This window comes from Copidosoma floridanum, unplaced genomic scaffold, assembly GCF_036245765.1.
Source record: "Copidosoma floridanum isolate Cflo_tuat_1 unplaced genomic scaffold, Cflo_Japanese_pri ptg000002l, whole genome shotgun sequence".
Lineage (NCBI taxonomy): Eukaryota > Metazoa > Arthropoda > Insecta > Hymenoptera > Encyrtidae > Copidosoma > Copidosoma floridanum.
The window spans coordinates 2,641,223-3,217,938 of NW_028321879.1; the positions used below are offsets into that span (position 1 = coordinate 2,641,223).

Sequence of the window (576,716 nt, forward strand, 5' to 3'; positions counted from 1 at the left end):
ATTTTCAGTTTTGCTTCATTCAGTTTGTCTGTATTTAATGCTAAAGATAGCTAATAACTGTAAAGCCTTAACATAGTATAAATGAACATGTTTTATACTGAATAGTACAGAGACAGTGTTTTACTGTTTTACCGAATCCATACATCCATATCTGTACTGCTAACACTTATCTTCCGAATAGAATTTTTTTTACCAAATTCATTTTCAAATTTAGTGAAAACTGGTACTTTTTTTTCATCACAACTATGCATACGATTTTTTCTTTTATTTTAAATTAATAATTCACTCTCGAGAAAAATTCATGATCCTACAAAGTTTTAACATTTTTCCTTATATTACAACTAAGATTGTAGCTCTTTATTTAACACTATTGTGATATTGAATATAAACTCAAAACATGAACATTAAAATATTATAGATCTTTTAATCATATCGACATTTGTATGCCATTAATAAACTTTCATGTAATAATCTTGTATGTACACAGAAATAAATATTCAACATTTATACAAATTATAGTCAGGACTATATTTTAGGATAGTTTCTATTCTTGAACGCTAGAAACCACTAAATGAATATGTGTATAGATATAGAAATTTTGTATAAAAGTTATGAAAAATAAGATATTCCATCACTGTATATTTGGGACTTGTCCCCAATTGAAACCTCCAGGTCTGTCTTCTGGTAATGGAGTATAATCTGTACCACCAGTCTGAGAATTAAAAATAGCCTTCCTGCAAAAATTAAGTACATAAGTTTAAAATACTACCATTATGTTATAAAATACTACCATTTTATTATCACACTATTATGCGATAATAAAATACTTTCATTATGAATAAATGTTTCTATTATTTATTATTTATTAACAGTACCTACACATACATTTATGTACAAAGACTTTTACCCTATCCAATTCGTTTACATAAAATATAAAAAAGTCATAAATCTAAATATAATAGAATATCAAGTTTCAAACAAATATTAGATTTATATCCCTGTTTTGAAGCCCATCACTCTTTTCTTCACTATTTTTTTTTCGTTAAAATATACTCTGATAAAAAATCCAAGAAAATAAGCACAAAATACAGAATCATATATATTCTAACATGCCTAATTTTTAAAATTTATCATTTTCACTTTTATATACTAATTGCACCCATAGGTTTAGAGTAGTACTTTACAAAAACTAAAAAAATTCCTGTGCAGAAGTTAACACGAGTTATAAGGACCTAAACGTGTCAAATATAAATTAAGTACACATAACTTTTAATAAGTATTATTAACTTTATGAGGGTTGTTGAAATGAAACGTACTTTTAGCACAAATTCAGAAGCTTGCAATGATTTCCTTTTTTGTATTAAAGCGTTATCATGGAAAAAAGTTTATTTAATATGTCTTTTCTAACTATATCACTAGTGGAAAAATACTCGACAAAAATAAATTGCATTATATTCTACGAAATTTTTTTTGTTAAATACTATTTTAAAGATGATAAAACACTATATTCACTAATTTTTTTCAGAAACCTATTTTCTACTTACCAGTTAAAACGACGAATAAGGCATTTACTTTCTTAGGCATAACTCGCATTCTCTGCTTACTAGTAAAGTATTATGGCGTAATGCGCATGTAAATTGCATTCCGATCCATAGGTAAGGGTAACAATCATGCAGACTGTGGCAGAATGCTTTTTTATAAGCAGAGAATAAAAGTTTTTTTTATAAAAGTAACACCAAATAACTAACTTAACAACAGTTTTTACGAGAAAAACTTATTTAATCTCTCATTTTGGAGATCTCTTAGAGACTTTTATTCTATTTTAAGCCAATGCTTCGCAGTGCACTATTGGTAAAAGCAACCGCTTTTGCTAAATAGTTTTATTTTTTATTTTGCTGGACGTTATTGTATTTTTTATACCTTTTGTATCTATACAAATGTAAATAGACTCTTGGTCATCTGTACATGTAGTTTTTGTGTAATAATAGAAGTCCTTGGAAGGTCTTAAATATGGGAGACGAAATATAGACCAACTTTTAATATAGAAGTTTTGCTAATTAATACTGTTGTAAAGTTAGATATTTGATGTTTCTTTTACATAATTTAGTCTCGAAAAAATGAGAAAATCAACCAGGTTGGAGAATATTGTCAAATGTAAGATTGTATGCAGGATAAATATGGCACTTTACTCCCTGAAATCAGGCGAGAAAAGTCATTTTTCAACACGTGTGATGGGAAAAATATCTATTTGCATAATGAACACATGGTAACAAAATTAATCAGTTAGATGTTTGCACCCTTATCCATACGGTTCAAAAGAGTGCGAAAGGTATAGAAGGGTCAGTAGACATGTATAGTGGCCCACTGCCTGAAGACAAAAAAAATACGATTTAATCTTATGTTTTTGATCGACGATAAATAATTAATCGGTCGGTCGACGTACAAAAAAATCTGGCACTGCGGGAGTGATGATAGAAGTGAAAACTCTAACAATAACATGGGCATTTTTGAATGGTGAGAAAATATTTTTGTAGGCAATACTTTTGACGCGTTAGTGGGGTGGGTAGGGCTCTTAGAAGGAGCCAAATTTATAGCGCTATATAATAATAAAAAAAAAAGAACAAATCATGAACATGTCGCGATTGAAATAAAATCCCTTTCTTATGCAGGATTGATATAATTAATCATCAACGTGCCAGGCTCTCATTCGTTTTACCCACGCCTCTTTTTTGCTAGTCAGATATTATAAGCAAAAAAAATTAGTTTCAAGTAATTTTGTATAGGCGAGTTAGCACAGGCATGTGCGAAAGCAGTAGAGAGCTTATGTACTATACATGTAAGTGCAGGGGAGTGAGTCTCTATTCAGCATGGGGATAACCCTACGGACGTCAAGCCACCTTGTGTATTTTTATGAATGTGCAAGAGTCATAGCTCGTAACATTGCACTGCCGAGAAACAAAATACGATCGGAAAGTGGCAGGGCGGCCTGCAAGCTCATGAAAGGCTCTGATTTTTGCTGGCTCTCATCGAGAAAGGTGCAAATACTAGTTTAACATGCGACCACAATTTTTTTCTTTGTTGTAATAAAATCCAACTGATTAAATTGAAACGTTTGTTCTTCATTGCTATTTTTTTTCGTCATTTCGTCTAAAGATTTTTTATCCTTGGCGTTAATAAACAATGTTTCAATTTAATTCAATTCTCTTTAATTTTGCTCGTTAATGCGATGAATAATTATATTCATAAATTTATTTGCATTATATATATACACACATTCGTATTTAAAAAATTTTATTACTCCGAAATATACAAAAACTATGTCAGTGATCGTTTCAGTAGCTTAGAATAACAAACTAATATTTCCAGCATATCATGCTTTCCCTTCAAAATATCGTGATTTAAAAAATTTTTTTGAACTTGTACTGTCAAGAAATAATTTAAAAGGAGATTCAAGATATGTTTAAAAATTTTCTAGTTATGCTGTAGTTTTTTTCCAATTTTTAACACTAATTTTTTTTATCTCTATTTTTGGTCTTCTTTTTTTAAGTGTCACGAGAAGACAATATTAAGACAACAGGTGTTATTAAGAACTTGACGATCAGTTTATCGAAATTTTGATTCAATAAAATCATTGTATATAATGTCAGTAATAATTATAATTTTAAAAAACTAATTATAATGAAATTTAATATTTTTCCACCAAAAATTTGATATTGAAACTTAAACAGTTTCCAATATCTCAATCAATTTTGTATAATTTTTTCCCTAACGAACGTCATTGCATTTGTCATGGAACAAAACGAATAAAAAAAAAAATTCTCTAGCTTACCCTGATGCCGAGATACAAGAATTTGTAGTAACGGACTGATAATTCAATTTTTTATTGCAAAAAAAATTGTGTATTATAATCGTGTATTTGTGCATCACACTGCCAGTAAAGTTTATCAATTTCATTGAAAGGCAAAATAAAAAAATAAGAAAGTCGCATTGTAACAGCCGAGGCAGCTCAGATCTCCCGTCTGTACCCTTCTTTCTTGCAAATAGGTGGCTGACCGAATGCAGTAAGCATAGAGTAAAACACGGGCTGTGGATGCCGTTTGAATTTTAGTCAGTTAGTAAAGCTAGTCAAAATAGTTAGTTGTCATCATAATGTGCCAACAGAAGATTTTTTTTAACAATTTATAAAAAAATGCCAATATTTTAGTAATAAAATAATACGTCCAAAGACAGTTAGTAAATAATTTAAAACAACGTCCAATGTTGGGACGGTCAAATTTTCTATTTATTAAAAAATGTTAGATGTATATTTGGCGCTCGTAACTGAATTCTAATGCATGCGCACTAGCAAGAAGACGAGACGCCGTGACTCTGCACTTCAGCGTCTAATACCTATAGTTTACTCACTCTCGCGCGGTCAGTCGGTCGGTCGATACGCACTCCCTGCTTTTCGTATTTTCCTTTTGATTTGATCTTGCTTTATTTCAGTTCAGCTTACGATTGTATCCTTAATTGTAAAGACTAAAGATAGCATACACTGAAGATAGTGAGAATAAACGTGTCCGTGTTTCATAATAAAAACGACAGTGTTGTACATTTTATTGCCCAATCACAAACCCACACATCCATACTGCTAACAGGTTATGTGCCCAGCACGCGTGTAGTGTGGTTGTGTAATCAAGACCTCCACTAGCCACCATTTTTTTTTTTCTGTGATCGAGCCCATCTCGCGTTTACTCGCATTCTTTTTGCCCTCCACGCTTTTTTGCGCCCCTTTTCTTACAGGCCATCGACGAGGTAGCGTAGAGATTGACATCAGCCACTAGTGAGACTGAGCAGATCGGGGAGGTGACAGCTGGCGGGGTAAGAAAGATTGTGAAAAATTTACAGAAGAAAGAATGTAAGTAACTGATAATGATACTTATGATGTCTTTATCGGTCGGTATATTGACATAATGTGTTTTATTTTTCGATGGCTTGAAACCGAAATTGTATAAGAGTGGTAATAATATATGTTATGGATATAATAAATATGACAATAAATAGGATTTGTGAAGCGTTTTATAAAGCTAGTACTCAGTAATTCTCATAGGCCAAGAGTCGGCACGTGTTTTTCCTCGCGTAAGGCAGGCTTGCATTGGGGTACGAGGATTTTTATTTAGCTGCTACAGCTATATCTACCACTGAGGGGGACGCCTCAAAGCGGGGAGAGGGACTTTCGTTTCGGCCATGACTTGCGTTCGATCAGACCGGGCGTATGTATTCCTTTCAGTAGGCTTGGTAGCTGATGGCGCGCACAGAGCAGCCATCTTAGATAGACTTGTTTACCTTTCCAAGTCCTCGTACAGTGCGGCCTCGATCCTCTCCATGGATTTTCACGCTCAGACTGGAGGTAAATGCCGACTCAAACCGAAATGAAGAAATTTAAAATTTCTAATTTTGGTGTAATACACGTCAGCACATCGTAATAACAGGCATACGATTGTGCTCAATCGCATTGGAATTGTGCTGCTATTGTGTATGACTGTAGACATGTTATGTTTGCATGTTTAAGTCATCTGATGTATCTCGTCCCATGAGTAGTGCGCATGCATTGAGCTCGTGTGTGCGTGCTTGCTCATGTTTCCCGGTGACACAAATGGGGTTAAAATGGTCACTGGGAAGTAATATATATAACTTGATCTGAGTTATTATAGGAGATATAAGTGACGATTACGATACAGGAGATCAGTTTAACTTAATGGAAAAACGTGGAGGTATAATTTACACTATTCCTTAACACAAGCAGCACATTCCAGTTAAAGGTTCTTTAGATAGATTAAAGATAGAAGATTTAAATACAATAAGTCACGTGCAAACAAAATTTAAGATAGACATAAACAAAGGGAACCTTTAACAAGATAGCAAACTAAAGATTTGAGAGATAGAAAAATAAATTTGATTGATACCTCATCTAAAGACAAGAATAAAGATTTGAGAGATAGAAAAGTAAATGTGATTGATGCCTCATCTAAAGATAAGAATAAAGATTTGAGAGATAGAAAAATAAATTAAATTGATGCCTCATCTAAAGACAAGAATAAAGATTTGAGAGATAGAAAAATAAATTTGATTAAAACCTCATCTAAAGACAAGCATAAAGATTTGAGCGATAGAAAAATAAATTTTATTGATACCTCATCGAAAAAAAAAGAAAGATTTGAGAGATAGACAAATAAATTTGATTGATACCTTATCTAAAGACAAGAATAAAAATTTGCGAGATAGAGAAATAAATTTAATTGATACCTCATCTTTAGACAAAAATAAAGATTTGAGAGATAGAAAAATAAATTTGATTCATACCTTATCAAGATAGCAAATTAATGATATCAAAATGGATACATAGTTTTGATGATACCTCAACTAAAAATAGCAAAGCTTTAAAAAATAGAAAGATAGACTTGATTGATACAAGATTATTTTATCAAGAAAGCAAATTAAAGCTTTGAAAAATAGAATGATAGATTTAATTGATACAAGATTATTTTATCAAGAAAGCAAATTAAAGCTTTAAAATATAGAAAGATAGATTTAATTAATTCAAGATTATTCTAACAAGATAGCACATTAAATATTTGGAAAAAAAAAGATTCGATTAATACATAAACTATAGATAGCATGTTAAAGGATCTGAACGATAGAAAAGATAATTTAAAGAAACCGATCGATAATTCGCATAAGAAAATGGCAGGCAGAAATAATGATCTTAAGATAGAATTGACTAAAGGAGCCAGGAGCCTACAAGAAAGATATTTAAGGGATTTAAAAGTTAATTGAAGATAAAGAGCAGACCTTAAATTTACTACTAGATAGATTATCCTTGGATTATTAAAACAGAGTATTTTTTTTACTTATCCTACGGTAATAGTGCAAAAATTAATGATATGAAAAGAAGTGATATACAGATGAAGGCGTATCAAGTATACAACAAAATTCACACTGTTAGATTTGATCCCGCAAATCAAAGTGATACTAAATTTTGCGAATTCCTCGATGGACTAAGATGGATTTTGAATGGATTTTGATAGATTTCGAACTTGTCAGTAAAACTCAGAGTTTTCTTGAAGATGAGAAAAGGGATGACTTTTACCATAAGATTGTCAACAAAGTACCAGATGTGAAAATTGCAGATTCTAATAGACTGTTTAAAAGCGAGAATGGCTTGTCCTATGAAAATTTAAGTGAAGTGTAAAGGAGGTTAAAGTAATATGGAATTGCTTAGATCTAATGCATCGAGTAGTATGTTTGTTGTTGGACCCGAAACTTTGCTCTCTACGTGCACGGAGGGAATCAAAAATTTATGAAAGAAAATTGGTTAAATGCGTGAATAAAAATTCCTCCGTGAACTTGAGAGCGGAGGAAGAAAGGTGGGTTTCGGGTAGTAATAACAAAAACAAAATGGTCCTAGATAGAGTGATATGCACCAATATGCTCGCAGGAAACTTGATGTCGCTTCGTCAGCTTGTTAATAGATGCATATGTATCTATTTAGATGACTTTAAGATAGATATATTTGACCCACGCTCTAACGAGACGTTAATTTCCGATGCCTACAGAGTCTTCATTGGATAGTGGAACTAGTGCAAGATGGTCGGAGTACAAGCAACGACAAGAAGCGTAAAGAAATTATAGATTGCTTAATGATAGAATTCCCCTTGCGGCAATGGCTGAGAAGGTTCAGGAAGTCAGTACCAATTATAGTAAGATCTGACCTATAATCCCAAACAGTGGATCTGAAAACGATTGTTTAGATACCGCTCAACAAAATGAGTTTGAGAAAATCATTAAAGATAGAAAAATTAATGATTGTAAAGAACTAATGATCGGTGAGATTTCATAGGCTTATAAAGTCCCTTTATATAAAGGTATAAAATACTTAAAAGAAATAGCAGAGCCATGCTCTGAAACGCAAGATTCGGGCATTTATCGTTGGAATATCTTAAGGATTGTAAAGAAAGTTTTTAGACAATTGATGCCTCGATGCCTTGTTGATGCTAGAGCACGGTAGCCTTTGTGTGCAGTGGAAGCTGTAAAATTGTAAGGGCTGCGACGAGGTCACCAGCTCACGTTGATCTCGTTACCGAGCGTAAATGGAGTTACTCGTGCAGCAATTATTTTGAGCCGTAAATCATAAATTCTCACAGGGCTAGTTTCTAGAGCCCGTCGACCTTGGTTAAATAAACAACAATGCAACACTTGAATTTGTATTGAACAATAAAGATTTATTTAAAGAGTCAACCAAAACTAAATATTTACAAGAGTAGTTCAAGGTTATCACTTGCGAAGAAATGCGCGGAGCGATGACAATGTATAACTCGCGATAATTATATTAAATTTGATTCGTGAAGAAAATTATAACGACGGCTTACCAAATGAGGCGTCGTGCGAAAGAGCAAGAAGTGTTGACGAAAGGTGTTGAGGAATGTCCCCCTTTGCAGCTAAACCGTAACAATGTAGTTTGACGGAAGAAGCTCAAGACATCGTCTCGTTGGTGGTCGAGACGAAGAAAAGCAAACCGTTAACTCCGAGGAAAAAGCCGTTGTGCTCAGCGCAGGTACAATGTCCGCTCGCTTTGACTCTCCGCTCGGAGGTGAAAAGCGCTCGGCGTCTCGAATGCGCCCGAGCACCAGAAAGTAGAGGGAGGGCAACACTTACTATTGAGTTTGTAGATATTGAAAATGACTTTCTAGTAGTGGGCTCCCTCTGCTCCCTCTAATCCGTTTATTAGTGTGTTCGTTATCTCGCTCTTTCGCACGACAAGTTCGCCTCCGATACGCGTCACTTTGCAAGTGTCTAACAATAAAGATTTTAATAAGTCTGTGCACGATCACTTCATTGCATTATGCAAGGTGTGTCATATTGCTAAAATTTAAAGATTGCCTTTGAACACTAGAAGAGAGACGGCATCAAAACAACTTATCCTAAAAGATACAAATTCATGATAGTATCTACAGACGACTACTTAATATTGACGATGGCATACCCTGTAAAAGTAAAAAGTAAAGCAAGAAATTGTATGGACAAATTTATGACCAGCGCACGAAATCTACTGGACTTTAATGCAAAGATAAGCTATTACAGAACTGATCAAGGAACAGAGTTTGCAGGAGGTTGAACAGTGGAAATTCTCCAGAGATTGGGAGCTGAGTCTCAACTGGTTTCTCCAGACAATCTTCAATACAATGGCGTTTCAGAACGAGACAATCGCACACCACACCTGTCCAACAAAAAAACAGCTCCCTTAGAAAATTTTACCCCCAATCTAAAGATAGAAATAAATCAAATAAGATTTGGTCGTGTGGCCTTTATTAAGATACACAGGAACACTGGAACCAAATACAGCCCACAAGGTATACGAGTAGTACTGGTTGGCTATACTACTACCGGCTACATTTTTCTAAGACCAGAGGATGCAAATTTTATGAGGTTCCGGGTGTAAGATTTCATGAAAGACTTGTATTTAGAAATGTCTGGGGAAGTGATAAAATAGCTAACTGAAATAATCATAAGACAGACAATAAATAAAATGAAGGGTTCATTAAGTTTGGTCAGGATAGTCTTGAAGTATTATTAGAAACGGAGGGAGAATAAGGAGTCAAGATGAAATGAGGGCAACCGAGGAAGAATAAAGAGCTTGTTCAAGAAAACTTCAAAGCAATTTACGAGGAATTGGAATCGATGCATAAAATCAAGTATGGAAAATTGTAGATAGACCAACTATGAATGTTAAAGGAAGCAAGCCAAACATCATAGATTCCAGACGAGTCCTAAAGAAAAAGATAAAAGAAGATGGGAATTACGACATTTAAAGTAAGGTTGATGATTCATGCGTTTAAAGATAGGAATAAGTACGACTTGCAAGAGACTCATGCCCCTGTATCTGGGTTGGCTCTTGTGAGATCGGTAATAACAACTTTTAATAAATTTAATCCAGAAACTTGTCTGCTGGATGTCAAGACAGCATTCATGAATGCTTTAATCAAGAAAGAAATAAATATAGTGTTTCCTGAAGGTCTGCTTGACAAAGATTAACTTAAGAAAAATAAAGTATGTAATCTAGAAAAAGCCCTTTATAGACTTAAGATCAGCTTGAAGGAATGGAACGAGTGTTTTCGTGTGGTGCTGCACTGAAACTAGTATCACAAACGCACACCAGTGAAACTTGCCTTTACGCATGGAAAGAAAAAGTTAGCCTTTTAATCTTGATTTCATATAAAGATGATATCACGATAGCAAGAAATTGGTAAGTAAACCAAAAGAAATTAAGATTGGTCTGCAGTCTGACTTTGAGATATCAGATCTTGGTGAGGTTTGCACTTTTCTAGTTATCACAGTAACAAGAGATAGAAACAATAATTTAATTTTACTTACGCAAACACCATACTTTGACAAAGTTCTGGAAAGGTTTGGATTTACCGACTCAAAACCACAAAGAACACTAATGGTGACAAATCAAGCCCTGAATCGGCAAAGAAAAGACAGATAAGAATCGGAAGGAACTGGAGAACTGAACAAAACTAAAACTGAAGAAAATGTACCTGACAGAGAAGCAGTTAGAAGCCTGCTGTGTCTGTCTAACACAGTCAGACCAGACATCTCGCACTCTGTGAATGTATTAAGCAGATACCAAATCTGCCCAACTGATGACTAGAGAATGGTAAAACGAGTCCTTCGATATCTGTAACACACCAGAACTTTGAGATTAATCTACAGAGGCCGGAAAAATAAGCTGGAAGTCTTTTCAGATGCGAGTTTGGCAGACTGTAAAGGCTCAATTACGACAGGTGGATACCTCATAAGATTGTATTGCGATACAGTTGCTTGGAAGACGAGAAAACGGAGTTACGTTGCAATCTCAACCTGCGGGGCAGAATACGTGGCGATGTGTGATGCAAGGCAGGAGCTGATAGGATTGGAACACTCAAGCAGCTTAATACTGTCATACATTCTGTTGCCTGCGGACCTTTGGTGGGACAACAAAGCCGCCGAAGCAAGTGCTAATATAGATGGTGACAAAAAACTGAGACACATGACCGAGATAAAAGCTCACTACGTTAAGGAATGTGTATCAAGAGGAAAAATAATCGTTAAATAGATTCCATTCAAGGAACAACTAGCAGACATTTTTACAAAACCCCTGCCGTTTGAACTGCATGAAAGACTAACGAAAGAAATTTTGAATGTTAATCAGTGTAAATTGCATGATAATTAAACTTGAACTTGAGATAGTAAAATTAATAAATTGATAATAGATAGATAATGATAGTAGACACGCCGATTAATGTATCTCTTTGTGTATGTTTTAGCTCGTCACAACCAACCCCAATGAGTGATCAAGAAGCCAACCTGTTTCACATCTTCAACTGATTACTTATTCATCTAAATATGATTACTCAGTGTTAATAATCCAATATGTCTTTCCTTTTTTCATTTTACATTGTTTTGTTAAATTCAGATACGAACGGGAGGGATTGCTGGATGTATATTTGGCGCTTGTAACTGAATTTTAACGCATACGCAATAGTAAGAAGACGAGACGCCGTGACGCTGCACTTTAGCGTCTAATACCTATAGTTTACTCACTCTCGCGCGGTCAGTCGGTCGGTCGATACACACTCCCTGCTTTTTGTATTTTCCTTTTGATTTGATCTTGCTTTATTTCAGTTCAGCTTACGATTGTATCTTGGATTATAAAGACTAAAGATAGCATACACTGAAGATAGTGAGAATAAACGTGTCCGTGTTTTATAATAAAAACGACAGTGTTGTACATTTTATTGCCCAATCACATACCCACACATCCATACTGCTAACAAAAAACAAAACAACGTGATTTTTTGGCCGTTTGGACAACCACACAGCCCTCATCAGGTACAAAAATTTATGAGTAATAGAAAATTCTTTACAATACAAATTTTGGTAAATACAATAAACGCAAATCAAGTGAAGTGTATATAACATATCTGCGACTCTAACAAAAGGAATGTAACATCGTAATGTAGTCAGAGTTACAAGTTCAGTTGCTTTTATATCTCGCTCATTTACAAATGACATAGTGTACGCACGTAATACAATCAAATAAGAATCGCCAGCAGTTTTTTGTGAGACGCACATAGATAGCTTATGTTTTCCTAATACTATAAATAAAAGGGGCCTTTGAATCATGTACATGAAGTTAGTCTTCTTTTTTAATTGACTTAACGAGAGACTCACAACAATTTTTTAATTTCTCTGTATTTTTTTGTCTATTAATATTATTATTGAAGTATGGTATATTTAACATTCCGGGAAAAGGCGCTTTTTGTTATTTTGTTCTGTGTCTATAATTTTTCTTTTATCAAAATTGAAGGTATGTGTAAATCCAATGCTATGTTGTGAAAGTACAGATGTATCCTTTTTTTGATGTGAAACATATATTGGCGCGCTTGGGGGTTCGACCGACGCCATGAAGCGACCCGTGTCATGGCGTGATCTCCGGTTTGATTTGGCTCGGCTCGGCTCAGCTCGACTCTCTGTCTCTTTCTCCACGCGCTCACTGTCACCCCTCTCTTGTTTGTAACGTGTACTACCCATACATATAGCTATATAGAAAAGCATATAATATGTTAATATCATATGAATATTGTACGTATAGTATTTACATACGCACATGCATATATTTTTTTTTTTAATACCGGGTTACCACGACAGCCTACTTAGCCTAGTCGCGGGGGCCACCCACTCACCACCTATGTGTGGGGGTGTATTGCAACACCCATCTCTAAACCTTTTTCCTCGTATCCTACCTGAATCCATGGGCACAGTGTGAGTATCTCCGGTGGAACACCTTGCCAGTTAAGCTGACACTCTCTGCGCCGATGGTGCATCGGGTCCCCTCACCACTGTGTAGCCTATCCTCGGAGAAGACTCCATTATTCCAGGACGTCCACTCCTCGCTGGTTAAGCTAGCGCTCTCTTCCGAAGCATCGGATCCAGGCAGAAAACTACCATTTTTATCATAGACAATCAAATACTACCGAGTTCAATAACATATTCTTTAATGTTTCACATCTGTCGTGGGTCCCGAGACCCACACCTGGTTTTTTTCTCTACGTCTCTTTTGTGTTCTGCTATTCTTAATTTTACAGCTCTCGATGTTTGACCAACATAACAGCAGCTGCAATTTTGACATGATATATGGTAAACGACAGTATTTTTATCGAGTGGCAGTTAAATTTTTTTAAAGTAAAAAGATCGAATTAAATTTATTGTTTGAACTGTATACAAGACCAATGTCAAGCTTCTTACAATAATATTTAAGAGGACCTTGCAAGTAGGGAATATACGGTAATGATAAGTTTAGTTAATAATTATTATTATTTCTATTGCGATTGTCAATCATATTCACGTTTTTAAGGTATTTATTATTTTGTTTATAAATTTATTAATAAATCTTTAAGGATAGTTGTTAGCTAGTAAAAATTTATTGATTAATTTAAAATCATCGTCATAAAATTAAGTGTCTGCTAATTTAATGGAAAAGTCTGCTAACGTGTAAATAATACCTATTTTATGCTGTATTGGATGGTGGAAGAGGAAATTAAAGTATTGGCCTGAGTGTGTGGGTTTTCGGTATCACTTAGTTAGTACTGTGTTATTCTGTTGAATGATAATTTCCAAATCTTAAAAACAAATTATGTTGTTATTACATGTCTAAACAGTAAATTGTAATGTAGAAAAATAGCCATTTAAAAGGTTTTTAGTATAGTTAATATATTGAGTAGGCACACATATGAAGATATTATCCACATACCGTACATACAGTGGAACATCAAAACATAAATTCTCTAAGCATGAAGTTTTAAGCAAACACATTACCAGATCACACACCGCCGGACTACAGGGACTGCCTATTGAAGAGCCAAAAATGTAGTTAGTTCATTTAATAATTTACTAATACTAGTGAAGCCTTAATTATAAATGCAATAAAACATTTTTGAAAATTCTTGAATGGTAAAATCAATGCTTATGTTAATGAATTTTGCCTAGGCGTATCTTTAATTTCGATTTTTACTTTTTTCCATTTCAACAACAAATTTTATAATCAAGTTTATGGCTCTCTCTTGGGAGTCCCTGTAGTACGGGGCTGTATGATCTTGTAATGCATTTGCTTGAAATTTTACGCTTAGAGAAGTTATGTTTTGATGTTCCACTGTATGTATAATATGTGGATAACATCCTCGTATGTGTGCCTACTAAATATATCAATTATACTAAAAACATTTTTAATAGCTATTTTTCTGTATTAAATATCACTGTTGAGACATGTAATAACAACATAATTTGTTTTTAAGATTTGGAAATTATCATTCAACAAAATAACACTGTATATTAGAAATAATAATAATTATCAACTAAACTTGTCATTACCGTATATTCCCTACTTACACGGTCCTACTTAATATTATTGTAAGAATCTTGACATTGGTCTTGTATACAGTTTAAACAATAAATTGAATTGGATCTTTTTACTTGAAAAAGATGTAACCGAGCTGCTCGATAAAAATAATGTCATTTACCACATATCACGTCCAAATTGCAACTGCTGTTATGTGGGTCAAACATCGAGAGCTGTAAAATTAATAATAGCAGAACACAAAAGAGACGTAGAAAAAAAAAACAAGGTGTGGGTCTCGGGACATTCATTTATAGTATTAGGAAAACACAAACTGTCTATGTGCGTCTCACAAGAAACTGCTGGCGATTCTTATTTGATTGTATTACGTGCGTACACTATGTCATTTGTGTATGAGCAAGATATAAAAGCAACTAAACTTGAAACTCTGACTACATTACGATTTTATATCCCTTTTGTTAGAGTCGCAGATATGCTATACACTTTACTTAATTTGCGTTTATTGTATTTACTTAAATTTGTATTGTAAAGAATTTTCTATTACTCATAAATTTTTGTACCTGATGAGGGCTAGGACGCTGTCCCAACGGCCAAAACGTCGCGTCGTTTTTTTTTTTAATAAATAGAAAATTTGACAGTCCCAACATTGCACGTCGTTTTAAATTATTTACCAACTTTTATTGGACGTCTCATTTTATCACTAAAAAATTGACATTTTTTCATTAATTGTTAAAAAAAATGATGAAGCCGACTTTTGATTTGGACGAGACTATTTTTTTTTTGTACACCTGGGGAAATTTCGGAAGGGAATGACCGATGCTTTCTCTGTAGGAAAACATAAGATTCATGAATCCTCCGGCCCTTGGACTATTCTTGTTTGCCTACTCGGTGAAATGATATTGTATGCGCACTAAAAAAAAGAACAAGGTATACCTAGGATATTAAGTAATAGTACATTTCTTATTAAAAGAGAAAAAATGAAGAAAGTCTTGTACCACAGGAATTTGACATCTAAGACGAATCTGTGGGTCATTCACGATTTTTCGACAACTCTGCTCTGAGAGACGAGATTATCTTCTGTTGGCACATTATAATGACAACTAACTATTTTGACTAGCTTTACTAAAGTAAACTGTCTTTTACTTTGATACATGTACAGAGTTGGATGAAGAATACACACAATGCGACAGTTGACATAGAATTAACTAAGCTCGAGGCTGCTTGCAACAAAGACGCATAGCATCATACATATATACGTAGCTTATATATATAGTGACTTTAATACTTCCTGCAAGCTTAGTAGCCTCATTATTGCATCACACTTTAGCCAGACAACACGTTTTGTCTTGAATAATTTTTATTGGTATAATAGCTGATTCTAAAGCTTCATTTAAGACAAAAAAGATATGGCAAAACTGGAAGTTGTAGCTTTCAAGCTCAATTTTCCGCAGCATTTAAAATAGCGTAAAAAAAAAAAACCAGTAAAAAGGACAATTCTTAAGACTTAAAAGAAAGATATCTCGGTTTCCTAGATGTTTGGAGTGTTCTAATTTTTGCCAGCATCATATTTTACTAAGTACTATAACATAATCATTTTAGCAAAATCCGTGAACCCATTGCGCACACTTTCTTAGAAAGATGTTGGAATGACCAATGTATATTTCAATCCAGAGCTACATATTTTTAGAGGCTTTGGGGGTCCTTCCAGCTAAAAAGCATCTAAAAAATTGACTAATACTAAAAGCAGTCCGAGAATTTTAAAATTGTCAACTGTAAACTACATTAGAGGAAAAAGAATATTTTATGCAGGTCAAGTAATCAAACGTAAATAGTCCGTGGCCTGTAAATGGACGCTGTTCATGCAACACTTTACTTAACAGATTTAGTTGAGGATTGTGACGATGGACGTGAAGGGTTGTCTAGGATGAATACATAATTCTTTCCGCTTTAGATTATCGACGTATATCCACTTTAAATACCATGTTATAATTTTCTACAAAAACGACTTCTTATGACGTTTAACAAGAGGAGATGTTGTTTCGCAATAAATGAGTGGGTTTTTGATTTTACTATGGCAGGTAACAAGTGTTGAATAAAATCATCAGGTGAAACTGTAGAAGTTGTTAATGTTGATCGATCTGTAGTGTGCCATGCCTGGTATTTAATTTCTTCAATAGAAACTTTTTTTAACCATTCTCGTAATGTAGATTCAAATTTTTTATACAACACACACTGTATGTGTACCGCTCGCGCCTGCCAAAACACAATGCATCAGTCGCAGCTCTGCAAATTTACTAAATCCAATCTTTATGTCACTATTATCATTTTTGAGTTTAATATACAACTCTCTCAGTGTATAGAGTACCGCGGATAGAGTAACGTTTTTGCACGAACGTTTTTTCGCTATTTTCCTTGATGCACTTCGTATCCTTGAGACCAGGAAGTATTCGACTGTTATCATCATGTTCGTGAAAATGCTTTACTTTTTCTATCGATTCCTCTAAAATACGGTTATGAGCTGGGATCGATGGTGTGAGATCTCTTTAATTTTTTAATGAACTACTTTTACTAGACTACCTCCTTGAATTCCATGAAAAATTTGCAACTTGCCACACACTCTAATTTGAAAATAACAATTGACTGAGCAAGAATTTATCTCTTTTCGGTGTATCATCGCTACGCAATTTATTTTGTAAATTTTTCACCGTTTGAAAATAAATATCGAGAGATAGCTCATCGTTCAAAACTTTTTTTTGACATGTATCACAAATTACATCATTTTCTGACACTGAGGAAAAAAATTTCTGACACTCTCAGGAACACCCCGAAGGTTCTTTGAATGCTTTATATTACCTTCGTATGGATCAAAACACTCTTTAAAGCTCATAATAATTAGTTGTAATACTTCAAGCTCACTAAAATAAAAGTTTCATTGTTTTGATTTTCGAGCAAGAGTCAAATTTAGGTTAACTGGAAAAACAGTTGAATTAATACTTCCTACTGCAAGTAACTAATGCACAACGCAATCGAATGATTAATGAACTTACCATTATGCTCAAAAAGAATCACTGTTCATTTATCAATAAAAAAAGCTTCTATACACTAACTTTGCCAAACAAAACTCTTTTGTTGACCAGCTACTTGGAATGAAATAACATAAAATTTGCAGACTACAAAATACTCCATCAATTTGAGCGCTTACTTTTAAATTAACATACACTTCATACTTTATTTTATTACTTGACGTAATAAAAGATATAGTCTTGAATTATTTTTTTGAGTAAAACAAATGAAGAACTTGAAAAAAATCATACACAGCGAAAAGAACATGGTCTTATTTAATCTTGATTTTAGCTATTAGGTAAAGATTTTGAATAGCACCAACAGAAAAAGTAACTCAAGAATCACAAGCATAAGGGCTTATTGTATTTTGAGTTCGTTTGTCTCCGATCGTTGTAAGTGGGTGGTGCAAAAAATCGCATCACTCGACGTCGTGTCGTCGTCTGCAAAACAGTGAGGCAGGCGTGCGGCCGTGCAAAATAAAGCGGCGACGACTAGATTTGCTTGTCATTTGCAAATCGTTGCCCCTCTCAACTTGAAATTTCACAAAGATGTTGTTGAAGGGTTAAACTTTCGACTGACGTGAAAAAAAAAAAAAATTAAAAAATTACATTTTTTGAGGCAATCTAACCTCAAATTGAAACTCAAAGCCGTTCTAAAGAGCAGCTGAAAATCTATCGAATTATGTGCTTCAAAATTTTTTTCAGCTGTTTCCCAAAGCTAGTGAGCGAGTTAAACAGGACATATTTTATGCAAAAAAGCCGCTGCCAGCGCAGAGTGGCCCGCTTGGCTTGGACGCTCCCATAAATGCATAATAACACAGCAGTCTATAGCCTATTGGGCATCGTTCCCAGAAATGGCTGTAAAATCTGCGCTTTGCAATACGACACCAAGCACAATCCCATCGAAAACACCTTACAGTCTCTAAATAATAACTCTGCTTGCCGCTGATACATCAAGGTCACTTCCGCACCGGTATCTAATTCAAACTTCACCTGTTTACTGTTTACCTCAAGTCGGACGTAGAATTTTCCTCGATCGTGGATATGCTCTGCCAGTTGCTCCAAGTTCAAAATTTCGTACGCCGATGCCATTTCTTTTTCTCCTTCCTCTTCTTCGTCCACCTCGTTGATGTTGCGTTTCTTCCTGAAACATACTTTTTCGATATGCCCTTCTCGGTTTCAGCTCCTACAGTGGACGGATCTTCGTAGGGTGCACTTAGTTGCAAAATGCAACCTCCCACATCTGAAACATTTCACTTGTTTCTCCGTACCTCTTTTATTGCTGCTGCCTGCTGCCGGAGCACTCTTGTGGCTGGCACTCGACGGCTTCTTAAACTTGCCTTTAGGAGCATGTAGATATGATACCGATCCCGCTTCTTGGTGAATCACGTTCGTTTTTTTCTCGTAAATTTCCATCGCCGTAGTTATCTGCAAGGCTTTTATGTATGTGAGATCCTTCGTCTCCAGCAATCAGCATTGAATGCGCCTATTTAGTAGCCCGAGCACAAACTGGTTTCTCATCGCCGAGTTCTTGAAGGTAGCAAAACCGCAAGTTACACTCAACTTACTTAAACGCGTGCCATAATCCAACGCACTCTTACCCGGTAAAGGCTTCCTCGAGTAAAATTTAAAAACTTCTGCAATTTCTAGGGCTGTTGGCTCGTACAATTCCTTCAACTTTTTCATTCATTCTTCGTACTCTTTCTTGTATGGGTCCTCCCCTCCGTACGCATCGCACAACTTATTGAATGCCGTCTCACCGATGTGATGTAATAAGTGTACCCCTTTATGCCGCTCCTCGACCTTCATTATCACTAACGCGCATTCAGGCCTCTGCAACCACCGACTCCAGGTAGTCGTCTCTGATGCCAAAGGCTGTACACACGTACCCGAAGTTGTTGAGATTTCTATCACCCAGCAATGCTCACAGCGCGCACTCAATGCAAGACTTACGTGGTCGTACTGATTTCTCCGTTGCTTAATATATCTCCTCACTTGATCCGGCGGCCTCAAGTAGTTTTTGCACCATTCTCGTCACCAATTGTTGTGTATGAGAAGTTTGAGGAAAGATCAGAGTTCAGGTGTAATAAACAGTTGCGTTGTTACCTTATACACTATATTTAATTAACCAAGTAATGTTACATAAGCAAACAATTGTGGCAGTAGAAAGAAGAACCCCGCTCGATCCGAGAGTCCACCTGTATCTCTCTTGAGTCTGTCCTCGAGCGCTCCTGCAAGGTACTCGTGCCGGTGACGCTAACACACACACACACCTACGCTCGGCCATCGTACACACTATCCGCGCCAACACACATATATACATAACAATATCCATAGAAAAAAAGGGAGATACACGTCTTACCTTTTTTTGTCATAATTTCGAAAATATGAGTGTTTCAAAGATTTCAAATAAAGTGATTTTTGGCTATTCAGCTCATTTTCAATACTTGATAACTCCAAATCCATGAGAGCAACAAAACTTTCATCAATTTCACTTTTTTAGTTAAAGGTTTAAATTTAAATAATAGAACATTTTTAATAAAAAATATGAACCAATTCAAATGGTTACTAACACTTTAAATTTAAAAATCCATTTTTCACAATGTTAACCAGGTTTCTAACCTTTTTACATATTTTCTTCATATTTTACATCAAATTTCCTACAAAAAACACTAACAATAAATGGAGAAACTTGAACCGATGTAAGAAAAAAATTGCAGCACAGCACCTCTAAAACAAAGTTTTTTGCTGATAAAATGAAATCGTTTGCCCGTATCAAAAATAGTTGAATGTAAAAGTTGTAGACAATTAAATGATCTACACCTTAAGTCTTAACCGTTTTTCACCATGACCTCAAAATTTTCGTACAAATTGCAAATAATGTTGAAAACTTCTTGGTTTTAATTCTCTCAATGCAAGTAGCAATTTGTTTGCAAACCTACTATTTTTGTTATAAAAACACTTTTTGAACCAATATAACAATTAATATTACTAATATAAATATATTAATATATTCAATGCGGCTCGTCTCATAACGCTCTAGACACTTATTACGCCTTATTCTCTTGCCTTGAATGGTTAAAAAAATACAATGGTATTTATTAGTTCATTCTGGATTAAAATATTTATACGATAAGTCCCCAAATTTGTTAGTTTTGTCGTTATTACTGGAAATAGAATGATAAATAAAAAATATGATGTTAGTTAATGGACACTTCGAAAGAGTTTATTAATTTTTAAATACTATTGCAGTGTGTAACATTATCTACTTGAAAATTTTCACTAAAGTTTTTATTGTTGTAATGAGAATTGCTTCGCTTCTAATTGCTGTAGGGAAATTAGAATCATGCAGTAATACTTTAAAGTGCCTTTAATCGTCATCGCTTTTTGAAAACGCTTTGATAATACTTCCTTCTCTTCTTCGTAATGTTTATTTGTCGAGTAGCAACACGTTAATCTTGGCAGAGCTTCCGTCGCCCAAGTAAAAAATTTCATTGGTGTTCAAATAGGATTATCAATCGTTTGATAACCAGCTGGTGCAGCAAGACGTTAAACTGTTCCACCAATTTCGTCACACAGCTCCTGACCGTGAGAAATTGGGAAGAAGTGCCACTCAGCCGACATTTCAAAATCTTGCATATGATGCGAAAGATTTATAAATTTTTATTTTATTTTTATACTGTCATCTGCCTTTATCCGAAAAATATATAATCTTATTTATGAAATTCATTTTTTCTTCATGAAATGGTCAAGTTGTTTTTAGAAAAGCAATAGTATCGTGATTTGAACATTCAGAAATGTCTAAAAAAAACTTTTTTGACATGCCATGAGCGAGGACCTCGACTATGAGCCATCTGTTGTGGCTCTAAAGATCTCGATTCAGACACGCGACTCACAACTCATGCTGCAGACTCCTGCGAGTGCGTGTGTACGTCGAGAATTTTGCAGAGCCACATTAGATGGCTCATAATCTCGTACCTCACGCACGATGTGTCGAAAAGTTTTATACATCACACTTACGAGAGATTAAGTGATTGACACGCGTGTGTTAATCGCCGTCCTCGCGCACTAGTATTGTAATGTACTATCAACTTATAATTTGTCTTCCTCGTCTTTGTAGTACATCGAAAAAAGATATAATGTTACCTGATCATTGTTCCAATGAATATCTTGTACTGAATTTTGGAAAATCAGGACGTAGTTTTCAGAAAAATCACATATTGCAAGACCTTCATGTTCAAGAAGTTTTTTTTTTTTTCGTTATAAAAGTCTCTTTATTTCCTAACCAAAAAAAAATGAGCTAACAATTTACGTAAGCACTTGTTACCCACTGTCTGCACTTAATACTGCCAATCATTTTTTTATCAAAATTTTCTTCTAGTTGTTGAATAAGATTCGCTATCTCAGGATACTTCTTACATTCACCTAAAAAACAATCCATAGATTGTTTAACACACATCATACGGTCTAAGAAATCATGATAATCTTTAATGGGCTGTTCTAATTCAGCAGTGGTTGCTTTCAAATTTGCTCCATCGATTAATAAATAATGTAACATTTTTATGTACTGGACAAACGCAGACTAAATAAGTGCCATTTGCTCCTGTCAATACACAGTATTTTGGTCTAATAGAGTTAAATTCTGAAAAACTACAGGTAACATTGGAAAATTGTATCTTAAATAACTCTCAACATTCTTGGCAACAGAAATTATATTATGATGAGTGGCGATTGGAGTATTATGTTCGATTTTTCGATAGGACCAATGTCTGAGTACAGTCCAAATTTGTATTTTATCTGCACGATCGTTATAAGCATTAATACTTTCTTAAAGAGTTTTTAAAATTGACGTATCATCGTCATCATCATCAATTTCATCGGGACCATCATGATTGACTTGAAATATCTTTGTCTTGATCGTATTAGCTATTTTTTAAATATTTACCTTGGCACGTGTCTTTTGCATCAATTTTTTTTTGAAGAGCAAAGATCCAATGCTACTTAACCTATTATCCAAAATATAGACTCGATCATTTAATAACTCGTTATTATTACCCAAAAATCCAGAAGTTCCGCCGCTGCCAATGTTTGGATTCAATTCTCCAACTTACATCCTGTTGCTATTTTCTTGCTAAAAAAATCGAAATAATTTTATCAATAACGACTAAATACCAAAAATGTTAAACTCAATTAACTCGATAAGCTTAAAATAGTTCATTTGCTAAGAGAATTAAAAGTGTAAAACGCTGCTGCTACACTGAGAAAAAGCTGCAGCCTTACTAATCACCTTATATACACAAACTCTTTTAAGCGTGATAGTTAGGTTCCACATGGTTACCGATTTAACTTGGTAATTCTTAATTTCTGGGTCCAATTCAACATGGTATTTCATATTTTTTGCTTCACTTTCTTCTTTCATGTTATTGATGCCAAGAATACAACAATCAAATATTTTTTGTTTTAAAGTTACTGTTGTTATTTCTAAATTTATTTTTTGCACTTGGTTTTCACTCACTCTTCGTAATTGAGAAGTAAATTTTGTTGGATGACTTTTTAAATGAAAGGGATTGAAGCAATGATCTTTAGAAATTTCGGTGTTTCGTGATTTTTATAGCTTTGATGTAGGCATTGTTCTGAATCTCGTTATAGTTTTACATATAGGCGAACTTTGCACGTACAGCCATAGTCAAAAAAATAAAAACTGAAGAAAATATACAAAATTGAAATCCAACTCCCCAAGATCATAAAAATACTCATATGCGCATCAAAAGTAAACTCGTGTACAACCTAAAACTATAACTCAAACATGTGGGACTTTAAAAAAGAAAATAAAACTTAAACAATAATATGAATAACTGAAAGTGAAAAAAAAGTCAGAATAAAACACTGAAAAATACAAAAAGTTTTAGCGAAGTTAATAGAAAATCGTCGCACAGCTCATCCGACCACAAACAAATTCTTAGTTCAAACATTCAATTGAAAAGAATAAGTTCTTGGATTCATTCAACGCAGTCAACAAAAACAGTCAAACCCAAAAAAAAAAATAAAACCTTCAGCTGTGAAAGTTTGAAGATATCTAGGTAATCAAAATGCTACATAATTGATTTATTTTTTAAAATAACTTATTTTTTGCGTATTGCAAAACTAAAAAAACCAAGTACAAGTAGCACTCCGGGAGTGCAGGCCGAAGTGAAAACTTGAACTTATGGCGCGTTGGGCACTTTTTTGGGTGAGCATTTTTAGGTGCACTCGCGACATGAGAAATTGTACATAAAAAATCAAGGTTATCAAAGCAATGTGGGCACTTTTTGAATGGACATGAAGTATAATCATATAGAAACTATATTCGAAGGAAGTGGTTTTATTTAAATGAGTAAATATTAGTAAATAGTAAATACAAAATTTATAAATTTTTTTAACACAATACCATAACAGCAACACAAGTCAAATGAAATATTTAAATAAATAAATTTTCCGTTTAATATTCATTTTTAAAATAAATATAAAAAACTCTCAATCTCGTCTGTTGCGAGGGCACGAACGAATGCCCATGCAAAGACTGCGTATCAGCGTTGATCTGAGCATTATTCCACGCTCACAGTTCATGCTTGATCGCACATAGCGCCGCTGACTGGATCCCACCGAGAACTACTTCGCGCGAGAATTCGAATTCAAAATCGTATGATTTTTTCAACAGACAGTAGGCGCGGAAATTTAAATTCGAAAGAATTCTTGGTATACTATTTATGTATGTAATCATGTGGCGTCTCACATCTCTCGCGCTTCAGGCTCTACTCGCTAGGTCGCTAGGTGGCCAAGCCCCTGATATTCGCTCCCGTCAAGCGGCGAAATTCTCGCACGATTCATATACAAGCGCGATCGAGTCACTCTAAGCCCACACCTCTTCTGTGTCTAAGGCAGGGAGCACGTCATCAGCTTTACTGATGAGTCCTGGCGTGCTCTCGGGACGAAACACCTTTTTTCTCTCTTATAGAGGACCTCTTGATCTCTATAATCATACAACATTATCCAATATTTTTAGGCATTAATTAGCCAATACATATAAAGATTTCTTTCGAATTTGAATTTCTGCGCCTTACTGTCTGCTGAAAAAATCATACGATTTTGAATTTGAATTCTCGCGCCAAGTAGTTCGCGGTGAGATCCAGGCAGCGGCGCTATGTGCGATCAAGCATGAACTGTGATATGCTCAGACCAACGCTGCTGCGTATAGCAGCAGCGTTCTCGCATACCTATACACTCCGAGTATACATATAGGTATGTAATCTCGTCTATCGCGAGAGAACGAAGCACGAACGAATGCCCATGCAAAGAGCGCGTACAGTATACATATGTTATAAGAATACACGCGGAGTATATCTGTGTAAAATCTCGTCTGTCGCGAGAACGGCTGAAAATGCTCACCCACAAAATTGCCCAACGCGCCATAAAAAGTTTTCACTTCAAAAAAAACTATTTAAGGCAAGAGAATCAGGCGTGAAGTGTATCTAGAGCGTGATGAGACGAGCCGTATTAAGTAAATCAATGTATTTTTAAAAGGAATGATAATTGTTTACTTATTTTAGGTCTCAAATTTGTTCACAAACTCAGGTGTAGTTGGCATCACTGGCACAAGGAAATACAGACTAACCTGTGGAAATACAATGACTTGATCAATTTTTAATAGAATATCTCGAAATTTTTCAGGGTAACACTTACTTTGCTAGGCGTCATTTGAAAGAGGAGGTTTTTTCTAACGTTTGCGCTCTTCTTACGGGAACTGTTGATTTATTCGAGTTTTTAAGTTGTTTTCATTGCGTGTGTGAGCTCCACCATAAGAATACGTGTTAGAAAGTGCTACATTAAATTAATAATATCTCGAAATTTCACAGGGTGAGCGATATAAATAATTATTTCATTGGATTCAGTAGATTTTTAACTATTAAAGTCATTTGATCTTGGTTCAGGAACTGTCGCGAGGGAGCCTCCTTAATCAGCAAAAAATCTTTTCTCTGACGTGCCGCACTGCAAAAATTAATTTATTTCTTCTATCGATGAACTTTTACTGTTTTTCGTAGAAAATTTAATGTAAAATACGACGAATATATGTAGAAAGGTTAGAAAACTGGTTAGGATTGTGAAAAATAGATTTTAAAATTTAAATTGTTAACAACAATTTGAACTCGTTCATATTTTTTATTAAAAATATTTTCTTATTTAAATTAAATCCTTCAGCCACTGGACCTGCCATAAACGCTTGCCCTCCGTCTTTGTCCAAGAAAACCACTGGCCATTCACAGTGATTTTTTGATACACAATTTTCACTTTTTCTTATGCAATTTTCTGCCACCTTACTTATTCTGCTTATTTATATTTTAGTTTATTTTTTTTCATCCATGTAACCATTGCTCAAATAAATGGCAGATCCTTGCGAGCAATATTTTTTTTTCGCTTGTTTTTATTTGTATTGAAAACTTTTTATCACTTGTAGCCATTCTCCTGCCATACATCTCGTGATTTTAATTTTTGTTTGTCTCTACAAATAAGTGCCTGGTATATTTATGATTTTATTTTCTATTTCATTTCCAACTGTTCGAAACCATCTGACAAGCACATTATTTTTTTTACTTTACCTGTCTTCTATCTTATACTTAACCTTGTTTATCATCACTACTTTGAATTAATATGTACTGCTCACTGTATAACGTATTTATTAAAGTTCCCATTCAGAAATGGCTTTTCTAAATGCTTTTTTTTTTTTTTTTTTTTTTTCTTTCTGTTTTAGATCAGTCTTCTCCATCTTTTTCGATACGATCATCGTTCCATAGCATTGCTATCCATCCTTCTGCTTTTCTAAACTTATTCAAAGTTCTGCTATCTTGGTTACCAATTCTTACATATGCACTACCACTGAAAGCCTTGAGCTCTCTTTTTCCTTAGCATATTTATGATACTTTTTTTACCAGCTTTTTTTTTATTACTTCTATCGATAGTTTTACTTCCTTCATGGCCGTTTCTATATCCCCTTTCTCCTTATAGTAGAGTAACTCCAGTATTGTCCTCTCTAACTTTTTAATTCTTTCTTTGAACAATTTGCTGACAAGTTTATTTATTTCATCCCCATCCTTGCTTTTGTCTAAGTGAATCACCTTTTCCGCTTCGATACATTTAGATTACTCTTTATAGTTTTCCAATGTCAAATTCACCAGTCAAAACACTTCTTTAAAGACACATTCTTCTAGCTTGCTTTCTCTACCTTGTAACGTTCTTGGTTCTTTCTTACAGTCTTCAAGCTCTTCATTCTTCTACTTATCCGTTATATTTCCTCACTTTTCTTTCACTATCGAATGCAAAACTTTGTTTTTATTTCTAGTAAAGCTGATTTCAAACTTGATAATGTCTCTTTTTATAAAATTTTTCATCATATGTGCTGTTCTGTCAACTTTCTATCTTTTCCTTTCTTCGGCTAGTCTCTTCTTCTCTTAGTTTTTTCCTTTTCTTGTTCTTTCTTGCCAACGTTGGTCTGAAGAGACATTTTTTCGCCCCTGCTGCTGTCATTCTCACCTAACTTCTGGGATCGACATTTTTAACATGACTTTCTGCGGACTTAGCTTATTTCCTTTTAATGCACTCATTCACACTTATTGCTCATACTATGTTATTGAGCACTATTCTTTACTTTTAAATCAACACTAAATGACTATTTGTTCTTGAAAGTTTTTAAAAAACTGCACACCTTGTTTCATCTTACCCCTACAGCCCCACATTTGGCGTGTGTGCTTTTTTTGTATTGAAATATTAAATCTCCGAGATAGGATGGATATATCACTATGCTTTTTTTTATCTTACAGATAATTAATACTAGATACATAGAAAAACTATATTCAATGAAATAACATTGTTATAAACAATTATAATTTATTATAAATATTGTAAAAATTACCAGAAAAAATAAAACTCGTTATAAAATCTCTATTTCCCATATAATTATTTTAAAATTTACCATAGAGTAGTTTTTGGGGTCGATGATTACGATTCTAAGGTTAGTTCTTGTAATTTGCTATAAGTAATTAAATAACAATTATTACTGGTGTTGCAATCTTATTATACATTTATTTAGACATGTTTGTCCCAAAAATTGGATCGACAATTTTGAATTTCATACATGCAACTTCTTTCACGCAAGTTCTAGCCTAGACCATATATGCCTGTATCGGAGACAATAGGATGTGAAAATAACTAATTACGCACGTTTATTAATATAAAATATTAATTTAAATTTTTTTAATCCATAAAATTTTCGTTTATATTTAATCGGCTGTTTCGTAAAATATGAGTCTCACCTTAAATTAAGTATAAGTAACTTGCATAATGACAACTATCATAGTTAAAATGAACTTGATGTAAAATTTTTGATATTTGTCCACTATACTAGATCAGCCATTTTAGATTCACAAGAACTAATGTTAGGATCGTAATTAAAAGCCTTAAAATCCTCAACGGTTAATTTTAGGAAAACTGTATTAAGAAAACAAAAATTTGGAGAAGATTTTCATTTTTTTTTTAGTTATTTTACCATTGCTTATAATAAATTATAACTTTTTATAACGACTAAACGCCCTTGGCTACAGTTTTTCTGTACATACGAGTATAGTCTAATTATCTGAAAGACGACAAAACTTTACTGATTTTTTATCCTGTCTCAAGATTTATGATTTTAATAGTAAAAAAAAGCCAACTGGAAGCTGTTTGCGTGTTTATCTTTATTAATAGTATTATAACTTTCAGAGTACATGCAAGTTGAAAAAAAATGCTAAATTTACTATTTATATCAAAAATCGTTGGCAGCTTATATGCGCTCAAATAGGACACTCATTTGGTTCAGACAAAACCGTTGAAATAAATTCAAGCATAGTACTCAGTGAGAAAAAAAAAAAAAAAAAAAATTAACTAAAGAATTGGCATATAATATATGACTTTTCATTGTTACAGAAATTTAGTTTCTCTATAGGCCTAAAAAAAATTTATTCCCACACAAAGACATTATTTTGTTTTTGTCACTGAGGTAAATATGAGATAAAAAAAAGTTTATTTTATTATTTATGGTTTGTTTAAAAAAATATCGTTATTTTTTGTGTACTTATAAAAAAATTTCAACTAATTTTAGTTTACATTGAATATTATGTTTTTATAATCATGGAAGCTTTTAGTAGAGAAATCATCGATTTTTTTCACCCTATACATTACGATCTCGTACATCAACTGTACTTTGACAAGTTTTTCTCTAAAATCCTTGGGGGTAATCTTGATCACTTGATCACCATTATGACTTTAGTGACACAAAGTTTATTTTATATCTTGATCATTTTGTATTTAAACAAGCATTATTTTTATATAACAGCTATTATATTTAAACTCACAGTATTTGTGGTGTTCGCAGCAGTCGAAATCCACCAATTTGGCGTGGAAAAACATCTTCTGCAAAATAGTACATATGACCTACAGCCATTCCAATTAAATCTACCCATACAGCATTTCCAAGTAATACAGAAAATCCAAGAAGTACCCAGGGTAAATAAGGTGCCTGCAATGAGAAAATAATTAAAATGATTTGTTCGAATATCATTACTACTAAATTAAACTTCTCTCATTTTTTTTATATTTGTGTTTTATTTTAAGGATTTTAAATGCCTGCTTTGCTAAAATAGATTTACAAATAAATATTAAATGCTGTCAAAATTTTTATTAAAATTCAATTTTACGCATTCACAAGTTTTCAACCACTTAAGAACTTCTAAAAAATAGAAAATAAGACTTGCACTCTTATGGAATCACGGAATACATGGTAAAATAACTGACTAGATTTATCTGATTTTATTTCAAGTTCTACAAACATATGAAGATGCGCATAAGCGTTAAGGTTGTGGTTGCAAAACAGAAATTTAAATTCTGGATTAAAATCATTTTTAATCCAGCTTCAAGACAGGTGGGGATAAAATTTTATAGGCCCATAGCATAATACTACTGTAGTATGAATAAAAAGTTCAAAAAATTCTTACAGTGTTGTGACACTAATCGAGCTGCCACGCTGTTATTGCGTACTCATTTATTAAGCCCAGAAAAAAATACGCAAATTGTTATTTTGAAACACACATGATGACAAAGATGATACACACTGTACAATGACAAAATCAATAAAAGTTTACTTACATCAGATTTCAAAAGTGATTCAACGAAAGCTTGATTAAAAGTGATGCAGCAATTATTTAATCATAAACCGCAGATTTTTTCAGCTTAAATATATCATTTAAATGAATGAAAAACTAAAAGAAATGGTTTATGACGTATGTTCAAAGATCAAGAACCTTCAACTACAGTACATACATCATCACATAATCATAAAACTCTAACTCACTTAGTTAAAAATCCGTGAGGGGGTTTCACGATTTATAATTAAAAAGTAACTGTATCTTTATGTAAATTTAAAGTGAACTATTAATAAATTAATACTACGAAAGCCCTTGACTCGCGTGTGGACCGCCTTAGCGTACGGACGTCACGTCTACAGTGTCCGTGCTAAGGGCCGGGGTTTTTGTGGTTGCTGAAACTAAAAGATAACTTACTGAGTTGGAGACTATAAAAGGGAGACCGGCGAAGTGTAATTTGTAGAAAGGAGGCGAGAAGGGTCCAAGGATCTGCAAAAAGTGTCGCTCAAAGTAATATAGGTAATTGGAGGTTAGAAAGGTGCACGCGGCGCTGGTGTGAGTCTGCACATTGTACTGTGAAAAATGAGCGGCAAACAGGGAGAGAGTGCTCTTGAGACCCGCAATACGAGAAACAAAGGGCTAACAGAACTGAAGAACTCTGAAAAAAAGGAGGCAAAGGTAACGATAAGACAGTCTGGTACAGAGAAAATGGCGGGGAAAAGCGTGTTAAGGCAGTCTACTCTCGATAACCAAGTCACAACGGATAGAAGAGCAAAGAACGTGGATTTCGAGTTTGATTGGAGAGAGGAGGCATGTTTGTGCCGCGCCGTGAGATTGGAGAGCGAGAAAGTAAGAGATGCATGCAGAGAGGAGCTGGACAAAGTACGACAAGAGAGGATAAAGATAGAGAGAGCAATAATTGATCTAAAAGAGCTGGAGATACAGGTAAACAAGCGGCTGGAGGACTGTGAGAAGAGGATAGAACATTGGGAGAACATCGAAGTGGCAAACAGCGAAGATGGCACGTCGAACGGTTCGAGCATGAAGCGGTCGGCGGGTTTGCAGTCATGCGGGGGCAGCTACAAAGGTGGTTCAACGTGGAGCATAACAACGGGTATGAGTGGCGTCAGCTTGTCTGATAGAGAGGTATTTAAAATGAAAAAACTTGTATACGAAAGGGAACGGGCAGATAGAAGAAATAATATTATTGTTAAAGGGGCAGCGGGGTTGGGGCATGATGTAAAAAGCGGGGTAGAAAATTTTTTGTCAAAAGTAACGAATGGACGTGTACAAAAAGTTGTGAGTGTACGTATGAGTGGTTCAGTTATTGTTGTTAAGCTTGACAGTGTGGAAGAGAAAATGATTGTTATGAAAAATAAGTCCAGCTTAAAGGGAACTAGTATATACATAGAAAATGATATGTCATACGACGACAGAAAGAAACAGGAAATGATTGTAAAATGGGCAAAAGATAAAAAAGACAAAGGCTGGGAAGTAAAAGTGGGGCAGGGTAGGGTACTTGTTGGGGGGGTATGGAACAGGTGGGAGGAGGTTGTAAAGTCAGAAGCCACAAATGCTGAAAATATCAATAATATTGGTGTTACACAGGGGGAAGGAGGTGATAAAGCGAAAGCGCACAGCAGACCAGGAGAGAAAAATCATTCTGTAAACGCGCCGAACATTGAGATAGTTGAAAGTAGCGGATTGGAGGTTAACAATAGAGAGGCACGGGATCTCAATAAGAATAATAAATTGACTGATCAACGAGGCTCTGAGCTTTCTAGCGATAAAACGATTTTAAATCTAAATAAAAATAAAAATAAGAATTTTTTAGAGTAGGGCAGAGGCGGGGAAGCGGATGTAAGATTAGTGTAGGGGATAGAGGCTGTGTTGATTTAAATTCGGTATTGTTCTGGAATATTGCCGGTTTTCATAATAAAGATAAAGACTTCTGGAACTTTATAGAGGGGGCCGATTTTGTGAGTCTGTCCGAAACTTGGTTGGAAAAGAAGGACTGGGAAATAGTAAAACATAGGCTCTCTGCAGAGTTTACATGGGAAGCAGTTCATGCTATCAGAGAAAAGAAAAAAGGGAGGGCTAAAGGGGGTTTCTTAATTGGAGTAAGGAATAGGTGTTTAAGTGCAGGAAGCAAAATTGTGGAGATTGTAAAAGAGGGGCTGGTGAAGTCTACAATAATAAATGGGAAGAAAAATATTAATATTCTTTCAGTTTACAATACGGGTAATTTGGCTGAGCTTATTGAGGCACTAGAAAGCACGGATTTTTTAGATGAAAATTTAATAATTGGAGGGGATTTTAATATTAGAATAGGCGACTTAGATGCGGGGGCAGGGGGGAAGGATGATGGAGACGACACAGGTAGAAAAAGCAAAGATAAAGTAATTAGCAGAGAAGGGCATAAGTTAGTAGATTTAATAAACAACAAGGGATGGTATCTGTTGAACGGGAAATGGGAGGGTGACGAAGAGGGAGAATACACTTATATAGGAGCAAGGGGCAACTCCGTCATTGACTACGTGTTGGTAGGGTGTTTCTGGACTGATGAAATAGAAAAGTTTTGGATAGAGAGTAGAATAGATTCTGATCACTTGCCACTCAGGTTAAATTTGGTGGGTAATATTATAGAGACAAAGAAGGTTCGCAAACGAGAGGAAGTAAAGAAAAATATTTATTTGTGGAATGATAAAAGTATATTGGAATATAAAAAGAATACAGAAAAATTCGAAAACACTGCTGGGATAGATTTAAAGGCTAAAGATATTTGGGAGTTAATAAAAGACAAAGTGTGTGGAGCTATGATTAAAAAAGAAATGAGGATAAAAAATAAGAGATTAGGGGAGAAACGTTGGTGGGACAGAGAGTGTGGAAAAAAGAAAAGAGAGGTCAAAAAAGCCTTGATTGCATGGAGGAGAGGGGAAAACAATAAGGACAGTTACTTAAATATAAGAAAAGAGTGGAGAAATCTATGCATTGGAAAAGAAAAGGAAGATAGAGAACGGGAAGAATTGGAGCTGAGAAGCATTAAAAATGTAAGTGAAGTATGGAAGTTCTTAAATAAATTCAGGAATAAAAGAGAGGTCGTAGAAAATAATATAAGCTTGGAAGGGTGGAAAAGTCACTTTAGAGTACTGTTAGAGGGTGAAGAAAAAAGGGTTTTGGGGGTTAAGGATATTTTAATGGACAATGAGAACGAAGTAGTGGGTATCAATGAAATGGAAATTAATAAAGCAATAGGGAAGCTGAAAAAAAAGAAGGCGGCAGGAATAGACAAGATCCCAAATGAAGCCTGGGTACATGCGGGTAAAGAGGTGAGGGACGCTTTGTGTGCAGTTTTATTTAAGGTATGGGAGGGGGACGAAATACCGGAAGATTGGAAGACGGCGATTATTGTACCCCTGTTTAAGAAAGGAGACAAAGACAAACCGGAAAACTACAGAGGAATTTCGCTTTTGCCGACTGCATACAAGGTGTATACTGAGGTGTTGAGGGGAAGATTGGAGAGGGAAATAAATGAAAAAGGGATTTTACCGGATGGACAGGCTGGATTTAGAAAAGGTAGGTCGACTATTGACAATATATTTATTTTAAATTATGTGATACAGAAAGCCAAAGAGGGTAAAGGAAAAGTATACGCCCTGTTCGTTGATTACAAAGCAGCCTTTGACACTGTAGATAGGGATAAACTGTGGGAAATCATGGAAAAAAAAGGGATTAGCAAGTATATAGTCAGCCGAATAAAAAACCTGTATGAAGAAACGAAGGTCAGGATCAGAGTAGGGGAAGAACTAACGGACGAATTCTGGGTGACAAAAGGTTTAAGACAGGGGTGTTTATTGAGTCCTATTTTATTTTGTATATACATTGCGGATTTGGAAGATGATTTCAGGGATAGGAACGTGGGGGGTGTAACGATTGGGAGGAATAGAATATGGTCATTAGCGTACGCAGATGATAAGGTATTACTTGCAACTAACAGAGAGGCTATGATTGACATGATGGGTACATTGAAAAGGTTCGCAAAGAAAAGGAAGCTGATTGTAAGCGAGGAAAAATCAAAAATACTAGTATTTAATAAAGCTAATAATGGCAAGAAAGAAGTGTGGAAATGGGACAAAGGGGAACTGGAAGAAGTAAAAAAGTTTAAGTACCTGGGGTTTAACTTTAATAGAGCAGGAAATTATAAAGATCATATAAATGAATTAAAAAGAAAAGGGATGGTGGCTGCAAAGAGAACATGGAGTTTGGGGGAAAGAAAATGCAAGGAGGATTTTGGGAGAAGGGCAATGCTTTATGAATATTTAGTAAAGAGTACTATGAGTTACGGGGCAGAAATTTTTGGATGGAAAGGGGCAAAAGAATTAGAAAAGGTACAGATGGACTATTTTAGGTGGGTTCTTAAACTAGACTTCTGCACTCCAAGGTACATAATAATGAGGGAACTGGACAGGAATTCATTGGGTTTGCAGTGGAGCATGAGAGCTTTAAATTATGAAGAAAAGATTTTCAATCAGAGTGAAGACAGACTTACAAAATCGTGCCTGGTAGAGGGGTTGAAAAAGGATACAAAATTAAAAACGAGTATGGAAAGGGAACAGTTCTTGAATAGCTTGGGACTAAGTGGGGTGGAGATAGAAAGATTAAGAGATAAAGGGGAGAATGTCAATAGGATAGTATTTCAAAGACAAAAGGATATCGAAATGCAGATGATTGACAGTAAAATATATGCTTCCAAGTACAATAAGTTCTATAAAAAAGTTGAGCCGGTGGGATTACCGTTATATTTAAAGAGATACCAAAAACAAACATGTATTAGTGTAATTACAAGGGCACGATGTGGCAATCTAGAAACAGGGAATAAGTATTGGTTAAAAGAAGAGGAGAAAGCTTGTGTATTATGTCAGAAAGGGGAGGGAAATTGGGAACATATGTTGGAAAAATGCGAAAACTTAAACGTAGAAGAGGTACCTAAAGATATGAATTTGCAAGAAAAAATATACTGGCTATTAAATGAAAATATAAACAATGCGGCGTTTAAGATTTTAAAAGCAATAACTAAAGCGTTCGATTCAGAAAAGAGGGGTAAAGAGGGAGGAGGGGGGGAGAAAGATGAATAAAATCAAGTATGTAAGCATCGAAAGGCGGCGAGCAAAAGTGTATGATATGTCATATAAGTATAAGGGGTAGGTTCAGGAATAAGTCTAACTATGAGCATAAGAACATAAGGTTATGCGTGTGCATGTCAATATGAGATGTAAAAGTTACCAAAGCTTATAGAGTTAAGTGTTATTAATACTAAAAGAGATGTAATAAAAAAGTATGGAGAATAGGATTAAGTGTAACAATGTAGTTTTTGTAATCTGAATATGATTTTGTAAAAAATAATATTGTAATTGTAATTATTACACAGATATGTATGAGAGTCCGTTTTCTAGGCCTAAATAATGGCTGAAAACTAATAAATAAATAAAAAAAAAAAAAAAAAAAATACTACGAAAGCCCTTGAGAAACTTATCAGCAACTAACAATTCATTTTTTTACTAGTATAATGCAAAATAAGGGTGAAGTCACATGTGTAACTTATTAATTTACATAGATTGAGTGTGTACACGATAAGTGGTGTAATAATGAGACAATAAATAGCAATTATTGCTCAGAAAAGCAGCTTTATTCCAGTAGTAAGCATGTTTAGTATGGAATGCATTCCATTCTTAGGATCATGGGTTCTATTCTCGGTGAATGCAAATTTTTTGTAATAGTATTTTTCATCGGAGAAAGTTTCTAAGAACTCTACGTTCCTTGCCCTACAGGCCTTTGGGCCTGGGTTAATGCAGAACAGTAAAACAGCTTCAAGCAGAAATAAGTAAATAGACTGACGTAAATAATGCACTGAGAGGTGCCATTATGTAGCCTCTTCAGTCATAGTTAGCTTAGATTAGTCATCCCACCAAGTCTTTTTTGTTTACAAGACATACGGGTACATCAAATGCGTTTACGCGGCATTACTTTAGCCTCATCGTCTAACATTACCCACTGCCAAGGCGCTCCACACCAACCACAATAATATCCTGCCAAATGCTACCAGAAACATCTCATAAGTGTGCCTGTGTTAGTTTGGTGTAAGTGTAATGACCGTGCAACCTTCGGGCGGGAGTTTTTGCCAGTGTCTACATATTAGGCACTTTCCATGTGCTAGATGAAGCTACACTCTTCAGATAGGAGAAGTTCTGGGAATTCTGGGGCACAATTTGCTGGGGTGGCATTACATGCTATAAGGCCGATACTTGCTGGCTTCATATCTTTAGGCTCGGCGGCTTGCTTCGGTTGTCACTTGACGCTTCCAAGAGCCGCGAAGTACACAGTCAGCTTTGTTAGGTGGCGATTTTCGTTAAGTATGACTCTTTCAAGTCAAAATTTTAAAGTCTCAGAATTTTGTCATTAAGGGAATAAATATAATATAAAATAGAATAAAATAAGAAATTTATTTATGTATTTAAGTCTTTACTTAACAGCCTCCCCCTCTTGAAACTATCACCGTCCTTGGTAAATGTATATATGTTAAAACAACCTGAACTAAGGTAAAAAAAGGATCATAGTAAAGTGAACACTTTGAAAAGTAATAAAGAAAAAACTTTTACTTTTTGCCTTCTTTTTTGTTAAATCATTTTAACCTTACAAGTAAAAAATTATTGGCAAAAATCTTAAACATTCATAGTAGTATTTATAAAACCTATTGCAACACGCGCACACGTGCACACACACACACACACACACACACACACACACATTCTCGTATATTAAATAGTTATCTCGGTGGGGCATTCCACACAACCCTCCTTCCACACACCCCTTTTAACCCCCCACCACCCCCTCTCCACTGCCCCCCCCCACAAAATGAGGTATAAACCCGTCATTTTCTCCCTCATTTTGACATATTGCAGTTTTTCCTAAAACCCTTCACAGACCCTTAACTCATTTTTTCATAACCCCCCTTTGTTTGGTAACGACTTACGTTAAGTACGACTTTTTTAAAATAAATATAGTTTAACATAGAATGAAATAAAAATTTATTTATTTATTTATGCAAGTCGTCACTAAACAGCCTCTCCTTCTGAAACTGTCCTCGGTGAATATATATATATACACATATAAGTCGACGTAGGGGAGTTAGCGGCAGATGAAGCCAGATGATGAGTTTGCATGGTGGCACTTTTCAGTTTATTGTTTACATCACTATATAATGACAGGTCTTGTACTCCGATCATGGGTTAGTGTGCCCATTGTCTGTCTTCCCGGAGTACTTGTTCAGTGCCTACACAGACATTCACTATAGAAGAACACCACTTTAACACTCTTTACACAATGCCAGGGAAGTTTCCACTAATAAGAGTAAGAGGAAGTGGTGACTTTTGGCCAGCCCGAGCTCGTAGCACCTATTTTTGACAACGGAACGAGTTGTTGCGTTGGTTTTCAACCCGTTGACAGATATTTGTTTAAAAAAAAAAAAAAGCGTTGACTTCCGCCGGTCAATATGTTAGAAAGAAAACTCTAAAATGAAGAACGTCGAACGAAAACAAGTACCCCAGTCTATTTGAAGAAATCTGCTGACAGTTCAATCCAGTGAAAGCCCGAGTAACTGTCGCAGGCCCCACGGATTCTTGGGGTCCATAAAGATGTGTCTCATGGCCAACTCGGTCTATTAAATGTTTCATGGCCTTAATTCTTAGATCAAAAATAGAGATTCAAACTCTCAAGCTTAGACAGAAACGTTAGCGGAGGCAGTAAAGTAAGTGTTTTTAGCAACCAGACGCAAGAGGAGCTTGATTTTATGGAAAATGATGGTGTAGAGCTGAGATTAAAATGAAACCTAGAAATGGAACGAGTGTGTGTCCTTAAGGGCTAAGTTTAAAGTTTTTTTATTTTCTCAATTTTCTAACAGAAATTATCAGAGGCTGTTAAGTAAAGACTTAAATACATAAACAAATTTTTTATTTCATTCTATTTTATGTTCTATTTATTCCCTCAATGACAAAATTCTGAGACTTTAAAATTTTGACTTAAAAAAGTCATACTTAACGAGAAGAGCCACCAAACAAAGCTGACTGTGTACTTCGCAGCTCTTGGAAGCGTCAAGTGACAACCGAAGCAAGCCGCCGAGCCTAAAGATATGAAGTCAGCAAGTATTGGCCTCATAGCATGTAAGACAAAGGAGTTTTAACTGAAGCTTCAAGCAAGGTGCATTTTATTGCCCGGAGTTTAAGTTGGTAGCCCGCTGCCGCTCATCGAGTGCAGAAATTTATTAATAGATCTAAAGTAACTTTTTCAAGAGTGATTTGATGTTTTTTTTTTTCTGTGTTTTTTTTTTGTACGAGCTATCTGAAGTAAATTAATACAAAATCAATAGTCAAAGAAGTTTAAATTATTTGAACCAACAGTTAATATCTTACTAATATATAAAGCAGAAGCGCTAAAACCGTTGTAATCGCTAACCGCGAAAACTACTGAACCGATTTTGTTGAAATTTTGCACACTGATTCATGATACTTCCTAGATGGTTTTAGTATAGTTTTTATCTTAAGCATTTAATAACAATAGCAATAAATGAGCTCAAAGTTTTGCAAAAATACGCCAGCTTTTCACTATAGTTCAGTAAAATCCGCTAGGTGGCGTCGACATAAAATCGAAGCTACCTGCAACATAATTAAATAAGTGTGGTTATAATAGGCCCGAACGTCTCGATAGTGTCGTAGTCGAGCTTCGGCAGTTCAACGAGCTGTATACGGAATGCTGATAATAGTCTTGCTGCTGGGTAACGCGGTTACGGACGGCATTCTTCTCTCAGGGGAAAGGTACCTAGGTGTCCACCCTGAATCTCGACGAGTGCGACCAAAAAAACAAAATTAATTCCAACCGATGCCGTCTCTGCCACAATATCAGGAGACAAATCTAGCCAGAGCACAATCTGCACCAACTCTTGAGAGTTGTGTGGCAGTCCCACCATCCCACATGGTGCAGTTAGAGAATTTGTGGCTGCAAATGTAAGCAAGGGAAAACAGCTCTGAGGGTCACGGGCAGCCACAACGGCTACCTTCTTGGTCGTCGCGTCCCCAACGCGTTTACCAACATGTTCCCATCTAACGATGAGCGGTTGGTTATCCAGGGAATGACCCGAGACGAGATATTCTTTGGTCAGCGGCGTACCTCCCTCCATCACAGTCTCCGTACATCGAGACTCCCAGGGTAAGAATCAAGCAACCCTTAGCCAGCTCTTTATCATCAGGAATAATAAAAAAGAATAGCCTGGAAGTTTTACCACTGGCGCTTTTTAGGACCATTATAAGTATTTACGTTCCCTACTTAACCATCAATTTCATCGGTTCTTTGTAGGATCCACCTAAGTGTAAACTACCTTGCCAACAAATACATTTTTATTACCATTTCCGGAAGCGATTCGTCGACTAAAAGACTATTTTAACTAAAGACGGGCACTATTAAACCAACTCAGCCATTCACTAGCAGACGTCACCTGCGGAGTTGTTCTTCGCAAGGCTGGAAAACCCGGTGACCGACGACCCTGTTTTACCCTCTCGACTCTAAGCATTCAACCAGAAATCAATGATCTTCTCCAAGGTCTGCGTTCGGCAAACCTATAACAGCTATGAAGGAAAAAAAACTTGAGCCAACGGGACAGCCTCCACTGGACTAATATCACCAACCAATCTCCCCATCTAAGATCACCAAAACAACTGAATCTGCAAATAAAAAAGATGCTTTAGACACCAACGTCTTTAACGTTATACCGGGATACGTAGGAAAAGAGCACTACAACTAGCCCCAAAGCTTCGGGCTTTGTAATTTTTCTCCCAATCAGTATGGGTCTTCAACAGCAAGCCAGAAAAGATCACCCTGAGGTATCCAGGCAGTCACAATCGCTGTTAACTGCAGTCAAGAAAGAGTTAACTAAAGAAGCTCACCGGTCTTTTTTAGGGCCATCGGACGTCTAACTACCTTGCCAACAAATATATTAGAACTTAACAAAGTTGACAGAAAACAGCTTTTAGGGGTCACAAAAATTTTAAGCATGCCAAAAGTCGCAAGAAGGTGAATTGGAAGAAAAACTTTAAGTGTATCTAATAAGTACAATTTAACTTAGGCGTCAAGAAACTGACACAAAAAATTTATCGAGATTGAAACAGCAGCGTCGAAATCGACAACTAAAAAGTCCATTACGTGAGAGATCAGTTTTTCATTGAATTCTCACAGCAATCTCTGAAATCCTTGAAGATCCTACTTCTGATTTTTTAATGAGTAGAAAATGTATTTGTGTTTTTGTGGCAATAAAAATGTAGGGTCTTAGGTTCAGGACTTTGTTGCTCTGGTAATAAAGTTGTGAGATATGAGAAAAAAAATTTTTTTTAGTATAATTTTTTTGGGGGTTTCAAATCGTGACAGCTTTAAAAAATAGCCGTTTTCGTGAATTACACGGGAGAAACTGCTAATTAACGGCTTCTTATAGCCACTGATTATTTTATGGCATAAAAAACTCACGGTACTTTTCAGCATAATTATTTTTTTGAATTTGTACACCTCATTATTTGACGAAATAAACTATATGGATTCCGAAAAAATATTTTTTTAATAAGAAGATTTTTGTTCTGAGATGTATCAGGAATATGTGTAAAATTTCTAACTGAAAATGTTTCACATTACATGTCAACACACTACGGTGTTTTATTTAGTAAGTCTCGGGCGAAGCCGAGACGGGGGACTGCTAGTTGGTCAATAATCCAGTTATTGAAGTCACCCAGTACTGGAAGAAACTACAGAAAAATAGCTACGTTAACACGATTCTTCTATGCAACTTTCTCTCGTTTCCTCCTTTCAATGAAACAATCAGTGGAACAGTCTGCTAGGCTCACAGTCTGTCAGAGAGTGTGAGACCCAAATCTGCAAATATCCAGTTCTTACTGGGTGATGAAGTTAAATAATTACGATTATACTTCAAAAACGTTTACTCTTTTACGATCAATATGTAGTTCTATAGAGCTTACAGTGGCTTTTTTGGCTACTGCGGTGGGCACGGGTGATCATGGTTCGATTCATGACCAGTGCGACTTTTTCGAGTAAAAACCTGTGTGAATTTTTACGTTTGCTTGTCCACTGTGACATGCTTCTCGTAAAGGGTGTGGGCGATCTTCTCGCAGCAAAATTGCTGTATTTTAACTATCCCCTTTTGATAATGGGTGGCCTCTTACCCATTTCCTTATGCCTTTCTAAAGTTTAAAATGCCTTGACTAGTGACCCTTTGTGTACCTGGAAGTATAACACAGACTTTCGTTGTCTAAATAAAAAAAAATAATAATAATTGTGATATTGAAAATATTATTGAGAAAGCAATTTTTCACCATCATTTATTACTGTTACATAATATACCATCAACCAATAATAAAACAAAAAAAAATACGATCTGTGTAATAGTATTAATAGATAATTCACTAATTGACAATAATAAATGTCATTATGTATTCTCATCTTTGAATTACACGGTTTTTTAGAAAATGAATTTTTTTAAATCAATAATAGTTATGACGTTTTACTGAATTAGAATTACTTATAAAGTTAATGTTATATTATTACTAACATACTTTCGTAGATTCATTTTTTGTAAAAAAAGATTTACATATTTACTGGAAGAGTGTTTTTTGACACGTATAAATCAGGATCTAGTAGGAGACAGTCAGGCTTTTTAAATTATATGTATGTAATACAATATATGTTTGTGGTTATTTATTGTACAAATTTTTAAATACTTGCAATGTTATGAATCTTATTCAAAGCAGGAAATTCTTTTTTTTTTGTGGTTCACTGGGACTTAGTAAGGAGACTTATGAAAACAAGCTGCCTAATAGAGTAATACTCTCACAGTTTATATTGTTATGTAACGAAGTACAACTAAAGTTTAAATATGTATTAGTATCGTGTCATACGAATACACGTACCAATGGTGCATTAGGTACCCTCGCTACTGTATAGCTCTTCCCCGGAAAATATTTCGTACGTTGGGCCATCCACTCTTCGCGGATTCAGTTGACGCTCTCTATCAGAGGATTGGATCAACATTATTCAGCATCCTCAGAGAAGCCCATGTTTCAGTGACCACTCCTCTCTGGTAAGACCAGTAATTCCTGCCTGGTGCCTGGTATTAGATCTGCTTATCTCTACCTACAGCCCTAACACTGTTTTGTATTAACCCAAGCCAAAAACTTGTGGGACAACAAAAAGCCCTGAAATCACTCTGAAGGAAAATTCCGTAGAAAAACCCGCCCCGGAACAGCCGGGGTTTTTATAGAAACTTTTTTTAATGAAAATAGTTTTTGAAAAAAATCTGTATTTATGTGAAATTGAAACTATGACCTCTAGAACGGCGCTGTAGTGCTCCAACAAGTTTAAATTTCGACAACCATCCGATATTTTTATGTACGCAGTCCATTTATTTGTTTTCTTGATGAACTGGTATTAGTTTTAAAAATGCATTTTTAATGTAGTCTTATTTTAACAGTTATCTAATTTTTTTAATAGCTTTTTTATTTTCTTTAGATGAAATATCAAGGAAATGTCAGTCTATGCTCTAGAAAAAAATTTTTTTCATAAAAACAAAATTAATAATTGAAGTTCTACACAAAAAATCTTACTTACAGCACCGAGGCTATGGATTAAAAATTTTAAAATTTATTTTCAAATGTTAATTAGCGAATTTCGGAGATAAAAATTTCAAAATTTTGCTTTACATAGTATACTTTTTGTCATTAGTTATATCTGTAGTATTATTAAAATGTATAGCTAAATTAATGCTTTGCTGTATTTTTTTCTCCGGCTAAAAATTTTTTTTTAATTAAACGGGTACACTGTATTTTTTACTACTTAATACATCTTCTAAAAAATAATTTTTATGTGCATTCCAAATTTTATATGCTGGAGTATTTTTCAGAAGTTAAAACTGTTGGAATAGTGGCTTAAATAATAAATTAAGAATGGTTTAATCTTATTGAAATATGTATTGAATATGAGTTCTTTCAGACTACGTTTTGTATTCTGCTCATACAATACACCCTTTCTTTAAGCTAACTTACTGTTTTTCTTGCGAGACGGTGCAGATATAATTGTAGTATTTACATATGTTACAATACACCTCCTTAAGTACTTTGTATTAACGTAATTATTTATATCTGAGTATTCCATATTTATGATATTTTAATTTCTATAAACTTTTTTATATTCAGACTCTTTGTTAACATATTATCCGTATTAATTTTGAAAATATTTACTTTCTTATTTTCACAGTTATCGTTTGCACGGTTATATTGCACTACGATGTACTCTTATTTTTTCGTAAAATTTTTATACTTAGCTATAGCAACTATCTTTTTATACGTATAAAGATGGCTTCATATAGATCTACTGATTTTTATAAGTTTTATTTTTCAAATCTTACTGGATTAATTTTTTGTAAGCCAGAGTTCCGTTACAACTTTTGATACCATTCTATACTTTTTGTACACACATTGCAAATTTTTTTACAAAAAATCATGTTGTTATGCAATCATATTGCATATGTTGTTGTTGATTTTTTTATCAATATTATAATTCGCTTGTTTGAATATACCAGATAGGTCAATATATCATTTTAAGTATTATTATAAATAATTGCATGTAGAAATATTCCTATACTTATAAAGGTCTACCTCACAAAGTTTTTCGTCGTTTATTGACTGAATATTAGGTGAATTGCATGTGCGGTTAAACCAGGGGTCCAGAGATCCAGATCGGTCATAAGGGTAACTTAATAGTTTGAGAAATAATTCCGTTTCGTTTCATAGTTGATTTGATTGCGCCAATAAATTGGGGTGTTGTACAAAAGCCTTTGATATAATTTTAAGAAGTCTTAAACTTTTTTTAGAATGTAACTCTGTAGTAATAAAGAAAAATAAAATCTTCGTGAACCAAAATAATAATTTATTTCGAAAAAATTGTATACTATAAATTTATAAATTGTTAATTTTCATGTCTTTTTAAATTTTATAACCTTGAAAATCCTTTTCCACATTTTGTACAAATTTGTTTAATTTCATATTTACAGTGAATTTTTATACATCTGCTTAAATGTGTTGACCTCTTATATTTTTGTTACAATGTATAATGTAATTAATTTTTCTAAATTATGCTACTTGTAATATCAAAAGAAATTTGGTATTAAAGTAAATACAATTTTACAAGTATCACAAACGTATAATAATTTTTGACGTGTCTTTTTATGTTCTATTAATTTTTCAGGGTTCGAAAATTTTGTTTTTGCATACATTGTAGATAAATAAATCGTTCAAACTGAAACATAATTTCTCAATACAAGTTATTTTAAAATAATTGTGTCAGTTCAGTACTATATTTTTACCTCAACTGCATTGTGTGACCTTATTTATTTATTTACTCATCTATTCACCACATAATGTACGTAACATAATAAGCTTACAATTTCACAATTTCACAATAATTTTTCTATTAAATAAGAAATATTAAATTCTCATCTAAGGAGATTCAATATTATAACTATAGATGCACAAGCAATCGGAAGATCGATTGGTATACAAAACATGAATCAAAACAAAATACATATGAAAACTAAAGAAAAATGAACAGAAATAGTGATAACAAGTGATAAGCAAGATGAAACTAACTAAATATTAAATAAAGTTAAATCAAAATTCAAAGAAAAAAATGTTTAAGCTGATTTCTTAAAAAAAGTTGAAAATGAAAGAATTATATTGAAGTGTGGAACAAATAATGAGATTGAAAGCCTAACAACTGAGTTATCTGGTTTAAAAAATGCAAAAGTTGATTTAAAAAAACTTAAAAACCCATTACTCACAATTATTGGAGTGAATATGTCTGACATTTCAAATAAGGATGAGCTGAAAAAGGACTTAGTGCAAAAAACAATATTACAGAACAAGAAATTAAGGTAAACTACATTCATGAACCAAATACATAGGGATTCTCAAATATCATAGTAGAAGTGCATAGCAATACAAATTCCATATTGATGAGTAAGAGAAATAGATACGTTGGATGCTAAAGATGTAGAATTTTTGATGACTGTAACTTATTACATTGCGAAAAGTGCTGCACATACTTTCATAATAAGAATAAATGCAGTAATACGCCAAAGTGTGCAGTATGACCATGAAACTAATAAGTGCAGTGATACAGAGCAAAACTCTATACGATGTAGATTGTGCAGTAAAGCAAATACAAAATATGATCTTCCTCTAGATGATAGACATAAAGTAAATAAAAATTAGGAAGTGCTCTTCTTACCAGAGACTACTTAATAGAGTAATTAAAGAAACTAACTATCCATTTAAACCTGATACTAAGTTTTTTTATCAAAAATGAGAAAATGAATAGTGTTGATTATCAAGAAATCACTAGAAAAGACATAACCTATGATAGTGTCTCAGAATACTTACATGAGACAACTGATGATAATTTACAAACGCTATTAATTAATTTTAAAAGTATACACTCTAATAAACTGAAACTTGAAGAATACATTAGTAAATTCAAACAGCAACCACACATTTTGATATGTACAGAGGCGGGGCTGGTTAAGAGTCTAGCATTCTTAGATATTGAACATTATAGTCATTACACCAATGAAAGTAACATTAATAAAGCTGATAATGTCATAATATATGTCAAAAATAACGTCAAGCACACAATAGAGACCCAAGTACATAGTAAACTTAGAGCATTAACAGTATCAATCTGGAATTGAGAACAAACAATAAAGATAACGTGTATATACAGATATTTTGACTACAATGACACAGATTTTTTTCATGACTTAAATACGCTCCTACATACGAGAGCAAACGATAAGCACCACCTTGTCATAGATGATATAAATATAAACATACTAAAAGAGAATAGCATATCAACAAAATATCAATTTAACTTCTTAGAAAAAGGCTGAACATGTGGAGTACACAGCGTAACAAGACCGAGGAACAACAACAAACATGAAGAAACATGCATAATCCATATATTGATTAAAACTAGCATAAATTATAAGATGTATACGTTTATTAAAAAAATAACTAATGACTACCCTCTCATTGAATGATTTAATTTTATGTGCAAAAGCAAGAATATTTATCTAGTTATTGATTATAAAAAACTATTAGGAGAGGCAAATCGAGTGGAGTGGGATATTATTGATAGTATAAATAATGAACAAGAAATAGATATCACTCTAGGCTCTATGATGAAAAAGGTTGGTAACTGCTTAACACGTTTACTGATCCTACCTAAAATGAAGAAAACAGAAAATCCTGGATAACGCCAACTTTAAAAAAAAACAATTTAAATGAAAGAAAATCTACACAAAAATAAAAGAAAAGATATATATATATATATATGTGTGTGTGTGTGTGTCCAATAAGTATTTAAAAAATATAAGGAAAATAATAATAATGATATAAAACGTCTAATGACAGTTGGTTGATAATTAAAATAACGTCCAATGGTGGTACTGTCAAATTTTGTACTTATTGAGAAACAAAACGACGTTTCGGCCATTTGGACAACGTCCCCGCCCTCATCAGGTACGAGAATCTATGAGTAATGAAAAATTCTTCACAATACAAATTTTCATAAATACAATAAACACAAATTAAGTAAAGTGTATAATATACCTCTGACTCTTACAAAGGGGATGTAAAATGGTAATGTAGTCAGAGTTTCAAGTTTTGTTACTTTAATACCCTGCACATACACAAACAACACAATATACGCATACAATACAATCAAATAAGACTCGCAAGCAGTTCCTTGTGAGACATACGTAAACAGATCATGTTTTCTTAATACCATAAATGAAAGGGGCCCTCAAATCATGTACATACAGTTAGCCTCCTTTCTTAATTGACTTAACAAGAGACTTGTAACAATTTTTTAATTTTTCTGTATCTTGTTCTCTATTAATATTATTATTAAAATAATGTATATTTAACATTTCGGAAAACAGGCGCTTTTTATAATTTTGTTTTGTGTCTAAAATTTTTGTTTTATCGAAATTACAGTTGTGTGTAAATTCAACGCTATATTGTAATAGTACAGATGTATCCTTTTTTTTCTCTATGTCTCTTTTATGTTCTGCCATTCTTGATTTTAAAGCTCTCGATGTTTGACCAACATAACAGCAGTTGCAATTCGCACATGGTATTTGGTAAACGACATTATTTTTAATCGAGTGGCTCGGTTACACTTTTTCCAAGTGAAAAGATCGAATTCCAGTTATTGTTTAAACTGTATACAAGACCAACGTGATGCTTCTTATAAAAAGATTTGATAGAACCGTGCAAGTAAAGAAAACACGGTAATGATAAGATTACTTTATAATTATTATTGTTTCTATTGCAAATGTCAATCATGTTCATGTTTTTTAAGGTATTCATTTTTTTGTTTGAAAATTCATCAATAAATCTTTGAAGATATTTGTTGGCTAGTAAAATTTTTTTTATTTATTCATCGTTAGAAAATTAAGTGGTGCTAGTTTAATGGAAAAGTCTACTTATCTGTAAATGATACCTATTTTATGTTGTATTGGATGGTGGGAGAGACAATTAAAGTATCAGCCTAAATGTGTAAGTTTTTGGTACCAATTCGTTAGCACTGTGTTATTTTGTTGAAAAATAATTTTTAAATCTTAGAAACTAATGATGTTGTTGTTGCATGTCTCAACAGTAAAGTGTAATTCCGGACAATAGCTATTAAAAATGTTTTCAGTATAGTTAATATATTCAGCAGGCACATATATCATGAGAATATCATCCACATAGCGCACATACAGTGAAACATCAAAATATAACTTCTCTAAGCATGAAATTTCAAGTAAACGCATTACAAGATCACACAGAACTGGACTACAGGTACTACCCATTGAAGAGCCAAAAATTTGTTTATAAAATTTGTTGTTGAAATGGAAAAAAGTTTAATTTAAAATCAAAGATACACCTGTGCAAAATTCATTGAGAGAAACGTTGAGTTTACCATTCAAGAATTTCAAAAATGTCTTATTGCATTTATGATAAAGGTTTCACAAGTGTTAGTAAACAAACTAACAACATCTAGACGAATACGAGTGTAACCAGGTAAAATGATAATATCTTTTAATTTATTCTTCAACTCATAATTATTTTTTACGTGTAATTTTGCCAGTGGAATATTCTTAATTAAAAAATCAGAAAGAAATTTAGAAAAAATATAAGTAGGTGAATTCAGTGTCAAGACAATGATACCGATAGGAGAGTCTTTTTTGTGTATTTTTATTAATCCGTAGCATTTAGAAAAATTTTTTTTTTAATACTTTATTTATAATACTATATTTTTTATAAAACTAATACGATATTTATCAAACTCATTTCATTCATCAAAAATACTGATTGATCCCACTTGCTTACAAAATTTTTTGTATCTTTAATTAATTGCTTTAAAGAATTATTTTCTAGCTGTAAATAATATTTATCATCACTTAGTAATTCTTCCACTTTATTAATGTAAATTTCTTTGTCAATGACAACAGTGATATTACCTTTGTCTGCTTTAGTAATTAGAATGTATTTATTATTTTTAAGAAATACTTGTGTTCGCTTTAAATTGTCTTGGAGAATTCCATCATTTAAAGAAAGACGCGTAGATACATCGTGTCTATTGTTATTAATAATGTTACACACATGAATCACATTTATCAACATTAAAAACGAAATTAAATTTATCGCCCAACTCTTATGCTTGAGACACAATCCGGTAGTGGTGTGTTAGAAAGGTTACATAGCCAGTTTTCTTTTATTACACTTATGCCTTCATTGTTGACAAATGCAGGGCACCGAACCGGGCCAGGGTCACTGACACTTTTAGTTGGAAGTGTATCGTTTATACCTTCGCACCCGGATTCTTCATGTGAGAAAAGGGTAATAAACTTTTTTTCTAATTTATAACGATATTCGCGAAAAATGCTATTCAATTTTAATTCATAATAATCAATAAATAAATTCATCAAATTAGATTGACGGCCATCACTTAATATTTTTTCTTTAATTAATTGTATTTTATTTCTTAAAAAATTAGTTTTCGTGTGCGAGTCCGAAATTTCATTGTTTAAAATTAATTTGTTTGATTTAGAAATAGCTAATTCATGTTTTATATTCGATCGGAAACTAAAAAAGGTAACAAAATTAAGCTTATTGGTACATTTTGTGATATGTCTTAGAAAAACATTACAAGTCCTACATTTGATTAAAAATTTTCGCTTTAATTTACCGCTTTTCACTTCTTTCTGAATACCTAAGCTTATAAAAACTAAAACTTCTATTCCAACCAAAGCATTCACGTATGGAGTCAAGCACCTTTGAAAGCGATTCAAACTTCCTACTAGTAAAGATGGTTCGTAGTTGTTGCAATCTGGTATTCTCCATAGCAGCACAGTGAAGATGCCGATTTAAATATAAAGGACATGCAGCTTTTACCAGCGTCCACAAATAATAATATAAGACGTCCAATGACAGTTGGTTGATAATTAAAATAACGTCCAATGGTGGTACTGTCAAATTCCCGAACCGTTAAATATATATTATTTTAATAATAATATTAATAGAAAAAACGGCCGAAACGTTGTTTTGTTTTTCAATAAATACAAAATTTGACAGTACCACCATTGGACGTTATTTTAAATGTAATAATACTTCAAAAAAACTATGACTAAAAGCAAAAAACATGTATGAAAGTAGAATATTAGCTAAATTTGATAATAGAAAAGTATGGTCTTGTATTAAGAATATGATCAGCAATTAGAAAACTACAATAGAAAACTTTTAATACATAAAAAGTTACAATAGAAATCTTATCACTGATAAAATTAAAATAGCAGAAGGTTTAAATAATCACTTTAGTACGATTAGAAATAAAACGGACATGAGTATTAAAGAACCAAAGATAAAATATGATATTAAACAGGATCCTATTGTACATTAACAATATTTATGAAGCCTTGCAATGTAGGTGAGCGGTTGGAGGTAATAACATCACTTAAAAACAAAATGGGAGGTGCAGATAGAATACATGCAAATGTTATAAAAACACTAGGCAGATACTTAGCCTTACCACTCAGTATCATATTTAACAAATGTATAGGACAGGGTTACTTCTTAATATGTTTAAAAACAGCAGATGTGATACCTATATTTAAGGGAGGTGATAAGCATGAATTTAGTAATTATGGACCTATCATTACTATCAAACTTTGCGAAAATTTTTGAAAAATTAATATACATAGATTATATAATTTTTTAACATCATATAAACTTCTGTCAGAAAAACAATATGGATTAAAAAAAAAGGGTGTACCGATGCACTTGCTTTACTAAATGATTTTATAAATACTGAACTAGACTTATCAAATCCAACTGCAATTATATAATTTTTTTTGTTTTGTTTAATAACACAAGAAAGAAGAAGTCAAGTATGCGTAAAAGCGTGTATGGAAATTGATCCGTATGAGAAAAATAATTTCCAACGTTGCTGCATATATTTGCGCTCCTCCCACCTTTCGAAATCTTGTAAAAGAAGAAAACACAATAAAAATTAATTTTTGTATTTATACAGTACCCAAAATTTTTTTTTTTTTTAAATATAAAAACTATAAAAAATATTGAAAATTGTATAAACAATTATTTACTTATTTTAAAAGGAATAAATTAATGATAAGTGAATAAATGTTTATTAATACATGTGAAAGCTGCTTTACTATATATGCTTATTTTCAAATTAAAAAAAAAAAACGGGTACCAAAAAACATATTTTATTTAATAAAAAAAATTACATCAAAAATATGTTACGAACTGTAAGGTAAAGTGAAGTAATTGGTTTTCCATTGTCGGGCTTACTCACAGCAGACTGGGTAAGGAGCTCGCCCAGTGTGCGAGAGATCGAGAGTTCAAATCTAATTAGAAAATGTTTTTTTTTTTTTTTGAAATTGGTTTGAAAAAAAAAAAAAAGTCAAACTCAAAATGTATGATGTGTTGTGGTAAGATGATGTGTCGTGTGATGCTATGACGTTGTGTGGTGTAGTACTGGAGATCGAAAGTACGTAAAGAGGGATGGGGCGAAGGGAGAGAATCGAAACAAAATCCACTTCCGTTACACTTTTTCTCGAGGTCACCTATCTGGAATAGTTGAGTTACTGCGTAGGACAGAACGCGCCTATAAAAGTAGAACTTCAAAAAAAATTTTTCAAACTGGTGTAAAAGATTAATGAAATAAATAAAGTTGGACTCAATCTACTGCCTCACATGTTATTCAATTTTTATCTTGAAATCATGTTACAACATTGCAAACTAATTCTGTTCCCTTATCGAAGTAACTCTTTTTTCTTTTTTTTCATTTTAGTTCTAAGATTTCTAACTTTAAGTGTGCCACTCCAGTGTACAGACACATTTAGTGCCTCCTTGCTAGAATGCATTTAGTCTATAGTTATAGTACTGATTCTCTTTAGATAAGAATTTCATACTTCTTATTTAGTAGAAAAATTAATGCGAAATTGTAAAATTGTAAACATTTTATATTATTATTATATTATGTATATTATGTGATAGATTAGACCTAGTGTGTATGGTTTGATCTGGTGAGATTACTGTGTGTTGCCTTTTTTTCTTTCGGCTCGCCATCTCCAAGTACAACCTCGATCAAAGTGTTACCTTGACCTGTAGATACACCTGGCGTGATTGTATTGACTCACAATGTGTTGGCTTAAGAGTGTTTCTATCGAACGTTGCATCAATACAGATATAGTTGTTTCTAATAGTTACGTTCTATTACATTTACTGTTTATCGACCGTGGGGTTCGTAATTGTATTATCATTTTGAAGTAAACAAGCGAGAGTGCACGAGAGAGCGAGAGAGAGTAAGCATCTCTTGTATAAATGTAGTGTTTAGTTAACGTAACGCGTTTAGTAGTATTTATTTAACTTTATGTGTATTATGTACATTTATTTTAGTTATACCATGCCATAGCCGTATTGCAGCTTGTGCTTATTATTTGCTTGCGAACACTATTGAATTAATCTGTAAGTTTATGCCGAACTCGTGTCGTTATTATTTTATTTTTCTTCAATGTTTTCATTGTGCCCATTGTTATATACTGCATAAACTGCTGTACATGAGCGGCCAAACTCCTCAGTGCCCGAAGTACTATAGATCGGTATCTAGTCGCGGCAGATCTTGCGCGTCGTATGACAGCATTTATCATAAAAGCTGTGCGCTGCAATTGCTTTCTACTAAGAGTGCGGATTCCTGTTGCACTCGCGAGTTTCGGGAGTTGGCTAGGGGTTTGGGATCGGAACGGTCGCGTTATCCTTGGCGTCTCTCCGTGGACTCGATCTCGCTGGCCTTTGATACTGCCCAGTTGTTGGGCGATGAAGTGACAGATTATATTATCGGTGAACCTACTACTCCCTTGCATTTGAAGTTGCATCTGCCATTCGCGAACGCAACCATGGTATTGAGTGATGACGCTGATATTTCTGTGGCACGAGTTCCTGGATTGGGTGGCGTTGTGGCACGGGGAGCGGACCAGGTTCCCAATGATGTCGGTGGGAATGGCTTCCCAACCGGTTAGGAAACCTTTACCAGTCAACAACAGTTCGCTGCTTTATTCAGGCATATGTCATCCGTGCAAGAAATTGTCAAGAAGGTTGAGGTTGGAGTCAGTGAAAGATATTTTTCAATTCAAGCCTATTCGGTCCAGTCCTCTTCATTTTGTGGTTCCCTGGGCAAAAACTGAATTATTTAAATGTAGTTTTACTGTAGGGACTGATAGGCAGTGGATTGATATTCCATTGGAGCTTCGCGCTAGAAAGTGACCTTATTACCTATTTCATAAACTTTGTACATCGAAGCCTTGGCAATCTCGTACGTAATGTACTAATTTTACACACCAGATTGTTGCGTATGTGAAGGCCGATAAGAAACGTGCGTAAAGCTCATATTGTACAACATGCCGGTATTATCTCGATCTTCGAGCGCTCACGCTGTTGAATAAAAAAATAAAAAAATAAAAATAACCTACACTATAATAACTGCTTTTATACATAAATAGCGTTTTTCAAAGTCGTTTGTGTAATAGTCACGCAGATTGACCGCGTATTACTTGGATTTTCCTCAATTATATCAGGCACACACGCCAGTAACTGCACAATTCTGACCTTGGGTTGTAATATACTATTATAGTGTTAGAATATACTCTGATGAAATACGTTGTTTCTTTATGTTATTTAATACGATTTTTTACATTTATTTATAGATGATAAATGATACTTGCAACAGCTGGTTGTCTTGCTGAACGAAACTTTTGCTCATCCAGATGGTTTTGCACCAGGTAAAAAAATCCATACTTCTCACTATTAATAGTATATTTTAACACAAAGAAGCAAAGTACAACTATCGCGTCCAAAGCAAAGTAAAGTAATGTTTTGCTTATTATAAAATAAAAATTTTTATCTCAGATGACTTGTCGTCACAAAAAGAATCAAGAAAAAAAACTCGATAATGGATTAATTGACGCAAATTATATTTCTTTACTAATACGTGCCTCAGCTTAAGTGGCACCCAAATACCGCCCAACTATCGCTGCTCAAATGCCGTCCAAGTGCCACCAAAGTACCACTAAAGTACCACCCACTTGGTCTTCAGTGGCACCGAAGTGCCGCCAAAGTACCACCTAGGTGCTGCTAAAGTACTGCTACCTAAATTCCACCAAAGCATCACCCAAGTGCCGTCAAAGTACCGATTAAATACCGCCCAAGTGCCACTATTTAAATACCGACATGTACCACCCAAGTACCACCAGGATGCTGCCAAAGTACTGCTGCTTAAATGCTGCCTAAGTACCGCTTAAGTGCCACCTAAGTGCCGCCAAAGTACCACCGAAGTATCACTTTCCAAATGCCAAAGTACCACTAAAGTACCGACCAAGTGCCACTGCTTAAATGGCACCCGAATACCACCAAATGGCCGCGAAAGTACCGCTGCAGTACTGCCCAAGTGCGACTAATTGAATACTGCACAAGTACCGCCCAATTGTCACCAAAATACCGCCCAAGTGCCGCCAAAGTACTACTTAAGTACTGTCCAAGTGCCGTCAAAGTACCGCTTAAGTACCGCCCAAGTGCCGCTGTTTAAATGCCGCCATGTACCACCCAAATACCGCAATAATGCCGCCAAAGTGCTGCTACTTAAATGCCACCTAAGTACCACTAAAGTACTGAACAAGTGCCACTACTTAAATGGCACTCAAATACCACCAAATCGCCGCCAAAGTACCACGTCTTTTATAACATGCTGACACATAATGCGGCTAGCTTCGTTGTAAGAATGCATGTATGTATTAAAATTGTACGTTATATGCATGTACATATTCATAAATTGTGTTGTATGTATTAATGTATAAATTATTTGCACATTGATTGTCCATTTCTAATAATGTATACCAATTTGAAAATTGTAATGAACAAATTATTTTATTATATTCAAAACTGATTGTAAACATTCAAAGGGATTAATAACAAAATTTGTAAAGTATTAGTCACACTTGAACTTGTATTTGGTATTTTTTGTCGCTGATGCCAGCTTGCATCATCACTGATCTAAAATCTCAACAGCACCTGTCAGAAAAATGCGATTGGTACTGTTGTATTGTTATTTTCTAATACATGAAATTTCGCGGAGTTTAAGGGACTACTAAGAAATACTGCACGAAGCATTAGGACACTCCGAAGCAGCAGTAACAACCATCAGTGATAGATGTTAGTTCGTTATCAGTAACATAATTAATATTAAACCTTGTTAGAACTATCCAAATAAATGGTGTTAAGAAAATAAATTATTTTCAACTGTTTTAATAAGAGAATACAGTAGATTCCCTCACGAGACGCTTTAGCGGTCGGACTTAAGACCACATGGACCGCGTTACTGTAGAAAATTAAGCACTTGCTGGGAGTTTGAAACAGAAAGAAAAAGAAGAAAAGGAAGTCTGTTAAATAAGGAAGAGAATAAAGTTACAATGATTCAATATCAACATTAACTCAGAAGAAATGAGAAAGAGTGATAAGAACAGCATAAGTGAGGTTGGATTGACCCGCGAAGGAATGGTGGAAATCAAGCATGACGAGGACAGGGAAGCGGCCGCCGAAGACGAAAACAACCAAGAAAAAGGTGCAGAGGTGACCAAGAATAAAAAGAGAGCGCAGCCAAAAGGTTCGAAAAATAAAAAATCAGAGAAGTGCAAAAAAGAGGCAAGTAGCCCAGAGCGATACCTTAACAGGGGCTCTTAACGTAAGTCTAAAAGTAAGGTAGAAAACACAAGGAAAAAAAGGGAGAGGGGCAAGGGCAAGATCCGAAGAACCAGAAGTATGTAGCGTGTCCAAGAAAAATAGGTGCTTGAAAGGACAAGGGAATGAACAGCCGTCGATAAGTATGAAAAGAACGGGAGTCAATGCAAGCAATGCAGACGATGATCACAAGATGGCACCAGCACCAGCAGCTGCATCCCAGCAGACGGTGTTGCAGATGGATATATATTCAAAAAAGGACGAACCAAGGTGAGAAGGAGAGGAGTCCGAAGGAAAACGACAAGGAGCAGAAAACGAATGTTGGAGCGACAAACGCAACGACGCTGCGAGTCAAAACGACAAAGGTAACGGTAAAAACTGCATAGGCAGTCAACTTGAAGGATAAAGCATCTAGAAGGGTAAGAATAAGTATGGATAGGCGCACAAAATCCAAAAGTGACATAAGCAATGCACTCCATAGTGAAAGTAGGATAGCTGAATGGGAAATAATACAGGAGTTTAAATTTGAACTAGAAAAAGAAAAAAAAGGCAAGCTAGAAATAAATAACAGATAGTTAGTAAAAACTATAAAAAGATTAGTCCAAGAAAATACAAAGCTAAGGCAGAAATTCAGCAAAACAGGCAGGCAACTAGACATCATAGATAGTCACAGGAAAGAGTTATTAAAAAAAGTAACTAATCAGACAGAGATCTCACAGAGTTAATAACACAGGAAAATATTTTTTCAAAGAATATTTTAGATACCATAGCATAGGTAGAACTAGGACCAGAGAGTAAGGTTATGGACAGCGTGCCGCAATCTGAAATAACAAATGTAATAGCGAGCGAAAAAGACCAAAACCAAGGGAAAGATTGTAATGATACAAAAGAATCTGTAGCGAGTGAAAATGGTGGGAACGGCGTGAATGAACCTTGACAACCGTAAGCTATCAACGAACAGAAACTATAATATGAGAAAATAGAAAGAGAGAAAAGAAAAAACAAGTATTTTTATTAGAGGAATACGTGCGGTTGGAAGAGGTAAAAGAAGAGGATTAAAAGAATTATTGTTACATAGGATATGTATGGAGGCGCAAATAATTGAAATAAGGGCGATTGGGGGTTGACTTGTAGTCGAACTAAGAGTACTGAAGAACAAAATGAATATTAACAGGAACAAAAGAAAGCTTAAAGGTTTTAATTTATGGATATGTTGAAATAAAAATGAACGATAAATGGTGGGTATGGGATGAACAATAGGTTACAAGGATATGTAATTATTGTTAACGCTTTAGCTTGCTTGCAACTATGGTTAGAAACTCCACAGATCAAGGAAACTGTTAAAAAAAAAAAAAAAAAAACGTAACAGCAGAGTTTGCAGGAGCCATTACAAAATAGCAAGAGTAGCATGTGGACGATGAAAAGAAAAAGTAGCAAGTAAATGACAAAAAGGGACTTCAAGAAGCTTGGAATCAAAGAAAAAGAATTTGGACAAACATGAAAAAGAAAACAGGGTGAAGAGAAAATTAAATGAACGTAGTGGCAACAGTGAAAAAAATTCTTCCTTTAAAAGGAGGATAAACAAAGAATTTTTTTAGTTAAAGAAAACTGAAGTACGTCAATCGACCACTTGAAAATTTTCAAGGTCACGTTGCAAATTCTCTAATAATATCTCTATTTTTTTTTGCAAAAAAATTTGTTGTGTTTAAATTAGCGTTTGAACTTAGATTACTTGACGGTTAATCACAAAAAAGAAGTAACAGCTAAGAGTTTGCTATACAGAAAAATACGTATGTAATGGCAAAAAATACAAGGAATGCCTTATATTAGTGCTTAAATATGCAAAGAAGTATATCTCATTTTTTACATGACCAACTACTAGAAACGAAAATTTAAAAAAATGTAACAAAAGTTTTTTCTGTTCTAAAAGACCAAATATAACTTTACGCACTGAAAAAGATTGGTGACTGTAAGCATCAATCGCCGTATAATTATTATACCATAATTGTGCTTGTCTCAATCGAGAATAATTAGGTTAAGCTTTTATTATTAATTTAGATTTTTAATCTGATGTGTCCTTCTGAAATGCAAGAGTACAAAAACTCCCTACACATTGTAATATTCTTAACTTACTTTGCTATTTTGGCCACTAAAGACGTTCAACATAAGAAAGACCTTTATGGTACCCGCATAATTAAAACAATAAGTACATTTACTCTTATGGATTACTTTTTGGAGCACTGATATATCCCATGCACACTTTTTATGTATTCGGTACTGAAGGAGGGAACAGATATTTCGCGACTTTTCCATACTCCACTATTTGTCATCCCGAATTACCGACAGTCTTGGAGCAACTTGAAATACGCAAATGCTTCCCTCCCCCTCTTAGGACCAGGTGTTTTGGAAGATTATTGGCACGTATAGATATACCCATCAATTAAAGGACTGATTAGGTATACCTGTATATGGGAGCGTCCAAGCCAAGCGCAACATGCGGCGTGCGCAATGCCTTTTTCGTATAAAAAGCATTCTTTTCAATTCATCGACAACAGATGGAAAATAGTTAGAAAAAAAGGTCAAGACATGAATTGATTGACTCTGAACTGCTGTTACAATCAGTTTTTATCTAAGAAATTTTTTTCGTTGCTTAAATCAATGTCAAAGTTTAGGCTGTTTTTGTCAAAGTACGATTTTTTTTTTTTTTTAACTTCCATTAGTCAGAAGTTTGACTTTTCAACTACAGATATGCAAATTTTAAAGTTGAGACCTATAAAGCTTTACAAATGGCATTCACTTAGAGATAGCGGCGTGAAGTCTATCGCTGGCACGCACGTATCTTGGTGACTGCCAGGTGAGATACTATTTCAGAACTCACTCATAATCCAAGACAAGTAGCTAAATAAAAAAAAGTGCACAAATTACCAGATTTTAATGTGATCTTTTTTATTCCACAGAAAAATTTCGATTAAAACTTAAAATTAACTTTAAAAAAAGCAGATCTTTCAAGAAGTCAACGTGGCAGCTATCCAATGTATTTTTTATAATATACACATTCATAAATAATTAAGCCAGCAATAAAAGTAGAACTTTATTTAATTTCAAATTTTCGTATTTATTTATATATCTTACTAATATATAAAGCAGAAGCGCTAAAACCGTTGTAATCGCTAACCGCCAAAACTACTGAACCGATTTTGTTGAAATTTTGCACACTGATTCATGATACTTCCTAGATGGTTTTAGTATAGTTTTCATCTTAAAAAATTTAATAACAATAGCAATAAATGAGCTCAAAGTTTTGCAAAAATATGCCAGCTTTTCACTTTAGTTCAGTAAAATCCGCTAGGTGGCGTCGACATAAAATCGAAGCTACCTGCAACATAATTAAATAAAAGTGGTTGTAAAAGGCTGGAGCATCTCCATAGTGTTGTAGTCGAGCTTCGACAACTCAACTACCTGTATAGGGAATGCTGATAATAGTCTTGCAGCTGGGTATCCCGGTTACGGACGGCACTCTTCTCTAAGGGGAAAGGGACCTGAGTGTCCATTCACCCTGAATCTCGACGAGTGCGATCAAAAAAAAAAAAATAATTCCAACCCATGCCATCTCTGCCACAATACCAGGAGACATATCTAGCCAGAGCACAATCTGGTTCAACTCATCAGAGTTGTGAGGGAGTAGTCCCACAATCTCACCTGGTGCAGTTAGAGAATTTGTGGCTACAAATGTAAGCAAGGAAAGAAAACAGCTCTGAGCTCTGAGGGGCATGGGCAGCCACAACGGCTACCTTCTTGGTCGTCGCGTCCCCAATGCGCTTACCCATATGTTCCCGTCTAACGATGAGCGGTTGGTTATCCGGGGAACGACCCGAGACGAGATATTCTTTGGTCAGCAGCGTACCTTCCTCTATCACAGTCGCCACATATCGAGACTCCCAGGGTAAGAATCAAGCAACCGTAGCCAGCTCTTCGTCATCAGGAATAAGAATAGCCTGGAAGTTTCACCACTGGCGCTTTTTAGCGCCATTACAAGTATTTACGTTCCCTACTTAACCATCAATTTTATCGGTTCTTTTTAGCATCCACTAAAGTGTAAACTACCTTGCCAACAAATACATTTTTATTACCATTTCCGGAAGCGATTCGTCGACTAAAAGACTATATTAACTAAAAACGGGCACTATTAAACCAAGTCAGCCATTCACTAGCAGACGTCACCTGCGGAGTTGTTCTTCGCAAGGCTGGAAAACCCGGTGACCGACGACCCTGTTTTACCCTCTCGACTCTAAGCATTCAACCAGAAATCAATGATCCTCTCCAAGGTCTGCGTTCGGCAAACCTATAACAGCTATGAAGGAAAAAAAACTTGAGCCAACGGGACAGCCTCCACTGGACTAATATCACCAACCAATCTCCCCATCTAAGATTACCAAAACAACTGAATCTGCAAATAAAAAAGATGCTTTAGACACCAACGTCTTTAACGTTATACCGGGATACGTTGGAAAAGAGCACTACAACTAGCCCCAAAGCTTCGGACTTTGTAATTTTTCTCCCAATCAGTCTGTATCTTCAACAGCAAGCCGGAAAAGATCACCCTGAGGTATCCAGGTCACAATTGCTGTTAACTGCAGTCAAGAAAGAGTTAACTTAAAAAGCTCATCGGTCTTTTTTAGGGCCATCGGACATTGAACTACCTTGCCAACAAATATATTAGAACTTAACAAAGTTGACAGAAAACAGCTTTTAGGGGTCACAAAAATTTTAAGCATGCCAAAAGTCGCAAGAAGGTGAATTGGAAGAAAAACTTTAAGTGTATCTAATAAGTACAATTTAACTTAGGCGTCAAGAAACTGACGCAAAAAATTTATCGAGATTGAAACAGCAGCGTCAAAATCGACAACTAAAAAGTCCATTACGTGAGAGATCAGTTTTTCATTGAATTCCCACAGCAATCTCTGAAATCCTTGAAGATCCTACTTCTGATTTTTTAATGAGTAGAAAATGTATTTGTGTTTTTGTGGCAATAAAAATGTAGGGTCTTAGGTTCAGGACTTTGTTGCTCTGGTAATAAAGTTGTGAGATATGAGAAAAAAAATTTTTTTTTAGTATAATTTTTTTGGGGGTTTCAAATCGTGACAGCTTTAAAAAATAGCCGTTTTCGTGAATTACACGGGAGAAACTGCAAATCAACGGCTTCTTATAGCCATCGATTATTTTATGGCATAAAAAACTCACGGTACTTTTCAGCATAATTATTTTTTTGAATTTGTACACCTCATTATTTGACCAAATAAACTATATGGATTCCGAAAAAATATTTTTTTAATAAGAAGATTTTTGTTCTGAGATGTATCAGGAATATGTGTAAAATTTCTAACTGAAAATGTTTCACATTACATGTCAACACACTACGGTGTTTTATTTAGTAAGTCTCGGGCGAAGCCGAGACGGGGGGCTGCTAGTACTACAGTGTTTTATAATTAACCGTTTTTTTTTACTTTGCGTTCTGAGTAAGATTTTTTAAAACAGTTTTCTTACATTTTTGTTTGAGTAATATCTTTTGAGTTTCCAAATCTTTTCAACGTTTTCTTAACAGATGGAAATAAATGAGTCGATACGGATGCGAAAAATTCTTTGAATTCTATGAGTGGTATCTGTAGGTTTTATATAATAATACGATAGTTTTCACCAAAGATATAAATTCAATCTAAGATTATCTAAAAATGTAAGTCGTTACTCATAACGCTGCATAAATAAATAATACACAAACTTACCTTCGCAATTTTATCTTTGTAATCAAAATGAGAGAAATAGCGTAATAGGTTGTAAACAAGGCAAGTAGAACAAAGTCGTCTGCTAAAACACCAGGTCTTGTTCCCTCACCACACTGCTATTTTCATACTTTTTGCCGCAAACGTTAAAACTTTTTTAAGTATAAAACGAGGGATTGTTTTTATTTTATTGTCCTCTAATGGATGGGATTAAACTATAGTTTTGTACATTTTAAAAATATATAAAATAAATAAACTGCCTTTTAATTCTTCGGAATGGGCAAATAATTTGATATTTAAACTTCCTGAACTTTTGATTGTATTATCCTAAAAAAAATTTTCCAATTAAAAATTCACGGTGTAAAAGAAAAAACACATCAAAATTTGTCAATGTGTGCATTTTTATTTCGTTTTTTAGCTACTTGTTTTGGATTATGAGCAAGTTGTGGAACAGTATCTCACCAAAATACGCGTGCACCAGCGCTGGACTACACGGTGCTATCTTCAAGTGCATGACATTTATGAAGCCTTATAGATCTCAACTTTAAAATTTGCATGTCTGTAGTTAAAGAGTTAAGCTTTTGACTAATGCAAGTTAAAAAAAAAAAAAAAAAATACGTGCTTTGAAAAAAAATAGTTTTAACTCGGAAATCGATTTAGGTGAGGGAAAAGATTTCTTACGTAAAAACTGACCACTTTATCTGAAATAGCAGATCAAAATTTATCGATTCATGTTTTTACCTTTTTTTTGCATGTTCCGCTTGGCTTGGACGCACCCACGTAGACTTTATAAACATCTGGAGATTCTGGTTTCTATTATCAGCCTACGGAGTACTTTGGTAGTTCAGGAGTGTGGGGTAAAATACTTTTTTTTTCCTATATTTATTTTGCTTACTTTTTTCAATTTCATTGATTTTTATTTTATTGTTATTTATTTTTTTTCAAAAAATAACGCATACTTACATATTTGACATTAAATTGTTAGATATTTGTCCCAGAAATATATGTGTGTAGGATTGTGTGGGTGGGTTAGTGTATGGGCGCTCGCGTATGCTTTGGCATGTATATGTATGTGTGCATCTACAGACATAGTTGGTTTAATTAATGTCGGATAATGTTTTGCTGCCACATATGTGAGGCAGTTTCACTTATTCCAGGGGTCCCGAGACTACTTATGCTTGGTTCGTTACACTATTTTAATATAAAAGAATAGTTCATTAACTTCTTCGATAAAATTTTTTCAAAGCATGTTTTTAACAGTATTATGGTCGTTTGATTCTAATTAAATAAAAATACTTTTAGGATTTTTACATCCAAAAAATGCTATAGTTAATTGACGTTGAGAAAAAAGATGTTCATTTAAGTACGACAGATTTGATCAAAACTTTGACCCTGAGATTTGTTTACTGTCATTGAAAACGCTAAAACTATAAAAGTCTGTTTTCTTTATTAAACAAAAGGTACAGAAGAATTATCTCCTGAGCATAATTTAATAAAAGGTATAATAACTTTGTATCCAATAATTTTACCGGAGATAATTTCTCTTTTAATAATAAATTTATATAATTATTATAAGATTCAAGTGATAGCTAATAATAAATTTAAAAGTAATCACTTGGGTGGCAATGATATCAAGTATTTATTAATATAAATAACTTTTAATGTTTCGGCTAGTACACTTTCGTGGACAATAAGGCCTTCATCAGGTCCAAATTTCTATACAACACATAAACACAGTTTTAAAATTTAAAATTTGTGCTGTAAGAAACTCTTACAATTGTCACACTAGTAATTACGTGTAGCGTACTAGATGGTGAAATGGCGAGTACATTTTAATTCTTTTAAAGTTCTTACACAGGTGCTAGTCATACATGTATGTTATGTCTATGTACGTGTTAGTTAACATTTAAATAAAAGTAATAACAATATCATAACTCGCCTTGAAAGTTCAAGACTTGTAACGTTAGCTTATACAGTGAGAATCTAAGTATTTGATACGATTTTATTAATTAGGTCTTCATAATAAATTTTTTAGTAATTCGTATGTAGCATTCTGTTAATGTTGTAAGAGTAAGCATGGATGTGTAACATTTCAGAGTCGTTTAAATCTTATATTTTTGTACCTTATATTTTAATGCTATCAAAATTAGAAGAGTAGTTGGTCATTTTTTATAATCTGCTAATACTAATTTTCCTCTTTTATATTTACAATCGCTTCTATGTCCGCTTATTTGAGTTTTAAGATGTCTGGATGTTTGTCCCGTGTAACAAATCCACAATTATTACATTTAATTTGGTATACAATATTGCACTTGTCATTATTAACTACTCGATGCTTTCCCAGTTTGACAAACGCAGAGAGCTTGTCTATACATATAAAAACTATCTTAAAGTTATTTTTACAAATAATTCCTTTCGTAACATGATCAAATTTCTTGAAATACGTCAAAACGATCAAATAATTGCTTATAACTGCTTGATTTGAAATTTGGTTATTAGTAATATTATGTAATTTTTGTTAATGTATTAATTAATAAAGTTTAACGGATATGTAATATCCAATGAGAATTTCTTTGTAATTTCTTAATGTTTATAGTAAAACTCATTGTGAGATAGTTTAATGCTGTTATCTTCTAAGGTATGTATGATGATTATTTTTTGATATAAGGGACGATATGAATTAAAATTGAAATACCTACTAGAATAGGTAGTTTTCTAAACCAGTAGGTTATTATGAAATCGTTATCTTGAATAATAAGTCACAAATCAAGAAAACTAATCTGTTTGTTTTTTGTTTATTTTTAACCGTGAGCTTTAAACTATCATTATAACCATCAAAAGTTCTTACCGTTTGTTCAATTAAATTTATAAGCACACACATTAATATATTCTCAATACATATAACATATAAAGAAACGTCAAACCTTAGTTTTCGAAGACAAGACTCTTCTAAAAGTGTCATAACACAGAACTGGACTCACAGCACTACCCATTGGTAAACCGGAAATGTGTTTAAAAAATTTGTTTATTGAATTGAAAAAAAGTGAAATAAAGTACAATCTTAATGCCATCACAAAAGTCATTGCAAGAGAAACTAATGTTGTTGCATACATATTTCCAGTTGTCCTCTACAGATATTAAAATTATCTCTTCACTCGTATTGATAAATAAACTAACCACATCTAAATTTGTTACAGTGAAACTCGGTGGTATAATACATGAATCACCCCTTCCCTTCAATAAGGGAAAAAACTCTACTCGCTATATTCGGATAAAGCAGAGATCTTTGTAGATTCTCTGCAAAATCAATGCTCCCCCAACCCAAGCACTGAAAAACTAACGTAGGAACACACGAGAATCAACCGCACGGTGCAGCAACAGGTCCTTGACAATCTAGATTTCGAACACGCACATCCTTCAGCATCAGAGGCATCATTTGCTCCCTAAAAACTCGGAAAGCCGCTGGTAGAGACGACAAATCCTCCCTCAAAAATTCATCACGGCGGTTTGCAACATCACCAACGCCGTGATGCGCCTTCGTTATTTCCCAATTGCGTGGAAGGTGGCTACAGTTATCTGCCTCCCGAAGCCTGGAAGATCCCTTAGCAACCCCTCGAGCCATAGACCCATTAGCTTACTCTCATCGCCCAGTAAAATTACCGAAAGAGTTATTCTTACCCACCTAAACAAGCACGCCATGGAAAATAACATCCTTCCAGACGTGCAGTACGGGTTTAGAGCCAGACATTCGGCCGTACACTAGCTTCTAAGAGTCACCAAAGACCTCTCCGATAGCCTTATCCACAAAAACTTCATTACGATAGCTTGCCTATAGATGTGCAGCAGGCCTTTGACAGAGTTTGGCCTTCTGTACAAGCTTATTCAGATAGGTTTTTCGTACTACCTCATCAGTACCATCAAATTCCACCTATCGGACAGATTCATCTGCGTTAAAGTATGCGATTCATTCTCCAAGCCCCACCCAAAAATCTCTGGAGTCCCTCAAGGCTCCAAACTCTCATCCACCCTTTTCAACATATTTTGCCATGACTTGCCCCAGCGCGAAGACATCTACACGTATGTATATGCAGACGACGTCACGGTTAGCTGCACGTCAAAACAACACTCTCGGTGCACCACCTTTCTAAACGAGCATATTGTCACTCTCGATAACTGATATAGTCTTTGAAAACTGGTTGTAAATGAGGCAAAGACTATAGCCATGTTTGTCTCCTGAAAAAATCCAAGGAAGAAACTTCAGAAGATAAAGGTCAAGGTAGTAGAAATCGACTGGAGCTACTCCGCAAAGGACCTCGGTATCACGATAGACCGTCGACTCACGTACGTCCGTCACATCAACTGCGCACACGCGGCAAGGCATACGAAGCCTTCGTGCAGCTTTAGCCCTTCTTAAAAAATAAAGCTGTCTCCCAGAAAACCAAGCTGCGCACCTTCAACGCCATCATCAAGAGCATCAGCACCTACGCGATACCAACGTGCGGCGCTGCAAAGGGAAACCGACTACAGGGCATCCAGAGCCCTTTCATGAAGATACTTAGGTCGGTCCTGGGTATTCTGTGGTACATCAGGAATACTCAGATTATCAAGGAGTCAGGAGGAGATAAACATCGTCCCTCCAATACAAGCAGCACCCGTCCTTGCGTTTAAAACCCGCGCCTCCATTACAGACTACCCAAAAACCACCATCGCCGCACTCGCAAACCTCCAACCTGGGCGCTTCGACCTTATACAACGTCCATGCGCTCTCGCACAGAACCCTGAGGATCCCCAAAATACTCCAGGTCTTCAATCTCTCTTGCTTCCTGAGGCGGCTTAAGGGGAGGGGGCGAACTGGGCACTTGCCCAGGGCGCCATCAAGATAGGGGCGCCAAATGACCGACTAAATAAATAAAAGACGTACAAAAAAAAATGATTTTTAAGAGTGTCACCGGTCGTGTTTAATGATTTTATTTCAATTAAAATTTAGTTTATCATTTGAAAGGCACGCTGCGTGCAGCACCACTGGTACCTTGTAGGTTCCGGAACGCTCCATTTAGTTCCGCAAAAAATCAGTGTTCCGTTTTCGTTTCGTGAGTTTCGCGACAATAGCGAAGTACTACTTCTGTGGCGTCGGCGGAAAGGAAGAGAAAATTAGATAAAGAGAATAAAAAACAAGCTGAGTTTATGAAAAAGTTCACCATGGTAGATCCTAAAAATAATTTGAGAGTCATAACAAATCCTGAAACAAACGAGTACAATTCTCCAAATTCACAAATTGAAAATTGTATCAGCAATGACAGTTTGCTAGAAGAAAATATGAATACTGATAATGAAGAACATACTTTTATCATCGGAAACAGTGCTTTCAGCGAAAAACTAGATATGGAACTGGTACAAATTTTTTGTGTATGATTGTATATTATTCCACAAGGGACAAAAGTACGGCATTCTTTCTTAAGTGTGTCCGGCTTGGGTGGGAGACACCTGGGAGATGAGGCCGTACTTATGTCCCGAGTACCGTACTATCGTATACGATTTTGTATAATAGTTTCATTAAAATTACAGCGTTTGCTCCACAGCAAATTTTTTCCGCAAGCCTCCTCTTGTTGTTGAAGTGAGCTTCTTGAACAAACAATTTTTGTATTCCTTATTCAGCATGCATCATTAATCAGTAGAACTGCACTGATAGTCAGCATTTCAAAGTAGTAATATAGAGTGCAGAGTTTCAGTTCTTAAAATTTATCTACCTCGCAGCTGAATTGCTCAGCAGCAAATTGTGCTTAAATACATGAAGCATAATAAATGTGTGTGTCTGATATGCATAAGTATACTTCATGTACTTAAAGAGTTTGTCTTTCTGCTGAGCAACTCAGCTACAAAGCAGACTAAATTGACGCTTTCTTTCGTTCTATTTTTTGTTCTTAAATGTTTAATACTTAATATTTTACTCAGGTATCGAAAAAAAATGCTCAAAAAATTTCACAAGATCTCGGAGAACGGCCACTTTATATAACAGACAAGCAAAGGCAAATTTTGGTTGAGCAAGGTCCTGTACAAAATCGTAAAATAGAATTTCCTGTCAACAAAGAAGGACATAAATTTAACGTTAGTCACTATAAACAAAAAGTGCCTAACGGTGGAATAATTTTGCGTAGTTGGCTAATTTACTCTGTGTTGAAAAATGTGGTTTTTTGTTTTTTCTGTCGACTATTCAGTGCACTACAGACTACTTCTTTATCATCTGATGTAGGTTACTACAATTGGAAACATATTTCTCAGATTTTAACTGATCACGAAAAATCTCCCAATCACATGCGCTCATTTTATTCTTGGATGGAGTTGAGTAAAAGATTAGGTTCAAATAAAACCATCGATTCTGAAAATCAGCGAATCATTAGAGAGAAAACTGAAAGATGGAAGGAGATTTTAAAACGTTTTATTTATTTTATACAATTTCTCGGTTCCCAAAATTTAGCACTGCGTGGAAAAAGTGAGACTCTCTATGATAAAAATAATAAAAAATTTTAAAAATTGGTAGAATATGTTGGGAAGTTCGATGTAATAACTGCAGATCATTTGAGAAAATACAGTCAAACGAAACGTATGCACATTACTTGGGAAAAAATATACAAAATGAAATAATTAGCTTACTCGGTTTGATAATCAAAGAGTTAATAATTAATAATATGTTAAAAAACAAATATTATTCCATTATTTTGGATTGCACTCCAGATAAAAGTCGCATTGAGCAAATTACGTTACGTTAATTGTAAACTTGTTAAACGTTAAAAATGTTAAAAAACAAATATTATTCCATTATTTTGGATTGCACTCCAGATAAAAGTCGCATTGAGCAAATAACATTGATAATACGTTACGTTAATTGTAAACTTGGTAAAAAAACCGTGTATTAAGGAACATTTTTTGGGGTTTATTTAAGTAAAATCATCAACTGGAGAAGCTTTGACTGCAACTTTACTTAACAACTTGGAAAAATTAAGCTAAGATTTAAATGATATGCGAGGTCAAAGTTACGATAATGGAAGCAATATGGCAGGAAAAAATGCAGGTGTGCAGAGCCGAATTCTTCGATTAAATCCCCGAGCTTTTCATGTTCCATGCAGCTCTTACTCTCGAAATTTGGTATTGAATGATGCAGCATCCTCATGTACTCCAGCTATTTTTTTTTCTCAACCATTTAAGAGATGTATAACTTTTTGTTCGCTTCTATGCATAGATGGTCTATATTTAAAAACAATGTACATAATTTAACGGTCAAACCTGTATATGATACTCTGTGCGAGAGCCGAATCAATACAGTCATTTCTTTCGTTATCAAAGTGGAGAAATTTATGATTCATTATTCGAGATATTACAAGACCCAAAAATTGATAAGTTTTCTCAATACACTGCGTTGCGTTTAGCTAAAAAAGTAGTAAATTTTGAATTTTTGTGTTGTAATATTATTTGGTATGAATTTTTATTTCAAGTAAATATTATTAGCCAAATGTTACAAAAAAAAAACCTTAACATTACGCAAGCAGTCTAACTCATCACACAAATACAAAAACAGCTAGAAGATATGCGATCAGATCAAGGATTATAGAATATCTTAACTATTGGAAACAAAATTGCGAGTGATCTTGAGGTTAAAGCAAAATTTTAAAATGAAAATAAAACTGTGACTAAGAAAAAAGAAGAGACAATTCGATTATGAAAGTGAAAATGAACCAATTAAAAATCCAGAAACCCAATTCAAAGTTAATTTTTTTTTCTGTATTTTAGATCAATCATTGATTTCAACAATTGAATACATATAACGATCTACTTAGGTTCTTGCATAAATTCACAAGTGATCAAGAAAATTTTTATGAAAATAGTATAAACTTGCGATCATCTCTATCTGATAGTGATTATAGTGACATTCATGGCCAACAGTTACATCAAGAGTTGGCAGTATTAATTCCAATCCTATCTGAGAAAAACATTAGCAAACCATTTGAAATCCTTAATTATTTATCAGTTAATTATTTATACGATAATTTTCCCAATACGGCAATATCACTTAGGATTTTACTTACTCTTTCTGTTAGTGTTGCTTCTGAAGATGAAATTTTTTCTAAATGAAAATTAATAAAAAATTATTTACGATCCACCATGACTTAAGAGCGCTTAGTTGGTTTAGCTGTATTGCGTATTGAACATAATATCCTGGAGAGTATAGATATTGAATTGATTGTTAAAGATTCTGCACAAGCTAAGGCTCGAAAACATTTTACTATCTAAGAATATTGTTTGAAACTACTTCTTATTATTTCAATTTATAATATATACTTCCTATTATTTTGTTTGTAAGAAAATACATGAAATAACAATAAAATACATATTAAAGTAAAAGTGTCATTTAAAAATTGTATTATTCTTGACAGTATTTATTACTTTGTTATTTATTACTACAGTATTGTGACTCGAACAAAGCTTGTTCTAAGAATTTGGAGCTAAAAAACTTAGCGTATAGGATTACTAGGGATAAAAAGTTTAGCCCATTGGGTTATTGCGCTAAATGAGCTTGGGTTTAAATTATTAGGAACTTAATTTTGCTCTTATCATACCGGGGAGAGGTGAGGGGCGCCCAACTGGTCATTCGCCCAGGACACCAGATTGTCTTAAGCCAGACCTGCTTACTTTCATCGGATGCATCTCCATGATCTCGCCGAAATAAACACGACTTTAATCCGTACGCTCTCTTCAGGAGCACCCTTCTATCCACCGTATCCTTTACGGCTTCAACCCTGTACAGCACTTACACCAATTACAAGTACGCTTCCAAATACACAATACCCAGCGTACTAACACATCTACACACACACACACACACACACACACACACACAAAATAACACCAAATTTAAGCTTCTCAAACTCCAGCGCAAGCCAAGATTCGAGCTTCGCCCATATGCCTAAGTGCCCCTCCTCTCATCCCTTTGAGGGCGAGCTATCCTCAATAATTCTCCGTTATTTTCCTTCTTCTTTCTCCTCTTATGCACTTTTGTCTTCTAGGGGAGTGATCCTCACGGACCTGTCCCATGCGGGGAGGTTAGTTTTTAGTCGATAGGCTCACTAGGTGAATCCGACACTACCACCGGATTAGCTAGGATGTCTATGAAGATTTTCTCCTCCCCGCTCAAAAAAAAAAAAAAAAAAAAAAAAAAAAAATACATTATCAATTTTTTTTCAAATGACAACTATTTTTTACAAATAAATTAGTTTTAGAAATGTTGTCATTTGAGAATTTTGCTTGAAATTTTTAATAAATTATAGGTTAGGGAATTTACAGCGAAAACTATAGTATGCAACTGGTGTCCTTTCTTGTGTATCCTGACCAAGCCAAAACACTGTTAGATTCGTCCTGCTCACGTCTGAAGGTTTTATATTCAATTTATTTTAGTTAGTTTTTTTAGCGAATTTTTTCGTATTTGTATGTAATGTTTATTGTTATCTAGATGTTTTTTAACACTGTTAATACATTCAAACAAAATTAAACAAAAGTATTATAAAATGTCATTTCGTATATTATCAGCGTTAGAACAAAGGAAATTTATGTTTGCTTCTAGTAATTTTAAAAACTTAAACTTTGTTTTAGTATCAATGTTACTTACAAAATTAAACAGTTTGTCGAGTTTCAATATATCAACGACTATTTCTACAATATTTACTTTAAATTATACAGCTACTCTGCATATAAGGTAAGAGTACACAATAATATTAAACTTTGGGTACGTTGACCGGTCGCACAGTGTTGCCAAATGAAGAAAAAAGTGCAAAAGTTTGTGCATCACTGGAATTTAAGCTCAAAATCGTTTGATTGTTTATTTTGTTTCTTTTGTTATGCTCTATAAGAAGCCAAGCCCCTTGACTGTGTATCGAAATGCTATATATATAGAACGTCAACATACAAACTACCAATAAAATTTTAGTTTTTCCTAGATATCTTCGCAAATTTTCTATTAATTGAAATGATTTTTGATGGAAATTGAAGACAATAAGAAGTATCATTACTGTAATTTTATTTTTTATTTTTAGCGCCAAAAAGTTGCTAACTGCTATCTCGTTTTTTCGAAGAAAATACGTTTTTTCTATTGAATGGTAATAATTCTTGATGAAGACGTGTTTGTCGAGCTCGGCGATTTTCGTTCGTGAAAAAAAATTGATCAAAGAATTTGTATTCAATTTTACGTAAAAAATGAAATAAAGTGTAATAAAGTTTGTAAAATGTTAAAAGACATATTGTAAGTCTGCTATGAGTGAAGCAAGGATTTACGAGTGGTATAAGCATTTCCAATATGGCCGCAAAAACGTTGAAGATGACTAACGACCCGGACACCTAAGCACATCAACAACCGATGAAAACGTGAAAAAAGTGAAACAAATGGTTATGAACGATCGCCGAATCACAATCAGAGAAGTCGCTAATGATGTTGGCATATTACTTGGCTTATGTCATGAAATTTTTTCGTATGTTTTGGGTATGAAACGTGTGGCAGCAAAATTTGTTCCAAAATTGTTGAATTTCGAACAAAAACAGCGGCGAATGGAAGTCGCTAAATGAAGTTAATAACGATGCAGAACTACTAAAACGTGTTATAACAGGCGACGAAACATGTGCTTATGGAAATTATGTCGAAACTAAGGCTCAATCGTCCCAGTGGAGGTATTCTGGATCGCCAAGACCGAAAAAGGCTCGACAAGTGCGGTCGAATGTGAAGGTCATGCTCACCGTGTTCTTCGATTTTAATGGCATAGTGCATCATAAATTCTTGCCACAAGGTCAAACAATCAATTAGGAGTACTACTTACAAGTTCAACGCCGTTTGCGTGAAGTAATCCGAAAAAAACGCCCAGATTTGTGGCAAAACAATTCATGGCTTTTACATCACGATAATGCACCTGCTCACACTTCATTGCTTGTTCGTGAATTTTTGGCCAAAAACAAAACTGTAACGATCCATCAGCCTCCATATTCACCAGATATGGCTCCATGTGACTTTTTTCTATTTCCAAAAATTAAGAGAACATTTAAAGGCTGTCGTTTTACAAGCATAGATGACATTAAAAGCGAATCGCTGAAAGAGCTAAAAGCTATTACAAAGATCAAGCTTCAAAAGTGTTTCGAGAATTGAAAAAAGCGTTGGCACAAGTGTATTATATCAAAGGGGGATTATGTTAAAGGGGAAAAAATAGATATTGACGAATAAATAAATATTTTTTTCATAAAAAGAAAATTTTCGTCATTTTTTGAACACACCTCGTAGTATCAAGTAAAATTGCTGTAAATTTTTGAAAATTTTTGGCTTCAAAAAGTACTAAATAATTTACAGTAATGATATTTCATACTTTCATCCACCCTCTATCAACAATTACTACCATACGTTTAAAATTCCCTATAATATACAAGTTTATATTAAAATCTCCAACCAAGACTAGTGGGAGCGTATGAAAAGTTTCTTTTAATATCTTCGATCCTTTGTCAGTAAATATTAGCAACTAACTGTGAATAAATTTAGTAATATTTCGAACAGTTTGATTTGGTGATATAAAAATCGATAAAATTACTATCTTTTCTTTCGATTTATTCTTATATCTACAGTAACATAATTCTCCAACAGAAGAAACACCAATACTTATACGTTTCACATTTTCCGTATGTATGCCCATCCAGGAAGTAATAGAAGTGTCATTGTTATTTTTGTAGATAGTAACTCCACCTACCTTAAAAGCTAGACGTTTGAATTATGTAATATAATAAAAAGAAGGAATGTTAATAATTGTGTTATTATCCAACCACCTAATGGTTATTAATAATAAGTTACATTTTTGTGTAAGGCAATCTGTCAGATCTCTTATATGAGCCCGAAGACTTTGAAGATTCATTGCAAGAACAGATAATCCATCTTTTTTCTGTATAAAATCCATAATAATATTTGTGATTGTACGTAAGATATTAAATGATAAACGTTGAAATTCATTCTGCAATGGTATTATAGATGTATCATTTTGGCGCCCATGACAAAATATAAAATTATTGTTGGCGGTAACTAAAAAAACCATACAGCGATGTTATTCGGGAAACAGCAACGTATAATTATGGCAATGTATGAGTTCTGTTGTATTCATAAGCAACTTCGTCGAAAGTACCACCTTGAGACTTATGGATAGTCATTGCACATGCTGATATTAAAGGAAAATGATTTCTTTTGGCCACTAATGTTTTATTATCACTTAGATAAACTGTGCTTGTTTGTCTATCAATCGGTACAGCTAACTGATGTGTTTCATGTTTTTGATTGTGTGCTGCTGCTTTTTTTTCACTAACCTTTTTAGCGTTTGGAAAAACTAACCACTCACGTGTTCTATTATTCTGTTCATTTTGTTCATAGCAAGCTAATTTTTCGACTACACCATTCGCAAGTCCATCAAATACATCGATATTATTTGTTGATAAAAAAAATTTATTCATCACAAAAACTACTTAATAAGGCAAACCTCCTGTGTCAATAACAGACATTTTATGTAATTTTTGTTTTGCATTTACTTCTTGCTCATAATTTTTGTGTCCAACTGTAATATCTGTTGCACTTAAAATAACATTATTGTCTGATTGTCGTAAAATTTGATTATTGTATGCATCAACAGAAGCATTAGTATTAAATAATTGTATTCAATTCGGACATAATCTTTTGGCCTCTTCTTTGGTAAAAAAATGCAACTCCACAACAGCTACTTTGGCTGCACTTAGCTGTTCACCTTTACCTATTTTTGTTAGTATAGTGAAAAACTTTTGATTATCTTGTCGCATAATTTCCGTTAACTTATAAAACTTTAAATTACGCCATAAAATTGGTCCTTGCATTCATTGCTTTACTTGTTTGTAAATAGGTGTTGCTCTCACTGGTGGAAGTTGGCTCAGATCACTAATTAATATTATATCTAATCCTCCAAAATTACTTTCGTGATAAGAGCAACGTTGGCTCAGTGGTAAGCATGCTTGTTACTGATAGAACGCTGTTCTAGGGGTCAAGGGTTCGATTCCCGGTAGATGCAGATTTTTTCAAAAACTGTTTTCATCAGGAAAAAGTTCCTATGTAACCCTGGCTGTTTCGGGGCAGGTTTTTTCGTGGAATTTTCCTTCAGAGTAATTACATAGTTTTTTCCTTGCCCCACAGGTCTTCGGGCCTGGGTGAATGCGAAACAGTGTTAGGGCTATAGGTAGGGGTGAGCAGATCCAATGCACCAGGCAGGGATCGCCGCCCTTACCGGCGAGGAGTGGTCCCTGAAACATGGGGCTTCTCCGAGGATGATAATTAGCCTGGATCCGATGCTTCGGCAGAGAGCGCCAGCTTAACCGGCGAGGAGTGGATGTCTTGAAATATGGAGTCCTCTCTGGGGAAAGGCTACACAGTGGCGAGTGGACCCAATGCACCATCGGTGCAGAGAGTGTCAGCTTAACTGGCAAGGTGTTGCACCGAAAATACTCGTACTGTGCCCATGGATTAGGTATAATATCAGTAAAAGGGTAGGAAATGGGTGCGGCAATACACCCCCACACATGGTGAGTAAAAACAAAACCCAGTAAAAAAAAAAAAAAAATTTCTTTTGTGATTTCCAGTTATTTGTTTTAGACGTGCATCAATTTGTGAAAGTAACTCTTCTCCAACCATACTTATTTCGTCTATTATCAGAACTTTAACGAGTTTTAATAATGATCTGCACAAATACAATGTTCCAACAGGGAGTGGAAGAAGTTTAGACAACGAAATTTTTAATGCTGTATGAGCAGTCGTAACATCTGTAGCCACAGCGGCTTTACTAGTAGATGCACACACAATGTAAGCATGACAATAGCGATCAGTATTGCTATACCTATTGTCAATTTTTTTCATCAAATGTTTTTCCACAGCTAGCTGGTCCCACAAAAATAGTTGAAGTGGAGATGCATTAGGTGTCAGAAAGTAGTCAATAATGTGCATTAGTAAATTTCTCTGCTTTTCATTAGTTTTGCTGATGAGTTCGCAAAACTGTTCATGTGGCATTACATTTTTTTTTTTTTTTGCTATGGCTTCAAGTTTGTTTAATGACGCTTTTTAAAGGTCTCTGTTTAAGTCAGGATTCAGATTATTGTACAAAAGCTCGAATGGATTCGGTTCTGGAAATCTATTGGCTACATCTCGTACTTCATTATTATCATCGTCATCGTCATTTTGACCATCTTCACGACATAATTGTCTACATATATCTATAATTTTGTATACGTCTAAACTTAATTCACTCCCTTTGTCTGTCTAATATTAATTGTTTATTATTACCATACAACTGAATAAACTTCATTTTAGCTAAAGTATCTTCCTCTTCATTTCGAAAAGCCAGATGTAGTGTAGTTACTTCTCTCTTGTATCCATTAAAATCGGTAGCCATATCGTAGTTTCTATAACGTATGACTCTTGGTTCTTCTCTTTCAGTGTCAACTCCTCTAGTCTTGATGTACCATTTTAAAACAAATTGTGCTAGTGTAACGCTTGCCAACTCTTCCAGTCGTTTTTCGTATTTGTCAAACCAGTTCTCTTTCCAAATATCAGTAGAATGTTCATCCAAATTCTAAACTTCTCTCGTTATTTTTTTGATCCTTTGACGTTTAACTGGCCAAATAGTTGGCATGTAATTAATCGCTACAGAACTCTGACACATTGGTTCTCTTAATAAAACCAAGCAGCTTTTTGACTAGTCATCTCTACTTCTCTACTGAATTCAATACGTCAACACTCATTTTTCTTGTAATTTCGACAATGTCAAATTCTGGATGTTCATCCATGATTTGTATAACCTGCCTTTATAGATTACTTACACCTCTATTTGTTTTGTTAACATACTTAACAACACACGCTGCACAAGAATATTCATCCAGTACGACTTGCAAGTCCACGTTGGATCCAAGAAGATGTCAAAGGAATGGATTAAACGGGTTAAAACACTTTTCACTTGGTTGCCTTTTGTAAAAAACTTTAGGTCTTTTTATCCCAGCGTATATTTTCGTATTCATCATCTTAAGTTGTATCATTTTTAAAATAAAAATCATCTAAATCTTCGTAATCTTGTTCTTCTAGATTACTTTTTATGCAAGAATAACGTTCAGAGTACGAAGAAAAGAAAGGATAATTTTTTTCCTTCGGAAAGAATACACATTTGCCGGCAAGGCAAAAGCAGAGCCTCAAATTGACAAGTTCGTTTGTTATTGGAAACAATTTTTTTATGACAAGTAAAAGTGTGTTTATGAGCTTGTAATTTAATATGCCCTAATGATTTAGAAGCCAAAACTGAAATCAAAGAATCGATCATTTGAATAGCATTATCGCAATCAACATCAAGTAAATCTTGAAATGCATTTTCAAGCCACAGTAAGATATGAGCATGTGGACTTCCTCTGTGTTAAAATTCTATTCTTTTGAAGTAATGAATGACACGATACCGACCAAACGGTGAATCTTTTTTTATTGTAAAATTGATAATATTACATTTATTAATTTAATAAAATATAAAGCACATGTAACGGCATAATCATTCACAAGAGTACTGTAGTGCATATAATGTAAATTGGCTATATCTTCAGCAGACAGTTCAGCACCATTCTTTTTTAACTTCCATATATTTCTAATTAAATGGTGCCATCCAATTCCGTTGGCGGTTGCAGTAAAAAAATCTGTAGGCTTTCCTCTTTGCCTTATTATAGCACATAAATCTCTTTTACGAGCATACCAATACCAGGCAGAATTTGGTATACAACGTAAAAAAGCTAAATTACTTTCTAAACGACTGTGAATATATCCTTCAGATTCAATTTGTTCTCGAGTTATTGTATTTTCTCTTCCCACATATTTGAAAGCAATACTTAAACTGTCGCCAACTCTGATTCTTATTATTTTCATAGCCGTATTTAGTCAGTGGTGCAGAGTCACTCCACGTCTGTCAGTTCGGCTTAGTTTACTACTTGCCATCATAAAAGTAGTAACTAAAATACCTTCTTTAAATGTACGAAAATAACCTAGATATATAGTTAGAAAAGAAAGCTCTTCTGGATTCTCATTGAATAGCAAACTAATTAGAGCATTATTTTGCCCTGGTGCAACACATAAATATTTATCTTCATTCCATAACAGTGTGTGCTGATTAGCTGTAAGGCTCTTTTCTATAGGTATGTCCTCACTTATATCATGTAAAGCTACGTGCAGTGGTGCTTGTTCATCGTTAGAAAATGATTTATCCACAGTAATATTATTTGCTAAATAAAGAGTCGTAGTAACCAAGTATTGTAACCATTATTTAATGTCAAGTTTATTTACTAAACCTTGTAAATAACTTGATTTATGAATCTGCTTCCTTTTTATATGAGCTTGTATACAGTGATCATCATCAATATTTCTTAGTAACGATTGCACTATATTATTAACAGAAACAGGAATATTAATAATTTGTCCATTTATGCCAAACTAACCATGAATGAGTGTTGTATTGTATTGTATTGTAACTTTACTATGGTCTTGTGGTTGAAACCATGTCTAGCCCTTAGAAAATAATACAGTAAATATATTTTGAACAGGTGAAAAAAATTAACATGTGTATCTTGCAAGTAAGTATGCGAGAATAGATATAATTAAGACAGTAGCAAATAATCGCAATTACAAATAATGTAAAGAAGAATTTAATTATACATTATAAAAATACAATAAAATAACCAAAAAAAATAACCAAAAATGCAAGAGTAATATATATAATAAATAACGATGGTGTTTGCGAAAACAGTTAAGTAAAATACCTAATAATAATAAATAATTCAGTAAAAATAAAAATAGTCTTAGTCTAAGGATCTACATAAATAGTATTCTAGGAGAGATGAGTCTTTCAGAAACAATTTCTAATTTTGGCAGATTTTCTGGCATTCTAGGGTACTTGAATCCATTAAAAACAGACATAGATGGTACTTGTTGCTTTTTTAACGCAGCCGTACAAGTAGAACATATTAAAAGTGAATCTAAAATGTCAAAGTCCGGCAAAAAAAGAGGAAGTGTTTTTGTGTAATAAACAAAATTTTTAAATCAAAGAAAAGACTTATAAATATTAGTACCAGAACATTTCTTAAAATATTTTCATGTTGATCTGTTAGTTTCTTCAAATTAGCCTTAAACCAAAGTCTATCACATACAGAATATGAATCTCGAAAACTGTTGTCTAAAAATTTTTTTTTAAAGTCATCATGAGCATGTTTGTGCAGTCTATAGTTACTGTAAGGCACATCATTTAGGTTGTGTTCAATATTTGGTGGAATTTGTTGCGTTTCTAGAGGAATTAGGTCATTAGAGTTTTGTGTATTCTGTAATCTGTATGAATACATAAAAATAAAATTTATGTACTATAAATGAATAAAAACTAAATAAGTAACCCTGAAAAATTGGAATAAATAATGAATAAATTAATAATTTTGATTAAAAATATTGTTTGATGTAGAGAAAACTGTACACTAAATTTCAAACCTCTAAGTTTTGTTGTACCAGAGATATGTGTATTCAAAAAACCAACAAATTACTTTAAGAAATAGAAAGATATAAATGTAATGCTAAATACTAAACCTCATTTATTAAAATCTCACTTTTCAATTTCATTGTTTGAAATTAGAGAAATCAATCAAAATTCTAGTAAGATTAAAAATTTTTGAAATAGATATGAACATTTGCTAAGTACTACTGATAAGCTACAGTAGTTTGTGTATTTTATTTATTTGAAAGTAAAAGATTTGTAAATTTTATAAGATTATCTAGTTTGGTTGTTGTAAAATTTAAAAGTGTATTTCAAAAATAAAAAAAAACATAACGGTAAAAATCTTTGAAAAAGTTAACAGTAAATACAATCTAGATTATTACAAGTGTAATTAAATTTACCTTAAGACATTTCTTTTCTTATTTACAAACTGATTTAAAACGAACATTGCAGATGTTATGCGCTCACTCATTTTCGCGTTTGGCACACGTTTGTACACTGCTGCAGGTAGTGCAGACGAAATACTGGAGCTATCTCATGTATACTGTTATCCTTTTTTTATTTATTTATTTTTTTATTTATTTAAGCAGTTTTAATCTCTAATCGAGATTATTTCGCTATATCTTTGGATATTTACAATTTGAGATTACAATCTGTGAAGAATTTATAAGTCACTTTACATATTATTGTTTTCGGATCATGAAGAAGAGTTTTGCATTTATAGGGTGGTTTAACTCTGAACGCTGTATAATATTCATAAATTTGGTGCGTTGATCGCTAAATAGGGGACATTTCTAAAGTACGTGGTTTAGATCTTGTTCTTTATAGCCACATTCACATTTTGAATCATTGATTATACCAATGCGAGCCAAGGAGGCATTGAGAGAGTAATGATTAGCTCGACATCTATTTATTGTACTGACTACTTCTCTTTTTAAGTCTTTTTGGGCAAACCATGGTTTGGTAGAGTTTTTGTAAAAATGAGAGAAATAATCAGTTCCTTTTTGAGTGCTGGTTTGAATAAGAAAATTTACAGTTTTCTCGAAGGCTTTTTCTCCAGCGATTTGTTTTAAGTCAGTGAAAGGAATACGAAAAGGTGATGTCGGTTCGAGTAAAGATGCCTCCTTGGCTCTCAGGTCTGACATTTCGTCACCGAGAATGCCTCTCTGCGCAGGTACCCAAAAAAATTTTATTTTGCTGCCATTTGTAGAATATTTATTGCATTCAAGAGTTCTCTTTTTAATTTCAAGAATGTAGGGGTTTGTTTTTATGTTAAACTTAGTACTTTGAAGGGATGTTATCGAACTGAGAGAGTTACTTAGTACAATAAAATTTCTATTCCGGTGAGTTGAGGCTAGTTTGACAGCATTCAATATGGTGATAAGTTCAGCAGTATAAATAGATGCGCTTTTATTTATGCCACAGGTAATAGTTTTATTTAATGCTGGGCAAACAGATGCACAACCGACAGAGATAGAGTCGCTAGATTTACTACCATCTGTATATATACAGGTCGCATTTAAGCTGTTGATATAATCTTGTAGTGATCCATTTAGTTCAGATAGGCTTTTGCTTTTGTGATTCTTGAAAAATTCAGTGTTGACCTCCAAGCTACTTATAAAAGTCTTGTAGTCTATTTGAAAGATTGGGTAATTATGACTGGAGTATAAATTTAATGTCTCTATATTAAAGTCTTTTAGTTTCGTAGTGATAAGTCTTTTGCACTTTACGAGGTTTATATTATCTAGTTTCCTTTTAAGTTTAGAGGCAATTTTATATATAAGCGAATCACTGTTGGAAAAAACCTTCTGTAAGTAGCATTCATACAAGAACTGTACGCGATCTCTTATAGGCATTAACTTTGACTCGGCTAACAGAATATGTACAGGAGTAGAGATTCTGTATCCCATACATGCTCTGATAGCGGCGTATTGAATCTTTTCTAGCTTTTCCATTTGTACTGCCTGAGTAGGGTAATAAATGAAGCATCCGTAGTCAATGATGAAACGCACGAAACTCTTGTACATAATCAGCAAAGTTTCTTGCCTTGTTCCCCACCAAATTCCTCTAGAGAACTTAAGGATATTCATGGATTTTAGACATTTTTTTAGATTTATATCAATATGTTTACGGAAGGTTAATTTTGAATCAAAGTGAATGCCAAGAAAACGAACGGATGAACTGTTTTTAATTGAATTATTTTTAATATTTAGGCAAATGGATACTTCTGGGGCCGAAACTTTGCTGAAAGGTACGAAGACAGTTTTAAATAGATTAATTTTTAGGCCTAGTACAAAGAGATTGTTATGTATAAGATTCGTAGCTCTTTCCAGTAAGTTTTTACAATTTTTGCGATTGCACCATAAAGCAATGTCGTCGGTGAATTTAGAAACAGTGACGCTTTTGGGTCGGTTGTCGGTAATCTGAGCTATATATATACAAAATAATAGAGGGCTGAGTACTCCACCCTGCGGTACACCCTTGTTTGCCATTCTAGCGGTGTTCCCAGAAACTTCAGTATACAGCTTCCTTTCTGTGGTTAAAAATTTCAAGAATCTGACGATATTGAGTGGAAAACCGAAATCAGCAAGTTTCTGAATAAAGATGTCTGAGTTTACATTATCGAATGCTCCACTGACGTCCAAGAATACCGCTAGAAGGTCTTTATTTTCATCAAGTGATTCTTCAATTTGAAGGGTTAAAATACTCAGGTTGTCAATAGTACTGCGTCCCTTGCGAAATCCAGTTTGCGATTTCGGTAAGATATTGTTTTGTTCAACGTAGCATTCTGTTTTCAACTAGCGTTTCAAATAATTTGCTTATACATGACGTAAGAGCGATGGGACACACTCCAGATCCATCGGGCTTATTTATAAAATGTATAAAAGTTTTTTTCCATGAATCTAGGAACTGTCCTGAAGTATACATTCCATTTAATATGTCAAGTAGGATCAGTTTGTATTTAACTAGAAGTCTTTGAAGAACTTCATAATCGATTCCATCAAGCCCGGGACTAGATTTAATTTTTTTGTCTTTTAGAGCCAGATTAAACTCAGTAAAGCTAAAAACGGCATTTCAAAATCTATTTGTATGGCATGGAGGCAACCAATCTGGATGGGTGATGCACCAAGCAGGGCTGATTTTTTTCGTGGTTATTTCATATTTATCATCGAGTTGATGGTTCTCGGAAGTATGGGCGGGCTTTGTATTGACCCATTTATTTTTTTAAATGTTGCAAGTATTCCAAGTATATATCTGATCAGTTTTAATATTTATACTTTCAACAAAATTAATGTAGAAATGAGTACGCTTAGTTTTGAAAATTTTAGAAGTTAAAGCTCTTTGTTTTTTGTATTCGATAGTATCAACTAATAATTTTGTATATTGGAACTTTTTAAGGGCTACTTTTCTAAGCCTAATAGTCTTGTTACATTCCAAGTCCCACCACGCAACAGGATTTCTGTGTTTATTATCGCTAAAAATTTTTTTTTTTGGAGTACTGTTCAGTAAAGCATTCTTGAGAATATTTAAAAGTATACTATATTTTTCTTGATGATTGGAGTTGCTATATTTGGATGTGAGAAATGGGTGAAAGTTCTTATAAACGTGCTCCTGAAAAGTTTCCCAATTTGTTCGGGTGGATTTTAGGTTAAGGCTTTTCTTTCTGTAAATAAACTTTTCCACGTCAATGGCGATATGTACTGAAAAATGGTCCGAGCCCCGGGTGTCCTCCTTGGCAGCCACTTTTAAAGAGCCTTCAATACCAGGGGAAGAAAAAATCAAGTCAAGATTTGATAGTTCACCAGTAGCAGTACATAAATGAGTGAAAGCATCACAGTTATGCAATATTAAGTTAGTGTTATTCAGGGAATGAAGCAATCTTTTACCATTGGTACCGATTTTAGGGCAGTTCCAACTGGTATGATGGGCATTCAAATTCCCTAGAAAGACAGTGTTTTTGCCTTTGTTTGCACACCGAAAAATATCGTCCTACTGATATTGGTCGAGGAAATGGCCTGGAACTCGGTAACATACAATTAATTTTATGTGGTTCACAAAATTTATTAGAGTCACCCCAGCAAACTCCGTGTTAGGAGGTGCGCTATTAAAACCTACGATTTCTTTGAAAGCAATGTTATTTCGAATAAGAAGCAGGATACCACCTCCTCGGCTGTGCAGTCGGTCTCTTCGGAAGGTCTTGAATCCATTGAAGTAAAATTGTTCAATTTTGTCGTTAAGCCAGCTCTCCACACAAATAAGAATGTCCAGGTCAAATAAAATTTTAACAAGTTCATTTCTCTTTGGAAATATACTACGGGGGTTCCAAAACGTGATTTTTAGATTTTTATTTATTACTGAGCACATTATGATAATTTACTTTTATGAACTGATCGTTCCTGTAGATGAGGCATCAGATAGGTATGCCATCGAATCGGTTACCATTTGGAAAGCCTCTAGTTGTCTCAGTTTATTTTTAAATCTTATACATCTTGATTTAGCTGAATTTCCAGTGGCTTGTTTTTGAGCAATAGTAGCGAGATTTATGACTCCCAATACATTACTTGCGCTCGGATGTCCGTGAGACCTTTTATTTTTTCCATAAGTTCGTGGAGCTGATCTATACTGATGACAAATTTAGCTGATGAGTCCAAAAGGCTATGATGCTCAGTAAATGATGCTCAGTCAGAGTTTCAATAAAAACAGGGGTGAGATCCTCCTCTGATTGAGAGCTGACATTGTGTTTAATCATTTTTAGTCGTTGTTCATACGTAATTGCCTTATTTAAAGTCCTTAGCACTCCTAGTCGGAGACACTCGAGGGATGACGGGTTCGAATCCTGTCGAAAATCATCGAGATATTTTTCTTGGGCTTTCCCGATGGGATTAGAACTCAGGATGCCGAAAAACCATTCAACCAATTTTTATAACAAGTAGTCGATTTTTCTTGTGGTGTCTGGACCTCCAGGAGCTTCCTTTTTGAAGGAAGGTCAACACGTATCCAGCTCATTGGGTGAAGTCACCGTTGGTTATAAAGAGGTCAGTACAGCGAGTTAGGTGGCATATTGAAAAATATCTTTCTACTAAATTTGATAATAACTGGAGTATGCTTGAGATAATCGCTGCACCCTGTAAATAGTACCCAGCAGGATGAATGACCAAGACGTCTAAGAGAAACTTTGTAAGGGGCCCACATGAAAGACTCAGACACCGCGCGGTTAGGGCAAAAAAATTGAAAGCAAAAAGACCTCTGATATAGCAAAAGCTGAAAAAAGTCCTAAAAATCGAAAATACTAAATGCCATATTGTCGTCATACTTACAATAAAGTAAGTAATTAAATATTCTTATCAATTTTACGTCGAAAGTGGTCAAATTTTCTGATAATTTAGAGAAAACGTAATTTTTGAAAACTGTTGTTTTGCTACTAACATAATTTTCAATAAGTATATTTTTTGTTTTTGTGATTGTATGAGTTAAATGACGTACATGGGCCTTTTGCATCAATAATTTTATTATTAAGAATGGCTTTCATAGTAATAAACTTGATTTAAAATATTTTGGTTTTTGCGGATTTGCTTTTCAGTTGCAATTTACTTATAAGTTTTAATCCGTTTTGGATATGTTTTGGAAGTATTTCATAATTTCTACATTTAATAAAAAACTTACACTGTAATATGGTTTCTTTTAATTCTCGTTGAACAGTGTAAAGTACAAAAAACAATTGTACATAGACATAACATACATGTATGAGTACTACCTATGCAAGAACTTGCGAAATTTTAAAATGTAGCATTCGCCGCCTTACTATTTTGCGTGCTACATATAGTCACTAGTGTAACAATTGTAAGTGTTTCTTACAGCCCAAATTTTAAATATTGTTTTTGTTTTTGAAACATTTATTACATTACGTTCTACGTTTTTGTGTTTCATAGAAACTTTCTACCTAAAGAGGGTCCTGTTATCCACTAAAATGCATGAGTTGAAAGTTAAAAGTTATTTGTATTAATAAATACTTAATAGCAAAACCACCCGAGTCATTATTTTCCACTAAGTTTATATTATTTTGATGTTTAATCTTGTGCCACTACATAGTTCATCATTAATACTGTACCTTCTTATAAACATTACCATTGCTGTAGAGTAAAATAATGTTGAATTAAAGGGCAATGCTGTTCAAAATTTCTTTTTACATTAGTTTTGACATCGTTATGACTGTACATAGACAGTCTTTTTTAAATGAAAAATGGAAAAATATAATCACTGATAGTCAAAAATCATAAATTTAAGTTACGAATTTTCTAACTTGTTATAGAAACGACTTAATATTTTACTTGATTTTAAATAACAAATTAATAGTCATGGTCAACATTTTATCGCTATTCTTGGAATCTTTTCAAATATCTTTTGTTTCTTTTTTTAAATTTATGTCAAGCGGTGAATGGCTTACTTTATTATTGTTTGGAACTACGATTGGAATATTAATGTATACGTCATTATCAGATTTATCAATACGTTGGTGAGTAGTTAAGTCTACACAATAATATGTTACAACATGTCTTTCAATATTATTTTAAATTTTATTATTCAAAAAGAAGAAAATTCATCGCGTATTATTAATACTGTACAATTGATCGCATATTAATTTATAATCGAAAAAAAGTGAAACATGCCCATAAATATAATAATTCAATTATTCCAGATAAACTCATACTTCTGTTACTATTTTTAATTACTCGTAAAAACTGGGAGAAATCTCCACCAAAAACTAATAACTGATGTTGTACAAATAGTCCAGTAAATAAGCCAGAAAGGGTAGAAAAATAGAAAAACATAACCGATTTGAATGGGACCTTTTGCATTGTATTCCCAGAACCTTCAGAAATATTTATCATCTTTAACCTATTCTGGCAAATAAAAATTTAAAAAACTATGGTAGTTTCAACCTCCTACAGGCATCCTAAAAAAGTGACGTAGTCAAAAATTTCGTAAAACTGATTTTCAGCCTCGAAAACGGTCACTTCAGAGTTTTTTGGGTCACTGAATACGATTATGACGACGGCGATAATCTCTGAGGTACCTGATGCCTAGGGTGGAGAGTATCAACGTCATCTCCTGGAATTTTATGGAAATTCGTAACGTAGACAGTTGAGATTTGTTACTCGAGGGTTTTTTGGGTCGCTAAACACAATTATGATAACGGTGATAATCTATGAGGTATCTCGTGCCCAGGGTGGACAGTATCAACGTAATCTCTTGGAGTTTTATAGAAATTCGTAGCGTAGACAGTCGAAACTTGATACTCTGGGAATTTTTGGGTGGCTGAACAAGAATATGAGGTCGAAATAAAAAATTTTCTTGTCCCTGTACCTATTATGGAACAATTTTTGTTGAATATTCTCATATTTCGGAGTAAAATCAAATAATTAATGTTTTGCCGCAAAAATGATATCCAACGAGTTTTTTTGGATCGAATGGAGACATTTGTAAATGCAAAAAAAAATTGATAATTTTTCAAAGAAGTTTTTAATTAAAAACTTAGATGTACATGTAAATAAAGGCTTTCTAATCTCTTAAAAAAAATAAATGTTGAAATATTTCAGCAGAGTTTTCATTCATTACTAGATTACCATATTTACATACTTCATAGTCTGATTCATGTTCTAGCACTGCCAATGGATATTCTGTACTATCTTTAGTCTCATTGTCTTCAGACTCTTCTGTTTGATTTAATTCGTTTTCTGTTTCGTCTATCATACCCGATGTATCGCGGTTGCTGCACTCGTTTCCATGCCAATTTCTACAAGAAAGTGAGCAGTATACTCTATATTTACGGCAACCTCACGCTGCTCCGTATCCGGTGTTAAGTACGCACATTATGGCGGCCAAGATAATTTTCGGTGCGGGTGGTTCAGTCATCCGTACAGGATGCAATACTCCATTAATTAGTTTCAGCCCCCAAGCAGTTGAATCTAGTACTGTTGTTGAATTATCTCACAAATTTGTTAAATAACCAATCCACAATTGAACTTAATGGTAAACTCTTTTTAGATGTTCTTGAAAACCGTTAATCCCAGGAGATAGTAAGGCAATGTTCACTGTACTTTTTTATGTTGATTTAATATTTTGCTTTTTTTTTAAAAAAAAACATATTATACCTGGCTTTCCCCAGTTTCTGCCTAGTACTTAATATTAAATCAGTTTTATTTAATTGATAACTATACAACTTTAACAAGCATTCTACCCCACCTTCTGGTACTTGATCTATGTTATCAATGCTTTGTTTGAATGTATTTGCTATTTGGCGTAAATGTTCTGATTCAGATTTATCTTGATACAAAATATCAAAAAAACTATTTTTGCCGCGATTTAAAAAGGATAACGTTGTGTCATAGCCAGTAAAAGCATGTGCAAAAAGTATGTGTTTCTTAGTATGTCCGTAATATTTATTTGAGATTTTAGTTAAAAAAATTTTTTTATCAACGGTCCCCCTGCTGCATTTCGGTTCTAAGAAAAAACTCTCCTGTTCATCTGCTAAAGCGGTTGAGATAATCAAAACATCGATGTCCTCAGACACAACGACTACTTTTTCATGAGAGCAGCAGTCGGACACGATATCTTCAGCAGCAATAAACCTATCAGCATTTTCTTTGCTCGTGACAGATCTTATATTTTTATCTATTAGTGTGTTGTGCAGTAAAGAAATGAAAATTTTTTTATTGTTTGTATTCGATAAAAATTTTGCTTTTTCAATTAAAGATTTCGTGTTTGTATCGAATCTATATTCAACTGCAATACATTTTCTCGATCGTCGATCCCTCTCCATCGTTTTTGTTATCACCTTGTCGTAGCCATCGAAAATAACTGAAATATTATTTCCAAAATTTATTTCCAAGTACGTTATGTAATTACTTATTATTTTATAAAATGTATCGCCAGTTTTCCAAAATACTTTGTGCAAGAGTTTTCCAACATCAATTACATAGTAGTAATTTATTTTGTCCAAATCGATGTTATACTCCTCGAAAAATCCATACAAATCAGATTTGGTGTTTTTTCGTATTTCTTTGACATCAAACAAACAAATACGTTGACAACTCGTGTGAATATAACTGCTCAAATTCCTCTGACGAATGCAAGTTTTTACAGTAAATGATACACGCTTTTTGGAATATTAAATCAGTACTTATTGGTACGATGGTATCATCCACTTTAACTACTTTGTCAACTTCATCCAACGTTAAATCAGTATTTTTTCTTGATGATAACAAATCCTTAAAATTTCGCCGTTTGATGCTGATAAGAGCTTTGATACCATTATCAAACGCGTTATGACAATTGACATTTTTATCTGCCATTGTACCAGTCAAAATTGATACTAATTCTTTTACTTTGTCACTAAAAGGATTGTGGGCCTCAGAAAATTTACGTTATAGAGAAATGGCTTCTACATCTACCTTTTTACGAGCATCACGTATATCTTAATGCTGACTGGATTTTTCTAAAGTGACACCTGAAAATTTTTCAACAGCCTCTATCACATCCTTTGTACAAAGCGAAATTGACAACCACTTATGAACCACGCTTTCTGCTGCGCCACGATGGAATGGACCGCCTTCAACGCTCAAATCATTCATTAATGTTTAACACATATATTTCCATCGAATAGTCCAATATCCTCCCTCTGTGTATGTTTTGTATTCAGAAGGATCCATGATACTTTTTAAATCATACATATCCTTTAAATATAATTGAGCAGATTTAGCGTATGACATGTGACCCACGGAATGTAAAAATGGAATCATTAATTCTACGCTTCGAAGGTATGCCCCCCAATCTCCATTTTTTCGGCAGCAATAAAATCTTTGAATAGTGATGCCATGCGAAAACATAAAATCAACAATTTTGCTGTTTTATTGTATTCAATTTTGCTTTAAATATTTGTGAAATAGTACACAATACATCAGTTTTCAGAATATCATTGCTGACATGGTCTTCAGAATTAAAAAATATGTGTAATAATTCATCAAACTACAAATTTCTAAAAAAATTCCATTATTGGCCTTTACTTTGTTAAAAATAATTTTAACTAACGTGAGTTGTATTAAAGTATACGCCCAAGCGGCACGTGCATATGCATGGCCTGATATAATGTGTTTCACTGTTCCTTCGGCGTACATCTCGCAAAGCAACTCATTTAAACCTGAACCAGCTATAATTTTACCAATGGAACCGAGAAATGACATTAACATATAGAATCCTCCTAAACGTACAATTATTGTCATGCCCTCAAAGTCTGTTACTCCAATAATATCTCTTGTTGTATAATATAAAGGTTGATCGTTGGTGATTATACAAGTTTTTGCCTTTGTTAATTTTTCAAAAAATTCGTTCCAACCAACTGCCAGACTAGAATTTTTGTACTGCAAAAATGTCCAAAATAACAAAATAATATTAAAACTTGAGGGTGCTAATGACAAATCTTAGTTCATATTGTGATCATTACCTGTTTGCAGTCCAACTTTCTTAGGGTAAGGATATGTCAGTAGTTTAATTTCTCCATCTTTGATAAAAGAATTCTCAGATGGCAATGTTTTTAGTCGAGGGACGCCTTTTTGCTTCTATCGAACTTAATGGCGAGATTATTTATTTCCTACCTAAGTTGTCAAACGTATTATTTCCGTCCACCGTATTCGTATCAAAATCGGCATTATCATGTACATCCTGTACGAATGCACCACTTTTTAGTCTCAAATCGCTAAATTTCGCAACAGATGCTTCGTACATAAAACTATTTTATAATGAGACGCACAAAAGCCGTACGAATGAAAGATGTCGATGATATTTTTTTTCCCAAATGTTCTATGCAATGCAACAGATAGGCCAAGAAGAACAGTCTATACGAAAAAGCGAGAACGAACAGTGCTTAGAATTCTGTAGGCAATAGAGAATGTATGTTTGATTTTTAGCATGGTCATCTTTAATTAAAGCTGTTGAAAATCGAATTAAGTTTTCTGGTATTGTATCATCAGTACTGTCAACATTATCCAAAAATTTATCACTAGGAGAATAGTATTTCTTAATCGTAAACTATACCTTTAATATCCCTTTTCAAAATTGTGGCGGCTTCATCGATAATTTTTTTTTTCTTTGGCCTCAGCTTTTAAATCCTTATTATTAAAGTTCACTTGTAAAACGTCATACAACCAGTCTCTGAGTAAAATATAAGTTATTTTATAAGACTTACTTTCTACTACAATTTTTTCGCCATAATGTTTTTGTAACTTGTTTATTATAGTGGGATCGACAGGATCATCTTCGTCAGTTTTTGCAATTTTCTTTAAATGCTCAAGAGTCTGAGAAGCCCTGAAAGGGACCAATGCACTTGCGCTTGGTTACCCCCTCCATCGTGCAGATGCACTTCTCTCTCCACCGAATCCGGAGCCAAATAAATGTAAGGGGGCGGATCTGCGTATTGCGTCAGTCGGTTCCTAACCACTGCGGCGCACGGTCGCCATCGGTCAGCTGGACCTACCGACTAACGACCTCACTTCTCAACCAGCGATACTCGGGAGCAATCCGACTAGGAACCTTTGAGAAATAAACGACCACGGTCATTTACCAAACACGACTTCTTCTCATTAACCTCGGCCTCTCCATTCTTCCTGGTGGAATCTTGCGCATCACACTGGCGGAATCAGCAGCCACTCAGGATCTCGATACCGAGACCCTTTTCAAGTCTCTGGCAGCTACCCAGATCTTGACGCCAGAACCCTGTTAAGGTTGCTCTACTCCGGTACACCGGAGGAAGCCTCCAGAGAGCTTCACGCGGCGTCCACCACGAAGCTACCACGGAAAAAGAAGCGTTCGGAGAGGCAGCGAACCCAGCGTAATACCAGGAGGCAACAGGCTAAGCCAGCCGTACGTCCACGCAGCGTGGTGGTTGTTCTACCCACCAACACCCACCTTTGGGAGCACCATCAGAGGGAATGCCCCGCCCGGGAGGCCCTTGGTTCGAACAGAACCTCCACGGCTTCGTCCTGGGGTGCGTGTGTTCGTCTAGGGGAAGTACTTCAAGATTTGGGGGAGCCCACAGGGAGGAGGAAGCCGACTCAACCCATGCTGCGCCCTCTTCGTGCGCGCCCTCCACACGCCGAGACCCTTCGAGGTAGACCCAAGTTACCCAGGGCACAGTTGCCCGAACTGAGGGATCCTCAGAGATTCCGCCAAGTGAGACGGAAGCTGCTTGCGAGACCTCTGACGATTTCCCATGGGACCGTCATTTGGCCGTAGTCTGATGCTCCTCATTAACCATCGGCCCTTCTCAGGGCCATCAACGAGTTCGACACACCAGAGGCTACCTTTCTGGCTTAACAAAACCAGGGAACAAGCAGCCACTAAGGCAGGTTCCACCAATCAACAAGGGGCAACTACTGGGGCAGGGTCAGCCATCATCAAGTCCACTGACAATCATCGTTCTCATCAATATATTTTAGACATACAAACACCTTTTTATAACTTTTAGTAGATAATCGCGATTGCCGTATGTCATAACGTTTATGTGTTGAAAGTAAATCTTTAAAACAATTACGATGATACTTAGCGTTCTTGAGCTGGAGATCCACATTAACGATTGATTGTTGCAAAACTGACAATGGTGATTTTGGATCATTGGGATGGTCTTCGTCTACCAGTGATAAAATGGTCTCTTTAACGTTGGGGCCGACGACAGAGGACCAAGTCTTAGTGTGTTCAGGGTAACGTGATTGATCAAGACTAGTTGTACATTTTATCGATGTTTAACATATAAAACAATGATGTGTTAAATCGGATTCAACCTCTTCTTCCTCTGGTTCTACCTTCTCGCGTTTTTTTTGCAGCCAACTGTTCATCGCTCATTTGCTGAGCTGTTATTTTTAGAAAGTACTTTGATCTACAGTTTTGATGCACATAAATATTAATGTTACCGTCTACCAAATTATTTAGGTGCTCATTCAGAGCATCTTCTTTATTCCTTGAATTTTCTCGTAATGTTTTTTAACCTTTTGCGCCAACTTTGTTTATCGTAGACTCCTCAAGAATAGAAGCAACCACCCCTTTACCGAAGCAGTCGCAAATGACGCATTGTTTTTTTTGGATTGTCCATGTCATAATCTACGAGAAAATTAAAGATAAAGTTAAATTCAGGTATACTATATACGTACTCGAAAAACCATTTGCAAAATATAATTCAGTAAATTTCGTTTATAGTCAGGACAACAATGCGAAAGTATTTGACAGCTAATGGATTTTCATTATTATTTTAGAGAATTTTAGAAAATATTTTAATAACGTAATGATAGCATTTTGATAGACAATACTTTTTCAAACGATTGAACATTATCTTACCTGTCAAAAACAATTGTCTGTTTATTTGCAGATTCACACTTTAAAAACGAAATTTAACATTTCAAAACTTTCAAAATACGTCGGTCGCTCACTGCTATAATTTTATACTTTTTTGGAAGGGTATTATTATAAGCACATGAAAACATAAAACACTATTATCACAACACAAAAAAATAATTGTAAAATAAAAACAACGAGGATTCCAAAGTGACTCAAGCCATTAGGCGAGCAACACGAAAGTATAGCTTAAGTTATAGATGTCTGCAAAAATAGAGAAAGACAGAAATCATAATAAAGAAAGAGCGTGCGCATTTCGTTTAAATTTGGGTTGCTTTACAAATAAATGAATTTCAGCTACAAAAAGGCGGTAAATTCGAATTGTATGCCATTATTTAAAAAAAATAAAATTTGAAACAGCAGTCGTAGCTTCTGAAATATTAAACAATTCTAACATTCTATACATCTACAATTTATATAATAACTATTTAAGTACAGAATAATCTGGTTAAAATGATTTATATTCAATAATAAGACGTCAAAGTTGGTGCCCTCCGAATCTGCAACAAGCCCATGCTCACAAAAATCGCGCAAAATTATGGACTACACTTCAAGTATAATTTATGCAAGAATAATAAAATTTATAAATACATAATGTACTTTAAAAAATAATTCAATTTAATGTGAATAACGATTCCTATTATAACTTGACTTTTTCATGCAATTTTCATGGAAAGTGGTGTTATTCACAAACGTAAAAAGAACGTTAACTCATTGCCCTTAAAATTTATCGAATCTTTCAAAAATTTGAAATTTGACGATACGTGATTGGTTAAAAAAACGTTCAATTGATTTATTTTGTAAAATCACAATCACAAAATTAAAAAATTTAACTTTTAAAAGAATCTAAAGGGCAATGAGTGTACATGATGGGACTTCAGAATTTTGACCTCATAATCGTGTTCAGCGACCCAAAAAAACCCCGAGTAACAAATCTCAACCGTCTACGTCACGAATTACAATAAAACTCCAAGAGATGACGTTGATACTGTCCACCCTGGGCACGAGATACCTCAAAGATCATTGCCGTCGTCATAATTGTATTCAGCGACCCAAAAAACTCCCGAGATACCATACTAAATATTAATTTGACGAAATTTTTTACCACGTCACTTTGTTGTAATGCCTACAGGAGGTTGAAACTACCCTAGTTTTTTAAATTTTTATTTGCTAAAATAGGTTAAGGGTGATAAATGTTCTTGAAGGTTCTGGGAATACAATGCAAGAGGTCTTATTCAAATCAGTTGTGGTTTCCCAATTTTCTACCTCTTACAGTTCTTTCTGGCTTATTCACTGGATTATTATAGTTGTCCGCAAAAGTGACCACGTGTCGACGTATATATATACGTTTTTTTTATGTTATAGTGTACTAACCCCATCTGGAGTATGTACTATATATATATATATATTCACACACACGCAAACGTTCTAAGCATACGGTATACATGTCATACATTGGCTGAATACATCCGGAAACATAACTTTTTCTTTAAATTGTACATAGCAGATGGTTTCACATATAAATATGCAAAGCCATCTAGTTCTATGCAGTCTCAAGGAAAAGTTCTGCTTCCGTATTTATACAGCCAACGTATGATATGTATGCCGTATGTTTAAAACACTCGTATATGTATATATATATATATATATATATATATATATATATATATATTTCTATATAATGTAGTTGTAAGAGCCGAGCTTCTCACACTACCCCTCCACCATTTAAAAAGAACTTCAAAGAAATTATGACTTAATAGTTTCTGGTATAAGCATACTTCTATTACTATTTTTATAACAGGAAGTGTTTAAAGAAAATCTCCTCTCAAAATTATTAATTTATTTTCAAAAGGTATGTGTGTATTGCATACATCTTGCAAAGTATTGTCTACTATCTCTAAAGCTTTTTTCGGTATCATAAAAGCCTCATCCTAAACTATCAAACCGATTTTACGTAATTATTTTTTTTCAGATTTGATTTCACAAAATGCAGGCTCAGTATTATTCAAATCCAAAGGTTAGCTAAAACTTCTACGACTGGTCATAACTTTTGGTAGTTATACTGACACAATGCCAGTCGATGCCATTGAAAATATTTTTTTTCTTTGTGATACGAAGTAATAAATTAATATTTTATACAAAAAGGTTTTTACCAATTCTCCAGGACCATCTATAAAATAAATATTTTTAACATTTTAAAATACAATTTAAATAATATTTTTTTGTTCATTGTTTAGCTAAGCATACATTAAATCGAACATATGTTTACAGAATGCAACTTACTCTGCGTCATCATTGTTTTGTAGGTCAATTTTAAACGGTGCAGGTAAATAAATCTCCAAGTTTAAAAATTATGCTGATGTGCAGAAGAGCATAATTTTCTTTATTACAAATGAAATCTTCACTAGATTAGTTTTTATACTTATTCCAAATTTTATCACCTTGTATATTTTCTGATATTAAAAACCATGCAAAAAATTTTCCTTAATAACGAGGAAGCATGCAAATACTTGCTTCTTGGAAAATATCATTAATCTGTTAATCATACTCGATCAAGCCCATGGCAATTGCAGTATTTTTAAATGATTTATATTCTATATCTTTAGATGGTTTTGAATGTTCATATAAAGTTGCTCCATTTTTTTATTTAATATAAATTTTAAAAAAATCTTTTATAATCTTTTGATAAAAGTATATTTAATCTACCTATTGCAGTATTTTTCATTTTTTTTTTTTACCTTAAGTTTCAGTTAATTATTCAAAGTATAGTTTTCTGGGATACAAAGATACCTTAAAGATTTTGCTTGGTTATCAATTTTATTCAACTCAAACCAAGCTGTTAGATGCGTTTACCATTTCTTTACTGTCTTCCTAATTTCATTCTCTTCGAAAATTGATTTTTGTCGATTCTCGAGGTGCACAACAAGATTTTTAACCTTGTGACTCCTACCACAAATTGGATATTCTTGTAATTTCCATGCTGCTTCCATGAGTAAAATATCTACCATCAACATAGTTTTTTATTTTATTTAGAATTTTATCATCAGAATTACTTAATCCTCAATTTCAATAAAAGCACTATGACCATTTTTATGAATGTAGTCATATATGTATTTCATGCTTTGAATAGATGCAAAATATTTAACGTTTATGAGGCATCTATATTTCATTAATAAAATTTTATCATACGGTTCAACCTTTGTCAACTATGATTTTATGTTTATTTATTTTAGTCTTATGTACGTAATTATCCGAAAAATTATTTTTATTGATATATTCGGAATGACCTTTTTTTAACGATGTTATATCAGCAAATGGCTTAGGAAAATGTTTGATACATTTGTTATTGGATGTATTAAAACATGGACTTTTTTTAGTGCGAGGACCGTAAAACATGTGTTTAATAACCAATTTGGTAAGTTTCTTATTATTTGAAGATATTTTAGCTGAAATAATTTTATTAACTTGTTCAGTTAAAATTGTTTTATTGTTAGGTTCTGGTGTTACGAGAAGATGTGCATGTGGTGAGCCACGTTTTTAAAATTCTATAGTATGAACATAGGTTTTTACTTTCCCAAAAAAAAAATAATATTAAATCCTTACTAATTATTTAAATAAAAAAGTAAATATATTCAGCTCTTAACATCTTAACATTCGCGTATGGCTCTAAAATTTTAGCGTATGAAAGGTGATCGCATTAAATACAATGTTTTTGAACTTAACTATAATCTGGTAAGGGAGAGTCAGCGCACGAAGCGCGCAGGAAGGTGAAAAATATGTAGTCGTATGATTTTAAATCTGCTAAGCTCACCCTAAGTAAGCTTCTTTTTTTTACCAGTTTAGATAAATTAAATTAAAATAGGTTGATCAACCTCTAAACAATTTTACCATGTTATTGATATCTATTTTAGAAGCACATTAAGTCCGCACGTGTCACTTATAAACATACACATACACACGCGCGCACACGCACGTGTGGGTACATTCAACTTCCTATAATATGCAGTTATTCTGGTGTGGCTATCTACGAATCTCCTATTCAACTTAACGAAATTTGTGTGAACCGCCAACGCTCCCACTACGCCTATGGCCCCCCACAAGATTTTAGTCCCCCCCCCTGAGGTCCCTTAAAATATTTTTAATAAACGTTATAATCATCCAGTTATAATGAAAATATGTCAAAGAAGGGTACTTATGGGGTAATTTGACTACCTCATTGCCCTCCCCTACATCTCCCTGCAAATACTTAGAATGTATTTTAAAGATACTTTATCATAGAGTCATAATGAAATACTAACTCTTACAGCTCCTCTACACCCCCTAAATTAACTTATAATTTTTGTGGGACTACTTTATGATAAGGACAAGAGGGACTTATCGCCCATCCTCTTTATTAAAAAGTTAAAATTTTTCTTAGATACCTGTTATTTTTATATTTTTTAATACCTTGCCTCCATTGTACAATGACTCCTTCTGTTTCATCAGTTTCTGTCTAAATATCAATAAATTGAATCATAAATAAAAATTTTTTATACAAAAGTAATTTACGAGGTGAAAAGTGTCAATGGTATATGTAATTACGTTACGTTAAAATCTTTTTATATAGGATATATAGTATTTTTAATTTTCTACACATAATTCTTTGTTGATGGTTATTACGCGCACAGCGCATAAAACCCAGCTTATAGTAAATAATAAACTGGTTTTTTTCGTAACCCATCCAAGTTAAAAAATGTATGTGTTGACGTTACTTGTATTCTGAAGTCTTATTCATACATTTTTTTTATTTATTCACTGTCTTAATGTGTCTTTGTAAATTAGTACATAGTGTAAATTATTTGGTTTGAAAGTATTTGGTTAAAGAGGTTATTTGTTTTTAATAATCAAAAAATATTAATAGTTTTAGTGGTTTTTTTAACTTTGCGGACAAACGAAATGACCTACTGCAATCGATTATTTTTTTGTAGATCTTTTGAAGAGCTACATTTTACACGCAAACCAGTTTTTTGTACGATTTATACTTATTGTGCTATTTTAAGAAAAATAATTTTTAGAACGAAGTTCTTTATGTCGCGTTACTCGGGAGGCTGGAATTTTAAAACCAACAGATTTTTTTTTTTTTTGAAACGAAAGTCGTTTACCCAGAGTCTCTTCCTCTCAAGTTTTCCCCCTTACCACGTCCCCCTCACCAACTGTTCTCCATACACTTCCCCTCTCCCCACTATATATGTATATCTGCCGAACCATGCCATGTTCCTTTCTACACACCTTTACCCACCATTCCCCCTCACACTCCCAAGCAATTAATTTTTCAACAAATTTTAATTTCATTCTCCCACAATAATTTTTCTTTGACTTTGAATTTGTTTCTTTTACGATTTGAAAAAAAAAAAAAAAAAAAAAAAAAAAAAACATTTTCCAATAAAGAGATTTGAACCCTCGACTTCCTGCATGTGAATCCGGTACCTTACCCACTCTGCTACGATTGCTGCCGACTAGAGGAACACTCGGTTTCTTGTACTTATAGTGTGGTTCGTAACTATAGCATTCCATTTTTAAATGTATTCACTGATAATACATTTAATTATGTATTTGTTTTATAAATTGTGTATTTGTTTTCTAAATAATACATCTAAAACGAAAAAAAAAAAAAACAAAAAAAAAACAGAAAAACAAAAAAAAAACAAAAAAAAAAATTTTAATTAGCATAAATATGGTTATGTAGATTTAACATAATAAGGCGCGTTATTACGCATTAAATATTTGTATTTAATGCATTTGATGCATAAAATACCGACCAATTTTTATTAAACCTGAGGTTTTTTTTGGCATAACAGTAATGCTACTACTTACTGTTATGAATAAATTATTTTATAAATAAATAAATTAGTGAAATAAAGGAAATACAAAAGAATGAAAAAATAAGTAATGAAATTAAATATGAAAAAAAGGATGATATATGAAAAAAAAAGGGAACGAAAAAAAAAGATTAAATATGAAAATAAGAAAGAAATTAAATAAAGGAAATACAAAAAATAAAAAAAAATGTAAATAAATGAAATATGAAAAAAAATAAAACAAGAAATGAAAAAAATTAAAATAACACAAGAAATAAAAAGAAAAATAACACAAGAAATAAAGAAAAAAATGAAAAAAAAATGTAATAAAACAAAATATGAAAAAAAAAAACAAGAAATATAAAAAAATAAAACAAGAAATAAAGAGAAAAAGAATAAATCAAAAAAATAAAAAATAAAATAAAAAAACCAGGGGAGATAAATAGGTCATGGGACCCACGGTAAGAACGAAGTTCTTTAAACATGAGATGAGTATGGACACAATTTCTTAGGTAACAAGGGGATCGCCAGACCCACAGGAAGAACGAAGCTCTGTAAACGTTAGTACTGCATTTATGTTGTTTACTAAAACAAAAACTTGAAAAACGAATAAAAAAAAAAAAAATATTTTACTTCTCACGATGGTTGAACTTCGTGAGAGCGTCGTGCATAAATGCAGTACTTACGAAGTTTAACCATCGTGAGTAGTAAAACATTTTTTTTTTTTTTTTGTATTCGTTTTTTAAGTTTTTGTTTCAGTAAACAACATGAATGCAGTACTAACGTTTACAGAGCTTCGTTCTTCCTGTGGGTCTGGCGATCCCCTTGTTACCTAAGAAATTGTGTCTATACTCATCTCATGTTTAAAGAACTTCGTTCTTACCGTGGGTCCCATGACCCATTTATCCCCCCTGGTTTTTTATTTTTTTTATTTTTTTTTTTCTTCTTTATTTCTTGTTTTTTTACTTTATGAATTTTTTTAACGATGTTTCAAAAAAATTTAGCCGTTCCTGGAGAAGGATGTTCAAAAGTTTAGGTTAATTCTATATGAAAGTATCTTTTTTCTTGCAGTATCTATGAGTTTTTAAAACGGGGTCTTAAACAGGTATTTTACTCTTACACCATTAGTTGTGTTTGTGGCTAAATGGCTAGCGTGCCAAACTGATGGATTCTAGCTAGCGATAGAGAATTTAACAAAATCTCTGTTTTTTGTTTATGACTCATTTTTCCTTTTCATGCACTTCACGCTCTAAAATAGAAGCACTAAGTATAGATTTTAACAGGTCAAATTTTTTTGGCATGGAGAGAATGCGTATGAATGTGTGGATGAAGACAATGGCACATATTGACACGCAAATTAACAATTCTGCTTTAACCATTGAGTTAAATGTTAGAGTTTGATAAGTTTTATTTATATGAATAAATAAGAAACTTAGTACAGGAGTTCGCGTTTGCAAGTAATAATGTCTAGTTACAATAAACCAAAATTCCAACGATAAATTTTTGTGACAAAAAATGCTTAAGTCTTCGTAAGACTTACCAATAAATAGATTATGTATGATTGGTCCAACTCTATAATAGAAGCACTAAGTATGGATTTTAACAGAAGATCAAATATGCTTGGTATGTAGAAAATTGGCATACAGGTAGAAACAAAAAAAAACATTTATGTAAGATAGTTTTTACACAAGTTGCATAAATGAAAATATTAACTATTCATTATAACCGATGAGATTAGAAAAAAAACTTATGTCTATGAATTAATACTATTTCCGCAATAAATAAATATTTATGAATAACACAAAATTACACTCATTTAACAGTCTCCCACTAAAAATCGTACGTAACAAGTAGAAGTACACAAGAACTTTTGGATTGATGAGGTGGCTGCACTCTTCTGCTAACACTACTCACCAGATTTTCATCTTCTTTTATGTTCAAAATAAATCTTTAAAATGTTTCTAAAGAATTTTTTTGTAAGCCTTTTTTTAAGAATAAGAAAAGTTTTACTACACAAAATTAAATCATTGTTATTTTAGATCAAAACATAATAATATTTAAGTTACCTGAAAATTTAGAAGCCCAAAAAAATTCATTCTAATTAAAGGATTTCTTCTAGACCACACGTACACCAACATAATAGTAAAAGCATGTCCAAGAAATAGTAAGTTAACAAAAAAAGCAAATACCTATGATTGTGTTAAGGATAATTTTAGTATCTTTATTATTTTTATCTTATTCTTATAGTTAAAGAATGACATTTAAAGGAAAGTAAATATATTTATTGAAGTAACTTGGAAATGTATTTCTTGTTATGCTTTATAAATATCTTACACTATTTTGATCTTGTATACTGTCGGAGATGACGCAGAAAGAGGATTTGGTATAATTTTTCTTATTTTTCCATGGTTTTTATAATATTGTTGATATTGCACTGACTTTTTTACGGGAAAAAATTTTCATGTTGAAATTAAAACAATAACTAAAATTAGAACTACTGTGAACATCATGAAATCAGGCTGGCATTGAAGACTCTTGTTAGATTTCTTACTGTTCAATAGGCAATCATCTTTTAAAAATTTGTGTAGCAGCTACAATTAGTTCTCGAAAATTCAAAGATATTTGCGAAAGTTTCGATTTACGATACATTACTTTTAAAAAAACTTGTACATTTGTTTTAAATGTTTGTTTTTCACATATCGCTCAAAATCTTGAGCAAAATACATTAACCAATCATAGAAAATCTGTTTTTTATAAGTGGTAGATTTTTATTTATTTTCGTCTATGGGCTTGTTTCTGCCGTCAGATGGCGGTAGTGTGCCGATGTAAGATTTTCACAGAACTATCTATGCATTCAATATATAAATATGGTTCTTTGAAAATCTAACGTGGGCACACTACCGCTATCTGACGGTAGAAGCATTGGTCTTATCCCATCTAAAAAATCATAGCTTTGCTTTTAATGAGGGTCAAAAACACTAATGTGGAGGCTCACATGCAGAATTATTGGGCTTATCAAAAGTTCTTATTTGCTTCTTAACCTCTTTTTATCTGAAATAGACTGACTAATATTTCATATTCCTTGTTAATGCATACGCTGATACAAGAGTTAATATTGCAATGATTTTTTGTAATAGTTCTGTCAGAGATTACTACATTACGTAAAAATTAAATATATTTGGACTCAAACAATTGTTAAATAAATTTTAGGGTTTGAATAATCAATCTTACCAGTTTACCATTAGTCAGATTTTTGGTTCGAAGTATATTTAAAAAGCTAAGCCATTTACGCAATGCAAAATGAAAATTTTTATTTCAAGTTTAAGGTATCAAGAGGCACGGGAACGCAGTACTGGGAACGTGTTGACGCTATGCTGTATTACGCCAATTTTTCATGCTCCAACGTTGAAAATAATGCCATGTATTTATTTATTTATTTATTTATTTTATTTATATATTTATCTATTTATTTATGCGAATCCATAAGTAAATTGAAAATTAAAGGATAGTCTTAATTCAAAGGTTATGCCAAACAAAAATTTTATCAAAAAGGTCACATTTCCTATAATATTTAATGCATCTGCAAATGCAAAGGACAGGATTCAGTTGGAAAATTTTCAGTTAGACCAAGGAAGAGAAAGAAAGACAGATTTATCGAAAGAGCAAGTGAGAAGTGAGATGAGAGGAGACAAAGCTTTACGCAGCCTGTTTTTTAAAATTCTATTTCATGCTCACGCTACATCGCTACAAAGTTCGTTTAGTTTTAACTTTGTAGCGTTAACACTGAAATGAAGAGCATTTAACGTTAGTATGGTGGAGGAAGCTTTTTAGTTATAATAAATTACAAGAGTTTTAAGGCTAAGAGCCAACCGCAAAAATATCGAAGCATCAAAAAATCTATTAATAATTAAAACACTAATGCATTTGATACGAACAGATCAAAATTTGAATGGCCGGTGAATGCTCTGAATGAGGGTATATCGCAAAGCAGATGCCTCGACCATGAATAAGTGAAAATGGCGTCGTTCATGCATAACAGTATACTTATGTATACAACTCTAACTTGTGTGCCTATACATATTCTATAAATAGGTAACTTGTATGTACAAGTACACTATTACACAGTAAACGACGTCATTTTTTCTATAGAACGGTCGCTTTATCTGATGAACGAGCTTTATGCGATATACCCTCATAATACCAAACCCAAAAAGTACGGAGTTTCGCATGGTATGCGTGATGTGCATAAGACATCCTTCGTTTCAATAAAAATGTTTATCGATATCGTAATAATTTAGAACGAAAAGATATTGTTTATAAATGATGTGTATAACGACTACATCCACAATTTGACTCGAGAATATCGTCACGTTTATAAACAAGGATTTTAACAGTTACCCTCTTGCTACTCTTCAGGAAAAATTCTGGACGAGTACGGAGACACGATTACAGTTACAAACGCGGTGCAGTACAGTGATAAAAAAGTTATTTTTAAATCAGGACATAACATAGCTGACTTGATGTATAAATCCTCTGTCGTTGATAATACACAAAATCGTTTAGTAGAGACTCTCTCAAGGAAAAATACTTTGCACGATACTGTAGGAATAATGAACCAGTTGAAAACGAATGATCAGGCAATTTTTGATTCTTCGTCAAGAGACACGAGCTCCTCCTCCCAGCTAGTAGAAACTACAAAGGAAGTTGCACCTACGAAACTACGCATATTTGATTACATCCTATGTGACACTCCTCCGTACTACAAAAAGCCGCAAGGTCTCAAGAAAAACATTCTCTGGGATATATTAATGTGACGTATATCCAGTGCACCTATGTGGTCTGGATTTAACAGAAAAAATATAACTGATGAGTCGCAGTTACAAATAGTAGACTACTAACCTGATACAAACAAGTATCCAAGAAGTCAGAAGTCTAAAAATCGCTGCATCTAGTGGACGAAGTCATACTTTAGTCACATATGACCTTGATACAGCCAAGATCGCTATGCAAATTCAAATTACGAGAAGTACACGCTTCGATAATTTATTTGTAAATTTCAGGGCTTTTCATGTTTCCATAGCATATTTTAAAACTCTTGGAAAGTGCCTCCACGGTTTCGGTACTGTTGAAGTACTGTGTCAAGCTGATGTTCTAGAAATTTGCTTAGTAAATGGATTTTTGGATGGTAAAAACTTCAATAGATGTGAAAGGTTGCACTCATTGTTGTCCGCTGCCTTGCAAGCTCTGCGTTTGAAATGTTCATTCGTACATGAAGATACACTTAACGGTTTGCATGGCAACACTTCACAGTTTTATATGCAGTACATACTCTTTCTTGTGAGTTTTTTGTTCTTTTCACTGAGTATGCATTGTAGTAACGTTCAGTTGTATATTACCACTATGATTGACATGTGTAATCTCTTTTTTTATTATGAACCGACCGAATTGTGCTAGGTATTCTCTTCTGTATTTGTGTTATCTGATAAAGTTCAAAATAACTAATTTAGCGTTGTACAAGAAATTCGGAAAGTGAACTTTTGGCGTGAGGCGCACAAACAACGCATGTTCCAGGGCACCCTCTGACCTGTACACTCAGCAAACAATTAATAATAATGCTGAAAATTCGTGGGCAGGTGTCAGTCGATTTACGAATTCAACGCATCAAGATTGCGCTGGGCAGTAAGTAACAATTTGAGCTCAAAAGTCATTTCACCTTTTCTCAGTTAACTTGTTGATTCTCAATGCTATCTTACTAATATATAAAGCGAAGTCACTAAAACCATTGTAATCGCTAACCACGAAAACTACTGAACCGATTTTGCTGAAATTTTGCATACCGATTCTTGACACTTCCTAGATGGATTTGATAAAGTTTTTATCTTGAAAAAGTTAATAACAATAGCAATAAATAAGCTCAAAGTTTGCCAGCTTTTCACGTTAGTTCAGTAGAATCCGATAGGTGGGGTCAACATAAAATCGAAGCCAGCTGCAACAGAATTAAATAAGTGTGGTTATAATACGCCGGAGCGTCTCGAAAGTTATGGCATTCGTTTACTTGCAGTTCATCGAGCTGCATCGAGAATGTAGATAAAATTCGAGCATCTGGCTATCCCGGATACCGACATCACTCTCCTTCAATGGGCAAGTGACCTAGGTCTCCGTCCATCCTGATCCTCCAGGATCAACAAAGGCCCCCACTAAAAGATAATTCGAATCAATAACGTTCCCAGTAGAATACAAGGAAACGTGTCTATAGCCAGTGCACAACCTGCTCCAACACTTCAGAGTAATGTGGCTATTCCACCATCTAGCCTGGTACCATCAGAAACTTTTTGACTGCAATTAAAAGCCAGGGGAGACAGCCCTGAGGAGCACGGGCAGCCACAATGGCTTCTTTCTCAGTGATCGTCCCAACGTCATACCTACAGAGAAGGTATTCTCTAGGCCCACTTCCTGATAGGTTGGTTATCCGGAGAACGATCTGAAGACGAGATACGCTTTAGTCAGTGGCGTACCTTCCTTCTGTACGGTTTCCGTACACAGAGGCTCCGAGGGTAAGAGTCAAGCTACCCGCAGCCAGCTTTTCAATATCAAAAATAATAATGAGTAATAGCTGGACCTTTTACCCCTGGCCCTTTTCAGGGCCATTATAAGTATTAATGTTTCCAACTTAACCATCAATCTCATCGGTTAAATCCAAAAGACACCTAAGTTAAAACTACCTTGCCAACAAAGACATTTTTACTACCATATCCGGAAGCGATTCGTTGACTAAAAGTCTGTGTTAACTAAAGACAGCCACTATTAAACCAAGTCAGTCATTCACTGGCAGTCGTCACGAGCTTTTAACGGAGTTGTTCGTCACAAGGCTGGGAACCACGGTGACAGACGACCCTATATTACCCTCTCGACTCTAAGAATTCAAACAGAAATCACCGATCCTCTCCAAGGTCTGCACTGGGCGAACCTATAACACCTATGAAGAAGAAAAAAACTTGAGCCAACGGGACAGTCTCCAACGGGCAAGTATCACGAACCAATCTCCCTATATTAAATCACCAAAACAACTGAGTCTGCAAAAAAAAGGTGCTTTAGACACCAACGTTTTCGACGTTACACCAGGAGACGTTGGGAAAGATCTCTACAACTAGCTCCAAAGCTTCGGACTTTGTAATTTTTTTCTTGATCAGTCTGAGGCTTCAACAGCAGGCTAGAAAAGATCACCTGAGGTATCCAGGCAGTTACAATTATTGTAAACTTCAGTCAAGAAAGAGTTAACTTAAGAAGCTCACCAGTCTTTTTTAGGGCCATCGGACGTTGAACTACCTTGCCAACAAATATATTAGAACTTAACAAAGTAGACAGAAAACAGCCTTTAGGGGTCACAAAAGTCTTAACCATGCCAAATGTCAAAAGAGGGTGAATTGGAAGGAAAACTTCAAATGTCTCTAATGAACACAATTTTAGGCGTCAAGAAACTGACGTAGAAAATTTATCGTGATCAGAACAGCAGCGACAAAATCGACAAATGTAGTATTCTTTATTTGAGAGTTCAGCATTTCATTGTACCCTTACAGTAATCTCCTAAATCTTTCAGATTTTTAAATAAGTAGAAAATATATTTGTGTTTTTGTGGCGACAAAAAAATGTAGAGATTAAGCTTCAGAACTTTGTTGCTCTGGTAATAAAGTTGTGAGATAAGAGAAAGAAATTTTTTTTTAATACACATTTTTTGGGAGCTTTCAATCTTAACAACTTTGAAAAATAGCCCTTTTTTTAAATTATATGGGAGAAACTGCAAATCAACGGCCCCTTATGGCCAACGATTATTTTATGGCATAAGGAACGAGCGGTGCTCTTAAGCATAACTATGTTTTTTTTTTAATTTTTACAGCTTATTATTTGACCAAATAAACTGTATGGATTCCAAACAAATATGTTTTTAATAAGAAGATTTTTGTTCTGAGAAGTGTCTTGAATGGATGTAAAATTTCTTACTAAAAACATTTTACATTACATGTCAACGTGTCCCATTTAATAAGTCTCGGGCGAAGCCGAGACGGGAAGCTGCTAGTGATTCAATGAAAGAACTTCAGCATTACAGAATCGACAAAAATCATGCGTTATTAACAGCCATTTTACAGTGTATTGAACAAAATTTTGAATTCTTTTGCACAAGACTTGAATAAAATTTGTTTATTTAATGTCGTAACTGGACGGTAGGCCTGAGTTTAAACTTGCAACTTTTTTCTCATTATTAATCAAGTGGGAGAGGCCCGCAAAAAAAGAAATCATTGTTGAAGGCAACAAAAATCAGACACATTATGAATAAGCTATCGGTAAAACGAAAGTGAATTTTGTTGCTGAGTGTATGAGGAAACTCATGAGAGAGGAATCGAAAACTGTAACACCAAAAATGGAAAAGGACATTTTCGGTGAACTGTTAGCGGCAAATAGCCCCAGCTTGACAAACGAGGAGTTGATGTCCTGAAATAAACCTGTCCTGAAATTTGTGTACACCAGTTTCTGTTGATGTAAACATCATTGACAGCTTTAATTTTATGCATTATACAATTATTCTTTGATCGACATTCGAGAGAATCGCTGAAGCGATCCTGAGAGAATTATGTAATATTGGTACGTCGAAAATAAACACAATTTTTGATAGGTACTTCAAATCATCGATAAAAAAAGTGGAATGTGAAATTGTGACTGTAAACATTGACATGATACAACCGATTTGTTATGAAGCCGGCGTGGCACCCTTGACTTTTAACGATATCATTTTAGCTGAAAAAATCAGTTAGAAAAAAAATAATAGTGACGAAAAATTTTCAAATTACGATAATGACGATGACATTGATATTGATGACGAGTTGCAAAATGCGTACCGATTAATTAATGATCTTGAATTTTAGTTCTCATTTAAGTCTGTTAATCTGTTGTTTAACGATTATGTATTGTGATAACTGTTATTATTTACTACGTATTTTAATTTTTACACAATTATTTTTCAGTGTCAACATTAACAAATTTTTATAAGCAATAAAAACATTTTGTAGAAAAAAAATTTTTTTTTTTTTATTACCCTGCAAGACGGTTTTTGCGGACGTAAGTTAACGATTGTGTGCGCAAATTTTTGGAATTTCATTGGATCAGTGATTTTACATCAAATTACAAGTACCAACACCATTTAACAGTCGAACCACGTGACGCTCATTTAATTTTAATACAAGAAAAGTAACTAATAAGTGCACGAAAGATATAACTGTTGATATCGTACTTAATAATACACGGAGTACTCAAGGTACGCATTCAAAAGGTTCAAATTTTGCCACGATTCGACAATGCCGTATACGGGCGCGTCGTCCACCACGAGAGAATATGCCCGAGCGCCTACAGTTTTTCAATTTTCCAATGTTCATCCCGAGGATGCATCACCACTGCTCAATTGTCACTGCACCTATGCATTTTTCAACTCTGAGAAAAAAAGGAATTGAACGTGATAGTCTCGTACCATCCGTCTATCTTCGATTGGTACCAAGTATAACCAAAGTTTTAGAATTTCTCTTATGCAATCGCTAGCTGTGTTTTTCTGCACCACTGCGTCACGGCATCCATTCATGTCAAATGCATTAGTGTTTAAACTATCAACAGATTTGTCGATTTTTCGCTATTTTTATGGTCAGTTCTTAACCTATTTAACGATGAAACGTAAAGATAAAAAGGGTCCCGTACTCCCGACTAATCTACTAAACCTAACAATGTTACATTCATGTATAAAAGAATTAGAGTTGACAGTTAAACAATTAAGAAAATGACAGCTGACAGAGAGACGGTGAAAGCAATCCGCTTGTTTCATGTGTGTACGAGGAGAGAGAGTTGAGTTGAGTTGAGTTGAATTTATTTCATCGACAATGGACTCAAGGTCCTACAACGCCGAGGCATAGTGTATATATAATAAAAAGAAACAAAATGACTGAGCTAATACAATGGCATCAGCCTAACAAAATTCGCATTAATAAATCATGAAAAAAAGGTATAACAAAAATAAAGAAATAAACTTTAAGGAAAGAAAATATAAATATATATACATGCATACGCACATAACCATGCATACGCATATATACACATATATATTCAAAAAGAAAATATATACATGTATATATATATGAGAGAAGGAAACAAAAACAAAACAAAAAAAATCAAATATAAAAACATAACAATTTAGTAAATAGTAATGCGCTATGAGCAGAACACTTGCAAACTAAAGGCGACCAAACGTCTTATCAACAAAGTAACTGTAAAGGAGCACCCTGAAACAGGGCCGATCATAGCGTCGGTGTAGATCATGCGGAAGAGTATTCCATAGTCGCGGACCAGCTACGCGGAACGAATTTTGGTAGTAAGAGGTGCTAGCATATGGGATCACCAAATCAAATTGGGAGCGACGAAGGGAGCCACAATCTCTAAGAGGCCTAAACTGGAGTTGATTAGCAATGTACTCAGGTAGACCATTCCGCAAGATCGAGACCAAGAGGCACAACGAGAGGTACACTCGTCGCTCAGTAAAAGGCAGTATACGAAGTGCTCTGTATACAGGGGTGATGTGTTCGGAACGACCAACATCGGTGACAAATCTTAAAGCAGCATTTCTGCAACGAGACAACTTAGTAACCAAAACACCTGATAGGTCCAATGCAATGCTGGAACAGAAATCAAAATAGGGGAACACGAGGGCATTCACTATATTCAGGCAAATTGAACGGGGCAAGGCGTCGCGGCATCTCCGAAGACGAGCGAGGGCAGCATAACTATTTCGAGAGGTTTCAGTTGCAAAAGGGCCCCAAGAAAGGGTAGAGTCAAGAGTGACACCAAGCAGCTTAATTGTATCGCTGATCTGGAGCAGTTGGCCATCAAGGGTAGGGGCATGCTTAGCCTCACTGAGAATGGTGGAAAAATTTCTTCTAGAGGCAAACCATGTGGCAAAAGATTTGCGCCAGTTAGGAGAAAGACAATTGTCATGACGCCAACCCAAAACATGATCCAGATCATCGTTCACGACCGCAACAATACGACGGATCTGGCTAACTGGGCCGGAGAATTTTAGTACAAAGTCGTCAGCGTGGAGGTGGCACGAGCAAGATGTAAGAGCTGAGGGCAAATCATTGATATATAAAGAAAATAATAGCGGTCCACATATAGTACCCTGAGGAACACCCGAACAACGATCAAGCCAACCAGAGGTCAAACCGCCCCGCATCTTAACCACCTGTGAACGCCCAGAAAGAAAAGACTTGATCTAGCCGCAAGCAGAATCAGACAAACCAAGAGAAAGGAGCTTTATTACTAGCACATCAATGTTGAGCTCATCGAAAGCGCGCCGAAAGTCCACGGACACTAGTAACGTGACGTGACCCACATCTATGGACGCCCTAATTTCATCAACAAGATTGATCAGTGCAGTATGAATACTGTGGTGCTTACGGAAACCCGACTGCTGGGGGCACAGCAGTCTGTTAGACTCCACGAAAGTTGACATCTGCCTAAGTGCCACCGCCTCGAGAAGCTTCGATGGCGCGCATGTCACGCTAATGGGCCGAAAATTATTCAACTCAGAGGGTTGTTTCACCTTAGGTAGAGGGGTCACAAGTGCTTTCTTCCAAACAGTCGGGAATATACCCGACTGAAGGGAACAATCAAATATGTTTAAAAGGATGGGCGTAATGAAAGGCATGGCGAGCTTCAACATCTGTAACGTAATCCCATCTACTCCACAGGCATTGGTCTTTGATTCACTAAAAGCCTCAAGCAAACTCAACTCATTAATATGGCCGAAAAAAATCTATCCTCAAATGGCACATCACATGATCGGCCAGCAAAGGAACCAGTAACCAACGGAGCACCCACATAATGTCGATTAAGGGCGTCACCATCGAATGCGATAGCAGGTGATGCACTCGCACTCGACGATGCTCCAATATCACGAAGACATTTCCACATGTCCGCAGGACGCCTACAGGACAAAAGCCTATCTTTATTATAAGCATAAAGCGCATTTCTGGAAAGCACCTGCATCCTGTTACGCAGACGGCGAAAAGCTACTCCATGTGTATCACGCCTGGTTCTCTTATACAACCTCCACTCCCTATTACGCTCTCGAATGAGAGAATGAATCTCATCCGTCATCCATGGGCAAGGGCGGCGTCGAGGAATAAAAGCACGGAAAGAAGCATGGATGTTAAAAAGGTTTGTAAGAGCAGTCGTAAAAAATTCAACTTTCTCGTCAACATGACACATACGAGAAATAGAATGCCAGTCAACCGATATAATATCATGCTTAAAATCATCCAGAACAAGGCCCCTGAATGAACGGGATAAAATGGGCTGTGATTCAAAGGCCGGAAGAGGACAACGGATCTCCAATAGTACAACATCATGCCTCGAGACACCAGGAGCGCTGAATTGGACACTCCTCTCAACCATGCTCGGGTCGCTAATGCAGATATAATCTATGGTACTATCCGAGGTGGTAGTATGATATGTCGGATCAAATACCGTAACCGAGAGGCCCAAAACAGCAAATGACTCACGAAGTATTCTGCAAGGAGTAGTGTTGACTGTCCAATCAATATTAAGATCACCCAAAAGCAATGAGCAATCGAAAGCAGTCGAACAATTCATGATAGCATCCTCAACGTCCGACCAATAGCCACACTTAGGTGGATTATACACAATAGTGCAGAGAAACTTGAGTTGCAGTATAGATAATTCAAGTAATAAAAACTCAGGTCGGAGAGTGTAGGCATCAGTACGAGCCGAACGAGAGACATCACGAAATTTAATAGAATCATGAATGTAAGCTGCAACGCCACCACCACCCCTACAGAGCCTACCATGACGAACGAGGGTATAACCCGGAATATCAAATTGGCCAAAATGTTTAGTCGGCTTAAGCCATGATTCACTGACAGCAAGAACATGCAAACTATTGTCAAGAATGATCGATCTAATTTCCTTAAAATGCGGTTCAATAGATTGCGCGTTACAATGTGCCACTTTTAGTAAATTGGAATTACGTGACATAGTTTGTCGAAGAAATTTTACGATCGATCAATCTCAACAACAGCGGGCAGGCTGCCCTATCCGAAGCAGCATGAGCGACAGATTTCAGTTTTGAATTTACACAATTCACGCAACGGTATTTCTGTTTATCAGTGACCGTGCACTCACGACCAGGATGCTCCCCACTGCAACGCTCACAAGATAACCGATTCGTGCAACTTACGGCAATGTGCCCCAATCCCCAACATTTAAAGCATTGAGGAATCGATACGTGATCCTGAACACGACAGCGGCTCCACCCAATCGTCACACGACCAAGTTCAAGTAGACGAACACGACTGACAGGAGTGACCTCCACAACGCAAGATCTATGCTTTTTGGTACCCCTGGGATAGAGAAAAATTGCTTTAACTGCAGCATCAGATTCACCCTGCAAGTTCTGCTCACGAACACATTTCACAATTTCGTCTTTTTCGAGCTCTACGGGAATATCGTGAATAATAAGACGAGGCGCAAGCTTAACATCCGGCTTTAACTCAAAACCTGCTTCAACGAGCGCAGGGCATTTTTCAATAAAAGAAGACTTCATCGCAGAACCCTCAAGAATAACAGTACCCGCAGGGCCCGAATAGACACGCGCATTGAGACCGAGTTGAACTGGGTCAACCACACCCATTACTGCCTCTCTAGCATCTTTAGGACGCTTAAACCTGTCCTTCGCATCATCCGTCGGACCAACTACAATACGCTGCCTTGGTAAAATTTTGATTGGCTTAGTACGCAGAAGTAATACACTGTTAAATGGTACATTAGACGAACCGAGTGCAGTACCACGCGATACTGAACTCGCATAAGTGCGGGCAGGTGATACATTAGTAACGCTACATGACGGCTTCACAATCGCCTTCGCGGCACGGGAAACCGATCGGCATGCACGATTGAGAGCAGACTTACATGACGTTGAAGCGTCGTCTGCCGCAAGTTTTGAAATGTATGCATTAGATATCCGTGTAATAGCCTTGGAGAAGGCAACAGCAGCATCGAAAATTGCTTGTCTCCTGGGAGAAACCTTCTCATTACCATAAGCACCAATTAAGGTAGCACGGTATTTGTCAACATCTGCCAAAAGCTCATTGACATCATCACTCGTTAGCGCAAAGGGAATATCTTGTTGGTCACTCGCAGTAGACTCACAATCAGAGAAATCTCCCTCGCTAGTCCCACTAGTGACAGACATACCTTAGCATAACACCATCACAGTAAATAAACACACCAACACTGACACGCTCAACACAGCCAAGTCAAGGAGTCTCAACAAGCAGCAGCAGGCAAAACAGTGAGCACCAAACCGATGACAGCAGTAGTAAAAGTAACAGCCAACGGATGGCGCCACCAGCAAGTGAAGCTGATCTTCAAGGAGATGATGTAGCGTCCAGGACTCAAGGCCACCAATAGAATCACGAAACGACGCAATCACACTCACCCAGCCACACCGCAGCCTCAGCCACCCCACTAGAGCTCCAGCAATACACCAGGTCACCCAGAAAGCACACCAACAGCAGATAGCAGATTGAGGTTAAGGCACCACAGCAGGGCAAAAAAAAATAATTCCTCAAGCACCAGGAGACCTTGGACACCAATAGCGAGGTAAAGGCCCACCCTGGGTCCGAGGAGGGATGTACCTGACAAAAGAAAACTCCAGCGGAGGTATAAGTAAAATGCCAGGTAGAGAAAATGCTAGAGCTCCAAAACACACGTCTTAGCAGATACACACCTCGCAGAGAGATAAAGAGAGAGAGAGAGAGAGAGAGAGAGAGGCGGAGAGAAAGAAAGAAAGGGAGAGAGTAAATGAAGAACAACAGATATTAGAGAGACGGAGGAATTAATCTTAAACAAGAGCTTAGGTTCAAAAGTGGTTAAAAATTAATACTAGCCGCAACTCTCACAGAAATTGAGAAATCTCATTATTCTTACAGGCAAGAAATATTTATATCATATTGTGACGGGTGAAGAGTTTTTTTTGGTCTTTAAGAAGTGTCATATGAACAGTTTTATACATGATCAGCAATTTTAACCAATGAAGAGAATAAAAAGTTGTGAATTCTTGGCAAAGTTAGTATTTATTTACCACCCAAAAATCGGCCTACGAAAGAATAGACGCCCTTATTTTATGTCTCATGTTATCTATAACACGTTTTTTATATGCTTAGATAAGTATTTGTAAAAAAAGTGACCGTTAAACAAGCTGCAGTTTTCCAATTTTTACGAAATAATTTTTTTTGGGGGTAAATTTTTGGGTAGTAAATAAGTTCTATTCTTGCCTCAAATAGCAATTCACCACGACAACGTTTTATTTTCTATTCATTAGTATAGAATGCGGCTGGTATACAGTATTTATGATATGGCAAACTTTAAGTATCAACAATGCTTTTCACCAGAATAAAATGAGAAAAAAATACTGTAAATCTCAACGAATCATTAGGTTCCTTAACTCCTATGAGAATTGCGGCTGGTAATACTTTTTTACCACCCTTAAACCTCAGCTCTTAGTCTTATCTGCTTGTACACGTCAGTCGGGCTGTTGGTCTGATGCTTTGAATCAAAAAGTACACAACAAGATGTCCTGGTTGGGACTTGCGACTAAAGAATCAACCATAGCCTGTCGTCTGACTGTATAATATTATTAAGTCTACCTGAAACGTATGTGCTTATTCTTTGCAGGAAACTGTAGATTACAACACAAGAACTTCGCAAAAAATACATTTTGATTGAGATAACGGTTGACAATGTAAGAGTCTTACGAAAATTGATGTTTATGTTAAAAATATAAATGGGAGTTGAAAAACTACATTAGAGTCGTAAGGGAGTTCACTCGCAGAATGCAATAATATCAAAATTTTTATGAGTGTTAACGAAACGGCATGTCCATGTATGCTAACTTCTTGTTACATTATTAAATTTTTGGCTCTGACATGGCTTAGAAAAAAATTAATGAATTATTGTAGTAACTAAGTTTCTCTAAAAGCACCTTTTAAAGCACCCTTTTTTTTTGCATACTCAGTTATTTTGGTGATCTAAGGTGGGAAGATTGGTTCGTAATGCTTGCCCGTTGGAGACTGAACCGTTTGCTAAAGTTTATTTTTCCTTCATAGCTGTTAAGTTTGCCCAGCGCAGACTTCGGAAGGGATCGATGATTTCTGATTGAATGATTAAAGCCAAGAGTGTAATATAGGGTCGTCGGTCATCGGGGTTCCTAGCCTTGCGACGAACGATTCCGCTCGATGTCTGCCAGTGAATGACTGGCTTAGTTTAATAGTGGCCTACTTTACATAGTCTTTTAGTCGACAAATCGTTGCCAGAAATGATAGTCAGCATGTATTTGTTGGCAAGGTAGTTTAACGTCAGGTGGCGCTAAAAATAACCGATGAGATTGATGGTTACGTAGGAAACGTAAATACTGACCATGGCCCTGAAAAGGGCCAGTAGTGAAACTTCCAGCTATTTCTTACTATTATTCTTGATAATGGAGAGCTCTCTGCAGGTAGCTGGACTTACCCTCGAGGTCTCTGTGTACGGATACCGTGCTGGAGGGAGGTACGCCGCTGACCAAAGAATATCTCGTCTTCGAGGCGTTTTCCGGATAACCAACCGCTCTTCGTTAGTCGAAAAAGTGGGCCTGAAAAATACCTTCTCTGTGGGTATTCTATTGGAACGACCACTGAGAAGAAGGCCGTTGTAACTGCCCTTACTTTTTAAGGCTGTCTTCCCTAGCTTGAATATGTAGTAAAAAATCCTCTGATGGCATCAGGCCAGATGGTTGAACGGCCACCAAACTCTGAAGTGTTGGAGGAGGTTGTGCTCTGGCTAGACACGTCTCCTGGTATTTCACCAGAGACGTTATCGTTAAAAATAATTTTTTATTGGTGGCACTCGTCAATCCTGGTGGTTCAGGATAAAATTAGACGTAGATCGCTTGCCGTCGTAGCGAATTCTATTGCAATAGAAACATCGTTTGTTAAAAGATTAAATAAGACTTTCTTGGGATAAATTACGGAATGAACGTGCAAAAAGTATGATATGCATTTAATTTGGAGGGACTTATGAGTGGACATTCTAAGAAGCAGAGAGTAGGTACTACAGTTAAACATTAGAATAATTATAGGAACAAATATTGAACGAAGTGATGCCATGTGGCCGTACTGTGTGAAGGGCAGGAGATGGATAGATGTAAGACAAACATAATTAGAAACAAATGTTACTTCTAAAATTTTAAAAAGAATTTCAATGACAGAGATTTTGTGTAACTGTATAGAAAGATACCAAAAAAATAAAGAAACGTACACAGTATATATAAAAGGAAACTTCTCTACGAAATTGTATGACAGTTTTTATTTTAGACTCGGATTCAGAAAATGGATAAGACTTACAAATTAAAGTAAGTGTTGTTGAAATGTATTAAAAAAAATTTATCTAAACAAATTGTTTCTAATGTGATCGAGAGATATTTAAAAATTCTAACATAAAGCAGGGGAGCTTTGAAAAATATATAATAAAATATGGATCCAAAACTGCTTACAACAAAAGCTAGGGATTGACTGCTCGTATCGCTAGGCGTTGCACGTACGATTCGTGATTGCCACTGTGCGCTCGGATTAGACTACAAATTTATTCACATAACAATATCAATACGCCTCCTCAAATGTCCAGTCTTGCCTTTGTGTGATTTTTCTTAATTTTTTCTAATAACTTACTTGAACATTCTTTTAATTTTAACATTATATTATTTATATTGAATTTTTCTTTATTCAAACTCTTAGTTACCATATCGGACATATATAATTTTTTAAATTAATTTTTAGTATATTTGTATTTCCATTTGGATAATTTTTATTTACATAGTAATGCAGTTCTTCTATGTACTTCAAATTTTTGTAAAGTTTGATAATTAAGGAATCGCAACTGCCCTTAAATTATGTTTATAGATATCGACTGGCTTTTAAACTTTTACATTAAAAACTTTACTTTACAGATTCTGTATAAACAATATTTCAGTAAAAGCTTTTGACAACGCTGTTTACTCAGCAAATATTGAACATTTTCTTACATTTTTTTGTGTATGAGTTTTCCTAAAAATTATGTTACTGTACTTTCTTATTACACATTATGTTGTTGATTTTCTCTTAATATTATCACAAGCCCAGGCCAAATCTACCATACAGTTCAATACTTCAGTTTTATCATCGTAATCATAAATTATTTTTATGTCTCTTTTCTTTACTAAATATTTTAATACTATCATTCCATACTTACAGTGAAATGTATCATAAAAATTCTGAAATCTACTAAGATAATTTACACTGTATGTTTTATTCGGTCTCGTACCTGAAACTACATACAATAGTTCTCTAATTAAATTTCTATACTTTATTTGTTCCTTGCAACTATCAAATTCTTCAATTTTTAAATTCGTTACCATAGGAGTATCATGTAATCTTCTATTTTTTACATAACTTTATTACTAGTGACTCTACATACTTTTGTTTACGCAACTTCATTGTGTTTTTTACTTTATTGTAATCAATTTTAACCCCAGTATAATTTTTAACTTTAACTTCATGTTTCATTATGAACTTTTTTATAAGTTTCACTTTTATTTCTTTTACTTTATTGAAATCTTTGCTACATTTTAATAAATCATCAACAAAAATTAAAACATTTATAAGATTTAAATTATTATTATTATTATTATATAAAAACACAAATCGTCATTACTTCTAAAAAAATTTTGACCACTTGAAAATTCATAAAATGTATTGTACCGAATTCTTGGACTTTTTTTTAATTCATACGGCGCATACGGCATTCTATTTAGTTTACAAACTTCATTTTAACTAATTTCATAGCATTTTGACCGATTAATGTATACATCTGATTTTAAATTACCATTTAAAAATGCTATTATGATAACGATTTTTTTAATGTGCACTTTACTAACAGGTGAGTATACATTTCTTATGTGCTCAGTTTGTTGAAAGCCTCTTACTACTAGTCTTGCTTTAAATGTATTCTCATCTTTCCTCGTAAATATGCATTTCACATCTAAAACTTTTTTATTTCATGGCATTTGAATAATATTCCACGTTTTATTTTTGGTAAGACTTTTTATTTTGATAATCATGGCTTCTTGCCATTTTTCGCTTTCTTTTGAACTAAGCGATTTCTTGAATATATTCAGTATATTAGCATTAATGTAATTAACGTATATCACATGTGTAACTGGATTATCTTGTTTTTTAATATGGATTATCTTATTATTTAATACGTTAAATAATTGTTTGTTAATAGCTTAAGTCACTCGTACCACTTCTATGGTATTCTTTGATGATAAATACGAACTGACTAGAATGTGTTTAATTCTTTGGTAAATATAAATCACAAAACATTAATTATGGGTACTTTAAAGTTCATTGAATTTTTCTGCATTAATCATAAAATCCTCACTTATTTATGATTATCAAGCTAGTTAACCTGATTTATTAATGGAATAGTTATTTTATTGAAACATAAGCATTGCATTTGTCGACAGAATTTGGAAATGGCAGACAATAGCATGTCGTGACTTTCCATTTTTTTTACCGCATATTATGAGTGAGAGACTAAATCATTATATTCAGTTATGCTCATGATAATAAGTAAAACAGCGATTCATACAGTCAAATATGTGACTGAGCTATATAGCCAACAATGTCTAATCAATGAGGTAGGTAACATCAATAAATTCATCTAATTGAGCAACCTGATTTTGAAATATGTGGATCTCATTTATTTATAAAAAAAGGTAATGGTGAAACTAGTCGCATAAATGACCTAATAGGAAACTCCAAATCGTTTATTTAAAAAACTTTTGGTCTAAAATTTATTGAAAATCAAAAGTAATTCAATTAGTATGATAAGCTTGAACAAAAAAGTACTAAGAAGAAACGTTTATAGCCACGTATTGAAAATTCAGTGGTGAGAAAACGGGCTAATGCAACTCAAAAAGTGTTTATCCGCTTCTTGGTGGCAAGGGAAGAACGAAGAGCTGGGAGCGGGGCACGGGAGGATGAAAGAGAGTAGCACGCATGCACATCAGAAATTGAGTAAATGTGCGTCAGGGAGAGAGAAAGAGCAAGCGCGCACGTCTATATAGAAATAGGTACATAAAAAAGAATATATAAATTTATATAGAGCAGAAAGCCGGAGCGTGTGCATGTGTGTAGAAACTCTCTTCGTAGATTTGTTGTTTGTATTTAATAGCAGGGGATACGCGTACCATAGAGTTTCTCCGTAGTAAGAGCACATGAACTGTGTGTCTACGTTGCCAGTAACTTTCAATATTTCAAAAAAGTAAGTAATATATTTACGTTTTTTCCTTTCTTTTTTTTTTCTTTATTCATTTGGTAAGAAAGCAGTGACTTTAGATTTAAGTATTTACAAGGTGATTTTTAATTGAATTTTTGGGAATAAGAATACGGACGTAAAAAAATGAAGTTCCAAAATACCTGCTTAAAGCATACTTTTTGTCATTTAAAATTCAATCGTATGTAATAAGTATAATAAGTATAAATAAAATACGAATGTATGATAAAAAATTGTATTAAAACACTATCATTTAAAAAGTACGTTAAGTGATAACTCGTCTTCAATTCTTATGTGCAGTAAGTCAGAGCATGGTACAATGATTTATTGAAAAAGTTTTTTTTCTTCTAATAATGGCAATTGATACTTGAAGCATGTATCATGATGGCATGATGGCAAGGTACGCATGCCTTGGCATAATTCATGAACCGCAAAATTTAAATTTATACTATTTTATAACATTAAAACCCAAGTAAAAATTATACAATAATTATAACGGTATTAAATGCATAAGAAATTACAGAAATTGATGGACCACAGCGTGTTTACATTATGAGTTTTAATTTTACGCCGCCAGCCCCTATTGGTAACTATACGTTATAAGGTTGCGTATACATGGAGTCTTGAACTTACAGGAGTATCTATAAGCCCACGAGAGTGTAAGTGAGAGAATGTACATTCTTGGTTCGGTGTTTCGATTTGTTAACGATAGAAGCTGATGACTCGAAGTTCAAATTCAAAATCGATTTTGCTATCCCCTTAACATCTATGGATTATTCTGAAACATTCATGGTTAACTATTTTATTCTGCATTTTAATTAAAAGTTTTTATATTAATGTTTATTTTTTGAGAAATTTTAAATTATTTATAAATTTTACATTAAACTATGGATAGAAAAACTTTTACATTTAGAAATTTTATGTTTACTACTTTTTTTTTACCTAATCAACGTTAGGTTTAAGGTCACCGTAAAAAAAAGTTTGATATTTTTGTATAATAATTTAAGATTATAAATATACTTATCTATCCTCGTGTGAGAGCTTGCATGATTGTGCGTACATGCGTACGCTCGCACGTGGTGCTTGCGTGTAATTTCGCTCGTGATGCACGTGTAAGATTGCGTGAGCATGCTTACGCTCGCGCGCGATGCATACGTACGATCGCGCATGGTGCACGCGTACGAACGTATGACCATGCTCACACTTGCGCAAGCAATGCTTACGATCGCGTATGGTGCACACGTACGATCGCGCGAGCATGCGTACGCTCTTGCGTGTTGCATGCATACGCTCGCGCTTGTACACGTGTGCTTGTGCATGAGTAACGTATAAGCATGTATGTTATTCCGTAGGAGTGTGCAAATGTGCAGGTGTATACGTAAGCGCGTGCATGAGAGGACGAGCATAAATACATACATACACTTACATAGAGCGCTTGAACCCTCGTCTTACAGCAGGAGGAAGAAAAAGAGAGCACTCTGTGGAGCAAGATAAATATATCCATGCTACCTAAGGTAAGAGCGAGAAGAGAGAGCTCGGGCACGAAGTGTCCCCATCCACAAATCTTACATTGGAGTAAGAGAAAAAAAAGAACATGCTCACGTAGTTTCCCCCTCCACCGTACTCTGGAGCCCTCGTACAACAGCGTAAGCTGTTGGCCAGCTGACGCACTGTCCCTCTCCTCCTACCACCACTACCACGGTCAAAAGCACTCGTACAACAGCACGAGCTTCCCTTCCCTCCTTCCCTCTACCATCCTAGGGGGGTTGAGTCCAGAACCGGCCTAGCCTATCTACTTATGATTCTTTGTCAGATTAAGGCTGCCTGTACGAGTTTTCGTCAGAACGTAACTGTCTGTGCAATTCTTCATTGGAACATAGCTGCTTGTACGATTCTTTGTCAGAGGGCTTGGGCTGTATGTTTGTTCGTTAGAACCTTTGGTGTACGTTTCTTCGTCAGCGCTATTGACCTAGTCAGCTTATTAATAAAGTCACCATCACTTTTAAAAAAATTAGTATAGCAAGTTGGATGGTTAACGAAACAAATTTTTTTACTAAGCTTAATGACGGATGGTGCTTACTTGAGACGATCGCTTTATTTTAGAAATCACACCCCACAAAATATGTAACCTAGATATCTGAGGAGAACTTTGTACTAGAGGCTAGCACTAAAAAATTGATAAAATAGAGGCATTAGAAAAACACTGATAATATGTTAAAGGTGAATATTTGTTACGTAAAATTTAGTAATAAGCATATGCTGTATCTGACGTAATAGAAAAGAAGTAACGCTACATAAATTTTTGTTTAGTGAGCCAAAGTTCTAAGGATATCCATACAATCTTTAAAGTTTTATTTTCTTACAATTCTGTACACATCTTTAAAATAAGTTTTAAAAACTTGTGGCCTTTAGTTTTTTTTTTTAGTATTTTTTATTTTTTTTACTTTTAAGTTACAAAAAACACTGTTTTCTACGAAACTTATGGTTCGTAAGTGCTTATAATTGTACAAAAATCAGCAAGATATGCTGTTTTATTTATACTGATAATAAAGGAACATTTATTTGTATTAGTTTTGCGCATTCCTAAAACTTGCATATAAATTAAAAATAAAATAAGGAAAAATGCATATTGTTATTCAACTTACACGTTAGCAGTTTGATAAAACTACATGTGGGATAATCCACCATAACTACTTGTTAGGCAGTAGTGTCTTCACATTAGCAAAAAATACACAAGGGTTGAGCTTCGGTGTCTAAGCTCACATTATGGTTCCAGAAGATTGAGGAAGAACCAAGTTGACCGGTTCTGAGTTGGTCTTACTGAGAAGCTTTGCCACTAAGTTAACTGGAGTTTTTTTTGTCCTACAGGCACATAGAAGACAGGGAGCAGTGTTGATGAGTACACGCAAAAAAATTTTGTGTTGAAAGAGTACACGAATATTAAAAGAATTCTACCAAAATTAATATATAAATTAAATTTTTTTTTTTCTAATAAAAATGACTGTGTTGAGACAGGTGTTACTGAATTTCTAGCCCATAATTACAATAATAAATAAAGTAACTATAATTTTAATTATATGAAACTTTTGCAGGTCTGAAACAGTTACATGCTTATATTTTGAACACTTTTGACAGTATGGCCAAGTCAACTATCCTTTTTTTATGGCAATGACATGCAGTCATGTTACTGATGAGACTTATAGTGTATTTATTTATGTTACGAGTAAGAAGCAAATGTTGCACTATTACCAATGATAGGTCAGAAGGTTATGGAACTAAGTTGATAAATATTTCTACTCAATGTCAGCCTTGCACTTTATCAGTAGGTATGTGAAGGTAGTTTAATAAATAATAAGAAAGAATTAAAAAACAATTTTTTGGTGAATTTTTTAAATTTTTTTATTGCAATCTTCTTCAAGTTTAATTTACTTAAACAGATACCTTTCTAATTTTTTAAATCTTTTAGAAAAGTGTGATTGTGGTAATTCCTTAAAATAAGCATATGTGTGAGTAAAGATTTCCTTTTTTAACGTAAACTGTCGTCTGCTGAATCATTTTTATTTTATTTTTTTAAAGTAAAAAAATGTCACATGGGGCTAGGTATAATGAAAATAGTGAATGATACATTCATTCCTATTTTAAATCCTCGATTTTATCCCTTAAAACTGTGAACGTAGGCATTCATGCATTATACTCGAGAAAGAGAAGTTTTTTTCTTCGAATGAAGGTAACTTTTTTATGTTTTTACCGTTAGCTAACTTAATAATGAGCCATAATGTTGTCCAGTAATCGTCTGTCCCTTTTTTAAATAGTCCATTAATATAATAACTCGTTTATATCAAAACACAGAGCTGTGAACTTTTTAGCTGATTCATACTTTTGACTGTTCTTCCATCTTAAGACTGTAGTAGTATTACATCCATGTTATATTTTTAGTTACCTTGATTAGATTTATCTTAATTAAAAATAAATCATATACGTACATTTAAATATCCTAAGCTTGCAACAATACTTTTGTTATTTTTTGTTTTAAAATTATAAACATACACCATAATATTATATACCAAAGGCCTACACTCCTACCTATCTTAATTCACCTGACTTTTATGACTGTGATCGCATTTACGATATGTCACGAATGTTTCTATGATTTCTTATTTAAAAAGTGTATCTTGAAGAAAAAACCAACAAACTACCAAAAGTCCTTGATACATTTTTCCTCTTACTATAAGTTTGTGCAATGTGAGATTAGAAGTTCCGTATTTTCATTTATTTTTCGATCTCGGGCGTTTGTGAGGGTTGGGTGTGCCCTCGGTAGGTAAAATATGAAACTAATAAAACAGTAGTTTTCGTTGAATGAGCGCGAAAACAACTATTTTATCAGTTTATATTTAAAAAGGCTATTAAACTCTTTGTTTTTTAAAATATTTAAATGTGCCTCAAAATAAAAATGGTAATTATGGAGTTACACAGTAAGCAAGATCTAACAGATCTTTCAGCTGAGCCGTTACGGACTAGCTCAGAGCACCACCGTTATCTACATCGTGGGTCCATCCACTAATAATCCTAGCAATACAAGTGATGAGCAAATCTTTTTAGCAGTGGATCCTAGGGTGATTCTTGAAGTAAATTTTGTTATCTGAGCTGATCTTCTTGACTGTACATCCTCGTAGTAGTTTTGAGATGGTAAAGAATTAAAGTGCCAATATAATCATTAACGAGGAACTCCAGTGTATTTTATAATACACCCATGACGCAAGGTCCATTAAAATTCTAGTGAGGAGCTATACGAACCTGACTAAAATCCTGTATACTCTTCAATACATTATCTTTGTTATGTGCACCAAATTATTTATGAGATGTAAAAAAGAATGCATGAACATAAGGTGTGTCGTACCTGAATCCAGTAACCAGATGAAATTATTTTTTGGTCCCTCACAGTTACAAAACCTTTGAAGATTAGGATCACTGGTTTGAGATTTATCCAGTAAGCAACACAGGCCTTTAGCTCATACGTACGTACTTAAAAATTTTTGCTTAAATACAAATTTTTGTCTGTTTTTCCTCACTATCGAAAACAAAAATAGATAGACTTCGTACAGACGAATAAATAACAGTTATTAAAATTGTATTACTAAGAGTAAAATCATAAATCCACTTGTTTCAATTTTAATTTAATTTCAGAGAAAGTATGAAGTTATCGGAGTGATGAAATTTTTTTTGTTATTATTAGTGACAAACTGTAGAAAAAGTTTTATTTTTGATATGTTTTCGTATGATATAATACTAATACAAACATAGATTTAAGTTACACTTTGTTACGTAATAAGACAAACCAGAAGGTATCTCCCTATTAAGGTAGCTCATTGTTATTGGCGATGAATACCTATGGAAAAAAAGATCCTCGACTTACAGACTACAAAAAAACGTTACACAAGTATCTGGATAAATTCGTAAAATAATAATAGTAATAATTATATAGATATACATTCATTTTACCAACAACATAGAATAAATAATGATGATGAATATTTTGATGCATTGCGAGCTGGAATAAAATGGCCAAGAGTTTTCCTTATACGAGAACCATGTGAAAGATGATAACGTTAATAAAACAAACAGAGGAGTAAGTAATTTGCGGCCTACGATAATAGAAGTCATATATGAGCACCCAGAATTCGACATAGTGTAAATAACTAAAAAAATTGGTGTTTACATTCTAAATAAAGTTGAGATCACAAGTCCAGAAGCAGCTTGGTATTTACTACGTGAGCCCATGTCAAAGACATCGAATGTCATTGTTTATATTCCAACTGTTTGCCTTAAAAACGCTGCAGAATTAAAAAATCTCAAAAACAATTGAAGAAAATTGATGTTGATGCAGGTTCAACAAATATCTTAAAAGAAAATTACATTAATCAGTATGAAAGAAGACAAGAAGATCTACAAAATGTTTTCATCGCCCAGTTTGTCTTCAAGGATTGTCAAATTATTTAAAAATTATGTTGTAAGAAAACAGCTACAAATAATTAGATATAGAAATTGTGATTTGACTAGGAATGAAGATAACGTTATTTTGGCAGACAAAAAATATATTTAATAGTACGAAGATAATGAAGCAGTTATTCTAGAGCAACGTCTACAGTTTCAATCTAATTTAGATATCAATAAAACAATTGCTAATTGTCGTCAACTATACCGTGATAATGATAATGAATCGAATATGTGACTAATTTACAAAATGAAATTTCAACCGCTTTTCAATGCATTTACGGCAATCCTCATTCTAAAGTTAATGCAGATATTTGTAATGCTACTCTTTACAAATTTTGGGTCATTGCAAAAAAAAAAAATATATAATGGAGGATAATGTATATTATGATTTAGTGCGGACAGCTAACAAAAGTTGTCACGAAAGATTACAGAAGTAATAACGAAAAAAGCTCTTTACCATAAACAGAGTTTTTTAGATAAAAAAAGCGTTTCGCATAGCTGTTAAAAATGACATGAAGAAATATGGTTGAAAGCAAGTATACCTTTCAGACCAAAGTGGATTCAACTATGAAATACGTAGTGGTCATAGCCTTAATGTTGCAGAAGAAAAACATATAGAAAGAATCATTTACTCAGTACATTCAACAATCAACTTCAACATAATTCAACCAGTCGTATCAGCTGAAGGAGGACTTATGTCAAATATTATGTAAGATTCGCAAGAAACAAATGGGAACTCGCATGAATTGTAAAACGTATTTTTTTTAAGCTAAAAATGTGCATGTCGTGGCATTAAAACCTGGTTAGTTGCCGAAGAAAAAATTTTGAAACTTTGCGCCAGAGATGTGCATTTTCAAAAAATGACTGCATCAAGCGTATAACTAGAAGCGTACTATTAGATTGGTAAAGAGGTAATTGCCAAGATGTGATTTACCAAGTAAAACCAGAAACAAATACTTTTATACTTTGACAAATTCCTGAAAGTACAACAGGTAAACTCCAACCACTTAATCTGTATGGCTTTCGTATGTGGAAAAATCTTATACGTACTTTTTAAGATACTGTCCTGCTCTTAAACGGAGATGTTGATTTACACGATAAAAACAACATAATTAAAATGCAAATACTTACGCATAACCAACTGTCAAGTCCCAGATTCAAAAATTCTTTCTTCTATACTTGGTATAAAGCAGGTCACATTGAAGATCAGCTAGAAAAAAGACTAAATGCGAAAGAATTTCGTTTACACTCGTATTATGTAAAATGCGACATATGTGATAAAAGAGCGATAATAAAGGACTCGTGGTGCAAAAAAATTATGTTTAACTTATTTCTTTAATGATTATCATTATTGTTAATCGTATAAAGTCATTTTATTGCAATAAGTAACAATTTTCACATTGTATAACATACATACTATACATAAGAACTAAATCAAATATATACGAATCGACAAAAACAACTATTACAGTTTAAGATATGTTTTATTTAAAATTTTATTGTTATTCATGAGATTATCACAGATTTATTGAGTAGAATAAAAGTAAAAAATTCTTCTATGCTTGTATTGTAATAGCGTTAAAGATGTTGATATTGAGTGTAAAAATAAAACAAATATTTTGATTAACACATTAAATGTAATTCTCTAAATGTATTGAGGTCTGTTCTAAAAAAAATTTATTATATTACTTATTAACTTGACACTACTCGCTAATTTCTTTGTGTTGTAACTTTCGTAAAAAGTAATTAATTCCCGCTAACACATAAGTTAATAACTAAATATAGAAAATGAAAAACATCTATACTTAAAAGGAAAGTGAACTACATAACCTATTTTGCAGTATATTACAAAAATAAAGCTTTTTCTTATCTATAGTTAGGGAGATGTGTAGTTTTAATGACAGACCATTGGCCTGTGTGAAATGGAATAGGGGTCCCATGATGTGAGGTTATAAAATACATGCCACCAGCCTGACTGTGGTTTAGGAGTTTGGAATTTTACGGTTAAAAGCCAAAAGTCTTCGGCCTGTCTGCGACTAACAGGTTAAGGGTTTTGAGATTTGAAACTACAGGCCTCTGGCCTGTCTGGGGCTCACGGATAGCGGGTTTCATAGTTTAAAAGCACCGATTTTCGGCTTGTCTGGGGTTTCACGGTTTCAGATTTTGCAACTTAGATGCACAGGCCTCCAGCTTGCCTGGGGTTTGAGAGTTAAGGATTTTAAAATTTAAATAAGCGTTCAGCTTGCTTAGAACCTACAGGTTTAGAATGTATCAATTAAGGAACCGAGGCCTTTGGCTCATACGTGCATCCTTGAATATTTAAGCTAAATACTAATTAAAATCTGTTTTTCCTCACTATCTAAAATGAAAATAAATAGACTTTATACAGACGAATAATTATAAATAATATATAATAAATTTTATAAACAAACTGTAGAAAAAATTTCATTTTTGATATGTTTTCGTATGATATAATACTAATACAAACATAGATTTAAGTTACACTTTGTTACGTAATAAGACAAACCAGAAGGTATCTCCCTATTAAGGTGGCTCATTGTTATTTGTCAACTTACAGAGCCATTTAAAGAATTTTATAAATATTCATGGTGTGCTGGATGTATTCTTATTTATAAAAAAGTTTTGTGACTGATCATATTCTAAACAGAGTGCGATAAAATTTTTACGTCCAAACTTCTAAGTAGAGGGGGGAACTCGTAAATTCGTTCTACAAACAAATATATTTAACATAAATATGAAAATTGAGGGCTATCCTCTTCATAGATTTATTGATATGTAGGTGACAACGTTTCGACTACACAATAGATAGTCCTTGTCAAACCTCTGAAATAACATAATATACAATAATATAAGACCACAGTAATATGACAACTAATGTGTAAATTTGTAATGGACGAAATTGTATAATTATAAGGCAACTTACAAATTTGCTAACAGTAACGTCAAAGAAAAAAGCAATGTGTCTCTACTCAAAATAATGTCGGCAACGTGTACATAAATTCATAAAGCTAGCTAAAGAAGGTAAATGCATAGTACACTTTTGTGTAAAAGAAATAAAGTCCAAAAAGTTTGATGTGAAACAAACTTATTTGAGGCAACGTTAAATATAATATTTAATAATTGTTTTTAACTTTTGTGTATCTGTAACTGTATTCACTGTATTCAATTTAGTAGTATAAATCATTTCTGAAGTTAAAAGACTATTTAACGAATTTTCTTGATTCAAAATTTTCATGGAATCGAAATCAAATGTGTGTCCACTTTCTTTTATATGCATTTACACAGTAGATAATTCTTTCTTGTTCGTACAATCTCTTATATGTTCTTTTATCCGTACTTGAGTTTTGCGATAAGACTGACCAACATAACTTTTACTACAATTTCTACATTCAAAAGTGTAAGCTGAACATAATTTATCATTGTTTAAAATTTTATCTGTACCCAAATTATTGAAAGAATCGTTTTATTCAACGTGGGTTCTACTTCTGTCCTGTCATAGACTGCTTTGGAATTCTTATACATAGCGTATAATATTGAAAACTGATTTTGATTAATATTAAAATTGAGATTTCCATAAGGATAGTAAAGTGATTTTAAGAATAGTTAAGCATAAGAAGCAGGCTTATATTTTTATTTATTTTTTTTAAGCCCAAAATAACAAAACGAGGCTTTTCCAACTAATGGGACGTTTTGACAGTCATAACTTGTCAAAAAGTTTTTGGTAATAGACGGTACTTATACAACTTCTAATTGTGAAAACTCATAGAAATAGACTTGTCTTTTGCAATAATATCGAGCAAATAAATTTTTCGTCTATCTGATGCAGTTATGTAAGGCACAAACCACTCAATCTGAGTCAATGTAAACTTATACTTTTCAAAATTTTTATTGTTAGCTACTTGTATAACGGCACTAACATGATCTCTTGATCTTATGACAATTAATTCATGTTTTTCATTCACCACAACTTTGCGATAGTCCTCAGCGGAACCAAGTATCGTACTCAAAGGTATTGACACTTTAAAATAAGAATAATTATTAATCATGGATTTTTTCTCTTTAATGTCAATCCAACCAGCATTTTCGAGCATTAAACTCTGACTGAGGGAGAAAAATATCCATCCTTTTATTAAAATTATTAATCCCACATTTTTACACTTATCAATTTTTATACTATTTAGTTATTCTCGTATTTCTTCAAACAGCTGGTAGATAACGTTGTCAACTAGTGTGGTTCTTAACAATATACCATCATCTTCATTTGTAATACGTCCAGAAATATGTAGGGAACTTTGAGTAGGTAAGAGACAGAAATCTTTATCTTGAATTAAGATTCGAATTCTCATTAGTGTTATGAAATGCTGATGCAATATGGGGTCGATGTGCATGAATCTCGTAGTGTGCAACAGACTCATCGAATACAAAACCTGACTGAATGTTGAGAATCTCTTACATCTCATAGTTTTTTTGTTTGCAGGCAGCAAAAAAGGCACAAGTTATTTTCCACCAGGAGCCCTTACGTTCAGACTCAAGTTTTTTAAGAACTGCACGTTATAAAGTGTTAATGCTTTGGGTATTCATCGACAACTTATCCATCTCATCCATTTTGGTTGATTTTCATAGCTTTGTTAAATTTTGGTGGCTCGTGAATGACTAATTGTTCTTACCTTTGTTAATTGATTTTCATAGCCTCACCCAAATTTACTTTTGTCACTGTTGTTGTTGTTATTGTTGTTGTTGTTGTACACTATGCCCATTTAAAGTAAGTTGTTTTAAGTGTAGCCGTATATTTATAACTTCTCTACAAAAATTAATCAAGTTACCTTACCGATCGATAATGCGCACCTGAAGATATTAGGTATGTATATATATACATACATACACACACACACACACACACACACACATATATATATATATATATATATATATATATATATATATCTTCCGATATTATATAGTTAACTCAGTGAGGCATTCCACACAAACCCTTCCACCGCCCCCTATTTTCCCCCACCAACCCCTCACAAAATAAGGTAAAAATCTTATTTTAATATATCGTAGTTTTTCTTCAAACCCCCCACAGCCCCCCACCGACCCCCCACGCATTTTTTCATGGCCCCCCACTGCTCCCCCCCACCGACTTCCCACAAAATATTATATGTATAGTATAGAAGTATAGTATAAGTCTTTATTCAAGCCAGAGGGTTCAACCACGTATGGCTTTATGGGATAATAACAATGTATGTTTTAATATTTAATGAAATAGTTACAGATTAGTGCACAATACTATAATCAGCTTAACTTAAATACAATTAATTGTATTTCAATTTATTGGATCCCTTGGTTTCTTTGTAAGCATAAAGTTTTTGGTGGGCTGACTTTTTTTGTTAGCATTTTGTAACGTTGCATTTTGCCAGCCCTGTCAATGTGTTAAAGTCTATTACCACATTTCTACCAAATCACATGGAAATATTGTATAGTATTTTTTCTCAAAACATCCCACATTCCCTCACCTATCCCCTACGGCCCTCCCACCGACCCCCGCGAATTTTTTCATGGCATAATTATTATATCATCACTACTTATATAGTCCTTTAATACACAATCCTTTTTTTTACGTACATAAACTTACGTTAAATTTAGAGTATCGTTAATATGAACGATGAAAGTTTCGCATCACTGTATGAGTCATCTTACAAAGCCTGATTAAACCATTAAGACTTACGTCCATTTCTATTCTGTTTTAAATAATTGCTGAAATTGGTACAATAGATGAACACGATATACATTTATGATATGTATTATTAATTAATAAATTTTACCTATACATAAAAAAATAAATAAAAAAGAATGTTAAATGTTTCTATGTCCCCTTCTCCAATTCTTAACAATAATTTTTAAAATTCGTTATTACTAGAACGGATATTATTTTGTAATCTTAAGATTTTGAAGAAGTTCCATAAAAATGATGATTTAATAGTTTCTTCTATTATTATAGTTCTATTACCGTTTTTTATAACTGGAAGGATTTGTCGAAAATCTCCTCCTAATACTATTAATTTATCACCAAAGCAAAGTTTTGTATTACACAAGTCTCTCAACGTTCTATCAACGATTTCTAGGGCTTTTTTCGGAATCATAGAAGCCTCGTCCCATATTATTAAATCAGCTTCCCTTAATTTTTTTTTTTCAGTTTCAAATTCTAAAAATACACTTCCAATATTATCTAAGTCTAGAGGTAAACTAAAAGTTCTATGACTGGTCATACCTTTTGGTAGTAATACAGATGCAATTCCTGTCCAAGCCATTGACATAATATTTTTACCTCTAGAAATAAAATAATAAATGAGTGTCTTATACAAGTAGGTTTTTCCGGACTAACCAGGACCATCTATGAAATATACTTTTTCATCTTGTTCACAAATAGTTTTAAAAATTTTTCTTTGATCTTCATTTAAATTTATGTACATTACATCAAACATTTTCTTACTGAAAGATATTTCCTCAATATTGCAATTATTTATATAGTTGCTAATGGTTGGTGTCGGTAAACTAAAAGACTCACATGATTTACCTTCCGATACCAAAATTTGATCAATATGTAGAAGAGCACAATTATTATTATCATTATCAAAGTCTTCCGTAAAATATTTTTTATATTCATTCCATATTTTATCTCCTTGAATGTTTTCTGAAATCAAAAACCAAGCAAAAAATTGTCTTAACTGGTATGGGAACATAATTGTTATGGCTTCTTCAAAAATATTGTCGATTTCAGAATCATGTTCTATTAAACCCATTACAATTGCAGTCTCCCTGAAATTTTTATATGTTATTCTATTATGTTTTTTAACGTCTTCAAACGATGTAGCCCCATGTAATTTATTTAAAATAAGTTTTTTAAATTTGAAAAATAAAAAAGTTAAGAATAAATAAGAATGAATACACGAAAATTGTAAAAATGTATTTCTCATAAAATATTTAAAAGTTGGGGGGTTGGCGCGCAGTGCGCGCAGGGGGGCGTGAGCCCCACTAGTATATACATATAAATATATAATAGTATGACGACACGTTATCACGCTGCGAAGAGTATTATTGTTTTGTTTGATGCTAACAGCTTTATCGTTAAGTTGTATAACAACGATAAAAAATGACTCAATACCTTAAATTTCATAGCTGCTGGTTGGAAAAACAACTACTTGATTGCCTACGTAAAATTCATTATAATATTCATCGATATTTGGAATTGAATTTTTTAGAATATGAGTGAATTTATATTAAATATGTAACTAGCAACATCTATTGTGTGGCACTAACACTATAAGTGCAAGATAATATGTATATGTACTTTGCATGGTGATACAGTTAGATAGTCGAAACATGGCCAATGCTGCACACGCACGCTCTCGTAGAGTCTCTCTCGGTACTAAGAGAGATCTAGTAATCTAAAATAATCTTGATTTCCATTATTAATATATAAATTAGAGTGTTAACAAGTGTAATATTATTGATCTATTACCTTGTAGTCTATATATTCAACATGGTGGTCAAGTCCGTGATTATTGTTGCTCTTTTTTAATTTTTACGTGTTGCTTTGGCAGCCCGTGATAATCAACAACTACAGGTCTAAGTCAAAGTGTCAATCCAACACTCATAAAATGAAAAGAATGTGTGAATTCAACAATAATAAAAAAAAAAAATGTGTCACGACACCCATCAGGGAAGCAAAGCTTGGATAAGAATTTTATGGAGGAACTATTTTTTTTAACAATACAAGTTTGGCAGTTTAACGTCACTTTATTTCAAAAATAAATAATTTAATAATGCTCATTCATTATTTTATATTTATAAGAATTTATCGCGTGTACTTTTGCCGTTTTGTTTTATATACTTTCAGGTCCTTGCGCCATTTAGGAACGTCACGTTTACATATATTAACGATCGGAAATTTTATTTAGGCTACCCACCTGAAAAAGGGATGACCGAATTTCATGTATTCGGGAAAGCCATACAACATTTTATGTGGTCTTACATATGCCTGTACAAAAGAGGTTTTGGATTGGTGATGCCATATGTAATAACATATGGAGAAACACGTGGAGAAAACCTGAGTGATTTTCAAAGAAATTTTAATCATTTTCATTTTTAAATCTTTAAAAAGTGTTATAACATCGATCTAAATTTTGCACGATTACTTCTTCAATAGTTTGGTGTCAGCCCTGTAAGTTTTGTCAATATGTATTATTTCTATCATAGTTTTTAATGCTGATTCAGCAGCCGTACCGTAAAAGCCCATGTTAAACACGGTTTTTTATCATGTTATTTCTCAATATCTTATATTATAAAGCATGCAAGAAAGATTTAAGTGGATTTAAAATGGTGGAGTCTAAATATAGTCTATTGCCCGGAGACAAAAAAAACTACGATTTAATTTTATGTTTTCCAGTAAGGAAAAAATTGGTTATTCCCCTTGAGAATTTTTCCAGGAATGCGGGAAAAAAAGTTTTGTCCAAGCAACCGTTGGCTTTATTTGTTTATTAAACATTTTATTAAAAAATGCCGATTTTTTATTCAGTTTTTTGCTTGTATCTCAGCTTCTATTGCTCTTAGAGAAATTTTCCGACCTCCAATATCTTCGTTATTAAATTTCCTATAAAATGAATACACTTGCAAATGCATTATTTAATGTTAATAACGCGTGAAAAACAAGAAAGTGTGAAAGAAAATTTTTTATACCGAAAAACTTTAGATCAACGTAGGAAAAAAACTATCTCGTCAATTTTAATGTAACAATGAGAAAATATAGATATTAAGTTGAACTACAAAAAGCTATTTGTAAAATTGCAAAATAATTATTTCTTTTTTGTTAAGTAATTTTCTAAATTCAAACTTTGTAGTGTTATTACACACTTCACTGATGCTTTATCAACATTTTGCTTCGATAAAACCATCGTATTTGATAAAATTAATAGTGACAAAAAAAAAAAAAAGAAAAAATTGATTTTTGTCAATTTTGACGATTTTTCACGAAAAATGGTATTTTGCAACTTAAACGTTTGAAAATATCTCAGTTAATTTTGCAAATTTTTGTTTGCAACAATCGGCATTGTATTTGTCATAAAAAAATACAAATTTTAAAAAAAAAATGCTCCAGCTTACTCTGAAGCTGAGACATAAAAAATTTGAACGGACTAACAATTGGGTTTTTTATTGCAAAAAAATTTATGTATCATCTTCATGTATATCTGCATTATACTACCAGAGTACTCAATCGATTTTAGTGAAAGGAAATCTAAATTTAAAAAAAATTAAGAAAGTTGCATTGTAACAATCAGCGTCAGCTCAGCGCCCCCAACTGTACCCCTCTCTTGCGACTAGGTGACCGACCGATTGCAGTGCGCATGGGGCAAAACACGGGCTGCACTTTTTTCACACTTTTCCGTTTTTCACGTGTTATTAACATTGAATAATGCATTTGCAAAAGTATTTATTTCATAGGAAATTTGATGACGAAGAGATTGGAGGTCGAAAAATGTCTATAAGAGCAATAGAAGTGGAGATAAAAGCAAAGAACTAAATAAAAAATTGGCATTTTTTCATAAACTGTTGAATAAACAAATAAAGACGATGGTTGATTTAGACAAAACTATTTTTCCCGTTTTGCTGGAAAAATTCTGAAGGGGAATGATCAATTTTTTCTCTACTGGAAAACATAAGATTAAAAAATCCTTCGAGCCATGGACTTATATTACTATTCTTAATTGTCACAAGATTCTGTTATTATTTTATGTAAGTATGAAACATCCTCAACTAGCATAAATTGCACATGTATATCGTGCTTTTAAACTTACAAGCGCCAATGAGGACAATTGAAGTGTTTTATAAGTAGATATTTTTTAAAATGATCAAGGTTCTGTTTTCTTTAAATTTCGAAAAGTTCTGGAAATTCTATGGGATATCACTCTGTAAACTATACTTATATACGTAGATACAGTTACTACATATGTAAATATAGACAAACTACGATGTCTAGGTAGGGCCGAGCTCTTACCACGTAACATCATATCACCATCTAACGCAACGCATTTGCCACACAAGGACGAATACATGCTAGCTAAGATGCTTACGTAGCAAATTTTTGATCGAGACTTTTCGATACTTTTCCTAACTTATATGTTATCTTGAAAATTTTTACTTCCCTTGATTTATTTTTAAGTTTCTTGTCTAATTTCACTTTTAAATTTTGGCGCCGTTTGGTGATGCTAAGAGAAAGAAAGAGAGAAAGATTGCGGACGTCTGCTACCGTACATTACGTATATGCTACTTTCACTATCAAGAGAGCATGTAGTGGTGGAGGGACGAACAGGCAACGAAGGAGGCAAGGAAAAGTGTGACGCTTTTTCCTATTTTTGGCAAGCAAGGGCCCTACATAACTAGCTTCGCTTCAAAAATTTAAGAAAAAGTTTCATGAAAATAACAAGAAAAGTATTTATAATAAAGAAAATTCTAAAAGATTCAAACAAAGAAGAAGAAACGAAAATAGTGGATGAAGTAAAAATTCCGGTGTTGGCTGAAGAAGACTTTGAGTGTAAGAAAAGGAGAATTACGATGATGAAGTGTGAAGATGCGAAAAACTTAAGAAGTGTGACGAAGTAGTGACCCAAGCCAGAGCAACTACGGATCAAGAAAAAGAGTGGATCGAAAAAGACTTGAAAGCGATCAATGTAATATATAGTGGAATTTTAAGTGATCAGTTACAGTTCCTAAAAGACATAGAAATGTCGTACGAAGCAATTCGATAAAATGTGCATAAAGGAGTCCACAGCACAGCACATTTGTGTGAGAAACCAGTTGGAAAAATTAAAGTTAAAAGGCTTTGAAAATTTAAGTGCATTTTTTACTAAGTTTAAAATATTAATTAATGAGTTTCAAAGTGCTGAGGCAAATATGACTAAAAGAGAAAAATTAAGTTACATGATAAAAATTCTCCCAAGTTCGTTAAGTTATTTTGGTGACTTAATTGATGTTTCCACGTACTTAAGGATCGAATAGTTCAGTACGTAAAAAGTTAAATAAAAAGTTTGGATTGAAAGAAAAGAAAGATGAAAGCAAAAACAGTTCAAGTGCGTTTAAAACTGAAAGAAAAAAAGATGAAACATGTTTCAAGTGCGAATAATATAGACACTTCAAGGTACAATGTATGATAACAAGACAAAGCGATAATTCATAGGAGCAAGGTGGCGCGCAGCAGCAAGGAGACGGGTGCTAACAGTAACAACAACAGCAGTGGCAACATCGCGGAGGCCAAGGCTAAGGTTGTGAAGCTGGTAGAGGCTCCACGCAACGTTGTTGAGAAGGCGGTTAGCAGCAGAATAATTAAGGGCATTAAAACGAAGACAGTAATGTGAGTAGTTTTAATGTGGGTTACTCAATAGCGGTTTCTCAGATCATGTTGTAAATGATGATCGATATTTTTATGAATCTATTGAATTAAAAAATCCTATGAATGTAAAAGTAGAAGACGGAGGGTCTCTAAGGGCAACAAAAGTTGGTAATATGAGAAATAAGCTTAATTTTCATGGTTGAAGTAAAATGAATACAATGAAAAATGTTTTTTTGGTGAAAGATATGGATAGAAATTTAATAAGTTGCAGCAAAGTAACAAAGGCAAATAAAATTGTATCGGAAAAAATTTCAAAAATTTTTGATCGAAATAAAAGTTCAATTGCAATGGCTATTAAAACTTATGATATTTATCTTACTAATAGTGAAATTATATACATCAAATTATATTCAATAACAAAGATCAAGTTGATAGATAAAAAAAATGACATAGGACCTCAGGCCACGTAAATTTTAAATATTCGAAAACAATGTGTGATAAATAAATGGTCGATGGTTTGTCCGAGGAATTAAAAACTAATTATTGAAAATGTAAGATTCGTTTGGAAAGTAGAATAAATAATTTGCCATTGAAAAATAGAAGGTCAAGGGCCAAAGACATTTGATATACTGATGTTAATGAACTACTGGCTAAAGCGGTAAAGAATATTTTTCGAGTTTTATCGATGATTATAGCAGAGCCACAAAAGTTTAGTGTACTAAATCAAAAGATCGAGTATATAATTGTTTTTTCAATTATCTAAATTTGATTAAAAGTAAGATAGAAAAAAAGATAAAAAGGTTATGATGCGATAATGGCAAGGAGCATATTAATAATAATAAAAGTAATTTTGCATGAGAAACAAGTATACCTATTAAACTGTGTCCACTGTTAAGTGAAGACTTGCGTAAATAAATACATTTTTATTTTATTCTATTTTATATTATATTTATTCCCTCAATGATAAAATTTTTAGACTCATAGAAGAGTCAAACTTAAAGAAAGTCGTCACCTACCAAAGCTGACTGTGTACTTCGTGGCTCTCGGAAGTGTCAAGTGAGAACCGAAGCGAGCCGCTAAAGCTAAACACATGAAGCCAGCAAGTACCAGTCCCATAGCATGTAAGACGAAGAAGTTTTAATTAAAGCTTCGCGCAAGGTGCATTTCTTTGAGCGGCGTTTTAGTTAGTAGCTTTCCACCGCTTATCGAGTGTGGTTCTTAATTATTGGTTGTATATTTCAATTTAAGTTGTTATAATTGTTCGATAAATTCATTGTAATTCACTGTAAAACTAAATAAAAAAAACAAGTATACCAGATAGTGCAGAATATTTCATTAGTTAAAATCAAGTAAAATTAATAATATCGAAAGCAGCAGTACTAAATAATCATATAAAATTTAACCTGCAAAAGGAAAAGATACTGTTCACTTAAGAGTGAATATTGTGAGAGAAGGCTGTCGGGATCAGTGTAGTTAACGCGTTCTGTAATATCGGCGCGAGTAGATGGGAGTCTGGCGTAGTGGGAGCACACGCACTTGGTCGTTGACTCGGGTAATTAGTACAATACCAAGGTGTGGGTGCTTTCTCTCCCTCTCCGGCCTCGAGCGCCGAGTATCTTTGCTGGCGAGCTCGCGTGTTCGGCTGAGCTCCTTCTACTAGCACGCAGACCTTTCAAGTAGCAAGTTGCTCCCGCGTAGTCGAGCTTGATATTTAAAGTCGCTGCAGCATTTCTTTGGCTAAACTTGCAACCATTGTGACAGGATCAGGGCAGCCTTCTCATCGTCGTTAAATTGTCGTCTAAGATATAGCGCACATCTTCTTGGAGTAGAGGTGATTTTGTTAACGATGTTACCGTCTGGGGTATTATTTTAATAATTATTATATATTAAAATAACCATTTTTCTTTAAATTCGATCGTTTTACATAAATTTGAATTTTGAAATATCGCGCGCAGCTCCGACTTCAAACTTTGCTCTTAATAGTACCGTCTACCGCTCGCCAGGTGGCAACTACAGGTCTTTAGTGAGCATCGCAAGTAAGAAGGCAACGTAAAGTATATAAGAAGGACTGCGTGACGACCATCGAGATCGCCTCAGATCATGCATATACGTGCAATGCATGAATCACTCACTTGGTATAATTAAAATATACGAAGCAGTGGTAGTAGAAAAGTACATATTCAATAAAAATCACTGTACACTAAACCACTCTATTACTTTCTTTAATCCTCGCCATACGCCTCTCCTATCTCTCTCTCACGCCTCATAGGTATATATATATATGAGCCACTCGGACGACGAAGACTACTCGGACTCAGTGGACCTCGCTTGACCATCGACGACTCCCCGTAAGTCTACTCGGGGCACCCTCAATACGAGTGCCTTCTCTCTCCGAAGGTCGCAACTTTCACTACCTTGCCGACGGCTGCTAGCCCATAACGGAGAGGGAGGTTAAAAATCCTTTGCTCGAGGTGTAGGCCAGGCGCTGCCTTTGGTCCAAGACCCAGAAATCTTTCAACATCGGGACGATCTTAAAGGTGACATCAAAAACCCCAGCAAGGTTAACTAGGTCGTAAAGGATTACTGCTCTGACATTACCCTCCTTCAACGCTCTAAACTTCGACGAAGCCAGCGTACCTACTGCACCTACGACGTCAGGGCAATACTACCTTCATCGTTCGTCCACGAAGGGACGACTTGGCTCTCCCGAAGTGACAGCGGTTGCGTTTAACTACACTCCCCTTGTTCAAAGTCGCCCACCCTCAAGGGCCACTTCTAACAACGAATTAAAAGGTTAACCGGATCAGCCTGATTCTTGGAGGCCAGCTCGTTCGACTAGCTTCATCGTCGTCTCGAGCTGAGCCTTTTTAAGATCTTACTTGCTTACGATTTAGTCCAAGGCCATCTCGAACGACTCGCTACATCGTCGTCTCGAGCTTCGTCCTTTTACACCACGTACTGAGATTCGTGTTTTCTCGTAGCAAACTCTTGGTCAAATTACATTTTGTACATTATTTTGTTAAATAAAACTTTCCATTACTTAATAGTCGAGTTTGCTTGTCAATCCCATGTAAAGTAAGAAAGGAGATTTCTCGGAACTGGAGCATTATTATCCAGGGAGAAGAATTTAAATGTTCATTTAAATTTTCGAGCATTAAAAAACATTTCTGCTCATTTCGTGACCTTCGTATCTTTAGGTCACGAAAGCAGAAAAGGTTTAAAAACAACAATAAACAGATACATTGACACCTGTATTTTTCAAAGCCTAACTCTTTTTTTTTCCAGTACACAAACAAACGAATAGTTTAACAGTCTGCTAGTCCCGCAGCTCGTCAGGGAGCGTGAGACTCAAATTTACAAACATCTAGTTTTCATCGGATGATAAAGTTAAATAATTACGATTTATTATTTAACAAAAATTGGTAGCAGAGCGTAGTTTAGTATTTAACTATTTGTTTGTTTACTATATGTTCTGTTAGTGCTATTTTTAATGAAACAATAAACACTATTCAAAGAAGCATATTTACGAATACCGTGTAATACCCTATATAGTACAGTGTGCGCAGACGTGTGTATGCTGTGTCTTTTCGAAGGGCACAATATATACAATATTTTGTTATAGTTGAAAAAAAAAAATAAAAAATTAATAAACAATAATTCACTTATAAATTAACGGTGAAATAAACAGAAAAAGTTTACTGTTATAGAATAAAAAAAAAGGTTGAAAAATAAAATAAGATAACACTATGTATGAAATAATAGTAGAAAAATAAAAATTAGTGATCTCTTACACTACACACACAGATACACAGTAACGAGACAGAACAGATACATTATTTCTACCCTGAAACTGCTAACCCGAGCGGTTCATCCCCATTCGTCCTGCTGAAATAGCGGACACTCTTTACCCTAGATCTGCTACTTAAAGTAATCTACGAAAATAACAAATTCATATACACAAACACATTCGCACTTTATATTGTTAGTTGTAGAAGAATTCTTAAAGATGGAGTAATAATTTAATGTAATCTAATAATTTCACTTACATACATACAATTAATTAATTTATTTTTATAAAACGATATTTAATGAAACCCGCGACACGTAATTTTGCGAGTAATAAGAAAAATAAAAAAAGTGGCAAGAAATTGTTTGTGCAGGAGTTTATAAGAGAAAAAATTGTTTTAGAAAAAAGATCGGAATTAAGTTATGGTCAAATATAAAATTACCATACTTCGTCCAAATTAAATACTGAATTATTAGAAAATAAAATCAATAATTTTAAAGCACAAATCAACAAACAGTTCAACAATTTGATCATCTTTGCGGTAAGGGAACTTTCAAAATTAAAAAAAATAAACATGTCTGTAAATTTACTCATAATTCAAAACTAACTATAATTTTCCCTCGCCTTATTCATAATTTATAGGCATATTAATTTCACGTTGCTTATACAGAACCCTCATATGGGTGTATCAATATTATTCACCATATTAGGTCGCAGTGCACATATTTTTAGGGATGTATAACCGTAGTTAATAAAATAAAAAGAAGGTACAGACAACTATACTCTAAGAAAACAAGTGCTGGGGCTGTCAGATTACTTTTAGATGCCTATAGATGTAGGCGTGCGTCAGTATACAGTGTCTGAGGAAAACTCTTACTCTTAAATTAAGTCAGAGAGACTCTAGTTGTAGAATTCGAGTTATTGTATGCGACGGACTACACGTAGCAGTGAATATAGTTGTAGTGCGCAGCATTCGTATTCTGCCCGGTATTCAAACACACACTTTTGGCTAAACCGGACTATAAAGTATGTGTACTTTCATACATAATATATAAAATCCGCGCTCCTAGCGTATTTACACATAATGAAGTCATATAAGACCCAGGCAGAGTAAATAAACAGAACCAAACACCTTATATGAGCAAGCATTTAAGTATTATATTGATACACGCAGTATAGCTGACATAACGGCGTCAGCACCTACATTGACACACACTCACATAAATGCGCAGAAATACAAACACAGATCTATACACTGTTAACAATACGTACGCTAGTCAGTGGACGAGAATAGATACAGCGATAGTGTATTTGAACGTGCTAGAAGGCGAATACTTTCGTTCAACGCGAGAGAGAGTTTTAAATCACGCTCTGGATCATGGTAGCGTAGAAATTTGGATGTATAGTTGCACATGTCATATTAGAAATCCCTATGCCATATACTCCCTTGTTTAATGCAGAAGATATTATACAAGCGCGCTTGATTGCACTCTCTCATTTTAGTTTCAGGGTATACGCATAATACACGTATCGTTCCGTCGGCAGGCGTATACCTATAAAAATTAAAGCATACTTATTGCACATGCATGTGCCAAACAAACATTCTTATTAGAGACATATATGTCTCTAATGTAAATGTTTGTTAAATAAAATCAAAGAAATAATTATACATGTAATATAATAATTATACATATAATTATTTCCTTATTACTTATATCTTAGGCGACAAATGTCCAGGACTTACTAGAATATTTTTTGAAAACAAATAAACAAAATAAAATAATAGTATAATAATTTTTTTTATCACACACAGAGATAGAATATACGATAAAAATAAATAAAAAGAAAAAGAAAAAAACGCACATAAAGCAGATCATACAACTAAAAAAATGGTCAATGAAAGCGATGATACCGATATGACAGTAGCTGAAGCGCTGATGGAATCTCTCAATGCTAACTCTTTATTTTAGCATGCGATAAAATCCATTCCTATATTCGACGGGAAAAATATTCCGCTCAAGGATTATATTCAAGATGTTAAAAACGGAGAAAGCTGGGTCAGAGATGACTAAAAAGATTTATATAAGTGAGTAGTATTTCAGAATCTACGAGGTGCCGCACACATACGCGTAAGCGGTCAAGATTTCGAAAACCTCGAAGCATTTATAACACATTTTAAAAAAAAGATATGTGACAGGAGAAACCGTTGCTTATTATTAAACTCAGCTGCAGGAAGTTCGTCAACGGCAAGGCCAATCAGTGGGCGATTATTATTATTATGTAAACCTACTGCTAAGCAGTGCTAAAAAGCCTTTGATGGAAGATAAGGTCAATGTGTACAACATGCTTTTGATGACGTCAATAAGAGACATAGCGCTAGACATGTTTATGACAAGATGAGCACCTATAATAAGCCAGCATGTAGATGAGAAAGAACTTGCTTCCTTAGCCGATGCTTTCGAGTATGCCTTGAAATTGGAGAGCAGAATGAGAGCAGGTATAATCCTGGATACACGATACCAAGGACTACCTCACAGTGATTTTAGAAACAATTTGAATAACTCATATCAACATCATAATAGGTACTCTGACCAGCCATTCTCATCGCATCAATAGGGACAAGTTAATGAACACCAAATCAACAATCCTTAGGACTAGCAGGATACTATAGACGTCTTATTAAAGAATTTTCAAACATAGCTAAGCCATTGTCAGATTTATAAATATCTGTAAACTCCCTTCACTTGCTCCTTTGCAATAAAACAATATTTAGACTTAATTTTGGTTATGTAGAGCATGACTTTTTAAATATCAATGTCAGATTTATTAAAAAAGGAAAAAAATTTTAATCGACTTAAGTGCAAAAAAAAAGTGCTTGCAAATACCAAAAGACCCTCTATATCAAGAGCCTATTTTACAATTTCTTGACGTTAGTAAATCATTCAAGTTGACAACAGATGCATTTGACTACGCTATTGAAGCGGTATTAAGTCGAGAAAAAGTTGGGTTCAACCATCTTGTCGCCTATCGTTTAAGAACTGTAAAGAAAGCTGAAATAAACTATTCTACGGCTAAAAAGAAGTCCTTAGCTGCACTATGAGCAATGTATCATTTTCGTTCGTGTTAATTAGAAAATAAATTCGTTCTTCTAGCTCATTATGAGCCATTGAATTGGATGCATACCAAAAAAGATCTGGGTCCACGTTTAATGCGCTGGATGTTTTTATTCACTGATGATGAATTTACTTTTAAATACAAGCCAGGAAAACTCAATACCAATGCTGATGCATTATCTTGAAACCCAGTAGGACCATTTCTGTATGCGAAAAACAATATAAATCATGGATCACCATTATTGAGGGTTATGATGATTGGTCAAAAGAAAATAGAGAAAAAAAAGATAATAGATTGACAAAGTAAGAAAAAAAAAGAAAAGTAAGAGCATTCGATTTAACGATGATCAAATCTAAAGCATTGCCAACACCTGTGAAGGCGACAGTGGAAGTAATCAAATAGAGAAGCATGACCAAATCAGGAACAAATGTACCTCAATCGGCCAGCACCTTAGGCAACCCTTTGTTTTAAAACAAACAAGGAACGGCTTAAGTTATATCATAGTGTAATTGCTCAAAAGACTCGAACGAAAACATTTCCACGACCACAGAAATTATTTACATCTTGAACGAGTATGTTAAGAAATGTCACTTGAAATACATCAAAATATTCTTGCTTATAAAAAGTGAATTTTTCAAAATCGGTAGCCTCAACATCACACGCTAGCGAGACTAATGCAGAAACCAACGAAATAAAATCTCATAGTTCCAGAAATAAGGAAGTACTACAATTACCAGTCAGAGATATAATTAACCTTGGTGCATTGTCAAGGACAAGTATGTTTTCTAGAAATGACCCAAGTTATACTGAAAAATCGTCAGGAGAAGATACACAACCACCAGTAAATGATCCGAGACGAAATGGATTACGACAAGAATTGACAGAAACGAAAGTAGACTTAAATACAGATACCGACTTAGACTCAGACGCGACAACTACTAAGATCTTGGTTACAACCGTTCCACTTAGTAAAGGTTCAAACAACGACATTTTTTAAGAACAAACTAAATACAGCACAAGTTATATTGATAAGGTTACTTATCAAGAAATACAAAAGTTAACAAAAAAATTTAACTAAAGTCTTCGAGGAATATTTAGATCAGTAACTAGATTTTCTGATGGAAATAAGCCGGATCCAAAAATTCAGAACACAATTATCGACATAGACTTCCATGATCCCAATCATTCTGATGACTCCGCATTAAGATGAAAAAATTGTAGAGTCATCAAGACATACAACAGGCTTTAAACCCCTATTTGATAAAGACGAAATTTTAAAAAAATATATGACAAGCAAAACATTATCAATTTCTTTTCGTATTCAAGAAAATACACCCTTATGTTTAAGTACACTGACGCACACAAGTACTATTATTATTGTAAAAATAGACGGTCTAAAGCACTCGTCTAAGAACTACACTCGATAAGCGGTGGAAAGCTATTAACTAACACTCCACGCAAAAAATTACACATTGTGAAAAGCTTTTGTCAAGACTTACATCGCATCTGTATACACGATTTTCGCATGAAGTATGTATTGTTATGCCTTGTTCTTGGTTGGCTTGGTGTCCTTTCATTGTTGGCATGCCAAACTCCAAAATTTATCTATATGATTATTTAGTACTGCTGCTTTCGATATTATTAATTTTACTTGGTTTAAAAATTTTACTTTATCAACAATAAAAAAGTGTTAGGCTTTGAAAAATACAGGTGTCAATGTATCTGTTTATTGTTGTTTTTAAACCTTTTCTGCTTTCGTGACCTAAAGATACGAAGGTCACGAAATGAGCAGAAATGTTTTTTAATGCTCGAAAATTTAAATGAACATTTAAATTCTTCTCCCTGGATAATAATGCTCCAGTTCCGAGAAATCTCCTTTCTTACTTTACATGGGATTGACAAGCAAACTCGACTATTAAGTAATGGAAAGTTTTATTTAACAAAATAATGTACAAAATGTAATTTGACCAAGAGTTTGCTACGAGAAAACACGAATCTCAGTACGTGGTGTAAAAGGACGAAGCTCGAGACGACGATGTAGCGAGTCGTTCGAGATGGCCTTGGACTAAATCGTAAGCAAGTAAGATCTTAAAAAGGCTCAGCTCGAGACGACGATGAAGCTAGTCGAACGAGCTGGCCTCCAAGAATCAGGCTGATCCGGTTAACCTTTTAATTCGTTGTTAGAAGTGGCCCTTGAGGGTGGGCGACTTTGAACAAGGGGAGTGTAGTTAAACGCAACCGCTGTCACTTCGGGAGAGCCAAGTCGTCCCTTCGTGGACGAACGATGAAGGTAGTATTGCCCTGACGTCGTAGGTGCAGTAGGTACGCTGGCTTCGTCGAAGTTTAGAGCGTTGAAGGAGGGTAATGTCAGAGCAGTAATCCTTTACGACCTAGTTAACCTTGCTGGGGTTTTTGATGTCACCTTTAAGATCGTCCCGATGTTGAAAGATTTCTGGGTCTTGGACCAAAGGCAGCGCCTGGCCTACACCTCGAGCAAAGGATTTTTAACCTCCCTCTCCGTTATGGGCTAGCAGCCGTCGGCAAGGTAGTGAAAGTTGCGACCTTCGGAGAGAGAAGGCACTCGTATTGAGGGTGCCCCGAGTAGACTTACGGGGAGTCGTCGATGGTCAAGCGAGGTCCACTGAGTCCGAGTAGTCTTCGTCGTCCGAGTGGCTCATATATATATATACCTATGAGGCGTGAGAGAGAGATAGGAGAGGCGTATGGCGAGGATTAAAGAAAGTAATAGAGTGGTTTAGTGTACAGTGATTTTTATTGAATATGTACTTTTCTACTACCACTGCTTCGTATATTTTAATTATACCAAGTGAGTGATTCATGCATTGCACGTATATGCATGATCTGAGGCGATCTCGATGGTCGTCACGCAGTCCTTCTTATATACTTTACGTTGCCTTCTTACTTGCGATGCTCACTAAAGACCTGTAGTTGCCACCTGGCGAGCGGTAGACGGTACTATTAAGAGCAAAGTTTGAAGTCGGAGCTGCGCGCGATATTTCAAAATTCAAATTTATGTAAAACGATCGAATTTAAAGAAAAATGGTTATTTTAATATATAATAATTATTAAAATAATACCCCAGACGGTAACATCGTTAACAAAATCACCTCTACTCCAAGAAGATGTGCGCTATATCTTAGACGACAATTTAACGACGATGAGAAGGCTGCCCTGATCCTGTCACAATGGTTGCAAGTTTAGCCAAAGAAATGCTGCAGCGACTTTAAATATCAAGCTCGACTACGCGGGAGCAACTTGCTACTTGAAAGGTCTGCGTGCTAGTAGAAGGAGCTCAGCCGAACACGCGAGCTCGCCAGCAAAGATACTCGGCGCTCGAGGCCGGAGAGGGAGAGAAAGCACCCACACCTTGGTATTGTACTAATTACCCGAGTCAACGACCAAGTGCGTGTGCTCCCACTACGCCAGACTCCCATCTACTCGCGCCGATATTACAGAACGCGTTAACTACACTGATCCCGACAGCCTTCTCTCACAATATTCACTCTTAAGTGAACAGTATCTTTTCCTTTTGCAGGTTAAATTTTATATGATTATTTAGTACTGCTGCTTTCGATATTATTAATTTTACTTGATTTTAACTAATGAAATATTCTGCACTATCTGGTATACTTGTTTTTTTTATTTAGTTTTACAGTGAATTACAATGAATTTATCGAACAATTATAACAACTTAAATTGAAATATACAACCAATAATTAAGAACCACACTCGATAAGCGGTGGAAAGCTACTAACTAAAACGCCGCTCAAAGAAATGCACCTTGCGCGAAGCTTTAATTAAAACTTCTTCGTCTTACATGCTATGGGACTGGTACTTGCTGGCTTCATGTGTTTAGCTTTAGCGGCTCGCTTCGGTTCTCACTTGACACTTCCGAGAGCCACGAAGTACACAGTCAGCTTTGGTAGGTGACGACTTTCTTTAAGTTTGACTCTTCTATGAGTCTAAAAATTTTATCATTGAGGGAATAAATATAATATAAAATAGAATAAAATAAAAATGTATTTATTTACGCAAGTCTTCACTTAACAGTGGACACAGTTTAATAGGTATACTTGTTTCTCATGCAAAATTACTTTTATTATTATTAATATGCTCCTTGCCATTATCGCATCATAACCTTTTTATCTTTTTTTCTATCTTACTTTTAATCAAATTTAGATAATTGAAAAAACAATTATATACTCGATCTTTTGATTTAGTACACTAAACTTTTGTGGCTCTGCTATAATCATCGATAAAACTCGAAAAATATTCTTTACCGCTTTAGCCAGTAGTTCATTAACATCAGTATATCAAATGTCTTTGGCCCTTGACCTTCTATTTTTCAATGGCAAATTATTTATTCTACTTTCCAAACGAATCTTACATTTTCAATAATTAGTTTTTAATTCCTCGGACAAACCATCGACCATTTATTTATCACACATTGTTTTCGAATATTTAAAATTTACGTGGCCTGAGGTCCTATGTCATTTTTTTTATCTATCAACTTGATCTTTGTTATTGAATATAATTTGATGTATATAATTTCACTATTAGTAAGATAAATATCATAAGTTTTAATAGCCATTGCAATTGAACTTTTATTTCGATCAAAAATTTTTGAAATTTTTTCCGATACAATTTTATTTGCCTTTGTTACTTTGCTGCAACTTATTAAATTTCTATCCATATCTTTCACCAAAAAAACATTTTTCATTGTATTCATTTTACTTCAACCATGAAAATTAAGCTTATTTCTCATATTACCAACTTTTGTTGCCCTTAGAGACCCTCCGTCTTCTACTTTTACATTCATAGGATTTTTTAATTCAATAGATTCATAAAAATATCGATCATCATTTACAACATGATCTGAGAAACCGCTATTGAGTAACCCACATTAAAACTACTCACATTACTGTCTTCGTTTTAATGCCCTTAATTATTCTGCTGCTAACCGCCTTCTCAACAACGTTGCGTGGAGCCTCTACCAGCTTCACAACCTTAGCCTTGGCCTCCGCGATGTTGCCACTGCTGTTGTTGTTACTGTTAGCACCCGTCTCCTTGCTGCTGCGCGCCACCTTGCTCCTATGAATTATCGCTTTGTCTTGTTATCATACATTGTACCTTGAAGTGTCTATATTATTCGCACTTGAAACATGTTTCATCTTTTTTTCTTTCAGTTTTAAACGCACTTGAACTGTTTTTGCTTTCATCTTTCTTTTCTTTCAATCCAAACTTTTTATTTAACTTTTTACGTACTGAACTATTCGATCCTTAAGTACGTGGAAACATCAATTAAGTCACCAAAATAACTTAACGAACTTGGGAGAATTTTTATCATGTAACTTAATTTTTCTCTTTTAGTCATATTTGCCTCAGCACTTTGAAACTCATTAATTAATATTTTAAACTTAGTAAAAAATGCACTTAAATTTTCAAAGCCTTTTAACTTTAATTTTTCCAACTGGTTTCTCACACAAATGTGCTGTGCTGTGGACTCCTTTATGCACATTTTATCGAATTGCTTCGTACGACATTTCTATGTCTTTTAGGAACTGTAACTGATCACTTAAAATTCCACTATATATTACATTGATCGCTTTCAAGTCTTTTTCGATCCACTCTTTTTCTTGATCCGTAGTTGCTCTGGCTTGGGTCACTACTTCGTCACACTTCTTAAGTTTTTCGCATCTTCACACTTCATCATCGTAATTCTCCTTTTCTTACACTCAAAGTCTTCTTCAGCCAACACCGGAATTTTTACTTCATCCACTATTTTCGTTTCTTCTTCTTTGTTTGAATCTTTTAGAATTTTCTTTATTATAAATACTTTTCTTGTTATTTTCATGAAACTTTTTCTTAAATTTTTGAAGCGAAGCTAGTTATGTAGGGCCCTTGCTTGCCAAAAATAGGAAAAAGCGTCACACTTTTCCTTGCCTCCTTCGTTGCCTGTTCGTCCCTCCACCACTACATGCTCTCTTGATAGTGAAAGTAGCATATACGTAATGTACGGTAGCAGACGTCCGCAATCTTTCTCTCTTTCTTTCTCTTAGCATCACCAAACGGCGCCAAAATTTAAAAGTGAAATTAGACAAGAAACTTAAAAATAAATCAAGGGAAGTAAAAATTTTCAAGATAACATATAAGTTAGGAAAAGTATCGAAAAGTCTCGATCAAAAATTTGCTACGTAAGCATCTTAGCTAGCATGTATTCGTCCTTGTGTGGCAAATGCGTTGCGTTAGATGGTGATATGATGTTACGTGGTAAGAGCTCGGCCCTACCTAGACATCGTAGTTTGTCTATATTTACATATGTAGTAACTGTATCTACGTATATAAGTATAGTTTACAGAGTGATATCCCATAGAATTTCCAGAACTTTTCGAAATTTAAAGAAAACAGAACCTTGATCATTTTAAAAAATATCTACTTATAAAACACTTCAATTGTCCTCATTGGCGCTTGTAAGTTTAAAAGCACGATATACATGTGCAATTTATGCTAGTTGAGGATGTTTCATACTTACATAAAATAATAACAGAATCTTGTGACAATTAAGAATAGTAATATAAGTCCATGGCTCGAAGGATTTTTTAATCTTATGTTTTCCAGTAGAGAAAAAATTGATCATTCCCCTTCAGAATTTTTCCAGCAAAACGGGAAAAATAGTTTTGTCTAAATCAACCATCGTCTTTATTTGTTTATTCAACAGTTTATGAAAAAATGCCAATTTTTTATTTAGTTCTTTGCTTTTATCTCCACTTCTATTGCTCTTATAGACATTTTTCGACCTCCAATCTCTTCGTCATCAAATTTCCTATGAAATAAATACTTTTGCAAATGCATTATTCAATGTTAATAACACGTGAAAAACGGAAAAGTGTGAAAAAAGTGCAGCCCGTGTTTTGCCCCATGCGCACTGCAATCGGTCGGTCACCTAGTCGCAAGAGAGGGGTACAGTTGGGGGCGCTGAGCTGACGCTGATTGTTACAATGCAACTTTCTTAATTTTTTTTAAATTTAGATTTCCTTTCACTAAAATCGATTGAGTACTCTGGTAGTATAATGCAGATATACATGAAGATGATACATAAATTTTTTTGCAATAAAAAACCCAATTGTTAGTCCGTTCAAATTTTTTATGTCTCAGCTTCAGAGTAAGCTGGAGCATTTTTTTTTTTAAATTTGTATTTTTTTATGACAAATACAATGCCGATTGTTGCAAACAAAAATTTGCAAAATTAACTGAGATATTTTCAAACGTTTAAGTTGCAAAATACCATTTTTCGTGAAAAATCGTCAAAATTGACAAAAATCAATTTTTTCTTTTTTTTTTTTTTGTCACTATTAATTTTATCAAATACGATGGTTTTATCGAAGCAAAATGTTGATAAAGCATCAGTGAAGTGTGTAATAACACTACAAAGTTTGAATTTAGAAAATTACTTAACAAAAAAGAAATAATTATTTTGCAATTTTACAAATAGCTTTTTGTAGTTCAACTTAATATCTATATTTTCTCATTGTTACATTAAAATTGACGAGATAGTTTTTTTCCTACGTTGATCTAAAGTTTTTCGGTATAAAAAATTTTCTTTCACACTTTCTTGTTTTTCACGCGTTATTAACATTAAATAATGCATTTGCAAGTGTATTCATTTTATAGGAAATTTAATAACGAAGATATTGGAGGTCGGAAAATTTCTCTAAGAGCAATAGAAGCTGAGATACAAGCAAAAAACTGAATAAAAAATCGGCATTTTTTAATAAAATGTTTAATAAACAAATAAAGCCAACGGTTGCTTGGACAAAACTTTTTTTCCCGCATTCCTGGAAAAATTCTCAAGGGGAATAACCAATTTTTTCCTTACTGGAAAACATAAAATTAAATCGTAGTTTTTTTTGTCTCCGGGCAATAGACTATATTTAGACTCCACCATTTTAAATCCACTTAAATCTTTCTTGCATGCTTTATAATATAAGATATTGAGAAATAACATGATAAAAAACCGTGTTTAACATGGGCTTTTACGGTACGGCTGCTGAATCAGCATTAAAAACTATGATAGAAATAATACATATTGACAAAACTTACAGGGCTGACACCAAACTATTGAAGAAGTAATCGTGCAAAATTTAGATCGATGTTATAACACTTTTTAAAGATTTAAAAATGAAAATGATTAAAATTTCTTTGAAAATCACTCAGGTTTTCTCCACGTGTTTCTCCATATGTTATTACATATGGCATCACCAATCCAAAACCTCTTTTGTACAGGCATATGTAAGACCACATAAAATGTTGTATGGCTTTCCCGAATACATGAAATTCGGTCATCCCTTTTTCAGGTGGGTAGCCTAAATAAAATTTCCGATCGTTAATATATGTAAACGTGACGTTCCTAAATGGCGCAAGGACCTGAAAGTATATAAAACAAAACGGCAAAAGTACACGCGATAAATTCTTATAAATATAAAATAATGAATGAGCATTATTAAATTATTTATTTTTGAAATAAAGTGACGTTAAACTGCCAAACTTGTATTGTTAAAAAAAATAGTTCCTCCATAAAATTCTTATCCAAGCTTTGCTTCCCTGATGGGTGTCGTGACACATTTTTTTTTTTTATTATTGTTGAATTCACACATTCTTTTCATTTTATGAGTGTTGGATTGACACTTTGACTTAGACCTGTAGTTGTTGATTATCACGGGCTGCCAAAGCAACACGTAAAAATTAAAAAAGAGCAACAATAATCACGGACTTGACCACCATGTTGAATATATAGACTACAAGGTAATAGATCAATAATATTACACTTGTTAACACTCTAATTTATATATTAATAATGGAAATCAAGATTATTTTAGATTACTAGATCTCTCTTAGTACCGAGAGAGACTCTACGAGAGCGTGCGTGTGCAGCATTGGCCATGTTTCGACTATCTAACTGTATCACCATGCAAAGTACATATACATATTATCTTGCACTTATAGTGTTAGTGCCACACAATAGATGTTGCTAGTTACATATTTAATATAAATTCACTCATATTCTAAAAAATTCAATTCCAAATATCGATGAATATTATAATGAATTTTACGTAGGCAATCAAGTAGTTGTTTTTCCAACCAGCAGCTATGAAATTTAAGGTATTGAGTCATTTTTTATCGTTGTTATACAACTTAACGATAAAGCTGTTAGCATCAAACAAAACAATAATACTCTTCGCAGCGTGATAACGTGTCGTCATACTATTATATATTTATATGTATATACTAGTGGGGCTCACGCCCCCCTGCGCGCACTGCGCGCCAACCCCCCAACTTTTAAATATTTTATGAGAAATACATTTTTACAATTTTCGTGTATTCATTCTTATTTATTCTTAACTTTTTTATTTTTCAAATTTAAAAAACTTATTTTAAATAAATTACATGGGGCTACATCGTTTGAAGACGTTAAAAAACATAATAGAATAACATATAAAAATTTCAGGGAGACTGCAATTGTAATGGGTTTAATAGAACATGATTCTGAAATCGACAATATTTTTGAAGAAGCCATAACAATTATGTTCCCATACCAGTTAAGACAATTTTTTGCTTGGTTTTTGATTTCAGAAAACATTCAAGGAGATAAAATATGGAATGAATATAAAAAATATTTTACGGAAGACTTTGATAATGATAATAATAATTGTGCTCTTCTACATATTGATCAAATTTTGGTATCGGAAGGTAAATCATGTGAGTCTTTTAGTTTACCGACACCAACCATTAGCAACTATATAAATAATTGCAATATTGAGGAAATATCTTTCAGTAAGAAAATGTTTGATGTAATGTACATAAATTTAAATGAAGATCAAAGAAAAATTTTTAAAACTATTTGTGAACAAGATGAAAAAGTATATTTCATAGATGGTCCTGGTTAGTCCGGAAAAACCTACTTGTATAAGACACTCATTTATTATTTTATTTCTAGAGGTAAAAATATTATGTCAATGGCTTGGACAGGAATTGCATCTGTATTACTACCAAAAGGTATGACCAGTCATAGAACTTTTAGTTTACCTCTAGACTTAGATAATATTGGAAGTGTATTTTTAGAATTTGAAACTGAAAAAAAAAAATTAAGGGAAGCTGATTTAATAATATGGGACGAGGCTTCTATGATTCCGAAAAAAGCCCTAGAAATCGTTGATAGAACGTTGAGAGACTTGTGTAATACAAAACTTTGCTTTGGTGATAAATTAATAGTATTAGGAGGAGATTTTCGACAAATCCTTCCAGTTATAAAAAACGGTAATAGAACTATAATAATAGAAGAAACTATTAAATCATCATTTTTATGGAACTTCTTCAAAATCTTAAGATTACAAAATAATATCCGTTCTAGTAATAACGAATTTTAAAAATTATTGTTAAGAATTGGAGAAGGGGACATAGAAACATTTAACATTCTTTTTTATTTATTTTTTTATGTATAGGTAAAATTTATTAATTAATAATACATATCATAAATGTATATCGTGTTCATCTATTGTACCAATTTCAGCAATTATTTAAAACAGAATAGAAATGGACGTAAGTCTTAATGGTTTAATCAGGCTTTGTAAGATGACTCATACAGTGATGCGAAACTTTCATCGTTCATATTAACGATACTCTAAATTTAACGTAAGTTTATGTACGTAAAAAAAAGGATTGTGTATTAAAGGACTATATAAGTAGTGATGATATAATAATTATGCCATGAAAAAATTCGCGGGGGTCGGTGGGAGGGCCGTAGGGGATAGGTGAGGGAATGTGGGATGTTTTGAGAAAAAATACTATACAATATTTCCATGTGATTTGGTAGAAATGTGGTAATAGACTTTAACACATTGACAGGGCTGGCAAAATGCAACGTTACAAAATGCTAACAAAAAAAGTCAGCCCACCAAAAACTTTATGCTTACAAAGAAACCAAGGGATCCAATAAATTGAAATACAATTAATTGTATTTAAGTTAAGCTGATTATAGTATTGTGCACTAATCTGTAACTATTTCATTAAATATTAAAACATACATTGTTATTATCCCATAAAGCCATACGTGGTTGAACCCTCTGGCTTGAATAAAGACTTATACTATACTTCTATACTATACATATAATATTTTGTGGGAAGTCGGTGGGGGGGAGCAGTGGGGGGCCATGAAAAAATGCGTGGGGGGTCGGTGGGGGGCTGTGGGGGGTTTGAAGAAAAACTACGATATATTAAAATAAGATTTTTACCTTATTTTGTGAGGGGTTGGTGGGGGAAAATAGGGGGCGGTGGAAGGGTTTGTGTGGAATGCCTCACTGAGTTAACTATATAATATCGGAAGATATATATATATATATATATATATATGTGTGTGTGTGTGTGTGTGTGTATGTATGTATATATATACATACCTAATATCTTCAGGTGCGCATTATCGATCGGTAAGGTAACTTGATTAATTTTTGTAGAGAAGTTATAAATATACGGCTACACTTAAAACAACTTACTTTAAATGGGCATAGTGTACAACAACAACAACAATAACAACAACAACAGTGACAAAAGTAAATTTGGGTGAGGCTATGAAAATCAATTAACAAAGGTAAGAACAATTAGTCATTCACGAGCCACCAAAATTTAACAAAGCTATGAAAATCAACCAAAATGGATGAGATGGATAAGTTGTCGATGAATACCCAAAGCATTAACACTTTATAACGTGCAGTTCTTAAAAAACTTGAGTCTGAACGTAAGGGCTCCTGGTGGAAAATAACTTGTGCCTTTTTTGCTGCCTGCAAACAAAAAAACTATGAGATGTAAGAGATTCTCAACATTCAGTCAGGTTTTGTATTCGATGAGTCTGTTGCACACTACGAGATTCATGCACATCGACCCCATATTGCATCAGCATTTGATAACACTAATGAGAATTCGAATCTTAATTCAAGATAAAGATTTCTGTCTCTTACCTACTCAAAGTTCCCTACATATTTCTGGACGTATTACAAATGAAGATGATGGTATATTGTTAAGAACCACACTAGTTGACAACGTTATCTACCAGCTGTTTGAAGAAATACGAGAATAACTAAATAGTATAAAAATTGATAAGTGTAAAAATGTGGGATTAATAATTTTAATAAAAGGATGGATATTTTTCTCCCTCAGTCAGAGTTTAATGCTCGAAAATGCTGGTTGGATTGACATTAAAGAGAAAAAATTCATGATTAATAATTATTCTTATTTTAAAGTGTCAATACCTTTGAGTACGATACTTGGTTCCGCTGAGGACTATCGCAAAGTTGTGGTGAATGAAAAACATGAATTAATTGTCATAAGATCAAGAGATCATGTTAGTGCCGTTATACAAGTAGCTAACAATAAAAATTTTGAAAAGTATAAGTTTACATTGACTCAGATTGAGTGGTTTGTGCCTTACATAACTGCATCAGATAGACGAAAAATTTATTTGCTCGATATTATTGCAAAAGACAAGTCTATTTCTATGAGTTTTCACAATTAGAAGTTGTATAAGTACCGTCTATTACCAAAAACTTTTTGACAAGTTATGACTGTCAAAACGTCCCATTAGTTGGAAAAGCCTCGTTTTGTTATTTTGGGCTTAAAAAAAATAAATAAAAATATAAGCCTGCTTCTTATGCTTAACTATTCTTAAAATCACTTTACTATCCTTATGGAAATCTCAATTTTAATATTAATCAAAATCAGTTTTCAATATTATACGCTATGTATAAGAATTCCAAAGCAGTCTATGACAGGACAGAAGTAGAACCCACGTTGAATAAAACGATTCTTTCAATAATTTGGGTACAGATAAAATTTTAAACAATGATAAATTATGTTCAGCTTACACTTTTGAATGTAGAAATTGTAGTAAAAGTTATGTTGGTCAGTCTTATCGCAAAACTCAAGTACGGATAAAAGAACATATAAGAGATTGTACGAACAAGAAAGAATTATCTACTGTGTAAATGCATATAAAAGAAAGTGGACACACATTTGATTTCGATTCCATGAAAATTTTGAATCAAGAAAATTCGTTAAATAGTCTTTTAACTTCAGAAATGATTTATACTACTAAATTGAATACAGTGAATACAGTTACAGATACACAAAAGTTAAAAACAATTATTAAATATTATATTTAACGTTGCCTCAAATAAGTTTGTTTCACATCAAACTTTTTGGACTTTATTTCTTTTACACAAAAGTGTACTATGCATTTACCTTCTTTAGCTAGCTTTATGAATTTATGTACACGTTGCCGACATTATTTTGAGTAGAGACACATTGCTTTTTTCTTTGACGTTACTGTTAGCAAATTTGTAAGTTGCCTTATAATTATACAATTTCGTCCATTACAAATTTACACATTAGTTGTCATATTACTGTGGTCTTATATTATTGTATATTATGTTATTTCAGAGGTTTGACAAGGACTATCTATTGTGTAGTCGAAACGTTGTCACCTACATATCAATAAATCTATGAAGAGGATAGCCCTCAATTTTCATATTTATGTTAAATATATTTGTTTGTAGAACGAATTTACGAGTTCCCCCCTCTACTTAGAAGTTTGGACGTAAAAATTTTATCGCACTCTGTTTAGAATATGATCAGTCACAAAACTTTTTTATAAATAAGAATACATCCAGCACACCATGAATATTTATAAAATTCTTTAAATGGCTCTGTAAGTTGACAAATAACAATGAGCCACCTTAATAGGGAGATACCTTCTGGTTTGTCTTATTACGTAACAAAGTGTAACTTAAATCTATGTTTGTATTAGTATTATATCATACGAAAACATATCAAAAATGAAATTTTTTCTACAGTTTGTTTATAAAATTTATTATATATTATTTATAATTATTCGTCTGTATAAAGTCTATTTATTTTCATTTTAGATAGTGAGGAAAAACAGATTTTAATTAGTATTTAGCTTAAATATTCAAGGATGCACGTATGAGCCAAAGGCCTCGGTTCCTTAATTGATACATTCTAAACCTGTAGGTTCTAAGCAAGCTGAACGCTTATTTAAATTTTAAAATCCTTAACTCTCAAACCCCAGGCAAGCTGGAGGCCTGTGCATCTAAGTTGCAAAATCTGAAACCGTGAAACCCCAGACAAGCCGAAAATCGGTGCTTTTAAACTATGAAACCCGCTATCCGTGAGCCCCAGACAGGCCAGAGGCCTGTAGTTTCAAATCTCAAAACCCTTAACCTGTTAGTCGCAGACAGGCCGAAGACTTTTGGCTTTTAACCGTAAAATTCCAAACTCCTAAACCACAGTCAGGCTGGTGGCATGTATTTTATAACCTCACATCATGGGACCCCTATTCCATTTCACACAGGCCAATGGTCTGTCATTAAAACTACACATCTCCCTAACTATAGATAAGAAAAAGCTTTATTTTTGTAATATACTGCAAAATAGGTTATGTAGTTCACTTTCCTTTTAAGTATAGATGTTTTTCATTTTCTATATTTAGTTATTAACTTATGTGTTAGCGGGAATTAATTACTTTTTACGAAAGTTACAACACAAAGAAATTAGCGAGTAGTGTCAAGTTAATAAGTAATATAATAAATTTTTTTTAGAACAGACCTCAATACATTTAGAGAATTACATTTAATGTGTTAATCAAAATATTTGTTTTATTTTTACACTCAATATCAACATCTTTAACGCTATTACAATACAAGCATAGAAGAATTTTTTACTTTTATTCTACTCAATAAATCTGTGATAATCTCATGAATAACAATAAAATTTTAAATAAAACATATCTTAAACTGTAATAGTTGTTTTTGTCGATTCGTATATATTTGATTTAGTTCTTATGTATAGTATGTATGTTATACAATGTGAAAATTGTTACTTATTGCAATAAAATGACTTTATACGATTAACAATAATGATAATCATTAAAGAAATAAGTTAAACATAATTTTTTTGCACCACGAGTCCTTTATTATCGCTCTTTTATCACATATGTCGCATTTTACATAATACGAGTGTAAACGAAATTCTTTCGCATTTAGTCTTTTTTTTAGCTGATCTTCAATGTGACCTGCTTTATACCAAGTATAGAAGAAAGAATTTTTGAATCTGGGACTTGACAGTTGGTTATGCGTAAGTATTTGCATTTTAATTATGTTGTTTTTATCGTGTAAATCAACATCTCCGTTTAAGAGCAGGACAGTATCTTAAAAAGTACGTATAAGATTTTTCCACATACGAAAGCCATACAGATTAAGTGGTTGGAGTTTACCTGTTGTACTTTCAGGAATTTGTCAAAGTATAAAAGTATTTGTTTCTGGTTTTACTTGGTAAATCACATCTTGGCAATTACCTCTTTACCAATCTAATAGTACGCTTCTAGTTATACGCTTGATGCAGTCATTTTTTGAAAATGCACATCTCTGGCGCAAAGTTTCAAAATTTTTTCTTCGGCAACTAACCAGGTTTTAATGCCACGACATGCACATTTTTAGCTTAAAAAAAATACGTTTTACAATTCATGCGAGTTCCCATTTGTTTCTTGCGAATCTTACATAATATTTGACATAAGTCCTCCTTCAGCTGATACGACTGGTTGAATTATGTTGAAGTTGATTGTTGAATGTACTGAGTAAATGATTCTTTCTATATGTTTTTCTTCTGCAACATTAAGGCTATGACCACTACGTATTTCATAGTTGAATCCACTTTGGTCTGAAAGGTATACTTGCTTTCAACCATATTTCTTCATGTCATTTTTAACAGCTATGCGAAACGCTTTTTTTATCTAAAAAACTCTGTTTATGGTAAAGAGCTTTTTTCGTTATTACTTCTGTAATCTTTCGTGACAACTTTTGTTAGCTGTCCGCACTAAATCATAATATACATTATCCTCCATTATATATTTTTTTTTTTTGCAATGACCCAAAATTTGTAAAGAGTAGCATTACAAATATCTGCATTAACTTTAGAATGAGGATTGCCGTAAATGCATTGAAAAGCGGTTGAAATTTCATTTTGTAAATTAGTCACATATTCGATTCATTATCATTATCACGGTATAGTTGACGACAATTAGCAATTGTTTTATTGATATCTAAATTAGATTGAAACTGTAGACGTTGCTCTAGAATAACTGCTTCATTATCTTCGTACTATTAAATATATTTTTTGTCTGCCAAAATAACGTTATCTTCATTCCTAGTCAAATCACAATTTCTATATCTAATTATTTGTAGCTGTTTTCTTACAACATAATTTTTAAATAATTTGACAATCCTTGAAGACAAACTGGGCGATGAAAACATTTTGTAGATCTTCTTGTCTTCTTTCATACTGATTAATGTAATTTTCTTTTAAGATATTTGTTGAACCTGCATCAACATCAATTTTCTTCAATTGTTTTTGAGATTTTTTAATTCTGCAGCGTTTTTAAGGCAAACAGTTGGAATATAAACAATGACATTCGATGTCTTTGACATGGGCTCACGTAGTAAATACCAAGCTGCTTCTGGACTTGTGATCTCAACTTTATTTAGAATGTAAACACCAATTTTTTTAGTTATTTACACTATGTCGAATTCTGGGTGCTCATATATGACTTCTATTATCGTAGGCCGCAAATTACTTACTCCTCTGTTTGTTTTATTAACGTTATCATCTTTCACATGGTTCTCGTATAAGGAAAACTCTTGGCCATTTTATTCCAGCTCGCAATGCATCAAAATATTCATCATCATTATTTATTCTATGTTGTTGGTAAAATGAATGTATATCTATATAATTATTACTATTATTATTTTACGAATTTATCCAGATACTTGTGTAACGTTTTTTTGTAGTCTGTAAGTCGAGGATCTTTTTTTCCATAGGTATTCATCGCCAATAACAATGAGCTACCTTAATAGGGAGATACCTTCTGGTTTGTCTTATTACGTAACAAAGTGTAACTTAAATCTATGTTTGTATTAGTATTATATCATACGAAAACATATCAAAAATAAAACTTTTTCTACAGTTTGTCACTAATAATAACAAAAAAAATTTCATCACTCCGATAACTTCATACTTTCTCTGAAATTAAATTAAAATTGAAACAAGTGGATTTATGATTTTACTCTTAGTAATACAATTTTAATAACTGTTATTTATTCGTCTGTACGAAGTCTATCTATTTTTGTTTTCGATAGTGAGGAAAAACAGACAAAAATTTGTATTTAAGCAAAAATTTTTAAGTACGTACGTATGAGCTAAAGGCCTGTGTTGCTTACTGGATAAATCTCAAACCAGTGATCCTAATCTTCAAAGGTTTTGTAACTGTGAGGGACCAAAAAATAATTTCATCTGGTTACTGGATTCAGGTACGACACACCTTATGTTCATGCATTCTTTTTTACATCTCATAAATAATTTGGTGCACATAACAAAGATAATGTATTGAAGAGTATACAGGATTTTAGTCAGGTTCGTATAGCTCCTCACTAGAATTTTAATGGACCTTGCGTCATGGGTGTATTATAAAATACACTGGAGTTCCTCGTTAATGATTATATTGGCACTTTAATTCTTTACCATCTCAAAACTACTACGAGGATGTACAGTCAAGAAGATCAGCTCAGATAACAAAATTTACTTCAAGAATCACCCTAGGATCCACTGCTAAAAAGATTTGCTCATCACTTGTATTGCTAGGATTATTAGTGGATGGACCCACGATGTAGATAACGGTGGTGCTCTGAGCTAGTCCGTAACGGCTCAGCTGAAAGATCTGTTAGATCTTGCTTACTGTGTAACTCCATAATTACCATTTTTATTTTGAGGCACATTTAAATATTTTAAAAAACAAAGAGTTTAATAGCCTTTTTAAATATAAACTGATAAAATAGTTGTTTTCGCGCTCATTCAACGAAAACTACTGTTTTATTAGTTTCATATTTTACCTACCGAGGGCACACCCAACCCTCACAAACGCCCGAGATCGAAAAATAAATGAAAATACGGAACTTCTAATCTCACATTGCACAAACTTATAGTAAGAGGAAAAATGTATCAAGGACTTTTGGTAGTTTGTTGGTTTTTTCTTCAAGATACACTTTTTAAATAAGAAATCATAGAAACATTCGTGACATATCGTAAATGCGATCACAGTCATAAAAGTCAGGTGAATTAAGATAGGTAGGAGTGTAGGCCTTTGGTATATAATATTATGGTGTATGTTTATAATTTTAAAACAAAAAATAACAAAAGTATTGTTGCAAGCTTAGGATATTTAAATGTACGTATATGATTTATTTTTAATTAAGATAAATCTAATCAAGGTAACTAAAAATATAACATGGATGTAATACTACTACAGTCTTAAGATGGAAGAACAGTCAAAAGTATGAATCAGCTAAAAAGTTCACAGCTCTGTGTTTTGATATAAACGAGTTATTATATTAATGGACTATTTAAAAAAGGGACAGACGATTACTGGACAACATTATGGCTCATTATTAAGTTAGCTAACGGTAAAAACATAAAAAAGTTACCTTCATTCGAAGAAAAAAACTTCTCTTTCTCGAGTATAATGCATGAATGCCTACGTTCACAGTTTTAAGGGATAAAATCGAGGATTTAAAATAGGAATGAATGTATCATTCACTATTTTCATTATACCTAGCCCCATGTGACATTTTTTTACTTTAAAAAAATAAAATAAAAATGATTCAGCAGACGACAGTTTACGTTAAAAAAGGAAATCTTTACTCACACATATGCTTATTTTAAGGAATTACCACAATCACACTTTTCTAAAAGATTTAAAAAATTAGAAAGGTATCTGTTTAAGTAAATTAAACTTGAAGAAGATTGCAATAAAAAAATTTAAAAAATTCACCAAAAAATTGTTTTTTAATTCTTTCTTATTATTTATTAAACTACCTTCACATACCTACTGATAAAGTGCAAGGCTGACATTGAGTAGAAATATTTATCAACTTAGTTCCATAACCTTCTGACCTATCATTGGTAATAGTGCAACATTTGCTTCTTACTCGTAACATAAATAAATACACTATAAGTCTCATCAGTAACATGACTGCATGTCATTGCCATAAAAAAAGGATAGTTGACTTGGCCATACTGTCAAAAGTGTTCAAAATATAAGCATGTAACTGTTTCAGACCTGCAAAAGTTTCATATAATTAAAATTATAGTTACTTTATTTATTATTGTAATTATGGGCTAGAAATTCAGTAACACCTGTCTCAACACAGTCATTTTTATTAGAAAAAAAAAAATTTAATTTATATATTAATTTTGGTAGAATTCTTTTAATATTCGTGTACTCTTTCAACACAAAATTTTTTTGCGTGTACTCATCAACACTGCTCCCTGTCTTCTATGTGCCTGTAGGACAAAAAAAACTCCAGTTAACTTAGTGGCAAAGCTTCTCAGTAAGACCAACTCAGAACCGGTCAACTTGGTTCTTCCTCAATCTTCTGGAACCATAATGTGAGCTTAGACACCGAAGCTCAACCCTTGTGTATTTTTTGCTAATGTGAAGACACTACTGCCTAACAAGTAGTTATGGTGGATTATCCCACATGTAGTTTTATCAAACTGCTAACGTGTAAGTTGAATAACAATATGCATTTTTCCTTATTTTATTTTTAATTTATATGCAAGTTTTAGGAATGCGCAAAACTAATACAAATAAATGTTCCTTTATTATCAGTATAAATAAAACAGCATATCTTGCTGATTTTTGTACAATTATAAGCACTTACGAATAGGGTTGCCAACTTCTTAAAATTGTTATAGAGTACATTTGGTTCGAGGGAGGGAAAATTAAGAGTACAGACCTGAAAAATAGAGTATTTTTTATTTTAATTTTTAAAACAGTATTTTTTTTCGTTTTTTGCAGCAGATAACAATTGAACGTTATTTTTAAAAAAATTATGCGATTGTAAACATTCTATTTCTAAATTTATATAGATCAGAAGCTCATTCTTTATTAATTTTAATGATGCCTTGTTTCTTTCTTCCCGCCACTTTATATTCATGAGTGAAAAAATTCTCTCACTGAACGCTGAAGTAGCTGGAATAGACAATATATAGCCAATAATCTTTTTCAAATTATAAAATTCGTCTGAACATTTTTTAAAAATAAATTGCCATTTCTCTGCAGTATTTTTTTGCATAAAAGTAGTGTCACTTATTAACTTTTCCTGTAATTTTTTAAAAACTATTACTTCTGAGTACAATCTATCCATGTCTATGATTAATTTTTTTAAATTAAGTTTTCCTTCAATAATTTTTTCCAACTGATCAAATTCAATAATTGTTTTCAAAGATATTGAATCTAGTGAGAATAACCAGTTATCATTACTAAAATCGAACCATTTTTGTAAATAAATTAAGCATTTGTCTATATATAAAGAAAAATTCTGGTTGATTTCATTAAAGAGGCCAGGCAACGATTGTAAAATCGTCTTCATTTTTTGTTTTGTTGTATAGCCAAAAAACTTATCGTTTTGTCGTTGAATTAAATCTGTTTTTAAATTATTCATTATACTGAAAACATCTACAATCGTTATATTGTTACCCTCAAGAGATTTAATAGTTTTTTGGAATATATTTAAAGCATGACTTGCAAAACTTAAGTAAATTCCAATTAAATCGTATTCACTATTTAACATCAACAGATCACTAATTATTGTTGGGCAATCATCCTCAAGACTTTTAAAATATACACATATAGCATGCCAATTCAACAAAATATTATCGACACAAGGGAGTAATGACAACCATCTAGTACCAATATGCCTTCGAAGTTCATGAAATTCTCCATCAACTGCAGAAACAAATTTTTTTAAATCTTCCCTTCTACAATCGAACATCGAACCGAAATACGCATTCGGAACGGCTGGAACAGTAGGATATTGTTCCCCGATTGAAACTATGAATTTTCAAATAACGTTCGTTACTTAACCTACCATCGGTAATGGCGCGCTCAATTAAATAAAAAAAAACCTGGTGTACCAAAAAATAGAGTATTTTAGCGTACTCTGTGAGCATTATAGAGTATAGAGTACGCTTCCATGAAATAGAGTACAATACTCTATTTAAGAGTACGGTTGGCAACCCTACTTACGAACCATAAGTTTCGTAGAAAACAGTGTTTTTTGTAACTTAAAAGTAAAAAAAATAAAAAATACTAAAAAAAAAAACTAAAGGCCACAAGTTTTTAAAACTTATTTTAAAGATGTGTACAGAATTGTAAGAAAATAAAACTTTAAAGATTGTATGGATATCCTTAGAACTTTGGCTCACTAAACAAAAATTTATGTAGCGTTACTTCTTTTCTATTACGTCAGATACAGCATATGCTTATTACTAAATTTTACGTAACAAATATTCACCTTTAACATATTATCAGTGTTTTTCTAATGCCTCTATTTTATCAATTTTTTAGTGCTAGCCTCTAGTACAAAGTTCTCCTCAGATATCTAGGTTACATATTTTGTGGGGTGTGATTTCTAAAATAAAGCGATCGTCTCAAGTAAGCACCATCCGTCATTAAGCTTAGTAAAAAAATTTGTTTCGTTAACCATCCAACTTGCTATACTAATTTTTTTAAAAGTGATGGTGACTTTATTAATAAGCTGACTAGGTCAATAGCGCTGACGAAGAAACGTACACCAAAGGTTCTAACGAACAAACATACAGCCCAAGCCCTCTGACAAAGAATCGTACAAGCAGCTATGTTCCAATGAAGAATTGCACAGACAGTTACGTTCTGACGAAAACTCGTACAGGCAGCCTTAATCTGACAAAGAATCATAAGTAGATAGGCTAGGCCGGTTCTGGACTCAACCCCCCTAGGATGGTAGAGGGAAGGAGGAAAGGGAAGCTCGTGCTGTTGTACGAGTGCTTTTGACCGTGGTAGTGGTGGTAGGAGGAGAGGGACAGTGCGTCAGCTGGCCAACAGCTTACGCTGTTGTACGAGGGCTCCAGAGTACGGTGGAGGGGGAAACTACGTGAGCATGTTCTTTTTTTCTCTTACTCCAATGTAAGATTTGTGGATGGGGACACTTCGTGCCCGAGCTCTCTCTTCTCGCTCTTACCTTAGGTAGCATGGATATATTTATCTTGCTCCACAGAGTGCTCTCTTTTTCTTCCTCCTGCTGTAAGACGAGGGTTCAAGCGCTCTATGTAAGTGTATGTATGTATTTATGCTCGTCCTCTCATGCACGCGCTTACGTATACACCTGCACATTTGCACACTCCTACGGAATAACATACATGCTTGTACGTTACTCATGCACAAGCACACGTGTACAAGCGCGAGCGTATGCATGCAACACGCAAGAGCGTACGCATGCTCGCGCGATCGTACGTGTGCACCATACGCGACCGTAAGCATTGCTTGCGCAAGTGTGAGCATGGTCATACGTTCGTACGCGTGCACCATGCGCGATCGTACGTATGCATCGCGCGCGAGCGTAAGCATGCTCACGCAATCTTACACGTGCATCACGAGCGAAATTACACGCAAGCACCACGTGCGAGCGTACGCATGTACGCACAAGCATGCAAGCTCTCACACGAGGATGGATAAGTATGTTTATAATCTTAAATTATTATACAAAAAGCATTATAGCTTTGCGTTTAAAAAACTTGCATATGTGCATGCTGTTGTTGTAAAATGTAAAGATTTTTTTTTTTTTTTTTTTAATTAATATTGTTTGTGTGCACTATAACACTCATCTACATCATATGTCCAGGTTTTTTAAGATAAAGTCTTGATAAGCCATTCTTACACTAAGTATGCTTTATATAGTACACAAAATCGCTGTTTGTTTTCGAAATGTTGATGTGAATATGTAAGACACAAGCGTGAAGAGTTATCTTCAATTTCTTTTAAGTAAGGACAAATTGTTAACAAATCATAAACTTCACGTGCTAAGAGGGAACTGACGTACTTGGCTTCACCATTATCATAAGATGAGGATTGGTTAAATATTCCTATGGTTTTGGCAACCCTTCATGAAATTTAATTTTCCATCCCCTTTTTACAAAATTTTACTTTTATAACCATCCTGAAACTCCACATAATAAAATAAATAACGCTTAAACGTAAAATTTGTCATTTGTTATATATTATTTAAAAATCTTTTAACAAAAACTTTCTTCCCACAGGCAGTTGGACCACACATCATACTTGTTCACGGGTGTTGCCAGCGGGTATCCATTATGACAATATTTTTTATACTCATTAAAAGCTTGTACGTTAAATACTACGTGATTGTGTTAGCGATGGTTCGGTGACGTAGCTAATACTTTCACGTATACATGAATAATCACATATATACATATACAACCACGCATGGGTTGGTTCAATGTGTGTGCGCCAGCTAATTTGTCTCCACGCTCACATCAAACCCCACTCTCACCTTCTCTCAACTGTTCTCTTGGGTAAATTGAACGAGCATGCAGCGGAAAAACCTCACCTGACTTGATATCCAACTACAAAAATGATCGACTCGTATACTTTTATTACTTCTATTACTTACAAAATTGTTGTAGTCCCTTATTCGGATTTTCGAAGATGCAAGTCCTGAATAGCTCAGTTGGTTAATGGTTTTATTGGCGCGAAACATCGATTTAACTCGAGCACTTCAGGACTTACATATTTTTTTTTTATTTACATATTTTTTATTCCTAATATTTATAAGTATGGAATTTTTGGAAATGAAGTTTTGGATAGGAAACCTCTTTAAAAAAACACATAAATATCAATTACAACGTTTATTTGCAATATCTTTTTAAAAAAGTACAGTAAAAATTAATTGATTATTTTTTCTATTATCACTGATACTATCTTCTAAGACTTGATAACTGGATAATGGTGGTCGTGAACTTTCTCTTTCAAGATTCCAGAAGGCGTTACAGTATGCATCACTATCCTGCGATAAGGCTTTTAGAGATGAAGTCTTGATGATCCATTCTGTTAACAAACACGCTCTATGCAGCGCACAAAATAACTATTTGTCTTCGAAATGTTTTTGCGCATGCATTAGACATATTGGTAAAGATTTTTTTTTTAGTTTCATGCATTGTGAATGAGGTATGAATTTGCGATAAGTCATGAACCTCGCGTTTTAATAACGAACTTATGAATTTGGCTCCATCATTACCATACATGTGAATTCTCTCGAGATTTTTAGTGAGTGTAATAAGGCAATGTTTTCAATCACTTATTGTGATATCACCTTCAAACCACTCTATCCCGTGAACTTCTAGCATGTGGTTATTGTTATGTTTTTTTATATAGTAAGGTAAATCTTTAAATGGGTAGGGTTGTTTAATTAACCAATGACCGTGTCGTTTGCGTGTATTAATACCACTGCAACTTCTTTTGGTATAAAATACCTGTCAGAGTCGTAAAAACCTTGGATGTCTATGACGAAATCCATGATGATGAACCACTACATTCTCTCGTAATATTTATTCTCTGGACAAGATTTTTGGTTACTGGAGAATCAATCGGTCGTAAATTTTTTTACCGACGAAAATAGCGATTTCTTTTTTTCTTCTCGTCCTCCCTGTTAAGAAGTGGGGTCTTTTTTTGTAATACCCTTTTCTGTCTGACTACTTGTAAACATCATGAAATACTAAATAAAAAACAGGTTGCAACATGCATTTATAATATCTTTTTATAGAATGTAGCGACATCTTCCTCGTATGTTTGAGTTAATTATTAAAAATACAGGTATAAGATTAACTGTGTTAAAATATTGTGTACGCAAACTTTTTTTTTTTTTGTATAACAGTTCTTGTCTCCCCTTCCCTCTCTCTCTTTCACACACACTCTTATCTTAATGAGCACTTTTAAAAAATATCATAAAAATGATTGTCTTATGAGTAAAAGAGATGAAAGAAGCAAGTGACTTATCTTTTAAAACTATAACCATCGTTGTTTCTTCTTCTACAACATTGTTATATAGTGCACGTTTAGTATTAAAATTTTATAAAAAATTTAAAATTAGGGAAAAATGAAAGGTTCCACATTTATGTTCTATATTATATTCTATAAACATATCTATTTGTATTTATTATGAATGAGATTTCAGCAATTGTAATGTTTTCAAATTCTTGAATATTATCGTTATACTCCGCAGAGCCATGGTAATTTACGAGTATCATACTTGAACTTTTAAAATAGCCTATGAATTCCACATAAAACATGATATCTGAATGTGTTTTTATTTTGTACATTTTTTTATACAATTGTCTGTAGGCGGATATCTGCTGCTTATTTTTTTAACTCTATCTAGGTATGGAATAATGAGTGCCACGATAAGCCTTGGAAGGTTGAGCAAAAAGTTTGAAAGCGTACACATTTGGGAAATCTACAAAGTTTTTCAAAACATGAACAGTTTGATAGAGAGCAGTATGTTTGAATAGTGTACAAGAGATCTATAACAAACAAATTAAGGTGTCGAATGAGTTTAGTCAAGTAATTTTCATATACGTTAAAAAAAATTTTTTTTTGAAACTCATTTTTTAATAACCTCAGTCTACGTTTATGTTTCACATCAGTCCATCGTTTGTAATATGTTTTTTTACCAAATGATCGTTGCGATATTTATAAATTACACCGTCATCACGTTGCTCTTCATCTAAACGTCGAACTTTATGAAAATGAATTCTTATACTTCGATTTGTATCAATTAAATGCAAAAGTTCTGATGTTCTTGTATTAAAAAAAATATGAACATCTAATAGATCATGATACGGTACTTTAACTGATCGTCCAGTTTCAAAATTTCAACGGGTTTTTGAAGCCTACATATGACGTTCGACTCATTAAAATACTCCAACACTCTTACATATTCGAAGGACATCTCAATAAAATGAAGCTTGGATAGATTTTTATACATTTCACGATACGCTTTAACTTTTCCATCTGCTTTCAGCTTAACAAGCGTATATAAAAGAAAGTGTTGTGCTAATCTTTTTAGAGAGGATTTATGGGGTGGATAAAACTTGCACGTTGGCACACAACAATAGTAACGATGGAAATCACAATTCCCGTCTAAACAGACTTTTTTGATTTTGCGTACGGCATCTATAACAAAAATAATTCATTTGTTTTCATTCATTTTCTTATAACCGAAAGGATACAATAAGGTTTCTGAGATAAACTGCCGCCTTTTTAAAACTATTTCATATGCTTTATCTTCATTACGCCTTATCACTTCATGTATGTGAGACTTTCTAATCATCGTATTTTTAATTTTTATTGTTTTATCTGATTCTACGTTATTTTCATTCCATTGTGCGACCATAGTTACAATAGAATCGATACTTATTTTTGATGAATTTTCGTAATTTAATTGAGTACTCTTAACGTTGCATATATCGTGAAACCCCCCACTAGCTATACGCACGCGGTACGTATAAAATTTAGGACCTCCTGAAACAAACGTCTTTGTACACGATCCTTCACCATACACCTCTAATTCATCTGTTAACTTTACTAATAATGAGGTAGTAGATGGTTGATATTCACTTACATTTTCATTATTTCTTGTACATATTACTGAGTCTGTACGTCCATTGAGAGTAACCTCGGGGGGTACCATTTTTATTATCTACAATATATATTATTATAAATTGACCATCAGAAGTCTGAGAGTTATATGCTATGCAGATAAACGAAGTAACAGTTTTACTTTCAAATTCCACTGCAAAATCAACAAAATTTTTTGGTACTCCTCACCCTCGGAAATAAGCTGTTTAACATCACAGACATCACTAATAGCGCGGGGATTTTCTTCTATCTCGTCTATACATGCATTGTATCGTACTTGCGCCATGATAAGGATCAGTGAATGTATACACGTGTTAGGTGTATCATGTAATTATATACCTTGACTCATCACAAAGACATAAAAATAAAACAATTCTAATTATATAAATTATACCTACTTTGATGTAATAGGTTGCAGACTACTTAAGTTAAATGTCCCTATCAGTAGAATATGTCCCTATTTATGGAATATAAGAATTCATGTATTTAGTGTGCAATTCAGTTGATAAAAAAATTGTGGTCATTGTATATTTTATGTCTATTGATGAATTCACAAGAAAAATTTCATTTGACGTTCAATAAATGACTAATTTTAAAGATAATTCCATAAATAGGGACGAAGTTGTACATAACCTATCTTTTGAACTGTACGTATTCTGGTACCAAACTTCAACGAGTTATTTAGATACTTCTAGTAAACAAATAAACGATATAATTATTTTTATTCAATAAAATAGTTTTATTCAAGTGAAAAAACTTTAACTGTCTTAAAATTTTATACTAAATTTACGTTTTTTGAAAAGGTTCATTGTAAATTGCAGCTTTACAAATGGCAGTTTACAGAAGGTGTAATTATAAATGCACATGTATGGAGTGAGCTCAAAAATCATTTTGCTTCCATAAATTGTTACTTTAACGAAAAAAACATTATTTAAATGGAACGCATACAAATGGAAAATATCGAGTTGATATTGACATTATCTTACGGAATGAAATCAATAATTTTTGGTAAAAATGAAATTAGCGACGGACAAGATGGAAATAAGAAAAAAAAGAAAACGTACGGTTCGACCATTGTCAAGTAACACGGTACCTTTTTAGGACTCACTCAAGCTGTCATATGTGTGGATGAGAGACTACGCCATATCGAGTGTGCAGCAACGCTAGTTAACAAGTGTAAGAAATTCATAGTAAATGAGTTAACTGTTTTATTAGAAATTATAACTCTAGTGAAGAAAACCAGTGTATCAAATTTGTATAAGTTGATTAAAGAACATTACTTTAATTTACGAAAAAATGTTAAAGGAAATCTTCACTCTGTAATTAATAATTTCTTTTTAGAGCAAAATTTTAATATGGTATTTTAGAGTTAACTACGTACTGCAATATTAAAGTATGACTACAACGGCAATGCTGTCCAATGGTATTTATTTATTTATTAAAGCCGTTGGAGTCATACTTTAATATTGCAATATCCTGCTGTCGTCAGATTCATAGTATTACAATTAACTACGTACTGCTTAGAAAAACTTTAAAATGACATACATTTGAAATTGAATAAAAAAAATAATATTGTAGGACATTAAAACATTTTGTTACATGTTTCATTTCAAAATATCGTTTATAGTTTCGCAAACTATTTTCAAAACTTTTACATCACCTATAAGACTTACAAATAATGTTAGGTGGTGTGGGTTATACGACTCCTTCACTTTCACCTACGTTTTCAGCTTTGTGGTTAATCCACCTTCATAATCCTAGAGCTTTATAAGTAATAAACTGTTTCTCGAAATATTGACACATTCAAAAATCAAATTTTATTTTTAATTAAAATAACATCCAATGGTAGTACTGTCAAATTTTGTATTAATTAAAAAACAAAACGACGTTTCAGCCGTTTGGACAATGTCCTGGCCCTCATTGGGAACAAAAATCTATGAGTAATAAGAAAATTCTTTACAATACAAATTTTGATAAATACAATAAACACAAATTAAGTAAAGTGTATAATATACCTCTGACTTTTACAAAGGGAATGTTAAATCGTAATGTAGTCGGAGTTTCAAGTTTCGTTACTTTTATACCCTGCACATACATAAATGACACAATATACGCACACAATACAATCAAATAAGAATCGCAAGCAGTTTCTTGTGAGACGTACGCAAACAGATCATGTTTTTCTAATACAATAAATGAAAGGGGCCCTCAAATTATGTAAATCAAGTAAGCCTCCTTTCTTAATTAACTTAACGAGAGACTTGCAACAATCTTTTATTTTTTCTGTATCTTGTTGTCTATTAATATTATTATTGAAATAATGTATAATTATCATTTTGAAAAATAGTCACTTTTTACAATTTTGTTCCGTGTCCAAAATTTTTATTTTATCAAAATTAAAGTTGTGTGTAAATTCAATGCTATGTTGTGATAGTACAAATGTATCTTTTTATTTCTTTATGTCTCTTTTATGTTCTGCCATTCTGAATTTTAAAGCTCTCGATGATTAACCGACATAACATCAGTTGCAATTCGCACATGGTATGTGGTGAACAATATTATTTTTATCGAGTGGCTCGGTTACATCTTTTCCAAGTAAAAAGATCGAATTCAATTTATCGTTTAAACTGTATGCAAGACAAATGTGAAGTTTTTTACAAAAATATTCAATAGGGCCGTACAAGTGGGGAATATAGTGTGATAATAAGATTAGTTTATAATTATTATTGTTTCTATTAAAAAAATGTCAATCATGTTTATTTTTTTAAAGGTATTTATTCTTTTGTTTAAAAATTTATCAATAAATTTTTGAGGATAGTTGTTAGCTAGTAGAAATTTATTAATTAATTTTAAACTATCGTTATGAAATTGAGTGTCTGCTAACTTAATGAAAAAGTCTACTAATGTGTAAATGATACCTATTTTATGTTGTATTGGATGGTGGGAGAGAAAATTCGAGTATCGGCCTGAATGTGTGGGTTTTTAGTACCAATTAGTTAGCACTGTGTTATTTTGCTGAATAATAACTTTTAAATCTAAGAAACTAATGCTGTTATTGTTGCATGTCTCAACAGTGAATTGTTATTCCGGACAATAGCTATTAAAAATGTTTTTAGTATAGTTAATATATTTAGTAGGCACATATATGAGAATATCATTCACATACCGCACATACAGTGAAATATCAAGACATAACTTCTCTAAGCATGAAATTTCAAGTAAACGCATTACAAGATTACACAGAACTGGACTACAGAGACTACCCATTGGAGAGCCAAAAATTTGTTTATAAAATTTGTTGTTGAAATGGAAAAGAGTTGAATTCAAAATGAAAGATACACCTGTGCAAAATTCATTAAGAGAAACATTGATTTTACCATTCAAGAATTTCCAAAAATGTCTTATTGCATTTATGATTAAGGTTTCACTAGTATTAGTAAACAAACTAACAACATCTATACTAATACGAGTGTAACCAGGTAAAATGGTAATATCTTCTAATTCATTCTTCAACTCATAACTATTTTTTACATGTGATTTTGCCAGTGGAATATTCTTAATTAAAAAATCAGAAAGAAATTTTGAAAAAATATAAGTAGGTGAATTCAGTGTCAGGACAATGATACGGATAGGAAAGCCTTCTTTGTGTATTTTTATTAGTCCGTAGCATTTAAATAAGTTTTTTTTATGAATATCTTTATCAAACTTATTTAATTCATCAAAAATACCGTATTGATTCCACTTGCTTACAAAATTTTTTGTACCTTTAATTAATTGCTTTAAAGGGTTATTTTTTAGCTGTTAATAATATTTATCATTACTTAGTAATTCTTCTACTTTATTAATGTAAATTTCTTTGTCAATGACAACAGTGACATTACCTTTGTCTGCTTTAGTAATTAAAATGATTTTATTATTTTTTAGAAATACTCGTGTTCACTTTAAATTGTCTTGGAGAATTCCATCATTTAAAGAAAGACGAGTAGATACATTGTGTCTATTGTTACCAATAATGTTAAGTAGTTCTTTTCTGACAGTCTCAAATTTTCCCGAATATTTTAATGAATGTTTGACATTCTTGAAAAGTTGAAAATAATAACATTTATTAATATTAAAAAAAAAATTAAATTTATTGCCAAACTCTAGTATGTTTGAGACACAATCCGGTAGCGGTGTGTTAGAAAGGTTACGTAGCCAGTTTTCTTTTATTTCACTTATGCCTTCATTGTTAATAAACGCAGGGCACCGAACCGGGCCAGGGTCACTGACACTTTTAGTTGGAAGTGTATCGTATATACCTTCGCGCTCAGATTCTTCATGTGAGAAAAGGGCATTGAACTTTTTTATTAATGTATAACGATATTCGTAAAAAATGCTATTTAATTTTAATTCGTAATAATCAATAAATAAATTCATCCTATCAAATTTACAGCCATTACTTAATATTATTTCTTTAATTTATTTTATTTTATTTCTTAAAAAATGAGTTTTTGTGTACGAGTCTGAAATTTCAGTATTTAAAATTAATTTGTTTAATTTAGAAATAGCTAATTAATGTTTCATATTTGATCGGAAACTAAAAAAGGTAACAAAATTAAGCTTATTGGTCATTGTGTGATATGTCTTCGAAAAACGTTACAAGTCCTACATTTAATTAAAAATTTTCGCTTTAATTCGCCTCTTTTCACTTCTTTCTGAATACAACTAAGCTTATAAAAACTAAAACTTACATTTTAACCGAAGCATGCACGTATGGAGTCAAGCACCTTTGAAAGCGATTCAAACTTCCTACTGGTAAGGATGGTTAGTAGTTGTTGCAATCTGGTGTTCTTCATAGCAGCAAAGTGTAGATGCCGATGTAAATATAAAGAACGTACAGCTTTACTACCGTCCACAAATAATAAAATAAGACGTCCAATGATAGTTGGTTAATAATTAAATTTTATTCATTTTAATACTGCTTTTTCGACACTAGGGTTCAGGTTAATTTCTACCCCTGTCAGTGTTTAGTTATACGAAAAATGTATTTCGATACTTTTTCTACGCATTTATATTTAACAAGTTTTTCAATAGGAATAATGAGAGTTTGTGATCGTCAATTAGAGAAATATTTTATACACGAAGAGATAGAGAATGTAATTTTACGTAAACACATACCTACAGATAAAAAGATTCGGAAACAAAGATTAATAGTTTTTATAAATGATAAAATTAAGTTAAGGAGAGTGTTTTGTGTAATTTTCGTGATGTTATGTGGAATCCTAACCAACAGTGTAATAACTTCGCTACGTTCTGCAGACTGTCTTAAACATAGACAAGTAAAGAAAAAAATGTGTGTGGAGTACCATCTTTGTTTTATAGTCAAGATTATATAAGGATTTATGCTAAGATATAAGGATATTCTGATCTTTATTGAGCTACTGTTACGAAAACAGTTTTTGTGTATGTTTGGATTATCAAACGATTTTGAACATACAGCCTGAGAGGCTACTGTTAAGTTTTGGAGCCACCACTTTTGTCTTCATAACGTAAATATACTTGAAGTGAAATGTGAAACAAAGGGGTGTGAAGAAAAGTGTCAAAAGCCTCAAGTGAATTTCACTGCGAAATGTGAACTTGTTATGTTTCTAAAAAATATGATGGAAATGTAACTTTTTTTGAAGAAAAATAAGTAAGCTAAGAAGTAGATATAAAGCAGCACGTTTTTTTAAGTTTATAAGCACGAAAGTAATTCTTTTACTTTTTAGATGCAAAAACTATTCTTAGGCATTTTTTGTTGATTTTTTAAATTTATATACGCTTGTATGTAAACATATTGTGTATGTTTCTTGTAAAATATATGCATTGAATAAATTTTGAATAGATTTTATTCAAAAAACCTCACTTACCACCCACTCCTGTTACTTTCATAGTAATAAAAAAAAACAGAAATTGTTGTTACCGGCCGAGCAACGTCGGTAACTATATTTAAATTACTTGGAATACCTTGCGCTTTTTTCTGTGCACCGCACGTTTATCGGATAATTGACTCACCAAGTCACGTAACGTCTGCGAAAAAAAAAATTATTGTTACCGACCAAGCTATGTCAGTAATTATATTCAAATTGTGCGTAAAACCTGGCGCCATTATTTCTAAGTTCTTGGGGCTATTGGATTATTGGCTTAAACCCCCCGCTTCTCTGATCACGTAAATCTAATGAGTTAGAAAACCACATTACGTTATTTAAGCTTTTTAAACTAACCGAAAAAATCAGAACGATGTAAGTGCTAGTATATTTGATGACTGCAATATAAAAAATGTGAGGCTCTATTTCAATTCACAATATCATTCTTATGGTGATCAGAATCGTGATATAATGCGTAATCGGCATGCATTGCTATATCATATGTATACGAATTTTCAAAATACATACCATGGCAAAAATTGTACACCTTTACTGGGCAAACATCACTTTCTGAATGAAACACCCTTAATCGTCCTTGATTGTTCCAAACAAAATGGAACAAAAAGGATATGAAAAAATAAAAAAACAATATAATTAAATATTATAGTAGCGAAAGATGGAGTATTTTAAGAAACCGGGTAATGATTATGTGCTCAAAGAATCGGCTATCCTTCCACTCAATACTAATGATACAGAAGCAGAAGTATTTCTTTTTAAAAGCATTCTTTACCTGGCGAAAGTTACCACGAAATTATAAACATAAAAATTTATAGCTTAAACTTTGTTATCACGGACTAACCTGAGACTTAGAAAAAGTCGAGTATGCGGAGATAGGAACAATTTTGTGGAAGAATCTTGAAAATACTACGAAGATACATGTTATTAGAGATTTAAAAAAAGTGGCTTGAAAGATTTGGCTTCAAAGTCACTGATATGATGGACTATCCACCGTTCAAACTCCAAAAATTGGTTACTACTTACACACATCACAACGGAGCGTACAAATCCATGTGTGCTCTTTATAATGTGAAGCGAATGGAAAATTTTTATTCCAATATGAAATGGGTTAATGACAATTATAATGTAAAGCTGTAATCATGCATTGTATTGTATTGTATTTTGAAAATAAGATTTTTAACAAAATCATTTTGTAAATCATGTACATTTTTGAAATATAAACTGATATATATATAAAAAAAAAAAAAAAATGTTCAACAATTATTTTCCTACCACTTCACACCCTACATTATTACGCAACACGTTCGCTAAAACAAAAAGTTTTTTATTTGCATATAAATTTGCAAGGTAGTTACCTTGTGCACAAGCTACACACGATTTCGCACATCCAAACATCATACCAATGAGATGGTTAACCAACTGAGCTATTAAGGACTTACATATTACAGAGCACGAATGAGATCTACATTCCATAATAACGGCAAGTACGTATGCACATTTTTTGAACGCTAAGCTACGTTGCTATCTGTATAATATTTAACATTATAAATATATTTATTTCAACTCGTGTAAGCATGCGTACCCTCGCGCGTGGTGCATGTGTGCGCTCACGCATACATGCAAACGCTTACGCATGTACGCGTGTGTGTTTGTACAAGAGTAACGTATAAGCATGCACTTTAATCCGAATGGGTGTGCATGTGTATATGCATGGGTGTGCATGAGAGATAATACATATTTACATACATACATAGAGCAATTCAACTCTAATAGCAGGAGAAAGAAAGAGAGAACACTCTGCGGAGCCAGATTTATATGTATGACACATGGGGCCCATCTTACAGTACAAGGCTTACCGCACCATTGGCGTAGTATTCCACTATCCCTACTACCATGCTGAAAGTGTTAAAAAAAAAGAGAAAGAAAGATAGAGTACGCATGGACCCTTGCCCAATAGCAAAATGAAAAATAAAGAGAGGGCCTCCTGCGGACCAGTATATATCCCTATATTATATAGTTATTACGTAGGAAATTCCACATATCCCCCCCACACCCCCCCACAGACCCTCCACAGCCACCCTCTCACAAATAAGCTGAAATTCGACCATTTTCGTCGCTAATTTGACATTTTATAACTTTTTTACTCTCCATTCTTTTTGGTGTACGTAAATTTAAGCATCTACATGATTTATCTTCTGATTCTAAAATTTGGTTAATATGTAAAAGAGCTAAATTATCTTTATTATGAGGCAAACTCTTCGTGAAAAATTATTCGTATTAATTCCATATTTTATCACCTTGAACGTTTTCTGAAATTGAAAACAAAGCAAAAAATTGCCTTAATTAATGTGGAAACATAACAGCAATTGCTTCTTTAAAACTATCATCGATTTTTTCATCATTGTACATTAAACCCATTGCAATTGCAGTATCTTTAAAAGTTTTATAAGTTATTCCTTTGTATGTTCTAATGTTTTTGAACGATGTCGAACCAGTTACTTGATTTAATACAAGTTTAAAAAAAAATCTTTTATGATCTTTTAGAGATACAATGTTTAATCGACCAATTGCAATATTTTTTATTATATTTTTCCTTTAAGATTAATTTTTAGTGTAAGATTACTATTTAAATTTCCATACGTTTTAATATCGTTGTTCGAGAAATTAACTGTAAAGTGAACATGTAATTAATCTGAGAAGCTTTTAATTTCAATACTTGTACCATAAGTCCCATTTTTTTACACTATGTTATGTTTTTATCACTGCTTTTTACATTTTGATAATAATCGTTTCCTACTATAAATTCATAATAATTTTGCCATTTGTTTTCAACATTATTGATTACGAAAGAACAAGCTCTCATGTGGAAATCTTCGTCACTATAGAGAAAATAAGAAAAAGGTCTGAAAAAACAATTTCCATCCCCTTTTACGCTAACTTCTACAATGTTTGTTTCTAAAATTTTTAAAATATTTAGTTTGATTTTAAATTAAGATTCAATATTACAAAGTACAAACGATTCTTCCAATTTACAGTGTGGAACACTGTGAAGAAAATATTTCTATATTTGTTATTGAATCTGAAAATGAAAAATTCTTTCTAACCACTTGTATTCACTGATTTAATATAGAATGCATAATAGTAAGAAAAATAATATAAAGTATATGTTATATAAAATTTTAATAATTTATAAGTGATTAAAGACATTAAAAATTTATGTTGTTTAGAATTTAATAATTAAAAAAATAATGTATACCTTTTTTCTCCAAACATAACGGAGGGTTCTTAAAAAAAACTCCTAAAGTACCACAATAGTACCCTCTGGGTGGTGTGGAAATTTACTGATAAATATGTAACTAATGTTTGATTATGTAGATCAAAAACTCTTCTTCCTCACGACATTCTGGGCACCAACCTCTCCTCACTAACAGATGATATTTAAAGACTCTCCTTTCAAGTTAGAACAGTAGGGGGTTGGCGCGCGGAGCACGCAGGGGATCGAAGCCCCACTAGTGTATATATACATGTGTGTGTGTTTGTGTGTGTGTTTGTGTGTGTATGTTTATGAATATTGACTTATGCGGACTATCACGTGTATGTAAGGGTTATTATAAGGACAAAATTGGAATTATGTGGACGTCCGCATAATTTTACAATGTTATTAATATATATGTTAGAATCACGTAAAGTCCGCATAAGTCACTACTTATAAGCATATATATATATGCATATATATATGTGTATATATGTATACGTATATTGCTTGGACCCCGTATTATAGCTTGTCTTATAGTACACACTTGCCCCTGGCACAGTACTGAACTGTCCCCACCACTATTCTCGATGATTGATTTAACCACATCAACGCGTTCTACTTAAAAATCGTCAGAAGTGATACTGGTAGTAGAAAAATGCTGTGCAGCAAAAAACGAGATTTAATAAATCGCGTGAGAGACTAAGAAAACTTTCCAGTATATTATTTTAAAATTTGTAGTATATGTGTGTATTGAAAAAAAAGTTAATACTAACAATGATAAAATGTTTAATTATCTTGTTGTGTGATTTTTGTTTGGATATATTTTGTAAATGAACAACTACTTATCGTTTTTCATTCTTATCACTTTCCTCCAAACATTACTTTTGTATAATTTTTTAAATATAACTGTATATATATATATATATATATATATATACGCACTTTAACATACAGATAAATGACACTATCAAGGACTTATGCATAAAGAGAGAGAGCCAGAGTTTGAACATATATGTCGTGCTAGAGCTATTGCATGTGTCCATGCGTTTGTATACACAAGCGTGTAAGCTTGTGTGTACATATTAGCTCATATACTATACTATTATATAAAATAGAATACGAAAGCATGCGTAGAGAGTTAAAAATGTGATGAGAGAGTGAGCCCTCCATATATCGTCTAACAGCTCCCCTATCCACTACTGTAGAGCTTGCAAGGTATCTTATTTAATAGGACGATCACATTTCCCGCATCTACGAATGTAAGGTAATGGCCAGAAGAAAGAGCTCATGCACGCAGTGTCCCTATCCACAAACCTTACATTTGAGCGAGAGAGGAAAATAACTTGGTCACGCGGTTTCCCATAGACCGTGTCCTGAAGCCCTCGATCAGCAGTAAGAGCTGTCTAAGGTAAGAGCGAGAAGAGAGAGCTCATGTACGCAGTGTCCTCATCCACAAATGTTACAGGCAGATATATTCTGACAAAGAATCGTACAGGTAGCCTTAATATAACAAGAAATCGTACAGGCAGCTTTGTCCCGACGAAGAATCATACAGTCAGCTATGTTCCGACAAAGAATCGTATGCATCCGTGTATTTCAATGGAGAATCGTACGTGTCACTTTATTTGCATGGATAATAAATAATTAATTATAGCGCCATTATCATTATTTAATAAACGCAAGGAGAATAGTTAATTAATAAATATTGTATTTAAGTAACATATTTTTTAACGGCTACTTGCTATAAAAGCATGTAAATTTTGCACCCCAAACTGACACGCTAAAACAGATATATCTATGTTTAACATTTAATTAGTTGTAGTTAAAAATTAGTCTCTTGATTTTTTGTCAACACTATGAGGCCCTTTTTTCTATTTTCGCTTTTAAGTTTTCCATTTAACATTTGGTACAGTCACACAGAAAATTTTAACTATGACTGATATGGCAACGCCGATAAGGAGTCATGTAATGTATAGTATAAATAATATTGTTCACAACTTTTCCGCAAGCATACAATGTATTTCTGTTAATTTTACATATACTTACAATCTTAGAAACAAAATTGTAATTATAAAGCACATTTAAGATATGTTATAAATCTAAATTCATGATTTGTTTTAATCGTCTGTAATATCTACATTGAATAAATTGCAAAATAAAGTGGTCAACATAATTTAGTTTTTTGAAGTTAAACTTTTTATGTTGGGCCCTGAACAGCCGCGAGAGAGGAAATGCATTACGAAATAACGTAGCCACCCACCCTGCGGCCCAAGCCCTCCCCTCAATCTTCTCTCTTATACACTTCCTCCCACTCCGTCTCTTTCTTTGGCAGCGTGCGCCACTCTACTGTCTACCGTTTTCTCTCTTTCTCTCGCATGTACGCTGCTTGCTCCCTTCTCCTCACGTTGGTACTATACCTATACATGTATACATATATTGTAGCTATGTTAGTATGTATGTTTCTAAGCTTACACTAAACCGATGCGCTTGCTCAAGCTCAGGTATAGGTATGGAGAAAAGAGAAAAGAAGAGAAAAACAACAGCTGTACTTAAACTAGAGGCCGAGTATACGTATGTATTTCATATACATACATACGTGTTACAAGTCCCGGTCATTGCATACATCATTATACGTATACATGTAAGTAAAAAAACGTGCATAAAGTATTAAATATGTATAATACAACAATCTTACCTTTGAAAACAAGAAAATAGCTATATTTATATTGTTTTCCTAATCTCAATCAGATAGAGTGGATTATTTTACTTTTATAGTAGCCAAAGTTGAAAAAAATCTTTATTGCCGAATACAATGACTCCAATAAGAAATAATTGTACACATATGATATCATATTAAATGCACAAATAGTCATTTTAATTAAAAGAAATTTTTATCTCACTGGACAAAAGTACCTTTTTTCTGGGTGTTATGGGGAAAATTTTTGTTTCGTTCTGCATTTCACGACCAACAACTCATACATATATTATTACGTATATCATAGCAAACATGAAAGTACTTAGAATTCGCAAATCACATGTAACAGAAGTATATGTATTTTATGCATGCGCGTGCTCGAATACTATTTCAATATCGGTGTGGCCATCGGAGTGTGAAAGGAAGAACATGAGGCATACAAAACAGACAAAGTTGATTTATAGAATTTTTGATTATTTTATTAAGAAACAGATTATTATAACTATATAACTATACACACCTCACTCGCTCAACGCTGTGGGCTAACTGACTGGCCGTTACTAACTCTCCACTCTCCCCGTCTCTGTTCGCCTTTTGCTCCCTCCCCTTCTTGCACACACATGCGCACAAGCACAACGCACTTTGAGCAGCTTCACGACCTGTCGACTTTCGATAGCCGGAAGAACGAGTGGAGCGTCGGTTCGCCAAGCAAGTTAGTTATCTCGCAAACTGGGAAAATTCAAAGGCAAAACCCACACCGTCGAGATGATTGTAACCTGAACGGCCCCAGGTAATTTTACCTGTGCACGCTGTGTGACCTTCATAACAACGGGACATTGCACCCTTCGAGGTCCATTATGACAATTTTTGGCCTAAAGGTCACGATTTCTCGTGCCTCGATCACCTCGACGGATCCAATTACAACAGTCAAGTACCACAATAGCGTACCCCAACGCACTTCATGGTCGCTCCAACGCTTCCACTTGTCAACCGCTCTATTTACATTTGAGTTTCTTTTTTCTTATTTATGACCATTACATAGAACGTCAGCTAGCCCAGGTGGTCTTACTTATGTTTACGCAGCACATTACAGTAGATCCAGTTGGTACATATAATTGGTAGTTAGCGATCCACGCAACAATAGAAAAAAAAATACATACTTAGAATTGGTAATAATACAACATTTTTAAAAAGAAAAATTACTCGTGCGGTTCGATCTCTTACAATCAGATTCTTAAAGACCTATTGAAATTAGGTGTGATCTAATTTTCTCAGTTTCTGTTATACCAAGTTTAATAATATTTAAGTTGAAAGTTTCACTTCTGGCGGGGGTCCCGAAATCCATACCTGGTTTTATCTCTATTTCTTAAAAAAAAATTTTTTTTAGTCTGTCTTTATAACACTGACATTCCAACCTAAAGGAATGTTCAAAACTTAATATAGTATACTGGTGAGAGAGAGAGATATAGAGGGTTTTGAGGTAATACATACTTTGTGTGAGGAGGCGCACGCGAGCAACTGTAGATGTATGCGTGAGTATGTATGATCCACCTTCTAGAACCATCGAAAAGCCTCGCAATCTTTCGATAAGCGCTATCAACAAGACCGAGTCTTCGCTTCTCCTTTTCAGCAATTCCTTGCCTTGTGTCATACTGCGTGTTATTCTTGAATGCTACCTAAGACAGTCACCATTTGTTTTCTCTTTAAGAAGATACATAAATTGTAATTAAATCTGTATGTAATTCCTTAAGTGCCTCTCTTCTGTGAATTTTTAATCTAAATTTTATTTGTTAGTATTCAATAGTGTTATTATGGTTGTTATTATGTTTTCGCAATATTGCTTTATTGTTTAATTAAATGGCATTTAACTACTCACACATTCCGATTCATAAATACACTAACTCTTTGTTTCAAAATAAGCAGTGGAGTATGTATGGTCATTCCAACCTTTGATCATTGGCCTAGTGAACACGTTAATAATCATTCTCCTATTCACGCTTGCATGTAAGGTCCTGGCGAGCTTTCTCTCAAACTTATCATGTAAATGAAAATTAAACATGGTCCTTCGAGCCGGATGATGGGTGCGCAAGTGAGGGGCATCACAACGCACGTGCTATTGCTAGGCCATCTTGGCCCTGTTGTAGCCTTCGTTGTACCACGAGGCAGTCATTTTCATTCTATCAGTGCATTCTACTCAGATAGAGACTCAGGAGAGGGAACACTGAGTTTTGCTTCGCACATACTCACTCTCTCCCTCTCTCTCTCTCTCTCTCTCTCTCTCTCTCAAGGTACGTACTGACAACACGTCGTTTTGTGTGCTCCTGCTATATCCAGTTAAAAATTTTGTCTTATACCTCCGTTGGAGTTCTTTTAGCAGGTATACCTTCTTCTAAGGCCAGGACGAGCTCTCACCTTGCATGTTGGTGTCTCGGCTTCCTGGAGCTCGGAGATAGACGCTAACTGTGACTACCTGGTCGTACCTAACCTCGAGTGCCTGTTGACTGCTTGCTGTTCGTGCTGCTTGTTGCCTGTTGCTGTCCCTGGGTTGACCCAGGCCACTGGACCTAGCTGTTGTTGCCTGCACCTACTGAGTGAGTCGCCGGGGTTTGAGTAACGAGGAAAACTTGGGGGACAGTCTCTGCATCCTGGTGGGCCATCCACTGGCAGTGGTGATCGCGGAGCCCCGGAGGTGAGCGCCATCTCGAGATAGCCCTTTAAATCGAAGTGACGAGGTTCTGTTCAATTCTCATTATCTTCAGCTGGGCTTTCTCATATAGGCCGGTAATATCATCATTTGTCTTGCTGCCTTATCATGTTGTGATCGCGCTGTGGCCTATCACGCGTATTTAGTTTGGATTGGCTTGTATAAATGCGAAGGTTGGTACCGTGATCTGAGAGCCTTTAATTTTCGGCACATATAATATTATACTAGGCCTAAAAAATGAGTGTAAAGGGTGGGACTTGTGCTGGCTGCTCACGTCCAGTATCTCAAAGCGTGGAATCGTGCACCACATGCGGTAATAGCTACCACAAGGCTTGCATGCTGACGCATTTAAATAAAAAAGATCGAACTTGTTTCGTCAGTGAACTGGTCCACGATAGCCGGCAGGAGCGTAAATCACCTCGACGTAATATATCAAACAATCAGCAAAGTTCTCGCACTGTAAATTTCGATAGAATTCGTGGTCTTGCACACTCAGACAGTAACACCGAAATGTCGAATGTGTTGTTAGGGGGCACTTCTATTTACAATATACGTCTTACATTTATATTTAGATTCTTCTATACATTGTATTTATCCTTGAAATAGAAAATTCAAGAGTACACATTTTTTTATATACATGTAAAGATAATATATTACCTTTAGATGTTATATGTAAGATATTAGTTTGTGAAACACATGTGTGACAGTGTAAGTATCTTGTAACAGCCATAAGCTGAGATTTGAAATGAATCATGTAGAAAGTTTAGTTTGAAACTAACTCTCGTCGTATACACATGAAAAGTATAAATTCTGTACATAGGGAAGATCAGTGGAAATAATAGGCTTGAATGTCGTTTCTCTTTTACAGGTTTGTTAAATAAGTAATCTAGATCCAATAAAACTCATTGTATAGTATACTCATATTTATAAATAAAATAAAACTCTTTTACAGAGAAACTCAACTGGCTTATTCATCTGAATTCCTAGCTAAATAACACATTATATACATATATTTTATTTCTATTTGAAACACGAAAATTCAAATCTGAACGCCGCGCGTGGGGAATGTGCGTCTAGTACGTTAAGACAACGCTAGAGCGCGTTCACCCAAAGAAGGAAAAACCTGCTACTTAAAAGGAAACAACATAAGCATAAAAGGCACCAGCGCGCAGTATAAAGTCAGTCCTTCTCCAGCGAGCCTGGGACGCTGAAAATCCGCTGCTCATCCAGACCTGGAATTTTCCCGTGCACCGGTACATTACCGCGACAAGCACAAGGGGAGAGAAAGAGACCAAGTACGAAGGCCGAGAACTTAAAAGTAAGTTTGTATACCACCTACAGGTATCCCTTCCACTAACCGGTTCCTACTTGGACTTTCGGTGCTCGACCGCTTTAAGCGTGGAGACGACGCATCCCCAAGTAGTCAAGACACTAGGGTTAGCGACCACGTTCTTAGGTGAAGTTCCTGGGTTGACGACTTGAGCAGTGCTCAAGACACCCACAGGCCCTGAGAACGACCTAACCCTACGTGACTTGATAAGATAGGTAGTTACCTAACATTAACTTTCCGTGGTTGTACTAAAAATTCGTGCTAGTCTAACCTAACGTGTCTAAGCGGAGATATTAAGGAGGGAAAATTCAAATTGTCATTTATGTAAAATTTTCTATTAAACAAAGGCGGATAAATTTTAAGTAAATTCTAAATTATCGAGTACATTATGTATTTTCTTTTTTTATTATTAACGTAAATAATCGCGATTACTCAAATATAATTAATATATGTAGAAATTGAAGATACAATTTCCTTAGAATCATATGATTGAATAAATATAAGATAATTAAAAATAAATTGATTGTACTTATTTAAGCAAACCTTCCCTTTTACGTATGATTACGAGTTCCTTTTTTATAGTTTAAGATGAAAACTAGAATAATAAATGTTAAGATATTTATGAAATTGTTTATATGAACTGAGAATATTGTCTGTACCCAAAAAAGGGCAGGAATAAATTAAAAAAGATATTAGATTTAGAAAGATATTGAATAAGTTGAAAAAGACATTAAATTAATTAACTTAAGGGAATATTCAGGGAACGATGAGAATTCAATAAAGTAATAATCAAAAAACAATTGCTGTATATTGTGCAAGAATTAATTGATTATTCAACAGATAAATTTTGAAACTTGATAATAATTATTTTAAATATTTTGTATAATCGGCAATCTGAGCAACTTCGCTCTTTTACACAGGGCAACGAACCCGCCCTCCGACATATAAACACTAACATTGTTTGTTTGTTGGTTCCTAATCTTAGAGATTCCTCGGTACAGATAATATTCTTAGCCGATTGTTACCACCATCAATTAACCGGGGTTATACTCAAAGAAAGAGAAGTCGTAGTGTTAAATGCCCTGACCCTACCAGGTGGCCAAACTCAGCCGGATTTAGAGGTGTCAGAGGTTGATGAGCTGTATTATTCTAGTGCGCCATCAGAGCATGAAAATAAAGGTGAGCACGATTTACCTGAAGGATGGGAAGGGTTCTTCGCAGCACAGCAATTTCTGCACCTATATAAGGCAATTAAAAATGTGGGCCACTCAACCGACAAAAAAGTTAATCAGCTAAGCAGCCAAGTTAGCAATAATGTCAATAAAATTAATCAATTCGAGAAGCAAAATGCGGACTTACGTGCTGAACTAGAACGGGTGAAGGACCTGCAGCGTCACCCAGAGTGTTCCTGCGAGCTTAAAATTACAGGCCTGCCAACATCTTACAAATTAGATGCACGTGGTTTTCTAAATAGTATTTTTACGATGCTGAACATGCAGCAATTATTACCGGATGTGGTTAACTACCGACAGGCGAGCGGTAAACGATTAAATGGTGTAGCCGGGCAGAGCTTTAATACGCTGATAGTTACCGAAATCGACGGTGGTGCGTGATTTAGTTTTTTGAACAAAAAAATCCTTTGGGGATATAAAGTTCTGTTCAATTTACGCCGACTCTCAATGCGATAATGTACTTAGAATGTATGAGATGCTTGCTCCTGTGACTTTCGCGCAATGAATGAAAACCAAGGAGAGGGCCAAGAGCCTGAATTACTCCTACGCTTGGGCAAGGGGTGGCAGTGTGTACATTCAGCGCTCTAGGGACACACCGCGCATCTGCATTAACACAGAGTACGACTTGAACTCTCTTCAATGACTCGCATGTAAACGAGCGATTGCTCCTGCCTCGCCTGCCTGCAGTTCAATTTCGGTTGCACAATTGAATGTAAGCTCATTACGCGAGCATTTAAATGATGAGCAAGTTTTTATAGAAGAGCAATCAATTAATATTTTATGTCTATCCGTAACTTAGTTAACACCGCAACACTGCTCCTCGCTCTTTGCAATTCCAGGCTATTTTCTTATTAGAAATGACCGTGGACTGTTGTCGGGTACGGGCAGGCGTATGTTCGTACAAGGTGGGGAAGTGAAAATCGAAACGAACCACGTCGAAAATCAGTAATAAAAATTCTACAGAATATTTACTTCTTGATGTACGTTTGGGAGGAGGGGAGCGGCTACTATTGGCCTCAGTTCATCGTCAGCTGAAGGGTGAAATCCTAACTGACTTTTTTAGATTAATACAAGAGGAAGCACGTGGATTTGCAAATATTATATTGGCAGGCGACTTAAATTCGGATCTCTTTTCATGCGGTTATTACTCAGAACATTTAAAGAGTTCAATGTCGGAGTACTCCATGTACTTGGCATCAACAGGAGCATTTCACCACTGCAACCCCGCCCATACCTGGCTCGATGCGATTTTGGTCAATTCGGAAAATAGAGTGGCTCGTGTGGCTTCCTCTCCCTCACCCTACATAAATGGTCATAACTATATTTTTATCAATTACGCGATTAGCATTCCCAGGGAGCTTCCACGGCGCAGGATGCGTGACTTTAGCAAACTCGGCTCAAAAGCTTTCACTGCGAGTGTTGCAACAGCCCTTGGCTATCAAAACTTAGATACTGGGGACATCAACGAGATCTTTGCGGCTTCAGCGAGTGCCATTAGGGCAGCCTTGAATGTGCATGCACCTATCACAACAAGGCTGTTTCGACGGAAGCCGGAACCCTGGTTTAATGCCGAGTTACGGGCCAAATGCCATGAGCGGGTCAGAAGTGAGATCAGACTATCAAAAGAGGTGTACTTGCGGGACTCGTTACGGCTCGCTCGCGGACCCTAGAAGACTTGGAGTATTCTTCGTCGGTATGGAGTGGTTGGTCGCGATAGGTCTGTGCCCATTAGTGCTGATAAGCTCGATGACGTAGCAAGGCACTTCTCGCAGATGTCCAGTGTACACGCGGCCTGTACAGATGTAGATCTGGAAAGCATGATAGCGGAGTCGCCTCTCTGTGCCCAGCGCTTTACTTTGTATCCGTGTACAGAAAGTGAAGTAAGTGAAGCCTTTGTTGCTTGTCTGGAGAGCTCGCGGGGCCGCAGTCTGGATGGGCTTGCACTTGTCTATTTTAAATCTATGCCTAGCGTTGTTGTGCCGTATGTGACTAAGATTTTTAATTTGTCCCTCACGAGTGGTATCTATCCGACTGAGTGGAAACAGTCACTTATTATTCCTTTGCCCAAGGTGGCGAACCCTCAGGCGCCGGGCGACTTCCGGCCGGTCACTAACATCATTCACTTCGCTAAGGTGTTTGATAAGGTGATAGCAAAAAGAATTGCTTATTATTTGGAAAGCAACAGTTTGCTCTCACCTTTACAGTCCGGATTTAGAAGACATAGAGGGACGCAGTTGACGCTACTCAAGCTTACAGATGATGTCCGCGAGGGGATGGAGGCAGGAAGGGTAACCATACTTGTTCTTTTCGACTTCCACAGGGCATTCGATTCCATCAATCACACGGTACTTTTACGAAAGATGAGCTGCTTGGGCTTTGCCGGGAGCACTTTGCGGTGGTTCCATAGTTATCTTACGGGTCGTTCTCAGGCTGTGAGTGAGCCTAACGATGGGCAGTCTGCTTTTCTTCCTGTGACCTCGGGTATACCGCAGGGCTCGTCCACTGGACCACTGCTTTTTTTAATATTTATTGATGGGATACTTTCTGTGTTTCGCAGTGCGTCCGGGGTCTTGTTTGCCGACGACCTGCAGTTGTAGCTGTCGTGTAAGCCATCGGAGTTGGCAGTTGCCATCGGGCGTTTTAATGGAGACATCGGAAGAGTCGTTTAGTGGGCGGAAGCTTGCGGACTTGAGTTTAATTACGGCAAACTGTATGCGTTTGTGATAGGCACTTGCCAGAGCCTTATGCGCTTGAACAAAACAGCTTTTTCTCCACTTGTTGCAGGGGATCGGGTAATACCATTTGTCGATAGGGTTAAGACGCTCGGAGTCCTGCTCGCTGAGGATCTAAGTTGGAACGCGCATGTAGCAGCCTTATATTCGCGAGTACACTGGGCGATGCATCGACTGCGTTACCGAGCGAGGATCTTGTCGTCCTCTTTCAAGGCGATGCTCGCGTCTGCCCTTGTTATTCCTTATATGGACTACGCATGCCTAGTCTACGGGTCGTTATCGGAGTACCTGTCAAACTTGATAGGCTCTGCAACACGGTTGTGAGATTCATATTCAACCTTAGACGCGATGCATCGCTTGGACAATATTACGAGAGACTTGGCTGGTTGCGACCTAGTGTAAGGCACGAATACTTTCTAGGTGTCACAACATACAAAATTTTTACCACGCATAAGCCAGAGTACTTATATGATCTTTTTCCGCCTGCAAATCAGGACTTGCGTAGGTCCGAGCGTTTCCTACACTCTGATTTTCGTATGCCACGCGACTCTTTGAACGTATATGCACTAACCTTCTCTCAGCGAGCAATGAAACTATGGGACAAAATTCCAGTATCCATCAGAATGAGGGACTCACTCGACGCGTTTAAAGCGGATTACCATAAGCATTTGCTAATAAAGTCAAGAGAGAGTTAAGTAAATAAGTAAATAAGAAAATAAGTAGCAAATGAGCGTGTATAGAGACTGATTGTTACCATAGAAATTTGTACTTTTATTTTAGCTATTTTTACTATGATTGTGCCTACTGCTTAATACTATTGTGCTATTAATTGTATTTGCGAAAGAAAAGTTATTTCGAATGCGTTTATGATGTAATATTTTGCGACATCTTATGTATAAGCCATTATTGTATCTCATTTTTATTTTATTTTGTAAAGCAATGTAATTTATGCGTCCGTCATTCTGCCTGTGTTGTGTTACACACACACACACACACACACACACATACACACACACAGAGAGAGAGAGAGAGAGAGGCTACTCCTCTATTGCTATAGCGTTGTGTCGCTGCTTCCCTGCATGCACGCACGCACATGAGAATACTGCCAATGTAGACGCACTCATTAGTACATGACCATATACCCAGAAGTTGCCGTTTCCAGCGTATAATTGAATATTCTATCTCCATTTTCGAATGCCGTGTTGCGTACTTAAGTCTCATGTATCATAAACATAATATAAGTCAATAAATTGATGAGGTATTTACTGTACTCATCACTTTACATTACTAAATTCAACACCCCGGGTCCAAGAGCTGCCATTACTACAGTTGCTTCACCAAGCCAGTGCTAGAAAATTGCTTTGCCGCCGCTGCTGCTTTTAAGTCAGTTGCTTACACTGAGTCCAACGTTGCTGCTACCCTTTCCCTGTAATCCAACACCCTCAACATCCCTGTTTACATTGCTGCCTGTTTGTGAAGGCTCAAGGTTTGGCATTGCTGCTGCAGCCTGTCCGATTGTTAAATTTACTTTTCAAAGCAGTTACTCCTGGCCATCATAGCTTCTTCAAAGAGCGGCTTACTAACGTCGTATCAATAAATAAGAAACCTAGTTATAATGTGTTTCATCTTTACTACAATTTAATATTTAATACTGTGATCTATAATTATTTTCTTTCATCATTCTAGAAGCAGTTATACTTAATAAAAGTTTCTGCCACTATACGTTGAGCATTGTCCTCCACTCGAATCATTTAGCTCTCCGTTTCCGTTATTTTTCATTGAAACAGTGCAAAAGGAGCACATGTAAATAATTTGATTTTTCATTCTCATATTCTTGTAAATTTTGCAATAGCAAAATAATCGATTATCTCCAAGCTCAAGTTGATTGTTTCAACAAAATTATGAATTCTTATTCCAATTTCAAAAAATTAGGTCAGGCTGAAATGATATACGGTCAAGCTACAGATTGTTTGAAGCAATGAGAAAATGCCTTTTCTGCATTTCAAGCAAACCATAATTTCCTAATGAGACTAGTTCCTCCACTTGAAAAAAGTAGTGAGTATGCAAAAAACGAAATCTATGAAACGGTAGAAGACCAGTATTACAATAACCTAGGAGAGTTCAATGATTTTATAGACAACCTTAAGAACGGTAGCGCTTCTTCAACTTTTATTAGAGTTATCGAATTGCTGTCCTCTTTACCAACTTATCCCCGTATCGATATTCCCCAATTTCCGGGAAGTTGAAAGGACTGGCCTCATTTTCGTGATATCTTTAGAACGTTAGTCCACAATAAACCTGGAGTATAATTAGCTTATCTGGCTCGTTTATAATCATTCTCCTATTCTCACTTGTATCTAAGGTCCTGGCAAGCTTTCTCAGGAGCTTATCTTATAAATAAAAATTAAACTTGTATAATCAATCAAAACATGTTAGAATTTCTTAAATCTTACTCAAAATACAAAACTCTTTCAAAAATTCAAACGTGTTTGAATTTAACTTTAAATTTTTATGCAATCATTTTTAATACGTACGTTAATATCTAATATATAAGCATCAACTATTATAATCGCAAACTATCTGAAAATTCAAATCGTACTAGAATATTAACATACATTTTATATCTAAATTAAAAATGGGTACTACTTTTCATATTATAATAGAAATTAAATTTTCAAACCAAGTTTTAAATACTTCGCATTTCGGTTTATTAGTATAATTTATCAATAAAATGTACCCTTAGGCAAACAAGCATTAGCAATTAGAAATCCATCTGTTCTTTCAAATTATTTATAGATGAATTAATTCCTTAGAAAAGCAAGTATCAGTGAATGAAAATAAAGTTATTTTTAGTATCAAATATTTAAAAAATGTTTTACCAAGCGAGCAAGCATCAGCGATGAGAAATCCAACTGTCTTATGGTATTATATGTTAATAATTGAATTCTTTAGGTGAAACAGTATCGGCAATAAGGAACCCCATTTTTTTTAGTATTATTTACTAATACATTATTTCTTTAGACGAGCAAGCATCAGCGATTTGAAACCCAACTGTTCTTTAGTACTATTTCTTAACGAATTGTTTCCTTAGGTAAGCAAGCATCGGTTACTAGAAACGTAACAGTTTTTAAATCTTGTTCAGTAATAAACTGTTTCCTTGAAAGAGCAAGCATCAACGAATAAAAACAAGTGTTTTTAGTATAAATTATATTAAAAATGTTTCCTTCGACAAGCAAGCAGCAGCGATAAGAAATCCAACTGTGTATAGTATTATTTATTGATAAGTTAATTTCTCAGGTGAAACAGCATTGTCAATAAGGAACCCCACTTTCTTTCAGTATTGTTAACTAATAAATAATTTTCTTAGACGAGTAAGTATCGGCGATTTAAAACCCAACTGTTCTTTAGTATTATTTCTTAACAAATTGTTTCCTTAGATAAGCAAGCACCGATGACTACAAACTCAACGGTTTTTACGTATTATTCAGTAATAAATTGTTTCCTTGAAAGTGCAAGCATCAACGAATAAGAACAAGATGTTTTTAGTATAAATTATTAGAAAAATGTTTTCTTAGGCCAGCAAGCATTGGCAATAAGAAACCCAACTGTTTCATAATATTATTAATTAATTAATTGGGTGTTTAGGCAAAACAGCATCGGTGATTAAAATCGAACTAATTTTTGTTATTGTTTATCGATAAATTGTTTTCTTAGGCAAGCAAGCGTTGGCGATTTAAAATCAAACTGTTCTTTAGTATTGTATCTTAACGAATTGTTTTCTTAAGTAAGCAAGCATTGGCCATTAAAAATCCAACTGTTCTGTAGTATTATTTATGACCCACTTTTTTTCTTAACAGAGCAAGCATCAGGGAATAGAGATGAAATTGTTGCTTACTATAAATTATTTAAAAAATATTTGATTAGGTGAGCAAGCATTGGTGATAAGAAACCTAACCATTTCATAGTTTTATTTATTAATTAATTAGTACATCTAATTATTTTTTAGTATTATTCTTCAATAAATTGTTTCTTTATAAGAACAAGCATCGACGAATAATTAAGACATTATTTTCGGGTACAAATTATTTAAAAATGTTTTCGTAGGCGAGCAAGCATCTACAATTTTAAACTTAACTATGATTTAGTTTTATTTATTAACAAATTGTTTTCTTAGCTAAACAAGCATCCACCATAAAAAATCTAACTACTTCTTCGCCAGCACCAGCAATAAAAAACCCCACTGTTTCTCGATATTATTGATTAACAATTTTTTTCCTTGGGGGACTAGTAGTGATTATCTACTCTACTGTTCTCTAGTATTAATTATTTATTAGTATAATAATTTTTTCGATAAGCAACTATCGGCGATTAGAAACCCAACTATTTTTTAGTATGACTTATTAATTAATTCTTTAGGTTAGCAAGCATTAGCAATAAGAACCTTAACATTTTCTTAAAATTACTTATTGATACATCAATTCTTAGGGAATTTTTTTTTTTTAGGTAAACAATCATCGGCAATAAGAAACATAACTATTGTTTAGCATTATTCATTAATAAATTATTCTTTCAGATGCGCAAGCATCAGCGATAAAAAATCGAACTGAATTTCAGTAGTAATAATTGATAAAATGTTTTCTTAAGCAATCAAGCATTGGTGATTAAAAACTAAACGGTTTTTAAAATTATTTATTAATAATTAGTTTCAGAGGAGGGCAAGCATCGGCAATTACTGACGTAACAATTTTTTAATAGTAGTATGTTAACAAAATATTTTTTAAGGTGAGAAAGAATCGACGATTAACAACCCAACTGTTTTTTAGATTATGATTTCACAAAATAAAACTTTGATCGAGCAAGCACTGGCTACTAGTAACCCAAATGTTTTAAGATGGGTATAATGTATTTATGAAAGCCGCTCTTAGGTAAACGAGCATCAGCTATTGGAAACTCAATTGTTTTTAACATTATCCATTAATTTTATGTACCCTTAAAAAATTCAGTAAACAAAATATTTTTTCGTTGGAAAAAGCATTAGTGATGAGCAACCCAACTGGTTTTCAACAATTATTTAATAATAAAATATGCCCATCGACGAGTCAGCATCAGTGATAAGCAATCCATATTTTTTAAATTAATTATACTAAATAACAGTTGAGTGGCTGATTGCAAATATTTGTCCGCTCAATTACGATTAAAAACAGTTTATTTTTTAATCGCCAATGCTTGCTTGCCAAAAAAAATTTTGTACATGAATAATATTCAAAAACAGATGGGTTTCTAATCACTGATTCTTACTTGCCGAAGGAAACATTGTATTAATAATTTATACTCAAAAGCAGTCAAAATTTTAATCACTGATGCCTGCTCTCCTAAGAAAACAATTTAATAATTGATACTTAAAAACAGTAGGGTTTCTAATTACCAGTGTTTGCTTGCCTAAAGAAAAAATTTGTTAATAATTAATACTAAAATTCAGTAGGGTTTCTTATTGCCAATGCTTTTTCATCGATTGAAACTTTATTACCGATTGATGGAAAAAAAGTTGGGTTTCTTATCATTGATGCTGTTTATCTAAAAAAATCTATTAGAAATGAATGCAAACAACAGTTGGGTATCTTATCGCAACTACTTGCTTGCTTCAGATAAAATTTTATAAATAAATAATTATACACTGCTCATCTACAAGAAGTATTTGTTAACAAATAATAATACAAAATAGTTTAGTTGAAAATTGCAGATGGTTGCTGGCCCAAGGGTACGTTTTGTAACTAAGTAATACTAAAATTCAATTGAGTTTCTGGTCATCGATGCTTACTTGTCTAATGAAATAAATCATGAATGAATAATACTAAAAAGCAATTGGATTTCTAATCACTGACGCTTGCTCACCTATGAAAATATTTTAATATTTAAAAACAGTTGGGTTTCTAATCGCTGACGCTTACTTGCCTAAGTTTGGATTATATTCAGACAGCTTAAAAGCCAGTCGGTTATATTAGAGCAGATATAGATATTATTTAATATTAAGTGGACGTTGCTCTACATAATTAAGACTTGAAAAGGACTGCCTAATGTGCAGTCGAAACGTTGTCAACTGAATAAAAGACTGAACAGTAAGCCCTCGGAGTTTATTAATTCTTCGTAACGATAGGATGTCGGTAAAACCAGTATTTAATTAATGTTTCAGAAGTATTTGACCTATGTTTTACCTAAACATATGACCGACTAACAGAAATATGTTATATACTTACGAAAAAGTTGTAAAAAATATTATTTACACTATACATTACTACTTATCACCGTTGCCATATCAGTCATTGAGCGAATTTTCTATGTGACTGTACCAAATATCACTAAAAACCGAAAATACGAAAAAAGGCCTCAAAGTTTTACCAAAAAACGAAGAAATTTATTTCAAACCATTACAACTAATTAAATGTTAAAAACAGATATACCTATATTTCAGCGCGGCAATTTGAGAGGAAAAAAAATCACATGCTTCTGTAAAAAGTAACCGTTGAGAAATATATATATAACTTAAATACACTGTGTATTTAATTAACTGTTATTCTTGTATGTGCCAAATAATGATAATGGCACCATAAGTAATGAGCCATTGTTCATGTTAATGTAGTGGAACGTATGATTCTTCATCGAAATACTGGAAAGCGCATAATTCTTCGTCGGAACAACTACCTGTACGATTCTTCGTCAGAACAGAGCTGCTTGTACGATTTTTCTTCAGAACATAGCTGCCTATACGATTCTTCTTGGAATATCAGCTGCCAGAACGATTCTTTGTTGGAATATTAGTTGCCTGTACGAGTCTTCGTCGGAACAGAGCGGCCTGTATGATTTTTCCTCGGAATATTAGCTGAGCGTACGATTGTTCAACGAAACATGGCTGCCTGTACGGCTCTTTGTCGAATCTTTTATGGAGTACGTTTTTTTGTATAGGGCGTCGAAATATTGGCTTTCCTCGAAAAAAAACTCCTTGGAAGTTCAGATATCATCTAACAAAATCTATTCATTGTCTAGTATATAATAAGTTGTTTTTTGGTATCTTGAGTACTTGGCGAAAAAGCCTGAAAAAATCATCTCTATATTTCACAACAGCATTTAAACCCACAACCCTTTGAGTTTCTCCAGCTAGAAAAAAAGCACGTTATTTTTCAAGTCAACGAAGCTCTTTACGTTGCATACTGTTTATGCTTATTTTACAGTATAGAATAGAAAGCCACAGGATTTCATTAGTAATATTGAGCATTACCTTTTGATTTAGGACTAACAAACTAAATTAATTCTAATGAGAGAAACAAAATAATGTTATTATGTTATGTCAAACTTTAAAATGTAAAAAGGATACAACCATACATATACCACCAAATATAAACATCATTACAAAATCAGCTGTTTTTCCACGGAACGATCCTTCTTCTAGCATACGGCAATATCTATATGTGAATATTATGTTAAAGAAAAAATTGAATCCAATTGTTCCAAAAAACAAAAATGTTGTGATCAAACGCCATAACTACAAAGAAAATGAAAATGATATTTTTATAAAAAAATCTTCTTATTTGTACAAACTCTTTTAAAGATGATTACTAATAAAGTAAGTATAACGTAGTTCTTTCAAATAAAAATCAATACACTGTTTAATTACCTGAAATTGTTTTGTTATCAAAATTGGATTGAAATAAAGTTGAAAAGGCGATATCAAATCTAGTTGCTGAAAAAATATTGTCTATGTACTAGTTGAACCAAATTTTAAAGAAATTTTTTTAATTTATTGTTTAACGTAAGTTAAAAGAATAATATAAAAAAAGTAAGAGAATACATGAAAAATCGGTAGTACACTATATATGTCTTCTTATAACTAAACAGTGCGTCTGGCTTTTTATGTTGCGTTGAACTAATATGTTATATTTTTTATTTTTATTAATAAATCATAAAAAATACCTTAAAAACATATTTTGATGCACGTATAAGATCTAAGTGTAATTGAGTTGTTATATAAGACTACTTTTCATAGAGTAAATACTTCATTTTAATTACATTAGAACACACTCTCTATAGCAGTATTGCGATCAAAGAGCTTATTACTTGGCAGAAACTGGAAAAAATAGTTTAATTTAGATTTATACTATTGCTTAAAAATAAAAAAGTATTTTATCTTCCTTGTGTCATCGATAAGTCTAGTAAATCAATACAATCAATAAATGTAAATCAGCTTTGACACGGTTCGTCTAGTAACACCATTGATGCCTCTGTTTAAACATATAATATTTTGCTCCACGCAAAAAAAAATTAAAATTTTTTATGTTGTCAAATTTTACTCACGATTTCATGTTCTTCAAAGTTGTTTTCATTCTGCTTATGCAGTAATAAGAAATGACAAATTATTTGTCTTCGAACTATCCCACTTATCTACTAACTAGAGCAGTAGTTAGGCTTATTTGGATGGAATGTGTGCATACAGCACAAACAAGCGGAAGAGAGAGAGAGAGAGAGAGAGAGAGTACGTGAATTCGTATGCAATTGTTACATCCCGAGTTGATATAGATGAATAATACCATGAGTAAAAATGCAATTCATTCGTTGAATTCATACACGTTATAATGTGTATGTACACAGGTTCATATGACAAGTGGAGCTTGTACGTCACTTCTATGTATGTGTGTATATTAGCTTCAAGGTACATGTTTCATAATATGCTGACATATAGTACGGCCAGCCTCGTTGTAACAAGGCATGTATGTATTAAAATTGTACGTTATATGTATTTGTGTATGAATAAATAGATTATTTAGCTATATTGATTTTGTAATAATTCAGAGAAAGCTTAATAAAAAAGAAATAAGAAAACATAAATTATTTGCACATTGATTGCTCATTTTTAATAATGTATACTTATTTCAAAACTGTAAATGAAAGATTATTTCATTAGATTAAAAATTGATTGTAAAACCTTCAAAAAGGATTAATTGCGAAATTTGTAATCTTTTTCTCGTTCTGATGCTACGAAAATGCACCATCAAAAGAAATAATTACTCTTTTTACACCGGTCACCTGTCCCCTAAAATTTTAGTCAACTTTTGACTTCCGCGTCCCACGACTACCTTATAGTGCGAGCAAACTAGATTTTTGACTGAGAAATCTAGACTGGGCCAAAAAAATTTTTTTTGTACATATCTTGAGCTTGATAACAAACGTAACCACTTTCGGACAAAAAAAATGTCAGCAAAAGATACAAAAAAAATGATATAAATGGCAAAATCAGATTTTTCACTTCTACCGAAAAAGCTGTAATTCGGTAAAAAAAACGTTTCATATGAAAAAGATGCGCAATTTTAAGACAAACAAAATCAGCCCTGGTAAACCCAAATCGGCCCTACCGTTTTTCCGCTAATTTCCAAAAACTGCCAATTTCACCCTGTTTTTCGGTACTTTGTAACTGGAGTTCTAATTGATATTTTGACTTCAAATTTTAACAGAACATGGGTTTTATGATTTTTAACAAACCTACAAAATTTCAAGATCATCGGTTGTAAATTTTTTGCAAACCATCAAATAAACTAAAAAAGGTCCTTCCGAAAAATGGCTCTAAAAAAGTTGTTAGACCACATACAACCATTTTTCAAAATGTTTTCTCTTAATAAGATGCATTTTTTCGCAAAGTACCCGCGGTGGCTCGCGGCGGTGCTAGATTGAGCGCACCACCGATTTAGGCATCTCCCACTTCCTTACAGCGCCGTGCCGATCTAGCGCCACCGATGGTACTTTGCGAAAAAACACTATTTTACAATACATTTTTAGGATACTTACGAAAAAGTTACAGATATGAAAATTTAACTAGTATTAGATTAACATCTTATTAAGAGAAAACATTTTGAAAAATGGTTCTATGTGGTCTAACAACTTTTTTAGAGCTATTTTTCGAAAGAACCTTTTTTAGTTTATTTGACGGTTTGCAAAAAGTTTACATCCGATTGTCTTGAAATTTTGGAGGTTTGTTAAAAATCATAAAATCCATGTACTGTTAGAATTTGAAGTCAAAATATTAATTAGAACTCCAGTTATGAAGTACCGAAAAACAGGGTGAAATTGGCAGTTTTTGGAAATTAGCGGAAAAACGGTAAGGCCGATTTGGGTTTACCAGGGCTCATTTTGTTTATCTTGAAATTGCGCATCTTTTTCATATGAAACGATTTTTTCGCTGAATTACAGCTTTTTGGGTGGAAGTGAAAAATCTGATTTTGCCATTTTTACCATTTTTTTGGATCTTTTGCTAACATTTTTTTTTGTCCGAAAGTGGTTACGTTTGTTATCGTGTATGTACGCATAACGTGTTGGTTGAGGTAACTCGGGTGTATTTCAAGGGCATCAATAGTCCTGGACTACGATAATGCGTAAGGTACAGCGTAGGAGGCCCATCAAAAGTGATTTCAGCGATAGTAGAGAAAGCAGAAACGGCAACTTTTTTTTGACCACAAACTCATTCGTATCGTTTAAGGGATCAGTAAAAAATGCTGCACGAAGCATTAGGAAACTCTGAAGCAGCAGTAACAACCATCAGTAATAAATGTAAGTTAGTTGTCAGTAACATAATTAATACAAAATCTTGTTAGAGTGACCCAAATAAATTGTGTTTAAAAGAATAAATTACTTTTTATTGTTTTAGTAAAAGAGTATGGTAACTAAATTTATTAGTATTATTTAAAATGCTGTTATGCAACTAAAAAGAACAAATAAAGCTCACGAGCCGAATTCTAGGAGATCCACAAACGACACTAAAATAAAACGGTTAATAGCATACTCTGAACAAGTCTGGTCACCTTTCCATCTCCACTGCTGGGTATCACCACCCAGTCACCTACCAGCTCCAGTAGAAGCTCAGATCTGAACTTCTGCTGGAACAGAAGCAACTATCTTACTACCTTAGAGCCTCGAGCACAGTTTTCTCATCATTGTTCGATCTCGACAGCCGATTCAACACCCCCAAAGGCCATTCTCGTCACCCCTAACTTCCCCTCGCTGTTTTAAGTTTTCCACCCTAACAGGCCTTTTTAACAACACCAAATCTTTTGTGACAAATAATCTTAAGCTTATCTACAATAACTTAAACTCTAAGAAACTTTCAAACTTGTAAGTTCTGAAGGTAACTCCTAATTAGTCTCAGATCCACTCTTGGGGGTCCAGAAGTAGCATAGGATATTTTTCGACTTGGCACTTTGATTAGCTCTAATATTTTAGGAACAGACAGTTATCTACTTTGACTGATTAAATGTGTAACACTAATTAACATTCCTTGTGAACGAACACGTTCGTGCAATTCATTATTTTTTGAAGAGTTAGTATGGCACGCGGTCGCTTTGTTGCTCAAGTTTTTCCACTGAGTACAGACAGTAATGCACAATGCTCTGTTGAAGAGCCTCAACAAGCGAGACGTTTAAATTTGCACAACCTGTCCACGTTGATTCTTAGAATGAAATTTATTGCCATTCGCCGTATCAGTATGATTCAGCATTAGCGTCAGACATATAGTAGTAGGGTTCTCAGATGGCCGAGGTGCCACAGAAAGCAGAATGACATTAGTGGCAGCCTGACTGTACTTTAAGTTAGCGGTATTGAAGGTAACAGCACGTATGAAACTATCCGTTCCAACATGAACTGCGGTTATTCATCCAAGATGTTAGAGCCCGTTAAAGAGAAGGAGCAATTGATCTATGAAGATGTCGTTTACCTGAAATTTTCACTGGCAAGAGTTATATTTCAATTGCTGTTGTAGGATGATTCTATACTTGTGACTCAAACGAACCCAAAATTAATCGTGAACGCCTCGTACAAACTGCCACAGGATCATGTGATTTAAATCAACTTGAAGACATCCAATTTCTATTGTGGTGTTGACGGGTGTATGGCAGCTCACGAGCTGTGTGGTGACCCAAATCAGAGGTTAAGTACAAATAATGGACTGATAAAGATGAGCCATGACTAAAGTCAAGTGTCAAAAGTCAAGTATTGCAGATGACTACAGCCTAAAATGATACTATTTACAGGATAAGAAGGAGTTCAGTGTGGCATGTGAGGGCTTAACTGTAGTAAAGCTCATTCGAATAGTAGTTGCGTTAGCTTAGCTGAACACATGACATGTACGGACGACCGAGGTATGACAGACACCTTTAATGTGGCACGTATTTATATTTTTACATAATATGTACGATAAATCAAATAAATGCATTTGTAGAGAAGGGTGAACATAATAATCATTACAAAAACTTTTTACGTAAAAACGATGAAGCCTTTTATTTGATAACAGGACAGATCTAAGTTCCTAAAATTGCCAGTAGTGCCTTGTAGCGAGGTAACTGTAGCATGGAGATGGGGTGTATGAGAAAATCTAGGAAACTTTTAACTTTAGTGATCTGTAGTTTGACTTAAAAAATTGTAAGTTTAGTTTTATTTCTGATTAAAGTAAATGTGACTTATTATTAACTATGTATAGAACAATGGCAGTAAAAAGTTTCAAGCTCATTAAATGCTTTCCCTTCTTTTAAATATGAATTTTGTAATGAAAAATGCAAAATTTGCGTTTGAGACTTCCAAAAAATTTCGAGTCCTTAACAATTTTATTTGTACGCCCCGCAATGAATTGATTTTATAATACTTGCATCAAGTAATTATAACCTTTCTACAAAACATTTTAAAGTCTGCAAAGTGTGCCCTCAAAAAGAATAAATTATTTGTACTTATGTGAGTGATACTAATTAAAAAAAAAAATTTATTTCAGATCTTCTTAAAGATTTTCACAACGCGCCCCATCCATTATTGTGAAAATCACAGTTTTACTATGAAGCACGTGAAAAAATTTAATTATTTTCAAAATCATACATTTTTTCACAGCACATCGGATATTTCATCGAAAAAGGGTCAGTATAAGTTATGATCATCATATTTATTTATTTATATATAATTGCAAAAAGATCGGGGCGTAATGATAATGCCATTAAAAAAATTTTAATCAGTTAAGAAAATCAATAAATTTAGTCAAACATTATATCAACTTAGGAGCCAGGGACTTTCGTAGTTTCTTCATTTTATATTTTCTCATTTACGTTCTTTCAATATGTTTTGACTTACTGATATGATTTCAAAAAATAATCATACAAATAAATTAATAGTACATTACGATTTTTTATTGTGTAGGAATCTCAAATTATCTATCATCTAAATTATCTGAATTTTAAGTCACTATCAAGCTGATTCACATAATATCAGACAACTGATGACTTATGAAACGAGAATCGTCTGCTCCTGCTGCTGATATTTGTGAATACACATGCAGACGGTAGAAGACAACGAGTTCAGTATTGTTTTAGTTTTTTGTCCGTGTGCGCTTGTATTGTCGATGACGAAGTGTTGTATATTCAACGTTCGACGGAAAAAATAGTAAGTGTTCATAAATAAGTACGTTTATTTGAGTATTTTATGAACGTATACTTTTATAGAGATGGCTCCTGAGACGCAAGAAAGCAAGTTACAAAAAGTGAAAGAGAAAAGAAGAAAAGCAGCCAAGAAATGTGAGCAAAAAATACTCAATAGACGACATACATGGGAGAAAGAAAAAAGAAGAAACGATAGTTCGACTCATAATGGGAAAATACTTGGTGAATACGACGGAGCTAAGAACAAAACAATGAAGTGATTGGGAAAGTTAGGCGATACTATGGTAAATTAGAAAATTTGTCTAAAAAAATTATGATAACGTTATTAGAAGGAAAAAAAAGTGAATTTGAAAATCTAAATTCAACAGATACAAAATAATCCAGTAAAGGTTCACTTATTATGAATCAAACTCCATTGATTCTAAATGATATTTCAGATAAATTTTCATCAGAAGATTCCGTTGATGTTGTACGAGTAGAGTCGAAAAGTATCAAATCAAATGAAACTATCTCACGTTTGAAAAAAAACCATAAAAAATTGTAAAAAACGAGAACAGACTTTGAGGCGTAGGGTTAAAAAATTAGACCAAAATATTCAAAAGCAACGTAAGACCATACAATTTTGGAAGAAAAAATATTACAAAAAAAAAAAACCGTTTGAACAGAAAGTCGAAAAAATTATCAACAAAGGGATACCAGCGATTAAAGAAAGATTATTATATTAAAGTTCTTGAGACTCAGTTCTTAGAAAATACCAAAAAAATTGAATCTGGTAGAGAAAAATCAATTTTATCACGTTTAGTTGTGGGAAGTATTGTAAAAAAATACCACTGTATGAAAAAACCTTCAGGTCTATAAAGTTATTATTGACAAAGAAAAAAAAAGGTCATCGTCATATGATTTAAAAAATGCTGAAAGTAAAAAAACAGAAAAATCAAGAGATGAAAAACGATGTAATCAAATTTTTAGAGAAAGATGAAAATTCTGCACCTGAACCTAGTAAAAAAGACATTATCATCAAAATTTGAACTGAAATACGTAAAAAATACTTATTAGATACTTTAGACAATTTATACCTAAAGTTTAAAACCTAAAAATGCTTTAAAATATCTTGTTTTACGTTTTACAAATTGCGCATTTATTGGATAGTTAGTCGGAAAATGTCAGAAAGAGAAACGTGCTTATGTACAAATATAAACTTCATTTTACAAAAGTTGTCAAAATTGAACATATTGCCTTCAGCAAGCTCTAAATCTTGCTCCAATTCTATAACTTGTAACTCAATGTCAAAATTATACATGCATCGTGAATGTGCAGTTTGTCAATAATAATGTGTCGATTTATCTAAAAAGCCTTATAAGACATTCTATTGTCAGTGGAACAGTAGTTTCATGGATCGTTTGGGTACAAAAAACAAAATGTATCATGTGAGAGTTACAACAAAAAATCGAGAGCAGAAAATTTTTTTGCGCCCTCAGTACTTTTCTGCCTTAGGGCCTAAAATGATTTACTGGGCGCAAAGTGTGCCCACGGGCACGAAATCGCACTTTGCGCCCTCGGTAAGAAAAACAGTATACGCGAATCGGGCACCAACATCAACAATCGCGCACTTCGGGTGCTCATGTTTGTACTTTGTGCCCTAGTGACGTAACGTACTATTGATAATCAAATATAAATTGAAGTGTATGTATTTACTTTAAAATAAAGTCATACAATGATTAGTACGTAAATTGTTGACAAACTTGACTTAAAAAACATCCATCATAGAATTAATATACTCAAGCCCTTAGACGCATATACTTTATATTTACAAAATATGTTTTTGCAATAACAGTAAAATACTTAGTGACAAATTATTTTAAAATGTCAAAATTTAAATAAAAAAGTGGAAAAATTTGACTTAAAAAAAAATAATAAATAAATAAATAAATAAAAATATAATGTCCTAATTAAAAGGCACATGTAAGAATTGAAAGTATGTTGCTCCTAGTAGAAAAATTAGATACATAACCTTAAAAAATTTGGTAACCATCTTAACAAAAGATGGTAAACGAAATTATTTGGAAAAGTAGTCGTACACTCATGATATTATTAATGACTAGCAAAAATTATTTTTAAATAATTTTCTGAAAACACTACCTGAAAACATCCTTGTATTTGATTATCAGGAAAAAATAAAAATAACAATTTGGAAAGGTATTTTATACAGAACACAAAAACATTAAGACTAACGAATGAATAACTATTCCGCGATATGTAACTGAACCCATTTTTGTTAACTCATTTTCATAAACTAAGGTTTAAAGTTTTTTTAATAAACGCTTGTAAAAGTATTAATTTTCTCAAAAAAACTTATTATTCATGAATCGTGGAACACATAGTTTCATAGAAAAAACAGAAACTTTCATTATTTTTTGTAAAAAGTCTCTATTCACTTGTATTTTTTAATTTGCTGCAAAAAGTTGAATTAAATTTTGATTACAAATTTTACCAAAAAAAATATATCAAGAAATTTTCGGAAAAAGCTTAATATTTCTTGAGATACTTTATAACCTTAAACTATTCATAATTTTTTCTTTTTCAAAAAAAACTTCTGGAAAAAACTTTTACAAAAATCTAAAATTTTCTCTACAACAATCAACAAATCTAGTAGATGTTTCGACAATTATTAGGCATACCAAACTTTAAAAAAAACTTTATAAAGTTCGTTGCACTGAGCGTGCTCAAAAATTTAAGCGTCACCTGCAGGAAACACGGACAAATTAAGTGTGATCTAAGTTTAAAAACCAAGTATTTTCTAACAGTTTTTAATTGCGTTTTAAAATTGTTTACAATTTTAGTTTACAGGTCAAGCTATAAAAATACTTCTTTATTTATTAACAAAATGAAATTTTTACGTTATTATTTGTGCATTACAACGTGACTTAGGACCCACTCAAAGTACATTATTTATTTGTTTTGTGGCCTGAACAATCTTGGAGAAACATTTTCTGAAGAAAAAAAACTTTTTTTTTTATTGGATTTTTCCATGATAAAATATATGTGAAATACTATTTTCAAATTGTAAATCTCCTTTTTTGTTTAAATAATTGGAAAACATTGATTAAAGGCCAAACATGTCCTGAGCTTGAATTTTGGTACCCTAAAAATTCATAACCAGCAACTCTAAAAACGCATAATAACGCCAGTTTACTCTTACATTTACAGGCAAGTATCCCTCCTCACGTTTAAACTGAGAAGACAACCAAAAAGGAAACCGACACCGAAAGATGTAATAACAATGACCTATTGTAGAAATCTACAATCTACATCAGCGCGTCAATATGTGTTTAATTGTTATCTTTGTGTCATGAAATTCACGAATGAACGGGTATGAAACGTTAATGTACGCTGTGAAAAAAAACAATTGCAACAGCGCTACTAGGAGAATTAATAAAATGTGCTTGTAGATTTATAAGCACAACATACATTCTTGAAAAAAATTATGTACCAGGATTCACAGAGGTAAAACCACAGAATATGCAGGGCAAAATAAAAAACATGACATAAATTTCGATGGAAATTGATTCAGATGTGGCAATGTCAGTTATATTTTGGTAACATAAAAAGAGATTTTTTAAAATTACAATTATTGGTAAAGCTTAAATAACTTTAGTAAATTACAACGAATCAGTGTAAATACCACTAGGCATGCTGCATTATATTCAAGTTAAAACAATTGGTATAACTCTTTTAACAGATGAGTATGTAATAAGACCTATTGGCACTTATAAAACTAATAGGCTGTGATTAAGGGCAGCAAGCTTAAGACCTTTTCATAAAAATGTACAAATAAATTTTATGTAGTAACAATTTTAAAACGTACTCAAATTAATACTTAATAAATATTAATAATTGTTTTAAGATCATGAGTAACAGATGTGAAGGGAATAGTTATACTGAATTTGAAAAAAGACGCGACGAAAAAATACTAACGCGTTTAATAATAATTAAAAATGATCTAAGATTAGGAAACAATAAAACTTATTGTAAAAAGTTAATTGGCAACGTTAATTGTGCTAAAGTTGAAATAGAAGATTATCAAGTCTATGTCAAAGAGCGTATCGATTTTTTTTACTTATCATCATGCCCTGTCGTTATTAAGCAAGATTAATAGGTGCACAATTTTAACATCGCAGGAAAAAATCAAAACGTGGGGAAGAAGTGCCAAGTAGAAGTAGAAACAACACTAGCCAGGACGGCTACAGCTTTTTAGTTGCGCAGAAAAGGATAAAAAACGTGTAAGTATAATCTATAAGTACTAGCTGCCATAGATCTCGTAAATTGCAGATCTTATGTATCTATTCCTGTGCTGTTTCGTTGAAAGCAGTATTTTTGATTTTAAAAAGGTTTATTTTGTCTAGTCAATGCTTTTAGTGTTTACGAATGTGTTTAATACCTCTGCGACTAAGAGTAATAATTTTAAGTTCTTTTCCTTGTGAATTGAGCAACCAAATAATCATCGTATGAGGTTAGTTGACCCATACTCACATTAGTTACTGTTAAGAATTTGTATCAGAATAGTAAGTTTTTTAAATTTTTACACTTGTTTTTTCATTGACAAAGTACACTTTTGTGTACATATTTATTTTCAAGTAAAACTCATGTGTTTTTTACTGAAATTTTGGCATTTTGATATTTTTCATATTTTATTATACTGGATAGTCATAGCAAAAACATGTGACGTGGATATAAAAATATATCTTAAGACTTAAATAAATACATTTATAAATTCACTGACATTTTTCAAAATAAGTTAGTCAGAAACTAAAATAATCCCTCTTTTTATGACTGCATATCTATCTATCTAAGGTAATTAATTGTAATAAGTAATTATCTTTCTTTTTATGAAAAAATTAGTCATGAAAGCCTACCATTTTATAAATTTTACTAAATATTAGAAAAACTGCGAATCATATTGAAAAATGCTGAATGTAAAAGTTGTAACCTATTCATATATCTACATTAAAAAAAAGTTTTATTATGTCACCTAATCGCAACAAAACAGTTTTTTCGTTGTTACTAAATAAAGGTTGTGAAAAATATAATAAAATGCCGAAAACCTATCAAAATATAGCATGAGTCATGCGGAAGTAGTAGTCTGAAAATAGAAACGATCGAGTGGATAGATTTTGAGCAATTTAACTTACAACAACAAAAATTCGAAAAATCCAATATCTTTTTTTTAACTATAGTACATTAGCGTCTTTAACTGTGCTTGTTTAGGTAATTATATATTTGACATTCAATCGTAAGAGTAGTAATTCTTTAATAATAAGTCATTATTTTTTACTAAACACATTTTTTGAGTTGATTATTTAATAAATAACTTATTGATTTGGTAAAACTAAGTAGTAATGTTAATTCTATTGTGTTACTAAAATTTTTCTGCGGATACTAGTAGGAACAAAATGTCGCACGACCAATAGGAGCGAATATGAATTTTGTTTTGAAAATCACTGTGAGTTTGTTTATGAACATGATGATGCGAAAGTATAGCATAGCACAACATAAAAGTTATGCTTTCAGAGAACTTTTTATTTGATCGCGAGCAACTTACCATTCGATTGCTACAATAAAGTTAAGTACCAAGTTATTTTGTACCACCTGTAAATGTACCCAGGGAGGTAGGGGAGAGCGAACTCAAGCGCTTGCCTAAGTCAACCAGTGCGCTTTTCTTTAAATCCAAGACATCAGAAAATTATTTAATTTTTTTTTCTGTTTTCAGACGCTCCGTTTTTTTTTTTTTTTTTTTAAGAACGAAGTTCTTCATCGCGGGTTCTGATGAAATATACATTTTCTGTGTGTAAGGACGGTTGAGAATAGGAACTCATCAGCCAGAAAGTGTAAGAAAAAAGCGTGAACGTTTAGGGAGGGGGGCACAAAGTAGCAGTGACAACACAGAGCGAGAAGAGAGAGAGAGAGCCTGCCAGTGCAGGGACCCATCAGTCAGAAAACGTAAAAATGAATCGTGCACTTGCAAGGAGCGGAAGCACAGAGCAGTAGTAGCAACACACAGAGAGAGGGCAAGAGCCAGCCAGCTCAGGGATCTATCAGCCAGAAAGCGTAAGAATAAAGCATACACCTGTAGGGGAGGGAAGCACGGAGCAGTAGTGGCGACACGTACAGAGTGGGAGAAAGCTAGCCAGCGCGCGCAGGGATCTATCAACCAAAAAGTGTAAGGAAAAAGCATGCAGTTTTAGAGAGGGGGAGCACAGAGGAGCAGTGGCAATACATAAAGAGCTAGCCAGCACACAGACGTACCAGCCAGAAAGCGTAAGAAAAAAGCGTGCACTTCGATTTTTGCTGAATAAAAAAAAGCCAAATTAAAGAGAATTTGATTACGAATCGAATATAAAAAGAATTTTTGCAAACCGATGTTAATTAAATAAATAGGAGCACTTTTTTGATCGATATGAATACACATGACTCTCACATCTATCTAAGCCCAGACGCCACAATCACATTACCAGCTGGAAATTGGTGGCAGATTTGAATACTAAATTTGAAAAAATAAATAGAAAGAGCAAGCATTGAATACGCGTGTATATGCATACCAAGTGAACCACAAAAAAGTGTTCAAAGAGACTGAATGTATGTATGTATGTATGTTGGCACCCTCGCTTTGATGCGTAAACATTATTGCGCAATGTGCATATATTTTTGCACACTCGCTGGCAGAGGAACAAGTACTACCAGGGGACTCATTTTGGTAAACGATATACGTAGTCGATTTCGAGTTATGAGAATTATAATTCGGTGGAAAAAATGAAAATTAATGCTTTCTGGCTGATGCATTCCCAAGCTTTTCATACATGATAAATGTACAGGAAAGATATATCCCGCCGTAACCCACGAAAAAAACACATATTGAACTCACATGTATTTACGAACCTTGTATTTTACAGTATACACGTAATTTTTACATACATGCGAGAACTTCGTTTTTACCGGGGGACTTCGAGTCCCACACGCTGGTTTTTTTTTTTCAAGTAGCTCGTTGATTTACCAACAATGCTGGTAAGAATTTTTTCACTAGAGAATCCTAATAAATTTATCACTCGCCTTTCTCATTGTTGCTGATTCTTTGAGATGGATCAGAATAATTTAATAACACTTTGAAATTTCTTTTATTACTAAATTTTTTTTAAAATGTGCAAAAGGAATTATATCCTCTATAAATATTCTTTGTTTAGTAACAAAGAATATTTGGTTACTATCGTTGGTAAAAAGGAGGTATATCAAGCTAGCATTACTAAATTAAATTTCCCATTCCTAATGAGCCTAATAATTTTTCGCTTATTATTCGCTAACTAGTTACCAAATTAAACAATTTTTCACTTCAGCCAGTTCATGGTAAATCGCTTAAACGCTAGTTTGACACCAATCTAGCACTACTCTTGACGTATCTTTTTGTAGGAGCAGCATGGATCTAACTTATAGGTACCTAATTTGTCGATAGTTTGTTAATGAAAAATAGCACTATTGACGATTTTGTTGCGAGCCCAGCGTCCAGCTGTCTAACGACTAACGTCATCTCAAAGGACGTGAAACTAACACTACACTCAGCATATCTCCTTGTCAGAGCAGCATCAAGTAAATGTAGAGGTACTAAAATTTTTTACTTATTTGTTACTGAGCTTTATGTTTAATTGCTGAAAATTTTTTTTGCTGAAGAATTCGTTTTTTTAAATAGCTATTTCCGAAAAACTATGATTCTGTAAACTTTAGACTTAATGTAACGTAGCCAAAGGTACTTTTTGGGGTCTCTTACACTTTTTAAAATAGGTTTCGTGGCATACTTTTTTATAACTATTCGTTCTATGTTAATTTATTACTAATTTAATAAATAATTGTAAAATATGATTCAACTTGAAATATGAACATTCTTTTTCTATATTTACAATGATCTCAAGGGAAACATGCACAGTAGAGAAAAAGACAGTCAATTTATACGACAAGTAATCAGAGATATGTAGCAAACTACTTTTTAGTATTTTTTTGATAAAAATGAATTGTTAATTGGCAACCGAGTAGGGGCAATAATTAATTTACTATTTTGCAGTATAGTTTAATGAAAATTGTTATGGTCAAGCAAGCATTGGCGATGAGTAATCCAACTGTCATGTTTTTACTACGTTTAAATAAAAAATATAGTTTTCGTCACAAAAGTACCATCGCCACTAGGGCTATTTTTACGCTTAAGAGACCGTCAAGTTCAAATGTTATGAAAAATGCCCTGAGGTAGATAATAATTTTTTTTGCAATCAAGTAATACTAATAATAAATCTTTTATTTTAAACGTGTTAAAATAAAAATTACTAAGCATGCGTAGCACTAAATATTTAACTAAAATTTTTATCACATTTAATGCTGAAAAACTGATGGTTCACTTTTTTCTGATGTTTACTAAGATAATTATAAATTTTGTAACTACAATTCAGTGATGCAGTACGTTTACGTATTAATTTTTTAATCAAATCATACTGAGGAATAGTAATTTATTTGTCATTGATGCTTGCTCTCGCAGTTACTACATGTTTTATAAAAAAATATTGCTCAACAGTTAAGTCACGTATTGCCGATGGTTTTTCATTTAATAATTAATTCTTTTATCAACTAACTTTGCAAAACAGTTGAATTACTCATTGCCAATACTTACTCACTCAATCATAAGTTTTTTCATGTCATAGGACCTCAGATAATAATGATATATTAATTATGTTTGTATATTGAATTCTAACTCTACTTTTAAAAGAACAACAAGTATACGAGTTTAATAAGGAATTTATTTTAAAAAAAATCTCTTGTAAGAAGTTTAGATAAGTGTATAAATGAAAGCCTTAAAATATTTCAAATCAACATAAAGTTACAGTTACACATAATTTTATAGAGTTCAAATTACACAGGTCTGAAATAAACTATTTTATTATAAGATGCAAGTCAAAATAACTATTTTTAGAACCATTTATCAAACTGTTAACCTTATGTAGTAAATTTGAGATGAGGTATGATGCTCGAAACGTATTATCATAAAAATACAAGCAAGCATGAATACATGTAAGAAATTGTTCATTGTTAAAAAGAGAGACACAGTCTGTGCACGATTTAAAATTTAAGATTAAGTCATAGTTAAATTACTATCAACTAACGTATCAATTACACCAATCTAGAAAAAAACCATGTCAACATTAGGAGCAAGTAGAAATAATTTTTTAACCATAAGAAGTTATTTAAACTATTCTATTTTTTTTTGCATTTTGTAAAAAAAACATCTCTAATCACTAATACATGACATACATGAGTCAAAAGATTAATACAGTTATAAGTTCAACCAGTCTCATGGAAACATATATATATTAACAACAGGAAAATTGTGTTTATTAGGTTTGAGTTAAAATTTTTTGTTGAAAATCAAGCCTTTGTAGCTTCTTGGCCAGTTAGCAATATGCATTTTTTATAATGATTGATTATTTAATATCTTTACGTAAACATAATAATTTATTAAAGCATTGGGTTACACTAAAAATTCAATTAGCAAGGGACATTATGTTTGTTCGAACTTATTAAATATTAATACTAATTTACATTTGAAGTCAGAAAACAATGCTATATTTTAAGGAAAGAGCATAAAAGTATGAATTTTCAATACAGGACTTTTGTAATTTTATATTTACTTCATAATTTTAACATATATTTTATTACATATTCTTTAACAGTAATACTTAGTATTAAAGATTGAGTCATATGAGAGAAATTTATTTCCGCAAGGAAATCGTTAACAATTATTCACCTTATCATGAGATTCTTATAAATGATAAGTTATGTGTTGTGTTGAGTCACTCTGCTTAACATATCTTGTGTAAATCTACTAACTTGTTGTTATGTTTCTTTCAGACACAATCAATTTTTTTCTTCTTTCGAATTCTTTCTCACTCTTTTCTTCTTTACTTTGCCATCCGTTTCTATCCATCTAGAATACGCCACTCTCCAGCTCTCACTATGTACGAGAGATACACTACTTTTAGTATTTCCTAGTACATTATCAGATTGTGACATGGTACGTTCTTACCAATGGCTTTTTTTATCTCAAGATTTGAATGCGAGGCTGAAGTGACTTAATGAGTCGCTGATTTCGTGCACTAGCGTTAATAAAACAATTGTAGTTTTTTTCCAAACTAGCATGTTCAACTTATTTAGAGTTGTAGGTTTTTAATTATAATTTGCACGTGTGTCACTTTTGATTTTCTTTTGTTCAACTAATTCTAACAAACTAACCATAGATTTGAAGTATAAAGTTACTATTATTACGATACGTTGTCACCTTATGACTGTAAGTAGTCGTGCAGCGCCACTAGCACTGGTGGTCCGTCATTTCTCCAAAACAGCTCTCATTAACGTTTATACTAACATCGTCCTATCGTTGGCAGTTGTTTATGTACCTAAGCTATATTTTTTCGAATAGCGCACCTACTATTTTGTTTTATAATTTTTTTTATCTTTTCAAAGCTTTAACACGCGTAGTCTTAGATAAAAGTCAGAGCTATCCATAAGAAAATTACTTTGAACGAGTACCTCTACCGTTTGGCCGAAAACGTAGACTACGTATCATAACTTAGATATAAGCCAGTCATAACTTCGTATTAAATTAGTCTTATCAGTCCTTCTATCCACATCTCAGTGTAGCAGAAAGGCTAATCAAAATCTAAACAACTGTGTACCACCAACCACTTTATTACACATTGAATTCACTAACTTTTACAACCCATCTGTTACTGGCATTTTCATTGAAATTTCAGTATAATTTTTCTCAACTGTAACCAGATCACAGGCGACAAGCCACCAGAAAAAAAATTGGTTACCCGCATTTCATAACTACATTCTTGACATCACCTTATATACGTTCTCACTCTCGACAAAATAAAAGGCAGTAGAATTGATATCTGTTTTTTTTTATTTATCTGATAAATCAAACTAAACCGACTACTATATCTGATTTTGTCATAAGCCCTTTTTTTTTTACATTTTTCTTAGATATTTAGTCGAGTAAATTTTAGTAGCAATATCAAATATTATAAACATATGAATACGTATACTTAAGGGGAATCCCATCGAGTAAAAACACCAGATAAAATCTTTCACCTTTTCTCTCTGCTTGCGATCTAGTAATAATACCTGGTTGAACAAGCAACCAAATCTTTTGCAAGTGACTTTAGACTATTTACCAATCCCTGGGTTCATTTTTTTCTAAAAAAAAACCCAGGGCACAAGTCAGGTAGACTAAGGTTACAACTTGTCCTACCTATTCACCCAATGCGAGCTCGAATAAGGAGTTGTGATCTAGCCATCGGATGTTAATTTATCAATAGTGTAATATAATTAAAATTATCCCCGTTGATATTTTCAGATATTTCTGTTGGCTATATAAGAAATTCGGATAGGCAAATTGAAGTATTTGAAATTGATTGTTTTTTTCCACTAAAACGAAAGTATTAAAGATAGAAAAAAATTAAATACAAAAAAGATGAGCAATTAAAAGCCTGATAAAATTAGCCACGTTGGTACCAAATTGGTTCAGTAGTACGCTTGTAAACTGAAAATCATCGCTATTTTTTTACAATACACTGCCAAAATTCGGATTTAATTATTATTAAGTTGTACACTCAACAATTGTTTTCTGGTAAAAATTTTTCATCCAATCTGTTTGATATTGTAATAAAGTGTTGTTTCTATCAGTTTATATTCACGATTGATATTGAAAAACGTTCAGGTGAGTCCCAGTGTCTCCTTATGATTAAAGTTACCAAGTCACATTTTGGCGTTCTTAACAGTCTACACCAGTTGAAACTTACACTTAGATCACAGTCACTCATGGGTTGACGAGTCCACCCTATCTTGCCAATCGCGGACTTTTTTTTTTTTTTGATTAATGTAGAGAGGAGGAGAAAATCTTCGTGGACACCTCAGCTAATCAGGTGGTAGTATCGGATTCACCCAGTATGCCTACCGACTAAAAATTAACCTTCCCGCATGGGACAAATCCGTGAGGACCACTCCCCTAAAAGACAAAAGGGTATAAGAAAAGAAAGAAGAAGGAAAATAACGAAAAATTTCGGAGGCCGGCTAGCTCCTAAAGGGATGAGAAGAGGGGGCACTTACGCATCTAGGCGAAGCTCGAATCTTGGCTTGCACCAGAATAGAGTTAGATAAGATTAAATTTGGTGTTATTGCATGTGTGAGTAGATGTGTGGGTCCACTGTGTGTTATGTATTTGGAAGCGTACTTGTAAGTAGTGTAAGTGTTGCATAAGGTTGAGGCCGTAAAGATTTGAATAAGCTTGTACAGGAGGCCCTCATGCCAAACTCTGTATAAGGCCTGCTGTACATCTAGGAAAGCTATCTCGGTGAGGTTTCTGTGAACAAGGCTATCGGAGAGGTCTTCCATGACTCTCAGAAGCTGGTGTACAGCCAAATGTCTGGCTCCAAAACCATGCTGCACGTCTGAAAGGATGTTGTTTTCCATGGTATACTTGTTTAGGCGGGTAAGGATGACACTTTCGGTGATTTTACTAAGCGAGAAAAGTAAGCTAACGGGTCTGTGGCTCAAGGAATTGCTGAGGGGGTTTCCCGGCTCAGAAGGCAGATGACCGTAGCCTTCTTCCACGCACATGAAAAATAACAAAGGCGCATCACGGCGTTAGTGATGTTACAAATCACCATGATGAATTCTTAAGGGAGAATTTTCAGGACGCTGTTGGAAATACCGTCTCTGGGGGCTTTCTGGGTTTTTAGGGAGAAAATGATACCTCTGATTTCGAAGGGTGAGCAGTGTTCAAATTCCGGGTTATCGAGAATCTGTTGCTGCACCGTGTGGTTAATTTTTACGGGTTTCCGCGCTAGTTCTTAAGCGCTAAGGTTGAGGGAGCATTGATTTTGCAACGAATCTGCAAAGATCTCTGCTTTGTCCAAATCGAACGAGTAGAGTTTGTTCCCGTGTTAAAGGGGGGAGGGGGAAGGCCGTTTGTTGCGAAGTTTATTAACGACGTTCCAAGCATTTTTTGAATGGGACTCTGCCTGTGATATGTATTTGTTAAATTTCTTGTTTCGGAATTCGAAAACTTAGGAGTTGACCGCCCTTATGGGAGTAAAGGTGTTCTTTTAGTTCAATTGTTCTCCGTTTTTGCAAGAGTTCCTGAACTCTTTTTTTCTCCGTAAGGATGAGACAAATAAAGTCACAGGAAAGTTGTTGTTGTGGTGGCATCTTGTATGCACCTCTTAAGTTTGTCTCTGTATTCGTCAACTGCAATGTCGAGTTCCGTTTGGGACCTGATAGGACGACATTTGAATGGGAAGACTCGAGAATATATTCAAGGTGGACCCAGTCTATATAGCTGGTGGTAACGGGTATGGTAAGGAAGGACTTAGGGATGTCTAGGTAGACTGGGTTATGGTTGCAAGGAAGGTCTGGGGAGGTTCGTGGTTCGGTAGGGATGGTTAAATTTTTCGTCAGAAATATGTCTAAGATGTCCGGGTCTTGGTCTAGAGAGCTAGGATAGTGAGTCGGTTTACTCGGAACCTTAAAGTTGATGTTGAGGTTACGCAAGTATTCCAGAAGGAAGGGACTTTTAGAATTTTTTTGTTTGCAATCCCACGATTTATGCTTGGCGTTTAAGTCGCCAGCAACGATCGTAGGGATGTTGAAGTCAAACGGTGAGGTTATGCATTGGAGGTTAGGATCCTTCTCCTGAGGAGATTAGAGGGAGATGATATTAATAGAAGCGGATAAAGTGGTGTGTACTTCGATTCCAACTGTTTCACGGTTGGCAGCGTCCGTACTTATGACTCAATGGTAGATGCCGTTGCAAACAAGGATAGCCATTCCACCATGGGATTGTTCGTGTCTATCTCGTCTGTGTACCGTGTAGTTTGGTATGTAGAGTATCTTTGTGTTGTCTAGGTGAGTTTCAGTAATGCATGCAAATTCAATGTTTCTAGTTCTGAAGTATGTGTATGAGTTCAGTTGTTTTGTGTGTGATGTTGTTCGCGTTTCAGTTGAGTAGTGTAAAGTCCCTGTATAGCATGCTGCTGTTCTGTTGCCCTCAAAACTTGACATTTTTCGTTTATAAGGAGAGAACTCAAGTCTGAGTAAGAGCGATGCGTAACGGGCATGCGTAGAAAGCGTGCGTTCGTTACGTACGCTCAAGCAAGACTGCCAATCGCGTACTTCAACAACTTGCGTGTGATTATTGTACCACTCATTGTTTAGCTGCTTAGGTAAGTCTTTATGAGATTTACGTTGATAATGGTTTGTCAAGTAAGCTTACAATATAAGAACCCAGGAGTGAATGCAAGAAATTACTAGAATTGTGCTGTCTCGGTGGCTTTTTTCCTTACAAAATGGATCGTTAAAGTTTGCTTAAGTATTATCGAATTTACCTTGAGAATTTCAAGTTTGTAAAGAGAAGTATCTCAATTTTCAGAATTAAATTTCCTCAATGGTAAGACTGAATTATGATTTCATACTAACGAATTTCAATTTGAGTTGCCAGTAAATGATCTTTTAAAATTTGGACAAAACACACTTGGTTAGCTCGATTGTCTGAGTTTTTTGACCTTCTGGGATTGGAAGCCCCTGTCATTATATTTGGTGAAATACTAATTGATTGGCAAAGACCAAGGTAGATTCTATCAAAGTGTTGAGTATATCACGATTTGAGCTATGTGCGGCACAGCTATTATCCATTGTCCCAAGTCATTTAAACAACATTATTTCACTAAAGAATGTGCCATTACATATACAATCAGATTCCCATAGCATATTTTATCGTCTTAATAGACTACATGCTTGATGGCCAGTGATTGTAGCTAACAGATATGATATTTATGAACTGATTTCATATGCTAAATGGTATTGTGTTACTTTAAAACAGAACCCTGCATCTAGGCGAATTTTTACTAGTGAGTTGTCTAATTAAAAATTGTGAATTAACGGTGTGGTACACTTTTACTAATTAAACTCTATATACATATATATATATACAAGGTTTGAGAAACATAATGAAAAGCAGCCATCTATGGCTTCTACGTTTACAAATCTACAAGGGGAAATTGAATTCTTTTATATTTTCTTGCTAAAACACTTTTCCTGATGGGAATACGTATTAAAATTACAGTCTTCTGTTGTCAATTTGCACATCGGTATTTACATAGGATTGAGCATAATCATACAAAACCCACAATCTTTATAGAACTTTTGATTGAGACTAACAGCAAGCCGCCGTTGCAAGCCAATGCAATCTTTAAAAACTGAAATGTTTTTTCAAAGCCTCATTCAATTTATCTAACGATACCTGAGTTCAATAATGCTCGACAGTTTCTATTTTTTTATTTTATTTATTTATTTTTTTTTTTTCAACATCCATAGATTCACTTTGATAATTATTATCAACTCCTGAAAAAAATTAGTATGCGGTGATCGATAACTACTACCACCCCTACCACTACCACTAACACTACGACTACCACTACCCGCCCTCTAGGTATTGGTGTGGTGGTGACCTTGACAGGTCATTACCAATCTCTACCCTGTCGTGTATAGAAGTAAGCACCAGTTTTAACATTGTTCTCAGATACATGCATCACACTCTCACTAAACAGTCGTTCCGGTTTGCGTGCGGCGGAGTTTTTCCTTCGCTGGCGTGGGGAACCTGGCAGCGGGTAAGGCCAGACGATGAGGCCCAGGTAAGTCTGGGTAACCGCATCTGAGATAGCTGCATGCCTCATGAACAAAAAAGACGTGGTGGGCTGATTAATATAGGCTTACTACCACTGAGAAGGCTATACGGCGGCACTTTAGTGCCTTACGCCAGCTCGTTTTGTCGGGTTTTCTGCGCCAGACGTGGGACTGTACACCTGCCGCTCGTCTCGCTGGGATGACTGTAGTGTACAGAGCGCGCGGTGGCTCAGTCGGCTAGGTCGTGGATTGGCACGCGGGGAGACCGTGGTTCGATTCCCGGCCAGTGCGACTTTACGGGCAAGTACCTCTGTGATTTTTCACATGTGCTTTTTCACCACGCAATGCTCCTCGAGGAGGGTTTAGGCGACCTCCTCGCAGCAAAAATTGCCTAATTTCCCCCTACCCCCCTTCCAGCAATGGGAGGCCTCCCATCCCTCTTCCCTTCCTTCTCCAAAGTGCTAAGTGCCCATAGTAGTGCCCTTATTAAAGGAGCCGGACGTAGAGCACTCTAATATAAAAAAAAAAAAAAAAAAGACTGTAGTGTACCAACATATTCATACATTACACACGAACATCATTCTTAGACTTGTTACTCAACGCCAGGGCAGTCTTCGTGGGTGGGACTGAGGGAGAGTGGCGACTCCCGGCCGGCCCGAGCAAGTAGCATGCTTCTCTGGTAATAGAGTAATCTGCTGCCTTGGTTTTAACCATTTCCAATATTCTTCACTAGAAAAAAGGGTAGTGCTGGCCTTCGCGGGTCAGTACGCCACTCAAACAAGTTGTCAAAATGAAGAGCGTCAATGAAAAACAACTACCCCAGGCGGTAACCTCTCTGACGAAATCCGCCGGCAGTTCCGATCCGGTGGCTGCCGTAGGCTCCACGGATTCTGGGGGGGACCACAAAGACGTTACTCCCATAGTAAGGAGAATCATGGCAGAACTGGGACGAGAAATGGCTGACTCTGCTTCAGAGCCACACGATCTTGAGCTTGGTGGAGGATCTAAACTGGACCCGGAGGTCAAGTTTCAGAAAAGCGATGACATCGCATTTAAGGTACTTCCGAGGGCGATGATTGACCTCAAGGCGCTTATGGCTAAGCACCCAAACACGGCGTCCCGAAACTAGACACCAGACACGTCGCTGGGTATGCCGGGTATCAAGCGCTGCGGGCGTTTGCAGGAGGAGCTCAGCGAAAATGGCGGTGATCTTGCAAGTAAACCTTGATAGGACCGTGCTTGCGCATGATCTGCTGGACCAATTCTCCCGCGCCCGGGGTGTGGACTTGCTCTTCATAAATGAGCCGTCCCGCACGTTACGGGATCGGGGCTGGTACTGCGACAGGACTGGATGCGCGGCCATCCTGATTCGCAGCAACAAGTTCCGCGTATCCGATTCCGGAGGCGGGGACGGTTTCATGTGGATCAGAAGTGGGAGTGTATTCTATGTGAGCTGCTACATTTCCCCTAACATATCGATCAGCGTCTTTAGACGACGGCTTACTGAGCTCGAGGATGCTATTCGTGTGTGCGGGGAAAATGGCGACATAGTCTTGGCTGGTTACTTCAACTCCAAGGCCATCACTTGGGGGAACCGAGAACCGACCTTACACTAGCGTCGTCACAAATGGCGGCACGGGTGTCTGACTGGCAGGTTCTGGAGGACTATACGGCTAGTTATCACCAATATGTCAGCTTCATAATTAATGAGGAACCTGGTGCAAACTTGCGAGGAGTGCCTCGAGGACGCGCAGTCGGGTGGAACGTGGCGAAGCTTAATCAATATTTGTTACGGAAAGTCATGACAAGCACACCCCCTCCCACCGATTTATCCAAGATCACCAATTCGGCGAAAGTAGAGGCTCTAGTAGAAGGCACCATGAGACGTGTCAAGAAGTGGTGTGACACGTGCATGCCCAAAAGAACCACCAGGCAGGGCCGGCGCTCGTGCTACTGGTGGACCGAAGAAATTGCTAACCTGCGTGGAGAGGCACAGCGCCTACGCCGTCTTGCACAGCGACACGGAAATCGCGAAGACGCGGAGGTGGCTGTTGCAGTGTACAGGGAAGCAAAAAGTATCCTGGTGCGGGAGATCAAGGTGAGCAAGAACCGATGCTGGCGCGAACTCATCGCTGATGTAGATAAAGATACGTGGGGCCTGGGCTACCGAATCGCGCTGAGAAGACTGCGCGGCTCGGACCCAGTGGTGCCGATGGAGCCTTCCTTCTTGGAGAGGGTGATCTCTTGTCTCTTTCTGGAGCATCCCGAGAGGAGGCGGAAGAACATTAGTGTGTGCGAGGTGCCTCTCTTTACCCTCGATGAGTTGAGGTCGGTGGCGTCGAAGACGACGCCGCCGGGCCGCAAGTCCCCGGGCCCGGACGGAGTGCCGTCCGAAGTCCTCAAGGTTATAGCCACGGAAAAACTACACGTGTTGCTGGACATGTTAAATGCGTCTTTGCGCAACGGACTGTTCAGCGAGCGGTGGAAGATCCAAAGGCTTGTCCTTCTGGACAAGGGCAAACCGCCCCCCTTGGTCCCGTCGTCGCTCTGACCTTTATGCATGCTGGATAATGCCGGAAAAATGTTCGAGAGGTAGACACGAACTTGTCTAAGAGGTGAAGTCAGTCTCTCCGACAATCAGTACGGGTTTCAAGGGGGATGATCGACGGTCATGGCTGTGGCTGAGGTCCTTGAGTCGGTGAGGGAGGCATGGAAACCCTCACATAAGACGAGAAGCGCCTGTGTCCTGGTGACTCTCAACGTTAGAAATGCTTTCAACTGGGCCAAATGGTCCGACATAATGAGGGCTTTAAGGCACCAGAATGTACCGGAATACCTTAGAAAGATACTGGATAGCTATCTTCAGGATCGTGTACTCCGGTACGACACGAAGGATGGACCAAGAGAGAGGCGCCTGACGTCGGTAGTCGCACAGGGCTCCGCCCTTGGCCCTGACTTATGAAACCTGGTCTACGATAAACTTTTGCGCCTTGAAATGCCTCCAGGGGTCAAGCTGACAGGTTTTTCCGATGACATAGCACTGCACGTCACAGCGAGATCCCGAGAGGAGATCAAGCGCAAGATTAGGTGGGCGGTCGCGATAGTATCGGAGTGGCTGCGAGATCACGGTTTCGTACTTGCAATTGACAAGACATATATGGTCGTCCTTACCAGGCAAAGGTGGTTCGGGGGGGGACTTTCGCCTAAACATTGCGGGTGAGGCAATCTGCGCAAGCCTGATTGTGCGCTACCTGGGGGTGTGGGTCGACTCACGGCTCACCTTCTGGGATCACATCAGAAAAGCCGCCAACAAAGCTGCTAGGGTTTTTGGAGCGCTTTCACGGTTAACGCAAAACGTTGGGAGCCTGCGGGAAGTAAAAAGACTGCTTCTTGCATCGGTCTCCAATTCGATCCTGCTGTGCGGCGGGGAGGTGTGGGCGGATGCGGTTGCGAGACGGGACGTCCGAGAGTGCCTCATTTCAGTGCAGCGCATCGGATCTCTAAGGATCGCTTCCACCTACCGCACGGTTTCCTCTGCTGCTCTTATGGTGATAGCACGAACGATCCCCGTCGTGTTGCTTGCACTGGAGCGGCGAAGGAAATTCCTGGGCTCCGGTGACGAAAGTGATGGCGATAGGCGGGCGAAAACGTTGACGACGTGGCAACAGGTGTGGGATCAGGCTAGTGTGGGTAGATGAACACACCGGCTGATCCCAAACCTGCGACCATGGGTGGAGAGAGGGCACGGAGGGGTGAATTATTACCTCACTTAGTTCCTCTCTGGGCATGGTCAGTTCGATGCTTACCTCCATCGCGTGGCGGTGAAAGCATCTCCCAGATGTACTTACTGCCCTGCGGTGGTTGATACCGTCAAACACACGTTTTTCGTGTGTGAGAGATGGCACCGTGAGGACCAGCAACTGGTGGACAAGCTCGGCGTGACACCCACTCCTGAAAACATCATCTCTGAGATGCTTCGCACCGAAGAGAGATGGAGGGCGGTGGACAGTTACGTCGGGTCAGTGGTCCATTGCAAGAAGGAAGAGGAGAAAGCCGCCGCGCTGGACGCCGAGGCTCCTCTTTAGGCGGCAGCATGGGGAAGCAACAAATGTCGTAGCGCTAGAGAATGGGTGCCAATCTACAGGGAGCCCAAGTCCTTTTCAGGACTCGAGAGGACTGGCACCTCTAGCAAATGGTAGCGAGTCAGCTCGTTAATGCTGTGAGACGCGATGGTCTCCCTGGTGGCTCTACCCTGAAGTAATGCTAATGCGGTTATGGGGTGGAACTAAAGCCACGCGGCATGTTGGGGAGGGGGGGGGTTTAGTGGGTATGGGTGGTCTAATAAAAAAAATACCCCGAGTCCCACACTACCGCTGTCCCTGCGGTATGCCACAATGCATTTCCCCTTTCTCAACAAAAAAAAGCCCGCCCTCTAGGGGCTGCAAGACACTCGTTAGTGGAGGTGCCTGGCTTGGGATGGGGTAGGCTCTAAAGAAATAGGTAATCATTTGTCTGAATGTGTCAAGGACTGGATTTCTCCGAAAACAAAAGAAAAAAAAGGGGGAAACTTTATGGAATGAATAAGAGTATGAGTGGTGTATGCGTTTCAGGACTAGAGCTCAAAGGGAGCTGTCTGGAGCCTCGAAGAAAAACCAGCCGACTTGGAGGGCCAGCAGGGACAGACCACCCGTCTAAGCTACTAAGAATCAGTCTGGTGTCTTAGTATGGTGGTAACCTTGACAGGTCTTAACCATTTTTTACCCCGTCGGGTATAGAAGTAAGCAGCAGTTATAACATTCTTCTCAGATACATGCATCACACTCTTACTAAACAAACAGGTATACTCAATAGTCGTTTCGGTTTGCGTGCAGCGAGGTCTTTCTCTGTCTGGCGTAGGGGGCCTGGCAGCGGGTGAGGCTAGACGATGAGGCTCAGGTAAGTCTGGGTTACCGCATCTTATATGGCTGCACGCCTCATGAACAAAAAAGACGTGGTGGGCTGACTAATATAAGCTTACTACTTCTGAGGAGGCTACATGCCGGCCCTTTAAGAGAATTTACACACCAGTTTGTTTTGACGGGTTGTCTGCGCCGGTCGTGGAATTGTATGCCTGGCGCATGTCTCACTGGGACGACTGTACTGTACCAACATATACATACACTACACACATACACTGCTTTAAGACTCTATGTACACAACGCCAGGGCGGTCTCCACTGGCGGGACTGAGGGAGAGTGGCGACACCCGGCCGGCCCGAGCAAGTAGCGCCTATCTTCGGCAACCGAGTGGGCTACTGCTCTGGTTTTTACTCTTTCCAAACCCTTATTTTTGGAAAAAAGGGGAGTGTCGGCTTTCACCGGTCAACGAGATTCCAAAAAGAATTAAAAATGAAGAATTTGAATTTGAATTTGAATTTGAATTTATTCTGGACTAAGGACTCCAACGGTCCTACATAGTCCTGCACAGTCGGCAGTTTACACAATTATAACAATATTAATTGTAAATTAATATTCACACAAAGTCTGTACAGTCAAATATAAAGTACATACAAAAATAAAATTATTTAGAATAACGAAAGATAAAATGAAATAAAAATAAAAACACAACAAAAAAAAAATAAATAAATAAAGTACAAATTTTATGAAATTTCACAAGCACAGTTAACTTGTTTGCTCACTACACTAGACGCGAAGGAGATGGTCCAAGAGTCGCTTCCTGAATCCAGGCCGTCCACAAAAAGAACGAATAACCACCGGAAGACTATTCCAAAGCGTGACAGCTTTAATACGGAAAGAGCATTTAAAGAAATCCGTCCTAGCCCAGGGTATCTCCAGGTCCAGTGCACAACGTCTCCTAGAGCCTCCAATGGTGCTTTTCCGATAGTGAAACTTATCAGCTAGATACTGTGGCTCCTCATGTTGTACGGAGCACAGTAAGCAAATACCAGCGTAATCCAAACGAAGACTGTACTTAAGAATGGCAAGTTCGATGTTCATCGGACTTATATGCTCGAACTTTTTAATACCCGTGGCATATCTGACTGCTGCATTTTTACTTCTCTGGGCCTTCATTTTCAGTTCTGCAGACATACCGAAAAACAGGCTCCCACAGTACTCATAATACGGGAAGATTAGTGACTTAATAAGCATTAAGCGCGTGCCTCGAAGTATCGAGTCACAACACTTTCGAAGTCAGGAAAGGGCAGCATAGTTCCTTCGCGTTGTTTCAATCAGTTGCGGCGCCCACATGAGTGTGCTATCCATGATGACACCAAGTACCTTTACTGAGCTGCAGTACTCGAGCGGCTGTCCATTGATGGTAATTTTAGGCATGTTGTTAATCTCGAGACGACCAATAAAACCACGGGTACCAAACCAGATCACCTGTGTCTTAAGGGGATTAATTATTAGACCACATGCAATGGCCCACTGGACTAGCCTCTCAAGATCCTCATTTATCTTGGCCACTAGCTGACGCACATCTTCGAGACGGCCGTGTATGTATATGGTACCATCATCAGCATAAAAGTGATGCTTGCAGTGTTGTATGACCAACGGTGCATCACCGATATAAACGGCGAATAGCAGTGGACCCAGTACACTTCCCTGCGGAACACCACTGCGTCGCACCAGAGGGAAAGAGCGCATGCTTCCACCGTCAACCACAACCTGACGTCTCCCCATAAGATACGACCGATTCCATCCGCATGCTGAGTCGGAAAAGCCCTTTTTTTTAGCTTCTCGACAGACAGGACGATGTTAACCAAGTCAAAAGCCTATGAGAAATCAACCGCCGCAAGTAGGGTGATTTGTTCCTTATCAGCTGCTTCTCGTATATCGTCCACTATGTTGACAAGCGCCGTATGTGTACTGTGGTTCTTTCTAAAGCCGGCCTGATAAGGATTCATTAGTTTTCGCTGCCTCATATTCTCGCCTATTTGGTGACACGCGACTGTCTCGAGCAGTTATGCTGAAGCATTTAAAATACTGATAGGCCTCAGATGTGCAACCTCTGTTGGTTGTCGCTGCTTCGGTATCGGGCGGATAATAGCACTCTTCCTTTTACTTGGAAATATGTTGGACTGTAGTGAGCAGTCGTATATGTGCAACAGCACTGGCAGTATCTCCGGCATACATCTCCTCAGATCGCCTACCGACATATCGTCAGTACCCCTGGCATTTGATCTAGACGATCGGAGAGCAGCCACATGCGAAAAATGAAATCGGTCCTCTGGTGGTATGCGGACAGTCGGTGTGCGGTCACGCAGCGGAAAGGCTGGCCCGAGCCCACGAAGTATTGATTGATATCATTACAACTAGCAGGCAGTGGAAACTCTTCTCTTGTTTTGGATGTTTCTCTTATCTCCCTGATGCACTTCCATAATTCAGTTGAATAAGCTGCGCTTGCTAATTTTACCGAGTTGTATGTAGAAATAGCGTTTCTTATAGCTATTTTCACTCGGTTTCTAAGGGACTTACAGACCTGGTGATCGATCGGCCGCCTATGCCGTCTATACACCGTCCAAGCTTTATTGCGAGAGCGAATCAAATTTTTTAAATCACTGCTAAGCCACGGGTGCACCTTCTGTTTAGGCTTAAATGATCTGTATGGAGCATGTCTATCGAGAAGTCCGTGAATGGCTGACTCAAAGACGGCAACCATTTCATCCAGATTCTGCGTCTGATGTAGCTCGCTCCAATCAAGACGCTGCACATCTCGGTGAAATTCCTCCTCATCAAAGCCAGCATAAGTGCGGCTGACAATGCTGCGTTGCTGCAGGCCAGAAATTCCAAACTGAAGAGCAGCAGTCAGCAAGTCGTGTTTAGATATAGCAGGAAAGAGCTCCTGCTTATATTCTATCACTCGCTCCAAATTACTTACGCAAATACAATCAATAGTCGAGGGCAATTCCCCAGCATGGTGTGTCGGGCCATAATCCAAAACCTGCAATTCACAGGTTGTGATCATTTCACTAAGAATACGGCGTGGAGTGGATGGTTTTGCCCAGTCGATGTTAAAATCTCCCATGAGGACCGAGAGTCGCAGGCAATATTACAGTTAAGGAGGGCATTTTCTACGTCTGCCCAGTATCCTGCCTTGGGTGGGCTGTACACCACACCTATAACTAACTTACGCTTGTCAATTTGTACTAAAATAAATAAATATTCAGGACGAATACTATTATCATGTTGCTGGACTGATTTACAAAGAATTTTGACATTTAGATTTTTACGGACAAATATTGACACTCCTCCTCCTCTTCTTCCGGGACGGTCATTACGCAGTAATATGTAGTCATCCAGCTCGTATCTCGAGGAGGGGCATATAGGTTTAAGCCATGATTCGGTGACTGCAAGCGAATGTAATTTTTGAGTTAATAGAATGTTATGTACGTCAAGGACATGCGGTTCTAGTGATTGTGCGTTGATATGGCCTATCCGAAGCTCGGATGTTGCTTTATTGTCCATAATCTATTAGAGACACAATACGCTCAATCCTCTTCCATAATAGTGGGCACTTTCCTCTGTCCCTGGCCGAGTGTAAGGTGACAGACAGCTTGCTAGCAAGGCAGTTCACGCAGCATGCAGCCCCGCTGATCTTAGTGCAATCTTTGGCATCGTGCTGTCCAGCACAGTGTCCACAGCGAGGAGTGTTACTACAATTCTTTGCAATGTGACCGAACTGACAGCATTTGAAGCATTACACGATAGAGACATGGTCCTCAAACCGACACGCCAGCCAGCCAATGCTGATCCTCGAGTGATGTCGCAGCAATGCCCTGATTCCCGGACTTACTTCAATTACGCACGATCTCGAGTTTTTACTTTCACGGACTGGATATAAGTAGACTTACATCCTTAGATGTAAATCCACACAGATTTAAATAAATAATTGTGTTAATGATTTCCTCCTTATCAAGGTCCTTTGGTATGTCGTGCACTATTATCCGGGGGTTTAATTTTTGATCAGGCTTGACTTCCAGTCCTGCCGCCATAAGAGCGTCACAATTTGCAAGTTTTGAGGCGCCCATCGTTTCACTTTCTATGATAACAGAGCTTTGAGGACCAAAGTAGACTCGCTGCACATCCATTTTCATGCTTCTAGGGTCAATGGTCTGAAAAATGGTCTCCCTGGTAGTCTTCGAAGACAGAAAATCTGAACGAAGATCCTCAACAGGGCCAACCGTCAATCGCTTTGCTTGTTTAATAGCAAAAGCCTTTCCCGTGCCCAGCTGAATCCTAGTAGGGCCCAAATTGCGCGATGCAACTTCGGCAAAAGACGGGACATCCGCGTAGGGCTCAAAAGAACCTGCCAAAGTTCCAGCCGCTTTTTCTATACGTTGACAAGCATCCCTAACACTGTTACAAGTGTCAAGCAGTCGATCCTCGTTTAATTTACACATATAAGCACCTGCAATCTTTGTCAACGCGTCACTAAAAGAGCTTACAAGGGCACGGATAGTTTTCTTTACGTTGGTTTCCTTTTCGTTATCCAGACGCTCTAGCAGAGTATCACGGTCTCTGCTGGCACGTTCGATCAGCCTGTTTACCTCACTAGCTGATAAAAGAGGAAACGGCTCGTCATCATCGTCCGAACCGTTCACCTGTGGTCTCTTCCTTGCCTTATCGCCGATTGATTCTTCAGTGTTCTCCATCATCGGCAATTTTAGAGCGCTCCGATCGCTCCTACTGCCGAAACGATAGAAACTATCCCTAAATTAGAACCAAGTGTCACCAACACAGCAAACAACAAAATCAGAAAAGTTAGAAAAAAGAGGAAGCACTGCACTGTCTGTCACCAATTCACAAACCACAAGAAAGCCAATCAAAACTGCACTATTGGGCGCCAGAATGGTAAAAAGAAAGTAACAAGAAACAGCCTTAAATACTCAATAATACGGAGCTTAGAAAGACACGTGCTCACTCTTCGACGAGCCAGCAGCCAAGGTCCGAACGAAGAACGTCAATGTAAACGTCAATGCGAAGAACGTCAATGTGAAACTAGTATCCCAGGCAGTAATCTCTTTAAGGGAATCTGCCGGCAGTTCCGATCCGATGAAAGCCCGGGTGACTGCTGCTGGCCCCACGGATTCTGGGGGGGGGGGGCACAAAGACAGCTGAATTGACTAGAACAAGCGTCCTTTTAAAGGAACAAAATGTAAAGACAAGTTAGAAAGAGTGTTTTAAACCCCTGCAATACAAAGAACATACAAGATATAATTTCCAAAGGCATGTTCAGAAAAGAACGCTGAACACTGCCCTTAAGGAAATAGAACAGGTTAAAAGAAACAGGAGTTTATTAGAAAGTCCTGAAAAACGCAAACAAGCCATGTCTTCTAAAAAAAAAAGAAAACAGGCAGAGGACAACAAGAAGAGGTTCTCCTGAACGACAAAAAAAACAAAAGAAGAGAGTTGACCTGACGACAACAGTACTGATCAAGATGGCTGAAGGGCAGATCTTTGCTAATGTGCTGAAGACAATGAAGGCGAACTTTGACCCTAACAAAGCCAATGCCGCAGTTAATAGTATTGTTACCACAAGGAAAGAAGACACACTCATAAAAGCCAAGGGTGTAGAGGATGCGATTGCATTCTCACAACAAATTGAAAAGTCGGTAGCTGGACAGGAAACTGTCAAAATAAGCACGAAAAAGTCATACTACAGGTCCGAGACCTGGATGCTATTGTCAAGGAAAACGAGATTAAAGAGTCTTTTGTGAAGACTTTTGGACAAGATAGCTAAGAGCCTAAAGAATCTCTCTTAAAACCAAACATTAGAGGACAGAGGCTGGCGTTGATAACGGTAGATGAAAAATTGCTAGACAAGCAGAGAGTGAAGGCAGGATAAGAGTCGGCTTCGTAAGCTGCCAAATCCAACGAAGAATCGAAGTAACAAGATGTTACCAACGCCTGGGATATGGACATGTCTCAGGCAACTGTAAAGAAGAAAGTAGGTCCAAGCTTTGCTTCCGTAGTGGAAGCTGCAAACACCGGAAGAAAGAGTGTTCAGGCCCAACACGGTGTTTTCTCTGTTCAACGACGGACAACAAGCAGTGGAAGCATAGGGCGCTAAGTACTTGTACCTATCAGCAAGGGAAAGCACCAAGCTTGTAGTGGTGCTTGCTAAGTTAGCAGCCTACTATGAAGCGCTAGACAAGGTGCTGATTCTCAGGGATCCCGAGTCCTTTTCAGGACTCGAGAGCATGGGCACCGCTAACAATTGGTGGCGAGCTTGCTTGGTAATGCTGTGAGGCGCGATAGTCTCCCTGGTGGCTTCATCCGGAAGTAATGCTAACGCGGTTTCAGGGTGGAACTAAAGCAACGCGGCATGGGAAGGGTTTTAGTAGGTATGGGTGGTCTAATAAAAAAAATCTACCAAGTCATATCATGATTAATATTATAATTATCTAATCAGAACTATTCTAAATATAATAATAATTTACACATAGTTAAGATTGGACTAATAACAGGTAATCCAAATCATTGAGCGGATAAAATTATGTCAAGTCCGTTCATAGTAATTATCAGATATTACTGTACACACACACCGACACACACGTATAAATACTAGTGGGACTCTGTCTCCTGCGTGCTTTGTGCACAAATCCCCTATGAATGCATTACAATTTTTTACATAGGTTTTGAGGTAAGACGCAAAAGGTCTTACATAATAAAGTTTTTTTTAATTGAAAAGCATGAATTGTTTAAGTAATTATAATGATAATAATAATAACAAAAATATAAGCAATACCTTTTACCTAGGTTACGTATCATTGTTATTTTATTTTTTATTGAGCCGCATTATCAACTACAAAAATTTATAGTGGTGTGTATTTTAACTGCAAATAAGCAGGATTTCTTTTTAACTTTTTTGAGCTTAGCTGGGTTAAAAAAAATCTTGTAATATTATAATCTCAATTACATGTTTAATACAAACAAATTTGTTAATCGAATTCTGCGGAAAAAAATACGTTAAAAACATGTGTCATGATCGTAAAAATATTTAAAAAATACTATTGGTATCTCAAATTTAAGAACTAAAATCTCCTTTTTTGGATATTTCAGAATTTATAAATCATTAATAATAAAAAATGTAAGCATAAGTGTGAGAAAGCTATTTCTTCGCTTGAAGCCTTCCCATACGCTATTACGATTGCGAATGTCACTATTCAAGGTGTTAACCCACCAGTGGCTTCCTTCTGGTGAGCAAAGTTGGAACAGTAACCAACTATTTTCCTTTAATAAAGAATAACGCACTACTTTCCTATATCGGCTATCACACCGTGACTAAGGTAATCGTCTTTTTCAATTCTTTTATTGACTTCATAATTATTCCTCTTTACCTGTAGAATCCACAATATTTATGGAAAAAACCTTTTTTTTACTTTGACACGAATAGTTTGAGATTGAATTTTGTGACAGGTTAAGGTTCAAGCTACTTTCACCACAAGGGTGCCACGAGTGAGATAACAGGCTAACAGCTCTAATAGTGTTATGACCTGGCCGTGGCCATCGGGCATAGATTGTCGAGGCGTAGATAGCGAGCTCAATCCTCCGAATTATCCTCGATGCTGGTCCATTTTCTGGTAAGGCACGTAAGGTGATGTCTCGGAAAGTCCACTAAAGTTTTGAAGATGTTCATCCGGGTCGTCTGGATCCGCCGTTGATGGAATTTCCACGGAGAATCTTGGTGGAGTTTTTAATTACTAAACTTTCGGAATTAACAAAATCATACAGAAGTTTACGCACCTCAGAATTTTCCCAGAGAGACCTTCGGAGGTTGAACGGAATCTTTTAACTGATGAAGACTGACTGGCTGCTACAAAAAAATGCAGTTCCTTTAATGCACCCAAATTTCCTACAGGTACCAATTGGTCTGAGATTCACCTTGTAATTCCGGAGAATTAAATCATATAATGACTTGCCATGGCGGTATCATAAAACTTTTGAAACTGATTTTCGGACCGATTTTCGTCAAATATACATGCACAGAAGCCGAAAATCAGTCGAAAAAACCTTCTTAAAAGTTATTTGATTTTCTTCCCAGGGACACTTTCTCTGCTTTACATAAGGCAAGGAAGCGGAGTTGTAGGCTAGTTTCTGTAGGATTTGTAAGAAGACCTGTTCGGAGCACTTCCATCGTTTCTCATGACACAAGGGTGCGTCATTGCAGATTCAGTCCAAGGCACGTAATTAGTGCGTACGCTTTTTTCAGCTCATGAGTTTATCTTAGGACGCTCCCAGATAAGAGCGTTTGTACGCGTGCAACCACGTTTGCGAGCATCTGGTATACATCGAGTCATTTGATATTAGTTGATATTGTAGTGAGATACTAATATAGTACCACGATTCACTAATATATTGCTACAATATCGACTTATATCAAATGTCTCAATGTGTGCCAGATGCACGCAAACTTGGTATCACGCTTCTAAATGTTCTTATCTGCGAGCAGCCCTATAGCATAGGCAGATGCAATAAAAAATCTTATGCACTACGATTACAGCCCCTGTTCTGTGCAACACTCCGTCGCTAGTGCTACACATAGAGGATTCCCTCATTCGGATCTTTTCAGATCAACCAAGTAACTCTAGCTTTGCGAAGCTGACATCCGGTGTGCGTTTAAAAATAAACAAATTGAGCTGTAAATCGGTGACGCGCAAAAATTGTTTAAACAATGAATAAAAAGTGTTCAGGTGGTGGTGTACAGAAAAAATACATCTATGTGAATTGAAAAATTTTTATGACTATATTTATACAAATCAATACCAAATCAGATCGCAATTGATTTGTTACGTACATTCGTAAAAAAAAAAACGATTTTTTTTACCCGTGGTGAACCCTGCCTACCTTAACCTTGAATCAAAACTAACGTGTTTACTTCTGGTGGTACTGCAGGTACCAGTTACGTATTTGTAAACTGATGAGTATCAAAAGTTAGAACAAAGACTGCGGAGCAGCGCTCTAAAAAGTGACGGCAATCAAGCGTCAGAGTTCTAATCGACTGTATGGGCCAATCCGCAAAAAAATGCAGTCACTTAAGTTCCAAGCTATTTGACCCAGTGACCCAAGCAGCGTTGTCTTACTAAGTGTATCGCGCACATAGTCTATGACTGAAGAGATGAAGCGCCACGCATTGGCGCGTCAGTTTTAGCGTTGAAACTTTATAAGTCACAACTATAATGATAAGGTAATAAGAAATTTATGGTAAAAATCGCTTAATAATTATATTTATGTAATATAAAATAAATGAAATTTTTTTTAAAAACAATTATTTACATAATTATTACGTACACACTGACGCTGCCATTGCGCAGTGCTTCTGTTTTTCAGTCATAGACTATGTGCATAATACACTTGGTAAAAGAAAGCTGGATCCTAGGGACCGCAAATTCATAATTAATTAATGCAATAAGGAAAGCTAAGGACTCATTTAAATTTTATTTCAATAACATACAATCTACGGCTTCCAACGGGCCACTGTGTTATAAATCTTGGGACTTAGGTTAAGTGTTTTTTCATATAATAATTTATTAAATTATTACATTATCAACTTGCTATCCCCCGGGTTACTATGTTAGAGTGCTTGAGTTTTAGGTTATTAAGTTTTTTTGCAAATTGGCCCATATAGGCAATTTGAATTCTCGCCCGTGATTGCCATCACTTTTGAGAATGCTGCTCTACAGCAGACATGATATTACACTCAGCAAAAATGTAGTTCACCTGGATACACGGATAGATACTGTTATGAAGCCTTGGATGATGACTGTACGTATAGGTATACATGATTTATGATGCTTGGACATCTTGAGAGACTGCAGCAGAAAAACTATGACAAGACCGTCACAGTACCACCAGCATCACAATGTGGAGGGTGAGTAAATTAAGTCAGTTACAGGGGCAAAATGCAAAAAACTGTCAATACGTAACCTAATACGCTACTAAATTATTCAATAAAGAAATCTTAAAACCACGTGACCCAGCGCGCTTCTTAGTTAATTGACAAATAAATCCTTAACCACGTGACCCAGCGTGCTTCTTAGTTGATACATAAATACTCTAATAACCACGTGACCTAGTGCACTACTTAATTATTAAATAAATAACTGATAATTACGTGACCCAGCGAACTCCTTAGTCAATAAATCAATCTCCAACCTCATGACCAAGCGGCCTTCTTAGTTAACAAATAAATTAATCAGTAACAACGTAAATAAGCGCCCTTTTAGTTAGTAACTAAATACATTAATAACCAGGTGACTTAGTTCGCTTCTTTATGAATAACTAAATGAATTAATAGCCACGTTACCCAGGGCTCTAGTTAATGTGGCTAGTAATTTATTTATTTATTATCTTGTAAACGCGCTGGGCCACCTGCTTATTAATTTATTTAGACATTAATCAAGATGCACATGGAGTCGTTTAGTATTTAATCTCATTATTTTTTAATGTTAGACGTATTGTTGTCTCTCGTAACTGAATTATTACGCATGCACACAGCAAGAAGACGAGACGCCGTAACGCTGCACTTCAGCGGCAAGTAACTACGGTTTTGTTCCCTCTCGCGCAGTCAGCCAGTCTGTTCACAAACGCATTCTCTGACTTTGCATTTCCTTTATAGTTTATCCTACTTTTTTTGTTTGTTTAGCTACTATACTTAAAATGGTAAGGTGTTAAGATAGTTAAGTCTAAAGATTGTGTAATTAATGGTGTCTGAGTTTAATTCTAAATTTCGAGTGTTGTACTTTTGTTCGCTAAGTCCCCTGCTCAAAACCCATACTGCTAACAGGTTATGGGCCCTAAATGGTAGTGTGGGTGTGGAATTTGCTCGATCGCGTCTTGTTTTTCTCTCTTCCTTTTTCTTTCCGCTCCGTGCTTGAGCTCATCGCGCGTTCCCTGTGTGCTTTCCTTTTGTCTTTTTTACGTGCTAACGTAATGGCGGAAGCAACCGGGAGCTGTGTGTCGGGTGGCGAGCACTGTGAGACGGAAGAGCTTGGCAGTCCTTTCACCCCAAGTTCCTCCGAAAAGGACGAGGGACAGCCCCAGGAGGCGGCAGAGCAGAGTCAGGATGGAGGTGCAGCAGTCAAATCACCTCGAGATGCGGACGATGGCCCAACTCTTGAGGCCTCGGGTGAAGCAATAAGAAAGGTCGACATTAAGAAGAGAGTGGGCAGCAGTAAGTACTAAAAAAATTTATTGTTTTGAAGACTCGGTATTTACGTGAAGCATTGTTGTTGTTAACTCATCCCCGTTCACCGTTTTCCTTAAAAGATTTGTGTCTTGCCTTAAGATGGAGCAAGACAGCTTACTTAACATTGCATGATTAAGGTTCCATTAATTAGAAGGCTTTCCTCATTCGGAGATTCACAGAACTCGAAAGAGCCGGCACGTGTTTGTTTATGTGAGGAAAGGGCTCGCATTGTGACAAGGAAGACACGTTTCTCGCTAAACCTGCCACTCATTGCCAAGGGGGACGCCTCGAGGCAAGGAGGGGATGCGCGCCTTGGTTATGGCTTGCGTTCAGCCAAACTGAGTGTGCGCGTCCTCTCACGCTACGGCTGGTGGCGCGCGTCGTAGTAAATGCTGTTAATCGACCATTTTAGTTATCTCTCTATGTCTGTCATATATGATGCTAGCGCCATTTTCCCTCAGATTTACTCACGCTCGATCTCTGTGTCACTTCTCCAAGGAAACTTATAGCCTTACGCGCACGCAAACATAATATTAAGTACTTGTGCCTATTTATTCCCCGTTAATTTTAGGTCAAAATGCCATCAATATGATAAATGATGCATATAAAAAGATTGAAAACGATCTGGGGGAACTAGACGAGGTGGTCATAACTCGTAAAAACAACCTGGCCATATTTTTCATAAATGATAAAACTGTTGCATACATGGGAGGAGACGCACATCACAATCAAGATATGTTAGACCTGTTTAACTTGATAGAAAAATATGCTGGGCAAATTCGACTTGTCCCTAAACAGCGCATCCAAAGAAAAGGCCCTAAAGATAGACAAATAAATTTGATTGATACCTCATCTAAAGATAAGAATTAAGACTTGAAAGATAGAAAAATAAATTTGATTGATACCTCATCTAAAGATAAGAATAAAGATTCGAGAGATAGAAAGAAGAATTTTAATGATACTCATGACTTCAATTCATGACAAGGTTTAAGATTGAAAAGCAGAAATTTTGATTTGATTGATAGCCAATTTAAAGACTTGCAAAACAGGAAAGATTACCTAAAGAAAGAGCTAGATAGCTTACATAAAGAAATGGCGCATGCAAATCATGAACTTAAGAAAGAACTAATGAAAAGAAGCGGTCGAAATATCAAACCTAAAGAAATTTTAAACTCACAAAACGGAATTTCAGAAGCCTCAAAGAAAGACATGGAGGAGGTCAGCAAGCTGATAGAACAGGAGAGGCATCAGCAGAGCTCCTGGATGTCGATGAGGTTTGAGGTTGTTGCCTCACAACATAAGAAGGCCCTGGAATAGGAAAGAAAAGATAATAGGAGGGCTCAAGAGACGATTTGAGCTGAGTTTGAGCAGCGTCTTGCCTCTCAACAAAGAAAGATGGAGGCTTTTGAGCGAGAACTGGCCAGGAGTCGAATACAAGAGGTAAATAAATTTACTACATCTACTCCGGGACCTAAATTATGTAAACGACTGATAAATCTAAACTCCGACTCCATTGATAATTCGCTGATGTTTGAACGCGCTGTGCCTAATGATAGTCTAAAGATAAAAGTCATTAATAAAGATAGCCTAGGGTGTTTTAATTATTCCCTCACTTATGCAACAAAACTAGAATTACTCTTAAAACAATTGCAGTTAGAACTATGAAGTAAGAAATTGCTTCACACAATTGATTCAAAACTGCAAGCCACTATAAATATTACTCAAGAAAAAATGGAAGAAGATAAAGAACAGGCCCTAAACATAATACTAGGTAGGTTGTCCCTAAATTACCAAAACAAAGTATATTACATTACTGATCCATCAACAATGATACAAAAAATTAAAGATATGAAAAGGGGTGACATAAAAATCAGCGAGTATCAAGTACGTAACAAAATACATTCGCCAGGCGCTGGGCCAAGCCAAGGTGGGGCAGGCTTTCGACCAGCTACCAACGTAACTGCTGCTAATGCGGCCACCACCAGCACTCTATGCTACGAGTGCAATGATAACGGGCACTATTTGAGGGACTGCCCGAAAAAAGGGCAGAACCTCAGGCGGTGCTACATCTGCCAGCGGTTAGTGCAGAACCTGCGAAAGCACATAGGGATGTGCAGAGGTAATTCTAACAAAAGTAACGATTGGGATTTTAAACGCAACAGTGGTGGTGGTAACAATAAGAATAATTTTAAAGATAGTAATAAACGGAAATCTGAAAAACAGCATACAAATCATGACAACAAGAAAGCCAAGGTCGATAACAAGAAACAAGGCAAAGAAGGTAAAAATAATGTAGAAATACCTAGGTCTAATGCATGCAGTAGTTTGTTTGCTGTTAACCCCGAAACTTTGCTCTCTACGCGCACGGAGGAAACACAAGATAACGGTTGCAAGAAAATTGAGTTCGTAGCAGATTCAGGCGCTACGGAACACTTCGCTAATTCTAAACTCTATTTTAAAAATTTTAATGACTGTAAAAATAAATTGATAAAATGCGCGAACAAAGATTCCTCCACAGACTTGAGAGCGGAGGGAGAAGGGTGCGTTTCGGGTTAAAATAACCAAAACAAGATAGTCCTAGATAGAGTTGTATGCACTAAGGCGCTCGCTGGAAACTTACTGTCGCTTCGCCGTTTAGCTGAAAGGGGCATGAGTATATACCTTGATAACACAAAGCTAGATATATTTGATCCGCGTTCTAATGAGACTATAATTTCTGGTGTCTACAAGAGTCCTTACTGGATAGTAGAGCTACTGCAAGATGGCTAGAGCACAAGTAACAATGAGAAGTGTAAAGAAATTATAGACTGTTTAATGGTAGAAAATCTCCCAAAAGCAAAGACTGAGAAGGTTTAGCAAGTCAGCACTAATGATAGGAGCTGCCCTGAAATCTCAAATAATTAATCGAAAAGAGCTAGTCCACACAGCTCTCATTAAAGTGAGTTTAAGAAAACTGTTAAAGATAGAAAAATCAATAATCGTGATGACCTTATGATTGGTGAGATTCCAGAAGCTCAAAGCCCGTTTACAGAGAAGTACAGAACGTTTGAAAGAAATAACAGAGCCATACTCTGGCATGTAAGATTCGGACATGCCTCAGCAGAATATCTCAAGGCGCTGCAAAGAAAGTATCCAGACAATAAAGATTTAAATAAGGCGGTCTTCAACAGCTTCATTACAACATGCGAGGTGTGCCAAGTTGCTAAAATCAAGAAATTGCCTTTCAGTACTAGAAGAGATAGGGCAACCAAACCACTCGAGATAGTTCATGCTAATACAATCGGACCGATCAGCCCAGCTTCTTATCCTAAAGGATATAAATTTATAATCGTCTACACGGATGACTATTTAAGATTGGCTATGGCATACCCAGTGAAAACAAAATGTTAAGCAGGACGTTGTTTGGACAATTTTGTGACAAGCGCACGAAACCTGCTGGGTTTTGATGCAAAGATATGCTATCTTCGAACCGATCAAGGCACGGAGTTTACAGGAGGCTAAACGGTAGAAGTTCTCTAGAGGTTGGGAGCAGAACTTCCGTTGGCCTGTTTAGACACCCCTCAGCACAATGAAGTCTCAGAACGAATTAATCGTACCTTGCAAAACAAGGTGCGAGCCTACATGTACGACTCCAGGATCAAAGAGAACATGTGGGACTTAGCCCTGGGCAGTGCAGTATATGCCTACAATCGAACACCCCACCGGTCTAACGATATAATAGCCCCTTTGGAAAAGTTTGCGTCCAATCTGAAGATAGACATAACATAAATCAGAAGATTTGGCTGCATCGCTTTTATCAAGATACAAAGGAACACTGGAACCAAATTCGGTCCACAAGGGATACGAGTCGTGCTGGATGGTTATACCACCACTGGCTATTCTTTCTTAAGACCTGAAGATGGAAGATTCTATGAGAGTCGAGACGTTAAATTCTAAGAAAGACTCGTATTCAGAGATATCTGGGGAAAGGACAAAATAGCAAACTGGGGAAACTACAAGACCGATACTAAACAAGATGAATGGTTTGTTAAGTTTAATAAGACTAGCCCTATAGAGTCATTGGAAACGGAGGGAGAACCAGTAGTCAAGAGAAAGCGCGGTCGGCCCGAGAAAGCTGGAGATCTTGGTCAAGAAAGCCCTAAGCAACTCACTAGAATAAATGATACGAGTTTTGCAGGAGTCATCGACACAAAAAAGTTGAATAAACTGCTTCAATCGAAGGGCGATGTTGATTGTTTGATCGCAGAAGTCGAAGATAAAATGACACATGCCCTGATTGCTGGACTAAACAAAGATCCCGCAATCTACAAAGAACCTGTTGCATCTCCGGATCGCGATAAACGGCTCAGAGCAATTGACGAAGAACTGGAATCAATGCGAAAAAACCAAGTGTGGAAACTTTTAGAAAGACCAACCGTGAACGCTGAAGGTGGCAAGCCCAATATCATCGACTCTAGATGGGTTTTGAAGAGAAAAATAGATAAAGATGGAAACACGAAGTTCAAAGCGAGGTTGGATAGGAACAAGTACGATCTGCAACAAACCTATGCCCCGATGTCTGGGCTAGCCCTGGTAAGATTAGTAATATCAATAATAAATAAATACAATCTTGAGACTTGCCAACTTGATGTCAAGACAGCTTTCTTATATGGATCTATCAAAGAAGAGATATACATGAAGATTCCTGAAGGCCTGTTCAATGGCGACAGTTTCAAGAAAGCTAAGGTTTGTAAATTGGAGAAAGCCCTTTATGGACTTAAGATCAGCCCAAAAAGATGAAATGAGCGGTTTCGCGAGACTGCATCTAAATTGGGACTACGGTCACATACGAGCGAGCCCTGTCTCTATACATGGAGAGAAGCAGATAACTTTCTAGTCCTGATTCTATACGTAGATGATATGATGATAGCCAGCAATTGTGTGAGCAAAATGAATGAAATTAAGACTGGTCTGCAATCTGAGTTTAAGATGTTAGATCTTGGCGAGGTTGGCACATTTCTAGGCATCAAAGTGAAAAGATATAGAAAACATCATACGATTTCACTAACACAGACACCATACATAGATAAAATGTTAGAAAGATTTGGATTTAAAAAGTCAAAACCCCAAAGAACACCAATGGTGACAAATCAAGTTTTGAATCGGAAAAAGAAAAGATAGAGAAGAGTCTGAAGATGCTGGAGAGTTAAGCACAACGATAACGAGAGAAAATGTGCCGTACAGAGAAGCATTCAATAGCTTGCTGTATTTGGCCAACACAATTATACCAGACATTTCATACTCGGTGAATATACTGAGTAGACATTAAATCGGCCCAACTTAAGATGATTGGAAAATGGTCAAACGGGTATTTCGATATTTACAACATACAAGAACCCTAAGATTAACTTACAGAGGTTGTAAAGATGGATTACAAGCCTATTCAAATGCAAGTTTGCCAGACTGTAAAGGCTCAATAACAACAGGTGGATATCTCCTAAGGTTGTATGGGGATACAGTTGCTTGGAAAACAAGAAAACACAATAATGTTGGTATTTCAACCTGCGAAGCAGAATACGTGGCAATGTGTGACGCAAGTTAAGAATTGATTGGACTAGAGCACTCTATAAGAATTACATTGTCTCGCACTTCAATGCCCGCGGATCTATGGTGTGACAACAAAGCCGCCGGAGCAAGTGCTAAGATAGATGGTGGCAAAAGACTGAGACACATGACCGAGATAAAGGCACACTCCGTTAAGGAATGTGTATCCAGAGAAAAAATAATTGTTAAATGGATTCCATCCAAGGAACAACTAGCAGATATTTTTACAAAACCCCTGCCGTTTAAACTGCATGAAAGACTAACGCAAGAAATTTTGAATGTTAATTAGCGTAAAGTGCATGATAATTAAATTTGAACTTGAGATAGTAAAATTAATAAATTAATAATAGATGGATAATGATGGTAGACATGCCGATTAATGTATTTTCTGTGTATGTTTTAGCTTGTCGCAATTAACCACAAGGAGTGATCCAGAAGCCTACGCGCTCCATATCATTAGCAGATTCATAATTCATTCATACTCAGTGTTGATGTTCAAATATATCTTTTCTTTTCATTTTAATAAATTCAGATACGAACGGGAGGGAGTGTTAGATGTATTGTTGGCACTCGTAACTGAGTTATTACGCTTGCGCAACAGCAAGAAGACGAGACGCCGTGACTCTGCACTTCAGCGGCAAGTAACTACGGTTTTGTTCCCTCTCACGCAGTCAGCCAGTCTGTTCACACACGCATTCTCTGTCTTCGCGATTCCTTTATAGTTTACCCTTCTTTTTCTGTTCGTTTAGCTACTATACTTTAGATAGTAAAGTGTTAAGATAGTTAAGCCTAAAGACTGCGTAAATAAACGTGTCTGAGTTTAATTCTAAATTTCGAGTGTTGTACTTTTATTCGCCAAGTCACTTGCTCAAAACCCATACTGCTAACATTTAACTTTAAAGCACGCCGGGTTACGTGATTATTAGTTTATTTATTTATTAATCATGTAGCAAGCTAAGTCACGTGGTTCTTAGTTTATTTATTTTTCGACACGCCACACAGTGGGAAAAATCGCCAAAAAGCTAGCCAAAATCCAATTTTTCAAATTTTGAATTAGACATTTTTTGTGATGTTTACTTTGTCTTGATACTTAAGAGCATATACACTTTTAAGTCTTACTAATATATAAAGCAAAGTCGCTAAAACCGTTGTAATCGCTAACCGCGAAAACTACTGAACCGATTTTGCTGAAATTTTGCACACTGATTCATGATACTTCCTAGATGGTTTTAGTATAGTTTTTATCTTAAAAAATTTAATAACAATAGCAATAAATGAGCTCAAAGTTTCGCAAAAATACGCCAGCTTATCACTTTAGTTCAGTAAAATCCGCTAAGTAGCGTCGACATAAAATCGAGGCTACCTACAACAGAATTAAATAAGTGTGGTTATAATACGCCGGAGCGTCTCGATAGTGATGCAGTCGTGCTTCGGCAGTTCAACGAGCTGCATAGAGAATGATGATGGTAGTCTTGCAGCTGGATATCCCGATTACGGACGACACTCTTCTGTAAAGGGGAAGGGACCTTGGTTCCCATTCACCCTGAATCTCGATGAGTACGATAAAAAAAAAATTCATTCCAACCGATAACGTCTCTGACATAATACCAGGAGACATATCTAACCGGGGCACAAACTGCACCAACTCTTCAGAGTTGTGTGGCAGTCCCACCATCCCGCCTGGTGCAGTCAGAGAATTTTTGGCTACAAATGTAAGACAGGTCAAACAGCTCTGAGGGGCACGGGCAGCCACAACGGCTACCTTCTTAGTCGTCGCGTCCCCAACACGCTTACCCACACGTTCCTATCTAACGATGAGCGGTTGGTTATCCGGGGAACGACCTGAAGACGAGATATTCTTTGGTCAGCGGCGTACCTTCCTCCATCACAGTCTTCGTACATAGAGACTCCCAGGGTAAGAATCAAACTACCCGTAGCCAGCTCTTCATCATCAGGAATAAATAATAGCCTGGACGTTTCACCACTGGCGCTTTTTAGGACCATTATAATTATTTACGTTCCCTACTTAACCATCAATTTCATCGGTTCTTTTCAGGGGCCACCTGAGTGTAAACCACCTTGCCAACAAATACATTTTTACTACTATTTCCGGAAGCGATTCGTCGACTAAAAGACTATATTAACTACAGACGGGCACTATTAAACCAAGTCAGCCATTCACTAGCAGACGTCACCAGCAGAGTTGTTCTTCGCAAGGATGGAAAACCCGGTGACCGACGACCCTATATTACCCTCTCGACTCTAAGCATTTAACCAGGAATCACTGATCCTCTCCAAGGTCTGCGCTGGGCAAACCTATATCAGCTATGAAGGAAAAAAGAACTTGAGCCAACGGGACAGCCTCCACTGGACAAGTATCACTCACCAATCTCCCCATCTAAGATCACCAAAACAACTGAATCTGCAAATAAAAAAGGTGCTTTAGATACCAACGTCTTCGACGTTATACTGGGAGACGTGGGGAAAGAGCACTACAACTAGCCCCAAAGCTTCGGACTTTGTAATTTTTCTCCCGATCAGTCTGGGTTTTCAGCAGCAGGCCAGAGAAGATTACCCTGAGGTATCCAGGCAGTCACAGTTGCTGTTAACTGCAGTCAAGAAAGAGTTAACTTAAGAAGCTCACCAGTCTTTTTTAGGGCCATCGGACGTCGAACTACCTTGCCAACAAATATATTAGAACTTAACAAAGTTGACAGAAAACAATCTTTAGGGGTCACAAAAATTTTAAGCATGCCAAAAGTCGCAAGAGGGTGAATTGGAAGAAAAACTTCAAATGTATCTAACAAATACAATTTTACTTAGGCGTCAAGAAACTGACGCAGAAAATTTATCGAGATTGGAACAGCAGCGTCAAAATCGACAATTAAAGAATCCATTACGTGAGAGATCAGCTTTTTATGGTACTCTCACAGCAATCTCTGAAATCTTTAAAGATCCTACTTCAGATTTTTAAATAAGTAGAAAATGTATTTGTGTTTTTGTGGCAATAAAAATGTTGGGTTTAAGGTCTAGGACTTTGTTGCTCTGGTAATAAAGTTGTGAGATATGAGAAAAATAAGTTTTTTTTTAAATAAATTTTTTGTGAGTTTAAAATCTTAACAGCTTCAAAAAATAGCCCTTCTCGTGAATTACACGGGAGAAACTGTCAATCAACGGCTTTTTATGGACACTGATTATTTTATGGCATAAAGAACACACGGTACTTTTCAGCATAATTATTTTTTTGAATTTTCACTTCTTATTATTTGACCAAATAAACTATATGGATTTTGAAAAAATATGTTTTTAATAAGAAGATTTTTGTTCTGAGATGTGTCAGAAATATGTATAAAATTTCTAACTGAAAACGTTTTATATTACATGTCAACACACTACGGTGTTTTATTTAGTAAGTCTCGGGCAAAGCCGAAACGGGGGTATACGGGGCTGATAGTATTTAATAAAATAATTATCTTTTTTTAAACAACCACGTACCTAAACTGACTCCATGCTACTAGGTATAGTAATCGTGTAACTTAGAATTTCGCGCTGTTCGATTTAATTAGAACTAGCAAAGATAAGGTGCAGTTGCATAGTGCAAAGAAAGAAATCTATTAATAATCTAAAAAAATATTATTGTTACAAGTAAAGTAATATTTTCTTGTTAATTGTAAATTTTTCACGCGTATATAAACAATTTAACGATTAATAAAATAAAACGGTCTGAACTCCATTATGCTTACCTGAAGACCACTGGAAAATTAATTGCCGAAAAGAAAGTCGAAATTATACAGAATTCAATAGATAAATTTAATGTTTCTAACGATTGTTGTACAAGAAAACTCTTTAAGATTTTACAACAGATACAGTAAAAAATGAAATGCATCAAAACGTAATAATGATAGATTTTTTGTGAAAGAGCAAGACTGGTTAAGTACCGAAATATATTTTACATTTAACAGCCATTCACGTAAGTTTAATTTAGTCTTTCAATATAATATGCATTTATTATTATTATGATTAAATCATAGAAAAAGAAGAAAACGCAAAAAAAAAGGAAGAAAATCAAAGTCATTTGGCGAAAGTTCTGATCGTAGTAAAACACGGAAAACAGAATCTCTTCGTAGTTCAAATAGTGCAAATGCGTTAACGACTGCAGCATCAATCACCTTACGTTCTGATGGAAATAACGCTGCTACAAAACTGGTAAAGGAAACTACAGAAGGTTCTCCAAATCGCACAAAAAAAATTTTAGATTTATGCGAAAGCTCACATAATAACATTGCTAAGTATTCGCCGGAAGAGGCTTTAACTTTTATAATTAAAAACCACTTTATTGGGCGACAATATGAAGTCATACGTCAAAATGCAAGAGCAAAGAAGACACTTTCAACTGATGTTTTAAAATTATTAACAGATACTGGTTGTATTACAATTCCCGCTGACAAAGAAAACGAATCTAGTGATTCCAAATCAGAATTAGAGTTTGATTGAATACTTATGTTTAGTTTTGAGTTTTTAAAATTTTATTACAAGAAAAATAGATAAGATAAATAAAAGCTTATGAACAAAAAATTATTTCTTACTTTCGAATTGGATTTCTTTATTATACATCTAATAAAATATCATTAAGGGGTGAAGGGGGTAGATTTTTGTATGTTTGATAAGGAATTCGTAATCAGCGACCCCAAAAACCTTGAAAATGGTATACAACTTGATAACTTTATAAATTATGTGATATTTCATGCAAGGGGGTGATTCTTAAGGGGCAAAGGGGGTGAATTTTTGTATGTTTGATATGAAATTCGTAATCAGCGACTTTAAGAACCTTGAAAATGGTATACAACTTGATAACTTAATAAATTATGTAATATTTTGTGCAAGGGGTGGTTCTTAAGGACTGAAGGGGTGAATTGTTGTATGTTTGATATGAACTTCGTAATCAGTGACCTCAAAAACCCCTGAGTACTGAATTTTATATTAATTACTAAATTTTTCGATTTTTGGCTTGGACAGCTTTTTAGCGATTTTCCCCACTAGCGACACATTAGATGGCTCATAATCTTGTTTCCCACACACGATGTATCGAAAAGTTGTATACACCACACGTGCACTCGCTAGCGCTCTAGCTAATTTACTATTTTAATTCGGTTCTCCACTGGGTCAAGTTGTTTTTTTATTTACTTATTTATTAACTAAGAAGCACGCAGGTTCTAGTAGTTCATGATTTGATTGTTTATTATACAAGTTGCCTACTGGGTCATAAAGTTTTAAATTTATTCGCTTATTGATGAAAAAGCGTGCTGGGTCACGTAGTTATTAATTTCTTTGTTTATTAATCAAAGAGCCCAGTGAGTCATGTGGTTTCAAGTTTATTTTCTTATTAACTAGGTAGCAAACTTACTAGGTCACGTAGTTATTAGTTTACTTATTTATTAACTTAGAAGTGCACTTTATCATGTGGTTCAAGATTTGTTTCATTATAAGTAAGAGGCGTGCTGGATCACGTGGTTTAAGATTTATTCGTTTAATAATTCACGAGCGTATTGGATTACGTAGCGTTGGTTTTTTGCACTTTTGTCCATGCAGCTAATTTGCATTACACACCATTTATATTGTATTGCTGCAGTCCGAACACCATGTATCATGTATACTTATACATGCAGTCATGGTACAGGGCTTTATTACACGTGCAGTGTACTAACTACACGTATAGTACATTTATTACAAGTGTAGCGAGGTAGACTCCAATTTGCTAAGTGTAGTATCATGTCTGCTCTACAATCTTTGTTCAATCTTTTGATAGTCATTGATTTACAAATATGTTACTGGTAACTGCAGTACCACCAGAAGCAGACACGTTACTTTCGATTCAAGGTTGGATTAGTCGGGTTTCACCACGGGTATAAAATAACGGATTTTTTTTTTTTTTTAATAATTTTATGCGAAAAATCAATTGTGCGCAAAAAAGGCTATCGGACGCTGATTGTGCGTCAAAAAATCTGTTGATTTCTATAAATATAATGATAAAATTTTTTTTTTTTTACGTAGTTTAACTCATTTTTTCCAACGCAACAAATGAACGCTTTTTATTCATTATTTGAACAATTTTTTTGGCACATCACCCATTTACAGCTTATTTTGTGCATTTTTAAACGTGCAATCGATTTGTCAAAAAGTTATTACATTTCTTAATAACCGGGTATCAGATTTACAGAGCTGTAACTCTCTAGTAAAAAGAGAAAAGTTCCTATCATTGTTGACATCTCAATGCATAATTGTGCGTACTGTTTGATCTAGTTTATGAGTACTTTGTTCACAAGTACTTGCTTAACTGATGAAATAAGCATTGTTGATAGCCTTTTGTAATTTTTACGGAGTGGCTATTTGTATGTACCCTCAGAATTAACTTTAGTGTTAGTATGTACTGACAGACTAATAAAAATCCAATTATTACGGTTAGGGTCATCTTTACCATTTTTTGTAAATGCTGGTTTTTGTTTTACATTTCTGTTTTGATTACTTGACTGAAGAATTAATTTATTTCATGTTCAGTAGGTCATCTTGACACTGTCGTTGCTAGAAAAATAAAGAACTTTTATGAAAGAGCACCGATTCATCTCAATGTCATCAAGACTTTTATCTAAACATCAGAAGAAGCTCTAAATATATGCATCCAAAGTTCGTAATCAAGAAAAAGTGAGCTTCACTTATTGCATTAGGAAAATTCTTTTAAGACTGTTAATAAATATACTGCCAGTAAAGAATAAGTTCTAATTTAAAAGTCTCACCACAGGGAGTATTCAATAATTTTTTAACAAAAGGCATCTTTGTGAATGCTCCATCCTCAGGAATTCAAGTGGTCAGAGTACGTATAACTAATACTTAAAAGTCGAACAATCATATATATTAATCATAACATATCATTTTTTGAAATTTTGTTTTATTTGCACCTACAAGCGAATGCTTTCTTATCACATATACACTTTAAGCTGTTTTAGTTGTAGCAACAAAAAATTTCACTGAGCTTTTCCTTCCTCTGTTTAAAAGTACCAATACTATTACGCTACAATATATTAGCCATTTAACAAAGTTAATTTGACCATCAGCTGATTAAGATGTCTACAGCTTTCTCATAACTGGCTGTAACCATTTTAATACTTAATACATTACAATCATAATTCGGAATTATTTTTTAAAACCTCTCCTAGAACTCTTATTGTATTTAAATTAAATAAACGTTTTTTTTTTTAAATCGAGTTACAATTTATTTTTCATGTCATGATTGGTAAAATTTACAATTTTTATACTTTAAGAAAATATTTAGAAAACGTTAAGTTTGTGATAGGGATATACTGTTTCTAGATATTGTGATATTTTAACATTAATTATGAGATTAGTTTTTTTCTCTTGTTCTTACTAATAAAAAGTTGCTCAATAACGTCTTAATACTTAATTTTAGGATGGTGCTATGATCATTATGTGAATTAATATAAATACCTTTCTAGAATTTAAAAAATTAGAAAAAGATTATTTTATCGACAAGAAATAAAACTTATATATTAGAGTTTTATATCAGGTAAATAAAGTTTTGGGATATAATCTTTTGTATGATTAAATTATACCTTTTAAAGTTACCACTTTCACAGTAGATTTTAAATAATCAACTATCTTGCTTTTCTACAGTCTTTAACAATTATTAGAAATGTCTTCAACGTTAAAAGTATCAAATTCTGATAAGCGTTGTAAATGTGATTTCATATTTCAAAAATCATGTGTTAGTCAAATAAAAACTAATAATACACGTTTTAAGGCTGATGCATTTTACGAGTAACTTGAATTAATAGTTGAGGTTGATCAGAAGTTATGCGATGAATGCAGAAGACTGGTATTTTTTGGTACATCAAAAAATCTAAATCAAGTTAAAACTGAGAGTTGAAGTTCCTAAACGCATTCTTCAACACCTACTTCAACAGAGTCTTCACAAAATTCAAGGGAAAATCTATTTGAATACCTACATTAAGATGTTTGCAATGATCCAGTGATAGAACTACCTTTGAAAAGATCGATTGACAGTCATGGTTACCGTTGTTTGTGTAATGACACTAAAGGTTTAATTCTTGTACCACTAGAAGCTAGATTACAATGTTTTTAAATAATGCAAATATTTATACCTAATGGGAATTGTACTTATCTCAAGCATTTGTTGCATAAGAGATTTTATGAAGATGATTCAAGATTAATACAAGTCTACAACAATTCCAGTTACTTACCTGCCAAAATATTATCAATTTTCTGACAAAAACATCAGATTTGTCATCTCAAACACTTTTGGAAAGAATGACATCGTTAGAATTGGGCGATCAGCATATAAAGTCATTTACAAGACTTACTTATGATGATTTAGAGAAATTATGTGATAAGTTGACTTCTATGAGAAATCCAGGAAAAAGGAACAGATTTCAATCTACGTACTAGTGCATCTAATAACATGATTTTCAGTATTTTCGAAATTAAATGAGAACAGTTGGTGTTTGACTTTTGTAATGCAGTGTGAGATTCATTTGGAAAAAACGTTTTGCTTTTAAACTTTAATGTTAAAAGTTATTCAAGAGAAAGCCTCATTATCAATCATACTACTATTTTAAATACTAATGTAAAAAAACTTTTAAATGTATCAGATGAATTCGTCTCTATTTTTGATGGTACATACTTAAGACACCAAAAGAGCAAAAATAAGGATTATCGAAAAACGTCATATTCTGGTCACAAAAAAGTGCCTTAATGTAAAGCTTTTACAATTGTTACAACAGATGTCTTTGTTGTTAATCTACCTGGACTCTTTTCAGCAACTGAAAATCATGCAAGTATAATGAAAAAGGTGATGTTATATCCTAATGAAATTAAAAATATAATGATACTTGGAGACATCTGCATCGTATACCGAGGTTTTAGAGACGTAGTTTCATATTTAAAACAACTTGGCTTTAGAGTTTTAATGCCTGCATTAAAAGCAAGAAAATCCAGTTAACTACTGAAGAAGCTAACGAATCTCGTTACACAACAAATTTAAGGTGGGTTGTTAAAGCTACTCATAAAACTTTAGGAAATTAAATATAAAGTTCTTTATAACCAATCGAATGGCAAACTCCTTTCTAAAGCTGGCTCTTACTGCAAAATAGCGTATTTTCTGAATAATTAGTATGGAAAATAATTGAATACTGACGAGAGATTGCAGAATTTGATCATAGCGTTACGTCGGAACTTCTATAAGTGAAGGGTGGAACTCGTAGATTCATTCTACTAACAAATAAATTTTGTTTTTGTTCGTCAGGAACCAGCCATCGGCCCAAAGGCCTTATTTGCTTTTACTTACAGTATACTTTTCTTTGAAATTGTTGACTCGGCCTTGTGGTGTTAGATTTCACCAAGCGATATATATATGAAGTGGTGTACGCTGAGCTGGCGTTAACTTACTGTTAAAGTTTATGTCGTATGTTATACGGTACTGCTTGCGCGCACGCTGTCGCAAGATCTTACAAGGTTGACCACAACGATGTTCCTAATCCTACACGAGAGCACTCGTGACGATGATAACAATTAGGCTTCTGCTTTTAACGTTGGAACCCAAGTCGACAGTCCTTTCGTTCTTGTTCCTCCTTCACTTTTAGGCAAGTTTACAGTGACCTGGTTTGCTTAAACTTTTCTCACACAGCTTAGTCACCAAAGTAAGTCTTACATTTGCTTGAAATGCACGCTTTTAACACGTAGCTTAATCACCGAACTAAGTCTTACATCCGCTTAAAAGACGCAACAGAACTCACTCTCTAATCCTTATAGTTACTTTGGAGCACTTGATGAAAGAGAAAAGACGAATATTGTTATGTGCGAGGAGTTTTTATACTCATGCACTTAAGAAGGACGCGTCAAGTTGGGGATCCGAACGACCAATCACAGCTTAACCTAATTAGCCTCGACTGACATGAGCACAGTCTTGGGGCAATAATTTCACAGTAACAAATGGTTAAAACTGCTGATCTCTCGGATTTTACATTAAGTGAGAGTTGCTGTCGAAATCGTGTATGTTATTCCTTGTGTTCATCCGCAGTAAAGAATGTTGAAATTTTTGATTAGTCACATTATTTGGTGTACTTGTGCGAATTGATTTTGTAAGATGAGCGTTTTGTAAGATTGTTTGAGGTTGCACGCGTAGTTCAGGTTTTGCGACGGTAGCTTGTTTCAAAAGAAATTAGTTATATGGCATGCGATTGCAGAAACAGGTATACCCCTCGATGGTTCGAGATCGCTGAGCTTTTGCTTTTTATAATTTAAAAACGAAACACTGTGTTTTGAAGTAATAAATATTAAGTATATGACATGGGATGTCACAATAGACAGAATGGTATCTCTTAAAAATACTGAAAATACGTTAGCAACAGAAGCAGAAAACTCAAGATGGTCAAAAAGAAGTAGTTTAACTGTAAAATTAACATACGAAGAGCTATCAAATTTTCCTGAGAAAACTGAGAAAAATTTGAAAGTATGTTTTTCATATTCTTATACGCTGAGCCAAGCTGCTTCTTATTTAGCAGAAATGCTAGATAAATCTGATAATCTACATTTAAAATATATAAAAATGCATCCAGATATGATCAAGGTGTTTGTAAAATCAAGATATGTCAATAGAAGAACCTATGAGTGTTACATCCAATATAAACCTGATACTATAGGGTACAGTGGTATCTTACGCCATGCATGTGATTGTGCAAATGGTTTAAGGACTAGAGTGCACGACACATATTATCAATGTATTTTTTCCGCACAATGCGATAAACAAATTTGTCTTCAGCGAAAATGTAATAGGGTTTAAGAAAATGCAAAAAATTGTCTAAAAAACCGGGTTTTTTTATTTTTGGAAATGTTTTACTAACTTTATCTTAACTTTTTTATCACCATTCAAAAGAACGGGAACAACAAAAATACATCAAAAACATGTTATTAAAAAGTAGCCGGCTTTTAAAAACCTTACCTTTAAACAGATTGAAATATTAAAAGTTTTTTTTTGAGCACAGTTTAACTTGGAAAGTTTGGAAAAAATTATGCTTATTTGCACTAAAAATATACACTACTATAGATTTCTCAGATTTTTTTAATTAATAATGCGCCTGAAAAAAAAAATCAAAAAATGACGGTTTAAAGGTTAGGGGCGTACAGGACTGACATAGAGATCTTAAAATTTGGCTGAGGGTGTCTTTTTGCATGATTTTTGTAGTGTCAAGTCAGATTGTTGATTCCTTTAAGGGCAGATTTGACCCCTTGCCAGCCACAGTCTTTCACTCCTAATCATAAGACGATCACGATATAGCAATGACCCATATAACTCAAAAACCCAAAAAAGTTTAAACAAGTTGTAAACGCACTGCAAATGACGTAGAATAGGGAAAATAATGTAAAACGTAACTACGCTTCTAGCACAAGTAAAACAAATTCATTATAACTAAATACTTTTTATCCTCCAAGATGAAATATATAAAAAAATTTTTTGTAGAAATTACATCAAGTCAAATAACTCCAAATTAAGAAACGTCAATTATAATTAGCTAACTGCAAGTGATAATAATATGACATACGGTAGTATCAGTTAGTACGTACAATCATAATACGTACTATTATTTTTCGTAATCCAGAATTAACAATGTCCAGTGTTAAAACGGAAAAATGACCAAAAAATACTAAAATGTGTAAAAAGAATGCTATTATTAGCTGTACGCCACTGATAACGACTACACAAGCGGTAATATTAATTAATTAATACAACAGTTACACGTTACATGATTTTCTGTCTTCTGAAATGGAGAATTTTTAGTGTTACATCGAAAAAATGACAAATAAAATACCAAAGTTTAAAAAAAAACTTATATTTCTCACTGTACGCCACTGATAATGACTAGACATGTGGTAATATTAAGTTGTACATACAGCAGAAATACGTTGTATTATTTTTCATCTACCGGAATTCACAACTTCCAGTGTTATAATGGAAAAATATCCAGAAAGTATCGAAATCCAGGAAATATATGTTATTACTAGCTGTACGCCACTGATAATGACTGAACATACGGTACTATCGAAAGTACATACAACAGTTATACGTTCCGTGATTTTATATTTTCTGGAATTCACAATTTTTAGTGTTACATCAAAAAACTGTAACTGTGTTACTCGTTTAGACATGTGGAAATATCGATGTGTACGAGTGGCAGAAATATCGTCTATTATTTTTTGTCTTCCTGAATTTACTGCTCTTGCGACTATAGGTACAGTTCAAACATTTGTAAGCCCTAAGGGCTGTTATTTGTCAACTTTTTTGGGTTTTAAAATATTTGTTGGCAAGGTACTTAGACGTTTAATGGCCCTGAAACAGACCAATGAGCCAAATTCATGCTTGCCTGGAGTTTCCAGCGAACGTAATTCAGGATACCTCAGGGTAATATTCTCTGGCTTATTGTTTTATCACCAGACTAATCAAAAGGTTAACTTCTAAAAGCTTTGGAGCTAGTTATAGAGCTCTTTTCCAAGGTCCCCTAGTGTTACGCTACAGACATTGGTGTCTAAAGCACCTTTTTTTTGCAGAGCACAGTCGTTTTGTTAACATAAGGTGGAGAGATTGGTTCGTAATGCTTGCCTTTTGGAGACTGCCTCATTTGCTTAAGTTTATTTTTGATGTGAAAAAATTGTATACAAGGTTTGGATTTTCAGCTTGGGCAGTGAAAATTTTCAAAGCGCAACTCTTTTTCCGTTACGCCTATATAGATATACTAATACCGTTCTCTCTTTACCAAGGAGCAATGAGTTTACGCTGCTGCCAGCCGAAATATATAAATATACTATATCATATTCATCGACAAGCAGCTACGTATACATGCGCACGCATATACACATACATTGTTAATGATAAAATATGATTTAAATAAAAGGTTAAGTATACGGAATTTTAATTTTTTTTTCTAATACAACGTTTACTACATCTACGAGTTGAAAGTTTGTAAATTTGCAGAGATAGATGTACAAAATTTATTTCATAGTTTACATGTGTGTATTTAATTACTCCTTGAAAAAAACACTCTTATCAAACAAGGAGACAGTCCGGCTTCCGAATGACAAATTTTATTGAAACTTGGCAGACTGATATTTTGTATCGTATGATTTTTTTCGATGGCCACATTAATAAATAAGACTTTAGTGAAAAAACCCTGTGCCGTAGTAGCTACCACAATCGCGTGGAAAGAGTTAAGATATATTCGAATGCTGTCTTTAATCTTTCAGACTGGCGTAAGTGCAAGAAAGAAGCAACGATAGTTCTTCCTCTCATACTTGGACTCATATAGTATTATCTTTTACAACTACGCCATTCTGACAGACTTAAGACCCCAGGTAAATATACCCTCAAGCTCCAGTACAGGAAAGCATCACACTGTGCAAAAATATACATATAGATGTCATACTGTGACACCGTAAAGGCACTGGCGGCTCATCAGACCCACAGTAGCTAACTGCATCGCTCACTTTGTTGTAAGCGAGTATTCATTGGATATTTAATCACGTCTCAGCACTGTCAGCTATTATTGCAGGATTTTTTCAGTGTAGCATTGATAAGCCTCTTCACATTATCTTACCCAGGGGCAGTAGCACGTAACTTTGCTTGTTTCCGTCTTGCAGATTTGGACAACATGTTTATGACTTTATGGTAACTTACGACGTATTAAAGATGAAAATAGTATGTCCAGATCTTTTGAATAGAAGCACACCAAGTTACGTGCTACCACCCGAGAGACTTCACTGTTTCATTGTTAGTTCTCATTGAAAAAAGTAAATATAAATATTTGTAACACAATATCCTTTTAATAATTGGATGTCAGTTTTGTTTTAGTAAATAAATAATATATAAATATTCCACGTCAGAAAAAAAAATTGGATACTCCCATGCAACAACAATACAGAAAACGTAGAAAAGCACAGGCTTCACTATCAGCTAGATTTAAATGACTTACCATTGTTAAATTTAAAATTATAGTAATGTTCGTAAATAGTATTGGTAGGTTGACGATATACTAATACGCATGGGTACTATACGTTATAAAGCTGAATATATTTTTGTTACCATCCAGGGTATTGTTTTATTAATAATCAATTATGAAAATAATCCCTACTTTTAAGTATTAATTGTTTTACATAAATTTAATTTTTAAATATCGTGCGCAATTTAAATTTTAAACTTTGCGCCTGATAATATAGCCTACCATCCGTTAGTTGGCAACTATACTAGTTTCTGAAAAACATTGCAAGTATTAAAGCGACTCTTAGTATATAAAAAGGACTGTGTGACGACTTAAAATCATCCACTCAGATCACCCAACCCTCAGCCAACATTAAGCCGTTGCTTTTGCCTCGGGAATCATGAAAGAATCACCTTAATTTCAATCGTTTTATGTAAAAAAGTAAATAGTAATAATTGATTAAACAATACCCCAGATAATAAAATTTTAGTTTCTAAATTTATGTGTCAGAAGAAGGTACAGTGAACCGAAACAATTATAACACATATATTGGTAATAAATTGTGAAGATTCCCGTATAAACTCGTTTTTATTAATTTTGATGTAAAGGATTTTTGTTTAGGTTTAAATGTTTGCATCTCTTTTGGTCATGTTATCTGTTACCAAGCGAACGCCCATGTATTCAGCGCATTTTCTAATTACCGCATTATATCGAGTCACACGGAAGTAAACTCAGTTGAAGTTTGTTTGGATACTGTGATGCATTCTTAAATTAGTTCAATGTTTTGTGTACAAAAGCTTGGTCTTGTAAAAAATGATGTGTAGTAAAGTTTCCTAATAAAGCCTTCCACATAAGTTTCCTTGGTCTTCTTCTAGATACGGCAAATTAAAAATTAGAAAGTCTCATCATTAAATCTCAAATAAACTAAAATCTTGATTTTGAACTGTTGGCATGTACGACTTTTCAATAGGCTGTATATATAGTATGTGAGACAGCGCCACAGGCAAGGTGATACTTGCGGGCCCTGTAGTCAGTACAGTGTAAGCCACCGTGCCTTCCACACCTCTCGTCGTTTCTAGATTCATTGTCTTTGTCTGATAAGTCGGTTATAAGTCTGTAAAGTCTGTGAATTGTATCTGTTGTGTTCTACGTCGGTCGGCAGTTTTTATTAAATAAACTTTTTGTTTATCTTGTAATACTAGTTTTTATTATTTCGCGCACCCCCTTTACTCACACCTCTACAGGTTACGGGCCCCAGACTCGCTTCCACCGCGCGTGATCTTTGTTTTGTGTGGGCGAAAGTGATAAAAGGGAGGATGGCGGAAAGGGCTGAAACAACAAGAGATGGACGGGAGAGTCCGATCGAGGAAGCGGCCGAGAGAGTGACCCCTGGTGACCAGACCGAGTCCGTTGTCGACCAGGCGTTGTCGACGCCGGTCGAGGAAAGGGGAGCAAATTTGGACGCCGGAACCGAGATCAGCGGTAGGTCAACACTTTGTCTTTTTCTTGAGTGATGCCTAGGTTGGACGCTACGACGTCAGGTAAAAAAGGGGATTTCTTGTGCATTCTGAGAAATGCGCGGGATTCCAAGAAACACGTGGCGTCAATAGCGCGACACGCGCATGCAAGAGCGGGGCGGATCGAGAGGGGGACAACATAAGGCAGCTGAGGAAAGAGTTCGGTCTCTCTCTCTCCCTCTCGTGATGACGCGAGGCTTTTTGACTGAAGGCATATTACGAGGCCGTTTGTGTTTTGTTTTCGTGCTTTCTCGAGTCTCTTGTTCTTGTCGCCTCGACTGTTGTGTGCGCGTTACAATATAAATGTCTGAACTGGGAAAGTTTGAACGTGTGTCGGCAGAAAATTATATATGTCCTTTCCCGGTGTTTTTAATTGATTGAACTCTAGGCAATAAATATTCAAGGCGGTTTTCAGATTTAGTCAGAAAAGGCTGATATTTTAAAAGTTTACATTTTCTTTTAGACGAGCAAACTATCGATGCTCTGTCGAGAATATGTCGGGGAATTTCATCCCAAGTCAAGTCAGAGGGGCGACAACAAGCTGCTATCTTGTTGGTGGATAAAAGGGGAATAATGGCATGTGTCGGGCAAAGAGATATTCCCGCCAAAGGTGTGTAAACGAAATTATTTTCCGTGTGACTCGCACAGTCACGTTAGACTTGTGTTCGGTCGCGCGCGGCTGTGTGAGTGCCCAGCGTGCAATCGTGCTTTGTGTTCAAGCACGAGAACACGCTTCGGGCCACGTTGACTAGATTCGGCTTGCGTTCGGTCGATTTCTAGTTGACTCCCTGAAAACAATGTCCGTCTTTTGTTTTAGATTACCTGATCGGTGACGATTACAAATACATCGTTGAATTCCTATGTAAAAAGGGAGGCAAAGTGACGTTGCCAGAAAATCTATTCAGGGAAGACGGGGAATGCGAGGAACCTGCTCGTGATGAACCCGGGTTATTTGAAAAGTCGGTCGATGTGTTTAAAATGTCAGATGAGAAAAAGTCCGAAATGTCAGAAGTCCGAAACTTTGATGAGATAAATGTAGACAGTGAAAATCTTTGGCAGAAATTAGGCGGAAATGAGTCTGTACACGAAGCACCCCCCTCTTCCCCGTCGCGCACACCGGAAAATACCCAACTTAAAATAAAGAAAGTGCAAACCATTGAAAACAAATATAAATGGATAAACGTCAGCAAAACGAAGTTGCATATGGCAGATAAACAGAAAAATGAAAATTTTTCAGAAAACACCATGCTGGCCAGGTTCGACTCAATGTTGGCCGCGATTAGTCAGATGATCGAAAGGCAGGAGAAAGCAAACGAGGAGGCAAGGAAGGCAGAGGAAGAACGGGCAAGGAAGGCAGAGGAAGAAAGGCAGGAGGCTGAGAGAACAAGGGAGGAGATATTTATGGTCATGCGCAATTTTGACCAGAGGTTGTCCCGGTTGGGCGAGCGGGTGAACAGGGTCGAGTCATCCGAGGCCCAATCGTCAACCGGGGCACCCCTGCAGTCATCAACTCCTCGCAACGACAGAAGACGGGTGAGTCTGCAAGACAAATTGAAAATGTTCTTGAATGACACAAAAAATGAAAATCTGTCAAAAGGCAGCGCGGAACTTCTCGCGACAACCATCAGTCAAATACATAAATTCGGCCGTGATACTCAACACATATACAATTACCATCTGTCTAAAGATATGAAGTTCGAAGTTTTTCTCGATAAATTTAAGTCTGAACTCCGGTCTAAAGGATTATTATATGTCATTGATTCTTCGATTAAAAATACGGAATTTACTAACGAAGACATGATCAAAGAAGACAAATTAAAAGTCAGAGATATTTTATTAAATAGAGTAACAGAAAAATATCATTTAAGAACTTTTCATCTGCAAGATCCGGTTGTAATATTAGAAAGTCTGAAAGAACTTAAAAAGGGGGAGACGCCCCTTACAACGGCCGCGATTCGTAAAAAATTGTATGAAATTAAATTTTACAAAGGGAAAGAATCCGTTGCTAAATTCATAGAAAAATTTGAGGAACTGGTCAGAAATTATGAGACTGTAAGTACGTCTGGTCCCTTTTCTGAAGAAGAAAAGCGAGATGCTTTTTATACTGCCGTAATCGGAGCGGTACCTAGCGTGCAGGTGACAGACTTTACGCTTAAAATGCAAAGCAGAGATGGAAAGGGTATGACATATGAAAACCTCATGTCATACATGTTAAAGGTCGAGTCAGAAGGCCTAGCAGAAGCCACTGGAGGTCGCCCCACGAGGGCAGCTTTGACTGCCTCTTGGCCCCAGGACCGTCTCCGTTGCTTCAACTGTGATGACTGGGATCACATGGCTGACAAGTGTCCGAAGGCAGGTACCGGACTCAAGAAGTGTTACACGTGTGGCACGTTCGTGTATGACATCCCGGCTCACAAGAGAAGCAGCCCGAGATGTGGTGAGCAAAATAAGTCTGATTCATGGGATTTTAAAAGGCAGGGCCGTAGAAGTCGAGGGAATCGAGGTGGCCGCGGCGGTGGCCGTGGCAGTGGCCGAGGCCGCTCCAATTCCCGAAACTTTGGGCAGAAAAGGGACTCTAGCAACGTCAGGGACGAAAAAGATCCCAAAAGGCAGAAAGTTTCTGACCAGGGCCGGGAGACGAAGGGAAAACGAGATGCTTCAGGGTCAAATAAAGGTGAGTCTCTGACGTTGATCGAGTCCCCCAATACTCTGTTTTCAAGTTCTGCAGGTTGGGTAAATAATTCAGAATCGGATGGAGAAAATAAAATTAAATTTATCGCTGATTCGGGAGCTACTGATCATTTTGCGAAGTCAGAAAAATTATTTACAAATATTGACAGAAACAAAATTGGTAAAATAAAATGTGCAAACTCAGACTCATCCGCAGACTTGAAAACGGAGGGAGTGGGAAATTTGCTGCTTAAAAATTGCAATAACGACGTTGAGTTGCAGGGAGTGGTGTGTGCTCGTGACTTGATCAGGAATTTATTGTCGCTTCGGAAATTTGCTGATATGGGCTTGTCAATCTATTTAGATGACAAGGAGATTAGTATTTTCGATCCTAATACGGAAAATGTCTGGATATCGGGAATATATGAAAAACCCTATTGGAAGGTTGAATTTGTTAAGTCGGACAACAAAAGAATGAAAGCCTTGACGGCTGAGTCAAAAGCACACACTATTCCTGAAAATTCAACTGCAGATATAAAATTAAATAATAAGTCGGAAAATTCAGAGAGCTCGGTCGGTAAGTTAAATAATGACAGTTTTGAAGATGTATTTTTAATAAATGACAGAAAATTTCATGAAGTCGGAAAAGTCCTGACCGAAGAAATAAAAGACATTCAAAGTCCGTTTAGCGAAAATTATAAAAAATTCAAAGATAACAACGGGGCCATGCTGTGGCATGTCAGACTGGGCCATGCTTCGTTGGGGTATCTAAGGGAACTGCAGAAAAACTATCCGGAAGTAAAAAGTCTGAAAGAAGCCATATTTGATGATGTGATTAAGACTTGTGATGTGTGTTTAAGAACAAAATCCCAAAAACTGCCTTTCCTTTCGGTACGCGAACGAGCATCCCAACCTCTACAAATAATTCATTCAGATACAATGGGAATTATTAGTCCACCCTCTTACCCAAAAAGATACAGATTTATTTCGGTATTTATTGATGATTATTCCAAATTTGCAATTGCTTACCCGATGAAAAACAAAAGTGATACGGGTGAATGTTTAGATAATTTTGTTAAAGGCTGTAGAAATCTTCTTGGGTTTAAAGCTAAAGTGTGTTATCTGAGGTCTGATCAGGGTACCAAGTACACGGGAGGCTCCGTGCGAAAAACATTAAATGACCTTGGAGCTGAACTCCAACTGAGTTGTCCGGATACCCCTGAACATAATGGCACGTCAGAAAGGCTGAACAAAACAATTCAAATGAAAGTCCGAGCTCTGATATGTGATTCGGGACTCCCGGAAAACATGTGGGACTTGGCACTAAACGCAGCTGTATTTGCGTACAATCGTACTCCGCTTTGCTCAAATAACATGGAAATCCCTTTAATGAAGCTGGCTCCGAATAAAAGGACAGACCTAAGTCAGATGAAAAGATTCGGCTGCATCGCGTATTTGAGAGTTCAGAGAAACACTGAAACTAAATTCCATGCAAAAGGGAAACGAGCAGTTATGGTAGGATACACGCCGACAGGGTATCGTCTGCTTTGTCCGGACGAAGGAAAGTTTTATGAAAGTCGGGACGTCAGATTAAAGAGCGTTTTGTGTATGGAGACGTTTTTGGTAAAAATTCAATTAAAAACTGGGAAACTGTGACTGTAGATATTAAATTAGACGAGTGGTTTTTAAAATTTGAAAAGGAAAGAGAAAAGACAGTGTCATCGGAGGAAGCGCCCCCGGTGGTACAACGGAAAAGAGGAAGGCCGAAAAGGCTGATAGAAACAATGGAGGCCAACTTGGTCCAAGAAAGTCGTGTAAAGGACGTCAGCTTTGCGGGCTTAGCTCTCGGGGAAGAATTAACAAAAGACCTAATTTTTAAGAACGGTGATACTGAAACGTCAGGAAATAATGCCATTTATGCGGAAGATCTAGTTTACCACTCTTTGCTGGCAGAAATAAATAAAGATCCAGCTTCATATAAAGAAGCAATGAAGGCTGTGGATAAAGAAGGCTGGAATCAAGCCATCCAAGAAGAACTTGACTCAATGGCAAAGAATCAAGTCTGGAAGTTGGTAAACAGACCTGCAGGACTGGTAAATGGTAAACGTCCGAATATCATCGATTCTCGATGGGTTCTTAAGAAAAAGGTAGATGCTCAAGGATGTGAGAAACACAAAGCACGGCTGGTAATACGGGGTTTTAAAGATAAAAATGAGTATGATCTTACGGAGACTTACGCCCCGGTGTCAAGACTGACTTTAATAAGGACTGCTTTGGCTGTAATCAATAAATTAAATTTAGATACATGTCAGCTTGACGTTAAAACGGCATTTTTAAATGGTACTCTTGACGACGAGATATATATGGAGTTACCAGAAGGTTTGGTCTGTTCCGATCTGGAAAAACAAAGCAAGGTATGCAAGCTTCAGAGAGCCCTCTACGGCCTTAAAGTCAGTCCGAAAAAATGGCATGAAAGATTCTCTGAGGCAGCAACGAAAATAGGTCTGAGATCTTATATCTTGGAACCTTGTCTGTTTACTTGGCATGAGGCAGACAAAATCCTGATATTGGTTCTCTATGTTCATGACATGCTTATAGCAAGTAATGATTCTGGCAAATTGAAGTCTGTGAAGGAAAGACTGCAAAGTGAGTTTGAAATGACTGACCTAGGAGAAGTTAAATCGTTTTTAGGCATTGAAGTCAGAAGAGACAGAGAAAACCAAGTTCTAACTTTAACCCAGACCAATTACATAAATAAGATACTTAAAAAGTTTGGGTTTGATGATTCTAAGCCAGTGAAAACTCCTATGGTCACAGGTCACGTGTTAAATCAACAAAGAAAACAAAGAGAGCAATCAGAAAGGCAGATTGACTTGAATGAGTCCAGATCCACTGAAAGCGTTCCCTACCGGGAGGCTGTTGGGAGCTTATTATATGCTGCCAATACTGTACGTCCGGATATAAGCTATGCAGTGAATGTGCTGAGTAGGCATCAAATAAGTCCGACTAACGAAGACTGGAATATGGTTAAAAGAGTGTTTCGGTATCTGGCAGGGACCAAATCTTATGGTCTAAGATATTGTGGAAGGCAGCAAGGGCTGGAAGCATTCTCCGATGCCAGTTTTGGCGACTGTAAAGGGTCTCTAACCACAAGCGGTTACGTAATTAAAATCTTTGGAGACTCAGTGGCATGGAGAACTCACAAACAAACGTATGTGTCTTTGTCAACATGTCAGGCAGAGTATGTGTCGCTCAGTGAAGCATGTAGAGAAATGATGGCAGTTGATAATTCGATTAAAATCATACTGAATAATACTTTGTGTCCGGCAGATCTATGGTGCGACAATAAGGCAGCTGAGCAAAATGCTAAAATTATAGGCAGTGGTAAATTAAGACATATGACAGAAATTCATGAGCATTATGTTAAAGAATGTGTAAATTATGGTAGAGTAAACGTCAGATGGCTGAATACTAAAGAACAGATGGCCGATATATTCACAAAACCTCTACCGATCGAGCTCCATGAAAAATTTGCTAGCAGAATCGCGAACAGCTTTTGCGAATCTGACTGGTAACTAATAAGTTGTCTCTGTTTCAGATAGGCGATAAAGGAGCCATGGATTACTTGGGTGCATTCCCAGAGCCGTGGAGCCGAGTCAAGAACACACATTTATTTGTCTATTTATCCATTTTAAATTACAATTTTTGTCTAATATACTTAGCTATCTTAAGTCGGGAGGAAGTGTTGGCATGTACGACTTTTCAATAGGCTGTATATATAGTATGTGAGACAGCGCCACAGGCAAGGTGATACTTGCGGGCCCTGTAGTCAGTACAGTGTAAGCCACCGCGCCTTCCACACCTCTCGTCGTTTCTAGATTCATTGTCTTTGTCTGATAAGTCGGTTATAAGTCTGTAAAGTCTGTGAATTGTATCTGTTGTGTTCTACGTCGGTCGGCAGTTTTTATTAAATAAACTTTTTGTTTATCTTGTAATACTAGTTTTTATTATTTCGCGCACCCCCTTTACTCACACCTCTACATGAACAGACATTTGTCATTTTTATAGCAATTTCAAAATAAATATATCGTCCCTCGATCTTTCTTACAGTGTACGTATACCTTGGATGTAATTTCAAATGATAAATTCGTATTTTTCAAAAAATTGTTAATTCAATACGTTGATTTTTTCCATCATTTTTTATAGTAAAATTATTTTGGTAATTTACTGAAGAAATTTATAGAAATAATCAACTTAAGTCGTTACTTAGGAATTGTAAAACTTATCTACAGTAGGTATTAAAGTTTGCAATAAAACTTTTTCTGTTGTAACCTACTACTACGACTGAATACTCTAGATGTTTCATTTTGTAAAACTTTTTTTCAACTCAACAATAACATTTCTTGGATACAAAAAAAACAAGATAATTGGTCAAACTCCAAGTTACATGACGGACGGCAGAAATTCGAAGGGATAAACGGGTAATAAAGTAAAGCTTTTAAATTCTGATACTGGCATTGCTGCGTCATAATGTAACAGGTTAACTAAAATTGATGGCTGAAAAAATGCTGAGCACTCATGTCTCGTTTTTCAGTACAGATTGATGTTTAATTATTGTACAATAGCTATTGTGAATTATACTTAATGATTAAGATTACAAGTACTAATCGCTTGAATTCTTATAAAATTAGAGCAGATTGATGTCAAAATTGAGCGTTTTTTTACATAAGTAGGGTATACATAATGTCGAAATTTGATAACAACAGCCTTCCTTCGAAAGGAATGAGTTAGACAACATAAAATGTGTAGTGTTCTAGATGTAGTACCTTTTGATAACTTATATTCATACGCGTAGAATGAGAGTTGAATGTTACGAACTAATAAATATGACGTATGTGACGTGGAATATCGCACTAGAAAGTTTAGAAAACTCCTGTTCTACTATCAGATAACTGATTTTCAATAAATTATGCAGTTCTTCAAAATTATTTTAAAAAAACGATATTATTTTTCCTTTTGATGTAACAGCATTATTATTATAAGAATAGAAGATAACTATAGTAATTACATTACTTGCTTCTAAAGATGAATAAATTTTAAAATTTTTTTCAGGTAAAAGGCATTAAAGGCTGTTGATCATTCAAAAACGATAAAGCTTATAGAACTACTAAAAATGTTTATTTTATCTCAGTGTGTTAGACAGTTTTCATCTGACACAAGTTTAATTATCTTCTATAGGTCAATACTTAAAGACTATTTTAGGAATTAAAATTTCATAGAAGCATAAGTTTCTTGAGTTCGTGATGTCAAACAAATATTAAATGGCTTACACTATGCAAGATCAATAAAATAGAATTTACAAAAACCTTAAGCGATAATAACTACAAGTTTTTGAGTATGTGTGATTCTAGCGGAAATGATAATAAGTGAGCTTCTATAACTGCTTTGTAAGCAGCATTTCTAAAGAAATTCTGGACAACTGCAAATTACTCTTACAATGATCAAATCAAGACTCAAAAGTTTTTATGTATTTTAAAGTTTTCATGGATAAGTAATATAAAGAGTCACACCTTTGAAAATTTTGGAATTATATATTAATTATAGACTATATTACAGACTATAACCTACAATATACTAATGTTTAATAGATAACTATCTATTTACAAAATTAATAAATAAACGGCATTATTTTTAGTGGTTTTAAGAGTTTAACGTTTTTTTTTGGACCTATTATCATACAATATATGAAGAATATTACAGATGTCACGTACGATATCATAGCTACACGAACGTGCGTCCCCTCTTCCTTGGGCCTACTAAAGACAATTGTAGTGGGAGAGAGCAGAGGGATAAGTAGATACACAGAGGTGAAATTTGGATTAAGAGAGCTCGTACACTTACTGAACTAGTACAGTTCAATGCAATGAGGCTTCCACAGTCTGATGTTTGTGTTGATACAGTTTGACGCACCGCTAAGCTGTAAGAGCTCGAAGAGAGGGGGCGAGCGAGCCCAAGGCTTTGGGCTCTCTCATGACAATCCCGGAGGCTCACGGCCTGACGATAAATATAGATATATGTAGAGAGAGAAAAAGAGTCTGAGATGTGCAGACATATACGTATTACGTAACTGTATGTATAATACCTATATATATACGTATATGATACTTACGTATACAGCGACGTGCATGGCTAAAGATTCTAATCTTTTTAATGTTAAGATTATGAAAAACAATTATTTTAAATAAATAACACATACGTTTTTAAGGAAAAATAATAACATTAATAATTTTGTATACAGAGTTATTATTTTGTTATTATTCTGTAATTTAAAAGAAAGATTCGGACAAAGATTTAATTAAACATCATATCTTGTTGACATCATATCTTAACCTTATGTGTGTCATTAATAACTTCTCAAGTTCTATTATTTTTTGAAACAAAGCCTAACTAATCGAATTTCCTAACCTAACGTTTGGTTAGGAATAAAAAACAAATCTTACAGCATACTATATTATGTTATACTTGTATACAACAAACATACATGAAATTTATTGACGAAGGGAAAAAAATTGATACTTACTTACTCTTCATACGGTTACGGCTGATAATCGTTGAAACAGCATATATTTGTGCAGCTATTGTTTTCGTACAGTATGATCTACACGCAAAATTAATAGTTCATACACATATTACTTATACACTAATACGTATAAACTACTTAATAAAAAACATTCACAAGCTATACAGCGTATAAATAATTAAAACGGCAACAGCTGATGCGAGTCCATGCTTTGCACGCCATAAAAGAAAAAAGAAATGCAAACATATGCATATATAATTATGCATCATCAGTATAGCGCTGCACACCTTCCCTCACTCTCACTCTGACTATCTATGTATACATATACATCTACATTTATCGTCAGGCCGTGAGCCTCCGGGATTGTCATGAGAGAGTCCAAAGCCTTGGGCTCGCTCGCCCCCTTTCTTCGAGCTCTTATAGCTTAGCGGTGCGTCAAACTGTATCAACACAAGCATCGGACTGTAGTAGTCTTACAGTTGAGGAAGCTTGACATTTTGTTGGACTCTGACTACACAACTTTTGCACTCTCTCAACCCAAATTTTACCTCCATGTAGGATACTGAAGGGAGCTCTCTCTCTGGTTAGAACCGGCAAGAATGAAAGTTTTACACATGTGACGCGCTCCTCTCTCGTTTTGAATAAATAAAGAAGTTGATACTAGTTCCTTGACTATTTACTTCGTGCGCACCTCAAGGCCATAGAATCCCACGTAACACAGAAGTAAGAAAACACATTTTTTAGTTCCTCAGCAGTTACTAAAAAAAAAATTCCTATTTAGATACATTTGCGAAAATATTGAAGGCAGCTTATTCAAAAACACAATCATGGTTTGCTTATTTTTAATATGTAAAGGATCCTTTTTCCAGTCTATTTGTCACCCAACGTATCAAGTTACCGCCATAAAAGAAAAAAAAAGAGGAACATTAAATTTGTTATAGCAATTTAAAAATAATAAAATAAGAACAACTTCGGATTATTTGTTTTACAAAGAAAAAAAATATGTTTGTTCATGCGATTATAAAGTCACGCTTCGACTACAAAAAAGCGATTTAATTCCAGTTTAATTCATATTTCTTAGTTTGTTTAAGAGATCTTCAAAAATCTATTGAAGTGGGTCACATTATTTATTATACTCATAAACAAAAATGGACCTTGAAAGCTTAACAAAATTTTTAATTTAATAATGTTTCATTCAGGGCACCAGAGTGTTGAGGGCTGGCATGCGTAATGCGCAAGGGGGCGGAGCCTATATATTTACGGCTACAAACGTATGTATTCATATCGGAGTTCGTGAAGATAAGTAGGCTCTCTGTCTGGTTCTCTAAAATTGGAGTGGGGGCTGTGGGAGCAGTAGGGGGTTCAGAAGAAAGTCGCAATCTAATGATTATAAAATTGGGTATATTCTAATTCGATTCAGCGATAAGAAAGTCTTTTGTCTAATCAGAAGGGAGAACAGGATACAATTATAATTAACACTCGCGAGGGATACGTAAAATATGATAATATGTATTTAAAATTAAGGAATTACAACTTTTACTCACGCGTGTATGTGAGTGTGTATATGCGCATGTCGATCGCGGATGCTTGACGAGCTCACAGCGTAAAACTGCTACACAGGCATAACTACGCGCGCTATTTGAGGGCCACTGTCCCTTACAGAAAGCTATCTGTTAGAAGGTACATACAGTCACTGCAGGAAAAGGCTGTATCTTCTGGTTGATATAGCGTTGAGGAGCTTACAAACTCGAGTCAGCAGGCGTCCCTGCTGACCAAGAAGGAGATCCGTTTGACGCTGCCCATCGCGTCGCCTCGCTGACCTTGTATCGTCTTGATACTTTACGAACAGTGTCACCTGCTTTCTCAGAAGGATTAAAAAATCAGTACCAAAAGCTACGACAGGGAGTTGCTCGAAAAATGCCTGGGAAAGCAAACCCGGCAAAAATGCAACAACAGCAGTAACAACAACAAATAGCAGGGAAAACACTTCACGTGTGCTCACAGGCTCAAACTAATCTAAAGCTCTCCTGGCTATTTTTCGCCTCTTTTCCCTTCTATTTCCTTACCTAGTCCCTTTACATCTTTCCCCTAAATCTCCTACGTTACCTGAGACGGCCTAACGGTGGGGCATCGTTACAATGTATTAATACATACACAACACACACACGTATGTATACATATCATGGTCCGTAGAGAATGGTAGGGTTTTCATCAGGTTGCCTATAAATGGTGTAGCTGGTGTAAGAAAAAATGCGTAGGGGGAAGTAGAAGGTATGTGAGGGAGAAATGGGGGATCACGACTAAAATCGAGATGTGTCAAATGAAGGGAAAAAAATGACAGAATTGTACCTTATTTTATGAGAGTCTGTGGGTGAGCGGTAGGGGTTGAGTAGGGGGCTGTAGAAGATTTTGTAGAACTTCCCACACATTTAACTATATAATATAGGAATATATGTATATATATCTACCTATATTATACAGTTGTTGGTCAGGGTCATTCCACATAACCACCCCACTGACCCCTGACATAATAAGGTACAATTCATTTGGTTCCTTCATCATTTTTATCTAGTTGGTTTTTTAATGTAACCCACAAAAACCCCCTACCAATCCCCTACATACCCTACACCAACCCCCCATACAATTTCTATCGTCCACCAACGCTCTACCGACCTCCTGCACGATTTTTATTGTCCCTACACTGACCACCCACCTACATACTTGTACCCTCTACCTATGTAAGACGGTATCAACAATGATTAACATAACGTTCACACTATCCCATTTGGCTGTTTTTTAAGGTTCCAACAAAAGAAGCAGTAGCAAACCAGAAACGGGTAGCTTTTTTGGACGAAGTTAGTGTTGATATAAAAGCTTTGTACACATGTTATATGTTAAGTGCTTATTCATATACATGCTTTTATCATGTCATATAAATACATATAATGAATTATGAATTATACAATGTTATTAAATAATTTTCATGGGACAATTCAATGCACTGAAAGCTTTATACTTATTAATAAATTAAAAGATTTTTGGCATTATTGAAATAAAATTATCTTTGCATATGTTATTACCTAAGCAGTCATAACAATTATTTACAACATTAATTCGAATTTTCATAATAAATGGTTAAAATTATATAAATCCAAAATCATCACTAAGTATAAAGCCAATCTATTTTCCTCTTGGGCGAAGCGGAAAATAAGATGAAAAAAATTTAAACTTTAAGATTTGTACTTTCCTTTATTCGTAGAGTTGTTGTATATCCAAGATATTACAACTTAATATCAAATTGTTTTCGTAATGATATTATGGTAGAGTTAGACATAGAGAGTTTAATCTTATACATGTAAAAACAGTTATTAAAATTAGACAAAATTTAACATTTGCTTCAAATCTCGCGGGAGCGCGATGAGGTCAGTTTGAAACAGCAAACGAAGCCTCGACGACCGTGCTACTAGTTACTTCAGATTTACATACTCGAATTTTCAAATATTGAAAATTAAGTATTTGCCCGGTATGCCTGATGTATTTTAGTTCAATATAGTCTCTTTTATCCTACTTCACAGCTTTACCGAAAAACATAGATCAGAAAGTCGTTATATTAACAAAAACGAGGCATGTTTAACTAAAAATGCTTAAATTTATTTCCAAAATTTTTCTTGGCTCAGCCTTTACGAAAAGTGGTCTTATCGTTAAGTTAGCTACAAGCCCAATTTTTTCTGTGTATAATTAAAATAGGCGTGTTCTTAAAATCAAGCAGAGCTGCCAACAGTGTGATATCGACTAAAGGTATTTCCAAATTCGACAGTAGGTAGCACGCAGTGTTATGCGCGTAGTATCAGATGTTTTATAAATGTATATATTGAGTGCTCATATTTTTTTGAGATTAGTATACACTTAAATTACAAAAAACAGTATGCACAGATATATTTTACATCCATAACTATGAGTTTAAGTGTTTGGACTCAGAGTAGAGTGTCTAGCGCCAGATCAGGAAAATTTTCACGGTTTTTCTCGACTACTTATCTTAAATTTCCCGGTTATATGGTTTTGGTCCAGTGTTTTTATGTAAAATAATAAAAAATCAGTTAAAATTCACAAAATATTATATCGTCACATGAATGCAAATCAGAAACAAAGTGTAGTTAATCAAATCTATTACAGGCCCTTTGAAAAGAACGTAAATCTTTTGAATATACATGTTAAATTATTTAAAGCCCTTGCTACTGCAGGTTAAAAGTGGAAACGATCATTTCTTTAATCATTCAATTTTGGATTCCAAATCAGCGGCGACCAACTGCGCCCTCTGAAGAAGTCTATTCTTCATCTTTTCTAGCTCAAGAACTTCAGACTCCTGCTTCGGCATGGCTGTAAGAGAAACTGACTCAGCTTTTTTCTCCAAAGTGCGATTTACTCTAGCTTCTTTTTTCTCATGGCCTGGATCATTTCTTTGGTCACATCCACGTTAAGAACACCACCAATGGTTGCAACAGCATCATACACAGCACGAATGCCGATAATTGACTCCTCACGTTGGTTCACAACAATGCAATCGGCGTTTAAAGAAAAACCACGTTCTAATAACGCATTACCATGAAATAACACCAATGATATCTTGATAAAACCTTTCAAGTCATTTTTAGAAGTCATGACAGAAGATGCTGATGCTACAAGATCCATCCACAAGGAATCAAGCCGTGACTTACTGTAATCAAACGATTTAAAATTTGTAATCGTCAATTGCCGCTTTACCAAAGAAACACAGGAGTTTCTAATACGGTCTGCTTTGAAACCTGTCAGTAGACCCTTGGATGAAAGTTCTCTCAGCTCCACATCCATCTGTCTCGTTACAAGATTAGGAGTTTCGGTAACTACAAACGGATCCAAACAGGAACACCTCTCACAATTTTGTAGTTTAAGGGAGATCGCTCTTGAATCTTTTAGATCACTTGAACCAATATTTGCTGACAATCACTTCGAAACTCTTAAATTCGTGAATAGAAATTTTTCTCTCTAGTGAAACATTTTTAATGGCAGTTCGGACAAAGAAATCTAAATAAATGTTTTTGCTTAAAATTAAGTTCTCCTTCTTGGCAAGATCTATTTTTGTAACCATCGCTTCCTTCTGTAGAATGGACACACGCTCCATAAGAACTACGATAAAAAAAGTTAATTTCCTAAAAAGCAGTGGGGCCCTTGGCTTTTCTGACTGAAATTTAACTACAAACGGTTCTACTATAGGAGAAACGGAAGCAAAAAATGCAAGTTTAGTACCCACAGAAGAATTACTGAGACATATAACAACTCTGCTAAAATTTCTATGATTTTTGTTCAAAAGATTCTTTGATCTCTCGTTCTGAATCTCATAAACCCAATTCTACAAATGAGGAAGAAGGCTAAGTGCTCTTGTGGCTGGTTTTTTTATTTTATGTCCACTAGGTAAAGAAAAATTCCAAGAAAAAGATTTCTGATCCAGTTGTGCTAGTAAAATGGCCACGCCCGCGCCGTGCCGGAGAGTCTTTAAAAATTTAATGCAGTGCAATCAAAAACTCTTTCAGCTCCCATGTAACTGATGTAAGTCATGTTTTCAGTTAGCCATGGACTACGTAAAGCCCACAACTTCCTAATTCAAGAAGGTCAAAACCTCGGCTGTCTTTATATTATGTTTGAAGACCTCGTAGCATCTTAAGGTTCACAGCAGACTCATCCATCAATACTTGGACCACGTGACAACTTGGTCGACTTTGTCATCCTAAAATCTAACCGTTATATGCATTTTCTGCTTCTGGCAAAATGAATTCAAAGCTTCATTAAATCCTACGCTGATAAATTCACAGTGGTCAAGTCTTGACTGCAACTGCTGCTGGAAGTAAGGTGCTAATCCAAACACGATGGAGTAGGATACTTTATCTTTCTGAAGCTATATTTTCCTAGAAATTTTACTATCTGGGAACATGTAAGGGAAAAAGTAGCTGAATCAGCGGCAGTGCGGTAAGACAAACGTTTCATAAGTGCGTTTGGGCACCATAAAATCCCTGCTTTTGTGACATTATCCTGGTTGAGGAATTTCTGCATCAAAGATGCTGAGCATGGCGTGGATGTTTTCTGCTCTACCACCAACTGATCGACTGAAAGCGCCTCTGCCGGATTCATTTGCGGATCCTCTTGATGAGTCTGACTTGTGAGGGCAAAAGGGACGCTATCATATTTAAACGCCATTTATTTATTTTGTGGGTTTAGTTCATATTTTGTAATAATTTCTGAAGCCTTCATACACAGGCATGAATAGTATTTTTTCTAATAAATCTGTAGCCTTGAAAAGTTCTGAAGTCCAAACATAAAAACGGTCAAGTCTTTTTTGCGCAACAAACATTATGGAAGACACTCGTATTATAGTACTGCATGGTACTCGTAACATAATAAAATCAAACTAAGTAATATTGACTTGAAGTCAGTTCAGTTTAACCATCATGAATAAGGATCAGAGCAGTAATGGCTGGAGTAAGGAAGAAGAAGAAAATAAGCGACGATAAGAAGAGTGAGAAAAATTTATGAAGAGAAAAGCAGAGAAAAAAACGGAGAAAAGTTTTGAAAAAAATTATACAAAAAAATCAAAAGATAAGAATAAAGATTGGGTAATTGTTTAAGAAAGCTCTGCATTAATTAATGTGTCACATAAGCCGAGTCAAAAGCAATTTTGAAACTCACGTACAGTATCAAGAAATCTTGGCTGAAAAAACCTCGGTGGTAAGTATTTTACCAACAGAGAGTTTTCTCCTAACAATTAAGGGTATGAAAAGCTAAACAAAAATTTAAAAATTTTAATGAAGTAAAATGGAATATTTTGTGGATATGCAAGGTTTGAAGAAACCAGGTAATGATTACGTGCTTGAAGAATTGGCTACCCTTCCTCTCAGTGCAAATGATACGGAAGCACGAGTATTTTTTTTTAAAGCACCTTTTACCTGGCGTAAATTGCCAAAAAAGTATAAACATAAAAATGTATACCTTGAACTTTGCCATCGCGGACTAACGTGGGACTCAGGAAAAATTGAGTATACAGAGATTGGAAATATTTTACGGGGAAATCTTGAAAATGCAGTGAAAATATTTGTTATTGACAAGCTGAAACAAAAGTGGCTTGAAAGATTTGGCTTTGAAGTCACTAATATGACAGACTCTCCACCGTTTAAACTCCCAAGATTGGTCACCGGTTGCACTCATCACAACGGAGCCTACAAATCAATGTGTGCTCTTCATAATTTTAAGCTTATGAAAAAGTTCTATTTAAATATGGAATGGATCGACATTGATGATGATGTCAAAATCAATGGTTGATAACCAATTTCCATGGCATAAGCTGGAATTATGGCAATGTTCCTTATGAAGGAGGTCTGAGAGTTTTTAAAAACGAGCTGGTTGACGCTGAAAAGGTATACGTTAAGGGTCTCAAGAAAAAAAATCATCTTCAAGAGATAATACCATGCAGGTGATATTATTTTTTAATATAAAATTTATAATAAGCGAGTTGGTTACTTATCTTTCCTACCATTTAGAGTCATTAATATCGAGGAGTATAAATTTCCAGCCCTAGCAAAACTTACCAGGGGCTATTTGCCATGTCGATTCCACAGTTTTAGTATTAACTCTTCATGTGCTACAAGAAATATGCAGGCAATAAAAGATTAGATAATGCAGGATAATGTGTTAAATATTATGTACAAATTAGTTTTTTGCAATGAAAATATACTAGTATTTTAGGTATTAACTTACTATTTTGACTATATTTTTATCAAACAATTTTTCATTTTAATTTTGTACTGAAAATTTCTTTATCCCAAAAACCTTGTATACAACATAAGCACAAGCATAAGCATAAACAACGTATACAAAAAAACTTCCTGTAACTAAAGCATCGCAAACAGAGAGAGCTTCGCGTTCAAGTTGCTTGTGATATCAAAATAATGCAACACGCGCGGATAAAAAAAGATGTGCAAGAGAGAGCTCCATCTCACACAAAAACTCAAGCAGCGCGCCGATTATGCTAAGCAGCGCGCGCAGATAAAAGAAGCTGTGCAAGAAAGAGCTCTATCTCACACAAAAAAACTCAAGCAGCGTGCTGATTGTCTCAAGCAGCGGGCGCAGATAAAAAAAGCTGCGCAAGATCTCAATGTCCCACAAAACTCACGCAGCACGCACAGAGAGAGAAGTACAACTGCAGGAAAAGGGAGGTGTGTCGGAGTCGCCACGGCAATTGCAGCACAGGTATGTTGGAGTCGCCCTTATTTATATACTATCCTATTTATTTCATAATGCAAGTGAGAATTTTTTTAGAGGTTTAATAAAGTTGAAGAGAGATATCGTTGTACATGTGACATTATTCACATTCTTCGGAACCATTATGAGATAGGCAATTTATAAACCTCTATTAATTATACCCACCTATGCAGGCCTTGAATTAATGTCTGTGATCACTAAAATCGAATTGGTAACTTAGGAATTCTTGGGTATATACTAAATGCTCTTCAAGGTAGAAGAATTTTTATGAGCTCCTCTGTGCCGTTTTGTGTAGTGATTCTATGACTATCTTTAAAAATATCTGTTAGCGTATTAACATTTTAGATTAAATTACTTTTTCGACCTCAAAAATTCTGAGTAGCTCGAAATCAATAGGGTCGTAGTTTCAATGCATAGTAATAAAAGAAAAGCCTTTTTGCTTTCCAGTCAGTTAAATCGGCGGCTCACCAAGCCTACTTCCCGCATGCATGCTCCGCTGATTTTCTGGAAGCACGTTTAAAATGAAAAGGTACATTTTTTGCAATCGATTTTTAAGATACTCCTTATTGTTAAAAAAAAATGGCATTTTAGATAGGTGTGGAGTAAATATAGACGAAGAAAAATACGTTTGAAAAATGCTCCTACGTTGGCTAACAACTTATTTATGGCCATTTTTGTAGAGGACCTTTTTTCAGTTATTGCTGATTCGCGAAAAGTTTCAAACTGATCAGTCTGAAATTTTTTGCGTACATTAAGAGCTGTAATACCTACTTTATGTCCAAATTTCAGCTCTTAATATTTTACTGAACGCAAGTTCTTGAGTTTCGGAAAAATGGCTCAAAATGGCGGTTGTTTGCGATTTGCGAAAAAACGGCTGAGCCAATTTGGTCCCAACGTGGCTCCTTTTGTTTGTATTGAAACTGTGCAAATTTTTAATGTAAACTTTTTTATGTGAAATTTTTTGGTGTTCTTTTAGATGCAAAAAACCTGTTTTGGCCATTTTTGACATTTTTTTGGAGCCATGTCGGACATTTGAAGATGTTAAACTGTGTGTCAATTTGTTACCATGCATTAAAACTACTACCCTATTACTTTCAAGCTAATCAGAATCTTCGGGATATTGATATGACTTCTAGATAATTTTATCGTACTATTTGCTTTCATAGAGTATTCAGTCTCTCACGCACTCTATCCTTTAATACAATTAACATTTACACACAGTCCCACGTACGCTTCTAACTACACAATGCACAGTGGACTTACGCACTACATGCACAAACATTTACACCACAATAAGCTCCTCTAACTCTATGCCAGCACAACCCAATTTTCGAGCTAGGACCAAATACGTAGGTGCCTCTCCTCACATCCAGCCCGGGTACTTCAACCTTACAAGACATGCGCTCATGCGCAAAAGTTAGGAAATCCCCAGAATACTTTACGTCTTCAATTTTCTATGCTTTTATTATTCAGATGCATCTTCATTATTCACCGAATAACTACGACTCTATTCGTATGCTTCCCTCAAGATCACATATTTGCTTGCCATTTTTTATGGGCTTAACTTAATACAAAACTAACGAAAATCACAAGTACGCACACACGATACACAGCGAACTTACATACTACAAGCACATAAATTTAAACCAAAATTAGCTCCTCTAACTCTATTCCAGAACAAGCCAATTTTTAAGCTTCGTCCAAACGCATAGGTTCCACTCCTTTCATCCCTTTAAGAACGAGTTGGCCTATAAATTTTTCCATTTTTTTTTTTACCATTTCCTTTTATTTCTAGGTGCTTTTTGTCTTCTAGGGGAGTAGTACTAACGTGAGTTATTCTTAATAAAATTGTTGCCACAATGTGTTTTTAAAAAGAATTTATATTAAAATGGAAATCGGACAGTAAAAAATTATTGTTTTAGTATACGGGAAAAAGGCCAAAACGATGTTAAGAAGGTAAATTTATATCGATAGAAGGTGCAAGAACAAGCTTCTCGATTCTTTTAGGTTTTACATGTATAAATGCATCTTCTGCCATTAAAATATCATCGGATAATATAGAATATGGTTACTCACTTATATAAAATCTAGGCTCCACATGAATCTCATTCTCTATCTCAACCCCAACCAAGTTGAAAACTGTTTTCACTAGAAGCGTAAGAGATACTTATATTATATTACGCTCATTTTGTCCAACTTAAATCAATAACTGATTTTATCACATTGTATTGAGGGATAGCTGAATAGGCTAAAGATTTTATTTTTGCAAACTCGAGTATTCAATTCGTGATTAGGTAGTTTTAAAAATTATTTTGACACTCATTACTGATAAAAGAAGACGTAAAATAACATTTGTCAATCTAGTTCACCCCACAACTACATGAGTATGTATAGTTTGAGTATGTGTAACGTCAGAAGCAAAATTTTTGTACAGCATCATTGTCGTATTATCATTTGATATGATGCTGACAATGTTTCGCTTAAAAGGTACCACATGTTGCAGGATAACGACAAAGTAGTAACTTATATTAGTTAGTGGTATTTGAACCTATGACGACTACCCACATTGTGAAGCTCCACCTTGCCTGGCACCCGCTCTACAATTTCACCCAAAGTCACAGAGGGATCGGTATTTCAAAACTGTTTTGAAGTTGAACATCTGTAAGCACGTCCGCACGTGTGTGTGTATATATTATTATTATAAAATGAGACAGCGTTTGTTTGTATGCTTGCAAAAATCTAAAAAACTACTGAATTAATCGATCCTAAATTTTGACAGAAGTTCAATTACAACTTCTAATGTGTCATACGCCATTAAGATTAAAGATAACTTTAATAGAAATGTTTGTATTACTTATTAGAACTAACTGCAAAACAGCTCTGAAAGAGAGTTTCAACTTTTGACCGCTAGGAGGCGAGTGGTTGTGTTTTCAATGTTACTTTACATTGACTGAGCCGTTCCCGCAATCAATTTTATGGAGTTACTATTAAAAATCGTAGTAAGCTTCAGTATCGTGTGACGATCACGTTAAGCTACCAGTTGTATAGTGGTAGAGTTTTTGTCTTCCACCAGGAGGGCTAGGGTTCGATCCCTGCTCTATGCATTCGCGGCACCTCTGTGGGATTTTTTCTTCACATTATCATTATTTATTCACTCATTATCACTGTAATAGCTCCTGGCTCTTCGGTGTTTGTCATGCTGTCGCAGTCAGTAATAAACAACGATACTTACCAAAATTAAATACTCAGAAAACAAACATGAAATGTGGCATAACGGATTCCAATTAGATACCCAAAAGCCAAACAAATAACAAGGCAAGACAAGTGACACGAACATCGGCACATAGTCGATGTTGATTCATAACGCATCTCATAAAATTGTATATCTCATGACATTTTGATCTTTCCTGAGCGTACATGGTGTAGAAAAAATCTTTAATCTTATCTTACTTCTTACTTATATATACAGCAAAGTCGCTAAAACCGTTGTAATCGCTTACCGCGAAAACTACTCAATTGATCTGGTTGAAATTTTTCATACTGGTTTTTGACACCTCCTAGATCGTTTTACCGAAGTAAAATCAAAGCTACCTGCAATACAAGTAAGAGATTACGTGAGAGATCAGCTTTTCATTGTAACCTGGATGACAGTAATCACTTACATTTTCCAGATTTTCAAATAGGTAGGACAAAATGGATAGTTTAATCTCCAGGACTTTGTTGCTCTGGTAATTGGCAATGGTAATGGCAAATAAACTGCATGGATTCTGAACATAAGCTTTTTTTATAAAACTTTTATTTTAAGTGTCAAAAATACATGTAAAATCTCTAACTGCAAACGTTTTACATTACATATCAACACACTACGGTGTTAGTGAGTGATTCAGTTATTCAGTGAGTCTCGGGCGAAGCCGAGACGGGGGGCCACTAGTGTATATATATAAACATTAAAATCTTTGCTAATAAAACGATATATTTATTTACTACAAGCATGCCTAAAGTGACACTGCTACTGCCGTCATCATGTACTTAATTTGCTAGCATAGAAATGTTGCGTCTTATGAAAATAGCCACATTTTCAGTTGTTGTACTATTCGACTAAATGACTATTGAACTATTTTAAAAAATGAGTATTCTATCTAAGTTATGTTCGTGTATTAGTGTGGAGAAAAATTTCAGATGTTTTCAAAAGAATACCTTTTCAACTAAATGTAAGAAATACGTGTAGCACTATTTGCACCTCACATCAGCTGCCAAATGTAAGTACTTTGCTATAAGTCAGCGTTGTATCAGTTTTAGCTTCTATTAAAAATATTGATACACGTATATTATTTTAACATTTAAGTGAAGGACTCATTAGTAACTATAACATTTTATAAGCCTAAAAATGCGTGTAAAGATAAACTATGAATTACTCTACACTACATATAAACTTTTTTACCAATTTCACTTTTGTATAAACATTAGGCCGCAAATGATTTTCGTATTGCACTTATAATTACCATATTCACTAGTTTTTAGTTTATTTTATTGCACTTACATAATTTAACGTTTTTTGTAGATTCTTAATTTATTATGATGTTCGTTAATTTCTTTAATTTTTTATGTATGTCACACAAATATGTTGAAAGTAAACTCATTTTTTACAGTTTAATATCGTAAAAATCATACCATAAACTTTTTTAATTACTGAACACCTTATAACATCTAGGGAAGTCAGAAAAGCTTTTCAAGATGTTGTGTATTTGTATTTAGGGATTAAATAAAAGGAGTACACTGGGAATGTAACTTAATGATTCGATGCTCCTTATTACATGTACGATAGTTGGCAGTTACACGCGGACTGCTTGCTACTCGTCCACTTTACATGCTCGCACTTCCGATCTATTCACACTTCTATACCCTACGTACATAAACCCGCACACACATACTCTTCGTGTTCGCTCATGTATGTGTAAGCATCGACTCTCAACTCTCATCTACGCTACCCCTGACGAAGAATTCCTACCTTCGTATCAGATAAGTAGTATTTAAAGTGTAATGTAATCTTTTAAACGGGTTGGATTTTTCCCTTCTCTTATCGGATTTACGCGAATTATTCTTGGTGTATGGAATTCTTCGTCATTCGTGGAATCATCATTATTTTGTTGCAGCTTATCTTTTTTTAGTCTTTTTCCCCGTCCACTGGCTCGTCTAACAGGTGGACTACTGTCTTTTAGTGAGTCTGTGGAGATATTATTGCCTATAAACGAGGTTGACTCTGAAAACTTAGAAGTGTTAGAATTATTCGTTATTGCTTTTGGTTCTGTACGAGTCGTTGCTATTTCTTCCTCCGGAACAAAAAATTCTGGAAAAATTTGTTTCTCTAGTACATTTCGTATACTTCACATTGATGTGTTATCGCATTACATACGCATACACTTCTTTACCTATCTGACTACATACTCTCTGTGTTGTATTCAACGTTTATGAAATGTATTGTATTGGTCTTTCGATCCCATCAGGGAAACAATGCGATAACACTGCCCCAACACTGTATGGGCTCGCGTCTGTTACCAGTACGAGATGCAAATTTGGGTCATAATACGTTGAACATTGTTCGATAATAAAATCTTTCTTTGCTTCGAGAAATACGTTTTCTGGGCAGTTTGACTACGTAAATTTATTTGGTATACGTAAAATTTCATACAAAGGTTCTAAAATTAAACTTACGTGTTTTATGAATCTACTGTAATAATTAAAAAGAAATCCAACAAAAGCTTGTAATTCTAAAATATTTGTTGGTCTTTTCATTTTTTCTATCTCTTCTAATTTTTGTGTATCTTTGTGTAATCCGTCTTTGTATATTACGTAACCACAGTAAGATATTCTTAAAGCAAAAAATTCACATTTTTTTCTATTAATTTTTATATTGCAATTATTTAGTACTTTAAAAACTTCTTCTAACCTTAACATGAGCTCTGTAAAATCTTTAGCTACTACTTGAATATCGTCTAGAAAAAGGTGTTACGCCTTTAAGGTGGCTCCTCACTAAATCAAAACACTGGAGTATTAAATGATATTTTAAAGGATGATTCTTGAAGGTGCAAGGAGTCTTTTCCCAAAATTTTAGACCTCGTCACCACCAAAATTGTTGAAAAAAACTAACTGGAAAATAGACTCTGTAACATAGCCTCTTATGGAGGGTCGTCAAATTGGTGGCGCAGGTTGTATGATATCTCAGCAAAGATACTGTAGTTCTTAAAAGAAAACTATATAGCAGATAGAAGAAATCAGAATCTTTCCAACGACATTCAGGTACTTGGACATTACCATGGGTTTTATAGGATATTTTGTGAAAATAGTAGATAACTGTGCAAGTCACGGAACAGATGAAAAGTGTGGGGCGTCTGCTACACCGAAGAGCGGTAGCCCGCGTAGTTTGAATTGGTCAGAAAGTTGTACGTAAAATGAATAGGAGTTGTGGGGAATCGTAATTATAATAAAAATAAATGAGACGCTGAACTAAAATAATAATTTAATGCGGGGCTGACTTATGTACTTTTTTGACTAATAGATAAAATTAATAGAATATATCACGATAAAGTTAAGACACGGTTGTATTTACTCGTCACTAATAATAACTTGTAGATTTTTTCTAAAGTTTTTTTGTTTTTGGTCACCCTTGGCTTATTATTAGGTACTTATCGTCAGCTTATCATTATTTACATACAAGGGTTATGTTGTCAGATTTGTATACATACGTCTGCTCGGGTCACTGTATTGTACGATATAAGTCAACGGTGTAGATGTGACTAAACTTTTTTTGAAGGGACTATAGGTACCTATCCATTTTTAGTCAAGAACTTCCACAGCCAATGAAAAGCTGTGTTGCAGTATGCTTACTCTTCTTGTGAGATTTATAGTGAGGAGCCACCTTAATACCGCGAAGTATGTTATCCATTTTCTCTGGCTAAATTGCTGGTGCTGGGGCTACACCGTACATTAGACGATTACATTTAATTAGTCCCCGATGTGTATTAATCGTTAATAAGTTAGCACTCTTATCATCGACTTGTAATTGTAAATAAGCTAATTTGAAGTCTAATTTTATAAACGCAGTACAACCTGCTATTTCTGAGAAAAGTTCTTCTACTGTAGGTAGCGGGCATTTATTTAATTTTAATTGAGGATTTATTGTTACGCTATAATCTCCACAAATTCTTATTTAGTTATTTTTCTTAAGCACAGGTACAATAAGAGTTGCAAGAACTTTAAAACTTTTTTAACGAGTAAGTCTAATTCTTTATCTACTAAAGGTATCAATTTAACGGTAAAGCCCTGGGCTTAAGAAAAACAGGTTTAACGGCTTCTTTTAGTTACTTGGAGTTTACATCAGCAATAAAACACTACTTAGTTGTTGCTCAAAAAAACTAAATGGTGTTTTATTGCTGATGTAAACTCCAAATAATAATAAAGTAACCAAAAAACGAGCAAGTGAAAGTTCTGAAGGAAGCATATTGTCTTCTTTTAGTATCAATGACGCTTGAATATCGTTTATTGCACTTATATTTTCGTTCATAATGTTTTTGTATTTATTTAATACTTTCTCAACTAACGTATTCTTTTGCGCTTCTGAAATATCTACTCGTAAAATTGAATCGAATGAGGCGTTTGTTCCGTTTTCTCTAATAATTTTTTTTATCCATTCACACCTAATCAGTGGAAATCGTTCGATATTCGTAATTAATAATTTTCTTGTACTATAGAAATTTTTGCACGTAAAATCTGGTTTAATGTACCCCATAACATTTATTTTTCGCTTACAGTGTGTAAACAGCTGTAGATCTATTCGTAGCACCGGCGCACAGTGGGAGAATCGAGGTTTTTTTTATCAAAATCAAATAAAGTTTCGTCGGAGCAACATTTCTGAATAAAACTTTTTGAAGGTTGAAGATGAGATGATTGGCTAGAAGGGAAAAATGGAAGTTAACCTTAAGGATAAATTTCTAACCTCCAAATTCAGGGAAAAGTGTCAATTTTTAGGTAAAAAAAGTTTTTGTCTCTTTCGTATGCTTCGGAAAACTTTATTTTTAGGGTTACAAAAGGCGACTTAGCAAGGATAACCTAAGTGGCATCAAATTTCAGAAAGGTTGATTCAAAATGACCGGCTAATTTGATGTCAAATTTCAGTAAACGTTTTTCTAAAATTATATTAGTGTATTCTTTGAAAGTAAATTCTTTGAATTCGATTGAAGATTGTGGAAAAAATGAATCCTACATGTTCGTATTCATATGTGGAACCTTGTTGGCAGCTTATTTTTTATTTATTTGCTCCAAAACCAAATAAATTTCCTTTGGACCATTATTTTTTGAATCTCACTTTAGGTTTTTAGTGATCTGTACCAGCATGCTCTACAACCTTTTTTATAAGTACCAAAATCAACAATTTACACTGGAAATTTTTAAATGTAATGTATAAACAATTAAAAAGTACAATATGGTCTGCGTACGTAAACTTAAACGCGCATCACAATAGTTCGATCACTAGCACGCTATTGAAAAACAGTAATGTTTGAACATAATTCAAGATTACTTATTTGTATTAAATACCCCTTTGAAACCTACGAAATATTTATTTTCTATAATTAATGATAAAAAGAGTTATTGTGGATGGATTCAGAGTCGCACCAGAGTTTCAAGATAACTATTTTGACACTACTTTTTTTGGTTCCCAATAGCTAATGAAGTAAATTTAAACGTATGTAAAGAAGATAACAGAAATATGACTCTATTATTATTATTTTTTTTTTTTTAAAAAGACCAAATTCTGCCAAAATTTGCCCTTATTACGTTGGTCGGCCAATTTGATTCAGCCCTTTTGAAATTCAATGGTCATCAAGTTATTTCTATGAATCCGATTGTTTTAACCCTAAAAAATAAAATTTTCCGAAATCTAAGGAAGAAAAAAAAATTTTTTTACACAAAAATTGACAGTTTGCCGTGAATTTGGAGGTTAGGATATCATCCTTAAGGTTATCTTCCATTTTTTCCTTCTAGACAATCATCTTATCTTCAACCTTTAAAAAGTTTCATTTAGAAATATTGCGCTAACGGAACTTTATTTGATTTTGAAAAGAAAACCCGGATTTCCTCAAAATTTGTCATTATTAAACTAGTCAGCGATTTAGATTCAGCCATTTTGAAATTTGGTGCCACTTAAGTAATTCTTGTTAAGTCAACTTTTGTAACACTAAAAATAAAGTTTTCTGAAGCATATGAAAGAAAAAAAACTTTTTTTACCTAAAAATTGACAGTTTGTCCTGAATTTGGAGGTTAGGATTTAATCCTTAAGGTTAAATTTTGTTTTTCTCTTATAGCCAATCATCTCAGCTTCAACCGTCGCAAAGTTTTATTCAGAAATGATGCTCTGACAGAATTGATTTTGACAAAAAAAAACCCCGATTTTCCCCACTGTGCAGCGTTCCTGGAAAAAGATGTTTTGTCTTCTCTCTTGCTATGAGGGTACCGGTTGCCCCCGTGTCAACTTCAAAGTTGACTTGTTTTTCGTTAACCGAGAGTGTTTTGAAAAATTTTTCTCGTCCGTCTTCTGTTTTGACGCCTTTGCTTAATGTCCTTGTTTACAACAGAAATTGCACTTGATAGTTACTGGTAACTGACACGTATTGGCTTTATGATCGGAGCCGCACCGATAAAATTTGGAATTCTTCGAATTTACATTCTGACTTGTAGTGCTGTTGTTGCGAGTGTAAACTTGCATGCTCTTTGAGTCATGACTTTGACTCGACTTTAATTGTGATGTACGTGGCTTGCAGTTACATGTCCTTGTGTTAGTGTAGTTAACTTGTGCCATATTTTGATGTCACGTATTTGCTTCCTTCTCGGAAAGTTCAATTGCTAATGCTATTTGTAAAGCCTTTTTAAAGGTTAACTTTTTTGTTTCTAAAAGACAGCTTTGAATCTGACGATTTGAAATACCGTTAACAAACTGATTTCGTAAAACGGTTTCTTGAAAGCTTCCAATATTTCATGTAAGAATCATCTTGGTAAAAGTATTTGTGTAGCTCTGAGTATTTTCTCCTGGTAACTGCCTTCTGCATGCTTGTAAATAGGAAATTTTCTGCGATCTCGAGTACTGCTGGGATGTACAAGTCCTTTATTTTTTCTTTCACAGTGTCGTATGATTTTTCGTAAGGATTTTCCACTCCAATATTGTTGCACAAATTATTAAATGCGGTTTCACCAATGTAATGTAATAAGTGCGGAACCTTTTCTTCTGGTGTCAGCTTCATGATAGAAAAAAAAAATATCACAAGCACCAATCACCACACAACCCAGGGCGCTTATTGGTCGATTTATTAATAAATAAATTAATTTATTAACAAAAGCGCCAATCCCCACACAACCCGGGGCGCTTACTGGTCGCTTTGTTAGTAAATAAATAAATGAAAAGACACAAGCACCGATTCCCACACAGTCTGGGGCGCCTACTGGTCGCTTTGTTATTAAGTAAATAAATTAAATAACACATGCGCCAATCCTTACACAACCCTGGGCGCTTACTGGCCACTTTAATAATAAATTAATAACTTCAATGTTACAAGCACCAATCACCACACAAACCAGGGCGCTGAGTGGTCGATCTATTAACAAATAAATTAATTGAATAACACAAGAATTGATCCCCACACATCCCAGGGCGCTTACTGGTCACTTTGTTACTAAATAAATAAATGAAAAGACACAAGCACCGATTCCCACACAGTCTGGAGAGCTTACTGGTCGCTTTATTAATAAATAAATTAATTGAATCACGCAATCGTCAATCTGCACGCAACCCTGCGCGCTTACTGGTCACTATCTTAATTATTTAAGCTATAAATAACAGTAAAAGCAGTTATGTTTACATAGTATTAGCGCTTGCGTCATTGAGTTATGATTTTTTAATAAAATTAATGGAAAAGCAAATAAGTGCCTTAGGTTGCCTGGTAGCATTGGTGCTTATGTTCTAATTAAAAGCTTTATTAGATGTATTGTGGCCAGTAAGCGCTTCGAGTTGTCTGACAAGTGGCCCTCGTAATATTTAATTTATTAATTTGTTATCTAAGTGGCCAGTAAGCACCCCGGGTTGTGTAGGGATTGGCGCTTGTGTTATTTAATTTGTTTATTTAACAAAAAAGCGACCAGTAGTGCCCCAGACTGTGTGGGGATCGGTGCTTGTGTTATTAAATTAATTTATGTATTAATAAAGCGACCAGTAAGTGCCCCAGACTGTGTGGAGATCGGTGCTTGTGTCTTTTCATTTATTTGTTTATTAATAAAACGACCAGTAAGCGCCCCATGCTCTGTGGAGATTGGCGCTTGTGTTATTTAATTTATTTATTGAATAACAAAACGACCAGTAAGCGCCCCGGGTTGTGTGGGCATTGGCACTTTTGTTATTCAATTTATTTATTCAATAGCAAAGCGACCAGTAGGCTCACCGGATTATTGGGTTAAATAGCTTGGGGTTTATTTATTAATTTATCATGTATGAAATACATACGATACACTGTCGTGTTACCTGGGTTTTCACGTCTTGCTCCACATAGCCAATTTGAACTTCGCGCTACTTTGGGTGCCACTGTCGAGAGCACTGCTCGCTTCTCATTCACTTTACATGCTCGCACTTCCGACCCGTTCATATTTCTATGCCCTACGTACACAAACCCGCATACACATACTTTTCACGTTCGCTTATGTGTGTGTAAGCACCCATAAGTCAACTGTCACCTAACACAAGAAAACATATAAAAATTCTTCTTAATTCAAATACCACATACTACAGTTTGTATGAATTCCATTTTACTCAATTGATTTTATTATTCATTTAATTTTTTTTATTCTGATTTTTTTTTTTTTTTTTTTTTGTTAAAAAAAAAAAAATTAATTATAATGTACCTATAATGGCTTAAACCATTGTAAATATCTTGAAATAACATCTGGAGAATGAGGCTATACCCCACGGGTGTCTGTGTGTGTGTGTGTGTGTGCAAGATTACACGTACGCGTGCGCTGTAGACCATCTACGGTACTCGGTCCTCGGATAAGATACGCAGTGTCTGTTTAAGGAGGCTTGGGCGTTTGGTGTCGTATCTATTGAGGGGCCCCTGTGGGGTACTTGTCATACAAATGATTTTTTGTAATATTTTTTTTATAATCATTTTGATTATACACATGTGTGAACAAAATAGCAATAATACGCGGAAAAGTCATTGGGAAAATTGATATTAAAAAATTTATTAGTTTTCCCGAGGTACCTTGTGTAAAGATGACGGCCCTGCCACGATAAAGCTGACAACACTGTACTCTCTTGCTCTCATCTGCTCTTATATACCTATACTTGTGTTAGACTTAAATTTTCATGCTTGTATGTTTGTGAATGTACAGCGCACGCGCAATTACAGTACCTGAACAAAACAATTCTCATGTTCGATGTTTTCCTCGCTATTTTCTCAAAATTTAACGTGTTGATCCTATTCTTTTTTTTAAATAATAGATTCTTTATACTTTCAAGTACATGTACCAATTTAAGGGGGCTCCTACGACTACTGCTGAGGTCAAAGACAAACAAAAAATAAAGTTTTGTTTTTCAATAAACAAATGTGTCTGAAAATCATTATGATATTTTTAATAACGTATGAAGTGGGAAAAATGATATTTATGTGTGCAGTTTAACTTTGTACGAAAAATTAATTATTGTTTTGACCAGTCTAGTGCATACGAGGGTACACCACCAGACCAGACCACCTGCGTTGGTGTAGTATAGCGATGTAATATATAGGTATATGGTATATATGTGTCGTGAACAAGTACGTCTGCTACCCACGTGACCTCCTGACCTCCCGGACACTATTTCTTTATTTTCATCACAAATATCTCGCTAAAATGGTCCTTTATCCACAATTTTTAATACAGCATATTACAGAGGAAGACTTCATCTACAAAACGTATATATTCAGTCTGCTGGGACTTTTAATTTAGGTTTATTATAAACGAAAACAAATTGTTTTTCACGCTGTCCCATAGGAACACGTGCTAATAGTTACAACTTTGAGCTCGGATTTCTCAAAATTTTGACCCATTCGAAATATCATTTAGACCACCATTAAATTCAGTAGACTTTTATTTACAAGAAATAATATATCTCTGTTTGGGGACTTTCGTGAAGGAGCCCCCTTAATGTGTGGGCCCACAGCTTTTTATTGCGGTACGGTAGTCTATTGAATTTCGGGTTCCATAAGGTTGCATGTTAAAATGACGAATTTTCACAAGCGATTTTCTCGAAAATAAATGTGTTGACCTACCTATTTGGTTTTCCTAAAAAAATCTAGCAAACTTTATCTATATAATCTCTGAATTTCAGATCTAGCCAGCATATAATTCAAAATCGCCCAAGCCTCCTTAATAAGCTATTGTGTATCATAACGGTGTACAAATTTTGGAAATTCACTTATAATAAATAATTCAATTAAAAGAAGATGTATAATTACCATACAAGATTCAAATATTCACGGTCTAACAAGAATTTTAAGTGGACTCATTTGTATCCCCTTTAATAGTATCTCCTATGCCTTTTCACTTAGGTGTTGTTATGATTATTAAATCTTTTTTTTATATAATCAATTGATTTCTTCAAAACGATTAAGTCATATGAATCATTTTGGAAAACATGGCTTATAACACCAACAATTAATAGTTACAATAACTTTTAAATCAATGACAGCAAAACGCTAATATTAGTATGCTGGTAACGCCGTACTGTGCGTAACAAAGTGTGGTTATAAGAATCTCTTACACACAGCTTATGTGTACTAAGATTAGGCAGTTTAACATCTCAGAACTTCCGAAGTCTATACATCGTAATCTTACACAATGTAACAACCAAACGTTATTTATGTGAACTTTAACATTGTTATAAATCATACAATTTTCCATCTACTTTTTAATGGTTTCATGAAGATAATTCTCTTGAAAAAAAAATGTGCCACACAACTGTACCTTCAGTCTATTGCTAAGCAATGTGAGATCTAATTCATCTACATCATAGTATATGAAAATAAAATGAATTACAATTAAATATCGCAGAATTATAAAGGAATCTAAGCGATTACTTTACATAATTTGATTCCATTGTCTTTTTAGCATTGACTTCATGTATTACATTTTGCCATTTCTTAGATTATTATGAATTTTTTATCAAAATGTTGTAGTACTTGTCTATACACTTACAGTTCTGAGTAATAAACAGGAAATCCTGAATTATGTAAGTGTATGTGTGAATGTAAAATATTTTATTCAATTGACATAAGGAAGGTCTGAAAATCTCAACTTATGTACAGGTACTTAGACTATAAAGAATGTAACTGTCAACCAAATAAATTTACTCACTACAGCAAGTGTGGTGACAATACATGCTGTCGTATACGCTCGTGTGACAACGGGCATATGTAAATACTCTTGTCGAAATGTTTGATAAGCCATTGCTGACTTCATGTATTTAATGCGTGAATGTATTAAATAGTGTCATTAACAGAGAAATATTATTTTTGTCAGAAACATAACTCTATTGTTTATTTTTCTATAATTTTTAAGCGAGGGTGCATTTACTATCTACTGAGCGGTACAAGAAGTACAATTCAAAGTATAAAAATACTAAAACAATTCTCGATGTAAGGGTTAACAGATAACGTCAACAAAGAACCTTAGGTCGCGGTAACATGCCATGGAGATGGCCATTGGGAAGGGCAACACTATCCGGATACTCGAAAAGTAATCGATACTTAGAGAAATTTATCGATTACTTTGTCGATACTCTGGGGTCGTACCGTGTAACTATTTTTCAGTACATCGGCCCATGTTATAACATAGGCCTGCAAAGCAGCGTTGGGTTAGGCGGATTCAATATCGGAACTTTTTCCCTAGATCGTATATATAGCTATACGATCTAGGGAGAATGTTCCGTCGAGCAGACAGCGCAGCAGTGAAGGGGCATTGCCAAAGACACGCAGAAATTCAAAATTGTAATATTAATAACACAAGCGCCTATTACCCAATGACCCGGGGCGCTAACTGGCCACTCTGTTAAATAAATAATTTTTAATAACACAAGCGCCTATCACCCAATGACCTGGGGCGCTAACTGGCCATTCTGTTAAATAAATAATTTTTATTAACACAAGCGCCTATCACCTAATGACCCGGGGCGCTAACTGGCAACTCAGTTAAATGAATAATTATTAATAAATAACACAAGCGCCTATCACTCAGTGACTTGGAGCGCTTACTGGCCACTCTTTTAAATAATTAATTATTAAAATAACACAAGCGCCTACCACCTTATGACCCGGGGCGCTTACTGGCTACTATTGAATAATAAATTATCAAGGAATTACAAGAGCGCCATTTAAAACGATCTTTGTCGTACTAGATAGGCAATCAAAATTGTGATATGTTTACATATGTTATCGATCAAGTTTTTATTATTTAATAGTGTTACAAATAAGTGTCCTGGATCATCAGGAAAAAGGTGCTTGACATATTTATTAATAATTATTTATTTACTAGATTTGCAATTAGCGCCCCAGGTTATACAGTTATAAGTGCTTGTGTTATTTAAAATTATTTATTTAACAGAATGGCCAGTTAGCGCCCCAGGTCATTGGGTGATAGGCGCTTGTGTTATTAAAAATTATTTATTTAACAGAGTGGCCAGTTAGCGCCCCGGGTCATTGGGTGATAGGCGCTTGTGTTATTAATATTACAATTGTGAATTTCTGCGTGTCTTTGGCAATGCCCCTTCACTGCTGTGCTGTCTGCTCGACGGAACATTCTCCCTAGATCGTATAGCTATATATACGATCTAGGGAAACAGTTCCGATATTGAATCCGCCTAACCCAACGCTGCTGCAAAGCAAAAAAAAGTTATATGAGATTCGTTCACCTTACAATCCAGGGACGGTCAGGGACAGTGTGGGCGAGTCGGAGACGAAAGTGAACAAGTGCTCTTCTCCGATCGTCCGCGATCGTCTCTGACCGTACGCGATGCGCAGTTGTACACGTTAGGTTAGGTTAATGCAAAAAGTAAACAAACTTGTTTGTATTTGCACTTCTTTATTTACAAACAATTGTTTACATACAGCATTAACCTAACCTAACGTGTACAACTGCGCATCGCGTACGGTCAGGGACGATCGCGGACGATCGGAGAAGAGCACTTGTTCACTTTCGTCTCCGACTCGCCCACACTGTCCCCGACCGTCCCTGGATTGTAAGGTGAACGAATCTATGGTACGGACCCTGGAGCTATTCACATAGACATTTTTTGCTTATTTCATTTTGAACGTTCATATTGAAAAGAGGGTTCCACGGTTCCGCTAAACTCAAAGTGAGTGAACAGGCTGAACAGACCTATACCTCTTTTTCCATCAGGCAACAAAGCCTATGGTCGCAACTATGTTGACTGACAGGGTCCGTACCATATACTAACTATTTTCTGTACATCGGCCTATGTTATAACATAGGCCTGTGAAGCAAAAAAAAGTTATATGGTACGGCCCCAGAGAACACCGTATAGGTCTGCTCAGTCTGTTCACTCAATTTGAGTTTAGCGGAACAGTGAAACCCCCTTTTCAATATGAACGTTCACAATGAAATAAGCAAAAAATGTCTATGTGATCTATTATGGATCTATTGCGCTCCATCGCTCCATGTGACTGTAGCCTAAGGGCTCGGGCATATGCTTAGAGCATATACATATGGAGGAAGGACGTAATGAGATAACGTGTAGGCAACTGAAGAGAGAGAAAGCAGTAGGTTTGTGGTACCCCACTTTTTAAGGGCACTCCGTGTATCATCTAAAATTTCTAAAATTTCTACTTTACTGACTTTTAATAATAAGAGATTATTGTTGATAACTAATAACATAACTATTTAAACCCAAAATGATGAGAAGAGCACATCAGCTGGTACTTTGAAGAAACAATCAAGCCTTAATTCAATATCCCAGCTATAAATAATTCACAAGAACTTACATAAGATCTTACATAAGTTCTTATAACAGTTCTTATTTCAGTCCTTACATAAGTTCTTACGTAAGATCTTACATAAGATCTTATACCAGATCCCATGTAAGATCTTTAACACGAACTTATATTTGGTTTTCAACGAAGAACTTACATAAGATCTTGCGTAAGATCTTATGTAAGATCTTATGTCAGATTTTTTAATAATTTTTCACACATACTTTATTGCTAAGGTAAATGTCCCTATTCGTGGAACGTGTCCCTATTCATGGAACATAAAAATTTATGTATTTGTTATACAACTACCCTGATAAACATTTACATACAATAAATGACTAATTTTAAAGATAGTTCCATAAATAGGGACAAAGTCGTACATAACCTATCTTTTGAACTGTACGTAATATAGCACAAACTTCAACCAGGAATTTTTATATTTCTAGTAAACAAATAAACGATATAATTATTTTGGTTCAACAAAATAGTGTTATGCAAGTGAAAAAGCTTTAATTGTCTTAAAATATGATAATCAATCAATGTTTTTTAAAATGTTTCATAAATAGGGACACAATATGAAACAATAGGTACAACGTTTCATAATTATGTACATTTTGGTCTTATAATCTTTTTATACAATAAAGTATTTTAACAACTAAGAACGATATTTAAAAATTAGAATAAGAATGGTAAATTTATAGCGCAGCAGCTAATACCAAAATTTCTACTGTTAAAGCTTACCGTTCAGAAAAAAAAATTAAAGATGTAAGTGTGATGAAATTTGTGGTCATAATGGGGACATTGACCTTACTAGTGCTCTTACAAACACGCTTAAGGAATGAGGAATATATTTACAATGCATATAATAAATAATGCCAATTTATTATGTTATTCTAGACAAGATTATACAACATATGTTATAACAAAAATTTGTATATGTGCAATATGTAAACAGTGAACTCATAACATTCTATTTTACACATATTTAAAAACATTACCACTTACAATCTGTGTCCTTATCGATAATCTTAAAGTTAGATAAATAAACTTATTACATTTCGTAAACTGTCAAAAGTGTACATTAATATATTGTGCAGTTTCCCGAATCACGCCATGAAAACTGCTCCAAATAACGGAATGGTCTTAATGCCAAGAAATTTCTAAATTAGAAATTGTACTTTTTAGGTAAAGAATTTAGGTATCTTTTAGTATTCTTCTGTGAACAGATGATCTGGCTACACAGAGAGTTGGTTTCCTGTAAGTATACAGTGAACGAAATTCGTACACCTACAGATGGCGTGCTGTCCTCACGAAATAGAGTGAATGTCCAGCGTACACTGAGATTTCTCGTGCATGCACCCTACTACTGCGCGCTCGTCTGAGTTCACTGAGATTCCTCATGTATGCACCCTACTACTGCGCGCTCGTCTATGTTCACTTGGATTTTTCGTGCTAACGACTGTGTTCACTGAGATTTCTCGTACACGCAATGACGTAGTTAGTGAAGTAGTGAGCCCGAATAGTTATTCATGAGTTTAGTCGATCATAAAACAGAAAGATTATATATGAATTTTTTTGTTCAAGTATGTGTTCAAGTTAACGTATAATTTTGTATTTTTAAATAAATTTTTGTGATTGAATTTTTATGAATTTTATTCGTAACAATAGCCCATAATTTTTTATATTTTATAGTGCAAACGAATTAAAATACGAGATACGCAAGATTCACAAAAAACGATGATACGTGCCAACAGTATTTCACAGCGTTTACGAGAAATCTCAGTGAACACAGTCGTTGGCACGAAAAATCCAAGTGAACATAGACGAGCGCGCAGTAGTAGGGTGCATGCATGAGGAATCTCAGTGTACGCTGGACATTCACTCTATTTCGTGAGGACGGCACGCCATCTGTAGGTGTACGAATTTCGTTCACTGTATACTTACAGGAAACCAACTCTCTGTGTAGGCTCTTTACTGAGTCTAGTGTAGTGTCTGCTACTCGTGATGATTGTGCGTACATACTTAGTAGTATCGAACTCAATTAATACAAGTGGCTTATCAGTAGCGGAATTACACTCAGATAGGTACACTCATTATTTCAAAAATTATTTACTAATTATACTCATTAATGATCGCTATACGCGCAATCATTATGAATAGCAGACACTGTACTAGAGTCAATAAACAGGCTACAAAAGTATACCTACATACATGAAATACTACCATACCTATAGGTATATGTATACATAGGGTCAACGGATAGCCAATCGCATGCGAACAAGGAGAAAAGGGTTAAAAAGTGGGGTACCCCAAACCTAATGCTTTCTCTCTCTTCAGTTGCCTACAAGTTATACCATTACGTACTTCCTACTCTAAGGGTGAGATCTCATGCCAAATTCTCATCTGAGATCATGGGTGAGATTTCTGAAAGAAAAATAAAAAATAAATTTTGTGCAACGATTCCCTACTGCCTGGTATTACGTTATTCCACTAGAAATTACACAGTAAGTGATTTGTGTAATCTCACGAAAAAACTCATGTGTAAAGTCATGTGGTATTCCATGCAGGTAATTGGTTGGTAAATTTCATGTAAAATGCTTGATGGCGTTCACATGGCATTACACATGGCATTACACATGTCATTACACATGGCATGCCACGTGTAATTACGTTAATAAAATAAAAAAAATATTACTATGTACATTAATAAATACCAAATGTAAATTTTACTTATTTATACACACGATAATACACCCCCAACTTTATCAGTTAATGAACAAAGTAAGGTCTGTATTGAATGGCCATAAAGAAATCGTATGTATAATTATAATAGTAATGAAGCTTGTGTGTGGATTTCCAGCTATGGACAGGTTATGCAAACGATATTTTGGCTGAAAATAAGCCCGCAAATCAAATTATATTCTTTAAAATCAGCTTTTCAGTTTGGGGACCAATTATACGTTAATAATTTTTGTGACAGAGTAATCTCACGCGAGTATAGCCACGATGTGTAAGTTTTGCTAAAATTACCAAAAAATGTCTACGTTTCACATACTTTGAATCTTTAATGTTTTACTTGTTGAAATAGTGAAATATGTATTTTATCAGCATATAATTACGCACAAAGGGCTTGCATTTAACTTGTCTGTATGATACATTTGAGATAAAGCATTGGAAATTTAAGGATTTAGGTATTACAATAAATTATTAATGTTAAACAAACACATTTTTTCAATTTATTTTCGTAAAACAATAAACGTTTGTGGCATTTTCATTCTAAGAATGTAATAATAAAAAATAGTGGCCTTTTGCCAGTACATTTTTTGATTTGATGCTGGTAGACACATAAGAACAAACGCATGTTTTGGGCAATCTATGCTATCTAAATAGTTATTTTTGTAAATTATGGCATTTTTGAATAACTTCTCACTATTCATATACCTCTTTATACAAGTTATTTCTTATTACTTCTTTAATCTTATGATCTATGCTCCGATTCATCTTCGCAAAATATTTTGCTTGTGTTTCTTTAGACATAAATCTGTTTTTCAAGTATACTTTGTACATTTCTAGAACGTAAAAATTTTTTTGATCGGTGAATATAATTGTTAATATTAAAAAAAAGCAATAAGTATTTACTTACTCTTGAGATCCTTATATTTCTTAGGTGTTAAAGTTTTTCTTGGGCTTCTGTTCTCCAACCGAATTATTATCTTCTCTTTAGATATGCAGCGATTGGCTATTGCTTCAGTACTCCAGTATATGACAAAAATTTCTCGCAAAAAACATCCCGGCTCTCTTTTACATAAAAAATCGTAAAAATCTTTGTCCACATATTTATTTGCTCCTACGTACACCTATAAAAAATTTGCAGTGTGCTATCAACAATGAAACGGCATAGAATTTTATTTACAAAATAAGTGTAGAAAAATGAACGCCTCAACTCATAGTTCTCAATGCTTTCAATTTCTACTTCGTGATTTCCATCTACAACTCTTGTATTCGGTTTCGGTTAAAACGTTCTCATTATCCTCATCAGAGTCATGACTTGAATTTTCTGGAGGGTTATCTCGTTTCTTAAAAACCTGTAAGTTCTTCGAGGTGCCCTTCCTAGTATTTCCCCATTTGAGATGTATAAATTACTAGCAGCCCACCGTCTCGGCTTCCCCCGAGACTTACTAAATAAAACACCGTAGTGTGTTAACATGTAATGTGAAACATTTTTAGTTAGAAAATTTTACACATATTCCCGATACATCTCAGAACAAAAATCTTCTTATTAAAAACATATTTTTTCGGAATCCATACAGTTAATTTGGTCAAATAATAAGGTGTAAAAATTCAAAAAAATAATTATGCTGAAAAGTACCGTGCGTTCTTTATGCCATAAAATAATCGATGGCTATAAGAAGTTGTTGATTTACAGTTTTTTCTGTGAAATTCACGAAAAGAGCTATTTTTTAAAGCTGTTAAGATTTCAAACCCCCAAAAAATTTATATTAAAAAAAAATTTTTTTTTCTCATATCTCACAATTTTATTACCAGAGCAACAAAGTCCTGGACCTAAAACCCAACATTTTTATTGCCATTAAAACAGTAATACATTTTCTACTTATTTAAAAATCTGGAATAGGATCTTTAAAGATTTCAGAGATTGCTGTGAGGGTACAATGAAAAGCTGATCTCTCACGTAATGGACTCTTAAGTTGTCGATTTTGACGCTGGTGTTTCAATCTCGATAAATTTTCTGCGTCAGTTTCTTGACGCCTCAAATTGTATTCATTAGATACATTTGAAGTTTTCTTTCCAATATACCCTTTTGCGACTATTGGCATGCTTACGACTTTTATGACCCCTAAAGGCTATTTTCAGTCAACTTTGTTAATTTTAATACATTTTTTGGCAAGGTAGTTCGACGTCCGATGGCCCTAAAAAAGACCGGTGAGCTTCTTAAGTTAACTCTTTTTTGACTGCAGTTAACAGCAATTGTGACTGCCTGGATACCTCAGGGTGATCTTCTCTGGCTTACTGTTGAAGACCCAGACTGATTGGGAGAAAAATTACAAAGTCCGAAGCTTTGGGGCTAGTTTTAGTGCTCTTTCCCAACGTCTCCCGGTATAACGTCGAAGACGTTGGTGTCTAAAGTACCTTTTTTATTTGCAGATTCAGTTGTTTTGGTGATCTTAGATGAAGAAATTGGTTAGTAATACTTGTCCAGTGGAGGCTGTCCCGTTGGCTCAAATTTTTTTCCTACATAGCTGTTATAGGTTTGCCCAACGCAGACATTGGAGAGGATCAGTGATTCCTGGTTGAATGCTTAGAGTCGAGAGGGTAAAACAGGGTCGTCGGTCACCGGGTTTTCCAGCCTTGCGAAGAACAACTCCGCAGGTGACGTCCGCCAGTGAATAGCTGACTTGGTTTAATAGTGCCCGTCTTTAGTTAATATAGTCTTTTAGTCGACGAATCGCTTCGGGAAATGGTAATAAAAATGTATTTGTTGGCAAGGTAGTTTACACTTAAGTGGCCCCTAAAAAGAACCGATGAAATTGATGGTTAAGTAGGGAACGTACATACTTATAATGGCCCTAAAAAGCGCCAGTGGTGAAATTTCCAGGCTATTCTTTATTATTATTCCTGATGATGAAGAGCTGGCTACGGGTTGCTTGATTCTTACCCTGGGAGTCTTGATGTACGGAGACTGTGATGGAGGGAGGTACGCCGCTGACCAAAGAATATCTCGTCTCGGGTCGTTCCCCGGATAACCAACTGGTCATCGTTAGACGGGAATATGTGGGTAAGCGCGTTGGGGACGCGACGACCAAGAAGGAAGCCGTTGTGGCTGCTCGTGCCCCTCAGAGCTGTTTTCCCCTGCTTACATTTGTAGCCACAAATTCTCTAACTGCACCAGGTGGTATGGTAGGACTGCCACACAACTCTGAAGAGTTGGTGCAGATTGTGCTCTGGCTAGATATGTCTCCTGGTATTCTGGCAGACGGCACCGGTTAAAATTAATTTTTTTTTTTTTCATCGCACTCTTTGAGATTCAAGGTAAAGGGACACTTAGGTCCCTTCCCCTTAGAGATGAGTGTTGTCCGTAACCGGGATACCCAGCTGCAAGACTATCACCAGCATTCTCTGTTCAACTTGATGAGCTGCCGAAGCTCGACTGTACAACTATCGATACGCTCCGGCCTATTATAACCACACTTATTTAATTATGTTGCAGGTAGCTTCGATTTTATGTCGACGCCACCTAGCGGATTTTACTGAACTAAAGTAAAAAGCTGGCGTATTTTTGCAAAACTTTGAGCTCATTTATTGCTATTGTTATTGAATTTTTTAAGATAAAAACTATACTAAAACCATCTAAGAAGTATCATGAATCAGTGTGAAAAATTTCAGCAAAATCGGTTCAGTAGTTTTCGCGGTTAGCGATTACAACGGTTTTAGCGCTTCTGCTTTATATATTAGTAAGATATGACAATGCAATTAATTGTATAACTGGCATGTACAGTTGAAATGTATAAGAATTTTCAGTCGCACAATGTGTTCCATACATACGATCAGATAATAGCTATGCTCAACTATCAGATGGGACAATTATCAGAATAGTTTATTTCGTAGTTGATATGGATACAAAGAAAGAATTAATACTTGTTCACGAGGGAAGGGGTTTTATGCTGCTCCCAATCCAGTTCAGTCGTGTAGAGGTGGAAGTGGTTTACGGCGGAAAATAAATATAACGCAAATGTGCAATAAAAATATTTACAATATATTTACAGTGCTTAAATTATGAAAATGTGCTCAAGTGAAGGCAAGCGGAGAGAAGCTTTCTCTGCCGCCGCGGCGCGCTAACTAACTTACTTTGCTCGCAGAGCAATATTTATAGAGACAAAAGTTAAAGTAGAAATTCTAGCTCGAATTCTAGTACATTGATAAATAAAGGTACAAGAGTAAAGGTAAAACGGTCTCTTGGGCATTGCAAATGTACGCGATGATAAAGGCGTATGATCGGAAAATTACTTCAACTTTAATACAAGAATAACAAACGTGACGCAATTTGAATTTAGAAAAGGTTTGTCGGCAAATATTCAGGTACAAAACTGAACATACCGCCCGCCATACTACGGTTCGGGGTAAACGGAGTATTAACAATTAGCACTGCACTTATGTAAAACAAACTTAGAGTCTGTATTTTGAAAATGTCAATAATGTAATGGACCGGAAAGCGTCCAGCCGAATATGGTGCGCTGGGCCATGGGTGTCCCAGGTAGTCCGATGCGTGAGCCCTCTTGAAGAACTCGTGGAAGTACATCAGCTCCTAGCAGCAACTCAATTTCCGTCAGATCGGCTCGAAAGTCGTCTGCAAGCTCCAAACCCTGTAGATACTTCCAGTCGCCTGGAAGCTTGAAGTTTCCTGACCTGTAGCTGGATATAAGCGAGAGCACTAGAGCTTCGCACGTGAGCTTCCCGTCGCTAACCATGGAGGCGAGAGTAAGGTAAGTTTTTCCATGAACTCGCGGAGTCTTGATGCCACCGATGCCAATGACCTCCATGCTGGCCTCTTCATATTCCTGGCGAAGTTTACTTAACAGGCTCTTTGCAACAAAGGATCGCTGAGAGCAGTTGTCGAGCATGGCACGAGCGATGAGTGTGCGTCCGTCCGGGCCTTGAATTCGGACGAGCGCAGTAGGCAACAGCGTAGTGTTTGAAGAGTCTGGCGATGCCATCCAATGACAGGATACGCGACTCCCTTTCGTGAGTGTAGCAGGCCATGCAGAAGATGCAAGATGCACTGTAGTGGCAGGATTCTCGTGCAGCAGCGTATGGTGATGCCCGTTGCAAGTTAGGCATCGTTTGCTTGATTTGCAGCTTGCGAGTTTGTGAGCACCAAGGCAATTATAGCACATGTTCTTGGCCTCAACAAACTGTTTGCGTTCATGTGGCGATTTTGCTTTGAAATCGGCACAGCGTAGTATGAAATGCTCACCTTGGCAAAAGCGGCATTTCTCCGTAAAGGCGGCATATGCGTGCGAAGTAAAAGACGCCGTCTTGTCCTTCTTCCGTGTTGCCTTCTCTGTAGAAGACGCAACGATCTCGAGCATCGAGATGCGTTGTTCAATAAAACGCACGAGCGTTTCAAGTGCAGGAGGCTCGTGGGTACTGCTGAGCGATGACTCCCATTCTCGGAAAGTTCGAGCGTCGAGTTTCCGAGCTGTAACAGCGACCACCAAGTCATCCCACTGGTCCGTCGGACGCTTAAGCTGTTTAAGTGCAGCCAAGGCATTTACAGTGCCACTGAGCAATGCCTTGAGTTCGAGCGGCGATTCGTTGCTTACAGCCGGCGCGGCTAGCAAATCGCGAGTTAGCGCGGCAACCAAGCGCCGCTTGTTTGCATAATGATCCTCCAACCTTTTCCATGCAGCCTCGAAGTTGGCGTCGATTACCTGGATCGTCCTCAACAATTCAGCCGCCTCGCCTTGCACATGCGTCTTGAGGTGCTGAAGCTTCTCGACGTTGAAAAGTCGAGAATCGTTGACTATGATCGCAGAGAACAGATCCTTAAACTCGAGCCAGTCGTTGAAATGTCCGGAAAATGTGGGCACAGCAATGGATGGCAGGTTGCGAGAGTTAGCTGGTGGAACAGGAGCTGGGTCTGTTGCGGGCGATGCAGGAAGTTTTCCGAGCTGTTCAGCCAAATTAGCTGCCGAATCGAGGTAAGCTTCTTCGGCGATTTCGTAGCTGTTTTCATCGAAATAGCCGATGTCCTTAGTATCCTCTGGAGCAATGTTGAGAATCCTGAGATGAGTGTCCTTGAAGTAATCCCAGTTTCTTCGTAGTTGCTGTATACGGCTCTCGATGATTGCACGAGTGAACTTATCCTTGCCGCGCTTCTTGAGGTTTTCGTAAGCATTGCTAATGCTTTTGTACAACTCCTGTTGACGCTTAAGTAAAATTTTGAGTTCCTTGACGTCTGCCATGACGCAGTCGATGTCGCGATGAAGCGCTTGATAATAGGGCTGAGTGTTGGCAGCTAACGACCACCCGCCTTGGCAAATTCAAGCACGGAGAGCATGCACACACTCTGATTCCTTGAATCTCACTACTGCAGCTTCGCGAGAGCGCGTTCACGTACACGGCATCAAATGGTCAAGGCAAAATTCAAGGCTTCACTGAGCACTAGCACATATCCACTCCTGCACTGACCGTCGGTCCCTGGAACCACGCTCTGCTACCAAAAATGTTCACGAGGGAAGGGGTTTTATGCTGCTCCCAATCCAGTTCAGTCGTGTAGAGGTGGAAGTGGTTTACGGCGGAAAATAAATATAACGCAAATGTGCAATAAAAATATTTACAATATATTTACAGTGCTTAAATTATGAAAATGTGCTCAAGTGAAGGCAAGCGGAGAGAAGCTTTCTCTGCCGCCGCGGCGCGCTAAATAACTTACTTTGCTCGCACAGCAATATTTATAGAGACAAAAGTTAAAGTAGAAATTCTAGCTCGAATTCTAGTACATTGATAAATAAAGGTACAAGAGTAAAGGTAAAACGGTCTCTTGGGCATTGCAAATGTACGCGATGATAAAGGCGTATGATCGGAAAATTACTTCAACTTTAATACAAGAATAACAAACGTGACGCAATTTGAATTTAGAAAAGGTTTGTCGGCAAATATTCAGGTACAAAACTGAACAATACTTTACCATATAATAAACGCATCTAGTAGGATAACATGCTCTACTCAATCTATTGGCTCCATTGGTGCTGAATTAGTTATGTTTGAGACTGACAGCTTAAGTAAAATTGTTGTTTGTGTAGAGATTGAAGATAAAAAGTACACTGCCCAGATGCCCAACATCTACCACTACTAAATTATGTCTACCAGCATCGAATCGAAAAATGTACTATAAAAAGGCCACTATTTTTTTATTATTACATTCTTAGAATGAAAATGCCACAAATGTTTATTATTTTACGAAAATAAATTGAAAAAATGTGTTTGTTTAACATTAATAATTTATTGTAATACCTAAATCCTTAAATTTCCAATGCTTTATCTCAAATGTATCATACAGACAAGTTATATGCAAGCCCTTTGTGCGTAATTATATAATGATAAAATACATATTTCACTATTTCAACAAGTAAAACATTAAAGATTCAAAGTATGTGAAACGTAGACATTTTTTGGTAATTTTAGCAAAACTTACACATCGTGGCTATACTCGCGTGAGATTACTCTGTCACAAAAATTATTAACGTATAATTGGTCCCCAAACTGAAAAGCTGATTTTAAAGAATATAATTTGATTTGCGGGTTTATTTTCAGCCAAAATATCGTTTGCATAACCTGTCCATAGCCGGAAATCCACACACAAGCTTCATTACTATTATAATTATACATACGATTTCTTTATGGCCATTCAATACAGACCTTACTTTGTTTATTAACTGATAAAGTTGGGGGTGTATTATCGTGTATTTAAATAAGTAAAATTTACATTTGGTATTTATTAATGTATGTAGTAATATTTTTTTTATTTTATTAACGTAATTACACGTGGCATGCCATGTGTAATGCCATGTGGAACGCCATCAAGCATTATACATGAAATATACCTACCAATTGACTGCATGGAATACCACATGGCTTTACACATGAGTTTTTTCGTGAGATTACACAAATCACTTACTGTGTAATTTCTAGTGGAATAACGTAATACCAGGCAGTAGGGATTATAACATAATTTTTACATTAATAGAATGATTACCTTAAATATCAACAGTTATAGGAAAAAAAAAAAAAAAATTCGACGTATATGGGACATGAACTTGAGTCCCGAATTTAGCAGGTAAGCATCTTACCGCTGGGCCAGAGTGGATGAGATGCTAGTTCGACAATTTACGTCTATATAAAGTGTAAGTACCATGTGTTATTGTTTTTCTTATTCACAACTGAATCATACAATTATTAATAGATATAATTTTTCCCAATCTTAATTCTAATAGTTAACCAACTAGACAATATGCAGGAACATGATTTTCTTCACTAACAATATTATCTCCCTTGAAGTTACTCTTGAGGGAGCTTTATATCCAAATAAGGCATAAGTTTTTAATATCATAAATGTATGTTTAAATGTAATAATAAAGAAAAACTACATTGTAAAACAGAGGGGCTTGATGTGTTGTGAATTAATTATTTTAAAAAAATCCAAATTGCTTGCGTGTATATTATCTTATTTAAAAAAAACACTTATAAAAGTTGAAAATCCTTAAAGCTATTCATGTTATCCCAACTTTTCAAAGCTTATTGTACTCTTTGAAGAATTTCAGATGGAGTAATTACTGTAAATTTTTTGATACAATACATGTGTAACGAGTTAGGTGCAATTGTTTCTACAAAACTGTAGGTTTTCACTCTTTTTTTGCGTTTTCGGAAAACAATTACATTTAACTCACTACACACGAATTATATCAACAAATTTTCAGTGATGACTTCATCTGTAATTATTTACGGAGTATAATAAGCTTTGAAAAGTTAGACTAACATGAATTGCTTTAAGGATTTTCATTTTTTATAAGTGTTTTTTCAAAATGAGATAATATACACGCAAGCAATTTGGATTTTTTTTAAATAATTTATTCACAACACATCAAGTCCCCCTGTTTTATATTGTAGTTTTTCTTTATTATTACATTTAAATAAACATTTATGATATTAAAAACTTATGCCTTACTTGGATATAAAGCTCCCTCAAGAGTAAAATTAAGAGAGATAATATTTTTTGTGAAGAAAATAATGTTCCTGCATATTGTCTAGTTGGTTAACTATCAGAATTAAGATTGGGAAAAATTATATCTATTAATAATTGTATGATTCAGTTGTGAATAAGAAAAACAGTAACACATGGTACTTACACTTTATATAGACGTAAATTGTCGGACTATTATCTCATCCACTCCGGCCAAGCGGTAAGATGCTTGCCTAACAAACTGGGGGATCAAGTTCGTGTCCCACATTAGCCAAATTTTTTTTTTATTTTCTATAACTGTTGATACTTTGGGTAATCTGTCTATTAATGTATGAATTACAATCGTTGCACAATTTTTTTTTTTTATTTTTCTTTTAGAAATCTCACCTGAGATCTCAGATGAGAATTTGGCATGAGATCTCACCTGAGATATCAGATGAGATCTCGGGTGGGATTTTTCAGGAGGGTAAACAAAATCTTTTATTCTCTAAGTATACAATATATCTCTTAACTTGTTATTATTTAATTGTAATGGTTATTGTAACTTGTTTCACCGTCAGAGACTGCACCAACGCACAACGCTCACAGGCTGAGCACAAAATGTGCGACAAGTGCGCCACCTTTACACATATAAAATTAATCACTTATAACTACACGCCCCCTTCATTAATTAAAAATTCATTTGAAGAGTACAATAATTATAAAATAACTAACTAAAAAAAATAACCATTCAATAATTCTATACATATTTGTAACACCTTTTACGATATTGTTTTTGAAATTTTTGAGTTTGTCAGGAGTAAAAATCTTGGTAAAGGGATCAGCAATCATCTGTGATGATGGTACGAAGTTTATGCACAGTTCCTTAGAGTCGATGAGTTTCTGCTTTATGAAGTGGTGACGTGTATCAATGTACTTGGTTCGCGCGCTGAATCTGGCATTCAATGCCAAGTTGATTGCCCCTTTGTTGTCGCAATTTATCGTTATTTATTCGTTGGACTGGATCCTCAGCTCCATGCCCAGGCCTCTGAGCCACGCAGCCTGCTGTGTTGCCGACGACAAGGACAAATATTCGGCTTCCGTGCTCGATAAGGCGACAGTTTGTTGTCTTCGCGAATTCCAGCTAACGGCTCCTCCCTTCACCACAAAGACGTAGCCCGTAGTTGATCGCGGGTCGCTTGAATCTGAAGCCCAATAAACATCGCAGCAGCCAACGATTTTGGAATTCTCATCGTTTTTGTATAGCAGTGAGTAGTGAAGATTCGCTTGACGGCGTTCAAATGCGTTTGGTCGTTTGATTGGTTAAAACGACTCAAATATCATATAGCATGGGCTAAGTCCAGTCTCGAACCCTACACCAAATATGTAATAGAGCCCAGAGCACTCTGCTATCGAATATCTGAATGTGACAGATTGGAAGGCAGCAAAAGACGCAATGACGGGTCCATGGGGCTAGGCGATGAGTTGCAGTCGTCCACCTGGTCGTGTTGTAGGATTTCATTGACATAGTTCGTCTGGTCTAGAGTGAGACTGCCCTTCACACGATCCCTCGTTACCTCAATGCCAAGGAACCTATTCACACTGGACTGAGGTTGTTGACCGGGAAAGCGTCACTCATTGACTTGCTAATGATGCCCAAGTATTTCTGTGAGTTCGTCAATACCAATATATCATCTACGAATACAGCAACAATAATAAGCTGATTGCTGTCTGATAAATGATGGTAAATGCATTGGTCGTACTGCGAGCGCTCTAAGTGCAACGCTAAAAAAAACGGTTCAGTTTCTTGTTCCAATTTCGGCTACCCTACTTCAAGCCGTAGATGGCCCTGTAAAATCTGCATACCTGGTTGCTCGATTCCTCACTCAGCTGTCTCTCAGGCATTTTCATGTAGACCTCCTCATCGAGTTCCCCATGTAGAAAAGCCGTTTCAACATCAAAATGAACAATGTTGAAATCGAGATGAACAGCATAGGCAAACAGGGAACGTAGCGTAGTGAATCTCACCACCAGTGAGTAAGTGTCGTCGTAATTCACTACTGCACCTGGGAAAAATTACGCGCCACAATTCTTGCTTTGTACGATCGACTGTCGCCAGGTCCATTTTTCTTCTTGAAGATCCACTTCGAGCCAATGATGGGCTTGTCCGGCGGAGCCTGACACAGATCCCAAGTCTGATTCTCCTTGAGCAAAGGAAGCTCGCGCTTCATGGTATCAATCCACTGGTTAGTCTCTGGTGAGTTTATCGCCTCTGAGAAGGTATACGGCTCGTCGGATCGAGTGACAGAGCCGTAGATGACGTAATCGTCGAATTGTTTTGGCTTCTTCCTCTATCGCTGTGGTCTACGCCTTTGTTCAGTAAGCCCACCGTCACTCGAACTGTCTTCAGTCCGGTCGATCTATAACGGCTGCAGTGGCTGATCAGTGACCTCTGGCTTCTGAGTGGTCTTGTCAGATTCGGCCAATGAGTCGACAGTAAGAAAAGGTGAGACTGGTGATAATTTTGTCTCACTCTCGATGAAAACGACGTCTCGGGCGATGATCACCCTCTTTGCTGCCTTGTTCCACAGCCTATATCCTTTACTTGTTGCACTGTAACCCAAGGGAAACACATTGTCTTGACTTAGGATCAAGCTTGCCTCGTCGATGACTGGGGTTGTAGGTTGTAGGTCATTGCTCGACAGCCGGCCGGCCGAAGACTCTCATGTGAGATAGGTTCGGTTTGAAACCCGTCCATAGTTCCTCACATGTTTTTCCGTTGAGCTCAATCCTGAGCGAGCGATTGATTATGTAGGCAGCGGTTGCTGCCGCCTCAGCCCATAAATCCTTGCTTAGCTGCGACTCAGAGAGCATGCATCCTGATCTTTTCAAGAAGAGAGCGATTCACTCGCTCTGCCCTTCCGTTCTGCTGCGGATTATACGTCACGGTAGTCTGATGTTGTATGCCGTATTCCTTGAGAAGACTACTGACACCGCTGTTGATGTACTCCATTCCGTTATCAGTTCTTAAGATTTTTAGAGATATATCGAATTGATTATACATGTACTTAAAGAAGTGACGTAAACATAACAAGGTTTGGATTTTGTTAGCTAAAAAATAAACAAAAAGTTTTCGCGAAAAATCATCAAGAAACGCTAAAATATACTTAGCTCCTCCAACGGACAGCTGATCTATTTGGCAGATGTCTGAGTGCACCAAATGAAGTCTGCCAGACGCACGCTGTGTGCTAGACTTGAAGTGCGCCTTTACATGATTGCCAGCCACACACGATGAGCAGAAGCTGATGGACTGAGAGGAGTCGAAGTTTAATCCTGTGGCAGCGCCATCTATATATAAGTTTTTTTAAATATTGTTGGTTTAAATGTTCCATTCTTCGGTGCCACATCATGATGTCTTCTGTTGGGACAGCGCCGAAAGCACCCACTTCATTAATTGATGCTGTTTCAATGTTGGTGTTACATTCAAGATCCACTTTTTATACTTTGTTTGAGCTAAGCTTACCACGCAGAACCACTTCATCATTTTTGTTCAAAATATTGCAGTTATTGTCGTCAAAGTCAACCTTGTAGCCCTTGTTTATAATCGAGCCAACCGACAACAGATTACAATTCAAATTAGGGACATATAACACATCGGACAATTCCTCACACTGATTGGATTGTTTATTTTTTGGTATCAGTTTAACTTCTCCTTCAGCTTCGACGTTAGCCTTCTCTTTATTAGCGACTGTTATGTGTTTAATTTGCGATTTTCTAATTGTTTTGAAATTTTCACGACTATTGGACATATGTCTAGAGGCTCCGGAGTCAAGAATCCACTCGACATTTTTTGTATCTTTTGCCTTTTGTTTATCTTGCATTGACGAAACCAGAGAGAAATGCGCATGTAGCTTCGATATCTTTTTCATCTTCGTCCTCGGTATTGTTTTCTTGAGCTTTGTTTAAGTGTACTTTTGTTCTTCGTGGTACACGTCAGCAAGGCTCCCAGATTTTTGGGAGTTCGCCGCATGCGCAGTGCGCAATCACCCTCTCTCCATAGAGCAAGCTGGAGTGGAAGCGCCTCCCTGCCCAAACCTTTAACCTAAGCCCCGCCCACTTCTCACAACTTAAATATGACATCTTGTCAAGTAAGAGTACAATCGACGATAGCCGCGCGGGCTAAGTCTTTTGCCCCAGTCAAACTTGCCAGCTTTCGACTCTCACTGATGAACGTTTTTTTTTTTTTTCTCATCTGTACAATTTTTATACGTTAGGTTTTTGTATTAAAAAAATTTTTTGTTGGTTTCTTGCCTTTTGTACGCTTGTTACATGCGACGAGTCGTCACTATAGACAATTTCAACGAAGCAAAATAATTAATTTTTTTTTTTATTAAAAAAATGCTTGTAGTTTTTTTTTTTTCAATGTACGTTATACATAAAGTGTCATGACACATTTATGTAATTATGTAAGCTCATGTATAACGTTTTAATACTAAGATAAAATTTTTTAAAATACTATGTACAAGACAAGGTAAGTAAAATTATAAAACAAAATATTCGTCACGTATTAAGGAAATCAAAACATTAATATTTAGTGAATTAAGCGTCGAGTAATGATAATTAAAGTATTATTTAGTATTTTAAAATTACCAAACGACACGTCTTGATCATTGTTAATGTAATTCACTATAACATTATAATGGTTGGTAAGCAACACTGTTTAATACATTAATCTGTCCCGAATTGCACGAACTTTTTTTTGATTGGTGTATCATTAACAACTTACTTCGCTACAAGTATTTGTTCTTGGAAATAAGTCTGGTCGAAAAATATGGATTGCCATAAAAGCTCATGCTGCAATTTCTCAATATTTTTCTATATGTACCCTAAAATCACTCGACAAAAAATAGTAAAAAATTCATGCTGATTTCAGATAGTATAATTAATAAGATCTATGAATTTTTAGTTGTTGTTGAATAAATGAACAACTTTTTTTTCGCTCAGAGTATGTTTATTACAGCACGCTCTCTCTGTACTTTCTCCGGGCTTTTTTTAATTTCGAACGTGAATGTGAATTACATTAACAACGATCAAGACGTGTCGTTTAGTAATTTTTAAATACTAAATAATACTTTAATTATCATTACGCGACGCTTAATTCACTAAATATTAATGTTTTGATTTCCTTCATAAGTGACGAAAATTTTGTTTTATAATTTTACTTACCTTGTCTTGTACATAGTATTTTTTAAAATTATGTCTTAGTATTGAAACGTTATACATGCAGAGCTTACATCATTACATAAACGTGTCATGACACTTTATGTATAACGTACATTGAAAAAAAAAAAAAAAAAACTACAAGCATTTTTTTAATAAAAAAAAAAAAATTTATTATTTTGCTTTGTTGAAATTGTCTATAGTGACGACTCGTCGCATGTAACAAGCGTACAAAAGGCAAGAAACCAACAAAAAATTTTTTTAATACAAAAACCTAACGTATAAAAATTGTACAGATGAGAAAAAAAAAAAAAAATCATCAGTGAGATTCGAAAGCTGGCAAATTTGACTGGGGCAAAAGACTTAGCCTGCGCGGCTATCGTCGATTGTACTCTTACTTGACAAGATGTCATATTTAAGTTATGAGAAGTGGGCGGGGCTTAGGTTAAAGGTCTGGGTAGGGGGGCTCTCCCGCTCCAGCTTGCTCTATGTAGAGAGGGTGGTTGCGCACTGCGCATGCGGTGACCTCCCGAAAATCTGGGAGCCTTGCACGTCAGTTCTTGGAAATATACGCGAACTTATTGCAATTGAAACACCGTATATTTTTAGTACCCAAAATACTTTCACTTTTATCGTTTTTCTCATGCGCTTATAATTTGATTGTGTATAAAAACCTTGTGTTGCCTCGTCGGAGGTAGAATCAATCTTGATTTCTTGTAGAACCTTAAACTTGACCAGGTCCACGGTCACTGCCTGTCCTGATCCCTCTAGAGCAAGGATGAGTGGTTTGTACTGCACCGGTAAACCAGCCAGCAATAATGCCCCAACTAATTTGGTATGTAATTTCAACCCTATGCAGGCGAGTTTATCTGTGGAGTCCAATACTTGGTAGATACTTTCTGCAATAACGTAACTTTACGCATGAGACTGGAGTCGTCGTACAATTTCTTCAACGCTCTCCATGCTTCTTGGGTACTACAATCCGTGGGCAGATGAGAATAAAGTGTCGGTTCAATAGACAAAATTATACATGCACGAGCTTTAATTAGCTTACCAGAGTCTGTATAGAAATAGTTCCGTTCGGTGGGGCTTCAACGGTGTCCCATAGATCGTTGCACTGCATCCAGGCTTCGACAAAAATTGCGCCCAGTGACGATAGTTTTCTTTTCTAGTGAGTCGGGTGACGGCCATCCACGTCGATTGCGATGACGTGGCCATGGTACGGATGGTTCGGAGATCAAAGTGTGAACAAGTACTTATAACTGGAGTACGGTGTAAAACAACAAAATTGCCCTTTTCACGGTGTGGGCCCATAACCTCATGTTAGTGGAGCAAACAAGATAGGGCACACATCGTATATTATAGATATAATTTTACATGAATGTGGCGTTTTGAAACAAAATCCATATCGATCCATATGGATTTTTTTATTGAGTGGCCACTTTATTTTTAATCAAGTAAATAATTGATAATACAAGCGCCAATTATCAGATGACCTGGTGCGTTTACAAGAAACTTTATTGTTAATAAAAAAAAAAATTAATAACAGAATTAAGCGCCTATCAGTGACCCAGGGCGTTTAATAGCCACTTTATTACTAATAAAAATAAGTAACTGATAACATGATCACCTATTGCTAGATGACCCACGGTATTTACTGACCACTTAATTACCCCCTACTGCCTGGTATGACGTAATTTCAAGAGTAAGTACACGCTAAGTTATCAGTGGAAGTCTAAGAAAAAAGTTATGTGTAAAGCCATGTGGTATTTCATGCAGGCAATACGTAGATTCTACATAGATTTTTTGAATAGAATACTCATATATTACACGTATATTTTACATACAATCTACGTAGATCTCTGCGTAGAATCTATCAAGAATCTGTCCGAATTATCCACGTAGGGTCTACGCAGAATCTACGTAGAATGTTTATAGACTATAGACGCTGTTTAGGTAAAATCTACGTATGTTCTATGCTGTTTATACATAGATTCTATGTAGATTTTACATGTATTCTATATAGTTTCACCACAGATTCTTATAGATTTTACGTAGAATCTGCGTGGATCCTGTTGAAAAAATAAGTAGGAACTGCATACAATCTTTATAGAATCTACGAGAAAGCACACATAAAAGATACGTAGAATCTATGCAGAATCTAGACTGCGTATAAACAAATGTCTGAAGATTCTGCACAGATTCTGCATTAATTCCATTGTGAATTAATGTAAAAATGGCGTGTTATCTGGTGGATCTAATATATGATCCATGTTGAATGTACGTCGAATCCCTGCAGAATATATATTACAACTGCAAGAAGAAAACCATGTAGAATTTGCATATAATCTATTCAGAAGCCAAAGTAGATCTAAATAAAATCTACGTAGATTCTAGACAGAAGCTTAGGTATTTCAATAGCCAATTTTCGCTCATTCGGATTTTTCGCTGAATTTCGATTGTAATTAATATTATAAAACTTATTTGATAAATTGAGACTTTATTACGCTAATTTTTCGTAAAATTCTTTTTAGAAATTTGATAAAAAAATACATAAAGAATATTGCAATAATTATTGCAGTACATACAAATTATTTACATTTTTATAAACATTTGCCTTTTTTATTATTACAATTTTTACTTAACTGATATGATATAAGTTGGGAGCATATGTAATATAGGATTTGTTATTAATCTTCGAGCAGACAGCTACAGTTGATAAAGACTCTGTCTCAATTGCTACTATTTCTTAATTTATACCAGTTAATATCCTTATTGCACTACAATATTGCATTGGTTCAGTGAATAATTCTAGAAAAATCGTTTTTTCTTTCATATTCTTCATATCAACTAAAAACTCAATAATTTTAAGGAACTTTCCATCAAGCGTTACAGCGTAATAATTACAGGAACAAGTAGATTCTTTTTTACACGATGAAAAAATACATTCTTTCTTTACCATTCGATGATACGATGAGGTGTGGTCTCGAGAAAGTTCATATTTCGTGAGTGTTGCGAGATCAACGACATACGGTTTCCCAAAGTATTTACATTTTTTTTAATTAACCCGTTTTTTGGTGGTTTTTTTATCTAAATGATTACAGAAATCGATGATTGGACTGTGGTTTAAGCGATAAACATGTTTTTCAAGAATATCGATGCTCTCTTTGTAATGAAATTGTCTGCATAATTGGTGAAGAACACCATTTGCAGCTTTAATATCAGCAATCAATTGGCCATTGCCGTTTTCAAAACAATACCCAATATGGCTCCATAATTGGGTCCCCAATCAGCTACGCTTTGACATAAATGCAACGCTTGATGTGTATCAAACGTCATGGCTTTCCTATAGTGTACAACAACTGCATTTTGAATACGAATTCTTTAAGTTTGCTGTCAGCTGTTATCAATTCCGTCCTATTAATTGAAGTTTGTAATAATATATTTATGCTATCGACCAATAGCACCCAATGTTCAGCGTACTTCCTGATTCTATGTCGTTTAATACAAAAACGCTGAATAATAGCAACCAATTCTCCCAATCTTTCGATTTCCAAATTTGTTTTTCCTTTAGTGGATGAGATAAATGTGCCCTATAAGAAATATCAGCGCTGAAATCAGTCGTAAACTACATCGTTGATTCAGCATTTATTCCATGTTGAATCAATGCTAATTCAGCATTGAATCAGCGTTTGTTGAAAACAATAACAGTAATTAACTTCAAAACAGTGCATTTTTCATGGTAGCATTGCAGTTTGCAATTAAAATAGATTATTTTGAAGCTTACAACCTGTTACAACAACATGTTCCCCAGTTGATAATAAGTCAACGTTGATTTGGACGACGGCGTTTGGAACTTTGATTTTTTGCAATTATATTTGGCATCTCTCGACGCAATGAATATTCAGTTCTTGAAGAATCAAACCAATAACTTCCGAACTGTCTGCAAACGACCACGAAAATATTATGCATCGCATCTAGTACAAATCCTCTAATGATGTCTAACGTGTCAAAGTTCAATAAAGGTAAAGCAGTTTAAAACCCAGAATGTAGTAAAAAGAGCTTGCAAATGTAAATTTATTTTCTTCTTATTGTCAAAAGAGCGAGCACTAAGAAGATAAATGAGAAAAAAAAATATAACTGCGAGCTATATAGTGCACCGAAATTTAAAGGCGCATCTGTGATAGTGCTGTTCTGCGCCCTACTAAAAAATATTTTGTAATTACATTTGTAATTACATTTGTAATTAATTTGTCAAGCCATTTGTAGTGCAACTTGGAATTCCACTTAGAATAACACATAGGGTTTTAAAATAAAAATTCCAAGTAAAATGCCAAGTGTAAGTCCAAGTAGAATTACATATAACAATTAGATATGAATTTTTTTTTTTTCAAAATAGATTCAAAAAGAAGCGTACGCAGCGTAATGGCCGTAACAAATGTTATCATCCGTATAGTAACACCAAAACAGGGGGATTCAGTTCATTTTGAGAAAACTTGAAGAAAAATAAAAAATTCTATTTTCTCTAAGATCGTAGAAAAATACTTTAATTTATAGTAATTGTAGTAAGCAACCAGTAAGCTCCCCCAGCTGTGCAAAAATAAGCGCTTGCAATAATATTTTATCGATCTTAAATAATTAAAGCAACCAGTAGGCTCCTCTGGTTGTAAGGGGATAGACGCTTGCGTTATCATTTTATTTAAAGAGAATTAAGTAAGCAACCTGGAAGTGCCCCTGGTTGTAAGGGGATAGTAGCTTGCGTTATTATTTTACTTATAGTAATTTAAGTAAGTTACCAGTAAGATCCTTCGGTTGTGAGGCAATAGGCACTTGCGTTATTATTTTATTTATAGTAAATAAGTAAGCAACCACTAAGTGCCCCTAGTTGTAAGGGGATAGGCGCTTGCGTTATTATTTTATTTATAATAATTCAAGTAAGCAACCAATAAACTCCCCTAGTTGTGTGGCGATAGGCGCTTGCGTTATTATCTTATTTATAGTAAATTAGGTAAGCATCCAGTAAGTGCCCCTGGTTGTAAGGGGATAGGCGCTTGCGTTATTATTTTATTTATAGTAAATTAAGTAAGCAACCTGTAAAAGCCCCTTGTTGTAAGATGATAGGCACTTGCGTTATTACTTTATTTATAGTAATTTAAGTAAATGACCAATAAGCTCCTTCGGTTGTGAGTGGATAGGTACTTGCGTTATTATTTATTTATAGTAAATAAGTAAGCAACCAGTAAGTGCCCCTAGTTGTAAAAAGATGAGCACCTGGATTATTATTTTATTTGTAGTAACTTAAGTAAGCAACCAGTAAGCTCCCCGGGTTGGGTGGGGATACGCGCTTGCGTTATTATTTCATTTATAGTTAATTATGTAAACGGCCAGTAAGCGCCCCTGGTTGTAAAGGGATAAACGCCTGCGTAATTATTTCATTTATAGTAATTTAAGAAAGCAACCAGTAAGCTTCCCTGGTTGTAATTGGATTGGCGCCTGCGTTATTTTTTTATTTATTGTAAATTAAGTAAGCAACCTGTAAGTGCCCCCGGTTGTAAAAAGAGAGGCGCTTGCATTATTATTTTGTTAAGAGTAATTTAAGTGAAAGACACAGTGAAAGTTATTTTTTTCTTTATAGTAAATTAGGTAAGCATCCAGTAAGCGCCCCTGGTTGAAAGAGGATAGGCAATTGCGTTATTATATTATTAATTATAAATAATTAAAGCAACCAGTCAGCTCCTCTGGTTGTAAGGGGATAGGTGCTGGCATTATTATTTTACTTATAGTAATTTAAGTCAGTGACCAGAAAGATCCTTTGGTTGTGTGGAGATAGGCACTTGCGTTATTATTTAATGTATAGTAAGGGGATAGACGCTTGCGTTATCATTTTATTTACGGAAATTTAGGTAAGCAACCAGTAAGTGTCCCGTTGTAAGGGGATAGGCGCTTGCGTTATTATCTTATTTATAGTAAATTAGGTAAGCATCCAGTAAGTGCCCTTGGTTGTAAGGGGATAGGCGCTTGCGTTATTATTTTACTTATAGTAAATTAAGTAAGCAACCGGTAAGTGCCCCTAGTTGTAAGGGGATAGGCACCTTAATTATTATTTTATTTTAAGTAACTTGAGTAAGCAACCAGTTAGCTCCCCGGGTTGTGTGAGGATATGCGGTTGTGTCATTATTTCATTTATAGTTAATTATGTAAGCGACCAGTAGAAGCCCCTCGTTGTAAAGGGATAGGCGCCTGCGTTATTATTTCATTTATAGTATATTAAAGAAGCAACCAGTAAGCTCCCTTGGTTGTGATTAGATTGGCGCCTGCGTTATTTTTTTATTTATTGTAAATTAAGTAAGCATCCAGTAAGTGCCCTTGGTTGTTAGGGAATCGGCGTTTACGTTATTATTTTTTTTATAGGTAATTAAATTAGGAACCTGAAAATGCCCCTGGTTTTAATTTGATAGGCGCTTGCGTTATTACTTTATTTATAGCAATTAAAGTAAGTAACCAATAAGCTCCTTCGTTGGTGAGTGGATAGGATTTTGCGTTATTATTCATTTATAGTAAATAAGTAAGCAACCAGTAAGTGCCCCTAGTTGTAAGGGGATAGGCACCTGAATTATTATTTTATTTAAAGTAACTTAAGTTATTAACCAGTAAGCTCCCTGGGTTGTGAATAGATTGGCGCCTGCGTTATTTTTTTATTTATTGTAAATTAAAAAAGCAACATAAAAGTGCCCCTGTTTCTAAGAAAATAGGCGAATGCATTATTATTTTATTTATAGTATATTATGTAAGTGACCAGTAAGTGCCCCTGGTTGTGTGGTAATGGGCGCTCGCGGCATTATTTTATAAATCATTAAGAATTAAAGCAATCACTAAGCTCCTCTAATTGCGTGGGGATAGGTGCTTGCACTATTATTTTATTTATCTTGGATGAGTAAGCAACCAGGAAGTGCCCCTTGTTGTAAGGAGATAGGCGCTTGCGTTATTATTTTATTTATAGTAATTTAAGCAAGCAACCAGTAAGCTCCCCTTGTTGTGTAGAGATAGAAACTTGCGGTATTATTTTATTAATCATAAATAATTAAAGCAACCAGTTAACTTCTCTGGTTGTAAGGGGGTAAGCATTTGCGTTATTATTTTATTTATAATAAATAACTAAGCAACCAGTAAGTGCCCCTAGTTGTAAGGGGATAGGCGCTTGCGTTATTATTTTATTTATAGTAATTTAAGCAAGCAACCAGTAAGCTCCCCTTGTTGTGTAGAGATATAAACTTGCGGTATTATTTTATTAATCATAAATAATTAAAGCAACCAGTAAGCTCCTCTGAATGTAAGGGGGTAGGCGCTTGCGTTATTATTACATTTATAGTAATTCAAGTAAGCAACCAGTAAGCTCCTACGGCTGTGTGGGAATAGGCGCTTGCGGTATTATTTTTCAATTATAAATGATAAAAGCTACCAGTAAGCTCATCTTAAGGTGTGGAGATGGGTGCTTGCGGTAGTATTTTATTTATAGTAAATTATGTGAGCGACCGGTAAGTGCCCACGGCTGTGCGGAAGTAGGCACTTGCGGTAAGATTTTATCAATCTTAAATAATTAAAGCAACCAGTAAGCGCCACTGGTTGTAAGGGGATAGGCGCTTGCGTTATCATTTTATTTATAGTGATTCAAGTAAGCGACCAGTATGCTCCCCTAGTTGTGTGGGGATAGGCGCTTGCGTTATTATTTTATTTATAGTAAATTAAGTAAGGAACCTGAAAGTGCCCCTGGTTGTAAGATGATAGGCGCTTGCGTTATTACTTTATTTATAGTAAACTAAGTAAGCATCCAGTAAGTGCTCCTGGTTGTAAAGGGATCGGCGCTTTCGTTATTATTTTATTTATAGTAATTTAAGTAAGCGACTAGTAAGCTGCCCTGATTGTCTGGGAATAGGCGCTTTCCGTTTTATTTATTATTCACAACTAATTGAAGCAACTATTAAGCATTCCTGGTTGTGTAGAAATAGGAGCTTGCGCTATTATTTTATTTAAAGTTAATTATGTAAGCGACTAGTAAGTTCCTTTGGTTGTGTGGGAATAGGAGCTCGTGATATTATTCCATTAATCATGAATAATTAAAGCAAATAGTAAGCTCCCATGGTTGTATGGGGATCGGTCCTTGCGGTATTATTTATCAATCATAAATAATTAAAGCAACCAGTAAGCATCTCTGACTGTGTTTGGATAGGCGCTTGCGTTATTATTTTATTTTTAGTTGATTATGTAAGCGACCAGTAAGTGCCCGTGGTTGTAAGGGGATAGGCGCCTGCGTCATTATTTTATTTATAGTAATTTAAGTAAGCAACTAGTAAGCTCCCATTGTTATGTTAGAATAGGACCTTGCCTTATTATTTTATTTATAGTAAATTAAGTAAGCAACCTGTAAGGGCCCCTGGTTGTAAAGGGATAAGTTCTTGCGTTATTATTTTATTTATAGTTATTTAAGTAAGCTAACAGTAAGTTCTTCTGGTTGTGTTGAGATAGGCACCTGCCGTATTATTTTATAAATCATAAAGAATTGAAGACACCATTAAGTTTCCCTGATTGCGTCGGGATAGAAGCTTGCGCTATTATTTCATTCATAGTAAAGAAGAAAGCAACCAGAAAAGGCCACTGGTTGTGAGGAGATAGGCACTTGCGTTATTATTTGAGTTATAGTAATTTGAGTTAGCAACCAGTAAGCTTCTCCAGCAGTGTGGGGATAGGCAGTTGCGTTATCATTTTATTTATAGTAATTTGAGTAAGCCACCAGTAAGCATCCTTGGCTGTGTGAAAATAGGCACTTGCGTTATTATTTTATTTATAGTTAATTATGTAAGCGACCAGTGAGTGCCCCTGGTTGTGTCAGAATAGGAGCTTGTGACATAATTTCATTCATCATAAATAATTGGAGCAACCAGTAAGCTTTTCTAGTTGAGTTGGGATAGGCGCATGCGGTATTATTTAATAATCATAAATAATAAAAGCAACCAGCAAGCGTCCTTGCTTGCGTGAGGATAGAATCTTGCGTTAATATTTTATTCATAGTAGAAAAGTAAGCAACAATAGGGATAGGCGCTTGCAGTATTATTTAATTAATCATAAATTATAAAAGCAATTATTGAGCTCCTCTGGTTGTAAGGGGATAGGCGCTTGTGTTATTATTCTATTAATAGTAATTTAAGTAAGCAACCAGTAAGCTTCCCTGGCTGTGGGGGAATAGGAGCTGGCAGTATTATTTTATTGATCTTAATTAATAAAAGCAATTATTGACCTCCTCTGGTTGTAAGGGGATACGCGCTTGTGTTATTATTCTATTAATAGTAATTTAAGTAAGCAACCAGTAAGCTCCCCTGGCTGTAGGGGAATAGAAGCTGGCAGTATTTTTTTATTGATCATTAATAATAAAAGCAACAAGTAAGCTCCCCTGGTGGTGTGGGGATAGGTGCTTGCGGTATTATTTTATTAATCAAAAATTATTAAAGCACTCAGAAAGCTCCTCTGGTTGTGTAGGGATATGCGCTTGAGTTATTATTTCATTTGTAGTAAATTAAGTAGGTATCCAGTAAGTTCCTTGGGTTTTAAGGGGATAGGCGCTTTCGTTATTATTTTATTTATAGTAATTTAAGTAAGCGACCAGTAAGCTTCTCTGATTTTCTAGGGATAGGCGCTTGCGGTTTAATTTATTATTCATAAATATTTAAAGCAACCATTAAGCATGTCTGGTTGTGTAGAAATAGGAGTTTGCGTTATTATTTTATTTATAGTAATTTAAGTAAGCGACCAGTAAGCTTCTCTGATTTTTTGGGGATAGGCGCTTGCGGTTTAATTTATTATTCATAAATATTTAAAGCAACCATTAAGCATTTCTGGTTGCGTAGAAATAGGAGCTTGCGTTATTATTTTAATCATAGTTAATTATGTAAGCGACCAGTAAGTGCCCCTGGTTGTACGGGAATAGGAGCTCGTGGTATTATTTCATTAATCATAAATAATTAAAGCAACCAATAAGCTCCCATGTTTGCGTGTGAATAGGCGCTCGCGGTATTATTTTATAATCATAAATAATTAAAGCAATGAGTAAGCTTACTTGGTTGTGTAGGGATAGGCGCTTTCGTTATTATTTTATTTACATTAAATAAGTAAGCAACTAGTAAGCTTCTCTGGTTTTGAGGGGATAGGCGCCTGCGTTATTATTTAATTTATAGTAATTTAAGCAAGCGAGTAGTAAGTTTTTTTTTTTTTTTTTTGTTGGAGGGAGGGGAAATGCATTGAAGGTTACCGCAGGGACAGCGGTAGTGTGGGACTTGGTAAATTTTCTTTATTAGACCACCCATACCCACTAAACCCCCCCCCTTATGCCGAGTGGCATTTGATCCGCTCTGGAATTGCGTTAGCACTACTTCAGGGTGGAGCCACCAGGGAGACTATCGGATATCTCACAGCATTAACGAGCTAATTTGCTACCATTTGCTAGAGGTGATGATGCTCTTGAGTCCTGAAAAGGACTCGGGGTCCCTGAGGACCAGCACCTTGTCTAGTGCTCCATAGTAGGCTGCCTACGTAGCCAGCATCATTATTAGCTTAATACTTTCCCTTGCTGATAAGTAAAAAGTACCCAGCGCAGCGTGGGTCCACATGAGCCTGTCTTTTAACTTAAGGCCTTTTTGCCTTATTCTGATCCTGCTTAGGCCTTATCTCTGGCCTCTTTCAGGGCTCTTCTGAATGAAGGGCAGCTCCCGCTGCCTGCTTTGTGCTTTTTGTCCGTTGTTGGGCAAAGGAAGCACCGTGCTGGGCCTGGACACTTTTTCTTCTGGTGGTTTGAGCTTCCACACCGGAAGCACAGCTTGGATTTTTTTTTGTTTTTACAGTTGTGCGAGACTTGTCCTTATCCCAGGCATTTGTTACATCTTGTTACTTCGATTTTTTTTTGAATTCGGCAGCTTACAAAGCCTTCTCGTAACCTGCCTTCCTTATCTACTTGTCTGGCAGATGCTTCGTCCACCTATATTTAAGCCAGCCTCTGTCCTATGGAATTTGGCTGTAAGAGAGCAACTTCTGGCTCCTGGCTCTGATGTCCAAAAATCCTAGCAAAGGCATCTTTGACCTTATCTTTCTTTACAATGGCTTTCAGGTCTCGGACCTCTAATGTCACTTTTCTGTCGCTCATTTTGACAGTACCCTGTCTGGCTACCGACTTTTTAATTTGCTCTGAGAATGCAGTAGCATTCTCTACACCTTTGGCTTTAATAAGTATGTCTCCTTTTTTTGTAGTGTCAACATTTTGGACTGCCACTTTAGCCTTATCGGGGTCAAAGTTAGCCTTCACAGTCTTTAGCACCGTTGCAAAGGTCTGTCCTTCAGCCATCTTCACTACTACTGTTGTTGTGGCGTTCACTCTTTTCTTCCGGCTTGTTTTGTCATTCAGTGGAATTCTTCTTGTTTGCCACTGCCTGTTTTCTTTTTCTTTGAAGACATAGCCTGCTGGCGTTTATCAGGGCTGTCCGATGGGCTCCTGTTTCTCTTACTTCGTTCTATTTCCTTTAAGGCAGTGTCAGCGTTCGTTTCTGTACATGCCGTCGGAAATTATCTCGCCTTTTTTCCCTCCACTGCAGGGATTTAAATGACGACTTCCAAGCGTTGGTATACGAATCTTCTTTAATAAGACAGCCTTTTCTTAGCACCTCTGCCTCTTGTAAATGCATAAGCGCCGCTTTGAGCCCATTTTTAACAGCGTTTGCTGTGTTGCCGTACTTATCATTAATCAGTTGTAGCGTCTCTGTAATGTCATTCGTTGCTGATTGGACTTTATCAGCAACTTGCTGTCACTTTACTCTGAGCCTAGTGACACTTTCTTCTAAAAAAGCAAGCTCTTTTTGAGTCTGGTGGCTCAATACCGACACGTTACTAACCTCGGTGTCGTTAGTGTCTACACTCGACAATCTTCCTCTTCGTCCTTTGTCTGTAAGGAAAGGCCATGGAACATTTAGCAGACCTTGTTGGCCATAAGACACGTCTTTGTCGCCCCCCCCAGAATCCGTGGAGCCTGCGTCAGTCACCCGGGCTTTCACCGGATTGGAACTGCCGGCGAATTCCTTCAGAGAGGTTACCGCCTAAACTACTTGTTTTGCATCGACGTTTTTCATATTGGCATCTTTTTTAATATCGTAATGATCCACAAAGGCCAGCACTACCCTTTTTTTCTAAAAATAAGTATTCGGAAAGGGTTAAAACCAGGGCAGCAGCCCTCTCTGTTACCAGTGAAAACCGCTACTTGCTCGGGCCGGTCAGGAGTCGCCACTCTCCCTCAGTCCCACCCACGGAGACTGCCCTGGCGTTGAGTAACAAGTGTAAGAATGGTGTTTGTGTGTAATGTATGTATTTGTTGGTACACAACGGTCATCCCAGCGAGACGAGCGGAAGTGTACAGTCCTGGGACCGCGCAGACAACCCAACAAAACGGGCTGGCGTAAGGCACAATGGTGCCGCCATATAGCCTCCTCAGTGGTAGTAAGCCTAGATTAATCGGCCCACCACGTCTTTTTTGTTTATGAGGCGTACAGCCATATAAGATGTGGTTACCCAGACTTACCCGGGCCTCATCATCCGGCTTCACCCGTCGCCAGGCCTCAAACGCAAGCCCGGAAAAGGACCCGCAGCACGCAACCCAGAACAATTTGTAAGTGTCCCTGTGTTAGTTTAGGAAAAGTGTGAGATGCATCTATCTGAGAAGAATGTTTTAACCGCCGTTTACTTCTACACACGACGGGTGCTCGTTTTTGTTGGCCCGCATCAAACAATGGAGTGCTACCAGAGATGAGTAGAGAGATTGCTAACGCCAATGCTACGGCGTGAGACAACTTTTTTCCACTGATCGGGGCGACCCGCCGTGGCCAGCCGTCGAACCAAGGCGCACATTTTTCGAGAGTGCGAGACTCGTATCGAAGAGCGTGCGCCTACAAGAAGAGAAGTGGATTCGCGTAGAAATGAGCATATATTTTTGGTGACACGTATATAAGTAATAGAAGGGGTATACCGAATGTGTGCCTACGAGGAGAGGATTGGAAATGTTGACTATAGCTATATATCTGAGCGCACAGCCAAAGCAAGCGACGACATGAGTTTTTCTCTTTTGACTGCAACCGAGTATATGCTATATATATTTAACTGACTCTTACTCTCTCGCTCTTGCTTGAATGATATCTATCAATCTTACATTCGATTAAATCGTGAAACTAAATGCTCATATAATTATATGCACAGAATTTGATATCAAAACATTTTTTTTTTTCCGTACGTTAATACTTAATTTAAAATCTAGTATTATTTTGAAAAAATGATCAGCTTAATTTTTTTAAGGATAACAGTTCAGCTATAACCACTGGTTAATTATTTTTCCTCATCATAATTGTTATGAACTGTAGGACAAGCCCCGGAGGTTATCGATGAACATATGTGACTTTAAGATCTCCTACCCTCGAAGTTTCGATAGCTAAGGTAGTAAGGGCTTATGCCACTACTATTCTCGTTTTGCTATCTGAGGATCGATTCCAACTGTCGGCAAATTTTTTTTTTTAACGTGATTCATCATTCTAGTTTATTTTCTTTTTATTTATGTTTTATTTATGTTTTATAAATAATATTAACAAACCCTTTTTTCCCTATACATCGAAATACATTTTTTTAATACCAATTATATTAAATAATTTCATAAGCTGATACTTATCGTTAGCATGGCCATTTCGGAATTTCATAATAACAAAATAATTTCTTAGGATATGAGTATCATTCTTACATTTAAAACTCCAAAAAAAGTAAGAGAGAAAAAATCCTTATACATAATTTTCATTAATTTTTATTTTTTTTTTTTCCAAGAAATCATTAAGCTGTTCTGATCGATATTTTTATTTATCTATACAATAATCATAATCTTCGGAGGCACAAGAAAACTTACATAAAACTCCCTAAACATTTATTTTCCGTCTTTTGTTGTAAAAAAATTTTAGGTATAGCAGCTATACTTATTGTGTTGATTAAATGTGTAATTTCAATTTCAATTACATAATGTTGGTTCTAGACCAAACTTTTAATTAGCGTATGTAAGTATCAAAACTTAATACCTTTGAAAATTATGCAACAAAAATCTGAACAGTAATGAAAAACAGATCTTATATATCAAGTTAACTGTTATGTTACTTAAAATTTTTACCTGGTAGTTACAACCACTTGTCACTTACATTATGAATTTCAAAAAAGTAAAAGTTTAACCTTGAACATAATTTTCGATAATTTATAAGAATTTATATGAAATTCCGAAATGGCCATGCTAACGATAAGTATCAGCTTATGAAATTATTTAATATAATTAGTATTAAAAAAATGTATTTCGATGTATAGGGAAGAAAGGGTTTGTTAATATTATTTATAAAACATAAATAAAACATAAATAAAAAGAAAATAAACTAGAATGATGAATCACGTTAAAAAAAAAAATTTGCCGACAGTTGGAATCGATCCTCAGATAGCAAAACGAGAATAGTAGTGGCATAAGCCCTTACTACCTTAGCTATCGAAACTTCGAGGGTAGGAGATCTTAAAGTCACATATGTTCATCGATAACCTCCGGGGCTTGTCCTACAGTTCATAACAATTATGATGAGGAAAAATAATTAACCAGTGGTTATAGCTGAACTGTTATCCTTAAAAAAATTAAGCTGATCACTTTTTCAAAATAATACTAGATTTTAAATTAAGTATTAACGTACGGAAAAAAAAAATTGTTTTGATATCAAATTCTGTGCATATAATTATATGAGCATTTAGTTTCACGATTTAATCGAATGTAAGATTGATAGATATCATTCAAGCAAGAGCGAGAGAGTAAGAGTCAGTTAAATATATATAGCATATACTCGGTTGCAGTCAAAAGAGAAAAACTCATGTCGTCGCTTGCTTTGGCTGTGCGCTCAGATATATAGCTATAGTCAACATTTCCACTCCTCTCCTCGTAGGCACACATTCGGTATACCCCTTCTATTACTTCCATACGTGTCGCCAAAATGTGCGCCTATATGTTCATTTCCACGCGAATCCACTTCTCTTCTTGTAGGCGCACACTCTTCGATACGAGTCTCGCACTCTCGAAAAATGTGCGCCTTGGTTCGACAACTGGCCGCGGCGGGTCGCCCCGATCAGTAGAAAAAAGTTGTCTCACGCCGTAGCATTGGCGTTAGCAATCTCTCTACTCATCTCTGGTGCTACCTACAGAAGCAGCAAAAAGCGATGAACAAGGAGCACAAGCAGAGCCGGCCCATGCATCCACAACGATGGAGGCATGGGGCACTAGTCCCCCGTCCACATCGCCGCAGATACACACGCCAACACCACACACGCCCCCCGATCCACGCCCCCAACAAACACCACAGAGAGCTACCCCAGCTGCCCATCGTCACCTCATATTTTAAGAGGATGCCCCTATACACCACCCAGAGAAGCGCCCGGTACAGTTAAACTAGCAAAAACCCCACCCGGGACAGTAAATAAGTTAGCAACTAGTAAGTGCCCTTGGTTGTAAAGGGATAGGCATCTGCGTTATTATTTAATTTATAGTAATTGAAGTAAACAACCAGTAAGCTCCCCCGATTTTGAGAAAATAGGCTCATGCGTTATTATTTTATTTATAGTAATTTAAGTAAGCGAACAGAAAGTGCCCCTGAATGTGTGGGGATAGACACTTGCGGTATTATTTTATAAATCAATAATAATTAAAGCAATCACTAAGCTCTCCTAGTTACGTAGGAATAGGCACTTGCATTATTATTTTAATTATCGTAAATAAGAAAGCAACCAGTAAGTACCCCTGGTTGTAAGGGGATAGGCCCTTGGGTTATTATTTTATTTATAGTAATTTAAGTAAGCGATCCGTAAAATCCTCCGGCTCTGTGGGAATAGGCGCTTGCGGTATTATTTTATTAATCATAAATAATAAAAGCAACCAATAAGCTTCTCTGGTTGCGTGGGGATAGGCGCTTGCAGTATAATTTATTTTATAGTAAATTAAGTAAGCAACCTGAAAAAGCCTCTAGTTGTGTGGCGATAGGCGCTCGCGGTATTATTTTATCAATTATAAATAATAAAAGCAACCAGTAAGCTTCTCTGGTTGCGTGGGGATAGGCGCTTGCAGTATAATTGATTTTATAGTAAATTAAGTAAGCAACCTGAAAGTGCCTCTAGTTGCGTGGGAATAGGCACTAACGTTATTATTTCGTTTATTGTAAATAAATAAGCAACCAGAAAGCCCCATGAATGTAAAGGGAAAGGCGCTTAAAATATTGTTTTATTTATAGCAATTCAAGTGAACAACCAGTAAGCCCCCCGGCTGTATGGGGATAGGAGCTTGCGGTATAATTTCATCAATCATAAATAATAAAAGCAACCAGTAAGCTTTCCTGATGGTGTGGGGATAGGCACTTGCGGTATTATTGGATCAATCATAAATAATTAAAGCAACCATTAAGCTCCTCTGGTTGTAAGTGGATAGGCGCTTGCGTAATTATTTTTTTTATAGTAATTTAAGTAAGCGGTCAGTAAGCTCCCCTGGTTGTGCGGTGATAGGCGCTTGCATCATTATTTTATTAATTATAAATATCTTAAGCCACCAGTACACTCCCCTGGTTGTGTAAGGATAGGCACTTGCGTTATTATTTGATTAATAGTAAATTAAGTAAGCCTCCAATAAGTGCCCCTAGTTGTAAGGGGATAGGCACTTGCGTTAGTATTCAATTTATAGTAATTTAAGTAAGCGACCAGTAAGCTTCCCTGGTTGTGCAGTGATAGAAGCTTGCATTACTATTTATTAATTATTAATAATTAAAGCAACCAGTACACTCCCCTGGTTGTGTGGAAATAGGCGCTTGCGGTATTTTTTTAAAATCATGAGTAATTGAAGCAACCACTATGCTCTCCTGGTTGCGTGGGGATAGGCACTAACGTTATTATTTCATTTATCGTAAATAAGTAAGCAACCAGAAAGCCCCCTGATTGTAAGGGGATAGGCGCTTGCATAATTATTTTATTTATAGTAATTTAAGTAAATGATCAGTAAGCTCCCCTAGTTGTGTGGGGATAGGCGCTTGCGTTATTATTTTATTTATAGTAAATTAAGTAAGCCTCCAGTCAGTGTCCCTAGTTGTAAGGGGATAGGCGCTGGCGTTATTTTTTTATTTATAGTAATTTAAGTAAGCGACCAGTAAGCTCTTCTGGTTGTGCGGTGATGAGCGCTTGCATGTTATTTTATTAATTATAAATAATTAAAGCAACTAGTACACTCCCCTAGTTGTGTGGGGATAGGCGCTTGCGTTATTATTTTATTTATATTGAATTAAGTAAGCCTCCAGTCAGTGTCCCTAGTTGTAAGGGAATAGGCGCTGGCGTTATTTTTTTATTTATAGTAATTTATAGTAAGCGACCAGTAGGCTTCCCTGGTTGTGCGGTGATAAGCGCTTGCATATTATTTTATTAGTTATAAATAATTAAAGCAACTAGTACACTCCCCTAGTTGTGTGGGGATAGGCGCTTGCATTATTATTTTATTTATAGTAATTTAAGTAATTGACCAGTAAGCTCCTTTGGTTGTGAGGGGAAAGGCACTTGCGTAATTATTTCATTAATTTTATATAATTAAAGCAACCATTAAGCTTTTCTGATTGCGTGGGGATAGGCGCTTGTGTTATTATTTTATTTATAGTCAATAAGTAAGCAACTCGTAAGTGCTCCTGGTTGTAAGGGGATACGTGCCTGCGTTATTATTATATTCATAGTAATTTAAGTAAGCAACCATTTAGCTTCCCTGGTTGTGTGGGGATATGCGCTTGCGTTATTGTTTTATTAATAGTAAATTATGTAAGTGACCAGTAAGTGCCCCTGGTTGTGTAGGGATAGGTGCTTGCCGTATTATTTTATAAATCAGTAATAATTAAAGCAACCACTAAGCTCCCCTAGTTGCGTGAAAATAGGCACTTACGTCATTAGTTCATTTAGCGTAAATAAGTGAGCACACAGAAAGCCCCCTGATTGTAAGGGAATAGGTGCTTGCATTATTATTTTATTTATAGCAATTCAAGTAAACAACCAGTAAGCTCCTCTAGCTGTATGGGGATAGGAGCTTGCGGTGTTATTTCATCAATCATAAATAATAAAAGCAACCAGTAAGCTTCCCTGGTGGTGTGGGAATAGGCACTTGCGGTATTATTTTAGTAATCATAAATAATTAAAGCAACCAGTAAACTCCCCTGGTTGTAAGTCGATAGGCGTTTACGTTAATACTTTATTTGTAGTCATTTAAGTAAGCAACTAGTAAGCTCCTCCGGCTGTGTGGGGATAGGCGCTTCCGGTAATATTTTATAAATCTTAAATAATTAAAGCAACCAGTAAGCTCCTCTGGTTGTAAGGGGATAGGCGCTTGCGTTATAATTTTATTTACAGTAATTTAAGTAAGGGACCAGTAAGTGCCTCTGGTTGTAAGGAGATAGGTGCTTGCGTTATTATTTTATTTATAGTTATTTAAGTAAGTGACCAGTTAGTGATTTTGGTTGTGTGGGGATTGGTCTATTGGGTTAAATATCTTGGGATTAGTTTAATTATCAAGTTATTGCGCATGTAATTATGTTGAGTTATCTGGGTATTTGCACCACATAGCCAATTTGAACTACCCACAAGTTTGCCAGTTGCTTTTGGGGAGAACCACTTGCCTTCTTTTCATTTTTATTTAGCTTTTGCATTTTCTTTCCAGGATCTGTAGCTATATATAGGTCCTAGTGATAAAATTGCAAAATCATATTCTTCTCATCCAACACTAGGCGGATTCATTATCGGAACTTTTTTCTAGATCGTATGTATAGCTATACGATCTAGGGAGAAAGTTCCGCCGAACAGACAGCACAGCAGTGAAGGTGCATTGGCAAAGAGATACGGAAACTAAAAATTGTAATATTAATAACACAAGTGCCTATTACCCAAAGACGCAGGGCGCTAACTGGCCTTTCTATTAAATAATAAAGTATTAATTAATAGCACAAGCGCCCATCACCTAATGTCCCAGGGCGCTTACTGGTCACTTTATTAAACGATATGTATTATTTATTAATAGCAGACCAGCCATCAGGAGATAGGTGCTTGTGCTGTTAACTTATATTTTATTATTCAATAGAGAGGCTAGTAAATGCCCTGGGTCATTGGGTGACAGGCGCTTGTGCTATAAATTAATAATAAGTATCGTTTAATTAAGCGACCAGTAAGCACCCCGGGTCACTTGGTGATAGGCCCTTGGGTTATTAATTAACTTTTTATTAATTTATACAGTGGCAAGTAAGCACCCTGGGTCATAGGGTGACAGGCGCTTGTGTTATTAATCAATTATTTATATCGTTTAATAAAGCGACCAGTGAGCGCCCCAGGTCATGGGGTTATAGGCGCTTGTGTTAATAATTAATATTTTATCACATAATAGTGTAGCCAGTTAGCGCCCCGGGTCATTGGGTAATAGGCGCTTGTGCTATTAATTAATACTTTATTATTTAATAGAGAGGCCAGTTAGCGCAACGGGTCATTGGGTGATAGGCACTTGTGTTATAATATTACAATTTTAATTTTCGCGCGTCTTTGGCAATGCCCTTTTACTGCTATGCTGTCTGCTCGACGGAACATTCTTCCTTGATCGTATATATAGCTATACAATTTCGATATTGAATCTGCTTATCCCAACGCTGGTACTGAACTTTCAGGACCAGCCCATTTGACTCTGAAAGTGCGACAAAAGAAGTATACGTACTTGCTTCTCACTTGTACTCTCACAGGCCTATGGTTGGTCCTGAAAGGTTAGAATTCCATATGTATACGCAGCTTTATTTTAATAAATTTATTCAAAAATGTAGTCGGGTGTGTATTTTACGACTCCTTTCGAGAAGTTAGCTTCATAATCCGCAAGTGGTGCCAATATAATATGATGCGGGAAATTGAAAGTTACCAACGTGGGAAATTTGATTCTAAATATGTGATCGGTAATTCTTTTGTCGGTACTTATTAGGATTTGTTTATTTGTCAGAAGGTTCACCTTTGGAGAGTGGATGCCGCGAGAGAGCTTAATTTCCGGTGCTCGAGGATGTCGGAGGTGCGAAGCAGGTCGTGAAAGGAAACGAGTCACGACGTACAAGTAAAATTACATTTCTTTATTGAGTTACAACTTGGTACGAAAAGCGTGCGTTGCAGTCGCTAGTCTAGCGTGGAGTGGCAGCAGCGCTGGCTACCTAAAGGTAGGCACTGCGGTGAAAGAGAGACGGAGAGAGCGCGCTGTTTGACGTGCGTATCGCTAATCTGTGCGCGGGATGAGCAGTTGCTTCCGCCGAGAAGCTTGTTTTGAGCTTCGGGTGGTGGATGGCGCCACAGGGACTCTCCCTGTAGTGTTGTCTGCGGGGAGCAGACAGAACGAAATGTTCTTTTTGGCCTTGGGTGAGGTCAAGGTTGGTCCAGCCGCTGGCTGGGTGGGCGGTGAGTCGGCAACAAGCCCCGTTGAATGGTCCTGTGTCTGGGGGCCGTTTGGAACCGACGTGGGTGGTTGCGAGAGCTGAGGAGTAGCGACGTCGTTGCCAGTTCTAGGCAGGTCAGCTGCTTCGAGGTAGGCCAGCTTTAACGTGTCCGTGGAGACAGTGTAGGGCTGGCCGTTGACCTTGATTGTGTAGTTTCGCTCGTCGATGTGCCGAATTACCTTATGTGGCCCTGAGTACGGTGGGTCTAGCGGTCTTCGGATAGCGTCGATGCGGTGAAAGACGTGAGAGCATCTCTGCAGATCGCTGAAAACAAACGGCTTTTGTGGAGGGAGGTGCCTCGTTGCCTCGACAGGCTTGATGGCCTGTGTGAGGCGTCGAAGGCCTTGGACGAAGGACGGTGGGTTGACGTCCGGGTGGCTCTGGGCGGTGAAAAAATCACCGGGCACTCTGAGGGTCGTGCCGTAGAGCATCTCGGTCGGAGATGCTTGGAGGTCCTCCTTGAACGATGTTCGGAGGCCCAGGAGCACCGAAGGAAGTGCGTCGGGCCATGGGACGTCTGGACAGCACATCAGGCCTACTTTGAAAGATAGATGAAAACGTTCTACCATCCCTTTTGACTGCGGGTGATAGGGCGTCGTCCTTATGCGACTCGAGCCAATCATCTTGGCGAGATTGGTGAATAACGCTGACTCGAACTGGGCTCCCTGGTCCAAAGTGATGGTCAAAGGCGTTCCGAAGCAGGCGATCCAGCTGTCGTACAGGGCCTTGGCAATGGTCGCTGCTTGTTGGTCGGTAACGGGAACGGCGACCGGCCTCCGGGTGAATCTATCTATGATGGTTAGACAGCTGTACTAAAACCCCTTGGTAAGGGGGAGCTTCACCAGATCAACGTGGATGTGCTCAAAGCGCCTGTCAGGCATGTTGAAATCTCCAAGAGCTGAGCGGTTGTGCCTGTGCACTTTCGAGCGCTGGCAGGCCTTGCACTGTTGGGCCTAGTGAGTTATATCCTTCCGTAGCTCGGGCCACGTAAGCTTCTCGGAGATGAGGCGTGCGGTTGACTTGATGCAAGGGTGCGAGAGGTTGTGTAGGGCCTGAAAAGCCGTCCTGCGAAGGGTCTCTGGAAGATCGCAGTCTAGATGTGGCACAGGATCCGCTGGCCATCGATCATCAGAGGTTGGAGGTCGAGTCACGGGTCATCGAGTAGATTTTTGAGCTCGGGATCGTCAACTTGGGCCTTTGCGATGACGTCTGGCTCCAGGATGGAAGGCATGGCGATGACGTTGATGCGTGATAGAGCGTCGGCCACCACGTTCTCTTCGCCCTTGACATGGGAGAGGGTTACCTGGTGCTGCAGAATGAAGTCGATTTGGCGGGCCTGTCTCACCGAGGCTTTGTCAGAGCGTTGGCGGCCTACGAAGACGAGCGGCTTGTGATCCGTGTAGACGATGAAGGAGCGTCCTTCGAGGACTCGCTCGAAAGTCTTGATGGCTGCGTAGACGGCCAGCAGCTCCTTGTCGTAAGCGCTGTAGTTGGCCTCAGCCTTGGAGATCTTCCTGGAAAAGAAACCGCGTGGCCTCCAGGTGCCACGTGGGTACTCCTGTTCTAGGGCTGCACCGATTGCGATGTCCGAAGCGTCTGTCCTCAGGGTGACCGGAGCATCAGGCCTGAGGAAGGTCGTCGTGGCTGCTTTGGTCAAGTGGTCCTTGCACTGCTGGAAGTCGAGATCAGTGTTGCGGTTCCAGGCGACTGGGGCCTTCTTGCTCTTTGGTGGTAGGTCCTTTAGCAGGTCATTGAGCGGAGCCATGGCGTTGGCTACTCCAGGCATGCAGTGCCTGTAGAAGTTAACCATGCCCAGGAATGGTCGGAGCTCAGATGAGTTCTCCGGTTTCGGGAAATCCTGGACGTCCTGGACCTTGTGCGCTGGGGGGGACGGACACCATCAGCAGAGACTAAGTACCCCAGGTAGTCCACCTCAAGTTGGCCGAGGATGCACTTCTGCGGGTTGATACGTAGCTTGGCCTTGCGTAAGACGCCGAAAAGTAGATGGAGGTGTTGAAGGTGCTGCCCGTGGTTCTCGGAAGCGATGAAGATGTCGTCAAGGTAGCACCTGGCGAACGGCAGGTCACGTAGGACGTGGTCCATGGTCCGCTGGAGTGACTGGGCGGCATTCCGTTGACCCATGGAAGACCTCGTGAACTCGTAGAGCCCGAACGGTGTGGTTATTGCCGTTCTTGGGATGTCCTCCTCGGTTATCGGAGTCTGGTAGAAAGCCTTCCTCGAGTCTATGACCGAGAAGAACTTTCCAGTCGCCTCCTGGAGCAGATCGTCGATGATCGGCAGTGGATAGTGATCCGGGGTGGTGCAGGCGTTTAGGCTCCGGTAGTCCTCGGTGACTCTCCAGCTTCCACTGGACTTTTGAACGAGGTGGAGTGGGCTCGCCCACTGGCTGGATGAAGGGCGTACGATGCCTTGGTCGAGGAATCGCCCGATCTCCTGCTTGGCTGCCTGTAGACGTGGTCCGAGAAGGCGTCGAGGTCGCTCAAAGACAGGAGGTCCAGTGGTGTGAATGGTGTGGTGTACCGGCAGGTCTGGCAGCGCTGCGGTGGTAGCTTCTGGAGAGCAGAGGTCTGCGTACTCCAGGAGCAGGTCTGCGTAGCGTTGGCCCAGGTCTCCAGGGGGTGTGCGTTCCGGTGTCGTGACGACCGAAATGCTGAAGACGGTGGCTGGCGCTAAAGAGCCAGGTGTCGAAAGGTTAGTGGTCGGATCGATAAGTCGCTTACCCTTGACGTCTACGAAGTAACCGAAGTGATTGAGGAAGTCGGCACCGATGATCGCGACGTCGGTGTCAGCGACGATGAAACTCCACTTTGCTGCTCGTCGAAGACCCAGCTCAATGGTGAGGATGTGGGTGCCGAAGGTGGCTATCGGAGTGGAATTGGCAGCGCTGAGTGTCAGTGGCTGCGGCTCCAGCTTCCGGTTCCTGACGAGATGCTTGGGTAGCAGCGAGACGATGGAGCCCGAATCCACGAGAAAGAGCACTCGAGACTCTGGGTCGAAGAAGTGTAGGCGGTTTTCCGAGAGACCTTGGTGGCCCGCCTCTGATACTTGGAACGGAGGAGGCCCTATTGGTTTCCCGGCTTGGTTGACGCGTAGGTGCAGGGCGGACGACAGTCCCTGGCAGCTGATCCGTACGTTTGGTGGAAACGACACCAGTCTGGGTTGGCATCGGTAGGAACTGCTTGGTTGCCTTGGCGGCGGAAGCGTGACCTGGAACGGCTCCGGCCGCGTCGTTGCTGCTTTTCCAGGAGTAGCTCATTGAGCATCTTGCGCATCTCTGCGACCTCCTGGGCCAAGCTGGATCCAACCGCAGTGACAGGTGGTGCTGGCAGTGCAGACAGTGGATTCACGGCATTTACGGCCGGAATAGAGCTCGCGAGCTCGTCTGCCATGGTGCTGAGATTGTCTAAGGTGGCTGTCATCATAATCCGCAGGATACCGTTAACCTGTGGGGGAAGAAGGTCAAGCCACCTGATTTTGAGGATATTGTCCGTGACTTTGCCAGCCGCGAGGTTTTTCATCTGGCGCAGGAGCTGAGACGGTTTAGAGTCTACCAGTTGCAACTGGCCAAACAGCTTGTGCAGCTGAGCATCGGTAGTTTCCTGGAAATGGACCAAAATCGCGTCTTTGATCGCCTTGAGGCATCCAGTCGCTGGGGGGTTGGCGATGATGTCCGAGAGTTCGGAAATAGCTGGTCCGCTGAGGGCTCCAACGAGCAGGATGTAGCGCTGGTTGTCGTCAGTGATGCCTGCGGACTGCAGGATGATCTCAACCTGAGCGACACATGCCGCTGGCGCCTCAGCCCAGAAGCGAGGAAACTTTGGGTCAGACATGGTGGCTGTGCGCTGCTGGTGTTGTTGAGCCAGCAGCGGCGGGGTGCTGTTGTTGTTGGACTGTGTCAAGGGCCCGCTGCAACTGCTCTTCTTTCTGCCGCTCTAAGTGACGCTGGTGTTGTTGAGCCGGTGGTGGCGGCTGGTGCTGTTGTTGTTGGACGGTGTCAAGGGCCCACTAAGCGACGCTGGTAGCGTTCGTCTCGGGGCAACACTTCGTCGTCCTGGTCCCCCAGCGTTGCGAACGTCGAAGGGCCGACACCGGCGACGTGCGTATCGACCTGGGGGTGAGGGCGCGTAAGCGCGAGAAAGGCAACACAATAGCGCGTGGATGGCTCTATGCGTGGGCTTAATCTTATATGGTCTGGTACGCAGAGACTTCACTTATACACACGCACCCACGAAACGATAATTAAAAGGTCATGGGCTGGGCGAGCTATGGCTCCAGCCACAGCAACGGTAATAAAAGAAGAGTATTAACGTAAATAAAGGTTAGTGTACGGCACAGTCACTTCACTGCACTCAGGTGCGAGGGATATAAAGTAGCACGAGGAATGGCCTCGTGCGTCTCGCGAACAATATGGCCGACTTTTGGCGCACTCGCCTTTGTCGCGTCTTGAGTACACAGCGTGGACGACGTGCTAAACACGAGCTGTCTAATGGAGCTCACTTGTCGCCATGCAGCACAGTAGTAATGTGTGCAAGAAGGGTGAAGGGGAGGCATAACTTGTTATCTCGCCTTGCCCTCACGCACTCACTCGCGAAAAACAAAAAAAATGCGCATGCACGCGCACTTGTCGCTGTTGCGATGGGTAAGCCAAAATAGTCGTGAGGCCAAGCGCATGCTCTGGGGCCGAGAAAAAAAAAAGAAATGCACCACGAGGATTTGACTGCTCGGCGGCACGACGCGCTGCGTGGACGCAAGGAAAGAAAAAAAAATATTGTCACTGGGTCGAGAGGAGAAAGGCCGTGAAGCCTGGGCTCTGTGAACAGCCCTTGACGGTGGCTGTTTCTCCCTCTCGAGGCACTTTCTGTTTGCACATCACTGGCACTGCTTACCTCGACAAGAATCCTGGCAGGATCACCACTTTGGAGAATGAATGCTGCGAGAGAGCTTATTATTTGATGCTCAAGGATGTTGGAGGTGCGAAGCAGGTCGTGAAAGAAAACGAGGGACGACGTACAAGTAAAATTATATTTCTTTATTGAGTAACAACTTGGTACGAAAAGCGTGCGTTGCAGTCGCTAGTCCAGCGTGGAGTGGCAGCATACCTAAAGGTAGGCGCTGCGGTGAAAGAGAGACGGAGAGAGCGCGCTGTTTGACGTGCGCGGGATGAGCAGTTGCTTCCGCCGAGAAGCTTGTTTTGAGCTTTGGCTGGTGGATGGCGCCACATACCTTCCTTAAGCAAGTAAGAGAGCCATTTGTACATTTGTTGTGTGGTGTAAAAATTCAAATCTTCTATTTATACTTACAGGTGAAGTTTCTCTTTAGTTAGGTTTCTAAATTTAAATTTGCCGCGGGAGTGATTTTGAACTTTCGCTATGTTATATTGGCAGCACTTTAAGTTTTAAGGCTAACTTTTCAGAGGGAGACGTGAACTTCTTTTACCAAAGTGTAAAACGTTCTATTTATTTATTTTTTTTTCACGAGCATGAATCCACTAATAGTAACATTCTCTTTAAACTATCTCAGGCCTTTGCCAAAGTTGGTTAAATACATTGATATTCGGATTCATATGGTACAAAACATTTCCGACGTCTCCAACATCCGATTCAGAGTAAGCTATATATATGTATGTGCACATTAAGGTCCCATCACTCGATGACCCGGGGTGTTTACTGGCCACTCGGTGAAATAAATAATTATCAATAACACAAGCGCCTATCACTCAAAGACCCAGGGTGCTTACTGGTCACTCTATAAGTAAATAATCATTAATAACACAAGCGCCTATTACCTGATGACCTGGGATGGTTATTGCAAATCTAGGTCAATAAGAATTTATAAATAACTAAGTAAGACACTTATTTTCTAATCATCCAGGACACTAATTTTCTAATCATCCAGGACACTTATTGGCCACACTGTTCAGTTTTGTACACCTGAATATTTGCCGACAAACCTTTTCTAAATTCAAATTGCGTCACGTTCGTTATATTACATTAAAGTTGAAGTAATTTTCCGATCATACACGCCTTTATCATCGCGTACATTTGCAATGCCCAAGAGACCGTTTTACTTTTACTCTTGTACCTTTATTTATTAATGTACTAGAAGTTTCTACTTTAACTTTTGTCTCTATAAATATTGCTCTGCGAGCATAGTAAGTTAGTTAGCGCGCCGCGGCGGCAGAGAAAGCTTCTCTCCGCTTGCCTTCACTTGAGCACATTTTCATAATTTAAGCACTGTAAATATATTGTATATATTTTTATTGCACATTTGCGTTACATTTATTTTCCGCCGTAAACCACTTCCACCTCTACACGACTGAACTGGATTGGGAGCAGCATAAAGCCCCTTCCCTCGTGAACATTTTTGGTAGCAGAGCGTGGTTCCAGGGACCGACGGTCAGTGCAGGAGTGGATATGTGCTAGTGCTCAGTGAAGCCTTGAATTTTGCCTTGACCATTTGATGCCGTGTACGTGAACGCGCTCTCGCGAAGCTGCAGTAGTGAGATTCAAGGAATCAGAGTGTGTGCATGCTCTCCGTGCTTGAATTTGCCAAGGCGGGCAGTCGTTAGCTGCCAACACTCAGCCCTATTATCAAGCGCTTCATCGCGACATCGACTGCTTCATGGCAGACGTCAAGGAACTCAAAATTTTAATTAAGCGTCAACAGGAGTTGTACAAAAGCATTAGCAATGCTTACGAAAACCTCAAGAAGCGCGGCAAGGATAAGTTCACTCGTGCAATCATCGAGAGCCGTATACAGCAACTACGAATAAACTGGGATGACTTCAAGGACACTCATCTCAGGATTCTCAACATTGCTCCAGACGATACTAAGGACATCGGCTATTTCAACGAAGACAGCTACGAAATCGCCGAAGAAGCTTACCTCGATTCGGCAGCTTATTTGGCTGAACAGCTCGGAAAACTTCCTGCATCGCCCGCATCAGACCCAGCTCCTGTTCCACCAGCTAACTCTCGCAACCTGCCGTCCATTGCTGTGCCCACATTTTCCGGTCATTTCAACAACTGGCTCGAGTTTAAGGATCTGTTCTCTGCGATCATAGTCAACGATTCTCGACTTTCCAACGTCGAGAAGCTTCAGCACCTCAAGACGCATGTGCAAGGCGAGGCGGCTGAATTGTTGAGGACGATCCAGGTAATCGACGCCAACTTCGAGGCTGCATGGAAAAGGTTGGAGGATCATTATGCAAACAAGCGGCGCTTGGTTGCCGCGCTAACTCGCGATTTGCTAGCCGCGCCGGCTGTAAGCAACGAATCGCCGCTCGAACTCAAGGCATTGCTCAGTGGCACTGTAAATGCCTTGGCTGCACTTAAACAGCTTAAGCGTCCGACGGACTAGTGGGATGACTTGGTTGTCGCTGTTACAGCTCGGAAACTCGACGCTCGAACTTTCCGAGAATGGGAGTCATCGCTCAGCAGTACCCACGAGCCTCCTGCACTTGAAACGCTCGTGCGTTTCATTGAACAACGCATCTCGATGCTCGAGATCGTCGCGTCTTCTACAGAGAAGGCAACACGGAAGAAGGACAAGACGGCGTCTTCTACTTCGCACGCATATGCCGCCTTTACGGAGAAATGCCGCTTTTGCCAAGGTGAGCATTTCATACTACGCTGTGCCGATTTCAAAGCAAAATCGCCACATGAACGCAAACAGTTTGTTAAGGCCAAGAACATGTGCTATAATTGCCTTGGTGCTCACAAACTCGCAAACTGCAAATCAAGCAAACGATGCCTAACTTGCAACGGGCATCACCATACGCTGCTGCACGAGAATCCTGCCACTACAGTGCATCTTGCATCTTCTTCATGGCCTGCTACACTCACAAAAGGGAGTCGCGTATCCTGTCATTGGATGACATCGCCAGACTCTCCAAACACTACGTTGTTGCCTATTGCGCTCGTCCGAATTCAAGGCCCGGACGGACGCACACTCATCGCTTGTGCCATGCTCGACAACTGCTCTCAGCGATCCTTTGTTGCAAAGAGCCTGCTAAGTAAACTTCGCCAGGAATATGAAGAGGCCAGCATGGAGGTCATTGGCATCGGTGGCATCAAGACTCCGCGAGTTCATGGAAAAACTTACCTTACTCTCGCCTCCATGGTTAGCGAGGGGAAGCTCACGTGCGAAGCTCTAGTGCTCTCGCTCATATCGAGCTACAGGTCAGGAAACTTCAAGCTTCCAGGCGACTGGAAGTATCTACAGGGTTTGGAGCTTGAAGACGATTTTTGAGCCGATCTGACGGAAATCGAGTTGCTGCTAGGAGCTGATGTGCTTCCACGAGTTCTTCAAGAGGGCTTACGCATCGGACTACCTGGGACACCCGTGGCCCAGAGCACCATATTCGGCTGGACGCTTTCCGGTCCATTACATTATTGACATTTCAAAATACAGACTCTAAGTTTGTTTTACATAAGTGCAGTGCTAATTGTTAATACTCCGTTTACCCCGAACCGTAGTATGGCGGGCGGTATGTTCTGTTTTGTACCTGAATATTTGCCGACAAACCTTTTCTAAATTCAAATTGCGTCATGTTCGTTATTCTTATATTAAAGTTGAAGTAATTTTCCGATCATACGCCTTTATCATCGCGTACATTTGCAATGCCCAAGAGACCGTTTTACCTTTACTCTTGTACCTTTATTTATCAATGTACTAGAATTTCTACTTTATCTTTTGTCTCTATAAATATTGCTCTGCGAGCATAGTAAGTTAGTTACCGCGCCGCGGCGGCAGAGAAAGCTTCTCTCCGCTTGCCTTCACTTGAGCACATTTTCATAATTTAAGCACTGTAAATATATTGTATATATTTTTATTGCACATTTGCGTTACATTTATTTTCCGCCGTAAACCACTTCCACCTCTACACGACTGAACTGGATTGGGAGCAGCATAAAACCCCTTTCCTCGTGAACACACACTATTGAAAAATAAAAATGTTAATTGATAACATATGTAAATTCACAGTTCACAACTTTGATTGATTGACTAGTACGACAAAGATCTTTTTAATTGGCGCCCTTGTAATTGATTGATAATTTATTATTATTTAATAGTAGCCAGTAAGTGCTCTAGGTCATTGAGTAATAGGCGCTTGTGTTATTTAAAATTATTTATTTAACAGAGTGGCCAGTAAGCGCCCTGGGTCATTGGGTGATAGGCGCTAATGTTATTAATAATTATTAATTTAAAAGAGTGGCCAGTTAGCGCCCCGAGTCATTGGGTGATAGGCACTTGTGTTATTAATATTACAATTTTTAAATTTCCGCGTGTCTTTGGCAATGCCCCTTCACTGCTGTGCTGTCTGCTCGACGGAACATTTTCCCTAGATCGTATAGCTATATATACGATCTAAGGAAAAAGTTCCGATATTGAATCTGCCTAACCCAACGCTGAGCGCTTGGAACGTATACGTTCGAGCTGTAACACCGATGTATAGTAACGGTATATATATATATATATATATATATATATATATATATATATATATATATATATATATATATATATATATATATATATATATATATATATATAGTTAGAGCAATTGCTCATTAATGATGCGTAGTTATAGCATCAGCTAAATAACCGGATGAAACTTTGTAACATTGTAGTAAAAGCAATTTTCAACCTTTTATCGATTCAAACTAATGCTTTCTATTTATCGAGAACCGAGATATGGGGCGATGAAATTTTTTTTTTTTTTTTGTTTGTTAACTGAACCAAACTACGGTTAACAGAAAGATTACACTTGACGTATATTACACAATTTTTGCCAGCCGAAACGTACCTAAAAAAAAATAAAAAAAAACCCAATTATTTTTTTTAAAAATAATTTTGTTTTTTAAATTAGCTGGTACGTTTCGGCTGGCAAAAATTGTGTCGTATACTTCAGATGTAACTTTTCTGTTTATTGTAGTTTGGTTCGGTTAACAAGCAAAAAAAATTTTTTTATTGGCCCACATCTTGGTTCTCGATGAATGGGGAGCATTAGTTTATGAAGACGAAAGGGAGGAAATCGCTTCTATTACAATGTTACAAAGTGTCATTCGGTTATTTAGCTCATGCTATAATTACGCATCATTGTTTTAACTAATACAGTGATCACAGACGTGCTATCTGGCAGACATATGTACATATAGCAGGATCTGACTATATACACCGTAACTATACATCGGTGTTATAGCTTGAGCTCGAAGGTTGGAACGTGTACGTTTCAAGCGTTAGCTCAGACAGCCCCCTTCCTAGACCTCTACAGTACCGCGTTACTTTGAGCTGTACGAGTCCAAAGTTGGGATTTGGGATAGCTGCGAGCAGACAGCTCTATACTGTATGAGTTCAACGCGTGTTTGTACTCTCTTAAACTAGACCCCGTACTTTCACGGTACAAATTTTGTTTGCGTGTCGAGACAAATTACTTATAGAACGTGTCTGATTTGAGTGAAACGTATCGAGAATTCAAAAAGATTCTGAGACATTAGATTAAGTCTAAGCATCTACATGGTAAATATACTCGAACATGGTAATGAAGTATAACTGATCATCGATGAGTAAGCAAACTTCAGTGAAGTTCAATCATAATTATACGAATAACTTGTTCGAGGATATAAATTTTCCACCTATAAATCATAAATTATTCTGTTTCCCGAAATAACTTTTCTATCCCTTTTGTGTGTGAAGACTCTAAACTAAATGAAGAGGTAGCTAGTGGGGAGCGCAAGGAAAGTATCCCGCGCGCATTTTTCAATTTTTAGATAGAATATAAAAAGTCGTCGACTAGATGTGCCATTTGCGGCAAGATTAGAATGCATCGTGTACCCAAAAATCGATCTATAAAAGTATAGACTGCCAACCCGATCTTATTTATAATACATGTCCAAGTGTTCAGAGTATGCATTGTAGATAACATTATAGATACGAATACGATATCTATACTTTTTTAGGTCAATTTTCGGGTACAAAATGCATTTTTATCTTGCCGCAAATGGCACACGTAGTGGATAACTTTTCATTTTCTATCCAGTGGTGTAAGTTGCGGCTAGTAAAAAAAAAAGTTATACCATTTGAAACTACAACCAATCAGCGACAAGGGCAAAGAGAGATGAATAGGCAAGTACCGAAATCTTTTATCTCTTTTATCTCTAGTGGACAGTTCCACTTGCGTAAAACCCTATGGCTTGCCTACTCTATCTTATAATATCTCTATGATTCTTACATCATGGCCTAGGATTCGGATAGTTAGTTTTGTATTTTCGAATTCGCGCCGGAGGCCGGATCTCTCACAATCGATACATGGTATACTTCGACATATATTATCGAACAAACTGCGATACCTCCTGCTCACGATGTCAAAAGGATACATCAATAGTCAATCAGTCCACGAAGCTAACAGCAGAGGTGAAACGGCAAGACTTGGACGGTCACCCACCCAAGTAATAACCGCGCCAAATGCTGATCGACAAGATACCTCGGTGATCGACGGGGCTGCAACTCTGAACTCTATCGCTGAGCCATCGTGTTGGTCTTGTATGTATGTAGATCATAGACATATAAAAAGTATGTACATGCATATAAAGAATAGACCGCTTAATCGCTAATTAGCAGCTGCAGGGGCAGTGAAGATCGCCTTGAAAGAGAGGGAAGACATTATAAGACTTTCTCTCTCGCACACTCATGAAGTGGGATCGTAGGTCGTGGATCGTGGGGGCACAGACCCGATGACGGAGCAGAAGCACCGCTGCATACTTCTGCCTCTGTGTGCCCCTACGGCCTACGGCCTACCGCCCCGCTCTGTAAGTGTGCGAGAGGGAAGGACTGGCTATCCTCGTCTTTCGTCTATTTCTACGCGAGTTTTACTGCCCCAGCAGCTAGTAAGCGGTATATTCTTCTTATGTATATGTATAAACGGCTCGTTCTTGTGTACGGCACTGAAGTACAAGCAGAAAGCAACGCAGCATTGAGCGTCGGTATATTGGGTTATTGTCTCTCTTGCACATCTAAGTCTGTCTAACGCAACCTCCCCACCGTTGGCAATGTGTGAGAGAGACGGATGCCCACGCTCAATGCTGTGTCTCTTTTTGCTCATGCTTTAGTGATGTACCCTACTCATAGAGGTATAAGAATAGAGGAGAAAAGGGGGCGTGATATGTGACAGCAGAATTCGCTACGTAACGGGGCATCTGTTTTTGTCTGGCAGTTATGTTATTGGTTGAGTTCTACATGAGATTGAATCAACTGTAGGATTTAGGACGAAGAAGTATAGCCAATAACGTGGCTTTGGAAACAAGGACAGATGCCCCGTTACACTTAATTATACTGTCGCTGCCGCTAATGGGCTAGTATAGCGCTTTTCTCCTCTATTCTTATACCTCTATGACCCTACTACAAGGTTTGACGTGATTCCGGTAGTAATTACGCAGTTAGTTATTTGTAAAATTTTGAATGGAAATCTGAGGCTGTTCATATGGATGCGACAGCGTGACACATTACCATTAGTTTTAAATGAGACTGCGTAAAACTATCGCGCCTATGTGAACAGCCTTAAGTGTGTAAGGCCATCCCGTCACGAAATGACGGCTAGACAGCTGGAGCTGAAAATCAGGCCCCGGAGAAGCGGCCTGAGCACCAATATTATGACGGGTCTATCGAAAGGGAATGGCCAGGCCCTGATGATGGAATACGTATGTAAGTATATACTAAATGACCTTCAACCTTCGAGACGTGACACATACACATGTATATGTACACACACACGCATGCTTCCATTAATTAATTAATCGTCTCTGTCTGTTCATGCTTGTTCATTTGTTTCGTTATTTAAACGTTAAACAAAATTTGAGCGAGGAAGTCAAACGACTAAAGGAAAAAATTCAAAGAGTGCACATATTTTGAGAAAAAAAAAAATTAAGCTTAAAATACTTAGTATGATTAAGACTACGAGAGAAACAAATAACCAACGTTAGATTGATTTTCAAGTGAATTACCAATAATTCGATGATCAAGACAGTGTAGACTAAGTATATGCATCATGAATTATTAGGTAAATCGAGGTCGTAGAAGACGTTGGTAAAATTTTTAGCTTCTTAAGTGCACGGAGTCTATGTTTTTTTTATAAAAAATGCTCATATCTAACGAACAATAATGCGTATCAAAAAATGACGTAGACCATTCGAAAGAGGAGAAAAAAATACGTAGAAAACGATTATTTACTCGATTTTCACCTACCTAAAATCTCGAGAAAAATGGCCACAAAAGACTTTTGCAAAGGCACGTTTATATATAGATATAGTAGCCTGCTCGTCGACGGCCAGCAGCAGTACCACCACCACGCGCGGTGGGGCAGAGCGCGGGGAGAGAAGAGAGGATTTTTGCATTGTAGATGATTCTCTATCGATTGCACTAGGTCCTAGATAACACTTTTTTTCACCAATAAAAATTTGCTTATAAAATTATAATCAGAAGCATTAGATGTGAGTTGACAATTTAAAATTTCGATTTTAAAAAATTGATTAACAGTTGTTTTTTCGAGCTTTTACTTAAAGTTTGTACGTTGGCACTAGCTTGGCAAACCAATTATTGTATCTTGATAAATAAATATTGAATAAAAGTATTTACGTAAAATGCATAGCCAGATAATTTACACATAGCAATGAATTACATGAATACCAAATTATTTTAGTAGTACACAAAAATCTCTCGTTTTCAGAAAATTTTATTTTTTAATATTTTATTGATACTCTTAACAATGATTCTCAAAGAATCGAATGCAGCTTATTTTCTTCGTTTTTTGATTTATACTATAATCTGATACCTTCCATCCAGGCTTCAAACAAAAAAACTGGTTCTAGTAAACTGATTTTTATGGGACACAAAAAGTATCGTAGAGAGAGTGAATTTTGAATATGTCGGTTGAGCATAGGTAGTCCCAAAAGAAGCAAAAAATATTTAAAATCATATTTTTACTGTAACCTTAAATATATTATTTCAATAACTGATTGATTGACAACCCGTGTCTGGTCGTTTACTTAAAAATGGTAAAATAAAATATTTATCCTTACATGTTTTTGAAATTTGAAGTACATGGTTAATTAGACGCACTAAACATTTGAAGTGCATTGGATATCATTTGCTTCTTGTTCAAAGATAGCAGATTTTTGAAATGATAAAACAATACAATTGCTTCATGTAAACAATATGTTTTTATACAAGTGTCTCTATTACATTTGTGTTGAATGGAATGTTCTCGAATTTCAGCGCAGTAAAAATATTTTTTTTAAGTATAACAATAATAAAAATCAATTTTTTTATTTTTCCAAAGGAAATTTAGCTTATTTTCTTCCCGTTAATTATTTTATTACATGTAATCTCATCATATCTATATATTCTATATTCTTAGTATATTTAGTAACACTTGGATTTTCATTTAATAATATAGTGACTGCATTTGCGATCGCATAAGCGCCACATTGAATAAAATCAGATTATTTTTGAACTTGCTTATATTTTATACTATTTATTTTAAGAGTTGGATATCTTCTTTCAATGAAAATAACTTCTTTTTCATCTCAATCTTTATACGTATGTTGATTGCAAAAAAGGCTGTCGTGTACAATTAATGTTTTATTTTTGTAATAGATTAAGTGTGAATAAAAATATTTCTCGCATTGAATTATTTGAACGTCTTCTTTATTTTCATCGAATGGGTGTACATAATTCTGTTTTTTGGGTGCACCCAATCATGATTATTAAAGTATTAATCATATTCAAAAGGCCGTAATTTAAATTAACTATTTCTAAAAACTGATTAATTATAATATTATTGAAAAATTCTTAATCATTCATTACTTTTTTTTAAATCAATTTCATTTTATCTTTGTACCTAAGATCCGTTTGTGAATTTTTAAAATTATAATTTTAAGGTTTAACACTATTTTACTTACCAGTTTTTTTTTTTTTTTTTCTCTTTTGGAGCCTGGATGAAAAGTATCAGTCCATACTATAAATCGAAAAACGACGAAAATAAGCTGCGTTCAATTCTTTAACAATTATTGCTACGAATACCAATAAAATTTTAAAAGTTAAAATTTTCTCGAAACGAGAGGTTTTTTTTGTGTATTGGTAAAATAATCTTGTATTCTTATAATTTATTGCTATATGTAAAATATCTGGCTACATTTTACGTAAATATTTTTTTTCAATATTTATTTATCAAGATGTAATAATTGGTTTGCCAAGCTAGTGCCAACGTACAACTTTATGTAAAAGCTCGAAAAACAAGTGTCAATTAATTTTTTAAAATTGAAATTTTAAATTGTCAACTCACATCTAATGCTTCTAATTATTTATTTATAAGCAAATTTTTATTTGCAAAAAAAGTGTAATTTAGGACCTAGTGCAATCGATAGAGAATCATTGATAATGCAAAAATCCACTTTCTCTGAGACATTTTTTTCTTATTATAAACGTTGGGATTTGTTATATTTTTGGGCGCCTGGTGAAGAGAAAAAAGAAATTTCGGATCAGTGCAAGCCGTGCTGGTCGTTCCCCTCTCTCTTCTCCCCACGCTCTGCTCCACCGTGTGTGGTGGTGGTACTGCTGCTGGCCGTCGACTAGCACGCTAATATATATATATATACAAACGTACCTTTGCATTAAGTCTTTCACGGCCATTTTCCTCGAGATTTTAAGTTGGTCAAAATCAAGTAAATAATCGTTTTCTACGTATTTTTTTCCCTCTTTCGAATGGTGTAGGTCATTTTTTGATACGCATTACCGTTCGCTAGGTATTAGGATTTTTTTATAAAATAACATAGACCCCGTGCACTTAGGAAGCTGAAAATTTTACCAACGTTTTCTACGACCTCGATTTATCTAATCATCCGTAATGCAGACACTTTAAGCACCAGATTATTTAAAAGCTATTTTTACTGGTCTAAGTATTTCTGAGTTTGTAGCTATAGTGATAATAATGTAAAAATTAAAAAAATTAGATTTGTAAAAATTGAATTATTACTTTCTTGTACATTTCTTAAAATTAAACATTGTATACCTCTAAACAGTGTTCAATAAAGCAGCGATAATCTGCGTACAAGATTTTTCCTTATCATTTGCTAAAATTATTTATCACTGTTTTCGATCTAAAGCGTTGAATATACATATACTTACCATCACCCGTACTATGTCATTACACGTATCATCATCATGTTCAGTCATTTTTTCTTGAATTCTAGAAAAATTAATTTTGTACCTTTTTTTTTTATTTTTCTTAAAACTAATTAAACCCTTCTGTTTTGGTGTCACCGTACGTATGGTTACACCTCATAAGGTCATGACACTGCATGAAATCGTTTTTTGTAAACTTTTTTGCCGATAAAAAAATCAAATTTAATTGTTACATGTAATACCATTTTAAATTACTGATGGCTTTTCCAAACCAAAACTCCATAAGTAATTTCAAGTGAAATTCTAAATGTATTGACAATAAGTCTGTTTACAGATGGAGTGACAAATGTTATTACAAAAAACTGCTTAGAAGGATTCAAACGCAACATCAATAGGAGTGTGCAATGCAATAAAAGCAATAATATCTAGAGAAGAGATGAAAAAGTATTGCTACTGCAGCCGAGACCAATTGAACAGTGTGCTCTGTGTTCACATGGGGCGTCAATACTTTTCAGCATAGTTTCTTTAGCAGTACGTATACTAAAATTAGAACGATACAGAGATACGATGCATGGGCCCCTGCGCAAGGATGACACGCAAAATCGTGAAGCGTTCCACATTTTTTGGGACAAACAGAACATTTTTTTACACCCAGTGAAGCACTTATGATGTTTAAGAATCTCAATAATAAAACCTCTTCAGGGGTTGACAAAATACCAAACATTTTTCTCAAACACTTAAATACAGACAATCTAATCAACTACACGATCATTTTCAATAACATCATTAACAATGCTTACTTCCCCAAAAGTTGGAAAATAGCCAAGATTTGTGCCAATACATAAAAAAGGCAAAGACCCAAAGGATCCTAAAAGTTATTGGGCAATATACTTAATGACTAGTATCAGTAAAGCGTTCGAGTCTTTTCTAAACACACAGATCACTGATCACTGTAAAAAATATAAAATTATATCGGTGATCCAGTTCGGGTACACTCATAAGCACTCAACGATACACGCGTCACACAAGTTCACACAAGATATATGCTATCACCTAAATCATCTAAAAATGGCAGCCGCGTAGGAGAGATTCCGATTTCTGTGGCACCGCAATCTGAGTGTGGTTTCGTATGTATGTTGATGCCAAGAATACACGAAAAATAATTAAAAAATTTCTACTTACCTCCTTTTTGAGATATCGATCTCAAAAGTCGAAAAAATCATATTTTGTATACATGCGATATTAGGGTTATTTCTTGCTTATTTAATAGTGATGAATATGAAAAAAATACTTAAAAAATTTCTAGTTATGTACGTTTATATTATGCTTCATTTTAAATGTGTATTTCTCCTTTAAAAACATTTCAGGTGTGTTTTTTTTCGTATAAAACATGATAAAAATAATATCAGTTTAAAAAAAATAACAAGTCATTGATGGAGCAGAAAAATGAAAAGTTGGCTAACTTTGGATGTAACTGCGGATGTTTTGACATAGTTACACGCACAGAACAATAAACAGTAAATACTTGGAGATGTTACAAGATATACCGATAACACTGAGCTTTCATATTTGAAATTTTTACGTGCTCAAAAAAAATAGTGACCGATAGAGGCGCTGCATGCTTGATGAAGAGCGCGAAAATTTTTAATTTTTAATAGCCCTTACATGAAGAGCGTATTAGATATCAAGCTGATGAGAATAGATAATACACTTTGATCTGTGTCAGTGTGCCGGGAAGCGATAGTAAAATTAATATAAATTTCATCGTTTTTAAATCAATAAATAATACTAATGTATCAAGTGTTTTTATATTAAAATAAAATATATTTAAAATGTGTTTTTCGACAATCGAGACGCAACATCTCAAAAAAAAGCAAGTAGAATTTTTTTAATTGGTTTTTTCATATTTATTACTATCAAATAAGCAAGAAATAACCCTAACGCCGCATGTATACAAAATTTGGTTTTTTCGACTTTCAAGTTCGATATCTCTAAAAGAAGGTAAGTAGGAATTTTTTAATTATTTTTCCTGTATTCCTGGCTTCAACATACATAAGAAACCACACTCAGATTGCGGCGCCACAGAAATCAGAATCGTACCACCACCTGCATGATTGATACCGAAAAGGCGTCTGATTCGGTGTGGACGAAAGACCTTGTATTTAAATTAGGGAAAAAAGGCTTACCAGAACACATAATTTACATTCTGCACAACTCTTTTCAAGATAGGGAATCATTCACTGTTAATTCAAATAATAAAACTTCAATAAGATTCAAATACACGAAGGCCTAGCTTCAACAAGGCATCATGGATTCTCCCATTCTATTTAACATCTATACAAGCGGAATAGCGAATCTCTTCGACCTCAATCAAAAAAACAACAAATATGCAACCTTTTTTGCAGACGACTTAATTCTATATGTTGGAGCAAAAACCTCAGCTCCAGCTAAAAAGATTCTAGAACCTTTAGCAACCGACATAAAAAGCTGCTACGGAAAATGGTTTTTAAAAATAAAGCCTGGTAAATGCGAGACTATTCTTATTAGATTAGATCAAAACAGGTTGAACAGAAGGGAAAAAAAATTTTTAAAGAGTTTAAAATACAATTTAAAACAGGGAATAATCAATTAAAAGATATACCTCACAAAAAATCTGTCAAATATCTAGGTATGCAGATTGACTACCTATTGCGATTGCATGGGCAACCTCTTTTACAACTACAAAAGGCAAAAAAAGCCATCGAAGCCCTGGGGAGATTATCCTACAACAGATATCTATAAAAAAAGCTAAAGTTATCTGTTACTGCTTAATGATTAGACCAATAATAACGTTTGCAGCACCAATTTGGTTTAACCAAAGTGCTTCCACTATGGAGCGAATTCGATTGTTTGAACGAAAATGCGTAAGGGCGTGTCTAAGCACGTACGTACAGGAACCCTGCGTACGAATACTGAAAATATATTAAAAACAAAACATTATACAACACTGTGGACGTTCCTAGAATAGATATATTTATTTTGAAACCAATTAGAAATTATTTTGTAATTTGCAAGAAGGTTGATAACTCTATAATTTGTAACAACCTTGTTAGCTTAGATGAGAGATACTATGAAAGATGTAGAAGTAGTGGCATTGTTCCACCTGATACTTTCCTGCTACTGGATCGGCAAAGACTGATACAAAATAATGAAAATATTCCGATCATATATCACTGGTCTCGTCATCAAGAAATAAAAAAATTCCAAGCAGTGCTAATATGTTACCGGCGTTAAAATACAGTATGTCTATACCTACTAAGGATACTTTCCCAAGCGGAAATTTTTTTTGTGATTAATTAACGAAAAAAAAAAAAAAATTACTGATAGTAATATTTTATAAAATCCAGATTTGAGACTATAATAAATTTTAATAATTATTATTATCAGTTGTTATTTTTTATTATTTTTTTTCTCTGGTCATGAATATCATTATAGAAACATCGAAAAAAGTAGCAACTAGAAACAACTTTTATAATCAATCATCACTATTTAATACTTGACTTTTAAGATTATGGAAAAACTAATAGCTATTAATAATTGTTAGTAATAGATTATATTTATTGTTTTGTATTTTATATCAGATAGAAAAAATAATAAAAAATAAAAAGTAATAATCTTTATGGGCACGATTGTAACGTTCGATCTCGAGAACAAAAAAAAAAAACTAATAATAAGTATTTAAAAGTCTTAATAACAAGTTGTGACAGTCAATTGTGAATAAAAAGTCTTATTACTTATCTCAAATCTAGACATTAACAACTGTTATTATTTTTTTATATTTCCTACTAATTTTTAAAAATAATTATTACCAATGTATCAAACAAAATTATTTCCGCTTGGGTTAGAAAAGGTTTACAAAAGCCCCAAGTATTGGTGGCTGCAAGAGGCAGATTAGTAATTCAGAATTTCATTATATACATCCATTACTTGTCGTTGTAGATAAAAGTAAATAGAGAAAAAAAGAAAAAAAAACAACAACATATATATTCCATATATCGATCCTATCCATACTCTTACCCTTGCAAAAGGCAAAAATTACAACAAGATAAATTAAGAATTTTCGTGCAAATAATTTTTTATCTTTACAAAAACAACCATATATGTAACTATAAACAGAGCAAACAAACAAACAGCGAAAACAATGTATTAAACTCTCATTAAAATACTTGTAGAGCACTGTGTGCCACTTAGTACATAGCATCAGCTAAAATGATGAGCGATATCTTTGTACGTTCAATTCTAGCTTGTATTAACCAAAATATGTATCACTTACACGAATAAAACGTTCTTTTAAAAAAATAGTCAATACTTTTCTGCAATCTATTTGAATGCGCGAGTGCGAGAGTGAGGGCGATCTCTCTCGCACCCGTGCATTCAAATAGATTGCAGATTGCTATTGACGCTCCACGTGAACAGGGCACACTGTACAATTGCTGTTTGTAGAGGAGGTAATAGACAGCTGTCTGTTTGAAATGTTTCTTACGCATATTTATAGGTTATAATTAATGTGGAGACGAATTATTTGTTTGTAAAAAAAAGTGGAAGTATGATTTCAATCTCAAAAAAGTTTATAGGCAGGGTAAGCTACGAAATTATTATTTCTTGGTATGAAAGTCTTTCATCGAAATAGAACACTTATGATTGAAATCGTATTTCCACTTTTTTTTACAAACAAATAATTCGTCTCCACGTTAATTATAACCTACAAATATGCATAATACACATTTTAAACAGACAGCTGTCTATTACCTCCTCTGCAAACGGCAATTGCACAGTGTACCCTGTTCACATGGATCGTCAATAGCAATCTGCAATCCATTTGAATGCAGAAAGTATTGAGCTTGCGTCTGAACGCATCCTTATACTTCTAATGTCGTCTGCTACAGCATGCTCCTGCTATACATGCGAGCGGAGGATATGTATGTATACAAAAGTAGATGCAGCTAACTGATGAAACGCGAAAATTTCCTAGAAACTATGTATTCCATAGCAATATCAACAAATAGATTTTTATTAATAATATAAAAATTATGATGACAATTAGATGATAGAGCAATTTGTAGATTGAAAGAGCACTTTTTTTCAGTAAGAATCGTTTTAATGTAAATTGTATTATTAATTAGCTGAGATATAAACTTGCGAAGTTTCGCTTGTCGTAGGATACTTTAATTTGCGTTAACTGAATAAATGAGAGGGAGCAATTTTTAATACTTGTATTTTTTGAAAGAGCACCTTCTACACAGAAAGAAGTGGTGTTGCTTTATAGATCAAAAATTTGCAGCACTTGCAGGTCTAAGCACTCTAGAACGTAAGCTATTGAATGCACCATACTGAGCGAGCAGTGCGAGTCAAAGTAAAAACAGTATGCCAGCAGCCAAATATTCACAGCGCTGCACACTTCAAAATTTGAAATACTACAGATCGACACTAGATGGACTCTGTAGAGAGTTGGTAGTGGGGATGCCACAGCTTAGAGTTTGGCACTTGAGGGGAGAAACTTCGTCTTATACCAAAAATGCATTTTGCTGTTCACATCCCGACTGTTATGAAAAAATTCGGGCCAGTAGTTCACTTGTAGAGCATGTCTGATGAAAGGACAAATCGATTTTTAAACAGTATAGCTGTAGGTACATCTTGCAGAATAAATTTACCGATAACAATTGCAATTAAAAATCAATTGCATCAATGCTATGTAGAAGAATATTGCGAGAATGTAAGTAATGATATATAGTGTTTGGATCTATACAGGAAAAATCTGATGTGAAAATTGTTTCAACGAAACAAATTGCTAAAAGTTATAATTTTGTAATTGCGAATGAAAGAAAATATTCTTTAGGGGCTGTTTTTGTAAGCGAAGTAGATGATAATGGTCCAAAGTTTGTTGAAATCGAAAAAATATATGGTATCAATCGTGAGATAAAATTTTTGGCGAGCAAAATTAATACAATTTACAATGACCATAAATATGAAGCTTTCAAGGTTTTATTGAACAATAATGCTACTGCATTGTACTCTCTGAAAAACCTCCCTCTATTAGACCCAGTTTTATTAGTTAAAAAAAATAGCCAGCATTATATTGTATCGAGATACGAATAAATATAGTATGTAATGTCTAGTTACTGCTAAAATTACGCTATAAATGCTTCGTGTACGTATTCATTAAAATTGAGAAATAAAAAAACAAAATATGGCTTAGTTCAATTTTTTCTATATTTATACTTTCCTATATTTACATTAAAATTTAATTTATAGTTTACTTTTACAGACAACTTAAAATTCAATTAATTTTTTTCCCTTTTTTTATAAAGGACTATTTGAATTTTATATTATGAAGTCTATAGAATAAAAATAAATCAGTGAACCTATTACCTAATTGACTTAATAACTAATATGATTCAACGTTAAACTCGCTACAGTTCGAAATCTCGCGTTTACTCGCTAGCACGAAGTTTCGTCTTTAGAGTGCCAAACTCTGAGCTGTGGCGTCCCCACTACCAACACTCTACAGTCCATCTAGCGTCGAGCTGTAGTATTTCAAATTTCGAGGTGTGCGCTGCGAATACTTGGCCACAATTGCGTACTGTTGTCAATCTTGCCTGTGGCAGGGGTCGTACTCGTACCATGTGTAACTATTTTCAGTACATCGGCCTATGTTATAACATAGGCCTGCAAAGCAAAAAAAAGTTATATGGTACGGACCCAGTTAGGCATTTGAAGCAAGAAAAGTCAGAGTTACTTATCCATGAAGGCTTCTAACCTCTAGTAGTCACAATATTGCTGAGCTTTACGGTGTTAAAAACGCTTTCAGTGTAGTACGTTGATAAATTTGTTTATCAATAAATTACTGATTTTCTACGAGCTGGGGCTGGGGTGGCAATAGTTATAAGAACAGTGGCCACTTAAACTTAGAAACACACTAACCCATTAGTGTCAGACACTCAGACGTCAGGAGAACAATATTGAAGCGTTCCGAAATAAGTTCAGATCAGTCAAGAACGTGTATACGTATACTACCTTATCACACTTTAAAGTACAAATTTATAGTTGAGGTCAATTATGTGTTCATGCAGTTACTGTAACCTGAACTTGCGGTAGTTGACAACGATTATACGTAAGCATCTCATTATAAAGTAGGAATTTATCTTTTTTGTCAACTATGTGTTTAGTCATTTGCATCTATTATGGTACATACATCCTCATGAAAACAGTGGTGTCTAGCAACTAACTGTAACATATTTTTTTTAGAAACACTTGTTTAGAAGTAATCCAACAAGTTATGAAATTTGATTACAAAGAATTATTTAAGGTTTATTTTGAGCCAGCAGATATGGAAGGTCGTCTGTGTCACAAGAGAGCACATAAATCAGGTTTGTCAGTTATTTTGCTAAATAAATTTTTTCCATAATCAATAATTTGTAAAACAAAAATTGAATAGCTATTAAAGTTAACACCTAAACTAATAAATTCTACAGTACAGTACTTTAAAGTTTAATATTTTCAGATAAAAATTGATAGCTATAATCATAGTTACTAGGAATAGCTATATACCTAATTGTAGCTATATTAAACTACAAAATAGCTATAGGATGCTATAAAGTTTATAGCATGGTAGAATTTGCTAAAAATCATAACGATATCCCGAAAATTTTGCATAGCTCGAAAAAAGTAGGGTAGTATTTTTAATGTATTATAAAAAAATTGAAACAGAATTTAACAAGAAAAAATGTCAGCAATCGCCCCCAAAAAATGGAAAAAATGTCCAATACATGTTTTTCGCGTCGAGAAAAAAACCGAAGGATCGCATGAAAAAAGTGTGTCCTGAAATATATGTGCAATTTAAAGTTGAACAAAAAGAGCCGCGCTGGGTACATTTCAGTTGAGCCGTTTTTTTCGGAAATCACAAAAAACTGCCATTTGAAGCCATTTTTTCGAAATTCAATAACTAGAATTCCGTACAATAATTAGAGCTGAAATTTTTACAAAAGACAGATATCATTGCTCTCATACACACAAAATTTCAGCCTTATCGGTTCTAAGCTTTTCGCGAACCACAGCCAAAACCGAAAGAAGGTCCTTTCGAAAAATGGCCATTAACAACTTGTTTGCTAATATAGCTACATTTTGAAAATGTATTTTGCTTTTTCTATATTTTCTCTACAAGTACCTAAAATGCCATTCATTTTTACCAATTAGAAGTATCTAAAAAATTGATTGCAAAAAAAGCACATTTCGTTTTAAACGCGCTCGAGGAAAACGTGCATGCAGAAAGAGGGCGAGCTCTTCAGCAGCGGCTAGTCAAAACACCAATTCCACTGACCGGAGAGCAAAAAGCCGTTTTTTGCAATGAATTTTCAAGACACATTCGATTGATAAAAATAAATGGAGTTTCCGGTACTAGTAGAGTAAATATATACGAAGAGAAATACGATTACAAAGTGTACCTATGTTGGCTAACAGCTTTTTAATAGCAATTTTTCGGAAAGTCCTTTTTTCGGTGTTTGCTGCGGTTCGCGAAAAGTTTAAAACCTATTAAGCTGAAATTTCGTGCGTACAAGAAAGGCTATGATATCTGTCTTGTGTTAAAATTTCAGCTCTCAATATTGTATTTAATGCGTGTAATTGAATTTCGAAAAAAAGGCTCAAAATGGCCGTTTTTTGCGATTTGCGAAAAAACGGCTGAGCTGATCTGAACCCAACTCATTTTGTTCGTCTTCAAATCACCCATCTTGTTTACGAATCTTTTTTCATGTGCGATCCTTACCCAGCCGGCATCCACATTTCTTAAAGAGTTCTTTATAAATTCAGTAACGAACTTGTTTTGGTATTTGCAAAGTGTGTCTGAAGTATTCTTAAATTATTCCTATAGTATCCTTCTTATGTCCCCTTTTTTGAATTCTCTGAGAGTTTGCCAAGAGTTATTTTTTCTACAATTTCAGTTCATAAAGAGTTCTAAAAGTATTAATTTTTATCCCACGAAACTTAAAAATAGAATTCAAATGAAAAACTATTTCGTTGAAAAGTAGGTTTTTCCCTTCTGTAATTACACTAACTCCAATTTCCGATATACACTTATATCAGAAAAAAAGTCTGCAACCAAGTGGAATCGAACCCAAGATAGCTAGAGCACGCGTGTGACACAAACTCGCTTCTCCACTCGACTACCGAGGATTCGGAAGTTCATAAACATTTAACGCCTACATTAACTATATACGAACATTATGATCTTTGTTCTTTATTTATCTCATATGATTAAAAAATTGTGTGAAAAATCTCTCTACTCTTCTCGCTCCTCGACAATGTTATTTTATAACTTTTTGTTAGACGTGCACTAATTTGTACATATTATAGTAACGTTGTACTATCTGGATGATGCATAATTGTGAGTACATGATCAAACTACGCAAATTATAAAACAAAGTCTTCAAACGTGTAATAAAAATTATTATCATCACAAATAAATACCAAATTAAAATTGCTAAATAAATGTAACAATTATAGCGAGTCTTAATATTTAGGACAAGCTTCAGAGTTTCACCATAAACATGATTAAATTTTGACAATAAGATACACAGAGCTTTCGTAGCACAGACAGCTTGCACGCATATTTATCACTTCGTTGTTGCATTCTTGAGTTCGAATCTCAGTGTTGACGAAGACTTTTCTTTGTTTCGGTGGTCTTACTAGTTATTTTTTAGGTTTTTTTCACACTCTTCTATTATGAATACTTCTATAAGCATTTAAATTTAAATTAAATATTAAATACCTTGAATAATTTTATTGTCATTGTCCAATAAGCTCCAAGCTTGGATATTTGTATCTTACGAAAATTACTTTATTATAACTTTTTTTCGATACAAAAAATTAGTTGTTTGCTATTTCAAGAGAAAAATATCCCAGAGGATATTGTATGTAAATAACTTAATAATTAATATTCAGTTCTTACTTTAAATTATGCCGATCACTTATTTCATGTCGTTTTAGGTGTAAAAAAGTGAAGCATCGTTTACAAATCAATAAAAAATACATGCACAAACGTAAAAGTCTCGAAATAATTGATTTAAAAATTTTAGTTATTTTTACTTTTTGTAGCAACGTGCGAAAAAAAATTAAGTTTTGCACCATGATAAACATTCGCTACCGTATTTAAAATTGAATTTTAACTTACGTGTCTGCCTAATTAATCGTAATAAAAGACTTTAAGGACAAAACAGTTAATGAATAACTAATAAAAGTAGTATAAAAAAAGTCAAATCACATAGATGAAGATTCGAGCCCAACAATGCAAAAACAAAACGACGAACTTACATGCGATCCATCTGCGCTAAAGGAGATCTGTGTAAACTACAGTCAAAAATTACTTATGTTTATAAAAAGCTCCAAAACTTGTCCTAGCCATCGGGGCTCGCTGGAATTATTAAATTTATTTTGTAATCTTAATTTTGTATGTGTTCGTATTGATAATAATTTCGATTACGCGTGCAAAAACTTTATTTAATAATTTGCATAATCACAAGAAAACAACGTAAAATTAAATCACCGCAACCTTCGACCAGTACACATATTATATTTTTTTCCATCCTAACAAGAATTAAATAAAATTATACGAAATCACGTACCTCACGATCACAGATGAGTACATTGAAAAAAATTTGGTACTTTGAGATAACCAACTTACTGACATCTTACAGCTCAATGAATATTGAGTTTTTACATTTCTAAATTCGAATGACATTAACCCTAATTTAAATGTACGTCAATTCAAAAATGTTCGAGTAACACTGTTTCCAAATTAGGATTCCCGCAACACTAACTTCGAAGTAACCAACTTCGAAGCAGCACTTTTTTTTGTTTTTTTCTTTTTTTTTTTTTGTTTTTGTTTGAAGGAATGAGGAGGAGAAAATCTTCATAGACACCCCGGCTATTCTGGCGGTAGTATAGGATTCACCCAGTGTGCTACGAGGGTCGTGATTATATAGAGATGTTTTTAATGTAAATTTAATCAATATTACTTTCCAGTTCTTGCACGTGACGTCATATATTCATGTGTGTTAGTATTTATGGATTCACCTTTAAAAGGGATGGGAAGCAATGAGGACCCGTAGGTATGAAGTTGGATTCGTATTGCCCCCAATTCGTGTTACGAGATACCTCAGAGGGAGTGTGTAGGGACGTAATCAGGTTCGTAATGCCCCTGACTCGTGGTACACAACGGCCCGTGGTATTACGATATTACTTAATAAGAATTTATTGACTCTCTTTTGTTCCTGTTGGGTGCGGTAAGTCGCTGATGCCCCGGGGTCTCTCCAGTTCGTATTGCCCTGAAGATTCGCAGGTACATCAACTCCTTTACCTAGAGGATAGCTCCGGTTCGTACTGCCCGAAGATCCGCTCCTTACCCGAGGAACACAAGGGAGGATTCACTGATGTACGGGGAAAACTTGGAGACTGTAATAGCCTCTTCGTCACCCGTGTAGCCAGAGAAATATTCAAAGTGAATAATATAATATAATAAGAAGTAGACATATATATATATATATATATATATATATATACACATATATATTATATATACATCAATTCGCTATTTATTGCGATGTATGAAATTACAACAGTGCTTTGAAGAGCAGAGCTCCCTAGTCAAAGCACCGGACTCGGTGCTGATGGCAAAAGTAATTAACATGGTCTTGCATTGGCCTTTCATACCCTCAGAGAAGCAGCAGCGTCGGTAGCTTTGATTAGGCGGCTCGAATGATTTGCATATTTTGCCGCAATTCGCAACTATTGTGTGTTTCGGTATACACATAAGTATTCCATACCATCATGATACAGGCGCTATTACATTTCTTTTATGTATTCTTTTTCTAGTAAATCGGATAGATGGTGTTAAGAGGTATCAGATTGAATTCAAATTGGCGATAGATACTTGTACGTATACCTAGTCCCTCACAGTGCCTACCGACTAAAAACTAACCTCACCGCATGGGACAGGTCCGTTAGGACCACTCCCCTAGAAGACGAAAAGGCATAAGAGGAGAGAGAAAGGGAAAATAACGGAGAATTTCGGAGGCCGACTCGCTCTCGAAGAGATGAAAGGAGGGGCATTTACGCATCTGGGCGAAGCTCGAGTAAACGAAGCAGCACTGACTACTGCAGCTTGAAGCTGGTAACGCTACAGCTCGGAGTTGGGCGTCTGAGATGCCCAACGTGGGTGCTATGTTAGTTCAATGGTTCTCAGAATGTCTCGGCTCTCATTTCGAGTAGCTCCGTCATAACAGTTTATAAAAGGATTAAAATATCAGTACATAAATTGTTTAATATTCATAGAAAATGTTTTTTACATATAACTTCATTGCAATACGTTAGTGGTAATTCAAGTAGTGCCATGTAGACAATTTTATAAACCAGCCTGATCTTTAACCCATAAATAGAGAATAGAAGGTTATACCAGTAAGTGCAATTTACGGCAAGACCAAGATTCATCTTCTACTTGACAATAGACCATGGATCCAAAAAAAAAAAAATCAAATTTCGAGTGTATATTCATCTGATAAACAAACAAAATCCCAAACCACTAATCCTTAACGATCCAACGCGCTCACTTGTCCGTGCTGTTGTTTATTACCTAAGTAAACAAAATCCCAAGCAGCTGATTTTCAATTACCAAATTCGATCACATACCTAGATTTATTACTAATTTCAACATAAAAAAATTTTAAGCTAAGCTAATTTCTGGAGTCCTGTCGCACTTGCAGGTCCGTGCATAAAAGCTTTTCTTCAGAACTCGAGGAAAAGTAAAATATCCAAGTAAGTACAACTTATGTAAAAAAAAATTCAAATTCAATCAAAAGAAGCACATACAAGTAAAGGTTAAGCTTCGGTACATGCCATAAACACATTTAAATTCTTAGAACATTACGTCTTGCCGTATGTTAGCTCAGTTGGTTATGCACTCTGTTTTAGACCCAAAGATTACGAGTTTAAGACCCACGATCGTTATTTTTTTTATTTTTTTTATTTTTTTGACGCTTAAAAATATCTAAATATTTATTTATAAATTATCAACTACAGAAATGCATGCATGAATAAAAACCTTACTTCAGTAAAAAAGTTAAATAATTACTATTAAATATTTAACAAAAATTGGTAGCAAAGCGTGGTTAAGATCTCTAGCTATTTGTTTGTTTATTACAAGTTCTCTTAGTGCTATTTTTAAAGAAACAACAAACACCATTCAAAGAAGCATGTTCATGAATGATGCGTAACATCCCATATAGTGCAGTGTGCGCGGACGCGTATATGCTTTGCCTGTGCGGAGAGCTCAAGGCAGAGATCGGAATTATAATAGATACCCTAAAAGTAATAATTATAATGGTTATAACCCACGAAGTTTCAATCCTAATTATCAGAATCAGAATTTTCAAAATCAGTACAAACCAGAAGTGAGCCCCTAAAGACAGAATTCAACCCCCACACCGAATGTTTTAGCGCAAGTAATGAACATAGCAACATAATCGAAACCGTCCACATCGATACGTGCCAGGGACTTGGCGTAGATGACGAGCCTACAAGCATAACGTTGTCAATCCCAGAAGGGAAAAACCGCTGAATCACACTCATGCTCAATAATAGCACTGCCATAAACCTGATTAAATTACATTAGCTCGCCCATATTCACGTGTAGAGAATAGTGAAATTATTTATCTTACTGGAAGTACACCCCACTTAGTTTTAACTGAAGGAACAACGAATATGACTATACAAGGGAAACTTTTAATTTTTTATGTAATCCCTAACGATTTTCCGATCAAAGATGGCGGTTTAGTGGGTTGAAACTTTCGTAAAGAATGACGAGCCATACTATCGTATTATCACGATGTTACAGTATTAGATGTTGACGTAATGAACCCCATTTCTCTTTTAAAAACTGTTAAAACAATAAAGCGATTGGAAAGGAATAAAAAAAAAAAAAAAATCAATAAGACTAAAAAACAAGCACAAAAAAGTCGAATCTTCACCACCACCCTTAACACTAACAAAGAGACAGCGTGCCTTAAGATTAACAAAAGTTTATGATGAATATATCGTAGGCTGGCCTGAGAAATCAAATACACCTAAATACGAAAAATTTGGAGACATCAAAGCTAATTCTCATTTTTGAGATGAATTTGACAAATTGATTTTATCAGAAAGGGGTGATAATTTTATGAAGCCCACTGATAATGAAACTGATAAAAGTGAGAAACATAGTAAAAATAATGAATTAAACGGCTCGAACACGTCAGATAGTAAGAATTAATTTAATTAATACTAATTCGACGGAGGGATACTTACCACGAGTCGATGTAGGGCGTGATGAAGTATATTTAGGCGAAGGAATTGTAAAAAATGAGAGTGGTGAATGTAACTTTATGGCGATAAATACTAATGAAAATGATATCGCGGTTAAAATAGATCCAAGAGAAATTCTACCCTTCGAATATATTGCACCTGAATTTGATCCAGAAACTCGTAGCGAATATGAAAGACCACTTATCAAAAACAAACAAGATAGAATAAAAAATCTAAAATAACTTGTGCATACCGGGCATCTAAACCTGGAAGGATGAGACCGAATTTATCGACTAATATCCAAATTTCCAGACATCTTCTTGTTACCAAGAGACCCCTTACCCTATACTAATCTTGTTGCGCATGAAATCCCAACGGAAAGTAACATTCCTATTAACACTAAACAATATCGTCACCCACCAGTACATGAAAAAGTTTTAGACGAGCACGTAGTAAAAAAACTGAATGATGGAGTAATTGAGCCCTCGTCATCAACCTATAATTCACCCCTTTGGATTTTTCCTAAAAAACCTGATAGCCATGGAAATCCAAGATAGAGGGTAGTGATCGATTTCCGAGAACTTAATAAAAAGACCACTGGTAATGCATATCTATTGCCTAACATCGCAGATATTATGGATTAGTTAGGAGGATCCGTATATTTTTCAGTTTTTGATTTAGCAAGTGGATTTCAACAAATTTCTATGGCTGAACATGATGAGTATAAAACCTCATTCACGACACTCCATGGACATTACCGATACAGACGGATGCCTGAAGATTTAAAAAATGCACCTGCCTCATTCCAACGACTAATAGATCTCATTTTGGGAGGTTCATTAAATGTTAAGATGTTAGTTTATTTAGATGATATTATTATTTACGCAAAAAATCTAGTAGAACATGACTGTAAAGTTAGGTTACTTTTTGACCGATTAAGATCAGCGCATATGGTACTCTTGTCAGATAAGGTTGAATTTCTGTGGAAAGAAGTAATATTTCTTGGGCATATAGTAAGTCAACGAGGAATTGAACCAGACCCCAAAAAAATACAGGCCGTTAGAGAATTTCCCCAACCAAAAACTATGGAGAATATCAGACAATTCTTAGGACTATCAGGATACTGTAGACGCTTTATTGAAGATTTTTTAAAAATAGCTGAGCCATTATCAGATTTATTAAAAAAGGGAGAAAAATTCGAATGGACGGAAGTGCAAAAAAGAGTTTTCAAATACTATAAGACCATCGATGACAACCTATTTTACAATTTTCCGACTTTAGTAAATCATGTAAGTTGACAATATATGCATCTGACTACGTCATTGAAGCGGTATTAAGTCGGGAAAAGTTGGGTTTGACAATCCTGTCGCCTATTTTTCAAGAGCTCTAAATGAATCTAAAATTAATTAGTCTACGACTGAAAAGGAATGCTTAGCTGCACTATACGCAATGCATCATTTTTTTCGTATTTATTAGAGAATAAATTTGTTCTTGTAGCTGATTATGAGCCATTGAATTGAATGCATACAAAAACAGATCCAGGTCAGCGTTGAATGCGCTGGATGTTTAAATTTACCGATTATGAATACTCTTTGAAATACAAGCCAGGAAAACTTAATACCAAGGCTGATGCATTATCTAGAAACCCCGTAGGACCATTTCTTTATCTGGAGAACACTGTAAACAATAGATTATTATTACTATGAGTGAGGAAAGGAATAGTAAGATCATCCAATTCAATGACGATTAAACCTAGCATTGCCAACAACCTTAAATGAGACAGTAGGAGTAACAAAACCTAAAAGCATGACCAAATCAGAAACAAATGTACCTAAATTGACCAGGGGCCCTGTGTGACCTCTAGGTTCAAAAACAAACAAGGAACGGCCTTAGTTAGATCATAGTTTAATTGCTCAAAAGACTTGAACAAAAACATTTTCACAACCACAGACATTATCTATATCTCGACCAAGTATATTAAGAAATGTCACCACAAACACATCAAAAGATTCTAGCTTATTAAAAGTGAATTTTCTGAAATCAATAGCTTTAAGATCACGCACTAGCTATACAAATACAGAATTAATAAAAATAAAGAAATGCTACAATTACCAGTCAGAGATATAATTAACCTTGGTGCATCGTCAAGGACAAGTATGTTGTCCGAAAGTAACCTGAGTGTTACTAAAGAATCGTCAGAAGAAGGTACACAACCACCAGTATATAACCTTAGTCAAAGTGAATTACGACAAGAATTGACTGAAACGGAAATAGACTCAAATACAGATACTCACTTAGACTCAGACGCGATAAATACTAAAATCTTCGTTACACCCAGTTCACTTAATGAAGGTTCAAACGACGACGTTTCTGAATACCAACCTTATACTATGACTAGTAATATTGATAAGGCTACTTATTAAGAAGTAAAAAAGTTAACAAAAAAATTAAACCATAGTCTTCAAGAATATAATAGAGTCAGCAAGTACCGGACCTATAGCAAGTAAGACAATGAAGTCTTAACTAAAACTTTGTGCCAGGTGCAATTCTTCGCATGGCGTTTTAGTTAGTAGCCTGCCACCGCTCATCTAGTGTGGTCCCTCATTATTAGCTTAATTCCGGAATTCCATTAGTAAGTTTTAATATGCTGATCTACTTTGTTATAATTCTTTTGTTAATTGGCAGTAAATCATCGTGAATGAAATAAAGAAAATAAATTTACATATAGTTGAGAATGTTTTATTAATTCAAACCAAATTAAATTAAGGAGATGACAAAAAGAGGCGGTGCTGAAGGAACATATAGGATCTATCCTGAGAACAGATAAAGTACGTTCACACGTATATATTTTTCAAACAATAACACTTTTCTTTTTTTTTCGCTTTTAAGAAAACGAATAGTTGCACTATCTGCTGTCTCGCAGCATGTAAAGAAGCGTGAGACTATAGTCCACAATTTTCGATTTTAAACCGAAGGCAAAATTGAATGATAATTATTATTATTCAACAAGTTTTGCTAATTTGGACAACTTCTAATTGATTCAAATACAAATAACAAAAGTCTTTTAGTTTTTATGTTGGATGTTGATACTACCATGAAATTGCATATAATTTTATTAATAAAAATTATTATTACATGTTGAAATATTCTTTAATTGTATGAAAAACACTGTTAACGCAATAAAGCTTTTGATAAATTAGATAATCTTAACAATGAACTTTTTTTTTTTTTAATGGAAAGATATTTATTTCTTTAAAATATTATATGAAACGTAAAAATCCTACCGCCATATGAATTTAACTAAAAAACTAGTATTTAAATAATGATGGTTTAATTTCATTCACATTTAAAGTCTAGGTTAAATTTAAGATAATTTTTTTTAACCGAATATTGCTTTCTTCACAACATTTTGAATTTTAAATTTGATATCTGATTCATTTTGAATGAAAATATTGTTCAGATCCCAAACTCATTAAAAAGCTACATATGCTTGACCGTGTAATAAAATGATTTTTTTAAATACAACTTAACAATATCAAAACTTTGACCTTGAGTCACATTTATTGTCAATATAAATAATATAAAAATTTTTTCTCCTCTTTTCTCTCCTTTTATTATTTCTGCTTCAATGATGTATTAAAATAGTTTATTTATACCTAGTCTTGTACCATTACATAAATCATCTGATATACTTAAATTTTGAATTAACATAACGATTTCTCCTACTTTTACTTTTAGTTAGTGAGGTAAAAGCCCCCTCATTTAAACTATTTAAAATTTCTACTGGAACATTTAAATATTTATTATCACCTGTTTAATCTATACTTTTATGAGTAGCATAATCTATACTGTCATAATTTACAGAATTGCCAGGAATTCCGTTAAAAATTTTATTTCCATTAAATGAACTCCATTTATGGCTTTTTGAATTTTTTATTTATTGAAGATGTTACGTCTGAACTTCTATAAGTGAAAGGCTGAAATTGTAGATTCATTCTACAAACAAATAAGTTTAATTTTTGTTCATCAGGAACCAGCCATCGGCCCAAAAGCCTAATTTACTTTTACTTACAGTATACTTTTCTTTGAAATCGTTGACTTGGCGTTGTGGTGTTAGGTTTCACGAAGTGACATGTATGGAGTAGTGTACGCTGAACTGGCGTTGACTTACTGTTAGACTTTATATTTTATGTCATACGGTAGTAGCGTATCTTATTCATCTTTTTATCTCACGTCCTTGTAAAGGTCATTGTCATGCAGTGTCTATTTTATTTTTTCTTCATATTCAATTTATTCATAAAAGTAAGAACTATGTGTCAATCAATTATAATATTGAATCTTGAAATGTTTCATACAGTTAAGATATTGGAATATTTTCGATTGAAGAAAGTAATTAAATTAACAATCAAGTTGTATCTTAACTGACGATTTAATAAATCTAGAAAAGCCGGAAATAGTTGATCTTACGAATAGTATAAATAATAAAGTTTCAGATTTTCATTAACAATGTCTATACTACTGTGAATTAATGTCGTAAGATGAGCGCTTTATAAGATTGTTTTATGTTGCACAGAAAGAATTTATCCGATAGTTCATTGCCTGGAGACAAAAAAAACGATTTAATCTTATGTTTTCCAGTAGAGTGAAAATTAATTGCTCTTCTACAGAATTTCGCCAGCAATATGAAAAAAATTGTCCTGTCCGAATTAAATGTTGGAAAAATGCCAATTTTTTCTTTAGTTCTTTACATATATCTCTATTTCTATAGCTCTTAGAAAAATTCTTCGACCGCCATTCTCTTCGTCATTCAATTTTCTATGAAATAGACATTTTTGCAAATCCATTACTTATTTTTAATAATACGCTAATAGTAAGAAAGTGCAGAAAAAAATATTCCTTACCAAAAAACTTTTGATCGACGTAAAAAAAATATCATAATAATTTGAATATAATCGTAAGAAAATATAGATATTAAGATGCACAACGAATAGATATTTGTAAAGTTGCAAAATAATTGTAAAATTTTTGCTGATTAATTTCTTACAGTGAAACTTCAAAGTCTAATAATTTTATTTAATTTTTCATACTTTTTTTCTATCAAAGGTCATTGCGTTCATCTTAAGAAAACACGAGTATAAAAAAAAAGAATGCTCTAGCTCTGCTCACTTTGAAGCTAAGATACAATAAATTAGCGTTTCTTGCAATAACGGATTGATAATTAAATTTTTATGGCGAAAAAATTTGTGTATCTTCTTCATGTATTTCTGCATTACACGGATAAAGCAGATTATCAATTCCAATAAGTTATTTTACATAATTATTCAGTCTCAAACGTAATATTGAGCATTGAACATGCCTAATTAACACATTAAATACAAAAAGTGATAGTTGTAAGAATTACATATTTCTTCAAATTTTCTGTACATTAAATTTTAGCTTTTTTTGATACATTAAAATTTTGCTTTTCTGTAATGATCTATTTTCGCAACAACCATCGGCTGTCTACAAACTTATGCGTTGCATCGTTATCACTTTTGGCGTCTATCTGTCCAGTACTTGTCCGGGGTTAAATGTATTTTCTATAAATCGTCATATATGCAGTCTTCTTCATCAATCAAAATATTAAAGTAATCAATGTTAGAGCAATTTTTTCCTGAACAGTATTTACATGTTTTTGTGAAAGTTGAACTGTTTGGGGGCTCTATTTAATCACATTGAAAGATTTTTGTAGATAATGTATAAACAAAAATACGCCATATCTTCTTTTAAGTGCCCACTGTATTAGAAAGATAAAATTCTATATTTTCAGTGTATCTATTTTTTTTCTGTTGTATAATATAGATATACTTGGTAAAGATTTTTTTATTGTTTGAGTGATTACAGCCTCAATGAAGTAATAAACAGTGATCCTTTCAGTATTCTGGAGGGAAAGACTGACCAACTTTTTAATTTTTCAAATAAACGTAACCTTTTTGGTAATGATAAGAAAATTTTTGACACTGCTAAGGGTAAGTGCACTTGAGCAAGATGCTATGTCTTAGTTAAGGTACACAAATCCGATAAACCTACGAGGTGGATTGTGTCTTCGATTGGATCCCCTACCTATTTTCTTTCCAAATTTATTAAAAATTAAAAAAAAAGGAGTTTATGTTGAGATATAAGCTTCCTTGTTACACAAAGTACATAGTTTAGCGCGTGAGATATATATATATATATATATATATACATGTATGCGCGCACTTTCTCTATCTATCGTGCGGCGCCTTCTTGTGTGCGGCGCTGCAGCTACTCTCGCGGCATTGCTAGTACAGTGTACACGTGTCTTGACGAAAAAGCTCTGTAAAACGTTAAAATTGTAAAATTGAAATAAAGACCATTTTTGATAAACATTCTTAGTAAAGTAGCACTTTTTTTTTCCTCACCGCTTTGCCTAAAACTATAAACAATAACAGGTTATGGGCCCGGCACGCTTCCACTGCGAAAATTAATAATGATACTTCGACTTACAGTGAAGCGATGTCAGCCGAAGACCAAAAAAAATGGAAACATGCTATTGAAGAAGAACTGAGCTCAATGGATAAAAATCAGGTGTGGAAAATCATGAATCGACCATCGAAAATGGATAAGAATATGAAACCTAACATTATTGATTCGAAATGGGTATTCAATAGGAAAATCGATCAAGAGGGAAAAACAAAATACAAGGCTCGTCTGGTCATTCGACGCTTCAAGGATAAAAATAAAATAAATACGATCTTCAAGAAACATATGCTTAAGTTTCACGAATGGCGCTCGTAAGGGCAGTGTTCGCAATCACAAATAAATTTGACTTGGAAACATGCCAACTGGACGTGAAAACTTCTTTCTTAAATGGAGAAATAGAAGAGGATATTTATATTGAGATCCTCGAAGGAACGAAGTATTCAAGTGACATTCGAAGAAATAAAGTATGCAAGTTACAACGGTCGTTGTATGGACTCAAAATAAGTCCCAAGCGTTGGAATGAACGTTTTTCGAAAGCAGCAGTCAAAATCGGATTGATGGCTTATGCAACAGAACCTTGCTTGTTTACATGGCAGGAAAAAGCAAAATTTGTCATATTACTTTTGTATGTAGATGGCATGATATTATCTGGAAATGATAGTCTGAAAATGCAAAGAAATAAAAACGAAACTCCAAAGTGAATTCAAAATGACAAATATGGGAGAAACTAAAAGTTTCCTGGGAGTATCTATAAGAAGAAACAGAAGAGATCGAACAATCATCCTGATTCAGTCTGACTACATCGACAAAATGTTAATTAGATTCGGATTCGACCAATTACATGCTCAGAGATCACCAATGGCCACGAACCAAGTCAAGAGACGTGAACTCAGAGACAGAGAAGAATCTCCTACTGAAAAGGAAATGGAAATTTCCAAAAATAAGGCTAATGTACCGTACACAGAAGCAGTAAGAAGTTTACTATATCTGGTCAACACGACTCGCCCAGATATTGCGTACTCCGTAAACGTCATCAGCAGACATCAGCTGAATCCAACAGAAGACGACTGTAAATTGGTAAAACGGACTTTCAGATACCTGTCAGGAACTAAAAATCTCGGACTGACTTTCACTCGCAAAAAGGACAACCTAGAAGGCTACGCAGACGCAAGCTTTGCCGACTGCAAGGGATCACTGACCATTAGTGGATACGTCATTCGGTTATTCGGAGACTCGATTGCATGGAAAACACACAAACAAAATTATGTGATATTGTCAACTTGTCAGGCAGAGTATGTCGCTATGAGTGAAGTATTTTAGGAGTTAGTCGCTTTAAATAACTCCATTCAATTTACGCTCAAGCGCACTTTTGCGCCCATGCAACTTTGGTCCAAAAATAATGCTGCGATAGCTGCATTAAAGACCGGAGGGAGTGCAAAGCTGAGACATATGACAGATATGCGAGAGCACTACGTAAAAATCTGTATCAATCGTTCACTTATAGACATATCCTGGATTAGTTCAAAGTTGCAAATCACCGATATTTTTACAAAACCGTTATCATTCAAAATTCATCAAAAACTCACTAGTTTACTTTTAAATTTATTCGACACAATATATTTATCACTATTCTTAAATATTTTTTTTGTCTGTGCAGATAAGCGAGGATAAGACGATTCGGAAACTGGAAAATGACAATCGCACATACACGTACAACACTAGGAGTTCTACTGCAAAACAACAGAGCTGAACTGCGATCGTCTAATTTTTTTCTTTAATCTTATTTTGTGCATTTAACATATTTGAAATAACCCTCATTATTAAATTCGAGAATAAAAATTCGCATTGAAACTGGACTCTAGTAAAACCATTCGAGTAATTCAAAACTGTTTGTGATTAAAAGTTAACGAAAAGACTTAATATTCATGTATGTATAACTTTGGAAGAGAAAGAGTGTTGAGATATAAGCTTCCTCGTTACACAAAGTATATAGTATAGCGCGTGATATATATACACATGCGCCCGCTCTCTCTATCTATCGTGCGGCGCTGCATCTACTCTCGCGGCATTGCTAGTACAGTGTACACGTGTCTTGACGAAAAAGCTCTGTAAAACGTTAAATTTGTAGAATTGAAATAAAGACCATTTTTTAATAAACATTCATAGTAAAATAGCACTTGTTTTTCTCCTCGCCGCTCTGCCAAAAACTATAAACAATAACAGTTTACCTGTTTCAATTATTAACATTACAAACAGTTTTTAATTTGTCGAAGATATTTCAGATTTTATGGTTCCGGATGGTCTTTCTTTCGTGAGTTTTGGTGTCATTTCCCTGTTCAATAATGTACATTTTTAAGCTATTGGAAGAGAATTCGAATGTTGTTGGCATTTATTAGCATTCGAAATAAATTTGTCTTTAAATGATTTTTTAGACTCAATTAAATTGATAATATATAGCAATTACTCTATTTCTAACAATAAATTTTACAGGCAAAAATTTGGGTCAGCTATGGGTAGTCCCTGCAATCTCTTCTTTGCTGATTTAGTTATGTCAGATATCATTTATATTTTGTTACATACCCATCAAGTTCCTATTAAATATTTCCAAATATATGAGGATAATATAATAGCTTGCATACCAATTTGACATGGTAATGACGTTTGGTAGTTTTTAAATGAAATAGATGAAAATGTCCAAGCTACGTTGGAGGAACCGCGTAATACAGCAATCAATTTTTTGGATGTAACAATCCGTTGGGATGATAATGGCCGAATATAAACTGATTGGTTTTAAAAACCTATATATGCATACATATACTTAAATGTTCTGTTTCATACACCTGTTTCGCAAAAGATTGGCATAATTTATTCGTTGGTTGACCGTGATATAAAACTTGCAGATTCATCTTTCCATAAAAAAAATTTAAATAAAGTTTCACTTTTATTAGAAGCCAATAATTATCCTGCTGATTTTATTACAAAATATATTACGAGTTAATAATTACCGTTACCAAATTTTTACAAAATTAAATTAAATTGGTAAGAATTAAATACCAAATTGTAAATAATACTAAGGAAAAAAAAATCTTAGAATCAAGATCGTTTTTAGTATTACCGTTTTTTAACGGCTGTGAAAACGTTTTCAGAAAATATTTAAACAATTATGATCACACTGTAATTTTCAAATCAGTCTGTAAATAAATTTTTTTTAATAATTTAGGTGAAGAAAAAATGTTAATCAATGATAAATTATGTTCAGTTTACACGTTTAAATGTAGAAATTATAGTAATAGTTATATTGGTCAGTTTTGTCGACAAACCCAAATACGTACTGTAACGGGCGGTTAATACTCAAACGCCGTTTACACTCATCTAGACTGCGCGAGGAAGAAAGGCCAGAGAGAGAGCGAGAGGGGAAGGGAGCGCGATAATGCGTGCGAAAGAGAGAGAGAAAGGAGAGACAAGCGTCTTGATATGAGTATTAGCGAGGGACGCTCTTGGCCATTAAGTCAGAAGGGATTAGGTATAGGTAGGGAAAACACGTGTGCGTCTCTCGCCCGCTACGTTTGTCAAACCACGAGAGGACAACCTCGCCATCGCCTCGCCCGCTCCTGCAGCCACATACCGTCGACGAGAAGGCTTACTGACTAGACACCAGGTCGAATATTCCTGCTGAGAGGCCAACTGCTAGGCGAGTAGGTGCAAATAAGAGGCTGCGAAAAGCCAGGTAAGCGCAGTGCGTGCGCGAGAATCATAATAGCCGCGTAATCTCTCTCTGTGCCCGGTCGAATTATCGCTGGCCGTCGGCCCCGAGAGGAAAGCCTTCCTCGACCGTACAAGCTTTGCCGTCAACACGATCGAGCGAAACACACACACACACGCGCGCGCGCGTATGCTTTTGTACTAGTGCAGACAATATAGTTTCCGTTCTTTTGATCAGTAAATGTTTGTTTTGCTTTGCGTGAGCCTTCCCTTGCACGAAGCCCTTCCGGCTACTCTTTCCTTACAGGTTTTATCCATAGCAATCTTGGCGTCCAAAAGGGAGCTGTAAGCTGGGCATCGGCCTTATCCTGCCGCCTCCGCGGGCTCGCGCGTAAACACCAACGCGCGAGCGTCCTGAGCTAAGCCAGAGCTGAGCTGGCCCCTCAGCAAGCAGACGTGAACGAGGAAAAGTGGACTCGCTGTCCGCGTTGTAACGCGAGTGTGTCTCCGTGGGTGCCCGGGAAACACAGTCCCGGTCAGAGTATCCCTCGTATTAATTTGTGGCTATCAAGGCCATAAGTGAATACGGACACCCCGTTACAACTGGCGCCCGACCTTGTGGTTTGCATGAGATGCTCGGCAGAGGCCTTACACTCCCTAGGTGATATTTATGTAAATCAGCGTTTTATTTTATCGTGTTAGTTACAACTTAATGCACTTTAGTGTAGTGTGTGTGGGCTTTGGATTTTTCAAGGCTGCGTGTGTTTACATTTGTGCCTCGACTCGCGCGTGGCCAGAGAGAGAGTCGATAGGTCGCTAAGGGCACGAGAGCGTGTCACGTTGTTGTCAGTCAACGAGGACTTACATGTATTGTGAACATACATAATCCGTGTATAGTTCCTCGGCTTGGGCTTTTTGTAGCAATAGATTGTTTTGATTTTCTTATAGATTATATCTTTAGAAGTTATCTTGCATTACGTGTGTCTTTCGATAAATACTTAGAATACTACATTTGATTTGTTGACAAAGCCCAAGTCAAGGCGTACAAGCTTGCTTTTCGGCTTCAAGCAACATCGTGCTTGGCTGAACGCCTTGTTGACCGTGTGCGTAAAAGCGGAGACGAGTAGTTGTGTGTAGGCAGGTACACAAAAACATAGTTGTATTTATCTGTTCCTGTACTACATACACTTTACACTAGTAGGGAGTTACAGTTGTCGTGCTTAAATTTAGATTAAAAACTTTTTTCTTTGATGAAGTAATTTCTATTAAATTTTTTTTTTTCTGAAATTTTTTGTTTTTTTTTTACGACAAGCTGTAAAGCTTAAAAGAGCTCTCAATTACGTTAAACTAACAGTTGAGCGTAGAGTCAGCCCTAATTGTAGCTCCCTGATCCTTTTCTCTTCTCAGAGTGAGTTACACTCAGCTACACGTCCAATTTTTTTTTACATATTTGTTGCGCCGCCGTTTTACAGGAAGATGAGCGAACTCGGGCCACAGGCCGAAGAGATCATAGAAAATTATTGCCTAGATGTTGCAGGTCGACCAACCTGCGAAGGGATAATGAAGAATTTAGAACTGCGTTTGGACGGATCGAGGATTGATAAAGCTGCCAGACTTGCACGCTGCTTGTCCGGAGAATATATTCCCCAAGATTTTACTAGGGAAATCAATCCAGTCGAAGACAGGACTAGACGCTGTGCCACTCGCTCTTCATTCATTGAGACTGCAGTGGATGAAGAGCTCAAAATGCCTCAGGAAAGCGAGGGAGAGAATGGCGAAGATGTCCACCCGCTGCAACTTTTAGACGAAAAAGCAGTGCAACAAAATCTACACCGCACCTGCTTAATAGAAGAGAATCACTCCGAGGAGTCTGAAAGAGACAACGACGAGGAATCGGCCAACGTCTACGACAAAACAAGAAAACAAGGGAAGACACCAGCTGTGCGAACTCCAGGCCATCCCCTAAAAGATACGCCCTACGTAAGTTCAGTAGAAGAAGAAAATGAAGAAGTCTTTAAACTCACGACCAGCGGTGGCAAACCGTTTGTTGTACCTGCGGAATTTGCCAACGAAGTGCTACAGATAAGGAAGCAAATAGATGATTTGCATCTCAACCGGGAATACCAAGAAAGAGAGTTGAAAAGATACAAAGAGTTGCAGAGTAGCACTAGGCCCGCTAGAAATTCGTCGATATTAGGTGCAAATCAAGCCTGCCTCACAAATTGCGAAAGCAATAAAGTACAGTTTCAGGACACCTTTACACAGCACTATTTTAATAGCGAGGGTTTTGGTCATCAAACAGCAGACTTAGGCAAGCAGAAGCCTTCTGGCCGCTCCACTCCATTGGCATCGGACTTCTGTCCAGCCTGGGGGGGGGGGGAGGGAGATAACTACAGGTAGTGCTCAAGTGGCCGGCAGCTTCAACAATAGAGAACAAATTCGCGATCTGGGCCAAGTAGTGCGTAAGTGGGATCTCAAGTTCACAGGGGAAGGCAAAGAGAGCTTTGACGGCTTTTACACAAAAGTACAGGAATGCCGAGAGTTCGTCAACCTTTCGGACGACGAAATGCTTCGAGCGGTGCCCACGCTCCTAAGCGACAATGCGCTCCTCTGGTGCCGCAACGAGAAATGGAGATGGAGAACCTGGGCAGAATTTATGACCGCAGCAAGGAAATGGTTCGACATCGGCAAGGGTTTGCAGCACAAGCTGAAGCAGGACACGCTAATGCGCCGACAATACGACGGCGAGCCAGTACGGGGCTATCTAACGCAACTTACGGCGATGTTGCGTCGATTAGACCCACCGATGGATGCAGAAGTAGAAGTCGATCTGCTTGTTGCCAACATGAGGCCAGAACTGCAGCTGTGTATTAAACGGCATGAGGTGCGCGACTCGTGGGACCTGCAAACTCAAGCCGTGGAGGCCGAACGGCTGCTACAGGTCAAAGAAACCTTTCAGGAACCTCCAGCGCCAGAGTACTTTGCGCTACCAGAGTTAGCCTGTCCAAGAATAGTACCGGTGTCAAAGAAACCCAAGCCATCCCCAAAAATCAGCGCCGTAGATGTGAAGGAAACGGCCGACAACCCGACAATCTTGAGCCTGCTACAGAAATTGGTTATAGAACAAGAAGCCAAAAGACGCACCAATGAAAAATTGCTGCAACAACTCTTTCGGGCAAAACAGGAAAGAAATGAAATAACTCCGGCCGGAATGGTGACGACCGAGGGAACGAAGAGGTAGAACAGCGGAAGACAACGCAACCAAGAAAAGAAGAGGACACGAACAATAAAAAGCCAAGGCGCCAAGGGCGTGGCGTGGCGTCAGCTGAACGCACGCCAGGGAAGCCACGGTACTTCGGCTGTAACTCTACAGAGCATCGCTTCCTGGACTGCCCCTGCAATCCGGGAAACGCCAACCCGGGAGCGTAAGCAAGGGAATTACGCTTCCTTGGGATTCACAACCCTCGTTTGCGAGCATTTCTAGTGCCCCTCAGCCCCCCCCCTCCTGAAGTGCACCAGGAGGAGGTCCCAGAGCGAGATTGGGAAGAGAAGGGCCGGTGCTGGCTTCCACTCACGTTACAGGGGTACAAATTTCAAGCCCTTGTAGACAGCGTTGCGAAGCAAACGGTGATGGGCAAGATAGGCTTGCAACTAGCCAGCGCATGCGGCCGGGTCCTGAGCCCCCATTACGGACGCGGAGCTGACCTAGCGGGTATCAGTGTAGCCCGATGTGCAGGCTATGTAGTCCTCCCGATAGAGTTCGCAGGACAAACGAGGGAGATCGAAGTGGCGATCCTACCCGACATGAAGGACGATTGCTACCTAGTCATGAACTTTATGAGAGCTTTTTGGGTAGTCTTCGATGCATATCCATGCCAAATTTTGCGAGAGAGCGAGAGATTCGACCTTGAGATCGCGGCAGTTGAATCAGGGAATAAAATTCAACTGGCTTTAATCGGCCTTGCTGACGTGACGCCCTTGGAAAAGGAGCAAGTCTGCCGGCTAGTCGACAGCCTTACAAGCGATGAAGCACCTCTTGGCTGTACTTCGTAGATCGAGCACGATATTGGGCTGACCACGAAAAAGCCGATTAAACAACGTTATTATCCGGTGTCAGAGAAATTGCAAAAGGAGATGCACGAGCAAGTGGATGAAATGCTTAAGAACAAAGTGATAGAGCCGTTGGACAGTAGCTGGTCGAGCCCTGTCGTGATGATAAAAAAGTCAAATGGCGATTATCGCTTCTGTGTCGATTACAGGAAAGTAAATGCTGTGTCAGAATCGGACGCGTACCCCTTACCATACATGGAGACAATTCTGCGCAAGCTTCGCAAAGCTCGATTCATCTCTACACTGGATTTGAGCAGCGCGTATCACCAAATACCGCTGTCCAAGCGCGCCCGCAAGATCACCGCGTTTACCGCACCGGGAAAGGGCTTATTTCAGTTTTGCAGAGTGCCATATGGCCTGAGTTCAGCCCCGGCCACGTTCCAGCGGCTGATCGACAAGGTGATTTGTCCTGAACTCGAGCCTTTCGCCTACGCTTATCTTGACGACATTATTATTGTCACCGAGACTTTCGAGGAACATTTGAAGTGCCTCGAACACGTACTTAAGAGGATAAAAGCCGTGGGACTTACAATCAATAAAAAGAAGAGTGAGTTCTGTCGTGAGGAGGTTCGCTACCTTGGAATCCTTATAAACCGTGAAGGCCTTCGCCCTGATCCAACGAAGATTGAGCCAATTCTAACTTATCCGGCGCCCCGGAATCTAAAGCAGTTACGTCGCTTTTTAGGCATGGCTTCCTGGTACCGGAAGTTTCTGCCTGATTATGCTTCTGTCACTGATCCCATGACTCAACTACTGAGGAAAGACTGTAAGTTTGAGTGGACCGAGGTACAACAGAATGCTTTTGAGCATGCGAAGGCTCTTATAGCCTCGGCACCCACGCTACAAAGGCCCCTCGTCGACGCGCCGTTCACTATTCAAACAGACGCCAGTGATGTTGGACTTGGCGCCGTGATCACGCAAGAGGTCGACGAGCAGGAGCGAGTGCTCGAGTATGCTAGTCGCAATTTAACGCCAGCGGAAAAGAATTATAGCGTGACTGAGAAGGAATGTCTCGCTGTGCTCTGGGCTATACACAAGTTCCGCCCGTATGTAGAAGGAAGTCACTTCAAGGTCATCACGGACCACAGTAGCCTCCGGTGGCTGCGCAATATGCATAACCCGACCGGACGACTTTCGCGCTGGGCACTGGAGTTGCAGAATTATGACTTCGAAATAGAGCATCGAAAAGGCGCATTAAATTACGTGCCAGATGCGCTCTCACGCCTGTACGAAGAAGAGAAGGAGCTCCCTATTGGAGCGATGACTCTTACGGATATCACGCAAGACGCTTGGTATAACGCCTGGTTAAAGAAAGTCAGTCGCTCGCCCACCGATTTTCCGCGCTGGAAAATCGTTGGTGAACAACTCTATGTGTACCGCCCTGACCCCAAAATTGACGATACGCCGGGCGACTCGGACGCGTGGAAGCTTGTCGTACCCGAGGAGGGGAGAAATAAAGTGCTGAAGGAGTGCCACGACGAGCCGTTTGCAGGCCATCTTGGTCGAGAGAAGACCTTCACGCGCCTGGCCCGACACTACTACTGGCCTAAATATTATCAAAGCACAGCCAAGCACGTGAGGAAGTGTCGGGTCTGCCAGCAGCTTAAAGTAGAACAAAAGCTGCCAGCGGGTCTGATGGGCAGGCGCGTAATTCCCGGCCCGTGGCAGATCGTCGCGGCTGACATCATGGGTCCTTTACCATGCAGCCCGCACGGATACGAGTATATTTTGATTTTTGAAGATCTGTTCACTAGGTGGATTGAGTGTGTACCCCTGCGAAAAGCCAATGCGAAGGCTGTACTAAGTGCCTTCGAAGAGAGAATTATTTGGCGATTCGGTGCGCCGCTGGAGCTCCTCACCGATAATGGGACGGAGTTAAAAAACCGCCTAATCGACGACTATTTGCGGAAACGGAATATTACACACTGTTACATGCCCGCATACCATCCACAGGCAAACCCGGTGGAACGAGTCAATAGGGTCTTCAAAACAATGATCAAGTCTTTCATCGAAAAAGACCACCGTACCTGGGATAGAAAGCTTGCCGAGCTCGTGTTTGCCTATAATACAAGCAAACACCAATCCACAGGCTCGAGCCCGACCATGCTCAACCACGGCCACGAGCCACTGGCTCCAAACGCTCTGAAGCGGCAAGCGGACCACACGGTAATGAACTCTCTCGGTCAGCAAGCCATCGAGGAATGGAAGGATCAAATGACTCGTCTGCCACTCCTGCACGAAGAAGCCTACGATGCTGCGAGGCGAGCCCAAGAGCAACAGGCCGAATACTATAATGTGCGCCGACGTGACGTACAATTCCAGGCCGGTGACAAAGTCTGGAAGGAGAATCGAGTTCTATCCTCGGCCCCTCTTGCACTTCCCTGGCGCGTCGACCAGCAGCGATTGGTCTACCTTTTTCTCAGATTTTGTCGACTCGATGGCCTGTACACCTGGGTTTTTAGCGGGCGCCCGCGCCTCCGCTTGATGGGTCCTGCAGCCTCGCTAGGATTTACAAGGTTATTCGACGGCGGGGCATTGGTCTTCGGGGTTGCGAGGGGCCTTTTTCGCCGGTGACCCCGACTTCTATTTACAGACTCGTCATCGCACAGATTTCCCGCAGTTACGCTCGCTTCCGGCGGGTCGCGCTTCGCCGGTTCTTCGTTCTCCAACGGCGGTAGGGATAACTCTGCAGATTTTTCGTCTTCTTCGCTCTCTGAAGTGTCTTTCCTTGTCGAGTAGGCCTTCAGTTGTTGCACATGAACAGGGCCTTCTTTCACGCCTTCAGCATTCATTAGCTCGTATGAGTTGGAGCCGGTATTCTTAAGGATGGTGTACGGACCAACGAATTTTGGTGCCAGTTTCGCCGCAAAGTTCTTACTGGCCGAGGATAGGACTCGATTCTCCTTCCAGACTTTGTCACCGGCCTGGAATTGTACGTCACGTCGGCGCACATTATAGTATTCGGCCTGTTGCTCTTGGGCTCGCCTCGCAGCATCGTAGGCTTCTTCGTGCAGGAGTGGCAGACGAGTCATTTGATCCTTCCATTCCTCGATGGCTTGCTGACCGAGAGAGTTCATTGCCGTGTGGTCCGCTTGCCGCTTCAGAGCGTTTGGAGCCAGTGGCTCGTGGCCGTGGTTGAGCATGGTCGGGCTCGAGCCTGTGGATTGGTGTTTGCTTGTATTATAGGCAAACACGAGCTCGGCAAGCTTTCTATCCCAGGTACGGTGGTCTTTTTCGATGAAAGACTTGATCATTGTTTTGAAGACCCTATTGACTCGTTCCACCGGGTTTGCCTGTGGATGGTATGCGGGCATGTAACAGTGTGTAATATTCCGTTTCCGCAAATAGTCGTCGATTAGGCGGTTTTTAAACTCCGTCCCATTATCGGTGAGGAGCTCCAGCGGCGCACCGAATCGCCAAATAATTCTCTCTTCGAAGGCACTTAGTACAGCCTTCGCATTGGCTTTTCGCAGGGGTACACACTCAATCCACCTAGTGAACAGATCTTCAAAAATCAAAATATACTCGTATCCGTGCGGGCTGCATGGTAAAGGACCCATGATGTCAGCCGCGACGATCTGCCACGGGCCGGGAATTACGCGCCTGCCCATCAGACCCGCTGGCAGCTTTTGTTCTACTTTAAGCTGCTGGCAGACCCGACACTTCCTCACGTGCTTGGCTGTGCTTTGATAATATTTAGGCCAGTAGTAGTGTCGGGCCAGGCGCGTGAAGGTCTTCTCTCGACCAAGATGGCCTGCAAACGGCTCGTCGTGGCACTCCTTCAGCACTTTATTTCTCCCCTCCTCGGGTACGACAAGCTTCCACGCGTCCGAGTCGCCCGGCGTATCGTCAATTTTGGGGTCAGGGCGGTACACATAGAGTTGTTCACCAACGATTTTCCAGCGCGGAAAATCGGTGGGCGAGCGACTGACTTTCTTTAACCAGGCGTTATACCAAGCGTCTTGCGTGATATCCGTAAGAGTCATCGCTCCAATAGGGAGCTCCTTCTCTTCTTCGTACAGGCGTGAGAGCGCATCTGGCACGTAATTTAATGCGCCTTTTCGATGCTCTATTTCGAAGTCATAATTCTGCAACTCCAGTGCCCAGCGCGAAAGTCGTCCGGTCGGGTTATGCATATTGCGCAGCCACCGGAGGCTACTGTGGTCCGTGATGACCTTGAAGTGACTTCCTTCTACATACGGGCGGAACTTGTGTATAGCCCAGAGCACAGCGAGACATTCCTTCTCAGTCACGCTATAATTCTTTTCCGCTGGCGTTAAATTGCGACTAGCATACTCGAGCACTCGCTCCTGCTCGTCGACCTCTTGCGTGATCACGGCGCCAAGTCCAACATCACTGGCGTCTGTTTGAATAGTGAACGGCGCGTCGACGAGGGGCCTTTGTAGCGTGGGTGCCGAGGCTATAAGAGCCTTCGCATGCTCAAAAGCATTCTGTTGTACCTCGGTCCACTCAAACTTACAGTCTTTCCTCAGTAGTTGAGTCATGGGATCAGTGACAGAAGCATAATCAGGCAGAAACTTCCGGTACCAGGAAGCCATGCCTAAAAAGCGACGTAACTACTTTAGATTCCGGGGCGCCGGATAAGTTAGAATTGGCTCAATCTTCGTTGGATCAGGGCGAAGGCCTTCACGGTTTATAAGGATTCCAAGGTAGCGAACCTCCTCACGACAGAACTCACTCTTCTTTTTATTGATTGTAAGTCCCACGGCTTTTATCCTCTTAAGTACGTGTTCGAGGCACTTCAAATGTTCCTCGAAAGTCTCGGTGACAATAATAATGTCGTCAAGATAAGCGTAGGCGAAAGGCTCGAGTTCAGGACAAATCACCTTGTCGATCAGCCGCTGGAACGTGGCCGGGGCTGAACTCAGGCCATATGGCACTCTGCAAAACTGAAATAAGCCCTTTCCCGGTGCGGTAAACGCGGTGATCTTGCGGGCGCGCTTGGACAGCGGTATTTGGTGATACGCGCTGCTCAAATCCAGTGTAGAGATGAATCGAGCTTTGCGAAGCTTGCGCAGAATTGTCTCCATGTATGGTAAGGGGTACGCGTCCGATTCTGACACAGCATTTACTTTCCTGTAATCGACACAGAAGCGATAATCGCCATTTGACTTTTTTATCATCACGACAGGGCTCGACCAGCTACTGTCCAACGGCTCTATCACTTTGTTCTTAAGCATTTCATCCACTTGCTCGTGCATCTCCTTTTGCAATTTCTCTGACACCGGATAATAACGTTGTTTAATCGGCTTTTTCGTGGTCAGCCCAATATCGTGCTCGATCTACGAAGTACAGCCAAGAGGTGCTTCATCGCTTGTAAGGCTGTCGACTAGCCGGCAGACTTGCTCCTTTTCCAAGGGCGTCACGTCAGCAAGGCCGATTAAAGCCAGTTGAATTTTATTCCCTGATTCAACTGCCGCGATCTCAAGGTCGAATCTCTCGCTCTCTCGCAAAATTTGGCATGGATATGCATCGAAGACTACCCAAAAAGCTCTCATAAAGTTCATGACTAGGTAGCAATCGTCCTTCATGTCGGGTAGGATCGCCACTTCGATCTCCCTCGTTTGTCCTGCGAACTCTATCGGGAGGACTACATAGCCTGCACATCGGGCTACACTGATACCCGCTAGGTCAGCTCCGCGTCCGTAATGGGGGCTCAGGACCCGGCCGCATGCGCTGGCTAGTTGCAAGCCTATCTTGCCCATCACCGTTTGCTTCGCAACGCTGTCTACAAGGGCTTGAAATTTGTACCCCTGTAACGTGAGTGGAAGCCAGCACCGGCCCTTCTCTTCCCAATCTCGCTCTGGGACCTCCTCCTGGTGCACTTCAGGAGGGGGGGGGGCTGAGGGGCACTAGAAATGCTCGCAAACGAGGGTTGTGAATCCCAAGGAAGCGTAATTCCCTTGCTTACGCTCCCGGGTTGGCGTTTCCCGGATTGCAGGGGCAGTCCAGGAAGCGATGCTCTGTAGAGTTACAGCCGAAGTACCGTGGCTTCCCTGGCGTGCGTTCAGCTGACGCCACGCCACGCCCTTGGCGCCTTGGCTTTTTATTGTTCGTGTCCTCTTCTTTTCTTGGTTGCGTTGTCTTCCGCTGTTCTACCTCTTCGTTCCCTCGGTCGTCACCATTCCGGCCGGAGTTATTTCATTTCTTTCCTGTTTTGCCCGAAAGAGTTGTTGCAGCAATTTTTCATTGGTGCGTCTTTTGGCTTCTTGTTCTATAACCAATTTCTGTAGCAGGCTCAAGATTGTCGGGTTGTCGGCCGTTTCCTTCACATCTACGGCGCTGATTTTTGGGGATGGCTTGGGTTTCTTTGACACCGGTACTATTCTTGGACAGGCTAACTCTGGTAGCGCAAAGTACTCTGGCGCTGGAGGTTCCTGAAAGGTTTCTTTGACCTGTAGCAGCCGTTCGGCCTCCACGGCTTGAGTTTGCAGGTCCCACGAGTCGCGCACCTCATGCCGTTTAATACACAGCTGCAGTTCTGGCCTCATGTTGGCAACAAGCAGATCGACTTCTACTTCTGCATCCATCGGTGGGTCTAATCGACGCAACATCGCCGTAAGTTGCGTTAGATAGCCCCGTACTGGCTCGCCGTCGTATTGTCGGCGCATTAGCGTGTCCTGCTTCAGCTTGTGCTGCAAACCCTTGCCGATGTCGAACCATTTCCTTGCTGCGGTCATAAATTCTGCCCAGGTTCTCCATCTCCATTTCTCGTTGCGGCACCAGAGGAGCGCATTGTCGCTTAGGAGCGTGGGCACCGCTCGAAGCATTTCGTCGTCCGAAAGGTTGACGAACTCTCGGCATTCCTGTACTTTTGTGTAAAAGCCGTCAAAGCTCTCTTTGCCTTCCCCTGTGAACTTGAGATCCCACTTACGCACTACTTGGCCCAGATCGCGAATTTGTTCTCTATTGTTGAAGCTGCCGGCCACTTGAGCACTACCTGTAGTTATCTCCCTCCCCCCCCCCCAGGCTGGACAGAAGTCCGATGCCAATGGAGTGGAGCGGCCAGAAGGCTTCTGCTTGCCTAAGTCTGCTGTTTGATGACCAAAACCCTCGCTATTAAAATAGTGCTGTGTAAAGGTGTCCTGAAACTGTACTTTATTGCTTTCGCAATTTGTGAGGCAGGCTTGATTTGCACCTAATATCGACGAATTTCTAGCGGGCCTAGTGCTACTCTGCAACTCTTTGTATCTTTTCAACTCTCTTTCTTGGTATTCCCGGTTGAGATGCAAATCATCTATTTGCTTCCTTATCTGTAGCACTTCGTTGGCAAATTCCGCAGGTACAACAAACGGTTTGCCACCGCTGGTCGTGAGTTTAAAGACTTCTTCATTTTCTTCTTCTACTGAACTTACGTAGGGCGTATCTTTTAGGGGATGGCCTGGAGTTCGCACAGCTGGTGTCTTCCCTTGTTTTCTTGTTTTGTCGTAGACGTTGGCCGATTCCTCGTCGTTGTCTCTTTCAGACTCCTCGGAGTGATTCTCTTCTATTAAGCAGGTGCGGTGTAGATTTTGTTGCACTGCTTTTTCGTCTAAAAGTTGCAGCGGGTGGACATCTTCGCCATTCTCTCCCTCGCTTTCCTGAGGCATTTTGAGCTCTTCATCCACTGCAGTCTCAATGAATGAAGAGCGAGTGGCACAGCGTCTAGTCCTGTCTTCGACTGGATTGATTTCCCTAGTAAAATCTTGGGGAATATATTCTCCGGACAAGCAGCGTGCAAGTCTGGCAGCTTTATCAATCCTCGATCCGTCCAAACGCAGTTCTAAATTCTTCATTATCCCTTCGCAGGTTGGTCGACCTGCAACATCTAGGCAATAATTTTCTATGATCTCTTCGGCCTGTGGCCCGAGTTCGCTCATCTTCCTGTAAAACGGCGGCGCAACAAATATGTAAAAAAAAATTGGACGTGTAGCTGAGTGTAACTCACTCTGAGAAGAGAAAAGGATCAGGGAGCTACAATTAGGGCTGACTCTACGCTCAACTGTTAGTTTAACGTAATTGAGAGCTCTTTTAAGCTTTACAGCTTGTCGTAAAAAAAAAACAAAAAATTTCAGAAAAAAAAAAATTTAATAGAAATTACTTCATCAAAGAAAAAAGTTTTTAATCTAAATTTAAGCACGACAACTGTAACTCCCTACTAGTGTAAAGTGTATGTAGTACAGGAACAGATAAATACAACTATGTTTTTGTGTACCTGCCTACACACAACTACTCGTCTCCGCTTTTACGCACACGGTCAACAAGGCGTTCAGCCAAGCACGATGTTGCTTGAAGCCGAAAAGCAAGCTTGTACGCCTTGACTTGGGCTTTGTCAACAAATCAAATGTAGTATTCTAAGTATTTATCGAAAGACACACGTAATGCAAGATAACTTCTAAAGATATAATCTATAAGAAAATCAAAACAATCTATTGCTACAAAAAGCCCAAGCCGAGGAACTATACACGGATTATGTATGTTCACAATACATGTAAGTCCTCGTTGACTGACAACAACGTGACACGCTCTCGTGCCCTTAGCGACCTATCGACTCTCTCTCTGGCCACGCGCGAGTCGAGGCACAAATGTAAACACACGCAGCCTTGAAAAATCCAAAGCCCACACACACTACACTAAAGTGCATTAAGTTGTAACTAACACGATAAAATAAAACGCTGATTTACATAAATATCACCTAGGGAGTGTAAGGCCTCTGCCGAGCATCTCATGCAAACCACAAGGTCGGGCGCCAGTTGTAACGGGGTGTCCGTATTCACTTATGGCCTTGATAGCCACAAATTAATACGAGGGATACTCTGACCGGGACTGTGTTTCCCGGGCACCCACGGAGACACACTCGCGTTACAACGCGGACAGCGAGTCCACTTTTCCTCGTTCACGTCTGCTTGCTGAGGGGCCAGCTCAGCTCTGGCTTAGCTCAGGACGCTCGCGCGTTGGTGTTTACGCGCGAGCCCGCGGAGGCGGCAGGATAAGGCCGATGCCCAGCTTACAGCTCCCTTCTGGACGCCAAGATTGCTATGGATAAAACCTGTAAGGAAAGAGTAGCCGGAAGGGCTTCGTGCAAGGGAAGGCTCACGCAAAGCAAAACAAACATTTACTGATCAAAAGAACGGAAACTATATTGTCTGCACTAGTACAAAAGCATACGCGCGCGCGCGTGTGTGTGTGTGTTTCGCTCGATCGTGTTGACGGCAAAGCTTGTACGGTCGAGGAAGGCTTTCCTCTCGGGGCCGACGGCCAGCGATAATTCGACCGGGCACAGAGAGAGATTACGCGGCTATTATGATTCTCGCGCACGCACTGCGCTTACCTGGCTTTTCGCAGCCTCTTATTTGCACCTACTCGCCTAGCAGTTGGCCTCTCAGCAGGAATATTCGACCTGGTGTCTAGTCGGTAAGCCTTCTCGTCGACGGTATGTGGCTGCAGGAGCGGGCGAGGCGATGGCGAGGTTGTCCTCTCGTGGTTTGACAAACGTAGCGGGCGAGAGACGCACACGTGTTTTCCCTACCTATACCTAATCCCTTCTGACTTAATGGCCAAGAGCGTCCCTCGCTAATACTCATATCAAGACGCTTGTCTCTCCTTTCTCTCTCTCTTTCGCACGCATTATCGCGCTCCCTTCCCCTCTCGCTCTCTCTCTGGCCTTTCTTCCTCGCGCAGTCTAGATGAGTGTAAACGGCGTTTGAGTATTAACCGCCCGTTACAGTACGTATTTGGGTTTGTCGACAAAACTGACCAATATAACTATTACTATAATTTCTACATTTAAACGTGTAAACTGAACATAATTTATCATTGATTAACATTTTTTCTTCACCTAAATTATTAAAAAAAATTTATTTACAGACTGATTTGAAAATTACAGTGTGATCATAATTGTTTAAATATTTTCTGAAAACGTTTTCACAGCCGTTAAAAAACGGTAATACTAAAAACGATCTTGATTCTAAGATTTTTTTTTCCTTAGTATTATTTACAATTTGGTATTTAATTCTTACCAATTTAATTTAATTTTGTAAAAATTTGGTAACGGTAATTATTAACTCGTAATATATTTTGTAATAAAATCAGCAGGATAATTATTGGCTTCTAATAAAAGTGAAACTTTATTTAAATTTTTTTTATGGAAAGATGAATCTGCAAGTTTTATATCACGGTCAACCAACGAATAAATTATGCCAATCTTTTGCGAAACAGGTGTATGAAACAGAACATTTAAGTATATGTATGCATATATAGGTTTTTAAAACCAATCAGTTTATATTCGGCCATTATCATCCCAACGGATTGTTACATCCAAAAAATTGATTGCTGTATTACGCGGTTCCTCCAACGTAGCTTGGACATTTTCATCTATTTCATTTAAAAACTACCAAACGTCATTACCATGTCAAATTGGTATGCAAGCTATTATATTATCCTCATATATTTGGAAATATTTAATAGGAACTTGATGGGTATGTAACAAAATATAAATGATATCTGACATAACTAAATCAGCAAAGAAGAGATTGCAGGGACTACCCATAGCTGACCCAAATTTTTGCCTGTAAAATTTATTGTTAGAAATAGAGTAATTGCTATATATTATCAATTTAATTGAGTCTAAAAAATCATTTAAAGACAAATTTATTTCGAATGCTAATAAATGCCAACAACATTCGAATTCTCTTCCAATAGCTTAAAAATGTACATTATTGAACAGGGAAATGACACCAAAACTCACGAAAGAAAGACCATCCGGAACCATAAAATCTGAAATATCTTCGACAAATTAAAAACTGTTTGTAATGTTAATAATTGAAACAGGTAAACTGTTATTGTTTATAGTTTTTGGCAGAGCGGCGAGGAGAAAAACAAGTGCTATTTTACTATGAATGTTTATTAAAAAATGGTCTTTATTTCAATTCTACAAATTTAACGTTTTACAGAGCTTTTTCGTCAAGACACGTGTACACTGTACTAGCAATGCCGCGAGAGTAGATGCAGCGCCGCACGATAGATAGAGAGAGCGGGCGCATGTGTATATATATCACGCGCTATACTATATACTTTGTGTAACGAGGAAGCTTATATCTCAACACTCTTTCTCTTCCAAAGTTATACATACATGAATATTAAGTCTTTTCGTTAACTTTTAATCACAAACAGTTTTGAATTACTCGAATGGTTTTACTAGAGTCCAGTTTCAATGCGAATTTTTATTCTCGAATTTAATAATGAGGGTTATTTCAAATATGTTAAATGCACAAAATAAGATTAAAGAAAAAAATTAGACGATCGCAGTTCAGCTCTGTTGTTTTGCAGTAGAACTCCTAGTGTTGTACGTGTATGTGCGATTGTCATTTTCCAGTTTCCGAATCGTCTTATCCTCGCTTATCTGCACAGACAAAAAAAATATTTAAGAATAGTGATAAATATATTGTGTCGAATAAATTTAAAAGTAAACTAGTGAGTTTTTGATGAATTTTGAATGATAACGGTTTTGTAAAAATATCGGTGATTTGCAACTTTGAACTAATCCAGGATATGTCTATAAGTGAACGATTGATACAGATTTTTACGTAGTGCTCTCGCATATCTGTCATATGTCTCAGCTTTGCACTCCCTCCGGTCTTTAATGCAGCTATCGCAGCATTATTTTTGGACCAAAGTTGCATGGGCGCAAAAGTGCGCTTGAGCGTAAATTGAATGGAGTTATTTAAAGCGACTAACTCCTAAAATACTTCACTCATAGCGACATACTCTGCCTGACAAGTTGACAATATCACATAATTTTGTTTGTGTGTTTTCCATGCAATCGAGTCTCCGAATAACCGAATGACGTATCCACTAATGGTCAGTGATCCCTTGCAGTCGGCAAAGCTTGCGTCTGCGTAGCCTTCTAGGTTGTCCTTTTTGCGAGTGAAAGTCAGTCCGAGATTTTTAGTTCCTGACAGGTATCTGAAAGTCCGTTTTACCAATTTACAGTCGTCTTCTGTTGGATTCAGCTGATGTCTGCTGATGACGTTTACGGAGTACGCAATATCTGGGCGAGTCGTGTTGACCAGATATAGTAAACTTCTTACTGCTTCTGTGTACGGTACATTAGCCTTATTTTTGGAAATTTCCATTTCCTTTTCAGTAGGAGATTCTTCTCTGTCTCTGAGTTCACGTCTCTTGACTTGGTTCGTGGCCATTGGTGATCTCTGAGCATGTAATTGGTCGAATCCGAATCTAATTAACATTTTGTCGATGTAGTCAGACTGAATCAGGATGATTGTTCGATCTCTTCTGTTTCTTCTTATAGATACTCCCAGGAAACTTTTAGTTTCTCCCATATTTGTCATTTTGAATTCACTTTGGAGTTTCGTTTTTATTTCTTTGCATTTTCAGACTATCATTTCCAGATAATATCATGCCATCTACATACAAAAGTAATATGACAAATTTTGCTTTTTCCTGCCATGTAAACAAGCAAGGTTCTGTTGCATAAGCCATCAATCCGATTTTGACTGCTGCTTTCGAAAAACGTTCATTCCAACGCTTGGGACTTATTTTGAGTCCATACAACGACCGTTGTAACTTGCATACTTTATTTCTTCGAATGTCACTTGAATACTTCGTTCCTTCGAGGATCTCAATATAAATATCCTCTTCTATTTCTCCATTTAAGAAAGAAGTTTTCACGTCCAGTTGGCATGTTTCCAAGTCAAATTTATTTGTGATTGCGAACACTGCCCTTACGAGCGCCATTCGTGAAACTTAAGCATATGTTTCTTGAAGATCGTATTTATTTTATTTTTATCCTTGAAGCGTCGAATGACCAGACGAGCCTTGTATTTTGTTTTTCCCTCTTGATCGATTTTCCTATTGAATACCCATTTCGAATCAATAATGTTAGGTTTCATATTCTTATCCATTTTCGATGGTCGATTCATGATTTTCCACACCTGATTTTTATCCATTGAGCTCAGTTCTTCTTCAATAGCATGTTTCCATTTTTTTTGGTCTTCGGCTGACATCGCTTCACTGTAAGTCGAAGTATCATTATTAATTTTCGCAGTGGAAGCGTGCCGGGCCCATAACCTGTTATTGTTTATAGTTTTAGGCAAAGCGGTGAGGAAAAAAAAAGTGCTACTTTACTAAGAATGTTTATCAAAAATGGTCTTTATTTCAATTTTACAATTTTAACGTTTTACAGAGCTTTTTCGTCAAGACACGTGTACACTGTACTAGCAATGCCGCGAGAGTAGCTGCAGCGCCGCACACAAGAAGGCGCCGCACGATAGATAGAGAAAGTGCGCGCATACATGTATATATATATATATATATATATATATATATCTCACGCGCTAAACTATGTACTTTGTGTAACAAGGAAGCTTATATCTCAACATAAACTCCTTTTTTTTTAATTTTTAATAAATTTGGAAAGAAAATAGGTAGGGGATCCAATCGAAGACACAATCCACCTCGTAGGTTTATCGGATTTGTGTACCTTAACTAAGACATAGCATCTTGCTCAAGTGCACTTACCCTTAGCAGTGTCAAAAATTTTCTTATCATTACCAAAAAGGTTACGTTTATTTGAAAAATTAAAAAGTTGGTCAGTCTTTCCCTCCAGAATACTGAAAGGATCACTGTTTATTACTTCATTGAGGCTGTAATCACTCAAACAATAAAAAAATCTTTACCAAGTATATCTATATTATACAACAGAAAAAAAATAGATACACTGAAAATATAGAATTTTATCTTTCTAATACAGTGGGCACTTAAAAGAAGATATGGCGTATTTTTGTTTATACATTATCTACAAAAATCTTTCAATGTGATTAAATAGAGCCCCCAAACAGTTCAACTTTCACAAAAACATGTAAATACTGTTCAGGAAAAAATTGCTCTAACATTGATTACTTTAATATTTTGATTGATGAAGAAGACTGCATATATGACGATTTATAGAAAATACATTTAACCCCGGACAAGTACTGGACAGATAGACGCCAAAAGTGATAACGATGCAACGCATAAGTTTGTAGACAGCCGATGGTTGTTGCGAAAATAGATCATTACAGAAAAGCAAAATTTTAATGTATCAAAAAAAGCTAAAATTTAATGTACAGAAAATTTGAAGAAATATGTAATTCTTACAACTATCACTTTTTGTATTTAATGTGTTAATTAGGCATGTTCAATGCTCAATATTACGTTTGAGACTGAATAATTATGTAAAATAACTTATTGGAATTGATAATCTGCTTTATCCGTGTAATGCAGAAATACATGAAGAAGATACACAAATTTTTTCGCCATAAAAATTTAATTATCAATCCGTTATTGCAAGAAACGCTAATTTATTGTATCTTAGCTTCAAAGTGAGCAGAGCTAGAGCATTCTTTTTTTTTATACTCGTGTTTTCTTAAGATGAACGCAATGACCTTTGATAGAAAAAAAGTATGAAAAATTAAATAAAATTATTAGACTTTGAAGTTTCACTGTAAGAAATTAATCAGCAAAAATTTTACAATTATTTTGCAACTTTACAAATATCTATTCGTTGTGCATCTTAATATCTATATTTTCTTACGATTATATTCAAATTATTATGATATTTTTTTTACGTCGATCAAAAGTTTTTTGGTAAGGAATATTTTTTTCTGCACTTTCTTACTATTAGCGTATTATTAAAAATAAGTAATGGATTTGCAAAAATGTCTATTTCATAGAAAATTGAATGACGAAGAGAATGGCGGTCGAAGAATTTTTCTAAGAGCTATAGAAATAGAGATATATGTAAAGAACTAAAGAAAAAATTGGCATTTTTCCAACATTTAATTCGGACAGGACAATTTTTTTCATATTGCTGGCGAAATTCTGTAGAAGAGCAATTAATTTTCACTCTACTGGAAAACATAAGATTAAATCGTTTTTTTTGTCTCCAGGCAATGAACTATCGGATAAATTCTTTCTGTGCAACATAAAACAATCTTATAAAGCGCTCATCTTACGACATTAATTCACAGTAGTATAGACATTGTTAATGAAAATCTGAAACTTTATTATTTATACTATTCGTAAGATCAACTATTTCCGGCTTTTCTAGATTTATTAAATCGTCAGTTAAGATACAACTTGATTGTTAATTTAATTACTTTCTTCAATCGAAAATATTCCAATATCTTAACTGTATGAAACATTTCAAGATTCAATATTATAATTGATTGACACATAGTTCTTACTTTTATGAATAAATTGAATATGAAGAAAAAATAAAATAGACACTGCATGACAATGACCTTTACAAGGACGTGAGATAAAAAGATGAATAAGATACGCTACTACCGTATGACATAAAATATAAAGTCTAACAGTAAGTCAACGCCAGTTCAGCGTACACTACTCCATACATGTCACTTCGTGAAACCTAACACCACAACGCCAAGTCAACGATTTCAAAGAAAAGTATACTGTAAGTAAAAGTAAATTAGGCTTTTGGGCCGATGGCTGGTTCCTGATGAACAAAAATTAAACTTATTTGTTTGTAGAATGAATCTACAATTTCAGCCTTTCACTTATAGAAGTTCAGACGTAACATCTTCAATAAATAAAAAATTCAAAAAGCCATAAATGGAGTTCATTTAATGGAAATAAAATTTTTAACGGAATTCCTGGCAATTCTGTAAATTATGACAGTATAGATTATGCTACTCATAAAAGTATAGATTAAACAGGTGATAATAAATATTTAAATGTTCCAGTAGAAATTTTAAATAGTTTAAATGAGGGGGCTTTTACCTCACTAACTAAAAGTAAAAGTAGGAGAAATCGTTATGTTAATTCAAAATTTAAGTATATCAGATGATTTATGTAATGGTACAAGACTAGGTATAAATAAACTATTTTAATACATCATTGAAGCAGAAATAATAAAAGGAGAGAAAAGAGGAGAAAAAATTTTTATATTATTTATATTGACAATAAATGTGACTCAAGGTCAAAGTTTTGATATTGTTAAGTTGTATTTAAAAAAATCATTTTATTACACGGTCAAGCATATGTAGCTTTTTAATGAGTTTGGGATCTGAACAATATTTTCATTCAAAATGAATCAGATATCAAATTTAAAATTCAAAATGTTGTGAAGAAAGCAATATTCGGTTAAAAAAAATTATCTTAAATTTAACCTAGACTTTAAATGTGAATGAAATTAAACCATCATTATTTAAATACTAGTTTTTTAGTTAAATTCATATGGCGGTAGGATTTTTACGTTTCATATAATATTTTAAAGAAATAAATATCTTTCCATTAAAAAAAAAAAAAGTTCATTGTTAAGATTATCTAATTTATCAAAAGCTTTATTGCGTTAACAGTGTTTTTCATACAATTAAAGAATATTTCAACATGTAATAATAATTTTTATTAATAAAATTATATGCAATTTCATGGTAGTATCAACATCCAACATAAAAACTAAAAGACTTTTGTTATTTGTATTTGAATCAATTAGAAGTTGTCCAAATTAGCAAAACTTGTTGAATAATAATAATTATCATTCAATTTTGCCTTCGGTTTAAAATCGAAAATTGTGGACTATAGTCTCACGCTTCTTTACATGCTGCGAGACAGCAGATAGTGCAACTATTCGTTTTCTTAAAAGCGAAAAAAAAAGAAAAGTGTTATTGTTTGAAAAATATATACGTGTGAACGTACTTTATCTGTTCTCAGGATAGATCCTATATGTTCCTTCAGCACCGCCTCTTTTTGTCATCTCCTTAATTTAATTTGGTTTGAATTAATAAAACATTCTCAACTATATGTAAATTTATTTTCTTTATTTCATTCACGATGATTTACTGCCAATTAACAAAAGAATTATAACAAAGTAGATCAGCATATTAAAACTTACTAATGGAATTCCGGAATTAAGCTAATAATGAGGGACCACACTAGATGAGCGGTGGCAGGCTACTAACTAAAACGCCATGCGAAGAATTGCACCTGGCACAAAGTTTTAGTTAAGACTTCATTGTCTTACTTGCTATAGGTCCGGTACTTGCTGACTCTATTATATTCTTGAAGACTATGGTTTAATTTTTTTGTTAACTTTTTTACTTCTTAATAAGTAGCCTTATCAATATTACTAGTCATAGTATAAGGTTGGTATTCAGAAACGTCGTCGTTTGAACCTTCATTAAGTGAACTGGGTGTAACGAAGATTTTAGTATTTATCGCGTCTGAGTCTAAGTGAGTATCTGTATTTGAGTCTATTTCCGTTTCAGTCAATTCTTGTCGTAATTCACTTTGACTAAGGTTATATACTGGTGGTTGTGTACCTTCTTCTGACGATTCTTTAGTCAGTAGACGATGCGTGGCGTCAAGCAGTACACGCATGCTGTGCAATATGTTTTATTAGCCAGTCTGCCACTAACAGTAAAGTGGAGCTTATGTGCTTGTACTGTAGAACTTAAGTGTGTCTTTATCTTACTAACATAAAAAGCAAAGTCGCTAAAACCGTTGTAATCGCTAACCATGAAAACTACTCAACTGATTTTGCTGAAATTTTGTATACTAATTCTTGACTTTTCCTAGATGGTTGTAGTATAGTTTTTTTTCTTAAAATAGTTAATCACAAAAGCATTAACTAAGCTCAAAGTTTTGCAAAAATACGCTAGCTTTACGCTTTAGTTCAGTTAAATCCACCAGGTGGCGTCGAAGTAAAATCGAAAAACCAGCGTACCTAATACACAGTCGTTTACTGACAGTGCATAAAGCCTAGAGCTGGGAGTTGTGCAGCTGTGCATTCCGGCTACCAACGATACTGTTCTCTAATAAACAAGCGAATTATGTCGAACTCAATCCTGAACCACCAATATTGACGAGTACCACCAATAAAAAGGTGCTGTAAATGCTAACATCTTCGGCAAAATACCACGAGACATGTTAAGCTAGAGTACAATCTGCTCTAGAATTTTAGTATATCATGGCCATTCTTCCAACCTGGTGCTGCTATCAGAGCAGATTATACTACAACAGCAATCCAGGGAGAACATACTTGAGTTCGAGCAGCCACAACAGCTTCCGCGGCGGTTCGTAGCATCGACATGTCTACAGAAAAGGTATTCTCCAGGCCCACTTTCCTGACTACCGATGAGCAGTTGGTTATCCAGGGAACGACCCGAGGACGAGATATCCTTTGGTCAGTGTATATCTCTCCAGCACGGTTTCCGTACGCAGAGACTCTGAAGGTTAGAGTTAAGCTACCCGCACAGCCAGCAGGAGTCAGCAGTCATAAAGAATAATAATAAGAAATGGCTAGATGTATCGCTACTGGTCCTTTTCAAAGCCATCATAAGTATTTACGTTTCCTACTTAACCATCAATCTCATCGGTTGTATTTAGGGACACCTAATGTTAAACTACCTTGCCAACAAATACATGTTTACTACCATTTCCAGCAACGATTTGTCGACTAAAAGACTATATTAAGCCGGATACTATAAAACCAAGTCAGTTATTCACTGGCAGACGTCACGAGTGGAGCTGTTCGTCGCAAGGCTTGGAACCGATAACCCTATATTATCCTCCCGACTCTAAGCATTCAACTAGGAATCACTAATTCTTTCCAAGGTCTGCACTGAGCAAACCTAACAGCAACGAAACAAAAGAAAATCTTTAGCAAACGTGACAGTCTCCAACAGTTAAGTATCGGGAACTAATCTTTCCACCTTAGATCATCAAAACGACTAAGCTCTTCAGAAAAAGAAGGTGTTTTAGACACCAACGTCTCCAGCGTAACACCAGGAGACGTTGGTAAAGAGTTCTACAACTAGCTCTAACGCTTCAGACGTAAATTTCCTCCCAATCAGTCTGGTGCTAGAACAGCAGGACAGAGAAGATCACCCTGATGAATTAGATATCGAACTACCTTGCAAATAAATACATTACAAGTTAACAAAGTTAACAAAAAATAGCCTTTAGGGCCAACAAAAGTTTGAACCGTGCCTATAGTCTCAAGAAAACAAATTCGAAGAAAATCTTCAAATTCTTACAATGTTTCAAGTTCTTGGCGTCAAGAATCTAACGCAGAACATTCATCGAGATTGAAACAGCAGCGTCAAAATTAACAAATAAAGAATCCATTACATGAGATTTCAGATTTTCATTAGAACTCTTACAGTTATTACTTTAATTTTCCAGATTTTTAAATAGGTAGAATAATGTGTATTTGTATGTATTGTGGCAATAAAAAATGGAGAGATCAAGCTCCAGAACTTGGTTGCTTTGGTGACAAAGTTGTAAGATTAGATAAAACAATTTTTCAATTACATATTTTTTGTGAATTTTAAATATTTATAGTTTTAAAAAATAGCCCTTTTTATGTATTATACCTAGAGAAAGTGCAAATCAACGACCCTGTAGGGGTCAACAATTATTTTATGGTGTAAGAAACGCACGGTACTTCCCAGCATAGTTTAATTTTTTTTTTATTTTACAGCTGACAAAATAAACTACATGGATTCTGAATAAAATATGTTTTTAATGAGAAGATTTTTGTTCTGAGAAGTATCAGGAATAGATATAAAATTTGCAACTGAAAACGTGTTACATTACGTGTCAACACACTTTGTCGTTTTATTCAGTGAATCCCGGGTGAAGCCGAGATGAAGGGGCTGCTAGTTAGAATTCATCTGTAGTATTATAGCTTAACACATGTTTATTTGTTCAAACCAACTCTCAAAAATTATAACATGGTAGCACAGGTTGGTTATAATTCCTCTTTTTTTTATTTCCACGTGCTGCTTTGGTGGTCTGTGATAATCAACAACTTAGGACAAGGGTCTAAGTAAAAGTGTCAATCCAACACTGATAAAATCAAGAGAAAGTGTCGATCCAACAGAAATAAGTGTAGAATTCAATAATGTTTATTTTTTAGAATGTATAGAAAGAACTATAATTAGTGTATCATGCATAGCTAAAGCTAGCAAGGTAGTAGTAACGGAAAAGATTACAATATATTCAAAATCTAAGAACAAATTAATGGCAACGCCTACAGAAGAGTATGGTTTATATTTGATGAAAAGTTTTGTAATCTCATCAGAGAAGAAAATATTGATATACATAGCACAGAGAAAAGTGGAAAAATACAAATTATGGAAAATTAACAAATAAAGAAAAATGGCACAGATCGTTAGGTCACGTAAATTTTCAATATTTAAGTAAATTAGTGAAAGAAAAAATGATTGATGAAATACAAAAAAATTGAAATATTTTTTAGTAAAAAGCCTAATGTAAAGCATGTAATAATTTATGGTAGTAGAATATTCGTAAGAAAGCTAAAACAATAAAGAAAAAGTAAAAACATTACAGACTATAATTAAACTATAGAGTTGTAGAAGCTAGACATGTAAAGGTAATTAAAGATAAAATAAGACTAATTTATATAAACAAAAATGAGAATGATAATGAAAATGAAAAAAAAAAAAAAAGATTAGTCAAGAGAAAGTGAACATGAAAATTAAGTGAATAAAATTGAATCAGAAAAAAGTGATTATAAGCTAACAAAAGTATTTGAGAAAACAACCCGATTCAGAGATATGGTAATTCAATTACTCATATTATGTATGCTAATGATATTAATGCGAATGTACCGAGTCCATTTGAGGAGGTGACAAATTCTGATGAAAGGAATTGAAATTAAAAATTTAAATAAAAATAATACTTGAGAAACTGCTGAAAAACTAAAAAGTATACGAAGTTATATTTGAAACTGCATTTCTCAATGGAAAAATCAAATCAGAGGTTTATATAAATCCACCAAAAAAGCTAGTTAAATAAAAAGAAAGTTACTAAATTACACAGAGTACAATTATATTGAACGGTTTGGAAGAAAGTCCTAGAATTTTGTATGATACTGTTAATAATTTCACTGAAAAAGAAAATTTCTCACGAAGTCATTACGATTTTCGACACTATACTAAGAAAGAATGAAATCTAATTTATTTTAAAAAATTTTTTAGATGATTTAATAATTTGCTGTAGGGATTTTATTAAGAAAATATTAGAGATAAAACAAAAATTGTAATAAAAGTTTGTTATAAAAGATTTAGGAGAAGTTGAACAGTACATTGAAATTAAAATCGATTATAAAAAGGAAAACGAAATTATGAAACTAAGCCAAAAAACAGTATTGATTTATTAGCACACAAATTTAGATTAGAAAACGTTACAATACCCCTATAGAATCAAACTTAAAGTTACAAAAAGCAGAAATTTGTGAAGACCAGATAAAATATAGAAACTTGATTGAAAAACTTTTGTATACAAGTGTAGCTTCGAGATCAGATGCTACTTGTTGTGTAAATTACGTAAGCAGACTCCAAAATTATTGTAATAAAACTCACTTTAAGTATGCTATGCGAATTTCGAAATGTTTGGTTAAAACAAAAGAAATGAATGTCATATTTAACTACGATGAGAAAAGTAACATTTCAGATTGTATGGCAGATTCAGACTATGCTGGGGATAACATTGACAAAAGATCGACAGCAGGTTACGTAATGAGATTGCTTAAAAATGTATGGAAAGCTCGTAGACAAAGTATTGTAATAAAATGTTCAACTTTTTCAGAGTAAATAGTATTATCTAGAGCAGTAACTAAAGTATTGTTTATTAAGAACTTATAAAGTGAAATGTTTAATGTTAAATTTAATAAACCTAGCTTAATATTTATAAATATAATTTAGGTGCAGTTACAATAGCTAAATTTTAATACGTGTTTAACACACGTTTATTTATTTAGATTACCTATCTAAAATTGTAATTTTACAAAATAGAAGTATAAAATAAAAATAAAATGGAATATTTTTTTTCTCTCTTCTTCCCATATGTAAACTGATCCCGACTAATATAATTGTCACGTACAGTATGGAACATACTTCGTGGGATGGGCCACAGCTATTAGTATTAGGAAGGAGCACAAGTGGGGGAAGAAAGAGCATAAAAAGGCCCGCAGCAGTGGCCACAGGGCTCTTGAACGTCGGGACTAGAAGGAGGATAGTCGCAATAAGTAACCCGGGACCGCAAAGCGCCTTTCCTCAAGGAATATAGCAATAAAGTGATTGATTGAGTTTAACTGCCGCGTTGTTATTAAGCACCCCGAACCTTTAGAATCCTACATAACATAATTAAGTGCACACTACTCTGACAATAACAGAAAAAATATCTAATCTTGGGGAAAGAATAGACAATGCAGGGGCTGGTAAAATTAATATATTTTTCATTATACAAGATGAATCAGATATAATAACCGTTATGCTTGAATATGACCCCCAATCATTGGAAAATGATCGATAAAAAAAATCAAACCTGTATGCTTAGAATATTTAAAAACACAAAACCTAAAATTTCAATTAAAGAAATCCTAGTGTAAAAGAGAGGTGTTGGAAACTGGACCAAAAAAATAAGTATCACAGGAGAATGCGATTTAAAAAAAAATAGACTTGAATGGGAAATGTAATCAAATAAATATGGAAGGGCTAAGCATTACTAGTTAGCAGGAAAAGTATACTTAAAGGTTAGAGAAAGAAAATACGAACTTTGAACAATCTTTTGTCCCATTTTGTGACTGGGATTTTGTCACCTCCATATTCAAAGGAAAAAAAATCATAACTATCGTATATTGAACAATAGGACAGACAGGCTAAGGTTTGGATATAAAGAAAATTACCATAACATGTGTTTAAGTAGTGAATACCCTTTCCCTTTGTTTGACCGGCTAACTGAGGTATCGATTAATAAGCAGTAAGAGTTACTTCAGAGGACACAAAGTAACATACGGAATGGTCCCCAGCATAAAACTATGCAATTTTCCCTTTGTATAAGGCAGCAAAAAGATACACCGTAGGCTCCAACGTCCAATATTAATATATTAGGCTACTTAAACAATGCATTAAATGGTATACCTATATTCAATGGAGGACCTACATGTTCTTCATTACTTAATTAAATGATTAAAGTAATAAAATCGATGGTCCTCTTTCCATACAAAATAGCTATTAACGTCATAAGTGAGGAAACCTTGATTTCCCATACGAGTCATGATTGACGTGTACGAGTGGTCAGATTTGATAGAAACCAGTGCCAGTTGAGCACACAGGTCACGAGGGCGAGTCCATCACACGAGTGTAGGAAATTTTTCCACACGAGTTGCGTTCAAGTTTTTTCGTATTTTCGTAATAAGTGTGAGGAAAATAGGTACAAATTTGGTAAAAAAATGAATTTGGTGTGTATTCGTGATTCATTGCTTTCATTGTTTAAGATGACTTTTTGGATGAAGTTTGATAGGTAGTATTGTTGTTTTAAATCAAAGAATTAGACGTCACCGTTTCAGCTTAGTTATTCAAATGTTATGAAAATGATTTCTGGTGTGTAGCAAAATCTTTTCCGCACACTATGCGTGAAAATCGATTTTCCACTCTAAAAATTATTGCAGAAAACACTACTGCGCATACTATTGCAAAAAATATTGCATCTAAATTTTGGAAAGAAGGTTAAGAGGGCTAGCAGCAGATTAGTTCGGCACATGTTTATCCCTATTTAATTTTATAGAAAAATTTTTGTCAGCCCTTTCCAGATGATTTGGCAACACGGGGGGAATCGACAACTTATTGTCTTAACTTAAAACAATAACGCAGGGTGATAGTGAGTCGGTTGTGAATTATTGCGGATGCATCTAATGGCTTTATAATAGCATTATTTTTATTTGGACGAAAATTTCTGGTCATAACTGATCATGAGCCATTGGAGCACTACTATACTTCGAAAAAACCCGACATCAAGTGGCGCGGTCGCGCCACGAAGGCGAGTTTGAGTAAGATTTAACGGGTTAAAGGCAAAGTTAAGAGGCTATAAGTTAAACGTAATACATCGCCCAGGTATTTAAAAAAAAATGCTTAATGTGCTCTCTTGAAATTCAATAATGGAAGAAGGACAGAAAAATCCGGAACTGCCGTGCTGAAAATTGTATGAACTGGAAGAGAAAGAGAGATATTGTGATGTGAGCGCACCACCGCGCTGGCATGAATATTCAAAGTACGGACAACAAGAGAGAAAAACATAATTAGAAAAGATAAGAAATGGCAGATGAAAATATCTGATTTAATTGATTCGAACAGAAGGGTAGAAAAAAAGAAGCCACGCAAGATTAGCGATTCAGATAAGTTAACAATCAATTAGTACAGTGATGCAGATTCAGAATCAGAATGATTAAACAAGTGCCGATCATAGGAGAGAATCAGAGAAAAAATTTTCAAATAAGACTTTTAAGCAATGGTGAAGAACAAAATTTATCTCAGAGCCCGACTAATGATAAATAAGCCTACGTACGCAAAAAGAAAATATGAAGCACCGGAAGTACAGGATAAGTTATGATTGCGTGACTGACCATGATATTAAACCGAACAGTGTTTAACAAACAACAACTACTGAGATTTCTGGAAAATAATTCGTTTTTATAATGAGACTTAAATAAATTTAAACAAAATTATGTATGTGCAGAAACATACATATCTGTATTGAAAAAAATACTCAAGAAAATAGTGCATCTATCTCGTGAACGGAGTCAAAACATTTTAAGAGCAAACGTGCTTACAGTGAAGTTTCGAAAAATCTACAGCAATAATAAGCTCTAAATTGAAGAAATAATTCATCAAACCTGCTACTAAAACAGCAAATCCCATCGTTGGTAAATGTCAGGCATACCATGGCAGAAAAAAAGCATACACACTAGTGAAAAAAACAGCTCGTTAAGGAATGATGAAAAAAGAGATCAAGAATCCAAGTATTAAAATATTGTTAAACAAGAGGAATAAAACAGAAGGGATGCGAAACATATACCTATCATTCTCAAATGAAAACAAAAACCCAACAAACTTTTAGTCAAAATACCAGCGAATAACCTATAAATTTCTCTTTTAAGAATACACACAGTTCCAAATCAGAAAAAAAAACAAATATTTATAGTAGCTGTAAGAGCATTGTTAAGTAACATTAGGTAAAGAAAAATAAATCTTTAATATAATTAAATCACGTACGCAATCAACACATCTTGAAGGTCCACTGAAGTAGCGTAAATAATGACGTTAAAATGATATGTAATAAGAAAACTAGTTGAAGCATTGGGTACCCGAAAAAGTTGGCGATAGAAAAATAAGAATTTAATATACGTCAAGAAGGAATATGTGCAAAAGCGATGCAAAATATAATTACCTAATGAGAGAAATCTATTAACATAATAAGTAGTTAACAGATAATTTTTATCCTATTACGTTGGGTGCAAAGATTTAGTGTACTTACTCCACACACCTTTTCTTTCTTCATTATAAATTTTCTTGTCAGGGTGGCTTTTTAAAAAGGGGGGGGGGCGATTATACTGAATTTATCTATAATGTTTGCCTGTAGAAGAAATAGAAACAACGTAGTGAGAAACGAAAGTGCAATGAGTTCTATGACACTGCAAGCAATATTCATCCAAATACGGGGTGATCGGCGACAGGAACATCAACCGGCCAGCAGAAACAAACAACTTCTATAATAAATAAACATACTTTAGCTAAGTTGAACGCTAGACCTTAGTACCAAAGTATAAATATAAGCATCAAAGAAGTCATGTAAAAAATGCTACGTAAGATTAAATAAATGGAGTAGTAAAGAACAGCAGTAAATTGTAATCAAATAATTATTTAAAAAATTTAAGGCCTACAAGGGCATATCTATCGAGTTATTATGTAGAAGAGAAGAGCTTAAACACGAACAATATGTGTCATAACACAATTATAGGTTTTGTGAAACCCTAATCAAAACTTGAAAAAAAATCAGCCGTGTGAGGTCTACGGACTCTTGGCCTCGGTAGGAACCAAGTTCAAATTGTTTTTTTTTAGTCGTGCACTATATATAGTAATAATGTATGGGATAAAGTATTAAGTTAATACAGTAAAAAATTTATGATAAAACGTATTTATTATGTATAAAATAAATGACAACTGATTGTAACAGTTTTTTTAATAAAAAATAACACATCATTAAGAGTAAATCAGCCAAATAAATCATTGATAATTAACTAATAATTATTTTATAATCTTACAAATAGCTTGTTATTGTGTAACGTCATATCTATGTTATTGCACAACTACTTAAAAATTGATGTGGTAGTTTTTTTTCTACGCCGATCAAATGTTTTTTGGTATACAACAATTTTTTTTCGAACTTTGTTACCATTATAAACAATAAATAATAAATTTTTAAAAGTTTGTATTTTATACGAAATTTGATGACGAAACTATTGACGGTGATAAAATTTATCTAGGGGCAATAGAAGCGGAGATAAAAACATAAAACTAAATAAAAAGTTGGCAATTGTTCATAAATTTTTTATACAAATAAATAAAGCCATTTTCTGATTAGCTCAAAACTATTTTTTCCGTTTTCCTAGGAAAATTATGGAGGGAAATGACCAATTTCTTCTTTATTGAAAAACATAAGAATAAATCGCATTTTTTGTTTTTGACCAATGGAATTAACAGCCACTTTCTACAGCCAGTGCAATCTGTGCAATAGTGTGGGATGCAGGAGCGAAAAAAGATTAATATGGTATATGCTGATGGCATGCAGCGTAAGGACTAAGGGGACAAGCTACTAGCCGAGTACAACCAAAAAAGGCCAAACAAAAGAGAGTCGCCAAGTCCAACGGTAAGCGAGCAGGAATAGAAAGCTGCACGCGGCAATGTAAATAGCTTAATATATGGCTGTATTACTATAGTGCGGTTAGAAAAAGTCTTTTTACTCTTTTTTTGGTCCAGCCCCCATTTGCACGAAACTCATAACGCTAAAAAAGGAACTTCGTTCAAAAAAGTATACAAAATAAAAAAACAAAAAAATGGGGATGTCCATAAAAATGCCTTATTTATTTTTTTAAAATGATTAGTTTACATAACAATATGAACAATATAACACAAACATTACTTAAACAATCTTACTTAAAGTGGTAGAGAAAAAAAGACCGTCAACGACGACAACGTAGTGGCCTTGGACGTTTCATACAGTATGGCATATACTGCGTTGGATAGAGCATGGCTTATTGATAAAAAAAAAGGACGAGTAGATTCAAAAAAAAAGATAAAGAAACCCACAGCAGTGGCCAGAAAGCTCTAAAATGCGGGGACTAAAAAAAAATGGTCGTAATAAGCAACTGGGGACCACCAAGCGCCTTCCCTCAAGGAAATATAACAACATAGAGATTGACTGGGTTTAACTGTCTTATTATTATTCAGCACCCCGAGCCGTTTGAATCCCACGTAAAAATCAGAATTAAACCCACTTTTACTGCAAAAGACAACCGACTTTATCAGATTGTTAAACTTATTTACAAATGAAAGAAAACGACTTACCTGACAGTATAGATCTCGCAAACGCTACCAATATCAAGAAATTAGTGGCATCCTTATCGGGAATAATAGACACGGAAATCGTCACAAGTGTTTGTCAAGACGAATTAATCATTGATGTCTTTAAAGATTTGCTTACTCAAAACATAAATCTTTTGGAAATAAAAACTGCCATTCAGCAAAAAGAAGCCATCGCCGACTTCAACCAAGAAATTAGTAAACTTTTTACGAATGACATGGAAATTACCAAAAAAATTTTAAAACTAGACCTCAATACTCCACATAATTCACACATGAGAGCATCACAGTTCACCAACCCTAATAGAACAAATTATGAATCGCGATTTTCACTTGGCAATAATACAACTAAATCAATTGAATATAAAATCACTAACACTTCAAGCACCGGCACGCTTACAAAAATTATCGAAACACCTAAAAATCATGACTCTCACGATTTTGCTCACTACAATTACTTTAGTTTTTTTTAAAAAGCCCATATCAAGCACTCCTTTCCAAACTCAAAACAGCTTGTATAACATTAATAATTTAACTCTGGCACCCATTGGCAACCTTTCTATAAAAGACGCAATCGAAATAATACCTATATATAACGAATCTAACATCCCACTCCCAAGCTTTTTAGACGGCTGCAGAAAAGCATGCCACGTAATTCCAAAAATTAACAAACCCGATCTAGCAAAATTTATTAAAATGCAATTTTCAGGAGAAGTATGGCTCTTCATCAAAAATAAAATCTTTGACACCATCGAAGAAAAAGCAATATTTTTTTACAAACATTGTCAGATCCGCAAAAATATGGCATCAAATAATGGGTAAGCTAGCGGCGTTAAAACAAAGAAAAAAAAGTGTTACTTCATTTACTAATGGAGTTAAAGGTACCACCACAGAATTAATTCAAGCAACTCTCTGCGACGGTCGAATACATCAGAAATTTTATACACAAGTAAAACAGGATAAAGTTAAATATTTCATAAGAGGGTTACACTGGGTAATAAAAACACGTATGGGCCACGCGTACGACCTAGAGACTGCAACAACCCAAGCGATAGAAAACGAAAAAGACTTCGCGTGTCATGAATTTGGACATCTGCAAGAAACAGTAAAAATCATAACTAATAGACAAAGTCAAGATGCATGAATAAACTTAATATAAACTCCAGAAAAATGCCAAATTTGTGTAAGACGAGGGCTCACAGCAGGCAATTGCTGGTATCACTATAATACTAGTGAAGCTAACGCTTACCAAGCCACACCCATGTACAATGCTATACCATCCACCACCGAACGTCGTCCTAGCCACTCTCCTATACCGTTATACACTCAATCTTAAAAATGGGCGTGTCATGGAGTCAACCATCACATAATAATCCTGCACCTACATATCAATCTAAAAATTATATACTAAGCCAATACATGCAGCCAAAAACTCCGAATTCAATTAATGATAATCGAAACAATTAAAAAACGTGCAACTATACCAAAAATTTAGGTCACTGGAAAAGTGAATATAAAAAAAAGGCCTACAATGATAAAATCAAATAAAAGACATCGGGAAATAACTCAGGTTTGTTCCAGAGGGGAAGCTTGGGAGAGACCAGCAATGTTATACTAACAACTTCCTAAAACAGATAATAGTTAACAAAACCGTCTTACTAAACATAAAAAACCAAATACCTATCGTAACAATCAAATTCAGCGAAATCAATCGACCCTTGTCGTTTATTCTCGACAACGGTGAGAATGTATCACTCATTAAAGAATCCGTCATTCCATCCAACATACATGATTTTTTAAGATACCATTCTACACGTAAGAGGCATAACAAAGGGGGAAATTAAAACTTAAGGGTACATCGTTCTAAGCCTTCAAGAATACTTCTCCGAATTTCACATCATAACAGATGAGTTTTATATAGAAACATACGGCCTAATAGGAAACAAGATATTTTGTACTTATCAATTACAAATAAATTACTATGAAAATTACTTTAAAATGAGAAATTACATAATACCTATCCAAAGCTGAACAAATAACACAAGGCATTCCCAAAAAAGCATGAAAATTCCTTCGCAAGTACTAGTATTTCATACAACTTCTTACGCGTTAAAGAAACAGAGCACTCTTACTTAAAATCTTCGAAAGCTGCCTAATCCGAACTCACCAGTAACCAGAAAATAAGAAATCCCGAATCATCAATGATCTTCGAGATCCGAAATCATGAAATTGAAAATGATATTCTAAAAGCCGAAATCCAAGATTATGAAATAAAAGCTAACATTAAAATCACCGACATCCGAAATCAAGAATTAAAAAACTATTCTACGAACGCTGAAATCCGAAATCAAGATACAAAAATATCTGTAATGATCTCCGAAATCTGAAATTTAAAAAATCTGGACTCAAACAACCACGACACTAAATTCCAAAACTTCAAACTCAACAACAATCAAGTATCCATACTCAAAAATCGAAAAAATTTTAACCCCAAAAGAAAATATTGCGAAACTGTCGATAATTGCAAAAGCATCGAAGCTGAGAATCATAACGACGATCTATACGCACAACATCGGAATACGAATGAAAGTGACTAGAAAGTGAATAGAAAACGAACTCCTCAAAAGCGTCAAAAGCTTCGAAAAATCACTTATATACAATAATAAAGGTTGCGACATCACACAGAATTCAACCTACCTCAAAAACATCTCAGCACTAAATACTAAGAAGGACCACAAATAATACAAAAACTGATAAGCACATATTTAAAAAAACAAAATTCTCAGAAAATCATACAAGCAAAAAAACGTGCCAATAATTGCATCAAAAATCTCAAATAACAAATAAAAAGAAAATATAATCCAAACATCAAAAATAAAAAAATCTTAAACACATCATTAAACTCGAAGGTAATTCCACGCGAGCAAAAGATTGTAAGGTTATTACGTCTTAAGCACATCGAGCATAGCAAGCTAAAAGCCATAAAAGAGATAATAGTAGACTATAATGACATGTTTCACCTTAAAGGTGAAAATTTACCTGCTATGGACCTCATGGAGTTAAACATCCCAACAACAACTAGTACCCCCATTTAAATTAAGCCTTTTTGGCAACCTCTCATCTAGCAGTAAGAAATAAACAGACAAGTCAAAGAAATGTTTCAGAACAAAGTCATTGAGCCCTCCATGAGCCCTTACACGGCGCCTGTTTTCTGCGTGTCAAAAAAGCCAGGACCCGGCGGACAAAGAGGATACAGATTCGTTATGGACTTTAGAAAACTCAATGACGTAATACCCAACTGTAATCATCCAGTACCGACATAGCAAATATTCTTGATAAAATTGGCCCATCTTAATATTTTACAGTCTTTGATTTAAAAACTGGTTACCACCAAATAAAAATAAAAAATAAGAAGATAGACATAAAACTCCCTTTATGTGCGATCTAAGACTTATTTACTTTAAAAATTGCCCTTTCGGATTTAAAACAAGTTCACCAATATTTTTAGCACTTATAGCAGCCTTAATTCTAAACATTAAAGGAGCAGTTTCTTTCTTCGACAATGTATGTATTCACTCCCAAGAATTCTATAAACACTGTGAAATTATTATTCAATTTTTGAAGCAACTAAGCGAAGCAAATTTAGTATTGCAGCCCAAAAAATGCGAATTTTTAAACCAAGGGATAAATTATCTTGCTCACATAGTTAGTAAAGATGGACTGAAACCCAACCCGAAAAAGATAGAAGCAGAGGAAGAATTTCCTCGACCAATAAATCAAATAAATATTCGACAATTTTTAGGATTAGTAGGGTACTACCGTCGATTTATAGAAAACTTTGCCAAAATAGCAAAACTCTTAAACATGCTATTAAATAAGGATCAGGAGTTCTTGGGGAACGAAGAAACTCAAACAGCATTTCAAATTCAGAGGGATAAAATATTCTTTCCTTTAATTTTAATTAATCCTGACTTAAGAAAAACGTTTATACTTACAACGAATGCTTCGAGATACGCTAAAAGAGGCGTGCTTTTACAAGGAAAAATTGGAAAAGTTAAGCCCATCAATTTTATATCCCGCACCTTGTCCAAAAGTAAAAGTAACTACTGTACGCCCTTCAGAGAAGCCTTGGCTCTAATATATTGCCTAGAGCAATTTAGAGTTTACCTGTACGGAAGAAAATTTATATTAGCGAGCGATCAACGACCTCTTGTACGACTCAATTCGATAAAAGACCCATGCTCTCGAATCATACGCTGGTGACTAAAACTCGCTGATTTCAAATTTGATATTATATATAATTTTGGCTTCCAGAAAGTTAACGTAGACGCTTTATCTAGAAACCCAATCGACGCTCGTATACTTTCACACACCTGCACAAAAAAAGAGCCGCAACATCTGCCAAATACCCCGCTCCTCAACTCCCGCTACAAAGAAGTCCTATCAGTGTTGGCTCCCAAAAAACGAATACTCGACAACAATAACAATAAAGACTATGCATCCAGCTCAGCTATTTTCGAGCAAGAGCATACTGTCTCTTCCACAGACATAAGGCAAACCGAAGAAAACTCGCTAAGCACCCATCACAAAACTAATAAAAGTAAGCAGCGAGACCCTCATACCGGTGAAGAGAATTTTTTTAAACCCTACCTATATGCGAAGCATCCATTCTAGGAGAACACAAAAAAAATAGTACGCAGAATAACAATGATAACAATAATAGCCCATCCACCCTAATTACACAAAAAAATAGAATAAATTTTTTAAGGGAAAAGATCTATATAAGAATAGACAATTATGTTTACTTCACCGACAACCTTGGCCAACCATAAGATGACCGAACACAAGATATTCGTACAATAAACAAATTATCCCACTTGGAAAAATTGACAATTGGCACACCTAAATTAATTAAACACAACACCAGTTTTTACACAGTTTTACCCATAAGAGGTCAAGAAAAAAAAGCATAACAAACATAACAACAGTGCTAAATAAGTCACTTATCAATTCAAACAAAATTTTAACACAGCATGGCACAATAAAACAAGGTAGGCTTCCTAGCCAGACAATTTTCATCTAAGTTCGCGTAGGAGCCTGTATAACGTTATAATTTGGTACCAAATTTGATATGTATTTTGTGCTAAATATCAAATTATGTTAATAACAGCGGGTTAAATGGAGTATCATACTAATAACCTGTACATAAACTAACTAGACTGAACTAACATAAAGTAAATGTCTAATACAAAGTAAAAAAATACAGTTAAGTTGTAATAATTAGTTCATGTGCAATACTCAAATTTAAATAGTGTAAGCAAAATTTTTTATATCTTAACAAAAAATGAGATAACTTAGTGTTTTCAATAAGTTTTGAAATTTTTTTGAAGAGTTAATATATTTCTCTTTCGTAACTTATACCTTATAGTTTGAAAACGTTTTTGAACTGGTCAGTCATTTGTACAAGTCCGACGTTATACTTCATATTTTTAAGTAACAGTGACCATCAACACTCACCTTACTAATAAATAACGAAAACACTTTGTGGCTTGCTGCTCATTTATACATGTACAATTTAAATGTAGCGCTGATTGCGACGTCATACAGGCTTCTTCTCTGATAAGTTTTGTCATGTAAACATGTGCATGGGCCTACCTTGATTTATTGTACCATGTTTAATAGAAAAAAATATAACGACAGTCAGTCTAGCTAGAACGGCCAAATTAGAAAATATGGAGTTCCAAAAAATATTACAGATGTTACAAAAACATATAACACAAACCAAAATTATAATTTGCCTTGGAAGAATACAGCATCCACCGCCGTAGGAAAAATATAACATTATTAAGGAAATGCATAACTCCGCTAAAGAAAGGCATAAAGGTGCAAATGAAACTTGCAACAAACTAGAACACAAATATTTTTGGGAACATCAGAAGGAAGACATCCAATCGTACATACAAAAATACCTTGAATGTCAACTAAAATTACTAGTACGTGTCAAAACTCAACAAAAATTAATTATCACCGACACACCTACCAAACCTTTTGCTAAACTCGCTCTAGACATTACCGTTACCAGCAACTCAGCAAAATAACGAGTATATTCCAAGGATGCAGTGCTTATTCTCAAAATATGCTACAGCAGTCCCATTAAAAGATCAAACTGCCAAATTAGTAGCAAATGCTTTCGTTAAGACATTCATTTGTATTTATGGAGCTTCAGCAGCTATACTAACGGATCGAGGCACTAACTTTCCAAGTAAATTAAGTAAGAGGGTAGCTAGTCAATTAAATGTCAATTCAACAACTGTACCTTGCAGATAATGCAAAAACTCTGACGAACGTCTTTATAGCCATGGTAATACTCCTGATAAGCTTAACTAGCCCTATTGATCCTCATTATATAATATGTAATTTTTACAAAAAGAGCTTTTGAAAAGCTAACAACCAAGCTAGACCAAACCAGCATCAGCTATACACCCATCGGTAGCATCGACCCGGATTTTCGCTGCGACTTCAAAGGTCCGACACGCACTCCAGAAATTAATAGGAACCCCGCAGCCAAAAGGACAGAACAAATTTACGATGCTCCTAACTTTCTACCTATACGAGTTGCGCACAGCATAGGATCCCTATATAGTGATGAGAAACGAGTTACAGTCATTGAACCAGGCACAGGAAAGGTGGTGCAATACTCAAACGTTCGCAAAGACAATATAATGACTCTATAATGATAACATCAACACCTCCCACTGTGATGGCCACCCAAGATTTCAAAGTTCACAAAAAAAATCCCAAAAAAATGGGAGTAGCCGAAATGCACACCCAATACCCTCGTCGTCTAATAAAATTTTCCAGAAGCCAAACCGTTGGCCCCAAATTTTCCTCAAGTCAAGACCATCTTTTCGTAAATCCAATTGATGTAAAGAAAGCAAAGTTTGCCACGCCCGCTTCTTTTGCACAACATGCAAACAACGGAGTCCTAAACGGTATTTAAAGGCAAGCACAACAAATTTTTCTCATTATTTTTGTTGAATCTCTCAGACTTGCAATACCCGTTAGTCCTCAACTTCGTTATCTGTTACTTGTAAAGATGGCTCCAATTACGATCCTGACCGAAGGTACGCTGACGTCTGAAATCATGGTAACAGTCGTGCTAACAATCTTAGCATTCTGGACTTTGGCACGAACGGCTGCGTCGGGGTTCGAGCAAAGAAGAAGGATTAAGGCCAAAGTAGTAAACAGGAAAAAGAATCCAATATATGCAAGGGCCAACACTTAAAATACACCAACAGATGAAAATCGGGGCCAGGGCCAAGTGTGGGACAGGAGTCCTTAAGGAAGGTAGTCCAGAACACCAGATGAAACCTTTTAAACAAGGCAATGGAACGAAGGCTAAACAGACAGTTCATGCTTCGGGAGATAAACACGCTATCCGTAAGTCTACTAAACAACGCTTACGAGCTTTGTTGCCAGCAAGAAGCAGCTACGGATGATCGCGGCATATGCAGGTTTCCTAGAAATAACGAAACTCGGAGGTAAAGACAGTCTCTCAAACTCACCTAACTTTGGCACTTGCCAAGATTGCGGTGATGGATTACCAGTCTGGGGATCATGCAGACAATGTTACCACCGGTACATTAACTATAGACTGGAGGATATTTAAATCAGGTGCATCTTTGAGTGCACTATAGAAGACCACGTCAGGGAATTGACGAACCAAAAATATTATTGGAACTGTGGAGTACCCCTGGAACCCTTTACTTAGTGCAGTTATAATTATTCCACCAGAACTAGATGATGATGATTTAGAAAATTAAATTGAATATTCTCTTTTCTGTTTTACAGGAAATAAATTAAAAGGAAGTTTTATATATATGTTTATCAAGAGGTGACTTACGCGGTCAATCTCATGCATTTAAGGATCATTATGAGGTAAAAAGTGAAATTATGTGGATGTCCGCATAATTCTACCATGTGATTAATATGTACGTTAGAAGCACGTGAAATCCGCATAAGTCACTATTTATAGACATATATATGTATATATATATGTGTGTGTGTGTGTGTGTAAAAAAAAACACAAATAAGACATACACACGCAAAAAGAAAGTTCAAAATCATCACACAAAAAAAAATTAAAATCATCAGACAAAAAAACAAAAAAATCAAAATCATCATACAAAATGAAAAAAAAACAACAACAAAAATTATAACAAATGAGGAATGTACACACACAAAAAAACCAAAATCTTCACACAAAAATAAAAAAATTAAAAAAATAAAAATTGTTACACAAAAAAAAACAACAAAAAACGAAAACACAAAAATTTCAACGCTGGCAAAAAAAAACACCGAAACAAAAATAAGCTAACAAAGAAATCACAACACCAAAATACAAAACAATAAAAAAAAGCAAACTAAAAGAAAACAAAAAAACAACAACACAAGTAAGAAATACATACAAAAAAAACAAATCAAAATCACGCGCAAAAAAAAAGAAAAAAAAAACTTTAAACGGCACACACAAAACTAGAGATACACAGAATACCACTGACAAAAAAAATATGTATGATGGAGCGCTATTATACCCTCCGACGATGATTCGCACACATATATTAAGCGTAATAGAATAATAATGTATGCATAGTAATGTATGTAGCCCATTTTTTCATCACTGAAATCTTCTTTCCTTCGTAAAAATATGTATACCACTTTCAAATCCCACCATCCACACATCGACCCCTAACTTAATCTTTTTTTAATCCACTGAGCATCGTATCAATGGACCCATAGACTGTAAAACTAATACTAAGTGCTGGATATTTGTTGCGAAAACAATCGTTAAAAAAATACGAAAAGTCGGGACGACTTTTTCAACTAGAGGGGGCGAATCATTATCATTTAACGCATACCAACCCATATGCAGCCAGCCTCGCACACATGCAAGCAAAAAATCTCATTTTAAACAGCTCTCTACGTCGATGGCATGAGGCAAATACGTCCATGGGACAACACTTGTAAACGATACTGGGATAGCTTCATCGAAGATATGATAATAAATGTATTACTGGACAATGCCGAATTCATTTCCAAAATCACCATTAAACACGAAGCAACGCCAGCAGTAAATGTAACTCTTAGAAACTTAAACAGCAGCCTTCAGCATCGTAAAGTAAGAAAATTCATAAAACACCCCGAATGGGATCGAGCTAAAACCCATGAACGAGAGCAAGCCACGATCAGTACAGCTGGTATAACATATGCCGGTCTTTTAGAGCGGTTTGCATTGGGAGGAAAGGGTTACGAATGTCTTGATAATTCTCAGTGATGCAAACTTTGTCTCCTTGACATTGAACCCTGGAAAGACTGCTGCGCATGTACCATGCACTATTTCCAAGGTAATGGAGACGACACCATTGCAAGATGCCAGCTTGAGTGCCCAAACCCAGTACACCACCAGAACTTATATAATGATGTTTGCCGTTACTGTGAGTCCACTTTCAATAAATTTGACTCCAACGTCGTAGTCTAGCAATAACCACCTTTGTTTTCTCCTACCATCCCGTCTGAATGTCATTGTTACTGCCTCTTTACTCCATTAACGTAATAACATCGTCATCTACTGTAAGAATAATTTTAAGAAATCATACCGACAACAGAACTTAAACGCATTTCCGATAGCAAGAAAAAAAAATTCTATTGCTTAGATGTTAGCTTTAAATACAGTTGTAGCTAATAAATAAAAAATAAAAAAAATAATAAAATAATAGTAATAATAACAATAATAATAATAATAATAATTATAATAAATAAGTATATAAATATATAAGAAACACCGCACATCACTTACTATATCATTAGAAGAAAGGTAATTGTTAGCTTTCAATTCACATTGTAATATGAAATACTAATACGTTAAGACAATATGCCATGCGAATGTAACCCTAGATTTATTTAAATTACGTAAAACGTACATCTGTAAAACGGAAGCCAATTTTACCAGGCACAAACACGCCCGGCGAGTAAGAACTTAGGAGGATGGGGCCGTGTCACGTCTAGTGATGTCTACCCACTGTCAGTAACAAACACTATATGGTATTCGTCACCTAGCTACCACAACCATAAATCGATACCAACGCACGCTCGGTCAATCGCGTGCTCATCAGCCATTCCTGCTCCCTAACCTTACCCCCACCAAATTCAATAGCTGGCTTACGCTTGCAGCTGCACCTTTTTTCCAAGAATATGTTAATCAAATTTACCTCCACTCCTTGACTCACCCACGATTCTCGATCCGATTTAGAGTTTACATAGAACCGCGCCCTGCGAGCTCGTCCTCTTTCCTGGAGAATTCGTCGACCAACAAACAAGTTGCCAACATTAATTACAGTGAGTTATACTATTAAATTTCCGGTTGTCTAAATTATCCTTATGATATTCGTGATTCAATAAAGCAAGTTTTGCTGATAATTCAACTGAGCTTTTCCTTTCTTTTAATATATTACCGGCTTAACAGGCAATTCACTTTACTGGCCAACCCAGGAGAGCTGTTAGCTGCTAATTATCCATTACTTGAAAAGTTACTGGTTAATTACTTTTAATAATTAATTTCATTACAAACACTGCTAAACACAAACTCATTTGCTGTCCACGCGCTGCTCGCTGCATTCAAATTTCCACGCGCTAAAGTTACGTCGAAGAGCCATGACGTAACAATACTCTCAACTTGCGACTCGTCTGTGCACACTTCTATGCTATACAATAACATATATCTGCACGTACACGCTTTTCTTTACTCGTTTACTAGTAAGCACAAGCATTGACTCTCATCTTACAGGCTCATTCTCCCAAACAGTACAATAACAATATGACATCCCATACCTACTTATGTCATGATTTCAAGGAATCACACCATACATGTTTTATCGTGCATAATGTTTTTTTGTTTATGAATAGGTATAAGGTGCTTTTTTACAATCTTAAATTTGTGAATGATACTGATAACATTTTGTTTACCGTTTCAAAACCGAAGCTCATTAGATTGCGTATAACGATGGAGAAACATGTACGCTTTTACCTTAATTCTCACTTTCAGTGTAAAAAAATTGTACATTTTTGGTTCCTTTTACTTACACAGATTCCAGCATTCGACGATAATTTTAAAATTAAACGGAATACACTGTACTTGATATACACAATGTTTTTCTTTATTTTGAATTATTTCAATTTCACAGAAATGAAGAAAAAGTTGGTCTGCTAGTAAACGTAGAAATAATATTTTACTATCATTAGGATTTTTTGATATCTCTAAGGATTTTTTCCATAAAAAAAATAAGTATTTATACTTAATTTTCATTTTTTTAAGGCAGTAAATAATGCAAGTTTTGAATCATTAATCCATTCTGAATTATCGTTGGAATTCATGTAACACTCTCTTACTCCTTCTGTACATATATTTTTGCAATTTTACAATCTTAACTAAAGTTGATGGACAACTGTTGTCGATTTTGCTAATATGATACCCAAACTTGATGTTAGTATAATTAAATAAAACATAATTTTTTTGGAAAAAACTATGATTAAACAAAAGTAGATATTTTATCTACAATCATTATTTATGGTTCTTTCTTCTTTACTAGCAATATAGATAAAATCAATCAAAACTGCGGGACTACTTTTACATACTGATACAATCACTTCTTTTTCTAGTAGATACATGAAAATTTTTCGTAATGCATATTGTTTCAAACATTGCTTCCCATCTGCAGTTTTCTATCACATTCAATTTTGAAAATAAGCTCTGATAATTTTTATACTCAAACAGTAAAAAAATAAGTAAACGATCTTATTGTATTTTTTTTTACAAGGATTAAGAAAAACAATGGCATACAAGTTAATTTAGTCCTAGTATCAACACTTTAAAATTGTATTCATTAATCCAACTCATTCCTATTTTAGAATTAGTGGATATAAGATATATTTAAAATTCTTTGTCTAGCGAATTTGTATACTTTTCTGCATAAAATCCACTTATATTCAATAACTGATAGCAAAATTTTGTTAATTTTTTCCATATAAACTCGTATGAATTTATAGTCATATGTTAGCAAGTAGCATAACAATCTGATTTTCACTGTAAGAAATTTTATTACTCATTGTTTAGCTAATACATCTGCTTAATAGCAACATTCTAAAGATTATAAGCATTTTAATTACGCAACTCGTATTGAAACAGTTGTAAAAGTTACATCACTTTGATCAAGTTTTTTTCGTATAAAATATTAATTAGCTTGATGTCAACATTTGTTAACGTTACTATCTAGTTTTTACATGTTTGGTTACATGTTTTCTTATACTTCGTGTTAAAAACATAATCTAATGGTTCAATTTCTACCAGCCAATTGTCTCTGTCTGATTTCTGATAAATAATACCAAGTTATGTAAAAGTTATTCACTTGTATGGAATTTCATTTCTAACTTTTTATGATATTTTCACTACTTTAAGGGCTTAATTACTTGTGGTTGAATTTTACACTAGATCTTTGATGTAAAAGTCCTAGCCTATCTTCTACTATCTTAAAAATTTTGAACAGCAGGGGGTTGCGGAGTTGACATGTAATACCCATATTTATTAGTGGGGTTACACCTTCCTGTGTGTTCGGTGCACTAACCTCCAGTCAAGTTTTATGCAAATGTTGAATTTTACACTAGATCTTTCATATATAAGGCAAGGCCAATGATATTCTGTGCCAAAAATTGTGTACTAGAATTTTACCAGCTACGCATGTCTAGCTACAACTACAGTATGAATACAAAAGACAGAAACGTAGCTTATCCTTTTACTCTAACTGACGTCATCAAATAGCTATAAAATTGTTTTTCCCACTTTTCCTCTCCGATAAAGATTCTTCTACACTTGAGATCGGTGCAAATAGATTTTCCCTGACGCAGTATGCTTTGCTTCACTCTTTTACTTATCTCGTAGAGGTGCCACATACTAAATTCTACTATAATAATAATTGCATGTGCCCGATATTTTCTAGGCTATTTTAAGATATTTGGCAAATACTTACAATTAGTAGGAAGTTGGTAGGTACTTGGCAAGTTGTTTTAAACTATCTCTTCGAACATTTTGAAAAATTTCTTGATTCTTAATAAAGAGCTCATAAATATTAAGGCTAAGAAACTTATCAAAAGTATGTTCAATTTAACCTCTTTGACTTGAGTTTACTGGGGGTAAATGTCTTCATCTCGCCATTATGGACAATAACTAGTAGTCTAGTGTTAGTTTTATTGCCATATGTTACTTGCTTGCTTTGGATATGATAACAAAATTCAGCTTGCGTTCACTATGACTGTTTACTTTGTGCAGACGTTTTAGTGAAAACACTCAGAATAGGCATAGTTTTTTTACCATTGTCAGTTTTATTATGCGAATAATATTAGTAACTATACTTGTTTAGAATTATCATCGATTTTCCGCGATAATTAAGACTATAATTCCGTACAACTTAAGACATCTTAAATATTTACATTTAATATTTTAAAAATTTTAATTAGTTATTTAAAAGTCACACATTTAATTTATATATTTATAAGCTGACCTACGATCCAATAATAATATTTATTATTCTTCTCGTTTTTAGGATTCAAAGAGAGATGGTTCAAACTAAGATACAATTTTTTATTTTATCAAGACAATTATCAGACGGGGAAAGTTGATAAAACAAATCCCACTGGTGTGATTTTATTAGAAAATTATAATGTAAATGTCAGTATGCTGCACGATAATTCTTTTGCTTTTAAAATAACTTTTAGAAATGAGCCCCAAAAACATCACATATTAAGTGCACGATCAAAGTTACAGATAGAACAATGGATAAAATTCATCAAACAAGCTAGTTATGGATACTGGCGATTACAGCTTACAACATTACAACAAACTTTGTTTGAAAAAACTGGAGAAGATCCTTTATTAATGTATCCAAGAAATAAAGGTATCATAAGGGATGAAGCATGGCAGGATAAATCGAGTTTTAAGTCACATATAAAGTCTTTTGCTTTTGTAGCACCTTTGTCTACAATAGAAGCGTCTACAACTGAAATTGATTTAATCAATTTTACGTAACAAAAAGTTTTTTCTTTATTTTTTTATTGAAAGTTTTACTTTCAAATACAGTCAATAATTGTTGTTGCAAAAAACTTTCAATCTCTGACCACACAGAAAAATCATAAATAAAAACGAACCACTGTAATGTATGCAAAAAAAAATCATTCGAGATTGGAAAAACATCAAACCTCTTAATTATATCAACATATAGCATAAAGTAAGCTCTTATTCAAATTAACACTTAATGAGGATTGATCATTTTATGTTCATAATGTTTTATTATTAAATAAAATATTCTGTATTTAGATAATACATACATTTAATGTTCGGGTAAAATTTTTTGTTATGTATATATTTTAGTATCGCTTGGTTTTACATACGGTTAAGTAATGACTTGTATAAATATAGTATATTACGTATCTAGGACAGAAACTGGGGTCATTAGCCCCACATTTTGGCCGTAGAACGTATACTTCCTTTCCTTACACCTCCGCCGAAAGTTCGAAACAAATATTTATATGATTTGTACTCCTCGTTGTACTCATATTAATGATTCTCGTCATAGCAGCTCTGCTGAACGTGTGTTTGTATGCATACGCGTCTACATGTATGTTTTTCATACTCGTTATACTTTTTTAACCTCTACCTCTGCGCTGTATGCAGCAGCCACGCTCCTGTGACAGTCGATCATTTCATTTAAAAGTCAATTTATGCTGATGTTTTTTATTCATTCATGAAAACACAAGGAAAAAATAACTATAGCAGAAACTATCGATGATCTCGCGCTATCAATGCAATAGTATCTGATCGGAGCATTCAATACATCACATATTTCACTAAAGCTTAATGATCATGCGACGTCATTTGCCTGTTCAATATACAAATGTGAAAAAATAACGTTTAAGAAATGAAATAGTTTACTACTATAACATTGTGATATGACGTGTATTATTTAGATGCGTTTTACATAAACAAAGTTCTAATAATTGTTTAGCAAATCTTTGTTTTGCTTATGTTACTTGTGTACTTTGTGGCTCTTAGAAGTTTCAAGTGACAACCGAAGCGAGCTGCTAAACCTAAACACATGAAATCAGCAAGTACCAGTCCCATAGCATGTAAGACAAAGAAGCTTTGACTGAAACTTCGCGCAAGGTGAATTTCTTCGAGCAGCATTTGAGTTAGTAGCTTTCCACCGCTCATAGAGTGTAGACTAATTGTTAATTAATTTTGTGAAGTGTGCCACTTGTCAATTTTCTTACGTGGCCTGATATCGCTCCCATTGATATTGATATAAGCGTAAAAAAGTCTAAATAAAGATCTATAAATCTCCATGGAAAGAAAAATGAGGTAAACCAATTTTATATCCCCTAATACTTTTGTATACACACAGTATCTTCGTCATTTTTTTTTAATTTTTCTTTACAAGTTAAGAACAGTTGCACCGTGGATCCAAATCCCAAAAAGCAGCCCAAAAATTAAAAAACCAGTGGACACTAAGTGCTTGGGTACCCAAGTAAGAAGTTACACTTCTATAAAATTATATGGCAGATAATATAATTATAAATATAAATTTACATAGAAGGTATTTCATACCTTCTATGAAATAATATTGTGTACAAAGGAGGTACAATTATATCGATGAAATGGGTAAACCTACGTTAGTTGGGTGTAGTTTTTAATACATATTTTAATATTTTGTAACTTAATAATTATAAACAATACATTATGGCACAGTACAATATAAACAATGTGGAGGCTGGCCGGTACAAGACCGTGCATAGTATGGCATGCATAGAATGGTATAACCAAAAGTATACTAAAAATACCACAAAAAATACCCAAAAAAATTACAGATCGTTCAACCGTACCAACTGTCAATTATATTGTTGATTTTATTTAACACAAATTTCCAATTGAGAATATCGATTTCTCAACCAAATAACACAAACGGGAAAGTATTATTCCCGTTCATATAACATATGAAAATGCTGAGTGGGTGGAAGTCATACGATGCACAGTAGTATACTGCATAACTCAGCACCCGAAAGATTTGAAAATAGGAAAATCAAAGAATACAAATATTCATACATGTATGGAGAACGAAAACACATGAATGCAACCGATTTCAAAATCTAATTTCCTTCCTCATAAATTAATGGCAAAAGTGCCAGTAATGATGACACAAATAAAACAGACGAGGCTTATGATGATGTTCAGCCCGTTAAACAACATCATATATGATTCATTAGACAATAAACGGAGTGATTAAAAAACGATGTACGTGGTCTTTGCTACGTATTGTAATCAGTCAAAGATGAGAGCCCTTGATGGACTCAATACTCACGGAGTTCGATATTCAGAATATAACAATCGTGGCAAATCGGTAACGACGATTCATCCTTCATATGGAAATGTAATATATAAGGCGGATATTGGAGTCCATAGCCTTCTATGCAAAGCACAACGATATATGCAGAAAACTTACCCATATGCAAAGATAGCGTCAGCTTAGTGAAGTATGAATGGCACAACAGCTTGTGTCTTGAAAGTAATGTCACAATAACTATCGAAGTATTAAATGAATTAACTATGGGACAACAAAAGAATAAGGAGAACCCTACAATCTTGACAACCCAAAAATGTAAAAGGCGAAAAGGAGTTTGTTTGTGCACAGAACAAAAAAATTATGAACACCTATTCATTAATCCTTGATTATAATAAATCCAGAATCATGACTAATCATGTTATCATTGCTTTCCTTTTGCAGAATCCTAGATACATGTAATAATTTTACAGACTAACTATTTCTTACTTCATTATATAACTTTACGTTGTCTTCTTTACAGTAATACTTTAATGCTATCAAAAAAACAACTACAAATAATGTAATATGTTTATTGTTATAGTAATAATAATTGTTTTGAAAATATATAAGTAGTAATGGGACTCTAGCCCCCTCCCCTGCACTCTTCGCACGTCAACTCCATTAATGCATTATAATCCTTCATATAGACTTCGAGGTGGCAGGCAAATGGTCTCAAAAAAAAAATTTGTTTTCAATTAAAAAATATGAATTCTATAAGTAATAATAATAATAACAAAGAAATACTAAATGCCTCTCACATAAGTTAAGTATGGTTGTTATAAGAAAATTAGCTTTAGTTGGTCTGAGGTAAGCAATAAATAATGGCTTACAATAGAAGTAACTTTAGAATGGTTATTTAATTTAATAAACAAAAAATTTTAGAATGGTACTTGAAATATTCTTACAGAAGAATTATCGTTTATCAGTTTTATTTTTTTTTTTTATGTATTTTCATTTACATAAATATTTTAATATATCCATAGGTTCACATTGACATTTAATCTTCCGTTCAAAATAGTTTAATATGTAATGTACATAATTATCTTAAGAAAGTAAGATAATTATGTATCAAACATTACTACAATAGTCGATAATTGTTAGCATACTATTGATATTTTTTATTTTCTCTTTTATGAACTCTATTGTAATGCCTCGTTAATGCATCTTTTCTTAAAAATTTTCTTCCGCAATATTTACAAATTTCATTGTACTCCGGGTTACGTACATGTAAATGACGCCAAGAAAGTATTGCTGTTTTAAATTTTTGGTCACAGATAAGCCAACGGATAACTTTAACGTACGTATACTCTATTATGTGGCGTACGTAATTTTTTTTATAACTATATTGCATACACTACATTTAAAAAATTTGTTATGTGTTTTTTAAAGAACTTTTAATTTTTTTGAAGTTCAACAAACATATAGGCAGTACTCACACTTGAGTTAGCTCATTGACTTAATATTATTAAAGAAATAGCTGAAATTGAAAAATTTTTTTTGCTTAATATTTTACATAACTACAAAACATTTTTACTAATCAAACTCATGACAGACAGCGCCTATGTATTGTTACTAAAACTATCGTTGGTATATATATTTAGTACAGGCTTGTTTATTATCTATCCTTATTATTCATTCTACGCTGACAATGGAAGTAAATTGAAACAGTGAAAAAATCGTGTTGGGGCGGTGGGGGGAAAGAGAAATCGTGTAGAGGGGCGAGAGGCGGAAAGTGAAGGGTCGGTAGGAAGCATTAGGGAGCTTGATTTAATATTTATTAGGTTGAAATAACGTAAAAATAAGAGGAATTTCTATTAACTATATTATATATAGGGATATATAGGGATATATATACATATACAAGTAGGTCTCCGCTCTTCTGCACATTCTGCGCACCAACCCCCAATTTTTGAATCAAATAAATACTTCCTTTTTCTTAGTTTGCTTTTTGAAATTAAACAAATAATAAAAACAATGTTAAGAAGTTAAAATGTTGGACCAGAAATAGTGTAAATTTAATAAATACCTTTTTATAAATTTAAAAAACAATTTTTTGCCTCTTCTCTAATTGCAGAAAATATCCAAGCAGATAATATTTAAAAAACATTTGTAATCATATTATTTATTATATAGTATTTCCGGAAAAAAAGTCTTCTAAGTTCTTTTTACTTCACCTTAACACCCCAATATGTAATTCTAATTAGGCCTAATATTAATTACAGATAAAAATATTCAAACAAGTAATAAAAATGAAAAAATGGTGGTTATACTCTCTAGCCGTAATAAATCTTAAATCGTAAATCACGATTTTCGAAAGTATATGTGAACAAATAGATAAAATTTTTGTTGTTGATGACCAAGGAGGTTCAAAAAAAACACCCTTATATGAAATGTTAATTTGTTATTTCGTTTCTCAAGGAAAAAATTTTTATCGATGGTATGTACTGATATAGCATCAATGTTACTTCGAAAAGTAATGACCAGTCATAGAATATTCAGTTCAACATTTGACTTAAGCAATGTAGAAAGTTCGTTCTTGGAATTTGAATCCAAAAAAAATTTAAAAGAAGTAGATTTCATTATATAGAACGAGGCTTCTATGATCCCAAAAAAGCCTTAGAAATACTTGAAAAAACATAACGTGATTTATGTGATACAAATATCCGTTTTGGTAATAAACTAACTGTTTTGAAAGGCGATTTCAGACAAATTCTTCCAGTTTTAAAAAATAGTAATAAAAGCATGATTATACAAGTGTGATATCCCATTGTGGGGACCTTCACACATGCATGCACACTACTGCTCTCCGTCCTTCCCAACGATCCGCTAGGTGTCTAACTATTAAAAACTAACCTACTTGCAAGTGTCCGGATTCCATGTTGGTTACTATATAAGGGCGTTTAAGATGAGCTCGGGTATCCCCACCGATATAGGTGTCTAAGTCAGGGAGCACGTCATCAGCCTTACTAATGAGTCCTGGCGTGCTCTCGGGACGAAACACAGTTAATCTTTTCTCTCTTCCTATGGCATCAACTTGATCGCCATACCGTGTCATAAACTTAATATTTGCTACTTCAAAACACAGAGTTTTATTTTTAAATTATAAAAAGCAAAAGCTCAGTGATCTCAAACCATCGAGCGGTACACCTGCTTCTGCAATCGCGTGACACATAACTTACTTCTTTTTAAACAAGCTACTGTCACAAAACTCAAACTACGCGTGCAACCTCCAACAATCTTATAAAAGCACTCATCTTACGACATCAATTCACAGTGGTACATCCAAGAATGTGAATAATTAACAATTTTAATATTCTTTACTGCATATGTCCACAAAAAATAGTATACACAATTTCGGAAGCAACTTGTGCTTAATACGAAATCTGAGAGACCAGCAATTTTAACCATCAATTACTGCATAATTATTGCACCGCGACTGTGTTCATGTCAATCAAAAGTAATTAGGTTTAGCTCTGATTGGTCGTTCGAATCCCCAACTTGACGCGCCCTCCTTAAACGTAAGAGTATAAAAACTCCTCGCACATAACAATATTCGCCATTTCTCTTTCATCAAGTGCTCCAAAGTAACTATAAAGGTTAGAGAGTGAGTTCTGCTGCGTCTTTTAAGCGGATGTAAGACTTAGTTCGGTGATTAGCTACGTATTCAAAGCGTGCATTTTAAGCAAATGTAAGACTTAGTTTGGTCACTAAGCTGTGTGAGAAAAGCTTGAGCAAACCAGGTCACTGTAAACTCGCCTAAAAAGTGAATCAAGGAGGAAACAGAAAGAAAGGACCATTGACTTGGGTTCTGACGTTAAAAGCAGAAGCCTAATTATTGTCATCGCCAGGAGTTCTCTCGTGTATGATTAGGATCATCATTGCGGTCAACCTTGTAAGATTTTGCGATTGCGTTCGCGCAAGCAGCGGCTAACTAACGGCCATAAAAGTAAGTTAAGTTAGAAAAAACTGTAAATTGTATAAACATTGTTAATGAAAATCTGAAACTTTATTATTTATACTATTTGTAAGATCAACTATTTCCGGCTTTTCTAAATTTATTCAATCGTCAGTTAAGATACAACTTGATTGTTAATTAAATTACTTTCTTAAATCAAAAATATTCCAATATCTTAATTGTATGAAACATTTTAAGATTCAATATTATAATTGATTGACACATAACTCTTACTTTAATGAAAAAATTGAATATCAAGAAAAAATTAAACAGACAACGTATGACAAAGACCTTTACAAGGACGTGAGATAAAAAGACGAATAAGATACGCGACTACAGCATTACATAAGACATAAACTCAAACAGTAGGTCAATGCCAGCTTGGCATACACCACTTCACACATATTGCTAGATAAAACCTAGCACCACAACGCCGAGTCAACGATTTAAAAAAAAAGTATACTGTAAGTAAAAGCAAATAAGGCCCTTGGGCCAACGGCTGGTTCCGGACGAACAAAAATTAAATTTATTTGTTTGTAGAACGAATCTACGAGTTCCACCCTTCACTTATAGAAGTTCGGACGTAACACAAGAAAACACTAACTCATATCTTTGGTCATTTTTTTGTATTCTAAAACTTAATATCACTATTCGTTCAACTGACATAACATTTTCAAAATTATTATTAGATATTGGAGAAGGCAAAATTAAATTATTTCGAGTACCAAATAAATAGAAAACAACTGATGTTTGTTCCGATATTTTTGGTAAAGGTATAAACTTTTCAACAAATAGCGTTATACTTACTTCACGTATCGAATTTACTTACTTTTTAATAATACAATCCTAAATCATATAAAAGAAAAAATGAAAACATAGAATACCATCGATCATGCTTCCAACAAGTGTTGATAAATCTGACAAATTTTTCCATTGAATTTCTATACAATATTCGTAAAGGTTTATCATCGCATAAGCTTAATTCAAAAATTTGAGAAATTGTCATGTTGCTACGAAATTTAAGTATAGTTGATAGCTTATGAAACAGTACAAGTTTGCAAGTTATAAGATTATTTTAATATAATATTAAAGCAAAATTTGTAACTGGAGGAAAATTGTAAATAGTACGTAGAAACTTTTAGTACGTGTTAATTTTGAAATAGACTATTTTTATAAATTTGTTACGTCGTGGCTCTTCGACGTAACTTTAGCTCGCGAAAATTTGAATGCAGCGTGCAGCGCGTGAACAGCAAATGTGTTTGAGTTCAGCAGCGTTTGTAATAAAGTTAAAGTATTAAAAAAAAATAACCACTATCTTTACGAGTAATGATTGATTAGCAGCTGACAGGTCTCCTGGGTTGGCCAGTGAAGGAAATAGCTTGTTAAGCCAGTAATATATTATAGTAAGGTGAAAGCTCAGTTAAATTGTTAGCAAAACTTGCTTTATTGGATCACAAATATTATAATGATAATTTAGACAATCGGACGTTTAAAAATATAACTCGCTGTAGTTAATACTGGCTATTTTCTTGTTGGTCGACAGATTCTCCAGAAAAGAGGACGAGCTCGCAGGGCACGGTTCTATTTAAACTCTAAATTGGATCGAGAATCGGGGGTGAGTCAAGGAGTGGAGGTTAATTTGATTAACATATTCTTGAAAAAAAGGTGCAGCTGCAGGTGTAAGCCAGATGTTTAATTTGGCGGGGGTGGAGTTAGAGAGCGGGAATGGCTAGTGAGCACGTGATCGACTTAGCGTTCGTTGGTATCGAATGGTGGGTGCGGCTGTTGGGTGACAAACACCATATAGTATTTGTTATCGACTGTGGGTAGACATCACTAGACGTTACATGCCCTTCCCCCCCCCCTAAGTTTTTACTTGTTGTAATGTATCACAGATATATGTTTTACATAATTCAATCATAGCTAGGGTTACATTCGCATAAAATATTGTCTTTACATATTATTATTTTATATTACAATGTGGGTTAAGAACTAACACTTATCTTATTTTCTAATGATACAGTAATTGACGTGCGGTGATTTATATATATATTGTTACATATATTTATTTATTTATTTATTTATTATTATTAATTTTTTTTTATACTAGCTACAACTGTATTTGGAACTAACATCTAAGCAATAGATTTTGTTAACTATTGGGAATGCGCCTAATTTCTGTTGTCAATACAATTTCGTTAAAATATTCTTACAGTAGATACCGATGGTATTAGGTAAGTGGGGTAAAGAGCCAGTAATAATGTCATGCAGACAGGATAGTAGAAGAAGAGAAAGGTGGTTGTCGCTGGACAATAATTTTGACGTCAAATTTGTTTGAAGTCGACTCACAGTAACGGCAATCATCACTACGTGAGTTCCGGTGATGTACTGGAATGGGATACTCAAACTGGTATCTCGCAGTGGTATCGTCTCCATTACTTTGCAAATCATGCATGGTACATGCGCAGCAATCTTTCCAGGGTTTAATGTCAAGGAGTCAAAGTTTATTAAGGAGTAACATGACGTTCGTAACCCTTTTTTTCCCAATGGAAACCGCTCTAAAAGACAGAAGTGTAGTTTAAAATATTTTCAGATTTGTACATCGTGAGAGTAAGAGATGGGATGATTATATTGCTTTTTACGTACCTATTGGTTCCAGAGTTGAAACGTTTTTCTGTGTCTTTTATAATGCATTCGAAGTCACATCCAACTGATGGCGAGGAATATTTGGCGAGAGAGAAAGCCACTAAGGTGGGTTGTGTTTTAATAATATAAGATGGCCTGGCGTTCAATACTTGTATATAACATCTCTAGAGATCGATATTTTTAGGATTACGGAATATTTCTATTTCGCAAGAGTTTGGTTTTATGTCACATGATAGTGATAAGCATAAGTACACGTCGATGAAACGACATTTACGTAGTTCTGACAGTTCAATAGAATAGTTTTCACGGTGACTATCTGTTAGCGCTAAATAATCTGCTGTGAGTATTATGCTGTTGCGGCTGTTTGTTTTTTCAAATACTGGCCATGCTAAGCACTTAAATAGCTTGAAACTTATTATTTGTACGAGCGGGAATATTAATTGTATTATGATTTCGCTGTTGATTACCTGAAATCGAAGTTGACTGTATTTATATAAAGATTGGGTATTTATCGCTTCGACTAGAATCGGCATTTATTGTTGAGAAATGATGAAATAACTAACGTACTGTATTAGTCTTACTGAAAATATTAACTCATTTTGCTGCATCGAGTTGGTAATATTTTCTGTGAGATGATTCAACATGACGAAGATGTGATAGGTTTCGAGTAACAAGACGTCTGCTTGCACTTGTGTCTTAGAAGGTGTGCTGGCACTCTTTTTAAATTTAGTTAGGTTTGCCTGTAAGTTTTTTAGTCACTCCGTAGCTACTTTCTCGTTTCACGTTACTTAATTGTCTATGTACCCCCTACCTTCAAACATCAGCTGAGATCTCACCTGAGAATTTTTGAAAAAAGGCCTTACAGAGACTAGTTATTTTTTCCTTTCTAATGATTACCAGTTGTTTGGTACACCTAAGTAGAGAACAAATTTTTTTATATTTTTCACTCATTTTACATCAGGACTTAAAAAATTTTTGAAAAATAATTTTTTAAGGAAAAAATTTTTTTTTCTCACTAATAATGACACCATTACCGTTACCTTAACATTAACATAGGTTTCAGCAAAACCTATTCATCAGATACGAAACTATAAGTGACATTTTTGTGGATCTTATATGGAAACCACTACAGAATGGTTAAGTTTTATTTGACATTTACCAATATGAAAGTCACAAAGAAGTGCTTGAGGAGTTAAGTATAATAAGCTATGTACGACACTACAATATATTAAGCTGCACCATTTTTTTTCTTTAAATGGCAACGACCACATTACCTGCGCTTCTATGTGGATAAGAATGTGCATCATAAAAGAGTTTCATGAGGAATAATACAAAGGTAAGTGAGATATAAGTAGTGTTGTAAGACTCTGATCAGGAGTAAATCAAATGTACCTTTTTGAATGTAAAATAATTGTTTGCGCAACAATTATTAGTAAGCATGTGTGGGTGTAATATAGTTTAGACACATACACATGCAAATAATGAATAACTCGGCTAAAATAATCGAGTGAAGTTCGATTAATGTTAATTATTAGTGAGCTAAAAATATGTCAGGTATTGTCACGGAATATTAATCCATTGGAAGTGTTGAAGGGTTTCAAATTATACTTAAATATAATACTTAATAAACAAAACTATTTTTTGTTTATTTTAAAATAAAAGTTTGGACTATCTTTCAATATAAATTATAGAAAATTAGTTTTGTAAGACTGTAGTTATAGCTAGCGCCTGCGGTATCTGCTTACTTTCTTATTTACTTCTCTTCTTTTATCTCGTATATATACAGTTAAATTTTCAGTGGCCCTCTTGATCATATACTTTCTATCATCTCGGGTTTTTGGTGTACTAAAAGTGTAATGTAATTACTCCTTAAACATAAAATACTTTTTAAAATTTATAAACTGCTAATATTATTTTTTTGTGACTATTTTAATACAATACTCTAGTCAAAGCCCATCATTTTTTATCAATAATATTAGGGAGAAAGAAAAATGTAATTTTTATTATTTCTTTCGGTTACAATATACAAAAATTAACTCAGCAAGAAAGATAGAAACGTCATAAGTAATCTACCATTATGTTCTGTCTTGTATGGGATTGTGTACATCACTTACATAGTCATAGTGTACTTAAAAAACTCTTTTACTAGGTACTAGTGCCCGGAGGGCTGTGAGAAATATATCACTTAAAATTTTTCGTCAGTTTCCATATTAAATTCACAAAAATGTCACTTATTTCTTCATATCTGATGAATAGCTATTGCTGAAACTTATGTTAATATTAAGATCACGGAAAAGGTGTCGTTATTCGTGAGAAAAAAAACTTTTTCTTCAAAAGATTTTTTTTTTTTAATTTTTTAAGTCCTGATGTAAATCGAGTGAAAAACATGAAAAAAATTTGTTCTCTACCTTAGTGTACCAAACGACTGGAAATCATTAGAAAGGAAAAAATAGCAAGTCTCTATGAGACCTTTTTTCAATAATTCTGAGGTGAGATCTCAGCTGATGTTTGAAGGCAGGGCTAAATCAAGAGATTTATTTATTTTTTGTTCCATCCTAAAAAGGTTTTTTTTTTTAAATTTGTGCTCTTGCATTTTTAGTACGGATGGCTAAAGATGAAATTCGGGGTTCATGTATAATAGGGTATAAGTGTGTGTCGGTTTTTGGAGGTGCGGTGGCTGCAATAGAGTCTATGAATATTGTTTCTGTGTTGCTTCACTGGTATTTGCTGATAACTTTGTGGGTTTTGTGCAGTGGCATTTTCTCCGTTGCCTGAGTTTTCACCGTCGGGTGGCGATCTGGTCAGATAAAGCAGCAGGTTCGTGAGTGAATTCCAGATTTCTTCTAGAATGCGGATGGACTATCCATAAATAATGTGTAGAGCGTAACCGTAAATAATTGTGTCTAGAATAAATTGAATTGCCTGAAAAATTGTTATCATAGTGATAAAAGCAGCACTTGCTGAGCTAAAGGAAATAAATTTTTGCCACATTTTGTTCTAAATATTTTCCGCTAGTATTTATAAAGTGTTTTCGTCAAAGATGTGTAAGAGTGAAAATTGTTGAGCAAGTCTTGTCTTTCTTGTTGTACTTGCTGCTACTTGATTAAGTACCTTAGAGCGTTTGGAAGGAAACGTGATGTAGGTTTTTAATTTTTCCATGTCGCTGTAAGAATAAATACCGCTGTTTGCTAATTCAAGGGGATTGGAGTATTTCCAAGATTATATGGTGTCTGACCTTAGTAACTGTAGATCATCTTGGGGGTAACTTGTGGTAACATTTTGTACTCTCGTTATCCAAAATCAAACATTATGGGGAGTACAATATCGCATCCTGTTTTCGTACCAAATTCTTCAAGTACGTGCGTGCGTGGCGCCAAAAAATACGGTTTTTCATTCCATAAAACTTGTAGTTTTTGGTAGCATGCGTCAGTTTTTCTTATGGGCAATTCTACTTGTACACACTTAATAATATGCACTACCAAGGAGCGGCGTTGGCACAGTGGTAAGCGTACTTGTTACTGATACAAGGCAGTACTAGGAATTGTGGGTTTGATTCCCGGTAATTGCAGATTTTTTCAAAAACTGTTTTTGTCGGGAAAAGCTCCTATGTAATCCCGACTGTTTCGGGGCGGAATTTTCCAAGGAATTTTCTTTCAGAGTAATTCCAGGGTTTTTTCCTTGCCTCACAGTTTTCTGGGCCTGGGTGAATGCGAAACAGTGTTAGGGCTATAGGTAGGGGTTAGCGGACCTGATGCCAAGCGTCGGGCAGGGATCGCCGGCCTTACCGGTAAGGAGTTGTCCCTAAAACATGGGGCTTCTCCGGGGATGCTAATTAGCCTGGATCCGATGCTTCGGCTGAGAGAATCGGCTTAACCAGCGTGGAAGTCCTGGAACATTCGAGTCTTTTCCGGGAAAAGGCTACATAGAGGCGAGTGGACCTGATGCACCATTAGTGTAGAGAGTGTCCGCTTAACTGGCAAGGTGTTCCACCGGAGATACTCGCACTGTGCCCATGGATTCATGTAGGACATGAGGAAAAAGGTTTGGAAATGGGTGTGGCAATACACCCCCACATATAGGTGGTGAGTGGGCGCCCCTTGCGACTAGGCCAGTAGGCTGTCGTGGTATCCCGATAGCAAAAAAATAAATAAACAAATAAATAAAAAAAATAATATGTGCTACCTCCCAGGGCAAAAAGCTGATGTATCTTGGCCAAGCATAAGTTAATAAAGCTCGTCCATTTCTTTTCTGAAGTGCTTTTCTATTAAGATAAATTTAGAATTGACGTATGTATATCTATGTTGTTTGTATCGACGTTTTTTTCTGCTGGGAAATATATAAAACACAAAGGGTGTTGGAATGCGTACGACACATGGTCTGATACAAGTACATACAGCGATTTAAACTCGCTTTCTCTTTTGAGTATTCTCTTTGCATATCCTGTAAAAAAATTTGTGTGGCGATTACGGTCGCATAAGTCAATAGAGATGTCGTTCCAAAATGCGCATCCGTTGACACTGTAAATGCAGTGATCGTCCGTAAAAATACATGACGTTCCAGATTAGAGTCTCATTTTATTATTGTTTAAGTCTATGGCATTGTAACGCTCTTCTATAGTGATAGTGGCGTAACCCTGTGCGAATACTTTTTCATACTCCCCGATATGTCTATACATGATCCTGCGTTTTCACAGGTGCCGTTAGCGCCTACGGATCCTGCTAATGTTACGAAAGAGGTCTTCGTATTGTTGATGGAAATGTCTTGTATTATGTTGTCGTACATAGTTATACTTCTGTGTGAATTCATTTTATTGCATACATCTCGTGTTATTCCTCTGAGGTATTTCATTTCCCCGTTTTTTATTACTGAATTATGCGACCATATGCCGCAATGTTGTATTGTTCACTTAAGCTTGATTTTGTAATAAATGAAACGTAAGACATTGTAGTCGTTGAATTGGATAAGCGACACGTGTACTCTAGTGGAATTCATGTCCTGTTCGGGGAAGTTGTATTATCCTATACTGACTAGAGAGAATGTTTTAAAATTAGCGAAAGATTGGCCTCAGTCATATCCAATCATTGCTATGAATCGGTTGACGATTTTGTAAAAGATGAATAAACAGAGGATTATCTCCATCTGTATACTGAGTAATTTTTAATTTGTTTTTCATGATTAATATTATTGACTCACGCTTTAGCGTGGTCCTTACACCACATCAAAATTTTTTTTTTTTTTTTTTTTTTTTTTATATCGGATTACCACAACAGCCTACTTGGCCTAGTCGCGGGGGCCACCCACTCACCACCTGTGTGTGGGAATGTATTGCCACACCCATTTCCAAACCTTTTTCCTCATATCCTACATGAATCCATGAGCACAGTGCGAGTATCTCCGGTGGAACACCTTGCCAGTTAAGCGAACACTCTCCACACTAATGGTGCATCAGGTCCACTCGCCTCTATATAGCCTTTTCCCGGAAAAGACTCCAATGTTCCAGGACTTCCACGCTGGTTAAGCCGATTCTCTCAGCCGAAGCATCGGATCCAGGCTAATTAGCATCCCCGGAGAAGCCCCATGTTTCAGGGACCACTCCTTACCGGTAAGGCCGGCGATCCCTGCCCGACGCTTGGCATCAGGTCCTCTTATCCCAACCTATAGCCCTAACACTGTTTCGCATTCACCCAGGCCCGAAAACCTGTGGGGCAAGGAAAAAACCCTTGAATTACTCTGAAGGAAAATTCCACGGAAAAACCTGCCCCAAAACAGCCGGGGTTACATAGGAATTTTTCCCGATGAAAATAGTTTTTGAAAAAATCTGCACTCACCGGGAATCGAACCCACGACCCCTAGAACTGCGTTATATTGGTAACAAGCACGTTTACCACTGAGCCAACGCCGCTTCTTACCACATCAAAAAATGACAACTGCAATACACACAGGCGTTCTAGCTTACACTCAACCGCAGGTGGCACATGAGTGTGTAAGTAAATGTGTATGGATTTATTTTTCTTTCTTTCTTTCTTTTTTTTTTTTTTTTTTTTTTTTTTTTTTTTTTTTTTTTTTTTTTTTTTTTTTTTTTTTTCATAGATTTATTGAGGGGTTCTAAGAGATGTATGAGTGGAATAAGCGTCTGCTGTATTCTATTTTGCTATGCGTTACAATGATCTTAATTTTTACGTTTCCGTTTTCCCATGTGTCGAGCACTAAGTAAGGTCCTGAATACTGATTGTTAAATTTATGACCTTTAGAGCCTTGTAGGAGCCATACATTGTCTTCTATTTTAATTAATTAAGAAGTTGATTTGATTGATTTTTATCGTATATATTTCTACAAAATAATGGAATATTCTAAGGATTTTCCAATGTTTTTTGTAGTATAAAAAAATTAACATCCACCTTTTACTACCCAGTACGGTATGTGTCACCTATTACAGCTGTGTGACCACCCCACAAAAATAAATGAAATTTATATAACTTTTAAAGAGTTTAAAAAAAGTATAATTATGGATCCTTTGTCACTCAAAATTTATCACCAATTGTCATAGAACTTAGATTTTAGACTTGTTATATAAAATGTGTGATTTCTATGCTTGAAATATAATATAAAAATTAATCATCTAATAAGACGGTGTGTTAAACAGCATCTGACAAAATTTGCACATTATTTATCTAACGAAATTTTTGAACACTGTTTTTTACACATACATGTGGAATATCAACATCACATAGTATGATATCATTTCAATTTTGACATTATAATTGCAGATACAATAAAATACGTAGCAGTAACTATCTTATACTTTACACGTTTGGAATACAATATGATTCTAGCTTAATAGTAGTATAATATCGGTATTATTAATATATACGGTGGCTACATACTTTAGATTGTTTGTTCAGAATCAAGGATGCCTTTTGTTTAAAGAACCGGCAGAAAAAATTTTTTTACGGATCTCATCAGGAAATTCCACCAACTGCAATAAAACCCTTATTCTTCAAATCCATCAATCTCAGAAGCAATCCTCACGAATTATAAAAGGCTTGAAAAATAATAGTAAACAGGATTCTATGAATGAGAAACATTTTGTACTTATTTTTCTGAATATTTCTTGAATCCCTCGAACACTTAGTCAGAAACAATATTTACTTAGTTGTATAACAACTTTTTTCAACTATGTTTATATACAACGGTGTGTGTTAAACTTTTTTTTACGAAATGTTTGAACATTCTTAGAATTATTAAACAATATAAAAACTTTATTTATGTTGCGAGATTTTAGATAATAGGATTACTTCAAGTTGTAAAACTAAAATTATAACATTACAAACAAACATATTGAGATTTCTTATCATAAAAGAGATCCAAATTAACCTTAATATTAGAAAATTTACGTAAGATTTTTCTATATTTTATCCTTTTATTGTTGCCGATTTTTTTCAAACTTTTTCGGAGGATAAGATAACTTAAAAACAAAATTAAAAAAAAAATGTGTCACGTCTAGTGACGTCTACCCACTATCAGTAACGAATATCGTATGGTGATCGTCACCTAGCGACCACGCCCATAAATCGATACCAACGCACGCTCGGTCGATCGCGTGCTCCCACCAGCCATTCCCACTCCCTAATTCCAACCCCGCCGAATTCAACATCTGGCTTACGCCTGCAGCTGTATCTTCTTTCCAAGAATATGTTAATAAAATTTACCTCTACTCCTTGACTCACCACCAGTCTTACCCCTCATTATCGATCCGATTTATGGTTTACATAGAACCGCGCCCTGCAAGCTCGTCCTCTTTCCTGGAGACTCCGTCGACCAACAAGCAACTAGCCGGTAACAACTACAGCGAGTTATATTATTAAACTTCCGATTGTCTAAATTACCATTATAATACTTGTGATCCAATAAAGCAAGTTTTGCTAACAATTCAATTGTGCTTTCCTCTTCTTATGATATATTACCGGCTTAACAAGCTATATACTTCACTGGCCAACCCACGAGACCTGTCAGTTGCTAATCGATCATTACTCGTAAAGGTACTGGTAAATTACTTCTAATACTTTAATTTCATTACAAACACTGCTAAACACAAACGCAGTTGCTGTCTGCGCGCTACACGCTGCATTCAAATTCTCGCGCGCTAAAATCACGTCGAAGAGCCATGACGTAACAATGAAGGGTTCGTCCTAAAAAAGCACTACTTTATACATATTTATAATAAACAACCACAACGCTGACGCACTCAAAATTTTACTAACTCACGTTAGCAACTCTGAACCCACTTTTTCAGCAAAAAGATAACCGACCATATTAGATTGCTTTACTTATTTACAAATGAGACAAAAAGACTTACCGGACAGTATAAATCTCGCAAACGCTCCTAGAATTAAGAAATTAGTCGCATCTTTGTCGGGAATAATAGACACAGAAATCGTCACAAGTGTTTGTCAAGACGAATTAGTGATTGATATCTTAAAAGATTTGCTTAGTGAAAACATAAATCTTTCAAAAATAATAACTAACATTTAGCAAAAAGAATGCATCACTGACTTCAACCAAGAAATTAGTAAATTATTAACAAATGACACAGAAATCCTTGAAGATCTTTTAAAATTAGATCACAATACCCCATTTAATCCATACATGAGAGAATCACAGTTCACGAACCTTAATAAGACAAATTATAAATCTCGGTTTTCAGTGCGCAAAAATACAACTAAATCAACTAAAAACAAGATCACTAACACTTCAAGCATCGGAACACTTCCAAAAATCATCGAAACACCTAAAAATCATAACTCCAACAATTTTACTCACAATAATCATTACAGTTTTTTTAAAAAGTCTACATCCAGCACCTAAAACTATAAAAAGCTTGTATAACATAAATAATTCAACTCTGGCACCCGTTCGCAATCTTTCTAGAAAAAACGCCTCGGGCAAAAATATACAGCTGGAAACATAGCTATTACAAACAGCTATTTTGACAGCTGTACATACCGCTAAATCTACCTATATTATAGCTAGCTACAATCGGGTATATGAATAAGGTGTACATAAACGTTTATTTACAGGTATAATTATAGGTATAAATTACAGCTATAAATTTTGCTGAGATTCAACAAAAAAGTTGGTTTAAAATCGGATTCTTTAAAAGTTTATCTGACCATACTGCTACTTTCATCCGTAAGATAACATAAAACTAGGGGCCTGAAGTATTTTTGATCAATTTTTAAGAAATTCAAAATATTGTTTAAGATTTTTGTTTTTTTTCCTACTGATTCAAAAATACTTCAGGCCCCCAGTTTTGATTTAAATTTTGTGTAAAATTTAGGCGAAATTTTTAGCTACATTTATAGCTATTTTATAGTTAGTTATAGCTATAATTATAGTTATAATTTATAGGTGTCATTATATATGGCTATATGTTTTTGACTCAGTTTCATACACATTTTATACCTATACATAAATGTTTACGTAAACCTCATTCATATACACGATTATAGCTGTAATACTTTAAAGCTATATATTTTTGTCTTAGGCAATCAAAATGATACGTATACATATAACGGATCAAACATCCTACTCTCAAGCTTTTAAGATGACTGCAGAAAAGCATGTAACGTAATTCCAGAAAAAACAAACCCGATCTAGCAAAATTAATTAAAATGTGACTTTTGGGAGAAGCATGACTCTCCACCAAAAATAAAATTTTTGATACCATCGAAGAAATAGCAATAATTTTTACAAACATTGTTGGATCCACAAAAATATGGCATCAAATAATGGGCGGGCCTAGCAGTGTTAAAACAAAAAAAAAGAAGAAAACGTTATCTTCTTTTCAATAGAGTTAAAGGTACCACCCTAGAATTAATTAAAGCAATTCTCCACGATATTCGAATACATCAGGAATTATATACAAAACCAAAACAGGATAAAGTTTAATATTTCATAAGAGGCCTACACTGGGTAATAAAAGCACTTATGAGCCACGAGAACAACCTCGAAACTGCCACAACTCAAGCTATAGAAATCGAAAGAGACTTCGCATGTTATGAACCCGAACATCTACAAGAAACAATAATCATCATAACTAATAGACAATGTCAAGATGCATAAAACTTAATCCAAACTCCAGAAAAATGCAAAATTTGTGAATGCACACAGCAGGCAATTGCTGGTATCGCTACAATACTAGTAAAGCCGACACTCGCCAAGCCACGCCCATGTACAATCCTACACCATCCACAACCAAACGTCGTCCTAGCCACTCCCCTATACCGTTATACACACAGTCCCCAAAAAAGGCATGTCATGGAGTCGACCATCACATAATAATCTTATACCTATAAATCAATCTAACGATTGTATACCAAACCAATACACGCAGCAACAAACTTGAAACTTAATTAATGATGATGGAAACAATCAAACAACGTGCAACTATTGCAAAAAAGTAGGTCACTGGAAAAGCGAATGTTGAAAAAAGTCTTACAACGATAACATTAGGCAAGAGGCATCAGGAAACGACTCAGATTTCTTCCAGAGGGGACGCCTAGGAAAAAGCAGCAATGTAACACTAACATATTTCCAAACAGACAGTAGTTAACAAAACCATCTTACTAAATATCGAAACCCAACACCTACCGTAACAGCCAAATTCAGTGAAATCAATCGACCCTTGTCGTTCATTCTCGACACCGGTGCGGAAGCATCGCTCAGTAAAGAATCCGTCATTCCACCTAACGTCATAAATTTTCAAAATACCATTCTGCTTCTAAAAAGTGTAACGAACGGAGAAATTTAAACCCAAGGGTACATTATTCTAAGCTTTCCTGCATACTTCTTCAAGTTTCACATTATAACAGATGATTTCCCTATAGAAACATACGGCCTAATAGGAAACGAGATATTTTGTACGTATCAAGAGCAAATTAATTAACATGAAAATTACTTAAAAATAAGAAATTACGTAATACCTATAGAAACCAGAACAAATAACATGAAGCATTCCCAAAAACAGCTTGAGAATTCCATTAAATACATAAGTATACCATACACTTTTTTGCGCGTTAAAGAAATAGAGGACTCACACTAAGAACCTTCGAAAATCGCACAATCAGAACTCACAAGTAATTAAAAAATAAGAAATTCCAAACTATCAGAAATCTCTGACATTTGAAATCATGAAATAAAAAACGACATTCCAAAAGCCAAAAACCGAAATCATGAAATAAGAAACAAAATTCTAACAACCGAAATCTGAAATCATTAAATAAAAGCTAACATCTCAAACACCGAATTCTGAAATTAAGATCCAATAACTTCTGTAATAAACTCCAAAATCTCAAATCCGAAGAATCAGACCTCAAAAAACCTCAACACAAAAATCCAAAACTTTAAACTCAACAACAATCAGGTATCCATATGCAAAAATCAGAAAAATTCTAATCCTGAAAATAATTATTAGGAAACTGCCGATAGTACATAAGCACTGGAGTTCAGTCATAACGACAATCTATACGCACAACATTATAATATGGACGAAAGTGACATGGAAAACGAACTTCTCGAAAGCCTCAAAAGCTTAGAAAAATCACTTATACACGAAAATAAATGCCAAGACCTCACACAATATTCAAACATACTTTAAAAATATCTCAGCACTTAATACCAAGAAGGACTACAAATATTGCAAAAACAGATAGACACATATTTAAAAAAACAAAACCCTCAGAAAATTATAGAAGTGAAAGAACGCGTCAACAATTGCATCAATAACCTCAAATTACAAATAAAAGGAAAATATGCTTGAAACATTAAAAATAAGAAAATCTTAAACATATTATTAAACTTGAGCGTAACTCCACACGAGCAAAATATTCTAAATTTAATACGTCTTGGCCAAGGTACAAGGTATGACGTAATTCTGGTAGTAATTACGCAGTTTGTTATTTCTGAAATCCTTAATAGAAAAGTATGTGTAAACCCATGTAGTATTCCATGCAGGCAATTGGTAGGAAAACTATATGTATAATACAACATGGCATTATACATGCCATTACACATGGCATTATAAATAAATTAACAGTGATAAAAAAAAAAAAACGTCTAAAGAAATCAAATAATACTGAATATAGTTTTTGTTAGTAATCGTTCTTGATTATGCATACAGTTATTATTAAAAAAAGGTGTCGTATGGGTGAAACGATCCTGATCGTTGATCTTCATGATAAATATTTATTGTGAAACAATATTTTTAGACAGTAAGAACAATGAGCGTCTATATAATTTGTGTAAGGCATCTTTATAACATATGGACTAATACATTATACCAACAGCTTATCATGAAAAATGCTGCCATTAATACTTAAGAGTTGTAGAAAACATTTAAATTGTTATTTATAACAAAAATTTAAGAAAGACGCCAACATAAAAAAGGCAGGAATTATTTTTAATGTATAATTTTTGATATGTATATCAATTATAGTAAGTTTCAAAAAATGATAAAAGATTCTTATGAATTTGAAATATATTTCAGCGCTACGCTTTTATATGTTAAGCTATGTAACATTAATTCGGCTTTCTATCAATTATGTTCTTAAATTTTAATCTGCTGTACAGTAGGGCGTCATCAACGCGTCGCTGGGTAGCGTGGAGTGGCGCGAGTTTATAAACTACAGTTTAATGTAAAAAGATATATACAGAGCTTTGATGGCTTAGTGGTTAACGTGCGAGCCTCCTAACTGGAGACACTTGAGGGATCAGGTGTTCGAATACCATCGAACATTGTTGAGACTTTTTTCTCGAGCTTTTTCGATGGAGTAAGTACCTATGATGCCGAAACACCACTTATCCAATGATTAAAAAAAAATAGTCGATTTTTATGGTGATGTGAGAAACTTCAGGAGCTTTCTTTTCAAAAGAAAGCACACACCTAACCAGCTTATCAGGTTAAGTCATTGTTGGTTATAAAAAGGTCGGGACAGCTGGTTAGATGGTTTATTGGAAAATATCTTTTTATTGAACTTGATAATACTTGGAGAAAAAGATACTGATAACAAAAAAAAATATGGGTGGTAAAGATTAGAAACATTAAGATACGCAAAAATTCTAATCATAATACTAATACCATAAGAAGATATACATATACCTCTCTATGCTATATAGTTGTTTTGGTGGAACTGGCGATGCGACTTCCTCTTCTACCCTTTCCTCCCGATCCCTTTACAAAATTTGGGAGACTTTACTTGATTTCTTTATCTATTTATTCCAATACTATTTTAGTTAAAGCCCCATACAATCCTCATAGTTATTCTCGCTATTTTTAAAGCACCCCATAGCCTTCAGCAGTTTATTTGTTTTTCTTTTTCTGTACTTTTGTATTATATAATACATACCTACTGTTGTACGTCATTCATAAGAAAGATAGATTGACTTCACTCTCATAAGAGATAAAAATTTCTTTTATTTTAAATTCAATTTTGTCAAATTTTTTTAATTTACTACATATAACTTTCTCAGTTTAAAGCTAGGGCATGTATATATTTTTTTGGTTAATTTTGATGTATTAATGTTATTTTGTTATCGAGTACATCCTCATCTCAAGGATTCGTGTAGATTTCCTCGTGGACTTACATGTGGATTCGATGTGGATTCTTCATGCATCTATATGGATTCTACGTGGAAATCTATGTGGATTTTCTACATGGAGTTAAATGTTAACTGTTCTCATGGAAATCTACGTGGATTTTCCACGTAGTAATTGTGACGAATTTTTTGTAAGAAAAGTCAGTGATTCTTATTTGTTTAGTATTGCACGAATTTTTCACGAAAAAATATACATGTATGTTTTACAAGGCCACCTACATGGATTTTCTATTTGAAATTCCACATGGATTTTTTATGTAGGACTATACATCAATTTTACACGTTTAATACGTGTGGATTGCTCACCTATATGTATTTCGTTAGAAATCTACACCTTTTATCTATTTGGGTATTTTTTTTTGTTTTTTATACGGGAATTTTAATTAACTTTTTATGACAAAAATGTACATAATTCTTTGCACATGACAATTCGCAGATATTTTTCTACATCGAATTGCCAGATAGTAAATGTCTTCAAGGTTTTTTAACGCAGAAATCAACATAGATTTTTCACATGGATTTAACGTGAAATAACTACAAAGAAATTAATATGAATTTTTCATATTATTGTCTACATGGATTTTGTATGTTTTAATTTATAGGGGTTTTTATTGTGGTTAACTTAAATAGACATTCTGCAAGTTCGTGCACATTAACTTACCACACAAAGTATAGACAAATGCTTTGACTGGAATTATGTTAAATCATTTTGATAATTGGAAGCCAGTAAGTGACCCACGTTATGTGGTGGTTGGCGCTTAGGTTATCATTTATTAATTTATTAATTAATAAAGCGGCCAGTAAGCACCCCGGGTCATCTGGTGATTGGTACTTGTATTATTATTCAACAATTAATTAATTAATAAAGCGTTCAGTAAGTGCCCCGGGTATTGTAGTGATTGGCGCTTGGGTTATTATTTATTAATCTATTAATTAATAGTAGCCAGTAAGCGCCCCGGGTCATCTTTTCTCGTCAAAAAATACAAAAGAAAACTACAATTTTTAAAAAACTACGTGGTTTTACAAATATGTGGAGATTTGAGACCAAAAGCTATATAAAAACTGATTAAAGTCTTACCGTCGACCATAGATAACCCACATGAAATTATGCGGCTTTTTTATGTGGTTTTCTGACATGGTTTTTTTTAACAGAGTTCAAGACATGGATGATTTAAAGTAATCTTTCGCGTGGACCATATTCAAAAACGATATTTAAGTCAGCTTTTAGGTTCATATCCATTCCCACCTCTACGTAACTAACCAACCGTGTATTCAGACATGTACACACCGTTTAGTTAATCAGCTGATTCGAGTAAGTTTTAAAGCATTTTGTTGCAGTTTTGAGGGTTTCAGGCCTTTACCACGTGCATTAATCAAGGGATTTTCATCTGTTGGAATGTAAAAAAATGTCAAATTATCATAAGTAAATATTTAGTAATATGAGCGGAACTCTCAATTTTCTTAATAGTGCAAAGTTATACACAATATAAATTACGCATGTTATTTCTAAATTCTAATTGAAAATTTATTTACGTATACAGCTAATTATACGTTACCATGATATTGATGTATCGCAGAAAATTTACACAATTATTATATGGACGGTCTGGCATAAAATATCCATTTGGAATTCTAAGTAGAAAATCCATGTAGGTGGCCTAGTCAAATATCCATGTAGATTTCCACGTGAAAAATTCATTCAATAATAAACGAATAAGAATCACTGACTTTTCTTACAAACAATTTGTCAAAATTACTACGTGGACAATCCACGTAGATTTGCATGAGAATAATTCACATTTAACTCCATGTAGAAAATCCACATAGATTTCCACGTAAAATCCATATAGATCCATCAAGAATCCACATCGAATCCACATGGAAGTTCACGTGGAAATCTACATGGATCCTCGAGATAGGAATGTACATATACTCTATGATGTTATGTTATCACTACACATATAACTTATAAGACCTCAACATTGAAATATTAAAATAAGAACCGTGATAGTTGCTTCAATTGCCCTCTCTTTTTCTGCAGTCCAATAAACACCAACAAAAAATTCATCGATTTTACAATAGGATTTTTCTATTGGTTTTTTGTCGGTATTTGCACTCATTAATCTGAATAAAATCCGTGATGGTCAAAAATATATTGTCAACATCATTTATTGTATCTAGGACATGATTGAACAAAAATGAATTGATAATTTTATTTCCCACAATCCGGATGTTAATCTTATATCGGGGGGACTAAATTATTTTACATGTAAATTAAAAAAAAAATTTAGTTATCAATTTGTATTAGAACTTCGTGAAAATACTTTTGTCCACCTGTTTTGATGTTGCCATCCAGATGGTAGGACATAAATTTGTGTGATTATTTTTGTTCAGTCATGTTCTAGTTACATTGAAAATCCATTCAACCACTGCAGATTTTGTCTGGATTTACGGGTGCAATTACTGATAAAAAACCAATAGAAAAATCCTATTGTGAAATTAATGAATTTTTTTTAGTTTTTATTGGACCGCAGCAATATAAGGTCTGCTTAACCACACTAAGTCAAACTAACGTGTAAATTATGCGTAAATGCACCGAAAACTTGTTTTTTATTGTGTAACATTAAAAAATTACAAGAAATGTTATCTTTAATATCCTTTGATAAATAATTTCTTTAGCTTTAACTATTTCGAGAAAAATCTAGTAGGAATCAGTTCAATAACTCTTATTCCTTTGTATTTTTTAATTACAAGTCATAAAATAATAGGGGTTGCGTGCAAGGGGTAACAAGTACTTCTATATATATATATATATATATATATATATACGAGTCGGGCTCCGCCCCCCTGCGCGCTCCGCGCGCCAACCCCCCTTTTATTGAGTTATAAGTGTAATTTTTTCAAAATAAGGTTTGTATTAATATTTTTAAAGCCTTAAAAAATAATAAAATTAATTGTTAGTATAAAAATAATATGTTGAAGTATATTTTACAGAATTCGGAAGACTGTCATTTTTCGAAAATACTTGGGAATAAATTTTTTACGCTATGGAATAATTACTAGTCTATTTTTAAGAAAATATCAAGAACAAGCTGCTAATTTCAAACAAAAGTGGTAGAGTTTATATAGACAGAGAGATGTGCCCTTGACTTTTTGTTGGTGAGCTTTATTATTTCTTCTAGTGGCTCCCTTTTTTAAATGAGCTGTCTATCCTGTATGTGTCAATAGATATTTCTAAGCTTTTATAACTTTATATGCCCCCTGCGCGCTCTGCGCACCAACCCCCGTAATTGCAAATCAGATTTACGAAGTATGAAAAAAAACCCGAATTATATTAATTGTTACTTAAAATTTATAGATGTAGAAATGTATATTGATCATAATTAATTACACAAATTTTTAACAATCACTTTTTATTTTCCCTGACTAATAACAGCTATTTCTATGGGATTAGTAGAACACGATTTTCAAAACAATATAATTTTTGAAGAAGCAAGTAACGTTATGCTGCCTTTTCAACTACGAAAATTTTTCGCATGGTTTATTACGTCTGAAAATTTTTTTGGTAATATTATTTGGAACAAATACAAAAAATTTTTCATTGAAGATTGTAAAGATGATCAAAATGAAGCTCTTTTACAATCAAACGAAATTTTTAATTCTGAAAATATGTCTTGTAAAGATTTTAGTTTACCAGAACCAACAGAAACGATAAAAAAATATACCGATACTGACAATGATGAAAGAATATTTTGTAAACATAAATTCCATGAAATGTTTTCACAACTCAGTCATGATCAACGTCGAATTTTTTAAGAAATAATAAAACTTGAAAAAAAAATTTTTTTCATCGATGGTCCTGGTGGGTCTGGAAAAACTTTTCTATACCAAACATTAATTTATTATTTCATATAAATTGAAAAAAAATTCTTACAATGGCTTGGACAGGTATTGCTTCTATTCTTTTCCCAAAGAGAATGACCACTTACATAACTTTCAGACTTCCTTTAGACTTAAGCACTGTAGAAAGTGCATTCTTCCAGTTTAAGCCAGATAAACAAAAATTACGTAATGTAGAAGTAATTATTTGGGATAAAGCTTCTATGATACCAAAAAAAGCGTTAGAAATCGTTGATAGGACATTAAAAGATTTATCTAGTAGTAAGAAGCCTTTTGAAAATAAAATAATAATTTTAGGTGGAGACTTTCGTCAAATTCTCCCAGTAGTAAAAAACGGAAGCAAAATTACTATTGTTCAAGAAACCATAAAATTTTCCAATTTTTGGCCTTTATTTGATATTTTTATTTAAAAAATATTATACGTTCAATTAATAAAAAATTTTCTTCATTGCTACTGGATATAGGAGAAGGCAAAATAAAAACTTTTATAATTCCTCAGACATGAAAAGCAAATGATGTATGTTCTAAAATTTTTAATAATGATGATGATTCTTTTATAAGTAAAGCTATATTAACATCTAACAATGAATACACTCATTTTTTTAACAAAAAGTTTTTAAATAATATGGTAGGAACATTAGTAACGTACTATAGTATTGATAAAGCAACTCACAAAGGAGAAGATAAATCAGACGATAATATTTATATTAATTTCCCTACAGAAAATTTAAATAGTATTAAAAAAGGTCTTCCTCCACATGAATTAAATTTGAATATTAACGCTATTGTTATGTTGATACGAAACTTAAACATATTTAAAGGACTTTGCAATGGTACAAGATTACGAATTACAAAATTATTTAAATACAACATCGAAGCTGAAATAATCACAGGTGAAAAAAAAGGAAATAAAGTCAGTGAAAAATTGAATCAGAAAACAAATTTGACATTAAAAATATTGTTTGAAATGAAATTTTAGAGTAACAAAAAAACTATTCTATAGTTAATTACTATTTTTATACTTTCTTGCAAATTTTATCTTTCATCAAAAAAGCAACTTTCAGTACCGTCTAGTATCCAGATTTATGTAATCATAAACAATCCGTTCTTTGTAATATGTTTTCAGATACACCATCATGGATGCAAAATTTTATCAGTGTGACAAATGTAACTCGAAATTTTTAAATCAAGAGCGTCTATCATCGCACGAAAAAATTCACAAAAAAAATTTTTTTGTATGTGATCTGTGTAGCATTATAATATTAGACAAGAAAAACTATTTGCGTCACACAAAGGAATGCTAAAAAATTGAAAAAAATTTTAAGTGTATTAAACGCGAAAAAAGTTTCAAAAGAAATTATCACTTACAGAGACATTTAAAAAGTCATGAAATAAACGTTAAAAAAAATATTTGTCAAAATTGTGGAAAAGGTTATGTAAGAGCAGAGCACCTAAAAAGACATTTGAGAGTATGTAATAAAAATAAACATCGTAAGTAAGATTGTAACAAAGTTTTTTGTTATGGTCAAATAAAATTATATGTGGAAATTAGACTACTTGTAACAGTTAACAAATAAGGCTTTACGAATATATTTACATTATACATGGGGAAGCTGGGGGGGGAGCTGTGAGGGAGTCGGGAGGTGAGCTGGGGGGAGCGGGGGGGAACTAGCAAAAAAGTAGGATTACTCGAAAAATGCAAGAAAATGAAAGAATAATTACCTTATTTGGGGGGGAGCTGAGGGTGAGCAGGGGGAGGTGGGGGGGAGCAAAACCTCGCTCTAACTCTTACGACTATATAATATAGGAAGATATATATAAATCATCAAAAATAATGCTTTTAGATAAAGTTTTTAAAATGAAAAAAAATTTTCTAAAACTTTTTCAATAACAAAAGTTTAAAAAATTGCCGTTAAAAAATTAATTGATTTTTTGTAAAAAGTGTAAGATGTTATCTACTTTTTTATTTCAATTGAATTTGCAGTCTTATCAATTATATAATCAGCTAGACAAACTAGAATAATTTTGGCATTTATTTCTACTGGTACATTATAATTACTTGTTAAAACAGCGATAAAAGTAATAGCAAATTAACAAATTCAAGTTATAATTTAAATCTGAAATGCTTCCATTTGTACACTAAAATAGATCATAAATTTTTTTTTTACACCCATAGTATTTTTGTAATAGAATACTATTAGACCAAAATTTCTTGTGTTCTGTCAGTATTATTAATTGTTTCGTTGCAAGCATAATTTTTGTAATAACTAGTACAAGATTAGAGGTAGTCGAAAGAAGTCTATCAATACGAGTAGTTGTTGCAACACTTTGGCCCGTCAAAACAAACCCCCACCACTCGGGTAGGGGTCTGCTTTGACAAAGCCAAAATGTTGCATGTAAGTATTTGTGAGGTGGGAGTATGAAAAACTGTCCAGCGGAGTGGAGATTATGCGAAATCTAAACGTCGCGGAAAGAGAGAGAGAGAGAAAGAGACGCGGAGAGCGATGATGTGTAACATAATAAGTATTCTACTACTTACGTGGTATATTGCTTGGACGTGCGCAAATTGATCTCGCAATTTGTCTCTTTGTATTAATTTAGTGAAAATGAACGAAGTCACACTGGGTATTTTATGCTAACAATCGATCTGAAATAGCTTTAAAATGGCTTTATTGGATGGAAAAATACGTTCTCCAGCGATTTATCCAACACGTTGGACACTGCCAAGAGATATGCTTACCAGACGGTATCCTCGTCGATGGATACTGTACTCCTCTAGATGGTGTGCATGATTATCGTGGAATCGTATTACAATTCCAAGACTGCTTTTGGCACAGCTGCCCACGGTGTTTCCGAATAAACCAAGATACCATTTTAATGACCGGAGATACAATGGATGATAGTTATGAGAAAACTTGCACGATTAACGAAAAGATAAGAATGTCAAATTATGAGTTGATAGAAAAATGGGAATGCGACTTTAACCGAGAAATACGTGAAAACGAAGAACTTTCCAATTTTATTCGAGAAAATGAAAATTATTGGAGTAGAAAACCATTGAATCCCCGTGATGCATTTTTCGGTGGTCGAACAGGAAACACTGTAAAAATGTACGATTTTCGGGATGGAGAAAAATTAAATACGTTGACGTATGCTCTTTGTATCCATATATTTGCAAACGAGGTATATTCCCCATTGGTCAACCAACGTTATACTCTAATGAAGGGGAGTGTAAAAAAATAATAGGTGCAATAATGATATTTCCCAAGTGAATGGATTAATTATGTGTAATGTGCTACCACCCAGAAATTTGTATCATCCTGTATTACCGGTAAAAATGCACGATAAGCTTATTTTTCCTTTGTGCCGTACGTGTTGTGAGAGTATGCTTCAAGAGCACTGTACCCACGACGATGAAAGAGATCGCATTCTAAGAGGTACGTGGGTATCCGAAGAAGTCAAGATGGTTGTTCGCGTAGGTTATATCATTAAAAATGTTTATGAAATATATCAATATCAGGTAACACAGTATAATCAAGAAACGGACAAAGGAGGATTATTTGCACATTATATTAACGAGTTTTTTAAACAAAAAACACTAGCTTCGGGTTACCCACCTACCTGCATATCTAATGAGCAAAATGAATTCTATATCGACGAAATCCGTAGAACTGAAGGAATAAATCTCGACAAAAATGAGATAAACCTCAATGCTGGCTTAAGATCCATTGCAAAATTATTACTCAATTTTTTGTGGGGTGAATTTGGTCAACGTGAAAATTTGACAAAAACTGAGGTGGTGACAGTCCCAGAAAGATTAATGGAATTACTTACGAGTGCAGAAATCGATGTTAATGGTGTTTTACCCGTCAACGATGATACATTGTACGTTAACTGGAGTTATAAGACTGAGGCCTTGACGTCATTACCATCAAGTAACGTTGTGGTTGCCACTTTTGTGACGGCACAAGCACGCTTAGAGCTTTTCTAGTATCTGCATTTTCTAGGAGAACGTGCTCTCTATTACGACACAGATTCCGTTTTTTATGTTTCTCGAGAAGGACTGGACGATTTACCCATTGGCACGACACTAGGCAGTCTCACTGACGAATTGGCCGATAAAGGAGTTGGTGCATACATTTCTTCGTTTTTATCCGGCGGGCCAAAGTTTTACGCATATAAGATTAAAAAACCCGATGGTAGTGAAGATTATGTTTGCAAAGTGAAAGGTATCAAATTAAATTACAGCAATAGTCAAAAGATAAATTTTGAGACGATTCGTGAGCTTGTTATGACTAATATTACGGAAATAAAATTGTCGAATTTTTCCATTCGTCGTACAATTTTTCACGATGTAGTGACTCAACCGGAAATAAAAACATGTCAACCAGTCTATAGTAAAAAATATTTTGACAGCATGACTACCAGTTATCCGTATGGTTATCAACGTGATGTCGCAGGAGAAGAGATATAATACATCAAAGTAGGGGAAAACACTCACTCGGTCGAGTTACGACAAAGCTGTTGGTTGGTTCATTTCCCTTTTTACAACCGATGCATTAACAAGTAAACGACAAGATGGGTTCGAAGCATAGCAAAGCAAACGCTACATCCACGAGCTCTTGGAACGATGATGATGATTGTCGAAAACTGCTTAAAGAAAAATCATGTGAAAAAAAAAAAAAAAAAAATATGTTTCCCAAAATAATTTTCTGAATCCGAAAAAAATGAATACAGAGTCATGAAAGATAGTTAATTCAATTGCAAAAACCGGTCCTTTTCAGGACCAACACACTACTAATTTATACTAGGTAAAAATGTAATTGATTACCTGATACTCGTATCGGTGTTGCGTTAGATGTTTAATAAAATACGATACATAATTAAAAAAAGATGACATCAGCACATTCTTCACCACGAAACTTGAACCATGAATACAAAAATCATCCTTACGTACCGAAAAATTTATTTGATCGCTTTATACTCGCGTGAGTGCATTCTTGAAACCGTTGCGACGAATGTTTGATGAAACTTGATACATATTTCGAAAACTGTGACATCAGCACGTTCTTTACCACGAATCTTTAACCTTGAAAAAAAAATTATCTCGATGTCAGTTACTCGTGCGACTTCAACCTCAAAACTGGCACGAAGAAGGAGGAAACTTTGTAATAGGGTAATCTTTATCATGCGCAATAGGTGCTCCAACCGCCACGACGTTACAAGCCGATTGGTCGCCATCCATGAGCGATGGTGGGGCGCGCCGGCGGCGGCGGCGACAAGAGCTCAATTGGCTGTTGAACCGACGAAACGAGCTGATTGGTCGCGGGAGCCGCCTTTGCGCTAGCCTTCCAAAAGCGCTCGCGGTTTTGCGAGTGGTCCGCGGAGGCCCCCGCCACGGTCAATCAGCTTTATGTCAGAGTTTATTTGGGCAGTATGGATACGTGATGGCAACACCCGTAGACGTGTACACTAAGTAGACCCACAGGTTGCGGTAAAACTGTGTTTGTCAGACGATTTTTACGACACATTGTCCGTATGGGTGATACTCGATTCGAGCGGGTCATTTTTTGTTACGGTGAGTGTCAGTCTGGTTACCACGATCTCAGGAGTAATATTGAGTTTTACGAGGGATTACCACAAAATAGCGATTGGGTGGGTGATCATAGATCAAAACTGATTATTATTGACGACTTGATGCGCGAATCATCCGGTAGTAGCGGTATCGTCGACTTATTTACTAAAGGTATTCATCATAACAATTTATACGTAATTTTTATCACGCAAAATATATTTCATCAAGGTAAGGGTCAACGCGATATATCGCTAAACTCGCAATACATTGTCATCTTTAGAGATTTACGAGATCGCGCTCAAATACAACATCTTTCGAGGTAAGTGTGTCCAGAAAATCCTCGGTTTTTGCAAGAAGCTTATTGGGACGCTACTTCCCGTCCATTTGGTTACCTTTTCTTGGACCTGAAACAAAATACATCAGACAATTGTCGATTTCGAACTTGTATTTTTCCGGATGACGAGTATCTGTACGTATACGTGGCTAAGAAACAGATGAAAGGAAGCGACACGGCGAACCATGTTCCAATCGTATCGTTGTAATGGCACCAAAGTCACGTTCCTCGTTTGGTCAAAAATACGTCGCCATTTTGACAGCTCTTTATCATCTCGACACCGAACAATAGAGAGCTCTGTTGCGCAAAGCAGATAAGACGCTAATCAAGCACATTTGCGAGTGTGCATTGAACATTCTCGAAGGAAACGTTTCACTAAGTGCGGCACACAAAAACGCTTGCGTGGACACGCCAGCGTTCTCAGAAAGCTCGCGAACACAAAAATTCATCCGTCGTCAAAGAAAAAATCATCGTACAACAGGGAGGAAGTTTTTTACCTGCTTTGTTGGGTCCGCTCCTCGGAACGGTGTTGTCGATGCTGTAACAAATATGGAACACGTAAAAAAAATGATTCTTCTGCCTCAAGAAAGCGTGGATTGATTGCGAAGCGCGTTCCTCAACGATGGTCTGAAGTCTGTGCAAACGCCGGGCACAACAATGAGTCGGCTCGACGCAGAAATGAACGACATCTTGAATTTATCGTATACCGATGAGCAAGAAAAATGGAAGAAATACCAACAAACTTTACAACGATATTTGCACCTTAGGGAATTAGACAGCGAAAGAAAACGACATGCTGACACGATCACGGAGAACACCAAGGTATCGCAAGATAATGATCCCTCTGACGTCGACGTCGACGAGGACGAAGAGAAACGTAAAGAGGAGGAAAAGCAGGATACCGAGGTTATCGAAAGCGTACCGAAAAAGTTTCGTCAAAAAGCTGCACTTATCATACGACAATTGCGCGCTACTGGTAACTTTGAGTGGACCAATGAACATACCGTCATCATAGGTGGCGTTCGCATACCACAGTCGAACATTGTCGATCTAGTGAACGATGCCTTGAGGAACAGAAAAAAACGCACACCGGTGGGCCGTGATCAGTTTGCAGTGGCACTTCGTATGGCAAACATTCCGTAAGAGTGTGTCGGAAATGCTCAAGTATTAAAATTACTGATCGACGACGACGACGACGACGACGATAAATCAAAATCGCCAAATAAGAGTCCGAGATCTACGTCGAATAGTGGAAGTTTTCTTGGTGAAAGTGGTGCTGAATCAACGACGTCACCGAACAATAGAAAAAAATTTTAAAAAGTTGTGCCTTTGTCGATTCAAGTACAAACATGGCGTCGATTGAGCGAAAAAGTGACCAAGGCGAAGAAACAGAAGTAAAACTCGAGGAGAAGAAAAAAATAGTGCTCTCGACGCTTTAATCAACTTGCTACCGTTTGAGATGCATGTACCTGGATATAAATTTTGCGGTCCTGGAACGAAGCTATCGAAGCGTGTTGAGCACGGTGATGTGGGTATAAATCCCTTTGACGAAGCATGTCGTCAGCACGATCTTGCCTACGCTACGGAGAAGAAGGGTCAACGTGTAAAAGCCGATCGGGCGTTGGCTAAATTTGCTTTTTCGCGTATGCTTGCCGGAGAAACATCGCCGGATGAGCGAACAGTCGCTTTATTGACAGCATGCTGCATGTGTAGCAAGATTACATTTGAGAAGTTTTTTGCGCATCAAGAGAGCCATTGGCCCTAAGTCTGAAAAGAAGAAAAAAAAGAATAATGCATAAGACATTGCAAAAACTTTACTACGAAGCGGCGTGACCAACTGCATACGCTGGTGGTAACAAACTTGTAAGTGCTGTGAAAAATAAATTTTTGCGATCGAACGTTATTAGTTGGCTAGAGAGTCAAGATACCTATAATTTACATAGGCCTATAAGAAATCGCTTTTCCAGAAGAAGCTATAACGTGCGTAACTTTGACGACGTATTGGAAGCTGATTTAATGGACTTGAGAACCTTAAAAACTTACAGTGATGGCTACGCTTATGTTCTCGTTGTCATCGATGTCGTTAGCAAATACGCTTGGGCGGTACCTATCAAGAATAAAACATCGAAAAACGTCACCAAAGCATTTCAACGTATTTTATCAAGAAGCGACGATCGTACACTAATGTGTCTTCAAATGGATAAAGGTGAAGAATTTATAGGTCGGGAAATGCAATCCGTTTTACGAGAAAATGAAATTAAATACAGGGTAGCACGTAGCCCACAGACAAAGGCTGCAATAGCCGAACGATTTATAAGAACTATGAAAGAAAGAATGTGGCAATACTTTACACACGCAAACAATCGACGCTTCGTAGACATTCTTCCAAGTATAATAAAGTCATACAACCGCACGAAGCATTCGTCAACAAAAATGGCGCCAGCTGACGTGACTTTGCACAGTGTTTCACGAGCACGAGAAAACATAAAGCAACGATATGATAGGCATATTTATAAAAATCCAAAGTACAACGTTGGAGATTTAGTTCGTATCAGTAAGACGAGAAGTGTCTTTGCCAAAGGTTACGAAAGCGGTTGGACTTTAGAATTATTGTTTAGAATTGTACGTATCTCTTGCATGCGACAACCTCCAGTTTATTTTCTCAGAGATTTAGCTGACGAAGACATTGACGGTTTCTTTTACAAGAAAGAGTTAAGCAGAGTACAAAAGGAATTGAGCGAGAGCTTCTTCGAGGTTGACAAGATATTAAAAAGTCGAGGTAAAAGACGTTCTAAAGAATTTTTCATCAGCTGGAAGGGATATCCTGATAATTCCTGGGTGATAGGTAATTATTTGAAAGATATAAAATGAAGGACGACTTTCACGTTGTGTTGCCTAGCAACAGTAGCATGCAGTATTATCCTGATAATACTACTACGCACTATGTGACAAAATTACCTCAGCAAATTAGTTTGCAAGGTCAATGGAGTGTTGGTATAACAGAAATTCAATTACCATTGACGTTTCAACATGCGATAAAAAATAACGAAAGAAAAATTGTCCTACAATATATACCACGACTACACAATAATGTAAAGACATAAAGTTCTGTGATTCATGTAGATAATTACATACAACCCGGTCTATACACAAATATCGAAGAAATGATACAAGAAATCAATAGTTCCGATACCACACGATATCACGTGGTTTTCAGTTTGGAAAGGGGTAGTTACGTAGTGGCTAAGTTAGTTTGTTCCGAAACAGCGCGCAGTGAATACATGTTTCACTTTTTAATACTGTCCGAAAAATTACGTAAAATCTTGGGCTTTGAAAGTGCAACGAGTCTTTTCCTGGAAAATAATGAAATTCGATCCATTCATCCAGCAAATCTCGCCAATGCTTGACCATCAATGCTCATGATTAACAGCGACCTCTGTGAACCGTACATTATAGAAGACGTTCAATCGCATTTGTTCGGACGGTGTCGTTGGATCTTCAAGGTTACGCGTACGGTTGTGTTAAAAATAAAATTTTCTCATTACCTATGTATATACCATTATTGTTTAACTCCTTTCACAACATCTAAATCGATATGAGAGACTCGACCGGTGCCCCCATACCATTCGAATTTGGGACACTGATGGTAACGCTTCACTTTAAACAAATCGATTAAAAATTATGGATCCTTACGAGGACTACTTTATTGCACAAAGTGGTGGTGGTGGAAGTCTGACCACAATTTATGAAAACAGTGGAGGAGGTATTGGACGCATTTACGTTGGGACCCCCTATCAACGAGGACACGGAGGTATCGGATCGTTTCTTGCTGGAGTATTTCGACAAGTTTTACCACTCATTAAACGAGGTGCCAAAGCGGTTGGCAAAGAAGCTGTTCGTGCAGATATGAACATTATATCTGACGTCACCGCTAAAAATATACCTTTCAAAGAGACATTCTGCACTCGTGTGATGGAGTCTGGTAATGTGCTGAAGAGGGAAGCCGAGGGAAAATTGGACAAACTGATAGAAGCATCGGGATATAAACACGGACGGCGCCACGAACCATTTCAGTTGCAACTGCTTCGTCGAACTGAGCAGTCAAGGCGTGGTCGGCGTAAGAGTAAAAAGAAAAAAACTAAGAAAGCGTGTAAGCAAGATAAAAAGAAGAAGCAAAGAACAATAAAAAGAAAAAAGAAGAAGGGACAGAGAACTGCAAGAAATATTTTTGAAAGTTGAATTTTTAAAAAATGGCTTTCTTACACAGTCACTCATGCGAGTGCTTAAAGTTGAGCTTCTTTTGTTTGATACTCCGTTGACTCAAACAACTATCGAGGGATCGCACTGGGTTCAATACAAGCTGATATCATCGCTCACGGATGATTCACCGATCAAATTTGTCGTACCAGGTAATGGTGACGAATACGTCGATCTCGCGCACACGATGCTCAGTCTTCGAGTCAAGTTGGCCGTCAATGAAGATCAAGAATTAAATGGTGACGTAGCATCTAAAATCTCAAAGACGGGACCAATCAATAATTTTATGCATTCGTTGTTCAATCAAGTCGATGTGTTTTTCAATCAGAAACCTGTATCACCTCCTAACAACGCGTACGCTTACAGAGTGTATTTGGAAACTTTATTGAATTACGGTCCTGCGGCAAAATCATCCCATTTAACGAGTGCATTATGGTGCGATGATACGGCGACAAAGATGGACGATGTGTTGGATGCTAACGGGGGCCTCGTCAAGCGACGTACACTACTACCAGCAAAGAAATCGATTCATCTGATTGGTCATCTTCATTGCGATGTATGCAATCAGGAAAAATTACTCATTAATGGCGTCGAGGTGAGAATTTAGTAAGATCTCTCGATGCATTTTGTCTCATAGGCACTTCAAACTTGGTTTCCGTTCGTATCAAAGAAGCAAATTTTTTAGTGAGACGTGTTGAAATAAGCCCATCTGTTTTATTAGCCCATACCAAAGCTCTGTCAAACAGTACAGCAGAATATCCGTTCACGCGTGTCGAAGTAAAAGCTGTGACGATGCATAGTGGTATTCATGGCGAAACTTTAGATAATATTATTTTGGGTCAGTTACCTAAGCGAATAATCGTCGGTTTTGTGAAAAATCAAGCTTATAACGGCGATCGTACTATGAATCCGTTTAATTTTCATCATTTCAATAAAAATTTTCTGTGTTTGTACATTGACGGTGTTCAAGTTCCTTCCAAACCATTACAGCCAGACTTTAAAACGAATAATTTATACGTAGATGCTTATCATACCTTGTTTTCGGGCACGGGCGTTCACTTTCTCAATGAAGGAAACCACATTGATCGCGAATCTTATCCTAACGGTTACTGTCTCTTTTCTTTCGATTTAACACCGGATTTATCGGCCAACGAATGTTCTCATTGGAACCTAATAAAATACGGCAGTGCTAGATTGGACGTTCGATTTGCTGACGCTCTAACTTCGACTGTTAATTGTATAGTGTATGCCGAGTACGAGAATATTCTCGAAATTGATGCGTCACGTCAAATCATGGTCGACTTTAGCGGTTACATGGCACCACTCACTACATATATTATACTAACACTCACTACTCGGACACGCCAATCGTCTCTCGGGATAGTTGCTGCTGGTACGCTCAATCATCTATAAATCGCAATGGAGCTCGTAGTCGACATTCAGTATTTCAAGGTGAAGAAAGACGTAATGGTGCCGAAAGAAGTTGCTATCGTTGCTTTGAACAATGACTTTTTCGCACATTAGGTAGCGACACCTCCTTGTCGTTTGCAAAAATTGAGTAAGGAGGCTTAACGACAAAATATTCGGTTGTCCCGACATTATCATGGCCTTGATTTGTTTGAGGGTAAAGTACCTTTAAAAGCAATTTTCAAAATTTTGAATGATATTGGAAGAAGTGCGAGAAAAATTTACGTTAGAGGTTGCGAAAAGCGGTACGATTAACATAAAATAGCTCTTTGACAAGTAATAAATTTAGAATACGATATTGACTGTCCACCTTTAAAAGATTTATCATCGGTTGTGTGGTGTATGCATCACGCATTAAAACCAAATTATCAAAAATATCGGTGTGCCTTAAATAACGCTCATAAACTAAAATCTTGGCTCTGTGAACGTAATGGACAGCCTACAGATACTGCAGATTCTGTCACAAATCACAACGCATACCACCGGTGTGTTCCCAGCCGATCAGATCCCACGGGTGTGGACGAAACCGACAGCACTCGTCGTTAACACTGACGATCACACAAAACCAGGTATGCATTGGGTTGCTATATACGTTGATGCACATTTCAATGGTTTATATTTCGATAGCTTTAGTATTCAATCTTATGTACCACAACACATTAATCGATTTCGTCAAAATTGTGAGAAACTGCGTTGGAATGTCAAACAGTTACAAAGCATATCTTCAAACGTATGTGGTCAGTTTTGTTTGATGTTTTTGTTTTACATGAGCAACGGCTTAGGTTTTCAAAACTTTCTCGACAATTTTTCCGCTGATTTAAAAAAGAATGACAAAATCGCTAGACGTTTTATGTCATTAAGATGTAGCAAAAAAAATTTGAGAAGCTAGATGTCGGTCGGTAGCGGTTGTCTGGTAAAATGTTTACAAAAAAGTTGCAGTAAAATGTCTTTGGTATAAGTGTATCCATGAATACACTTGTAGTTTGCGCATTCTTGAACATCTAGTGACAGATACTAATGTTATATTATTATAAATTCCAAAAATAAACGATGTCAGCGTTTTGCGATCCTACCCCTGAATGTTTATAGTTTGTAAAAAATATCATACGCAGCGTATTTTTATCCGCGTGCGATACACGATCATACTTGCTTTATTTAACGTTATCCTGAATGTGTTGTCAACGCAATTTTTCATGCTGAAACGTGACTTACCACCTCTAAACATTTTTCACACTGTCTCTTTCGAGCTACAACTAGCATAAAAAGATGGATTAGTCGTTAGTCTCTACCTGCTCGTCATATCGTCTGTACAATTAAACAGAAAAATGGAGTTCCAGAAAAAGAGGGTTGGGTCGTCGGTAGCAATCGATCTCTCAAGCGCAAAACAGTATCAACATTCACCTCAGCAGATTTATTGCAAGCTTTATGGCTTGAATAAATCATTTGACAAAAAAGTCATAGTTGGTCTGGAATATAAGAAATTACTTTACAACGATTGGGAACCTGTAGTTCGTCTATCAGGCACAGATTTCGAAGGGATTCCTACCTAAATTTTGGATTGGAACAAATTCAAATTGGTGTTTACAGACATTGAGAAGTATTTTACCACGGACGACAGCAACTTGCAGGACATCAAAATTTATAGGTCCAACTGGTCTCTAAAGTTTACTGTAAATTATAACGACAATGCTATTGAGCTTGAAGAAGGACGAAAACAAGGTGTGAGTGGTAGTGTCGCGAAGCAATATCGTCGTAGTTTAGTTCTAAAAAAGGTGACCTTTGATCATTTAAGCGAACTTATTGTCAAATGTATTGATTGTAATTTCCGTGTATTAAGTGATTTGTCGGATTTGAAGCCTACTGTTGTGCAGAAGTTTGTAGATTATATTTCAGAAAAAGGTAGTAATATGTATGAAGCTCAAATCGATTATTATAGATCCGATATTGTGAAGAAAATTGTAAGAGATATGAATGATTCAGATTTAGAGAGCGTGTATGAAAAAGTCGTGTCTACAGATACGACGAAATGCGAATATTTAACAAAAGAATGTGTATGCGATTTTATATACAATATTGCGTCATTTCATACAATGGCACTTGTAGAGGCTTCGAATTCTAAAATAAATTAATAAACGTATGTACCTATGTTGTTACTTACCTTAAATTCACATCACATCCTTTTAAATCAAATTTTATTTTGATGTCATGAAAAAAATTAAAAAATATGTTGGACCCTTTGTATTGGAGAATCCTATTAATATTATAAAAAGAATACCCACACTAAACAAGAGGGAGAATTTTTAACCTATCTAGTAACTCAAAAGTGGGGGAGCCCTTTCTCCACGCTTAAAGTTGGGAGGGGCCCTAACCGTAGCAGGGTCATGTCCCCCACCCCACATGCCTCGTCTTTGCTCATGATGGAAAGCTCCTACGTAGGTGGTGGCGGTTTGTTGTGACGGGCCGAAGTGTTGCAACAACTACTAATACGCATTAATTTTATGAGCTATTACTTCGAATGCTCTGATGGAGTATAGAGTAAGACATCGCCAACCAGATGTGATCATGTGCAATTTTAAGCTCTGTACAATGAACGTGTACAGAAAAACATATCCTATTGGAGCGAATTTTACGTGCTATCCTTATCTGAGGCAAAGTATGCATTGAAAAATTCATGAAGGATTGATTCCCCTAAATATTTTTTCAATTTAAATGTATGTTCTAGTCACTGTTATAGCTCATAAGCAACTGGTGTAATGAGTTCAATGCTTAGCGTGCTATGCTGATAGTAAAGAGCAACTGTGCCTGGGTCTGAAGTACAATCTGTAACGTGCCATCAGAATAGTGAGAATTGATCGGCGTTGAATCTGAGGAAAGGGTGGGCGATCCCCGTAAAAAATTGACCAGTGAATTATCATTATAATGATTACCTGCGTGAATTATCATTACAATGTTAATTCTGCATTACTTCATGCATTTAATACTGCATAATTATATGCACAATTTTTTGCATGTAGTCTTGCATAAATTCAGCGTTGCAAGAAAATCTGCAAGAATTTTTGCAAAAATATATCTAAAAAACCCATTTCAATCGACGCGTTATTCTGGGTATCTTTAGCAAATATTCACACTGTTTTCTGTGATTGGTTCAAAGAGCTCATTTGGAATAACAGATCGCACGCAGATATTTATCCATACATTGATTACCTAGATCAACTCTTAGGATCGCTAGCTTCAGACTAATTAATTTTGTGTTTAATTTGTTACATGCTCGCTACTACCATACAGTAAAGGGTTCCCTGTTAATTCCTTTGGTCTTTTATTTAAGAATTTTTTTCATTATGGCATTAATATCTTGCAGAGATAAAAACTTAAGATTAAAAATTTCTATTTTGACGTTATTTAATACAAACAAGTCAGCATACAGATATAAACGGCTCTCACCAAAAATAAAAAATGTATAAGAATTCAATACGTCCAATAGGTATACAAGCGAACGTCGATACACTTTAATCATTGTATCAATAGGCGCATATGTATAGATGGCGGTACTCTTCATACAAGCACTCTCTATTACCATCCATACATGCCCTTTCTCAATATATAAGATATAGAAATTACTTGACAATACAAATCCACATAATTTCTTTTCCAAGAAATTTTCCTTTGGAGAAAATAATTCAGAACGAGAAAAAATCCTCCCCGGGTGCGGATCAAACGCACAACCTCCTGTTTACTAGACAGTTGCTCTACTACTTGAGCTACCGAGGAGCTGTGCATTCACTCGCACCGTAAGTTTAGATAAGTTCTCGTTTTTAATTCTTAAGCTGTCTTTAACCTAAGCTCGATAATGTAGGCATGTGACTCTAACGCTTGTTGGTAAATTAGAATTCAATACGTCCAATAGGTATACAAGCGAACGTCGATACACTTTAATCATTGTATCAATAGGCGCATATGTATAGATGGCGGTACTCTTCATACAAGCACTCTCTATTACCATCCATACATGCCCTTTCTCAATATTTAAGATATAGAAATTACTTGACAATACAAATCCACATAATTTCTTTTTCAAGAAATTTTCCTAGAAATTTTAATAGAGAGTGCTTGTATGAAGAGTACCGCCATCTATACATATTTGCCTATTGATACAATGATTAAAGTGTATCGACGTTCGCTTGTATACCTATTGGACGTATTGAATTCTAATTTACCAACAATCATTAGAGTCACATGCCTATAAAAAATGTATGCTTACAAATATTTGACGAACAGATAGTGGCTACAAAACACAAAATACGCTGAATTCGTGAAGGTTATCACAATAAAAAAAGCTAAACTGCGAATATGGCAGTTCCTATGCATTTTTTTACACTCAAAAATGCATGAATTCTTGTAAGAATCTCTGCACGGTTTTATGCGTTTTTATCGCATTATTTTATGCAAGTAACCTCGAAAGTATTTTACTTTTCAAACAACTTGTTATTTTGCGTCTCTTAGATGTATTCGTACGTCTTTTGTATAATAGTTTTACAAGTTTATTTTATTATTTTAACATTCGCTACGATGTAGATAGAAACACACGACCCAGTTGTTGCAAAACACAAAATATTTAAAATTTGTAAGAGTTCTCATAAGAATAGCTTAGTTTTAATTATGGCAGTTCTTACAAATAATTTCATGCCAAAAAATGCATGAATTTTTGCAAGAATCTCTGCACGGTTTTATGCGCTTTTATTGCATAATTTATGCATTCTTATCGCATACTTTTATGCAATATTTGATGCCCTTAACCTTGCAAACCTTGACGCTATTTAATACAAACAAGTCAGCATACAGTTATAAACGGCTCTCACCACAAATAAAAAATGTATGCTTACAAATATTTGACGAACAGATAGTGGCTGCAAAACACAAAATACGCTGAATTCGTGAAGGTTATTACAATAAAAAAAGCTAAACTGTGAATATGGCAGTTCCTATGCATTTTTTCACACTAAAAAATGCATGAATTCTTGCAAGAATCTCTGCACGGTTTTATGCGTTTTTATCGCATTATTTTATGCAAGTAACCTCGTAAGTATTTTACTTTTCAAACAACTCGTTATTTTGCGTCTCTAAAATTTATTCGTACGTCTTTTGTATAATAGTTTGAAAAGTTTATTTTATTATTTTAACATTTGCTACGATGTAGATAGAAATACACGACCTAGTTGTTGCAAAACACAAAATATTCAAAATTTGTAAGAGTTCTCATAAGAAGAGCTTAGTTTCAAATATGGCAGTTCTTACAAATAATTTCATGCCAAAAAATGCATGAATTCTTTCAAGAATCTCTGCACGGTTTTATGCGCTTTTATTGCATAATTTATGCATTCTGTTCACTTAAGAGTGAATATTGTGAGAGAAGGCTGTCGGGATCAGTGTAGTTAACGCGTTCTAATGTAGGCGCGAGGAGATGGGAGCCTGGCGTAGTGGAAGCACACACACTTGGTCGTTGATTCGGGTAACTAGTACAATACCCGCAGGTGTGGGTGCTTCCTCTCCCTCTCCGGCCTCGAGCTCCGAGTACCTTTGCTGGCGAGCTTGCGTGTTCGGCTGAGCTCCTCCTACTATTACGCGGACCTTTCAAGTATTAAGTCGCTCCCACGTAGTCGAGCTTGATATTTAAAGTTGCTGCAGCATTTCAATGGCTAAACTTGCAACCATTGTGACAGGATCAGGGCAGCCTTCTCATCGTCGCTAACTTGTTGCCTAAGGTATAGCGCTCGTCTTCTCTGAGTAGAGGTGATTTTGTTAACGAATTAAAAGGTTAACCGGATCAGCCTGATTCTTGGAGGCCAGCTCGTTCGACTAGCTTCATCGTCGTCTCGAGCTGAGCCTTTTTAAAGTCTTACTTGCTTACGATTAAGTCCAAGGCCTTCTCGAACGACTCGCTACATCGTCGTCTCGAGCTTCGTCCTTTATACCACGTACTGAGATTCGTGTTTCTTCGTAGCGAACTCTTGGTGAAATTACATTTTGTACATTATTTTGTTAAATACAAATTACCATTACTTAATAGTCGATTTTGGTTGTTAATCTCTTGTCAATCCCATGTCAAGAAAGAAAAAAGATTTCTCGGAACTGGAGCTTTATTATCCAGAGAGAAAAATTAAATGTTCATTAAAATTTTCGAGCATTAAAAAACATTTCTGCTCGTTTCGTGACCTTCGTATCTTCAGGTCACGAAAGCAGAAAAGGTCTAAAAACAAAAATAAACACATTCTTATCACATACTTTTATGCAATATTTGATGCATTTAACCTTGCAAGAAATTCACTTTTTCAACAACGTGTTCTTTTGGGTCCTTAACAGGCATTCGTACTTTCGTACTGATTTTGTATAATAATTCTACGAGTGTATCCGATGACTTTTTTATTTGCTACGATGTAAATTGAAAATTGAGATGATATGAAGTTATTTTATATGAGATAGCTAGCATGATACCATTGACAGACCTTATAATATAAAATGTAAATGTGTGTTAATAAACAGTTGTTAAGTAAATATATACATATGTGTGCGTGTGTGTATAATTTATACAGCTTTTGCAAAAAGCTAGAAGCGCTGTTTATCTTATACAATTCTTAAAACAATATCAAATACCGCAAATAGTTGGGGATTGAAACTAGCTGTGAAAGGAGAACAAGGGAAAAAGAACGATAACTTACACTTAGTTTCTGCAGAACACAAAACGTCTTGAATTCCAAAATTATTCTGAAAAAAGCTTTTTTAAAAATAATTCGTAAAAAAAAAAAAACTGTCAAGTCAATTATCTTAAACATTCTAAAATATTAATTACTGTACGAATGCACACCTAAGTATACGCTTTTTTTAATTTTCGCCTTTTTTTGTCTAGAAAGTAGCATATTTCCTCGTATTATTTGTTATGTATTGATTATTAAATGAATTTTTCATACACCATAGCAAAAATATGAGGGTGTCGGTCCTTTGCTGACAACATTGCTCTAGTTTCATTTACTCATCATAAAAACATTGTTTGAAAGTGTTTGAAAGAAAAAAGATTTAAGTAATAGTATGTGGAAAACAACTATTTATCCAACATCATCCAGCAGTCTGATTCACAGTATTTATTTGGACTTAAAGAACAGTAAATTAAATGTTAATAGGAAAATATGTCCTTAATTATAGAATATGCAAATTTATGTATTTGTTAAGAAGTGCAAAAATTCATGCATTTTTTGGCATGCAATTATTTATAAGAACTGCCATATTTGAAACTAAGCTCTGCTTATTAGAACTCTTACAAATTTTGAATATTTTGTGTTTTGCAACAACTGGGTCGTGTGTTTCAATCTACATCGTAGCGAATGTTAAAATAATGAAATAAACATGTAAAACTATTATACAAAAGACGTACGAATACATTTAAGAGACGCAAAATAACGAGTTGTTTGAAAAGTAAAATACTTTCGAGGTTACTTGCATAAAATAATGCGATAAAAACGCATAAAACCATGCAGAGATTCTTGCAAGAATTCATGCATTTTTTAGTGTAAAAAATGCATATGAACTGCCATATTCGCAGTTTAGCTTTTTTTATTGTAATAACCTTCATGAATTCAGCGTATTTTGTGTTTTGTAGCCACTATCTGTTCGTCAAATATTTGTAAGCATACATTTTTTATTTTTGGTGAGAGCCATTTATATCTGTATGCTGACTTGTTTGTATTAAATAACGTCAAAATAGAAATTTTTAATCTTAAGTTTTTATCTCTGCAAGATATTAATGCCATAATGAAAAAAATTCTTAAATAAAAGACCAAAGGAATTAACAGGGAACCCTTTACTGTATGGTAGTAGCGAGCATGTAACAAATTAAACACAAAATTAATTAGTCTGAAGCTGGCGATCCTAAGAGTTGATCTAGGTAATCAATGTATGGATAAATACCTGCGTGCGATCTGTTATTCCAAATGAACTCTTTGAACCTATCACAGAAAACAGTGCGAATATTTGCTAAAGATACCCAGAATAACGCGTCGATTGAAATGGGTTTTTTAGATATATTTTTGCAAAAATTCTTGCAGATTTTCTTGCAACGCTAAATTTATGCAAGACTACATGCAGAAAATTGTGCATATAATTATGCAGTATTAAATACATAAAGTAAGGGATGATTTTTTGCAAAGAATTCTGCAATAATTGTTGCAATTTTTTTGAATTAAATTATGCACAAAAACTTTGGTAAGAGGAGGTATACTTTGAAAGGACTGACAAGAATGCAGGTGGTGAGATTTACCACAAAAAAAGCACGCAAGAATAGACAAATAATCAGGAGCAGTAGATCTCTGATGCACAAACAAAAATCTCAATTTAGGCTTAAAATCAGGCTGAGAGCTGGGTGTTGGCTTCCGTTTCGTCGACTCTAACGTCTCTAGCGCGATAATTTAAGAGGCGATGAACTCACGCAAACGACCGAGGGTAGGAGGTCTATCACTACTATCTAAGTATTTCTGCCAATCTCTATTAGCAAATTGATCAAACCTACTGATAATGAGGACAATAATAACGCCTCACTCTCATTTTCTCTACCTAAAGTTACGAGAGAATCTAAGGGATCAAACATCTCTTTAGATAGACGTTTTATTACTGCGCAGGAATTTGACTTCATACTGGGGCAATTGAAAAATGTGCTAGTGTATAAAATGACCAGGTGTCGCTTATTATCATGAAACTTCACGAGAGCTTCCCAAGCCTGAGTATAGTTATTACCCAAAAGGGGGATATTTTTCATTAGTTCAGCCACATCTCCAGTCATATGAGTTCGCATATGCTGGTACTTCATTACAGCTGGGAGTTCAGTTTTAAAATGAACTAGGGCCTTAAAAACGTCATGAAAGCTTCCACACTCCTCTAATTTGCCCGAGAACATTGGAATATTAACAAACGGTGAAGAAGACAAATGATGTAGAATAAAGGCTGAAGCAAAGTTAGTGATCACAGTTGGCGGAGTCCTGGGATTAAAACGGGATGCAAAGTCTTCAAATTCACCCACCAACAAGCAATACGTCTCTTTAAATGTATCAATTATTTACTTTTTGACGTAGTCATACTCGCGAAGGTCTTCATTAAGATTCAGAGTTAGATTATGAACCGCTAGAATTTGATCGTACGAATCGTTAATTACTATAATCTGAGGCTTGTATTGACCCGCAGTCATTTTAGCTGTGCCAAACTTTTTGAAATTCTGGAATGCATTATTTGTCTCCTTGTACAACGTTAGCTGCTGAGTAGAGTGTAGATTAGAGTGTACTTATTTGAGCTAAGGACCTGCGGTCCACATTAGTCTAGGCTCAAGTTTTTACAAGACTGCTAAAAACACTTTATACAAGGTTAGTGACACGCAGGTCACAATAAAACATAATTTATCACAGTTAAATTAATTACAACAAAGTTAACTGAGATATACCGTAAAATAGTAGTTAAAATAATTGAAAATACATTAAATAGTAAAAATCAAATATAATAAGATCTACAAATAATTACAATGTTCCTAAAGTTTAAAAAATATAAGCTAGCTTGATTGCACATGTAATAACGTATAAAAGAATATAAAATTTTATAACTTGAGTCTATGATCTTCACTAATGATTTATTTAAGTAATCTGTTTTGAAAAAATGCTGGAGTTTAAATGGATCGTAGATTAGCAGGCAATGCATCCCATTTAGTAGCAGCTCTAATGGTGAACGGATGTTTACCCTACTGAAAATATTCAGGTGACTTGTCATGTTATTTGTCAGGTGACATGTCAGGTCAAAAGCCGTGCCAATTTACCATATAGAAGTGTCATGTACAATTGTCATGTGAAAGTGTCATGTGGATTTTTATAAGCTAGATTTTCGGCGATTCAAAAATGAGAAAGTGAAACTTGTACTTCTAACTGCTTAAAAGCTGTGAGAAGAGCTTGTATAAATAGTAAAAAAAAAAAGCATTCAGTAAAGGGGTGTGAACCTGGTCCGGATCATTGGTAGCCGAGTGTCTTTACCACTTGGCCAGAATGGATTAGACACTTGAGACAGAATTTACGTCCTTATCAGGTACATCTAAGACTAATGTTTATTTTATGATTTCGTGAATAACATTTACTGCCTAAGTTATCTAATTGATAATTAACTTTTTGTAAATGTACATTTTATATTGTTTCGTGTCTCTTAATACGTTCATCAACAGTAAATTTAGTAATTGATCTTACAACTACTTTTCGTTCACGGATTTTACTTAAACTTTACATATACTTTTGATTCTAAAGGAAAATAGTCTATTTATAAAAGTGTAATAAATTTGTTGTAATTGCTACAACAAAGATGTAGATTATCTGTTCCTTTTTAATACTTTAATGTGAGTATCGAATACAAGTAAAAAAAATAATTTTTCACTTATTTGTACAGTACTCAGATAAATTATACAAATTGCTGCAACGTAAGCGTATACACAAAAAAAGGTTTTTTCGAAAACTATTCGATTCAAAAAAAAATTTGGAAATTATTATCTTAACTAGAATTGGAAATTGTAAAAAGCATTATCTTAAATACATTTCTGTTGGTATTCGATACGCACATTAAAGTATTACAGAGGAAAATGTAATACACAACTTTGTTGTAGCATTTATAACAAATTTTTAACATTTTTAAAAATAGACTTTTTCCCTTGGAAAGTGAAGTATCTGGAAAGTTTAAGTAAAATCTGTGAACAAAAAACAGTTGTAAAATCAATTACTAGATTTACTGTTGACGAACGTATTAAGAGACACGAAACAATGTAAAATGTACATTTACAAAAAGTTAATTATCAATTAGGTAACTAAGGCGGTAAATGTTATTTACGAAATCATAAAATAAAAATTAGTTTTAGATGTACCTAATAACGACGTAGATTCTGTCCCAAGTGTCTAATCCATTCTGGCCCAGTGGTAGAGACATTCGACTACCAATGATCCGGACCAAGTTCAAATCCCCATACTGGATGCTTTTTTTTACTATTAATATAAACTATTCTTACAGCTTTTAAGCAGTTAGAAGTACAAGTTTTACTTTTTTACTTTTGAATCGCCAAAAATCTAGCTTTTAAAAATCCACATGACACTTTTACATGACAATTCTACATGACACTTCTATATGGTATGGCACGGCTTTTGACCTGACATGTCACCTGACAAATAACATGACAAGTCACCTGAATATTTTCAGTAGGGTTATAAGCATATAGATTAACACGCGTTACTAGTAACTCTACAATATTCGAATTTCTGAGGTTGATTGCACTTGGTGAGACAAATTTAAAAGTAAATAGTTCAGCAGTATATGTAGGCTTTTGTGATGTAAGGATTCTTACATAGTGAAGGCACAGCATAACATACCTTCTTCTGTTAGAATATGACATAATACCCAATTTTTTACACGCTGGTGTGATGTACTCAAATTTTCGAATATCATCAATAAGGGGAAGGACAGCAGTCATGCAACGAGTCATCTTAGGCTCCATTTCTGATGATGGACCATAAAAAAAAAACGCATAGTAATCCAGGTGTGTAAATATAAGTGTACGTACCAGGAGAAGTCTAGTGTTACTCGAGAGACTCCTTAAAGCGCCTTATCTGTGCTAATGCAGAGTTTCACTTGTTTGCAATTATCGTACAATGTGGTCTTTATAATAATAAACTATCGAGCGTGACTCCCAGCAACTAACTTTTTCAGTGATTTCAATAATTACACCATTAAATTATATATCAGGCAATTAATTATTTGCATATAGACGACTATTTTTTTATATCTCTGGTGCCAAACCAAGTTACTTTTGTTTTTTATTATTAGCAATAAGGCTATTTATATCTAACCACATTGAGGTGTCTGCTAAAATCTTATTAACCTTCTTAACAATATTTTTGGTCTCTTGGGTCTTACCTTGTATATAAAAACAAAATTCATCAGCATGAATATAATATTTACAATCTCTACAAATCACTTAAATATCATTGAAAAAAGTAATGGCCCAAGTAAACTTCCTTGAGGCACATCTAAGCTACGAAAGTGAGTCTGAGAAAGTTCACCAGTAGGTGCACAAACGGTCTGCGACTTTTCAGTCAAGTAAGACTCGATCCACGATGCCGCAACATCAGAGAAGCCAATGGTTAAAAGTTTGGCAACAAGTAAGTCAATATTGACCACTTAAAAGGCTCGTTACTGATCACTGATCGACAAAGTTTGGAAATAGAAATTTTTCAAATTTTTTTCAGATCCCAATTATGAGGTCACTGGGGGCCCAAAAACGTGTTTTTCGGTTTTTCTTAATTTTCTCAGTATTGGAAGCATGAAAAAATCTGAAAAAATTTGTCAAGGTGTATTTTTGTGTTTAAAATATACATAAATTTTATTAAAAATTTTGGCACCAAATTCAAATTTTGAGACTTTTCTCATGTCTGAGATAAGTTCCATCTGCAATTAAAATCAGATTATCAATTTCTATATTGTGAATTTCACGGATATTATTTACGGTATGATTATTAACAAGATCGGTTTGTGACACGGAATGCAATCTAAAACTGTTTGATAATACATCCTTTTTAAATGCATTCAAAATAGAAGCACAGTAATCCGAAACTTGTTAAGGTCGTTCACATCCTAAAAGTGAATATATAAGATTATTCGAGTTACCACTCCTCAACTTAAATAAAAAGACAATTAAAGCTTAACTGACATTTCGGCATTCGGAGTTTCTCATACTAACCAATAAAGTACGTAATTCGATCACGTTGTCCCAACCAAGCCCAGGAAATGCTCTTACGCGTTCTTCGGGAAGAGTAAAATGACCTATCTTATACAAAAGTTCTTGTTTTGCCGAAACTTGCATTGACTCAAGCATTTTTGATAAGTCTTGCACAGTAACTAGACAAGAAGTCGATACAATCTTGATTTTACTAATTTCATCTTTGTAAAATTTTTTATTAAAAATATGCTCATTGTATCAACGATTGCCTTCTGGAATAAAAATTTTTCTTTTCATAAAAACTTGCTTTCGGACAAATAATAGAACTTAAATTATGCTTGAAGATTTCCTACAGATAAAGCAATAAGAGTGTGTTAAAATTGGTCTAGGAAAAGGCAATTTTACTTTTTCAACTACTTTTAGTTCTATGAGTGTAGGTGAAATAAATATTGAACCTTTCGGTGAATAAATATCATAAATATCACACGACTGTTGCGATGATAAAGATGTAGGTTCAGAATATTGATTTTCAAGATTTTGACTGTAAGATTCATTATGATTTTTTTCTTGCTTGATTCGTTTAGACAATTGTGATCGAAAACATGAATAACATCTAGGACAGATCTAATTGTTGTTGAGTACAATATTTGTTTGAAAATATATTGACATTTGAGTTGACAATTCTTCACTATCAACAATCTTTTTTACACCTTCATTAAAATGTTTGTCTTGAATATTACAAGGTACACACCTTCTTGAAATACTTTCAGACATGACAAATCTGTAAGAAAACGAAGTAAAGAATATGAAAATTGTTCACGTAGAAAAAAGTTATCATACTATATTTAACTAAGTATTTATATCATTGGTTGGAATTTTCATAGTTTTTAAATAAAAAGATATGGACTAATAATATGCAGTTTGAGTAGGAAATAAAAAATTCATATTCATTGCCCTCGAATAAAAATTACAGCATAAAAAATTTTTTTTCTAAATGTATGACTATTAATTTATAAAATAATTTTTGAAACCTTATGTAAATAGGTATAAGCACATAGAAATAAAAAATAAATATATAAATATAAAAGTATTCAAAATAAGATTGAACGTCTCAACTCACAACTTATTCAAGAAGTTTTAAAACTCAATGAAAATAGGTTAGATTGCTTGAAAATACGTTGGATTGCTTGAAAATGACTATGGTTGCTTGAAAACGAAAACGAAATAAGATATCACAGTAGAAAGAGTTGTGTGGGTGGATAAAAATTTTTTCAAAACTGTAGTGTATTTATAAGCCCGAGTTAAGGGTATAAATAAAAGTATAACACACGCGTCTATATAGATATATGAAATGTCTTTTATTTCTTACAGTACAAGGAGCGGAGAAGGTACAGCATGACTACTAGCTTAGTCCAATGCTGTACGTCGACTAACTATATAATTGATACTCACTACCGTGAGTCACGTATGCACGTTTGATCTCCCGCTTCTATGCACAGATGGCAGCATTGCCCTTACGCTATATTAATTTCTATTAATACCATTTACAACAATCCTCCCCCTTTTTTTTTATTATAAGTTTAGCCTGTCCCTTGCCTTAGGAGTGCGTTTTGATCGCCTCAACGGTGCATTTTCTGTTGATTTGTTTTTTCTTCCTGATTCTCCCCGCAAGTTCATTTGAGGACTGTTGTTATTTATTACTTGTGGACTATTAGGATTTTCCATCGCTTGTGGATTACAAAGTTTTTCCTTATTACTACTTAGGCGCCGAGTTTTACATTTTTCCGTGTTTTCCTTATCTCTATAATCAGTTACTAACTCCTTACCATAAACATCGTTACACTCGCTTTCCAATTTACATGGTTTAATATGATCCGCGTGTCTTTTCCAGTTTAAATTATCGCTAGTCTTAACATCATATGTCACGTTACCTGTTTTATCTACAATATACGCCTTTTTCCAACAGCCATTCCTAAAATCTTTTGCCATCACCGTTTCGTTTCCATCAAAGTCGATTTTTGTATTGCCATGATGGTTTCTTTTTTGCGCCTCTTGGCTTTTATTGACTACGGCTGCCGTGTTTAATTTTAGTAGGTCAAATCGCGTGAACAATTTTCGCCCCATCTGCAATTCTGCAGGTGTGACCCCGGTAGTAACGTGCGGCGTAGATCTGTACTGAAATAAATATTTCGCAAGTGCATCTTTGCGATTCAATTTTTCCAACAAAAGTATTTTGAACTTGTTTTTAAACGTTTTTACAGCATTTTCCGCAGCACCATTACTAGCGGGGTGATACGGGGGTACCAGGTGGTGATCTATATTATTATTTCGCGTAAATTTACGAAACTCCTGAGAGATAAACGCAGGTCCATTATCCGTTACAATTTTAATGGGAAGGCCCCATGTAGCGAAATATAATTTAAACGCATTGATTGTAGATTTAGCCGATATATCGCGCATTTCTTGTACGTCCACCAATTTAGAGTGTGCGTCCGTGATTATAATGTACATTCGACCTCCGATGGGCCCGAGTAAATCCGCGTGTAAACGTTTATTTGGCGAATCCGGCCAGTCCCATACATGTAATTCTGATCTAGGAGGGTCTGGACCATGCGTCAAACATAACTCACATTGTTTTGTTATTTTTTCAATCTCCTCGTCTATTCTGGGCCACCAAATATACGAACGTGCAAGCGCCTTCATTTTAACGACGCCCATATGACCGCTATGTAGCTCTTTTAGAAAAATAGGTTGTAGAGATTTTGGTACAATTAATCGGTGTCCCCATAGAATACACCCATTTTCTAGCGCTAATTCGGATGCTCTACGCTTATATGCCTTTAAATCTTCCTCTATAACTTCCGGCCATCCGTACTTGACATATTTACGTACTTGAGTCAGTACCCCGCAATTTGCACTAATTAGTGCTCTAGCACTAATTTACTGGGTGATATAAAATCTACAGATTCGCTCACATAATTTAAATACGAATAGTCGTCGGTCTTGATCCCATCAATTTCCGCACCTAATGGAAGTCTAGATAGACAGTCCGCATGGCCATTATCTTTCCCTTTAATATGGACAATTTCATATGTATATCCTGATAAATAAATAGCCCACCTCTGTAGGCGACTAGCAGACATCTGTGGCAACCCTTTTTTATCGCCAAATATAAAGACCAGCGCTTTATGGTCAGTTTCGAGTGTGAATTTCAGTCCAAAAATGTATTGATGAAATTTCTTTACCGCAAATATAATGGCCAATGCTTCTCTGTCTATCTGGGCATAGTTCTGTTCCGCTTTAGTTAGTGTTCGCGATGCGAATGCAATGGGTTTTTCCAATTTATCAGCAAATACGTGCGACAAAACCGCACCGATACCTTTTGGCGACGCATCACTAGTGACTTTCATAGGTACGTTCGGATCAAAATGAGTTAAAACTTCGGAGGAAGTAAGGCTCGCTTTGGCCTGGTTAAACGCATTTTCATGAAACTCCCCCCACCCCCATTTTGAGTCTTTTTGTAAAAGTTTATACAGAGGTGAAACAGTCATCGCATAATTATGGATACATTTCGAATAATGATTCATCATTCCCAAAAATTCCTGAAGTTGCTTCACGGTTCGCGGCCGTGGCATTTTCAACACCGCCTCGATTTTCTTATCCAATACCCGGATTCCCCTTGCATCAACTCCATAGCCCACAAACTCTATGTCAGACTTACTAATTAAACACTTGCCTATTTTTAAGGTTAATCTAGCCTGTTTAATTCTCTGTAAGACTTCGGTTAGTCTGGCATCATGCTCTGCCTGATTTCTACCCCCCACGCGAATATCGTCAAAAATATCGTTACCCCTGGGATATCTTTTAATAAGTTTTCAATTTCGCGTTGAAACCAGCCAGGTGCGGACGTAACGCCGTAAGGCAGGCGTGAAAATTTAAATAATCCCCTATGAAAGGTTATTGTTGTATAAGCCTGCGATGACTCTTCAATCTCGATTTGCGAATATGCTCTCGTTAAATCTAATTTTGACTGTACTACGTGCCCTTGCATTGTAGCCAACAAATCTTGAATCCGCGGAATAGGGTGTTTATCGATTTTAAGAAAAGGGTTGAGTGTCACCTTAAAATTTCCGCAGATTCTGATTTGCCCATTTGGTTTAAGGCTTGGGACAACGGGTGTTGCCCATTCACTACTTTCAACCGGAATTAACGTTCCTTCCTTAACCAAACGTTCAATTTCGTTTTCAACTTTAGCCTTTAACGCGTACGCTATAGGTCTAGGTTTTCTACAAACTGGCTTTACATTATCTTTCAATTCGAATTTAAATTTTTTAACGTTATATAATCCAAGTTTGTCTCTAAATACTTTTGAAAATTCTCTTTTTAATGCCGATTCATTAATTGTTTTAATAAAAACACCCCCTGTTCGCGGGTCTTCTTTGAGTATACCTGATCTCCATAGCCATTCTAGACCAATTATAGGCAAACTTTTACCCGGTAACACGAATAAATCCAAATTAAGTGAATTTCCTTTGTGGTTAACTAAAGCATTAAAATACCCCAGCGGTATCATTTCCGGTCCCGTATACGAATTAAAACATCGTGACATGGTTTTTAGATCAACTGCTCCTTTAAATTTTTCGACAAAAAATTTTTCCGATATAGCTGAAATGCACGCCCCGGTATCAACTTCAAAACGTATCTTTTGACCGTGAACTTTTAATTCAATAAACAATTTTTTAATCACGTCGTCGTTACTAAATAAAACAAATAAATTATCGTCCGAACTTTCAGTCTCAGTCTCGACCGATTCTTCGTAGATAAAATTCGTTTTTGCCCTGTTTTTCGTGTTTACTTTCTCGCTCGTTAACTTACTTTTGGTGTGACTCGATACATTACACGCTCTCGCTATATGTCCCTTTTGTTTACACGTATGACACATTAATTTGCTGAACTTACATTGTTCCGCTATATGGTTAGTATACCCGCAATGTATACACGGCTTCTTCCTGGAATCCACGGCTTTCTTCTTCGCCTGTTGCTTACGTCCCTTGACAAAATGGATGCTATTTACTCTCTCTGCTAATCCAGCTGCGTCGCGCGCCGCCATCTCGTTTGCCAGCGCTTTCTTGACCGCAACCTCAAAAGTAAGAGAGTCTTCCTTAAGTAGCATCTTCTTGGTTGACTCGCATCGGATTCCGCTTAAAAATTGGTCTCGAAGATGGTAATTCAAGTTATCTCCAAACTTGCAGTGCGTGGCCACCTTTTTTAGGTTAGCACAAAACGCACTCACGGATTCACCCTCGCCTTGAAAACATCGGTAAAATTTGAACCGCTCTGGTATTTCACTAGGCTCCGGCTGAGTATGTTTTTTCATCAACTCCGTGAGTTCCTTGAACGTTTTAGTGCTCGGCTTATCCGGCACACTCAGGTTCCTTAAACGCACGTAGCCCTGTTCTCCCAACAAGGTCAAAAAGGTCGGTACTTTCAAACTGTCGTCAACTCTGTTAGCTGCAAAATACAACTCAAGCCTTTCGATCCAGACGTCCCATTCCATCGTATCTTCGAGATATGGCTCTATGCTACCCACAGGTCCTTTTGCTGCCATTTCTTCTTTGAGTTTTTTCTTTAGTTCCTGGATCTGCTTGTAGTCTTTTATTGCGGTCTCTGTTAATATTTTAGAGTCCTGAACGAGTTGCTTATATTCGGCTTTGTCCAATGAACAGCTCTCACACTTGCTCATCACTCCTTGTACGGATTTTAATCTTTACGTTTTACTCCTCGTCGCCATTGTAGTGTATTTATAAGCCCGAGTTAAGCGTATAAATAAAAGTATAACACACGCGTCTATATAGATATATGAAATGTCTTTTATTTCTTACAGTACAAGGAGCGGAGAAGGTACAGCATGACTACTAGCTTAGTCCAATGCTGTACGTCGACTAACTATATAATTGATACTCACTACCGTGAGTCACGTATGCACGTTTGATCGCCCGCTTCTATGCACAGATGGCAGCATTGCCCTTACGCTATATTAATTTCTATTAATACCATATACAACAAAAACACAGTGATCTAAAATACTACACGTAGATATATTATTATGGTGACAATACTGACACGGTTCTCCTTAATAAAATAAAATAAAATAAATAGGTAACTAAAATTTTTTTTTTTGTGATCATTTCTATTTCATTCCAGGATAATTTCCTAACTAAATTTAAAAAAAAACACTAGGCAATCTCTTTTTTACAGCAAAATTGAAAAAATTTTAAAAATTAGAAATTTTTTTATTTTCAAAAACCATATACATTAACTAACACCATGCTATTAGACAATCTATTCACTGTTAATTCACGAAAAGCATGCAGTCAATACTATCTCTTCCTTTAAATATTCCGGAAGTAATAACAATTTTTGTTTGGACCCTAAGAGTTTGAAAATTAGCAATATATTGAGAGTAAAAATAAAAATCATCATTATTAGGTAGCTAATTTTTTTATCCTATGATTGTTATATTATGTTACTCGCCATTTTTACGAACTTTGAAGATTTTTGAGGTACAACATTTATCCTAAGACGTGCAAGTGAACAAAGCTTAGTTAATTTTTGTATACATTTAGATCTGTTTGCGTTTATGTTATTTCCTAATTATATACTGTTTGCTACATATACAGCTCGCTCGCAAGTCGGACCGTTACTACTCGCCCGCAGCCCGCAGCACACGCTTTTTCCCCCAAACGAACCTCTCTTTTTTTCGTTTTCTCTCTCTCTCTCTCTCTCTCTCTTTGTTCTACCTAGCCTTTCCTACCTATCTTACTTCAACGACTGCTCTCACCCTCTTTCTCTAACGACAGGTGAACCGCGAACAAAATTAAATGTCATATTTCAAATGCACACGGTGTAAAGAAGTACTTCTTCTTTACAACATACGAATGTATACAGTTTTATGACGGAATCTGACTAACTGTCGGTTTCCTTGTGTTTCCCATCATCAAGTACGTCATTTTCTTGATTGAAATGAGAAAAAAACACCCTTAGCGTGAGGAAGATGTGATTGAAGCTCGCTCCAATCGGATGTGTACTTATCCATTTTCTTTTTTTTTTTTTCCAGTTTTCATTTATTTTATCAATCGTATAAACTTTTTTATTATACTTCTTTATAGAAAAATGCATCTGGAAGAAAAAGATACATGGTTTTAAAACTAAAAATGACTACAGTGTTATTTTATCAGCTATTGGTGCCATATTGAAGCCGTTATATCGGAAAAATCGAAAAAAATGTCGAAAATAGCGTTTTTATTTTCTTTCTATGTGTGTCAAGGCTTTAAAAATTCTAAAAAATTCATAAAAAAAAAAAACATCATATAATACATAAACTTTTTTCAGCGCTGCACCCAGGCAGGTTTTGGAAAACCGTCCTTTTTGAAATTTCGTCCCTCAAAATTTGAATCTGGTGCCAAAATTTTTAATAAACTTCATGTATATTTCAAACACAAAAATACACCTTGACAAATTTTTTCAGATTTTTTCATGCTTCCAATACCGAGAAAATTAAGAAAAACCGAAAAACATGTTTTTGGGCCCCCAGTGACCCCATAACGGTTTTAGGATCTGAAAAAAATTTGTAAAATTTTTTTTCCGAACTTTGACAGTATGAATTTTTTCAGAATTTATGAAGCTTTTTTACCTACTTATACGACTAGGCATTTTATTCAGTTGTTTTGCAGTTCAGAAAAAATACGTCAATAATATTCATGCATAGCATTTTTATACTTAATTTGACTTTATTACGCAGTTGTTTGTAAGCAGTATGAAACTCATCAGTCCTATAACGTTGATAGTCTCGCTATACCCGATTACGCTTTTTGATTGTTTCCCTGATGTCAGATGAAAGCCATAATGTAAGCCTACTCTTAATGGTTGCCGTTCGAAAGGGCGCATGGAGGTCCAGTGTTCTGGTTAATTCTTGTGAGACAAAACACGTCAAGTGAGCACCCCTAAAAAACATTCAGTCGTCGATTTTTATGAAACATTGATCAAACGAATGTCTATACCAATACTTAAGATCCTTCCAAAGGATTTTGCAAAAATTTAATTTTTATTGTTTATATGGATGTTTTAATATTTGAATCACTTTTAACTAAAAAATTAATTAGTTGGATACTTTTTAATGGAATTTTATGAAAATTTTAGGAGTCTTACTTGAAAGTTAATATTTTCAAGTGAAATATAAAAAACTTTCAAATTTATTTAATTACCCATTTATGTATGAAAATTAAATAAACAATTCAATTTTCAACAATGTTCCCATTCTACAATTTTTCTGATTTTGGGCTCAAAATGTTCCTTGGACTTTCAGCTATGTATATATATAAGCTTGTTTACAAACATAAAAAGGAAAAAATTTAAGTCTTCTGCCGCCTCAAGACGCAACTTGCCGCTCGCTGCAGGTCGAGTCTTGTATTCAGTGCAGTACATCTCGTAGTAGTGTTAGTGTTTTTAGTGCACCAATATACTAGTTGCACGTAAACAGCTATTCAGAACAGTTTGATTTACACGATGGGACGTATCAACGAGTGCTGTAATCCTTTGAAAAAAGCTAAGCACAATCATGTGAGATCGAATTTAATATTGATACAGAAGAAGCGAAACGCTAAGTTTAAGAAATTCATTAATTTTTACATGTGTAAACCGTGTAAGAAAACAGTGTATAAGCTCAGTAAAATTAAAGTGAGTTTAATATCGAACGAAAAAGTAAAAACGAAAGAATCTAAAAAGGTTGTTATGGCCGTTTGTGACAATGAGATTTTAAGCGATTCGGATACATTTTCTAACGCTGATGAAATTCTTGATCCAAACTTTGAAGTTGAGGATGAACAAAAGAACTTGACGTAGATCAAGAAAATCAACGAAATTTTGAGCGATTTCAGTGAAGCACCCATAAAAAAACGTCTCTTAGATCAACTGACTAAGAAAGATAAACAGAGTATCAAGGCAGCAATTAATAAATAATTTGATCGATGGAAGTGTTACTAACACTGCTAATTCTGGAGATCCGATTTTTGCCTTTGTAAATACTATTAAGGAAGATTTTTTAAAAGAAGAAACTCGATCAGGAAAAATTAAAGTGCTTACTACTCTGCCAGCTGATAGGAGTACGAAAAAATTCGCCAAGAAGGAGTTCCGTTGTAGATGCGAGATAGAGCGGACGTGTCAAGTGTGCGCTCCGGAAAATAGTATATTAAGAAGGTATTTAAACAAAAATTAAAGAAAATAAAAGTACGAATAAGTGAAAAAAGTCGAGAAATAGCAAAGGAGAAAGTGTAAAGTAAATAAATATAAGAAATTGAAAGGATGAAGTGATATTAGTGAGGTCGTGTCAGTGGAATAGGAACGGTACACGTGAAAGATAAAGAGTTGCGGGTACAGAAGAAGGTAGATAATAAAAGAAGATGATAGTGAGCGGAAAAATAAGTGACAAGAGGACAGAAAAACAGTGTTAAAGTAGTGGTGGTGAGATAAGAAAAAATAAGAAGTGCAGTGAAGTGCGAGAGAAAAGTGAGATTAGTAAAGTATACTAAAGAGAAAGCGGCAACTTGAGAAAGAGGTCGATAAGAAGGGGCAAGCTGAGAGGTACACAAGGAAGGTCTCTGGCCAAATAAAATAGCGGTAGATAAAGAAGAAGGGAGGTTAACAAAGAGATAGGTCGATAAGGAAGATTTCTGGAAGATCAACACTAGAGAAAATGACCCGATTAGAAGAAGTCTACGGCCCGCCGGAGACTACCATACGGGCCGTAGACGGTACGCCGGACATAATACTCCTGGCCCGTGTAACGCGTGTGATCAGGTACGTGTACGGACAGTACACGGCACCCGGTACTCATGGCTCCCGTGTACTGCCCGTACCCTGACCGTAAGCGGTCCGTACAGTATATATAGCTATGAAGGTGAGCAAAAATAAGCAGTTAAATTTATGCTAAACACTATGTCTTGCAAATAAGGCACGACCAATCTAAAGATACCAGAGCAAAAAGTGTTATTTGAATAATAGAATTCAATTTTATTATCTTTCCGTTATCATATGTAAGTGAGTATTTGTATGAATATGATAACTTTGAATTAAAACTAACAAACGCTTTTTTATCCATTTTAAAAAGTTTTTTGATATTAAGTGTCTTTATAAATTTACGATAGGTAAAATTAGTCATTAAAAAAAGTGTATTTTTAGAAAATCTACAATCGATGACAGAATAAATAAACGTATATGAATAGACATTTATTACACATGAGATCTGTTAGAAAAAGAAATAAAGAAACAGGTAATGATAATGAAAATAGTGAAACGGTTTTAACTAATAAAATTCATGTGATAGAGAATAATGTTAAAAGTAATTTAGAAGATAAACAAACTATTGAAAATGAACAAAGTGAATGCATACAAGAAATAGATGGTGATAATGAAATTGCTAATGAAGAAGATTATGATCATAAATATAGGTTTGAGACATGTAGCAGTGAAAGTGAATCTGATGTTGAAAGTGGCATTAAAATTAATTTGGAATGCAAGCAATCAATTGCACGAATTTTAAAAGATGCGAAAGATTGTAAGCCTCCAAACGGTCATATTGATTATTTATTAAAAAAATTTTAATTAATTGACAACACTTTACCATTATCACACAAAACATTATTCAAAGAAAATCTGATTGAAAAATATAAAGTTGAAAAATTTGATCCAAGTGATGCTAGTGACAATTTACTCTGCTAGTCATTTTCAGTACACAGCCTCACGGGTAGTACACGGGCAGTCCATGGGAGCTGTAACATACGGCAGCCGTGTACTGTCCGTACACGTACCTGATCACACGCGGTAAACAGGCCGTGCATGGCCCGCTAGTTGGACCGTACACGGGGCCTCCGGCACCGTGAGTGGGCCGTACACGCTGCGTGGATTCATTTCTAATCGGGGATATATATCTAAAGGGATCGATAAGAAAGATTCCTACATTATCAATTAGGGTCGTTAAAGAGGATTTCTGATGGATCAAAGTGAGAAAGCCGGTCCAGAAGAAAACTGTGGTACTGACAAGAATCTGAAAATGACCGGGAAAGTGACGGGTGTAAATGTGAACACAAGAAATAATGCAAATGTGAAACCAAAGTAGCAGTCTTTATTAAACTTCACAAAAGAAAGTCAAGAGAATAAAGAGTTAAACGATAAGTTAAGCAGATTGGAAAATAAGTTTGACAGTATGATTAGTATTCTAGAAAGGAGAGAAGAAGATTGAAAAGAGGAAAAACAGATGTGGATAAAAGAGAGACAACAGTGGACAGAAGAAAAAAAGGCACTAGAAGAAAAAAGCAAGTTGGAATGGAAAAAAGAAATAAATGAGAGAGAGAAAAGGAGACCGAAAATTGTAATCAAAGGAGCAAATATTGAAAGAGATAATCTGGAGAAGAATGTGGAAAAATTCATTGAACAAAAGATTAAAGTGAAAGTAAAGGTAGAGAAAGCTAAAAACAAATGTAAACACTGGGCAAAATGTGGGGAAGATAGTTGTAGTAAGGTTGCTAAACAACGAAATGAAAGAAGAAGTAATGAGGAATAAAAAACATATGGAGAGAGGAGCTTACATAGATAGCAATTTAACAGAGAAAAAAAGAGAGATTCAAAGAACTATTTGAAACAAGTCAAAAGAGCAAAGGAGTAAAGGAAAGAATACAAAAATTGGATATATAAAGATGATGGTTGACGTTTAGTGGTTTATATACAATGAACGGAAAGGAGAGTTCACTGAAGAAAGAAGCAGGAGGCAAGAATGAAGAGAACAAAAAGACAGAGAGAAGGAGGGAGTGAAAAGAAGGAATGTTAGTATTTGTACGCGGAACGTTGCAGGAGTGTTAAATAAGGACCGTGAAGTGTGGAAGTACTTGAGTAGTTTTAATATAATAGTGTTAGTAGAAACATGGTTAGAGCAGGACAAGTGGACTAGTGTAGAAAGTGAGTTGTCCAAAAGTTTTGAGTGGAAGTGTATAGCAGCGACAAGAGATTATAAAAAAGGTAGAGCGAAAGGAGGAATAATATTAGGTTAGGAACGAGTAAAAAGATGGAGAGCAGAAAATACGAAATATGGAACGATAATATAATAATGCAGAAGATAAAATACGGAAATCAGGAGTGGAAAATCATAGGAGTATATAGTCAGAACGTAGAAGGGACGATGGAAATTATATAAGAGAAAGTAAAAACGAAGGAAAGAGAAAGTGTACTAATACTGGGAGACTGAAATGCCAGAACCAGGAGAGAAGGAGGATGGATGAATGAAATGGATGGCGACAAGGAAATAAAGGTAAGCAAGTCAAAAGACGATAAAATAAATGAGGAAGGGAGAAGACTAATAAACGAAATAACAGAAGAAGGGTGGTGTATAATGAATGAGCAAAAAGAAGACGAAGGAGAATTTACATACGCTGGCAGCAGAGAGGAATCTGTATGCAATTGGGAGTCAAGAAGCCTTAGATCAGGTAAAAGAAATGAAGATAGGATAAAGAACGGAATCGAATCATATGCCGTTGGAGGAGTATTTAGAAAAGGAAGTAGAAGTAGGAATTATGAAAAAAGAAGAGAGGATAACAGCAAGGAGGGATGGGACTCAATAATTGATCGATCAGTATGGAGAAAGATGTTAGGACTGGAAGTGGAAGGAAGATGGAAGGAATTGAAAGAAATAATAGAGAGTGCGGTACCTAAGGTATAAAAACAGTTTAAAGTGTGGAAACTGGGGGATAAAAAATGGTGCGATAAAGAATGGAAAGAGAAAAAGAGAGATTTAAGAAGAATAATGAAGATGTGGAGAAAGAAAAAAATAGAAAGGAGTCATTATATAGATAAAAAAAGAGAGTACAGAAACTGGTATGAAGCAAAAAGGAAAAGGTTTAAAAGATTAGAAGAAGAAAATATTTTTTTTTGTTTTTGTTTTTTTTTTTGTTTGATGGAGCGGGGAGGGTACAATCTTCATAGACACCCCAGCTAATCCAATGGTAGTGTCGGATTCACCCAGTGTGCCTACTGACTAAAAACTAACCTCCCCGCATGGAACAGGTCCATGAGGATCACTCCCCTAGAAGACAAAAGGGCATAGGAGAAGTAAGAAGAAGGAAAATAACAGAGAATTTCGGAGGCCAACTCGCTCTCGAAGAGGTGAGAGGAGGGGGCACTTACGCATCTGGGCGAAGCTTGAATCTTGGCTTGCGCTGAAATAGAGTTAGAGAAGTTTAAATTTGGTGTTATTGTATGTGTATGTAGATGAGTGAGTCCACTGGGTATTGTGTATTTTGAAGCGTACTTGTGATAAGTGTAAGTCTTGTATAGGGTAAAGAAAAGATAAAAAACACAACATTGGAAGGTAAAGTGTGAAAGTACATAAACAGTTTCAGAAAAAAACGAAGGAATGAAATAGATACAAAGATTACAGTGGAAGTGTGGAGAAGGTATTTTATGGAAAAGTTAGATAGGAAGGATGAAGAAGAAATCGGGGAAGAAGAAACAAGGAAAGAAGAAGAAAGGACGAATACAGAAGATCAGGAAAAGTTGAGCAAGGAAGAATTCAAGAGACAGATTGCAAGGTTAAAAATAGGAAAAGCACTAGGAGAAAATAAGCTAGAAAACGAAGTATGAAAGCACATGCCTAGAAAAGTAAACGCAGCCCTTTGGGAACTGGTTAAGAAAGTATGGGAAGAAGAAGAATTACCAGAGCATTAAAAAGTAGGAGTGATATGCCTGATCCACAAAAAAAGGGATAAAGATAAGTTAGAAAATTACAGAGGAGTTACATTAACATGCACAGGATATAAAATTAATGCAAGTTTGTTGAATGAGATGTTATAGAAGGAAATTGAAGGTAAATTAGCAGAAAGTCAGTTTGGATTTAGAGAGAAGAGAGGAGTAATAGAAGCGATATACACACTGAAACATATTGTGGATAAAAAATTAAGCAAAGCAAGAGGAAAAATATTTGCCCGTTTTATAGACTTAAAGGAAGCATTTAATAAAGTAGATAGGCAGGTTTTAAAGAAAAGATTAATAGATATGAAGCAGTGTGCCAAGATCGTGCTGAGAACTCGCGCACACTTGTGCGCAGCCGGCCTCCGATTGGCCGAGCGACTGCGCGTCGTTTAAACGTCTAAAACTCGAAGACACAGCGCTCAAAGCCCGAACACATAAAACTCAAATGCCTAATCCCCAACGACCCAGTGCGCTTACTTTGCCGCAATTTTTTTCATTTATTGGTAAGAAAAATCTCAAGCGGCTAATCTCCAAGGACCCAATACGCTTACTTGGCCACACTTTTATTTTATTTATTCATAAGAAGAATCTCAAGCGGCTAATCCCCAACGACCCAAAGCGCTTACTTGGCCGCACTTTTTTTTAATTATTAATTACCAGAATCCCAAGTGGCTAATCCCCAACAACCCAGTGCGCTTACTTGGCCACACTTTTTTTTAATTATAAATAAGAAAAATCTCAAGCGGCTAATCCCCAACGACCCAGTGCGCTTACTTGGCCACACTTTTATTTTATTTATTAATAAGAAAAATCTCAAGCGGCTAATCACCAACGACCCAGTGCGCTTACTTGGCCACACTTTTTTTTATTTATAAATAAGAAAAATCTCAAGCGGCTAATCCCCAACGACCCAGTGCGCTTACTTGGCCACACTTTTATTTTATTTATTAATAAGAAAAATCTCAAGCGGCTAATCCCCAACGACCCAGTGCGCTTACTTGGCCACACTTTTATTTTACTTATTAATTACCAAAATCCCAAGTGGCTAATCCCCAACGACCCAGTGAGCTTACTTGGCCACACATTTATTTTATTTATTAATAAGAAGAATCTCAAGCGGCTAATCCCCAACGACCCAAAGCGCTTACTTGGCCACACTTTTATTTTATTTATTAATAAGAAAAATCTCAAGCAGCTAATCCCCAATGACCCAAAGCGCTTACTTGGCCACACTTTTTTTTATTTATTAATTACCAAAATCCCAAGTGGCTAATCCCCAACGACCCAGAGCGCTTACTTGGCCGCACTTTTATTTTATTCATTAATAAGAAGAATCTCAAGCGGCTAATCCCCAACGACCCAAAGCGCTTGCTTGGCCGCACTTTTTTTTATTTATTAATTACCAAAATTCCAAGTGGCTAATCCCCAACGACTCAGTGCGCTTACTTGGCCGCACTTTTATTTTATTCATTAATAAGAAGAATCTCAAGCGGCTAATCCCCAACGACCCAAAGCGCTTACTTGGCCACACTTTTTTTTATTTATTAATTACCAAAATCCCAAGCGGCTAATCCCCAACGAACCAAAGCGCTTACTTAGCCGCACTTTTTTTTTATTTATTAATTACCAAAATCCCAAGTGGCTAATCTCCAACGACCCAGTGCGCTTACTTGGCCGCACTTTTATTTTATTCATTAATAAGAAGCATCTCAAGCGGCTAATCCCCAACGACTCAGTGCGCTTACTTGGCCGCACTTTTATTTTATTCATTAATAAGAAAAATCTCAAGCGGCTAATCCCCAACGACCCAAAGCGCTTACTTGGCCACACTTTTTTTTATTTATTAATTACCAAAATCCCAAGTGGCTAATCCCCAACGACTCAGTGCGCTTACTTGGCCACACTTTTATTTTATTCATTAATAAGAAGAATCTCAAGCGGCTAATCCCCAACGACTCAGTGCGCTTACTTGGCCGCACTTTTATTTTATTCATTAATAAGAAGAATCTCAAGCGGCTAAACCCCAACGACCCAAAGCGCTTACTTGGCAGCACTTTTTTTTATTTATTAATTACCAAAATCCCAAGTGGCTAATCCCCAACGACTCAGTGCGCTTACTTGGCCGCACTTTTATTTTATTCATTAATAAGAAGAATCTCAAGCGGCTAATCCCCAACGACCCAAAGCGCTTACTTGGCCACACTTTTTTTTATTTATTAATTACCAAAATCCCAAGCGGCTAATCCCCAACGAACCAAAGCGCTTACTTAGCCGCACTTTTTTTTTATTTATTAATTACCAAAATCCCAAGTGGCTAATCTCCAACGACCCAGTGCGCTTACTTGGCCACACTTTTTTTTATTTATTAATTTCCAAAATCCCAAGTGGCTAATCCCCAACGACCCAGTGCGCTTACTTGGCCACACTTTTATTTTATTCATTAATAAGAAGAATCTCAAGTGGCTAATCCCCAACGACCCAGTGCGCTTACTTGGCCGCACTTTTTTTTATTTATTAATTACCAAAATCCCAAGTGGCTAATCCCCAACGACCTAGTGCGCTTACTTGGCCACACTTTTATTTTATTTATTAATAAGAAGAATCTCAAGCGGCTAATCCCCAACGACCCAGTGCGCTTACTTGGCCGCACTTTTATTTTATTTATTAATAAGAAGAATCTCAAGCGGCTAATTCCCAACGACCCAAAGCGCTTACTTGGCCGCACTTTTATTTTATTTATTAATAAGAAGAATCTCAAGCGGCTAATCCCCAACGACCCAGTGCGCTTACTTTGCCGCACTTTTTTTTATTTATTAATTACCAAAATCCCAAGTGGCTAATCCCCAACGACCCAGTGCGCTTACTTGGCCACACTTTTTTTTATTTATTAATTTCTAAAATCCAAAGTGGCTTATCCCCAACGACCTAGTGGGCTTACTTGGCCACACTTTTATTTTATTTATTAATAAGAAGAATCTCAAGCGGCTAATCCCTAACGACCCAGTGCGCTTACTTGGCCGCACTTTTATTTTATTTATTAATAAGAAGAATCTCAAGCGGCTAATCCCCAACGACCCAAAGCGCTTACTTGGCCGCACTTTTTTTTATTTATTAATTACTAAAATCCCAAGTGGCTAATCCCCAACAACCCAGTGCGCTTACTTGGCCGCACTTTTATTTTATTTAAGTGCGGCCAAGTAAGCGCTTTGGGTCGTTGGGGATGAGCCGCTTGAGATTTTTCTTACCAATAAATAAAAAAAAGTGCGGCAAAGTAAGCGCACTGGGTCGTTGGGGATTAGGCATTTGGGTTTCATGTGTTCGGGCTTTGAGCGCTGTGTCTTTGAGTTTTGGACGTTCAAACGACGCGCAGTCGCTCGGCCAATCGGAGGCCGGCTGCGCACAAGTGTGCGCGAGTTCTTAGCACGATCTTGGCACACTGATATGAAGGTGAACAAAAAGTTAAGAAATAGGATTATGGATATCTATAAAGTAACTAGGAATGTATTTAAAGTAGGTGAGGAGGAATTCAAGGAATTCTGGACAGAGAAAGGTGTGAGGCAAGGATGTCCACTGATCCCAACGTTGTTTAATATATATCTTGCAGACTTGGAGGAGGAATTAAACAGAGGGTAAGTGGGAGGATGCAGAGTTGGTAATGAAAAAATATGGAATGTGTCTTACGCGGATGATATAGTATTAATAGCAGATACAGAAGAAGAATTAAAAGAGATGCTGAAAAGTTTTCAGAGGTACATTTATAAAAAGAAAATGATTTTAAGTGAAGAAAAACAAAAATTTTAGTATTTGAAAAAAGAAAGGGAAAAAATAGAAGATGGAAGTGGGGAAGTAAGGAATTAGAAGAAGAAAATGAAATAAGGTATTTAGGATACATACTACAAAAAAATGGTAGGATTGATAGACATATAGAAGAAAAGAAGAGAAAAGCAGTGATTGCCATGAAAATGCATGGAGTGTAGGTGAAAGAATATTTAGGAATAGCTACAATATAAGAAGAAAATTATTTACAGCACTAGTAGAAAGTATAACGTTGTTTAGTGCGGAAGTATGGGGATAGGAAGAAGAAGAAAGGCTGGAAAGTGTAGGAAGAAGATATATGAAATGGATATTAGGACTAGATAGCAATACGCCAAATTATATAGTGGAGGAGGAGTGTGGATTAAAAAAGATGAGTACAACGGCGCTTAGGAGAGCGTTAAAATTTGAAGAGAAAATTAGGGATTCAGACATAAAATTAGTTAAGGAATGTGTAAGAGAAAAAGACAAGGACAAAGAAAAATGGAAATCAGGAAAAGAATTTAAAAAAACAGTGAAAATGCTACGTAAAGAAAATATAAAAGAAACAAGATTTATGAAAGGGGTGGAATTTAAAGAAGAAGTAAGAGAAAAAATATTAAAAAACAAGGAAAGAAAAGAAAAAGAGAAAAGAACGGAAAAGATAGAGAATTCTCGGTACAAAAAGGTATATAAAGATATAAGAACAGAGGAAGAGCCAGGATATTTGAAAAAGGATATGCCATTAAAGGATAGGAAACTAGTAGCAAGATTTAGGTACGGATATGAATGTAGGGGTAGAGAGTATTAGAAAGGAGAGTACAACGTATATTTCTTCGTCCCTACAGCGACTTACCGTTGGAGAGGAAATACCGTGATAATTCACCCTCGTACGTTTCTACTCGATGATTCGCGATCTTGACTCTCCCTTTACTGGATCCATCTGAAAAGGGGATTCGCGTCTGGGTCAAATAAACAACATAGAGTGACTTTGACTTAACTTAACGTATTTATTATAATAACTAAAACACCTCTCCTTGGTCCCAATAACACTTCCGTAATCGCTCGATCGCAACTAAGACGCCAGTGGTGCGCTTAGAGAGACACGATGTTCGCTTACGCACACCTACACACACGCACTCTTACACTCTCTTTCTTCCACGTGACTCTCGGTCGGGGCCAGGCCTTCTCAACGCGGCTGGCTGTACGTGCACACACACACACCCTCACTTGGCCCGATCTCTAGCCCGCGAAGCAGGTCGCTGTCGCAGCCCGTAAAGGCCACGGTGACGTCCCCCAAGAGGTGCCTCCGGCGTTTGCTTCCCGTCTATGCCCCCACCTGTACCCTCTCTCCTCTCACTCTCACTCGGTTCCTGTTCCTCCCTCACACACTTGTCCGACGCGCCCGTCCTCACGTCTCGACGGAGGCCCGACCGTTTCACGCAAAAATCACTGCCCTATGCCCCGATCCTTCCGCCCCTGTTCTCACGTCTATCACTATAGTCGACAATTCCACCCGCGTCCCCACGTAACCTACACACTGTACCTTGGCGTATCCCGTGCTTTCTTACTGTAAGGCAAGTCCACCATGAGCGTCGAGGTTCGCAGTCCAGGAAGTCAATGCTGCATGATACCTAGGCCTCTCTCGCCTGCTGTCCCATACACCTCTCTCCTCAGGCTCGGCTCGGGTCGTCACGGGAGGACGCTTCGTCTGCAAGATGGCTGCCGTTCAGGGTTGGATGGGTCGGGATCAGGCTTATTTTTCCAGGTCCTTCTTCCCGCTCACTCTCTCTCTCTCTCGCACTTAATACTCGCTTACTCTCTGCTCTCTGGCTCCACGCTCTCTCTCCTACACTTCACGCTCGGTGGTCTCACACCCACTGAACTCATCAATCGCGTCAGTCCCCCAACTTGTCGCTTAGTAGGTCAACTAGTTATCTTTTGACCCAACTACTCTGTCCCTACCTTATCCACCGATCTCTCTCATTCGTGTCGCCGCCGAGGCACTTACAAAAATCTCCTTACGCACTCTTTATACTACCTTGACCCATTGGCCCTTCGCCCCTCGTCCTTTCTTCTCCTTATGAAAAATTCGCTACAATAGAGCACACGGAAAAGGCTGTATACATCAGCATGATTATCTAGCTTCAGAGCAGGGGTGTCGACTGTGGCGTGGCAAACAAAATTGCGAAGCAAATTTTGCCACGTCACAAGAGAAGGATAAGAAATGCAGATTATGCAAAGAAGAAGAAGAAGATTATAGACACATATTAAATAATTGTAGAGATACAGAAAATGAGGAAGAAATAGAGAAAATACTAAGCCATGATGCAAAAGAGATAGAGTCACTAAGACGAGTTATCCGAAAAAGAAAGGAAGCAGAAAATAACTAAAAGACAAAGAAGACTGAAGAAAATTTATAGTAGAGAAGAGAAATAGATGAATGGCATGACAAAGAAGAAGAGAAGAAAGAAAGTGCAGTGAAGAAAGAAAAATGAAAGAAATTAAAAGGACAAATTGAAGAAAGGAGATTAATATTTTGATTTTTTGAATTTTTTGAATTTTTGTTTTTTTGAATTTCTTTTTTTTTTCAAATTTTTGAAGGTTATAAGTTGAGCTTGTTTGTTTTTATAAATGTTTATATAATATAAAGGTAAAGTAGAATTTAAAGTGTATACAAATAGAAATGAAGATAATATAAGAAAAATTATTTAATTATTATGTAAAAAGAAGGTTAAATGTGTAACGGAATCCCTCCAAACCCGAAAGGGTCGGAGTATGAAACAAATAAAAATAAATGAATAAAATAAAAAAAATCGCCGAGAAAATAATGTTTCACGTCGTATGGTGTCTCGAGCAAAGGCTTTGGCAGCAAATTCTGAATTTGCTTCAGAACCTTTCAAGAAAAAAGGAAAGAAACTTTCGGAATCAACACGAGAAAGCGTAGTAAATTTTTATCTTTTAGACGATATTAGTCGCATCATGCCTGGCATGAAAGATTGTGTTTCCGTTGTCATAGATGCCCGAAAAATTCCAGTTGAAAAAAGTTTGTTATTATTTAATCTAAAACATCTCCGTGAGCAATATCTAAAAAAATTTCCAGAGGCTAAGATAGGTCTCACAAGATTTCAAAAACTCAAACCACCTGAATGCATCGCAGCTGGTCAAAGTGGTACTCACAACGTCTGTGTTGGTAAAATACATTAGAATGTTAGACTCAAGTTAATTGGATTGAAAAAAGAATTTAAAAAGCATGAGATTTTTTTCGTTGAAAAGAGTGATCATTTGATAAAAGCTTCAGTATGTGAAGTTTTGACGCCTGCGTGTTTTTTATCGACTTGTCGCTTTTGCCCAAGTATACAAGTTATTATTGATTGGATAAAAAAAAACTAAATGATAACAATATTTAAAAAATTCCCTACACCCAATGGACTAGTACTGAGAGGTATAGAACATTTAATTTTCTCTTTTCTTGATGTAAGTTTGTCGAATTTTTCATGTATCACGATGAAATTTTTATTTCAGATGTGACATAATCGAACAAGTGGTAAGTAGTGGCGAATTTCTCAAATTTTTTAAAACAGATTGGCCAAATCTTTTGAAGCATGATTTCTTAGCCAAGTCACAAGCTGCTTATTTTAATAAGGAAAAAAAATCTGTACATAGTGGTGAATTCGTAGTTTGTTTAGATTTTGATAAAAACCATACGTGCTACGTACAAAATGCAAAATAATCGCACCACTGGACAAGCAACCAAGTAACTTTGCATGCGTACGTGATATACTTTCATAAAGATCATAAAGTGCAGCATATAAATCATGTTTTAATTTCGGAAAAAATTACATACGATGCTAGTTCGGATTTGTTTAATACGAAGGTAGTTGAATTTTTAAAAAAAGAAGATGGGGCAGAAAATGTTAAGAAGTTAAATCATTTTTCTGACGAAGCAGGATCACAATATAAAAATAAGTACAATTTCATAAATCTGATTTGTCATCGTAGTGATTTTGAAGTCGATGCAGAATGAAACTTTTTTGCAACATCACACAGTAAAGCTGCGTACGATGGCATGGGCGGAAGCGTAAAAAGACATGCGTATCAAGCGAGCTTGCAACGGGTCAATGACAGACATATAACGAACGCGAGAATATTATACGAATGGGCTGGTAATTTTTTCATCAAATAAGCTTCAGCTTCTATTCATAGTCAGATCATGATTAAAATATTAGTCGATTAGCCCAACGTATTGCAAATGCTAAAACTGTCAAGAATACGTGACAGTTTCACAATTATTATCCTATAGATTCAAATAATATGGCTTGTAAAATATATTTCGAAGATGAAAAAGTTAAAATCACCTGTGTAACTAAAAACACGTAAATTTATTCCTTAGTATTCGTAGAATCGCTCAGGAGCTCAAGCGTAGAGTGAATTTGAGTTGAAAAAAATTGATGTTGAGTTACAGAAAATATCAGGGAGTTACGTTTTTTTTTATGTATATATAGCTGAAGGTCCAAGGAACATTTTGAGCCCAAAATCAGAAAAATTGTAGTATGAGAACATTGTTGAAAATTGAATTGTTTACTAATTTTTCATAAATAAATAGATAGTTAAATAAATTGTTAAGTTTCGTTTATTTCACTTAAAAATATTAATTCTCATAAAATTTTCATCAACGTTTCATCAAAATCGACGACCAAGTGCTTTTTAGGGGTGCTCACTTGACGTGTTTTGTCTCTGCGTGAGAAGACTCATTTTGTCCTCAAGACATACATTTTGCAAGCAATTTCAATCAATTTCACTCAAATCAGCACTTTATTTTTATCAATGCATTTATAGGATCGATATTTCTTAGCCTTTGGAGGTACTCTGGATATAGGAATATCCAACTCAACCATGATAACGTCACGTGCTGAGATCCATGGCTGTCTCAGTTACTTACAAGTTTTTACACAGTGGACTTCATTCAAGCAGGGGCAGTCAATAGTAGAGTCTGATACTGCACTATGATGAGTGTGATCAAAAGGCAACCTCTCCAGGCCCATGGAACTCAGAGAACACTTAAGAATATTTTTATCAGTAGAATTGACATTCCACTCAATGTTAAAATCACCCATCATAGCTAGCTGATCATATGCGCAAGCACTATTTATTCCTGCAGTCTCAACATCAACCCAGAATCCGGATTTAGGCGGGCTGTACACTACGACACAGATAACAGTGAAATACTCTCTTGTAATTTCTGCAACTAAGAATTCTGGACGTTTAATATATACAGGTGGGGTGTCAGATACTTCAATTATTCTGAATTTGAGCTAATTGTGAACATAAATAACCACACCTCTGGCACCTTTGGTAATTCGATCATATCTAATTAAACAATATTCCAGTATATTAAACAATTAGCTTGGTGTACTTGGCTTGAGAAACGTTTTACTAATAACAAATACGGCCATATTTTAGTCTTTGACAAATCCTTCAATGTCATGTAAGTGGGCTGGTATAGATTGTGCATTTAGATGGCACGTACAATGCAAAGCCATTAATACGGGTTATATAGTAAGATAGAATGAGCAAAAAAGCATGGTTATTTATGAAAAGTTTCTTCTAAAGCAAAAAAAAATTAAATGATAGTTAAGCAATTTTAGAAAAAATCTAAATAGTTTAAGACTCCAAATTGTGTCAGCTAAGGGCCCAAAAAAATGATAAAAATAGTCAAAAATGGTTTTTCTCGTCTAGAAATAAACTGGAGAGTAGGACAAAAAAGTTATACCGGTGAAAAAAATGCGCAATTTCAAGACGAAGAAAATAAGCTACGGTGGTATTAAATTGGCCAAGCCATTTTTTCGCAATTTGCCAAAAAGTGCTCTTTTAGAGCGTTTTGTTATAAATCTATAACTCACAATCAACAATTAGGTTCAGCTCTGATTAGTCATTCGAGTCCCCAACTTGACGCGTCCTCCTTAAGTGCATGAGTATAAAAACTCCTCGCACATAACAATATTCGCTTTTTTTCTATCATCAAGTGCTCCAAAATAACTATAAAAGTTGGAGAGTGAAATCTGTTGCGTCTTTACGTGGATGTAAGACTTAGTTCCGTAATTAAGCTACATGTTAGAAGCGTGCATTTCAAACAAATGTAAGACTTAGTTCGGTGACTAAGCTGTGTGAGAAAAGCTCGAGAAATCCAAGCCACTGTAAACTCGCCTAAAAAGTGAATCAAGGAGGAACAAGAAAGAAAGGACCATTGACTTGGGTTCTAACGTTAAAATCAGCAGCCTAATTATTGTTATTGCCACGAGTACTCTCGTGTAGGATTAGAATCATCGTTGCGGTCAACCTTATCAGATCTTGCCACTGTGTGCGAGCAAACAGCGGCTTACCAACGATTATAGAAGTAAGTTAAGTTTAAAAAAACTATAATTTTTATAAACTTTGTAAATGCAAATCCAAACTTTATAATTTATACTATTTGTAAAATCAACTATTTCTGGCTTTTCTAAATTTATTAAATCATCAAATCTTACTAATATATAAAGCAAAACCGCTAAAACCGTTGTAATCGCTAACCGCAAAAACTACTGAACCGATTTTGCTGAAATTTTGCACACCGATTTTTGACACTTCCTAGATGGTTTTAGTATGGTTTTTATCTTGAAAAATTTAATAACAATAGCAATAAACAAGCTCAAAATTTTGAAAAAATACGCCTGCCTTTCACTTTAGTTCAGTAGGATCCGCTAGGTGGTGTCGAGGTAAAATTTAAGCCACCCGCAATCAATGATAGTAAAGAGTGGTTATAAGTTGCCCCGCCGATACGACGATTTTCGTAGTCGTTTTTCGGCAGTCTACTTAGAACAAAGGTGTTTGTCATGAAGCTGGGCATCCCGGCTACCGCTAACACGTTTCGTTCATGGACAAGCGAAATACATCGGCTGTTACCCCAAATCACCAAAATAACCGAGTGCCACGGAAAAATAGGCGTTCGAAACATCAACGTCTCAGGCGAAATACCAGGAGACGTCCAGCCAGAGCTCAACCTGCTTCACCAACACTACAAGGTTTGGAAGCCCTTCTTCCATCCAACTTGGTCCTAGAAGAGCAAGCCAAGCAGAACAACCATGAGGAGCGTGAGCAGACATATAGGCTGGAAGGTTTACCAGCCTCCTCCTCAAAAGTTAATCGCGAGAGGAACTCTACGAAGAAGATATTCTTCAGGCCCACTACCCTGACTAACAGTCAGCAGATTGTGATCCGGGGAACGACCCGGAAACGAGATTTTGTTCGGCCATCTACATACCTTTCTCTAGCACGTTCACCTTTTGCAGAGACTTCAAGGGCAAGGACGAAGCAACCTCGGGTCCAGATACCCGAGCTTCGTGATCCCCGTCGAATGAGCAGAGTTAAGTGGCAAATATTTGCCGTTTATCGAACGCCTGATAAAGCGTGTCAAATAATCGACCCTCACCAGCTCTCCATCGTTAGGAAAAAAAAATGAAGATAAAAATTGGCCCTTTTCAGGGCCATCAATAAATTTTACCGTAAAGTCTCATCGGTCTTTTTAAAAGCCATTCAACGTTGAACTACTTTTCCAAAAATAGATCTGCCCTTTGCTGGCAGACATCGAGAGCAGAGCTGTTTGTCGTGAGTCTGGAAACCCCGGCCACCGACGACTTTCTACACTCGAATTACATAGGCCAGAAATTACTTTTCCTCCAAGATTAGCGTTTAGCTAACTTGGTCAATCTCATTGGCCCTTTTCAGGGCCATTAAACGTTGAACACCTGCCAAAGTATATAATGTAATTGACAAAATATAACAAACACAGCACTTTTTAGGGCGCGCAAAAATTTTTAACAATGCCCCGAATCGCAAGTGGGCGAATCGGGAGGAGAATTTCTAATGCTTTAAATGTTTACAACTTTAGGAGTCGAGAAACTGATGCAGAACATTCATCGAGAGTAGAACAGCAACGGCAAAATCGACGATTGATCAACCATTTAAGTGACAGATCCGCTTTCTGTTACAATCCTGACATTGGTTACTTAAATCTTCCATCAATTCAAATTGGCGGAATGGTTTCTATTTGCACTCATTGTGGCGCTAAAAAATGGAGAGATGAAGCTCCAGGGCTCTGTTGTTCTGGTGGTAAAGTTTCCCTTGATCCACTGGAAAATCCTCCTAAATTGGTAAGATGTCTGTTAATGGACGAACACCTACTATCAAAACATTTCCTTGATAACGTCAGACGTTACAATACGCAATTCCAAATGACGTCATTTTGAGGGAAAGAAATTAGAGAAGGAAACTTTATGTCAACCTTTAAAATCCAAGGTCAAGTATACCACTTAATAGGTAGCTTACTTCCTGAACAGAACAAGAGTCCGCAGTGCTTACAAATCTATTTCATGTCTGAAGCTGAACAAATTTCTATTCGGTCAGATAATGCCCTAAAAAACACTTTGATTGAATCATTACAAAAGGTGATGCATGATTGCAATCCTCATATAAGAACTTTTAAATCCAATTATGACTCTCAAATAGTAGATAAACTTGAAAACTTAAAATTGATTATTCATGCTCATCGAACTCCTGTTGGGGAGCATCGAGGACGATACAATGCGCCTAGAGTGAATGAAGTTGCTGCACTAATAGTTAACGAGGAAAAAGGCCCTAGAGACATTATTTTACATGGTCGACATTGGCGGTTGGAGCGAGTTTCTGAGCTCCATCGATTCTATGACTCCTTGCAATATCCTCTTATGTTTGTTTTTGGAGAAAATGGATATTCTATTGATGTACCACTTTACGGTGTTCCAAACAAAACTGTTTCTTGCATGCAGTTCTACTCTTATAGGTTAATGTTAAAAAATGATCATATAAATTACCTACTTTATTATAAGAACTTACTCAATCAATTTGTTGTTGATATGATGGCAAAAATGATCACAGAACGTTTACTTAACTTGCGAACACATCAAAAACAACTGCGTGCTGAAAGTTACATTCATCTACGAGATACAATAAATAATGATCGTAGCATTAAACCCTCCAGTATCGGACAGCCTGTAATATTACCATCCTCATTCACTGGCTCACCGCGATATATGCATGAAAAAACTCAAGATGCAATGGCTTACGTACGTGGGTTTGGGCGTCCATGTTTATTTATCACTTTCACGTTTAACACTGAGTGGTCGAAAATAAAAAATGAATTACACAAAAATCAAAAACCTTCAGACAGGCATGACATTGTTTCAAGGGTTTTTCACTTTAAATTAAGGAAATTTATAGATGTCCTTACTAAGAAAGCAATATACGGCGAAGTTGATGCTTGGATCTATAGTGTCGAATGGCAAAAACGAGGGCTACCTCATGTGCACATACTTTTATGGCTTAAAACAAAAATTCAGCCAGATGAAATAGACAAGATCATTTCAGCTGAATAACCAGATCCTCAACAAGATCCCTTGCTATTCAGTATAATTTCAAAAAGTATGATTCATGGACCTTGCGGCGAATTCAACGTGGCTTCACCATGTATGGATAATGGAAAATGTACAAAAAAGTTTCCTCGAAATTTTGTTAAAGAAACCCTAACTGCAGATGATGGCTACCCAACCTATCGTAGAAGAGCCCCTGCAGATGGAGGTCATAGTTCTGTACTTACAATTCGTGGCAAAGAAGTACAGATTGATAACCGTTGGGTTGTACCGTACTCACCCGTTTTATCACGATGTTTCAATGCACACATTAACGTTGAATTTTGTCATTCAGTGCAAGCAATTAAATATATTTGCAAATATATCAACAAAGGATCGGACCGTGCCACTTTTTCAGTTGGAAACATTGACGAAATTGCAAACTATGCCAATGGACGCTATATTTGTTCCTCTGAGGGATTTTGGCGTTTTTTTGACTTTGATACCGATGGGACAGTAACAAGTTTGTGAAAAGAAAACGGGGTAAAGATGTTTCAGGCTGGCTAGGAGTAAAAAAAGATTCAGCTGTAGGTAGAGTTTATACGATTCATCCCACCCAGTCGGAATGCTTCCATCTTCGAATGTTACTTCAATATGTTCGAGGCCCAACTTCATTTAAGTACTTAAAAGCTGTTGATGGTGTTACTAACGCAACTTTCAAAGCTGCCTGTTACGCACTTGGGTTATTGGAAAATGATGATCAATGGTAAAACACACTTGTAGGTGCTGCTTTGTCTGATAATCCATCTAAATTACGTGACTTATTTGATATTATTTTAGTTTTTCGTGAGCCATCGCAACCTCAAATTTTGTGGGATATGTTTAAACAACAATTATGCGAAGATATTCTTCACTCTCGACGAATTCAACTCAACGATTTTGAAGTTGAATTTTCTAAAGAAGTGTTCAAAAGAGGTTTAATTGAAGTAGAAGACAAGATCATCTCTCTTTCAGAAAAAAATTTGACTGCATTTGGGCTAAACTCACCGGTTGGCCCAAACAAGATCGGCTGGAAAACTGTCCCTTGCTGTTGCATCTTCTGGCATTGCTGCCACTCTTCTGAGTGGAGGTAGAACAGCTCACTCCACTTTTAAACTTCCATTATGTGTTTTTTCTGGAGAAGATTACACGTGCCCGATACGCAAAAATGGCCCACTTGCAAAAATTCTTCAAGATACAACATTTATTGTATGGAATGAGTGCACAATGAGTCACAGAGCTCACATTGAAGCAATTAATAGAACATTGCAAGATTTAAGATCAAACCAGAATTTAATGGGTGGCATTACATTTGTTTTTGCTGGTGATTTTAGGCAGACGTTACCAGTAATTCCGAGAGGAACGAGAGCTGATATTATTCATGCCTGTTTAAAATGATCATTTCTCTGGCATTATGTAAAGTCTCTTCATTTACGTACTAATATGAGAGCACATCTCTGCGGAAGAAGCACGGAATTTCCAACACAGCTATTAAAAATTGGCGATGGCACGATGGAAAATCAAAACGGTTTCATCACCCTAGATCAATCCATTGGAAAACTGGTTACAATTGTCGATAATCTTATTTCTGAAGTTTACCCAGATATTAAAAATTTATCAAATAAATCATACCAATGGTTATGTGAGAGAGCCATAATTTCACCGAGAAATTCTACAGCAGAGGAAATTAACAACATTATTCTTCAAAAGTTTGTAGCTGATTCTCGAGAGTACCTCTCTATTGATTCAGTCATCGCATCTGAAGATGTTGTTAATTATCCTCAGGAGTTTTTAAACTCCCTAACTCCATCAGGATTTCCACCCCATAAGTTGAGTTTGAAAGTTGGAGCTCCGATTATGCTACTACGTAATCTTCAACCCCCGAACCTGTGTAATGGAACCAGACTGCAAATTCGAACTCTGTGAAATAATGTCACAGAAGCAACTATTTTGACAGGTCCAGCATCAGGACAAATAGCTTTTATTCCAAGAATTCGGATGATACCAACTGATTTACCTTTTCAGTTTAAGAGATTACAGTTTCCTGTCAAAGTTTCTTTTACGATGACAATTAACAAGTCGCAAGGACAAACTTATAATTTTGTGGGGGTAGATTTACGTTCAAACTGTTTTTCACATGGACAATTGTATGTCGGGCTTTCAAGAACTGGTGATCCACATCATCAGATTTTTTTAATTCCTTCTGGAAATAAAACTAAAAATGTCACGTATACTGAAGTTTTGTGAATGAAATAATAATTTTAAATTATATATTTGTATCTTTACAGCTTTAACAAATAACCCTTTGTTATATAATAACGTTAATATGTAAAAATCAACGGCCCTTTTCAGAGCCAATACCTATTTTATGACGTGAAGAATGCACGATACTTTTTACCATCATTTTTTTCCTTTTTTCGATATTTTCAATAAGAAGTTATTTGTTCTAAAAAGTGTTAAAAAAAGATGTGAAGTTTTTTAACTGAAAATGTCCTATATTATTTGTCAACACACATGCGTTTCATTCAGCGAGTCTCGGGCGAAGCCGAGACGGGGGGCTGCTAGTAAGACATAACTTGGCTGTTGACTTTCTTAATACAAAAATATACCAATTCCTTAATTATATGAAACATTCAAAAATTCAAAAATCTGATTGATAGGCACATTATTCTTACTTTAATGAATAAATTAAATATCAAGAAAAAATTTAAATAGACAACGTATGAAAAAGACTTTTACAAAGACATAAGATAAAAAGATGAATAAGATACGCTACTATTACATTATATAAGACATAAATTCAAACAGTAGGTCAACGCCAGCTTACGTATGACATACTAATACTACTGCACACAACCATTCGGTGAAACCCAACACCACAACGCCAAATCAACGATTTAAAAGAAAAGTATACTGTTAGTAAGAGCAAATAAGGCCTTTGGGCCGACGGCTGGTTCCTGACGAACAAAAATTAAATTTATTTGTTTGTATAACGAATCTACGAGTTTTGCCCTTCACTTGTAGTAGTTCCGACTTAACAAAGCCACTGAGGAGGAGACTAATGAAGTTTCTAGCTGATGTGACTGCCTAAACTTCTCAGGGTTGTTTCCCCTGGCTTGTTCTTGTAGCAATAGGTACCCTGGCCGTACCAGGCCAGTTGGAAGAACAGCCACAAAACCCTGAAGTGTTAGAGCAGATGGTATTGTAGCTGGATGTCTTCAAGTATTATGCCAGAAATTTTGGTGCTTACAAGACCTATTTTTTCGTGGCACTTGGTAATCTTGGTGATTCATGGTGTTATTCGATGTAAGTCAATGGTTAATTGAAGGGGAGTGTTGTGGGTAGCTGGGATACCCAGCTGCACGACTAACATCTTAGTTGTTGATATACTGCTGGTAAACTTCTATGGAAATCAGCATTTTTCTCGGGGATATTATAACCAGACTCACTTACTTCGCTTGCCACCTAGCGGATCTTGATTAACTAAGGTGAAAAGCTAGAAAATTTTTGCAAAATTTTGAGTTTATTTATTGCTATTGTTATTAATTTCTTTAATATAAAAACCATACTACCACTATTTAAGAAGTGTCAAGAATTAGTATACTAAATTTCAGCAAGATCGATTGAATAGTTTTTGCGGCTTTGCATCATGTATTAGTAAGAATATAAAGGATCTTCAAACGTTCCATACTCATAATTGTTATATATTTTTTAATTTTCAAATGATGTTGCTTCATGCTTTATATTTAAATATAATTTTAAAAGAACATTGTTTATAAACTCTAAGGAATACTACATATAATCCACTTATTGCTTTATTTTCTTCTATGTTTTTCCTTTATTGTTATTTAATAAAAGTATTCTTTTCTTAGAAATTCACGTTTTTTGATGATTTTGTAAAATAATACATTCCACTTAACAGTAACTGAGATTTCAAGAGTGTCTGATGATAGTAGTTAGTAAGATAGTCAAAAAACAGTCAGATAACCTTCTATAAGGGTTTAATAAAAACTTCATAATGTAAATATTCACATATTAAATAGTTTTTTTGGCGGCATTTTCCGCACCTTTCCCTTGCAGAATTTGTTTGCCTTTTCTAACCCCTTTCTGGAAAAAAGCACTAAATTTTTTTCTCCTTTATATGTATAGAGTTCATATACTTTTTGGCCCAGCCAATTCCCCCAATTGTGAGCAAACTAGATGAAAACTACCCCTATTGGATGAAAATCCAGAATGGGCCCAAAAAACCTTTTTGTATAGATCTCTAGCCCAATAACGAACGTAACCACTTTCGGACAAAAAAAATGTCAGCAAAAGTCCAAAAAGAATGGTAAAAATGGCCAAATCAGGTTTTTCGCTTCCATTCGAAAAGCTGTTGTTCGGCCAAAAAAATGTTATACATGAAAAAGATACGTAATTTCAAGACGAACACTATGAGCTCCGGTGAACCCAAATCGGCCTTAACGTTTTTCCGCAAATTGCCAAAAAAGTGCATTTTCGATATATTTTTAGGATACTTATGAAAAAGTTAGAAATACGAAAATTTAATGAGTGTTGGGTTAACATCTTATTAAGAGAAAACATTTTGAAAAAGTGGCTCTATGTGGTCTAACAACTTTTTTAGAGCCATTTTTCGAAAAAACATTTTTTTAGTATCTTTGACGGTTTGCAAAACGCTTACATCTGATCGTCTTGAAATTTTGTATGTTTGTTATGAATCATAAAATCCATGTTCTGTTAAAATTTAAAGTCAAAATATTAATTAAAACGTCAGTTATGAAATACCGAAAAACAGGGTGAAATTGGCACTTTTTGGCAATTTGCAGAAAAACGTTAAGGCCGATTTGGGCTCACCAGAGCTCATTTTGTTCATCTTGAAATTGCCCTCCTTTACACGTGGAACATTTTTTTGGCCGAATTACAGCTTTTCCGATAGAAGCAAAAAATCTGATTCGGCCATTTTTACCATTCTTTTTGGACCTTTTGCTAACATTTTTTAGTCGAAAGTGGTTACGTTTGTTATCGAGCTTGAGATCTGTACAAAAAGTTTTTTTTGGCCCAGTTTGGATTTCTCAGTTGAAAATCTAGTTTGCTCACATTGCAAGTTTTAAGAGCCACCCGCAGCCTTTCTTGCACCGTGTCACCATATGATGTGATATTCTAGCGGGCCTCCGCCCCCTGCGCCCTCCACGCACCGACCCCCAATTTTTGAATTAGTTAAATATTTCAATTTTTAGTTTGCTTTTTGAAGTTAAAAAATTTTTTGTTTAATTATTGTAAATTAGTTTAATAGTCAAAACAGAAGTAGGGTAAATTTAATAAATACTTTTTTATTAATTTATGACACAATTTTTTGCCTCGTTTCCAATCGCAGAAAATGTCCAAGGAGATACAATTCATAAAACATTTTTAATTATTTTATTGATTATATAGTATTTTCGGAAAAAAAGAACTAATAGGTTTTTATACTTTACTTTATCTAATTAGGCCTAATATAGGTCAGCATAACTTACACTTTGTCTGAACTGCTTCAATTCGATGCTCTCCATCAGATCAAAGAGTACGTGTGGCTGGGCTCTTATTCAATAAAATTTACACTTGCGTTAAAGAAATTATTGCTTCTACAATCGTAAGCTTTAATATATGTGGTGGATAAATGTGACGCGTTATTATTTTCGTTAAATGGATATGTAAAGGATATTTATTGTTTATTATGATAATAATTACTATATTTGGTATGATTGCGGAAGTTAAAACTTTTCTTATTAAGTACTATTGACAAAAGATATACTTTATTAAGATTATAATTGTTATAAATGGAATGATAGTATAGGTACAAACACTACAAGATTTATTTTCATCAAGTACAAAATTGTACACTCATATTTATTGCAACCAATTTACAAGTAATGTATTATTTTTAAGTACCATTACTTTTAAGTACCATTATAATGTTAACAGTTTTTGAAAAATATTCTACCAAACAATCTATTACAATAATAATAGAAAAAATCTTTCGGTACCACATAAATTCATAATAATATAAGACAACATTATGTGAATGAACAAACAATTACAAACTCTGTGAAATAATGGTATATCTTAACAGGACACTCTATGTGGATGATAATTATGGAACAAATATGTATATTTTTACAACTAATAATTTCAAAAATTTGAACTTCAAATAGTCTTAAAGCTTTAACATTAAATAACAAATCTTCATATAACATTTCAGGTAACAAAATAAATAATTTTTTTTACAAATAAATACCTATATAAGTTTTTTTTTTCAAATAAATACCTACTTGCGTAGTGTATTTAAGTAGGTAAACCGTGGCGGTTCTGGCACCCCCCCAGCTTCCCCTTGAGGTAGTGGTGGGGGGAGAGGCTCTAGCTATAGCTGTGGGTGAAGAAGAGGCGGTGGTGGGGGAAGAGGCTGATCGGGCGGTAGAGGAGAGGCGGTGGTGGGGGAGAGACTGATCGGGCGGTGGGAGGAGGGGCACAGGCGGTATAGGTAGTAGGGGCGGTGGGTGGTGCGGACTACTCGGATGGTAATGTCAGGGGAAGGGGGCCTCTTCCAGATGCTATGACGTTGGATGGTACTGACGGCTCCCTTCCTTTCCAACTGCGAATCGAGCTCCGACGTCATCAGGATGGGTCCGAAAGGTGTAGGTGACAAGCCCAACGTACAGCGCGAGAGGAAGATGATCAAGCATGAACGTGTATTTCTTATCAGTGGATGTAGCGGATCGCGTATCCCGTTTAGCTGCGACCAACGTTGGCTTACTTGACGCAGTACCTTGCCAAGGAATTCAGCCAGCTTATGAATTTAAATTTGAGATTTTTAGGATAGTATGTAAATCGGTTTCAATAATAACAAAACTTTAAATTAAATTTTATGCTTACTTTACTCTTTTTTTTTTGCCGACACACGGTCATCGTTTTTGACACCAACATTAGTATCAGTTTCAGAGTCACTATCAGTATCAGTATCATTAGCATTAATTCCATCAACAGTATTCCAACTGGGAAGCGTTTCAGGAAATTTCTTCTTATAATTATTAAGCGCGTCTAAAAAACATTCTGAGTTTGGTTCAATGCTACTTTCTACCAAAGAGCAAAGCCACAATTTTATTTGATGAGCTTTACTAAGTGCGCAATATTGCTTTCTACGTAGACTTTTTTGTACATCATGAGTACCACACATTAACGCCTTTGTTGAATATCCCATATTAAGAATGTGACGTGATGGCACCATATACTGCTGAATGTTAATCACAGTACACCCTATTGTCGATTCCAAATAAGTGGCTGTATTATCTTCATAAACGTAAATTCGATGTGCATTTTTTGCTACAGTGTACAAATGTTGCTGTAACTCTCTAATGGAACAATCACCCTCAAACCAGCAAAGTCCATGCACTCGCTTCGACTGAAAGTCGTTTTTTTGGCTCACATCCATAGGTAAGGTAGAAAAATTGCACGGGGGCCGCACAATCCAATGACTGATCGCTGGTCTCATAAGCGACACCACAGCCACTTTCTTTGGTAAAAACTGTCGAGAAGCGTCCAGAAAACCTCTAATCTCAATAACATAATCCTCGTAAAACTCCATTTTTATTTTGCAGCTCAAAAGCATCCTACTAACTGCGATATAAACGCGTATCCGTCGCGTTTGATGCTGCGTGATGAACTAAGCAGCACTCTGCACCGAAATTAGTTTATATACACGTTAGTGTAGGCACTGCGCAAGTGTGTGTTTTATCAGAATGAATCATCTGTTCTTAATATTTTAATCTTAAACTAGTTTTGAGGGAAAGGCTACATAAATAATAACAACAATATAATTCAATACATTTATTTATGACATAATTTAAAAAAAAAAAAGTTTCATTGAGTTTTTTTTATTATACATCTTCTTTAGAATCAGTAACATCTTCCCATTCTATATGAAAGTAGAATTTTTTCATTCGTTTGACATTGTGGGTGGCATACATAGATCTATACGCACCATTATGGTGAGGACATGCAGTAGCTAATGTTGGGAGTTAAAATTCTGGATAATCAACCATATCATTAACTTGAAAATTAAACCTTTCGAGCCACCTTTTCTTCACTTCTCCAATCACAAAACTCTTCTTAGCATCTTTGAGATTCTCCCGAAGAACATTACCAATTTTTGTGTAGTCGATAACACCTGATTACCAATGTAATTCACAATAGGAAAGCTCAAACCATAAATTTTCACGTTTGTATTTATCATTTAGTTTGCGCCAAGGAAATGGTGGCTTGAAAAGAAATACTTGAGGCTCATCATCCCCATGGAGTGGAAGAATTTCCAACTCTTTAAGCACATAATCGTTGCCAGGCTTCTTAAAGCCCTGCATGTCCATCATGTACTCCATCATGATAAAGACTGACTTCACTGCCAGTATTTTTTTTTTAAATTTTATATACGTGCTTAAACAAGTTTTTTGACGTCACCACTAATGAAATTGTACTCTACGATGTGATCGTGTAGAATGAGACAGTAAGCAGATACATTTTCCGGGAAATTCTCTCGTGCTTCAAACTCCAAGCGCATGTCCACTGGCGCGCTTTTCAAAGCTTTATTCTGCTTAGAGCCGTCAATTACAATAAGAGGCATATGTGTGATAAAATCTTTTTTATTCAGCATAGGTTCTGGTTCTTTCCCGTAATAGGCGGCTTGAAAATTCTTATACATATCATGTAATGTTGAAAACTGTTTTTTATTAATATCAAGATTAAGATTTCCATAAGGGTAGTACTGTGAGTTTAAGAAAAGCTTTACATTGCTGATATTACAGTGATCAAAGAGACTGGCATTAAAAACAGGATCATTTTTTCACTTATTCTGAAAGCCCAAAATAACAAAACGAGGCTTTTTCAACTGATTGGAAGTTTTGACAGTCCACACATGCCTAGAAGTTTTTGGCAAAAGAGGAAACTCATACAACTCCCAATTGCGGAAACTCATAGAAATAGGCTTGTCTTTTGCAATAACATCAAGCAAAAGAATTTTTCGTCTGTCTGATGCAGTTATGTAAGGCACAAGCCACTTAATCTGAGTCAATTTAAGCTTATACTTTTCGAAAATTTGATTTTCAGGTACTTGTATAACGGCGCTAACATCATCTCTTGATCTTATGAGAATCAATTCATGTTTTGCATTAACCACAACTTTGCGATAGTCCTCAGCGAAACCAAATATCATACTCAAAGGTATTGACACTTCAAAATAAGAATGATCATTGATAATAGATTTTTTCTCTTCCATGTCTATCCAACCAGCATTTTCAAGCATTAAACTCTGACTGGGAGAGAAAGATATCCATCCTTTCATTAAAGTTGTCAATCCAACATTCTTACACCTATCAATTTCTATACCATTTATTTCATATCGTATTTCTTCAAAAAGATGGCAGATGGCGTTATTAACTAGTTTTGTTTTCTCAAGAGATTTATCATCTCCAGTTGTTATACGTCCAGAAATACGTAGGGAACTTTGAGAGGGTAAAAGATATAAATCTGGATGTTGAATTAAGATGCGAATTTTATCACTGCTATTAAATGCTGATGCAATGTGGGGTCGATATGCATGAATTTCGTAGTGTGCAACCGACTCATCAAACACGACACCTGACTGAATCCCAAGAATCTCTTCCATCACAACTTTTCCTCGTTCGCAGGCAGCAAAAAAAAGCACAAGTTATTTGCCACCAAGAGCTCTTATTTTTAGGCCTAGGTTTTTTAAGAACTGCACGTTGTGACGTGTTAACGCTTTGAGCGTTCGTCGACGACTGATCCGTCTCATCCATTTTGGTTTATTCTTATAGCTTCGTCCAATTTTGTTGTCTCATGGATGACTATTCGTTCTCACTCTCGTTAATTTGTTTTCATATCCTCGTCCAACTTTACTATTGTTGTACACTATGCCCATTTCAGTTGAGTTGTTTCAAGTGTAGTCTTATATTTATAACTTCTCCACGAAAATTAATCAAGTTACCTTCCTGATCAACAATGCGTACTTGAAGATGATCTATAATTTTAACAGCAACGGGTAAATGAATGATTTGCGATGGAACTTCGACAATCTTGTATCCCGGTGGTACAGCAAGGAAAAACTCGTGGATGGTATGAACTTTTTCTCCGTTTATACAGGCTCCACTAGTGATATTACACTCAACTCTCAATGTGTTAACCTTGAGAATAGCAACAGGTAAATCTGAGATGTGAGTACTGGTATCCCTAAAAATTCGTTCAGTAAAGCCTACAAGACGGCCTATAGAATTTTTTGGCCTGAAGTCAATGGTATGACTACACGTTATCACACTGCAAAGAGTTTTATTATTTGATTTGATGCAAATAGCTATTTCGTCGGGTTGTAACACTTCGATCAGAAATGACTCAATATCTTAAATTTTGTAGCTGCCAGTTGGAAAAACAACCACTTGATCGCCTACGTAAAATTTATTAATACCTTCGTCGATATTTGGAATTGAATTGAAAGTTAGGAGTTCTACTAGACCAATAACGTAGTTATGTGCTGGTGACAACTTGATAGGTGGAAAATATTGTGCTTCAAGAATAGATGATGTTCCTGATAAACTTAATGTCAATGATTCTTCCATGACGGTTTGTCAATGACTAATGTTACTTGAGTATTGGGATACATTTATATTGGCTGATAATGGAGTTTTTTACAAAGAAAGCTTAAGCAAAGATGGCCGCAGTTGTATGTACCAAAATCTTGGAACCTTTCATAATTATATTTGACACATCTAACACCAAGATATAGCAGTAGATCAATCGGTGGCTGTAGGTCACCAAAACTGTCGAAATATGTCACGTTATTGCCTCGCTTTCTATAGGCAACCTAGTGAGTACCAGGACTATCCTTACTATCGAGATTGACTATTGCTGATTCGGAAAAACGTGGGCCATCGGCTGGCAAAGCATTTCTTATGAAAACTCCACGGAAATGCGGTATTTTCAAAATTTTTGCATACTTGATGAGGTCATAGTCTGTGAGAGCTCGGTAAGGCAGTTTTACGTAGAAATTTTTTTTTTTTTTTCCATCTTTTAAGCCTTTTCCAAGCCTTAAATGTAGACCTAAGCCGTTCTTATATGTTTTTAAAAACAGCCCCTTTCCAAGTAAGAGTGCTTCCATTTCTTTATTATGCCTCTCACTCTCCTCTAGCTGTTTTCGAGCAACTTTAGCATCATTAATAGCCTTGACAACTCCAGTTACACCATTAGTGATAGTGCCTATAGCACTAAGGCCAGCGAATGCAGGAATAAGGTATGGTAGGAATCCTCCAGTTTTCTGCGGGATAGAAAATACTCGAGGTATTACAATATTTTTCCTACCACCAGCTTTTTTCACAGCATCCTGAGCTCCCTTTAACGCCGAACTTATAGCTTTTCGAGCACTACGATTAGGAATCATGGACTTTGAAGCACTTTGAATCAAGCTTTTCAAAGTAGTTTTCTTCGGCTTCATTTTGTTCTTACTCACTTTACTAGAATTCGTACTAGGGAATGCTTAACGATGAATGAGCTCGAAAATATATGTAGAGCACTATTTACAGTTTCATATTTTAGCATGCAGTCACCACGAGCTCCGGGAAACAGAATATTTAACTTCCTGTCATAAATTTCAACAAACTGATAAGCAAGATTAGGAAATTCGATAACAGATTAGTTTCAAAATATATAGGCAAACCATTTACAGTATCATGTTTCAGTCTCAGTTAAGTCAGTATACAGTAAACATGAGCTTCGTAGATCAGAATACAAAACTTCCTGTCGTGAATTTCGACGGAATCGTTAAGCAAGATAAGAAAATCCAACGCCATGGCGATTTGCTACCCGATACGATAAGAGCTGTTCTTTGTGGTCCGTCAAACTGTGAAAAAACAAACAGCTTGCTGGCTTTAATTGCTCACCCCAACGGATTAAGATTTGAGAATGTTTATCTATACTCAAAGTCGCTGAATCAGCCAAAGTATAAGTTTCTAGAACAACTGTTGGAGCCCATAGATGGTGTAAAGTATTTTTCATACAGTGATCATGAATCAGTCATATCTCCGGATAAGGCACTACCCAACTCCATATATGATCTTTGACGACATTGCCTGTGAAAAACAAGATAATGTGAAAGCCTTTTTCTGCATGGGACGTCACAAAAGCGTTGACTGCTTCTATCTATACCGATCCTATGCTCAAGTTCCAAAGCACTTAGTCAGAGATAATTTAAAACTTTTAGTAATATTTCGACAAGATGACACGAATTTGAAGCACATCTATAATGATCATGTTAATACTGATATGACGTACAATGAATTCATAAAATTATGTGTGAACTGTTGGAGAGTTGGAAAACATGGATTTGTCGTAATAGACAAGGAAAGAGATGTTGATAATGGTAGATATAGGAGAGGATTTGATTCTTTTGCTATAAATATTACTCATGCTTATTAAGTGCGTGTATGAGTCTCTTGTTAACCATCAAGCGATTAAGATGGACACTTTTCGTGAGAAAAAAGACGTTCTTCGGCAAGTTAAAAAAGCTAGAGAAGCTGTTCGACGTAAGCATCGATTGTTAAAGTCAGGAAGAAAAAATTTTGAAAAGCAGATTGGAGAGACTTTCAAGCCTATTACTGATCCACTTCTTAAAATTATCGATGACACAAAGAAAGTCAAAAACGTGCCACTTAGCTCTGAATCTTTAGTTAAAAAACGCTTCAAGCCTTTTAAGTCAAAAATTAATAATACCGACGCATCAATGTTCCAATCAGCTAATAGTAACAGTGATGATGAAGAAGATACTTTTTCGTCGAATGATACTATCAAAGACTATGGTACCGTTGTTGAAAAAAGTGACGATGATGATTCAGCGCATGACATCGATAAAAATGAACCTATGAATCCATACTTACAAATACTTGATAGAAAGGAGTCAGAACTAGATCGAATTTATGGGATAAGAAAGGAAAAAAACGGACAACATATACTTAGTGATTCGCCTATATATTTCAAAAATAATCAAATTCAAATAAAGGATCTAAGATATCCAATGACTGATGGATTAATGGAGTTACTTATAAAAAAGCATCCTGATAAAAAGCACATGACACCAGATAATTTAGTTAAATACAAAAAAATCTTGGAAACGTCAAGTGCGTATGAAAGAAAATTTGACAAAAATGAGACGAGCGTCCATACAATAGTAATAAATTCAATAATTTTATTGCTCCATTATTTAATCTCACTCAAATTAAGAAGTAAGGCGGGTCCATACCTTCATTTAAAATTGCTAGGCTGAACATGCAAATGAACTACGTTTACTGGGACGATCCTAACGAGCTGGTCAATCGTCTAAGATTACTAGTGGCAGAAAAATCAGCCGGTAATCCTAGTCACACTAATGAAATGAATTTAATCGTTGAGGAGCTTCGTGAAGCTAATATCATATATTGAGCATCGTTATCAATTCTACTTCAGTGTAAAAATGAGCATCGATGTGTTTGGACGTAGATCAGCTAAGTCGGAAGATGGTAGTTGAGGTCCTCGAGGAATTGGATATAATCTCACTACGGATCGTCAATTTGACTTGAAAAATAAAAGGTTGTGCAATGTTGCACCAGCTATTTAACCTCACGATGCTGTGAATCTCACCACTTTACAGAAAGAAAAAAGTTTCATTTTGGATGAACAAGAGAAAATAAATCTACTATTGAGCAATTCAAGTGATGTATTCTCAGAAACAATACTAAATTTGCAGCGTGAAATAAATACACTTAAGGAGATTGTAGCACATATATCTAGTATAACTCCAGAAGATAGTTAAGAGAGATGAAAGCAGTAGTGAAAGAGCTTCATAAACCTGCGAGACGCAACTACCTTCGCCGAAAGTTTGATATTCGAAGCTTGGATGAAACATGGCAAGCTGATCTTGTGGAGATGATACCTTATGCTCATGAAAATAAAGGTTATAGGTATTTGCTTACAGTTATACATGTATTCTCCAAGTATGCATGGGCTGTGCCCGTAAAGAATAAAACCGGTAAAGATGTGACTGCAGCTATGAAGCCGATATTAACAGAGAGAAGAGTTCCAACTAATTTGCAAACAGATCATGGCAAAGAGTCTTACAATGTGAATTTTCAAAGTCTCATGCAAAAGAACAAAATTAACTTGTACTCGACTTATAGTAACATTAAAGCGTCTATATGTGAGTGATTCAATCGTACACTAAAGCATGATATGTGCAAAAATTTCAGCTTGCGTGGCAGATATAAGTGGATTGACATCTTACCTAAGTTACTGACAGCCTATAATAATCGGAAACATTTGACAATAGCTATGAAACCAAAGGATGTGTCAGCTGCTACTGAAAATGAAATTTTGAAAAAAATTTCATCAAGAACAATGGGGATGAGAAAACAACCGAAATTTAAAGTGGGTGATAAAGTGCGAATAAGTAATGCTAAGCAAGTATTTGAGAAAGGATACACACCTAACTGGTCGACTGAGGTATTCACTATAACACGAGTAGCTCTAACCAATCCACCAACTTACCATTTGAAAGATTACCAAAATCAGCCAATTTCTGGAGGCTTCTACGAGCAGGAACTGCAGAAAACCAAGTATCCTGATACTTATCTTGTTGAAAAAATTCTTCGTCGACGAGGACATTAAATATTCGTCAAGTGGTTGGGCTTTGACAATACCTATAATAGTTGGATTGATAATAACAAAGAATAAAAGTGATATGTACTTTAAAAAATTATTAAAATTCAGAAGATGTAAAAAAATTTGTATAAAACTTGTTGTGGTCTTTTAATGTTATCAATTATGTGTGAAAATGAAATTTTTTTACCATACATACTAATGTTATATCTTACATAAGATTCATTGAGATAAATAAAAACTCTAAACATGTAATAGATTGTATCATTTATTTTTTCTCACGTTAAACTAGTTTCACAAAAATAACTTTCTTTTTCTTGTATTTGTATAATTAAACATTTATTGGTTAAAAAATTCAACACTATCACAATTATAGTAAACTGACAGCTTCTTTCTATCAATAGATTCCAATAAACTATTAAATGATAGTTCGTTACTGACACGATACTCAGATACTTGATTAGGTAAAAATATTTGGAAGTGATCGTCTAGTTCAGCGATAGCTTTCGTGCCGAATTTAGTTTCTCAACTTCGACACTACACGACTTTGCCCCTTGACCATTTCGTTGATCTTCTGTGTTGGAAGGAATCTTCCACAGGCCAGCCAATTAAGTGCTGCTAAATCAGCCATCTGAAACATAAGAAAATTATATAAGTTTTATAAATAGTAAAAAAAAATATATGAATAAGAAAACACGTTACAAACCTTTATTTCTGAGCTTTGCTGTTCCAAACAGATCTGCTTATCTCTGTAGAAATTTTTCAACTCCAAACCTGTTTTTTTAAGAGCTTGTTGTTGACCTGAGCTGCTTGCGTTGGATGATGAAGCAGTCGATACTTTTATCTGCTCACTATAGCTCTGACTGAGCTCTGCTGGTTGATGCTGCCGATGATATAGAGACTCTCCCACTACTGGAGAAATCTCCCCCTCTACATTGGCTGCTTTTTCATTGGCTGCTGGTCTGCTATGATGTTCAACACACTCTCCAGCTCTTTGTTCTTCTATTATTTTAATCCTATAATGGCCCCAAGGCAGCGTATCTGTAGTGTTTGATAAAATATATCGTTTATCATCTCGGGAACTAAGACAAATTTTATTTTGCCTCTCAGTGTAGAGCTTATGATGACGTGATCTTATATTAATTTGCTCTCGATTAATGTTATAATTTGGTCACGTAGGCACTCAGTATAGTCGTTAAAATCGATAGTTGCTTTTACGACGTTACTCTTAACACCCTTTGCTTTTTTAATCACATTTTCATTTCCAAGAAGAATACTATACATCTTACTTCTGAGCCCACCAAATTTCAATATAATATTCCCATTGCACTCATTCTTAGCCTTTTTTCTCTCAATGCTATTGAGATCAATATATTCTTCAAGCCATTCACTTGGCCAGAATTTTAAGGCTCGATATATTTTTGTCAGTCATAATCCATGATTTGTGGCTTGCTTGAGGGCTTCATAATGAAGTACATATTTATGCTTGTTACTTAATGTTGTCATTAATTTAGGCTGCTTCGAACCTGGTGCTGAAATGTGTTCGGAACAAAATGGCAAATCTTTATAGGAATCGTGGAGCACCTCTGGATACTCCAAATCCACTTCTAAAATATATCCGTAAGCACTTTCATTTCCAATATTATAAAAATCATGAGGCTGTTGCTCAACATTTTCGACCCACTGAAATCCACCATAAGGAAGTTTTTTAGTCATTGCCCAACCATACAAATTATTTACGTCAAAATATGCTATATATCTTTCAGTTTCATCTTTTTTATAATTTTCCATATAGTGATTATTAGCTTCTGCATATCTGTTACAGCACTGACTTATTCCACCTCGTATGCCTTTTTCAATGAACATAAACATATCTATATCAGTAATGAGTTCTAATGAAATCTGAAAAAAATTCTCAATTAATAACTAAAGCACAATAGACGTTATATTCTTATACATAATACTTACTTTCGTTTTTTTCAACATGGCATCCCAAGTGAAGCCTGGAGTAGTGAAATAGTGAGCAGGATCTAATTTATAAACCTTGAGGCAATTATTTCTAAAGTTTTCAAATACTTCTGTTAACAGAAGTACATCAGTTTTGAGGTAAAGATCTGAATACTGTCCAAGAGTTATAATATCAAAAGTTTTCCACACTGTCTCAGTATGTGTATAATCTTCAATACTTATATGTGCATTATATAATTTACTATAAAAATCATCTTTAGATAGGAGCCCGATTTCTTCAAGTTTTTCGAATGATGCTACATAATCGTATGGAAATACACCCTTCCTCTTCAGCATATTAATTTGCTCGAAAGAGTATTTATCATCTTGACTGAAAACCTTTTCTAGAGTATCATACTGCTCTAAGTAAGATCCCAACTTATCAAGCGACGACGGCAAAAATCTATACGAGTCAATGAAGCGTAAGTTTATGCGTGTCCCTTTAACGTACTTCGTGAAAGAAATGTATTTTTCTTTAGTATGAGGGATAACTTGTATACTTCTGGGAAAGCAAGTTACATGTTCTTGTGTAAATAAGTGGGCATCATAATTGCTGAGATTATGGAAAACTATTGGTACTGCTAGCGAGTCCTGATACTTGAGATTACATACATTGTGAGCTGGGCCTCGATATCTGAGTAAAAAAAAGCGAATTTTAGTTTAAAGGGAAAAATTTTCTCAATTACAAACTCGTAAATATAATACTTACTCTCCAGTAAAATGGCAATGATCGTAAACTTTTTCATCATTTTTAATAGACTTCTCACGTATGTGACATATATCAGCATTGAAAAAATCAAAGTCCTCTATTTCAGTTAATGATCTCATTGGCCCTGGATTGTTGTACATTTTATGTAAATCCAAGGCAATATCTTGCATTTATTTCACAAACCAGGTAGCTGGATTCTCACTGCTTTCAGTTTTTTTTTCTGTAGAAAATGTATCGTGATTTCGCGTTATCAAAACTGCACTTTACATAATATCCAACACTTAATGCTTCATGGTGTTGTATTGCTTGCTCACTATTATGCACAGGTTTTAATAAACACTCAAAGTCTGCGTGTACTATAAATGGTACACGATTTTTATTTATGTGATTTTCAAATTTTAAAACTTTATTATCATACCTCGGCAATCTTATTTTACACTTATTCACTTTAACGCACTCAACCACATGTGTTTTTAACATTTCATCAGTTGCAAAGTAATGAAGACAGCGGTCGCAAATATATGTTTTGTGTTGATGTTTTGTTAAAGAACTTCTAACCAACCTAGATAAGTCTTTAATATACACGTAGTGGTATTTTATATCATTATCAGCACTATTATCACCATCTTGGATTTCTTCTAAATATTCTTCTCTATCTTCTTCTACCTTATCTTCGTCCATTGCCTCAGCATTAAAAAAACCTTCTCTATCTTCTTCTACCTCATTTTCATCCATTGCTTCAGCATTAACGAAATCATCACGTTCTTCGTCAATGTTTTTTTTATTTCTTTGATTTTTTCTCACTATACGTATCAATATAATAATTTTGTATAAGCAGCAAATTAATATGTTTATCTTTTTTTTCTCCTGTCAAGTGAAGGGGTAAAGTTTAATTACTATTTTTACTTTTCTCCAAAAAATACACGTTAATAGACACATTATTCTGTTTTTTAAATTTTGTAACTTGCTTAGGCTGCACTGGAAAGATGATCCCCTCAAAACTATAACTGTTTTCGTATTAAGTATAATTTGACACTCGTTGTGCATTTTTATTCACTGGATGTAAAGCTGACAAAATGACCCATTTGAAGCATTGCTGATCTGCATTCTGTACATTCATGCAAGCTTTTTTTCTCTCGATAGTAGTAGGGAGTTCTATGTAAGAACTACTACTCATTGCATTGTACTTATTTACATTTACTACTAAATTTTAAATTGAGCGTAAAGTCCATCCAGAATCGCGCTCCTGAAACTCTTCTATATCTGTAGAAATAGGCTTCTCGACATTCGTTTTAAACCATTCATGTAGGTCTGTCGTATCAAAAATGGAATCAGATTTAGTATGAAAATATTTAACTTCAACAGTCTCTGTATTATTTTTCACCGTCAAAAACTCTGCTGCTAATACTGTATTAATTTTTAAAGCATTTTGCTCGTTGAGAATTTCTCGCACTTTTAAAATGAATATTTTTCCCACAGACTTAAGAAATTTTATTATATCTAAATGCCTACTATTTGTTATAACAGCCGTTCTTATGCGATTTTTAAAAGCACTATTAAGATCTTTCCATGTCACAAAATTATAATCACCTTGATTGTCTAATTTTTCATCGAGCCTTGACCCTTGCACTTCTAAAATTTTATAAAATGCTGCTAAAAACGTTGATAAAAGACACTCAATATTCAACAACTTATTTTCCACTGACGATGACAATTTTACAGACAGCTTATAGTCGGAAATACTTTTAAGCACTGTTTCACTATTATCAATAAAATCTCGTATCTCGGTCATATTATCACTATGCAGCAAGCGTTGATATTCTATTCGCGCTATTTCACAGAAAATCTCGTAACGCTCCACGGCGTTGGCGTTAGCAAAATTCTCGCGGAGTTGCTCCATTATACTTACAGCTCGCGTTAAAGTACTCAAATGAATGACAAGCTGCTTGAACTTTTCTTTTATACTGATTTGCCTCTGCGAAAGCGATCCGAGTGATAACTAGCGGTGATTAGCAGTTGTATATAAAGAGATGACACATCGATAGAGGGGTTAGTTAACTAATAATCGTCACAACGTTAAGATGACGAAGTACGTGGTAGCTCCATTAATATACTAATAATAGCTCCAGTACTTGGCAAGGTACTGCGTCGAGTAAGCCAACGTTTGTCGCAGCTAAACGGGATACGCGGTCCGCTACATCCACTGATAAGAAATACACGTTCATGCTTGATCATCTTCCTCTCGCGCTGTACGTTGGGCTTGTCACCTACACCTTTCGGACCCATCCTGATGACGTCGGAGCTCGATTCGCGGTCAGAAAGGAAGGGAGCCGTCAGTACCATCCAACGTCACAGCATCTGGAAGAGGCCCCCTTCCCCTGACGTTACCATCCGAGTAGTCCGTACCACCCACCGCCCCTACTATCTATACCGCCCATGTCCCTCCTCCCACCGCCCGATCAGCCTCTCCCCCACCACCACCTCTCCTCTACCGCCCGATCAGCCTCTTCCCCCACCACCGCCTCTTCTCCACCCACAGCTATACCTAGAGCCTCTACCCCACCATTACCTCAGGGGGGGAGCTGGGGGGGGGCACAACCGCCAAGGTTTACCTACTTATTTATTTAAAAGCTTTAGTAAGTCCTTGAAGGCTTTTATAGCTACAGAATATTACATTATTGAAATACGCTAGGGTTGAGAACTGTGGGTTAGATCTTAAAACTCATTCTTAATCCTAAGTCGGTGTCGTATATTGGATTTCGGAAAAGACTATCAGAAAAAACCTGAGTGCTCTAACCGGGAATCGAACCCACCGTTAGGTAACGATGACTAAAACTAGTCGTTAATTATACTCTTGTGCTTTTTTATTTTTTGATAAAGATTCTTAGAGTAAGCGTATTACTGTTAACGCTCAGCGTATATTGATAACGCTACGCGTAATCAATAAATATTCGTTAGATTCTATTACGAGTGCGTAATAATTGGACAACGCGAGCCTAAAGCTTTCGTTACATTTACTGAATAAGGGGAGGGACTTACTCAATCCATTTTGGTCAGGCTTCCACCAGGGCTGTAGCGCTCACTCTGCACTGATCCAGATGGTCGAAATCGCCCATCGAGCAATCGATAATAGGGAGGTTACTCTGGTGATCTATGTTAACTTTTCCAGAGCATTTAATCTCGTACATATCGAGCTTCTCGTACATAAGTTCCGGTTTTGGTTTGGTTTTTTCGTCTCGGCTGGGGAGTGGATCCGATCATTTTTGTCGAGAAGAATTTTATGGGATGGCTTCAGACGGACTTATTACTGGACCTTTGGGTTATCGGTGATGCCGTGCGGTTCCAGGATGGTGTGTAAATACCGGGACTGTATATAGACAACACTCTGTCTGGTACTCAGCAGATAATTGCGACTGTGAGGCGATGCTTTGGTGCTTTTATTCATTTAAAAAAGTGCGGTGATCTCTTGCCTGCTTTTACAAGACTCCTGCTTGTAAAAACCTATGTTTTCCTTTACTTGGACTACTGCCCTAGCCTGTTCCTGGATGTATTGCTCAATCTAAGGTTGAGACTACGTCGCTGCAAGAGTTCGGTGCTACATTTTGTCACAGGCATAAGAATATTTGAGCATATAACCCCGGCTTACAGGCCACCCACTTACGAGGAGCGGCGCAACTATCTGTGTCTCTGTCTGCTTGCTGGTGTGACTCATCGCGGTGAGCCGGGATATCTTCAGGAACAACTGTCCTATCAACCTGCTGGTGGAGTTAGATCCTTGAGGCATTCTTATTTGGACCTGCTTATCTCTCACATAAGAACCGAGTGTTACAAAAACTCGTTTATAAATTATGCCTCTAGGACGTGGAATAACTTGCCTGTGGTGATCAGAAAGCTGGCCTATTGTTCTCACTTCAGAACTCGTCTTTGAGAGCACCTCTTTCGCAGTGGCTCGACCCAGTAACTGCCTTGCCGGCTGATAACGGCTGTACATATACTTCAACGAATTTCAACCAGGACTGATGACCCTATCATTATTTGACATTATGGGACTAACACTTTTTGGTTACTGTGATTTGTGGTTATTTATGAAATGTGTACGTTTTAAGTGTTTTTCGATTCAGGTGTGATGTATTCAATGTGCTTTTCAAAGCTGTGATTTTTACTTATAATCACGCAGTAATCAATCTATGTTGACTGTCAACTTCAATTTTTTACTTTATTTCTATTTTATTTTTTTTGTAATACTTAACTTGACTTTTAGTGTTTTTATGTTTTATTTTTAATACATTAGTGATGTTATCGTGGATGTTTTTATTTATTAATTTTTTTCTCTTTTTGTTTTGTATGATATTTTCTTTGAGCGTTGCGATGATACTTGTCTTACGCTTTCTACACTTGTACCACAATTTGTCTGCTGTAATTTATCTTGTCAAGCACTATACAGGACCCCTGAGTCCTTAGTTCCAAATAAAAACTCAAAACTCAAATATTAAGTACAGATAAGAATATTCGGAGAAGTAATTGAATAAAGTAAAGTTCCTAAACCTTTCACTGATTCAACAAAATAAAAAAAAATAGTTATCCTGAATACAAGCAAAGAAATAAATTTACGAAAATTATATTAACAAAAAAAAAATAAAAAAGAAATTTTAGTTGATAATTTAATGGTTGTGCCATATAATCAATTTTTTTTGATGAAATATAACTGCCACATTAATGTTTAATATTGTGCATCTATAGAAAGTATTTAGTATATCTATGACTATATTCACAAACTTAATGATATAGCATTTGTAGAAATAAAGAATGTTAATGATGAGAATAAAGAAATTTAAGATCAAATTGAAAATTATGGTAATGGTAGATACTTAAGTTCAATGAAAGTTGCCTGGAGATCACAAGAATTCCCAACTTGTGATAGAAGTCACACAGTATTTAGTTTGGCAATTAATTTAGAAAATAAAGACAAACTTATTTCTGAAGAAAACAAAATTTTCCTACCTCGGGCATTTTTGAGAGGCTGGTGTGCCCTCGGTAGAAAAAATAGCATTCGCCACATAAGCGCTATTGCTCCATGGCTACCTTACATCCCTCGGGCCCTGCTTCGCAGGTCCCTTGGGCCGCAAAATAGCCCTGGAGACGATGGCACTTATCCGACGAAAACTACTATAAAAGTACAATAGCAAGATGGCAAATCCCACTAAAAGCAGTAAATGACTTTGGGCTTAAGGGCAGAAAAGTACTTTGTGCCCAGAGGGCGGAAAAAACTTTTTTGCCCATGGGCACAAAGTGACTACAAGGGCGAAAAGTGTGACACGAGGGCACAAAGCCGCAGTTGCACTTTGGACCTATTGTAAGAAATAGTAGTTTTCCTACGAGTTTGAAAAGTCTTTGTTTGCGAACCGAGAGGTTTGCGGCCCGAGCCGAAGGTGAGGTCCGTAATGAGGTTCGTATAGGAGACTTTTCGAACGAGTATCGGAAAACTGCTTTTTTGCCCGAGGAAGTACCAGCCTTCCAAAACCACCCGAGGGCGGAAAAATATGTTAATACTTGAAAGTATTATATTCTCAATAAACAATTTAAAATTTGGCAAAATCGAAAAAATAAAAAATTAAATACACCAATAGGTAGATTTAATATAGTATATCCTAAAGATCATGAAAGGTTTTTTTTATACTGATACTAAGTAAAGAAAACGGAGCAACATCATTTAAGAACTTAAAAACATTTAATAAGATAATAAATCCAACATTTAAAGGTACTGCAATAGCGACGGGTTTAACAGAACACGATAGCTAAATAGATGATATTTTCAAAGAAGCCAGCATTTCTATGTTACCATATCAGTTACGAAAATTTTTTACCTGGTTTCTTATTTTAGAAAACATCCAAGGAGATAAAATTTGTAAAACGTACAAAAATCATTTTATGTGAGATCTTATGGACAATAATCAAAATCTACATATAAATAAAATTTTACAATTAAGAGACGAATGATGTGAAAATTTCAATTGACCCACACCAATAAAAATTGAAGTAAAAGAAAATAGTACCTTAAAAGAAATTATTTTTTGTACTTAAATGTTTTATTCAATGTATGATAAATTAAATGTAGATTAAATCACGATTTTTAAAATTATATGTGAACAAACAGTTAAAGTTTTTTTTATTGACGGACCAGGAGGTTTAGGAAAAACATTTTTATATAAAACGTTAATTTATTATTTAATTTCTCGTGGAAAAAAAATTTCATCTATGAAATGGACTGGTCTATAGCATCAATATTACTTCTAAAAGGAATGATCAGTTATAGAACATTTCGTTTACCATTAAACTTAAATAATGTGGAAATTTTTTTCTTGGAATTGCGATCTGAAAAAAAAAAAATTGAAAGAAGTAGATTGAATTATGTGAGACAAGGCTTATAAGATCCTAAAAAAAGCCTTAGAAATAGTTGAAAAATATTACGTCATTAATGTGATACAAATATCTACCTTGGTAATGAATTAATTGTTTTTGGAGGCGATTTCAGACAGACTCTTCCAGTTTAAAAAAATAGTAATAGTAGCATGATTATACAAGAAAGTATTAAATCATCATATGTTTGGTCGTTGTTTCGTATTCTAAAACTTAACATCAATATTCGTTTATGTTGTGATCCTTGTAGCCCGGGATAACAGAATAAAAACAAACGAACAATGACTTGTATTAAAAAAGGCTTTATTGAAATAATGAAATACTCTTGACTACAAGAGGACAGCCTCCATTGACAGTCCAGAACGATCTGGTCTACTCGAGCACGCATCATACTCGCTCGACTTGAGAGTCTCTCTCGACCGACACACAACGCCATCTATCACATTCATTACAATCCTCCTTCCTAAACAACGCTTATACCTTACGGATTGTTTTACAAGTTCAGTTTTTGAGGCGCCTTACATATGCGCGTCGAACGACGCAGAGGAAGCTGATTACCAGTTGATTCGGCGGTCAACATACATTGTTCAACATCAACTGGTTCAGCTCTTGACGTGGACGTGTGAAAGCGTTCGTTTACAACAGATTGCTGAGCATGACATTTTGGTAGTTTGTTTACAACAGATTGCTGAGTGGGAGTCTCAAGCTTGCACAGCGTCAACACGTGTTCAGGCCGTTTACTGGCGTCTTGTACATTTTCAAAACCACTGTTTACAATCCTATTACGCAATTGATCCAAGAGTCGCTTAGACTCTTGATTATTTTTTTTAATGACAGAGTAGGTAACAGGGCCAAGCTTTTCTGATATTACGGCTTGCTCCCACGTATTCGTACTAAAGTGCTTGGTGAAAACATTATCGCCTTTGTGGAAACTTTCTTTTCTATCGCCTTTAAAATATTTCGTTTGATTGTCTTGGCTCTGTTGTACTCGTTCACGCACTGACGGTTTTATCACGTCGAATCTCGTTCTTACCCTCCTTCTCAACTGTAATTCAGCTGGTGTCGCCCCCGTCGTGCAATGAGGCGTTGATCGATATGACAGTAAATACCTTGTTAACGCTTCATGGCGCGGAGTCTTACTTTGGATCATTAATTTTAACTTATTCTTAAATGTTTTAACGGCATTTTTCGCTGCGCCGTTAGATGCAGGATGGTACGGTGGAGTGAGCAGCTGTTTGACACCATTTTTGTGCAAGAAAGATTTAAACTCTTCTGATGTGAACGTAGGGCCATTGTCGGATACGACTCGAACCGGGATTCCCCACGTTGCAAAATCCGTTCTCAAGATCTTAATAGTGCTCACTGCCGTAATATTCGGCATCTCATGTACTTTAATCCACTTGAAATATGCATCTGTTATGATCAAATATGTGTGACCTTCGATCGGTCCGCAAAAATCAAGATGTATGCGCTCATTTGGACCCGATGGCCAATCATATACATGTAGTTCCGCACGTCTTGGATTACTAGCAAACCGTGAACACAATCCGCATGCCTTGGCCAAAATTTCAATTTTGGTATCAATGTTGGGCCACCACAAGTATGATCGAGCTAGGTTCTTCATTTTTGAAACTCCCCAGTGACTCGCATGCAACTCATGCAACATTGCTTGTTTCAAGGTATCCGGAATTATGATGCGGTGTGCCCACATGATGCATCCATTTACTAATGTCAATTCAAGCTGCCTCATTTTAAACGCGCTAAATTTTTTATCAATCACATTTGGCCAACCATTGCGCAAAAAAGAATATACTTGACTCAGCATCGGATCTTTCGCAGTCTCATCTCGAATTACATTAATGTCAATCGGTTTAAAATCAGTTACAAAATTAAGATACGTATACTCTTCTTTCTCGATTTTGTTAGTATCTTTGAATCGGTCAATCAAAACGCGTGATAAGCTATTGGCTGGTCCATTATTTTCGCCTTTAATGTGCCTTATTTCAAAATCATAGCCACTTAAAAAAATCGCCCAACGCTGGACTCTAGCCACTGCCATCTGGGGCAAGCCTTTCTTAGCACCAAAAAAAAAACTTAGAGGCTTATGGTCCGTTTCCAAAATGAATTTTCGTCCATACACAAACTGGTGGAACGCTTTTACCCCACATACCAACGCTAAAGCTTCCCTGTCTAGCTGCGAGTAATTTCTCTCCGCTCGCGACAATACTTTCGACGAGAACGCTATAGGCCTTTCATTGCCATTCTTGTAAATGTGCGACAACACGGCACCCACGCCTTTCGGCAACGCATCATAAGTAATCTTAACGGGGCGTCGTGTACTGTAGTGCGCTAGAACCGCAGGAGAAATTACCGCATTTTTAGCGTCTTGAAATGCGTTTTCTCGCTCTTTTGACCACTCCCATTCTACATCACCTTTCAACAATTCGTACAACAGAGCTACCATATTCGCGAAGTTTTTGATGAATTTCGAGTGGTAGCTGATCATGCCCAGAAAAGACTTTAACTCTGATTGTGAATTAGGCTTCTTCATATCAACTATCGCCTTTGTTTTTAAAGGGCTCGTTTTAATTCCGTCAGCTGACAACTCGAAACCCAAGAAACGAATTGAATCTCGCGCGAATTCAGTTTTAACACGACGTATTGTTAAATTACTTTCCTGTAATCGTCTCAAAACCTCGCGCAATCTCGCGTCATGCTCCTCTTTCGTGGTTCCCGAAATAAAAATATCATCGAAGTACGACACAACCCCTTTAATATCACGCAACAGATCTTCAATTTTTCGTTGAAAAAGTCTCGGGGCCGAAGCCGCGCCATACATTAACCTGTTACACGCAAAGAGTTCCTTGTGCGTCGACAGTGTGAGCAAAACTTTCGACTTTGCATCCACCTGTACTTGCTGGTAGGCTTGTGCCATGTCTAACTTACTGAAGACCTTTCCTCTGGCCAACCTAGTACTTAAATCGTTTATGCGAGGTATAGGATGTTTATCGATAGCCAAACAAGGATTCACGGTGACACTGAAATCGCCGCACAAACGAATCTCCCCGTTCGCCTTTAACACTGGTACTACAGGCGTACCCTAGTTACTGCTATCCACAGGTTCAATTATTTTTTCTTTCACTAGCCTGTCGATTTCATTCTCGATCTTATCGCGCATTGCATACGGGACGGGACGCGGCTTACAAAATTTTGGCACCGCACCTTCCTTCAATATCAACTTGAACTTCTTGGCGTTGTAACACCCCAATTCTTTCGAAAATACTCTCATTACCTCACAATCGATTGTCACACCCTATATTTCATCTTTGAGTGAGCCAATCGTCACTGATTGGCTTTTATCATCAAATTTTAATATATCCAAAGCTTTTAACCACGTGCGACCCACAATCGGTGCATTACTTCCATCAATCACAAACAATTCCAACTTGACAGGCTTTTCTTTGGATCTAACCTCAACATCAACGATACCGCGCAGGACAATCAAATCGTTTTGGTACGACCTAAACTTCCTGTTAATTTTTCGCAGAATCAACTTTGTCGCTGGCATGCATTTTTTGAATTTTTCAGTCGATATGGCAGAGACTGGGGATCCCGTGTCAATTTTGAATTTAAGCGGCTTTCCCTCTACCGATAAAATAACCGACAACGGCCCTGCCTCTTTCTGAATTCCCGACGCCCTTACGTTATTAATAACGTCGCTTTCCTCCGACGACTCGCTATCTTCGACGACAAAGTTATTTTTTTGTTTTCGCTCGGACTTCTTTTTTATGTTTGGCTCAGACGACGCTCGTCTGCAAACCGCCTTCAAGTGACCTTTTTTACCGCACACATTACACTCGGAGCGCAAGTACTTACATTCGCTTTTGATATGCCCGGTCTTTCCGCAACAATAGCATGCCCTCGCTCCCTGCGTCTTCTTCCCCTCCCCGGGCTTTTTCTTCGTAGTGACGTAGTTGACTCCTCCTTCCTTGTCGTTTTTCATTTCCGCGGCATCCCTATTGGCTACTTCCAACGATAGCGCTAACTCGATTGCTCGATGATATGTCAGCTTGTTCTCGCCTAGTAGCCTTTTTTTTGTATGCTCGTCCGCAATTCCCCAGACGAACTGATCCCGAATTTTACTCTCGAGTGTCTGTTCAAACTCACAATGCGTTGACAACTGCTTCAATCGAGCCACAAATTGCTTGACATCTTCTCCTTCTTTCTGGCGACACTCTTTGAATTTATAGCGTTCAGCTATAACACATGGCATTGGTTGCAAAAGCTCTTTCATTTTCTTCGTTAACTCTCTAAGTGGCAACCTCGATGGCATCTCCGGTAAGCACAAATTTTTAATTAACTAGTAGCCATCTTTTCCCAATAAGGTTAAAAATACAGACACCTTCTTGTTTTATGATACTTCGTTCACGATCGTGAATTGTCGAATCGCTCAAACCACTCAGTCCATATATCTCCTTGCTTGAACTCGTCGACCGTTCCCAACGTTCCACGTACGACCGTAGTCGTAGCTATAGCAACGCCCGCCAAATCCATCATCTGTTCGGCAGCTTCACGCTTCTTTTGTTCTTCCCGAAATTTTTCGTTTTCCACATACAGTTGCTGCATATACACCGACATTTCTTCTGCTTCCCGCAGAGACAAATCACTGATCGCCTTGCCTTTATACATGTCGTTCGTCTTTTAACACGATACTTTCACTATTTTTGAGCACTTTGTTACATGGCTCCTTGCGATTAACTAGAGTAACGACCTAATATATATAAATATACACTCGCTTTTTGATTTATTATCACTATCAACCGTCGTTCGTCGCCAATTTGTTGTGATCCTTGTAGCTCAGGATAACAGAATAAAAAACGAACAATGACTTGTATTAAAGAAGGCTTTATTAAAATAATGAAATACTCTTGACTACAAGAGGACTGCCCCCATTGACAGTCCAGAACGATCTGGTCTACTCGAGCACGCATCATACTCGCTCAACTTGAGAGTCTCTCTCGACCGACACACAACGCCATCTATCACATTCATTACAGTTTAATTGACAAAACATTTTCGAAATTGTTATTAGATATTGAAGAAGCAAAAATTAAGTCATTTTAAGTTTCAAATAAATGGAAATCAACTGATGTTTGTTCTAATATTTTTGGTAAAGATATTAATTTTTGAATAAATAGTGTTATATTTACTTCTCATAACGAATATAATTACTTTTTAAATAGTAAAATTCTAAATCATGTAAAAGGAGAAATAAAAACATATTACAGCATAGATCATGCTACTGACAAAGGTGTTGATAAATTTGATAATAATATTCATATAAGTTTTCCAATTTAATTTCTAAACAATGTTTGTGAAGGCTTTTCACTGTAGGAGCCTAATTTAAAAATAAGGGCAATTGTTATGTTAATACAAAATTTGAGTATATTTGATGGCTTATATAACGGTGCAAGATTACACATTACAAAATTACTTTAATACAATATTAAAGCAAAAATTATAAGCGGGAAAAGAATTGAAAAGAGAGTTCTTATACCAATAATAACTCCTAATACAAGAAATTCATTATGATTACCTCTTATTTTATACGAAAAACAATTTCCTTTAGTCTTATTGTTTTCAATAACTATCAATAAATCTCAAGGTTAAAGTTTTAATAATATTGAATTATATTTTAAAAAACCACTGTCTTCGCATGGTCAATTATACGTCACGTCATCAAGATGCAAAAATAAAAATGGAATTTATATTCAAATAGAATGTAATAATAATTTAGAAATTTAGAAAATAGTGTTTGGAAAGTAATTTTTGACGTTAACTAATCTAAAGTAGATAAAAAAAAATTTTCTTTATATTAGCAAAAGTATGAAATTGTGCGTAATATTCTTGCAAAGTTCATTTAAATAATAAATGATAGTCTTAAATCAATCAAATTATTATTAAAATATTGTTTCATGATGATGCGCATTATTTGATATATTTCAGTAAATACGATTTCTATCTTTTCGTGGTAAATAGGGCTACGAGCGAGGTCCACGGTTTAAATATTCTATAAGTTTTTTTATTGTTGTTGATTAAGTACAAAAATATAATATCATATTCTCATGCATAACTAATAATCCAATTAATAAGCTTTTAGAAAATTTAAGAAAAAAAAAACCAGCGCGCCATAGCACTACCTCAAGGGTGGTGTGGAAATGTGCTAATATCCCAGAAACTAGAGGTTTTCTTAAAATTGTAAGGAGAGCTAAGACAGAAGGTGCAAATAGTCATATAACTAGAAATGACATAAAAACCGATATTATTTTACCTCATTTAGAGATGCGGCTAAAGGGTGACTGGAGGGAGTTCTTTAAAACTGTGTTGGATTACCTGGTTGTTGGGTTGTAAAGTTATGAGAGGGGGCGAAAAGGGACTAAACAAAAATTCAGATAAATAAAAGTAGATAAAAATTTACAGTATGGAAATGTGCTTACAAATTACTCAGCTAAAATAATTATTACATTCGAAAAAGAAATAATTACGTGGAGCTAAGGAGTGGTGAAAAGTGGCTGTTTAGAAATTGTGAAGGGGCTGAGAGATTTTCTTAAATAAAGTAAGGAGAGCTGAGAATGAGGGTGCAAAAAGTCATTTGACTTAAAATGACTTAATTACTGATATAATTTTACTTTATTTAGAGATAAAAGCTGCTGATGAAAGGCTGAAGGGAGTTCTTTTAAATTGTAAGGGAGGCTTATTGAGTTATCCGGTTATTTGGTTATAAAATTATTAGGGGGCTGAGGGGGATGAAGGGGGTAGAAATAAATATACATATATTTAATGATATAATAATATGATGAATTTGTAAAGATAATGAATTACTTGTGTTTTTACTTATTTCAAGTTTAAAACCTGTACTTTCCTTTTTTTATTCTGTTATTGTTTCTGCCTAAACATTATACTGAAATTATTTGATGATTTGTCATCAAATATCATTGCACAAACCATCACGTATACTAAATTTCTTTGATGTAACAATTGCTCTAACTTTTGAACAAAGTTTATTGGATAGGAGACCTTCAAAACTTCTATCCCAAACTTAAATGGAAAAATTCATAGAAATATGTCAGTATTACTGTCAGTAATATCATTATCTTCGTAAGTTGCATGATGTATACTATAGTGCATCGGTATATTCTTGTTTAGTTGGAAATTCTGATATTAAGAAAACTAGTTGTAATATTGTGAGAAGCTGGTATGCTTTTATTAATGACAAATAAAGTTATTAGTTAATACACATGACATAATTTATTCGTTTGATGTTTTCGTGTTGCAGTCATCACGCTGGGTTCTCTTTACTATTTCTTAGGATTTTTTTAGAAATCCTAGAGGCCTTATCTCAAACTATTATATCAACTTTATGTAATATTTTTTTTGGATTCTATTTCTAAAAATACATCTTATACTGTTTAAGACAAAAGGTAAACGAAAATGGCTAGTCATTACATTTCAAACCAGTACTGATATAACGCCAGTCTATGCCATTGATGAAATTTTTGAACTGAAAAAACAAAGTAATTAATGTACCGTACAAACAGTGGTCACTGGGTGTTTGGGTACCCAAGTACGAAATTATGGTAGAAATATACAAACAGAAATACCTCCTATGAAGCAATATTTTAAATAACTCAGTGCGACGTATCAAAGTTGGTGCAGTTACCGTTTGAAGAAGGATATTCGGTAATTGGGCATTGATTCAATAAATCATTTAATTTTTGATAAATAAACAGCTATAAATAATATATATCGTAGATGAGAAAAGTTTAAATCAAAGCCGTAGAGTGACGTGCGCAATGCACTTTCATCAAATCTTTCAATGATTTCAAAAATACTTTTTGTCAACGCTGATTGCATCGTTAACATTACGCACACATCTGTCACATACGCTACACATTAATTCTTAGGATAATTAGTTATTCACAATGTATCTTTATCTCAAAGGGAAAAAAATATCCTGTAGTACCGCTTTACTTTAAATAAGGTAGTTTTACATCCCAGTGAATGTCATTCCAGGACGTTCATTACAACTAAGTTTTTTTGATAGATATAATTGAACCATCCAACGTGTATTCACTGTTGCATGAAAAAACAACCACAAAAAATTTCAGATCGATTAACTGTACTGTTTTTTATGCGTTCAATTTAACAAAAGCAGGTGTGGGTCTCGAGACCCCCGACAGATTGGAAATATTAAAGAATACGTTATTTAACTCGGTGGTATTTTATTGTCTAATATGAAAACTTTTTTTTCACTCCAAATAATCTTCATTTCATATTTTTTTATTGCTAAGACAGTTTATTAACAAATATGTATTATTATCATTGAATATTATAGGTTAAGAAAAAGCAAATGTCAAGTTATGTTTAAATTTTTTTATTAATACTGCACAAGTGCACAGTACTACTGTATGGTCTGTAGGTTAGTGAAGGAGAATAGTGGGGGTAGGCAAGCCGAGTGCCATGATGCCTTCTGGTGATCAATTGTTTAATACTTTTTTATTGGCAGATCCCGGAAAAATTTTGAATCATGGTCAAATTGTCATGTTTTAAAAGTATCCTGTTCACCAAGAAGCAATTTTCAAAAGATAATGAAAAAGTAATACTAATTATAATATTGATTCATCATTTTCTACAAGCTCAAAATATTGAGAGAAGTAAAGAAAAAGGCCTACCTGTACTAGTACAATAGAGATAGAGAAAGCGCGACAGCAGACAATCAATGGCTCTCTCTATCTCAGTTACTCTTACAGGTACTGCCAAAATGCGTTTTTCATTTTTTTTCAAGATTTTGTCGTTTGCATATTTCGTTGCATATTTCCTCTCACGCGGCTGTTCACTACACGCTATAGGATGTTTCACATCAAAAACTTTAATTTAACGTGTAATTTTACGGAAGAATCTTATAAAATTGCATTTATAAGGAAATGTTCTGTAGAAATTTCTCAATTTTTTAAGATAATGGATGACAATATGATAAATCAATTGAATTTTTAATTGGACCAACAAGTTGTTTTTTTAAATAAAATAACAAAGAATTGGTCAAATATACATAAAAGAATATACATAGGGACATCCACGTGAAAAAAATAATTGCCAGCGTTGCTGCGATTAGCAATCCTCTCATATCCCTGATCCTTTACTTCGCTAACTGTAGTAAACCACCTTAACTAAAAAATTATCCTAGTCACAAATGAAAACATTGTGATGGAACAAAACAAAATAAAAATCAAAAAATGTATTGATAGATTCTTGTAAACCATTATTAAGGTAGCTTCCTTGTCTACTGCTCTAGTCTAGTAGAAGAGTTTCACTTGTGTGTGTATACATATATACGTATATCAGTGTTGGTATTCTGCTACCGTCTGTCATTTATAACCATCAAGCTGATTTTCACGTCTTTCTTGGCAAATGTCTTTGGAGAATGCCTCATTACTAGCATTTTACATGACAGGATTGAGAAGAACAGATATTTTTCTATAAGTACATCATAATTTGTCTGCTCAGGTTTTTTATTGTGCGTTGGGAAATGCCTGTAAAGCTGGTATTTTGATGCTCTGCCGTATAAGCTCTTGTCAAAGGTACAACTTTGAGCTGAAATATCTCGAGATTTTGCTCCACTTGGGGTATAAACAAGGACACTGTTGGATTCAGTAGATCAAAATCTATTAAATGAGATGTATTTCATTCCGTAGGTTTCCGCAAGGGAGCTACCTTTAACCATTAATAAAAATATGAAAAAAATGTAAAACTGCTTGAAAACTTTTTTCAATTTTGAAAAACATGAAGAAGTTGTAGAAATAATTAATTATTCATTTGAAAATTAAAAAATTATTTAAAATTAAATAAATATTCATTAGTATATATGAAAGCAGCTACTAAATAAAGAATAATTTTTACATGTTTTTAGAGAACTACTTGTAGAAACAAAAATTATGATTTAATAAGAATAACAGTTTACTTTCTGCGCGTATGCACTTTGACGATGAGGTAGGGTATAGAGTGACGGGGTCAGTGGGGCAGGACGAAGGCAATAGAGCCTGGCACGGCGTGGCAAGACGCGGTAAAGAAGGGAGATAAAATGCAAAATTCACTTCTGTTACACATTGTAGTGCCTGTATTAGTGTAACTTTAAAAAGTATTTTTTGTTCCTCCTAATAATCATTCAACTGAAGATACATTGAATTAATCATGTGTTTAAAGAATACAAATTTTGAGATGCTATAGTTTTAGTTTAATTTTTTTTTTTGAATGGGTAAGTTGAGCGATAAGCATGATTTATCTTCTGGTTTATAAAATTTATTTTCGTGTAGAAGACAGTATTTTTTACTATAATCGTCTGTAAAATAGGTTTTTAAAAATTTTTTTTTATCAATCATCACCATACATGTTTACTTAGATTAAAAACCATCCAAAAAATTGTCGCATTAAAAAAGAAGCATAATTGTGCTAGCTTTACTAATATTTTCATCTATTTGAGTATTATTATTTATTGATCCTATAGCGATTGCAGTATCTTTAAGCACTCAATATTTACTATTGTTACTTATCTCTTAATCACTCAATAATGTTATTTTTGTGATAACTTGAGGGTCAGTGCATAAGCACACGATCAGTAAGAGCTAATTTAGGAGTATGAATGAAAAGCTCCAAAAAGTCAGGTGCTGGTTTGAGCAACGTTTCGTTTGTCTTAACGCCAACCTTATCAGGCTCACTTTAGTAACAAAAACAAAAACAAAAAATAAAACAACTTATGTAAATTACATTGCAGGGTTACTATTTAAAAATATTAACAATAATTCAATAAATTATGATATGCTATTAGTCTAATATAAATTGTAATAAAAACGACTTTTAAAAATTAAATGATTACTTACGTCTATATCGTTATGACGATCGTTACAGACTGTTGGTTGCTTTAAATCAATAACGTAAGTGTCGAACGTGTATGTATTACCAAATATAAGTATAAACAATAAATGTACTCTTCTTGCGAATGTAGATAACGTGTGTACATATCTACAATGAAGAGTTAAAAGAGATTACTTATAAAATCTTTATGTGTGTTATTAAAAAATAAGGTGTCCTCTTTTTTATTTATTGTGTGTTAAGTAGAGTATGTATATGTAACATTCCTGATATTAATCTTTTCTGTCTATTTGACAGAACGACATGTTCAACAAACGACATAATGAAATCCGTCCCCAGATCCGAAGGGGTCAACTCCAGGAAGGATTTTTCTTACAAGTGGAACACCTTCATGGATTGTCACTATCTTCAAAACTTAAGACATTGCAGAAACTATACAGCAACTTGACTTATTGTAAGGGCCAATTGACTTTTCTAAGAAAGTGTAGGACAAAAAATTATTTGCCTAAACACATTGAACATCTGAAAAGGTATCTTAATAACTTTTTCTTTCACAACAACCCCAGCGGAAATTTGAAAACGTAAAAAAATGTTAGAAAAAGTGAACATGTGTAATAATATGCCGTAACCCGCAAGAAAATGTAAGAAAATGTAAGGAACTGTAATAGTCTCATGGATTTCGGACGTTTCTTACACTTTATTATGTTGTGTTAAGTTTTTCACATTTTCTTACGTTTTAATATGATTTACCATATGCTGTTACACTTAAACTTTTTCATAATAGTTACTCAAGTTTTTTTCATTAAAGGAAAATTTTATTCGAAAATGTAAGGAAATGTGTCTAAAAGTTATCAATGCTAATAAAATATAAAAAAGTGTAATAAACTGCAAAAAACTGTAAGCTGTTATAAAACATTACAGATGACAACACTTCCTCACAGTTTATTAGAGTTTACTACAGTTGTTTTTTCACGAGATTCAAGTGTCTTTTTAGAATTATAATGAAATGTAACGAATCGTAAGACAATGTGTTGGGTTGTAGTTGACTATAATCAAGCGTAACAAAACGTAACAAACTGTAACTGTGGTCCGATATCCAACCAAACTGTACATTACATCACAGAAAGTTACGGTTTGCTACGTTTTTTCACACTAACTTTTTCCGTTGGGGAAGTCGTCCAATAATTTCTTCAAAAAATGAATACACTTTTTCACCTACAGTTTACTCAATATTGAAATTGATGGTTGTTATGCACATATGTCCATTCTTAAAAGAAATATTCACACCAAAAGGCAAAAATAAAAAATTTATATCCTAACAATTTATCAGTTAAAAGCTTTATAAGCAGTATATCTTTTAACGACAGATACAAAAAATATATACCAAATCGTACTTACAATAAAAAATTTTTATCTATTCAAAATTCATGTAACCAGAACATCAACAATAATAACAACAAAAATGAAAAAATGTTCCGAAATCCAATAGATCTTTACATACCGGAAAATGTTAAAAGTTGCGTAGCTTTAGGATCAAAAGTTGTGTTAAAAACACAATCTTTATCGAATAGTGAAATTTTTCAAAAAATTAAGAATTTAGAATATTATTTGCAAAAAATTAATGATCTTAATAGTGAAATTAAGAGCAAGATAAGAACAAAAATCACGCAAGCCATGAAAATGTGTAACAATAGAAAATTAAAACTGGATAACATTGAACGATCAAATATTTCCAATTTAAAATGTACAAGAGCGTTCCTTAGAGATAATAAAGATATTATGTCTACCCGTTCAGATAAAGGAAATGTAACGGTTTGGCTTGACAAAAACTCATACATACAGAACATGGAGGCGATGTTAAACGATAAAACTACGTACATTATGGTAAATAAAAATCCATTAAATAGTTTACAATCAGAAGTTCACAAAATTTTAACGAAACTGAACAACAGCGAATTTTTAAAATATAAGTATCATAACAATCAATTAACGCGAACTAATACAAATTTATCTAGATGTTATCAGGTTGCCAAAAATACATAAACCTTCTCTTTCATTTAGACCTATAATTTCATCAATTAATTCTCCTACACGCACACTTACCTCAATCCTCTATAATTCTCTTTCTGAAGTGTTTAAAAAATCTTCTTCACATTTGACCATATCGTTGAACTTATAAAACAAATTAAAAATCTTAAAATACCGAAAAATTATATTTTTCTTTCTTTAGATGTAATTTCTATATTCACCAACATGTCGTTAGAATCAGTCATAAATAGTTTGGAAAAAAGATACATGCAAATCCACAGATTATCGGAAATTCCCTATCATGAAATCATAGACTGTACAAAATTTTTATTCCACAATGTTTACTTCACCTTTAATAAAAAATTGTATAAACAGATTTTTGGCAGCCCAACAAGTTATCCTGTCTCTCCACTATTCGCCCATTTAGTTTTAGAAGATATTGAGACGGAAGCTCTACACTTGTTAAAAATAAATTATAATTTAAAAATATAAGCGTTTTTCTTTTATATATATATAAGATATGTCGACGATACTCTCATATTTATGTATACACAAAGATCAGGGACAACTATTGTTACAGATTTTTAATAAACAAGACAATCACTTAAAATTCACTTGCGAAGTAGAGAAAAAGAATTCTATGAATTTTTTAGACGTTACAATTACACATAAAAACTTGAAAATAATCACGAATTGGTATGTTAAGCCAATTTCATCCAATAGAATAATTAATTTTAATTCTAACTATCCCCAATCGTTAAAAGTCAATGCGGTATACGGTTTGGTTGATCGAGCCATTCTTTTATCTGATAAATTTTACCACACAAAGAATATTCTCATGGCTAAAAGAATTTTACGCGATAATGACTACACTGAACTTTTTATACGAAAATACATGAAGAAAAGACTTCACCAAATAAAAAATACTAATAATGATAAATACAATCTACTAAATGACAATCTATGTGCTAAAATAAAAATTTCTATTCCTTACAACCTGTTATTTTTGAAATTTTGTTCAAAAACTTTGAAAAAATTGAACATACAATTTTACTCTACTATTCAAAATAAATTGGACAGTGCTATCATTTTTGGGAAGGATAAAATTGATAAGCTTAATCAAACCAACATCGAAAAATATCACATTTTGCTTGTGATTCTTACTCAGCATCATACGTAGGTGAGACCAAGAGAGCATTGAAAAAATGCCTGAATGAACACAAAAGTACAAAGAAATATGAACGTGTTGTCACTTTACACATGAAAGAATTTAACCATAACTGTTCTCGTATTTTTCTCAAACCAAAATCCTAGATCATGAACCAAATAGACAGAAAAAATTAATATCAGGAATGTTAGACACACACTCTACTTAACACACAATAAATAAAAAAGAGGACACCTTATTTCGCAATAAGACATACAAAGATTTTATAAGTAATCTCTTTTAACTCTTCATTGTAGATATGTACACACGTTATCTACATTCGCAAGAAGCGTCCATTTATTGTTTATATTTATATATAGAAAAACACACTCGTTCGACACTTACGTTATTTATTTAAAGCGACCAACAGTCTGTAACCGTCATAACAATATAGACGTGAGTAATCATTTAATTTTTAAAAGTCGTTTTTATTACAATTTATATTAGACTAATAGCATATCATAATTTATTGAATTATTGTTAATATTTTTAAATAGTAACCCTGCAATGTAATTTACATGAATTGTTTTATTTTTTGTTTTTGTTTTTGTTAATAAAGTGAGCCTGATAAGGTTGGCGTTAAGACTAACGAAACGTTGCTCAAACCAACACCTGACTTTTTGGAGCTTTTCATTCATACTCCTAAATTAGCTCTTACTGATCGTGTGCTTATGCACTGATACCCTCAAGTTATCATGGAAACAACTAAGAGCAGAACGACATGTTCAGCAAATGACATAATGTTTTTTTTCATTTAATAATGCTAGTTATTTTAAAAATGCAATAAAAATTTTGTACAATTTCTAGGAGATATTGTATTCAATTTGCTATAGCTGTGTTTTTTTCACGTTTTTAATTTTTTTCTTGAATCTTGAGGTTATTATTCGAAACACAGTTTTCAGAAACATGCACGTACTTTAATAACTTTGGAAAATCATTAGATTTATTTAATTCAAATCAAGCAATAATAATCGTATTCAACCGTGTTTCTCTTACACATTTGAAATTTTTTTTTTTTTTTTTTTTCTAATACGATTTTAAAGCTATTAATGCACGCTGACTTGAAATCTCAAATGAAAATTTAAACATTCAAAATGGTAGTTCCAATATGTTATACCATAGTTCAAAATTAAAAAAAATTTCCTACATCCATTTTTTTTGCATGCAGCATTGAATTCTAAGAAAAAAACATCTCTTGTTGATTTTTTGATGTAATTTTTTTGATTGTTTTTGTGCACAAAACTAATGAAATTTAAAATCATGAAATCTCGTCTAAGATCGACATTATACAATAAAGTGCTAGGATGATTATATTATCTATATGTATTTGCTGTTCCGTGATTGAATGGCTCTTAACTTAAGCGTTATTACGTGGCATTAGTTTTTGGATCTGACGCGCTAGTGCGGTGAATAAAGTTACAGAATAAGTCAACGCTACATACAAAATGGTAGTTTTTGCACCTGGTGGTGATGGCGCCAGGGCAAGCACCAGGCCCCAGTGACCAGCGAACAAGGGCCCGAGAAACTCCTTGTGTTTATTCTGGCTGGATGTGTACCAGGTACGAACTCTATTTTTTTTACTAAGGGTACGCCCAACCCTCAAAACGTCCGAGGTAGGAAAATAACTTTTATAGCGGAATTGGTTGAATTTTAAATTTTAGTCAACCATATTGAACCCACCATTCCGAAGAATCAAATTTTCATCCAAGATTTCGAGTCAGCACTCCTATGTAACTTTAAATGGTACGAAAAAAAATGTTCAAAAGTGTGAGAGAAAAATGCTCAAATGAAGGCTTAAGGCTTTAACTAGCCACAAAATTTTTAAAAATATTTTCAAACGATTTGGCATAAAAAAATAGGCAATGTACTCAAGTACTTTTATAAACTTTTTTTATTAGCTTAAAAATTTGCGAGTTCAGCCCGTTAACCAAAATTTGGTCATATAAATTTTTCAGAGCTCTCAACCCCTCCCCCCCCCAAATACAAAGAAGGCCCCCTACCGTATATTTTGCACTAGCTTTTTACAATACCTCCTCGCTCTCCAAAGCCACCTTTCGCCTCCAACATTACGTTAGACTTCGGATCAATTTTTGTGCGTCTCCTCAACCACCCACATGCTGCCTTACATTTTATACTAGCGCCTCCACAGCCTTTTCTCATGCTACCTCACATTTTAAGAAAGATCTTGAATAGCACCCGAAATCCACTTATATCAAATTTGTTTTCATAAGACACAGTATGCATGTTACATAGTAAGCTTATAGCACATGGTAAACTTTGATTTCCCCACACTGAACCAACTTAAACGTTAAAATTAGGGCATCCTAAGATACATCTTCTAGTATCTTCTGTAGGATCTTCTAAAAGACATCTTATTTTCGAACAGAATAGGATATAATTGAGGACGTCATTTCAGTACTTTAGCACATCTGAAATTATTCTTTGTTTAAAAAAAAAATTTGCATTAGCTTTTGAACCGCAAGGAATTTTTTTTCTGTTTGAGAGTAAGTAAATTTATCTAAAAAAAGCAGTATAGTATGATTAGAAAAAAAAGACTCCGATTATGGAATACGAACCTTGAATACTAAGGGGTAGTTTATAGTGAGTGGTCAGAGCTGTCACTGGCTACAGCTAACGGTACCCAATCACAAGAGACACGAAATAGCGGCTGGGTGTAGCTAGTAGCAGCTCAGTCTATAGTTCATTCATAGGCTAGTTGTATACACAAACTATACATGAGGCTGCGACTATCCACTGCTCTTTGTAGCCGGCTACTGCCTCCTATGGTTGGCTGACGCTAGCTACAGCCATCATTGGCCAGCGACTGCTCCGGCTGCTCACTATAACTGATCCCTAATATTAAAAAGCAAGCAATTTTCCGACTTTGCTGGAGTGTATAAAGTACCTGCTGTGCAATTGATGTTGACACACTGCTTTTACACCTGGAAGAAGGCATGTAGTACCGTTGACAATCATCGTTTTCGTCCGTCTCCTTATTGTTCCTCATACACCTTTAGATTCTACTTCTGAAAAGTGAAATTTGTATGGTACCTCTCCTGTTCTACGGGGATAACTAATAACTCAATACCAGCATATATAGTTAATTACTCCGGCTTGCAACACGCACGCCACGAGCGCACGCCCGCTACGTCCTACTAGCCCTGGACCATGAGAGGATTCTACTCTATCACGTGCCTTTCCTTGTCACCCACACCAACATACGTATACACACTGTCTCACTCACAAAATCGTTACGCTACTCTACTGGCCCTCTTTCTCTTTGTTTTTTGTTTACTCTGTTCCAGTCGCTCTTCTTCCTATACTCTATCTCTCTCTCTCACTCTTCCTCTCTCGTCCACATCCTCGCAAACTAATTGACTTGATACATTTTCGCCACGAGTCTCTCTTTTTTACCTTCACATCTCTCTTTCTTTCTATACTCTATGCTACTCTGCCACATCTGTTACAACTACCAAATTCGCGCACATACTTTCCTCTATCTCTCAACCCAAAACAATCGCTAAAATTACTGAAACTCTCGCTGTTTGCACTTGAGCGCTCAGTTTGAGAGTAACTCTTACAGTGAGCTTTCGCTGTTAGCCATATCCACCATTGCTACTGCTACCGTGTATCTTCCCTCGCAGTAATTTTAGACACAGCTACTGCTGCTGTATAAGTAGCTGTGTGCGCATCTTTTCATCCTCTTCTGTCAGCGCTGCTGTCTCCATGGCGTAGCTGGTTGTCCGTTGGCATCCTCTTCTCTTTCTCCTACCGTACATAATAGCTCCCAAAGAAAAAATAAATTCAGGGAAGTACGTAAGTTACATCATGCGTATATACACAGCGCTAGCGACAGTGTCTTGTGTGTGGAGATCATGTGTACATCATTACAAGGTAGAGTACCATAAACCATATAGACACACAGTAAATAAGAGAAAAAGAAGTATATGGCACTTGTACTTTATACAAACTTTAATTGCACAGCAGGTATCTTAGATATTGTGATTTAGTTGGTATCCTATAGAAAAGGACCAACAAAAACCAATAAAATTTTTTGACTTTCTGTACGGTTTTAAAGTATATGTTATAAAAATTTTCTTTGGTTATGGATGTAAATCACATCTCTTACAATTCTAAGAAAAATAAATCAAAGTTTGAGATTTTATGAGTTATTCTTAGTTTTATTAAAATTATGAAGAGTGTGCATTGACATTCGAAAAATCCAATACACAACCTGTAATAACCTATAAATACAATAACCTATTGTATTAAACCACTTAATAACAAATTCATATGTCCAACACTTGTATTGCCTGCTTATATAATGTTACATTATAATTCGAGTGAAAAGGCCAACGGTAAAAGTAATTTAGGAAAAAGTTTTATTTAACTACATTTAGCAATGCAAATAAAGAAATAATAAGTAAAAATGATTTCCAAAGGACCCCGCACAAACTCTTAGGATATTCTCTCTCGGTTAATTTGGCTGAAAATTTTATTTATTACAGATTAAGTTATCCTGAATAAGATGCAACAATTTTTTTCAAACAAATAGCTAGTTTAAAAAAAAAAATGTTGAAAATAACGATTTGTCAAAAGGTTATTTTGACAGGTGGCATAAAGCATTCCAACCTCATGATGTATATGTATATAAACATGTATGTATAGTTATTGTTTTTGACTCTTGATCGCTATTACACTCGCTGAAAAAGAGCGCTTGATAAATTTTTAATGAAGCAAGAGTCGACGGAAGGGTTAGGATAAGAGGGAAGCGAATAATCTCACAGCCTTAACAATGTGGTTTAAACAGTCGGATAGGCATAATCAACTGTGCAATAGACTCAATTATGCATGTGTGGATCTTCTATTGAATATTCTTGTTGTAACCATTTATAATACCTTACAATTCCTCACAGTCTTATTTATCATGAAAACTCTGATTTTATTGTTTTTTTTTTTCTATTTAACTTTGATATGAAATGCAATTTTGTTTACAAGTAATATTTTTACTATTTTATTGAAGGCACTTATAAAGTTCCTTTATGTTTCTGCTCTTTTGCTGTAGTCTAAAGGTCTAACACAAGCCCAGAATCTATTTTTTATTCAATAACAGTCCCCGAGTACTAAATGCCCATTTTATTGTTCTTAATTGATTAAAAGAGTATATTTTCATAAATCCCCTTCCCTGATAAGTTTCTATACCTCACTCTTAAATAAAAAAAAAACATCAAACCAGGGGGGATGAATGGGTCATGGGACCCACGGTAAGAACGAAGTTCTTTAAACATGACATGAGTGTAAAGCACAATTTCTCAGGTAACAAGGGGGTCGCCAGACCCGTAGAAAAAACGAAGCTCTATAAACGTTAGTACTGCATTCATGTAATTCACTAAACAAAAACTTGAAAAACGAATAAAAAAAAAAAAATAAAAAAAATAGTTCAGTACTCACGATGGTTGAACTTCGTGAGAACGTCGTGCATAAATACAGTACTCACGAAGTTCAACCATCGTGAGTACTGAACTATTTTTTTTATTTTTTTTTTTATTCGTTTTTCAAGTTTTTGTTTAGTGAATTACATGAATGCAGTACTAACGTTTATAGAGCTTCGTTCTTTCTACGGGTCTGGCGACCCCCTTGTTACCTGAGAAATTGTGCTTTACACTCATGTCATGTTTAAAGAACTTCGTTCTTACCGTGGGTCCCATGACCCATTCATCCCCCCTGGTTTGATGTTTTTTTTTTTTTTTTCTTTATTTCTTGTTTTATTTATTTTTTTTTCATTTCTTGTTTCATTTTTTTTCATATTTCATTTTATTACATTTTTTTTCATTTTTTTGTATTTCCTTTATTTAATTTCTTTCTTATTTTCATATTTAATCTTTTTTTTTTCATTCCCTTTTTTTTCATATATCATTCTTTTTTTTTCATATTTAATTTCATTACTTTTTTTTCATTCTTTTGTATTTCCTTTATTTCTTTTTTTTATATTTTTCTATTTATATTCATTCTTTTGTTTTTTCTTTTTTTTTCATTTCTTTTTTCATATTTCATTTCATTATTTTTTAATTTTAATGCGTAATAACGCGCCTTATTATATTTAATCTACATAACCATATTTATGCTAATTAATTTTTTTTTTTTTTTTTTTTTTTTTTTTAGATGTATTATTTAGAAAAAAAATACACAATTTATAAAACAAATTCATAATTGAATGTATTATCAGTGAATACATTTAAAAATGGAATGTTATAGTTACGAATTACACGATAAGTACAAAAAACCGACTTCTATGGTCGGCAGCGCTCGTAGCAGAGTGGGTAAGGTACAGGACTCACATGCAGAAGGTCGGGGGTTCAAATCTCTTTATTGGAAAGTGTTTTTTTTTTTTTTTTTTTTTTTTTTTTTTTTTTTTTTTTTTTTTTTTTTTTTTTTTTTTTTTTTTTTTTTTAGAATTGTAAAAGAAAAAAAAATTCAAAGTGAAAGAAAAATTACTGTGGGAAATTAATTGCTTGGGAGTGTGAGGGGGAATGGTGGGTAAAGGTGTGGTGCAGAAGAGTAACACGGCACGGTTGACAGATATACATATGTAGTGAGGAGAGGGGAAGTATGTAGAGAACACTTGGTGAGGGGGGCCGGGGTGAGGGGAAAAACTTGAGAGGAAGAGATTTCTAATTCAAAAAAAAAAAATCTGTCGGTTTTAAAATTCCAGCCCCCCGAGTAACGCGACATAAAGAACTTCGTTCTAATTATTGTAGTAAGTGCAGTATACTTTTACTTTGTATTATTAGATGAACCTGCACCGCCTCCCACTCCCAACCTCGCAGCTGTCTCTGATGAGAAGTCGTCACCACTGATCCGACCTATTTATGAACAACTGCAGTGTCAGAAGCGGTCGTGCTCTTCCTCTTATCTGGGTGGCCGTTGCTACAATCCCGCTCTGATGCCATTCGCCGTTGGTCCGATCCAAGCCCTAAACCCTGTACCGGTTAATGTCCTTGGGGATTGCAATCCTATCTATTAAATACTCAGATAAGTTCAATAAATTATTAATGTATAAATTATTGTGATTGTAACGCCAGACTTTGAGCCTGACTTCTAGCCAGACATACGGCCAGACTTCTAGCCAGACATTTAGCCATACTTTCTGCCAGACTTTTAGCCAAACCTTAAGCCAGGCTTCAAGTCATACATTCAGCCAGAGTTTCTACCAGACTTTAAGCCAGAAATTTTCGCCAGACATTTAGCCAGACTTTGGGTCAGGCTTAAAGTAAAATATCAAGCCAGACATTCAGCAAAACATCAAGTCAAGTATCCAGCCATACTTACTGCCAGATTTTAAGCCAGACTTTAAGCCAAACTTCTAGCCAGACGTTTACCCAGTTTTTTTGCCAGATTTCAAGACAGACTTTCAGCTAGACTTTGAGCCAGGCTTCGAGCAAAATATCAAGCCGGACTTTGAGCCAGACTTTCAGCCAGACTTCATACCAGAATTTAAGCCAGACTTCAGCCAGAGTTTCTGCCAGACTTTAAGCCAGATAATGAGCCAGACTTTCCACCAGACATTTAGCCAGACTTTGGGCCATGCTTGAAGTAAAATATCAAGCAAGACATTCAGCAAAACATCAAGTCAAGGATCCAGCCATACTTACTGTCAGATTTTAAGCCAGACTTTAAGCCAAACTTCTAGCCAGACGTTTAGCTAGTTTTTTTTACCAGATTTCAAGCCAGACTTTCAGCCAGACTTTGAGCCAGGCTTCGAGCATAACATTAAGCCAGACTTTCAGTCAGACTTTTAGTCAGACTTCCAGGCAGACATTTAGCTAGACATTAAGCCAGAGTTACTGTTTGACTTTGAGCTAGACATTCAGACAGACTTTCTGCCAGAATTCAAGCAAAACACCAAGCCAGGAATCTAACCATACTTATTACCAGATTTTAAGCCAAACTTTTAGACAGACTGTATCTCAGACTTTAAGCCAAACTTTGAGCCATCAGACTTCTAGCTAGACTCTAGAAAAATCGGTTTTTAAGAATAAAAAATGAAGCCATTATCGTGAACGAAGCTGTGACGGGTGATAGCTAGTTTACATTATAATTTAAAAAAAAAAAATCATTCTTATTATATAGAGAAAGTATTTACATTTATTGGTATATTATTAAAATTAATAAATAAATTCTGAATTATAACACTACTTTCTTCTCATCTTTTCATTTTTTTTTTTAAACGTTATTAAATGAATGTCTTTACTCGATAAAACTTTAAATATTAATTATTTACAATGATTTATCGGATTATCTAAACAACTTGCTCGATATTTCCCGATCCCATTTTTACAAAACTGTATTAAACAGTACTCACAACAATTGCGGTTTGGAACACAAGTTTTCACATGCCTTGAAAAATTCAGTCTAATTTCATCGCCACAGTTTTTACAAACACGGTAGTTAGATTTAGCAGGATGAAGATTATATCTTTCCACATGCTTTCGAAGAGATTCTGTGTTAGCGAGTGGTTTGTTGCAATATGAACAAATTTTGGACCTGAGCTTTGCTGACAGTGAACTTTTTTGTGTGTGTCAAAATTTGCTTTCAAATCAAATATAGCAGGACATCCTTTTATTTGGCAGACATAAGGGTAAAGCTTGTGTGATTTTGCTATTTCATATGAACTAGCATTCCTGTGAATCTGTTGTATGGCATTGCCAGGACATACACAACCCTACTGATTCGAATCACGTGATTTCTCACGTGATCTTTCGGTGACATCTCACGTGATTTCTCACGTCAAAAAGTCACATGACAAAAAACGTTCAGTCTTCAACGCGTTATAGAACTATAAAGTAACCAAAATCAAAATCCAGTACCACCAAAAAATATAACTTGTACGTAATTAAAAACACTATATGTCCAGAAGCCGCAAAAAAATTAGGTGTCAAATAAAAAAAAATAATTAAAAAAAAAATAAATATACATCATTCAACAATTAAAAGACGTTTCAACAAAAATGGGAAAAAAATTTTTTTCCAATCAAGTACTCGCAAAAAATACAAGTCTTAGAAAAAAAAAAAAGCTTTTTCCGATAGTAAATATAAGTCAATTAAAGCATTTAATGACGTTTAAAAAAGGTTAAAAAGAAATATTTTTTCTATTCAGTACTTGCAAAAAATACAGATCGTGCTGGTTGAAAAAAATAATACAAGTCCCACGAGCGGAAAAAATTACAAGTCTCAACAAAAAAAAAGCTTTTTTTAATATCAAATATTAGTTATTTAAAGCATTTAGAGATGTAAAAACAAAGATGAAAAAGGGCATTTTTTTCAAATCAAGTACTCGCAAAAAATACAAGTCCTGCTTTTTAAAAAAAAATACACGAGCGGAAAAAATTACAAGTCTTAGAAAAAAAAAAAAGCTTTTTCCAATAATAGGTATGAACCATTTGGAGCATTTCATGACGTTTAAACAAGGTTAAAAAAAAATTTTTTTCTATGAAGTACTTGCAAACTATACAAGTCATGCTGGTTGAAAAAAAATACAAGTCCCAGAAGCGGAAAAAATTACAATTCTCAACAAAAAAAAGGCTTTTTCAATATCAAATCTTAGTCTTTGAAGCATTTAGAGATGTAAAAACAAGGATAAAAAAGAACATTTTTTTTTAAATCAAGTACTCGCAAAAAATACAAGTCCTGCTTTTTGAAAAAAAATACACGAGCGGAAAAAATTACAAGTCTTAAAATAAAAAAAAAAGTTTTTTCTAATAATAAATGTAAGTCATTTAGAGCATTTCATGAAATTTAAACAAGGTTAAAAAAAAATTTTTTTCTATTACGTACTTGCAAACTATACAAGTTATGCTAATTGAAAAAAAATACAAGTCCCACCAGCGGAAAAAATTACAAGTCTTAACAAAAAAAAGCTTTTTTTAATGTCAAATATTAGTCATTTAAAGCATTTAGAGATGTAAAAACAAGGATGAAAAAGGGCATTTTTTTTAAAATCAAGTACTCGCAAAAAATACAAGTCCTGCTTTTTAAAAAAAAATACACGAGCGGAAAAAATTACAAGTCTTAGAAAAAAAAAAAAGCTTTTTCCAATAATAGGTATGAACCATTTAGAGCATTTCATGACGTTTAAACAAGGTTAAAAAAAAAATTTTTTTCTATGAAGTACTTGCAAACTATACAAGTCATGCTTATTGAAAAAAAATACAAGTCCCACGAGCGGATAAAATTACAAGTTTCGACAAAAAAAAAGTCTTTTTCCAATATTGAAAAAAGGTCACTTAAAACATTTATCGATGGTAAAACAAAAATGAAAAAGGACATTTTTTTCAAAATCGAGTACTCGCAAAAAATACAAGTCCTGCTTTTTAAAAAAATATACACGAGCGGAAAAAATAACAAGTCTTAGAATAAAAAAAAAAGTTTTTTCTAATAATAAATATAAGTCATTTAGAGCATTTCATAAAGTTTAAACAAGGTTGAAAAAAAATTTTTTTCTATTAAGTACTTGCAAACTATACAAGTCATGCTTTTTGAAAAAAAATACAAGTCCCAGAAGCGGAAAAAATTACAATTCTAAACAAAAAAAAGCTTTTTTTAATATCAAATGTTAGTTATTTAAAGCATTTAGAGATGTAAAAACAAGGATAAAAAAGGACATTTTTTTTAAAATCAAGTACTCGCAAAAAATACAAGTCCTGCTTTTTGAAAAAAAATACACGAGCGGAAAAAATTACAAGTCCTAGAATAGAAAAAAAAGTTTCTTCTAATAATACATGTAAGTCATTTAGAGCATTTCATGACGTTTAAACAAGGTTAAAAAAAATTTTTTTCTATGAAGTACTTGCAAACTATACAAGTCATGCTGGTTGAAAAAAACTACAAGTCCCACGAGCGGATAAAATTACAAGTTTCAACGAAAAAAAAGTCTTTTTCCAATATTGAAAAAAGGTCACTTAAAACATTTATCGATGGTAAAACAAGGATGAAAAAGAACAATTTTTCAAAATTAAGTACTCGCAAAAAATACAAGTCCTGCTTTGTAAAAAAAAATACACGAGCGGAAAAAATTACAAGTCTTAGAATAAAAAAAAAAGTTTCTTCTAATAATACATGTAAGTCATTTAGAGCATTTCATGACGTTTAAACAAGGTTAAAAAAAATTTTTTTCTATGAAGTACTTGCAAACTATACAAGTCATGCTGGTTGAAAAAAAATACAAGTCCCACGAGCGGATAAAATTACAAGTTTCAAAAAAAAAAAGTCATTTTCCAATATTGAAAAAAGGTCACTCAAAACATTTATCGATGGTAAAACAAAAATAAAAAAGGACATTGTTTTAAGAATCCAGTACTCGCAAAAAATACAAGTCCTGCTTTTTGAAAAAAAATACACGAGCGGAAAAAATTACAAGTCTTAGAATAAAAAAAAAAGTTTTTTCCAATAATAAATGTAAGTCATTTAGAGCATTTCATGACGTTCAAACGAAGATAAAAAAAATTTTTTTCTATTAAGTACTTGCAAACTATACAAGTCATGCTTTTTGAAAAAAATTACAAGTCCCTCAAACGGAAAAAATTACAATTCTCAACAAAAAAAAGGTTTTTTTAATATTAAATATTAGTAATTTAAAGCATTTAGAGATGTAAAAACCAGGATGAAAAAGGACATTTTTTTCAAAATCAAGTACTCGCAAAAAATACAAGTCCTGCTTTTTGAAAAAAAATACACGAGCGGAAAAAATTACAAGTCTGAGAAAAAAAAAAAAGCTTTTTCCAATAATAAGTATGAACCATTTAGAGCATTTAATGACGTTTAAACAAGGTTAAAAAAACAATTTTTTTCTATGAAGTACTTGCAAACTATACAAGTCATGCTGGTTAAACAAAAATACAAGTCCCACGAGCGGATAAAATTACGAGTTTCAACAAAAAAAAAGTCTTTTTCCAAAATTGAAAAAAGGTCACTTAAAACATTTATTGATGGTAAAACAAAAATGAAAAAGGACATTTTTTTCAAAATCAAGTACTCGCAAAAAATTCAAGTCCTGCTTTTTTAAAAAAAATACACGAGCGGAAAAAATTACAAGTCTTAGAATAAAAAAAAAAGTTTTTTCTAATAATAAATATAAGTCATTTAGAGCATTTTATGAAGTTTAAACAAGGTTGAAAAAAAATTTTTTTCTATTAAGTACTTGCAAACTATACAAGTCATGCTTTTTGAAAAAAAATACAAGTCCCAGAAGCGGAGAAAATTACAATTCTAAACAAAAAAAAGTTTTTTTTAATATCAAATATTAGTTATTTAAAGCATTTAGAGATGTACAAACAAGAATAAAAAAGGAAATTTTTTTTAAAATCAAGTACTTGCAAGAAATACAAGTCCTGCTTTTTGAAAAAAAATACACGAGCGGAAAAAATTACAAGTCCTAGAATAAAAAAAAAAGTTTCTTCTAATAATACATGTAAGTCATTTAGAGCATTTCATGACGTTTAAACAAGGTTAAAAAAAATTTTTTTCTATGAAGTACTTGCAAACTATACAAGTCATGCTTTGTAAAAAAAAATACACGAGCGGAAAAAATTACAAGTCTTAGAATAAAAAAAAAAGTTTCTTCTAATAATACATGTAAGTCATTTAGAGCATTTCATGACGTTTAAACAAGGTTAAAAAAAATTTTTTTCTATGAAGTACTTGCAAACTATACAAGTCATGCTGGTTGAAAAAAAATACAAGTCCCACGAGCGGATAAAATTACAAGTTTCAAAAAAAAAAAGTCATTTTCCAATATTGAAAAAAGGTCACTCAAAACATTTATCGATGGTAAAACAAAAATAAAAAAGGACATTGTTTTAAGAATCCAGTACTCGCAAAAAATACAAGTCCTGCTTTTTGAAAAAAAATACACGAGCGGAAAAAATTACAAGTCTTAGAATAAAAAAAAAAGTTTTTTCCAATAATAAATGTAAGTCATTTAGAGCATTTCATGACGTTCAAACGAAGATAAAAAAAATTTTTTTCTATTAAGTACTTGCAAACTATACAAGTCATGCTTTTTGAAAAAAATTACAAGTCCCTCAAACGGAAAAAATTACAATTCTCAACAAAAAAAAGGTTTTTTTAATATTAAATATTAGTAATTTAAAGCATTTAGAGATGTAAAAACCAGGATGAAAAAGGACATTTTTTTCAAAATCAAGTACTCGCAAAAAATACAAGTCCTGCTTTTTGAAAAAAAATACACGAGCGGAAAAAATTACAAGTCTGAGAAAAAAAAAAAAGCTTTTTCCAATAATAAGTATGAACCATTTAGAGCATTTAATGACGTTTAAACAAGGTTAAAAAAACAATTTTTTTCTATGAAGTACTTGCAAACTATACAAGTCATGCTGGTTAAACAAAAATACAAGTCCCACGAGCGGATAAAATTACGAGTTTCAACAAAAAAAAAGTCTTTTTCCAAAATTGAAAAAAGGTCACTTAAAACATTTATTAATGGTAAAACAAAAATGAAAAAGGACATTTTTTTCAAAATCAAGTACTCGCAAAAAATACAAGTCCTGCTTTTTTAAAAAAAATACACGAGCGGAAAAAATTACAAGTCTTAGAATAAAAAAAAAAGTTTTTTCTAATAATAAATATAAGTCATTTAGAGCATTTTATGAAGTTTAAACAAGGTTGAAAAAAAATTTTTTTCTATTAAGTACTTGCAAACTATACAAGTCATGCTTTTTGAAAAAAAATACAAGTCCCAGAAGCGGAGAAAATTACAATTCTAAACAAAAAAAAGTTTTTTTTAATATCAAATATTAGTTATTTAAAGCATTTAGAGATGTACAAACAAGAATAAAAAAGGAAATTTTTTTTAAAATCAAGTACTTGCAAGAAATACAAGTCCTGCTTTTTGAAAAAAAATACACGAGCGGAAAAAATTACAAGTCCTAGAATAAAAAAAAAAGTTTCTTCTAATAATACATGTAAGTCATTTAGAGCATTTCATGACGTTTAAACAAGGTTAAAAAAAATTTTTTTCTATGAAGTACTTGCAAACTATACAAGTCATGCTTTGTAAAAAAAAATACACGAGCGGAAAAAATTACAAGTCTTAGAATAAAAAAAAAAGTTTCTTCTAATAATACATGTAAGTCATTTAGAGCATTTCATGACGTTTAAACAAGGTTAAAAAAAATTTTTTTCTATGAAGTACTTGCAAACTATACAAGTCATGCTGGTTGAAAAAAAATACAAGTCCCACGAGCGGATAAAATTACAAGTTTCAAAAAAAAAAAGTCATTTTCCAATATTGAAAAAAGGTCACTCAAAACATTTATCGATGGTAAAACAAAAATAAAAAAGGACATTGTTTTAAGAATCCAGTACTCGCAAAAAATACAAGTCCTGCTTTTTGAAAAAAAATACACGAGCGGAAAAAATTACAAGTCTTAGAATAAAAAAAAAAGTTTTTTCCAATAATAAATGTAAGTCATTTAGAGCATTTCATGACGTTCAAACGAAGATAAAAAAATTTTTTTTCTATTAAGTACTTGCAAACTATACAAGTCATGCTTTTTGAAAAAAATTACAAGTCCCTCAAACGGAAAAAATTACAATTCTCAACAAAAAAAAGGTTTTTTTAATATTAAATATTAGTAATTTAAAGCATTTAGAGATGTAAAAACCAGGATGAAAAAGGACATTTTTTTCAAAATCAAGTACTCGCAAAAAATACAAGTCCTGCTTTTTGAAAAAAAATACACGAGCGGAAAAAATTACAAGTCTTAGAATAAAAAAAAAAGTTTTTTCTAATAATAAATATAAGTCATTTAGAGCATTTTATGAAGTTTAAACAAGGTTAAAAAAACAATTTTTTTCTATGAAGTACTTGCAAACTATACAAGTCATGCTGGTTAAACAAAAATACAAGTCCCACGAGCGGATAAAATTACGAGTTTCAACAAAAAAAAAGTCTTTTTCCAAAATTGAAAAAAGGTCACTTAAAACATTTATTAATGGTAAAACAAAAATGAAAAAGGACATTTTTTTCAAAATCAAGTACTCGCAAAAAATACAAGTCCTGCTTTTTTAAAAAAAATACACGAGCGGAAAAAATTACAAGTCTTAGAATAAAAAAAAAAGTTTTTTCTAATAATAAATATAAGTCATTTAGAGCATTTTATGAAGTTTAAACAAGGTTGAAAAAAAATTTTTTTCTATTAAGTACTTGCAAACTATACAAGTCATGCTTTTTGAAAAAAAATACAAGTCCCAGAAGCGGAGAAAATTACAATTCTAAACAAAAAAAAGTTTTTTTTAATATCAAATATTAGTTATTTAAAGCATTTAGAGATGTACAAACAAGAATAAAAAAGGAAATTTTTTTTAAAATCAAGTACTTGCAAGAAATACAAGTCCTGCTTTTTGAAAAAAAATACACGAGCGGAAAAAATTACAAGTCCTAGAATAAAAAAAAAAGTTTCTTCTAATAATACATGTAAGTCATTTAGAGCATTTCATGACGTTTAAACAAGGTTAAAAAAAATTTTTTTCTATGAAGTACTTGCAAACTATACAAGTCATGCTTTGTAAAAAAAAATACACGAGCGGAAAAAATTACAAGTCTTAGAATAAAAAAAAAAGTTTCTTCTAATAATACATGTAAGTCATTTAGAGCATTTCATGACGTTTAAACAAGGTTAAAAAAAATTTTTTTCTATGAAGTACTTGCAAACTATACAAGTCATGCTGGTTGAAAAAAAATACAAGTCCCACGAGCGGATAAAATTACAAGTTTCAAAAAAAAAAAGTCATTTTCCAATATTGAAAAAAGGTCACTCAAAACATTTATCGATGGTAAAACAAAAATAAAAAAGGACATTGTTTTAAGAATCCAGTACTCGCAAAAAATACAAGTCCTGCTTTTTGAAAAAAAATACACGAGCGGAAAAAATTACAAGTCTTAGAATAAAAAAAAAAGTTTTTTCCAATAATAAATGTAAGTCATTTAGAGCATTTCATGACGTTCAAACGAAGATAAAAAAATTTTTTTTCTATTAAGTACTTGCAAACTATACAAGTCATGCTTTTTGAAAAAAATTACAAGTCCCTCAAACGGAAAAAATTACAATTCTCAACAAAAAAAAGGTTTTTTTAATATTAAATATTAGTAATTTAAAGCATTTAGAGATGTAAAAACCAGGATGAAAAAGGACATTTTTTTCAAAATCAAGTACTCGCAAAAAATACAAGTCCTGCTTTTTGAAAAAAAATACACGAGCGGAAAAAATTACAAGTCTGAGAAAAAAAAAAAAGCTTTTTCCAATAATAAGTATGAACCATTTAGAGCATTTAATGACGTTTAAACAAGGTTAAAAAAACAATTTTTTTCTATGAAGTACTTGCAAACTATACAAGTCATGCTGGTTAAACAAAAATACAAGTCCCACGAGCGGATAAAATTACGAGTTTCAACAAAAAAAAAGTCTTTTTCCAAAATTGAAAAAAGGTCACTTAAAACATTTATTGATGGTAAAACAAAAATGAAAAAGGACATTTTTTTCAAAATCAAGTACTCGCAAAAAATACAAGTCCTGCTTTTTTAAAAAAAATACACGAGCGGAAAAAATTACAAGTCTTAGAATAAAAAAAAAAGTTTTTTCTAATAATAAATATAAGTCATTTAGAGCATTTTATGAAGTTTAAACAAGGTTGAAAAAAAATTTTTTTCTATTAAGTACTTGCAAACTATACAAGTCATGCTTTTTGAAAAAAAATACAAGTCCCAGAAGCGGAGAAAATTACAATTCTAAACAAAAAAAAGTTTTTTTTAATATCAAATATTAGTTATTTAAAGCATTTAGAGATGTACAAACAAGAATAAAAAAGGAAATTTTTTTTAAAATCAAGTACTTGCAAGAAATACAAGTCCTGCTTTTTGAAAAAAAATACACGAGCGGAAAAAATTACAAGTCCTAGAATAAAAAAAAAAGTTTTTTTTAATAATACATGTAAGTCATTTAGAGCATTTCATGACGTTTAAACAAGGTTAAAAAAAATTTTTTTCTATGAAGTACTTGCAAACTATACAAGTCATGCTGGTTGAAAAAAAATACAAGTCCCACGAGCGGATAAAATTACAAGTTTCAACGAAAAAAAAGCTTTTTTTAATATCAAATATTAGTTATTTAAAGCATTTAGAGATGTAAAAACAAAGATGAAAAAGGGCATTTTTTTCAAATCAAGTACTGGCAAAAAATACAAGTCGTGCTTTTTAAAAAAAAATACACGAGCGGAAAAAATTACAAGTCTTAGAAAAAAAAAAAAGCTTTTTCCAATAATAGGTATGAACCATTTAGAGCATTTCATGACGTTTAAACAAGGTTAAAAAAAAATTTTTTTCTATGAAGTACTTGCAAACTATACAAGTCATGCTGGTTGAAAAAAAATACAAGTCCCACGAGCGGATAAAATTACAAGTTTCAACGAAAAAAAAGTCTATTTCCAATATTGAAAAAAGGTCACTTAAAACATTTATCGATGGTAAAACAAGGATGAAAAAGGACATTTTTTCAAAATTAAGTACTCGCAAAAAATACAAGTCCTGCTTTTTAAAAAAAAATACACGAGCGGAAAAAATTACAAGTCTTAAAATAAAAAAAAAAGTTTTTTCTAATAATAAATGTAAGTCATTTAGAGCATTTCATGAAATTTAAACAAGGTTAAAAAAAAATTTTTTTCTATTACGTACTTGCAAACTATACAAGTTATGCTAATTGAAAAAAAATACAAGTCCCACCAGCGGAAAAAATTACAAGTCTTAACAAAAAAAAGCTTTTTTTAATGTCAAATATTAGTCATTTAAAGCATTTAGAGATGTAAAAACAAGGATGAAAAAGGGCATTTTTTTTAAAATCAAGTACTCGCAAAAAATACAAGTCCTGCTTTTTAAAAAAAAATACACGAGCGGAAAAAATTACAAGTCTTAGAAAAAAAAAAAAAGCTTTTTCCAATAATAGGTATGAACCATTTAGAGCATTTCATGACGTTTAAACAAGGTTAAAAAAAAAATTTTTTTCTATGAAGTACTTGCAAACTATACAAGTCATGCTTTTTGAAAAAAAATACAAGTCCCAGAAGCGGAGAAAATTACAATTCTAAACAAAAAAAAGTTTTTTTTAATATCAAATATTAGTTATTTAAAGCATTTAGAGATGTACAAACAAGAATAAAAAAGGAAATTTTTTTTAAAATCAAGTACTTGCAAGAAATACAAGTCCTGCTTTTTGAAAAAAAATACACGAGCGGAAAAAATTACAAGTCCTAGAATAAAAAAAAAAGTTTCTTCTAATAATACATGTAAGTCATTTAGAGCATTTCATGACGTTTAAACAAGGTTAAAAAAAATTTTTTTCTATGAAGTACTTGCAAACTATACAAGTCATGCTTTGTAAAAAAAAATACACGAGCGGAAAAAATTACAAGTCTTAGAATAAAAAAAAAAGTTTCTTCTAATAATACATGTAAGTCATTTAGAGCATTTCATGACGTTTAAACAAGGTTAAAAAAAATTTTTTTCTATGAAGTACTTGCAAACTATACAAGTCATGCTGGTTGAAAAAAAATACAAGTCCCACGAGCGGATAAAATTACAAGTTTCAAAAAAAAAAAGTCATTTTCCAATATTGAAAAAAGGTCACTCAAAACATTTATCGATGGTAAAACAAAAATAAAAAAGGACATTGTTTTAAGAATCCAGTACTCGCAAAAAATACAAGTCCTGCTTTTTGAAAAAAAATACACGAGCGGAAAAAATTACAAGTCTTAGAATAAAAAAAAAAGTTTTTTCCAATAATAAATGTAAGTCATTTAGAGCATTTCATGACGTTCAAACGAAGATAAAAAAATTTTTTTTCTATTAAGTACTTGCAAACTATACAAGTCATGCTTTTTGAAAAAAATTACAAGTCCCTCAAACGGAAAAAATTACAATTCTCAACAAAAAAAAGGTTTTTTTAATATTAAATATTAGTAATTTAAAGCATTTAGAGATGTAAAAACCAGGATGAAAAAGGACATTTTTTTCAAAATCAAGTACTCGCAAAAAATACAAGTCCTGCTTTTTGAAAAAAAATACACGAGCGGAAAAAATTACAAGTCTGAGAAAAAAAAAAAAGCTTTTTCCAATAATAAGTATGAACCATTTAGAGCATTTAATGACGTTTAAACAAGGTTAAAAAAACAATTTTTTTCTATGAAGTACTTGCAAACTATACAAGTCATGCTGGTTAAAAAAAAATACAAGTCCCACGAGCGGATAAAATTACGAGTTTCAACAAAAAAAAAGTCTTTTTCCAAAATTGAAAAAAGGTCACTTAAAACATTTATCGATGGTAAAACAAAAATGAAAAAGGACATTTTTTTCAAAATCAAGTACTCGCAAAAAATACAAGTCCTGCTTTTTTAAAAAAAATACACGAGCGGAAAAAATTACAAGTCTTAGAATAAAAAAAAAAGTTTTTTCTAATAATAAATATAAGTCATTTAGAGCATTTTATGAAGTTTAAACAAGGTTGAAAAAAAATTTTTTTCTATTAAGTACTTGCAAACTATACAAGTCATGCTTTTTGAAAAAAAATACGAGTCCCAGAAGCGGAGAAAATTACAATTCTAAACAAAAAAAAGTTTTTTTTAATATCAAATATTAGTTATTTAAAGCATTTAGAGATGTACAAACAAGAATAAAAAAGAAAATTTTTTTTAAAATCAAGTACTTGCAAGAAATACAAGTCCTGCTTTTTGAAAAAAAATACACGAGCGGAAAAAATTACAAGTCCTAGAATAAAAAAAAAAGTTTCTTCTAATAATACATGTAAGTCATTTAGAGCATTTCATGACGTTTAAACAAGGTTAAAAAAAATTTTTTTCTATGAAGTACTTGCAAACTATACAAGTCATGCTGGTTGAAAAAAAATACAAGTCCCACGAGCGGATAAAATTACAAGTTTCAACGAAAAAAAAGCTTTTTTTAATATCAAATATTAGTTATTTAAAGCATTTAGAGATGTAAAAACAAAGATGAAAAAGGGCATTTTTTTCAAATCAAGTACTGGCAAAAAATACAAGTCGTGCTTTTTAAAAAAAAATACACGAGCGGAAAAAATTACAAGTCTTAGAAAAAAAAAAAAGCTTTTTCCAATAATAGGTATGAACCATTTAGAGCATTTCATGACGTTTAAACAAGGTTAAAAAAAAATTTTTTTCTATGAAGTACTTGCAAACTATACAAGTCATGCTGGTTGAAAAAAAATACAAGTCCCACGAGCGGATAAAATTACAAGTTTCAACGAAAAAAAAGTCTATTTCCAATATTGAAAAAAGGTCACTTAAAACATTTATCGATGGTAAAACAAGGATGAAAAAGGACATTTTTTCAAAATTAAGTACTCGCAAAAAATACAAGTCCTGCTTTTTAAAAAAAAATACACGAGCGGAAAAAATTACAAGTCTTAAAATAAAAAAAAAAGTTTTTTCTAATAATAAATGTAAGTCATTTAGAGCATTTCATGAAATTTAAACAAGGTTAAAAAAAAATTTTTTTCTATTACGTACTTGCAAACTATACAAGTTATGCTAATTGAAAAAAAATACAAGTCCCACCAGCGGAAAAAATTACAAGTCTTAACAAAAAAAAGCTTTTTTAAATGTCAAATATTAGTCATTTAAAGCATTTAGAGATGTAAAAACAAGGATGAAAAAGGGCATTTTTTTTAAAATCAAGTACTCGCAAAAAATACAAGTCCTGCTTTTTAAAAAAAAATACACGAGCGGAAAAAATTACAAGTCTTAAAAAAAAAAAAAAGCTTTTTCCAATAATAGGTATGAACCATTTAGAGCATTTCATGACGTTTAAACAAGGTTAAAAAAAAAATTTTTTTCTATGAAGTACTTGCAAACTATACAAGTCATGCTGGTTGAAAAAAAATACAAGTCCCACGAGCGGATAAAATTACAAGTTTCGACAAAAAAAAAGTCTTTTTCCAATATTGAAAAAAGGTCACTTAAAACATTTATCGATGGTAAAACAAAAATGAAAAAGGACATTTTTTTCAAAATCAAGTACTCGCAAAAAATACAAGTCCTGCTTTTTAAAAAAAAATACACGAGCGAAAAAAATTACAAGTCTTAGAATAAAAAAAAAAGTTTTTTCTAATAATAAATATAAGTCATTTAGAGCATTTTATGAAGTTTAAACAAGGTTGAAAAAAAATTTTTTTCTATTAAGTACTTGCAAACTATACAAGTCATGCTTTTTGAAAAAAAATACAAGTCCCAGAAGCGGAGAAAATTACAATTCTAAACAAAAAAAAGTTTTTTTTAATATCAAATATTAGTTATTTGAAGCATTTAGAGATGTACAAACAAGAATAAAAAAGGAAATTTTTTTTAAAATCAAGTACTTGCAAAAAATACAAGTCCTGCTTTTTGAAAAAAAATACACGAGCGGAAAAAATTACAAGTCCTAGAATAAAAAAAAAAATTTTTTTTAATAATACATGTAAGTCATTTAGAGCATTTCATGACGTTTAAACAAGGTTAAAAAAAATTTTTTTCTATTACGTACTTGCAAACTATACAAGTTATGCTGGTTGAAAAAAAATACAAGTCCCACGAGCGGATAAAATTACAAGTTTCAACGAAAAAAAAGTCTTTTTCCAATATTGAAAATAGGTCACTCAAAACATTTATCGATGGTAAAACAAGGATGAAAAAGGACATTTTTTCAAAATTAAGTACTCGCAAAAAATACAAGTCCTGCTTTTTAAAAAAATACACGAGCGGAAAAAATTACAAGTCTTAGAATAAAAAAAAAAGTTTTTTCTAATAATAAATGTAAGTCATGTAGAGCATTTCATGAAGTTTGATCAAGGTTAAAAAGAAAATTTTTTTCTATTACGTACTTGCAAACTATACAAGTTATGCTGGTTGAAAAAAAATACAAGTCCCACGAGCGGATAAAATTACAAGTTTCAACGAAAAAAAAGTCTTTTTCAAATATTGAAAAAAGGTCACTTAAAACATTTATCGATGGTAAAACAAGGATGAAAAAGAACAATTTTTCAAAATTAAGTACTCGCAAAAAATACAAGTCCTGCTTTGTAAAAAAAAATACACGAGCGGAAAAAATTACAAGTCTTAGAATAAAAAAAAAAGTTTTTTTTAATAATAAATGTAAGTCATTTAGAGCATTTCATGAAGTTTGAACAAGGTTAAAAAAAATTTTTTTCTATTACGTAATTGCAAACTATACAAGTTATGCTGGTTAAAAAAAAATACAAGTCCCACCAGCGGAAAAAATTACAAGTCTTAACAAAAAAAAGCTTTTTTTAATGTCAAATATTAGTCATTTAAAGCATTTAGAGAAGTAAAAACAAGGATGAAAAAGGGCATTTTTTTTAAAATCAAGTACTCGCAAAAAATACAAGTCCTGCTTTTTAGAAAAAAATACACGAGCGGAAAAAATTACAAGTCTTAGAAAAAAAACAAAGCTTTTTCCAATAATAGGTATGAACCATTCAGAGCATTTCATGACGTTTAAACAAGGTTGAAAAAAAAATTTTTTTCTATGAAGTACTTGCAAACTATACAAGTCATGCTGGTTGAAAAAAAATACAAGTCCCAGAAGCGGAAAAAATTACAATTCTCAACAAAAAAAAGGCTTTTTCAATATCAAATATTAGTCTTTGAAGCATTTAGAGATGTAAAAACAAGGATAAAAAAGAACATTTTTTTTTAAATCAAGTACTCGCAAAAAATACAAGTCCTGCTTTTTGAAAAAAAATACACGAGCGGAAAAAATTACAAGTCTTAGAAAAAAAAAAAAGCTTTTTCCAATAATAAGTATGAACCATTTAGAGCATTTCATGACGTTTAAACAAGGTTAAAAAAAAATTTTTTTTCTATGAAGTACTTGCAAACTATACAAGTCATGCTGGTTGAAAAAAAATACAAGTCCCACGAGCGGATAAAATTACAAGTTTCAAAAAAAAAAAGTCTTTTTCCAAAATTGAAAAAAGGTCACTTAAAACATTTATCGATGGTAAAACAAAAATGAAAAAGGACATTTTTTTCAGAATCCAGTACTCGCAAAAAATACAAGTCCTGCTTTTTGAAAAAAAATACACGAGCGGAAAAAATTACAAGTCTTAGAATAAAAAAAAAAGTTTTTTCTAATAATAAATATAAGTCATTTAGAGCATTTCATGAAGTTTAAACAAGGTTGAAATAAAATTTTTTTCTATTAAGTACTTGCCAACTATACAAGTCATGCTTTTTGAAAAAAAATACAAGTCCCAGAAGCGGAAAAAATTACAATTCTAAACAAAAAAAAGCTTTTTTTGATATCAAATATTAGTCATTTAAAGCATTTAGAGATGTAAAAACAACGATAAAAAAGGACATTTTTTTTAAAATCAAGTACTCGCAAAAAATACAAGTCCTGCTTTTTGAAAAAAAATACACGAGCGGAAAAAAATACAAGTCCTAGAATAAAAAGAAAAGTTTTTTCTTATAATACATGTAAGTCATTTAGAGCATTTCATGACGTTCAAACGAAGATAAAAAAAATTTTTTTCTATTAAGTACTTGCAAACTATACAAGTCATGCTTTTTGAAAAAAATTACAAGTCCCTCAAACGGAAAAAATTACAATTCTCAACAAAAAAAAGGTTTTTTTAATATTAAATATTAGTAATTTAAAGCATTTAGAGATGTAAAAACCAGGATGAAAAAGGACATTTTTTTCAAAATCAAGTACTCGCAAAAAATACAAGTCCTGCTTTTTTAAAAAAAATACACGAGCGGAAAAAATTACAAGTCTTAGAATAAAAAAAAAAGTTTTTTCTAATAATAAATATAAGTCATTTAGAGCATTTTATGAAGTTTAAACAAGGTTGAAAAAAAATTTTTTTCTATTAAGTACTTGCAAACTATACAAGTCATGCTTTTTGAAAAAAAATACAAGTCCCAGAAGCGGAGAAAATTACAATTCTAAACAAAAAAAAGTTTTTTTTAATATCAAATATTAGTTATTTGAAGCATTTAGAGATGTACAAACAAGAATAAAAAAGGAAATTTTTTTTAAAATCAAGTACTTGCAAGAAATACAAGTCCTGCTTTTTGAAAAAAAATACACGAGCGGAAAAAATTACAAGTCCTAGAATAAAAAAAAAAGTTTCTTCTAATAATACATGTAAGTCATTTAGAGCATTTCATGACGTTTAAACAAGGTTAAAAAAAATTTTTTTCTATGAAGTACTTGCAAACTATACAAGTCATGCTGGTTGAAAAAAAATACAAGTCCCACGAGCGGATAAAATTACAAGTTTCAACGAAAAAAAAGTCTTTTTCCAATATTGAAAAAAGGTCACTTAAAACATTTATCGATGGTAAAACAAGGATGAAAAAGAACAATTTTTCAAAATTAAGTACTCGCAAAAAATACAAGTCCTGCTTTGTAAAAAAAAATACACGAGCGGAAAAAATTACAAGTCTTAGAATAAAGAAAAAAGTTTCTTCTAATAATACATGTAAGTCATTTAGAGCATTTCATGACGTTTAAACAAGGTTAAAAAAAATTTTTTTCTATGAAGTACTTGCAAACTATACAAGTCATGCTGGTTGAAAAAAAATACAAGTCCCACGAGCGGATAAAATTACAAGTTTCAACGAAAAAAAAGCTTTTTTTAATATCAAATATTAGTTATTTAAAGCATTTAGAGATGTAAAAACAAAGATGAAAAAGGGCATTTTTTTCAAATCAAGTACTCGCAAAAAATACAAGTCCTGCTTTTTAAAAAAAAATACACGAGCGGAAAAAATTACAAGTCTTAGAAAAAAAAAAAAGCTTTTTCCAATAATAGGTATGAACCATTTAGAGCATTTCATGACGTTTAAACAAGGTTAAAAAAAAATTTTTTTCTATGAAGTACTTGCAAACTATACAAGTCATGCTTATTGAAAAAAAATACAAGTCCCACGAGCGGATAAAATTACAAGTTTTAACGAAAAAAAAGTCTATTTCCAATATTGAAAAAAGGTCACTTAAAACATTTATCGATGGTAAAACAAGGATGAAAAAGGACATTTTTTCAAAATTAAGTACTCGCAAAAAATACAAGTCCTGCTTTTTAAAAAAAATACACGAGCGGAAAAAATTACAAGTCTTAAAATAAAAAAAAAAGTTTTTTCTAATAATAAATGTAAGTCATTTAGAGCATTTCATGAAATTTAAACAAGGTTAAAAAAAAATTTTTTTCTATTACGTACTTGCAAACTATACAAGTTATGCTAATTGAAAAAAAATACAAGTCCCACCAGCGGAAAAAATTACAAGTCTTAACAAAAAAAAGCTTTTTTTAATGTCAAATATTAGTCATTTAAAGCATTTAGAGATGTAAAAACAAGGATGAAAAAGGGCATTTTTTTTAAAATCAAGTACTCGCAAAAAATACAAGTCCTGCTTTTTAAAAAAAAATACACGAGCGGAAAAAATTACAAGTCTTAGAAAAAAAAAAAAAGCTTTTTCCAATAATAGGTATGAACCATTTAGAGCATTTCATGACGTTTAAACAAGGTTAAAAAAAAAATTTTTTTCTATGAAGTACTTGCAAACTATACAAGTCATGCTGGTTGAAAAAAAATACAAGTCCCACGAGCGGATAAAATTACAAGTTTCGACAAAAAAAAAGTCTTTTTCCAATATTGAAAAAAGGTCACTTAAAACATTTATCGATGGTAAAACAAAAATGAAAAAGGACATTTTTTTCAAAATCAAGTACTCGCAAAAAATACAAGTCCTGCTTTTTAAAAAAATATACACGAGCGGAAAAAATAACAAGTCTTAGAATAAAAAAAAAAGTTTTTTCTAATAATAAATATAAGTCATTTAGAGCATTTCATGAAGTTTAAACAAGGTTGAAAAAAAATTTTTTTCTATTAAGTACTTGCAAACTATACAAGTCATGCTTTTTGAAAAAAAATACAAGTCCCAGAAGCGGAAAAAATTACAATTCTAAACAAAAAAAAGCTTTTTTTAATATCAAATGTTAGTTATTTAAAGCATTTAGAGATGTAAAAACAAGGATAAAAAAGGACATTTTTTTTAAAATCAAGTACTCGCAAAAAATACAAGTCCTGCTTTTTGAAAAAAAATACACGAGCGGAAAAAATTACAAGTCCTAGAATAAAAAAAAAAGTTTCTTCTAATAATACATGTAAGTCATTAAGAGCATTTCATGACGTTTAAACAAGGTTAAAAAAAATTTTTTTCTATGAAGTACTTGCAAACTATACAAGTCATGCTGGTTGAAAAAAAATACAAGTCCCACGAGCGGATAAAATTACAAGTTTCAACGAAAAAAAAGTCTTTTTCCAATATTGAAAAAAGGTCACTTAAAACATTTATCGATGGTAAAACAAGGATGAAAAAGAACAATTTTTCAAAATTAAGTACTCGCAAAAAATACAAGTCCTGCTTTGTAAAAAAAAATACACGAGCGGAAAAAATTACAAGTCTTAGAATAAAAAAAAAAGTTTTTTTTAATAATAAATGTAAGTCATTTAGAGCATTTCATGAAGTTTGAACAAGGTTAAAAAAAAATTTTTTTCTATTACGTAATTGCAAACTATACAAGTTATGCTGGTTAAAAAAAAATACAAGTCCCACCAGCGGAAAAAATTACAAGTCTTAACAAAAAAAAGCTTTTTTTAATGTCAAATATTAGTCATTTAAAGCATTTAGAGAAGTAAAAACAAGGATGAAAAAGGGCATTTTTTTTAAAATCAAGTACTCGCAAAAAATACAAGTCCTGCTTTTTAAAAAAAAATACACGAGCGGAAAAAATTACAAGTCTTAGAAAAAAAACAAAGCTTTTTCTAATAATAGGTATGAACCATTCAGAGCATTTCATGACGTTTAAACAAGGTTGAAAAAAAAATTTTTTTCTATGAAGTACTTGCAAACTATACAAGTCATGCTGGTTGAAAAAAAATACAAGTCCCAGAAGCGGAAAAAATTACAATTCTCAACAAAAAAAAGGCTTTTTCAATATCAAATATTAGTCTTTGAAGCATTTAGAGATGTAAAAACAAGGATAAAAAAGAACATTTTTTTTTAAATCAAGTACTCGCAAAAAATACAAGTCCTGCTTTTTGAAAAAAAATACACGAGCGGAAAAAATTACAAGTCTTAGAAAAAAAAAAAAGCTTTTTCCAATAATAAGTATGAACCATTTAGAGCATTTCATGACGTTTAAACAAGGTTAAAAAAAAAATTTTTTTCTATGAAGTACTTGCAAACTATACAAGTCATGCTGGTTGAAAAAAAATACAAGTCCCACGAGCAGATAAAATTACAAGTTTCAAAAAAAAAAAGTCATTTTCCAATATTGAAAAAAGGTCACTCAAAACATTTATCGATGGTAAAACAAAAATAAAAAAGGACATTGTTTTCAGAATCCAGTACTCGCAAAAAATACAAGTCCTGCTTTTTGAAAAAAAATACACGAGCGGAAAAAATTACAAGTCTTAGAATAAAAAAAAAAGTTTTTTCCAATAATAAATGTAAGTCATTTAGAGCATTTCATGACGTTCAAACGAAGATAAAAAAAATTTTTTTCTATTAAGTACTTGCAAACTATACAAGTCATGCTTTTTGAAAAAAATTACAAGTCCCTCAAACGGAAAAAATTACAATTCTCAACAAAAAAAAGGTTTTTTTGATATTAAATATTAGTAATTTAAAGCATTTAGAGATGTAATAACCAGGATGAAAAAGGACATTTTTTTCAAAATCAAGTACTCGCAAAAAATACAAGTCCTGCTTTTTGAAAAAAAATACACGAGCGGAAAAAATTACAAGTCTGAGAAAAAAAAAAAAGCTTTTTCCAATAATAAGTATGAACCATTTAGAGCATTTAATGACGTTTAAACAAGGTTAAAAAAACAATTTTTTTCTATGAAGTACTTGCAAACTATACAAGTCATGCTGGTTAAAAAAAAATACAAGTCCCACGAGCGGATAAAATTACGAGTTTCAACAAAAAAAAAGTCTTTTTCCAAAATTGAAAAAAGGTCACTTAAAACATTTATCGATGGTAAAACAAAAATGAAAAAGGACATTTTTTTCAAAATCAAGTACTCGCAAAAAATACAAGTCCTGCTTTTTGAAAAAAAATACACGAGCGGAAAAAATTACAAGTCTTAGAATAAAAAAAAAAGTTTTTTCTAATAATAAATATAAGTCATTTAGAGCATTTTATGACGTTTAAACAAGGTTAAAAAAAAAATTTTTTTCTATGAAGTACTTGCAAACTATACAAGTCATGCTGGTTAAAAAAAAATACAAGTCCCACGAGCGGATAAAATTACGAGTTTCAACAAAAAAAAAGTCTTTTTCCAAAATTGAAAAAAGGTCACTTAAAACATTTATCGATGGTAAAACAAAAATGAAAAAGGACATTTTTTTCAAAATCAAGTACTCGCAAAAAATACAAGTCCTGCTTTTTAAAAAAAAATACACGAGCGGAAAAAATTACAAGTCTTAGAAAAAAAAAAAAAGCTTTTTCCAATAATAGGTATGAACCATTTAGAGCATTTCATGACGTTTAAACAAGGTTAAAAAAAAAATTTTTTTCTATGAAGTACTTGCAAACTATACAAGTCATGCTGGTTGAAAAAAAATACAAGTCCCACGAGCGGATAAAATTACAAGTTTCGACAAAAAAAAAGTCTTTTTCCAATATTGAAAAAAGGTCACTTAAAACATTTATCGATGGTAAAACAAAAATGAAAAAGGACATTTTTTTCAAAATCAAGTACTCGCAAAAAATACAAGTCCTGCTTTTTAAAAAAATATACACGAGCGGAAAAAATAACAAGTCTTAGAATAAAAAAAAAAGTTTTTTCTAATAATAAATATAAGTCATTTAGAGCATTTCATGAAGTTTAAACAAGGTTGAAAAAAAATTTTTTTCTATTAAGTACTTGCAAACTATACAAGTCATGCTTTTTGAAAAAAAATACAAGTCCCAGAAGCGGAAAAAATTACAATTCTAAACAAAAAAAAGCTTTTTTTAATATCAAATGTTAGTTATTTAAAGCATTTAGAGATGTAAAAACAAGGATAAAAAAGGACATTTTTTTTAAAATCAAGTACTCGCAAAAAATACAAGTCCTGCTTTTTGAAAAAAAATACACGAGCGGAAAAAATTACAAGTCCTAGAATAAAAAAAAAAGTTTCTTCTAATAATACATGTAAGTCATTAAGAGCATTTCATGACGTTTAAACAAGGTTAAAAAAAATTTTTTTCTATGAAGTACTTGCAAACTATACAAGTCATGCTGGTTGAAAAAAAATACAAGTCTCACGAGCGGATAAAATTACAAGTTTCAACGAAAAAAAAGTCTTTTTCCAATATTGAAAAAAGGTCACTTAAAACATTTATCGATGGTAAAACAAGGATGAAAAAGAACAATTTTTCAAAATTAAGTACTCGCAAAAAATACAAGTCCTGCTTTGTAAAAAAAAATACACGAGCGGAAAAAATTACAAGTCTTAGAATAAAAAAAAAAGTTTTTTTTAATAATAAATGTAAGTCATTTAGAGCATTTCATGAAGTTTGAACAAGGTTAAAAAAAAATTTTTTTCTATTACGTAATTGCAAACTATACAAGTTATGCTGGTTAAAAAAAAATACAAGTCCCACCAGCGGAAAAAATTACAAGTCTTAACAAAAAAAAGCTTTTTTTAATGTCAAATATTAGTCATTTAAAGCATTTAGAGAAGTAAAAACAAGGATGAAAAAGGGCATTTTTTTTAAAATCAAGTACTCGCAAAAAATACAAGTCCTGCTTTTTAAAAAAAAATACACGAGCGGAAAAAATTACAAGTCTTAGAAAAAAAACAAAGCTTTTTCCAATAATAGGTATGAACCATTCAGAGCATTTCATGACGTTTAAACAAGGTTGAAAAAAAAATTTTTTTCTATGAAGTACTTGCAAACTATACAAGTCATGCTGGTTGAAAAAAAATACAAGTCCCAGAAGCGGAAAAAATTACAATTCTCAACAAAAAAAAGGCTTTTTCAATATCAAATATTAGTCTTTGAAGCATTTAGAGATGTAAAAACAAGGATAAAAAAGAACATTTTTTTTTAAATCAAGTACTCGCAAAAAATACAAGTCCTGCTTTTTGAAAAAAAATACACGAGCGGAAAAAATTACAAGTCTTAGAAAAAAAAAAAAGCTTTTTCCAATAATAAGTATGAACCATTTAGAGCATTTCATGACGTTTAAACAAGGTTAAAAAAAAAATTTTTTTCTATGAAGTACTCGCAAACTATACAAGTCATGCTGGTTGAAAAAAAATACAAGTCCCACGAGCAGATAAAATTACAAGTTTCAAAAAAAAAAAGTCATTTTCCAATATTGAAAAAAGGTCACTCAAAACATTTATCGATGGTAAAACAAAAATAAAAAAGGACATTGTTTTCAGAATCCAGTACTCGCAAAAAATACAAGTCCTGCTTTTTGAAAAAAAATACACGAGCGGAAAAAATTACAAGTCTTAGAATAAAAAAAAAAGTTTTTTCCAATAATAAATGTAAGTCATTTAGAGCATTTCATGACGTTCAAACGAAGATAAAAAAAATTTTTTTCTATTAAGTACTTGCAAACTATACAAGTCATGCTTTTTGAAAAAAATTACAAGTCCCTCAAACGGAAAAAATTACAATTCTCAACAAAAAAAAGGTTTTTTTGATATTAAATATTAGTAATTTAAAGCATTTAGAGATGTAATAACCAGGATGAAAAAGGACATTTTTTTCAAAATCAAGTACTCGCAAAAAATACAAGTCCTGCTTTTTGAAAAAAAATACACGAGCGGAAAAAATTACAAGTCTGAGAAAAAAAAAAAAGCTTTTTCCAATAATAAGTATGAACCATTTAGAGCATTTAATGACGTTTAAACAAGGTTAAAAAAACAATTTTTTTCTATGAAGTACTTGCAAACTATACAAGTCATGCTGGTTAAAAAAAATACAAGTCCCACGAGCGGATAAAATTACGAGTTTCAACAAAAAAAAAGTCTTTTTCCAAAATTGAAAAAAGGTCACTTAAAACATTTATCGATGGTAAAACAAAAATGAAAAAGGACATTTTTTTCAAAATCAAGTACTCGCAAAAAATACAAGTCCTGCTTTTTGAAAAAAAATACACGAGCGGAAAAAATTACAAGTCTTAGAATAAAAAAAAAAGTTTTTTCTAATAATAAATATAAGTCATTTAGAGCATTTTATGAAGTTTAAACAAGGTTGAAAAAAAATTTTTTTCTATTAAGTACTTGCAAACTATACAAGTCATGCTTTTTGAAAAAAAATACAAGTCCCAGAAGCGGAGAAAATTACAATTCTAAACAAAAAAAAGTTTTTTTTAATATCAAATATTAGTTATTTGAAGCATTTAGAGATGTACAAACAAGAATAAAAAAGGAAATTTTTTTTAAAATCAAGTACTTGCAAAAAATACAAGTCCTGCTTTTTGAAAAAAAATACACGAGCGGAAAAAATTACAAGTCCTAGAATAAAAAAAAAAATTTTTTTTAATAATACATGTAAGTCATTTAGAGCATTTCATGACGTTTAAACAAGGTTAAAAAAAATTTTTTTCTATGAAGTACTTGCAAACTATACAAGTCATGCTGGTTGAAAAAAAATACAAGTCCCACGAGCGGATAAAATTACAAGTTTCAACGAAAAAAAAGTCTTTTTCCAATATTGAAAAAAGGTCACTCAAAACATTTATCGATGGTAAAACAAGGATGAAAAAGGACATTTTTTCAAAATTAAGTACTCGCAAAAAATACAAGTCCTGCTTTTTAAAAAAATACACGAGCGGAAAAAATTACAAGTCTTAGAATAAAAAAAAAAGTTTTTTCTAATAATAAATGTAAGTCATGTAGAGCATTTCATGAAGTTTGATCAAGGTTAAAAAGAAAATTTTTTTCTATTACGTACTTGCAAACTATACAAGTTATGCTGGTTGAAAAAAAATACAAGTCCCACGAGCGGATAAAATTACAAGTTTCAACGAAAAAAAAGTCTTTTTCCAATATTGAAAAAAGGTCACTTAAAACATTTATCGATGGTAAAACAAGGATGAAAAAGAACAATTTTTCAAAATTAAGTACTCGCAAAAAATACAAGTCCTGCTTTGTAAAAAAAAATACACGAGCGGAAAAAATTACAAGTCTTAGAATAAAAAAAAAAGTTTTTTTTAATAATAAATGTAAGTCATTTAGAGCATTTCATGAAGTTTGAACAAGGTTAAAAAAAAATTTTTTTCTATTACGTAATTGCAAACTATACAAGTTATGCTGGTTAAAAAAAAATACAAGTCCCACCAGCGGAAAAAATTACAAGTCTTAACAAAAAAAAGCTTTTTTTAATGTCAAATATTAGTCATTTAAAGCATTTAGAGAAGTAAAAACAAGGATGAAAAAGGGCATTTTTTTTAAAATCAAGTACTCGCAAAAAATACAAGTCCTGCTTTTTAGAAAAAAATACACGAGCGGAAAAAATTACAAGTCTTAGAAAAAAAACAAAGCTTTTTCCAATAATAGGTATGAACCATTCAGAGCATTTCATGACGTTTAAACAAGGTTGAAAAAAAAATTTTTTTCTATGAAGTACTTGCAAACTATACAAGTCATGCTGGTTGAAAAAAAATACAAGTCCCAGAAGCGGAAAAAATTACAATTCTCAACAAAAAAAAGGCTTTTTCAATATCAAATATTAGTCTTTGAAGCATTTAGAGATGTAAAAACAATGATAAAAAGAACATTTTTTTTTAAATCAAGTACTCGCAAAAAATACAAGTCCTGCTTTTTGAAAAAAAATACACGAGCGGATAAAATTACAAGTTTCAAAAAAAAAAAGTCTTTTTCCAAAATTGAAAAAAGGTCACTTAAAACATTTATCGATGGTAAAACAAAAATGAAAAAGGACATTTTTTTCAGAATCCAGTACTCGCAAAAAATACAAGTCCTGCTTTTTGAAAAAAAATACACGAGCGGAAAAAATTACAAGTCTTAGAATAAAAAAAAAAGTTTTTTCTAATAATAAATATAAGTCATTTAGAGCATTTCATGAAGTTTAAACAAGGTTGAAATAAAATTTTTTTCTATTAAGTACTTGCCAACTATACAAGTCATGCTTTTTGAAAAAAAATACAAGTCCCAGAAGCGGAAAAAATTACAATTCTAAACAAAAAAAAGCTTTTTTTGATATCAAATATTAGTTATTTAAAGCATTTAGAGATGTAAAAACAACGATAAAAAAGGACATTTTTTTTAAAATCAAGTACTCGCAAAAAATACAAGTCCTGCTTTTTGAAAAAAAATACACGAGCGGAAAAAAATACAAGTCCTAGAATAAAAAGAAAAGTTTTTTCTTATAATACATGTAAGTCATTTAGAGCATTTCATGACGTTCAAACAAGGTTAAAAAAAATTTTTTTCTATGAAGTACTTGCAAACTATACAAGTCATGCTGGTTGAAAAAAAATACAAGTCCCACGAGCGGATAAAATTACAAGTTTCAACGAAAAAAAAGTCTTTTTCCAATATTGAAAAAAGGTCACTTAAAACATTCATCGATGGTAAAACAAGGATGAAAAAGGACATTTTTTCAAAATTAAGTACTCGCAAAAAATACAAGTCCTGCTTTTTGAAAAAAAATACACGAGCGGAAAAAATTACAAGTCTTATAATAAAAAAAAAAGTTTTTCCTAATAATAAATGTAAGTCATTTAGAGCATTTCATGAAGTTTAAACAAGGTTAAAAAAAAATTTTTTTCTATTACGTACTTGCAAACTATACAAGTTATGCTGGTTGAAAAAAAATACAAGTCCCACCAGCGGAAAAAATTACAAGTCTTAACAAAAAAAAGCTTTTTTTAATGTCAAATATTAGTCATTTAAAGCATTTAGAGATGTAAAGATAAGGATGAAAAAGGACATTTTTTTCAAAATCAAGTACTCGCAAAAAATACAAGTCCTGCAAATTTTTTTTCATAATAGTCGTCAATAAACATGCACATGCTTCATCATAATTGACGTATACTATCATAACCATATTATATAGTATTATAAATCTACTACATAATAATCTTAAAATCATTAGTTATTTTAAATTGTATTGTACGAACAATAAGTAATTATGTTTTATACTATAAATGTAATGGGCTGCAAAATTCTCTTTGCATATAAGTCATAAGTAAAACTGCACAGTACTTATCATAAGTTCCGTCTTGTATTATCCTTAATCATAAAAAAAAAACATATTTGTCTCGTAAAAAATGTAATATTTCCAATGATGATCGATGGTGAACGACCAATGGTAATCGATACCTGTGCTGTAAGAAATTTTTAAATAATATAATGCAGAATTATATTACATTGCCGTGAAAGTCATAGAAAAAGAGCATTTCACGGAATCTCAATTGTTTATTGACGTACAAGACTGTACATAATACGTGTTACGGTACTATTACTAAATTGAAATGTTGTTGTAATTAGGTGTGTAAGACGTCTGTGATTCCTCTGAGTACAACCCCTACGATGACAAAAGCGAAATTAAAGCCGTGAAATTCAACCACACTCGAACCGCGTGCCGTGTACGATGTATTTACTGTGTGGCCGAATCTGTAACAGCGCCATCTGCATGAAAAAAACGATGGTACCCTGGTGTCGGGTAACAAGATGACGTACCCTCGTATGGGCTGCAAATTTTTACCATTTTGTATATTAATTTTTAATAATGTTTGGCACCTACAGGATGGGTTCTTTGTAATTAAGGATTTGTTATGAATGTAAAATAATTTTTTTTTCAACAAAATAATTTTGAAGGTGTGAAAAATAATAATTCACGTCCATAACAAATCTTCGATCACGAAGCATCTATATTGTAAGTGCCAAAGGTGATTAAAAATTATTTTAAAAATTGTAAACGTTTACAGCCCATAAGATGCTATGTAATCATGTTACCTAGCATCATTGAAACTCTTGCTGCTCGCACTTCGGAGTCTAGCTCGAGAATAACTCGCAATCTTTCCCTTGGCCAATAACTGCTGCTACTGCTGCTGCCACGTATCTCCCCTCGCAATTCGTCTCGATTTAGCATTTACTGTGTGTCCTGGTAGACACGTACGCACTCCTTGTCATTTGTCGCTGGCGCTGCTGTGTCTGCGTGCAGCTCAACTGGTTACTCGTTGGCGTCTTCTTCACATCTCAGCGTATATACTGTTCCCAAAAACAAACAAATTCGAAGAAGTTTCAAATGTATGCCCTTTGTGTATACGTTGCATCAGCGAGAGCATTTTGGGACTAGGAGGCCATTTTTACATCGTTACAAATTTAATGATATTATTAATTATAATATTCTTGCAAGTTACAGAAAAATGTATTTCATCTATTTACGTAAATGTTAAGTATTTCCGTGCCTATCAACACGTGCTCTTTCCCTACTGATCTTCTCTCTATTGAGGTTTGATTCTTTTAATTACAATGAGGGCTATTCTGCCACCAGAGGCGCTTGACATCTCATGGGCTACATTAACATGGCTTTTCATATACCAGCAGTATATATAGGGTTTTCGCACGTGCGTGCACAAAAAAATTGCTGGTATACGAAAAGCCATGTTAATGTACCCCATGAGATGGTGAGCGCCTCTGGTGGCAGAATAGCCCTCATTTTGCACGTGCCCCCCCCTCCCTTGTTATACCGTATTTGCAATAGAACTCATTTCAGTTTCCTCCCGTACTGAATACATAAATGTAATATAAAGTATAGTACACTTAACTTAAAAGAAGTTAATTTAATGAACTTTAATAATTATTTGCAGATAAATGTTAAACTCAGTCAAGAAAGAGCAAAAAATATGAATCATGAAAAAATAAGACAAACTTATCAAATAAAACAAATTTTAAGCAATAGACCTATGCTAGAGTTAGATGATGAAGAAAAAGAAGATAAGAATTGTGGTAATTCGCATACACCAGAGGCCAAACAGAATAATGCCAAAAATAGAATAAACATGTTACCTACAGTTCTTCTCCGTAATATAAGCATTCCTTCAAGAACAGTTAACGCAAATAATGGATATCAATACAAAAAGTCCCAGCCAGTTTTACAAAATTTGATGAAATCTAAACCATTTGTTTCGAGATGTCGGTCACGGTCTCCTTTTGCGTTACAACCCACATCTTTGCCTCCGTTTCAGTCTCAAAAGCGATCGCAATTACAATCACAGTCACAGTCTTCGTCTCAAGCTACGCCTCAATCGCGGTCACTATCCCGGTCTCGATCTCGATCCCGGTCTCCATCTCGTTCTCAGTTGCGGTCTCCATCTCCAGCTACGCATCGATCGCGCTCAATGTCCCGGTCTCGGTCTCGTTCTCGGTCCCGGACTCGATCTCAGTCTCGATCTCGTTCTCAGTTGCAGTCTCCATCTCCAGCTACGCATCGATCGCGCTCAATGTCCCGGTCCCGGTCTCGGTCTCGTTCTAGGTCTCGATCTCGGTCTCGATCTCGATCACGGTCTCGGTCTCAGTCAAGATCTCAGTCACGGTCTCGATCACGGTCTCAGTCACGGTCTCGATCTCGGTCTCAGTCACGGTCTCGATCTCGGTCTCAGTCACAGTCTGGATCTCGGTCTCAGTCACGATCTCGTTCTAGGTCTCGATCTCGGTCTCAATCACGATCTCGATCAGGGTCTCCGTTACGATCTCCGTTACGATCTCCGTTACGATCTCCGTCACGATCTCGATCGCGTTCTGCATCTCCGACTTTTTCCCTACCCAGATCACCTCTTCAACATGTTGAAGGTGTTCATGGAAATTCAGATTCATCAGGTGAATTATACAATGCATTTTGCAGCGTTTTCTATTTACTTTATCTTCGATTTTCATAAAAATGTATTATTTTTATAGATACTGACAGTGACAACGCAGAAGTGGATAATGATTTCCCAATGCTTTATAAATATCATCGAAGGCTGTATAATGAATATTTGAAACGAGGAGCGCTAATCCGTAATGGTGAGTAAAAATTTTTCTCTCGTACCCTAGAGTAAGAGACGCCTTTTCTCCCTGTTTTTCGGGAGACAAGAAACCAATATCACCCGCTGAAGGATGCGCACCAAACAATTTTGCATATTAGTATAGGTATACAATAAGTACTCATGTATACAGGCTGCATTCCGCAAATGTTGGCAATGTTATCAAATACAGCCACAATCTATATACTTGTGTATGTGAGTGTGTGTTTGCAGATTAACTAATTTGTATTATTTAATTACGGAGAATTTTACATAAATATTTCATTATATCTTTAACATATTACTTAACGTAGTGTTACAAAACAATATTCTTCATTTTCTTTTACTTGCGTTCGTGCAAAATGACAAATGGTCTTGGCCTTCAGTATTAAACGTGCTTTTAGTAAAGAAGGAATCTTTCGTATTTTGCTGAGTTCATAAGCGCCTATGAATTATGAGCAAGCTCAACCACCAGCAGGACAAGCTGTTACCTAGAGATATAGATATATTATTTAAACATGGTTTATCGGTTAATCTATCATGACATCTCATCAATACACTTTCATTGTTACTTGTACGTGAGAGAGCGAGAGATTTTAAATTTAAACGATGATTGAGCAACTTTCTAAAGAGAACTTTTGCGGTACTTTAAATATAAGTTAATTTTAGAAACTGCTAAAAGATAATAAGAGTACCAAAACATCTGTGCGAAAATCTGAGGTATTCGGAAGGTTAGGATTATGCTATATTTAATATTATGAGCTGAAAACTTGTTTATTTAAGTAGTTATCCGAACGAAATATTGTATTAATACTGTAGACTAGTGCATTATTTCTACTCCAGAACGGTAGAAACATTTTTTGGAAGTTTGAATTTCACGATATTTTTACATTTTAAAACGCTACATTTTATTAGCAGTAACAATGAGTTGTTCACAAGTCCTAAAAGGTTATGTTATAAAACAATGTAAATAAACCGTATTCAAATAATTTATCTATATATGATCTCATGGTAGCAGCTTGTCCTGCTGCCCTCTGTTGGTGAAGCTTGTACATGATTTATCCTCATACCTATGCAATGGACGCGTATGCGCACTCTAAGCAGTTTGCAGTAGTCCAGTAGACGGAGCGATAGAGCGACCGCAATTTTTTTTAAATCTTTTTCAATTAAATAATAATCATTCAAATACGTAGTGCGTCTTTTCCTCTAAATATAAAAGAAGATCGTATACGCAACTCAGGATAAAAATAAGCCTTCTCTCCAGCGAAAATGCAACCCTCGGCTTCGCTTCAGATGGCATACGCAGAAAAGAGAGCCTACTTTTCTCCCACGTAGCATAATATACCATTTTTTATATACCAATAAACATCTTCTATACCTCACTATCGTCAGACTCAAACAACTGACAGCCTATGTAAAATATTTTATGCTTCAGAGATATGCTTTTTTTGTAATCAATTTTTTTGTTACCGAAATCTAATACATATTTACACACATTATCATATACTTTAACATGTACAAACTTGCGCATGCATATGCACTCACATTTACTGCACACACGCATGCTCGCACGTCCTACAATAAAAGCACACGCCACTCATTTAGCAACGATTTTTTTGATGATGAATTATTTAGGCTTTCGAATGGAAAGAACATAAATGCAAGTTATATATTTTTAGATAATCCACGATGGCCTGTAAGAAACAGCATAACTAATGGGAAGGTAGGATCCTACAATCATATTGAATTTATTGAAAACAGAGAAAAAATATATCATCGTTTATTATCTGTTAGATATGTCTAGGACTTAATGTGATAGTTGACTCAGAGACTTGGGACCTAATACAAAAAAAGGAGTTTGGAATTTTTATAAGGGAATTAGCGACCACAATTTTCCAAGGAAAATTAGCTTATAGCTGTATTGATAAGTCAAAGGTAACAAATAATTTGGATAAACCCATAAAAATGTGTTGTCCCCGGAAAATGGAACTGTTCTTATGTAAGTTTAATAAATATCTATTTCTTCTGTACTCGCTTTATGCTGCAATTTGAAACAACGCCACCTGCAGGGGAAAAGATATCGATACTAAGTAACAAGAATACACAGCATCTTATAGACAATGATCTGTTACAAGCGTTTGATTCAACAATATTATATATTACAAAACTAACGTAAGTTATTTGAGTGTTGAGTATACTTTCGAGCTGAAAATATCTATTTAACAGTGCACTGAAAAAATGTTTTTTAAATAGCATTTTTTACCATTAAAATAATATTTGAGACTGGAAGAACGTACTTAAGTTGTGAAAGATACATTAGTGTTGAAATAAACACTTCTAACAGATCATAAGATACTGTGTATTCTTGTAAGTTAGTATCGACATTTTTCCCCGCGTAGGTGGCGTTGTTTTAAATTGCTGCACGAAGCGAATATAAAATAAGGATACTTACTGTAAATGATAAATTCATCTAAAACTTCCATATCTTCCGATAGTAAAATTATATTATATTATTATTAAGAAGAATTTTTACAATAATAACATAAGCGCTAGGTGCGTAACGCCAACGCCCTTTATTGGAAAGAGATTTTAATAGTAGGGTATTCAAAGCTATAATGATATGGTAAAACCATGTCAAAAGTAATGTTTTTCTTTTCGAATGATACGTGATTCTAAGGGATGTAAATGTTTTGATAATTGAAGTGATGTAATTAAAAATTGAAAACAACAATATTTTCAAAAGAAAATTTTTTTATGAAACTGAAATCATATGAAATGGACTGGCTAAGTAGAGCCTATTTGAGCCCGTAAGAGCAAGAGAAAGGACAATTCCGCTCAACGCTCTCTCTCGCGCTGGCACGAGCTCAAGTGGATATTGTACTATATATGCCAGTACTCAGTCAAAAATGTATAGCTATCGTTATAGTTATAAATGATAGCTGTAATTACTGCTATAATCGCCTATAATTATAGCTATAATGACCTACAGAGTAGCTATAGTCTAATATATAATTTGTTAACACTTATAGCTACTTTGTAGGTGATTATAGCTTTAATTGTAGGCGATTATAGCAGTAATTACAGTTATTATTTATAACTATAATTATAGCTATACATTTTTGACTGAGTAACGTGATTTCAGCTTTAATGAAAAAAAGTTCTGTTACAAAACATAAAGTGACAGATTCAACAATTACAAATACAGCACACAATTAGACAAAGATTGAAACAAACTAGCACTTTGTATAAGATTATGATATATCGTTGCAGCTTAGACTACCCCGCTATCAAAATTAGTATCCACAAGCTGGCGCAGCAGCTTCGCGGCAGGGATACTTGCCTAGCGTTCACTAGCATGACAGTAACATTTATGTATATCATTCTAGTAACAATAAATGAACATCTTAACAACGATGAACGTTACAAAAGTAAAGAGAAAAGAACAAAGCAGTACATGGTGACGAAATCTGTCCGAAAGTTAAGTTCCTACATAAGAGATTTGAGACGACGCAAGATAGCAGCAACAACAAATCAATGAAAGTTTTAATAATAGTATTTGAGAAAACAGAAATGATATATGTTTATCATGAAAATGTTTGTTCGAATCAATATACTACAAAAATTTATTACACTAAATAAATTAATTTTCTATGAAAGTAACATTTGAAAATTTTTTTTTTATCATTCAGTAAGCCTTGTTTATATTAAAAAATGTAGAAGTAATTATAATATTATGTAACAATGCTATAATTTCCAACAATAATATTAAAAAGTCTAATTACTAACTGATTACGTTGGATTTAGGTTATAATTGTAATATTTCCAACTTGCCAGGCTGATAAGTTTTTCCAAACGTGATCATGAGCTTGTATCTATTTCTAGAAACGTAATTCTAAAGATATTCATGTCAAATCTTGTAACAAAATTATAACACCCTAAATAACATTTATCCTCAATTAAAAAACCAACATTTTGAGTTATAACTTGTAAATGTTTTTGCTCAAATGACTTGTTAAAACTTAAATAACCTTGTTAAAACGTCATTATATGCTTTAAATGACTTATATTTGATATTAAAAAAAGCTTTTTTTTCGTTGAGACTTGTAATTTTTTCTGCTCGTGGGACTTGTATTTTTTTTCAACCAGCATGACTTGTATAGTTTGCAAGGACTCAATAGAAAAAATTGTTTTTTTTAACTATGTTCAAACATCATGAAATGCTCTAAATGACATATATTTATTATTGGAAAAAGCTTTTTTTTTCTAAGACTTATAATTTTTTCCGCTCGTGGGACTTGTATTTTTTTTCAAAAAGCATGACTTGTATTTTTTGCGATTACTTGATTTTGAAAAAAATGTCCTTTTTCATCCTTGTTTTAACATCGATAAATGTTCTAAGTGACCTTTTTTCAATATTGGAAAAAGACTTTTTTTTCGTTGAAACTTGTAATTTTATCCGCTCGTGGGACTTGTATTTTTTTTTTAACCAGCATGGCTTGTATAGTTTGCAAGTACTTCATAGAAAAAAATTTTTTTTTTAACCTTGTTTAAACGTCATGAAATGCTCTAAATGGTTTATATTTATTATTGGAAAAAGCTTCTTTTTTTTTTCTAAGACTTCTAATTTTTTCCGCTCGTGGGACTAGTATTTTTTTTCAAAAAGCAGGACTTGTATTTTTTGCGAGTACTTGATTTTGAAAAAAATGTCCTTTTTCATCCTTGTTTTTACATCTCTAAATGCTTTAAATAACTAATATTTGATAATAAAAAAAGCTTTTTTTTGTTGAGACTTGTAATTTTTTTCGCTTGTGAGACTTGTATTTTTTTTTAACCAGCACGATCTGTATTTTTTGCAAGTACTTAATAGAAAAAATGTTTATTTTTAACCTTTTTCAAACGTCATCAAATACTCTAAATGACTTATATTTACTATCGGAAAAAGCTTTTTTTTCTTTCTAAGACTTATAATTTTTTCCGCTCCTGGGACTCGTCTTTTCTTGCAAAAATTAGGACTTGTATTTTTTGTGAGTACTTGATTGGAAAAAAATTTTTTTTCCCATCTTTGTTGAAACGTCTTTTAATTGTTAAATAATGTATATTTATTTTTTTTTAAATTATTTTTTTTTTAATTATTTTTTTTTATTTGACACTTAATTTTCTTGCGGCTTCTGGACATATAATGTTTTTAATTACGTACAAGTTATATTTTTTGGTGGTACTGGATTTTGATTTCGGTTACTTTATAGTTCTATAACGCGTTGAAGACTGAACGTTTTTTGTCATGTGACTTTTTGACGTGAGAAATCACGTGAGATGTCACGTGAAAGATCACGTGATTTTAATCAGTAGGGAAGGAATACAGTGATTTGCAGAAATATTTGACTTTGTACTTCCGACGTTGACGGCTTCAGCATAAACAATTCCAAAATTTATCACTTGATGGCAATCGAAACTATTCAGAGAAATCAAATCGCCAGGCTCTTGCATAACAATTTCATATCTAATTTTGTGTTTGAACAGAAAAGATGGCGTTATAAATATATTCTTGTGGTTAATTGGAACCGAACATCCATTTATCGAATTTTTAAATCCATTTTCATTTTTTCTTCTAAAATTTTGAATCATAGATGATAATAATTTTAAAAAATTGCTGTCATCGTCTGGATGGACAATTAACCATCCTTTTCACGCACCCTCGTTGCCACAATGAACAAGATTTACACTATATAGGTAACTATCTTCAACGTGTACTTCCATGAAAGAGTGGTGTCCTCCTAAATAATAACTGGGAATATTGATTTCATGACTTTCATCAAGATTTATATTTACTTTCAGATATATGTGAAAATGAATATCATCTAATCCTGATGAGACGTTTCCCAATTTTAGATTAGCTCCATAGATTGATTTTTTGATTTCATATTTTGACTTATTTTTTTAACTGCTTCTTCGTACATTTTAACAGTAAATTTATGGTCTTGCTGATAGTTTATTTCATGATTTCCCTTAAAATATCAATAATTTTATGGTTTGGTGATAGTTATTACTATTGTATTAAAATTAATTATTACTAGGTATAAACAATAATTTGAAATGATTAGATTATTAATAGTATATAAATATTATGTTAATGTAAATTTTTTAATATTTTTCAGATCTTTTATTTTTTTCATTTATTTTTTTACAACAGATAAATAGAATTCAAGAAAGGTATTTGCTCATTTATTGTTGGTGGTTTTTTTCTTCGAATAAGCAACCAAAAGTAACAATTTTACGGTGTATTCCAAGTTCGTAAAGCATCAATTATACTAAGAGTGTACAGAATCTATTTAGTAAGTCCGTTTTAGTGGTACCTCCTTAAATAAACAAAAACTTATCTGAAATTATTTAATAGTTAATCTGTTTATTTTAAATTTTCGTATGGAATAGTTATTTAAATTTAATTTTTAGATTTCTCGCTTATTTTTAGAATTTGATCGAAAGCAAGCAGCATTTAGCTAAGTATCAACGCGTGACTTATTACTTTTATTCATATAAGGACGTTCATCACACATAGAGTTTTAGGTGGGATTTCCCTGAAATTGTGACAGAATGTTTGTAATACCATTAGAATGTATGACACAAAATTTTAGATCATTCCACAACACCGTTTTTTAGATATTTAACTATAAAGAAACGTCAGTTTAACATGCAACCTTGTTGAAGAATCACATTCGATTGCATTTATAGAAAAACGGCTAGTAGAATTCATCTGAATTTTTGTTGTATGATGTATGATGGTTAGAAAAACATAATGTTGAATTTTCAGACAGATCCACAAATTACTTTTGTAACAAACTAAGAAAAAAGTGTTGCATTCGTTAGTCTGACAACGACGTGTGGCACTGAAGTATGCCTACACGCATATATATATCCCTATATTATATAATTATTTTGTCGATTCATTAAAAAATAAGTATTCATCTATGAGAATTATCAAGTAAAGTCAAATCATTGTGTAAAATTTTTTTTCTAACAATATTGTCTATTTCTGTATTTTTTTCTCTTTCTACACAAATAAATAAAGGATTTTTATTTTCGCATCTTAATAAAGCCACATATAATTGACCATAAGAAAATAAGAGTTTTTTAAAATACAAACTTACATTATCGAAACTTTGACCTTGAGATTTCTTTATTGTCATAGCAAATGCCACAACGATTGGAAATTGTTTACAATACAAAATAAAAGATAATGTTGAGCTGTTTCCTGTGTCTAAAGTTATTCTTGGAATGAAGACTCTATTTCCAACTTTTTCTCCAGTTATTATGTTACCTTCTATATTATACTGTAATAATTTCGTAATTCGTAAACGTGTTCCATTACTCCAAAGCTAAGAGTATGATATGAAACACCAATTCATATCAGTTGTATTTCAATTTATTAGTAAGTATAAAGTTCTTGGTACGCTTAGTTTTTTTTTGTTAGCATTTATGATAAAGTATGTGTGAAATTTTTATGTGTATGTATTATATTATTTTGTATATGAGGTAATAATATCAATACATATGTAAATTCAAATTACATTTATTTTATTATTCAAACAAACCGTGGAAGATTCGCATTAAGATGACTAATTTTATAAGTACTTATTAAGCCCTATTGAGTCACGAAGACTTAGATCTATTCCTATTTTGTTTTAAATTAATGTTATAATTGGTTTAATAAATGAACATAATATACATTCATGAGATGTATTATTAGGTAATAAATGTTGTCCATACATGTCAGAATATTCAAATCATGTTGTTATTATTAGATACATTATAACTTATAATCAAAATTTTTTTTCCAAAGTATATTTTTAATATCTTAAATTTTTTCTCTATCGACTTAAACAAATATTTCATTTTTATTCTTGCATCTCGATAAAGCCACATACAATTTCTACGCACAAGCCACGTAATAGGAATTGTTTTCTGTATAAAATAAAAGGTAATGATCAAGTATTTTTTGTATTTAATGTAACTTTTGGAATTAAAACTTTATTACCAATTTTTTCTTCCATAACTATTTTGCCTACTACCTTATACTTCAACAATTTAGTAATCCCCAATCGTGTACCGTTAAATAAGCTGTCTGATATACAAAAATTTCGAATTAACGCTACTATTGTACCTATTTTAAATTTAAGTTCATGAGGTGGCAAGCCTTCACGAATATTGTTTAACATTTCTACAGGAAAATTTATATGAATAGTATTATTTGATGTCTTAATACCTTTATAGGTTGCATTATGGATGCTGTATGCCAAATATAGCATGTCGATCTAATGTTATTTCCTTTACTTTTTCCAGTTGGAGATGTAGGATGGAGAACATATGATGGACAAACATTTTTAACAAGAGCAGAAAATCTTAGGTTGCTTCAATATTACTTATATCGAACTTCTTATTGACCAAATAGTAAAATTTTTAGTCCTATACCCAATCCTGGAAAATTAACACAACAAATTTTTTTGCATGCATATGTTATGATAGAAAGCAACAGAATAAACTTCTTTTTCAATAACCAAAAAACTCTAAGAATTGAATGTTATCAAGGCTTAATAGATCACGTAATGTATAGTGCCTCAAATAACTCTAAAAAATTTTGAAAACAATGAAGTTGGAAATTTGTTCATTTTACCTTCAACATACGTACATCGGTGGTACTAGGTACATGCAGATTATCAAGATGCAATAGCAATAATGCGAAAGTTTGGACGACCTGATTTTTTTATCGCCGTAACATTTAACCATAAATAAAAATAAATAAAGTAAATTTTAAAACTTTTTTAAAGGTACCACTCCGAACAATATACCACATGTAACTGTTAGATTATTTCATATAAAATAAAAATTAATTTTAGATGATGTAACTGAACACAATATTTTTGGAAAAGTCATTGCTTACGTTTGCCATTGAATTTCAAAAAAAAATTACCTCATTTTCATATTATTGTAACATTGCATATAAACAATAAATAATTTACTACTATAGACATAGATAAATATATTTCAGCGGAAATTTCACTTGATTCACAAATACAAAGATTAGTTATTAAACACATGCTTCACGGATCTCATGGTAAAGATAGTCCATGTTTTACCAGTCATCAAAAAGTTTGTGCAAAAAAGTTTCCGAAAAAGTTCACTAATCATACTTTTTTTACAAAAAATGAATACCTAAATTACAATAGAAGTGGCAATAGATGTGATAATCACATATATAGAATCAAAAATAGTGATTAAAAAATTTTAGTTGATAATTCAATGGTAGAACCATACAATCTATTTTTATTAACGAAGTATAATT

General features: G+C 35.1%; 3 protein-coding genes and 2 non-coding genes across 8 annotated transcripts; 2 read left to right on the forward strand and 3 right to left on the reverse strand.

Annotated features, from left to right (window-relative positions):
* Positions 1-316: 316 nt before the first annotated feature.
* Positions 317-287,960, reverse strand: Der-2 (Derlin 2). 3 transcript variants are annotated; one of them, XM_089595247.1, is made up of 6 exons: positions 287,617-287,957; positions 196,750-196,815; positions 196,450-196,617; positions 99,862-99,984; positions 28,917-29,080; positions 317-734 (listed from the first exon to the last, which is right to left on the reverse strand). In XM_089595247.1, exons 1-6 carry the CDS (start codon positions 287,719-287,721, stop codon positions 632-634), a joined length of 729 nt encoding a protein of 242 aa, XP_089451373.1. In that variant the 5' UTR covers positions 287,722-287,957; the 3' UTR covers positions 317-631. The 3 variants fall into 3 exon arrangements, with proteins under 3 accessions (XP_089451373.1, XP_089451382.1, XP_089451387.1); XM_089595256.1 differs by lacking the exon at positions 196,750-196,815 and having other exon boundaries at positions 287,617-287,960; XM_089595261.1 differs by lacking the exon at positions 99,862-99,984 and having other exon boundaries at positions 196,453-196,617; positions 287,617-287,959.
* A 4,330-nt stretch (positions 287,961-292,290) lies between these two features.
* LOC106647054 (pleckstrin homology domain-containing family J member 1) lies at positions 292,291-414,491 on the forward strand. 2 transcript variants are annotated; one of them, XM_089595282.1, is made up of 3 exons: positions 292,291-292,330; positions 351,288-351,409; positions 413,785-414,491. In XM_089595282.1, exons 2-3 carry the CDS (start codon positions 351,319-351,321, stop codon positions 414,264-414,266), a joined length of 573 nt encoding a protein of 190 aa, XP_089451408.1. In that variant the 5' UTR covers positions 292,291-292,330; positions 351,288-351,318; the 3' UTR covers positions 414,267-414,491. The 2 variants fall into 2 exon arrangements, with proteins under 2 accessions (XP_089451408.1, XP_014218793.1); XM_014363307.2 differs by lacking the exon at positions 292,291-292,330 and adding an exon at positions 350,695-351,153.
* On the forward strand, positions 344,524-344,627 carry LOC111643641 (U6 spliceosomal RNA). The gene has a single exon (XR_002759730.2). It is a non-coding gene; the product is annotated as a U6 spliceosomal RNA (small nuclear RNA).
* Positions 345,558-345,745, reverse strand: LOC149375957 (U2 spliceosomal RNA). Its single transcript, XR_016293257.1, has one exon. It is a non-coding gene; the product is annotated as a U2 spliceosomal RNA (small nuclear RNA).
* A 104,676-nt stretch (positions 414,492-519,167) lies between the features above and the next one.
* On the reverse strand, positions 519,168-520,400 carry LOC149375958 (uncharacterized). Its single transcript, XM_089595160.1, has 2 exons — positions 519,474-520,400; positions 519,168-519,359 (listed from the first exon to the last, which is right to left on the reverse strand). The coding sequence occupies exons 1-2, from the start codon at positions 520,398-520,400 to the stop codon at positions 519,168-519,170; spliced, it is 1,119 nt and encodes a 372-aa protein (XP_089451286.1).
* Positions 520,401-576,716: the final 56,316 nt, after the last annotated feature.

What these genes read in the sequence shown, in the direction of transcription:
- LOC106647054 (XM_089595282.1), top strand. Translation starts at nt 351,319, where the DNA reads ATGAAATTTGATTACAAAGAATTATTTAAGGTTTATTTTGAGCCAGCA. An exon ending in CAAGAGAGCACATAAATCAG is followed by an intron (nt 351,410 to 413,784) that starts GTTTGTCAGTTA and finishes TCTCGTTTTTAG; the next exon opens with GATTCAAAGAGAGATGGTTC.
- Der-2 (XM_089595247.1), bottom strand. Translation starts at nt 287,721, where the DNA reads ATGAAGTCAGCAATGGCTTATCAAACATTTCGACAAGAGTATTTACAT. An exon ending in TTGTCACCACACTTGCTGTA is followed by an intron (nt 196,816 to 287,616) that starts GTGAGTAAATTT and finishes ATATTTTTTCAG; the next exon opens with CAACTAGATTTGATATCGCC. An exon ending in CTGCGAACACCACAAATACT is followed by an intron (nt 735 to 28,916) that starts GTGAGTTTAAAT and finishes TAATTTTTGCAG; the next exon opens with GAAGGCTATTTTTAATTCTC.
- LOC149375958 (XM_089595160.1), bottom strand. Translation starts at nt 520,400, where the DNA reads ATGCCATCGAGGTTGCCACTTAGAGAGTTAACGAAGAAAATGAAAGAG. An exon ending in ATGGAAGTAATGCACCGATT is followed by an intron (nt 519,360 to 519,473) that starts GTGGGTCGCACG and finishes ATCGATTGTGAG; the next exon opens with GTAATGAGAGTATTTTCGAA.